The sequence below is a fragment of the Hylobates moloch genome, unplaced genomic scaffold (assembly GCF_009828535.3).
Source record: "Hylobates moloch isolate HMO894 unplaced genomic scaffold, HMol_V3 SCAFFOLD_23, whole genome shotgun sequence".
Taxonomy (NCBI): Eukaryota; Metazoa; Chordata; class Mammalia; order Primates; family Hylobatidae; genus Hylobates; species Hylobates moloch.
In genome coordinates, this window is record NW_026652298.1 from 23,069,892 (window position 1) to 23,573,194 (window position 503,303).

At 38.5% G+C, this 503,303-nt stretch overlaps 6 protein-coding genes, 1 long non-coding RNA gene and 2 other non-coding genes across 26 annotated transcripts in view; 3 read left to right on the forward strand and 6 right to left on the reverse strand.

Annotated features, from left to right (window-relative positions):
* ANKRD31 (ankyrin repeat domain 31) overlaps positions 1-34,248 on the reverse strand; it is a 175,456-nt gene extending 141,208 nt beyond the window's left edge. For both annotated transcript variants that reach the window (XM_032144985.2, XM_032144984.2), the window contains exons 1-5: positions 33,926-34,248; positions 27,913-27,986; positions 19,740-19,849; positions 8,412-8,449; positions 3,942-4,017 (exon numbers count right to left, since the gene is read on the reverse strand). In XM_032144985.2, coding sequence (XP_032000876.1) covers positions 3,942-4,017; positions 8,412-8,449; positions 19,740-19,849; positions 27,913-27,986; positions 33,926-34,029 — 402 coding nt within the window. In that variant the 5' untranslated portion in view covers positions 34,030-34,248. The remainder of the gene's footprint in view (positions 1-3,941; positions 4,018-8,411; positions 8,450-19,739; positions 19,850-27,912; positions 27,987-33,925) is intronic.
* Positions 34,249-64,932: 30,684 nt separating this feature from the next.
* LOC131382369 (uncharacterized) lies at positions 64,933-115,980 on the reverse strand. Its single transcript, XR_009211782.1, has 6 exons — positions 115,511-115,980; positions 104,747-104,965; positions 100,425-100,571; positions 90,845-90,957; positions 70,531-70,585; positions 64,933-66,463 (listed from the first exon to the last, which is right to left on the reverse strand). It is a non-coding gene; the product is annotated as an uncharacterized LOC131382369 (long non-coding RNA).
* Positions 115,571-139,074, forward strand: HMGCR (3-hydroxy-3-methylglutaryl-CoA reductase). 2 transcript variants are annotated; one of them, XM_058434010.1, is made up of 20 exons: positions 115,571-115,586; positions 121,241-121,428; positions 122,456-122,567; positions 122,847-122,934; positions 124,174-124,258; positions 125,793-125,898; positions 128,638-128,744; positions 128,854-128,970; positions 129,379-129,539; positions 129,649-129,896; positions 130,008-130,186; positions 131,865-132,059; positions 132,419-132,577; positions 132,728-132,885; positions 133,709-133,814; positions 136,025-136,195; positions 136,532-136,672; positions 136,760-136,918; positions 137,348-137,502; positions 137,650-139,074. In XM_058434010.1, exons 2-20 carry the CDS (start codon positions 121,264-121,266, stop codon positions 137,702-137,704), a joined length of 2,667 nt encoding a protein of 888 aa, XP_058289993.1. In that variant the 5' UTR covers positions 115,571-115,586; positions 121,241-121,263; the 3' UTR covers positions 137,705-139,074. The 2 variants fall into 2 exon arrangements, with proteins under 2 accessions (XP_058289993.1, XP_032000877.1); XM_032144986.2 differs by lacking the exon at positions 115,571-115,586 and adding an exon at positions 116,157-116,268.
* Positions 134,144-291,262, reverse strand: CERT1 (ceramide transporter 1). Of its 5 annotated transcripts, XM_032144992.2 has the most exons (19): positions 290,915-291,262; positions 290,274-290,661; positions 285,151-285,285; positions 238,112-238,228; positions 205,334-205,441; positions 204,326-204,464; positions 196,393-196,476; positions 193,897-194,054; positions 188,040-188,132; positions 180,276-180,362; positions 177,512-177,604; positions 176,617-176,694; positions 166,416-166,511; positions 162,865-162,997; positions 161,600-161,670; positions 158,912-159,040; positions 158,030-158,159; positions 156,342-156,478; positions 147,702-151,223 (listed from the first exon to the last, which is right to left on the reverse strand). In XM_032144992.2, the coding sequence occupies exons 1-18, from the start codon at positions 290,989-290,991 to the stop codon at positions 156,351-156,353; spliced, it is 2,244 nt and encodes a 747-aa protein (XP_032000883.2). In that variant the 5' UTR covers positions 290,992-291,262; the 3' UTR covers positions 147,702-151,223; positions 156,342-156,350. The 5 variants fall into 5 exon arrangements, with proteins under 5 accessions (XP_058290002.1, XP_058290001.1, XP_032000883.2 ...); XM_058434019.1 differs by lacking the exons at positions 147,702-151,223; positions 290,915-291,262 and adding an exon at positions 134,144-134,162 and having other exon boundaries at positions 290,274-290,515; XM_058434018.1 differs by lacking the exons at positions 147,702-151,223; positions 290,915-291,262 and adding an exon at positions 146,268-146,395 and having other exon boundaries at positions 290,274-290,515.
* On the forward strand, positions 291,018-380,097 carry POLK (DNA polymerase kappa). 10 transcript variants are annotated; one of them, XM_058434011.1, is made up of 16 exons: positions 291,043-291,061; positions 313,729-313,865; positions 325,834-325,981; positions 332,039-332,158; positions 348,973-349,125; positions 353,409-353,540; positions 356,444-356,597; positions 360,940-361,179; positions 363,031-363,155; positions 364,501-364,667; positions 367,057-367,089; positions 370,329-370,425; positions 374,144-374,315; positions 376,475-377,431; positions 378,008-378,050; positions 378,194-380,097. In XM_058434011.1, exons 3-16 carry the CDS (start codon positions 325,847-325,849, stop codon positions 378,276-378,278), a joined length of 2,613 nt encoding a protein of 870 aa, XP_058289994.1. In that variant the 5' UTR covers positions 291,043-291,061; positions 313,729-313,865; positions 325,834-325,846; the 3' UTR covers positions 378,279-380,097. The 10 variants fall into 10 exon arrangements, with proteins under 10 accessions (XP_032000880.1, XP_058289994.1, XP_058289996.1 ...); XM_032144987.2 differs by lacking the exon at positions 291,043-291,061 and adding an exon at positions 291,786-292,094; XM_032144989.2 differs by lacking the exon at positions 313,729-313,865 and having other exon boundaries at positions 291,018-291,061.
* LOC116462815 (U7 small nuclear RNA) lies at positions 317,492-317,552 on the reverse strand. The gene has a single exon (XR_004246470.1). It is a non-coding gene; the product is annotated as a U7 small nuclear RNA (small nuclear RNA).
* Positions 380,098-389,636: 9,539 nt separating the features above from the next.
* On the forward strand, positions 389,637-447,049 carry ANKDD1B (ankyrin repeat and death domain containing 1B). Its single transcript, XM_032144996.2, has 14 exons — positions 389,637-389,985; positions 397,712-397,815; positions 401,238-401,336; positions 406,565-406,663; positions 406,769-406,873; positions 415,996-416,094; positions 416,882-416,980; positions 428,434-428,532; positions 431,300-431,398; positions 434,537-434,635; positions 438,614-438,709; positions 442,001-442,202; positions 444,458-444,589; positions 446,188-447,049. The coding sequence occupies exons 1-14, from the start codon at positions 389,793-389,795 to the stop codon at positions 446,247-446,249; spliced, it is 1,587 nt and encodes a 528-aa protein (XP_032000887.1). The 5' UTR covers positions 389,637-389,792; the 3' UTR covers positions 446,250-447,049.
* Positions 441,180-486,591, reverse strand: POC5 (POC5 centriolar protein). 3 transcript variants are annotated; one of them, XR_009211812.1, is made up of 15 exons: positions 486,464-486,581; positions 481,970-482,067; positions 476,846-476,984; positions 474,538-474,621; positions 471,434-471,639; positions 469,539-469,715; positions 467,214-467,318; positions 465,197-465,376; positions 463,835-463,988; positions 460,024-460,301; positions 452,946-453,122; positions 449,622-449,815; positions 445,129-445,223; positions 442,112-442,412; positions 441,180-441,366 (listed from the first exon to the last, which is right to left on the reverse strand). XR_009211812.1 is itself a non-coding variant. In XM_058434088.1 (13 exons), the coding sequence occupies exons 2-12, from the start codon at positions 482,051-482,053 to the stop codon at positions 451,473-451,475; spliced, it is 1,590 nt and encodes a 529-aa protein (XP_058290071.1). In that variant the 5' UTR covers positions 482,054-482,067; positions 486,464-486,581; the 3' UTR covers positions 449,727-449,815; positions 451,434-451,472. The 3 variants fall into 3 exon arrangements, 2 of the variants coding, with proteins under 2 accessions (XP_032000886.1, XP_058290071.1); XM_058434088.1 differs by lacking the exons at positions 441,180-441,366; positions 442,112-442,412; positions 445,129-445,223 and adding an exon at positions 451,434-451,478 and having other exon boundaries at positions 449,727-449,815; XM_032144995.2 differs by lacking the exons at positions 441,180-441,366; positions 442,112-442,412; positions 445,129-445,223 and having other exon boundaries at positions 449,361-449,815; positions 486,464-486,591.
* On the reverse strand, positions 478,627-478,733 carry LOC116462794 (U6 spliceosomal RNA). The gene has a single exon (XR_004246452.1). It is a non-coding gene; the product is annotated as a U6 spliceosomal RNA (small nuclear RNA).
* Positions 486,592-503,303: the final 16,712 nt, after the last annotated feature.

The following is a 503,303-nucleotide window of genomic DNA, read 5'->3' on the forward strand; positions in this document are numbered from 1 at the left end:
AACACATTTAGAAGGAATTATCTTTTCTAACTACAAATTTTACTTTAAAGTTTTACAAATACATAAAGAACTCTTGAATTTTTGTCTATCCTTTCATAAATCATTAAAAGAATTTTCAAATTTTCTACTTTCACTTTAGAGAGGCAAAATGTAATGGTATACATGAGAAATAATTCTAAAGCATCAAATTCAAAGAAAATGGCCAGAGAAGCCTGGGTTAACTTATACACAAAATTTAACTTATACACAGGTGTTTTAAGGCCAAAGCTATTACATTTGCTTAGGATAGTTTGCTTATCTTTATCTTTCTAGGATTTGATTAGAATTTACCCTTTGAATTGGGACAGAGGTCTGTATTAGAACACAGTGAACTATAAAAGCTAACAATTTAATAATTTACTTGTACGTGATTTAACCTATAGTCTGAAATTATAATAAAACGAGCTTCTTGTTCTGAATACTCTGAAAGGAGTAAGGCAAGAGAGAGCTGCAATGAAGTGCCAGAATAGAAGAGAACTACCAATTCTAAGGATCTCTAGTCACAGCAGCTTTAGGGCAGCAAGAAACACACAAAGCAATAATCCTGGTGCATGTGGCACTATTTTTTATTTTTTAGAGATGGGGGTCTTGCTTTGTCACTCAGGCTGTAACGCAGTGGCACAATCATAGCCCATTGCCACTTCAAATTCCTGGGCCCAAGGGATCTTCCCGACTCAGCCTCCCTAGTAGCTGGGACTATAGGCATGCACTACCTCATCTGGCCATGTGGCACTTTTAAAAGAACAGCCTATGAGACTTGTGACTCAGAAGTTCGAGGAGAGTGGTGACAACAGTGCACAGATGCCAATGGCATCACAAGGCATTAATGGCTGGCACTCAGGAGGCCAAATGGGCAGGAGGTTGGAGTTATGGGAATATAGGACATAGTGGAACCCTGTTTTAAAATAAATACTAGAATTGGGTATGAGAAAAATAAAAATAAATTTTTGTGTAAATATTGATGACACCTGTTATAGTCAAAACCCAAAGGAGAGGCTGGGCGCAGTGGCTTACACCTGTAATCCCAGCATTTTGGGAGACCCAGGTGGGTGTATCACATGAGGTCACGAGTTTAAGACTAGCCTAGCCAACATGGTGAAACCCTGTCTGTAATAAAAATACAAAAATTAGCCAGGCCTGGTGGCACGTGCCTGTAATCCCAGCTACTCAGGAGGCTGAGACAGGACAATTGCTTGAACCCGGGAGGCGGAGGTTGCAGTGAACGGAGATTGCGCCACTGCACTCCAGCCTGGGTGAAAGAGAGAGGCTCCATCTCAAAAAAAAAAAAAAAAAAAAAAGAAAAGAAAATACCCAAAGAAGAAAAAGGAATGTCCAGGGCATGATGTTATCCATGACACCTCTGCCTCAAATTGTTCAATACATCCTCACACACACACACAAAAAAAGACTTCAACCTCTAAGATGACATCATTATAGCTTTATAAACATGACTTTTTGTTTAATCTATAACTACATCTTGTAAAAAGTGCTAAATAAGTTTTTACTAAATTTGGAGATTATGTTTGGCATAGTCTGAATTATGTTAGGCCATTTGATATTTATTAAACTTTTTTAAAATCACAAAGTCTTTTATATTTAAAGAGGAACATTAATTACCACTTGTACTTACATTTGTTTAATGGTCAATTTATTAAACTTCTATATCTAAGACATGAAAACTTGAAAATTACTATTTAACATTTAAACATTGATAACAAACTTAAATTTCCTTAAACAATTTAAACTAAAAATTTGAAATAATTTTTCATCATTTCAAATATATAAAAGACTACTGCTCTTAAACTAATTCTAAAATAACAGTATCATTGTTGTAATTCATTCTTCTTTATTTCTATACTTGTTCTTATACCTTTTTAAGATTAAAGTAATACTTACTCTGATACCTTCCCAGCGTTACAGATTACCTGATTTTTTTGTTAGGGTATGGGATTATTTCTCTCAAGATTATTCCAACCTGACCAGCCAATTATCTGGATTTACTTATAAATAAATACCTTAAACTTCACAAAGGTTATTTTTTGTAATCTAATGTTTTGTCCCAGAATGCTTTAAGTTTTACTTGGTTGGTGTTACAAAAGCTTTTGTCTTGTCATTTATTATGTACTGATATGTTACGTAGTGTTATTAGAAACTTATTCCTGCCATTTAGTATCTTATCATGATAGGCAGGGCCATCTAAGGCTTTTATTTACTAAGAGATAAGGATCTAGTCTCTGCAGAAAAGTCTCCTTAATTGGATATCAGGTTAATTTGTCATCTGGGGACACAGACCCCACTTTATACATTTTATGTGTCACTGCTGGTACTGTGTGGTGGGCCTTCCTTTCCTTGGTACAATTCTTACTTTTTCCAGGACTGCTTGACTCTTTCCCTACTTAAACAGTGATAAACAAAAATATCCTATGTTTTATAAATAGATATGTATTTAATTAAAAAAAAACAAAAAGCACAGATACTAACAGGCCCCCATTTCTTAGTCACTGAAACTTTCTTTTTTGAGATAGGGTCTCATGCTCACCCGCGCTGGAAACATGGCTCATGCAGTCTCAACCTCCTGGGCTCAAGCTATCCTCCCGCCTCAGTGCAGCTGAGACTATAGGCATGCACCACCATAACTGGATAATTTTGTATGTGTGTAGCAATGGGGGTCTTGCTGTGTTTCCCAGGCTGGTCTCGAACTCTTAGGCTCAAGCAATCATCCTGGCTCAGCCTCCCAAAGTGCTGGGATTACAGGTGTGAGCCACCACATCCAGCCCATTCTTAAACATCCTGCTATAGTTGTTTTTCTTTTTGTACTGAGACAATCTTTTGTACACTCTTAACATTTTTTTGAGTATCATTATGAACTCATGGTCTTTTCACAAACTTATTTCCATGAACTCTAAATTGCTGGGTTTTTATCCCTACTTAATTTATCAGTTTGGCCAGTTTATCACAGTTTGGCCACAGCACCACTGAGCTAACCATTTATCCTCCAGCACTGGCCCCAGACATCCTTGAAAGCATCCTTGCTTTTCAGTAATAATTGTATGTTCAGGCTCATCCTGATATTGTCATACTCCAAAATGGATCAGCTACCCTTTAAGAATCCCTGGTTTATTTAGCATTCACACCCTTAGCACCCATATACCTGGTATATAGTAGGATTAATAAGTATTTGTTAAAAGAATAAACAATATTAAAGACCAAACTCTAGACAGTAAAAGTACACGTAAGAGCTGGTGGTGGGCAGAAGTGGTACTGCTTTGTTGTTGTAGCAACAGAGCAAGAGAAGACAGAGCTTTTTAAATTTATCTTTCCAAAATGTTACCATGTCCTTGTATCCTTTTCTTATAATACTAGGTATCATTGAACACTACAAATCTTTACTACACTGTGACACAATATACCTGACATTCACTCTGGAGGAATCATTGGTAGACACTGCAAAGAGATAGACAGCTATCCTCTAATACAGCTCAAACCAAGGCAAAACTGGCCTGTGTGACTGCCAGTCAAGAAAGACATGAAATTCTTATTAAAAATCTTATGAACATAGGAAACAAACTTTGTTTTCAAATTTCAGCCCCCAAATCACATTTTGAGTGGCAGATACTAATGGCATCTGAGCTGCTACTCCCATAGGTACCTCTATGAAGCATGATCCAAGTCAAAAGCAACACTGATTTCATATTTATAAACGTATAGTAAGCCAGGCTTAGTAGAGCATGCCTCTAGTCCCAACTACTTGGGAGGCTAAGGCAGGATAATTTGCCTGAGCCCAGGAGGTCAAAGCTAATCTGAGCAACATAGCAAAAATAAATATATATATATATATATATATATATATATATATATATATATATATATTTTGACCAGCCTATTGTAATAATGTATATCTAATAAATATTTTGGTGGTTCAATGAAAGTCCAGACTGGCGAAACGACCCAATGAACATTGAACAATTTTTTCTAGTCCTAAAAAATCAATTAATAAAAATAAATTTTAAAATGAAAGAAAAAAGTGTTTCTCATTCAAATACAATTTAATTTTTCTTTTTCACTTAAAGGGCTTTACAAATAGGATAATTTTTTTGCTATATCATTCCAATTATTTTTACAATTATTACCAATTTGTTAACATTTTTGTTTCAAGTAACTGCAAAAATGAAGGAGAAAGCTGAAAAAATAATAAATGACCTGAGGAGTATATACAAGCTAAACTACATTTAGGTCTAAAGGTGACTTTGGAGGTGACTGTTTGCCAAAAAGGGGTAGGAAGGTCAGGGAGAAAATGGTCCTGAAATATGTAGTTTTTCTATCTACATCAAACACACTGATAGTTTGTCATTACAGTTTTAGATGTAAGTGAGAGTCATTAATGATAAATTTCTCCAGGCATTACTTATCATTCTTGTATTTCACAGCAGGCAAATAAAAGGTAGGGAATACCGAAGGTAAGAAGTTAAAAGCAAAATAAGGGTCATGCCTAATCTGCAATTTTCATCATCTTCCCTGTGATAATTAAAAGCTGATTAAAGAAAGGCAATCAGCTAACTATATTTTTTCTCAGCCTAATTTACTGCATAAATGTAATCAAGATACCTTCCTTTAAAAAAAAAAGCCTCTCATTTCAGCTGTTTTAAGAGCAGTTTTTAATGCAGCAGGCACAGCTACTGGAGTCCTATGCAAGAATAATAAATTAAGCATTCTCTCCTATCCAAAAACAGAAGTGATCAATATAAGCTGTCTTCAAATAAAAATGAAACTATTCATGTAGAATGATAATTTTTGAAGCAAATAGAAAAGAATGCTGATTTTTTTTTCCTAAAGTGTGATTCTTTAAGAACAAGCTGAAAACAAAATAAAACCATAGTTTGAGTTAACAGAATTTTTTCCCTTAATTGCAAGAGTATTTAAGACATAGTCTGAAAATAGAGGAAAGCTTCATCTAAATTATTACAAATAGTTATTTATGTTAGGTATGACTACAAACAACCTAAATGTCCAGTAGTAGAGGAACAATTAAATGAATTATAGTAAAGTCAGTAATACAATAAGGTATTATAAGGTCATCAAAATTCACATTTTTAAAAACATTATGACATAAGAAAATAACTTTGATAAACTATTACTTAAAATTTAAAAACAGGATACAAAACTATCTGCAAGATGATCCCAATTTTGTAGAAAGTATGAACAAAAACAAAAATATAAATAAAGCCTAAAGTAAAATGTACCAAAATGTTAACAAATGGTTCTCTAGGCAGAGAGAATATGGATGCTGTATTAGTCTTCCTTAGTCTTTTCTTTTTTCTATTTCTTTAAATGAACTTATAATGTTGGTAGCTGGGGCAAAAGGGTTATTTTACAACAATAGCAGTTTTCAAACTTTTTGATCTTCAGAATTCTTCATACTCTTAAAAATTATTGGTGTCTTATACTTATTTATATCTACATATTAGAAACTAAAATGAAGAACAAAATTAAATATGTATAAATTTTTAAATGACAGCAATAATCCAGGAACATATTAATATATTTTTATGAAAAATTATCTTTTCCAAAATGAAAAAAATTAGTGAGAAAAGTTGCAATTTTTGACATTTTAAATCATCTCTTTAACGTGTGGCTTAATGAAAGATGACTATCATCCTATATCTGCTACTGCATTCAATCTGTTGCCATATATAATTTTATTTGAAGTATATAACAAAAATCTGGCTTCACACAGATATGGAGTTGGAAAAGGGAGGAGTATTTTAATAGCCTTTTTGCATAATTGTGAATATTGCTTGGGTACAGAAAATAATACCCCAAAATACGACACTATGGCAAGCTGAGTACTCTGAATTAAAGAAAATTGAAAGGCCTGAGAAATAAGCTTCAGAACCAAGGTCTCCATCTGACCTTCCCCCTCACCCCCATCCCATTTCTCTGATCTTTTTTTTCTTGAAGGACCTGAAGGGACTCTCTCCAGAATTTCCTTATCTGACTAAGAAAGCTTCTTGAAAAAACAAAATAAAATGGTCTTAAAATCCCCTCCCTAGGAATCTCATTAAACAACCAGGAAAGATTAACTATCAGAGAAAAGACTAAAAGTCTCTAAGGCCAGGACAGGACACCATGTCCAGACAAATTCTTTATCTATTCTTCTGACAGCAGCTCTAAGAGACTACCCAAGACTTTATCTGCCTAAGACAACCTTTGTTCAGAGTGAAGTTCTGTCTCTCATCTTGCCATCAATTCCCCCAAAACTTAGAGGAACTTGTCCCAGGCCATTGTTTTTTGGGCGTATTCATTTCCCCTGAAAATCATTTACTGCTATATCCTCCATCTCCTCTTCCCCTATGAAGAATGGTATATAAACATCTGGACCTCACTGGGTTATTGGGTAACCACACTCCTGTGATTTTCCCCCATGTACATTAAATAAACTTTATACGCATTTTTATTCTATAAATCTTTCTTTTGTCTGTTCATTTTCAGCAAACCTTCACTGAGGGTAGAGGACGCTTTCCCCCTCTACCCCTAAAATATTCTTTTTCAATATTACAGCAAAATTATTTAATCAACAACACTTTCCTAAAAGGAAATGTAGGAAACTCAAACAAAATTAATGAACTTTTTGCATTCTATTACATTAAAACCCATAGTCTATCTTGCACTTTTGAATGGGTCTTTTACCTTTACATGATTTTGTAACATCATGCATTGGTCTTTTAGAAAATACTTATGCACTGAGTTATGTACGTTTTCCTAATGTTGACACATTTCATTATAAAATATCAAAAAATCACCTCTCAAGTTAAAAAAAAAAGGTGAAACCAGTTTTCTTCCAATGCTTACAACTCAAACAAGTGCACAGGCGTTTTACTCAAGATAAACACCATGGCTGCACACGGTGGCTCATGCCTGTAATCCCAGCACTTTGGGAGGCCCAGGCAGGTGGATCACTTGAGGCCAGGAGTTCAAGACCAGTGTGGCCAACATGGCAAAACGCTGTCTCTACTAAAAATACAAAAATTAGCCAGACAAGGTGGCACACACCTGTAGTCCCAGCTACTTGGGAGGCTGAGGCACAAGAATTGCTTGAATCTGGCAGACAGAGGTTGCAGTGACCCGAGATCGTACCACTGCACTCCAGCCTGGATGACAGAGTGAGACTCTGGTTCAAAAAAAAAGATTAATATCACGTATCAGTATGCACAGAAATGCTTTAAGCATACTTTCTATTTCATCACACAGAATATTAAAAATATATATATTTAAAGGTGGAGACTTACTAAAATTAATAATTTTCCTGCCTCATCAAACACAAATTGTGTTAAGTGAAACTGGCTTCTTTTTATTTTTGTAACGGAGAGCACATATCAGTGAAAAAACACAATGACTACTAGTATTCTTTGGTGCCACTGCCTTGGTTCCTATTAAGACTCCAGCATTTAACCCACCATTACTTTAGCACTATTGTGCAAATGTAAATACCATGAAATAGGCAACTAATGTGTTAGTATTATTATGAAAATAGTTTTGACCTCACAGACCCTTTAAAAGAATCTCATGGACTCCCAAAGTGTTCACAGACCATACTTTGAGAATCACTGTTTTAAAAGAACTGAAAGGATAGTTTCTTTCCTTCCTTCCTTCCTTGCTTCCTTCCTTCCTTCCTGCTTTTCTGCTTTCCTGCTTTCCTGCCTTCTTGCTTTCTTGCTTTCTTTCTTGCTTTCTTTCTCGCTTTTGAGACAGAGTCTTACTCTGTTGCCCAGGCTGGAGTGCAGTGGCATGATCTCAGCTCACTGCAACCTCCACTTCCCAGGCTCAAGCAATTCTCATGCCTCAGCCTCCTGAATAGCTGGGATTACAGACGCCCACCAACACGCCAGGCTAATTTTGTATTTTTTATTAGAGATGGGGTTTCACCATATTGGCCAGGCTGGTCTCGAACTCCTGACCTCAGGTAATCTGCCTGCCTCAGTCTCCCAGAATGCTAGGATTACAAGCGTGAGCCACCACACCCAGCCGAGTTTCTTAAGGTATAATAAGTGTATGAAGTCTAATTTCAATAAGTTTTACAAAGCCTTCATGCCATGCTTTTATTTATTTGCAGCCCCTTCATAAATTTGCACCTTCAAGCTATGCTTTAAATTCGCTTTTAAAATAATAGACAACAAAGTTAATCTGATTCAATGCCTTTTATGAAATAAAACTTATCTAGAATGTACGTAAAATAACATATTTTTGCTACAAAATGGGCAATTATTCAAAAATATACAATAATTCTAGAACTCTTAAAAATGAATATTCATCTTAGATGTGCAAAATGACAAAAATACCTACAACATAATGAAGCCAAAAATTAGTATACTTACTGTAACAGAGCTTGATTTCGTTCTGTTTCATCTTGAGACTGCTAGGAAAAAAAAAAGTTTTTTCTAACTGGTAAGTGTTAATTCAATGCAACAAGCTAAAAAAATTAACATTTAAAGTAATTTTTGTGTTATTCTTTCTTAGCTTCTTTTTATTGTGGTAAAATACACATAAAATTTACTATCTATTTACTATCTGTACGTTTTTAAGTGTGCAGTTCTCTGGCATTAAGTATACTCACACTGTTATACAACCAAGACCACCATGCACTTTCAGAACTTTTTCATTTTCCCAAACTGAAACTCCATGCTCATTAAACACTAACTCCCCACTCCCCTCTCCACAACCCATGGCAGCCACCATTCTTTCTGTCTTTATTGATTTACTACTCTAGAAACATCATATAAGAGATATAAAATTTTAATCGTTCTGTGACTAGCTCATTTCACTTAGTATTCAAGGTTTATCTATGTTGTGGCATGTATCTGCATTTTCTTCCATTTTAAGACTGAATAATATTCTACTGTATGTATGTACCACATTTGGTTTATTCATCTATTGATGGACACTTGCAGCGCTTCCAACCTTTTTTGGCTACTGAGAATAATGCTGCCATGAACATGTGTGTACAAATATATCTATTCAAGTCCCTGCTTTCACTTCTTCGGCATATACAATCAGAAGTGAAATTGCTAAATCATTAAGGTGATTCTATGTTTAACTTTTTTAAGGAATAGCCATACCATTTTCCACAGCAGTTCCCATCTGCTATGTACAAGGGTTCCAATTTCTCTACATTCTTGCCAACACTTGTTATTTTGGGTTTTTTTTTTTTTTTTAAATAATAGTCATCATAATGAGTGTAAAGTGGTATTTCATTGTGATTTTGATTTGCATTTCCCTAATGATTAGTGATACTGACCATCTGTTAATTGGCCATTTTTATATCTTCTTTGGTGAAATGTCTATTTGAGCCCTTTACTCATTTTTTAATTCAGTTGTTTTTTTTTCTGCTGTGGAGTTGTAAGAACTCTTTATATATTCTGTAAACCACACATCATTTGCAAATATTTTCTCCCATTCCATAAGATGCTTTTATACTCTGTTGATGGTATCCTTTGATGCTCAAAAGTTTTTAATTTTCATATAATCTAACTTATCTTTTTTTTCTTGTTGCCTGTGCTTTTGGTGTGATAACTAAGAAATCATTGCCAAATCCACTGTCATGATACTCTTCTCCAACGTTTTCTTCTAAGAGTTTTATAGTTTTGGCTCTTCTGTCTTTATTATAACTCCTTTCCACAAAAAAAAAAAGTAGAACTTAAGTGAAGAGAAAGAGAAGTGTTCTTTTTTTATTCCTAGTTTTTTCCTCTTCATTAATATGTGATGATTCTGAACAGCCATTCTTGTCCAGTTCTGAGTTTTAGTATTTCCCCTAAGGACCAGAAATTATATGACCTCTGTGTTACAGTGTTAAATACTAAACTGAGCAGGGCACAGTGGGTCACACCTGTAATCCTAGCACTTTGGGAGGTCAACGTGGGCAGACAGCTTGAGCCCAGGAGTTGGAGACCAGCCTAGGAAACATGGTAAAACCCAGTTTCTACAAAAAAAAAAAAAAAAAAATTAGCCAGGCATGGTTGCCCATGCCTATAGTTCCAACTACCTAGGAGGCTGAGGTGGGAGGATCACCTGAACCCAGGGAGGTTGAGGCTGCAGTGAGCTGTGATTGCACCACTGCACCCCAGCCTGGGTGACAGAGACCCCATCTCAAAACTGATTCTGCCTAATTCTTAATTCACATCAGAAAATATGAAGTTGTTGTGTCCCTTTCAAAAAAGATAAAATACACTGATAATATGCTTCCATCTTAAGAGTTCACAACCTACTGGCTTTTGTCACCTTAAAAGGAATCTTTACCTTTAATATGTTGTCAGCATCTAAGAGCTTTAGAAAAAGACTTCTCTTTAGGGGCCCTTTATGTTTGTTTCTATGATCAGTTATAAAGCTCTCTGAAAATAAAGCCATTAGGCTGAACTTGCAAGCATTTTCATGATTACACTAATACAATACAGAGCTAATGCCACTGAATACAAGTGGGGGCTGGAGATGTTAATTCGTTAATTAACAATATTCAAATCATATCAAAAAATACAAATAAACCAATGTGATAACCTCAACCTTCTCCAATTAATGCTTAGTATTATGTACTGATAATGCATCCCTAAACACCCCAAAGTTACATTAGTTTCACACGTATATACTTCCCAAGCAGGCTTTACAGAGCTAAGAGGCCAGAGATAAGAAATGTCGAGAGACAAACCCAGAAACTCCCAAGAATTAATTAAACAGGGTATACTTACACACTTACAAGATATTTCTGTGTCTCTGCAAAGTAATTTTTCAAATATTTGTAATATTCACTTCATTTATCTTACTAAAGGACCAGTGACTTTTTCTGTTGAGGACTAATTATTCACTTGACTCTACCTACATAAGGTTCTACACTGAACTCCTGGGCTCAAGCTATCTGCCCATGTTGGCCTCTAGAAGTGCAAAAGTAAATGCAAAAGGTAAGAAAGCAAGTAGGAAGGAAGGTTGCTCCTGACAGCCGAATTTTTTCCTCCTCTATAGACAGAACTACCAACCAGGAGCTAATGCCATTGAATACAAGTAGGGGCTGGAGCTGTTAATTTGTTAATGAACAAATGCAAGAATACATGTCAATCAATTTTTTCATAAGAAACACAAATTGGCATCTATCTTTTTAATACATGTGACTGAACCTTCCCCTGTCTTTACCCCACTGCATTTTGACAAGGCCATTAAACTGTAGAGTTTTCTTGTTTTTTTTTGTTTTGGAGCTAGGATGTGAGAGGTAAGAGAGGTTAATTGTGTTAATTTAGAGGATCTAGAAAAGAAGCAAATCTATTTCTATATCCTCAACCAAAAAAGCAATCTCTTGCTATCTGAGAACATTCTCTTTCACTGATTCATGGATAACTGGCAGTGGAGTGGAATAAGTCTGGCTTGCCGGATCAGCCCAACCAATCCTGGCTCTCCATGACACACTGAATGTCTTACACAAACTACCTTCACATTTGGTAGACCAGAATAGTAGTTACTGGTATTCAATAAGTGTTTGAAGTACCTGGATGAATTGCTAACAACATTTGCTTAAGATATCTTTCTTTCAGAGTGAGGTACCCAAACTTGGTCACGTATAGAGATATTTAAAAATATTTCCAAATATCCATACAACTGCCTTTTAGAGGGTTCCCTCTGGACATATGGTACAATCTGTGTACTGCTTCAGTATTCTTAAATGTTGACATCCACTCACTAGGATCTAACACAACTTAAAAACACAGTGATTTAACCACTGAATGAGAATTGTCTTTACTCCAGCTAAGTTAGGTGCTAAAGCCCCATTTTCATCCTACTTCTTCCCAGAAATATTCCTAAGTCATTGCAACTTCTGAACAGAGACAGCAATTTTAGGAAGCAAGTCAGGATGAATTAAAGAGCCAGGAAAAGTATACCATTGGCAGTAGTGATCAGCTCAGTAGAGTCAGGGGTACCTAACTTTAGAAAAATCACATTGTATTTGAGTAGCCCAGCAATTTATTACTCAGTGAGGCAGCTAGTAAGAGAGAATGCTACCTGCCCACTGGGGCTTTAAAAGACCATGCAGTGCATAATCTCTCCATGAGCTCTGGCCTTGCCAGCCCTGATCCTTCTTCTATTACACACTCATCAAACAAGCCTGTGGTTATTTATTTCCCCTTCAAGGTTTCCTTTAATGCTCATTTTAACTGATTCTCTCTCTGAATCTGGATAAAGGTAGAAGACGGAGGCTGCAAAAGGGAAAAGGAAAGTGAGATTCAAGTTGTATTCACAACTCTCAGATAAATAGTTCTGAGGTAGAAGAAGCAGCCTACTGGTAATAATTGCACAATTCAATTAATCATTACTGCCTGTCAACAAGTATCTTCTAGATGACCAAAAACTGACTATGAGACCAGTGATGCCCACTGTATTAGTCAGGATCCTCCAGAGAAGCAGAACCAATGGGATGTGTACATATGTAGAAAGAGTTTTATTATAAGGAATTGGCTCCCACAATTATGGAAACTAGCAAGTGCAAATATGCAGTGTGAACTGTCAGGCTCGAGACACAGCCAGCCAACTGTATAGTTCCAGTCTAAAGGTGAACAGGCAGGGAACCAGAACAGTCAATAGTACAGATGAAGTTTAAAGGCCAGCAGGAAATCACCTGGGAGAGCTAATGGTGCTGATAAAATCTAAAGACAGTCTGCTACAGAATTCTCTCTTGCGGGGAGAGGCAGGTCTTTTTGTTCTATTCAGGTCTTCCAACTGATTAGATGAGGCCTACCCACATGATGGAGGGCAGTCTGCTTTACTCACGTCCACTGACTTTAATGTTAATTTCATTCAAAAACACTCACAGAAATATCCAGAATAATGTTTGACCAACTATCTGAACATTCTGCGACCCAGCCAAGTTGACACATAAAATGAATCATCATGCCCCCCTAATTTTGACATACTCATGTCTCCATTATCTCTCCAGGCATATCACTAAACTCTCCAAACAAACCAAAATCTATTCATGTAACGTTTTAAAACTGCTTGCCATATAGCATACATGTAAAGAACTAGAAAAGGAATTTTATAAGACCCAACAAAAATGAGGAGTATGAAATATTTTTTAAGATTGCTGCCTACATTTAAAAAAATTAATATGACATACATCAAATCAAAGATCTTCTATTTCTTCATTGTCTGTTCTTATTTAAAATAGCTCATCATTTCTAAAATAGTATTCTTCAAAGTTGAAATGTCGATATTGGTATCTGTGAATCTGGGAAGAATTTATTCAGAAACCTGTTTCATAATTATTTAGAATTTACTTAGAAATCTAATTCCAGTTGCAAAACAACAAATTAAAAAAACACTCTGAGAAAGTGCCTTTTTAGGTATCTCAATTTCTTTATCTGATAAAATCAGTTTCTCTCATATAGTTAAATTTCAAAAGGTTTATTTTCATAGGATAAAACAATGAAAGAAGCAACATTTATCAATTTAGAAAATAGCATTAATTAAAATTTGCTACAGATGTGCATATACTGGGATTACATTGCCTTTTACTGTAGACAAAAGTAGGATATAAAAGAATGTTAAAGGAGGTATCTATTCTTCCAATGAAAGTTTTTTAAAAAGAAACAAATATTCAATACTTCACTTATCCTTCTTAATCTAATTTTACAAGCCCATACTCAACAGATGGCTAGTTTACTATCTGATGATAAAGTTTTGAAGAATGTTAACTCTTCAAGTCCTCTAAGGCAATTGTTCCAAGCTGACTGAATATTAGAAGTTAATTGGAAGACTTTTGAAAACTGAACATTCCCAGGTTCCACCCACGTATGGGTCTGAGAACCCATATATTTAAAAAGCTACCCAAATGGGTCTGATAATCATACTTTTTAAACCATGTTCTGAGGTACAATACAGTTGCTGGTACAACAATCACATAGCAAATGTTTCTGAAGTAAATTGAAAGAAAAATAATTATTACCTCCTATTTCACAATTACTGAAGCCAGAGGAAATAAATATTATTTTTTCTGAACTCAGAAGTTACAAAATTAATCTTTAAATGAGTTATTAGAAGCCAAATATAGATCTCTCAATTTCAAGGAAAGATATTTGGTGTTAAATGTTTTGCTTTTTATCAGAGATCATTTATTTGATACACTTTCCTAAGTATGATATTAAGTAGACCTTCACATTAACTTTTGGGAAATGCTGTCAGTTTCTGCTACTAAAATGTATGTATCTTCCCTTCCATTCCTTATCTCTGGTTAGCTAACTTATTTATGCCAAGGTGCTAACAGAATCATCCCTTACTTTTCCCCATGACATTTGCTTTAAAAAAAAATTGAGATTTTTCTCTTTGATGTAGGTGTTCAGTGCTATAAATCTCTTTCTTAACACTCCTTAGCTGTGCCTCAGAGATTCTGATATGTTGTGTCTTTGCTTTCATTAATTTCAAAGAACGTCTTGATTTCTGCCTTAATTTCATTATTTACTCAAAAGTCATTCAGGAGAAAGTTGTTTAATTTCTGTGTAATTGTATGGTTTTGAGCAATTTTCTTGGCCTTAACTTCTATTTTTATTGCGCTGTGGTCCAAGAGTGTGGTTGGTATGATTTCAGTTTTTTGAGTTTGATGAAAATTGTTTCACGTCCGATTGCAGGGTCAATTTTAGAGTATGTGCCATGTGGCAATGAAAAGAATGTATATTCTGTTGTCTTCGGGTAGAGAGTTCTGTAGATGTCTACTAGGTCCATTTGGTCAAGTGTTGAGTTCAGGTCCTGAATCTCTTTGTAAATTTTCTGCCTCAATGATCTGTCTAATACTGTTGGTGTGGTGTTGAAGTCTCCCAGTATTATTGTGTGGGAGTCCAAGTCTCTTCTTAGGTCTCTAAGAACTTGCTTTATGAATATGGGTGCACCTGAGTTGGGTGCCTACAGATTTAGGACAGTTAGGTCTTCTTGTTGAATGGAACCCTTTACCATTATGTAATGCCCTTCTTTTTCTTGCTATGGACTAGGGAAGGGAATGTCCCTCTTTGCCTTCTTTGATCTTTGTTGCTTAAAGGCTGTTTTGTCTGAAATTAGGATTGCATAACCTGCTTTTTTCTGTTTTCTATTTGCTTGGTGGATTTTTCTCCAACCTTTTATTTTGAGCCTATGGGTATCACTGTATGTGAGATGGGTCTCTTGAAGACAGCATACCTCTGGGTCTTACCTCTTTATCCAGCTTGCCACTCTGTGCCTTTTAATGGGGACATTTAGTTCATTTATATTCAAGGTTAGTATTGATATGTGTGGATTTGATCCTGTCATGTTGTTAGCTGGTCATTATGCAGATTTGTTTGTGTGGTTGCTTTATACTGTCACTGGTCTGTGTACTTAAGTGTGTTTTTGTAGTGGCTGGTAACAATCTTTCCTTTCCATATTTAATGCTTCTTTTAGGAGCTCTTGTAAGGAAGTTCTGGTGGTAATGAATTCCCTGAGCATTTGCTTGTCTCAAAAGGATCTTATTTCTCAAATTAACAACTAAACATCACAACTAGAAGAACTGGAGAAGTAAGAGTAAAGCAACCTCAAAGCTGGTAGAAGACAAGAAATATCCAAAAATCAGAGCTGAACTGAAGGAGACAGAGACATGAAAACCATAAAAAGATCAACAAATCCAGAAGTTGGTTCTTTGGAAAAAATTAATAGGACAGATAGAATTCTAGGTAGACTAATAAAGAAGAAAAGAGAGAAGATCCAAGTAAACAATTAGAAATGGCAAAGGAGATGCTACCACTGACCCCACAGAAATGCAAACAGCCATCAGAGACAACTACGAACACCTCTATGCACATAAATCTAAAATTCCAGAAGAAATGGATAAATTCCTGGACATATACATGCTTCCAAAACTGAATCAGGAAGAAATTGAATACTTAAACAGACCAATAATGAGCTCTGAAATTAAATCAGTATAAACAGCCTACCAACTAGGAAAAGCCCAGGACCAGAGAGATTCACAGCTGAATTATAACAGATGTACAAACAAGAGCTGGTGCCATTCCCACTGAAGTTATTACAAAAAATTGAGGAGGAGAGACTCATCCCCAACTCATTCTAGGAGGCTAGCATAATCCTAATACTAAAACCTGTCAGAGCCACAACAAAAAAAAGAAAACTTCAGACCAATATCCTTGATGAACATATATGCTCATCAAAATCCTCAACAAAATACTAACAAACTAAATGTGAATTAGCACAACAAAAAGCTAATTCACCAGGATCGAGCAGGCCTTATCTCTGGAATGCTTCAACATATTCAAATCAATAAATGTGATTCATCACATAAACAGAAATAAAAGACAAAAACCACATGATTATCCCAACAGATGCAGAAAAGGCTTTCAATCAAATTCAAATCCCTTCATGTTAAAAACCCTCAATAACCTAGGCATTGAAGGAACAAACTCCAAAATAATAAGAGCCACCTATGACAAAGCCACAGCCACCACCAAACATCATACTGAATGGGCAAAACTTGGAAGCATTCCCCTTGAAAACCAGAACAAAATAAGGATGCCCTCTCTCACCACTCTATTCAACATAATATTGGAAGTCCTGGCCACAGCAGTCAGGTAAGAGAAAGAAATAAAAGGCATCCAAATAAAAAGAGAGGAAGTCAAACTATCCCTGTTTGCAGATGACATGCTTCTATATCTAGAAAACCCCATAGTCTCTGCTCCGTGAGCTGATAAGCAACTTCAGCAAAGTTTTAGAACACAAAATTGATGTACAAAAATCAGTAGCATTCCTATACACCAAGAGCAGCCAAACTGATAGCCAAAAGTAACACAATCCCATTCACAATTGCCAAAACTACAACACCAAAAACAAACAAACAAGCAAACAAACAAAAAAACTAGGAATCCAGCTAACTAGGGATGTGAAAGAGCTCTACAATGAGAATTATAAAACACTGCTCAAAGAAATCATAGGTGACACAAATAGAAGAACATTCCATACTCATGAATAGGAAGACTCAATATTGTTAAAATAAGCATATCAACCAAAGCAATTTACAGATTCAATGCTATGAGATCCTTCACAGAACCAGAAAAAACTATTCTAAAATTCATATGGAACCAGAAAAGAGCCCGAATAGCCAAGGCAATCCTAAGCGAAAGAAAAAGCTGGAGGAATCACATTGCCTGTCTTCAAACTGTACAAAGCTACAGTAACCAAATCAGCATGGTACTGGTACAAAAATAGACACATAAACCAACGGAACAGAACAGAATGCCCAGAAATATAGCTACACACCTATGACCATCTGATCTTTGGCAAAGCTGACAAAAACGAGCAATGGGGAAAGAACTCCTTATTCAATAAAAGGTGCTGGGATAACTGGCTAGCTATATACAGAAGGTTGAAGCTGGACCTCTTTCTTACACCATATATAAAAATCAACTCAAGATGGATTAAAGATCTAAATATAAAACTTAAAACTATACAAACCCTGGAAGATAACCTAGGAAATACCATTTTGGACATGGGAACTGGCAAAGATTTGATGATGAAAATTCCAAAAGCAATCCCAAGAAAAACAAAAACTGACAATTGGGACCTAATTAAACCAAACAGCTTCTGCACAGCAAAAGAAACTATCAACAGAGTAAACAGGCAACGTACAGAATGGTAGAAAACATTCAACAGGCAACCTATGGAATGGAGAAAATGTTTGCAAATTATATATCTGAAAAAGGTCTAATACACAGAATCTACAAGGAACTTACACAAATGTACAAGCAAAAAACAACTCCATTAAAAAGTGGGCAATGGCCAGGCACGGTGGCTCACACCTGTAATTCCAGCACTCTGGAGGCCAAGGCGGGTGGATCACCTGAGGTCGAAAGTTTGAGACCAGCCTAACCAACACAGAGAAACCCTGTCTCTACTAAAAATACAAAAAAATTAGCCGAGCATGGTGGTGCATGCCTGTAATTCCAGCTACTCGGGAGGCTGAGGCAGGAGAATCGCTTGAACCTGGGAGGCAGACACTGTGGTGAGCTGAGATCATGCCATTGCATGCCAGACTGGACAACGAGAGCAAAACTCCATCTCAAAAAAAAAAAAAAAAGTGGGCAAAAGACATGAACAGACACTTTACACAAGAAGACATATACGTGGCCAACAAGCATACAAAAAAATGCTCAATGTCACTAATCATTCAGGAAATGCAAATCAATGAGATACCAGCTCACACCAGTCAAAATGGCTATTAAAATTTAAAGAATAACAGGCCAGCTGCAGTGGCTAATGCTTGTAATCCCAGCACTTTGGGAGGTCAAAGTGGGCAGATCACTTGCAGTCAGGTGTTTGAGACCAGCCTGGCCAACATGGCAAAACCCTGTCTCCACTAAAAATACAAAAATTACCCAGGCATGGTGGCACGTGGTGGAATACTATGTAGCCATAAAGAAGAATAAGATCATGTCCTTTGCAGCAACATGGATGGAACTGTAGGCCATTATCCTTAGCAAACTAATGCAGAAACAGAAAACCAAATAACGCATGTTCTCACTTACAGGTAGGAGCTAAATCATGAGAACACGTGGACAGAAGGAGGGGAAAAACAGATACTGGAGCTTACTTCAGGGAGAATGACGGGAGAAGGAAAAGGTTCAGAAAAAAAAACTGTGGGGTACTATGCTTAGTACCCAGGTGATAATAATCCGTACACCAAAAAAATTGATTCTCAGAAATCTACATGCAGTTTGAAATGACATAAAGTCAAAATCATATTTTAAAAGACAAAAAAAGTAAAAATTCTTTGTGTGTATGTGCATGCACACACACATACATACATTCACACACATAAGACAACAGAAGTGTCTTTTCAGTGGCCTATATCTCAAATTATACCATACAGGCTATATCTTCTTCACAAGTTTAAGAAGAAGCCCTAATATAAAATGGAGATGAAAATCATAATTATTACATCCTATTTTAACCTCTGTTCCTCTCATATCTGCATCTCTACCAAAGGGTGAAAAACATAAGAGGTGTAAGAGTGGACAAAAGAAAACACAGTTCACTTTTGAACAACACAGGCTTGAACTGTGCAAGTTCACTTATACATGAATTTTTTTCAACCCCTGCCGCCCCTGGGAAAGCAAAACCAACCCCTCCTCTTTCTCTCTTTTTCTTCCCCAGTCTACTCAATGTGAAGACAATAGGATGAAGATCTTTATGATGACCTACTTGCACTTAATGAATAGTAAATATGTTTTCTCTTCTTTATGATCTTCTTAACATTTTCTTTTCTCTATCTTACTGTGTTGTAACAATATAGTATATAATACATATAAAAGAATATGTATTGACTATCAATAAGGCTTCCAGTCAACAGTAGGCTATAAGTAGTTAAGTTTTGGGAGAGTCAAAAGTTGCATGTGGATTTTTCACTGCACAGAGGGTCGGCATCCCTAACTCCCAAATTGTTCAAGGATCAACTGTATTTTAAATTCTCCCTTCTAAAACAATTGTTTTCATCAAAGTTGCAACAAAGAAATAGAATGACTGGTTAAGAAAGAGGTAAAAATTAATAAGAAAAGAGGAAAGCAGCAAAATAATAGACAAAGAGAATTATCATTAGTAATTTGCCACTCTGAGTGATAGCATTTCCAATTTTTAATGAGTATGTATTCAATCAACACGCTACACACCTGTAATATTGTATCCTCGCTAAGAATAGGCATCATCTTATTTTTATTCATTTGCTCTTGCAGATCCTCTCTGAGCTTAAATCCAAGTTGAATCTCAGGAGAAGGCATGCCTAGAATGAAACATAATCATAAATCATTTGCAACAGTTTTATTGCTCTGCTTTGACAATGGCCCATGAATTTTATAGGCATGCAAAATGTTATCAAGAATCATCTAGTATATCATAATTTCTTTTTTTATTTCTTCTAAAAAAAACGGGATATATGTGCAGAACGTGCAGGTTTGTTACATAGGTATACGTGTGCCATGGTGGTTTGCTGCACCTATTGATGTGTCCTCTAAGTTCCCTCCCCTCACCCCCCAACTCCCAACAGGCCCTGGTGTGTGTTGTTCCCCTCTCTGTGTCCATGTGTTCTCAATGTTCAGCTCCCGCTTATGAGTGAGAACATGCAGCGTTTGGTTTTCTGTTCCTGTGTTAGTTTGCTGAGTATGATGGCTTCCAGCTTCATCCATGTCCCTGCAAAGGACATGATCTCATTCCTTTTAGTGGCTGCATAGTATTTCATGGTGTGTATGTACCATACTTTCTTTATCCAGTCTATCATTGATGGGCATTTGGGTTGGTTCCATGTCTTTGCTATTGTAAATAGTGCTGCAGTAAACATACATGTGCATGTGTCTTTATAGTAGAATGATTTATAATCCTTTGGGTTTATATCCAGTAATGGGATTGCTGGGTCAAATGGTATTTCTAGTTCTAGATACTTGAGGAATCCCTGTACTGTCTTCCACAATGGTTGAACTAATTTACATTCCCACCAACAGTGTAAAAGCATTCCTATTTCTTCACAGCCTTGACAGCATCTATTGTTTCCTGACTTTTTAATAATCACTATTCTGACAGGCATGAGATGGTATCTCCTTGTGGTTTTAATTTGCATTTCTCTGATGATCAGTGATGTTGAGCTTTTTTTCATAGGTTTGTAGCATATCATAATTTCTTAACTGCCACTTTTATGTGTTAATATTTTTTAATTATTAAGAGGAAATACATATACTACACTGAATGAAATAATACTTGATATTTATTTGTCTCAGGATGAATAAAGGCAATCAATATGCATAGAAAGTACACGGACTTAAACACCACTAGAATAACTTAAAAATTCCTTTTTAAATTCATTTTAGATCGTTTTTTGAAACTCATAATACTAGTACATAATCCAAAAGAGCCACAGTTTTTGTTTCCAAAATGGCAAACTGAGCCCATATTTTTTAACCTTCCAAGTTCATAGAAAAATATGCAAAGAAATTACTAGATTTTTGGTTTTTGAAAATCTGAAGCAATAATGGAAAGTAAAGGAATATAGAAATATACCCCCTATAGATCAAAAGATGGGAATGGATTCAAGGAAACCCAAACAGTAGTAAACAGCTTGTTATAGACTGAATGTCTGTGCACACCCGCCCCAGCCAAATTCATATGCTGATGCCGTAACCGCCAATGCGATGATATTAGAAGGTAAGATCTTTGGGAGGTAGTTGGGTTTAGATGAGGTATTGAGGGTGAAGCCCTCATAATCCCTCCTGAGATTAATATCCTTATAAAAAGAGAGAGAAAAACCAGAGCTCTCTCTCCCTGAGCACAAAGAGGAGGTCATGTGAGCACACAGCAATGTAGCAGCCATCTGCACAATCCAGGAAGAGGGTCCTTACCCGAACCAAATCTGCCAGCACCTTGATTTTGGATTTCTCATCCTCCAGAACTGTGAAAAATAAATGTCTGTAGATCAAACCATCCAGTCTATAGTATTTTGTTATAGCAGCCCAAACTGACTAAGACACAGCTTATCACACAACACAGGAAAAGGAAGAGATAACTCAGAAATAACTATATATATACACATTTCTTCCATTAGAATTCCAGAAAACCACCCAGTTCACAGAAAATCCCACTAACAAAAGTTGGAAGAAGGTAAATTGGAAGAACACTGTGATTAAACTGTCATACTGCATTGAGCTTGCTGTTTGTACCAAAGAAACTTAGGATGAATGCTGTGGCCAATTATGCTGTATAACAGGATATCTTCCCTACCATATATAGAAATATATTATACTAAAGCTAAGGATGATAAAATAATGTAGTGATGAAATAGTCACAGAAATAGTCAAATAGGTCAATGAAACAAAACAATGAGTAGAAAATGGACATACATACACACATATATATGGAAATTCAATATATGACAATGGTATTTTAAACCGGGGCAACAAGATGGATTATTCAATAAATGATATTGGGAAAATTGGTTAACCATTTCAAAAAAATAAAGTTTGAGCCCTACCTTTCCCATATGCCAAAATATTCCAAACATTGAAAATATAAAAGCTATAAATATAATCAATGGAAATAAAGATTAAAAATGTATCTTTAGGGTTTTGAGGTCACTGAAGTATTTCTAAGTCTGATAGAGAAAGAAGAAACCCTAAAAGAGAAGACCAACAGCTTTTACTACACAAAAACTTAAAATTTCTTCACTGCAAAATATATCATGAATAATATTAAAAGATAACCAGAAAACTGGGTAAAACTATTCACAATATATATGACAAAGATTTGCTATCTTTAATATATAAAATGCTCTTACAAATCAATAATAGAATGAAAATAATTTGGAGACAGATGCAGGCAATTCACACACACAAAAATTATTAATTATCAATATTAAAATAGGCCTAACACTGGTATTCCTTGAAAATGCAAACTAAATCAGATACTTTTTATTTGACATAGACTGAGTTATTTCCTGCATTGGTTATAGGGAGAAGGAGACATCTTTTTAGGGGGACATATATGTCAAGAGCTGAGCACAAAGTTTTAGAGCACAAAGTTATTCTAAGGAAAAAATCAGAAAAGCAGGCAAAAGTATAAGTATTAATATATTCATATTTTGTAATAGTATTGAAAAACATTAAATATCATTAATTCATTAAATAAGGTACATTCATACAATGGAATAATACATAGCAATGTAAAAGGATGAGATAGACTCCAACATGGACCTAGTATCTCTTTTGTATACCAGCAGCTGGAGAAACTCCAATGATTGCCATGGTCAACAAAATCCCCAAGGACTTTTTGTTGACCAATGAGTCAATACTGAGAACAATGACCATATTAATTTGAAAATAGTAGGCAGGATGATCATACAGTACAGTTTAGGATTAGGAGTCATATACCACTTAGTAAACTAATGAAAGCCTATTGTGAATGACAGAGTTTGTCAATGAGACAGATCAGATTCCAATTTGACAGGCAACCAATAACACAAACACAAATGGTGGATGAAGATACAACTGATGTGTTCCAAGAACAGATAGGAGGTGTCTACTTAAAAGAAAATCTAAGACTCTGACATGTGGTTTCATGTGAGACCCAGCACATTGACAGCTGTGGTGGCTATGGTGAGAAAGGTGCAGAAGGCCTTCTGCTTGAGAAAGGTAGAGGGAAAAGTAAAGGGGACTTTGTCTTACACCTTAGGTGTGAGTTCAGCCACAGTGGGTAGAGCACCAGGCAGGCTTTTGGGATCACTGATTCAAGAAGGCCTTGAACAGCATTTCTGGACCTGCCCTGGGCCAGAGGCGAGCCCACTGCTCTGAAGGGTGGGTTCCAGACCGGACAGCATTCACCACAAGCTGACTGAAGAGCCCTAGGGCATTAAGTGAACACTGGCAGTAGTCTGGCAGTATTCCTCTTGGGCCTATGGTGGTGATGGCCACGGGGTGAGGCTCTCCTACCTATGGAAAGGGGAAGGAAGAGTGGGAAGGACTGTGTCTCATGGTTTGAGTGCCAGCTCAGCCACAGTAGAATAGAATACCAGGTAAATTTCTAAGGTTTTTGATTCCCATCTCTGGCTCCCAGACAGCATCTCCAGACCTGCCCGAGGATTTGGGGAGCTCACTGCACTGAAGGGAAGGACACAAGCCTGGCTGGTTTTGCCACCTGCTGATTGTAGAGCTGTAGTGAATATAGGTGGTAGCCAGGTAATGGCTACAGCAGGCCTTGGGCAAGACTCAGTATGGTGCTGCATTCAGGTCTGACCCAGTGGTGGTGGCTACAGGGGTACTCCAGGTCTGTCCCAGTGGTGGTAGCCACAGGAGTACTTTAGGTCTGTCCCAGTGGTGGACAGTATTACCCTGATACCACAGAATGGGAGAAAATATTTGCAAACTATCCATGTGACAAGGAATTAATAACCAGAATACCTAAGGAGCTCAAACAACTCTATAGGAAAAAAATATAATAATCGGATTTTAAAATGGGTAAAAGATCTGAACACACATGTCTCAAAAGAAGACATACAAATGGCAAACAGATATGTGAAATGGTACTCAACATCATGGATCATCAGAGATATACAAATCAAAACTACAATGAAATATCATCTCACTCCAGTTACAAATGGCCTTTATGCAAACAACAGGCAATAACAAATGCTGGTGAAGATGTGGAGAAAAGTGAACCATCATACACTGTTGGTGGGAATGTAAATTAGTACAATCACTGTGGAGAATAGTTTGGCAATCCCTCACAAAAACAGAAATACAGCTACCATAAAATTCAGCAATCCCAATCCTAGGTATTTGGGATTTTCCTTTCCAAAAGAAAGAAAATCTGTATATCAAAGAGATATCTGCACTCCCACTTTTTTTTAGCACTATCCACAATAACCAAGATTTGCAAGCAACCTAAGTGTCCATCAACAGATGAATGCATAAAGGAAACGTGATATATATACACAGTGGAGTACTATTCAGCCATGAAAAAGAATGAGATTCTGTCATTTGCAACATGGATAGAACTGCAAGTCATAAGTGAAATAAGCCAGGAACAAAAATACAAACTTCACATGTTCTCATTTATTTGTGGGAGCCAAAATCACAACAAATGAAATGAACTCATGGAGATAAGGAGTAGAAGGATGGTTACCAGAGACTGGGAAAAATATTGCGGGCTGAGAAGGATGTAGGGATGGTTAATGGGTACAAAAAAATAGAAAGAATGAATAAGACCTACTGTTTGCTAGCACAACAGAGTACAGTCAAAATTAATTAATTGTACATTGTAAAATAATAAAATATAATTGGATTGTTTGAAACATAAAGGATAAATGCCTAAAGTGATGGATATCCCATTTACCCTGATGTGATTATCACGCCTAAATATCTCATATACCCCATAAATATATACACCTACTATGTACCCACAAATTTAAAAATTAAAAATTAAAAAAAGAAAGAAAACCTGCTACTTGACTCCATAACTCCATTTTTACAGACCAGAAATACATTCTCAACTAGAAAACAATTTCATTCTACCATATCCTAATATAGTATAGTTTTCTTTATTCTTTCATTTTCCTTTCTCTATTCCTTTACTGCAGAGGTCCCCAATCCCTGGACCACGGACCGGTACCCATCTGTGGCCTGTTATGAACCAGGCTGCACTGCAGAAGGTAAGCAGCACGCAAGCCAGCATTATCACCTGAGCTCCACCTCCTGTCTGATCAGCAACAGCATCAGATTCTCATAGCAGTGCGAACCCTACTGTTAACTGCACATGTGAGGGATCTAGGTTGCTCACTCCTTATAAGACTCTAATGCCTGATGACCTGAGATGAAACAGTTTCATCCTGAAACCATACCCCCAACCGCCATCCTGGGAAAAATTATCTTCCATGAAGCTGGTCCCTGGTGCCAAAAAGGTTGGGGATTGCTGCTTTACTGCACATAAAGTAACTAGTGTATGTACACAAACATATTGCATTCTTTTGTTTTACTATATGGCCAGTGAAAGGTTTTGATTGACATCAAATGAAGTTGGGATGGAAAAAAAACCCTAGTTCTGTGAAAATACCCACTTTCTCCATTAGTAGCATGCTCACTCAGCTCTTACCTTTATAATTCAGTAAGTTATTTTGCTCTATTTTAACACAAAAAATAACAACATAAAAATCCCTGCATGCTTTGACTGGAGAATTTTAATGTTTTTCATTTATCTTTGCAAAACCAAGGACAATTTTATAACTTCTTTGTACGTAGCTGTTGAATGTAGAACAATCTGTCATTTAGTAGAAATAAATGAGTCTAAAAAATGATTGCTAGATAGTTTTCCTTGTGAATCATGGATCTTGTGCTTAAATAAACTTCTTTAACATGAAAGTAAATAAACAAAAGGTTGAAGTAAATAAATATAGACAAGGAAAAAACATAGAGTATGATACCAACTATGAAAAACGATATTTATAGTGGCATACAAAAGATTAGAAGGATATACAAATACTAAAGACTGGAAATCATTGGGAGTAGAATTATAGGGAAGAGTAAGGAACATGACCTTTCATTTTCTACATGATATAATTTTATATTTTAATATTTTTAATAACTAGCGACATAGTAAAGATTTATCCATTTGGAAAAGAAAATAAAAAAACTTGGTTGGAATATTGAAACAGACCTCTAACTCCTTTCTAGTGGTACTTTATATATCATTAAGAAGGCATCCTGGAGATCAATATTACACACTGTCCCTTCCAATTACATGTGAGAAAATGCACTCCAAGATGAAACTGTAACTACCTACTTAGGTATCAGGTGAGATGATGTACAGTGAAAAGACTGTGAGCCATAAATACACAAAAGTTAGAAAACCTTCGTGGGTGTTTAGGAATTTTTTTTTCTATTTCACACTTATTTCCAGACATCCTCCACAAAGAGATTTTTTTAAAGGCTCACAGGAAGAAATCATAAAGAGAAACAACCTATCATTTAAGCAACTACTGCAGAATTGGTCTTTCTGAACAGTGACTATTAGTGATAGATTTTTCTAGAAATGTTTAAATGAACCTAGAAGCGGCCTCAGGAAGTTTGGTGAATTGGTAGAAGAAAGGCACGTTTACAGTGCATATTTACTAAGGATGTGTGTGCCCTAATTTTAATCTAGAAAAATAAGACTGGTTATTAAAAAGTATTATTTACTTTTACAAATAGATAGGTTCTAGGGCTAGGCTAGAGATTTGGAAGAGGAAAAAGGCTATATGGGTGACACTTCAATACCTCCGTTGCCCTTTCCAGGAATCTTAAGCATCTTCTGGAAGCTATGATCCCCAGTGCTGTCCCTAGTCTAACACACCCTAATAAACTAAGTCTGTGTAAAATTAAGGGACAAGACTAAGGATGAAAAGAGAAGTTAATGAAATGGTGATCAGCAGGTCCTTGAATAACTTCATGTCAACATTGATTTTAAAAAATCAACTCATGCCTGTAATCCCAGCACTTTGGAAGGCTGAGGTGGGCAGCTCATGAGGTCAGGAGTTCGAGACCAGCCTGGCCAATATGGTGAAACCCCGTCTCTACTAAAAATACAAAATTCAGCCGGGTGTGGTGGTGCGTGCACATAGTCCCAGCTACTCCCGAAGCTGAGGCAGAAGAATCGCTTGAACCGGGGAGGCGGAGGTTGCAGTGAGCTGAGATTGTGCCACTGCACTCCAGCCTGGGCGACAGAGCGATTCCCAGCAAGGGCCACTGTCTGTAGAATTTGTATGTTCTCCCCATGTTTGAATGGGTTTCCTGCAGGTACTCCAGTTTCCTCCCACATCCCAAAGATGTGCCTGTTAGGTTCACTGGCAAGTCTAAATGGCCCCAATACAAGTGCGTGTGTGTGTGTCTGTGTGTGTGTGTGTGTGCGTGTGTGTGTGTGCGTGCAAACATTCTTCAATGGACTGGCCTCCAGTCCGGGGTTGGTTCCTGCCTTGAGCTCTGAGCTGCCAGGATAGGCTTCGGTCATATTCAACCCTGAAGTGGAATAACTGGGTTAACAATTGTGTTACTTGTTTGTATTAATCTTTCTTAAATGTATGTATAGCTCACATTTATTTCAATGTTTACTATCAGAAGTGTTTTGGTGTTTGTTTAGAAGTTCAGTGATGTTCTTGTGACCAGAAATATGCTATAGAAACTTAACTGTTATTTATATCAATTAGCTTATGATAAAATTGGTTTCCTTATAATTCATTTTGCTTAAAGTCTCAGTTTCCAAGAACCTATCAATGACATTAAATGAGAACTTACTGGGAAACTAAAAGGACTACTTAATGAAAAGAATCATTCTCACCTTTGCACATTCCTCTTGTATCAGGATGCAGACTGAACTCAGATTTAAGAGATGTGTCTTGATCAAACAGCAACCTTTCAAATACCAAAAGGGAAGGCAGAAGTTGTTAATGTGTCTTAAACAAAGACTAACATTTTAACCATCATTTTTATTATACCAAAACTTGCTAAAATTCTTAGTTATACCACTATTAATCTTTCTATTTCAAAGTGTTATTTCAGAAATGTACATTTTGATTGAAAACACATCCAAGATGTAAAATAAAGACTCATCATGTTAATTTTACAAATATTCTGTTATTATTTTTTAATATTTGGGGGTAAGGGACAAATATCACTGTCCCTAGTCTAATAAACCTTAATAACTTTTTGAAGAGATAAAATGAGATCATTTGAGGGACCAGTGCTAGTGGGTTTTTTCCCTTCACATTTCTCTATACCAGAGAACTTGAAATTAATATCCCAGGATATCTGAGTATATATTTTCATAGTATGCACTGACAGAATTCCTTTATTTATTTATTCATTTATTTTGAGACACAGTCTCTCTCTGTTACCCAAGCTGTAGTGTAGTGGCATGAACTCGGCTCACTTCAAACTCTGGGCTCAAGAGATCCTCCTGCCTCAGCCTCCCAAGTAGCTGGGACTACAGGTGTGCACCACCATGCCTGGCTATTTTTTTAATTTTTTTTTTTTTTTTTTTTTTGAGCCAGGGTCTTATCATGTTGCCCAGGCTGGTCTTGAACTCCTGAGCTTAAATGATCCTGCCTTGACCTCCCAAAGTGCTGGGATTACAGGAATGAGCCACCACATCTGGCCCAGAATTCCTTTAATTTTTGGATTTACTTCTTAATATGTTCAAGGGAACATCACGATAACAGAGAGAAGACACACAGTCCTTGCCCCTAAGAAGCTCCAAATCTAGTAAGGGATACAGAGCTATGAAAATAAGCATGATATGCCATGAGTATGCTATTAGGCAAACTAAAATATTTATCTTTTCTATTTAAATGGGCAGAAAATGGACAAAAGACTTGAACAGACATTTCTGCAAAGAGGAGATACAAATAGCCAACAAGTACATGAAAAGATGTTCATCATCAGTAATCATAGGGGAAATGCAAATCAAAACCACGAGATACCACTTCATACTCATTAGGATGGCTGTTTATGAAAAATGAAAAATTAAGCCAGGTACTGTCACTCACGCTTGTAATCCCAGCTACTCAGGAGGCTGAAGCAAGAAGATGGCTTGAGGCCAGTTCAAGGCTGCAGTGAGATATGATCAGGCCATTGCACTCCAGCCTAAGTGACAAAGTCAGACACTCAAAAAAAAAAAAAAAACACACACACACACACACACCCAAAACTTTCTAATGGTTCTCAGCATCAGAAAAATTGGCAATGAAAAGGACTCCAATCCTCAACTTTTCTATTATAACACACCCTCTGTGAGAGTGAGTACAGGCTCCTGCTATAAGAAGAAAAGCATTTTCTTGGCTCTTTTCTACTGACCATTACTAAGGATTAAAAATTCATTATTAGAATATGAATTATACCATAGCTATAGTGCATTTTTCCAAGAAGTAAACCATCTATCAATGTTCCTCCAGAAAGTAAAATTATCTATTAATGTCCCTAAAAGGGTAAGTTTACCTCTTAAAATGTTGTGAGGTTTTTTGTTTGTTTTTTTCTTTTCAGACACAGTCACTCTGCCACCCAGGCTGGAATGAAGTGGCACCATCTCAGCTCACTACAACCTTCACCGCCCAGGTTCAAGTGATCCTCCTGCCTCAGCCTCCCGAGTAGCTGAGATTATAAGTGCCTGCCATCAGGCCCAGCTAATTCTTGTATTTTTAGTAGAAACAGGGTTTTACCATGTTGGCCAGGCTAGTCTCGAACTCCTGACCTTCAGGTCTCGACCTCCCAAAATGCTGGGATTACAGCTGTGAGCCACTGCACCCAACCAAATTTTGTGAGTTTTTTTTTTTAATTTAAAAATAACACAAAAGGCGTATGGAAGAATTTTGGGGGAAAATGACACTATTCTATATCTTGAGTGTGATAGTTACACAATTATGTTCATCAAAACTCAGAACCATACACTCAAAAAGGTGAACTTTATGTAAATTCCTCCTTGAAGAGTAACAGAATATGCCACCCCAAAATAAGCCACTATGACATATGGATTACTCTGAGCTAAAGGCAACTTGAAAAACAGCAGATGCTTCCCTTTTTCTTCTTGAAAACAGGAGATAAAAACTCCTATGTAAAAGATGCCCTCCCTGTAGAAGGAGAAAAGAAACATTTCTCAATAGCTAAGAGAATTCTATACAAACAGATCTTGTTAAAATAATTCTTATCTTCCTTTAGCCTCCCTACATAATTTACTTTTCCACAACTGCCTCTCTTTGTTTAACCCAATACAAAAGCACATAGGTTTTGCCATTTCTTTTTTTAATTTTTTCTTTTTCTCTCTTTTTTTTTTTTTGAGATGGGAGTCTTGCTCTGTTGTCTAGACTGGAGTGCAGTGATATAATCGCAGTTTACTGCAACCTCTGCCTTCTGGGTTCAAGCGATTCTCTTGCCTCAGCCTCCTGAGTAGCTGGGACTACAGGTGCATGCCACCATGCCCGGTTAGTTTTTGTATTTTTAGTAGAGACAGGATTTCGCCTTGTTGGCCGGGCTGGTCTCGAACTCCTGACCTCAAGTGATCTGCCCACTTCAGCCTCCCAAAGCGCTGGGATAACAGGCATGAGCTACCATGGCCAACCAGGTTTTGCCATTTCTTTGGGTCTTCATTTCCTTATGAGGACTCCTGTGTCCCATAAAACTTATTTTAAATTTACATAAGTTTTAATATTTAAAGTATTTAATCTATTTCATATTTAATTCTTAGGCTTAACCAGGGCCCTATGAGGGGAAAGGCAGAATTTCTGCCCCTACTAAAATCTTAATTAAAAATAAAAAACTAATATAAATATGTTAATATCCTAATATGTAAACATAAAAATTTAACATTATGCCAATAAAAGTACCAATAAGGGCCGGGCGCAGTGGCTCATGCCTGTAATCCCAGCACTTTGGGAGGCTGACGTGGGGAGATCACTTGAAGTCAGGAATTCGAGACCAGCCTGGCCATCATGGTGAAACCCCATCTATACTAAAAATACACAAATTAGCTGGGCATGGTGGTGTGCACCTGTAGTCCCAGCTACTCAGCAGGCCCAGGCAAGAGAATGGCTTGAACCTGGGTGGATGGAAGCTGCCGTGAGCTGAGATCATGCTACTGCACTCCAGCCTGGGTGATAGAACGAGAGTCCATCTCAAAAAAAAAAATAGTCCTGATTCTTTCCTAAGGAAATTATTTTTAAAAACCCCAACAATTTATGTTTAAGGAAATTATCTCTGAGTTATTTGCAATAACAAAAAATTAAAAACAAACTAAATGTTTTGTTTTAAAATCATATAATGCTTCAATAAATTATCCCTTTATCACAGAAAAATATCAATAATTTAGGGAAGAAATTTAATGATATTGCAAATGTTTAAAAATAATGTTAAGCGAAAACTGTAAACTTGTACAAATTGATTCAAACTTTGTAAAAGAATTATAGGTGCACATACAAAAGCCTACATAGAAAGCTGGAAGAAAATATACCAAAGTCTTAATATAGGTAGAATTAGATCAGATTTCTATCTCATTCATGCTTCTTTTTATTGCCCATGTTTCCTATACTGTTCCTGAATAGACAATATATTTATGTGGTTCAAAATTCAAAAACCAGTATAGACTAGCCATGATTACTCATGCTCATAGTCCTCACTACTCAGGGAGCTGAGGCAGGAAGATCACTTCGGCCTAGGAGTTAGAGGCTTCGGTGAGCTATGATTGCACTACTGCATTCCAGACTGGACAACAGTGTTAAGATCCTGTCTCCAAAACAAACAGTATAATAGGGTATGTAGTAAAATATCTGTCTGTCCCCTCAAATATAAGCTTTCTTTCCCACAGGCAACCAAGGTGTTTGATTGTTTTGTAATCCTTTCAGAGATATTTTCTAAGTGTATATATGTTGGAAGACAGAGGTAAAACTATTTTCTAAAAATAGAAGCACTGTGTCAAAGAGTGTATGTGTTTGTAATCTTGATAATTGAAATTTTTTGAGTTTTGTATTACAATTATGCCTTTCTTCCTCTACAGTTATAAAAGAATCCCTTTCTGCCTTCTTGTAATACTTTTTGTTTTTTTTTTAACATTTACATCTTTGATTCATATGGAATTTTTTTTGGAGTACAGTGTCAAGTATGGATTCAACTAAACTATTTTCTACATATATCCTTCATCATCCCAATATCATTTTTTGAAAAATCCCATCATTTCCTCGCTGGTTTGAGATGCCACCTCTGTAATACACTAAATTCCCATATGTATGTGACTTTATTTTGGGGGTTTTTATGCTGTTTATTGATCTGTCAATTTATGTGCCAGTATCATACTTAAAGTATTTTATATCAGAAAATATTTTAATATCCTATAGGTCATTACCTCCTTATTGTTCTTATTTTTCAGACTTTTCCTAATTGCTCTTATTTATTTTACCATATAAGCTTTGGAATCAGTTGTCTAGTTCAACAGAAAGTCTTGCTGGTACTTTTATTTTTTTATTTTTTTTGAGACAGAGTCTCATTCTGTCGCCCAGGCTGGAGTGCAGTGGAGTCATTTTGGCTCACAGCAACCTCTGCCTATTTCTCATTACAACCAAAAACTCTGAATGATTATTTTTAAAAAACTACTTGAGAACCTTGAAGAGTAAACAATAGCAGGTAGATTGGGGACTGAAGTTGAAATCCGAATAACAACCCATTTATTGATGAGTTTCAGTTGTTTTCGGTTTTGTTTTTTGGTTCTTTTTTGTCTTTCAGCTTTGAACCATCCAGTGGGCACAGACAGTAAACCTATTTTTATCCAGAAGACCAAGGAAAATGACCTCTGCATGCCAGAAGGTATAGGGGAAAGCCCAGGGTTTTATGTTGTTTTCTCTCTTACCTCCCAGCCCTGCCCCAAGGCTGGCCCTAGCCTCAGAGCAGGCACCAACCATGCCACCAACCATGGCAACTGGGGAACTTAAAACTCAAGAGAAAGTGTCTTCCTACCAGAGGAACTGGGAAAAGGGATCTGTATTGCCTGAAAAGTGTGGACAGAATCCCCCTTTTTTCTCTCTTTTCTTAACTCTGTGCTAAAGGCTGTCCCCTTTGTAAGGAACTGCTCTATAGTGAAAAGGCTAACACTCAAAGAAACCTGTCTTTCTGATCATATGAACTGGCAAGTGGGTATGATGAGGAAAGGGGGCAGGAGAATCCTGGAGAAGAGAGAGAGGGAAAGGAGAATCACCTAATTCTGTGTATGATCCAACTTAAGTCCCAGACACAGCCCTGAGCATGTATGAAGCAGACCTAGTGGCCTCATCCCTGCCCTCTTTTCCCTGTGTCTAGCACAGAGAATATGTTAGAGAAAGGTTTTGATAACCTGAAATACCGACTTTTTTGGATTCGTATAAAACTATTCGTTTCCAGTCTGGCAGGGACCAGTTTCCCCATCACACATTCTTTTCTTGAGAGAAACTGTTACCCATTTTCCTAGAACTGAGCTACAAGTCTCTGGAAGCAAAATAAGTCTCTTGAAGCAAAATGCAGTTAAGTTCAGACCCGAGATCTTTTTTGCATGTGCAAAAAGACTTAAAGCCCCCAAAAGGAAAGCCTTTTGAAAAATGCTATAAAGCCACCTAGTACAAACCTCATTCTATCCCTAGCTGGTTGGGGGTAGGTGGGAACAAACTGTGTTTGCTTATTTACAAGCTCTCAGCTCAGGCACGGCTGCCCCACAAGGCTCTGATCCTGCCCACAAGCACATGTTCTGGTCACGATCTCCACTCAGAACTCTGACCCCCTCAGAGGGCACCTGGGCCGCCCTGGCGCGAGGGTTCAGGCACTGTGGCCCTAATGATGGTCACCTTCTCCAGGGCAGCTCCATTTCTTCCAGGTCGCTCTCCGTCACTGAACCCTCTATCACGGTTTCATCACTGTCCCAGTCCGGGGCCTGGACGCCTTCCTCCATCTTTGCCTCACATTCAAAGTCTTTTTTACCCTCCTCTAACTCCCTCTTGCCCGCAAACAAAAAAAACGCTTTGAGGGCCAGGGGAAATTGTGAATTAAAAATAAAAATAATATAATCGCAGCAGGAGCCGGGACTTATCGCAGGGCTGCTGAGGAGGACGCAGGCGGCCACGACCGCGGTGGGGTCGTCGTCTGCGAGGCGGCCCGCGGGTCCCGCCGCTCGTCGCAGGCAGGGGGCAGCCGCTCGCCACACGTCGGAGCCCTGCGCGCGCTCGGCCCCGCCCCCAGCGCCCGCGGCCGGAAGTGGGCGGCCGCGCGCGCGCGCGCAGGCCTGCTCTGGGCGGGGCCTGCCGCAGCGTGTCTTTTTCACGGTTTCTCATTCTCGGTCGCTAGGCGTTGAGGGTACTGGGGTTGCTGCTGCAGAGACCAGAAAGGCAGGCGTGCCGCACCCAGAACTCAGACCGAGCCTACTTAACACTGTTGGCGGGGAGGGTGACCTGCGGTGCACCTGATGCTTGTGAGCCCCAGATACGGGAAGAGCTATCAGCTCCTGCCCGCCCCAGCAGCCCTGGCATTCTGGAGCCAGAATGCGACCTTAGACCTAAAGAGAGTTTTTGCAGCCCACCAAGTGCTTCCTTTCCCTTTAATCCCTTGACAGCTTCTCCTCAAGTGTCCTTTGAGGTAGACAAAACAGATAAGTTTATCAGAAGTTTTAGCTCATCAACTAATCTCAGTGATGTATTGCATTTGTTTTTTTTCTCTCAACAACGCTTTGGTTACCTGAAATACAGATTGTGCAGGAAAGGCAGGATAAATGCTTTGTTTTTTCCCCTTTTATCAATTTTTAGAATGATAGTAACGCCTAGCAACCTCCAAAAGTAGTCAATTGCGTTTTAATGAAGTACTAGAATTTTATATATTTGATGTGTTTCAGTCTAGTTGAACATTTTTAATTCAAACTAATTCAAAACAAAGCCAAGTGAGCTTCCACTTGCCAAGTGAGAAGAAGATTCAAGAAAAGACCAAGTCGTTTTCCCATAGCAAGTGTTTAGTATTCACCTTGGAGGCGCCAGCATCTAGCACATATGAAATCTAAGTTTTGTCATAAATGGATGGAGCTAGAGATCTGACTTCCCAATTCATTGTCCTTTTCACTATATGGAGTAGGTTTGCCATTATTATTATTATTATTTTGTGTTTTTACTATATATATTTAAGCCACTGCTATTTAAAATACTTGATTGGTGATTATCTTCTAAACTTAACTTGAGGCTGGGGGTGGTGGCTCTACCTGTAACCTCAATGCATTGGAGGCCGAGGCAGGAGGATTGCTTGAGACCAGAAGTTCAAGACCAGCCTGGGCAACATGGTGAGACCCCTATCTCTACAAAAAATTTGTTTTTAATTAGCAGGGCATGGTAGCATAGGCCTGTAGTCCCAGCTACTCAGGTTGAGGCGGGAGGATCGCTTGAGCCCAGGAGTTTGAGGTTACAATGAGCTATGATTGAGCAAACGCACTCCAGCCTGAGCAACAGAGTCATACCATGTCTCAAAAAATAAAAAAATAAATAAACTTACTTGAATAAGTAACTTACTTAAATAAAATTTCTCGCCTCAACTCCGTAAATTAGGCAGAACAGTAATAAATATGCAAAGAACTAGACCTCTTTTTTTTTTTTACAGTAGTCCATTTATACCCTACGTGTCTAAATCAGACCTAACTTCCTATCACCTTTCCTGCTCACCCACTGTTTAATTAATTCATTAGTGCATTCTTCTATGTTGCCCAAGCTGGTCTCCAACTCCTGGGCTCAATCCCGCACAGGAGGCCATTCCATTGAAGAGCGCACTCACTCACACACACACACTCACTCATTCTGAGACCATTTAGATAGGTCAATGAGCCTAACATACACATCTTTGGGATGTGAGAGGAAACCGGAATACCTGGAGGAAACACGCTGGCATGGGAAGAACATGCAAACTCCACATACACAGTGGCCCTGGCTGGGAAGTATAATAATTTTCTTCCCTCATCAATGTTGAAACACCATTGAAATAAATGTTATTTGAGGATCTGCTATAGATAAATTCACATTCTTCTGGGCCTGAAATTCATATTGTTTTTAAAAATGCTTTCTCTTTTGGCGGGAAAAAGTCAGTTATTTTTGCATCATCTATTCTCCTTTTATTTAAGAGAGTTGCTAAGATTCAAAGAATGAAAAAGAAATGGCAGAGATGAGCCTCATAAATGCCAGTGTGATTTTAAATAAACCTTTTTTTGTTTGTTTTTATAAAATCTACAGTTTCAGTGCAGGACAGAGGTGGAAAAATAAACAGAAGATCTGTTTTAGGAAATCTAGGCTGCAGTACAATTCAAACTGGTTTAAGCAGGGTGAGTTGAGTCATGTAATCGAACCAAGGAGAGGTTTCCCAGGTATTTCAGGAATGGCAGGAATCAGGCACTGAAACTGTGTTTCAAAGGAAATAGAGCTCAGCTTTCTTTTGAATTAGTTTGAATTTTCAAATAGATTAAAACATCGCCGAATATGTAAAAATCTGTAAACATTATTATTAAAAAATAATAATTGGCTACTTTTGGAGGTTGCTAGACACCATTTATTATTCTAAAATTAATAACAATGAAGACTTTATCCTGCCTCTCCTATACAATTTATATTCAGAATAACCATAGTTAATGAGGGAAAAAAAATTTTTTTTTTGAGACGGAGTTTCGCTCTTGTTGGCCAGGCTGGAGTGCTATGGCGCGATCTTGGCTCGCTGCAACCTCCCACCTCCCGGGTTCAAGTGATTCTCCTGCCTCAGCTTCCCAAGTAGCTAGGATTACAGATATGTGCCACCTCACCCGGCTAATTTTGCATTTTTAATAGAGACAGGGTTTCTCAGTGTTGGTCAGGCTGGCCTCGAACTCACTGACCTCAGGTGATTCACGCACCCCGGCCTCCCAAAGTGCTGGGATTACAAGCCTGAGCCACCACGCCTGGCCATAATTTTTAAGAAATGTAATTAAATTTTACTTGGTCTACTCTATTTGGGCTATAATCTTACAAGAAAAATGTCCTCTTGGAGAATTATTGTTGTAAAGGTGAATTTAAAAAAAATTTTTTGATGTTTAAAAAGAAAAAGAAGGCTCATTATTTTGTGATTACACAATACATTTTGCTTTTATAATTAAGAGTCTTCCCTGCCTATAGCTTCATATTATTTATTTCCTATCCAGGTTACTTTAGATCCTAGAACTGTAAGAGATGAGACTTTCATGGAAGATTTGATTTATCATAACACAATATGAATCTCTAAGAGACTAAATCCAACAGCCACTTTCACCTTAGTAATATTTCTCCCAAAAATAAAGCTATATGAAGTATTTCACCAAGTATTCCATGATAAGTATTTTAAAATACACTTTCCCGACAGGGCACAATGGCTCATGTTTGTAATCCCAGTACTTCGGGAAGCAGAGATGGGAGGATCACTTGAGCCGAGGAGTCTGGGCAACATAGAGAGACCTCCATCTCTACAAAAATAAAAATAAATTAGCCAGAAGTGGTGGCGCACATTTGACCCAGCTACTCGGGAGGTTGAAGCAGGAGGATCCCTTGAGCCCAGGAGTTGCAGTGAGCTATGACTGCACCACTGCACTCCAGCCTGGGTGACAGAGTGAGACCCTGTGTCAAAAAAAAAAAAAAAAATACACTTTCCAAAAGAATCATTTTCTCAAAGACTTAGACTTTTGTTTTTAAACAAAAATAAGTTACTAATCCATTAACCCAAGCAATTCACATGTTTGGCACAAATTAAAACTGTCATGTAAACTTTTTTAATGGATAGGAATAAGTATGTAACTGAAAAATCAGGATATGTGAAATCTTTTCTCAAAAACTACAAAATGTTGGAGCACACAAAGGCAAGTTTACACATGATTAAGTGTTGGTTTAGTATCTAAATTTGTTTTTATTTTTATTTATTTATTTATTTATGAGACGGAGTTCCACTTTTGTTGCCCAGGCTGGAGCACAATGGTGCGATTTCTGCTCACTGCAACCTCCGCCTCCTGGGTTGAAGCAATTCTTCTGCGTCAGCCTCCCTCATAGCTGGGATTACAGGCGTGTGCCACCACGTCTGGCTAATTTTTATATTTTTTTAGTAGAGATGGGGCTTCGCCATGTTGGCCAGTCTGGTCTTAAACTCCTGACCTCAGGTGTTCTGCCCGCCTCGGCCTCCCGAAGTGCTGGGACTACAGGGGCAAGCTACTGTGCCTAGCCCTAAATTTGTTTTTTGGCAATCATTATAGCTGATTCATATATGTGGGGATATGCCACCCACAACTCCTATAGGCTGTCCCTTCTTAGTGCAGAATTTAATAAGTTCAATTTTACTTTAAAATGGCATAAAATAGATACAAAACACTTCAGAAAGTTGAAAGTACTGTAACCACCCAATGGGTTCTCCTTGCCTGCTGCCTAGACAGATCCAATTTATCAAGACAGGGGAATTGCAATGGAGAAAGAGTAATTCACGCAGAGCCGGCTATGCAGGAGACCCAAGGTTTGTTATTACTCAAATCAGCCTTGCCGAGCATTTGGGGATCAGAGTTTTTAAAGATAATTTGGCGGGTAGGGGCTTGGGAAGTGGGGAGTGCTGACTGGTCAGGTTGGAGATGGAATCATAGGGGGTGGAAGTTAGATTTTCTTGCTGTCTTCTGTTCCTGGGTGGATGGCAGAACTGGTTGAGCCAGATTATCGGTCTGGGTGGTGTCAGCTGATCCATCAAGCTCAGGGTCTGCAAAATATCTTGGGCACTGATTTTAGGTTTTACAATAATGATGTTATCCCCAGGAGCAATTTGGGGAGATTCAGACTCTTGGAGCCAGAGGCTGCATGACCCCCAAATTGTAATTTCTAATCTTGTAGCTAACTTGTTAGTCCTGAAAAGACAGACTGATCCCAGGCAAGAAGGGGGTCTTTTCGGGAAAGGGGTGTTTTCAATTTTGTTTCAGAGTCGAACCATGAACTGAACTCCTTCCCAAAGTTAGTTTGGCCTACACCCAGGAATGAACAAGGACAGCTTAAGGGTTAGAAGCAAGATGGAGTTGATCAGGTTGGATTTCTTTCACTGTCTTAATTTCCTAAGTTATAGTTTTGCAAAGGTGGTTTCAGTACTGTGAAATTTCAGATGATAGCCTAATATAATTAGTATTTCCAAGATGAAAAACCTCTGAAGAATCACTAATGGCATCTGTCATTCTGGCAATTGATTAAAAGATAAATTATAATGAAGCCCATAAAATCAGCAGAGGATGATTGAAAAAACACTTGGCATTTCACAAAGGAGAATCAGAGGACTAGACACACCTAGAGGTAAATTATAACGACCCTCCCCACCCATGACTCCAGGATGCCTGCAAGATGTTGCTATTCTATGTGGTCTCTACTATTACAGTTATTCATTGTTTAGTCTATTAGACTGTAAATAATGTTTCTTTAGAAGCAGAAAGGGGCAATTGTTAAGGGGCAATAGCTATACACTGATATTCTGTCTCAGAAGAAATACCTTACAACATTGTGTAATTTATCATGATGTGAAAAAAACAATATTGGAACACAGACATTAAACTACTATTATATATCAGGGTTTTGTAAGGATTCTTCGATTACTTTCCCCTTACAAACACAATGTAACGTTGGCATCAAAAATTGGCAATCAAAGTAAGAAGGCCATGACAGACTGTCAAAAAGAATTACAGACTCAAATGCAACAGCCTAGAGAACATGACATTGATTTTGTCAACTAGTTTAACAAGTTTGACAGCTTCCTCCTTGCCTGCTTGTCCAGACAAGTGATACTCATTGATGGCCCGAATGCTAAAAAGTCTATATTTCAACGTCTTTCCATTTCCATTCCTCCCCACATCTGGTCTTCTTCTGTGATAGTAACTGATTAAAACATTGGATTTTAAAACATACTTAACCTAACTCATAATTAAATAAATATACATTAAAACAGCCCATGACACATTTATTGGTTTATTTTATCTATTAGTCTGGCAAAGATTTAAAAAACTGATAATGCTCAGCACTGGCAATGATCAGGGAAAATAGGTGTTCTCATATACTCTTGGAGGGAGAACAGATGAGTTCAATCTTTTTTGGAGAGCAGTTTGGCAACATCTATCAAAATGTTTCACATGGGCCGGGCACGATGGCTCACGCCTGTCATCCCAGTACTTTGGGAGGCTTAGTCAGGTGGATCATTTGAGGTCAGGAGTTTAAGACTAGCCTGGCCAACATGGTGAAAACCTGTCTCTACTAAAAATACAAAAATTAGCAGGGCGTGGTGGCATTTGCCTGTAGTCCCAGCTACTTGGGAGGCTAAGGCAGGAGAATCGCTTGAACCTGGGAGGCAGAGGTTGCAGTGAGCCAAGATTGTACCACTGTACTCCAGCCTGGGCAACAGAGAGAGACTCTCTTAAAAAAAAAAAAAAAAAAAAAGTTTTACATGTATATACCCCTAGAGATAGACTTTCCACTTTTAGGAATTTATTCCTATATTACCAATATGCTTGCACCAACTGCAAATGTGAAAAGTTGGAAACAAAGTAAGTGTTCATCATTAGGGGATTATGCAGTGAAATACTCTGCTGTCATTACAAAGAATGAAATACAGCTGTATATTAGGACATGTGTAGCTGCCCATGTTACCTTGTTTGCAGAATAAAGCAAAGAGCACAACAACAATGACAGCTCTGGAATTTCATACAGGAAAGGCTTAAGGATGAAATCTGCTTGGAAGTGAAGGCTCTGAAACTTCACCAAAGCTTGCATTTGAATAGAAAACACAGTTTTCACTTAGCTGCTTACATAGAATATTTGTGGCTTTATCTTAGATTCTATGTTTATTTGTGGTTGTTTAGGAAGGTTAAAGAGATACGAAGGTATAAATAAAGCCCTCCACACATACCAAGACACCACCTGATCCTGATACTGCAGAACACCACAATTTTTTTATTTCTTCTTTTTATTGAAGTATAATTGACATACAGTGAAATGCACAAATCTTATATTTTCAGTTCAATGTGTTTTCTGAGCCATTCTATATTTCTATATTTATTTTGTTTAACAGCATAGTGAACTCTAAAGGAAGAGAATGGGAGTTGTAGGTGGGAAAAAAAGGCAATTCAATAGCTTGAATCTTAAAAGTATAATTACTTAAACGTACAATTTACATGAATAAGACATAATAACAAGAGAAATTTTAATAATTTCTGGACTGATAAGATTGCCAAATAAATACATGATAATGGGATCTTTGTGTAGAACTGAAACAGCCATATAAACAGGTTTAGACTAATGTATTAGTAGGTCTGCCACTGTAGAAAAACAATACCAGCTATACCCACAAAAACTCCCAGCGACAAGTGATTAATCAGAATCTTCACATAGTAAAAAAATGCAGTTCAATGATTTTTGACTCTCTCTTTGTGCATGTGTATGTACACACACACACATAGACACACACACACTCAGGTAATCACCTAAGTACTTAAAACAAGATCAAGAATGTTTCCATCACTCCTGCCCTTTCCTCAAAATCCACCTACAAATGATAGTTTTTCATATAAATGGAATCACACTGTACGTATTTTTTTAAACTGGCTTCTTTTACTTAAAACATAAAAATGTTTTTGAGATTCGCCCACATTGTTTGCACCAAGTCATTCCTTTTTATTGCTGAGTATTGTTATATTACGCAAATAGACCAAATTTGTTCAGTGCATTCTCTTGTTAATGGACATATGAGTTATTTTCAGTTTGGACACTGTAATGAATAAGATTGCTATGAACATTCCTGTTGAAATCTTTTTGTGGGTGTATGTTTTCATTTCTCTTTGGGTACATAAATACCTGATGAGCAAAATTCCTGGTCATATGATAGGTACATGTTTAACTTTATTAAAAAGCTGCCGTGTAGTTCTCCAAAGAGAGGACCACTCCCAACAGCAATGTATGCAAGTTCCCTTTGCATCATAACTTCACGAACATTTGGTATTGTCAATCTTTTATGTGCCAGCCATTTCAATGGATATGAAATAGTATCTCACTGTGGTATTAATTTGCATTTGCCTCATGCCTAATAATACTAGCAAATTTTTGTGTGCTTGTTGGCTGTCTATATACTTTTTGTGATGTATCTATTCAGATTTATTGCACACTTTTCCATTGGGCTGTTTGTATTTTTATTATTGATTTCTAACATTCCTTTACATATTCTGGACATGAGGCCTTTGTCAAATATCTGTATCATGAATTTTTTTTATTAGTCTCTGGCTTGTCTATTTTTTTTTAAAAGATGGAGTCTCCCTTTGTCACCCAGGCTGCTGGAGTGCAGTGGCATGAACACGACTCACTGCAGCCTCCACGTCCTGGGCTCAAGTGATCCTTCCACCTCAGCGCCCCACACCCTTCCAAGTGGCTGAGACTACAGGCACACACCACCACGCCTGGCTAACTTTTGTAGAGACAGGGTTTCGTCATGTTGACCAGGCTGGTTTGGAACTCTGGGGCTTAAGCAATCTGCCCATCTAGGACTCCCAAAGTGCTGGAATTAGGTGTGTGCCACCACACCTGGCCTCTTATAATATAAGTGTGTTTTGATGAGTAAAAGGTTTTAATTAGGATACTGTCCAATTTATCCGTTTTTTTTTCTTTTATGATTAGTGCTGGTATTAGTTTCCTAAGGCTGTCATTAACAAATTGCCACAAACTGGATGGCTTAAAACAACAGATATTTATTTTTTATTTATTTACGTGTTTGTTTTTTAAGACACAGTTTCGCTCTGTCACCAGGCTAGAACGCAGTGGCGCAATCTCGGCTCACTGCAACCTCCGTCTCCTGGGTTCAAGCAATTCTCCTGCCTCAGCCTCCCAAGTAGCTGGGATTACAGGTGCCCGCCACCATGCCCAGATAATTTTTGTATTTTTAGTAGAGACAGGGTTTCACCATGTTGGCCAGGATTGTCTTCGTCTCCTGACCTGTGATCCACCTGCCTTGGCCTCCCAAAGTGCTGGGATTACAGATGTGAGCCACCGCACCCGGCCAACAACAGACATTTGTTATCTCACCGTTCTGGAGGCCAGCAATCTACAATCAAGATGTGGATGGGGCCATGCTCTCTCTGAAGGTTCTAGAGGACAATCTGTTCCATGCCTTTCTCTTAGCTTCTGACTTTGGCCACAATTCGTGGCATTCCTTGGCTTGTAGATGCATCACTCCAATCTCTGCCTTCATCATCACCTGGTGTTCTAGTGTGTTTTTGTCTCTGGGTCTCTCCTCTTCTTATAAGGACACCAATCATATTGGATTAGGGTCCACCTTACTCCACTATAAACTCACCTTAACTAATTACAACTGCAATGACTGTGTTTCTGAATACAGTCACATTCTTTTTTTTGAGATGGAGGTTCGCTCTTGTTGCCCAGACTGGAATGCAGTGGCACGATCTCGGCTTACCACAACCTCTGCCTCCTGGGTTCAAGCGATTCTCCTGCCTCAGCCTCCTGAGTAGCTGGGACTACAGGCGTGTGTCACCATGCCCAGCTAGTTTTGTATTTTTAGTAGAGGCAGGGTTTCTCCATGTTGGTCAGGCTAGTTTCGAATTCCCGACCTCAGGTGATCCACCCACCTCAGCCTCCCAAAGTGCTTGGATTACAGGCATGAGCCACTGCACCCAGGTTTTTTTTTTTTTTTTGGTCAGGACAGAGTCTTGCTCTGTCACCCAGGCTGGAGTGCAGTGGCATAATCTCAGGTCACTGCAACCTCTGCCTCCCAAGTTCAAGCGATTCTCCTACCACAGCCTCCCAAGTAGCTGGGATTACAGGCACCTGCCACCACACCCAGCTAATTTTTGAATTTTTAGTAGAGATGGTGTTTTGCCAGGTTAGCCAGACTGGTCTCGAACTGCTGAACTCCTGGTCCAGCAAACTCCAGCAGACCTGCAGCAGAGGGACCTGACTGTTAGAAGGAAAACTAACAAACAGAAAGGAATAGCATCAACATCAACAAAAAGGATGGCTATGCAAAAACCCCATCCAAAGGTCACTAACATCAAAGATCAAAGGTAGATAAATCCACAAAGATGAGGAAAAACCAGTGCAAAAATGCTGAAAATTCCAAAACCAGAATGCCTCTTCTCCAAAGGATTCCCCCCGCCTCGGCTTCCCAAAGTTCTGGGACTACAGGCATGAGCCACTGCACCTGGCCAAATACAGTCATATTCAGAGGCTTTGCAAAGGAAATAAATTTTGGGGGGATACTATCAAACCCAGTATAGTGTTTTTCGTGTCTTGGGTTAGAACTCTTTGCTTAAGCCAAAGTCATGAAGATATTCTCTTATTCTCTTTTGTTTTCTCCTGGAAGCACTAGGGTTCTACCTTTACACTGAGTTCTATTTATCTCAGTTTTTTTGTGTATGTAATGAGGTAAGGAACAAAGTTATTTTTTTCCCATATAGATATCCAGTTGTTACAACACCTTGGGTTAAAAAGATTAGCCTTGGGCAGCTGGCAAGATGGCCAAATAAGAACAGCTCCGGTCTGCAGCTCCCAGTGAGATCAACGCAGAAGGAGGGTGATTTCTGCATTTCTAAATGAGGTACCTGGCTCATCTCATTGTGACTGGTTAGACAGTGGGTGCAGCCCATGGAGGGTGAGCAGAAGCAGGGTGGGGCGTTGCCTCTCCTGGAAAGCACAAAGGGGCAGGGAACTCCCTCCCCTAGCCAAGGGAAGCCATGAGGGACTGTGCCTTAAGGGATGGTGCTATTCAGCCCAGATACTACTTTTTTCCCAGAGTGTTTGCAACCCACAGACAGGAGATACTCTTGGGTGCCTACACCACCAGGGCCCTGGATTTCAAGCACAAAACTGGGCAGCCATTTGGGCAGACACCAAGCTAGCTGCAGGAGTGTTTTTTCATACTCCAGTGGCACCTGGAATGCCAGCGAGACAGAACCATTCACTCCCCTGGAAAGGGAGCTGAAGTCAGGGAGCCAAGTGGTCTGTCTCAGCAGATCCCACCCCTATGGAACCCAGCAAGCTAAGATCCACAAGATTGAAATTCTCGCTGCCAGCACAACAGTCTGAAGTTGACCTGAAATTCTCCAGCTTGGTGAGGGGAGGGGCATCTGCCATTACTGGAGGCTGGAGGAGGAGTTTTCCCCTTGCAATGTAAGTTCAAACTGGGCAGAACCCATCACAGCTTGGCAAAGCCTCTGTAGCCAGACTGCTCTCTAGATCCCCACTCTGTGGGCAAGGCATCTCTGAAAAAAAGGCAGCAGCCCCAGTGAGGAGCTTATAGATAAAACTCCCATCTCCCTGGGACAGAGCACCTGGAGAAAGGGGTGACTGTGGGTGCAGCTTCAGCAGACTTAAACGTTCCTGCCTGCCAGCTCTGAGGACAGCAGCAAATCTCCCAGCACAGCAATCAAGCTCTGCTAAGGGACAGACTGCCTCCTCAAGTGGGTCCCTGACTCCCCTGCCTCCTGATTGGGAGACACCTCCCAGCAGGGGTTGACAGACACCTCATACAGGAGAGCTCCGGCTGGCATCTGGCAGGTGCCCATCTGGGACAAAGCTTCCAGAGGAAGGAGCAGGCAGCAATCTTTGCTGTTCTGCAACCTCTGCTGGTGATACCCAGACAAACAGGGTCTGGAGTGGACATCCAGCAAACTCCAGCAGACCTGCGGCAGAGGGGCCTGACTGTTAGAAGGAAAACTAACAAACAGAAAGGAATAGCATCAACATCAACAAAAAGGATGGCTATGCAAAAACCCCATCCAAAGGTCACTAACATCAAAGATCAAAAGTAGATAAATCCACAAAGATAAGGAAAAACTAGTGCAAAAATGCTGAAAATTCCAAAACCAGAATGCCTCTTCTCCAAAGGATCACAACTCCTCACCAGCAAGGGAACAAAACTGGATGGAGAGTGAGTTTGATGAATTGACAGAAGCAGGCTTCAGAAGGTGGGTAATAACAAATTCCTCTGAGCTAAAGGAGCATGTTCTTTTTTTTTTTTCAGTAAAGTTTATGATTTTTATCTCTTTTTTTATTAATTTTTTTGCACACAAAACAATTAACATTTTCTAAAAATACATACAAAAAAATGTGCACATCAAACATATTAGGAAGGTTGCACATGGGAAGACGGGGTATAGAAATGGGGGGTGGGAATTAAAGAAAATAAATGAGAGAAGGACTTTGTATGGATCAATGATAATAACTCAATCCTCTATTTGACAAAGAAGAAGGAGGAGGAAGAAAAAGAAACTGGGATAAAGGATCAGAAAGGGAGGAAAATAGAAAAAATTAGAGTATGACTCCAGGGTAGACCTGTTTTGTTGTCACTGGGTTGGTTGGTTGGTTTGTCTGTTGTATTTTTCACGTTTTGCCATGTTGGCCAGGCTGGTGTTGAACTCCTAGCCTCAAGTGATCAACCCGCCTCGGCCTCCCAGAGTGCTAGGACCACAGGCGTGAGCCACCACGTCCAGCCCCCAAATTGCATCTGGCCTCCGTGGTAGACCTCCCAGATGGGGCAGCTGGGCAGAGGTGCTCCCCACATCCCAGATGGGGCGGCCAGGCAGAGGCGCTCCTCACTTCCCAGACGGGGTGGCCGGGCAGAGACGCTCCTCACTTCCTAGACGGGGAGGCGGCCAGGCAGAGGCGCTCACTTCCCAGATGGGGCAGCCGGGCAGAGACGCTCCTCACTTCTTCCCAGATGGGGTGGCCGGGCAGAGGCGCTTCTCACTTCCCAGACGGGGCAGCCGGGCAGAGATGCTCCTCAACTCCCAGATGGGGCGGCCGGGCAGAGATGCTAAAGGAGCATGTTCTAACTCAATGCAAGGAAGCTAAGAACCTTGATAAAAGGTTATAGGAACTGCTAATGAGAATAACCACTTTAGAGAAAACCACAAATGACCTGATGGAGCTGAAAAACACAGCACGAGAACTTTGTGAAGCCTACACAAGTATCAATAGCCACATCAATCAAGTGGAAAAAGGATATCAGAGATTGAAGATCAAGTTAATGAAATAAAGCATGAAGACAAGATTAGAAAAAAGGAATGAAAAAGAATGAACAAAGTCTCCAAGAAATATGGGACTATGTGAAAAGACCAAACCTATGTTTGATTGGTGTGCCTGAAAGTGACAGGGAGAATGGAACCAAGTTGGAAAACACACTTCAGGTTATTATCCAGGAGATCTTCCCCAACCTAGCAAGACAGGCCAACATTCAAATTCAGGAAATACAGAGAACACCACAAAGATATTCCTGAAGAAGAGCAACCCAAACATACATAATCATTGGATTCACCAAGGTTGAAATGACAGGAAAAATTTTATGGGCAGCCAGAGAGAAAGGTCAGGTTACCCACAAAGGGAAGCCCATCAGACTAATAGCAGATCTCTCTGCAGAAACCCTACAAGCCAGAAGAGAGTGGAGACCAATATTTGACATTCTTAAAGAAAAGAATTTTCAACCCAGAATTTCATATCCAGCCAAACTAAGCTTCATAAGTGAAGGAGAAATAAAATCCTTTACAGACAAGCAAATGCTGAGGGATTTTGTGGTGGTAACCAGGCCTGCCTTACAAGAGCTCCTGAAGGAAGCACTAAATATGGAAAGGAAAAACCAGTACCAGCCACTGCAAAAACGTAGCAAAATGTAAAGACCATTGACACGATGAAGAAACTGCATTAACTAATGTGCAAAATAACCAGCTAGCATCATAATGACAGGATCAAATTCACACATAACAATATTAACCTTAAATGTAAAATGGATATATGCCCCAATTAAAAGACACTGACTGGCAAACTGGATAAACGGTGAAGACCCATTGGTGTGCTGTATTCAGGAGATCCATATCAGTGCAAAGACACACATAGGCCCAAAATAAAGGGATGGAGCAATATTTACCAAGCAAATGGAAAGAAAAAAAAAAGCAGGGGTTGCAATCCTAGTCTCTGAAAAAAAGACAGACTTTAAACCAACAAAGATAAAAAAAAAGACAAAGAAGGACATTACATAATGGTAAAGGGATTAGTGCAAAAAGAAGAGCTAACTATCCTAAATATATATGCACCCATTACAGGAGCACCCAGATTCATAAAGCAAGTTCTTAGAGACCTACAAAGAGACTTAGACTCCCACACAATAACAGTGGGAGACTTTAACACCCCACTATCAATATTAGACAGATCAACGAGACAGAAAATTAACAAGGATATTCAGGACTTGAACTCAGCTCTGGACCAAGCAGACCTAATAGACATCTACAGAATTCTCCACCTCAAATCAACAGAAGATACATTCTTCTCAACACCACATCGCACTTATTGTAAAATTAACCACATAATTGGAAGTAAAACACTCCTCAGCAAATGCAAAAGAATGGAAATCATAACAAACAGTCTCTCAGACTGAGGTGCAATCAAATTAGAACTCAGGATTAAGAAACTCACTCAAAACCACACACCTATATGGAATCTGAACAACCTGCTCCTGAATGACTACTGGGTAAATAACAAAATTAAGGCAGAAATAAATAAGTTCTTTGAAACCAATGAGAACAAAGACACAATGTACCAGAGTCTCTGGGACACAGCTAAAGCAGTGTTTAGAGGGAAATTTATAGCACTAAGTGCCCACAGGAGAAAGCGGGAAAGGTCTAAAACCAACACCCTAACATCACAGTTAAAGGAACTAGAGAAGCAAGAGCAAACAAATTCAAAGGCTAGCAGAAGACAAGAAATAACTAAGATCAGGCCGGGCGCGGTGGCTCACGCTTGTAATCCCAGCACTTTGGGAGGCCGAGGTGGGCGGATCACGAGGTCAGGAGATCGAGACCACGGTGAAACCCCGTCTCTACTAAAAATACAAAAAATTAGCCGGGCGTGGTGGCGGGCGCCTGTAGTCCCAGCTACTCGGGAGGTTGAGGCAGGAGAATGGCGTGAACCCGGGAGGCGGAGCTTGCAGTGAGCCGAGATCGCGCCACTGCACTCCAGCCTGGGCGACAGAGCGAGACTCCGTCTCAAAAAAAAAAAAAAAAAAAAAAAAAAGAAATAACTAAGATCAGAACAGAACTGAAGGAGATAGAGACACGAAAAACACTCCAAAAAATCAATGAATCCAGGAGCTGGTTTTTTGAAAAGATTAACAAAATATGAAACATTAAAATAGATAGACCACTAGCCAGACTAATAAAGAAGAAAAGAGAGAAGAATCAAATAGACACAATAAAAAATATTAAAGAGGATATCACCACTGATGCCACAGAAATACAAACTACCATCAGTGAATACTATAAACACCTCTACACAAATAAACTACAAAATCTAGGAGAAATGGATAAATTCCTGGACACATACACCCTCCCAAGACTAAACCAGGAAGAAGTCGAATCCCTGAACAGACCAATAACAAGTTCTAAAATTGAGGCAGTAATGAATAGCCTACCAACCAAAAAAAGCCTAGGACCAGACAGATTCACAGCTGAATTCTACTAGAGGTACAAAGAGAAGCTGGTACCATTCCTTCTGAAACTATTCCAAACAATAGAAAAAGAGGGACTCCTCCCTAACTCATTGTATGAGGCCAGCATAATCCTGATACCAAAAACTGGCAGAGACACAACAAAAAAAGAAAATTTCAGGTCAATATCCCTGATGAAGATCGATGTGAAAATCCTCAATAAAATACTGTCAAACCGAATCCAGCAGCACATCAAAAATCTTATCCACCACGATCAAGTTGGCTTCATCCCTGGCATGCAAGGCTGGTTCAACATACACAAATCCATAAACGTAATCCATCACATAAACAGAAACAATGACAAAAATCACATGATTATCTCAATAGATGCAGAAAAGGCCTCCGATAAAATTCAACAGCCCTTCATGCTAAAAAGTATCAATAAACTAGGTATTGATGGAATGTATTTCAAAATAATAAGAGCTATTTATGACAAACCCACAGCCAATATCATACTGAATGGGCAAAAGCTGGAAGCACTCCCTTTGAAAACCAGCACAAGACAAGGATGCCTTCTCTCACCACTTCTATTCAACATAGTATTGGAAGTTCTGGCCAGGGCAATCAGGCAAGATAAAGAAATAAAGAGTATTCAAATAGGAAGGGAGGAAGCCAAACTGTCTCTGTTTGCAGATGACAAGATTATATATTTAGAAAACCCCATCTTCTCATCCCAAAAACTCCTTAAGCTGATAAGCAACTTCAGCAAAGTCTCAGGATACAAAATCAATGTGCAAAAAATCACAAGCATTTCTATACACCAATAATAGACAAACAGAGAGCCAAATCATGAGTAAACTGCCATTCACAATTGCTACAAAAGAATAAAATACCTAGGAATACAACTTACAAGGGACATGAAGGACCTCTTCAAGGAGAACTACAAACCACTGCTCAAGGAAATAAGAGAAGACACAAATAAATGGAAAAACATTCTGTGCTCATGGATAGAAAGAATCAATATCATGAAAATGGCCATACCGCCCAAAGTAATTTATAGATTCAATGCTATTCCCATCAAGTTACCAGTGACTTTCCCCACAGAATTAGAAAAAACTACTTTAAATTTCATATGCAACCAGAAAAGAGCTAGTATACCCAAGACAATCCTAAGCGGAAAGAACAAAGCTGGAGGCATCACACTGCCTGACTTCAAACTATACTGCAAAGCTACAGCAACCAAAACAGCATGATACTGGTACCAAAATAGATATATAGATCAATGGAACAGAACAGAGGCCTCAGAAATAATGCCACACACATACAACCATCTGATCTTTGACAAACCTGACAAATACAAGCAATGGGGAAAGGAGTCCCTACTTAATAAATGGAGTTGGGAAAACTGGCTGGCCATATGCAGAAAACTGAAACTGGACCCCTTCCTTGCACCTTATACAAAAATTAACTCAAAATGGACTAAAGACTTAAATGTAAGACGTAAAAACCATAAAGCCCTAGAAGAAAACCTAGGCAATACCATTCAGGGCATAGGCATGGGCAAAGACTTCATGACTACAACACCAAAAGCAATTGCAACAAAAGCCAAAATTCACAAATGGAATCTGATTAAACTAAAGAGCTTCTGCACAGCAAGAGAAACTATTATCAGAGTGAACAGGCAACCTACAGAATGGGAGAAAACTTTTGCAATCTTTCCATCTGACAAAGGGCTAATATCCAGAATCGACAAAGAACTTAAACAAATTTACAAGAAAAAAACAAATAACCCCATCAAAAAGTGGGCAAAGTATATGAACAGACACTTCTCAAAAGAAGGCATTTATGCAGCCAACAAACATAAAAATAAGCTCATCATCACTGGTCATTAGAGAAATGCAAATCAAAACCACAATGAGATACCATCTCACACCAGTTAGAATGGCGATCATTAAAAAGTCAGGAAACAACAGATGCTGGAGAGGATGTAGAGAAATAGGAATGCTTTTACACTGTTGGTGGGAGTGTAAATTAGTTCAACCATTGTGGAAGACAGTGTGGTGATTCCTCAAGGATCTAGAACCAGAAATACCATTTGACTCAGCAATCCCATTCATGGGTATATACCCAAAGGATTATAAATTATTCTATTATAAAGACACATGTACATGTATGTTTATTGCAGCACTGTTCACATAGCAAAGACCTGGAACAACCCAAATGCCCATCAATGATAGAGTGGATAAAGAAAATGTGGCACATAGACACCATGGAATACTATGCAGCCATAAAAAAAGTTGAGTTTATGTCCTTTGCAGGGACATGGATGAAGCTGGAAACCATCATTCTCAGCAAACTAACACAGGAACAGAAAACCAAACACTGCATGTTCTCACTCATAAGTGGGAATTGAACAATGAGAACACATGGACACAAGGAGGGGAACATCACACACCAGGACCTGTTGGGGGGTGGGGGGCTAGGGGAAGGATAGCATTAGGAGAAATACCTAATGTAGAAGACGGGTTGATGGGTGCAGCAAACCACCATGGCACATGTATAACTATGTAACAAACTTGCATTTTCCGCACATGTATCCCAGAACTTAAAGTATTAAAAAAAAAAAGATTAGCCTTTCCTCATTTAATTGACTTAGTGCCTCCACTTACTTTAAAAACAATCATGCATGTTTCCTGACAGATGACAGCTGTCAGAGTTAATTATTGATAAAATATAATTAGACTATATTGTGGATGTCAATCTCATATCATCTGCATTAGGAAAAAATGTGAATGTGTGTTCTTTAGTTTAAAACATTAGGTGGTAGAAAATGATTATGAAAGCGGAGTTGTGGCTCAGTCAAGGAAAGCATTAAACAAGATGAGGGAAGATTGAAGGAGTAGTTTTCTAGACAGAGAAGAGAGAAAGGCCATGCTAGGTATAAAGATTAACCACCATAGCACAGGCACTGAATGACATAAAACCAAAGCTGGCTCAACATTTGGAAGTGCATCCTAGCAAAGAGAAGAAGAATGTGATTTCTTTATGGCAGTTCAAAGTTGAGTCCTAGTTAATCATTATACAAGCAGTGAAAGCAGTAGTCAGCCAATGCTGTCTGCAGTAACTGAGATGGGTTATTCACAGGCAATGCAATCACAACTAACATAAGCCCAAGTAGAGTGGGCATTATTTTGTTTTGTCTCCTTTCTCCTTCAACATTCTTTTTTTCCTTTTCTTTTTTTTTTTTTTTAAACAGAGTCTCACTCTGTGGCCCAGGCTGCAGTGCAGTGGCACAATCTCAGCTCACTGCAACCTGTGCCTCCTGGGTTCAAGTGATTCTCCTGCCTCAGCCTCCCAAGTAGCTGGGATTACAGGCACACACCACCACTCTCAGCTAATTTTTGTATTTTTAGTATAGACAGAGTTTCACCATGTTGGCTGGGCTGGTCTTGAACTCCTGACCTCAAGTGATCCGCCTGCCTCAGCCTCCCAAAGTGCTGGGATTATAGATGTGGGCCACTGGGCCCGGCCATCAACATACATTTTACCTTTTCTTTCTTAGTGCCCTCCTCCAACTGTCCACCTTTTACATGGTTCTCTAATATAATGTCTATATTGTTGAATGAAGGACTAACTCACTCTCCTTCAACTAGGGCTTTCAGAGAACTGAGACTGCTAAAACTTATTCTACACATTATTTCTTCTTTCCTGGTTCTCCTCCTTTTAGCTAATCACGAAGTCTGACCCTTCTAGTATTGGGAGTATGGGGAGGACAGAAAGATGGAGAGAGGAGGCAGAAAAGTTCTTACTAGAGTAGTGTCAATGGTGTACTGGAACCAGCTCCTAGTAGCTGGTAAGAACTAATTGCTAAACTTTCAGGAATTTGCAATTCAATTATTACATATAGCCATTAATGTGTATAAAATTATAATTAAATAACTTGTATTTAAAATAAATGCAACAAATACTAAAAACTCATCACTTCCTAATTATTTTGCTACATTTTACTCTGGAGTCAGAAGAGGAGGAGAGCCAGGAAAGAAACAAATAATAATGTAAGGAAAGAACTTTAGAATATTTACACCACAAAAATCTTACAAATCAGGGCTTTCCTCCTAACAAAGATTCTTTGCTTAGCCAAACTTTAGTCAGGCTCCTGAGCCTTCCCCTAGGTCCATCTTAGAGAGACATCGTAAAATCCAGTTTTAGCAAAGAGCCCTGCTAAGTCAGTTTAGCAAGAACTTTTCAGTCTTAATATCTGATCACCCTTGATATCTGATGAGGTTCCTCATCCTCCACTATCCCCCAGGTGAGGTCTGATCATACTGGCCTGTCTTTAACAAGAATATTGTTAGGTTGGCTTAGCCAGAATCTTACCCTTGATGTTTTACCTCTTAGTAATTTTCAATCCACTGACCCCACCCTGCTCCTTGGCTATAAATGCCCACTTGCCTAGGCTGTGTTCTGGGGTTGAGCCCAATCTCTGCCCCCACTACGAGACTTTATTGCAGTGGTCCTGAACAAAGTCTTCCTTACCGTGCTATAACACGTGTCACTGAATAATTTTTTTGTTTAACAACTTCCCCCTGGTTGTTAAACATTTACCAGCACACAGCTGAGTAGTATTGTTCTAAGGCAGTTTTGCACCCTCTGAGTCAGGCATTGGTTTAAAGCTGACTCTATCATAAGGAATTCTGTAATGCCTTTAGAGACCTGACCCACCACTGGTAGGTAATCCTTCACATTCAGTTCACCTGATCTGGGAGAATGTATATTCATTTTTTTTCCTTTGAGACATAGTTTCGCTCTTGTTGCCCAGGCTGGAGTGAAATGGCACAATCTCAGCTCACCACAGCCTCCGCCTCCTGGGTTCATGCGAATCTCCTGCCTCAGCCTCCCGAGTAGCTGCGATTAAAGGCATGCACCACCACGTCCGGCTAATTTTGTATTTTTAGTAGAGACGGGGTTTCTCCAAGTTGTTTAGGCTGGTCTCGAACTCCCGACCTCAGGTGGTCCACCCACCTCAGCCTCCCGAAGGGCTGGGATTACAGGCGTGAGCCACCGCGCCCGGCTGGAGTTCCTGGATTCAAGCAAATTTCTTCCCTTAGCCTCCCAAGTAGCTGGGATTACAGGCATGTGCCACCACGCCCGGCCAATTTTTTGTATTTTTTAAATAGAGATAGGGTTTCACTATGTTGGTCAGGCTGGTCTCGAACTCCTGACCTCTGGTAATCCACCCACCTTGGCCTCCCAAAGTCCTGGGATTACAGGCATGAGCCACCTTGCCCGGCCTCAAAGATTCTTTATTTCATCCTTGGAATACAGAACACAAAGTCCATCTCCATCTTCCCTACTGAGAGCTATTCACCCTTTAAATTGCCCTATGAACAGGATTTAACCAGGCTGGTTCTCACTTGAGCATATTTCCTTTGAAGCTTGTAAGGAATACCTGTTGCCTGAATAAATTCTGGCAGTGCACGCTGATCATTCTCTTTGCTCTACCATCATGCCATTTATGATCAGAGCCAATCATAGTTTCTTATCCATTAGGTTTCTCAGGTGTGAATCAGATACCAGTCTTCTGTGTCCCTAAATGCAGAAGACACACGTCAAGCCTTCAAGAGATGCTACTGAAACCCCTTTCACTAGACTTGATTGGGGGAGAGAGACAAGTCATAGCCTACCTGCAGCCCACCTGCAGATTTCTCTAAATAAATCATCACAAAAATCCCCTGCACATCTCTCCTTTCTCAAACATTTAATATCCTCAGTGTAGATGATGGTTGTTGGTCATCCTGTGTTTAAATTGCTATAGGGTGGTTAATCTCACAATTAATTATAGTATATGATACCTATTGTTTCTTTTCTTTTTCTTTTTTTTTTGAGATGGAGTCTTGCTCTGTCGCCCAAGCTGGAGTACAGTGGTGCAACCTCGGCTCACTGCAACCTCTGCCTCCTGGGTTCAAGTAATTCTCTGCCTCAGCCTCCCGAGTAGCTGGGATTATAGGCACCTGCCACCACATCTGGCTAATTTTTGTATTTTTAGTAGAGATGGGGTTTCACCATCTTGGCCAGGATGGTCGTGAACTCCTGACCTCAGGTGATCCACCCCCCTTGGCCTCCCAAAGTGCTGGGATTATAGGCGTGAGCCACTGGGCCCGGCTTATGATACCTATTGTTTCTTGGTGTCTTATTCAAAACTTTCAATTTAACATAATAGAATATCTTTATAAATTCAGGACAAGGAGAGACTTCTTTTTTGCTATTGTTGTTGTTTTTGAAACAGAGTCTTGCTCTGTTGCCCAGGCTGGAGTGCAGTGGTGCGATCTCAGCTCACTGCAACCACCGCCTCCCTGGTGCAGTGATTCTCCTGCCTCAGCCTCCCAACTAGCTGGGACTACAGGCATGTGCCACCACGCCTGGCTAATATTTTGTGTTTTTTTTTTAGTGGAGACGGGATTTCCCCATGTTAGCCAGGGTGGTTTCCATCTCCTGACCTCATGATCCGCCTGCCTCGGCCTCCCAAAGTGCTGGGATTACAGGCATGAGCCACCTCATTCAGCCAAGGAGAGACTTCTTAAACAAGATACAAAATCATCATACACACAAAAGAGTCAAGACTGATTAATTGCACACGAATCATGTGGTAACATAATGCCCTCCTGGGCCAGGTCTAAGCCATGACAGAAAATTCTTTTTTTTTTAAATTAATATTTATTTTTAAAAAATAAAAAAATTGATAAATTGTACAACATGAAAATTAAGAACTTCTGTTTATCCAAAGACATCATTCTCTTTTCCAATTAGAAGATACTTAAAACACATATAACTAGGAAATGATTAAAATCCAGAATATATAAAGAATACATAGCCAGGCGGGATGGCTCATGCCTATAATCCCAGCACTTTGTGAGGCCAACGCAGGTGGACTGCTTGAGCCCAGGAGTTCCAGACCAGCCTGAGCAGCACAGTAAGATCCCGTCTCTACAAAAATTACAAAAAATTAGCCGGGGATAGTGGTGCATACCTGTAGTCCCAGCTATTTGGGAGGCTAAGGTGGGAGGATCGCATGAGCCAGGAAGGGTGAGGCTGCAGTGAGCCATGATTGTGCCACTGCACTCCAGCTTGAGTGAGAGTGAGATGCTGCCTAAAAAAAAAAAAAAAAAAAAAGAATATCAATAAGAAAAAGATGAACAACCCAGTAAAAATTGGGCAAAAGCCTTAAATAGGCATTTCAAAGAAAAAAAGACACATATAACTAATAAAAGGTGAAATTGGCAGGGGGCGGTGGCTAACACCTATAATCCCAGCACTTTGGGAGGCCGAGGCAGATGGATCACCTGAGGTCGGGGGTTCGGGACCAGCCTGGTCAACATGGCAAAACCCCATCTCTACTACAAGTACAAAAATTAGCCAGGCATAGTGGTGCATGCCTGTAATCCCACCTACTTGGGAGGCTGAGGCACAACAATCGCTTGAACTCAGGAGGTGGAGGATGCGATGAGCAGAGATTGTGCCACTGCACTGCAGCCTGGGCCACAGAGTGAGACTCCATCTCAAAAATAAATAAATAAAAGATGAAATCATAGAAATGCAAATTAACACCATAATAAGATGCAATTTCATAATTAGCAGATTGACAGCAGTTTAAAAGTCCAAGAACACAAAGTGCTGGTTGGGTCACAGAGCAACAGGAACTCTCACACACCACTAGCAGGAATATAAAGAGATACGAGCACTGTGGAAGCAGTTAGGCAGTATTTCCTAAATTGAACATGCAGCCTACAACTTAGTGATTCCACTCCTAGAAAAATCCCTACAGGACACCAGGACACATGCACAACATTTTTTATAATAGCCAAAAAGTAGAAACAGCCCAATTGTCCTTACATGGAGGGAATAGATCTAAATATTCATCAAGAGGAGAATGGACAGATAAATTGCAGTACTTTATATGACAGGATATCTTATGACTGAGAAAATGAGTGAAGATATCAACATGGATGAATTTTAGAAACCATTCTTACAAAGTTTAAAAATGAAAAACTAAATAATATGTTATTTAGGACCATTTATTTGTGGTAAAACTTGAAATAAAAGGAATAAATTATAAACAAAATTTAGAGTAGCAATTACTTCTTGGGAGAGGCAGATAAATGGTATGCGGAAGAAGTCTCAGGGGACTCAAAAACATTAGTAATGCCCTCTGTCTTGAGTGGTATTGTGCATCACAGATGGATTTTTTTGTTATTATTCTTCATTGCTTCCACAGGATGAAGATATACATATAATATATAATTAATATGTTATTATGTATGTCAATTGTAAAGTATATAACCGTATATAATATATACGATATAATTAATACTAATATACAATATGTTAATTTATATAGTATATACTAATTATATACAGTATATTAGTATTAATTATGTAGTATATTATATAGTCACCCTGAGTGGTGGGGTTCTACATTGTAATTTTCTACATTTCCCGTGAGCCGGGCATGGTGGCTCACACTTGTAATCCCAGCACTTTGGGAGGCCGAAGTGGCCAGATCACTTGAGGTCAGGAGTTTGAGACCAGCCTGGCCAACATGGCAAAACCCCATCTCTACTAAAAATACAAAAAATTAGCTGGGCATGGTGTCGCACACCTGTAATCCCAGCTACTCAGGAGGCTGAAGCAGCAGAATCGCTTGAACCTGGGAGGTGAAGGTTGCAGTGAGCCGAGATCGAGCCACTGCACTCCAGCCTGCATGACAGAGCACAACTCTGTCTCAAAATAATACTAATAATAATTTTCTACATTTCCCTAATTGCTTTAATATTAATGCAGTACTTTCATGATCAAAAGATGGTGATTTTTTAATAATGTCTAGTATGTTTGCACAGTTTTTTGAAATTTGATCTGAACCTTCAGTCTAGTTTCATGCTGTGGGAGGGATAATCTCTAAAGATTTGACATTGCTATCTAATTGACAAGCAGGTGTCAAAATGCTAATGCCCAAATTTCAACTATGCCAACATTGCCTTTATTTATTTATTTAATTTATTCAGTCTTGCTCTGTGGCCCAGGCTGGAATGCAGTAGCACAATCTCAGCTCACCGCAACCTCCACTTCCTGGGTTCAAGCAATTCCCCCTGCCTCAGCCTCCCGAATAGCTAGGATTACAGGCATGTGCCACCATGCCCGGATAATTTTTGTATTTTTAGTAGAGACAGGGTTTTCACCATGTTGGCCTGGCTGCTCCCGAACTCCTGACCTCAAGTGATCTGGCCACTTCGGCCTCCCAAAGTGCTGGGATTACAGGCATGAGCTACTGTGCCTGGCCATTCACATTGCCTTTAAACATTCAGTATTCCTTAGTCAGTATTACTTCCTTCCTATCTTTTGAAGATATACTTCCCATTTTTATGTTGAGGTTTTTATCCTTAATATTTCCAACGTCTCTAAGGGTCCCTTGAACTCTGAAATTCAGTAACTCAGAAGCCTTGGATGAAAACTAAGATTCTTTTTTCCCCCAGCCCTTTAGCAACATCTAGTGGATATTTAGAGACAGGACAAGACAAACTTTTTCCTACATAAGGATCAACCACACAGATGGCAAATTTGACTTAGCAAAAAAAAAGCCGTAGGTCTTCAAACAAAATCTCTCCTGTGATTAAGTAATTTGTTACATGCATGGGTGTGTATGTAAACACTTAAGATAAAGTACAGCTGGCATTTCCTCATTTAGCCTGCTATAAACATAGACAAGAGTTGTTACTACACAACATAATGGGCATTATCATGAAGAACCTCATGAAAGATCTGAAGCAATAGTACCAGCACAGTGTGAAAACCTCCAAAAGCAAAAAGGAAGAACTTGCGTAGAATGGCATCTTTCAGGAACAGAAGTCTCTAGGCATAGAAGCAGAGAGTAACAGAGGAGAGGGAGCAGGAGGGGTGGGCTAGGGTGGGAGCATAAGAAGAAAAGAATAAAGCAAAATCATTGGGACACATAGATTTATAGAATCCAGAGTTCTTATCCTAAGATAACTGCAGCTCAGTCATTGCTCACTTAACCAAGAGTAGGTTTCCCTTCATCATTCAAGCCTGCTCCCCCATAGATCTTTGCCATCTTTCCCTTTGACTTGCTGCATTACCTATCTCATCTCACTTTCACTGGAGGTTCTGGTCCTAGGTAGATGATGGCTGATAGCTGATGACTGAGAGAAAGAAGCTCCTAACTTGTCTGTAGAAGTAGATAAAGAAACTATGACTGCAACCTCTCCTATTCCCACCAAAACTTGAATCCTAACAAAAGCAGCTCTTTTCCTAGAAAGCTGGTAACACATTCCTAAAATTAGTTTGCATTCTCACCTTTACGACATAGGTGGAGACTCTCTCAACATTATCCAGTTTTAAGAAGGGGATGGCCTGAGAGTCAGGCACTCTGGGCTCTTTAGCCTCATTACTTTTTAACCCTATTATCATAGACACTTTAATCTCTCTGTGCCTCAATTTCTCTATCTACAAATTAGATATGATTGATCATTTCCTTGCAATTTTCATAGACAGTTCTCCATGATCAATTAACATTTATGAAAATGTTTTCCCCATAGCAAAAAATCCATGAAGCCTAGGTAATAGTATTAGCATTCCCATGCACACCTATGAAACAAATACCTGTTTATGGCTATCAACATGTGGTGCTGGGCTGAGCTCCACACAAGTTAGGTAAACCCGGTCTTGCAATCTAGGACTATGTTGTTCCAATTTGGCTTATGACGGGAGAACATAGAACATTATTGAGGAATTTTTGAGGCAGTATGTTGGGGAGTCAGCAAATGTGAGTTAGGGGAAGGGAGGACTTGTCCTATCAGACATTAAAATATATTTTAAAGCTCTTTTGGTTAAAATATCATGATATACTGGATCAGGGATAGACAGATAGCTCACTGAAAGGTAATGGGGACCCCATAAACAGATCTATGCATATATGAAAATGCTTGGCAATGTAGATTAATAGGGAAAGTAGGAAATATTTAAGACACAATGTTGGAACCATTAGTTATTTGTGTATGAAAAATTGATTCTGGATACATACCTCAAACTGTACACAAACTCAATTCCAGACGGATCAATGAAAAAGTCAAATTTTTTAAAATTTGGAAGAAAATACAAAACATCTTTATATAATCTCAAGATAGAGAAGGATTTCATAAACAAGACACAAAAAACAAAATTCTTGAAGAAATTATTGATAAACTTTGCTCCATAGAAATTAAGAATTGTGTTATTTGTTATTGTTGTTGTTTGAGATGGAGTCTCTCTCTGTCACCTAGGCTGGAGTGCAATGGCATGATCTTACTGCAGCCTGTGTCCACTGAGTTTAAGCAATTCTTGTGCCTCAGCCTCCCAAGTAGCTGGGATTACAGGCGTGTGCCACCACACCCAGCTAATTTTTGTATTTTTAGTAGAGATGGGGTTTTGCCATGTTGACCAGGCTGGTTTCAAACTCCTGACCTCAAGTGACCTGCCCGCCTCCATCTCCCAAATCTGTGGGATTACAAGAGTGAGCCACCACGCCCAGCAAGAATTGTGTTCTTTGAAAAGACAAGGAGAGAGTAAAAAGGGCAATGCATAAACTGGCAGAAAATATTGCAGAACATATAACCAGGAAATTAATATTTAGGTTATATAAAGAACTCTTCTAAATCAGTAAGAAATCAAACAATCCAATAAAAAAATGGGCAAAGATTATGAACAGGCATTTCTCACAAGAGGAAGTATGAATAGTGAGTAAATACACGAGAGGGTGTTCAACTTTATTTTCAATGAGTAAAATGTAAATTGAAATTAAAAGTAACATCATTCCACACTTACATATACCTAGATATATTCCCTTGGAAGCTTTTACACAGGCACATTAGGAGACAAGTTCAGAATATTCACCAGAGTCTTTTTTATTAACAAAAACTGGAAAATTTTTTTAACAGAAGAATAAATAATAAATTCTGATATGTTAATATAATACAACAGCTAAAATAAATTAACTACAGTTGTATCAATATAAGTGACTTGAAAACATAAAGTTCAGCCAAAAGGAAGGTATGGAAGAACATACCCATTTATATAACCTTCAGGAAAAAAAAAAAAAGACAAAGCTACTCAAAATATATTGCCTAGGCCAGGAGCCACCAGTGGCTCATGCCTATAATCCCAGCACTTTGGGAGGCCAAGGCAGGCAGATCACTTGAGGTCAGGAGTTCGAGACCAGCCTGGCCAACATGGTGAAACCCCATCTCTACTAAAAATACAAAAATTACCCAGGCACAGTGGTGCACACCTGTAATCCCAGCTACTTGGGAGGCTGAGGCAGGAGAATCACTTGAACCTGGGAGGCGGAGGTTGTAGTAAGCCGAGATCGCACTGCTGCACCCAAGCCCAGGTGACACAGCAAGACCCCGTCTCAAAAAACAATTATACATATATATAGGCTAAAAAATGCATAGATCGTGGTAATATAATAGAGAAAAGCAAGGTGATAGCAGTGACAGTAGCACAGTTTTTCAGTCTCTACAAACGCCTACATAAAAACAGAGAAACTAGATGTTAAAACCAAAAACTCACTGGCAACATTTGCAACACAGCCAGGTGACAAGGTCTCTCTACAAACCTCAAAACACAAGTTGGTGAAGATAGGCACAGCCACAGACCTGTCTGGTCTCAGGGTGTATATAGGAGGAAGAAGAGGAAAACAATGGAGTTTCTAGTAGCCCTGAGAAGAGGAAAGCTCTAAAATAGCCAAGAAATATTCACTGGACAGAATGGTGGGCCAATTTCAGAACAGCTACTAAACTAAGATGAGTATTGTCCAATTCAATAAAGGTTAAATATAAAGGTCCGTGGTAAAGTCTGAAAAAAGCTCAAGTAGTCTGGGTCACATGAACTTGTAAAGACATCAAGCAAAAGTGCCTTACAGGACAAAGTTCCGTATGGTGGAACAACTGCTGAAAATAGAAAAGAACAGAAATGCAGAATGCAACTAATAATATAAAAATGCTGTTTGAGAAAGCTTATTGTTTCAGTTTTTATATGTGTGTATTACTAAAATATAAAGTATACTTTCTTACAGTTGGTCATGAGCAAAAGTTTGAAACCATACTGCAATGGCTTTCCAAAGTCATCATCTTCTTCGTCTTGTTTTTTTGAGACAGGGTCTTGCTCTGTTGCCCAGGCTGGAATGCAATGGTGTGAACATGGCTCACTGCAGCCTCAACCTCCTGGGCTCAAGTGATCCTCCTGCCCCAGCCTCCCATGTAGTTGAGACCACAGGCACTCACCACCATACTGGCTGGCTTTTTCATTTTTTGTAGAGATGGGATCTAACTTTGTTGCCTTGATCTCTCTTTGTTGCCTTGATCTCTCTTTGTTGCCTTGGCTGGTCTCAAACTCCTGGACTCAAGCAATCCTCCTGCTTCAGCCTCCCAAAGCGTTGGGCTTACAGGTATGAGCCTTGGTGCCAGGCCCCAAAGTCTTCTTTTTTGTTGTTGTTGGTTTTTTTGTTTTTTGAGACAGAGTCTTGCTCTGTCCCCCAGGCTAGAGTGCAGTGGCACGATCTCAGCTCACCTGCACCCTCTGCTTCCCAGGTTTAAGTAATTATCTTGCCTCAGCCTTCCGAGTAGCTGGGACTACAGGCACCTGCCACCACACCTGACTAATTTTTATATTTTTAGTAGAGGTGGGGTTTCACCATGTTGGCCAGGCTGGTCTCAAACTCCTGACCTCAAATAATCCACCTACCTCAGACTCCTAAAGTGTTGGGATTACAGGTGTGAGCTACCACGCCAGCCCCAAATTCTTCTTAATTCCAATCTTTCTTACTCTGCCTTCAGAATTATGTTCCTAAAACTCTCATCTGGTCATTTGTTTATCTCCTGTCATGGTCTGAGTGTGTCCCCAAAGTGTTCACGCATTGGAAACTTACTTATTCAATATGGCAGTGTTGGAAGGTATAGCCTCATGGGAGGTGTTTGAGGGTTCCACTCTCATAAAGGGATTCGTGAAGTTCTTGCAGGACAGCGTTAGGTCTTGAGAGTGAGTTTTCATAAAGCAGGTCACATTGCCTGCTTTGACTCCCCTCTTTACCATATGCTTGCCTGCTCTTCTGCTTTTCTACCATGTTATGATGCAGTATGAAAGCCCTTGCCAGAAGCTGCTGCCATGCCCTTGGACTTCTCAGCCTCCAGAATTGCAAACCAAATTAGCTTCTCTTCTTTATAAATTACCCAGTCTCAGGCATTCTGTTATAAAGACAGAAAATGAACTAAGCCATCTACCTACAGATTTTCATGCCACTATTTCTCTAAGTGAGATCCTGTGCACAAAAATCAATGGGGATGCTCTGTTACAAATTCAAATAACTCAGGCCTCTTCCTAGACCTACTAAATCAACATCTGGGGTGTGATGCAGGAATCTACATATTAAACAATTCTCTCCACATATTCTTGGGCACAACTAAAGTTGGAGAACATTTAAGTCCTGTTAACTTAAGCATGACACAAATAGGCCCCTACCTCTACTCACCAGGGATGCAGACACCATTAGATACAGGACAAAGATGCTTCTGTAGGAGATGGTAGGGTGAAGATAGGAAGAACTGGGGGTTATTTGTTGGTCTTCTCAACCAAGTTTTGGGTACCACTGCTTTAAAATGGATCTTGGTCAAATTAAATACATCAGAGAACTTTCTGGTTTGAGCAATAGATCCTGATGACAATGCAGATTCAGTTTCTATTTGTTCTGGCTTAGATCTACTCGTAGACACCATAACATATATCCCTCTATTTAGGGAGAGGTGCTGTGACAATCAAGTGTCCTGAGTTTGAACGAAATGGGGATTTAAGGAACCAATGCAGAAATGCCAAGTAGCTTTTTGATACATTAGCCAACAAAAGATGTAGAAAATAGTGAACAATCCTGTTGTGAGACAGAGGGGTGAGAGACATTCCCTCTCCCCATCTTTCCATGTTAAGATATCACACAAGTGAAGGTAATTTTGAGTCTTTGAGAGAGGGAGGTAGAGAGAAATGGTATTTTTCTTGAGTCCTTTCAGTGGGTTCCTGGTGCCTTCTATCAGTGCAGCTTGCATGACCCACCCCAGTTATGGCACCAACTTTCGTATTTTGGTAAAGCACTTAAAAATGTATAATTAGTTCTGATATGTCAACTAACAAGAACTAATCACTCAGGAGAAATGCTCAACGATTTGAATTTTTAGCAAGCATTCCATAATGATTTTATCATCATGGAAAAATCATCATTTTATTAATTTTTATCATCAATTTAGGAGACTGTGGCCTAAAAATGGAAAAGCTGATTAAGAGAATAAGCAATGTATATTTTTTGATTTCAACATTTTCCAGATCAAAATGAAGGCAGGTGTCCAAGTTGCCATTGCACCTTAGATTTGTACAGTTTGTGTGAAGTTCACAGGTCAGATTTATTGCATGATAAAAGAAGTGGCAGTGATGTGCTTATTTGTACTTGTATCTTTATTTGGTGCCTGCTAATGGTGGAACTCACCTTCTCCAAGTCACACCAGCTAGGAGCACAGCCAAGCAGGAGTCTTCCACTTAGCTCCTTCTGGCAAATTGTGTGAATGATACCCCCCACCATCAGTTAAAATCCCTTTGAAATAATAAAGGAAGTCACTGGTGTCCTTTGACACAGTGCCACAGACGGTGGCTTAACAACAGACATTTACTCTCCCCCAGTTCTGGAGGCACCAGAAGTCCAGGATCAGGGGTTGTGAGGACAACGCAGGCTCTGGGATTCTGGGCAGGACCTTCCTGGCATCTTCACACTTCTGGCAGCCAGCAATCCTTGCAAACCTCACTGTTCTCTTTATCTGTCTCTGCTGTTGGCTGCAGGATCCTAGGCCACTGTTTGACGTTGCCTGTCACTGTGTGGGCTCCACCCTAGATTTCTGAAGCCTTCTCAGGCTCCTGGTGTTGACTGCATAGATCTCCCCCAACCACAGTTTGGCATATCCTCTGTCTTTGACAGCCCCCAACTGTCACTTCACCCTTGTTATATTTCATAGATTTCAGAGTGGTATTGGAGGTAAAGTAGCACACTTTTTTTCTTCGCCAGTTTTCTGCAAATCCTTAGAAAAAGTAAGGTCAGCACATTTCCTGCTGATGTGGAAATTGCTGATCAATCCAGCAGGCTCAATCTTTTCAGACGAAGCTAAGGTGCCCTAATCCCTTAGGTTGAAGATGAGTTATTTTCCAAGAACTTCAATTTCTCAAGGTCCTCTGCCCCACCAGAGTAGGATTTGCTTGAACCTGCACGTTAAACACAGCTTATACTCACGCTCTGAGGCTCCCACTGTATGGAAAGTCTTGAAGAAGTTGAAGCAGAGGAGAGGTGTCATTTGTTGAAAGCTATCAAACAGCCAGATTACATAAAATTCTGAAGACATTTAGCAGGAATATTCTAAGATACTGCTACAAACACTATTTATTGAACAGAAATATGCCAGTTGCTTTACATATATTCAACCTTACAATAATCCTGCTAGGTAAATCATCTGATTTTACAGATGAGGAAAGAGGTTCAGAGAAGTTAAGCAGCTTGCCCCAAGTCATAGAAATAGAATTCCAAATACAGAACTCAAGAATTAAAAGGACTTTCCAGTCAGCACTGGAATACTGTAGCGCCCTTCCCCCTCAACCCCTCCACATTTACCCCACCCTCCAATCAACATATGAGTGGAGGAGAAGGGAAGGGCAGAATTTATGCTTCCTTTCAAGAGGCAGAGGGTGTTGCTGAGCTGATCATGGCCAGTTTTTGCTTCCCAATCCTGCCAATCTATTAGGTCATCCCTTCTTTTCTGGAAAAGAGCAAAGGAGGGACAGAAAGAGTTGGGAGTATTATACTAGCAAAGCCATCTACACGGGGAAGGACATATCAGGAATAAAGAAAAGTACTTATCTCACCTCCCCAACAGATCTATTTCATCTAATATATATGCACGCAAGTTACATTCATATGCAAAAGCTTTTAAAAAATACTGTAAATATGTTAGAAGAAAATATAGAAAAATATTTTTATAAACTAATCATGGGAGAGGTTTCCTGGAGCACAAATAAAAGCAGAAGCCGTAAAAGGCTAATCCAAATTTCTGATTTTCTCCTTATAAGGAAATGGAAATCAGAATTTTAACTGGGTATACCCTGTGAGATAATAATTATCCAATTATTTATTTATTTGGATAGGCTGTTGGACATTGCAAAGAACTATAGTGAGAAGAGAACTTTTTGAATGTTAAAAGAAATGTGGCTTTATGTTATACACCAAATTAGATAAGCAGAGCCTTACAATTCTAGAAACGGTCTCATTATTGACATCCATAGATATGGTGGCAATAAAATAACACCTGTAATGAAAGTATTTGTCACATCTGCATTATAATTAAACTCATTTTTAGGCATCTTCATAATTAGGCATCAATGGGAGTAATTCACATAAGTTCTAGGGATCAATATTATTTTTGTGAGATGCAACCTGATATTTAGGTTTCCTCTTCTTACTCTATCAGTTCATTATTATCTATAATCAGTAAAAATTTCTATCAATTACCATTGACATATGACAAAAAGCATCATCAACAACTGGAATTCCCTGGGCTCCTCCCTACTCATTAATGGCCTCTTCTTTGTGCTCTTTCTCCATACCCACTGTGGTAGGCAGACTTTTAAGATTACCCTCAACAGCCAGACATGGTGACTCATGCCTGTAATCCCAGCACTTTGGGAGGCCGAGGCAGGAGGGTTGCTTGAGCTCAGGAGTTTGAGAACAGTCCTGGCAACATAGTGAGACCTTCTCTCTACAAAAAATTAAAATATTAGCTAGGCATGGTGGCACGTGCCTGTAGTCCGAGCTATTTGGGAGGCTGAGGTGGGAGAATCACTTGAGCCTGGGGGTTCAGGCTGCAGTGAGCTGTGATCATGCCACTACACTCCAGCCTGAGCAACAGAGCAAGACCCTGTCTCAAAAAAAAAAGATGACCCTCAATAATCCCCAACTCCTGGTACTCATAAATGTCCTCCTTTTGAGTATGGGCTGAACCTCCTTGAGTGTGACTTGTTTCTATGGATAAGATATGGCAAAAACAAAGGTATGTCATTTTCATGATTAGACTTCTATCCTGCCAGCACTATCTCTTGCTCTCTTGGTTGGCTCACTTTGATAACACCAATGTTACATTGTGAAATGCTCTATGGAGATGCCCATATGACAAGGAATTGAGGGAAGCCTCCTGCCAACAGTTCTGGGGAACTGAGGCCTCAAACCAACAGTTGGAGATAACTCAAATCTTGCCAACAACTACAAGTGTGCTTGGAAGTAGCTCCTCCCAGCCAAGCCTCAGAATGACTAAACCCAGCTGACACCTTGACTGCAGCATTGAGAAAGAACCTGAAGCAGAGGTCACAATATAATTGTAGTGGCGTCATCAGAGTAGCTACCAGCTGCCCTGCCTGCCTCATCTAAGATATTGTTTGCAAAGCCATTTTGTTAATTTCCAAAGAGCTGTAATTCATATGAGAAGTGACAGTCTGTAGTTATAACAGGTGAATGCGCAATAATCTGTTTTGGAAAATTACAGGCAGGAATACAAATAGTCTAAGTAAGTGAAAACCCAGCTTAGAGTTAACACACCTGTGAACAAAGGAAAATTGTGCAACTCTAAAAAAAATCCAGGGGCCCACATCATCTAGTATAAACCCAGAGTCATGCTTTTAAAAAGCCACTTAAGTACCCAAACATAATTAATAAGAGATTCCATTATTTGCTCCAGATGCTTGAAGAAAATTATAGGACCCAATGCATAATGCATATTGACTGTTAACTCTCTCCTCTCTGGAATTTCTTGCCTCATGGGAAAGTTCAGAACTTCCCACACACTTAATTTCCAAACACTTTCTTCAGGCTTAGCTCTGAATAAATTTTATTTTCCCTCTTTCCATGGCACTACTACTTTCTTTCCTTTATTATTTAGATAACATTAGCTTTTTTACCAACAAACAAGAATCTTTTTTTGTTTGTTTTGTTGAGAAAGAAGGTAAATAAAAGGAAGAAAACTAAAGAATAGTAGGTTCTCCTGAGCTGCATGTTAACAATAAAAATGTCAAAAAATTTTGTCTATTGGAAGCAACACTGACACTGTCCTGCTTCCATCATGGAAAAGCGTGGACAGAATGTTTTACATTCAGGGGAAGAGTTAGCACCCTAGGATAAACCAAAACAAACAACAGCAACAAAAAAATAGGAATACCCTGTCTGGTTCTTGAAACCTTGAGCCATTCTGGTAAGTTACTGACTCACTACTAAAACCTTTTTGGCCTGGGCACTGTGGCTCACACGAGAGGATCGTTTGAGTCTAGGAGTTCGAAACCAGCTTGAACAACATAGCAAGATCCCATCTCTACAAAAAAAATGTAAAAATTAGTCCAGCATGGTTGTGCATGCTTGTGGTCCTAGCTACTCAGGAGGCTGTGGTGGGAGGATCGCTTGAGCCCAGAAGGTCAAGGCTGTAGCGAGCTATGATAAACCACTGCACTCTAGTCTGGGGAACAATGCAAGATCCTGTCTCTTAAAAAGTTAAGTAAAATAAAAATAACTTTATTTATTCTTGGCTTTTTCAGTTCTGATATATGAAATTATACAACTATTATTAATCCATAGCCTCTTAGCTTGCTGTCCTTTGAGTAGACGTTCATTTCCTTGCTGAATAACCTGTAATAATTCTATCTGAAGCAGTTGCCTGGCAAGGGATGTCCATTCTCCTCAAGATCTGCTCCCACTACTTGTTGCCACAAGACCCACCCTGGCGTTAGATTTCAGATTGTATGGGAAAGACAAATTGAAAGCTTGACACAAGAAGAAACAGCTTACTCTCCAAAGTAATTGCAAAATTTTGCTGTTTTATGTTGGCAGAAACCCAGTGAATATGCATGTGAATGAGTTCTAAGGGCATTTGACAAGAACAAAATGTAACACTGGGTAAGGCTAACTATATTGATATTGGTGTACTGACCATTGATTCTGGATTTAATAAATTAGCTCATACTACTACAAGTTGCTTTAACAGTTCACTGGATTTGTTGACTAAAATTTCAACTGAAGTCTGGCCTACATTTAATGAGGTTGAGATGCCGGAACCACCCTGAGATAATGTAAGTGAAAGCATTCAAAGGATTGGAGAAATTTGTTGAAGTAAATTATCATGTATAAAATTAATCCCTGCATTTTCCCTCTTCATCCACTGAGAGGACCCAGAGGATACGCAATTTAATAAGGCACTGAGAAGTAGATTAGTGAGGGGAGCACAAGCATCACAGAAAAGGAGGTGTTATCCTTTGTAGGTCAGTTAGAAAGATAGAAGATGGTACTGTTGAGATTGGTTTCTTGATTCAATGAGGATAATGGATCCCAGAGTAGCACAGGTCAAGTGGCAGCACTTAATAGTCAAACACAAGGTGTTCACTATCTGTGCATCAGGGAGGAAGTGGTATCAAAATGTTCTGACCTACAAGAACCTTTGATGATGGTTAGTTGATCCCAGTAGGTAGAAACAAAATAGCCTATGAACATAGTCCTTATTCCATGTAACATGAAAAACTTCAGGTCTAGTGACTGGAGACCTGATCTGAGAGGGAAGTAAAGCACTAGGAACAGACAGAGGATAAACTATGAAAGGCAGAATTCTGAGATGATCCCAATGTTTCTGCCCTCTAGCATACATGCTTTGTATAAACCTTTAAGTGCAAGAAGAATCTGTGAATATTATGGGATACCATTCCATGACAATGTTATCATAATATGGCACAATTAATTTTTCCAATGTAATTAAGACTCCTAAGCAGTTGACTTTGAGTTCATCAAGACGGAAATTACCTTGCATGAATCTGAGTAGATCAGACAAGCCTTTTTGAAAGAAGGTCCAACAGAGCTGGAAGAAAGCAGAGAGATCTTAAGCTGCAGCAAACACCCCTGCTAGTCTTAAAGAAGCAAAGTCCATGTTATATAAAGAGCCACATGACAGAGAATGGCAGGCAGGCCTTAGAAGCTGAGAATGGCCTCAGTTGGCAGCCAGAAGGAAAGCCAGAACCCCATTCCTACAACCCCAAGGGATTGAATTCTTTCACATTGAACAAGCTTGGAATAGTATTATACACTACAGATAAGAGCTCAACCATGGTTAATGGTTTGATTTTAGACTTATGAGACCCCAAAGGGAGAATGCAGTTGAGTCTAATGCAGATGTCTGACCTATAGAATGTGAGATAATAAATGAGCTTCAAAGCTTAGTGGCAGCTCAGCGTTAGGTCTATAAAAAAAATTCAGTTATTATAGAAAATATTACTTAGAAAGTGAGAGCCTCTCATAATTCATTTCAATCACAGACAAATGCCAATAACAGTTGTGTATACATAAATTAGATACATGCCATTTTTAAATTTAGAAATGGGAGCATACTATATTATACTGTTCTGAAACTTAGCCAGGCGTGATAGTCCTATAGTCCTAGGTCCTAGCTAGGACCTGCCTATAGTCCTAGCTACTTGGGAGGCAGGGGCAGGAGGATCACTTGAACCTGGGAGTTCAAGACCAGCTTGGGCAACATAGAGCAACCCATCTCTACTAAAAATAATTTTTACAAAATAGCCAGGTACAGTGGCGTACACCTGTAATCCTAGCTACTCAGGAGGCTGAGATGGGAGGATTTCTCGAGCCCAGGAGTTAAAAGTTACAGTGAGATCTGATTGTGCCACTGTACTCCAGCCTGGGCAACAGAGTGAGACCTTGTCCCACCCCCCCCCAAAAAAAAGAGTTGGCCAGACGAGGTGGCTCACACCTGCAATCCCAGCACTTTGGGAGGCCGAGGCAGGCAGATCACCTGAGGTCAGGAGTTCAAGACCAGCCTGGCCAACATGGTGAAACCCTGTCTCTATTAAAAATACAAAAATTAGCTGGGTGCAGTGGTGGACACCTGTAGTCCCAGCTACTCAAGAGGCTGAGGCACAGAATTGCTTGAACTGGGGAGATGAAGGCTGCAGTGAGCCAAGATTGTGCCACTGCACTCCAGCCTGGGCAACAGAGTGAGACTCTGACTCAAAAAAAAAAAAAAAGAGTATACCACATTAGAAAATAAAATGAAGCCCTTTCATGAACTTTGTCTATGAAATGGAGGAAGGAGGGTAGTGTAGGAAAGAAATGTAGGATTAAGGAAGGATATTATATCTACACATGTAAATTTTAGAATGGTATCATGCTATATATATGTTTTATATGTTTGCGTATGTATATCTATACAAGAAATTGTCTTCCTCTCACCACCACCCCAATATGTCCAGTTCCCCACAAAAATGAATAATAACAGCTAATGATTTATGTATCTTTCCAAAGTTTCTTCATGCATATACAAGGTAATATGTATTATATTTCTTCCTATTTTACACAATATATACTATATAAATTTTCTGGATTATTTTCAAATAATATATCTTGGAGCTTTTTTTATACCAGCCCATAGAGGACTTGCCCACCTTTTAAAGTTGCACAGTATTCCACTGCATGGATGGACCACATCTATTTAACTAGTCACCTATTGATGACCACCTTTTGCTATTGTGAATGACACTGTGATGTATCATTTTGCCCACATGAAGGCAAGGCCACTGCTAGTCCATCAGTGCTGTGTTGAGTAACTCTTCACTCCACTTCCTGCCCTGCAGACACTGAGACAAGGACTTAGGTACAGTTAGTTTATTCAGAGGTGATTCCAGGAAACAGGAGTGAAGGAGTAGGGACAGTGAGACAGCAAGGAAGGAGAAGCCAAGAAGAAGATGGGTTTTACAAGTTGTCTGGAACCCCCAAGAACTATATGGAACACCCAGAATTGTTCAGTGAAGGACAAAAGACTGAAGCATTTATCCAGGTTGCTCCTAGATGCATTAGTTCTCCCACACTTCCACACTGAATTTCACCCTAGGGAAAGCTCAAGAAAGACTACTGTCAGCTGATGCGAGCCTGAGCAACCGTGAAACTGTCCGCCGCAATGTGGCTGAGATCCAAGGTGGGCTGAAATATGTGATAGGGTGACCAGTCTTTGTGAAAATTGGAGAAAGGTGCCCAATCTGAGCAGAAGTAATCTTGCATTCTCACAGTTTGGTGGGTAGATAGCATCTCTGTGTGAATTTTAGAAAGGTTACTTTCTCTAAGCTCTTTACATCCCTGCCTCAGGGACAGGATATGCAGCTAGAAAAGAGAGCCCAGACTGGATTTCAGCTCCTTGGCCAAAGGCACTCAAGAAATGAGCACAACCATACTGTGTGCCCCTGGGTGCACATGCATCAGAGGACACATTTCTAAAATGTGTCACAGGTATGATCACGATTCTTTCCTCTACTCAGGACTTCCTCACATGTTTGCACTGATCAGGACTCAGTTAAACTTGGGACTCCGCTGCAGATCTCTAGGCTCTCTCTCTCTCTACTTCCTTCTCTCTGGTACTCAGCCTGCAAATTCTACCTACTTTTGCCTCCCCAAATTCCAACATTCCTCAACTCAAGGAGACCACTGGGCTCTATCTGGGTTTCTCCTTCCTGTGTAAAGCACGTACTCTGTTTTCATGCAGTGAGCTGGGACACTCAAAGGATTTACCTTTCTTGTTTCCTGTGTCTTCCAGATCACTGTTCTTTGCTGCCTGATGGTCAGTGCCTTGAAAATTATTGTTTTATATATTTGATCCAGATTTACAGCTAAGATGTGAAGGTAAATAGAGTACCAGATATTCCTTCTTGACCTGAAGTAGAAACCTCTACATGTGCATTTTTTTTTATTTTAATAAGTACTCCCCAGATTACTTTGCACACAAGCTATACCAATTTTTACTTCAATTAGCAATGTGCAAGTGCTCATGTCTTCACATGCCAGGCACAAGGCAAAATGTCATCAAAATTTCTTCATACCCTGGGCCAGAACGGAACCCTCTGCCTTGAAGGGAAGGACCCAGTTCTGCAGGATTCATCACCTGCTGATTAAAGAGCCCTTGGGTCTTGAATAAACATCAGCGGTAACCAGGCAGTACTTGCCTCCGGCCTTAGGTAAGACTGTGCCATGCCGACTTCAGGTGTGACCCATCCCTTTCCCAGCTGTGGTGGCCACGGGGAGAAACTCCTTCTGCTTGAGGAAAGGGGAGGGAAGAGTAAAGGGGGCTTTGTTTTGCTGCTTGGGTACCAGCTTGGTCACAGTGAGGTGGAGAACCAAGCAGGTTCCTGGGGTTCTCGATTTCTGGATGGCATTTCCAGACCCACCCTATGCCAGAGGGGAGTCCACAGCCCTGAAGGGAGAGACCCAGGCCTGGTAGCATTTACCACAAGCTGATTGAAGAGCCCTTGAGCCTTTTGTGCAGCCAGGCAGTGCTTGCCACAGCTTGGCATGGTGGTGGCCATGGAGAGAGTTACTCCTCTGCTTGAAGAAAGGAGAGGGAAGAGTGGGAAGGACTTTCTCCTGTGGCTTCGGTGCCAGCTCAGCTGCATGAAAATAGATAGAGCACCAAGGAGATTCCTAGGGATCCTGACTCCAGGCCCTGGCCCCTGGACAGCATTTCTGGACCCACCCCGGGCCAAGGGAGTGCTCACCACCCTGAAGGGAAGGACATAAGCCTGGCTGGATTTGCCACCTGATGACTGAATTTTGAGTAAACATTGGCAGTAGCTAGGCAGTGTTTATCGCGGACCTTGGGCAAGATCCAGTGCTGTGCTGACACCGGGTCTGACCAAGCACCGTCCCAGTGGTGGTGGCCACAGGAGTGCTTGTGTCACCCCTCCCCCAGCTACGGGCAACTCAACATGGAGCGAGGGACTCCATTTGTTTGGGAGAAAGTAAAGGATAAGAATAAGGGTCTTTGACTACGAATCCAGGGAATTCTCTTGAATCTTACCTAAGACCAGCAAGGTGGTACTTCTATGAGTCTGCAAGAACCACAGTGTTACTAGGTTTGGGGTGCCCCCTAATGCAGATATTGCTGCAGTGACCAGACAATTAGATCACAATACTTAATTTCCTTTGAATACTTGGAAAGCCTTCCCAAGAAAGACAGGTACAAACAAACCCAGACTGCAAAGACTACAATAAATACCAAAGTCTTAAATGCCCAGATATTGAAAAACATCCACAGAATCAAGACCATCCAGGAAAACATGGTCTCACCAAACCAACTAAAGCAGGCACCCATGACCAATCCTGGAGAGACAGAGACATGTGACCTTTCAGGCAGAATTTAATATAGCTGTTTTGAGAAAGCTCAGTGAAATTCAAGATAACATACAGAAGGAATTCAGAATCGTATTATATAAATTTAACAAAGAGAGTGAAATAATTTAAAAATTCAAGCAGAAATTCTGGAGCTGAAAAGGTCAGTTGTAATGCTGAAGAATGTTATCAGTCTCTCAACAGCAGAACTGATCAAGCAGAAGAAAGAATTAGCAAGCTTAGAGACAGTCTATTTGAAAATACACAGTCAGAGGAGACAAAGAAAAAATTATAAAAAATCGAAGCACACCTACAAGATCTAGAAAACAGCCTCCGAAGGGCAAATCTACAAGTTACTGGCCTTAAAGAGGAGATAGATCAGGGTAAAAAGTTTATTCAAAGGGTTAATAATAGAGAGCTTAATTACTTACAAACCTACAAAAATATATCAATATTCAAGTATAAGAAGGTTATAGAACACAAAGCAGATTTAAACCAAATAAGACTAACTCAAGACACTTAATAATCAAATTCTCAAAGTCCAAGTGTAAAGAAAGGATCGCAAAAGCAGGAAGACAAAAGAAATAACATGCAAAGGAGCTCCAGTACGTGTGGCTGCAAACTTCTCAGTTGAAACCTTACAGGCCAGGAGAGAGTGGCATGACATATTTAAAGTGCTGAAGGAAAAAAAACTTTTCCCCTAGAATAGTATGTCTGGTGAAAATATTCTTCAAACATGAAGGAAATGTGAAAGAAAAATATCTTGTGCCCCTACAATCACTAAGCTAAAGTGAAAAGTCAAGCTGGGAACCGCTTAGGGCAAACCTGCCTCCTATTCTATTCAAAGTCATCCCTCTGCTTACTGAGATAAATGCATATCTGGGCCAGGGGTGGTGGCTCATGCCTGTAATCCCAGCACTTTGGGAGGCTGAGGCAGGCAGATCATGAGGTCAGGAGATCGAGACTAACATGGCTAACACGGTGAAACCCCGTCTCTACTAAAAATACAAAAAATTAGCCGGGGGTAGTGGCGGGCGCCTGTAATCCCAGCTACTCAGGAGACTGAGGGAGGAGAATGGCATGAACCAAGGAGGTGGAGCTTGCAGTGAGCCGAGATCGCACCACTGCACCCAGCCTGGGTGACAAAGTGAGACTCCGTCTCAAAAAAAAAAAAAAAAAAAAAGCATATCTGATTGCCTCCTTTGGAGAGGCTAATTAGAAACTCAAAAGAATGCAAACATTTGTCTCTTATCTACCTATGACCTGGTAACCCCCTTCCAGCTTTGAGTTGTCCTGCCTTTCCAGACCGAACCAATGTTCATCTTATATATGTTGACTGATGTCTCTTGTGTCCCTAATATGTATAAAACCAAACTATGCTCTAAACAACTTGGGCGCATGTTGTCAGGACCTCCTGAGACTGTGTCATGGGCACGTCATCAACCTTGGCAAAATTAACTTTCCAAATTAACTGAGACTTGTCTTGGCTTTTTGGAGTTTGCATTTTGGTAACCAAGAAGGGATTCTGAGTGGAGGTTCCCCTGACTATTGACAAATCCCCTACTGGTGCTTGGTACCAACATGAGCTAACTTTATGGCTCAAACCAATAGGACAATTTGCTGAGGTCTGAGAGCACCTGTTCCAGAGAATTCCTGATCTCCCAAAATTTGGTTGAAATCTAAAGTTTATTTTGCTCTACAACTCTTTTTTTTTCTCTTCCATGGTCATGGAAGGCAGGTAATTCCTTTATGAAGTTTGAGCTCACTTCCAAAGAGGAGATGAGGTTTTCTTTTCGTTTTTTTGTTTGTTTGTTTTTCCTGCTTCTAGGATGGTACAGAGGTTCTTCAGCCTGAAATCCATCCCTAGGTAAGTAACTGAATTGAGGTTTGTCTTGGATAAAGCTAAGATTAACAACCAGCTGGTCTTAATTTCTCCTTACCATTAGAACACTCAGTAATCATATAAGTTGTGCAATCATTTGTTTTGCTTAACATTTTTTCTTATTGTTGTTTGTTTCTGTTTCTGTTTCTGTTGTTGTTTCGGTTTTTTTCCCAGTGGGTTTGATCAACTTTATCCAACCCGATCAAATCCAAAGGAAGTTCCAAATTATGAGGAAAGAGGCCTCTGAGGTGGCTAAATTCCCAAACACACAAAAAAAGGATAGTGTGGTGGGAGTAGAAAAATGGCCAGCAAAACGATAAAAAGAGAGAAAAAAATTTTATTTTGACTGCTAAGGGGCTTTATTTACATAACAAGGCCACCTTTTTGCTAGCCAGGCCAAACTGAAGATCAATGGCTGTACATCTGAAATAGCAGCAATTTGTTCTAGCTGAAATAGGGTAATGAGATTAAAAAACATCTTTTTGAAGGAGCTCAATGGTTAAAAGTCAGCTTAATTAAAAGCAAACATCCAAGGTGTGTGTGGGTGTGTGCATATGTGTGTATTTGTATTTTTTTTATTATTATTATACTTTAAGTTTTAGGGTACATGTGTACAATGTGCAGGTTTGTTACATATGTATCCATGTGCCGTGTTGGTGTGCTGCACCCATTAACTCGTCATTTAGCATTAGGTATATCTCCTAATGCTGTCCCTCCCCCGTCCCCCCACCCCTCAACAGTCCCCGGAGTGTGATGTTCCCCTTCCTGTGTCCATGTGTTCTCATTGTTCAATTCCCACCTATGAGTGAGAACATGTGGTGTTTGGTTTTTCGTCCTTGCGATAGTTTACTAAGAATGATGGTTTCCAGTTTCATCCATGTCCCTACAAAGGACATGAACTCATCATTTTTTATGGCTGCATAGTATTCCATGGTGTATATGTGACATATTTTCTTAATCCAGTCTATCGTTGTTGGACATTTCGGTTGGTTCCAAGTCTTTGCTATTGTGAATAGTGCCGCAATAAACATACGTGTGCATGTGTCTTTACAGCAGCATGATTTATAGTCCTTTGGGTATATACCCAGTAATGGGATGGCTGGGTCAAATGGTATTTCTAGTTCTAGATCCCTGAGGAATCGCCACACTGACTTCCACAATGGTTGAACTAGTTTACAGTCCCACCAACTGGGTAAAAGTGTTCCTATTTCTCCACATCCTCTCCAGCACCTGTTGTTTCCTGACTTTTTAATGATGGCCATTCTAACTGGAGTGAGATGGTATCTCATTGTGGTTTTGATTTGCATTTCTCTGATGGTCAGTGATGATGAGCATTTTTTCATGTATTTTTTGGCTGCATAAATGTCTTCTTTTGAGAAGTGTCTATTCATGTCCTTCGTCCACTTTTTGATGTGGTTGTTTGTTTTCTTCTTGTAAATTTGTTTGAGTTCATTGTAGATTCTGGATATTAGCCCTTTGTCAGATAAGTAGGTTGCGAAAATTTTCTCCCATTTTGTAGGTTGCCTGTTCACTCTGATGGTAGTTTCTTTTGCTGGGCAGAAGCTCTTTAGTTTAATTAGATCCCATTTGTCTATTCTGGCTTTTGTTGCCATTGCTTTTGGTGTTTTAGACATGAAGTCCTTGCCCATGCCTATGTCCTGAATGGTATTGCCTAGGTTTTCTTCTAGGGTTTTTATGGTTTTAGGTCTAACATGTAAGTCTTTAATCTATCTTGAATTAATTTTTGTATAAGGTGTAAGGAAGGGATCCAGTTTCAGCTTTCTACATATGGCTAGCCAGTTTTCCCAGCACCATTTATTAAATAGGGAATCCTTATCCTATTGCTTGTTTTTGTCAGGTTTGTCAAAGATCAGATAGTTGTAGATATGCGGCATCATTTCTGAGGGCTCTGTTCTGTTCCATTGATCTATATCTCTGTTTTGGTACCAGTACCATGCTGTTTTGGTTACGTAGCCTTGTAGTATGGTTTGAAGTCAGGTAGCATGATGCCTCCAGCTTTGTTCTTTTGGCTTAGGATTGACTTGGCAATGCGGGCTCTTTTTTGGTCCCATATGAACTTTAGTTTTTTCCAATTCTGTGAAGAAAGTCATTGGTAGCTTGATGGGGATGGCATTGAATCTATAAATTACCTTGGGCAGTATGGCCATTTTCACGATATTGATTCTTCCAACCCATGAGCATGGCATGTTCTTCCATTTGTTTGTATCCTCTTTTATTTCATTGAGCAGTGTTGTAGTTCTCCTTGAAGAGGTCCTTCACGTCCCTTGTAAGTTGGATTCCTAGGTATTTGATTCTCTTTGAAGCAATTGTGAATGGGAGTTCACTCATGATTTGGCTCTCTGTTTGTCTGTGATTGGTGTATAAGAATGCTTGTGATTTTTGTACATTGATTTTGTATCCTGAGACTTTGCTGAAGTTGCTTATCAGCTTAAGGAGATTTTGGGCTGAGACACTGGGGTTTTCTAGATAGACAATCATGTCATCTGCAAACAGGGACAATTTGACTTCCTCTTTTCCTAATTGAATACCCTTTATTTCCTTCTCCTACCTGATTGCCCTGGCCAGAACTTCCAACACTATGTTGAATAGGAGTGGTGAGAGAGGGCATCCCTGTCTTGTGCCAGTTTTCAAAGGGAATGCTTCCAGTTTTTGCCCATTCAGTATGATATTGGCTGTGGCTTTGTCATAGATAGCTCTTATTATTTTGAGATACGTCCCATCAATACCTAATTTATTGAGAGTTTTTAGCATGAAGTGTTGTTGAATTTTGTTGAAGGCCTTTTCTGTATCTATTGAGATAATCATGTGGTTTTTGTCTTTGGTTCTGTTTATATGCTGGATTACATTTATTGATTTGCATATGTTGAACCAGCCTTGCATCCCAGGGACGAAGCCCACTTGATCATGGTGGATAAGCTTTTTGATATGCTGCTGGATTCGGTTTGCCAGTATTTTATTGAGGATTTTTGCATCAATGTTCATCAAGGATATTGGTCTGAAATTCTCTTGTTTGGTTGTGTCTCTGCCAGGCTTTGGTATCAGGATGATGCTGGCCTCATAAAATGTGTTAGGGAGGATTCCCTCTTTTTCTATCAATTGGAATAGTTTCAGAAGGAATGGTACCAGTTCCTCCTTGTACCTCTGGTAGAATTCGGCTGTGAATCCATCAGGTCCTGGACTCTTTTTAGTTGGTAAGCTATTGATTATTGCCACAATTTCAGAGCCTGTTATTGGTCTATTCAGAGATTCCACTTCTTCCTGCTTTAGTCTTGGAAGGGTGTATTTGTTGAGGAATTTATCCATTTCTTCTAGATTTTCTAGTTTATTTGCGTAGAAATGTTTGTCATATTCTCTGATGGTAGATTGTGTTTCTATGGGATCGGTGGTGATATCCCCGTTATCATTTTTTAATGCATCTATTTGATTCTTCTCTCTTTTCTTCTTTATTAGTCTTGCTAGCAGTCTATCAATTTTGTTGATCTTTACAAAAAACCAGCTCCTGGATTCATTAATTTTTTGAAGGGTTTTTTATGTCTCTATTTCCTTCAGTTCTGCTCTGATTTCAGTTATTTCTTGCCTTCTGCTAGCTTTTGAATGTGTTTGCTCTTGCTTTTCTAGTTCTTTTAATTGTGATGTTAGGGTGTCAATTTTGGATCTCCCTGCTTTCTCTTGTGGGCATTTAGTGCTATAAATTTCCCTCTACATACTGCTTTGAATGTGTCCCAGAGATTCTGGTATGTTGTGTCTTTGTTCTCATTGGTTTCAAAGAACATCTTTATTTCTGCCTTCATTTCATTATGTACCCAATAGTCATTCAGGAGTAGGTTGTTCAGTTTTCATGTAGTTGAGTAGTTTTGAGTGAGTTTCTTAATCCTGAGTTCTAGTTTGATTTCACTGTGGTCTGAGAGACACTTTGTTATAATTTCTGTTCTTTTACATTTGCTGAGGAGAGCTTTACTTCCAACTATGTGGTCAATTTTGGAATAGGTGTGGTGTGGTGCTGAAAAAAATGTATATTCTGTTGATTTGGGGTGGACAGTTCTGTAGATGTCTATTAGGTCCACTTTGTGCAGAGGTGAGTTCAATTCCTGGATATCCTTGTTAACTTTCTGTCTTGTTGATCTGTCTAATGTTGACAGTGTGGTGTTAAAATCTCCCATTATTATTGTGTGGGAGTCTAAGTCTGTTTGTAGGTCACTCAGGACTTGCTTTAGGAATCTGGGTGCTCTTGTATTGGGTGCATATATATTTAGGATAGTTAGCTCTTCTTGGTGAATTGATCCCTTTACCATTATGTAATGGCCTTGTCTCTTTTGATCTTTGTTGGTTTAAAGTCTGTTTTATCAGAGACTAGGATTGCAACCCCTGCCTTTTTTTGTTTTCCATTTGCTTGGTAGATCTTCCTCCATCCCTTTATTTTGAGTCTATGTGTGTCTCTGCACGTGAGATGGGTTTCCTGAATACAGCACACTGGTGGGTCTTGACTCCTTATCTAATTTGCCAGTCTGTGTCTTTTAATTGGAACATTTAGCCCGTTTACATTTAAACTTAAAATTGTTATGTGTGAATTTGATCCTGTCATTATGATGTTAGCTGGTTATTTTGCTCGTTAGTTGATGCAGTTTCTTCCTAGCCTCGATGGTCTTTACAGTTTGGCATGTTTTTGCAGTGGCTGGTACCGATTTTTCCTTTCCATGTTTAGTGCTTCCTTCAGGAGCTCTTTTAGGGCAGGCCTGGTGGTAGCAAAATCTCTCAGCATTTGCTTGTCTGTAAAGGATTTTATTTCTCCTTCACTTATGAAGCTTAGTTTGGCTGGATATGAAATTCTGGGTTGAAAATTCTTTTCTTCAAGAATGTTGAATATTGGCCCCCACTCTCTTCTGGCTTGTAGAGTTTCTGCCAAGAGATCCACTATTAGTCTGATGGGCTTCCCTTTGTGGGTAACCTGACCTTTCTCTCTGGCCACCATTAACATTTTTTCCTTCATTTCAACTTTTGTGAATCTGACAGTTATGTGTCTTGGGGTTGCTCTTCTCAAGGAGTATCTTTGTGGTGTTCTCTGTATTTCCTGAATCTGAATGTTGGCCTGCCTTGCTAGATTGGGGAAGTTCTCCTGGATAATATCTCGCAGAGTGTTTTCCAACTTGGTTCCATTCTCCCCGTCACTTTCAGGTACACCTATCAGACGTAGGTTTGGTCTTTTCACATAGTCCCATATTTCCTGGAGGCTTTGTTCGTTTCTTTTTATTCTTTTTTCTCTAAACTTCCCTTCTTGCTTCATTTCATTCATTTCATCTTCCATCACTGATACCCTTTCTTCCAGTTAATCGCATCAGCTACTGAGGCTTCTGCATTCATCACGTAGTTCTCGAAACTTGTCTTTCAGCTCCATCAGCTCCTTTAAGCACTTCTCTGCATTGGTTATTTTAGTTATACATTTGTGTAATTTTTTTTCAAAGTTTTTAACTTCTTTGCCATTGGTTTGAATTTCCTCCTGTAACTCCCAGTAGTTTGATCGTCTGAAGCCTTCTCTCAACTCGTCAAAGTCATTCTCTGTCCAGCTTTGTTCCATTGCTGGTGAGGAACTGCGTTCCTTTGGAGGAGGAGAGGTGCTCTGCTTTTTAGAGTTTCCAGTTTTTCTGCTCTGTTTTCTCCCCATCTTTGTAGTTTTTTCTACTTTTGGTTTTGATGATGGTGAGGTACAGATGGGTTTTTGGTGTGGGTGTCCTTTCTGTTTGTTAGTTTTCCTTCTAACAGACGGGACCCTCAGCTGCAGGTCTGTTGGAGTTTGCTAGAGGTCCACTCCATACCATGTTTGGCTGGGTGTCAGCAGTGGTGGCTGCAGAACAGTGGACTTTTGTGAACTGCAAATTCAGCTGTCTGATCATTCCTCTAGAAGTTTTGTCTCAGAGGAGTACCCGGCTAAGTGAGGTTTCAGTCTGTCCCTACTGGGGGGTGCCTCCCAGTTTGGCTGCTTGGGGGTCAGGAACCCACTTTAGGAGGCAGTCTGCCCGTTCTCAGATCTCCAGCTGTGTGCTGGAGAACCACTACTCTCTTCAAAGCTGTCAGACAGGGATATTTAAGTCTGCAGAGATTACTGCTAACTTTTTGTTTGTCTGTGCCCTGCCCCCAGAGGTGGAGCCTACAGAGGCAGGCAGGCCTCCTTGAGCCTTGGTGGGCTCCACCCAGTTCGAGCTTCCTGGCTGCTTTGTTTACCTAAGCAAGCCTGGGCAATGGTGGGTGCCCCTCCCCCAGCCTCACTGCTGCCTTGCAGTTTGATCTCAGACTGCTGTGCTATCAATCAGCGAAACTCTGTGGGCGTAGGACCCTCCGAGCCAGTTGCGGGAATCAATCTCCTGGTGTGCCATTTTCCAAGCCTGTTGGAAAAGCACAGTATTAGGGTGGGAGTGACCCAATTTTCCAGGTGCCGTCTGTCACCCCTTTCTTTGACTAGGAAAGGGAACTCCCTGACCCCTTGCGCTTCCTGAGTGAGACAATACCTCGCCCTGCTTCGGCTCGGCTCGCGCACGGTGCGCTGCACTGACTGTCCTGCACCCACTGTTTGGCACTCCCTAGTGAGATGAATCCGGTACCTCAGATGGAAATGCAGAAATCACCTGTCTTCTGCGTCGCTCACGCTGGGAGCTGTAGACCGGAGCTCTTCCTATTGGGCCATCTTGGCTCCACGTCCTCTGTGTGTTTGTATTCAAAAGGGCTTCATGTTTTTCTTTTTGTTTTTCTCCTAGGACCTCATCTTTTTTTTTTTTTTTAGCAAAAGTTTTTCTTTGTCAGTTGACTGGATTCTTTTTTTTTTTGTTGTTGTTGTTGTTGTTGAGACAGAGTCTCTCTCTTGTTGCCTAGATTGTAGTGCAATGGCGCGATCTCAGCTCACTGCAATCTCTGTCTCCCAGGTTCAAGTGATTCTCCTGCCTTAGCCTCCCAAGTGGCTGGGACTATACAGGTGCATGCCGCCACACCCAGCTAATTTTTGGTATTTTTAGTAGAGACAGGGTTTCATCTTGTTAGCTAGGATGGTCTTGAGCTCCTGACCTGGTGATCTGCCATCCTGACCTGGAGATCCGCCCTGACCTGGTCATCCACCTGCCTGACCTGGAGCTCCTGACCTAGTGATCCACTTTTGCTGTGCAGAAGCTCTTTAGTTTAATCAGATTCCATTTGTCAGTTTTGGCTTTTGTTGCAATTGCTTTTGGTGTTGTAGTCATGAAGTCTTTGCCCCTGCCTATGCCCTGAATGGTATTGCCTAGGTTTTCTTCTAGAGTTTTTATGGTTTTTAGGTCTTACATTTAAGTCTTTAATCCATCTTGAGTTAAGTTTTGTATAAGATGTAAGGAAGGGGTCCAGTTTCAGTTTTCTGCATATGGCTAGCTGGTTTTCCCAACACCATTTATTAAATAGGGAATCCTTTCCCCATTGCTTGTTTTTCTAAGATTTGTCAAAGATCAGATGGTTGTACATGTGTGGCATTATTTCTGAGTCCTCTGTTCTACTCCATTGGTCTATATATCTGTTTTGGTACCAGTTCCATGCTGTTTTGGTTACTGTAGCCTTGTAGTATAGTTTGAAGTCAGGCAGCATGATGCCTCCAGCTTTGTTCTTTTTGCTTAGGATTGTCTTGGCTATGCGTCCTCTTTTTTGGTTCCATATGAAATTTAAAGTAGTTTTTTCTAATTCTTTTTTTTTTTTTTTTTGAGACAGAGTCTCACACTGTCACCCAGGCTGGAGTGCAGTGGCGTGACCTCAGCTCACTGCAACCTCCACCTCCCGGGTTCATGAGATTCTCTTGCCTCAGCCTCCCAAGTAGCTGGGATTACAGGTGCACACCACCATATCTGGCTAATTTTTTTGTATTTTTAGTAGAGACGCAGTTTCACTATGCTGGCCAGACTGATCTTGAACTCCTGACCTCATGATCTGCCCACCTTGGCCTCCCAAAGTGCTGGGATTACAGGCGTGAGCCACCGCACCCAGCCGTTTTTTTGTAATTCTGTGAAGAAAGTCAATGGTAGCTTGATGGGGATAGCGTTGAATCTATAAATTACTTTGGGCAGTATAGCCACTTTCATGATATTGATTCTTCCTATCCATGAGCATGGAATGTATTTCCATTTATTTATATCCTCTCTTATTTCCTTGAGCAGTGATTTGTAGTTCTCCTTTAAGAGGTCCTTTACCTCCGTTGTAAGTTGTATTCCTAGGTATTTTATTCTCTTTGTAGCAATTGTGAATGGAAATTCACTCACGATTCGGCTCTCTATTATTGGTGTATAGGAATGCTTGTAATTTTTGCACATGGATTTTGTATCCCAAGACTTTGCCAAACTTGCTTACAGCTTAAGAAGTTTTTGGGCTGAGATGATGGGGTTTTCTAAATATACAATTATGTCAGCTGCAAACAGAGATAATTTGACTTCCTCTCTTCCTATTTGAAAACCCTTTATTTCTTTCTCTTGCCTGATTGCCCTGGCCAGAACTTCCAATATTATGTTGAATATGAGTGACAAGAGAGAGCATCTTTGTCTTGTGCTGGTTTTCAAAGGGAATGCTTCCAGCTTTTGCCCATTCAGTATGATATTGGCGGTGGGTTTGTCATAAATAGCTCTTATTATTTTGAGATATGTTCCATCAATACCCAGTTTATTGAGAGTTTTTATCATAAAGGGGAGTTGAATTTTATCGAAGGCCTTTTCTGCATCTATTGAGATAATCATGTGGTTTTTGTCATTGGTTCTGTTTATGTGATGGATTATGTTTATTGATTTGCATATGTTGAACCAGCCTTGCATCCCAGGGATGAAGCTGATTTGGTCATGGTAGATAAGCTTTTTCAAGTGTTGCTGGAATCAATTTGCCAGTATTTTATTGAGGATTTTTGCATCGAAGTTCATCAGGGATATTGGCCTGAAATTTTCTTTTTTTGTTGTGTCTCTGCCAGGTTTTTGTATCAGGATGATGCTGTCCTCATAAAGTGAGTTATGAGGAATCCCTCTTTTTCTATTGTTTGGAATAGTTTCAGAAGGAATGGTACCAGCTCCTCTATGTACCTCTGGTAGAATTCGGCTGTGAATCCACCTGGCCCTGGGCTTTTTGGTTGCTAGGATATTAATTACTTCCTCAATTTCAGAACTTGTTATTGGTCCATTCAGGGATTCAACTGATTCCTGGTTTAGTCTTGGGGGGGTGTATGTGTCCAGGAATTTATCCATTTCTTCTAGATTTTCTAGTTTATTTGCATAGAAGTGTTTATGTTATTCTTTAATGGTAGTTTGTATTTCTGTGGAATCAGTGGTGATATCCCCTTTAACATTTTTTTATTGTGTCTATTTGATTCTTCTCTCTTTCCTTCTTTATTAGTCTGGCTAGTGGCCTATCAATTTTGTTGATCTTTTCAAAAACCAGCTCCTGGATTCGTTGATTTTTTGAAGGGATTTTTGTGTCTCTATCTTCTTCAGTTCTGGTCTGCTCTTAGTTATTTCTTGTCTTCTGCTAGCTTTTGAATTTGTTTGCTCTTGCTTCTCTAGTTCTTTTAATTGTGACGTTAGGGTGTCAATTTTAGATCTTTCCCACTTTCTGATGTGGGCATTTAGTGGTATAAATTTCCCTCTAAATACTGCTTTAGCTGTGTCCCAGAGATTCTGTACGTTGTGTCTTTGTTCTCACTGGTTTCAAAGAATTAATTTTATCTGCCTTAATTTTGTTATTTACCCAGTAGTCATTCAGCAGCAGGTTGTTCAGTTTCCATGTATTTGTGCAGTTTTGAGTGAGTTTCTTAATCCTGAGTTCTAATTTGGTTGCACTGTGGTCTGAGAGGCTGTTTGTTATAATTTCCATTCTTTTGCATTTGCTGAGGAGTGTTTTACTTCCAATTATGTGGTCAATCTTAGAATAAGTGCCATGTGGTTCTGAGAAGAATGTATATTCTGTTGATTTGGGGTGGAGAGTTCTGTAGAAGTCTATTAGGTGTGCTTGGTCCAGAGCTGAGTTCAAGTCCTGAATATCTTTGTTAATTTTCTGTCTCATTGATCTGTCTAATATTGATAGTGGGGTGTTAAAGTCTCCCATTATTATTGTGTGAGAGTCTAAGTCTCCTTGTAGGTCTCTAAGAACTTGCTTTATGAATCTGGGTGCTTCTGTATTGGGTGCATATATATTTAGAATGGTTAGCTCTTCTTGTTGAATTGATCCCTTTACCATTATGTAATGTCCTTCTTTATCTTTTTTGATCTTTGTTGGTTTAAATTCTGTTTTATCAATGACTAGTATTGTAACCCCTGCTTTTTTTTTTTTTGCTTTCAATTTGCTTGGTAAATATTGTTCCATCCCTTTATTTTGAGCCTATGTGTGTCTTTGCATGTGAGATGCATCTCCTGAATGCAGCATACCAATGGGTCTTGACTCTTTTTCCAATTTGCCAGTTTGTGTCTTTTAACTGGGGCATATATCCCTTTTACATTTAAGGTTAATATTGTTATGTGTGAATTTGATCCTGTCATTATGATGCTAGCTGGTTATTTTCCCCATTAGTTGATGCACTTTCTTCATAGTTTTGATGGTCTTTACATTTTGCTATGTTTTTGCAGTGGCTGGTACTGGTTTTTCCTTTCCAAATTTAGTGCTTCCTTCAGGAGCTCTTGTAAGGCATGCCTGGTGGTAACAAATCCCTCAGCATTTGCTTGTCTGTAAAGGATTTCATTTCTCCTTCGCTTATGAATCTTAGTTTGGCTGGATATGAAATTCTGGGTTGAAAATTCTTTTCTTTAAGAATGTTGAATATTGGTCCCCACTTTCTTCTGGCCAGTAGTGTTTCTGCAAAGAAATTTGCTATTAGTCTGATGGGCTTTCCTTTATGGGTAACCTGACCTTTCTCTCTGGCTGCCCTTAACATTTTTTCCATCATTTCAACCTTGGTGAATTTGATGATTATGTGTCTTTGGGTTGCTCTTCTTGAGAATTATTTTTGTGGTGTTCTCTGTATTTCCTGAATTTGAATGTTGGCCTGTCTTGCAATCCTGAAGATTGTTTTCCACCTTGGTTCCATTCTACCCATCACTTTCAGGTACACCAATCAAATGTAGGTTTGGTTTTTTTCACATAGTCCCATATTTCTTGGAGGCTTTGTTCATTCCTTTTCATCCTTTTTTCTCTAATCTTGTCTTCACGCTGTATTTCATTAAGTTGGTCTTCAATCTCTGATATCTTTTCCTCCAGTTGATCGATGTGGCTACTGATACCTGTGTATGCTTCACAAAGTTCTCATGCTGTGTTTTTCAGCCTTATTAGGTCATTTCTATTTTTCTCTAAACTGATTATTATCATTAGTGTCGGAGTGATCAGACCCAACACCAGGCCGTGGGGGCTACAAAGTCCAGCAGAGTCAAAGGAATGAGACAAGACAAGTTAAGAGTACATAAAGTGGGTTCAGGGGGCCAATGCTAGTATGGAGGCTGCGAAGGCCCCGAGCTCTGGAAGCCCACACTATTTATTGGTGACCAAAGAAGCAGGTGGTTAAGTACGTGCAGACGTGGGGGTAAACAGGTGAGAATGTGAGGACGTGGGGGTAGAAAGGTAGCAGTGCATCAAGTGTAGCTGTTATGGTTTAGCATTTTCATTGATGCATATGTAATATGCTCTGCTACCTGAGATAATGGAGAACATGTTTATAAGCCTGGGAGAGCAAGAAGCAAGGAACCAACAAGTGTTTGCACATTCCAGAGGCCACAAGGGGTTTTATGCCCTGAGCCTTGGATTCCATCCAAGCCACAAGGGGTTCTATTCCCTGTGCTTAGATTGTGGTGCAGCAGGGCAGCCTTCCACTCTTTGGCACAGAGCTTGGTGTTCCAAAGGCCAGGAGGGGGTTTAGACCCTGGACCCAGGACATGTTCCAAGACTCTTTTACATCGTGACAGACAAGCCAGTCTTGCATCAGCTCTTCTACCAACAGTTAGCAATTTCTCTAACCTTTTTTAAGGTTCTTAGCTTCCTTGCATTGGGTTAGAACATGCTCCTTTAGCTTGGAGGAGTCTGTTATTACCCATCTTCTGAAGCCTACTTCTGTCAATTCATGAAACTCATTCTCTGTCCAGTTTTGTTGCCTTGCTGGTAAGGAGTTGTGATCCTTTGGAGGAGAAGAGGCATTCTGGTTTTTGGAACTTTCAGCATTTTTACGCTGGTTTTTCCTCATCTTCGTGGATTTATCTACCTTTGGTCTTTGATGTTGGTGACCTTCAGATGCGGTTTCTGAGTGGACATCCCTTTTTGTTGATGTTGATGCTATTCCTTTCTGTTTGTTAGTTTTCCTTCTAACAGTCATGCCCCTCTGCTGTAGGTCTGCTGGCACTTGCTGGAGGTCCACTCCAGACCCTGTTTGCTTGGGTATCACCAGCAGAGGCTGCAGAACAGCAATGATTGCTGCCTATTCCTTCCTCTGGAAGCTGCATCCCAGAGGGGCACCTGCCCAATGCCAGCTAGAACTCTCCTGTATGAGGTGTCTGTCGACCCCTGCTAGGAGGAGTCTCTCAGTCAGGAGGCAGGGGGGTCAGAGGCCCACTTGAGGTGGCAGTCTGTCCCTTAGCAGAACTTGAGCTCTGTGCTGGGAGATCCGTTGCTCTCTTCAGAGCTGGCAGGCAAGAATGGTTGAGTCTGCTGAAGCTGTACCCACAGCCACCCCTTCCCCCAGGTGCTCTGTCCTAGGGAGATGGGAGTTTTATCTATAAGCCCCTGACTGTGGCTGCTGCCTTTCTTTCACAGTTGCCCTTCCCAGAACAGAGAAATCTAGAGAGGCAGTCTGGCTACAGCAGCTTTGCCAAGCTGCAGTGGGTTCCACGTAGTTTGAACTTCCCAGTGGCTTTGTTTACACTGTGAGGTAAAAACTGCCTACTCAAGCCTTAGTAATGGCAGACGCCCCTCTCTCCATCAAGCTCAAGTGCTCGAGATCAACTTCAGACTGCTGTGCTGGCAGTGAGAATTTCAAGTCAGTGGATCTTAGCTTGCTGGACTCCGTAGTGGTGGGATTTGCTGAGCTAGACTACTTGGCTCCCCGGTTTCAGCCCTCTTTCCAGGGGATGAACAGTTCTGTCTCACTGGCATCTCAGGCACCACTGGAGCAAGAAAAAAAAAATACTTCTACAGCTAGCTTGGTGTCTGCCCAAACAGCCACCCAGTTTTGTGCTTGAAACCCAGGGCCCTGGTGGCATAGGTACCCAAAGGAATTTCCTGGTCTGCAGGCTGTGAAGACTATGGGAAAAGTGTAGTATCTGGACCAGAGTGCACCGTTCCTCAAGGCCCAGTCTCTCATGGCTTCCCTTGGCTAGGGGAGGGAGTTCCCTGACCCCTTGTGCTTCCCGGGTAAGGCGACACCCCACTCTTCTTCAGCTCACCGTCTGTGGGCTGCACGCACTGTCTAACCAGTCCCATTGAGATAAGCTGAGTACCTCAGTTGGAAATCCAGAAATCACCCACCTTCTGCATTGATTTCACTGGGAGCTACAGACTGGAGGTGTTCCTATTTGGTCATCTTGCCCACAAACCCCTGCTTACTTTTGTATTGTGTTACTTACTTTTTTGTTTGTTTTTGCTAAAATAGTTATTGCAACAGAGGTTACTCTTGGATTTTTAAGAAAAAGTGTAGTTTATAGTTTAGACACTTAGAAATGACTTTGTTTTTAAAAAAATTATTTTTTTTCAGATCTTTTAAAATTTTATTTTATAGGTAGCTTTGATAAAAGCTTCAGGTAGACCCACATACTATACAGAGTTTGTGAAATCTACACTTTCAAATCATAATTTTCTCTGTTTTAGGCTATTATATTTAGAAGCATGACTACTCAAATCCTTTTATTACAAGTAGTTCTTGCACATAAATGTTATATCACAATAGCAAAAAAATGTAAACTTCTTTTGCAAACTACATAAATAGTATAGTGTCTGCCTTGAAGTTATTCTCATTTTAAATCAGAATACACTCTAAATGTTTTACATAGAAAACTCTGGTTGGTAGCCTATGTGTATGAAACATTATTTTTTCTTTCTTACCGACTTGTGTTTCATGTTGCCTACTTGGGTCTCTGAAGGAGAAAAATTCAAAATAGAACCCAGATCAAAATTCAGTTCACATGTAAGCCAGGTACCAGAAGGATGCCGTTAACCTTGGGAAAAATAAGAGATGTGAAATTATTCTACATGCTAAATCCAACATGCCACCAGTTGGTATGGAGGTAACTGAAGATAAGGACTGGGGTCAAGCTCATATTTCATTCTATATGGAAGGGATTCAGCCTGCTTGTCAATACAGCTTTTACTCTGATGTATAAAAACATCTGTTTTCAAATGAACACCTCTTTCTCTTTTCTTGTACAGCGCAACAGATCACTGCTACAGCACTAGTCCTAGACTGGAAAGTCTAGGTGGCCCGCGAATTGATTTCACCTTCGCTGTCCTTCGAGTCTTTAAATGCAAAGTGAAGTTGTTTAAATATACACATGTGCTCCCTGACATTCTCTAGTCTTTTTTTTTTTTTTCTGAGACAGAGTCTTGCTCTGTCACCCAGACTAGAGTGCAGTGCTGCGATCTTGGCTCACTCTGCAACCTCTACCTCCTGGGTTCAAGTGATTCTCGTGCCTCAGCTTCCCAAGTAGCTGGTATTACAGGCATGTGCCACCATGCCTGGCTAGTTTTTTGTATTTTTAGTAAAGACGCGGTTTCACCACATTGCCCAGGCTGGTCTCATACTCCTGGCCGCAAGTGATCCACCTGCCTCGGCCTCCCAAAGTGCTGGGATTACAGGCATGAGCCAGCGTGCCTGACCTCTCTCCTTGATTCTTAACACTGTTCTTTGGTCCTCTTATTCCTCTGTCCCTTTGCTGGGTTTTCTCTACCTGCTCCTTAAACATTGGTGTTCTATTCGCTTCTTTTGCTCTTACTAGGCAAGATTATCAGCCGAATGTTCCATAGGCACTTCAAACTTCACATTCTCTTCTCCTTGTTTTCTGCATAAACCCTTTACTAGCTCTCCACAGTTTTTCACCATCATGAGGGAAAATGAGCACGAATGTGGGCTGGTGGGAGGCAGTCTGGGGCGGTAACCCCGTATCTGAAATACTCCAGGAATCCATGTTTCTTTCAACAGTCAGACTAAGCATTCCCCAATCCAATCCCCAGATATCTTTGAATAAAATCAATAAAAATCAGTAAAAACAGGAATATGTGTATACACACACACACACACACACACACACACATTCACGGCCTTTTTCAGGTCAAAAAAGGTTTTCACATTGACCTTTTTTGTTACTTTTAAGTAAGTACTTTTCCTCAGAACATTCCTTCAGTTAAATATCAAGTTTAATCTGGAGCTCTTACTGATTTTTCTTTGGTTCCTAACTGAACACCTAGCTACTGGCCATGGTTTCTTTGAGGAAAAAAATACCATTGCTGAAGCATTTCTAAACATTTTTAATGCATGCAGAAAGAACTACATAGACTTTCCAAGCAGCTATATAAGGTGGCTCAAGTAACATTATTATTTATTTTGGTCTAAGCCCTTTCATAACGTCCTTTTAAAATACAAAGAGAATGACTACGAAATGGTGCCGGAACCCAGAATGCCCAGCCGGACTGACAGGAGCTCTGAGCAGTTCACAGGACAAGCAGGGACCCTCCTGCTTTATTATTTTATTTTATTTTTATCTTTTAGAGACAAGGTCTTGCTCTGTCACCCAGGCTAGACTGCAGTAGTGTGATCACTGTAACTTCAAACTCCTGGCCTCAAGTGATCCTCCTTCCTTGGCCTCCTGAAGTGCTGGGATTACAGACATGAGACACTATACCTGGCCTGCTTTCTTAACAAATGTGGTTTGGCAGAATTTGTTTTATGATTTGCCTTTATCATAACCTTGCTTACCACCTGGAAACAAGATTGTGAGGGAAAGGCACATAGACACTCCACCTAACCTTAATTGCCAGGTTACTGACTTTTACCTGACAATTATAGAACAGATTGGCTTATGCTGGTTCTAAATAAACTGCTTGCAAGTGTTTCCTGTCATAAACAGTTGACTAGAATGAGATTTTTTGAGACAGGCTCTCACTCAGGCTGGAGTGCAGTAGCACAGTCACAGCTCTCTGAAGCCTCAACCTCCCAGGCTCAAGCCATCCTCCTACCTCGGCCTCCTAAATAGGTGGGACTGTGGGCATGCACTACCATGCTCAGCTAATTTTTTTATTTTTTGAAGAGATAGGTTTTACCATGTTTCCCAGGATGATCTCAAACTCTTGGGCTCAAATGATCCCACTGCCTCAGCCTCTGAAAGTGCTTGGATTACAGGAGTGAGCCACCACCCTTGGCCTCAAATGACATTTTTTGGTAGGAAAGCACAATACTGAGATTAAAGTACAGTCTATACATATAAGTAAACTGAGGTCTCTAAAGTTAAGTGATTTGTTCAAGACTCACACAACTTGTTAGGGCAGGGCTGAGACAAAACCACAGAGTCTCATAGCCTAAAACAGTGAAAACATACATCTTCTCCTTCCATCTTTCCAGGGTCTTCCACGTTTTTTCAACAATGGGCTATGTGGTGATTCTGAAGGCTACATGAAGGTTTAGTTGGTTAAAATCTGTGACAAGAAGTTCCAAAGTTGGCATATGAGGGTCTGAGTTATTTGAAGTCTATGTGTATAATCTGGAGTTTTATAAATGCTTATTTTTCTTTTCAAGTTCATTAACCTGCATAATCTCAATTTCATGGTCTAATTTTAACACTAAATTAGAACAGGATAAAGTCAAATAATTATGTTCAACTTCAATTATCATTACTAATCAGTCCAGACCTCTACCATGATTACTGGCTCTAATCAGTTACACAGCAGTTAATGCCCCCAGTGACCTAAACTATTCATATGAGTTACTTTACTGGACAGTTCTGAAGGCCTAAAATACTTCGGATAAGCCACCCATTAGATACCTAGACACTATACAATGCTCATTTTTATAATATGTTTACTAATTACATCCCAGCTGAATCCTTGCATGAGATGTGTTTTTAGTCTGGCTCCTGTCATTAATCTGGCTGACCTTGTTTGAGTCATTTAACCTCTCTGGACCTTCTATTGAGAGAATGCAGGTAGACAATCTCTAAGAGCAATTCTAGCTTCAAAACTGCCCTTCACTTTTCACAATTTGGGAACCCTTAACATTCACATTTTCTTCCAAAAGGGTGCTCTAAATCCCTGCCTTCTTTCCAACTTGGCTTGAGTCTTTTGGAAGGAAACCTGAACATCTCCCTCACTGTTTCCTTTGATTCTAGCACCAGCCCTCAAAAGCCCCAAACTCTTCAAAGCCAAAGGCACAAATAAGGAAAAGAAAACCCTCTCCTTTCTCATCCAGTGTCTAAATCACTACTCTAGTCAAGTTACTTCTTCCCACATTCTCCAGTTTTTCTGGGATTGTAATTTTTTTTTACACTTCTGAAACAAAACACATTTCTCTGTAAATGTTTTCTACTTCTAAGAAAAGCAGAAATCAGTTACCATCTCTGCCCAAAAGGGCAGGTTTATTTCAAACTTTAACCAATTTTTAAATCTTTCTTACCTGTTTGCACTCTTTCATTCCTGTTCTATTTAATGAAATTTATTTTATTTTGTCTCATTATAAAAATAATCAACAATCATGGTAGAAAATATGAAAATTGTGGAATATTACAAAGAAGGACATTTTTTTAAAAAGTGATAATCTAACTACCCAGAGGCAAGTGCTGGCAACATTTTGACATATTTCCTTTAGTCTCTTTTGCTTCTCTGCATTCACTTTTCCACTTTGTCTACTCACTTGTTCTTCCCTGCATGCCTTCAATGTCTGAGAACTTTCCAGCTACCCAAGTAAGCAGATTAAAAGATTCAAGAACTTGGAGGGAAACTGTGTTCTGGAATATGCAAAACAATTCCTTCTGTTTCAGACCATGCTTCCTCCCCAATTTTTTTATTATAAACATTTCGGAACACACAAAAAAGTTGAAATGGTGATAAAATGAACATCTGGGCCAGGCGCGGTGGCTCATGCCTGTAATCCCAGCGCTTTGGGAGGCCGAGGCGGGTGGATCACCTGAGGTCAGGAGTTCAAGACCAGCCTGGCCTACATGGCAAACCCCATCTCTACTAAAAATACAAAAAATTACCTGGGTGTGGTGGCATGCGCCTGTAAGTCCGCTACTCTGGAGACTGAGGTAGAGAGAATCGCTTGAACCCAGGAGGCGGAGGTTGCAGTGAGCCTAGATCATGCTATTGCACTCCAGCCTGGGCAATAGAGCGAGACTCTGTCTCAAAAAAAAAAAGTATCATAAGGACCCCCACTATGATTATTTATCTGTTTCTCCACTTAGTTGTTTCCAGTGTTTTTTCCTTTATCCGGTTGGAGCTATATTATGGCATGCACAAAGATTTAGGGTTCTGTTATCATCCTATTGTATTGACTACTTTATCCTTATGAAATGCCCCTCTTTTATCTGGTAATCCTTAATTTGTTAATGTAATGCATTGTATCTAGTAATGCTTCTGGAAGCGTAAAACATTATATTTAGTAACGCTTTTGTTCTGATATTACTATAGTCATATCTACGTGCTTTTGGAAAGAGTTCACTTGGTATAACTTCTTTCATTCTTTTACTTACTTTTAACCTTTTTTGTCCTTATATTTAAAGTAGGTCTATTATAAATAGCATATACTTGGGCTTTTAAATCCAGTCTGACAGTCCTAGTCTTTTACTTGAATTTCTATGTAATATAGCTAGTGATATGATTTAGATTGAAAATTCTTGACCAAAAGATTGTCAAATATTATTTCAAACTCATTCTCTTTTTTTACTTCTGAGTCTGTAATTTGCATGTATGTTAGACCTTTAGACTGTATCTGAATTTATCTTAATCTATTTTTTTCCATGTGATTTAGTGTGGAATATTTCTATAGATTCATCTTCCAGTTCAGTAATCCTGTCTTCAGCTCTAACCAAAACACTGTTAACACATCTATCGAGTTCTTAATTTCAGATAGTGTGTTTTTCACCTGTAGAATGCCCATTTGATTTTTAATAGGTTCCTTTAATTATCCATTTTTTATTAATTTTTTTTTCATTTATTTTCTTGACTATATTAATCATAGATACTTTAGAGCCTTTATCTGCTGACTCTAAGGGTGATCTGGATCACCTATGTGTCTATTTATTGCTACTTTTTCTCTTGCTTATCTGTCACATGACTTTCACATGACTAATGATTTGTATTGAATTCTGGACATGTACATAAAAATTGTGGCTTCTAAAGATGCCATTTACCACCAAAGAATTTCACCTCTTCCTTTACTAGACAGAGTAGGGGCCAATTCCATTAATCTAATAATGAATGAGCTGTATTGAGCTAGTGTCACATTTTTAGTAAGACTTAATTTACCATGAGTTTTCTCTTATTCCTGGGATGTGACTCCTGAAGGCCTTCAATGGGAGCCCCCGAGGGTTTCATGTCTCACCATGGAGAGACAGTGGAAAATTTCACTCTACTTTTCAGAGGATTTTGCCTTAGTTCCCAGGTAGTATACCATGACCAACTCTCATTTTGTTGGATGTATATTCTTTTTTTTTTTTTTTTTTTTTGAGACGGAGTGTGGCTCTGTCGCCCAGGCTGGAGTGCAGTGGCGCTATCTCGGCTCACTGCAAGCTCCGCCTCCCGGGTTCACGCCATTCTCCTGCCTCAGCCTCTCCAAGTAGCTGGGACTACAGGCGCCCGCCACCACGCCCGGCTAATTTTTTTTTTGTATTTTTAGTAGAGACGGGGTTTCACCGTGGTCTCGATCTCCTGACCTCGTGATCCGCCCACCTCGGCCTCCCAAAGTGCTGGGATTACAAGCGTGAGCCACCGCGCCCGGCCTGTTGGATGTATATTCTTAATAAATTATTTTATAATGAGAAAGAGCTAGGGAAAAATTTTCTTCTTTTTCCTTGAGTTATATTTTTCTTTTAGAGTAGATTCATTATCATCTTTAGTTTGTTAGCTTCTTTCTTTAATTCCTTTATTTTCTGAATAGAGTACGTTTATCAAGTTGCCATACTATTTATTTCCTTTTAGCTCATAGAAGCAGTGGGCTGTTGTGTCTGGATTCTAGAGCAGTGGCTCTCAACTTAGGATAATTTTGTCCCTAGACAACATTTGGTAATGTCTGAAGACATTTTTGGGTGTCTCAACTGTGGTGGTGGGGATGTTGCTACTGGCATCTAGTAGGTACAGATTAGAGATGCTACTAAATATTCTACAAGTCATAGGACGCCCCCTTCCCTCCCCACACAAATACTCAAAAGAATTATCCGGCCCCAAATGTCACGTGCTCAAGTTGAGAAACCCTGTTCTAGGGCCTTCTGTTTATATGCTGTATTACATGAAGAAATTGTTCTTATTACTATTCCCATATTAGAGACCTATTTGCCTTCCTCTAAGAACAAAAACTTTAAAGCTGAATGCTGAGTTCTATTCAGCATTGAGGACACTGAAATGGAGAGTTCTTTTGGCACTACATTCACCTGTTACTATGTCACCTGGGCTTTGCTCTATTTTCTGAGATTTCTTATACCCAGGAAGCCTCCACCTGATTGGAGCAGGCTTCAGATCACTTCCATAATTCAGGTCACTTCCCTAATTCAGCATGGACATAGAAAATGGTGATCCCTGGCAGTTCTTTCTGCCTTTACTGACATGCTGTGGGTGCTATTGGCCTCTCTCCTGGGTTTCTTTGACTTTTCCCTGGGCTGTCTACTGGCTACCTCAGTTTATTTCTCTCCTAAGTGGGAGTTATTAAGGAACACTGGATCAAATTCCCTAATTTCTCTGTCTTGCTTAATGGGAAAAGGCAGGGGTAGGTTTAAGAAGAGGTTAGAGGTAAAATCTCCTGTTAGGTTCCTTGAGCAATGCTTTTTAAGGCTTATGACACAACGTTGTACTTCTTCCCTTGCTTTGTGGCTACAAGTGAAATTTTTGCCTCTTTCTCACTATCTTTTGAAGATTTTGTCAGATAGTGAGGAAAGGGAACTTTTGTGTCCAGCCTGTCATTTTTATCCCAAGTATTTTTACTATAGTAGTAGGTATTAAAATATTCCAGACCCAGCATTTTATTACCCTAATATTACCTTATTATTGATTTTAGATGGCTCTAAAATTAGGCCAACCAGGAAGCACCAGGTCTGGGAATTTACCCATGGCTAACAGTGACGGGAGGCTATAAGCAAGGAATCATGATCACGTGGAAAGTTTATGTTTATTTGAGACAGGGTCTCACTCTGTCACCCAATCTGAAGTGCAATGGCACAATCATAGCTTACTGCAGGTTTGAATTCCTGGGTTCAACTGATCTTCCCACCTTAGACTCTCAAGTAGCTAGGACTACACCCACGCACCACGATGCCTGGTTTCTTTTCTTTTCTTTTCTTTCTTTTTTTTCTTTCTTTCTTTCTTTCTTTCTTTCTTTCTTTCTTTCTTTCTTTCTTTTTTTCTTTCTTTCCTTCTTTTCTTTCTTTCTTTCTTTTGAGACGTGGTCTCACTATGTTGCCCAGGCTGGTCTTGAACCCCTGGGCTCAAGTGATCCTCCTGCCTCAGCCTCCTACATTATCGGGATTACAGGCATGAACCACCGTGCCTGGCCTAATTTTTTTTTTTTACTTTTTGTGGAGGTGAGGACTCACTATGTTGCTGTGGAGGAAAAGTTAAATATTAAATTTGAATTCAATTGAACATGGACACAAACAATGGTCACCAAGTCCCAGAATAGGTTGTGTGAGCCCCTTGAGACGTTCATCCAGCACTGTTTCGGAGAAATCTCTACTTCATTCTATTCCTATACATTAGTTATTGAAAAACAATAGACAATCACAAAATCAGGTTGACCTTTTTGTGTTCCTTGAGCCCAGTCGTGAAGAACCCTCGTGACTGGGCCTCATGCCAAACAACTTGTTACAAAAAGAGTTAGGGTCCCAGACTGCGCCAAAGCTTCATGAGACCTCTCATCATCTGTACACCGACAGTGGCCGACTCTGGAGCCCAGGCTATTGCTTCCCGGTCTGGTGGTGAATCCTCCATAGTCTGGTGAATGTAAATATCTTTTCCCTTCTCCTATTCCTATTGCAATTTGCTGATTATATCAATCTGCTTATTATATCATTTGCTTATTATTATATCATTTGCTTATTATTATATCATTTGCTTATTATATCTGCATTGCCATTTACATGGGATAAAGGTTGTTTACCCTTAAAGGTATTGTGCGTGTGTCTTTTCTTCTCCCCTTGAGCGTTTCCTACACAGAACAGTTGCCTAGGCTGATCTTGAACTTCTGGCCTCAAGCAGTCTTCCTGCCTTGGCCTCTTAAAGTGCTGGGATTACAAATGCGAGCCACCATGCCTGGCTGGAAGTTTTTTAGAAGAGGCTTGTAAATACCACCTAACTAGGAAGAAATGGGAGAAGTAAACCTAGAAATAGACAAGTCAGATGGGATTCTGCCCAATAAGTCAGGCAAATCAGGGTGAGAAATAGGGTCTTGAGGGTTTGACCCTCAGATCATAGTTGCTTGGGAGATTGCTCTCCTCACATACGTGTAATCAGTTTTCCTTCCTTTGGAGCACATGACACCTCTTCCTCTAATCCAGTTTACTTCCTCTTTTTTTTTTTTTTTTTTGAGATGGAGTCTCGCTCTGTCACCCAGGCTGAGTGCAGTGGCACAATCTCTGCTCACTGCAACTTCTGTCACCGAGGTTCAAGTGATTCTCCTGCCTCAGCCTCCCCAGTAAGCTGGGATTACAGGCGCCTGCCACCACACCCGGCTAATTTTTGTATTTTTAGTAGAGACAAGGTTTCACCATGTTGGCCAGGTTGGTTTCGAACTCATGGCCTCAAGTGATCCACCTGCCTCAGCCTCCCAAAGTGCTGGGATTACAGGCGTTAGCCACCACGCCCAGCCCCAGTTTACTTCTCAGACCATTCCAGTCTAATTCTACCTAGCTTTCTTAGCTATTTATAGAACAAGAACACTGGCTTGGAGGAAGGGGAGAGATGTCTAAGTTTTCTTGCAAGTCCAGCTTTCCTACTCTGCTCCTAATTAGGTTTTCTGTTTCTATGGCTGTGATTTCTCTATCTCCAGCTTGCTGTGTTTACTTCTCCCAAGCAACAGCTCAGTATACTTCTCAAATATAGTTTTCAAAACACATGGAGGAATCCACAAACTTCTGTGCATCAGAGTCCAATTTTCCTGCCCTCAGAAAGGCACACAGCTGTATACACAGCATGTTTTGATCACTGACAAGAGCTTTCTACCTGCCAAACACTTAAATTCATTAACAGTCATTTACTGAGAAGGGCAGGATGCACAGCACTGTTTGTCAATAGCCACAGTCTTCCCATCTTCTCACCACCCTAGGAAAGAAGCCTGAGGAGAGAGATTTCTCACACAGATGACCCCAGTCAAGAGCCAAAATACCTTGGCAAGAAGAAGCCAAAAAAACACTCCACTCCCTATAAATTCTGCATTTGGAGCTTCTCTGCAGTTTGCTAGACTGAGTAAATAGAGCTAGCAGCCAAAAATACATACCTATTTTTCACAGCCAGAAGAGGGACAACTCCACAAGTATTCATCTGTATCTGCCTTTGGCTCATTGGTTTTATTTCCACAGCTTTGGTTTGTGAGCGAACATCGTGCTGGCCTAATGCAGGTGGAAACACTTCTGGAGGTGTGGGCCTAGGGAGGAGAGGTGAAGAGCAGGAAACGCATCAGCACTTTTTCTTCTAAGTGCTTATGTCCCCAAAAGGCTCTGAAAATTTCAAGAAATTCTGTGAATTTCTCAATCTGTGGTCATCACTATATAAGCGGCCACAGATTAAAGGGGAAGTAATTTTGCAATTAGGTGTTTCTTGAAGTTCAAGTGACTAACCCACTTAAGGTAGGCTGAGGAGATTTGGCCATATCAGATGGTCAGACCCAAAATATCCAAGATCTGGTTTCTAAAATTAGGAACCTGACCCTGACACTCCTGCAGATTTGTTTAAGGTGTTTGAATGTTTTTCAGCAAATTGATCAATTTGGTAAACGGGCTTTTGAAGAAATTACTTTCAGAGATATGACAGAGCCCACTTTTCTCCTTGACACTGGATCCTTATTACCTACTCGGACCCTTAGTATGACCCCATCCTGGGGTCTGACTCTGCCAAACCACACCAGCTCTTAGTCTACTTCTCAGGCCTCTGACCTCAGCCGTACAGCTGGCCAAAATCACCTACCTTAGAGCCATTTATCAACTTGCTTGCCATGACTTAAGCCCTTTTAACTCTTTATCCATAGCTGTCATTCTTCGTCTCTCCGAAGCATGCTCTCTTTCTTAAAGCTCACTGTTGTTCTGGATTCCATTACCACTGTCTCTGACTCACTATTCCAAATCAAGGCTCCTATCCTCTGGCTGAGTAAGCTGGGAGGAGGCCTCTGCTGTCGCAGTGGGAGGCCTCCAGGGTCATTCTGACTCATTCTCTCCTTATTTTGTTTTGTTGGTATCTATCTCTGTGCTGCTTTCACTCACAAAACTTATGACATCAAATGTGTGCTATCTTTTCCAACATCACTTCACCAAATTTCCAACACGAGCTGGGATTCTACAATTCGATTCTAATACTATTTACCTGGAATTAGCTTCAGATCCCACAAGTTAATGAAGTGTAACCAAATGCAGTTTCGGCCACTTGCCGCTTGCAAAGTCAAATAACAAGGACAAGGAGTGGTGGAAGGAAAGTGACTTTATTCCAGAGCTAGCAGTGGGAAAATGGCCAAGCTTTGTGCCTTAAAGAAACCATTTCAGGTAGGGCTCAGTGACTCATGCCTGTAATCCCAGCACTTTGGAAGGCCGAGGCAGGCGGATTGCTTTAGCCCAGGAGTTTGAGACAAGCCTGGGCAACATGGTGAAATTCCATCTCTACAAAAAATACAAAAATTAGCCAGGTGTGGTGGCATGAGCCTGTAGTCCCAGCTACTCGGGAGGCTGAGGGAGAAAGATCGCTTGAACCTGGGAGGTTGAGGCTTCATCAGAGAGAGGCCCTATCTCAAAAAAAAAATCAAATTTTGAACAGAATGCAACGGGTTAAAAAGGGAAGCTTGCTATGGGTGGAGTGGGGGGTTGGGGACAGGCATGCTAAAGGGGCAAGAAGGTATGAGTCTGGTATTTTTTAGGCTTTTTTTTTTTTGAGACAGAGTCTTGCTCTGTTGCCCAGGCTGGAGTGCAATGGCATGATCCCGGCTCACCACAACCTCTACCTCCCGGGTTCAAGCGATTCTCTAGCCTCAGCCTCCCCAGTAGCTGGTATTACAGGCACCCACCACCATGCCCGGCTAATTTTTGCATTTTTAGTAGAGACAAGGTTTCACCAAGTTGGCCAAGCTGGTTTCGAACTCCTGACCTCAAGTGATCTGCCCGCCTCAGCCTCCCAAAGTGCTAAGATTACAGGCGTGAACGGTGCACCATACCTGGCCGGCTGAAAGTGTGAGTCTGTTACAGGACTTGCTCTGATGATTTATCTTGGATTATTGCCCCCTATTGTGGTGAATGGGCTGGTGCCATTTCCACCACAATTGGGTTGTAAATTCACTGCAACCTTGAGGTAATCTCCTGGTAGGGGAGAATTCAGTAGGTGACTGGATTGTTTTAAGATTCAGTTCCTGGAATTTATAAGCAAGCATATCATTTGATAAGGGGGACACTGTGCTTGGTGGAAAGAAAGAGGGTAAAGTTTACCATTTTATTCTTAAGAAATTAAACACTGTCTGGGTGCAGTGGCTCATGCCTATAATCCCAGCACTTTGGGAGGCCAAGGGGGGGCGGATCACCTGAGGTTGGGAGTTTGAGACCAGCCTGGCCAACATGGTGAAACCCTGTCTCTACTAAAATTACAAAAATTAGCCCGGCGTGATGGCACGCATTTGTAATCCCAGCTACTTGGGAGGCTAAAGCAGGAGAATAGCTTGAACCTGGGAGGCAGGGGTTGCAGTGAGCCGAGACTGTGCCACTGCACTCCAGCCTGGGTGACAGGGCAAGACTCTGTCTCAAAAAAAAAAAAAAAAAAAGTTAAACACACAGTAAGCGAGGAGGGAAAAGGAAATAAAAAGAGAGAAAGACAAAAAAATTTAAATAGGATAATTTGGTGGCAGGATCAGTCCAACAAAACTACTACCACTTCAGATGCCAGCCACAAATTCCAGATTGTCACTGGTACTTCTCTCCATCTGGCTACAAATTTGTGGGTTTCCACAACCTCCTCCTGAGGTTTGATAATTTGCTAGAACAACTCACAAAACTCAGGAAAGTGCTTTACTTGCCATTACTCGTTTATTAGGAGGGATACAACAAGCAAACAGAGGAGATGCAGAGGACAAGGTAGGGATTTGGAGCTTCCATGCGCTCTAGGCACACCATTCTCCCAGCACCTCATGGTGTTCACCAACCCAGAACTTTTCTAAACCCCAATGTTTAGTGGTTTTAATGAAGGTTTCATTAAGTAGGCACAATGGATTAAATAACTGGCCATTAGTGACTAACCCAGTCTCCACCTTCTCCTTCCTACCTGGAGGTTGGAGTGCTGGCCTAAAAATTCCAACCATCTAATCGTGCCTAATCATGGTCTTTCTGGTGACCAGCTCCCATCCTAACACTATCTGGGTGTCCCCAGTTGCCAGTCATCTCATTAGCACATAAAATATGCTAGTAGGCTGGGGGCAGTGGCTCACGCCTATAATCTTAGCACAGAGGGAGGCCAAGGTTGGAGGATTGCTTGAGCCTGGGAGATCGAGACCAGCCTCCTCAACATAGTAAGAACCTCATCTCTACAACTTTTTTTTTTTTAGACGGAGTCTTGCTCTGTCACCCAGGCTGGAGTACAGTGGCATGATCTCGGCTCACTACAGCCTCTGCCTCCCGGGTTCAAGCGATTCTCTTGCCTCAGCCTCCAAGTAGCTGGGACCACAGGTGCATACCACCACACCTGGCTAATTTTTGGTTTTTTTTTTTTTTAGTAGAGAACCAGTTTCACTGTGTTCACCAGGATGGTCTCAATCTCCTGACCTCAAGTGATCCACCTGCCTTGGCCTCCCAAAGCGCTGGGATTACAGGCATGAGCCACCACGCCTGGCCATTTTTTTTTTTTTTTATTAGCTGAGTGTGGTGGTGTGTACCTATAGTCCCAGCTACTTGGGTGGCTGAGGTGGGACAATTGCTTGAGCCTGTAAGGTTGAGGCTGCAGTGAGCTCTGGTTGTGCTACTGTACTCCAGCATGGGCAACAGAGCAAGACCCTGTTTCAAAAAAAAAAAAAAAAAAAAAGCCAGTATCATTCCAAGGGATTCCAAAGGTTTTAGTTTAGGAGCTGTGTACCAGGAACAAAGACTAAATTTTCTTTTTAGTATGTCATAGTATCCTGCAAAAACTAACAAACTCATCACCTGCTAAATTTCTGAAACTGGGGATACATACACAACACTCTATTTAAAAGGGCAGTTGTTTTCTCTGGGTTCTGGATTTGACAACATACAACCAGTTATCGCATATCAACATACCAAATTGCTTAAAATTGTATGTTATTTATACTTACATAAACTAAAATGTGCCATCCCTTTGCTCCAACATCTCCAGGGATAATCCCTATGCCACCCTCAGGCTGGCACTGCATGACCTGATCCCTCCTGTGCCCTGACTAGGAGTGGGCAGCTAACCCACACTGACCCACTTGACCTCTCACACATGCATTTGAGTTGAGGGATACAGAGACCAGGAGCTGGAAGCCGCATGCTATTAACAGCAGAGCTCTAACGAGAAGATCCCCAAACTCAGGCATCAAGGTCCCTTTCCTCCCTGAATCCTACTTATTTAACTTTTGCTTACACTTCATAAGATCTGGTGCTCCATTTCAGACTTGTAACACTCTAGGCGTTGTTTGCAGCAAACATAAAAGAGATATGTACTTCAACGTGGCAGATTCATTGGTTATCTCTTCCTTGCTGTTTTTCCCAACAGAGGTTAGAAAACATCAATATTCTATTTCTCTGCTTCTCTTGCCTTTAAGGGTGCTAGAGTTCTGGTCAAGGACACATACATAGAAGTCTTTGGAAGAAGTTTAGGGAAAGAATTTTTATGATAAATGAGTCAGGTGCAGCTGGTATGCCTTTTCACCTTATTCTTGATTTGAACTAAGATGTAATACTAGGAGCCTCAGCACCCACCTTGAAGCTATGTGGGAAAGGCCAACAGAATTGTAGAGGTGCTGTCCCTGACACTGTGGAGCTGCTGAACCAATGCCAGTAACCACCCACCTCCAGATTTCTTGATATGAGAGGGAAAAAATGTTTAAGCCACTGTGAGTTAGGTTCTCCATTCTCCATTGCCTGCTGCTGAAATGAAGAGTTCAAAAGCAATTCCTCCATTAAGACTGATTGCCCTCGTGCAAAGAAATACTTCCTGCTATTTAAGCAGTAACTCAAAAAGTAAAATTCACTAATTCTATGCTGCCTGCAATTATTTTCTAATCATTCCACATGCACTTCAATCCCACAAATTGAACTTCTTAATCATGGGAACTAAATCATCTACCTCATTTAAAATTTCCACAATCCCTGAGCAGGCTGGACAATTGGAAAAATGCTTTTAAAATTCTTTCCATAGGCACTAGGGCTCCAAATAAAGTACATCCCCAGAGTCAGTAAACAGTTTCAGAAAGTAGTACCTTTGGAACTAAACAAACCAAAAAAAAAAAACCCTGTGATTCACTACAGGCAGAAGAGTTTCACGCTGAGAGAGACCTTATAAATGTGTGGCTGCAGAGAACAGTGTTTCATGTATAAAAACAAGGATAAAGCCACTTGGCAAAAGATAAAATTGTATTTACACCTCATACCATAAGAATAGACTACAAAGGGATCAGAAATGTTAATGAAAAGAATGAAATCAAACAAGAACTAAAAGAAAACACATAAATTTTTTATAACTTAGGTGTGGTGAAAGGCTAAGTATAACTCAAAATGTAGATGCAATAAAGGAAATACTACTTTTTTTTTTTTTTTTTTGAGACGAAGTCTGTCTCTGTCGCCCAGGCTGGAGTGCAGTAGCACGATCTTGGCTTACTGCAAGCTCCGCCTCCCGGGTTCACGCCATTCTCCTGCCTCAGCCTCCCGAGTAGCTGGGACTACAGGCGCCCGCCACCATGGCTGGCTAATTTTTCGTATTTTTAGTAGAGACAGGGTTTCACCGTGTTACCCAGGATGGTCTCGATCTCCCGACCTCATGATCTGGCCACCTCAGCCTACTAAAGTGCTGGGATTACAGGCGTGAGCCACCACGCCTGGCCAAGGAAATACTACATATTTTTAAAACCACAAGTTTTTGCATGGCAAACGCCACCATAAATAAGCAAAGTCAAAAAACAAATGACAAACTGGAAGAAATATTTGCAAAATACATCACAACAACAAGCAAATCTCAAATCTAATAGCATATAGAGGAGTAACAGTGACACAGATTAGAGCAACCCTGTAGGCAAGTAAGAATATATATTAGCAACACTTACCCAGTCATTTTAGGATTTATTTTACTTATTTATTTTAATTTTAATTTTAATTTTAATTTTAATTTTTTGAGATGGAGTCTTGCTCTGTCGCCCAGGCTGGAGTGCAGTGGCACGATCTCTGCTCACTGCGAACTCCGCATCCCTGGTTCAAGTAATTCTTGTGCCTCAGCCTCCTGAGTAGCTAGGATTACAGGCACCCGCCACCATACGTGGCTGATTTTTATATTTTTAGTAGAGATGGAGTTTCACCACGTTGGCCAGGCTGGTCTCAAACTCCTGACCTCAAGTGATCTGCCCAGCTTGACCTCCCAAAGTACTGGGATTACAGGTATGAGCCACCACACCTGGCCACCATTTTAGGATTTAATAGTGAAATATTAAAGGCAGAAATATTGGAATACTTAACTATTTACGATAGACTCCTTCCAATAGTCAGGGAGTTTCCAACTTAGTGTTTAAGAATTTTTGTCAAAGCTGTAAAAACAAATTTGCATACTGTATTTTAAGAAATATAAAGAGATTTCAATGGTATTTTTGACTCGGACATTTTTCCTCCTCATTTTTTTTAAAGACCTTGAGATCCTATTGGAGTTAATTTTTCTTTTTGCATTGATTTTAGAATGAACCTAACTCTCACAAATAATATGCCTCCTCTGTCTGACAAAATGAGATATTAGATATTGGAAACATAGTAACCACCTATCTGTCAAAACTTCAAAAATTCCTACGTAACTACCCATTAACTCTTCTGTTCTTTCTTTGAAATACTTACTGAAAGAAATATTTGTTTCACTTGGCTAGAGAAATTCCTGCTTAATAGTATTTATAAAAAGAGTCAGAATTTCACTAATGTTAGGATCATCAATAAACATACATATTGGTCACTTTCCATGCATTATAATCCAGGCTTACTTGCAAGCTTAAAAATGTTGAAGGCTACCAGGTATGGAGACCAGGCCTATTCAGAGGCCAAGGACAACCAGAGTGAGAAGAGAGGGCTTTAGAATGTGGTCTGTGAGTGAAATACTATTGTCCAAGCTTTAGGAAGGAATTACAAAAATCTCAGGGGGAACAGGTCTTCTAAAACAACTTAGGGCTTGCCATCAAAAGAGGCCAAATGGGAAAGTAAAAGGAATGAAAGTCTGGTACAGCAGCCCATAATGCATTCCTTATAGCAGACACAGTACTCTGCTACATTTCCTGGCCATACCTCCTCTTCAGCTGCAGGTGTGGTAGAGTCTACCAGGTAGACAGTTCCTGGCAAGCTGAAGGCTTCCCTGCTTAAGTGCCCATCATCGTGTCTTTCACCTTTCCTGCCTCAAGGCTTTTCTAAAGCCTAAATATTTCAGCCCTTGCACACACAAAGCTGGCAATGTGTCTTAGAGGGCATTTCTCAGCCAAAGAGGGACTGGAGTTGATGGATAAATGTCTCACCTCACCTCCACCCCCACCTTCAGGGGTGCATTCTACAGTTTTTTTTGGAGGGTCCCCAGCAGTATTAATCCCAGTTGCCCACAATGGTAACTAGCTAAATAATACAACCGATGATGGCCTTTCCTTCTCCCCTGTTAACCTTTCTTTTTATCCTTATTCTGACTTCCTGGGATCATTCCCCAAAGATACTATTATACTCCAGTTTTTTACTCAGTCTTTGTTCTGGGGTTCCCAAACGAAGACAGTCCTACTCATGGTAGAGGAGGAATAATATCAACTGAAAAGGCTGGGCACAGTGGCTCATGTTTGTAATCCCAGCAGTTTGGGAGGCCGAGGTGGGCAGATCACGAGGTCAGCAGTTCGAGACCAGTCAGGCCAAAATGGTGAAACCCCATCTCTACTAAAAATACAAAAATTACGTGGCATGGTGGTGCACGCCTGTAATCCCAGCTACTCGGGAGGCTGATGCAGGAGAATTGCTTGAACCTGGGAGGTGAAATTTGCAGTGAGCCAAGATAGTGCCACTGCACTCCAGCCTGGGTGACAGAGCGAGACTGTCTCAAAAAAAAAAAAAGATCAACTGAAGAAAAAGAAACTTCACAGGGTGAAGTTTCAGACTCAGTTTGCCCTTCTTGAAAAGAAGAATGAAACCAAGAGAAGTAGGTATATCTACCTATGCAGAGAAGGAGTGGAAAGGAGTGCTTCTGCTATATTTAAGGCCTGCCTTAAGGCAGGATGCCTTCCTTCTCTGTACCAAACTATATTTCTTTTTCTTCTTATTTCTAGAGGCAGAGATCAGTCAAACTCTTTCACTGTTTCTTCATGCCGTATTAAATACATTGTTAAGCAATGGATAGATATTACCATCTGTGCTTTGAGCTCTTTACCAAAATTGGGATTATCTGGTGATCTAAGCAGTCTTAGATTCCAAAAGTTAGTTGGTTTCCTTGGTAAGGGCTAGGGTAGAGACAGAAGATTTTGTTCATAGCCTATGACCAAGCTCCTGTAGGATTTCCAAAGCAACTGTTTAAATAAATGGCTGGGCAAGAAGAGAGGCTGTCCTGGCTGCTTTCATTATCTTCTCTAGGGCAAAAATTATTGGCCCTTCGTGACATCACTTAAAAATTTTTAAGTTTCCTTGGTGTACATGGGTCAAATTTCTTCCTAAATTATTTATAGTGACATATATATGTGCATGTGTGTATATATCAGTATCTATATATCTATATCTCAAAAGAACAAGCAAGCAGGAGTTCTCAACAGAGAAGCATTGAGCAGAGTCTTTGCAGACATTTGGTGTTCTTTTCCTTTGGGGAAGACATGCAGCCTATCTTTCTGGAAGAAGCACAGAGACCTTGGTAATATCTTGCTTGAGAAAGGTGGATAGTTTGTTAATCCGTTTCCTTTTCACAAGGAGGGAAAAACTAGCTTCAGGAGTGCTGAGACCTAACTAGGGAGATTTTACCAAGAATATCTCATAACATGCTGTCATTGAAGTAGCACAAGTTACCCAAAGTCTGGAAAGTACAAAGTAAGGGGGAAAAGCAAGATTTTAGGGATAAATCCAGCCAGAAAACTTATCAGGGCTCATTGTGCCCCCAAATGCATGGGCTTTGGAAGCACAAATAACTGCAGCTTCGGTTCAGTGCAGCTGGGACAAATATGGAAAGAACTGGAAGCCTTCTCTGGGAGGCAGGACTCACAGGCCTAAGAAATTTCAGAGTGGGAGGCAGCCTATGGTACAGGGTCAAAGCAGCACTGAGAACTTGCTGGGTATTAAAAAAATGCAAAAGAAAAAGCAAGGAATCTGGATCAGAGGGAAATCAAGATCACAAATTGCTTGGAAAGTTGCTGTAATTCATTCATTCATTGACTGTTAATAGGTACTGGAGATATAGCAATGAATAAGACCAGTGATGCCTTTTTTTTTTCTATTTTAAGAGACAGAATACTTTGTTAGTTCCCCAGATTATTTCTTAATGGTGGACCATTTGTAACATTATACATTGATAGACTTAGCTAAAAGTCAAGTCTAGGTGTTATTAAGAATTTCATTGACATTTCAAGCTAATGTTTATAAAATAATACATCTTTGATATTAGACTTATGTCCTTTCCTATTCCCCCAAAATCTTGATGTAAAATTGTTTCCTGTTTTTGAGTTAGGTGATCAACAAATGTATCGTGTACTTATTATGTGCTCACCCAGTATGTGGATAGCATGGAAGATGCTTTTTCCAGTTTTGAGTTGGGCGTATTGTTGCGAAAAGTAAAGATTACATTTCCAGCTTCCTTGTACTTAGGTATGACCTTGTAGTTCTGGCCACTGAGATATAAAATGTGAGATATAAAAAAACAGCTAAGAAGGGCTGGGTTTCTTTTTGTTTTTTGTTTTTTTGCCCTTTTGTCTTTAACCTGTTCCTTCCAGAGGGACTGAAATGCAGATATGAAGGTTGGAGCTCCAGTTGCCATCTTGGACCACAAGTGACCCTGGGGATGGAAGCTGCATGCTGAGCATGGTGGAGCAGAGAGACAGGAGGGTCCCGGAAAGCATCATGAGCTGCCACGCTAGTCCTGGATTATCTATCTCCAGTTTCCTTTACCCAAGAAATAAATAAATGCTTATCTCTTTAAGCTTTTATTTTGAGTTATCTGTTACTTGTAGCCAAATTTGTTGCAATTTGCCGCAGATATAGTTAGAGTTCTGTAGCTTATTTGGGCCATTTTTACTTATAAGTGACAGTAACTTTGCATTAAAAGATTGCCTAGCTAGGTATTGCCTTGAACAATTGCTGTTAGGCTTCTCTTTCAATGGGGTTGCTCAGAAAAGCTGAGGCAGGTCCCCTTAGACCATTATCCTTCCGTCTTTTTTTCACCCTTGCCTGGTAGGGATCTTATCCAGCTCTTTTCCAAACTCTTCCTTATCTCCTCCCTCCATTTTCATTTCCTTCTGGTCTCTCTCAACTGATTTTGCTATCTGGGAGCTTACATAAAGCTAGGAATGAGCCGGGCGTGGTGGCTCACATCTATAATCGCAGCACTTTGGGAGGCCAACGCGGGTGGATCACCTGAGGTCAGGAGTTCGAGACCAGCCTGGCCAACATGGTGAAACCCCATCTCTACTAAAAAAAAATACAAAAATTAGCTAGGCTTGGTGGCGGGCACCTGTAATCCCAGCTACTCGGGAGGCTGAGGCAGGAGAATTGCTTGAACCTGGGAGGCGGAGGTTGTAATCCTCCTGCCTCAGACTCCCAAAGTGCTGGGATTACAGGCATGAGCCACTGTGCCTGGCCCAGAGTTTGCTCTTGAGGGAGAAGTGGTGCTCATACTTGGGTCACAATTAGTTCTAATTTGTTCCATTCCTTTTTTTTTTTTTTTTTGAGAGATTCTCGCTTTGTGGCCCAGGCTGGAGTACAGTGGCACGATCTTGGCTCACTGCAACCTCTGCCTCCCAGGCTCCAGGGATTCTCCTGCCTCAGCCTACCTAGTAGCTGAGACTACAGGTGTGCATCACCACACCCGGCTAATGTTTGTATTTTTAGTGGACATGGGGTTTCTCTATGTTGGCCAGGCTTGTCTTGAACTCCTGACCTCAGGTGATCCACCCAACTTGGCCTCCCAAAGTGTTGGGGTTACAGACAGGCGTGAGCCACCACACCCTGTCTGTTTCATTCTTTCTTGATCTTTCATTGACTTCTGTGTGAACCAATCACCTTGGCCAAAAATCCTTAAGAATCTCAGACATGGACACTTACACATCATCATAGTTATACTGTTTCTACATTATGCAGGTTTCCCAGAAGAAAATAAATTCCTTTAAAAGAAAAAAAATTATTCTAATACAATTTGTTACTACTACCCAACTTATTCTACAAAGCTAGGGCAAGGTCTAACGAGAGGAATTGAGAAAACAAACAAGACCAGTTAAACAGTGAAAGCAGGCTCAGTGGACAGCAGAAATCTTTGTACTCAGTCTTGTAGAGACGTTTCTCCCTGATGTCAAGAGAGGCTTCACCTATTCATTTCCTTTTGGGAAGTTTTAGGAACAAAGAAGCAGTATCTTTAGTTTTGTTATTGAGGAGCAGCAGCTGAGACTTTCAGTGCATGTAAAATGTCACCACTAGGGACTTTGAGATCTTCTGCCAAGCTGCTCATGACTTCCTTACCTTTTAAATGTCTTGTATTCTATAGTACTTTAAGATTTCTAACCAATTAAATTTTCTTCTATATCTGCATCACCTCCATTCTCATGCTCACAATACTAGCCTTTGTGCCTAGAATAGACTTCAAACCATTTCCTCCTCTTGTTCAAAACACAACCCAAACTTTACTCACTGGACCCTGTGTATACCTCAGTCAGAACACTGACCATGTTATCTAGGAAGGGTTTGTTTGTATATATTTTCCTATTTAACTCTCTGCCTTGAGGGCCTAACCCTTTGCCTATCATAGAGTAAGGCCCTCAGTGGATATCTACTGACCTTTGGCAGAAGTGATAGTCGTCATCATATCTGCCAAGAGCTATGTGTGGTCAATTATCATTTGCAATAAGCTAGTCTAAAAAAATTACCCTGAAATTTAAAATTACATAACAAAACAAAAAAACATTGTGCAGGACAAAGAGAAAGAAAACTGCCCAAGCCTGGAAAATACAAATTTGAACACAGCTGGGAGCTGTAAAGGGAAACAAATAAGTACAACTCTTCACTGATATTATGAAAAGTCTTTTGTAATGAAGCATCAGAAAACTAAACAATCATATGATATGTACTAATACAAAATAGTGCATATTATGCTAATACAAAAGATAAGACAGTGGAGTGGTTTAGGGCATATGCTTGGGAGCCACATTTCAAAGTTTATATTCTGGCCCTGCTACTTCCAAGTTATGTGGATTTAGGCAAATTACTTAACTTCTCTGTTTCTGTAGCTTCATCCTTTGTAAAATGCAGATTCTACTATTGTTTTCCTCAGTGGACTTTTAATAAAAGGAGTTAATATATCAAAAGCACTTAGACAAGTGGCTGACATATAGAAACAGCAATATAAACATTTTAGTATTATTGTCGTTGTTATAATTCCCCATCTTTAAGCATGACTCAGACAACAAAAACCAAAAATGTGAAGGTTGGAAGCCTAACATATTTATATATGTAAATAGTAAAGATGATGGATTAAGATGGCAATGTGGGTCATTCATTACTTTTAAAGGGGGTCTTAACATTATACTTTTAGGCGGGTGCGGTAGTTCACGCTTGTAATCCCAGCACTTTGGGAAGCTGAGGCAGGCGGGTCGCTTGAGGTCAGGAGCTCGAGACCAGCCTGGCCAATATGGCGAAACCCCGTCTCTATTAAAAATACAAAAATTGGGCCGGGTGCGGTGGCTCACGCCTGTAATCTCAGCACTTTGGGAGGCCGAGGCGGTGGGATCACGAGGTCAGGAGATCGAGACCATCCTGGCTAACACGGTGAAACCCTGTCTCTACTAAAAATACAAAAAAATTAGCCAGGCATGGTGGCTAACGCCTGCAGTCCCAGCTACTCGGGAAGCTGAGGCAGGAGAATGGTGTGAACCCAGGAGGCGGAGCTTGCAGTGAGCCGAGATCAAAAAGAAAAAAAAGTGTATGTATATGTATATACATATGTATATACATACACATACACATACACACACACACACACACACACACACACACACACACACACGCACAAATTAGCCGGGCATAGTGGTGCACCCCTGCAATCCCAGCTACCCAGGAGACTGAGGCAAGAGAATCGCTGAACCCAGAAGGCAGAGGTTTCAGTGAGCTAAGATCTTGTCACTGCACGCCAGCCTGGGCTCTGTCTCAAAAAATAAAAATAAAAAAATCATACTTTTATAAACTCTTTCCTTGAAGGGTTAAATGCATATGAGGAAGCGGCGCATGGACTTCCTTGGCGCTTCCCCCACCCTCCCTTTCTACGTTGTCCATACCAAATTTTGTGATTTATCACTAAGTACAAATTATTAGTTAAGTGCTATAAAGATTCTTTTGAAATACCTTTTGGGAATGATATAGAATTTATTTTAAGAGCATAAAACTAGGCTGGGCGCGGTGGTTCACGCCTGTAATCCCAGCACTTTGGGAGGCCGAGGTGGGCGGATCACGAGGTCAGGAGATCGAGACTATTGTGGCTAACACAGTGAAACCCCGTCTCTACTAAAAATACAAAAAATTAGCCGGGTGTGGTGGTGGGTGCCTGTAGTCCCAGCTACTAGGGAGGCTGAGGCAGGAGGATGGTGTGAACCCCAGGAGGTGGAGCTTGCAGTGAGCCGAGATTGCACCACTGCACTCCAGCCTGGGCAACAGAGCCAGACTCCGTCTCAAAAAAAAAAAAAAAAAGCATAAAACTAGACAACTGGCGTTTCTTTATTGCTTGCTTTGGAACTCATATTCCTATTGGAGTGCTCAATTAGGCAGTTTGGGAATGAAAATTTCTAAATCTTGGGCTAAAGCCTGTTTTGGTAACAACTTTATAGTCCTTATTTGAATTACATTAGTAGGCATGTGTACAACCTGTAACTTCTGAGATATTTGGCGTTTGAGACTTCTAGCAGCATTAAAAATACGACAGGTTCTAGGCTCTTGGTACTTACACACTTTTCTCTCTCTCTTTTTTTGACAAGGCTGCTAAGAGAACACTGCAATCTTTGGGTAGTTCACCCCTTTTCTTTACTGTGCAAGGTTCATAAAGGCAGGCACTGTATCTATCATGTTTGTCACTATATCTCCCATGCCAACCACAGTGTACTCCACATAATAAGCATTTCAAAAGCACAACATTTGGTAAAGAGATACGAATGAAGGTCTTACACTGAAGCAGTGGGGAACAGTAGAACCAGCGTAAGCATTAGATCTGGGTTCAAATTCCAGTTTTACTCATTATCTATGTGATCTACAGCAAGTTGCTTGACTAATTTTTACTTTTTTGTAAAATGGGAATAATATCTATTATATAAGGATTATAAGAATCTATAATCATTTATTAAAACTAAGGAGTGTTTAGTGTTTTCTTGGTAATGTGTTTCAAAATATGGGCTTTAAAAATTGAGTGAAATACAATTCCAGTCCTTAATAAATTTCCACATACGATAGTAAGACAAGTCAAAAAATATTATGGAAATTGTATGGGTTTTCAAGGTCGGGAGTGATGACGTGTTTGAGGGAATTAGGAAAGGAGGTGGTATATGAAAAAGTCCTTAAGGGATATTTAGGATCTCAACAGTTAAAATGGGTAGGCATATCCAAGGTAAACAAAGAGAACATAAGCAGGGAGGTAAAAAGGTACTGAGTGTGACTGAAGAAGGGCCAGTTACTCCTGGCTGAACTGTAAGGTTCGCACAGGAAAGTAGAGATAAGTCAGAAATGTGTGGTGGGGCCACATTAGTGGTGACAGGTTCTTTCTTTAATCCAGTAGACAATGAGAAACGCTGATTTGGGTCTATGGCATAATAGGAAGTAGTATGCCACATACTGCGTGTGGGAGTTGTGCAGGATTGATTGGAAAGTGGATGCGTGTAAGACTGGGAAGACCAGTTAGGAGAGGCTACTGCACTGTTTTAACTAAGAGATAATAAAGCCCTGAACCAGGCAGGGAGCAGAAGGAACTCACAGAAGACGCAGGAGAGGCACGTTTCAGAGAGAATCCAGTATGCAATGGATGTCGCACACAAGAGAGAGAGACGCAGGTAACCGGAGCCATTTACACTAATGGGTAAATCTCGGGAAAGCGCTGGTTTCGGCTACCGGCCAGTTACAGGTTTGAGGTGCCCGTCGCCGCCACCTTCCCTTTTTTATATTCCTCTTTTTCTAATGGCCGCCTCCACTTCCCTCCATCTCTCCCACGCTAGTAACTGAGCTTTCAGTCATCGACCTGACCCTGCGTTTTCCCTCACGCTCCGATTCTGCTTCCTATCACTGCCTCCTACTGTACTCTCACCGCCTGGACGAGCACGGGTCAGGCCCTAGGGCTGTGGGATACTCCACCCGCCAGGTCCCCTAACGCCTTCGCCTAGGCAGCTGCCATGCGTGCGCCCCCACGGCTCTAGGACCAATAGGCAGGCCCTAGTGCTGGGATTCGAACGGCTATTGGTTGGCCGAGCCGTGGTGAGAGATGGTGCGGTGCCTGTTCTTGGCCCTGTAGAGAGCTGTGGGCGGTTGTTAAGGCGACCGTTCGTGACGTAGCGCCGTCAGGCTGAGCAGCCCCCAGGCGATTGGCTAGACAATCGAACGATCCTCTCTTATTGGTCGAAGGCTCGTCCGGCTCCGGGCGTGCGTAAGGTGAGGGTTCCTTCCGCTCCGCGTCTCCGTTAACTGGAGACAGGCTGAGCGCCGGCGCCGGTGTTCGGTGGCCTCTAGTGAGATCTGGAGGTGAGGCGGGCGGTGGCCGAGAAGGGGGGCCGGGGCGGCGGGGAGCGGGGCGGAGATGGGTGGGAGCGGGGTTTGGGCTGTGTTGGTGGCAATTTTGGAGCTTCCCTCGGCCCTGGGAAGTGGCTACCGGCAGCTCCTGCGGACCTGGAGGGGGCTGCGGTTGCGCTTTATCGGTGTGGCGGCCCGGACCCGCGGGGACTGCAAGGGATGTCCTTGAGGCCCGGCAGGCCGAGCGGCGGCCGGCACCAGTGCCGGAGGAACCCGGGGTCCCGGGGTGGGCTTGAGAGGCGGGCGGCGGTCTGGCCTCTTGGTGACTGCGGTCATCCTCGGTGGATCCGCCGGGCGCAGCTGCGTTTATCGGCCCTGTTCAGAGTGGGCAGTGCTGGCTGCACGGTCACGATAATCGGGGCGGAAAGGGTGTCAGGCAGGGTGACCTCGGAGGCTCCTGGATTCGAGAAATGCTAGGGGTCTATGGGGCTGCCGGGCGGCAGCTCGCAGGGCAGACGGGAGAAGCGCCTGCATCCCGGGATCCGGGCATTCACGCCCAGGAACTGCTGTTCGTTAGCACCTTTCTTTTAGGTGACAGGAAAGATCTCTGTAAATGCTGCTGACTAACTTAGAGCCATGAAAGAACCGTGGATTGGTGTAGATGTTTGTGGTTATTTACAGGAGAACGGCTTGAGAGGATGCGGAGCCCAACGTGGGGATTCGCACAAGGACTCAAAAGATTCTTCTCCTTTTTTTTTTTTTTTTTTTTTTTTGGTAAGGGGCGTAGTCTCCTTGGTGCTGATATTCTTTTAGGAAAAATGTACCTTGGAGATACAAATATAGAACAGTTAATTTCTGCAGTAGGAGGGGGTCGATGTACTCCATTCTTAAGTAGTCGTTTGAAATATTTCAGGATTTGAGGATATTCCTTCTTAGACATGGTCCTGCAGAGTCGTAGGAAACATTTGTTTCTGGGCCATACTAAATGTGCATGATTTCGGCGTCCCACAAGGTAGAGAATGTACTTTTTGTTTACTTATGAATTTATTTTCCTCTCCATGCAGTGAAAGGCATTTTGCAATTTAGAGATAATCTAGCAAAGGCCTGGACAGTACTTTGGGGATAGGCTGGATTTTGCAGGCCTGCTTTGTTGTAGTGTTCTTCCAGAACTTATGATAAACTTGGTGGCCAAAACAAATGGGAATTAGTAACATGAAGGTTAAACAAAATTGCACATAGGTTACAGCATTAACATGAAAATTGTCAGGTATGTGGGATAATCATTTCAAGATAAGAGTGTGACTATGCGTGCATGCACACACTCTTTGTATTCCTTTGTGATCTAGTTTCTAGACTATAGATAGCCACATTATGGAATCTCATGGTCTACTTAGGTTGACCCATGTGAAATTGCCAGTATTTAAAATTCAACTAACCTACAAAAATAGCAGTTTCATATGATTCCATTTAACACTTATCTTTCTCAGAGAACTTTGGAGCTCTAGCTTCATAAGTGAATGAAGAGAAGAGATATGACTTAAAAAAACAACATGTAATAGAATGTGAGCTAATTGGGTATAGAATCCAGGTTTCCTGATTGCCGGTGCAAGATTTCGTGTTTTTTTTTTCCCTTCTTTCTGGAATACCAGCTTGAGCAGCAGAATGCTAGATCTTGTTGGGATTGAAAATGACTGCCATGTAAGACGCAGTTCTTGGCTTCAAAGAGACAAAATGCATACATTTATTAATTTGAGAACACTGTGAGATAGTATATAATCAAATACTGGAATGTGTAATGCAGGCGGAGTGCTCAGTAGGAGGAAGTAAGATGCCAAAACATGCTTTTCTGCAGTTGGCCATGGTAGGTGGTTTCTGTAGCAGATTGGATTGACATTTAAGAATTATCCATTCTTTTAAAGAATCTGTAAAATGTTTGCAGCATACCTTTTAGTCTGAATAAGTAAGGCATACCTTGCCTATTTACTTTGTTTCTTTAAGTAAAATTAATTTTTATTGCAGCATGGCATAGATACTGTCAACTCAATTTGCAGGAGCTATCCTGTAGCCTGCTTGTGCCATTTGCAACTGCTGATGAAGGTGGACGATTGGATTCTATGGCATGTAAATGCTTTGCATAATCACAGGGCGACGGGGAGGATGTTCATGAGAAATGAGATTGTTTATAATTATGGTTACTTTTGACACACCCTCATAAGATTGCTCAGTTTGTTTCCAAATAGTGGGGGTTCTCTGTGTTTAGGGGCAGCTGACAGAATCATGTGTAATTTTTTTCCTTGAATATTGCAAAGATGACTTTACATCTAGGAAAAAATGTCCCAGAATTACAATGCCACCATAAAATCTTTTGAGGGAAAACATAATGTGTCTAATGTATAATTATAGGTTTATGATGTTAAACCAATTTGTTCGCAAGTTAGTGTTCCTTCTGGGTTGCAGCTAAGATTTTAACTCAAATGAATTAACTTTTTAAAACAATGAATCTGATTGACATAATGAGGAATAATCTGAGCTGAAGTGTTTTTTTGCAGGGAAAGAGGGTTAGAAATAATTTTGACCTAATTTTGAAACATGTAGTTAATTTACTTTCTGGAATTTTGATGCTAGTTGATCCTTTAGAACAGTTGGTAGAGTTGTGTTTTAAATGTAAGAAAGAAATTATGTGATAGAATACCATGATGAAAATCTAGCCTTTTAGTGAGTCTTTTGTTTATAATTAAGTAGAGTTCAAATCTAAGATTTGATTAAAGATTTCCAATACTTAAAGTCCAAGTACCTGCTAATTTAATAGAAAGTATTTTGTTGCTGTTGTTCATTTTCCAGGATAGTTCCAAGTTGACTGTCTCTAATCTGAAGATCTGAAATCCGAAATGCTCCAAAATCTGAAATTTCTTGAGCACCAACCTGACACTCAAAAGAAAATGCTCATTGCAGCATTTGGAGTTTGGATTTTGAATTAGGGATGCTAAGCTAATAAATGTAATGCAGATATTACAAAATTCAAAAACATCCCAAATCTGAAACGCTTCTGGTCCCAAGCATTTTGGATAAGGGATACTCAACCTGTATCTAAAATGTTTCTCCTTCCCGTAACCCATTAATATGTTCCCTGAATGCTCTGCATTTAGCCTTAAACTAGAGGGCATGGGTTACATCCATATCTAGGTGCCTTAAAAAAAAGTCGTCTTTAGGTCTGTTTCAAGATGTGTCATAAAATACATGCTACTATAGTTTAAGAATTTAAGCCAGCATTTGTTGAGCAATGCTATATATGAGTGCAAGGTGCTGGAGGGTAAATTGATGAATAACACTCAGGGTGGAAGGTTGAAAAAGCATGAGTAAACACAGGCAGGTACATGCCACATTTATATTCCTTTAGGTACTGCCAGCTTTTTAAAACTGTGACCCACAGTAGGAAATACATGTTAATTTAAAAGCCAGACACACACTTACATATGTATAGTTTCTTGAAACATAGTTTTAAGAAATAATACCTACCCATACTACCTGGCTTACCCAACAGCTTTTTTTTTGTAATATTGTTTTCTATTTTATTTTATTTAAAAATGTTTGTTCTTATCGACAAAACTGATGTCATGATGTAATTGATGCAGTTGTTGTGGATCAACAGTTTGAAAACTGTTTAGCTAGTGGTGTGGTGTGTCTGAAATGTAGAAAACATGGAGTGATGCAGTGAGAGATGACACTTGGTATTTGCTTTGGTTCCTTAAAGCTACTCTTTTTTTTTTGGTCTTTCCCCTAACCCTTTATAAATAGATTAATGCTTTCTTTCACTTACTTGATTGCCTTTTTATAGTCTGTCTTCAACAGATGAATCATTTTTAGTTATTACTAAATGGGAGATTCATTTGAATTCTTGCTAGAGTGGCAGTTAATGAGCTTACTTTTTAAATCTTTTTGGTTGATTTTTACAGGTTACTAATATGCCTTATCACAGGCATTAATTTTAGTGCAAGAAGTAAGACTTGCAGGTTTATTTGTGGAGACCAATGGTAATGGAAGATTTTTTTTCAAAATCATAATATCAGAATTATTATTTAGCAAACAGGAAATTTAGTCACGGTAGTCACTAGATCAAAATCTTCTATATGTTCTGTTGGGAATTTTTTTGAATGCTATATACAGATACTTCAGCCAGTCATCCTCTTCTAGTACTGTTCCAGCTTTTGATTAGTTGTGAAAGTTTGGAGCTTTTCACATCTAATGCTTTTCCATTGGTCTTCTAGCACTGTTGTTGATGATTCTGCTAGAAGAAAAGCAGCCACCACAGCAAAATTCTTAACCCTGTTTTATTAATATAGAAACATCTATCACAAAAGACTTTTTTTCTGTTGACAGCAATGTTAGGAAGGTTTATTAAACATCCTTTTGCTATTGATATTATGCCATATGTTCTGTGGAATGAAAAAGTACAAGAGGTCCCTGCCCTTGAGGATCTCATAAACTAACATGATTTATAGCAGGACACTCAACAAGTAGATTCTTGGGTGTTTACCTTTTGTGTAATCAGAATGTAGATGATGAAGATACTTAACATGCATTTTATATCTAGCTAATTAGAAAATGCGGATAGCTGTTTCTCACTTGTGTTTCTGCTTGATTACTCTTCTACTTGCAAGGCTTAGGTAATAAGGTTGAGATACTTATCTGGTTTGATCTTAAATGTTTGAATTTATATAATTTTTAAGAAATGGCTGCTTTAAAGTTGGTTGCCAGTGAGTAATAAATGATTTATTTATTTATAAATAAAGTAATAACATAGTAATAACATAGATCTCTTAATTTTATAATTATTTTCCAGAATTATAAGGAACAGTATCAAATAGTCATATGTATAGGACACTGTGCATACAAAGCAGGGTTTATAGCACACTTTTCCTTAAAATCTTTTCCTAAAAATACAATGAGCTCTATACTAAGTGTTCACACTTGATATTCTTTCCAGGATCCAAGGATTCTGTAGCTACAATGTTGTCAAGACTTTTTCGAATGCATGGCCTCTTTGTGGCCTCCCATCCCTGGGAAGTCATAGTGGGGACAGTGACACTGACCATCTGCATGATGTCCATGAACATGTTTACTGGTAACAATAAGATCTGTGGTTGGAATTATGAATGTCCAAAGTTTGAAGAGGTTAGTGAAGTTGATTTGATATCGACTAAAGTAAATTACATTTTCAATTTCTAAAGAGCCCTTAAGCCCCTATAGGGACCACATAATTTTTAAAAGTTATGAGTAAAATATTTATTTTAGTATTTAGGAACTTACCTCAAATTTCTGCTTACATGGAATGCACTGGAAATGCTCTTATTTTGCTTTTTCTTCACAAATGAATGTAATTGACTTTATTTGAGAAATTCATATTTTATAAGTGACTAATAGTCAAAAATGATTGTGGGCCAGGTGTAGTGACTCATGCCTGTAATCCCAGCACTTTGGGAGGCCAAAGCAGGAGAGTTGTTTGAGCCTAGGAGTTCAAGACCAGCCTGGGCGGCCGGGCGTGGTGGCTCACGCCTGTAATCCCAGCACTTTGGGAGGCCGAGGCGGGTGGATCACGAGGTCGGGAGATCGAGACCACGGTGAAACCCCGTCTCTACTAAAAATACAAAAAATTAGCTGGGCGTGGTGGCGGGCGCCTGTATTCTCAGCTACTCGGAGAGACTGAGGCAGGAGAATGGTGTGAACCTGGGAGGCGGAGCTTGCAGTGAGCTGAGATTGCACCACTGCACTCCAGGCTGGGCGACAGAGCGAGATTCCATCTCAAAAAAAATTTAAAAATTAGCTGGGTGTGGTAGCATGTACCTGTAGTCCTGCTACTCGGGAGGCCATGGCAGGAGGATCCCTTGAACCTGGGAGGTTGAGGCTGCAGTAAGCTGTGATTGCACCACTGTTCTCTAGCCTGGGTAACAGCATGTAACCCTGTCTCAAAAAAAAAAAAAAAAAATTGTGGTGATGTATTGGCTTACCACAGTGGTTTGATTAAAAGTTGGATTTAATTTTTGATTTGTAGGTTTGATATTTTTATTGGACTTGTGCTTACATTTATGTTCTCATGACAATATATAAACGAATTACACATGCAAAATAAAAATTCTTGGTTTTGATTACTTATTTTAAAAGTCAAAGCTATTGGAATTTCCTTTTCTTTCTCTCCTATTAGGATGTTTTGAGCAGCGACATTATAATTCTGACAATAACACGATGCATAGCAATCCTGTATATTTACTTCCAGTTCCAGAATTTACGTCAGCTTGGATCAAAATATATTTTGGGTAATAGTTTTACATATTTAACTTCTGGTGTCATCAGATTTTTGATTTGCTGTGGAAATAAACCTGTTCATTCAAATCATGTATTTGGAAATATGTGTATTGCTGAAAGTGTGCTGCATGCATTGAATAGTTTCCTTATTATTGGCAATTAGACATTCTGAAATTTGAGACTTAATCATTTGGAGTAAACTAGTATTATCTCAGAATACTGTGTGACACTGTTATTATTTGTGTAGTAAAGGATAAAGTTTTTTCAGTATTGAACTTTTGTCATTTTAGGTATTGCTGGCCTCTTCACAATTTTCTCAAGCTTTGTATTCAGTACAGTTGTCATTCACTTTTTAGACAAAGAATTGACAGGCTTGAAGTAAGTATTTAAAACCTAAATATACTTTCTGTCAAAATACATTTTAAAAAACTTTTCTTCCCCATGCTGTAAAGGTACATTTTCAAAAGTTAAGAAAATAAGGGGAAATTTTTTGTATAATTTTACTATTAGCTAATTTTAATAACTATTAACATTTTGGTATATATCCTTTTCTACTGTTTTTATACTTAAAGAAAATATCTGATATCATATATATTGTTTTATAATTTCTTTATGCATAATAATAGTTTATCAACATCTTTCCATGTCCCTTTTTTTTTTTTTTTGAGATGGAGTTTCACTCTTGTCACCCAGGCTAGAGTGTAATGGCATGATCCTGGCTCACTGCAACCTCCACCTCCCAGGTTCAAGCAGTTCTCCTGCCTTAGTCTCCTGAGTAGCTGGGATTACAGGCACCTGCCACCATGCCCATCTACTTTGGTATTTTTAGTAGAGACTGTGTTTCGCCATGTTGGTCAGGCTGGTGTCAAACTCCTGACCTCAAGTGATCCGCCTCCCTTGGCCTCCCAAAGTGCTGGGATTATAGGCGTGAGCCACTGTGCCCGGCCTCCATGTCCTTAATGTTAAACTGAATTGTTTGTAATGGCTATATGTATTCTCTTCTGTCTAAACATCTTGTAGTTTATTAATCATCTAATGTTGGACTGTTAGGTTATGTAATTTTTTTCATTAATAACAACACTGTGATGAATTTGTAACGAAATTTTTGTTCATATTCATAATCATTTTCTTAAGATACATTCCTAGGAGTGAGACAGTGGTTTTGCTTTTTTTAGAGCTTTGCTTTTTTTTTTTTTTTAAGAGCTTTTTGGTGCTATTATTGCCAGTTTAGTTTCCAGAAAGTTTGTTTAGTTTATCCTTCCACAGGTAGTGATCAATGAAAATTTTTGTATATTCCACCTTTTTTCCCTAATGGTAATCCAAGGAGATATTTTTTACTAAGGATGATACTTTGATACAAAATTATCAAAAGGTGTTTAAATGTAAATATACTTACATTTTAACATTAAAAATATTTTTAACAAATATTTTGAGCAACTATTATGTTTAGCTCTGAGGATGCCAAAGGAATATAGGGTATACCTTTTTGTCTGCAGAAAGGTACACATACTACAGGATCATATAATATGGAGGGGGAAAGGTTTTGTTCTAAAAAGAATTTTTTTTATATCATACTTTTTCCCATTAAATTCATCTGATCATTTTGTTCTTTTCCAGTGAAGCTTTGCCCTTTTTCCTACTTTTGATTGACCTTTCCAGAGCAAGCACATTAGCAAAGTTTGCCCTCAGTTCCAACTCTCAGGTAAGTATTATTTATAAGATAGGAATGTGAATAGTATTCCTTTTTTCAGTTTACATTAATAGGAAGGATTAATAGCGTTTCTTCATAGCACAAGATTTAAGAATTGCCCAAAGTTTTAAGTTTAATTCTCAGGTCCCAAGACTGGTCTCCATAAGTGCCCCAGGAACAGTCCCCTGTATCTAACAACCCAATTATGATTCTGTAGCTACTGGAATTTGGAATTGCCCCCATTTTTCTTTTTGAAAGTTTTCAGAAATTATGGTAATAATAATTTTTGGGTAAATAAGAGTATTTTCCTAGTGAAACACGTCAGAGAGCAGAACAAGATCAAATGGAAGAGAACCCCAGGGTAGATTGATTGATTGATTGATTTGAGATGTAGTCTCATTCTGTCGCCCAGGCTGGAGTGCAGTGGTGAGATCTTGGCTCACCACAGCCTTCACCTCCTGGGTTGGAGGGATTCTTCTGCCTCAGCCACCTGAGTAGCTGGACCATCCCCGGCTAATTTTTGTGTTTTCAGTAGAGACGGAGTTTTGCCGTGTTGGCCAGACTGGTCTTTAATTTCTGACCTCAAGTGATCCACCCACCTCGGCCTCCCAAAGTGGTGGGATTACAGGTGTGAGCCACCACACCTGGCCAGATTTATTTTTAAACCCCTTAAATTAACACTGGCATTATTTCCTATTTTAAGTTTCATCTGAATGTTCATTAGTCACTTTGAAGAACCTAACCATTTTAACAATATTATATCAGAGTATCTTGAGTATAAAATAGCACACAATTCTGCCCTGATTATTTATTGATGAATGTGTGTGATCATTTGAACATATTAACAAGGAAATGAGTTTGGTTTTATTAATACTAATATGATCTCATAAAAATTTGCAACTCAGCTTCTGTCATGGTAGGTAAAAATATAGAATGTTGTAGGATTTAATTACGTGTGATTTAAATGACAGAGTTAATGCACTACCTCAAAGGAATATTCCTAAGAAATATCTTATTCAGTGGAAAGGGAATCAGGGCACTGTATGTTCTTTTTTAAAAATTTGGCTGGGCGCAGTGGCTCACGCCTGTAATCCCAGCACTTCGGGAGGCCGAAGTGGGCAAATCACCTGAGGTCAGGAGCTCGAGACCAGCCTGGCCAATATGGTGAAACCCCGTCTCTACTAAAAATACAAAAATTAGCCGGGCATGGTGGCAGGCGCATGTAATCCCAGCTACTCGGGAGGCTGAGGCAGAATTGCTTGAACCCAGGAGGCGGAGGTTGCAGTGAACCAAGATTGCGCCATTGCACATTGCACTCCAGCCTGGGAAACAAAGTGAGACTCCATCTCAAAAAAGAAAAAAAAGATTTTTTTAAATCCTTTATATTACAATCATACGTTCTATCTTGAATACCTGTTAGTTTTATCATATTGTATATTTTACTCTTTAAATAGTAATTTGATATTAATATAAGCCATAGGATGCTCTAACATTTAAAAAAGTTATTTTGTCCCTTGCCCTCATTGATATGTTTGATCTGTTTTAGGATGAAGTAAGGGAAAATATTGCTCGTGGAATGGCAATTTTAGGTCCTACGTTTACCCTCGATGCTCTTGTTGAATGTCTTGTGATTGGAGTTGGTACCATGTCAGGTTTGTAAGCAATTTTTGCCATATTTTAAAATAGGTATGTTGCTAAAGAGGAAAAAGAACATCTTAGATTTGTATTATTTATTGTTAAATTCTGACTTTTAAATTACTCTTAAAATTTTTTATTATATTAGTGTGTGGGTATATCTGGCCTGTTTGCTTTGGTGGAAACTTAGCAGCAGGTTACTGATTGATTTTTCACTCCTGCCATCCTCTCTTTGTGTTCCACTTTGTGATATTTTTATTCATTTGATTTCTTTTGTTTGTTTTTTTAACCAACATTGCATTCCAAGGTTGGTCTGGAAAACACTTTCCAGCCCCTGCTGTTACTTAGACTCAATTGGTGACTTAGTTCTTTGTGTTTTAATTATCATGTAGGGAGAAAAGAGTCAAGAATTGGACAGATCTGAGTAAGATTCACCTAATAACGTGATTGTGATTGGAAATATTTAATCCGACAGTAAGCAGTACATCTCAGCAAGTACCCAGCATTAGCTTCAACACATGTTTCTTCATTCTTAATTGGATAGTAGAGAATTAGATATTAATATCAAACATAGGACTTCATTATGTAGAATAAAAATTACAGGCTGGCATGGAAATTTGCCAGAAGGAATATATTATGCTGTGTGAAGGTCTCCTAATCATTAGGACTATATTTTATGGCTTTCTTATAAAGACCATACTTGGTTAACTACTGTGTGTTTCCTGGTACCTTAGAGCCCTCAATGAGATGCCTCATTCTTTCACAAGTAAATTATCTAACTTTTAAGGGTGTAAATTATTGTCATTAGTTTAGGCCTCTTCAGTGGATAGTATATTAAAAATGTAATATTGCTTCTAACTTTCTGAGAGTAAATTATTATTTAGTTATTTATTCTTTTATTCAACAAAGATTTTATTTAGCAAATAAAATATTTTTTAATTTTAAAAATTTACTTACCTTAAAATTTACTTTTGGGAGTACAATTTTATGAGTTTTGACAATGACATAGTCTTGTAACCACCACTACACTCAAGAAAAAATGTTGATCTGGTGAAAATGTACTTGCTTGATTTTATGCAAGCAAAAGAATATGTGAGAAGGGGATTCGCCGGGAAGTAATAGTTGGGCCATGAAAGCACGGGATTATTCATTGAAATAGTAATGATGTGGAAAGCAGTTGGGCGATGAGTTTTGTCATTATATGGTCAGAGAAGTAGACGAAGGAAGTGATGAGATTTGTGGCTGGGGAAGGCAGTGAGACATTTACAGCTATGCAGAAATGGTATAATTAGAGGTTTGGGTTAGGGTAAAAAAGGACAGATTTAACACATATTAACTTGGAAGTAACCCTTTGAAAAAGCCAGTACAAAAAGAAGAAAGTCTTAGCTTCTTGGATGTATGTGGATTGGTGCTATTTCTTTGTATATAGAAGGACTTATCTGGGGACACAGTAAGGAAGAATGCCTGGAGAGCATATGGCAACAACATGAGTGAAGATTGTCCAGAGAGAAATAGTAGATAGTCAAGTCATGAAAGCATTGGTCAAGTATGGTTTTAATGGCCTCAAGTTTGAAAAGATTATATTCAGCTACTATGTAAAATGTAGTTTGATTTATAATGCTTTTGTTATTGTGATTTTGTAGTCTCTTGAATTTCCACATTTGAGTGGAATTCAAAAAATACAATATATGCTTGTTCTAGTCAGTCAAATGATATCTTAAAATTTAGGTAATAAAATACAACTTTGAGTTTTTGTGAGCAGTTTTTATAGGACAATTTAAATTTATGTTTCAAAGCATTGGGAATTAAAAAAATACAATATATGCTTATTCTAGTCAGTCAAATTATATCTTAAAATTTAGGTAATAAAATAAAACTTTGAGTTTTTGTGAGCAGTTTTTATAGGACAATTTAAATTTATGTTTCAAAGCATTGTTATGTTTGAGTGACATCAGAAATATGTTTTATATTATACTCAAGTTTATTTGTAAAGTGAGGGAGAAGGATTTGGTGGTAATCTAAGGTCTCTTCTAGCCTCTGTAATTCTGTTTTCTATTGGAGATTACCAAATGATACCTTAAACAGTTTGTAGTACAATATGTTTGTTAATTTTTAGTCGTGAGTTGGCATTTTGTGTTATATCATTTTCCAAAGAGATCAATGAAATAACCAAAATTACAAGAACTTCAGTAGGCATCATAGAGGTTATATTGAAATCAGAGTTTGTTGGTACACAAAAATATTATTTTGACTTTATATCAGGACTGGAATAACTGGCAGGATATTCTACTTATATAAAAATTCCTTGGTTAATTGGCAAATTGCTTTTCTCCTAACAAGTGGGATTAGATCAATAGTGTAACTGGGGTTTTGCTCCATTAAAGTAGCCTGTCCTCTCCTTATTTCATAGTAAGGCACTACTGCTTGACAAAAAGGAATTGGAAACACGTATGTTTTATCAATTGTGTATTAAACACTACCATTCTGCCTGGCATTGTGATATTGGGGATATGGGAGAAGGCAAGAGGTTTGCCCTTGAGGGACTTAGAGTTCTGTGGTTATTCCTGCTGTTCCCTAAGGCTTGGCATCACCTCTAAGTTGCTAATTCTATTTTCAGTAAATGGCAAGGAGCTTAATGTACTAATATTTTCATGTATTTGTCTACCTGCAGGAAGACAAATATATCCTTGTGATATATGCAGCATCAAAAATAACGTACACTTTACTAGTTATATCTTTAATTTTTCTCTAACCAGGGGTACGTCAGCTTGAAATTATGTGCTGCTTTGGCTGCATGTCAGTTCTTGCCAACTACTTCGTGTTCATGACTTTCTTCCCAGCTTGTGTGTCCTTGGTATTAGAGGTAAGACCAATTCTTACATATGGCACTAGTAGAAGAGTAAGATTTCTGCTTACACAGTTTACCTAAACAGAAGCAATACGTTCTAATGTCACACTGACTTAATTTGTAGCTTTCTCGGGAAAGCCGCGAGGGTCGTCCAATTTGGCAGCTCAGCCATTTTGCCCGAGTTTTAGAAGAAGAAGAAAATAAGCCAAATCCTGTAACTCAGAGGGTCAAGATGATTATGGTAATGCCACAGTTTTCTTCTTCTTTTAGTATCCTCAGTTCGAATCTCATTCTTTTTAAGATTTTTTTCTACAATTTTGGCCCATTCAGTGATATTGCACCCCCTTCTTCCTTTTTTTCTTAATGTGTTCATTTCTTTGAGGCTCCTGGTCTTTATCAGCCCCTCTCTCCTAAACAGACTTTTTAAGTTCCTCCACCTTATCTCTCTTTGAAAGCCTGTTCTTTGGGGTGTTTTCAGTAGTTCAGTGGGGTCACTACTTTAGTTAGTTGCATAGCAAGCTTGGGGCTTTTTTGTTCATGGTAAGGGGAAGCTATGAGAGATAATGTCTGGCTGTCCAGTTGCTAGGGATAAGAAATTTAAGTTCTATTGATATGCAGAGGATACATTATTTTTAAAATTTTATTTCAGTCTCTAGGCTTGGTTCTTGTTCATGCTCACAGTCGCTGGATAGCTGATCCTTCTCCTCAAAACAGTACAGCAGATACTTCTAAGGTTTCTTTAGGACTGGATGAAAATGTGTCTAAGAGAATTGAACCAAGTGTTTCCCTCTGGCAATTTTATCTCTCTAAGTAAGTTAATTGAAATCTACTTTGTGATATATTAATCATAACACTCTTATGCTAATATTAGATTGTGTCCTTTTCTGAATAATATTTTAATTTGCTTTCTTTTATTTAGAATGATCAGCATGGATATTGAACAAGTTATTACCCTAAGTTTAGCTCTCCTTCTGGCTGTCAAGTACATCTTCTTTGAACAAACAGAGACAGAATCTACACTCTCATTAAAAAACCCTATCACATCTCCTGTAGTGACACAAAAGAAAGTCCCAGACAATTGTTGTAGACGTGAACCTATGCTGGTCAGAAATAACCAGAAATGTGATTCAGTAGAGGAAGAGACAGGGATAAACCGAGAAAGAAAAGGTAACTTGTTACTATTCTCTTCGCTTTCAGTCCTTCATTGCTTTGTCAAAAAGTAGTCTATTTTCAAAATTATGTGCCGTGTTGTGAGATTTCTTTTGATCTCTTGAACAGTTGAGGTTATAAAACCCTTAGTGGCTGAAACAGATACCCCAAACAGAGCTACATTTGTGGTTGGTAACTCCTCCTTACTCGATACTTCATCAGTACTGGTGACACAGGAACCTGAAATTGAACTTCCCAGGGAACCTCGGCCTAACGAAGAATGTCTACAGATACTTGGGAGTGCAGAGGTGAGGACGATAACATAAACTCCAATGTGGCATTTTTCATTACAAAGGAGCTTTTTCAAGGAAGAAAAATCTAGTATCTGCTGAACACTACAGCTAAGTTCTGGGCACGGTGTAACATGACTAACAGATACTATCTTCTTTCTTTATTTCACACAACCTTGAGAGGTAGGTAAAATTATCTATTTTTCAGATGAGAACATTGAGGCTCCGATATGTTTATTTCCCAAAGTAGTACCTCTAGGAAATGATAAAGCTGATAGCAGGGTCCAAGATTTTCTGACTCCAGAGTCAAAACTCTTTCAAATTTATTACTGTTTATCGTAGAGATGAGTGACTACTGTATTCTCATAGGTGTGTTGAGGCCTAGAAAGAGTTTAACACAGAGACAAGTTTCAAAGATAGAAGGAAGTTTGTTTTTGTTTTGTTTTGTAAGCTTGATACCCATGAGGAAGTTTGTTTTTCTTTCTGACATTTGAACAGGGCCTTCTGCCTACATGACCATATGAATCTACTCATGCTTTCATGCAAATAATCATGTTCCATCCATGCCTGCTTAATATGGTTCTTTCTTTTAAATATATTTTAATAAGTTTATTGGTAAAATGCATTTTTTTGCCAGCTTTATTGAGGTATACTTGACAAAATTTTATTATTATTATTGTTTTGGAGACAGAGTGTCACTCTGTCACCCAGGCTGGAGTACAGTGGTACCATCTTGGCTCACGGCAACCTCCACCTCCCAGGTTCAAGCGATTCTTGTGTATCGGCCTCCCCAGTAGCTGGGATTACAGGCATGCGCCACCATGTCTGGCTAATTTTTGTGTTTTTAGCAGAGACGAGATTTCACCATGTTGGCCAGGCTGGTCTCAAACTCCTGGCCTCAAGTGGGCCTGCCTTGGCCTCCCAAAGTGCTGGGATTACAGGTATGAGCCACTGCATGCCCGGCCTGCATTCTTTAATCATATACTTTTTAGTTAAACTTAGTCATTGTTCTTTAAACACAGTTTCCAACTCTGGGTTCCTATTGTTTTTGTCATCTGACATGCCTCCCCCTCTCCAGGTGTTCACACCTTTAGGGCAAATGCTAGCATCTCTATGAAACCTACCTCAATTCCGCCAAACAGAAGTAACCTTTCTTTTCTGAAGCATCCTTTATATAGAGACTGTGCATTTTTAATGGCAGTCGTACCTTGTTGCTTATATCACATTTACATGAATATCTCCATTATTAGACATCAGGCTCTTAGATGGCTAAGTCCATGTCTTGAGAGGGCCTTGGATTTCGTAGGTGCTCAGTAAACTTACTAAGAGAATGAATGAATTTGCATTGATAATACATAAACCAGCTAATGTTTATCTTACTATTCTTTTGAAAAATTAGGCTAATATTAGTGTTTGCAAGGAAGATCCTTGAATAAACCCACAAAATAGAATTACTGGTACCAGTTTTGTGGAGGGTGGTGATTGTGAGTGTGTGTGTGTATATGTATGTATGTATATCACCACCACAAGCAGAGTCGAGAGACAGCTAATAAACCAAGAGAAAATATTGGCAATTTATATTTAAGGCTAAAGGGCTAATCTCTAATATATAAAGAGCTCCTACAAATTGATGAGACTAAATTTTTATCTAATTTGATAAATGACCCCAATTTCATTTTTTTCTCCATTTCTTTAGAAAGGTGCAAAATTCCTTAGTGATGCTGAGATCATCCAGTTAGTCAATGCTAAGCATATCCCAGCCTACAAGTTGGAAACTCTGATGGAAACTCATGAGCGTGGTGTATCTATTCGCCGACAGTTACTTTCCAAAAAGCTTTCAGAACCTTCTTCTCTCCAGTACCTACCTTACAGGGATTATAATTACTCCTTGGTATGTTATTTTCTCGATTAAGAGAGATTTGCTTTGTATGTTTTTAATCTTTTTTCTTGATTAGTTTTGTATATGTACATAGTTTTATAAAACATTTTCCTTTTAAATCATTTTATCCTAATTTTTTATTCTGCTTATGATGTAGGTCATAGAAATTAAAAATATTTTTCCTGTTTTTATAGTCATTACTCAAAGATTTTAGTATTTTAAACACTTTTTAAAGGTGAATTAAACATTTTGTTTAAAAAGAATACATACTAAAGGGTGAAGTTTGAAGACAGTTATTACTGGCAAGCTGAGATGAATTTTTGTGCATTTACTATATAGATTTTCATTTGGTGCCTGACTTTACCTTTTAGGTGATGGGAGCTTGTTGTGAGAATGTTATTGGATATATGCCCATCCCTGTTGGAGTGGCAGGACCCCTTTGCTTGGATGGAAAAGAATTTCAGGTTCCAATGGCAACAACAGAAGGTTGTCTTGTGGCCAGCACCAATAGAGGCTGCAGAGCAATAGGTGTAAGTTGACATTTATATATTTGCCAGTTTAAAAATACATCATAGGTAAGGCAATGAGAAGAGTTTTAAGGACAATTAGTGATACCTTTTGGGTCAAGCATGAGCGTTTTTGGGTAACATATGCTTGCTTCTCTAACATACACTGTGTAGCTTGGTGGAGGTGCCAGCAGCCGAGTCCTTGCAGATGGAATGACTCGTGGCCCAGTTGTGCGTCTTCCACGTGCTTGTGACTCTGCGGAAGTGAAAGCCTGGCTCGAAACATCTGAAGGGTTCACAGTGATAAAGGAGGCATTTGACAGCACTAGCAGGTGTGTGAGTGGATTTGTATGTACAGTTATATCTATTTGTTTATTTTAGAACCAGTCATTTTCTGTGATTACCAAACATAATTGTTAACATATTACCTGCTTAAGAGCACATAACAGAATATCAACTTTAAAGCCATTCGTTTAAAGTGAGTAATATTTATGCTTGGTTGGGGGGAAAAAAAAGAATGTTGATTCAAATGAATAGCTCCACAGAGGTAAATTAGTAAGAAAAAAAAAGTGTGAGCTAGTAATTTTGATTAGACTGTTACTTTGCCTAGGAGAGAACTGTCTTAGAAAAAAAGATTTTTCAAATAGGAGAGAAGTATTAGTATAATAGACTTACTTCAAATAAAGAAAATTAATAAAGTAGCATAATCAACACAAATGATAACCACAGTATAGTTCAAGCTAACACATTTGTTTTTATGTGAACTGTGTAAGTTTATTAAGAAATAATTGTGACTGGGCCCAGTGGCTCACGCCTGTAATCCCAACACTTTGGGGAGGCCAAGGTGGGCAGATCACTTGAGGCCAGGAGTTCGAGACCAGCCTGGCCGACATGGCGAAACGCTGTCTCTACTCAAAATACAAAAATTGGCTGGGCATGGTGGCCCGCGCCTGTAATCCCAGCTACTTGGGAGGCTGAGGCAGGAGAATTTCTTGAACCCGGGAGGTGGATGTTGCAGTGAGCCAAGATCAAGCCACTGCACTCCAGCCTGGGCGACAGAGCAAGACTCTGTCTAAAAAAAAAAAAAAAAAAAAAAAAAAAAATAATAATAATAATAAAAGAATAAAACACAATCTTTGCATCTTTTATTTATAGATTTGCACGTCTACAGAAACTTCATACAAGTATAGCTGGACGCAACCTTTATATCCGTTTCCAGTCCAGGTCAGGGGATGCCATGGGGATGAACATGATTTCAAAGGTAAGTGTAGGCAGAGTATCTGAAAGTACTTTTATTAAAATGAAAGTAGTTTGATAAAAAACAAATCAGGCGTTTGTTGATTGGTACTCCTTACATTTGATAGATTTAATTTAGACTTGGCATTACACATACCCTGAGTTTACTCAGGACTGGGAACAATCTTAGTGTTGACATTTCAAAACTTTATCCAGTCAAGAGATCACCTTTGAAGCTGACCTCTTCCAGAGACTTCAAGATTTGTCTTTAAGAACACCAGTATAATTCCAGTACTTTCGGAGGCCAAGGCAAGAAGATTGCTTGGGGTCTGGAGTTTAAGACCAGCCTGGGCAACACAGTGAGATGCTATCTCTACAAACAATAAAAAAAAATAGTTGTGCATAGTGGCACACACCTGTGGTCCTCACTACATGGTAGGCTGAGGCAGGAAGTTAGCTTGAGCCTAGGAGCTTGAGGCCAGCTGGGGCAATGTAGCAAGACCCTGACTCCATTCATCCGTCCGTCTGTCCGTCTATCTGTTTTCAATTTAGGATATTTTCTGCTTATGTGGGGTTTACAGCCTAATAAACCTATCAAAAGTCAAGGAGCATCTGTATAAGCTTTAAAATTGCCAATAAACAGTATGGCAGTTCATCAACTTAAACATAGAATTACCATATGATCCAGCAGTTGCACTTCTGGGCATATACCCAAAAGAACTGAAAGCAGTTCTCAGAGAGATATTTGTACAGCTGTGTTTGTAGCAGCATTTTTCATAATAGCCATGAATTGGAATCAACCTTAGTGTTCATTGTTGGATGAATGGACAACAAATTAGATGTATTTGTATGTGTGTGTATGTATATGTCTATATAAAATGGAATATTATTCAGCTTTAAAAAGGAAGGAAATTATAGCACATGATACAGCATGGATAAACATTGATGACATTATGCTAAATGAAATAAACCAGTCACAAAAAGACAAATACTGTATCATTCCACTTGAATGAGGTGTCTAGAATAGTCAAATTCATAGAGACAGAAAGTAGAATGGTGGTTATCATGGGTTTGGGGAAGGGGAAAATGGGTGATTGTTATTTAGTAAGTACAGAGTTTTTGTTTTGTGAGATGAAAGAGTTCTGGGAGCAAAGACATGGAACCAACCCAAATGCCCATCAATGATAGACCAGATAAAGAAAGTGTGGCACATATACAGCATGGAATACTGTGCAGCCATAAAAAAGGAATGCGATCATGTCCTTTGTAGGGACATGGATGAGCCTGGAATATCATTCTCAGCAAACTAACAGGAACAGAAAACCAAACACCACACCTTTTCACTTGTAAGTGGGAATTGAACAATGAGAACACATGTGGACACAGGGAGGGGAACAACACACACCGAGGCATGTCGGGGGGTTGGGGGACAAGGGGAAGAGCATTAGGACAAATACCTAATGTATGTGGAGCTTAAAACCTAGATGACAGGTTGATAGGTGCAGCAAACCACCATGGCACATGTATACCTATGTAACAAACCTGCATGTTCTGTACATATATCCCAGAACTTAAAAAAAAATAAAGTTCTGGGGATTTGTTGCATGGCAGTGTGAATATACTTACCACTGTACACCTAAAAATGGGTAGGATGGTAAATTTTATGTGTTTCACCACAATAAAATTATTTTTTTAATTGCCAATAAATATGTTTTGGGTTATTGAGGTATGAGTTGTTAATTGAATTAATGCCATTTAATTGGAAGTCATTGGAAGGCTTATTTGTGTTTTATGTAATATAAAGCTCAACGACTTTCCACTCACAAGATCAACTCTTATGACCCACTTCTCTTTACAGACTTCATTACTTGGGGTTTTAGGTAACAGCTGAATAACTAGAAGATGGAATTTATTACTCATTCCCCAGTGACATATAAATATGAGTATTTTTATTGAGTATTTTTAACATTATCATTTTTTATATACATCCTATTCAACAATGACTACAAAGAACTTGGTTTTCATACCGAGAAAGAAACACATTAGGAATCTATACCTGACCAAGAAAGTAATTGTGATGGTTAATAAAACAGCTCTTACTTTTGTGCTCAGTTTCTTTCGAAGTATAGTTATTATACTTAGAAATATATCATAGATACAAATTCTTCTCATAAGGATGAAGGATGAATATTTCATGCATTTTAATATGTGTGTGTTTTGGGTTCTTGGTAACAGGGTACAGAGAAAGCACTTTCAAAACTTCACGAGTATTTCCCTGAAATGCAGATTCTAGCCGTTAGTGGTAACTATTGTACTGACAAGAAACCTGCTGCTATAAATTGGATAGAGGGAAGAGGAAAATCTGTTGTTTGTGAAGCTGTCATTCCAGCCAAGGTTGTCAGAGAAGTGAGTGATTGGATGGATAATTTATCTTTTTTATTTTGTAATCTTTAATTATATTTAAAAATGGGGGAAAGGAGTATTAACATTTTAAATAAATATATGGGACAGTGTTTGCCATCAAAGATGACTGTTGTACCTTGCCCATCTGTCTGTGTGTATCATCCATAGGAACAAACTTCACTGATTTTTCTTTTTTCTTTTTATTTTTTAATGGAGGACAGGGCTTAAATGGGGCCACATCTAAACTTTGTTTTCTGGAGGTGCAGAAAGATAGATTTGGGTAACATTCCCCTGAACCTTCTGGAGGAACATCTAAATGTACACAGCTCTGTTTTCTAGGTATTAAAGACTACCACAGAGGCTATGATTGAGGTCAACATTAACAAGAATTTAGTGGGCTCTGCCATGGCTGGGAGCATAGGGGGCTACAACGCCCATGCAGCAAACATTGTCACTGCCATCTACATTGCCTGTGGACAGGTGAGCTCTCCAGCCTCCACTTCTCTTCTGTTACATCTTTGTAAGTGAAAAAAGTATATTGTATATTTTTTCTTTTCTTGCTTACAGGATGCAGCACAGAATGTTGGTAGTTCAAACTGTATTACTTTAATGGAAGCAAGTGGTCCCACAAATGAAGATTTATATATCAGCTGCACCATGCCATCTATAGAGATAGGAACGGTGGGTGGTGGGACCAACCTACTACCTCAGCAAGCCTGTTTGCAGGTATGATGTATCAGGCATAGAGTCCACAAGCCTAGTTCTGACTCTCTGGGTTTCTCTTTCTATCTGAGACTATGTATCACTCACCTCTATATTTTAATTGGTCTTTTTAAAACACTTTTGTCATATCAGCCTAATCCATTGTGTCCAAATAAGCATGTTTAAGCTTATGCTTAGATAAGAAAGTAGATGAAGAGAGCAAATGAATGTTCATCTACTGAGTTAAGGGTACTGCCAGTCAGGCTGTGAATATTATGTTAGCTATGGTATTATGCACTGTCAGGCGTGGCTGTCAAGTCTTGGAAAGTTAGTACTTCCAGTGGAGTCTATTCTACTCTGATGCCATTATAGTTGCCCTGTTTTTAGTTGATTTAGTAAGAAATTGTTCATGATTTTAAGAGCGAATCTTGTTGTGTCTCTCTCTGGCTACAGATGCTAGGTGTTCAAGGAGCATGCAAAGATAATCCTGGGGAAAATGCCCGTCAGCTTGCCCGAATTGTGTGTGGGACCGTAATGGCTGGGGAATTGTCACTTATGGCAGCATTGGCAGCAGGTCATCTTGTCAAAAGTCACATGATTCACAACAGGTAAGACTCAAAGATATATTTAACATGTTCCCCCATACTTCAAAAAATATGCAGTGTAAAAACTTACTATTCAGCTACTGTAGTTCCAAGTTAAAATTCTACATTCCTGATATTTATATATTGCTACTTTGTCATTTTCTACCATAGGTCGAAGATCAATTTACAAGACCTCCAAGGAGCTTGCACCAAGAAGACAGCTTGAATAGCCCAACAGTTCTGAACTGGAACATGGGCATTGGGTTCTAAAGGATTAACATAAAATCTGTGAATTAAAAAAGCTCAATGCATTGTCTTGTGGAGGATGAATAGATGTGATGACTGAGACAGCCACTTGGTTTTTGGCTCTTTCAGAGAGGTCTCAGGTTCTTTCTATGCAGACTCCTCAGATCTGAACACAGTTTAGTGCTTTACATGCTGTGCTCTTTGAAGAGATTTCAACAAGAATATTGTATGTTAAAGCATCAAAGATAGTAATCTACCGCTCACCTCTGAAGGCAAATACAAGCTGGGAAAAAAGTTTTGATGAAATTCTTGAAGTTCATGGTGATCAGTGCAATTGATCTTCTCCCTCACCCCTGCCGGTTGAAAATGGATTTTTAAATTATACTGTAGCTGACGAAACTCCTGATTTTGTAGTTAATTTATTAAGTCTGGGATGTATAACTTCAAGAAGTAAGAGCTAAGTTCATATTTGTAAATTAATACTTCATTTGGTGCTGGTCTATTTTGATTTTGGGGGTAATCAGCATTATTCTTCAGAAGGGGACCTGTTTTCTTCAAGGGAAGAAACACTCTTCTTCCCAAACTACAGAATAATGTGTTAAATGTGCTAACTAGTTCTATCAGGAAAACAAGTCACTGCATTCATCTCTGCAGGCTATTTGTTCAGAGAGGCCTTTTGTTTAAATATAAATGTTTGTCTAGATTGGCTATAACATGTCTTTCAGCATTAGGCTTTTTAAGAAACACAGGGTTTTGTATTCTTTACTAAAGATATCAGAGCGCTTAATGTTGCTTAGATGAGGATGACTGTCAAGTACAAGCAAGACTGGGACCTTAGAAATCATTGTAGAAACATAGTTTTGAAAGAAAAATACCATGTCTCTAAGCCAAATTTAATTGCTTAAAAGACATTTTTATTTAGTTGAAAAATCTAGTTTTTTTTTGTAAACTGTATCAAATCTGTATATGTTGTAATAAAGCTTATGCAAGTTTATTGGAAGTGTTCAAGAAATAAAAAATCAACTTGTGTACTGATAAAATACTCTAGCTTGGGCCAGAGAAGATAATGTTCTTTAATGTTGTCCAGGAAACCCTGGCTTGCTTGCCGAGCCTAATGAAAGGGAAAGTCAGCTGTCAGAGCCAGTGAAGGAGCCACGTGAATGGCCCTCGAACTGTGTGCCTAGTTCCTGTGGCCAGGAGGTTGGTGACTGAAACATTCACACAGGGCTCTTTGATGGACCCACAAATGCTCTTAGCTTCCTCAGGGGGTCAGCAGAGTTATTGAATCTTAATTTTTTTTAATGTACAAGTTTTGTATAAATAATAAAGAACTCCTTATTTTGTATTACATCTAATGCTTCAAGTGTTGGTCTTGGAAAGCTGATGATGTCTCTTGTAGAAGATGGACTCTGAAAAACATCCCAGGAAACCATGGCAGCATGGAGAGCCTTTTAGTGATTGTGTCTGCAGTGTTATTGTGGAAGATTTACCTTTTCTGTTGTACGTAAAGCTTAAATTGCTTTTGTTGTGACTTTTTAGCCAGTGACTTTTTCTGAGCTTTTCATGGAAGTGGCAGTGAAAAATATGTTGAGTGTTCATTTTAGTGACTGTAATTAATATCTTGCTGAATTAATGTTTTGTACAATTACTAAATTGTATACATTTTGTTATAGAATACTTTTTTCTAGTTTCAGTAAATAATGAAAAGGAAGTTAATACCAGTAAGTGTAAGCAGTAACCTTTTTTTCTTTGGATTAACCCTAGCCCTGAGGTCTGGAAGCTTGTAAAGTCTGGTCATAGTAGTAACCTGTAATTCATGCTAGGAGTCACATGACCATTTATTCTCAAACTCTACAACATTGATAGCAGTATTCTATTACATTAAAATGAGCTCTCTTAGAGGGTTTGATTAATTCAGATTTATCATCTCAACTAGACATCTTTTGGATAGTGAGAATGGGAGGGCTAGTTAAGGAGAAGAGGGGCAGCCACAACCAAACAGCCATTGCAAGCATTTAAGCTGTGTGAGCTGAATTGGAGAGGGGAATTTGTACAGCTTAGTATAGCTGAGGATGGCCTCTTTAGAAATTATTGTGAGTCAATAATTTACAGAAAATTATTGTGAGTCAATAATTTACAGAAAATTATTGACTACACTTTTGCTGTAATTAGAGGTAAAAAGGTATGTGTGAGCCACTAAGAAAGAACCAAGGCCCAGATACTAGAGAATCAGTTTGAGTTTTTTTCTGAAATGACCTATGGTCACCTGTATGCTCAGCCCTCTCCAGGGTGGAACAGGCTGGACAGAAGAGAGTGAAGGATCTTTAAGCCTGCTCTCTGCCTGAGTGATCTGCTGAGCAATGAGATGCATGTGGCAGGACAGGATGTTTGATTTCAGGAGACGATACAGGATTAAATCCAAGGGACACATCTCACACTGAACAGCAAAACACATCAATACCAATCTCCTGAGCATTATGTTCATTGTGGAGATGTTTTTCATGACCAGTGTTTCTCTAAGTATGCTCCTATGCTAGGTAAGTCTTGAATTTATTAATTACTTTGCCAGTTAGCAACGATAATGGGTAACCTCTACACTGGAAGCCGAGGGAAGATGGCAGATGATTTAGTTTACAATCATGTATTTAAAGCTTAACGGATTGTTTTTTTCATTTTGGTGTGCTTGGAACACAGCCCTTCTACCCCCATTCCTGCCATTGTTTTCCATCCTGAGCAAGTTTGAGAGCTGCAGTGGGAGGTATGGGCACTCTTGCATCAGGATGTGAGTTTTCTAACAGCTGCTCCCTAAGGCCAAAAGAAGAGACTGACACTAACAGCTGGAGTTAGGAGGCTGAATGCAAAAGATGGCTTTACTGCAGCTCTCAAATGAGCGTGCATCCACCCAGAGGACCTGCTTAAACAGACTGCTGGGCCCTGCCCCAGCGATTTCTGATTCTCTTGTTCTGGGGTGGGGCCAGAACCTTGGCAGTTAACAGATGCTGCTGCTGCTGCACTAATAGGTTGGAATTTCAGTATGAAGTGCCTGGTGGGGCTTGAATGGTTTTACAAAACTGTTTATTCAGTAGCGCAAGGTTGGAAAACACCTGGGGAGAGACCAAGTGTCGGCTAATAAAAATTTGATTGGAATTAACCCAAGAGAGATGTAATAACTAACTAGAAAATGTTATTTGGATTTGGTGCTCCTCACACCCCCCGCCCTGTCCCAGAACAACACTGAAGGTCTTCTCCACCTCTTCAACCTGTGGAGGGACTGCCCCAGAGAGAGGCATTTGCCACCACCTATTCCCTTTACCCTCCTGTTTGTTCCCTGCACTCTGCTGCAAAGGGCCAAATAGGGGGAAAAATTGAGCTCCTGTTAGAGGTATGTATCACTGTCCACTCCTCATCTTCACCCCACCTGCCCTATGAAGTTTGACTCCTTTGAACTGTAATGTCCCAGGATTGTAGTGCTGGAGCAGGATTAGTCCCAGGCAACAGCATTCCAGTTGGCTAATTCTGAAGCCAGTTGGCAGGGAGCATAAAAGTAGGAGGGCCTTGTGCCAGCTGCTAAGCATACAAGGTGTGTGTGTGTGTGTGTGTGTGTGTGTGTGTGTGTGATGGAAGGAAAGCATCAGGAAGTAATCCAAACTAGAAGGGCTATGGTCATCTACCCTGTGTTGATTATGTAAGTCCTTTGCTTTCATGTCACTTGCAAATCTGAAGTGGGCTGGAGTGGAGGTGGGGGGGGGTGTGCAGTTGAGGGGGCAATTCTGTCTCCACTCTAAAATCAGCTGGGATTGTACTCAGTAGAAGCTTTGGACACAATAAAGCAAATTCAGAGTATTGTTAGCCCTGCATGATGTGTGATGTTCTCCTGTAGCCCTGAAGCTCACAAAGGAATTAACAGAAGAGCCTCTACCTTCCTGCCCATTTCACTGTCTAGACTTGAGCTATAACCTCAAAGGAATCTTACAATGAAATCAAGCTTTGGTGCACTTCCTCAGTCTTTTCTGATCAAGGACATAACCTGTGAGCTCTCGTTCTTAAAACTTCGTCCTCTAATAACAAAAGGTACTCAGATCTGTATGGAGAGCTCACCTACCTCAGGCCAATCCTCTTTCAACACATCTGGATGCTCTTACCCAGTGGTCCCCAACCTTTTTTGACACCAGTGATCGGTTTCATGGAAGACAATTTTTCTACGGATGGGGAGGGGTTGGGAGGATGATTTTGGGATGAAAGTTCCACCTCAGATCAGGCATTGGATTCTCATGAGTGCAACCTAGATCCCTCACATGCTCAGTTCACAATAGGGTTCTTGCTCCTATGAGAATTTAATGCTGCTGCTGATCTGACAAGAGGCAGAGCTCAGCCTAATGCTCGCTCTTCCTGCTGCTCACCTCCTGCTGTGCAGCCTGGTTCCTAACAGGCCATGGACCAGTACCTTGATTCAACTGTACAACAGTTAAATAACTGAAGCTTGCTGGTATAGCCAGGAGAATGGTAATTTTAAATGGATAGTTATTGGGGGAAAAGCCATCTTTAACTTGCTCAGGACAGCACTTACCTATGCCAGTAGAACTCAAACCTTGAACACCCCATCAGGAAAAGCTTTGAACACGCACCTCCAATAATTTTGTTTTTTGAGACAGTCTCACTCTGTTGCCCAGGCTGGAGTGCAGTGATGCAATCTCAGCTCACTGCAACCTCCGTCTCCCAGGTTGAAGTGATTCTCCTGCCTCAAGCCTCCCAAGGAAATGGGATTACAGACATGCACCACCATGTGTGGCTAATTTTTATATTTTTAGTAGAGACAGGGTTTCACCATGTTGGCCAGGCCGTTAATATTTATTTCTTGATAAATTATATTGAATTATATACATTATCAAACAAAAAATTAAATGATAAAAATATATAAAAATAAAAGCCAAAGATATTTTATTCTGTGCTGCAGAGATAAATCTTGCCCACATTTTTCTCCAGACTGAGGTCTCTGGAAGGCAGGGACTATGTCTTTTCTTGTTACCTTAAACAAGTGCCTTACATTAAAGGTCCTCTAAGTTTGTTGAATGACCGAGGCAATAAATTAATATACTCAGCATTTATGCCAAACAGAAAACAGTCACAACAGAGGAAGGCAGTGTTGAGGGAGCTGGAAATCCAGAGACCTCCATTCCAGTCCTTGCTATGTCACTAACTAGCTGTGAGACCTTATGCTATTCACTTTCTATCTCGTCTTCAGTTTCCTTGTGAAATGAGACAGTTGGATTCGCTGGCTTCTAAGGCGGTATCTAGCTCTACGTAGTCTATGAAATGCTGTATTTATTGTGTCTTCATATAAACAAACACAGAATCAGTTTATCATCCAAAGATGGAAACATGTATATTTTTGTAGTGGATGATATGAATCTCATGTGTATTGATACTTTAGGGAACAGCCTAGTACCTTCCACAGAGCACCACAGGGATTGTCAGCAGAGGTGACTCAGTCAATCTTCGTTTTCATCATCTCTCCTCAGCAGCTGCACAGCTAACTATCCATAACCCTTTGCAGCCCACCTACTGTGGGCTGCCCTGCATTTCTTTTGACCCCTTGCTTATCTGCCACTATTTCTGGCTGGGAGAGCTGGCATCTCTATAAAGCTTAAGTCCTGGGGGAAAAGAAGATAATGGTGTTTCTTTTCCTGGATCTCATCCTTGCACCTTCTCATTGAAGTTAACAACTCTTCTGCCCCTCCAGTTTCATTTGCTGTTATTGACAACCTATCCATATTTTTTTTTTCACTTTTTTGCCACCTTAAACATACACTCCATTGAAACTGCTCTCTGACTTTATGTGGGGCCTTGTGTTCTACTGGTCAGTTGAGATGATAAGCTATAGCCTAGCTTATTAGTAGAGCTTCTAGACTAATACAACAAGCAATATCATAGTAGTTACATAATCCAAATACAAAGGAAAAGAACATACAATAGAACCGAATAACAGTTGAGGGGGTGCGGTGGCTCACGCCTGTAATCCCAGCATTTTGGGAGGCCGAGGTGGGCAGATCATCTGAGGTTGGGAGTTTGAGATGAGCCTGACCAACATGGGGAAAACCCAACTCTACTAAAAATACAAAATTAGCCGGGCGCAGTGGCGCATGCCTGTAATCCCAGCTACTCGGGAGGCTGAGGCAGGAGAATCGCTTGAACCCGGGAGGCTGAGGCAGGAGAATCGCTTGAACCCAGGAGGTGGACGTTGTGGTGAGCCGAGATTGCACCATTGCACTCCAGCCTGGGCAACAAGAGCAAAACTCCATCTCAAAACAACAACAAAAAAATGAACAAAACACCACCACCACCACCACCACCATCATGCTGGCCACGGTGGCTTATGGTGTAATCCCAGCATTTCGGGAGGCTGAGGTGGGCGGATCACTTGAGGCCAGGAGTTCAAGACCAGCCTGGCCAACATGGAGAAACCCCCATCTCTACTAAAAACATAAAAATTAGTCTGGCGTGGTGGTGCATGCCTTTAATCCCAGCTACTCGGGAGGCTGAGGCACGAGAACCACTTGAACCCGGGAGGCAGAGGTTGCAGTGAGCTATCGCGCCACTGCACTCCAGCCTGGATGATATAGTGAGACTCTGTATCAAAAACCAAAACCAAAACCATTTGACTTATTCCTTCTTCAAACGAAACCAGGCGGCAAGACCCACAGATATTTCTAAAATGTGTACAATAATAATGCCCCAAAAAGTCCCTCAGTGTCTCCCATTGCTGGCAGAACAGAGATCAAACTTGACACACTTCAAGGTTTTCTACCAACTGCCTGTGCCTCTCCCCCCTAGTCTTCTCCCTTACTGGTTATATCCTGGAGGTAGACTAAACCCCAGACAAGCCAAGTAACTTACAGTTCTGCTCAAAGCCTCCAAATGTTTGCAACTTGTCATTATTCCTGTCTCTTGCTCATCTTCCTATCTCTACCATTCAAAACCCAGCACCTAGCACATATTTGTAGTTGCCTTAGTATTCCTTATATTTGCACAGTACTTTAAAGTTTTAAAAGCACTAAAATACATTATCTTGCTCTTCCCCAAACAACCCTGTGATGTAGCCATAGTAGGTGGCTTTGTATAATTTTATAGAAGATTACAATAGACTTAGACACATTAAACTGATTTGCTCAAGATAAAAGCTGTTCAAGTGAGACAGCAAGAGAACCTTTGGTCTTCTAAGTCTCATTCTTTCTCAGTATGTTGAACACATGGTACCCAGGAACTTGGAAATTTACTTAGAAATAACAACAACAAAAAGCTACTGGATGCTAGGCATGAAAAGTGAGTCACAGACTACAAATTGTAGTTTTAAATTAAAATGAATACCATTAATGTGGTGCTATCAACGTACAGAGGTTGGTGAACTTAAAACACAGCAACAACCCATTTCCTATCTACCTTTTGAGAACTGAGAACCAAGAATTAAAAACACTTTTGTGCATCTCAAATGTGGCTAAATCTATCGTTCAATGTACCTTATTCAAATACTTCTGATCTCAAAGCCTTTTTTTTTTTTTTTTTTTTTTGACGGGGGGCTGGAGTACAATGGTGCACTCTCAGCTCATTGTAACCTCTGCCTCCTGGGTTCCAATGATTCTCCTGCCTCAGCCTCCCGAGTAGCTGGGATTACAGGTGCCCGCCACCACACCCAGCTAATTTTTGTATTTTTAGTAGAGACAGGGTTTCACCATGTTGGCCAGGCTGGTCTCGAACTCCTGACCTCGTGATCCACCTGCCTCGGCCTTCCAAAGTGCTGGGATTACAGGTGTGAGCCGCTGCCCCCGGCTGAAAATGTACTTTTGACTTACGGTATTTTCCATACATGACTGGCTTATCGGAACGCAGCCCCATGGTAAGTTGGAGTGTACTGTATTTGTAGTGCTTTGCATAAAGTTGAACAATCATAAATCGAACCTTTGTTAAGGAACCATGTGTATTTGGAATTTCGTAAAGCCAATATTGAAGGGTGGGACTAAGACCCATATACCAAAATTGCTAGTCTTCAAGCATGTTGGCTCTTTCTAGTCCATCAAACACTATATTCTAAATATTACACATAGGTATTAAAAAGTAGAGTCTAAAAAACTAACAAGAGTCAGGGAATCAGTAGGTTTGGAACCCCAACCTGTTCCCTCATCTGTAAAACGGGTGGTACCACCAATTACCACTACCACCTCACAGGACTGTTGAGTGGGGAGGAGTCAGAAAAAGCATAGTGCCTGGTACAGACACGATGGAGATACCCTCACACACCACCTCATCAACCACAGAGCCTGGGTGACAGGAAAATCCTGGTTTGGCATCTTTTTTTTTTTTTTTTAAATTTTATTTTTTTTATTATACTTTAGGTTTTAGGGTACATGTGCACAATGTGCAGGTTTGTTACATATGTATCCATGTGCCATGTTGATTTCCTGCACCCATTAGCTCGTCATTTAGCATTAGGCATATCTCCTAATGCTGTCCCCGCACCCCCCACCCCACAACAGTACCTGGAATGTGATGTTCCCCTTCCTGTGTCCATGAGTTCTCATTGTTCAATTCCCACCTATGAGTGAGAACATGCGGTGTTTGGTTTTTTGTCCTTGCGATAGTTTACTGAGAATGATGTTTTCCAGTTTCATCCATGTCCCTACAAAGGACACGAACTCATCATTTTTTATGGCTGCGGAGATACCATCTCACACCAGTTAGAATGGCCATCATTAAAAAATCAGGAAACAACAGGTGCTGGAGAGGATGTGGAGAAATAGGAACACTTTTACACTGTTGGTGGGACTGTAAACTAGTTCAACCATTGTGGAAGTCAGTGTGGCGATTCCTCAGGGATCTAGAACTAGAAATACCATTTGACCCAGCCATCCCATTACTGGGTATATACCCAAAGGAGTATAAATCATGCTGCTATAAAGACACATGCACACGTATGTTTATTGCGGCACTATTCACAATAGCAAAGACTTGGAACCAACCCAAATGTCCAACAACAATAGACTGGATTAAGAAAATGTGGCATCTTCTAATAACTTCAGAGATCTTAAAGATTTGTTCTAGTACTAACCTCACAGAATTCTATAGAAAGAGAGAATGAAGAGGCCAAATAAAGTAGCTTCACTTACGATATTTGTGCAAGGCTATTCAAAGTATACAGATGTGGAAGGTTCACAGAAAATGTGTCTTAAAAGGTAGACAATATAAATGATGGTATGAACTCTGTTGTAACCAAGTTCAAATAATGGCAAGAAAATCTGGAAGATCCTATAAAAGCAACCCCATTTGAAATTGCTAGTTAGAACTACACCTTATTTGCAGGTTTGCATGTTATATGGCAAAGTCAAGTCTAAAGAAAAACTGCACAGTTAAAGCTGCCCTAGAAAATCCCTCTAGGAATGAAGACCACATAATATTTCTCTGTCAACAAATTCAACACAAGTCAGATTTTCCCTCCAGCATCCCACCAGATTAAGTAGTTGGCTTTTGTTTACAGATCACATTGTTTGGATGGCATGTATCTTTGAACACTAGGGAAGAAATACGCTCAGTGCCTTTCAATACGAATCCACTGACTGAGTGAACTGGAAGTCCACACTTCTGATTTCATGGTTGTTCTAGGGCATAAATTACCTGAGTGCAACAAGTGGAGCTGAGATTAAATGAGATTTAAATAAATGAGATTATTTATTTATGGTTAAGTGCATACAGCTCAATTACAAAATAAGTGTGTATCATTCACCAGCACTGTGCTTCCATTTTAGAAACACCCAAGTGAATATGGCTTCTCTAGCAATCTTTTAAAACTTCTGGATGTGATCCACAGTAAGAAATTCATTGTAAACTGTAACCCACCACACACATGTGTAATACATATGACAAAAGATATACAAAATATTTATTACGTGTCATGTACTTGATATATTCCATCCTGTTATATTTTGTTAAAAAAAAAATTGAGCTGGGCGCAGTGGCTCAGGCCTGTAATCCCAGCACTTTGGGAGGCCCAGGTGGGTGGATCATCTGAGGTCAGGAGTTTGAGACCAACCTGGCCAACATGGCGAAACCCTGTCTCTACTAAAAATACAAAAATTAGCCGGGCGTAGTGCCTCACGCCTGTAATCCCAGCCACGCAGGAGGCTGAGGCACAAGAATCGCTTGAACCTGGGAGGTGGAGGTTGCAGTGAGCCAAGATCGTGCCACTGCACTCCAGCCTGGGTGGCAGGGCAAGACTCTGTCTCAAAAAAAAAAAAAAAAAAATTTAGGCTGCAACTCAGTAGTTTTCGTGATCCCTAACTGGGTTACGGGAACAAAACTGAATTTCAAGTTCTTAACTACTCAGAGTAGGGCAATATCTCAGGGTTAAGGAAAACAAATCAAGCCAGCATATTTGTCCATAATATTTTAATACTTTTCCACTTTAAATACTGGTTTTAATTTTGTGATTGTAACATGGAAGATCCAACTTTATTGTGTTTAAAAAACATCATCAGGATCATAAAGCTATTATAGAAGTTACTCTACACACTCCCAAGGTACTTTGATAATGTTTTGAGTCTGTAGATGAACCATGACAAAATCCAAATATATCGTCTGTACAGCTCAGACTAAATACTGGTGAAAAGTGTTTAACTGGACAAATAACTGATAAGCTTAAAGATAACCAGCACAATTTCACAAGAGAACCAGCTCAGCCCAACTAAAAATTTCTTAATAGCAATTGACACTGACATTGTATTAGGTGTATAAATTAGTTGACGAAACTGAACAAATAGAAAACCCATTCCTCCTTTTCCTTATTTTGCCTTCTTACACCTCCCTTGCAGATATAACCCTCCTTTGGTTTAGCTACCCCTGTGGCAATTCCAAACCAAGTACTGCAGTGATCATCCTCTACCTCAAAACCAGGAGTCCTGAATTCCAACTGAAACACTGTGCTCTCTTGTCCTGTACAGTGGGCAGTCAGGGACAAAATCCCCACATCACCAATATATTTCAAGTTTCTAACATAGCACAAAAGAGTAACTGAGTAGAAAAGAGAGTAAAGGGTAGTTTTTTTCTTTTGGTTTGGGGGAAGACAAATATCTGTAGATGAGAAAACATGAATATTCAGGATGTAGGAATCAGCTTAATGAAAATAATTGTAAAGGGTCTAAATGTTGTTCAGAAGGCCAGTACCTCTCCAAATTCTGACCTCTTTTGGACTCTTTCCATATTCCCCAATTTATTTCTCAATCTGATTGGGTGGGATTAACTCTAGTGAAGTACAAGTGCAGTTATCTAAAGGTAAAACGTTATCTTTTCTTCTTTTAATACAAATATTTTAGTGTAATCCTTTTATTTACAGAATCAATTGCAAAAGTATATCATCACATTTAGTCCAAATGCAACTAATGATAATTAGATTTAGATATTGCTTTGTAAACTTTCCATACTTCTGTAAAATAAAGCTATCCAATTTAGTTATGAAAGAGTTAACTGTCTGTGTTCACGATAGTTACCAGAAATGGCAAACAGAGAAACATTTATAGTGAGCATATAGAATTTTTTTGAAGATTCTTATCAGCGGCTATGGTGAATAAACCTGCCCTCCCCAACCCCCCCATTCTCCCATCCCAACCCCATACCCCACAGCTGATTGTAAAATAAAATACACATTTGAGGTATAAATTTTTCTTTTTTAAACATCACAATATAAAATGTTAACTGGTGATGTAGTAAACCAACATGATAATTTGTCTTATTTGCCTTACTAGCATTACCACCATATAGGCACTTTTCCACGTAGTCAAATTATGAACAGCATTTTTCTATAAGGCATATTCCATGCACATCATTTACAGAAAGGTAAATTAAAAAATAGAAAAGATTATGGAGCGTGAAATCTGCGTGCATGTAATGTAAGCATATGTTTTATATGTATTTTTCTCTCTGTACAGAATAATAAATATCACTATATCTGATGCAAGTAATTCACTTCCAGGATTGTGCATATTAAGCGATCAGACTAATCCCATCATTAAATTATTATCTTGCACTTATCATTAAGACTCCATTACCACCTATGTGATATATACAGGACATGTTCTATGTAACATGACTTTCTGCTTTACAAAATGGGTCTGATTTCTGTGTTTTTACAGAGCTGAACAAGTCAGCAAAGCATCTACAAAATGCCTCTGATTTGTATAAATACACTGGTGTGTAAACACAACGAAGATTTTGAAGTGGGCAGTCATTTCAACTTCAGTGAGTACTATTCCTTGCCTCATCTCCATGATTCAGTGTTGTTCACAGGACTTAAACTGAAAAAGGTATTTTACATTTTAAGTTCTTATAGCAACAACGAAAAGCATTTCAGTTTAAATTATATGGAATCCTTACTGCTCTGCTGAAGTTTCTGATCAAGAGGCAAAGAGAGGCACTGCTCACATTTTCTATGTATACTTTGCAACGTATCTTTTAAACTGACCCAAACTGGAAGAACAAACATATATACCCGTTACTGAATACCAGAAATATTGAATTAAATGTCAAACTCAGTCTGATTTGCTTTAAACAAGTGATACCATATACTATCTTAGAAATTTCAAGAAAACATGAACTTATCTTGACCATTTTCCAGAAAGTAGTCTATACCAACAAGATTTGTACAGATGTTTCTGTTTGGAGACAGGCAGAACCAATTTAGGGCTTACCAAATTGTGTTCGTAACAAACTGAAAAAAATCTCTAGTACACAGTACACAACTAAAAAATATAATAGAAATATAAAGATATCTAGGGAAAGAAATAAAGCTTTTCACTTTCTCCATCAGAACCAAGGTTCTTCATGGGAGTAAGACTATAGAAAAGGCAAAATCACAGGTTATTGACAGCCCTCAGTTATTAAGAGACACATGACAACATGAATCATTATAGAAATCAGCAGCAATGAATTCTATGATTATACAAAGCAAAAAAGTCAAAAAATTCTGGACACAGATTTGACTGTAGGCCTGAAAAAAGAACCTCATCCAGGTATTTGGTGCACAGAAAGCACATGCCCCATGTGCGTTCAACTTTTGTGCTTTTCTTTTGTGCACAAAACCTGATACAACAGAGGATCTTAGGCTGGACCATAGTAAATTAAAAATTCTGAAAAAGTATCCAAAAATTAAAGCATCAATTCCTAGTTGTGATTCAAAGTTGATTTTTTTTCTCTTCTAGGAGCAAGCAAATAAAAATATAGCCATATACATGTAATTTTACATGTATTTATAGTTATATGCTGAGCAAGGAGATCTACCAGGAGATAGCTAGTGTTAGATGTTCAGCTTTGCTATTGCAATATTTTGTCATTTTTGTACACAAGGCCAAGATCTTGGGCCACAGACAAGGCTATAGATCCTACGTTCCAGCTTAGAGCATTCAGCTTTTTTTTTTCTTTTTTTCTCCAACATGGAATGTCACACAGCCTTGCTTCAGTCACTGAAGGAAAAAAAAAAAAAAAAGACAAGTAAAAAATTCAGCAGTATGTTTGTTACTAACAGCTGCAAGACTACCAGAACAGAGTTCTCCCACCCTCCATATTCATGGAATGCATGGAATCTCTATGAAAATTTACCATTATGAATGCAAAATTATTAACCTTACAAATTTGAACTTATCAGCAAGGAATTGAAGGCATATGGAATTTTTCAAAAGTTAGAAAAAATTAAAAAGCGGAATAGTCCTCTCTACAGTCTGGGCCTCCAAGATGACAAAGAAAAGAAGGAACAATGGCTGTGCCAAAAAGGGCCACAGCCATGTGCAGCCTGTTTGCTGCACCAACTGTGCCTGATGCGTGCCCAAGGACAAGGCCATTAAGAAATTCGTCATTTGAAACACAGTGAAGGCCGCAGCAGTCAGGGACATTTCCGAAGTGAGTGTCTTTGATGTCTATGTGCTTCCCAAGCTGTATGTGAAGCTATATTACTGTGTGAGTTGTGCAACTCACAACAAAGTAGTCACGAATCAATCTGATGAAGGAGAAGGATCGAACACCTCCACCCCAATTTAGACCTGTGGGCGCTACCCCATGACCCCCACCAAAGCCCATGTAAGGAGCTGAGTCCTTAAAGACTGAAGATGGACTATTCTCTGGAAAAAATAAAATGGAAATTGTACTTAATATTACATGCTGAGTGTATCTGTGCCACCTAGGGTGAGAATTTTGTGTGTGTGTTAGACCAAGTGTGAAGTGACACAGTGTATTTTCATGGAGAAGAAAGCTTATTCATGTAAATCAAATCTTAATTGTTTGCAGTCACGTCCTTGGCCTCACAATTTGCATAGTTGTGTCAAATAAAGGGGGTGTAGGCATCTGAAAAAAAAAAGGGCAATATAGGTGAGCAGAGGCAATCAGTGAAAGGTCTCTGGATTTTTACCCCACAACATGGTATTTCTTTCCTCTTAGCCTGCAATAAAAACTATGACATACAATACTACTTACCAAGAATTTAAAAAATGTATTCAAGCTATGAGAGAGAGGCCTGCCTTATTTAATCAACAAACATGCTCAGACCTCTTTGTCAAATGAGTTTAAGTTTTTACTGGCTGGGCTAGGTGGCTCACGCCTGTAATCCCAGCACTTTGGGAGGTTGAGGCAGGCGGACTGCTTGAACTCAGGAGTTTGAGACCAGCTTGGGAAACATGGTGAAACCCCAACTCTACTAAAAGTACAAAAAATTAGCCGGGCATGGTGGTGTGTGCCTGTAGTCCCAGCTACCCAGGAGGCTGAGGTAGGAGGAACACCTGAGCTTGAGAAGTTGAGGCTGCAGTGAGCTGAGATCGCTCCAGTGTACTCCAACCTGGGCGACAGGAGTGAGACGCTGTCTCAAAAAATAAATAAATAAATAAAATAAATAAAAATATATATTATATATATAATATATATAAAGTTTTTACTGTTAAACAACTTTGGATCTTATTAACTCTTTACAGAACTTTCTCTAAAGATGATATACACATTATTGAATGTTACTATTTTTTCTATCACCAAAATTAACGTTCGCTTTCCTAGGGTTTCAATGCTGGGTTCGACTTCATACATTTATCTTCCATAATTATTGTTAAAAAAAAAAAAAGTTATGTTACAGTAACAAAGATTTTACCATCTTAAGGTTTGAATTTGGATCTTTGTTAGAAAGAAGCTCAATCTGGACTCAAAAAGCCAAATCTGAGTTTGGGCCAATGAATGTTTTCAGTTGTATCTTTGCACACATATACATGTATCCACAAACAATAGGCCTCTCTTCCCTAGAGATGAATTTTTTAAGATCCCAAGCTCCTCCCTCACAGGTCCACAAATGAAACATCTGTGCACATACACATGCACACACACAGAGAGTCAATAAAACACTGCTCTAAATCCAACAGTCTAGAGGCAAATGCTGCTAATATCCTACCATTTATCTTTCAACTGTTTAAAAAAGTTATTCTTCTCAAATATAACTGAGAGCATGTTTTACACACAACTGCATTCAGATTTCTCTTGCTTTAACACAAAGTTGTATTTTCTGCCTTGCTTAGTTGAATATCTGAGAACCTTTGGTAAGGAAGTCATCATAAAGCATCAAGAGGGAGGCCGTTTCAGTGAGGTCATAGTGAAGAAGAGAGAAGGCAGATATAGTTATAGTGAAACAAAATCTGGTCTTGGATAGAGTGAAACAGTACCGCTTTAAAAACCTAGAGGCCATGGCAAAGAGACATATAGCGAAGCAGGGTGATAAGCCTGTTGCTGTCACGTGCCATCAGTTTTCTGGTTTATTTGATAAATATGGCACAGACTCAGAATCAGTAAGAAGTAATGTGTCCAGATCTAGCTATAACAATTCTAAAGTACAAGATATAAAAATTGTCAGCACACTGAATGCAGTGCACTTGTGCCTGAAGAGAGAATCCCTAAAGGGTCAGGCTATATTCCAAAACACCAATCATTCAGGTAACTAAGACTGGAACCTGTTTAATATTTTCAAATACCCTTTTTCCTGGGAAAAAGCTAAATAACTGGGACATCAATGCAATATCCCTTATGTTAGTATGGGATATTAGTTAGTATCGGACAATAAATTTAGCCTTTGCATTTTTTAAAAGAAAGACATACTATAAACATCATTAGAAATCAGACTTGTTTAAAATTATTTCATTATATAATTGTCTATTTTTTTAGCTAAAGAAAAGGACTCAAGAATATACATTTCTCAGCCAATTATTTAACATCCAGTGTAGGTGAGAATGAGAGAATATTCATGTGTTATTGCTTACCATTTGTGTATCACAATTGGCAATATCTACTAATATTTTAAATGTTATTATAAAATAGAATTTATAGAAATAGTACTATACAAAAGATTCTCAATGGACCAAAGCAGGCTTAAACTCAGTCATAAGAGGAATACAATTAAAACTACACCGAGAGAGTATTTTTCACCTAATGAGTTGGGAAAGTTATAAAGTTTTGTTTTACACATTTTATGAAAAACTGTGGGAAACAGGCACTCTAATTCATTAATTGCTGTTGAGATGGTCAATTACTATAACCTCTATGAAAAGTAATATCTAAATTATAAATGCACAAACCCCTAGCAGGGCCAGTAGTACCACATCTATTAATTTTTTCCACATATAAACTTGCAAGTACAAAATGATATATGGATACAATTATAACACTGTTCTGGCAAAAACTGGAAACTGTAATATTCACCAATGCAGAACCGATTAAATGAATCATGTACATCTATACAACGGGATACTGTATAACCATCAAAATGAGGAAGCTCCTTACAAATATGTGAGACCTTCAAGATAAAATAAATGCAAATATAAGATGTTGAACAGTGTTTATAGTATGCTGCTGCTTCTTTAACAACAAAAAAAGTGCGTGTGTGTAGAAAATACACTTGTATTTGTTCATTCAAGCATTAAAAACTTTCTAGAAGAAACTAGTAATAGCATATGTTAATACTATATGGTGAATGCAAGACAGGGTAAATTTTACTGTATAACTTTTTCACGCTTTTGACTTTTTTTTTTTTTTTTTTAACAGGCATTACCTGTCCAGGCTAGAGTGCAGTCATGTAATCACAGCTCACTGCAGCCTCAAACTCCCAGACAAAGCAATCTTCCTGCTTCAGCCTCCCAAGTAACTAGGACTATACATGTATGCCACCATGCCTAATTGTTTTTTGTCAAGATGGAATCTTGCTATGTTATCCAGGCTAGACTTGAACTCCTGGCCTGAAGCCATTCTCCCACCTCAGTCTCCCAAAAAGTGTTGCGATTACAGGTGTGACCCACTGCACCTGGCCACTTTTGACTTTTAATCATGATAATGTATCACTTACTTTAAAAAGTTAAAGATTCTGGGCTGAGCACAGTCGCTCACGCCTGTAAACCCAGCATTTTGGGAGGCCCAGGAGAGCAGGTCACCTGAGATAAGGAGTTTGAGATCAGCCTGGCCAACATGGTGAAACCCCGTCTCTACTAAAAATACAAAAATAGGCTGGGCGTGGTGGTGGACGCCTGTAATCCCAGCTACTCGGGAGGCTGAGGCAGGAGAATCGCTTGAACCTGGGAGGCAGAGTTTGCAGTGAGCCAAGATTGTGCCACTGCACTCCAGCCTGGGCGGCAAGAGAGAAAATTTGTCTCAACAACACCAAAATAAAGTTAAAGATTCTACCTCTTTGCATGAAGGTGTTCAGTGCTGTACTGGTTGACAGTAAAAATATGGAACCAACTCAGACATTGACATGGGACTAGTTAATAAATTCTGCAACATGCATGTAACAGATATTAAAAGAATGAGATGTTTTACACATCTCATGTCTCATAAAGATAGTCAAGATACATTGTTAAGTGGAAAAAAAGGTTATAAAACAAGAATTTTGTTATAATAGTAAGTATAAACATTTTAACACTCAAAAACATGTCAGTACATACACAGAAAAATCTAGGAGAATATACAACAAAAATAACAGTTTCTAGGAAAGGAAAGAATACAGGAAGTTTGCACTTCTACAATTCTACAGTTCTATAATATCAAAATTTCTTTACATAAGCATTAGAAGAAAAAGGAAACAATAAAAGAATTAAGTTTTAAAGACTATAAACTACAATTCTCAAGGCCAGGCACGGTGGCTCATGTCTGTAATCCCAGCACTTTGGGAGGCTGATGCAGGAGGATTGTTTGAGGCCAGGAGTTCAAGACCAGCTTGGGTAACATAGCAAGACCCCTATCTCTACAAAAAATAAAAAATTAGCTGAGCATGGTGGCACATGCCTGTGGGGACTCCCAGCTACTGGGAAGGCTGAGATGACAGGATTGCTTGAGGCCAGAGGTCGAGGTTGCAGTGAGCTGTGATGGTGTCACTGCACTCCAGCTTAGGCAACAGAGCAAGACCCTGTTTAAAACAACAACAACGACAACAAAAACCAACAAAACAATACTCTATAGGGGAACATAAAAAAAAACAGCAAATACTTTCAACAACTAAATTTTAGTATTGACAGAGTCATATTAGTCAAATAAAGTTTAAAAAAAAAAAGGTAAAACATATCTTCTAGTACCTGTTAATACTAGAACAAAATAGGCTTTCCTGCGGTTTTTTCTTGGACGTAAGAAGTAAAACGTTTTAGAAATTTAGGATACTCTCGCTTTGCCACTGCCCTTAACACTGAGGCTGGTGCCCATCCTCCAGGGTTCACTGCAAGATAAAGGAAAATTAAAATGTATTAAGATACAATTCTCCGAACATATGTGAAGCACTTAATTTGTTCCCTTGCTTTTAAAATATTCCTCACAATGGACCAATTAGCATCTTTTTTTTTTGAGACGGAGTCTTGCTCTGTTGCCAGGGTGGAGTGCAGTGGCGCGATCTTGGCTCACTGCAACTTCCGCCTCCGGGTTCAAGTGATTCTCCTGCCTCAGCCTCCCGAGTAGCTGGGATTACAGGTGCACGCCACCATGCCCAGCTAATTTTTGTATTTTTAGTAGAGACAGGTTTTCACCATGTTGGCCAGGATGGTCTCGAACTCTTGACCTCATGATCCGCCTGCCTCAGCCTCCCAAGGTGCTGGGATTACAGGCTGAGTCACTGTACCTGGCTGGACCAATTAGTATCTTTTAAGTCCCAACCCTTCATTCCTTAACACTATCCATCAGACATAATCAGACAGCAAATAAGAAAGCATTTATAACCTTTCTACAATGTTCTTGGTTCCCAAAATTATCTGCAAAAATTAGTATAGCACCACTTAAGGTTATTTAGGGCAGATTTATTCACAAATCTGTACTACAATTAAATACTAACTTACTCAGGTACAACTGTTTCTTTGAACATACTAGCAGTTATGGCCCTGTATAAAGAAGGTTTGACTATTGATGAGAGAGGTTGCAATGATTACTCCAGGTGCAAAGTAGGTGAAGTAAGGACCCAAAGCAAGCAATGAAAAGACCTATCCAAAGTGAAAGAAATATGTAACTAGCAACTAATAAGGACTAGGGAAACGCTGACGCAGAAAACAAAAAGCCTGACAATGAATGCCAAAGAGAAATAAATACGTAACTAGCAATTAATAAGGACTAGGGGAGCATTGATTCAGAAAGCTAAAAAGGCTGACAATGAGTAAAAGAACTCTTAACTTCCTTCCCCACTGTTGCTTATATTCCTAATAATAAATCTATGAGGCAAATATCTAAGAAAATGGTGCTTAAATATGAAGGCTAGGTTGAGCGCAGTGGCTCATGAGGTCAGGAGTTCAAGACCAGCCTGGCCAAGATGGTGAAACCCCATCTCTACTAAAAACACAAAAAACTAGCCAGGCGTGGTGGTGGGCACCGGTAATCCCAGCTACAGAGGCAGAGAATCGCTTGAACCCGGGAGGCGGAGGTTGCAGTGAGCTGAGACTGCATCACTGCACTCCAGCCTGGGCAACAGAACGATACTCCATCTCAAAAAAAAAAAAAAAAAAAAAAAAAAAAAGAAGGGTATATGACAGTGACCTAGGGATAAAGTTTTAAAATTTTCCTATCCAGCTCTAGCTTCAGAAATACTCATATAGTAGTAGTTCCAGGGTGAAATTCAGACATCTGTATTTTCAAAGATTCTCTAGTAATTCTGATACACCTTTCTCCAAATTAAAAATTAGTTATCTAATGGATAAGAACTAAAAAGGCATTTGTCCAAATTGTTGTCATATAGGTCATGATCAAGAACAGCCACATTACCAAAGAGCAAAAACAATAAAATACATACCATTAGCTACATATGTAATCTTGCATAGAATGTTGTCCCTGCTAATTTCCTGATTTCCCTCTGGTGGGCTTACCAAGGTTTGACAAATCATAGCAACATTTATTTTGGCACGGACACATCGGTTGTTTAGCTGCCAAAACAAAAAACAAAGCATTAGTAGATACCCAGTATTTTGTAAACTCTGCTGGTCTAATATTATATTAGGTTAACCAAAATCGTAACTCTTAAAAATATCTCCAGTGAAATCTTATAAGCACCAAGCTGATATGACACCAGGATTCCTCCCCACCCACTTTTTTTGGGTACAAGGTCTTGCTCTGTTGCCCACTCTGAAGTGCAGTGGTGCCATCATAGTTCACTGCAGCTTCAAACTCCTGGGCTCAAGCATCCTCCCACCTCAACCTCCAGAGTAGCTGGGACCACAGGTGCACATCACCAGGCCTGGCTAATTAAAAAAAAAAAAAATTTTTTTTTTTTTTTTAATAGAGATGGGATCTAACCATGTTGACCAAGATTCCCTCCTCTTAAGTAGTAAATGGAGCTAAATTGTGGTAAACACCAGAGGCTTGGCTGGTAGTTGATAACGGCTTAAGAGAGAACTGTGGGAAGTAGCCTACTGCCCAGTGTATGTGCTGCCCTTTTGGCTGTTTTACCAAACCTTAGAAGGAAAGGTAAACAGCTCTGGTGGAATGTTCATAGTCATGACTGTTGCCCTGAGTCAACACATGGGCTATACTGTTCCTAGCAGTCAATCCAACATAAAATCTAAGAAGCATTATCAAATCAAGTATTGTGTATGGGCTGTGTTTATCATCTTTGTCCTGCATTGTGTATTTAGCTTTATATTGTTTAATTATACACATTTATATACATTGTACTTACAGGAGCACTGTCATGATCCACAGAAAAATTACAAACTATCCAAGTTTCAGGGTCATTTTCAGTCAAGGCTGGTATCTTTCGAATGACAGAAAGATATAATACGTCTCGCTGAGAAGCAGGCCACACCCTCTGTGGAGAAGTAAAAATCTTCTGAAAAACAGATCTAACATGGAACTAACAAGAGAAACGTAATGCCAATAAATGTCTTAATTAAAGGTAAAATCTCTCAAATTTTAAATGGAAAGCATCTGAGGATATCTACCAAATGATTAATTATGAACAGAGTTAATAGCTTTGCAGAACAATATAAAAAAGGAATAATGTTCTATTTTTTTTTAATTGCAGTAAAATATATACATGTATAATTTGCCATTTTAACTAATTTTTAGGGTACAATTCAGGGACATTAATTACATTCAGTGTTATGTAACCATACTGCTATCTCTGAAATTTATCATCATCCCAAACAGAAACTCTGTACCAAGTAAGCAACAACTTTCCATTCCTCTCTCCTCATACTCCATGATTATGTTCCGCTTAGATTCAAAGATTTAAAGAAAAAAGACTTATTTGAATCAAATCACATTAGAAAGAATTCTAAGTCACTTAGATTACATATTTCAATATTAAGGTATGCAAGGGGAAACATACTATGGGAATGACAATGGAGCCTAGGTCTTCAATAAATGGGACTACCTACTTTAAATAAGAAAAAAAAACTTTTATCCTATTTAAGTTACTTTTATTTTGGTTATCTTGCATATGTATCTGGACTAGTCCTTGTTATGCAGCGTTATTCCTGATTACTGAGAGTAATAAACAGCATAAAATACAAATCATTTGCAAGATGAAATGATTCATTTTTTAAAGATACAAAATTTCACACAGTTGACAAATATAGTGTTGGGTAAATTGTGTGGAGACAGTAAGTAATACATGAAAATTTGGCAAATTTAGACCTAATGAATACAAATCCACAGGATGATAAGATAGAAATTTAAAGAATGAGAATGACTTAAATATCAAGAGACCAGTAGCCCTCTTTTAAGACCATATTGCAACAGATGTCAAATTTAAAGGGAAAAATATTGTAGTGTAAATAACACTATAGACTTTGAGTCTAAGCAGAACATTATTATGGAATGGGAGGAGAGGGGAATGGAGAGTTGTTGCTTAATGAGTATGGAGTTTCTGTTTGGGGTGATGATAAATTTCAGATATAGTGTTAGTGGTATGGTTATATACGTTGTGAATGCAATGTGATTTTCTTGAAAAAATGATTCCAGGACAATTTGTTTATTCCAAGAATTGGCAAATAATTGTAACTGTAACAAATTTTGTTACATATAAGATTCATTATTTTAATAATTTTTAGTTTTATTTTTCAATCCTGATACAACTTATATGACCCTCCTTCCATCATTTATCTAGTAGAATACCTTCAGCAGATTCTTTTCCATGATGGATTATTTTCAGATAATAAGGTTCTTTTGGTTCTAAATTACTGGTCATTTATCTTCATTCCAAATTATAGGGTGATTAATTAATATTCTGATATTTACTAAATTTTAGATTTCAAATTAGACTTCAAAATTTGTATGCTGAAACAGAATCTTAATTGTTACGCATTTCTGAGCAGCTACCGTGTAAAATTAAGTATGGCTCCTAATTATTAGATATAAGATGTCTCAGATGACAAGACTGACTTTAAGAAATACATAACAGATTTATAAATTTTCATATACTGCACTCAATTAAAAACCATTTAAAAAAGAAAAATGAAGCATTCACTGAATCGGAAAAACGAAGTACCTATTAAATCATTATATTTCTTTTATAATGTTTAATACTATTTTTGGTGGATCTCTCCAAAATTTTAATTCTTTTTATTATGGTATACACATTATGTTATTAGGCAGTTTTCAGAAGAGAAAGAGCAGAATAAGGCAAGAGAAATATTGATTCTATAATTTTAAATATCAAGAATAGCAGAAGAAGAAATAAGGTGAAAGGGAACTAATTTAAATTATGTTTCTGTGTGCTCTGGTATATGACTAACCTTTCAAGTCATGCTCTGTGATTTTTCTTTGCTTTCAGATAATCCATTTACTTTTTTATCTATTAGTCTTAACATAGGCTAATACCATGCTAGCCATTACCCTTATTGTTGTTGTCACAAGAAGCTATAATTCACTTGCATATTTGGTAACTATCATTTACCTCTTATAGAGACTAGATACTAGAAAGGTATTTAAATGGGTTTCAGTATTTCAGAAGGCTCTTTTCTAGACTTAAACTGTGTATAAAGAAAGCTAAAAGTGTGACATACACCAGTAGTTCCAATTATTTGAGAAGCTGAGGCAGGAGGATCACTTGAGCTCAGGAGTTTGAGACTAGCCTGGGAAATACAGCAAGACCCTGTCTCTTTAAAAAAAAAAAAAAAGGAACTAACGGTTGATCTTTATCAAGCACTCTATTTCTAGATTGTATCTCTCAGATTCTTGCCTGCACATATTTCTGTTTTGAACAAGTTGATATACCTTTCAAATACATGACATTCATGAATCATTAATAAAGTCTTCGGATTTTTGTGGCTTTTAATAACCTCCCCAATTTACTTTAGAGAATCTATATGTCTAAGTTTGAACTACACTGAAATACTTCTAGGATGAATGAAGAGATCTTTACCTTGTGTGTTTGATAAATGATGATTGCATTATCAGCTAATGTTTCCACCACATGAAAGTTTTCTATAGTTGCTGAAATGAAGAGAATAATAAAAAGATATATTATCTTTTCCTAGAATGTGATCAATTCACTTATGTTGAAAGTCAAGTACGAATGGACAGTATGGTAAATTGAACAGGATCCTGCCCTATCTAGGTTACATCCAAATGGAAGGTAGCTAATACTTAGTATTATGGTTACGGATTAGGGATGTGAGGTCTGATCACCAGGAAGCCTCATTTCTTTGGCCCAGTATCTATCTTCCACAGCAAGAAAGCAATTCTAATCACTACTGCATCACTGAGGCACCAATAATTCCCTAACACTAAAACCTTTCCCTTTTCCCTAATTTATTGATGTTAAATAAATTGTTATATCTAATCTTAGGTGGCTATTTCTGTGAAAAAGGGATGTCAAAATGCCAATGATAAACATCTGATGACATTGAGAAGTATCTATACTTAGGAAATTTTGTGTCTAAGGGGAATACACACTAAGAATAACTCTAGGCTAGGTGCAGTGGCTCACGTCTGTAATCCCAGCACTTTGGGAGGCCGAGGCAGGTGGATCACCTGAGGTCAGGAGTTTGAGACCAGCCTGGCCAACATGGCAAAACCCCATCTCTACTAAAAACACAAAAATTAGCTGGGCGTGATGGTGTGTGCCTGTAATCCCAGTTACTTGGGAGGCTGAGGCAGGAGAATCGCTTGAACTGGGGAGGTAAAGGTTGCAGTGAGCTGAGATCATGCCATTGCACTCCAGCCTGGGCGACAAGAGCGAAACTCTGTCTAAAAAAATAATAATAATAATTCTAAAGTAATCACAAAAGGATTCACCTAGGATTTACCATGGAAACAGTTTAGGAAAGAGTAGATGATGAAACAGAAATCTTCAATTTCAGTCTTGGCTTCTCCACCATATAGCTCTTGCTGCCTTTGACAAGTCACTTTGCCTATCTGAATTTTACTTTATTTGTATTTAAATAAGCAATAATAACTACCTATCATTGTAGGATTACTGAGGTTATTGGATCAAATTACATACTAGGAAGCATTTCATACACTGAAAAGCTCTATATAAATGTATTGCTAGTCCACTATATGATTTTCTAAATACTTTCTATGTTGACTTTGTAAACTATGTATGAGATGCAGAAAACTAGGTTGGATTTGATATTAAATTCAAAATAATAATTAGATTAAAATATATTAATAATGACAGCTTACTTTCCCAGTCATTGCGAACGTCAACATTCCAGAAATAATTGCAGACCTCATGTCCTGTGACGCCTTTAACTGCATGGGTAGCTTTTAAAGGATCCAGAACAATCCCATTTTCTTCTACTTCTCTTCTGTATACCTAAAGAGAACATAATTCCAAAACTGTTTGAAATTTAAAAATCAAGCCCATAAAAGCATGAAAGCATGCTTTTAAATATAGCTGCTCTTTAGATTTTTATGGAAGTCTATTTATAGAACATATTCTGCTAAAAGAAAATTAAAAATTTCAAATTAACAGACAAAAAAGTACTTAAAATTATAAATCCAAGGTAAACTTCATATAAAAACATGCATATGTGATAAATGACTTATTGTGAGTTGTTTAAAAATAAATGTATCAATTTGAATTAGGCATTATTTACCAAACATTCTCAAAAGACTGTTTAACATGGCTAAGAAAACCAAATAAACCTGGCTAGAATATATTCTCCTTGAAGATACTAAATGAAGGCTGCTTTGTTCAATGCTGTATCCCCAACATCTAGAATAGTATCTGAAACACAGTAGGCAGTCAGTTATTTGTTAAATCAATGGCTGAAAGCTAAGATGGCAAAAACGTAAATACAGATCTATCTTGCTTTAAATACTGAGGTTACATACCTTAAATGCTAAGTAAAATTAATTATTTTAAAATTAAAGAGTTTGCTACTTTAGATAATTATGTGATAAATACTCTTGAGAAATGAAGAAACATGTCATCATGGGGGAGAACTAAGTGGCAATTTATGAAGGACCTATGGGGCTAGACACTGTTAGGCATTTCACATAGTTTCCTCTTAGAATATCTCTCAACAGACTACCTTCCCCTACCTATTTATTACTCATATTATTGGGACCACCGTTTTCCCAGCTACCCAAACTAGAAACTCTAGACTTTTGATTCCTCCCTTTACAGTTCACACAGCTAGTAAGCTTTTTACTATTCTTTTTTTTTTTTTTTGAGACGGAGTTTCGCTCTTGTTGCCCAGGCTGGAGTGCAATGGCGCTGTCTCGGCTCACTGCATCCTCCGCCTCCCAGGTTCAAGCGATTCTCCTGTCTCAGCTTCCTGAGTAGCTGGGATTACAGGCGCCTGCCACTACGCCCAGCTAATTTTTGGTATTTTTAGCAGAGACAGGGTTTCACCATGTTGGCCAGGCTGGTCTCGAACTTCTGACCTCAGGTGATCTGCCCGCCATGGCCTCCCAAAGTGCTGGGATTACAGGCATGAGCCACCGCCACCAGTCAAAAACTGTCCTTAATAAAGCATAGCAGAGATTATTGGGGTGAGGCAGGAATCTATTGACACCATGGCACTGGCAGTTCCTAGACGTGGTGCCAAAGGTGCAGAGCAGGGAGGCCTCTAGCTCACATTATTATTTTTTGTCTAAAATGTCTTTTCTAAGATATCCAACAGTTTGACTTTTCTACTGTTCTAGGTAGGCTTTCATCACTTTCTGCCTGACTCTTTTAAGTAGTCTGCTTGCTCTCCAGTTTCTTCCCTATCAGCTTGATCTTCTTAAAATTACACTTTTCAGGCCAGGCACGGTGGCTCACACCTGTTATCCCAGCACTTTGGGAGGCCAAGGCGGGTGGATCACCTGAGGTCAGGAGTTCGAGACCAGCCTAGCCAACAAGGTGAAACCCCATCTCTACTAAAAGTACAAAAATTAACCAAGCGTAGTGGTGGGTGCCTGTAATCCCAGCTACTTGGAAGGCTGAGGCAGGAGAATCACTTGAATCCAGGAGGCGGAGGCTGCGATAAGCCAAGATCATGCCATTGCACTCCAGCCTGGGTGACAAGAGCAAAACTCTGTCTCAAAAAAACCAAAAAACCAAAAAAACATACTTTTCATACAGTGGCTAGTCTACTGTTATAAACAATTGTTATAGACAACAAATATTCTCTTTAGAGAGTAACTTTATGCTTCCCATAATCTAGGCCCAATTTCTCTCTAACGCTGTGGGCTGTAGGAGTACTTATTTTCTATTCCTCATTCCAGGTAGAGGGACGTCATCCAGACCCTCACTCCTGGCTTCTCTTCAGTACTTCACTTCCTCCTCCCTAGAGGTAGGTGACTCTACGGTGACTGAATGATGACTACAGAAGAAGAAATAAGGCAGGTCTGGCTCAACCTTTTCTTCCGCAAAGAGCATATATCCTGGCCTGCTTCTGTAGTGAAGGTTTGTGATTATCCAGCAATGCCAGGAACATGCTTAATTCTGGAATAACAAGACCCTGTAGCAGCTGATCTCAAACTATTTTCTACAATCACCTTATCAGAATTATAGCTAACATTCTGGTATCTCATTTATCTGTCTCTTTTATCTTATGTCTTAATTTGTTCCTTATTCAAGGGGAGAGGAAATCCCAGCATCTAATATTATATCTTATTTGCTAGAATAATTCTGGTCAACATAGATTATGCAAAAATCCCGACTAAAAAGTTTGCTTTCAAGTTTTTGCTCACATTATAATTTTTTCCTAAAATGCCCTCACCTCACCCTTGTCATAACTGTTTTTATTTCCAGATGTAGTTCAAATGCTTCTCTGCATTGTAAAACAATCTAATTGTTTCAAATCACAGAGATCTTTCTTTTCTGATTTGAGTGGCACAAATGTGGCTCATTGCAGCCTTGACCTCCCTGGCTCAAGGAATCTTTTGCCTCAGCCTCCTGGGTAGCTGGGACTACAAGTGTGTGGTACTGCACCCAGCTAATTTTTGTATTTTTTGTAGAGAGAAGGTTTCACCGTGTTGCCCAGGTTTGACTTGAACTCCTGAGCTCAAGTAATCTGCCTGCCATGTCCTCCTAAAGTGCTGGGATTATAGCCATGAGCCACTGTGCCTGGCCAATAGTATCTTTTAAATGTCAATATTCTTTTCCCTTAACTAAAGCTTCAGCTTGGAGAGTGTCTTATTATCTTTGTATCTTTATTTAGCATAGTTCCTTAGGAATGAGAGAATCCAAAATTCAATGTTGCTTTTGCTTTTCAATCCATCTCTGTATCTCTCCATCCCTGCTCTTATTTTCTGTCCCTGTGTTTAGGGATGTAAACAAGATTAACTGACCAATGTCCAAATATCAAATAAAGGTGTAGTAAGAGAAGGGAAAAGAAGGAGGGTATAGACCAAAAAGGGAGAGAAACAAAGTGTCATCTAGGCACAACATTCAGTATGTTAAAAAAACAAAACAAAAGGAAATATCCAAATACAGAACCATCAGCTAATTGTGACCTGTTCATATCTAATTCTCCAAATTTTATTTTCTTCATGGCCTAGTCAAAACAGAAAGGTTTAATCATATATTTATATTATAATCATAAAAAACTTTAGTAAAGGCAAAACCAGAAAAGCAAAAAGACATTTTATTGCTCAATATATGGTACTGCTTTGATCACATGTAATAACTTGTTTTAAAGGTAAGTTGAAAGTGCTATCCTTATTCATATCAATAGTAATGATAATATGACTGAAACAGAGATGCCTTTGGCAATGTATAACATTTCAGGGGGAATTACCTTCATTTCTCCTTCTTCTACAACCAACTGCCAATTGGCATCTCCGCCTACATCCTGTAATGAATAAGTCATGTGGTTCTGCACCATCTCTTCAACCTTGAGAGGGGAGGAAAAAGGCATGAGAATCCAAAAGGTATGTCATAGTCTCTAAAACAGAATGGTATTCAGTTAACTTCAGTTCAGAAATGGTGCTCTTAGTAGCTGAGCAACCAAATGCACAAAGGTTAGTAGGTTTTGCACAGTGTTTGAAGAGTTTAGTCCACATTCCAGATACCCAGGGTAATGACGAGACAGAAATGAAAAGAAGGAAGATGGGTCACTCAAGTAACACATATTGGCCTAATGTGTATCAAGTGACCAAAATAAGCATTTTCTAGAAAAAAGAAATATTCCATTCTATATCATAAAACAGAGATGATGTGTTAAAGTATAAAATAATGGAAGAGTAGAGATAAAGGGGGGCACAGAGATCATCCAGTCTAATGTTCCTATATTTAAGACTATGTGGAGTTATCAGGAAGGTCTGATATGAACAAAGACATATATAGAGAGAGCATATCTTTGCTTATATCTCTGCTCTCATATGAGCAAAGATACACAAAGATGAGCAAAGATATATATGTATATGTCTTTCAATACAAAAAGATTTCAATACAAAAAAGATGAAAAACCTTCCTTATGCCACTGATAAACCTCTATTTTATCATGGAATATAAGCCAATTTAAAAATAATCAAACCTTAATTTATTTGATTCCAATTTCTTTGGTCTAAATTATTTTAGGGACAATGCTAATATTCATATATGCAAGCATTTACATATAATCACCTTTTAGTTCATTCTTTTTAAATTTCTAATAATTTCCTTTTAAAAAATTTTTAATTTAAATTTATAACTTTTTACTGATATTTAAATGTAACTCTTAACTATCACAAATTGTCCTTATACATTTTATGTAAATAAGCAAAGAAAGTTGAATATTTCACACTGCCAGAATTCTCAGATTTATTGGAGAACTGAAGTGATACAAAGATTGTGGAAACAAAGTAATTTCATTTTATGTAATAAATATATTAGAAGACAGAAGAGCTGGAAAATATATATATTATACTTCCATTAAAATTTTATCCTTAAGTTTATTTGTTTTATATAAAGTCTATTCTGTTCATCAGGAATATAGAACAAGAATCAGTTTTGAACATATTTCAAAGTAAATAATCAACATCCCCCCCCCACCCCCCAGAGACAGGGTTATTTTGTCATCCAGGTTGGAGTGTAGCGGCACAATCATAACTCACTGTAATCTCGAACTTCTGGGCTCAAGCCATCCTCCTGCCTCAGCCTCCTAAGTAGCTAAAACTATAGGCCTGTGCTAATGCCCAGCTAATTTTTTTTTTTTTTTAAGAGACAGGGTCTCACTTCGTGGCCCAGACTGGAGTACAGTAGTATGATCACAGCTCACTGACACTACAATTTCCTGGGCTCAAGGGATCCTCCTGCCTCAGCCTCTGAGTAGGTGGGGCTACAGGAGTACACTACCACACCCAGTTAATTTTTTGTAGAGACAGGGTCTCGCCATCTTGCCCAGGCTGGTCTTGAACTCCTGGTCCCAAGTGATCTTCCCACCTTGGCCTCATTAACTGTTTTAAAAAAGAAACTCACTCTGGGAATACAATTTTCTATACCAAAGGATATGTTATATGTGATAATGATGTATACTTCTGCTACCTCAAGTTTCTGTATCTTAAATGCATTTTTGATTACTGAAAGCAGGTATGGCCTTAAGTGTCTCCTGATTTGTCAATCATCAAAAAGAAAATTTTTGATAAAAATGCTGAGATTGTATAATCTATTTTTGTACTAAATAAACACTAACAATATTTTATTCCTTTATTCATAATTCTCAAAACAGTGTGAGTTACTGATTTGACAGAAATTTAACTAACAGGACATTCTACAATTTTACAAAGCCTTGGAAAATATAACTTTTGGTGTTGCATGGAGAACCTGTGCACCTTTATAATTTCAGAATCTGCTTTGGGAGGGCAAGGATAACTAATGCAGGATTCCAAGTTACTAATATATACAAAATGCATCTGATTTCCAAAAAGAAAAGTTCCAGTTAGTGTGCATAAATAAAAGTAGCACTGGCTTGATTCATTTGTCTCTGTCACATTGTGATTAGGAGAAATGTTTACTCTTCAGATCCCAAAATCTTAAAAATCTTTAGATTTGAGTATATCTTTGAGGTAGGAAACTAGCAGTTAAGCACACCTGTATTTATTATGAGATAAGAGACAGAAAGAAATGCTTCCCCCAAATAAACCCTACTTTCAATAGGTTACTTGTGAAAGAAGAATGTGAAGAACAGAAGAATTTTATTCTGTTAAAAGACAGGATTGGGTTTAAAATAATTTTTTATTTTTATTTTTTTATTTTTTTATTTTTTTTTTATTATACTTTGGGTTTTAGGGTACATGTGCACAATGTGCAGGTTTGTTACATATGTATCCATGTGCCATGTTGATTTCCTGCACCCATTAACTCGTCATTTAGCATTAGGTATATCTCCTAATGCTGTCCCTCCCCCCTCCCCCAACCGCACAACAGTCCCCGGAGTGTGATGTTCCCCTTCCTGTGTCCATGAGTTCTCATTGTTCAATTCCCTGCTACTTAGCTCTTTTGTCAAAAAGAATGCAGGTAGTTGTGTTTCTGTTTGGGAGATTATTCTGAATTAGGGATTTCAAATGCCTAAGAAATGAGGTGTTTTTGATTTGTGGTTTTGTCCAGAAGAAAACAGATTCCACAAGTATAAACACGTAGTAGGTAGCACAAGTTAAAAAATATACAGAAAGCACATTTAACATTGTTTTTCTAGATAGGCAAAAAATGCTATTCCTTCAATGGTAGGCCATGAGGGAGGCCCAGGTTCAATTTTCAGCAATGCTGTATAAAAATGTTTTAAAAATGATATTCCTGTAACAGCTACACTACATCAATGGAAAACCGGTTTTCAAAAGGTCCAACAAAGAAACAAACATTCAGTGCTGTGCTCCTAAAAAATCAAAGATTCTAATGAAGTACTAAATTACTGTAATAAACTCTGCAAAACTTTCATCATGGAATCTTCATTCATTATAATATGTTCCTTGAGGTAATATCATTAAAGTTAAGAAGAGAGGTACACAGGTAAAAATCTCACTATAACAAATTTTATGTTTGCTATAGGAAAATATGAAGTAACCAATAGTACCATAGGGGCAGTAACTTGGGCACTGGTGACCAGACTGACCTATTCAGATTTAACCTAATAATCTGCTCACTTTACTGTTTGGTTATGACACTACATATTAAAAAGAAGTGGGAGGCCAGGCGTGGGGGCTCACGCCTGTAATCCCAGCACTTTGGGAGGCTGAGGTGGGCAGATCACAAGGTCAGGAGTTCGAGACCATCCTGCCTAACACAGTGAAACCCCGTCTCTACTAAAAATACAAAAAAATTAGCCAGGCGTGGTGGCGGGTGCCTGTAGTCCCAGCTACTCCGGAGGCCGCGAGAGGAGAATGGTGTGAACCTGGGAGGTGGAGCTGGCAGTGAGCCGAGATTGCGCCACTGCACTCCAGCCTGGGCGACAGAGTGAGACTCCGTCTCAAAAAAAAAAAAAAAAAAAAAAAAAAAAAAAAAAAAAAAAAAAAAAATGAAGTGGGAAACAAGGAAATACTGTTTCATAACAAAAAACAAATATAGCCAAATTTACCATTCTATTAGGCTCAAAATTTGACATTCTAGGAAATAATGTTATAGTAACACCTCCTGTCACTTATAAATGAAAAAGACTCAGTCAAAAACACTGAAGAAAGTGAACAGTGTTTCTAAGTTTTAATTAGGCTATGTGTAATTTCAGAAATCATGCCCTTGATTTTTCTGGACCTAGAGTTGAAAATGATTAGCCGACATACAAAGCATCTTCAAACTAATAAACTATGAAACAAAATGGAGATAAAATACATTTGAGATAAGAGGGGACGTTCACTCCAATTCTAACCTTTTCTTCCATCTCACATTTGAATCACTCAGTATGATGCCATTTCTGGAGGCTACCAAGCAGGATTTTTCTAATACTATTACCCAGAAATTTGAAAAGAAAATTGCCTTTTGATAGCACAATAAAAGTCTAAGTTGGGCATGGTGGTTCATGCCTGTAGTCCCAGCAGCTTGGGAAGATTGCTTGGGCCTAGGAGTTTGAGGTTAAGTCTTGGCAGCATAGCAAGACCTCATCTACTAAAAAAAAAAAAAAAAAAAAAAAAGAGAGTCTTAGGGCTCAAAACAGCTCAGATCTCTTTCTTTTATGCATGTAAAAGAAATACAACTATGTTGGCCAGGCACGGTGGCTCATGCCTGTAATCACAGCATTTTGGGAGGCTGAGGCAAGTGGACCACGAGATCAGGAGATAGACACCATCCTGGCTAACACAGTGAACTCCCCTCTCTACTAAAAATACAAAAAATTAGCCAGGCGTGGTGGTGCATGCCTGTAGTCCCAGATACTCAGAAGGCTGAGGCAGGAGAATCACTTGAACCCAGGAGGCAGAGGGTGCAGTGAGCCGAGATCATGCCATTGCACTCCAGCCTGGGCAACATAGCGAGACTCCACCTCAAAAAAAGAAATACAACTATGCTCACTACAAAGTCACAAAACCATAGAGGGGCTTGTTAGATAGAATAATTATTAATAACAAAACAGTGCACTGTTAACCCAAAAGAGAGATGGCTAAGAACATAGCACTTTTAGCCTACCATATTGACAAAAGTTAACTGAATCATAATATTCAGTGCTATTATTATCAATAGAAACCTGGCCTGGGAATGTAAGCTGGTTCAACTTTTCTAATGAAGAGTTTGACAGTAAAAATTTTTAAAACTTGGCTGAGGCCTGTGGCCTGTAATCCTAGCACTTTGGGAGGCTGAGGTGGGAAGATCATTTGAGGCTAGAGGTTCAAGACCAGCCCAGGCAACACAGTGAGACCCCCTTATCTACAAAAAATAAAAAATTAAAACAAAAATTAGCTGAGAGTGGTGGTCCATGCCTGTAGTCCCAGCTACTCAAGAGGCTGAGGCAAAGATAGCTTGAGGCTGCAGTGAGCTATGATTGTGCCACTGCATTCTAGCCTGGATGACAGAATGAGACCCTATCTCTTAAAAAATAAATACCAGCCTGGACAACATAGTGAGACCTTGTCTCTGCTACAAATAAAAAAATTAGCTGGGCATGGTGGCGTGTGCCTGTAGTCCTTAGCCCCAGCTACTCAGGAGACTGAGGCAGGTGGATTGCTTGAGTCCAGGAGGTCAAGGTGCAGTGAGTGGTGATCTCACCACTGCACTCCAGTCTGGGGAACAAAGCAAAACCCTGTATCAAAATTAATAAAAATAAAATAAAATAATAAGCACTTGAAAATGTTCATGGCCTTTGTTTCCACAATTATGCTTCTAGGAATATATTCTAAGGAAATAATTAGATAAGGGTGCAAAGATGGATATACAAGGATGCTCACTGTAGCACTATATATAACAGAGAAAAACCAAAAACAAGCTAAATGTTCAATATTAGGTGAGTAGGTAAATCCAGCCATGCGTATGCATAAATAGACAAAGACATATAGACTTATATTTACTGATGGGAAGATGGGTCTAAATATAAGTTTAAAATAAAGATTATAAAACAGTTTATATAGAGTTATCTATTTTGGTAGAAGAAAAAAATATTAAGGTGTATGTACTCATCCATATGTGCCTGATTTTCTAAAATCAGGCACATATGGATGAGTACATACACCTTAATATTTATCTCATATATATGAGAGAAGATAAATGGAGTATTAGTAAACTATTAATTTTATTCTACTTTCAAGTTCTGTTAAAATTAGCATTTATCACTTGTACACTAAAAAAGGGAGAGGGGTGAAATAATTACCACAGCAATAATGTGCTCCTATGGACAAAGGGTGGGAAAGAGCCTCACACAGAACCACTTTTTGCAATGATGCTCCCCATAGATTAAGCTGCAAATTCACTGTACATCCTTTGATTTCTTTCTTTTTCAATAGAGGATGATGTTCTTCCCCTTTGATTTCTAAGGTGACACCTTTAAATGTGAACTGTGTTACGCAAATAAATGTGACCAAAACGATCAATTTATGAATCTCAATTCTTTCTATTCTCTGTACACCTGAAAATTATTTTCTAGTTTGTGGCTACAGCCATTATTTCAAGAACTTGCCAGCCTGGGCAACATAGCAAGGCCCTGTCTCTACAAAAAATAAAAACAATTAGTTGGGTGTGGTGGAATGCCTGTAGTCCCAGCTACTTGGGAGGCTGAGAGACAGGAGGATCACTTGTGTCCAGGAGGTCAGAGGTCGGGTTACAGAGCTATGATCATGCCACTGCACTCGGCCTGGACAAGTGAGACCTTGTCTCGTTACAAAAAAAAAAAAAAAAAGGCTGGGCATGGTGTGTCAGGCCTGTAATCCCAGCACTTTGGGAGGCTGAGATGGGCAGATCTCTTGAGGTCAGGAGTTTGAGACCAGCCTGGCTAACATGGTGAAACCCTATCTCTACTAAAAATACAAAAATTAGCTGGGTGTGATAGGACGTGCCTGTAATCCCAGCTGAGACAGGAGAATCGCTTGAACCTGGGAGATAGAGGTTACAGTGAGTTGAGATCGTGCCACTACACTACAGCCTGGGTGACAGAGTGAGACTCTGTCTCAAAAAAACCCAAAAAACAAAAATGAAAAAAACAAACAACAACAACAACAACAACAACAAAACACAGAACCTGCAGTCCTTTACAACTTTAATTTCTCAGATCCAGAGTGACTTCATTCCTAATATCTGCCCATCAGACAGATTCATGTGTTGGTACTAATTTCCTAGTAGATGTATATATTTTATTTTAAGCTATTTTCAGGGTATCTCTGAGTTGTACACCTGATTATTTCAGCCAATTCAAGACTATAAAACATCATTTCAAGAACAACAAGGTAGTTATGAGCCAATACTTATGTAAACAGCAAAGTGAAATTACCAGAGATTTAGAAGGCTTCTGTATGGGAGCTGATATAAATGATCAAGAAACTAGATATGATATCTGTATCTGGACCTTTAAAATTTGTTGGAGTAAATAAGAATTGGTTATATTATGCTTATATAATATTTTGGCAAATTATTAAAGGTGATTAAAAATGTCGACTTAATTTTTTAATTAATTATGAAGATATTACAAAACAAAGAATTTGGCTACCTCCAATATTTCAAGTGCTATGGAGTAACTAACTCATGTATATTTGTGTATTAAGAACAATGTAGGCCAGGTGTGGTGGCTCACGCCTGTAATCCCAGCACTTTGGGAGGCCAAGGCAGGCAGATCACCTGAGGTCAGGAGTTCAAGACCAGCCTGGCCAACATGGTGAAACCCCGTCCCTACTAAAAATGCAAACAAATTAGCTGGGCGTGGTGGCAGGTGCCTGTAATCCCAGCTACTCAGGTGGCTGAACCCAGGGGGCGGAGGGTGCAGTGAGCCAAGATCGCACTATTGCACTCCAGCCTGGGCAACAAGAGCGAAACTCCGTCTCAAAAAAAAAAAAAACAGAAAAGACCGATGCAATGTAATATAACATAAGTGTTTCTAATGTTAACGAATAACCTTTGAGCCTCTTACTTTGCTTAATACAAAAGTCTCTATAGGGTGTGAGAACTGTAATATGTAACACTACTGTATAGTCACTACTATAATTTTACACTGTGTTGAACTGGAAGAGTTTTCCAGATAACACAATGTTTCTCAGCTAGTAATAACTCCAGATCTACATCCAATGCTATATTCTCAAGTGTGACTATACAAAATCAACTTGCTAGAGCCTTTGATAATGGCTGACAAGGCAGTGTAACATCCTCTGAAACAAAAAATCTTATCAATTGGGAATTAGTCATCTATTATAAAGGCACTGCCGAACATAAGGTACACAATTTAATTACAACAGTTAATTGCTAGAGTCCATGTCTGCTAATGACAACTAATGCTTTAGCAAGGACAATAAATACTTGAAGACCTTAATGTTATTTTCTTCATTTTTACCTCTTCTGGCATATAAAACAGTACATAATCAAAAGCTAAAACAGGATCTGATCAATCATGAGCACCATATATTAGAAAAAAAATCCAGCAAGATTTCTCTCAAGTTACATACATGAGTTTTACAAAAAGTTATTAATATTATGAAAAAGTAAGCTGTCAGCAAAATTTTGTAAAAATACAGGCACCTGCTTCTCAGTGATATAGTTACCTGGACTTAAAGGCAATTCAGCTGTTCTACAGCACTACTGTGAGGGCCCTGGTTTGGGTTCTGAACCCCTAATTCTTAGGCATTCTTTATTACTGGCTTACATTCTTTCCTTGCTGTCATTATATTTTCTTTCATTTATAGCCTATGTATTCCTATATTTTTGATTAGTCTGTGATATGATTTTAATGCAATGTGGAGCTTAGCATAATAAACCAAAGTCTCCCAGTATTAAGTAGTTTTGTCACAGATTCATTATGAACATGAGTCTCTTTTTAAAAACATATGCAGGGCCGGGCATGGTGGCTCACACCTGTAATCCCAGCACTTTGGGAGGCCGAGGTGGGCAGATCACGACGTCAGGAGTGCCAGACCAGCCTGGCCAACATGGTGAAACCCCATCTTTACTAAGAATACAAAAATTAGCTGGGCATAGTGGTGCATGCCTGTAATCCCAGCTACTCGGGAGGCTGAGGCAGGAGAATTGCTTGAACCTGGGAGGTGGAGGTTGCAGTGAGCCCAGATTGTGCCACTGCACTCCAGCCTGAGCAACAGAGCAAGACCCTGTCTCGAAAATAAATAAGTAAAATTTTTTTTAAAAATGCACAAATTGACAAGCAAAAGGTAAAATATACTGTAGTATATTTGGTTATGGATGATTTCTGATCCAGAATTGCTAAATCTTTTTCTTAAAAGTATTCAAGGAGAAAAACGCTGTACAAGTCAGAAAAACACATTAAAGTCTTAATATTCTTCTCTATTGCAGTTTAAAAACTAATGTAAACTTTATTTATATACATAAAAATAATAGAAATCTCCTTAAACTATGACTTTTAAAAACTTTTATAGCAATACTCTCATAGAGGAAAAAATAATGATGTAGATAACTTTTATTAGCTCAAAGAAATTATGTTGTAATAACAATAAAAGGTAACATTTATTGAGCACTTATTACGTGTCAGGTTCTAGCTAAATCATAAAAATGAAGCGCAAAAAAGTTAGAAAACTTACTGGGATCATACACCTAACCAGGATTTAAACTTAGTCATTCTGACTAGAGTGCTCAGGTCTTTAATATAAGATTAACACAATATAATCTAGTCCAATAAAATGCAATCACCAGAAAGATAAAAAGTTGAATGGCAAGGATGTGAAGATTAAGAAAATTAAAAAAAGAACTAACGCTGACACTAAACAAAACTTCCTCCAATGGTAATTTGATTTTATTTTGAGGGTACAGACTTTAGAGACTGCCAGCATCCAGCTTCCTGTCTTAAATTCCTAAACCCTTACCAATGCTAAAAATTAAAACAAATTTCCATAGATTTAGCATATGAACAGAAATGTTCATTTATAATATCCAAAGGTAATTTGCATAAGGAAAACACAATCTGCTCAATAGAGCTTAGTATTATAATGGAAATGAAACATATTATTAAAAAGTGATTTCCTTGTTGAATATAATTTGGAGATACTTTAGCTTAAAAGTGAGATTGCTAAAATCTGCTTATCTGCTATAACATATCATATAGACCACGTCCATCAAAACTGCTAAATCCTGACTGAAGAAACAGATACTACATGATATACAAAATAGTATATTCTATTTGTTTCAATTCAGTTTGAAAATCTTTCTAGAGTACCTCCTATATGACAAAATTCCAAGCTGTGAATAGTAAAGGACACATGCAAACCTGACAGAGGAACTATTTAGTAGACAAGGAAGACCTTTTTAATGCTTAATGTTACTATTTAAAATTCAAAACTAAAATCAGTGGCCTAACCAAAAGATTTCCAGGAACTGGGAAAGCAGGCTGAAATATAGCACAGAAAGACTCAAGTCCACTCTATACATTCATACAGTACCTGGGAGCTGAATCTGTGAACATCATCAGAGGCACTGACTAGATCAATGGAAGACATGGAGGAAGAGCGACTATAGGGCTACCAGAGACAGACAAAGAAAAAACCAAGTAATCAGAACAAAGGCACAACAGAGCATTCAGTACCAACTTCCAAACACAAGATAAAGGGAAGAGAAAACAAAGCACTATATGAAACAAGCACAGCAGCAACTGCTGACTTCATGCACCTATTATGTATTATGTTCCAAAATCATTCCAAAAAAGAACGTAGTGCTTCCAATAATACAAAGTAATACCATTTAACCCCAAAGAAGACAGAGATTTAGTATAACTGGATATACTTCCGGTTAACTATTTTGGACTAGCCACTCCTTATTTGCCCACCCCCCACTTTCCCCTTAAATAAAAATGAAAGAACTTTATTTTCAGAACAAGATTTCTAACTCTTTTGGAGGATGTATATGGAATACAATATATAAAACCAAAAACAGTCTCATTACTTAAATTCATGAAAAGGGGAGAAAACTTATACTACAAGATATTTCCAGCTGGGCATGGTGGCTCAAGCCTGTAATCCCAGCACTCTGGGAGGCCGAGGTGGGCGGATCACAAGGTCAGGAGATCAAGACCATCCCGGCCATGGTGAAACTCTGTCTCCATTAAAAATACAAAAATTAGCTGGGTGTGGTGGTACATGCCTGTAATCCCAGCTACTAGGGAGGCTGAGGCACGAGAATCTCTTGAACCTGGGAGGTGGAGACTGTAGTGAGCCGAGATCACGCCACTGCACTCCAGTCTGGTGACACAGTGAGACTCCATCTCAAATAAAAGATATTTCCACCAACAATGAAGAACAATACAAGGTGTACTTTTGGTAAACTCTGACATTAGCTTACCTTTTGGACAAATCTGTGTGTCCCCACAGAAGAAAAGGCATCTCCAGATGGCAAGGATGTAGGCCAATGTAATCTCACCTTTTCACTCTGTGACTAAAAAAACATATAATGTTAAGATGGGAAAGTTTTAAAGAGTATTTTGCAAATGAAGAATGGATAATATAACGTGGAACTACCAACATTCACTTGGTGAACGCCTTAGTACTTATAACCATTAGAATTATGAAACTACTCCACAGACATGGCAAACCCTGATACTTGCCTCAGATATCCCAATTTAACCTCTTCTTTCTGACTCCGCAGATACTATGTTAGGCAAGGGATAAGTTCTTTGATTTTGCTCCTACTCAGACTCCCTGCTACCTGCATAGCATTATTTATCATGGGTCAATCTTAACGCTGCTGCCAGTTCTCTCCTATCCAAACCCTGGCCAAATCACTCCAGTGATTCTACCTTATCAGGCCCCTGGAGGGCTGACTCACAGGTTTATATATAATCAGAAATAATATCATTGTTTGCTTCAGTTATGTTCCTAAGAACATATCATGTATATCTCTTTGCCTCCTCTCCATGAAGGTATTCTGCCCTTCATCTCATCATCTTACTCCTGTTAAGCTGCTACTTGACCTCCTTCTTCCTCTTTAGTTTGCCTCGGTTGTTCTCATTTATTTCAACCAACTGCTAAGATCTCATTTCTCATGCACCAGTTTATCACATGTATCTTTCCCTGTGTTTGCAAATAACGTAAACTCAAACATGTGTGATATAAGTGTCACTTGGAGAATATCTATTTAATGGCTGTGTTGTTGAGAGATCTGTGCAATATATACTGAATATCAAGAGGGAAATGATCTAAATCTATGGAACTGATTTTATGGATTACTGAAGCTCTCACTACTCTATAGAGTATTACCACACTGTATCTTTGTCATATCAACATGCCTGGCTATTAGGCAAGAAAAACAACGCTCTGTTCAATGACTATTTTGCAGAGCATCTAGTACAGTGTCAAGAATAGAATGGAGTTGACTGGATGGCCCCATGAATATTTCTTTTTCTAAAGCTTACAGAAGGGTTCATCAATTCTCTCAAACCCAACTCAATCACCATACTGATATTCAGCAGAGTAGCATTTTAGAGAGAAGAGATGTTTTGAATCATCTTGTCTACTTTCTTTCACAGATTAGAAAACCAAGGCCCAGGGAATTCAGTGATAAGTTCATAGCTACAAAGTTAGTTAGAGGTAAAACTAAGAGTAAATCTGAGGTGTCTTGACCCATTCACTACTTTTTCCCAAAACAGCACATCCTAGACAAAAAACTAAGGGAAACAAATAAATAATGCTACTTCAGGTAGTACTTTAAGTTTCCAAAAGTAGAGCCCATTTAGGAACTAAAAGTTCCCACTCTTCTTGAGTGGTACATAGCATCTTTTGGGTATAAAAAAAAATGAGCAATAAGCTTTACAAATTAATGTGACATGAACTTTTTATCAGTAATTAAAAAAAAATAATGAAAGATACACATGAGAAGCAGTTACTACTGCAGGTGATTTACCCTTAGTTAGGTAGACCAATAACAGCACAATAGCCATGACTGTCTTAGCAATGACAGGAAATGAACAAGCGAAGTTTTCTATGCAAATTTATTTGTAGTATAAAACTGACACACGATTATTTGGCAAGATACTCTGTAGCCACAGTTTATTAATACTTGCCCCCCAAAAAGGTTAAGCTTCCACCATAACTAGCATAGCTTAAACAAGGGGAGGAAATAACAAAATTCATCCTTAAGTACCATCTAGTTGTAACACATGATAACTGTACTGTTGCCAAATTAAAGAAGACAAAGTGTCAAATTAATCTTGAAGCTAGTTAATGGGTTTAAGAAATACGTTTCTTCAATTTCCACAGCAGCTGGGTGTAACTGCTATACATTCAATAATGATGACAAAACACTGAACAAAGTAAAAGTGAGAAAGAAACTGAAGGTGAAGTAGTGAAGGCAATAAAGGGGTTAATAAAAACAATACTAATATAGATGAAAAACCTTAAGTTTTTGGTCATCTTCCTTTTCATATCATACTTGGTGAAGAAAAATTCAAAGAAGCTTTTTACTTAGACTAAATATATGCTTTATATTAAAAGAATGGTTTAAGCTGGACACTTAAAGGGAAATAAGCAAAAAGAACACTTCTATTTAAGTTCATGTTAATTATGCATGGTTCCTTTTAACAATTATTGGTTTTCTTTCTATTGCTTGGAAATTCACATATAAAGGAACTGACTTATAAAGATTATTTTACGGCCAGCACCATGGCTCATGCCTGTAATCAATCCCAGCACTTTGGGAGGCTGAGGCGGGGGGGATCATGAGGTCTGGAGTTCGAGATCAGCCTGGCCAATATGGTAAAACCCCATCTCTACTAAAAATACAAAAAAAATTTAGTCAGGCGTGGTGGTGCGCGCCTGTAGTCCCAGCTACTCGGGAGGCCGAGGCAGAAGAATCGCTTGAACCCAGGAGGTGGAAGTTGCAGTAAGCCGAGATCATGCCACTGCACTCTAGCCTGGGCAACAGAGCAAGACTGTCTCAGAAAAAAAAAAAAAAGATTATTTTACATTTGTGACTCAATGTATTCACAGTTAAGCTTCTAGGTTACTAAGTTCACAATGTTCAAATTCTATTTACATGAAATAATATACACCAAGGAATGCCTATAGTGTTAAAATAAATTTCAGCTTAGAATTTTCAATAATAGATATACCTGTTCTTCTATTTTATCTTGTCTGTCAAGAGCAGCTTCAACAGCATCAAAGAACTCTTCTTCATTAATCAGACTGTTAGGGCCTTCCTATTCCAACACACAGGGGGAAAAAGAGCAGTTTATTTAAAGGAACAGAAAACTCTGATAACTCTGGTATTGAGTTTGAAAACTGACCTAATAAACATTTATTGAACGCATATTTACAAACCAGTCAGTACACTAGATCATATGTATGTTCTGTGTAAAATCACATGAGTCTTACAATTAATTCACTCTGTACTCATATATTTACTTACTGTATATTGACCAATATTGTGTTGGGATAATAGTCTAGAGCAGGGATTGGCAAAAACTGTGACCTAAGGGCCAAATCCAGTCTGCTGCCTACTTTTGTACAGCCTGTGAGCTAAGAATTTCATTTTTAAATGGCTGGAAAAAATAAAAGTAATAATATGACATGTGGGAATTACTTGAAATTAAAAGTTTGGTGTCCATAAACTTTTATTGGAAAACAGTGATGCTCTTTCATCTATGTATTATCCAGGGCTTCTTTAGTAGCAGAGTTGAGACTTACGACAGAGACAACAGAGATATAAAATTGCAATGAGGTAAGTAAAAATTTGCACAAGAAATATAGCTAATAAGTACGGCTAGGCATTCAGAGGGGGATCTTCCTAAGCACGGGTAATTGTTTCAAGGGGAAATAAAAGTTGAGTTGATGTTTGATAGTCTGGCTAGATGGCAGAATAATGGCCATTAATCACTTGGGGAAATGTGTGGGAGACTTCTTACAATGAAAATTCCCAGGCCTCCATGCCCAAAAATTATTTCTCAGTAGGTCTTCAGTGGAACCTTGGAATATACATGTTTAATAATTCCCTCAAGTGATTCCCATGCAAGTGGAACCTCAGCTGCATCAGAAGATAAACATATAAAGAACAATAACAAAATGTAAACAATCAACATATGTTCCTGCTGTGATGAACCAGGTAAGTGGAACGACAGCTTTGTATTATGATAAAAGTAGAGGCTAAAAGGTAGGCTTGGGTTTAGCATTTCTTAAATGTTAAAATATACAAAATAAGACACATGAACAATTGGTGATATCTTCCCAGTTAAACTCATAACCCCAAGTCATCATTAGTCCATTAAAAAGTATCTAGCAACATTGTCCTATCCCCATCATAACCTGGAAACATACTGGAAGGGTGGGAGGTATGGGGTAACATTCTTGTCATTTGGCATATAAGAAATATTGACTTAACGGAGTTCTTCTTCTAGGGTTATGAGGACTCAGTCCCCTATAACCTACTTCATAAAAAAAAAAAAACAACTTTCTATTCAGATACAACAAACATACAGAACAGTGCATATCTCAGTGAAGTATCATAAAGTGAATATACCATCTAATGACCATCTGGGACAAGAGGGTCATGAAAAAATAGTAACAACACTCTAGAGGCCTTCCTCCTGCAGGATTCTCTTTATAAAGTCAAAACATTTCAAAGACAGTAAAATGACAGCAGGGCAACTTTGCTCTCTGTTGATCAGAGAAAACACAAAATATCCAAACTCAAGCATATTTTCTAATAATTTTAAAAACTATTTAACAACATCTACATTTAGAAAATATTAATATTCATTCAATCTACAGTGATTTAGTACATGTGGATTTCTAGTCCTTAAGCAATCATGTCAGAGCCTCAGGAGTCTAATTGAAAACTACAGCATTTAAAAATTCTGGCCAGGTGTGGTGGCTCATGCCTAGAATACCAGCACTCTGGGAGACCAAGGAGTGGAGATCACATGAGGCCAGGAGCTCTGGACCAGCCGGGCCAACATGACGAAAACCTCTATTAAAAATACAAAAATCAGTGAGTGTGGTGGAGCACGTCTATAAACCTAGTACTCGGGAGGATGAGGCACAATAATTGCTTGAACCCGGGAGACGGAAGTTGCAGAGGTTGCAGTGAGCCAAGATCGCACCACTGCACTCCAGCCTGGGTGGTAGAGCAAGATTCTTTATCAAAAAAAAAAAAAACCCAACAAAACAAAACAAAACAAAACAAAACAATTCTATTTTGCCAAATGAAATGGTTTTTCCTTTAATGGCAAACCTTTGGGAGAAGAACTAAAGGAATTGGCATAAAATTTTCTTTAGTAAAAGGAACTTTAAAAAAACCCTTTTATCTCATCATGCTTACTAAGGGCAGGAGCTACTTACCTGCCCCCTTAGAACAGCATTTCTTATGTTAACAACTCTCCTTGAAGAGTTCTCTACTCTTAGATTCCTAAATTCCCCTCTCCCTCTCTAAGCACTCTTATGGGGCTCTTTTGTAGGTTTCCCCTTCTCTGCCTATCCTTTAAATGTTGGTGTTCCTCAGGGTTCCATACTTGCTGTACCCACAGCATTCTTACTTACATCCAATGCTTCAGTCATCCTTTGATGACTCCTAAATTCACAGCCAGACCATCTCTCTTCTAAGGGTTAGATCTTTGTATCTAATATAGAAGACTTCCTCTTATGACTCACCTCAGTTGCAACGTGTCTGAAACCTCCTCTTCTATCTCCAAACCTATCTGCAGAAACCTGGGCCTAATCTTGGATTCCTTCCTTTTCCCTCATTCAATCATCACACCCTTCAATTCTACTTTCCAAATATAATAGTCTCCCCCATCTGTGGTTTTGATTTCCGTGGTTTATATACAATAAGATATTTTGAGAGAGAAAGAGACTACATTCATATAACTTTTTACTATAATACAGTACTATAAATGTTCTATTTTATTATTGTTAAAATAAAAATTAAACTTTATCACAGGTACATACATACAGGAAAAAACATAGCACATATAGGAAAAAACAGTGTATATAGGGTTCAGTACCATCTGCAGTTACTGGGGGGTCTTCTAACGTATCCCCCCAACCACTGATACAGGGGGATTACTGTATCTAATTTGTCAGTGCCTCTCTATTCCTCCTGCTTTGACTCTAATTTAGGCCACCTTCAACTCTCATCTATATTATACAAAAAGTGTCTAAGTGCCCAGTCACAATCGTTACCTTCAATCCATTCTTCCTACTGCAGGGAGAATGACTTTTCTAAACTGCAAATGTGAAAATGTCATTTTCTTCATTAAAACCTATTGTCTCAGGACCTGAACTAATTCTTGTTGATCTTTCCAGTCAGTCTCTTAACCATTCTTTCCTCTCAATTTGTGGAGGCTCTACCTTCCAAAGAGAACTACTTTCAGTTCCCCTGAGGAAAAATACGCTTTTGCTTCTGACTACTGGAAAACACTCTTTACTCAATTTACTCATTCTTGAGGTTTCTACTAAGAGGTTCTTTCCTCCGGGAAGACATCTCTGATTCAACACCTTCTCTGCATTAAAAGTGTTTCATGACATACATTATGATAATTGTCTATTAGTCTTTGTTCCCATTATGCATTCAGGTAGGGCCCTCAGGCAGGATCCTTATAAGCCTTGTTTCTTGTTATATTCTCCAAGCCTAGTGTAGTGCCCTACATTATGGTAAGTCTTTTTTTCTTTTTCTTTTTTTTTTTTTTTTGAGATGGAGTCTCAGTTGGTTGCCCAGGCTGGAGTGCAGTAGCGAGGCAGCTTCCGCCTGCCGGTTCAAGCAATTCTCCTGCCTCAGACTCCCGAGTAGCTGGGACTACAGGCGCACACCACCACGCCCGGCTAATTTTTGTATTTTTAGTAGAGACGGCGTTTCACCGTGTTGGCCAGGCTGCTCTTGAACTCCTGACCTCAGGTGATCTGCCCGCCTCGGCCTCCCAAAGTGCTGGTATTACAGATGGAGCCACCACACCCAGCCACATTATGGTAAGTCTTAAGGAATAAATTTAAGATTATAATTTCTGAGGCTACATAAGTCAGAAACACTTAGAACTTTTTTATAATTAGAACATCATGAATATCTGATTATAACCAAAAACAGTCATAGTTTGAATTAAGTGTCTAAAACCCATACGACTATAATATTGATACAAGAAAAGCTGGATGGTTCAAAACTCCAAAACTAAGAAGGGGAAGTGTAAAAACAGTTTCCAGTTTATATAAGAATTGTGTATTTAATTTAACTTAGTGAGAAAAAAAATAGAGTACCCTTAACCAGTTTCTTCACTAAGAAAGAGTAAAGTGCATTTCAAACAGGTGAATAAAGGATGTTTACTCGACAAATGCTAGTGGAATAAAATAGGTTTCTATGTTGTATCATTATTTTAAAAACTCCAGATGTATTAATATATTTAGAAGAGACCACAGGAAAATAAAAAATGAGAAAATATAATTATTTAAAGTAGAAAATGCCCTTCTAAGCATGATACCAAATGTGGAGAAAAGTGGATCAAAGGATTGAGGAGTTAATTACACGAAGGTTTAAAACTTTTATATGGCAAAATCTACCAAACTTTTTTAAGTTACGAAGGAAAAAAATTTAAAAAAAAAGGCAAATTCTATACACCTTCTAAATTAATAGGAAAAAAAAAACCCAAAACAAAACGAATAAGAAAACAACCAAAGGACATGGCCAAGTTAATCTTAAAAAAGAAACGTGGCAGCCATAAAAAAGAATGAAATCATATTCTTTGCAGCAACATGGATGGAGCTGCAGGCCATTATCCAAAGTGAACTTGTCACAGGCCAGGTCTCACTAAACAACCGTTTCAGTACTGACTGAGTGTTTAAGTTAAATATTAAAAGCCAGTACCCTTATACAAAGGCTGGGATGTAACAAAAGCCCATCAAGAGTTTTGCCTAGGCCTTTCCTGGGCCTTAAAGCGTGATAAAATAATGAAGGAATTCTTAATACGAGCCATTTAGGATTAAACAAGTTTTACTGGGGGTCTGAAGAAACTCCCCAGTCCTCCACAAACAAGTTTATTAGGGGTCTGAAGGAACTCCTCAAACCTATGTGATTTAGTAGGAGACACGATAAGGGTAATCACTCTAGCACTTTACTGAGGCTCCAAAGGAAGGTCTTCAGGACTCAGACCTTAGCTATAGATTAAAAGAAGTTAGTAACTTATGTCTTTAGATGAATGCACACTTACAGGTAGACATATAGCTTAGAAGGTATATAAGCTCTGGAAAACTTTGTAATTTGGAGTTGGTCTGGTGATGATGTTCAGGCCTTCTCCCTGTAACCAGTTACAGAAATAACTCTCTTCCTCCCCAGTTCATCTGCATCTCGTTATTGGGCTGCGAGAAATAGCAGCCTGACCCTCAGTTTTGTCCCGGAACAAATTAACTCACAAACAGAAAATCAAATACTGCATGTTCTCATTTATGAGTGGGAGCTAAATAATAGGTACACACAGACATAAAGATGGAAACATAGGGACTCTAAAAGAAGGAAGGCTGGGAGGGAGGGGTGAGAGTTAAAAAATTAGCTATTTGGTATAACGTTCACTATTTGGGTAAGGGGCACACTAGAAGCCCAATCTCTGCCAGTATACAATATACTCATGTAACAAACATGCATGTGTACTTCCAATGTAAAATAAAATAAAAAAAAAGAAACATGAATGCCTGATAAACATAATTTTTAAAATGCTCCATTACATACATATAGCAATTTTTTGGCTTTGAAACTAGTAAATACAGGTACCTAGCACAAGGCCCCTCTTCCCTCCACCCCTGTCTTCTCCCCCTGAGGGGGGAAAAAAAACCTGTGTTGGTGGAAGCAGAGATAAATATGTACACAAATTATACTTACATACTGCTGGTAGATGATAAACTGTACCATATATTGTTAAATTTAAAACAGGCTTTATTGGCTTATTTGTATTTTGTACAATCTTCCTATAATGAATATACATTTTATTTATAATATTAATAAGGTACTTTATAAAGTTGGTATTTCTTCCAAAGTAATAATCCTAAAATAGCAAAATAATTTGCTCAGTTTCAAAACAAAAATCATCATTATAATACCTCATATTAAAACCTCAGAGGATAGCTAATTGTGTAATTTTAATACATTTTAGAAGGGATAAATTGAGAACAATAATTTAAAAATATTACAATTTAAGTCTCATCAGAATACACTCTCACAGTTGGAAATTGATTCCAATATAAAAAAATTCAGCAACAGCAGAGTAGCCATTTAGTTTTCCTTTCTAGAGCAAAAGTAGCAAGAAAAAATTATTCTGTTTTCATAAATATAACTACAACTATTTTCTTCTTCTATTCCACCTCAATGATACTCCTTGATACCCCATTTTTAAACTGCTCATTTCAGAAATATCAACACTTTTTTTTTTTTTTTTTTGAGACGGAGTCTCGCTCTGTTGCCCAGGCTGGAGTGCAGTGGCACGATCTCGGCACACTGCAACCTCTGCCTCCCGGGTTCAAGTGATTCTCCTGCCTCAGCCTCCCAAGTAGCAGGGACAACAGGCACTCGCCACCACGCCCAGCTAATTTTTGTATTTTTTAGTAGAGACGAGGTTTCACCACATTGGCCAGGCTGGTCTCCAGCTCTTGACCTTGTGATACCCCCACCTTGGCTTCCCAAAGTGCTGGGATTACAGGCGTGAGCCACTGTGCTGGCCAACACTTTTTTTTTTTTTTTAAGACACAAAGTCTTGCTCTGTCACCTAGCCTGGCGTGGAGTGGTGCAATCGTAGTTCACTGCAGTCTTGGGCTCCTCAGTAGCTGGGACTACAGGCATGTGCCACTATACCCAGATAATTTCTGTATTTTATTTTATAGAGATGAAGTCTTGCTATGCTGTCCAGGTTGGTCTTGAACTCCTGGCCTCAAACAATCCTCCTGCCTTGGCCTCTCAAAGTGCTGGGATTACAGACGTGAGCCAGTGTGCTAGCCTCAACATTGTTTAATGGCAATTACCAAATATATTTCTTACACATTTTTTTCTCTAAATATAGAAAGATAGCTTATAAGATTTTAATGTATGTGTGTATATACATGGAGAAGGAGATTTTATTACCTACTTAACAAATAAACACAAGGAGAAAAAAGTTGGTTTCAGACATTTTCAAACAAACACAATTAGAACAGTTTATGTTCAGCTATGGGTAAGATCTCACAGTAGGCCAGGTGTGGTGGCTCACACCTGTAATCCCAGCACTTTGGGAGGCCGAGGCGAGTGGATCATGAGGTCAGGAGATCGAGACCATCCTGGCTAACACGGTGAAACCCCGTCTCTACTAAAAATACAAAAAAATTAGCCGGGTGTGGTGGTGGGCGCCTGTAGTCCCAGCTACTTGGGAGGCTGAAGCAGGAGAATGGCGTGAACCCAGAAGGCGGAACTTGCAGTGAGCCGAGATCGCGCCACTGCACTCCAGCCTGGGTGACACAGCGAGATTCCGTTTCAAAAAAAAAAAAAAAAAAAAAAGATCTCACAGTATAGTACAGACTAAAATCTTTTGTCTGCAAAGTAATCCGATTTTTACTTTATAGTTTGCTTTTATGTTAAAAAAAAAAAGTAGATAACATTAAAAATGATCATCTTTACAGGGGAGATAAAAATTTGTCCTATGAAGTGAACACGCCTAATACTAAGTCTTTTGAAGCCTAAACTTTGTAGGCAATAAGAAATATATATTTGAGTATGCCTAGCATTTATATATCATGAAATATACACTGAATTAACATAAACACTGAGGAAAAAATTATATATTTAGAATATTTAAAGGTTACAAAAGTATTACTAAAAAATCACTTTTGTGATAGACATGACCTATGTGTTTCTCTAAGATCAAAATATAAATTCATACTTCGTAATCTGGTCCTCCAAAGTGGGATTTTTTCTTAAGTTCTGTCATTGCATTTTTATATGCTTCCTCTGTTCTTCTTTTCTTCTCAGTTTCCTATTAAAAAGAAGTGAAAAATTTGTAATTTGAGGCAGGCATTTTAATTACAATGAAGTCTTTTAGGTGGAATTCCTCTACATTTCACTGAAATTTTACAATTTGACACAAAAAAATTCCACTCCTGTGAAAAATAAGAGTATTATCCTGCCCAAGAAAACACTTTTCTCTAGGCTATAAATTACTTACAACCTACTATTTATGTATGTATGTATGTATTTTTTGAGACGGAGTCTTGCTCTGTCACCCAGGCTGGAGTGAAATGGCGTGGTCTCGGCTCACTGCAACCTCCGCCTCCTGGGTTCAAGCAATTCTCCTGCCTCAGCCTCCCAAGTAGCTGGGACTACAGGTGTGTGCCATCATACCCTGCTAATTTTGGCATTTTTAATAGAGATGGGGTTTCACTATGTTTGCCAGGCTTTTCTCGAACTCCTGACCTCGTGATCCACCCTCCTCAGCCTCCCAAAATGCTGGGATTACAGGTGTGAGCCACTGCACCCGGCCACAACCTACGATTTAAATCATCACTAAAATCACCTTAAAAGTAGGTTATGTGTTTAAATGGCTAAGTAACTGCATGTATACTTAAACAAAAAAGAAAAGAAAAAAAACCCCAGGTAAATTAGCACCTGAAAAATACCTACTATACATTCTTATACTTCCCCTTCCCACCAACCCCAGTTAAGAGATACATTTATTTTGGTATGAAGAAAAACAGCAAGTAATACCAGAAAAGAACTCAGTAGGTGAGATCAATGAATGCTAAAAAGATATTCTAAGAAAGAAAACCTTCTTATACTTTCTCACTGCTGCTTAAGACTGTATTTTAGCATTGAAAAAGACTTCAGTTATCTACTTTAACACTCTCCTTTTAATGATAGGGCCTATAGCTCTAAAAGGTTAAAAGACCCAGGGTCAACACTTAAAATGTTGGTCCCATATAAAACTTATTTCCACAACAATGGGGTTCGCTGGGTCAAAACTGATACTGGAGTCCAGTATGTTTGTAAATACTCTAATGCTTTTATTTCCTCATTTCAAATAGTCATACATGGCTTTTTTCTTTTCTTTCTTTTTTTTAACTTGTCCAAATTCCATTTTCTAAAAGACTGATTTGCTTGGTCCCCCTATTGGGTAATCTAAGCACGACACTTCTGAAAGCGAAAGGGAATGTTAGTAATAATTTTGCTGAGTTAAGAACTGCCTTGGTCAAACCAGGATTCATGGTCACTCTGGCTATAGGAAATGTAAACAGCTCTTCCTATTTCCCCTTATTCTCAAAAAAAAAACACTACTCTGAAGAGTATGATCATCAAAAATTATAAGAGAACAGATTATGCTTGTGATCTAAAGTAGGCTAATGAAAGCCACATGCATTTACTGTCACATGTTAGTTCACCATGGGGATACAGTCTGAGAAATGTGTCACTGACGACTTAATTTTTGTATAAACATCATACAGCGTACTTATATAAACCTAGATGGTATAGCCTACTACACATCTAGGCTATAAACATTTACAGCATATGACTGCACTGAATACTGTAGGCAATTTTAACATGATGGTAAGTATTTGTGAATCTAAACATAGAAAAGGCACAGGAAAAATATGATACAAAGGATAAAAAACAGTATACTTGTACAGGGCACTTATGAATGGAGCTTGCAGGATTTGAAGTTCCTCAGGATGAGTCAGTGAGTGAGTGGTGAATGAATGTGAAGGCATAGGACATTACTGCACACCACTGTAAACTTTTAAACACTGCATACTTAGGCTACACTAAATTTATTTAAAAATGTCCTTTCTTCAATAATAACCTTAGCTTACTGTAACTTTTACTTTATAAACTTTTTAATTTTTTAAACTTTTTGAGTCTTTTGTAATAAGATAGCTTAAAACATAAACATATTGTACAGCGGCACAAAAATATTTTCTTTATACTGTATTCTACATTTTTCTATTTTTTAAAAAATTTATTTTTTTTTTAACTTTTTAAACTTTTTTCTTATAAACTAAGAGACAACACACACATTAGCCTAGGCCTACACAGGGTCAGGATCATCAAGATGTCACTAGGCAAAAGGAATTATTCAGCTCCATTATTACGTTATGGGATCACAGTTGTATATGTGGTCCATCACTGACGGAAATGTCGTTATGCAGTATATCACTGTACTTAATGGCTAAAGTCTAAACTGAACTCATACAAAGCAAACTACTTCTAAATACCACATCAGCATTAAAGACAGTGGAAATCAATGAATCGATGGGTTCATTAGACCCAAAGATTTCATTAATTGATTTTTGTGTACTAAAGAGAAAATGAGACTACAGATCCACCAGAATGACTAAGCCAGGTACAGTGGCATGTGCCTGTAGTCCTGGTCATTCAGTAGGCTGAGGCAGGAGGATCACCTGAGCCCTGGAGTTCAAGGCTATAGTATGCTAATGGCTGTGCCTGTGAATAGTCATTGCACTTCAGCCTGGACAACATAGTGAGACCCTGTCTCTCAAAAAAAGAAAGGCTGTCCCCAAAATCAAACAACACCAACACCTACACACACACACACACAGACACACACACACACAATACCAAGTACAGTCAAGAGTGAACAACATCAACAACACCCACACACCCACACATCCCTAACAATACCAAGTGCTGTCAAGAATTAAAAGTAATTGGAATCCTCACCCATTGCTAGTAGAAATATTAATTTAATCACTTTGGAAAATCATCAATATCCACTACAGTTGAGCATATACCCCTATGAATCAATAAGTCTACTCCAAGGTATGAGAAATATACCTAAAGATATGCCCCAAGAACTCTCATAGAAGTTTTATTCATGATAGCCAAAAAATGAAAAAAAAAACCTAAATGTCCATCAACAGGAAAACAGATAAGCAAATTGAAGTCATACAATAAAAAGTTATACAATAAAATACTGTATAGCAATAAAAAAGAATAAACTACTATTAAATATAACAACATGAATGAATCTCACAGTCAATGCTGAAGGAAAGAGAAGGCCTGACTCAAAAGTATATTGTATGATTCAATTTGTATGTTGTTCCAGAACAGGCAAAACTAATCTATAATGACATAGGTTAAAATCATATGATCACCTCTTGGGGTGGTGGTATGATATGGAATAGGAAGGAGCATGAAGGAACCTTCTAGGGTGCTAGAAAAGTCATATATCTTGATCTGACTATGGTTAAGGGGTGTATACAAGTGTTAAAAAAAATCAAGTAGTATACTTAAGATTGGTATACTTCATTGTATGTATGTTATATATTAATTTTAAATGAATAAAACAAAAATGCACAGCACAGCAATAATATTAAAGACTTACAGGAAAGTAAAAATGTATGTAAAATTACACACCTGTGAATCTAATAATGTAAGCAAATGTATCTTCAATGAACAGGTTATCTCTTATTAACATTGTTAACCATAATTGCCTAATTTTAGAATTTTTGGTCTTCCTGGACATGACTGGCTAACAATTAAGTACACTTCTTCTACAGTAGAAAGGATTATTATTGTTATAGGTAACCAATAAAAATCATCACTACAAAAATAGTATTTTCAATTAGCTGAAAGAATCCTGGAACTGACATTATAAATCTACATAAAAGCATAATATAGACAATTCTACTATTAAATAGCTGTTATTATCACCTATTTAATTGCTCTCATTAGATTTTAAGCCCCTTGAGAGACTATTTCCTGCTCATCACTGTTTTCCCATTCCTAGCTTAGAGTCAAGCACACAGCAGGCACGCACCTGAATGAAACAATTTCAGTGAAACCATATTGTTATAATTGTACTTTCTTTCTCAATTCTAAGAATTACCTGAAAGACATATTTGTTGATAAACAACTTTCTCTATTCAAGAACTTTCTAGTCTTTAGTGTGTATATATACACACACACACACACACTCTACATACAAAAGATTAGAAAGTTCTTGAATAAAGTTGCTTACCAATAAATACACACATACCCTGCATATATTATGTATATATATATATGAACACACACATACTGTGTGTACACACATGTGCAAATACACACACACTTACATTCCATGTAAAATGTAACTGGGATCCAGTTATTTCAACCTTGAGAAAAAATTACAGTGGAAAAGGTTAATAAAATTTGACATCAGATAGATCTGTAAGAAGACTATAAAACACAGTAGTGTCCAGATTTTAACCAATACTGCCATCTTTTCTGGCTGTCCTTTCGTGGAGAGTGTTGCATGGAGACGCAACAAAAGTGGTTTTTTCCTGCAGATCTTTGGTTTGCTCTGCTCATTGCTACCCAATAAAGAAAGAGAACTGGTAAGATTAACAATGCTGAAAGCAATCAAAAATCTATCTCCCCTTTTCAACATGGCAAATGAACTTCGATGCTAAAATAATCAGGAAGTGGTGTTATATAATGTGCAAAGGTTTAAAAAAAATTATTTTAGGCAATGTGGTTAGAGTATATGACCAAAGAATATGATCCCTTAGTGAAGGAAAAAGAGACTAAAGAGAGAGAAAGTTGCCAAAAAGTTGGAAATAAGCTAGTCTGGACAAGCTGAATGATACTCTTGAATCATTAGTCTAATGTATTTAGGGAGTTGTCCTTTTTTCAATACATTTTTTTTTTTTATGAACAGGGACTCTTCTAACAGTTCAATTTGATCCACACTGAGTACAGAGTTGAAATCTTTGAAGATAATAATAGTTTGGCTCCAGCATGATAATAAATTTTCTATACCTTAAAAGGATGTTTTCATTACCTATTTTAAAAGAAGACATATTCCTAATCAAAATGGCTTACTCTCACCTGCACTTGTGCATTCTGAACAGCTCTCTTTTCTTCTAAAACATGGGAACCTTCCTAAACACATAGTGCTAACATTGCTTTCCTTAGTGTCCTGCTCAAATTCAAAGGCCTTCAAACTCTGCAAGCAATATAACTCAGAATGAATATGATTCTGGCTGATGTCTAATCTGGTATCCAGAGCTGATATATTAGAATAGAGAAAAATGCCTGTAACTCTGTTACTTTTCACCTTTTGACAAGCCTCTGGGCTTCAATTTCTTCTTCTATAAAATGATGGCATTGGACTAGAACTTTAAGGTATGTTTCAATTCTAACATTTTACTATTTTTCTAAAGCTGAATTATAAATAGAAGTTTCCTTACTTAACAAATCCACTGAACCATACTTCACACTAGAAACTAAAGAGTCATACTGTAATATTATCAGTGCTGCAGTTTAAACAAAGGTGGGAAAATGTGAACATAGGGCAAATGCTCAAACAACATAACGTATGTTAAATGATATCACTGACCATGGAAAAAATACATGAGTATTACTGTAATAAGTAAATGTTTAACTTTGTAAATTGGCATATAAGTTAGGTCACATGCCTTAAATGCAGTTTCATACATCATACACTTAAAGGTGGGTAATGTTAAATGGCTCAACACTTCTATTCCAAAGCATTACTAACATCATCACAAAAACTTTTCTATTAAATCTTTCAAGGAAGCATACTGTAGAGTAACTAAACAAGTAACTGGTGAATCTTGTTAGGCAAATGAGTTTAAGATGCCCATAAAGCTTCAGAGTAGCAGTATCACCTGCTATTTCTATCAATCCAAGATTCTTCCCTAAGTTAGCTTGTTTTAAATATTCAAACAATACATAAAACTTAAAATGTGATTATTTTTAAAAGGAAAAAAACCTAGTCTTACCTTATCCAGTCTCTTCTGCCAGCTGTCCTCACGTTTAACCATTAGTTCAATACAATGAGAAAGTGTTGCAAGGATTCCAGCAGTAGTTGCTTTAAAAGTTATTGCTTCCCCTTTAAAGTCTATACCATTAATTCCTTTTGGTGTCACATGTGGAAATACTGAAAATGAAAGTTATTCACTGAAAATATCTCTAATGAGGAAATAATTCATCACAATTTAAGATTAGAAAATGTTTAGAAAATTTAGCAAGTCAGAGCAGGTTTTGGGATTTTAATTTTCCTCCTGTAGGCCAACATTTAAAAATCTCCTATCCAAGCTCTACGAGCAAAGAAGCTTCATGGCAGCATATGTACTTTCAAGTCCTTTTTTTCTAGATTCTGTTTCCTGAAATTTATTTGCTGTGCTGCACCCAATTAATCAAATGGTAGGAGGAGCAACACTTCAACAATAACATTCTGACAGCTTAGAGTAGGACCTAATTATGGCAAGAACTACCTTATTATTTTGAAAAGCCTAGAATTTAAAAAATATCTGAAGATAAGCTAAAGAATCTAATAAAATAATACACAATTTAAAAATAAACATACAAATTTAAATCCGGGACCAATGCACTTAAACTCAATGCCTTTTATGTTTCAATTTTATCATTTTAATTCATGGTTAGCTTTTGAATTAAACAAAAAATCTTAAAACTCAAAGATGCAAACAAGAAAGCATAATATTCTATAGTCAAGAAATCATTCTAGTAGAATTCTTGTAAATGAAATAATGACAGTTTTGACTTTAAAAACTATTAGAGATATGACAGTGAAGGTATAACCCATCAAAGAACAAATTGTGAAACTTAATCAAAATGTAAAATTTCTGCTCTTGAAAACACTGTTAAGAGGATAAAGAGATAAGCCACAAACTGGGAGAAAATCTTGTGTGGCATATACTTAATAAAGACTTCCACCCAGAATATATGAAGTAACCTCAAAGCTCATTAATAATAAACACCGGCTGGGCGCGATGGCTCACGCCTGTAATCCCAGCACTTTGGGAGGCCAAGGCGGGCAGATCACTTGAAGCTGGGAGTTCGAGACCAGCCTGACAAATGTGGAGAAACCCCGACTCCACTAAAAATACAAAATTAGCTGGGTGTGGTGGTGTATGCCTGTAATCCCAGCTACTCAGGAGGCTGAAGCAGGACAATCACTTGAAACTGGGAGGTGGAGGTTGCAGTGAGCCGAGATCGCCCGACTGCACTCCAGCCTGGGCAACAAGAGGGAAACTCCATCTCAAAATAATAATAATAATAATAATAACAACAACAACAATAATAATAATAACCAACCCCAACATGAGCAAAAAATGTGAACACACACTTCACCAAAGAGCAGATACAAATGGCAAATAAAAACATGAAAAGGTGCTTAATATCACTAGTTAGTATGGAAATGCAAATTAAAACCACAATGACATATCCCTACACACCTATCAGAATGACTGAAATTTGAAGACTGACCATATTAAGTGTTGGTGGGGATGTGGAGGAACTGGAACTCTCATATGTGGCTGGTAAAAAACAGTTTGGCAGTTTCTTTAAAAATTAAACACACACACACACCTGCCATATGATTAGAACATTCTACCCCTAGGTATTTACCCAAAATAAATACAATAAATTTCCATGAAAAGAACTGTATATGAACGCTCATAGCAGTTTTATTTGTAATAGTCAAAACTGTAACTGACCCAAATGTCCACCAATGAATGACTAGATACACAAACTATGGTATACCTATACAATAAAATACTACTGAGCTTTGAGAAGAACTGAACTACTGATATATGCAATAATGATGAATCTCAAACTAAGAAAAAAGCCAGGCAAAAAAAGAATACATACTGTATGAGTCCATTTATATTAAATTATAGAAAATGCAAACTAATCTATAGTGACAGAAAATAGATCAATGGCTATTTGGGAATGGGGGAGAGAGGAATGACAAAGGGGATGGAGAAAACTTTTGAAGGTGATATAAATGTTAACTATCTTGATTGTGTTGATAGTTTCATGAAAATATCCAAATTTATCAAATTATACACTTTAAATGGTATGTCAATTATATCTCAATAAAGCTTTTTTAAAGCTTATATTTTCTTAATAAGAATAGACACATACATCAACTCAACAGAACTGAGAGTCCAGAAATAAACCCTCGCATTTACAGTCTATCAGTTTTTCACAAAGGTGCCAAGACAAGGGAAAAAAATTGTCTTTTCAGCAAATGATGCTGGGACAGCTGGACATCTATATGTAAAAGTTACCATTATTACATAATGTCAGAATGTGATTTTTACCTGCATGCCTTGGAAGATATTTTCACTTGGATTCCAGCAGTTCTATTGCTTTTTAAAAAATTACTCAATCAGGTAATTATTTTTTGTGAGTTGTTATATAACTTCTGAAAGTATATTTTATCCAGCTGAGGGGAAAAACATATTACTTACACTTTTCTTTATTGCCGTTGGTACTATGCAAGAAGTCACCATCAGAACGCGTTGTAGGAAAGTCATCTTCATCATCTTCTACCACTAAATAAAATATATTTAAGGAAATTAGATGAAAAGAAATTAATGTCTATTCTTATGTTCAACTGAGTCATTTTACTCCGTATTCTGATTCTGTGAGTACGGAGTCTTACTCATCTTTGTATTTTCACTGGTAATCAAGGTATGCTCAATAAATATCTACCTATCAAGGAACTTTTAAAGAACAAAACCTTAATCTCTCTCTCTCCCCTCAACCTCCTCCACAGTGAGACTGTGGAGAAGGGTATGATACAATTATTTCTTTTTTAAAGCTCCCCGAGATGATTACAATATCAGCCATCTATTTATTTTTGCCACCAAAATATGTGGAATGTCTTTAGATACGTTATTTTTAAACCATATTCACTCTCATTTGTGTAAGGGAAGGTTACTGAGCTATGAATTATTTCACCCTGTAGTCTTCGTATCTCTTGCTCCCTTCCATGGGGCAATTTCCACTCTGTAAGAGGACCAGAAGGGCTGAACAGGACTATAAAAGGTACCTTCCATGCAGAAGACACCTTAGCTTGCCTCTGAGAGTTATTCTTTTTTTTTTTTTGTAGATGGAGTCTCACTCTGTCACCCAGGCTGGAGTGCAATGGCATGGTCTTGGCTCACTGCAACCTCCGCCTTCCAGGTTCAAGCAATTCTCCCACCTCAGCCTCCCAAGTAGCTGGGACTACAGGTGCGTGCCACCACAGCCGGCTAATATTTTTGTATTTTTAGTAGAGAAGGGGTTTCACTATGTTGGCCAGGCTGGTCTCGAACTTCTGACCTCATGATCCGCCCACCTCGGCCTCCCCAATGCGCTGGGATTACAGGCGTGAGTGACCACACCCAGCCGAGAGTTCTTAAATATATTATTTCTGACGTGCAGGGAAAATATAATGACTTGCAGATATGATATCGACCTTTTTTTTTTTTTTTTTTTTTTTTTTGAGATTGCTGTGTTGCCCAGGCTTGAGTGCAGTGGTGCGATCTCGGCTCACTGCAAGCTCCGCCTCCCGGGTTCACACCATTCTCCTGCCTCAGCCTCCCGAATAGCTGGGACTACAGGCACCTGCCACCATGCCTGGCTAATTTTTTGTATTTTTAGTAGAGACGGGGTTTGACCATGTTAGCCAGGATGGTCTCGATCTCCTGACCATGATATCAATTTTCATTCATCCCAGGGTATATCTGTATCCAGGCATCCCTTTTAACTTCTCTAATTCCAGAAAAAAACAGAATCTCTCTTGTTCTACTTTAACATACCTCTTTCTTCTATGTGCTATCCCTATTTCTACTACCTCACATACTTTAATTCTCTGTACTACGCATTCCACTCATAATGCAAATTCCTGCATCTTAGCTCCCAACATTATTTGCTGCTTTTACCAAGCTTTTTGTGGCTTCTTCTTCTTCTTGTTTGTGAGACAGGGCCTGGCTCTGTTGCCCAGGCTGGAGTGCAGTGGCACAATCTCAGCTCACTGCAACCTCCACCTCCCAGGCTCAAGGAATTCCACTCAGCCCCTTGAGCAGCTGGGAACACAGGTGCACACCACCAGCCCAGCTAATTTTTGTAGAGAGGAGATTTTGCCATGTTGTCCAGACCGGTTTCGAACTCCTGAGCTCAAGCAATCTGCCCACCTCTGCCTCTCAAAATGCTGGGATTACAGGTGTAAGCCACTGCACCCAGCCTACATGGCTCCTTTATCTTTTGAGGAACTCCCTTTATAAAGAAGGAATCTACATTTTAAACTAATGTCTTACTTGCTGCCTGTATCTTTTGACATCAGGAGCACCGTGGCTCTATAAGGAACATCTCATCTATCTTAGCTGTCTTTTTTTATGGATGCAGAGCCCAATTCGATACCTTATTTCCCTCCTTTGATTAAATGGTAGGAATCACCATGGAAAATCTTCCGTACTGCCATTTTCTAATTACTGGACTATTTCATTTTTTACTAATCACTTGAAAATGTTGCTAATCATCTATAACAACTTTTACAAATCATAAACTATTATCTATTAATACCTTGTATTCATTTCTACCTGGCTGTGATCTCAATATTCAATTCTTTTTCTTTTCCACTTCCATCATTCCTACAGACTTCAATATGAGCATACCTTGATTACCAGTGAAAATACAAAGATGAGTAAGATCTCATATGCTCAATAAATATGCTGTGGAATATCTTTAGATACATTATTTTTACACCATATTCAGATAAAAAACCACGCTGACCATCAGTTGAAGTTATAATACAACTATTCCTAAATTAGTCCCCTGGCGTAATCCCATAAAGATGACCTTCTTCAAGTACCTTTTGAGATCCTTACTTCCTGGGGCCTTTTCAAATTTCCCTATTTTTTTTGCATCATATCAATGAAAAGTTAAAGCAGTTTGTTACTCACTCTTCAATTCTACCTTCATGCATTCTTTTCTACAGAAGCAGCAGATAATTTCGTTTGCTCTAGATTTGACCTATTCTCACAATTTAAAGGACTTGTTTTCTTGGAAAACTCAAAAGCCTTCTACACAGTATTTGTTTTCCCCTTTCTGCTGTGCTTTCCTTCTGCCTTCAGAAGGCTTGTTTATAATGCTAGCTCATACTTCTACTAGAGACGGTATCCACATATCAAGGAACTTTTGATTATCTACCTATCAAGGAACTTTTAAAGAACAAAACCTTAATCTCTCTCTCTCTCCTCAACCCCTGAATATTCTGGTTTAGTGAGACTATGGTGAAGGGTATGATACAATTTTTTTTTTTTTAAAGCTCCCCGAGATGATTACAGTATCAGCCAGACATCTATTTATTTTTGCCACCCAAATATTTCTCAGCCACCACCACATTAAATCTTCCTCTCAAACTACCCCTTTACCATAACCCTCCACCTCCAAAACAGACACAGAATAGTTTTTTCAGGCTGGGCGTGGTGGCTCATGCCTGTAATCCCAGCACTTTGGGAGGCCTAGGTGGGAGGATCACTTGAGGTCAGGAGTTTGAGACCAGTCTGGGAAACAGCAAGATCTCATCTCTACAAAACAGCCCAGGAGTTCGAGGCTGCAGTGAGCTATGAGTGCACCACTGCACTCCAGCCTGGGCGATAGAACAAGACCCTGTCTCAAAGAAAACAAAACAAAACAAAAACAAAGGTTAACTATCGTTTAATAAAATCTGTTTTTACGGTTTGCTCCCATCTCTTTCTTGACGTCCATGCTGTATTTGACACTGCTCATGCTTACATGTCAAATTTCTACCTGACAAGACCAAACAGCCTTGATGATTCTCACATCTTGCTAACATGACCCTATATTATGTTTGTTTTAAAAATTAAACTTCCTTTTACTCTTTAGCTGTGGGCAAACTTCCAGTCTCCTTCCTCAGATATTTGTCCTTCTACCTCATGGGAATTTATTCACTGTTATGGCTCCAACTATTTTTATGCTAATGACTCCTTATTTTCCTGTGACTTCTTATACTAACACTAGGCTCACATCTCCCATACAATTTCTCCAAAGAAATGTGTACTACTAAAAGTAGCTCCATAAACAAGCCAGCTGTGCAAATACTGCTGCTTAGCTTCTCTGTGCAGTTCTCTCATCTATAAAAAGGGCTTAATATTTACACCTACATAAGGTTATTATAAAATTATATCAGATAACTAGTATTTAACATAGTACATGGTAAATACTATAAAACATTACAAAAATTAATCATGGTAACTCCCCTCTAATGGATTTCCTCTATCCTTCATGCTTGATCCAGCGGATCACTTACAGATGTTTACATTGCTACAATGGGTTACCACATGATTTTCTCCTATCTAAAGTCTCTCACCATTCTAATCTATGTTACAATTACCTACAATGATTAATCTTTTAAAAATATTAACTTCAACTTATATCCTTGCCCAAACAGTAACTTTTCAAATTACCAAAGTGAAAATTATTTTTTAGATTAAATCGCAACTGTTCCTGTATTCAATATTCTCCACCTAACAGCCTACCAGCATCAAACACTGATTTTCAACTTTTCTAAGCTTTTTAAAATATATTTTTAAGGCCAATAATATATAAAACTGATGAAAATAAGCTACTCTCACTAAAAGAGTGGCCTTCCCTTTTTTCCCCCCAAAGAACTTCTTGTGCATCTTTGAGGCAACTTTATAGAACTCTTAGGGATATCTCACGTGGTTTGAAACCATCATCCTAATACAAAATTCCTCCATTCCAGTCAGACTGGTCTCCCTTACCAACATTCAAGTCTGTTAGGCTAAATCTTGTACATTCCTGCTTCCTGTTACCTCAGCAACAATCCAAATTAACCATATTAATAATAACAGCTATTATTTGAGTTTTTGCTTTTAAACATAGTGCTAACATGTACATTATCATTTAATTCTCACAATCACAGTTGCTAGATACAATAACCATTTTATAGCTGAGGAAACAGGTGTTGAGAAATGTTGAGAAATCTACTTCAAGTCACTAAACAATAAATAGAAGAGCAAGATTAGAAGAAAGTTTACTTTTAATGTGGTATATATGTCTTGTTTTTAAAATTAAACAATGTGTTTAGGTAAGAAGTGATGTCTCCCACTTCTGTAATCCCCAGAGTATCTAGACTTAAAATGTTAATTAAATCTTACTGAAGGATATACATAAAGACAGACAGTGATTCTTAAAATTACTTAAGTCACAAACTTAGTTTTGATAATTTAATGACAGTATATCCACAGAGAACCTTAAACTCAGGTCAGCAACTCTGCTCTCCCAAATAGGAAATTATGGTCCATTTCCTTATACCTAACATGTATTCTTAAAAACATCAGTATTTCAGGCTGAGCGTGGTGGCTCGTGCCTGTAATCCCAGCACTTTGGGAGGCAGAGGCAAGCAGACTGCTTGAGCTCAGGAGTTTGAGATCAGCCTGGGCAACATGGCAAAACCCTGTCTCTACATAAAATACAACAATTAGCTGGGCGTGGTGGTGCACGCCTGTAGTCCCAACTACTTGGGAAGGCTGAGGCGGGAGGACTGCTTGGGCTTGGGGGGTGGAGGTTGCAGTGAGCCAAGATTGTGCCACTGCACTCCAGCCTGGGTGACAGAGGGAGATCCAGTCTCAAATAAAAATCAAAGGATCAATCAATCAGTCAGTATCTCACAAATAACATTTGTAGGGAAATCAGTTGTTATAGGCTGAATTGTGTCTCAGAAATTCATATGTTGAAGTCCTTAATCTCCAGTACCTTAGAATATGGCTGTTATTTGGAGACAAGGTTTGTAAAGCAGTAATTAAGTTAAAATGGGGTCATTAGGATGGGCACTAATCCACTATGACTGTACAATATGCAGAAGAAATTTCGACATAGACACATTCAAAGGGAAAGATGATGATGTGAAGATATAGGGAGAGGTTGGCTACCTGTAAGCCAAGGAAAGAGGCATGGAACAGGTTTTTCAGGGCCTTCAGAAGAAACCAACCCTGCCAATACCTTTATCTCTGAACTGTGAGAAAATAAATCTGTTGTTTAAGCCACCCAGTCTGTGGTACTTTGATATGGCAGCCCTAGCAAACTCATACATCAGTCTTCAATTTGCTATTTATTTAAACATGTAGCAGAAAAGATTCAGTATAATGTCTATTATTATTTTTCAAATCATCTACACAACCTGGTTATCACTGCATCCCAACTTCTACTTTTTCCACCATCACTTTTGTCCTTCTAATACTATACACTATTGGTATGGACTATTAAGATAAACAAGGCATCATATTCTATATGTATCCTGTTTTTGTTTAAAGCTAATCTGTAACATTTAAATTGATTAAAAGGTATCCTTTTTTAATGAAGGAGAAACAGAAGTTCGGGTGTTTTTTATTTTTAGAGAGGAAAAAAAATCCACACATTAACGAACCAAAACCTTTAATAAAATTTTTATATTAACAAATAGAAAGAACTTCAAGGCCAGGCACAATGGCTCAAGCCTGTAATTCTAGTACTTTGGGCAGTTGAGGTGGGAGAATCCCTTGAGGCCAGGAGTTTAAAGACCAGCCTGGGCCACACAGCGAGACCTCATCTCTACAAAAAATTTAAAAATTAACCAGATGTTATGGTGTATGCCTGTAGTCCTAGCCAGTTCGGAGGTTGAGGCAGAAAGATCACTTGAGCCCAGGAGTTTAAGGTCACAGGGAGCTATGAACATTCCATTACATTATTGGAAGGTTCTGATACTACACATAAAGTGGTATATTACTTGAAGGCAGACTGTTGTAAGTTAAATATGCAAACTATAAACCTTAAAGTAGCCACTAAAATAACAAAATCACGAGATATAGCTAAGAAGCCAACAAAGGAGATAAAGTGGAATTATATATATATAAAAAATTTCATCCAAAGAAGGCAGAAAAAGGGAATATAGAATAGACAAAAAGAACTTGGATCCAGATCAAACACATTTAATAAAAAAGAGAAATGAAACCATGTCAAGCCACCTAGTTATATTGGGGATGAACTTAGTTCTATTTGGTAATAATGGTAGAGTAGTTCATTTTTGCCATCACAATAAATTAAGTGAAAAAGCTGAAGAACAATGTTGACATCGGCAGTATTTTTAGCACTAACAAAGGAAAGTTAAACTATAAACCTAACACTAAAAGTTAATTGAAGATATCTTGTTTCTTTTAAATAAGAACTCAATACAATTATTTTTAAATGTACATACAATTATTGTTTTCATTTCTATTACTGATTCTTCTTCTATAAGAAAAAGGGTAGAGAAAGGGAGAGTCTGAGAGAGAGAGGGGGCCGAGAGCGGTGGTTCACGCCTGTAATCCCAGCACTTTGGAAGGCTGAGGCGGGCAGATCACGAGGTCAGGAGATTAAGACCATCCTGGCCAAAACCCCGTCTCTACTAAAAATACAAAAATTAGCTGGGCGTGGTGGCGCGTGCCTATAATCCCAGCTACTTGGGAGGCTGAAGCAGGAGAATCACTTGAACCAGGGAGCCGGAGGTTGCAGTGAGCTGAGATCACGCCACTGCACTCCAGCCTGGTGACAGAGTGAGACTCTGTCTCAAAAAAAAAAGAAAGAAAAAGAGAGAGAGAGGGGAAAAGGCAAAAAGAAAGGAGAGGGGGAGAAAAAGAGAAACAAGAGGGAGAAAGAGAAAGAGATCAACTGGTTGATTTCAGATCTGAAGGATTTAACATACACTTATCTCCTCTAAGACTCATCATGGGGTAAATTTATCAGACATAATAATAATGTGAAATGCTCCATATTACCAAAATAATAGATACCATTTTTTAATGGAATAAAGAGTATCATTTGAAAGTCTTTGCCTGGTGTGGTGGCTCACACCTATAATTCCAGCACTTTGGTAGGCCGAAGTGGGAAGATTGCTTGAGGCCAGGAGTTCAAGACCAACCTGACCAACATAGTGAGACCCCGTCTCTATAAAAAACAGAAAAATAAATTAGCTGGGTGGTGACGCACACCTGTGGTCCTAGCTACCTGGGTGGCTGAGGTGAGAGGATTGCTTGAGGTCAGGAGTTTGAGGCTGCAGGGAGCTATGATTGTGCCACTGCACTCCAGCCTGGGCGATAGAATGAGACCTGTCTCAACAAAAAAGTAAATAAATAAAATAAAGGTCTTCAATGGCATCTGGTATGGATGATCAAAATGAATTAGTATGTGTAAGTGAAGTACCCAAGTTACGAGGACACTGAAATCTGTTTCACTGGGGGTTTGCAACAAAAAATGACTATAAATACCTTTATCACTTAAAGACATTACCCTCTGAGATCAAGAGGCTTTTAATCCATTCATTCTCCAAGTAAAAATAGTGGTAATAGCCTAATTAACCTTTATCCCTTTGAAGTTCATCCTTAGAGACAGCATCAGCACAGGCATCAAAGTACTTCTGTAGCGTGTCAACTTGTCTACATAAGATGTCCCTAAATGTTTCCATTTCAGCCAACTTCTCACGTAAACTGTGGCCTTTCTGCAAAACATAAAATAGGTGGATGTAATTCAAGTAAAACAAAACTGGATTTTATGTGGTCCTATGGTATTTCATCAACTTTTAAGGTCTGCACCTTATAACTGAGGGCATGGGATAAGGAGAGCTGTCTAGTTCAATATAATACTTCTAGGAATAGGCTTGAAACTGACGAATCTACTGGCTTGATAGTGATAAGCCACTTACGAGTGATGATAACCTTGTAAGTGATATCACTTATAAATAAGCCTTATTTTTTACAGAAAATAAGAAAGCAGTAATACCTGACAGTTTGCAAATATAACATTGGATATTTTCAAATTAAACAAAATTGTGAGGAACAACTGTGAAAGACTTTGAAATGGGCAAAAATATTACTAGTGTCCTTTCAAAGTAATGGTGAGCTGTCATTTATGGTACCCTTGGGAGAGTACTATTTGATCATACAGACACTTTTGCCTTTCACTGCATTTGAGCTATTTTACAACTCTTTTAGTAAAAAACTGAGTAGTATAAATAATTCTTGTTCATAGAGATGCAAATGAATTTTGTCTGGTGCAGAAGCACTGATTATTAATCTGTGGATATTGACCAGTTTTGCACATATTCGCAAATCATTTCAGTATTCTTCAGGTTTTCCTTTGAACCAGTTTTTTTGTATTTTACCTCATTAATGAATGAATGAAAAAATCAGTGACGTGTTCATCTGTATGAGTTATTTTATACCTTAAAAAGTAATTCTCTACTAACTTCAAATAAATTATACTATAAAAAAATTTGTTCAAAAAATTATCAAATATGTTCTGCTCACAACATCCAATACTAAACTCAATTTATGTTGCTTTAACTTGAGGCATCCATTAACTACACACCTTGAATGAAGAGGTGGATGTTGCAGAGTAGCCACTTGCTCCAGACACCAGGGACACCATTGAGCCATGTCGACGCAAGCTGGATTCAGATCCATATCCAGATTCAGTCTAAAAAAAAAAAAGTAAACTATGTGAAAGGAATTTAAATAAAAAGTACTTCAGAAAACAAAAGGTTTCCTATGAATTAACAAGGTTATTATAACAATTGGCAGTTTGGGTGCACATAAGATACATAGTCAATCCACTGACATAAGCAATGCCTTTCAATTCCTAAATACCATTTAATTTAGAAATTTATTGAATACCTACTATGTGCTGGGCTAGTGGTCACAAAGACTGTTTAATAATAGGAAAACTAAAGTAGTCAAATTCATAGACAGAAAGTAGAATAGTTGTTACCAGAGGCAGGGAAAAGAAGAATGGGTAGTTATTATTTAATGGACACAGAGTTTCAGCTGGGGAAGATAAAGTTCTGAAGATGGATGATGGTGATGGTTGAACAATAGTGTGAATGTACTTAATACCATAGAACTGTACACTTAACAGTGGTCAAAATGGTAATTTTATGTATTCTCACCCATTCTTAACACATCACAATTACAGCATTTACCATTCACAATAGTTTGTATTTTGTTATTACTACTGGACTTGGATCTTTCTGGAAGCAGCTTGTATCTTTTAAATTTTTGTAACCACCTCGACAGTTCATGGCACGAAGTTTCCAATTTTGCTAATCTGTTAAGTCAGCATCCCATGGAAGATAATTGATGGGGATGATACTCTTCAGAGCATAAATTTTATATTTTACCTTCTCTAATACAAATGCAATATAACAATATAGACAAAGCAATTAAACATTTGAACTTCCAAGTAACTAAAACCAGGTATTTTGGATCCTTGATTATTTTCTACTGTTACTTTAAAAAAGTACAGTGAATTAGGCCGGGAGTGGTGGCTCACGCACGCCTGTAATGCCAGCACTTTGGGAGGCCGAGGTAGGTGGATCACTTGAGGTCAGGAGTTTGAGACCAGCCTGGCCAATATGGTGAAACCCTGTCTCTACTAAAAACACAAAAATTAGCCGGGCATGGCGGCAGGCACCTGTAATCCCAGCTACTCAGAAGGCTGAGGCAGGAGAATCGCCTGAACCCGGGAAGCGGAGGTTGCAGTGAGCCGAGATTACGCCACTGCACTCACTCCAGCCTGGGTGACACGGTAAGACTCAGTCTCAAAAAAGTACAGTGAATTAATATGCTTGTGTGGAAAAACCAAGGCATCTGTATTATATCCTTTGACAGTATATCATATCTATTATGGTTTGACTGATTTCAATCTTGCTCCTCTGTACTATTATGGTTCTAGATAAGTATTTATATTGAACAGCTTTCCTTCATTTGAATGGGGAAAACAAACCTGTAGGTTTAGTAAACATCAATTTTTTTTTAATACTTGGAGATCAACAGCGAAAACAAAGGAACAAAAAGCTACATTGTATTTAATTTTAATTCTACTCAATAAACTTAAGTGGTAAAATAATATCTAATTACTTTTAGTATCAAACCTATGGTTACAATGAAAAATTATTTAAAGTTACAAAAATTTCAAGATTAATATTAGGAAACAAAATTACATACAATATGTTACAGAAAATATATCCATTGACATTTTACAGCCTCTGTGGTCTAATTCCTGAAAATCTATTACATTTCCTATATAGCTGTTGGTTTACCCATGATATTATTCTAATTGGAAAATATTCTTTTTAGCTATAAGAATACTAAGCTTCTATGGTTTAATAAATAAAATTTTTACGTTCATTTTTATGTAAATGATATTAGCACTAGTTTAAAACATTTTCCAGTTAGTATCACTTCATTTACCTTAACTTTAGTATTCTAGGATCTCAGAGCTTCTGGAATGGTGGCACCCAATCAAAAAAAACTAACGTGCAATTTGCAACAAAATGGAAGCAAATTTACAAAGAAAAGAGGAGACTCTGAGCACACATTAATTTTAAAAAATAGTTGGCCGGGCGTGGTGGCTCACGCCTGTAATCCCAGCACTTTGGGAGGCCGAGACGGGCAGATCACGAGGTCAAGAGATTGAGACCATCCTGGCTAACACGGTGAAACCCCGTCTCTACTAAAAATACAAAAAATTAGCTGGGTGCGGTGGCGGGCGCCTAGAGTCTCAGCTACTCGGGGGGCTGAGGCAGGAGAATGGCGTGAACCCGGGAGGCAGAGCTTGCAGTGAGCTGAGATCGTGCCATTGCAGTCAGGCGTGGGTGAAAGAGCGAGACTTTGTCTCAAAAAAAAAAAAAAAAAAGTTACAAGAGGCAAACATTATAATCAACACCAAGAAAGAAACGAGCTGTCATTAACCTAGATTGGGTTTTAAAACAAAACTGTTAATTCATTAACCTTAAATTCATTTAAAGTTGCAGAGGACCTAATGGTACCTAAACTTAACGAACAAAGCACATTCCAAAAATCTTCCCTTGTGTCCTATTATCTCTTCAAGGTAGATAGGCTTTACATTTGTATGATAATTACATTTTGTTTCTTACCAAATAATCCCCCATCTTTATTATCTTTATCCATAAATGTTTCTAAATCCTATTTTACACTAAGTGATAGAAATTCAATGTTCTAGACATCTAGGATCTTATAGTAACCTCTGGATTTTCTGCTTCTCAGACTAATGGTCTTTTTGTCAAAAAACATCCCTACCCCTACTTCCACCTCCAGTCTACAGTACATAAAATTCAGGTTATCTGGGATTTTGAAAACCTCTAAACAGAAACCGAATAATAATAATTATTATTTTGAGACAGAGTCTCACTGTCTCTTGCCCAAGCTGGAGTGCAGTGGCACAATCTTGGCTCACTGCCACCTCTGTCTCCTGGGTTCAAATGATTCTCCTGCCTCAGCCTCCCCGGTAGCTGGGATCACAGGCGTGTGCCACCATGTCCAGATAATTTTTGTATTTTTTTTTTTTTTTTTTTTTTTTGAGACGGAGTCTCGCTCTGTCGCCCAGACTGGAGTGCAGTGGCGCAGTCTCGGCTCACTGCAAGCTCCACCTCCCGGGTTCATGCCATTCTCCTGCCTCAGCCTCTCCGAGTAGCTGGGACTACAGGCGCCCGCCACCACGCCCGGCTAATTTTTTGTATTTTTAGTAGAGACAGGGTTTCACCGTGGTCTCGATCTCCTGACCTCGTGATCCGCCCGCCTCGGCCTCCCAAAGTGCTGGGATTACAAGCGTGAGCCACCGCGCCCGGCCTGTATTTTTAATAGAGATGGGGTTTCATCATGTTGGCCAGGCTGGTCTTCGAACTCCTAACGTCAGGTGATCCACCTGCCTCGGGCCTCCCAAAGTGCTGGGCTTACAGGCGTGAGCCACCCCGCCTGCCCAAAATATCCTGGAATTCTTTAAACCTCCTGCCCTGGACCAGTGTGGTGGCTTGTGCCTCTAGTCCCAGCTACTTGAGAGACTTGAGACAGAAGAATCACTTGAGGCCAGGAGTTTATGGCTGCAGTAAGCTCTAAACACACCCTAAACTGAAGCCTAAGTGACAGAGCAAGCAGACCCTGTCTCTTAAACAAGCAAGTAAATAAAAAATAGCCCGCCATCCTCTATATTACCTTGAAACAGTAAGAGCCCGTTAGTCACCATAAAGTTTGGTTCCTGGCAGTGTTAAGTGCTGAAAAGCTATCAGAAACTAGATAAGTTCATCCAAATGTAAGAAAAAATGGAAAAAAAAAAAGCAAGGGTAAAAAGAATAGTAGAGATTAGAAGTGGTAGTAACAATGGCAAGGAACAGCAACAAAGAGGGACAATTCTCTGAAGGTACAACAGTAACAATCTCAAAGGAGGAGGAAACTTGTCCCCACCCCCAACATCAATAATCAGATGGATCTGGTTAAAACGGGGAAAAAAAAAAAAAAAAGGAGGACGAGAGGAGGAAAGGAATCTGTAACCAAAATAACAGCTCATGAAAAAAGAAATGGACATCTTCAGGCAGACACTAGGAATTTATCCATATGAAAACAAGTAGCCTCTTAAATTTTAAACTTCTAACACCTAACAGTTGCCAAAGTAAAATGGTCACACTTTTTAATGATGCTTGCTTATAAAACATTCTATCTATAAAAAGTACTTCAATATGTTCTCAACTCTTAATTGGCTAACAAATTACACATAATTTTAAGACAAGGTGGAATCAAAGCTCTTCTTCGAGACTTACCTGACTCCACATCTCAAAGCAATGTATTAGTGATGAAGCAAAATAAACGTTCTAGAGCCAGGAAAACGATTAATGAAAAGGTAATCAAAAGCATGTACTTTATGGTATGCAAATTATGCCTCAAGAAAACTGATTTTTAAAAAAGACAAAACTAATCTATGACAAACAAGAGCAGGCCAGAGTACAATGGGGGCACTGAATACAAAGAGGTAGAAGAAAATGTGAGAAGTGTAGACTACATTTGTCAAAACTCAAACTGTACATTAAAATGTGTACTTTTTAAGAATGTAAATGTAAATTGTACTCCAATAAAGTTGATAAAGAAAAAAATGTAAGCTTGTTTCAACATAACAGAATCACAGCTAAATGGAATTCTAATTACAGCAATCAGTTCACAAAAAAAAGAGTTCTTGACTAGGTGCAGTGGCTCACACCTGTAATCCCAGCACTCTGGAGGCCAAGGCAGGAGGACTGCTTAATCCCAGGAGTTCAAGACCAGACTGAGCAATAAAGCAAGACACCATCTCTACAAAAAAAATTTTCAAAAGTTAGTGGGGCGTTGTGATGTGCTCCTGTAGTCCCAGTTACTTGGAAGGCTGAGGCAGGAGGATCCCTTGCATCCAGAAGTTCGAGATAGCACTGAGCTAGGATTGTGCCACTGTACTCCAGCCTGGGTGACACAGAGAGACTATCTCAAACAAACAAACAAAAGACTTGCTGTTTTTCAATTTTAATTTTATGTTCAGGCAATACATGTGCAGGTTTATTACATGGGTAAACTGTATGCTGCTAGAGTTTGGTATAAGATAATTTCATTACCTAGGATGCGAGCTTAGTGCCTGATAGGTATTTTTTTGTCCCTCGCCCTCCTCCCATCCTCCACCCTCAGTAGGGCCGGGTGTCTATTGTTTCCCTCTTTGTGTCCATGTGTACTGAATGTTTACCTCCCACTTTTAAGTGAGAACATGTGGTATTTGGTTTTCTGTTCCTGTGTTAATTCACTTAGGATAATGGCCTCCAGCTGCATCCATTTCATGAAGAAGGGAATTAGCACCCATTCCAGACTTACTACACTGAAGAGGTGGTCCAGCAGGCAGAGGGAGCTCAGGAAGCACTTTGGACGAACAATGCTTCTGTGGCCCTGCTATGTGAGCTCTGCCACGACAGGAACGGTTGGCATCACCCACCTGATTCCTTCCCTGTGTTATGGGGTTGGAAATGAACTAATTAGAGCTAATGTTGAACATAAACTTATTAGATATGCTCCATGATTTGGCCCATGTGTTCTCATTATTTCGCTCTCACTTATAAATGAAAACATGCAGTATTTGTTTTTCTGTTCCTGCATTAGTTTACTAAGGATAATGGCCACCAGTTCCATCCATGTGGCTGCAGAGGACATGATCTCACTCCTTTTTATGGCTGTGTAGTATTCCATGAGGTATATAAGCCACATTTTATTTATCCAGTCTACTGTTGATGGGCATTTAGGTTCACTCCATGTTTTTGCTATTGTGAACAATGTTGTGATGAACATACACGTCCATGTGGTCTTTATGGAGGAATGATTTATATTCCTATGGGTATATACACAGTAATGAGATTGCTGGTCAAATGGCAGTTCTGTTTTACGTTGTTTGAGAAATCACCAAACTACATTCCACAGTGGCTGAACTAATTTACATTCCCACCGGCAGTGTATAAACATTCCCTTTTTTTTTTTTAGATGGAGACTTGCTCTGTCGCCCAGGCTGCAATGCAGTGGCGTGATCTCAACTTACTGCAAGCTCCACCTCCAGGGTTCACGCCATTCTCTCACCTCAGCCTCCTGAATAGCTGGGACTACAGGCGCTAGCCACGACACCCGGCTAATTTTGTTTTTGTATTTTTAGTAGAGATGGGGTTTTGCCATGTTAGCCAGGATGGTCTTGATCTCCTGACCTCGTAATCCGCCTGCCTTGGCCTCACAAAGTACTGGGATTACAGGCGTGAGCCACCGCGCCTGGCCAAGCATTCCCTTTTCTCTGCAACCTCACCAACATCTGTTATTTTCTGAATTTGTAATAATAGACATTCTGATTGGTGAGATGGTATCACACTGGTTCTGATTTACATTTATCTAACAAACAGTGATGTTGAACACTTTTTCACATGCTTGATGGCAGCATGGATGTCTTTTTAGAAGTGTCTGTTCATGTCCTTTGCCCATCGTTTAATGGGGTTGTTTAGGTTTTGCTTGATTTAAGTTCCTTATATTCCGGATATCAGACCTTTGTTGGATGCATAGTTGGCAAATACTTTCTTTCTGTAGGCTGTCTGTTTACTCTGTTGATAGTTTCTTTTGCTTTGCAAAAGCTCTTTAGGTTTCACTTGTCAATTTTTGTTTTTGTTGCAATTGCTTTTGGAGACTTCTTCATGAAATCTTCACTAAGGCCTATGCCTAGAACAGTATGTCCTAGATTTTCTACTTGGGTTTTTATAGTTTTAGAACTTACATTTAAGTCTTTAATCCATCTTGAGTTAATTTTTGTACAAGGTGAGAGGAAGGCATCCCGTTTCAATCTTCTGCATAGGGCTAGCCTGGTATATTAGTACCATGTATTAAATAGGGAGCCTTTTCCCTATTGCTTATTTTTGTCAACTTTTTCGAAGAACAGATGGTTGTGGTTGTGAGGCTTTATTTCTGGGTTATCTAACCTATTCCACCGGTCATGTGTTTGTTTTTGTACCAGTACCATGCTGTTTTGTTACTGTAGCATTGTAATACAGTTTAAAATTAGGTAGTGTGATACCTCCAGCTTTGTTCTTTTTGCTGAGGATTGTTCTATTTGGGACCTTTATTGGTACCATACGAATTTTAAAATAGTTTTTTTCTAATTCTGTGAAAAAAGACATTAGTAGTTTGATAGAAATGGCAATGAATCTGTAAACTGCTTTGGGCATTACAGCAGTTTTAACAATATTGATTCTTCCTATCCATTAAGCACAGAATGTTTTTCCATTTGTTTGTGTCATCTCCAATTTCCTTCAGCAGTGTTTTATAATTCTCACTGTAGAGATCTTTAACACTTACCTGGTTAGCTGTATTCCTAAGTATTTAATTCCTTTTGTGGTTACTGTGAATGGGACTGCATTCCCGATTTGACTCTCAGCTTGGACGTTATTGGTGTATAGAAATGGTACTGACTTTTGTTTTATCGAGATAGGGTCTCGTGCTGTCACCCAGGCTGGAGTGCAGTGGCGTGATCATGGCTGTCTGCAGCCTCAACCTCCTAGGCTCCGGTGGTCCTCCTGCCTCAGCCTCCATAGTAGCTGGGACTACAAGTGCTTGCCACTGCACCCAGGCAATTTTTTGACTTGTTGTAGAGATGGGGTCTCACTCTTTTTGCCCAGTCTAGTCTCCAACTCCTGGTCTCAAGTGATTCCTTCTGCTTCAGTTTCCCAAACGGCTGGGATTACAGCCATGAGCCATGGTGCTTGGCTTGTGGTACTGATTTTTGTACATTAATATTATACCCTGAATTTGTTTACTGGTTCTAGGAGCCTTTGGGCAGAGACTATGGGGTTTTCTAGGAATAGAATAATATTTATTATCTGTGAAGATAGTCTGACTTCCTATTTTCCAATCCAGATGCCTTTTATTTCTTTCTCTTGACTCATCATTCTGGCTAAGAGCTTCCAGCATTATGTTCAATAGGAGTGGTGAGAGTGGACATCCTTGTCTTTTCCTGGTTATCACAGGGGGTACTTCCAACTTTTGCCTGTTCAGTATTACACTGGCTGTGAGTTTGTCAAAGATGGCTTAAATTGTTTTGAGGTATGTTCCTTCAATGCCTAGTTTGTTGAGGTTTTTTTTTTTTTTTATCGTGAAGGGATGTTTAATTTTATCTAAGGCCTTTCCTCTGTCTACTGAGATGATCATGTGTTTTTCATTTCTAGTTCTGTTTATCTGATGAATCACATTTATTGATTTGCATATGGTGAAACAACCTTACATTCCAGGAATAAAGCCTACTTGATTGTGGTGGTGTTTTGACGTGCTGCTGTATTCAATTTGCTAATATTTTGCTGAGGATTTTTGCATCTAAGTTCATCAGGGATATTGGCTTGAAGTTTTTTGTTGTGTCTCTGCCAGGTTTGGTATAAGAATGATGCTGGCCTCATAGAATGAGTTAGGGAGGAATATGTACTCCTTGATTTTTTTCCGGAATAATTTCAGTAGCATTGGTACCAATTCTTCTTTATACATCTGGTAGAATAGAGCTATGAATCCATGTGGTCCACGGCTTTTTCTGATTGGTAGATTTTTGTTTTGTTTTGTTTAAATTACTGATTCCATTTCTGAACTTGTTATTGGTCTGTTCAGGATTTCATTTACTTCCTCCTGGTCAAATCTTGGAAGATTTTGTGTTTCCAGGAATTCACCTATTTTCTAGGTTTTGAAGTTTTTGTGCACAGAGGTGTTTAATCTCTGCGAGTTTTTTGTATTTCTGTGGGATGAATGGTAATGTCACCTTTGTCATTTCTAAGTGTGTTTATTTGGATTTTCTTTTTTTCATTAGTAGTCTAGCTAGAAGTCTATCAATCTTATTCTTCCAAAGAACCAAGTTTTCATTTTGTTGATTTTCTGCATAGATTACATATCTCAGTTTCATTCAGATCAGCTCTCATTTTATTTGATTTATCCTGCTAGCTTTGCGGTTGGTCTTGTTTTTCTAGCTCATCATGGTGATGTTAGGTTGTAAATTTGTGATCATTCTAACTCCTTGATGTGGGCATATTTTTTGGAGGTTTTGTTCATTATTTAAAATTCTACCTCTGTTATTTTTGTCTGTCTGCACTGATTCAAAGGAGTGGTCTTCAAGCTATGAGATTCTTTCTTCAGCTTGGTCTTTTCTGCTATTAATACTTCCACTGTGTTCTGAAATTCCTGTGGTGAATTTTTCATTTCCAGAAGTTCTGTTTGGTTCTTTCCTAAAATGGCTATGTCATCTTTCAACCCTTGGACTGTTTAACTGTGTTCCTTGGACTGCATTTCAACCTTCTCTTGTTTGTCAAGGAGCTTCCTTGCCATCCAGATTCTGAATTCTGTATCTATCATTTTAGCCATTTCAGTCTGGTTCAGAGCCATTGCTGGGGAGCTAGGTGGTTATCTGGAGGTAAGCAGACACTGACTTTTAGAGTTGCTAGACTTCTTGTGCTAATTCTTTCTCAACTCTGTGGGCTGGTGTTCCTTTAATCTTTGAAGCTGCTGTCTTTTGGATAGGGCTTTCTTTTTTTATACTGTTTGAGGCTCTTGAGGAATTGACTGTGGTGTAAGTTGGGTTTAGTTGATTGGTTTCGTTTCTGGACACCTTAAGGGGGCCAAGACTTAGTTCAGCACTCCTTAGCGATGTGTTCCAATCCTGAGGGGCTGAGACCAGGATTACTGTCTGGCCCCTAGAGGTTAAGCACCTGCTGTACTGGAGGGATAAGCGGTTCCCAGTCTGCTGGTAAAAACACTCTGATGGGGGCTGCTGGCAAAAGCACTCTGGTAGGGTGGTGGTGGCTCCCTCACCCTGCACATATGCACAGGTGAGGCGATGGGGGTCCTTGCTCATGTGCACACCGGCAGGGTACCTGCAGGTGTCCTCATATATTTGTGTACCTATAGGGGTCTGTGCATGCATGCATGCCATGTGGGGCAGCAGCAGGTCCCTGTGTGAAAAATTCTTTTTTTTTTTTTTTGAGACGGGGTCTTGCTCTGTCGCCAAGGCTGGAGTGCAGTGGTGCAATCTCGGCTCACTGCAAGCTCCACCTCCCAAGTTCACGCCATTCTTCTGCCTCAGCCTCCCAAGTAGCTGGGACTACAGGCGCCTGCTACCATGCCCGGCTATTTTTTTTGTATTTTTAGTAGAGACAGAGTTTCACCGTGTTAGCTAGGATGGTCTCGATCTCCTGACCTCATGATCTGCCCGCCTCAGCCTCCGAAAGTGCTGAGATTACAGGCATGAGCCACTGCACTCGGCCACCTGTGTGGAAAATTCTTATGAAACAATGAGGTGTATTAAAATCCTAGAGCAAAGGTATCATGTTAGGTCCTTTACCTAAAATGGCTCTAGTTTCTTCTTTTCTGAGACACAATGCTAGCTTTGTAAGTGTAGTACTCTATTTCTTACACTGGTTTTGGTAAAGGTTTCCTTTTCCTTCCCTTTCCCTTTCCTTTCTTTCACTAGATTTAAATATGGGAGACTACAATTAAAAATAAGAATCTCTCTGTAACAGATGAAAATATAAGGTATTTCAGAAATTACTTAGATACCTATGTGTGATTCATTTCTAAGCAAAATTGGATTGTCCTTTTAAATATAATAATATCCCTACAACTTATAATCCATATTTTATAATATTAAACACATTTTGGACATTTATTTGAAAATATTCAAAACTCAACGGTTTGAATATATATATTTTTTCTTTTGAGACAGGGTATCGCTCTGTTACCCAGGCTGGAGTGCAGTGGCAGTCATGGCTTGCAGCAGCCTCGATCTCACAGGCTCACACAATCCTCCCATCTCAGCCTCCCAAGTATGCTGCATGCTGGGACTAATGGCATGCAGCAAGATGCCCCGCTAATTTATTTTTATTTTTTACTTTTCTAAAGACGGGGTCTTATTATGTTGTCTAGGCTGGTCTCAAACTGTTGGGCTCAAGCGATCTTCCTACCTTGCCTCTCAAAGGCCTGGGATTATAGGCAGGAGCCACTGTACCCGGCCCAGTATGAAGTTTAAATCCAAATGAATCCACCCTATTCATGTCCAGTATCAATGAGTCTTAAACAGAGCAAGTCAAAACTACTGATTTTTTAAAATGCTCTTAAAACAAAATATAAACATTAAACACTTTACTAATGATGTCTTCACTATATGTCTTATGCCCTTAGGTATTTCTTCAAGTTCCACTATTTCAAAACAAGTAACATCATCTTACAACAAAGACTTGATAAAACAAGACTCCATTTCAGCAAAATTGATGCAACACATTTTAAGTGATGGGTAACAGATAAATCTGGAGGCTAGGAGTTTAGTACACTTGTACTTCTAAGTCTAATAAAATTTCATTTAAATAAGTTTCATTATATACTGTATAAATAATTCCAATGAAAAAGAAAACAGGCCAGGCGTGATGGCTCATGCCTGTAATCCCAGCACTTTGGGAGGCCAAGGCAGGTGGATTACCTGAGGTCAGGAGTTTGAGACCAGCCTGGCCAACATGGCAAAACCCAGTCTCTACCAAAAATATAAAAATTAGCTGGATGTGGTGGTGCATGCCTATTGTCCCAGCTACTTGGGAGGCTGAGGCAGGAGACTCACTTGAACCCGGAAGGCAGAGGTTGCAGTGAGCCGGGATCACACCACTGCACTCCAGCCTGTGCAACAGAGTAAGACTCCGTCTCACTAAAAAAAAAAAAAAAGGAAAAGAAAAAGAAAAGATAGTATACTCATGAATCCTACTTCCATTGTTATTCAATTTAATAATGAGGGTTTATTATGCCAGTAACTATAATAACTACAAATACAAAAATTTTGAGTTTTTAACAAATACAAATATACACACAAATACACCCTCATTGTTTAAAAATTAGTCATTCTAGTAATGTCTACAACTGTGCTAATGATGCTGTCATTGTGTGAAACTTCCTGAATGGTCCTACCATAACCATATTGAGAGCAATTTATTACACAAAATAGACCTATTTCAAATCATTTTGGTGATTTTAGAATAAAAATTAAAGAAAAGCCTCATTATATTATAGGAAGAGCTTAAATTGATTGTCTTTATTTATATGACATGGCTCTGAATTAGTTTTCAATTTCTCTCAAAAATCATATCTATCATCAAAGATATCAGTACCTTTAAAAAGTATTATAGGGACCAAAAATAGTTCTAAAATAAAAGTTATCAAACTGTTCTAAAAAGTGATAAAAATTTGTTAACACATCTCTTTGGCTTCTCAAGACATCCACTTTGAAAACCGACAGTTTTTATTTGCATTTATAATGTCTGCTTTTTGAGGGTGAAGCAGGGTTAAGAAAGTAAGGATGAAAATGAGAAGAAATTACTTAGTGGTCATAACTGATACAGTGTTAAATGTTCTTAAAATTTGTAACATGCTTTCAAAATCCCAATGGCACCAGTTTTGGGAACAATACTTTAAAGGCATGCTGGCTTTTTCTTAATTCCACTTACTCTTCCATAAGAAAAAAGAAGGCGAACTCATTTACAACCTCTAATCACCAATCCATTATTTTGAAAACACAAATTCTACCAAAATTAATAATGTGGAATTCAAATATAGTTACTATAGGAGTATTTTTCCATTTCAACATATTTGCTTTAAGATCTCTCATACGAACTGTTTTGCAAAAAAAAACTGCTTCCCAAATTTGTTAGTGTTTGTAAGCAGTATTCCTAAGCATGTTCTACATAAATGAAAAATAACATCTTGGGTCAATGAAGCACTTACTGAAACACCTCCTACACAGATCAAGGTTTACTACTTCTGAATACTACAGTAATGAGACCATACCTTTGTTATATTAGGACGTATCTTTTTTTTTTTTCTTTTAAGAGCAATACTAGCCTGAACATTTTTTTAAATAACCATCTTTTGGCCACTAGAGGAGGTCAGTTATATTTTTCAATTTGAAAGCTGATACGAAGGTTACTACTGGTCAAAAAAAAAAAAATAGTAACCTTTAGACTAAATCCAATATATATACCTTTATGCTTTAGACTTTGACACTTTGAGAACACTTAAAGCATTTCAAATTATATAGTTCAAAGTTATCAATTAAATAAAATACCAGAAATGTCTAAAAACTGAATTGAACAAAAAGCCAAAAAACTTCTCTTAAAGTTGCAGCTAAATTTGGTAGCTTGGTTTAATCATGTGGAAGATAAACTCGTACATTATCATTCTGCACAGTTTGTTCATCAGTCTATCTACCCTCCAATGAAAGTGGTATAAAACATAGTAAAAAGGTTGGCTTTAAAAAAAAAATAGCACTTGCCTTTTGAAAACCTTCTTCTTTTTCCTAATAACACTCTGTAGCAAGAAGCACAGCAAAGAAATTGAGAGAGAAATTAAGTAACTTCCTCATGGTGTCAAAAATTACCTATTTATTAATGTCATAGTTCCTCACTCCCACTCCCTCCACCTAAACTACACTGTCTCTCTCCATTTTAATTATGGAAAATGAGAAAATACAAGATTAAATGTTAACATAAGCACAATAAAGGATTTTTCTGAAAATAAAATTCTGAAGCCCATAATAAAATCAAACAAGTTGTGTTGTGAGCATCCATACATTTAACTTCAATATTACTATTTTAAAACAAACCACATGAGAAGCCAGATACAATATCAAAGAGAGCAATTTAATCAATAAAATTGTAATTTAAAATATGCAATGGCAACAATTTTAGCTTGTCCAGTTCAATATAAATATATTATCTGAGATAAAAATTTAGCATGACAATTTCATGCTCATTAATATTAAAATTTATTTAGGCTTTCAAATACTTATGGGTTCCCCACTAGAGAAGTTATAGTCTGTAGCAAAAACCCCACAAGGATATGAGTGAGAAAATGGGCTTTTCAATCACTGTAACAGACAATTAGACACATTACTTATTACCTTCCCTGGGCTTCATTTTATCTTTAAAATGATATGGCTAGTCCAGAAGTGTAATTCTCTATACTAAACCTAAATACCAAAACTCAGGCTGAAAATGTACATATACAGTAGAAACCAAATAAGACAGTCCGTTGCTGAACCAGTTGCAGAGACATAACACATAATTCATTAAGAAAACTAACTTTATAAGAAAAGGCTCAACTGACAATGATTTCCAGGAACTGAACCACTCATGAATCAAATAAATTTTAAAACATTTATTTTCAAATAGTATTAAACAGGATTTTTATCATATTTCAATGGTCTAAAACCTAGGTACAGTACAATTAACTTCACTGAATACCCTATTTGCTTACCCTCAAGATACTTTTCTCAAATCACGCTGAAAATCACAACATTTGCAAAAATTAGCCCATAAACTACCACAGGAAAGCTTTTTCAAATCCTAGTCATTCCCATATCATAATTTAAAAACTAGTATCAAATATAGCAACTCATTTGAAGGTCATTTATGGGAGTTGGTTATTCATTTGGCATTTTCTTCTACTAAACTAGAACATGCGATGAACTTTCCTTTACAGAAATATCTGAATAGGCAAAATGCTAAAGTGAGATGAAGCTGGAAAAACTAACCAGCACCTATAATACATCCTAGTTCCTGTGTCTTAAGCAACGACTTACCTAACTCAGGGCTAAAAAGCTGAGTGTTACAAGTATACTAGAGAGGAAGAAGAGATTAAGACATTGCTTACGACCATCCAAAGTAAAAAAAAAAAAAAAGCCCAAATATAACATGGTACCATAGAAGTAGAGGGCCATAACAACTGACCCCATTCTCTGCTTGGTTTCAACCTTCTTTTCTTACACTTATAATTCAGGGCTTTTGATTCTGTAATATCATATACCTGTATCTATGGCTCCTTGTTTCTCTTAGGATCAAGCCCATGCTTTGCTAATAAGGTCTTGGTAGAGGTAGAAATACAATTACACTCAACTATCAGCCTCTATATTCATTTAGTATCCAATATTTAAAATGTGTCACAACAGTATTGGTATAACAGTGTTTTGTTCTAGCATGTACAGTCATGCACTGCATAATGTTTTTGTCAATGACAGACCACATATATGATGGTAGTTCCACAGGATTATAATACCATATTTTTATTGTACCTTTTTCTATGTTTTGACAAACAAACAATTACCATTGTGTCACAACTGTCTACAATATTCAGTACAATAGCATATTATACAGGTTTGTAACCTAGAAGCAATATGCTCTATCATATAGCCTAAGTGTGTAATAGACTACACCATCTATACATAAGTTCACTCTATGATGTTTGCACAACAACAAAATCGATAAACTATGCATTTCTCAGAATGTATCCCTATTGTTAAGAATGTGGGTATTTGTTATAAGGACAGACTACATGTTTTGAAACAGTGGAACTATCTTAACCATTAAGAATACAGTTCAGTAGTGGCAAGTATATCCACTTTATTGTACAATTAATCTCCAAAACTTTTTCAGCTTACAAAACTGAAACTCTATACCCATTAAACAGCAACATCCCATTTTTCCCTCCCCCCCGTCCCTGGCAATCACCATTCTACTTTCTGTCTCTATGAATTTGACTATTCTATGCACCCAATATGAGTGGAATCATACAGTATTTATCTTTTGGTGACTGGCTTCACTTAGCATAGTGTCCTCACGCTTCAGTAGCATGTGGCAGAATTTCCTTCTTTTTTAAGGTTGAGTGATATTCCATTGAATGGATATACCACATTTTGCTTATATATTTGTCCATCTATGTACACATAGGTTGCTTCCACGTTTTTGCGATTGTGAATCATACCAGGAACATGGGTATACAACTCTCTTCAAGATCCCTCTTTCATTTCTTTTGGGTAAATACCCAGAAGTGGTAGATCATATGTTAATTCCATTTTTCATTTTTTGAGGAATTGCCACACTATTTTCCACACTGGCTGTACTATTTTACATTCCTATCAACAGGGCACAAGGGTTCCAATTTCTTTACATCTTTGCCAACACTTGTTATTTATTTGATAATAGCCACCCTAATGGGTTTAAGGTGGTATCTCATTATACTATTAATTTGACTCTGTCACTCAGGCTGGAGAGCAATTTTTATAACTGCTCATGCACTGACTTTCACTAAGATTTTTATTTCTTCATACAGCTTAGAGATATTGTCCAGTATGCTTACATTTCACTTCAGAGGACTCCCTTAAGCATTTCTTGCAGTGCAGGTCTAGTAATCTCAGCTCATTGCAACCTCTGCCTCCCAGGCTCAAGCAATACTCACAGCTCAGCCTCTCAAGCAGCTGGGACTACAGGTGCACACCACCACGTCCAGCTAATTTTTGTATTTTTTGTAGAGATGGGGTCTCATTATGTTGCCCAGTCTGGTCTTAAACTCCTGGGTTCAAGCGATCCACCCGCCACTGCCTCCCAAAGTGCTGGGATTATAGGCAAGAGCTGCTGTGCCCAGCCTTTCTGATTTAGTCTTGGCCAGTGTTGTGTTTCTAGGAATTTGTCCATTTCATCTAGGTTACCCGATTTTATGGCATACAATTTTTCATAACGTCTTACAATTCTTTTTATTTTCTATAGTCAGTAGTACAGTAATCCCCTCTTTTCCCTGGTTTCATGTGCATAGATTGAGTTACTTGTGGGAAATTCTGATCCAAAAATAGGTGAGTATAGCACAGTAACACATTTTGACAGGGAGGGAGGGAGGGGGAAATAGGGGGAGAGAAGGGAAAAGAAACAGTCAGAGTGAGTATGCACATGTGCTCACATTCATATAACTTTTACTACAGTATACTGTTATAACCATTCTATTTTATTATTTGTCATTGTTGGTAATCTCTTACTGTGCCAAATTTCTAAAATAAACTTTATCATAAGTATGTATGCATAGGAAAAAAATTTATATATATACATATGGAGCTCGGTACCATCTGTGGTGTTTCAGGCATCCACTTGGGGTCTTGGAACATATCCCCTTGTGAATAAGGTAGGAATCCTATAACATCCCTACGTTAATTCCTGATGTTGGTAATTTGAGTGTTCTTTTTTCCTTAGTCCATCTAGCTAAAGGTTTGTCAAATTTCTGGATCTTTTAAATAATCAAGTTTTAGTTCCAATGATTTTCTCTATTGTTTTTTCTATTCTCATTTGGTTGATTTCCGCTCACATCTGTATTATTTCCTTCCTTCTGCTAGGTTTGGATTTACATTATTTTCCTTTTTAATATGTAAAGCTATGTTGTTGATTTGAGGTCTTGTTTACTAATGTTAAGTGTTTATAGCTATATTTCCCCCTTAGCACTGCTTTCACTGTATCCCCAAAGTTTTGGTATGTTTTTATTCAACTCTAAGCATTTTCTAATTTCCCTTGTAATTTCTTCTTTGATCCACTAGTTGTTTAACTTCCATGATTCTGTAAATTTTCCAGTTTTACTTGTTACTAATTTCTCAAGTCACCCAGCTGTGGTCAGAGAGGACACTTTATATGGTATTTATTTCAAAATGGAATAAGATTTAATCTGTGTCCTAATTCATGATCTACCCTAGAAAATCTCCCATGTGTACTTGAGAAAAATGTATATATTATAGTTTGGTACAGTGTTCTCTATATGTCTTTTAGACCTAGTTGGTATATTGTGTTAAGTTCTCTGTTTCTTTACTTAATTCTGACTGGTCTATTACTGAAAAAGGGCATTGAATTATTATTGTAGAACTGTCTATTTCTCCTTTCAATTCTGTTTTTGTTTCATATTATTTTGATGGTCTGTCATTAGATATATTTATAATTGTTATAGTCTTCTTGCTGCAGTGAACTTTTATTAATACACAATGTCCTTATTTGTCTCTTAAAACCTTCTCTAACTTAAAGTCTATTTTCTCTGATATTACTATAGCTAACCCTGCTCTCTTTTGGTTGCTATTTGCATGAGTATCTTCTTCCATTCTTTCACTTTCAATCTGTTTGTTGTCTTTGGATCTGAAGTGTCATATAGACAGCATATAGTTGATCTTTTTTTTTGTTTGTTTGTTTGTTTGTTTTGCTGTCACCCAGGCAGGAGTGCAGTGGCGCGATCTTGGCTCACTGCAACCCCTGCCGCCCAGGTTCAAGCAAGTCTCCTGCCTCAGCCTCCCGAGTAGCTGGGATTACAGGCACCTGCCACTGCGCTCAGCTAATTTTTGTAGTTTTAGTAGAGATGAAGTTTTACCATCTTGGCCAGGCTGGTCTTGAACTCCTGACCTCGTGATCCACCCACCTCAGCCTCCCAAAGTGCTGAGATTACAAATGTGAGCCACAGCGCCTGGCCTGATCATATATTTTTAATTCATTCTGTCAGTCTATCTTTCAATTGAAGAGTTGGATCCATTAACATTTAAAGCAGTTACTGATAAGGAAGAACTTACTTCTTTTTGCTATTTTCTATGTGCCTTATTAGCATTTTTGTCCCTCATTTCCTGCATCACTGTCTAGTTTATCACTGTTTAGTTGATTTTTCTTTTTTTTTTTTGAGACCGAGTCTCACTCTGTCACCAGGCTGAGTGCAGTGGTGCAATCTCGGCTCACTGCAACCTCCACCTGCTGGGTGCAAGAGATTCTCCTATCTCAGCCTCCCAAGTAGCTGGGACTACAGGCCCACGTGACCATGCCCAGCCAATTTTTGTATTTTTAGTAGAGACTGGGTTTCGCCATGTTGGCCAGGGTGGTCTTGATCTCTTGCCCTTGTGATCCGCCCACCTCGGCCTCCTAAAGTGCTGGGATTACAGGCATGAGCCACTGCACCCGGCCTAGTTGATTTTTCATAGTGAAATATTTGAATTTTTTTCATATTTCCTTTTGTGTATTTCTATACCTTTTTTTTTGTGGTTATCATTGGGATGATATTTAACATCCTGAAATTACAACACTGTAATCTGAACTTAAACTAGTTTAACTTCAGTAACATACAAAAACTCTACTCCTTTGCAGCTCTGTCTTCAGCCCTTTCAGTTGTTGATGTCAAAAAATTACATCTTTATATTCTGTGTGACTAAAAAAATAAGCAAATATTCTTTTAAATCCATTAGTCTACTATACAGAAAACAAAATCTGCAATTACAAACCAGTTACAATACTACTAGCTTTTAGACTGTGTTCTTAAACATGTATCATTGTCTTAAATCATGTAGAAAACAAAACGCAGAATTACAAATTGTTGTTACAATAATTCTAACTTTTATACTTGCTCATGCACTGACTTTTACTAAGATTTTTATTTCTTCATACAGCTTAGAGGTATTGTCCAGTATGCTTACATTTCACTTCAGAGGACTCCCTTAAGCATTTCTTGCAGTGCAGGTCTAGTGGTAAATAGCAAAGCTAATTCCCTTAGCTTTTGTTTATGTGGGCATGTTTAAATTTCTCCCTCACTTGATTCCCTCTTTTTACTGCTGGAAAACTAATTTTTTCTTTCTTTCTTTAAGAGACAAGGACTTGCTATTTTGTCAGGCTAAACTTAAACTCCTGGGCTCAAGTGACTCTCCTGCCTCAGCCTTCCAAGTAGCTAAGACTACAAGCACACACTGCCACACCTGCTATCTCCTTCTCTTTTGAAGGACACTTTTGTTAGACATAGCATTGGGTTTTTACTGAGATGAGGTCTTGCTATGTTGCCAAGGCTGGTCTCAAACTCCTGGTTATAAATGATCCACCTGCCTCTGCCTCCTGAGTAGCTGAGATTACAGGTGCAATGCCACCATGCCTGGCTCCACAAATACAGGAATCTTGGTTGACAGTTCTTTCCTTTTAGCACTTTGAATATATTGGCCCATACCTTCTGGCTTCTAAAGTTTCTGACAAGAAATCTCTTAATTATATTGAGGATTCCTTTCATATGATGAGCTGCTTCTGATTGCTTTCAGGATACTCTTTATGTCTTTCGAAAGTTGATTATATCTGTGAATCTCATTGATTTTATCTTATTTGGAGTTCATTAAACTTCTCACATGTTTATATTCATGTCCTTCATCAAATTTGGGAAGTTTTCAGCCATTATCTCTTTGAATACTCTTTCTGCTCATTTCTCTTTTCTCCTGGCACTCTCAAAATGTATATGGAGGTCTGTCAGATGTGTCCCGTAGTTCTCTTAGGCTCTGTTCACTTCAATCTTTTCTTTTTGTTCTTCAAACTAAATCATATCCATTGTCCTATATTTAAGTTCATTGACTGTTCTGTTTGTGCAAATCTGCCTTTGAATACCTCTAGTGAATTTTTCATTTCAGTTACTATAGTTTCTAGCTCCATAATTTCTTTTTGATTTCTTTTCAGGTTTTCTATTTCTTCATTGATACTTCTATTTTGTTCATTTATCTTTTTCTTAACTTTCCCCACATCTTCCTTTAGTTATTTGAGTATCATTAAGGTAGTTGCTTTAAAGTCTTTTGTCTAGTAGATCAGCCATCAAGTCTTTTTCAGGGACAGTTCCTGTTGATCTACATTTTTCCCTTAAAAAGGCCACATTTTCCTGTTTCCTTCTATGCCTTGTGTTTTTTTGTTGAAAACTGGAACTTTGAATTTACTAGTGTGGTAACTCTGAAAATCAGATTCTTTTTTTTCCTCAGGGTTTGTTATTTGTTATTGTTATTTTTTATTGTTGTAGGCTATTTCTGTGCCAAGGATCCAGCCTGAGGCGGAAAGGTAAGGTCTTCTTAGGATTTTTTCTAGCCCTGCACCTTTCCTGAGCATGCACAATCATCACTTTCTAATTTTTCCTGTATATGCAGTTGTTTATGAATGTCCTAGTCTTTCATGTCTCGCTCCCAAAAGGAAAAAGAGAAAAGTTAAGGAGAAAGAGGGCAGTGGCCCTTCAAATCCCCTGGAAATCACTACAGCCAGAGCGGGGAGGGATCTGCAACAACAATGGTTACCCACCTCTTTGTCTGCACCTCTGTGATAAGAAGCCATAACTGGCAGTCAGAGCATAGATCCCTAGTATTTAGAGGACAGAATCCTTTGTGCTCACTCTGGTTCCCACAAGTTGTGTATGGATTGCTCTAGGAACACCTGCACAGCTGCCTGCCAGGGGGCTGGGATGGGTGGAGGTACAGGAAGCTACCACTGTGTTAAGAGCTGAAATTAACCGAAATTAACAGCAATTTACCACTCAAGCCTTCCCTGGAACTTGCAAGCCTTTAGTAGACTCCAGAGTTTCAAAACAGTTATATCAGACATATCTGGCTAGTGTAATTGTTTTCTAGGTGGGGAGACAGATTCTTGGTGCTTCCTGCTCTGCCATCTTCCCCAAATCCTATCGCCATCCATGATTTTGAAGGAAAAGGTACACAGAAGAGAAAAATATACCGTTGTCTGGGTTATAAGACTGAAGGTAGTTTCTATATTTTCTTCCTTTTTTAAAAAAAATTTATTTATTTATTTATTTTTTTGAGATGGAGTTTTGCTCTGTTGCCCAGGCTAGAGTGCAGTGGCACAATCTCGGCTCGCTGCAAGCTCCGCCTCCCGCGTTCATGCCATTCTCCTGCCTCAGCCTCCCGAGCAGCTGGGACTACAGGTGCCTGCTACCACGCCTGGCTAATCTTTTTTTTGTATTTTTTGTAGAGACAGGGTTTCACCATGTTCGCCAGGATGGTCTCGATCTCCTGACCTCGTGATCCACCCACCTCAGCCTCCCAAAGTGCTGGGAAAACAGGCGTGAGCCACCACGCCTGGCCTCCTTTTTTTTTTTTTTTTTGTTAAAGAGACAGGGTCTCATTGTGTTACCCAGGCTAACGTGCAATAATGCGATCATAGCTCACTGTAGCCTCAAACTCCAGGCTCAAACAATCCTCCTGACTCAGCCTTCCCAGCAGATGGGACTACAGGCGTGTGCCACCATGCCCGGCTTGTATTTTCTTACTTTATAATTAACAAATATTACTTTAAAAAACCATGGTTGAGGAGTCAATAACATTTATGTAATACAACAATTTGCAGCAATAGTTTTAAGACTTGATAAACATTGTTAGAGCTAACTGTATATTTTAGGTTGCTGTTCTTGAAAAAAATGTTACCACTTACCAATCAATAATCAATGTTCTCATAATCTATTCAATTTCATTTTTATGTAAAATGGGGCTTCTGTGAGAAATAACACATTAAAGTGCTGAATTATTCCTTCTATCCCTCTATAGATCAGAGGAGTACTATTAAAAAGAACAAGAGGCTAAGAACTGAACAGCAACATAAGCATTCCTATATTAATCATTATTTGCCTATGAAGTACATGGACTTCCTGTGTGACTGAAAAATGATAGAACTGTTTTCAGTTAGGGTAATATTTTAACCTGCGGGATACTAATTTACTTTGCTACCTATTTTTATTATTCCTACCCCAATGTTGTTTTTCATTCTTAGTATCAGACAAGCTGAGAATACGTACCAAGCAATAAAGATAATATAAGTACAATACTTTTAAGTGATTGATTAAAAAGATTTATTTGATGAAAAAGTGCAGTTCTGTGTTGACTTTAGGAAACATTTTCTCCCAGTTAAAGTCCTAATACTCAGCAAGAAAAATTGGAAAACAGTTTACATTGCTGTCAATATGTATAAGCCATGTCTCCCACCATTACTTTTCCATATTAAATATAGAAAAAAGCAGAATCCCATGTGTCCCAGTGACTGTCACAAATCTTCCCTCTTCATTAAATAAAAATTTAAATACCACATTAGGGCATTGTACAGAAATAACTTTTGCAGTATGTAATCTCGTTTTCTTTAATCTTCTGTAAGAATTATATGGAATAGTTATTCGACTCTAGATTAACTTTTTTTTATAACTTGTTATCTAAATAGTTTACAAATTACAGACTAAAAAAGGATAGAGAAATAAGCTGAAAATCTAGTAACAGTAACCTAAATTGTTAGTGGCAAACACATAGTAAACGTTATAAAAACTTGAAAATCTGGTAAACTCTATGCAAAATTATAAAATGCATTTTCAGGACATTATACTTGTATAACTGCCAGTCCTACCCCTTCCTTTAAACTTTCTTTAAAAACAAATAATTAACAAATTCATAGTAATGTGGTGTGAAATGGCAATTAGACTTTTTTCTTTTTACTTTGGGACATACTAAGAGATTAAGGTAGTTATGGGTTGAAATCAAAACACAGAAAAATGACAAACTGAGGAAACAGAAACTAAGAATAGGATAGGAGAGCAAAAGTTATGAATAAACAGGAATTACAAAAAAGAGAAAAGAAATAATAGGATGAAACATATTAACTGTAGCTGAGGGCAGGTGATTGGAGTTTTGTTAACAATAAAAGCACTTGAGTTAAGTATACAATTCCAACTTTCCTTGCAGGTAGCGTATTGTAAATTTTCTTGGTTGCTGGGAATTTTCCCATTTCTCAAGAGAATATAGGTTGGCCTCTAATCCCTATAACCTAAACAGCTTAATTAAAATGAATGGACCTATGACATCAATACTTCTGAGAGCTTCAAATTTTCAATATGCATGTGAGCAGAGGGGACATCTATGCTCAGCTTTAGTAGATACTGAAAAATTGTTTTCCAAGTGTGTGCACAATTTATAACTTACATCAGCAATGTATGAGATTACTTGTTGCTCCACGTCCTCATCAACACTTGGTTTTTTTTTTTTTTTTAAGCCATTCTGATGGGTATATGATGTTATCTCACTGAGGTTTAAATTTGCATTTTTCTGATGATTAATAGAATGGAGTACCTTTATTTATGTTTATTATCCATTTGAGCACCCTATTATGAAGGAGCAGTCAAATCTTCTGGCTTTCTGCCCCTTAAATGAACTTCCTAACTTTTTGTATTGATTTGTAACAATCTCCCTGTCTTTTTGACATAATATCTTAAGTTACATCTCTTCATTGGTTATATTAGTTAATATGACTAGCTATCTAAATATCTTCTTTCTTCACTACTCAGTGTACAATCTTCCCAATCCTTTCACTATCTTGGTAAAAGCTAAGCACCTTCCCAGACAGAAGAAACCACCTGAAAAATCACTGACCTTTCTTCTCTCTCCAAGATTTACTTTTTGAAGTATTTGGGTGTAAACCAAAAATAAAATTCTAGGCGCCCCACCAACTGGCTGCATGTACCCTCCTCCTGGCCAAGGGGACCCAAGTAAACCTGAAAAACTAGTTCAGACCATGACTGGAAGGGAAGTGGGTCAGGTATGCCTCATTATACTCTCCTTCCTTGGGAGTTCAGGCACAAGGCTGACCGGCATTAACATTAAAATAGAGATTCTAAGACTAACAGAACAGACTCTATAGCTTCCAACCTGACTCTAGTATAACATCACATGGCACAGAGTAGGGCCCTGAAAGAAACCAAAGTATTTTACACCAAAATATATTTATTTGACATATTTTGAAATGGCCCCACAAAACTGTCTCATATAGGGGAAACTTACTTCCTATAGAGAATAGAGAACCTTTCCCGATCCAGGTCTTTTTCTGATCCCGACTGAGTCTAGAGCCTTTTAAGGATCTGTATAGAAAACATTTGCCTTCTACTGCCTCTAGTGAGGCAGCCACCCATGAGACTTCATCTATGTAAGAAATAATCTTGGTCTTCACAATCCCTTGTCTTAACCCAGCCACTTCTTTCTATTGATTCTAAGCCTTCAGATAATAACTCAACAAAATGCCAATCAGAAAATATTTGAATCCACCAATGACCTTGTATGCTTCCCACCCCTTCCAAGTTTTCCTGCTTTTCTGGACTGAACCAATGTATGCCTCACATGTATTGTTGATGTTTTATGTGTCCTAAAACATAACCCAAGCTGTAACCCAACAACCTTGGGCACATGTTCTCAGGACCTCCTAGGGCTGTGTCATGGGTCATGATCCATAACCTTGACAAAATAAACTTCTAATGTCTCAGATGCCAGTTTTCAAATACTGCAGGCAGGAAAAACTGACAAATATGAAGTTACTTTATAAACCCTTGACAACTGAATTGTTTTTATTCCAGAAGACTATAAAAACTAAAGGGGGTTGGTTGGTACCTTGTTTTCCTCTTTGATTTCACCAACTTCAAAAATGCTGGTAGTTTGATACTATCTACATTGTGGTGTTTTAAAAAAATTTACTAACCGTGTATGGATTACTGCATGCAATTTGGCAGTTAACTCCCATTATTAGGAACCAAATTCTTGATTTTAATGACTGAAACATCCAGAGACAACATGAAGTTTCTTTGCTGCTTAGTAAAGGTCAGTTGTGATTCTATGTACTGATTTTTCTACAACTTGAGAAAACGGCAGAGCCCCGACTACTGTGAGAACTATTAATGTGTCCTTCCCTCAAAATTTAAAACTCCTGAATGTAAAGAGGAAGTAAAATTTGATCCTGTGTCATCATCATATGATGCAAATAGGTAAATGGAGACTTGGTTCTAATACACTCATGAAATTGCTTATATGAAGTAAACACTCAAAATAATAAGTTATATTTGCATTCTTAAACACTTCCCAGTTAAACCACATTCAAATGCAAAGCTAAGTTTTATATAATTTATAAAGCAGATAAGTATAGAAAGGGTACCTGTTAAAATCCAATATTGATTTAAAATGGCACAAACCAACAGTATGACTTTATATGACCTTGATATTTAAAAACTACTAAGAGTTAATAATTCTGCCATCTAGCTATTTTAGAAGTTTCCTAAGATTATGTCAAATTTAAGACAAAAAAAAGAAAGTGTCAACTAAGTAGAAATTGCTCTTAAAATTAAAAAAACATAGCAAATCAAACTGACTCTGACAGAGCATGGGGAAAATATTTCATTATGGCAAAGGCAACAAAATTTTTAAAAGATCTCTAAATGGGTCTTGAGGTTCACTTAGATGGCTCAACAATGAGGTTCTCTCAGTAAAAAACTTTTTTCACACTTCATTTTATTTCAAGTAAAATATATGTTCCTTTCAAAAAGTGTTTTCCACATAATTTCCTCAAACAGAAATCTCTAACCTTCTCAGGTTGAGAATAAACCTTTCTTTCAAAGTTCATTGATGCTTCACACGTGAATTCGGCCTTCACAAAGGGTAAGAACAATTCCACAAATATTAAATGACAAGACAATTGCCTCTAGATTCCCACTACGGAAAATCAACATCTGTAAAAATTACCATTTGGATTCTTCCTCCCTAATTTTATATTTTCATATGAATCTTTGTGTCATGGATAATTTCCACAATGTGGGCAAAGTCTGTGTGGCCCATAGGCACCAACACTTTAGGATCTACTAAGGTTGCTCCCTTATGGAAATACGAATGTCATATGATTACCATAAACTCTGTCAGAGGCTTTCAAGAAACTTAACTTTTTCAAGATGATTTTTAAATCTGCTAGCATCAGGAAAGCCTTCGTGCTAGTTTTAGGGATTTGAGGGGTTGAAGTGGGGGAGTCCATTTTTTTCATAGTAAGCAGAAACTTTGTTTAATCAAAATCACATGTATTCTAATTGTAGAAGATTCTGAAAATAATCCTATAATTTAAAAAAATAATAGCATCAAAAGATGGTTTATTATATATCTTTGATAAATTGTACAGAAAATGCTCACAGAGCCCTTTGACAATAGGCACCTCTTTACTAGAAAAATGTTAGCTTAACTTTATACAATCTTAACTTTAATTCATACAGCTTTCAGTTTTTTTAAAGAACTTTTACAAACACTATCTCATTTGACCTCAAGACAGCATGAAAGATGGCTAAGATATTTAAAACAAAACCCTATCTTTAAAAATAATTTAGCGTTGTCTCAAAATCATAAGGAGAAATGCAGAATATTAATGGATTTCACAGAATAAAGCCAGCACAATATTTCTAAATAAAATTACTGGTCTGGTATACATATGTCCTTTTCTATGTTATAAATTGAAATATAATTTTTGAATTTAAGAATGACCTCGGGAATAACTTTTTTCTGCAGGGGCTGCTGTATAATGTCACATTGAATTATGTGATTTCTAATGCATTGAGAACATTTAAATCATACAGTCATTTCATTAAAACTTTTCTTGTAGTGAGCAAACATTCTAGAATGGATGCCAAGGAGGGCAAAAACAGTAAAGCTAGACAGAAAGTATTCTGTCAGTAATCACTGTAATACAAACCATGAGGATTTTAAGGGGGAAAAGCCTTCAAATATCACAAATTTCTCCCATGAAATCTGTTTTACAATACTGTAAATTATTTCAAATAAAAAATTTGCGTGCCCAATGCTTTGCTGATTCCTACAAAGAAGTTTAATTAGAATATGCCTGGTTCTTGGGTCAGAAAGACCTAGGTCTGAATGCTGGCTTCTTCACTAACTAGTTGATTGACCTTGGACAAGTTATTTCACCTCTCTATGCCCCAATTTCCTAATCTGTAAAAATAGGATAATAATGCTAATCTCATGAAAGTGAGGAAAAAAATGAGATTATATATATAAATTGTTTATCATGTTAGGCATACATAATCCTCAAAAATATTAGCTATCTTCATTACCATCACCATTATTATTGTTTAGAAGTCCTGTAAAATAAAACTCATTTTGTTTGCACATGTGTATGTATGAGAGAGAGAGAACGCGCGCGTGAGAGTGGCGGGCGCGTGAATGTGCATGTGTGAAATAGATCAATACAAAGAATTTATAATCAGCATAAGGGTCTCCTGGGAAGGAAGGAAAAGAAACCCCCGACCTCTTCCTCTAGATGTTGAAAATAACTAAAACCTTCCAGGCAAGCCCTAACAAAAGCCCATCCAATGGCATCAGAACAGAAAAACACAGGTCTACTAATGGCAAGTGGTGCACTGGTGAAGTAACTATGAAATGAACTGAATAAGCTGGAATGATGGGTGCCCAGGCTAACTGCAAAGTATAATACTACTGTTTTATCATGGATAGGTTATTTTGTTGCTTATTTTTGTTAGGGTGTGGGGGTGCTGAGGGTATGGTAACACATACCATAAACTATCATTTTTTTCCTCCTTTCAATAACTTACCAAGGCCACTTAGCTAGTATTAGTTGGTGCCAATGCAGTTTTTGCATTGTTGAAATTTGCCGTTTGATATTGGATTACATTCTTAAATAAATGTGGTTATATTATACATTATTTTAATGTGCATTTCTTGCTTTATGTTTTTTGCTAATGACTTATTACTTGCTGTTTGTATCTATTTTAGACTACGAAAATGATGTCAGACAAAAAGCAAATAAAGCAAATTCAAATGATTTTCTTATTTGAGTGCAAAATGGGTCATAAAGCAGCAGAGACAACCTGCAACATCAACAATACATTTGGCCCAGGAACTGCTAACGAACGTACAGTGCAGTGGTGTTTCAAGAAGTCTGCAAAGGAGATGAGAGCCTTCAAGATAAGAAGTGTAGTGGCTGGCCATCGGAAGTTGACAACGACCAACTAAGACCAATCTTTGAAGCTGACCCTCTTACAACTACACAAGAAGTTGCCAAAGAACTCAATGTCGACCATTCTACAGTTGTTTGGGATTTGAAGCAAATTGAAAAGGTGAAAAAACTCGATTAAGTGGATGCTTCATGAGCTGGGTGAAAATTTTAAAAATCGCAGTTTTGAAGTGTCATCATCTCTTATTCTACACAACAATAAAGAACCATTTCTCGATCGGATTGGGACATGTGATGAAAAGTGGATTTTATACAGCAACTGGTGATGACCAGCTCAGTGGTTGGACCAAGAAGAAGTTCCAAAGCACCTCCCAAAGCCAAACTTGCACCAAAAAAAGGTCATGGTCACTGTTTGGTGGTCTGCTGCCGGTCTGATCCACTACAGTTTTCTGAAACCCGGTGAAACCATTACATCTGAAAAGTATGCTCAGCAAATCCATGCGACGCACAGAAAACCGCAATGCCTACAGCCAGCACTGGTCAACAGAAAGGGCCCAATTCTTCTTCACAACGTCTGACTGTACGTTGCACAACCAATGTTTCAAAAGTTGAACAAACTGGGCTATGAAGTTTTGCCTCATCCGCCATATTCACCTGACCTCTTGCCAACTGACTACCACTTCTTCAAGCATCTTGACAACTTTTTGCAGGGAAAACGCTTCCACAACCAGCAGGATGCAGAAAATGCTTTCCAAGAGTTTGTAGAATCCCAAAGCACAGATTTTTATGCTACAGGAATAAACAAACTTATTTCTTATTGGCAAAAATGTGTTGATTGTAATGGTTCCTATTTTGATTAATAAAGATGTGTTTGAGCCTAGTTAAAATGATTTAAAAAATCATGGTCCAAAACCACAGTTACTTTTGCACTAATCTAATACACAGTAGTGCCAGGATTCAAATCCACATTTGCCAGACTCTGGAGTCTGAAATCCAGTACTGAAACAGTCACCAATATAATATACTGTCCTGTTTGACAATCCATGGGCGAAAAGAAAAATAAGTTCATATTTATCTTGCACAGGTATAGTAGGAGAACTCAGATTATACACCATAATTTGCAGGAGGTTAGCTCATGGGAATTGTTCATAAACAGTTTACTAATGGCAACAGACAGGCAAGAGAATTAACACAAAATTGAATACTCAGAAATCACAAACTGAAAGAGTACAGTCTCAGGCAAATTAACTTAATTTTAATCTAAACCTGTTTCCTCTTCTGCAAAATAATACTTTATTTTTCAGGATAGTAGGGAGAAAATACAACACACAAAGCACTTAATACAATGATTAGTACTTGGTGATCCTCAATAAGTGGTAGCTCCTATCATTATCATCATTATGCCTGTACAATTTTATATAGAGGATCAAGACAACAGTGCACACTTAAATCGTAAAATTACTAAACTTAGCTTCTACAATCAATATTCCTTAATGATATTGAAGAATGAATCAAGAAACATCTCACTAGCCCTGGTCTATGGGAGGAAAAAAAAAACAATGACAACATTTGAAATTTCTCCTTCTTACATGTTAAATAACTCAACAATTTACTTTTAGAATTCATATTCTAAATATGAATTCACTTAAATATTCACTGATAGGCTGCTCAGTTGGCATACATCACATATTTTACTTTAGTACATTAAATAGTATTAACAACAATTAGCAATGATTTCTCCTAGTATACAAACTACCTTTAAAAATAAGAAAGGGTGGCTGGGTGCAGAGGCTGACACCTGTAATCCCAGCATTTTGGGAAGCTGACATGGGCAGATCACTTGAGTTCAGGGGTTCAAGATCAGCCTGGGTAACATGGCAAAACCCTGTCTCTACCAAAAATACAAAAAATTAATTAGCCAGGCACGGTGGTGCATGCCTGTAGTCCCAGCTACTTGGCAGGCTAAGGTGAGAGGATCATTTGAACCGAGGAGGCAGAGGCTGAAGTGAGCCGAGATCACACTCCATGCTGGGTGACAGAGTGACCTCATCTCAAAAAAAAAAAAAAAAAGGGGGCAAGCTTGTACAATGCATCACAACCCTGCAGTTGAGTATTTTTTTAAGAACTAAAAATCACTCAAAATTTGTTATCTCAGCTTAAGTCCCACTGCTCTGAGAGAGACCCAAAGATTAAATCTATCCATTGTTCAAAGATGTAAAGAAATCAACAGTATAGGAGAAATATATACTTCGTGCATTAATCTTCACTAAAGAAAGAAAACACAAAACGGGAACCTTGCAAAGGAACTGTCATTGGACTTAACAGAGAAAAGTGAGCAAAATAAAATGTTTAATTAAAACAGAAAAAAACTTGCCCTGTAATAAAAATCAATTCATTAAGCCCTTAAAGGTCATCTCCATTAAAAATATAGAAATTAATTCTACTTAATAACATCTTTAATCACTACTGAGACGGCTGGCCCTGATTAAATAACATGAAACAGGCTGTTCTCCTTATAAGCACATTTAGCTTCTGTCACCTAATGTAAAACTCTTCATCCAGAAACAAGATGGTATAATTTAGTGAATTTAGTTGAGACTCCAAGTCTCTCGCTTTTCCTATATGCCATAAATGGGGAAATATATCAGTCATTCTGGTAAGTAACTTTGAATATTATCTCATTTATGTCTTACTACTACTTTTAGCAGAAGTACCAACACGGCAGCTGAGAATAAACACTAAGAAGAGGTTAATTAACATGGCCAAGCTCACACATGTCATACATGGCAGAGGCTGCATGTATGGCCTGGCTCCAGAGCATTGAGATTTTTTGAATACTAGCTCATTTCTCTTTTAAATAATAGAAAAACAATAAATTTTTTCCATATTTAGACTTTTCTGAAGTAACATTACCAAGATAACTAAGACTTAGAAAATGTTTTAAAAACTTAACACTAAAGTTTAAATATATAGTCCTAAAGCTAAAACAAACAAAAAAAGAAAGGTAACACAGTCAATTTTATTTAGGCTGGGAGAAATCTTAAATCAATAAACCAAGAAAGAAAAGCTAATACGATTGATAAAGAAGTATGCGATTGTGAAATCTCAGGTGAGACTGGTTTTTCTTGGGTGTGTGCGTGTAGGGGTGTGTGTGTGTGTGTTCTGTGCTTGTTAAAAATACCCGAAACGGTGCCTGAGATTTCACAATCGTGAGATTTCACAATCGTGTACTTCTTTATCAATCGTGTTAGTTTTTCTTTCTCAAGCCAGACTGGTTTTTCTTGGGTGTATGGGTATAGGGGTGTGTGTGTGTGTGTGTGTGTGTGTCTGTGTGTGTGTGTGTGTGTGTGTTTTGTGCCTGTTAAAAATAACCCAAACAGGTGATTCAACTACAACTTTGTAAAACTCAAAAGAACAAGTACAGGCAAGTATGTAAACAAGCAAAACTTCTCTTGAGTCATACTCAAGAATGACATGGTGGATTTAGAACATTCTCTGTTTGTTTTATCATGGTATTACTGAATTAGCTAATAATACAGATTTATTAATGTATTTCTTTAGTCTACTTAATATTTATTAACAGAAGTCAAAGACTAGCTTTAAATTATATGAATGTACCCTATATATTTATATAAAAAAGACTTTCCATAGGTTTACCATTAGATAGCCTCACATTTACAAAGAATAACTGGTTTACAAATGTTCGTACTAAGAAGTTACCCAAACAGTTATAACAAAAATTAACATTGAAGCTTTTATAAGTTAGGGTTTTATAATCCAATATTATTTCAAAAATCCTTTTATTTAGATCATTAAAAAGGTATTTATTATGAAGCAAAACCTAAATAAAAAATTGAAATGTGTTTTATGAAAAAGGAAATATTTTTGTTTTAGTTAACAATGAAAATATTTATCTTTTTTTTTGAGACGGAGTCTTGCTCTGTTGCCCAGGCTGGAGTGCAGTAGCCCAATCTCAGCTCACTGCAACCTCTGCTTCCCAGATTCAAGCGATTCTACTGCCTCAGCCTCCTGAGTAGGTGGGATTAGAGGCGCTCACCACTAAGCACGGCTAATTTTCCTATTTTTAGTAGAAAAGGGGTACCATGCTGGCCAGGCTGGTCTTGAACTCCTGACCTCAGCTGATCCACCTGCCTCGGCCTCCCAAAGTGCTGGGAATACAGGCGTGAGCCACCACGCTCAGCCGAATAATAGTTATCATAGCAAATACCCTTAGTACAACTAAAGTGTTAAAAATAAAAATTATTTCAAAAATTTACATATGAACTGCTTTAATCTTTATCACCCAAATAATGCTCAATGTTTCAGTAACTAATGTCACATGTCAACTTTTTTTTTAAGGTATTGTCAACAATCTCTTACCTAGTCCTCCATGGACAGGTAAACATTAGGGATCTTACCTTGTGCTGCTCAATGGCATCTATCCATTGCTGTCTATGATCTGGATCCTGAGCACGAAGATACCAAACACTATCATTTACACTAATATCAAATCGACATTCATCAAAATCGTGAGGCTGTGGAGAAAAAGTAGAAAATGAAAAGCAAAGCTAATTATATCCTTAGAAGTGTTACACCCCAAAGCCAAAACATGAACAGACTCATTCTGTGCTGGTGGGAGACTTGTTACTTTTTATTTTTCTACTCAAATAACTTACCTGAAGATGTCTCAGATAAGAATGTACAAAGACACAGTTACCAAAAGCCAAATTTCAGTCACTACTCTTACAAATGAGTTGTCACATATGCCACAAACATCTATTTCTAAAAAGAGCTAATATTTTTCATCAAATGCTTTGAGTTAACTAGTGAGAACACCACCAAAAGGATAACTTTTATTTTTATTTATTTTTGAGGTGAGGGTCTTGCTCTATTGCCCAGGTTGGAGTGCAATGGCATGAACATAGGCTCACTCCAGCCTTGAACTCCTGGGTTTAGGTGATCCTCATACCTCCCAACTGGGACTATTGGCACACACCACCATGCCCTGCTAATTTTTAAAATTTTTTAAAAATGTAGCCTTGCTGGCTGGGCGCGGTGGCTCATGCACATAATCCCGGCACTTTGGAAGGCCAAGGCGGGTGGATCACGAGGTCAGGAGTTCAAGACCAGCCCGGCCAAGATGGTGAAATCCTGTCTCTACTAAAAATACCAAAATTAGCTGGGCGTGGTGGTGGGCATCTGTAATCCCAACTACTTGGGAGGCTGAGGCAGAGAATTGCTTAAACCCGGGAGGCCGAGGTTTCGGTGAGCTGAGATTGCACCACTGCTCTCCAGCCTGGGTGACAGAGCGAGACATCCGTCTCAAAAAAAAAAAAAAAAAGATGGAGCCTTGCTATGTTGCTCAGGCTGGTCTCGAACTCCTGGCCTTAATCCTCCCACCTTGGCCTCTCATGTTGCTGAGGTTACAGGCACAAGCTATTGTGCCACGCTAAAAGCATATATATTTCTTAAGGCCAAAATAAGTTTTAGAGTAGACATTTACTACTTTTTTCTTACTCCATTATTCAAAAGTAAATGCCCATTAATAATTTTATTTCATTAAATATTCTTGATATCTCATGTATCAAATCTTATGAAATTTAACAAAGCAAGATAAAAATGTTAACATTTCCCTTTAAGTATCTAAAATTAACTTCTAGGCTTTTACATGTCTTTGATAGTAACAACCAGGAGCAGTTCCAGCTAAAGGAAAAAATAAAATGAATATTACGTAAGATCTACGCGAGCTATCTAGAGAAAACTCTGCATTAAGGTGTAAACATTTAGTGAAAATGTCAACTTTTTGATTCAGTGCTCTTGACTCAAGAATATAAAAAATGAGTGTTTTACATGCTTGTTTTTAATCTCAACAAATGAATTAAATTATGACAGGAATACATCACATTTACCACCTCTTTTTCCACCAGATACAGTAGAGACAGTCAGTCAATATCCTCTCCTGAAAAGATTCTTAACCTTGGAGGGAGAAGAATCTGCTCTGGGGAACACAACAGTGAACTTATTTGCTCAACAGAATTTACATCTTGTACTCCTCCCAGGGTTTATTGTTTATTCTCTCCCTCCCTTAACAACATCCACCTTTTATCTCATCAGTTTATTTAGCAAAAAGAATATAAACTAACTCTACCATTTTCTTTAGGCTATGAAACAACTTGATTAAGATAAGAAATCATGGTTCTGACTGATTAAAGGATTCAAGTTAAATGTCCTGAATCAGTATGTGCTGGACAATAATAAGCCTACAGTGAGAAGTAGAGTGTGCTAGAAAGAAGCAAAAGGGAAAAACAATGCATATCCTGCTTCAGTAATTATAAATACAGAAAGACATAACCGATAATGTCCAACATTCATAAATAATGATCATAAATTTAACTGAATTCTAAATATCCAGGCATCTTAAGAATCAAGTCTAATTACTGAGAATAGCTTCTTGGAGGAAATGAAACATACATATGCTATGTAAAGCAGGAGTCCCCAAACTCTGGGTCACAAATCCGTGCCAGTCCATGGGCTGTTAGTAACTGGGCTGCACAGCAGGCAGTAAGCAGCAGGCAAGCAAGCATTACCACCTGAGCTCTGCCTCCTGTCAGATCAGCAGCGGCATTAGATCCTCATAGGAGCATAAACGCTACAATGAATGTGTATACAAAGGATCTAGGTTGTTCGCTCCTTATGAGAATCTAATGGTTGATGATCTGAGGTGGAAGAGTTTCATCCCAAAGCCATCCCCCATCACCCACTCCATGGAAAAATTGTCTTCCATGAAACTGGTCCCTGGTGCCAAAAAGATTGGGAAATGCTGATCTAAAGAACCAAATAAAGTAAAGCAGATGATCAGTCTATTGCTGTAAGTGCCCCAGGAGTTTTAAACTTTTACTCCATGATAACTCCCATTATATTTCCAGCCAGTATTTCTTAAAATGTTTTACATTTTGTATTGTGTTAAATATCCTTATTAAAGCTTTAGAAAAATAAAAGAACATATAACTCATAATTCACCATTTTCTCTGGCAAACACCTTCCTATGCAGACAAGGGAACCATTTCTACCATCTATGATCTGAAGCATAGGTGGCACAGAAGAGAAAAGCATGAATTGTAAGTGGTATAGAAAGTCTGTGAATAACACAAAAGTTTTACATCTCAACAAAGTGAAAAAAAAAAAAAAAAAAAACAAGAGAAGATGAGTCTACAGGGCAAAGGAAATGACAGATTTGGTTAAGAGGATGTATTATGCAATGAAGCTCACATCACTATATTACACACACATATGTGCCCCAAACTTATAACAGATTGTTTTATTCAGTAACAATCAATCCTGTATTTATTAAAAATTTTGATATTTTGCTCATTATACAGTAATTTAGTCCTTTTAAAAAATATTGCAATAAAATATTTATCTTGATTATTGAGTTTTTTCTTGCTTCCTTAAATTTTGTGATTGAGGTAAGTCCCTCACTGGTCTCATCCTCCTTGTCTTGGTGCTGAGAAGTAATTATAAGAAAGAAACAAATGTAGGATAGAGGCCAAAATTAGATGGAAAACATTGAGAGGTGATAAATATAAGATATGATCTAAGGCAGCAGTCCACAAACTTTTTGGTACCAGGGATCGGTTTCATGGAAGACAGTTTTTCCAAAGACAGGTTGCGGGGAATGGTTCCGGGATGAAACTGTTCCACCTTGATCATCAGGCATTAGATTCTCATAAGGAGCGTGCAACCTAGATCCCTTGCATACATAGTTCACGATAGGGTTCGCGCTCCTATGAGAATCTAATGCTGCTGCTGATCTGACAGGAGGCAGAGCTCGGGGGTAATGTCGGCTTGTCTGCCACTCACCTCCTGGTGTGTGGCCTGGTTCCTAACAGGCCATGGACTGGTACTGGTCTGTGGCCTGGGGTTTGGGGACCCCTGATCTAAAGGAAAAAAGACTAAAAAGTTTAAAGAAGAATTAAGGTGACAAGTGATGAAAAGAGGGCTGACAGAGCTAAGTTAAAAAAACAAAAAACAGGCCGGGCGCGGTGGCTCATGCTTGTAATCCCAGCACTTTGGGAGGCCGAGGCGGGCGGATCACGAGGTCAGGAGATCGAGACCACGGTGAAACCCTGTCTCTACTAAAAATACAAAAAAAATTAGCCTCTCCGAGTAGCTGGGACTACAGGCGCCCACCACCACGCCCGGCTAATTTTTTTTGTATTTTTAGTAGAGACGGGGTGGTGGGCGCCTGTAGTCCCAGCTACTCGGAGAGGCTGAGGCAGGAGAATGGCGTGAACCCGGGAGGCGGAGGTTGCAGTGAGCCAAGATCGCGCCACTGCACTCCAGCCTGGGTGACAGAGCGAGACTCCGTCTCAAAAAAAACAAAAACAAAAAAAAAAAAAAACAAAAAAAAAACAAAAAACAAAGTTAAAAACATGGGAAACAACAACAAAAAGCCAGGTTTAAAAAGTCATGGATGGCTCACGCCTGTAATCCCAGCACTTTGGGAGGCCAAGGTGGGTGGATCGCGAGGTCAGGAGATCGAGACCATCTTGTCCAACACGGTGAAACCCCGTCTCTACTAAAAATACAAAAATTAGCTGGGTGTGGTGGCGCGTGCCTGTAGTCCCAGCTACTCAGGAGGCTGAGGCAGGAGAATCGCTTGAACCCGGGAGGTGGAGGTTGCAGTGAGCCAAGATGGCACCACTGCACTCCAGCCTGGTGATAGAGCAAGACTCCATCTCAAAAAAAAAAAAAAAAAAAAGCATGGACATGTTAAACAGATTTGAGAAAAGCACAAAATGAAAGAAATACAATAATGTAGATTATCAAAGGAGATAAAGCAAATACTTTAGCTGGTGTTTTCAAACATGAAAATATAACACACATAACAGAAAGACACACTATGCCCAGGAAAAACAGACACAGAAAGATCAATACAAATATATATTCTGTAAAGTTAATTAATTTCAAGAATAAAGGAAATGCTATAGGACACTGTTTCTCAAGGTTTTTGCATTACCACACCCTCTACCCCACAATTAAATACTGAGGATAAGATTTTTGTCCATTAGAATTTTTGGGGGCCATAAACCATTGTTTTATCTAAGATTTCACCCCTCCTCAAGAACCAAGTATCACCACCACTAAGAATGCATGCTACAGGAAAAAGACATCTATAAAAAGGTGGGTTCCATATTTTCTCATGTCAACATTCACTGTTAAGGACAAAAAAATTTCAAAAGGTGAATAAATCCATGGCACTTATATCCACTCCCTACCAAAATAACCTTATAGGAACAAAAGAGACATAAATGTCCAAAAGAAAAAGAAAAAACTTATCACCAAAATTCACAGTTGGAATGCGGTAAATGACTTAACAGGTGTTACCAAAACACCAGGGGTTTGGTCCAGGTCCTGCTGCTCACAGCACAGCAAGCCAATCACTGAGACAATAATTACTGCCAGGGAAGAAGGCTTTATAGGGTGCTAAAGTTGAGATGGGAGGTCAGTCTCAAATCTATCTTCCTGACTAACTAAAATCAGGGGTCTACAGAGGAGGGAAGAAATATAACCATGTGTGGAAACATAAGAATCAGGGAGGGGTAAGGAAAAGGAGTTGCTCAACAGGAAGCAAGTGGTTGGTTAGGCACTTATGGCAGGTAAGAGTTCTGGCATCTCATTGTCCAGATGCAGTGATCTGGTAAGTTTTCAGTTCTTTGATACTACCTAGGAGGCCTGATGGTTGGCTTCCTGAGAAAGGAATTCAGATAAGACAAATGTAACTTTCTCAAGTTTCACGACTGGGAGGGTCAAGTGCTAGGTTTACGCAAAAGAAACTATAAACATCAGTTCTATGCGAAAACTGGACCAGTTTCACAGGCTTGAGAAAACTGAAAATTAAAAATCTACAAGGGAAAAGAACAAAAAAGAATCAAGCCAATTTGCACATAACATTGGAGAAGTAAAGGAACTGGAGGCATCAGGTAGCATTAGAGGTTAAGGCATGGATGGAGCTGAGACCAAATTGATTGAGTCATTAAAAGGTGCAACTAGACCCCTGAAACCCCACATGCCCATACCTCCACATAGTAACATTAGAGTCCCCACTCTCCACTCTCTGGACAGACTAAATCAGACATTCTTACAGAGAATAGGGTACAGGGTGCTATGGAGGATGGGGGTGAAGGGAAGCAGATAAAGAAAAGTCTTCATATTTAAGGCCTCTTTCCCCTTCTTGGCACCCAGAAGGCTAGGGCCCAAACTTGCTATGTTGCCCAGGGTGGTCTGGTAAAGACATGAGCAGTGTTTTTTTTGTTGTTTTGTTTTGGACACAGTGTCGCACTTTGTGACCTAGGCTGGAGTGGTGCAATCTTGGCTCACTGCAACCTCTGCCTCCTGGGCTCACATGATCCTCCCACCTCAGCCTCTGGAGTAGGTGAGACCACAGATGCATGCCACTACGCCTGGATAATTTTTGTATTTTTTGTAGAAACAAGGTCTTGCCATGTTGCCGAGGCCCTGGTCTCGAGCTCCTGGACTCACACAACCCATCTGCCTCGACCTCCCAAAGTGCTGGGACTATAGGCGTGAGCCACCGCACGTGGCCCAGAGTTTTATACTCAGAATTTTAGGTTCTCTTTCTCTGGCACTGTAATTTAGGATTATCTCCTTACTATCTAGGTTCTTTTGCCTGGTTCCTACACCTAAAATGATGGCAGGTTTTCTTTAACGGAGTTTTAGCTCTCTCACATCTCTGCCATGATGGACAGTGACTGAGATCATGGTTCAGACTGCTCTCAGTCAGGTGCACACATGCATGGTTCAGGAGTCAACCAGAGACTTGAAGAGTTTATATATACAATTTTGAGATTCCTTCCTCTAGCTCTCTCCTTTTTCAAGTTTTCAACTTGCTTTCTAATAGCCCTGGTTAAAGCAAGTAACTTTCCCAGGTTCTACCAGTCAGAAAACTGGTGGGCTGATTTTTCTGTTAGAGTTACAGACATTTAGCACCACCATCACAATAGAGATTTGACCCTATTCTACCCTGACAGTAGGATATCTGATAATTTCCAAATATCCTGCCAAACACTTGTGAAGGCTAAAGACTTAAAATTGTCTAAGTCTAGCATCTCTTTTTTGTTTTTACAAATAAACACAAAATATTAGAATTTCTTTACTCAACAAGACAGTTAAATAAATCCTATTAGGTTCAAACAAGATGAATCAATCAGTGCTCTAAATTGTAAGCCACAGAAATTGATTCTTGCTCACTCAAGAAGAAAAGGAATTCATTTAGAAGGTATTAGGCAGTTCATATTGCTAAGAAATACAAAGAACTGAGATCAGAAAATGGAAAGGCACCAAGGTAGACTAGGCAACAAAAACCCCTGCTGGGATTGCACCGCAGGTGCCATTTGTATGGACAGGACTGCTTCCACTTCTGGACCTTGTAAGCCACTACTGGCACTGCTTCTACTGGAAACTGCATGCTCCTGCTGCCAGCACTATCAGAAGAAAAACTTCCTGTCTCTTGATTCTCTATATTGGTCCTGTTATAGAATCAAAGTAAGGCTGGAGCGGAAAACAAGGAAAAGGGGGGGGTAGAGAAGGACAGCGCAACAGTCTGATAGGTTAGGCCTAATTCATATGCCCATATGCTAACTAAGGGGAGTTAACAAGATAGGAGATTGTAGGATAGAGGAAGCAATTAAGTATCTGGTGTTTACAGATCATTTGAAGGAGACCTTCCACTCACATAGTGGGGAATTCCTCAAAAGAAAAAAGGATTTTGATGATAAGAATGCCACTTAACAATCTATTATCTCTCTTAAATCCACCCTTCTATATACTGGTTTGTGCTACCGGAACTGGGATGCTGCAAACTATATTTCTCCTCTGCCAGCCCCCTTTTATTAGGTTCTGTCAATGTAGGACATTAGATAAGGATTAGAAGCCAGGAACAAGATAGAAGGAACTTGCACCTTGCTGTCTGCATACTGTTTCCATCAGCATCTGCCCAGCAAAAGTCCTTAGCCCTGGCAGTGGCAGTCAGTTCAACTCAAAAGGTTCTTTTAAAACTCCCTGGACCAGCTTCATCTAGATACCTCAGAGGTGCCAGTACCAGCTACGCATGGGCCACTTCTTAGTTGTATGAAGTGTCGCTCCACAACATTTCCTTTACAGATTAGTGGGATATTAGAGTATAAGATACATGAGCTATAATCCCCCTTCTAGCTGTCTGAGACCCAGCTGCACAAAGCACTTCCTTTAAGCTTCAGAGATAAGAATAGCAGATAAAGAGCAACCCTCTCCAGCTGAGCCTCAACTCTTCAGAGATCCTTTCTCTAAGTTCCAGAAGTACTCATTAGCTAGGTGGCCCTTTCAGCTCAGAGGTTCATTAAGCCTCATTCCAGGAGGGTCCTAAGGTAATGATACGAACACCAGCAGGCAGCAACTTTTCTTCTGAGTCCACCTCCGCAGGACTATCCCATCCCTCCATACTTGCAGGTTCTGATAACCCAAACCACTTCCCTTTGTTCTTGTAGTCTAACAATTAGAAGCTAGTCCTTGCAATTATCACTTCTGTATTACCTCAATGTTTTTCTTTTATTCTTTCACTTCTCCCACAACTGTTGGAACAATTTCCTATATTAAACACTTTCTGCTAAAATACCTAATGTGGTTTCTGGTTCCAGGTGATCCTCTTTATTGAATGCTGAGCATAAAATTCAGAAAACTAATGTCCACACAAAAACATACAGAAAAATATTCATAAAAGCTTTATTTGTAACAGCCCCAAACTGGAAACAACCCAAATGTCCTTCAACTGGTGAATGCCTAAATCGTGGTATAGAGATGGAATACTACTCAGCAATAAAAAGGAACCAATTATTGATACATTCAACAACTTAGTGGATTCTCAAGGAAATTAGGCTGAGTGAAATAAGCCAATCTCAAAAAGCTATATACTGTATGATTCCACTTTTATAAAATCCTCAAGATAATAAAATTATAGGACTGCAGAACAGCTTAGTGGTTTCCAGTGGTTAGGGATTAGAGAGTAGAATGAAGGGAGAAAGTTGTAACTATAAAGAGGTAGCATAAGAAGCTGGACGTGATAGCTCACGCCTGTAATGCTTGCACTTTGGGAGGCTGAGGAGGGCAGATAGCTTGAGCTCAGGGTTCAAGACTAGCCTGGTCAACATGGCGAAACCCCATCTCTACCCAAAATACAAAAATTAGCTGGGCATGGTGGTGCATGCCTGTAGTCCCAGCTACTTGGGAGGCTGAGTCCAGAGGATCACTTGAACCAGAGAGGCAGAGGCTGCAGTGAGCCAAGATTGTGCCATAGCACTCCAGCCTGGGCAACGAAGTGAGACTGTCTGCAAAAAAAAAAAAAAAAAAAGGTAGCATAAGAAATCTCTGGGGCGATAAAACAGTTCTGTAATTTGATTGTGATGATTGTTACAAGAACCTAAGTGATAAAATTGCATAGAACTACACAGATGCACAGATGAGTATATGTAAAACTGGTAAAATATAAATTAAGGTGAGTTGTACCAATGTTAATTTCCTGTTTTTGATATTTTACTATAGCTATGTAAAATCAGACCATAGATGGAAACCAGATGAATAAATGGAACCCATCTACTCTATTTTTACAAGATTTTAAGAATGTACAATTACTTCAAAATTTTACAAAAGTTTTTTTAAGTGAAAAACATAAAAATTGAACAAAATGCAAAAAGTGGTTGGCCCTTAGTGTTAGAATTACAACTGGTTTTCTTCTTTAGAAATTTTTGTATTTGGTAAGAGTTTGATAATGGATAGACATTACTTTTGTAATGAAACAAATTAATGTTATAAGAAGGCAGAGCCAGATGGAGAAAGAGGACTCTCCAGTGATCATCCCCCTGTAGAAACATCATTTTGAATAACTATCCATGCATGAACACATCTTCAAAAGAGCTAAGAAAACCAAGTGAAAGTTCACAATACCTGTTTATGGCATATTAATAAGAAAATACCCATTGAAGAGGGTAGAAAGGATAATTTTACAGTATCTGTGTCATACCTCCCACAATTCTAGTCAGCAGAATGCAGAGGTATCTCCTCTACTTGGGGAAAAAGAGAGAAGTGTAGGACTTTCCCTTGGTCCCTAATACTGGGCCTGCCACAGTAAAAATCCAGTGCCAGGCAGACCCCTCATGGTAACTGAATCCAGGTTGGTATCTGTGAACTGAATCTCCTCACCTATCCCAGTGACAGGTGGTAAACTGTAGCCCTCACAAAATGGACTCAATCTCTGGCTCCCATCACTGCTGGATGATGACAGCAGCCTCAGGTTTCAGTCAAGCCTCAGTAACAGGTAGGCCTCATGATTTTCAGATGCACCGCAGAGCTGTGCCAACCGTGGTAACAACAGATTCTAGTCTATCGTTATACTGACCATGGTAATTCTGGGTATAGAAAGCCTAAGGCTGTAACAGTTGCAACAGTCATGGGCTTAGAGATCACACCAGATGACCTGCCCAGGATCTAACAACAGGCTTACTGATAAAGAGCCAGATAAAGCCAGGCTGCAAACATTCCAATAAGTACCTATTTCTTCAACATGCAGATATAGATGCACAACAGGAAGGATCAAGAACAATCAGGGAAACATGACCTTATCAAATAGACAAAATAAACTTCCAATGACAAACCCAAAAGGGATGGAGATGTCTCAAAAGTCTAACAAAGAATTCAAATAGCTATTTTAAGGAAGCTCAATGAACTTCAAGAAAATACACAGAAACATTGAACAAAATGAGGAAAATAGCAAATGACCAGAATGAGAAAATTAATGGATTGAAATAATAATTAAAAGAAAATCAAACAGAAATACTGGAGCTGAAACATACAATGAATAAAATGAAAAATGCAATAAAGAACATCAATAGCAAAATCAAAGAAGCAAAAGAATCTGTGAACTTGAAGGCAGGTTATTTGAAAATATATGGTCAGGAAAAAAAGAAGATTGAAAAGGAATAAAAGAAAGCTTACGGAATTTATGAGATAGCATTAAAAGCAAATTTTTGAGTCATAAGAGTTCAAGAGGGAGTAGAGAAAGGCAAACAGGTAGAAAGGTTATTCAAAGAATAAGAACAGAAAACTTTGAAAACCTGGATTCAAAATTTGGTAAAGAATATGCAATAATGATGTAAATTGTAACATCAAAAATTCAGAACATTGAGCGACAGTGTAGTAAAAAGAGTTTATTTTAAGGTTGTTATCAGTTTAAAATAATTATTTTTTTGTAAACCTTATGGTAATCACAAAGCAAAAACCTGCAATAAATACAAAAAATAAATATAAAGCAAGGAATAAAATGTACTATTAGAGATAATCACTTAGCCACAATGACAGTAAGAATGGAAAACAATTAGGAAACCAGTGGCAGCAGTTAAGTCCTTACCTATCAATACATAAATACCTTAAATATAAATGGATTAAATTCTCCAATCAAAAGACACAGAGTGACTGGTTGGATTTTTAAAAAGACCCATCTACATATTGCCTATAAGGGACTCATTTCAACATATACATACTGAAAGTAAAGAGATTTAAAAAGATATTCTATGCAACTAGAAACCAAAAGACAGCAGGAATAGCTATACTTCTATCAGATGAAATAGACTTTAAGTCAAAAACTGTAAAAAAGAGACAAAGGTTATTATATATTGATAATTCAGCAAGAGGATATCACACTTATAATATGCATCCAACATTGGAACACCTAAATATATAAAGCATACATTAACACATCTGGAGAGAAAGACTACTACACACAATAATAGTAGGGAAATTCAACACCTCACTTGCAGCAATGGACGGATCATCTAGAGAGAAAATTAACAAGAAAACATCAGAATTAAACTATACTCTGGACCAAATGGGCCTAACACATATATACAGAATATTTCAGTTGCAGAATATATTATTCTTCTTAACTACACATGGGACATTCCTCACAATAGATATGTTAGACCACAAAACAAATCTTAACAAATTTAAGAAAATTGAAATAATATAGAGCATCTTTTCTGACCATAATGGTATAAAACTAGAAGTCAATAAAAGGAGGAGCTTTGGAAAATTCACACATACATGGAAATTAAACATCATGATCAAGTGATGCAATGACCCAACAATGGTTCAACACAAACAAATCAGTAAATGTGGTACATCACATTAACAGAATTGACGGACAAAAACCCTATGATCAATAGATGCAGAAAAAGCACTGGACAAAATTCAACTCCTTTCATAAAAGCACTCAACGAATTAGTTATAGAGGAAATGTACCTCAACACACTAAAGGCCATATGCAACAACTCACAGCTAATACACTGAACAGGGAAAAGTTGAGTTTTTCCTCCAAGATCCTGAACAAGACAAGAATACCGACTCTTGCAACTTCTATTCAGCATAGTACTAGAAGTCCTAGCCAGAACAATTAGGCAAAACAAAGAAATAAGTTAAATTGTCCCTGTCTGCAGATTACATGACCCTTATATATAGAAAACCCTAAAGACTCCACCAAAATACTATCAGAACTAATAAATAAATTCAGAAAACTTGCAGGGAACAAAATCAACATAAAAAAATCACTACTGTTTCTATACACTAACAGTGAACTATCTGGGGAAAAAAAAGAAGAAAATAATCCCATTTAGAATAGCTACAAAAAGAAAATAAAATACTTAGGAATAAATTTAACCAAGGAAGTGAAAGATCTCTACACTGAAAACTGTAAAACATTCAAGAAAGAAATAGAAGACAAAAATAAATGGAATGACATCCCATGTTGATGAATTAGAAGAATTTATACAGTCTTGTGTCACTTAGCAATGGGGATATGTTCTGAGAAATATGCTGTTTGGTGATTTCGTCAGCTATACATATCCAGATGGTACAGCCTACTACTCCTACTACTCACCTAAGCTATACAGTATAGCTTATTGCTTCCAAGCTACAAACCTGGATGGCATGTTACTCTACTGAATACTGTAGACAATTATTATACAAGGGTAACTATTTGTGTATCTAAAAATAGAAATGGTTATACATTAAGCTGTGGTCTTATGATGGCTACAACATCATTAGGTGATAGAAAATTTTCAGCCCCATTATGACCTTACTGGATTATTGGCTTAGAAGTGGTATGCTGGGCAGACGTGGTGGCTCATGCCTGTAATCCCAGCATTTTGGGAGGCTGAGGCAGGCGGATCACGAGGTCAAGAGATTGAGACCATCCTGGCCAACATGGTGAAATCCCACTTCTACTGAAAATAAAAATATTAGCTGGGCATGGTGGCGCACGCCTGTAGTCCAGCTACTCGGGAGGCTGAGGTAGGAGAATTGCTTGAACCTGAGAGGCAGAGGTTGCAGTGAGCCGAGATTGCGTTGCTGCACTCCAGCCTTGTGACAGAGTGAGACTTGGTCTCAAAAAAAAAAAAAAAAAAAAAAAAAGAAGTGGTATGCTGATGACTGAAACATCACTGTGTGACACATGACTGTACTGTTAAAATGTCTACACTACCCAAAGCAATCTACAGATTCAATGCAATCCTTCTTAAGATACCAATGACATTTTTCATAAAAACAGAAAAGGTAATCCTAAAATTCATGTGGAACCACAAAAGACCCCAAATAGCCAAAGGAATCTTGAGCAAGAACAATGCTGGAGGGGATCACACTACCTGACTTCAAAATATACTACACAAAACTATAGGAATCAAATCAACAGGTAACTAGCATAAAAATAGACACACAGACCATTATAATAGAATAGAGCCCAGAAATAAATCCGTGCATTTACAGCCAACTAATTTTTGACAGAGATGTGAAAAACACACAATGGGGAAAGGACAGTCTCTTTAACAAGTAGTGTTAGGAAAACTGGATATCCACATGCAGAAGAATGAAATTAAATGCTTACTTCTCACTATATGCAAAATTCAACTGAAAGTGAATTAAAATCTGAAATATAAGACCTAAAACTATGAAACTAGTAGAAGAAAGCACTGGAGCAATGCTCCATGACGTTGATCTGGCAAGAATTTTTTGAATGAAACCTCAAAAGCATAGGCAACAAAATAAAAAATAGATGAGATTTCAACAAACTAAAAAGCTTCTGTACAGCAAAAGAAGCAATCAACAAAGTGAAAAGAAAACCCACAGAATGGGAGAAAATATCTGCAAACTATGTATATGATAAGGGATTAATATCTGAAAGATATCAGGAACCCAACTCAATAACAAGAAAATAACCCAATTAAAAAAATGCACAAACACCTGAACAAACGTTTCTCAGAAGAAAACATATAAATTGTCAACAGGTATATGAAAAAATGCTCAATGTCATAAATCATCAGGCAAATACAAATGAAAACCATAATGAGATATTATCTCCTGTTGGAATGGCTATTAGCAAAAAGACAAAACAGAGTTAAGTGTTGGCAAGAGTGTGGAGAAAAGGGAATCCTCCTACACTTGTTGGTAATGTGAATTAGTAGAGCCACTAAGGAAAACACCATGGTGGTTCCTCGAAAAATTAAAAATAGTACCACCATATAATTCAGTAATGCCACTCCTCGGTATATATCTAAAGTAAATAAAATCAATATGTTGAAGAGACATCTGTACTTCCTACTTTTATTATAGCTATTCACAACTGCCAAGATATGGAATCAACCTCAATGTCCACTAACAGATGACTGGATAAAGAAAATATAGTATATGAACACAACGGAATACTATGCAGCCATTTTTTTTGTTGTTTTTTTAAGACACAGGGTCTTGTTCTGTTGCCCAGGCTGGAGAGCAGTGGCATGATCATAGCTCACTGCAACCTTGAACTCTTGGGGTGAAGTGATCCTCCTGCCCCACCTTCCTCAGTAGCTAGGACTGGAGACACATTCTACCATGCCTAGCTCCTTTTTTAAATTTTTTGTAGCGACAGGGTCTTGCTATGCTATGCTGCTCAAGCTGTCTTTGAAGTCCTGGCTTCAGGTGATCCTCCTGTCTGGACCTCCCAAAGTGCTGGAATTATAGACATGAGCCACCAAATCTGACTGATTCAGGAATTTAAAAGAAGAAAATACTGTCATTTTTGACAATATGAATGAATCTGGAGGGCATTAAATGAAACAAGCCTGGCACAGACAGACAACGCATTATTTCCCTCATATGTAGAATCTTAGAAAAGTTGATCTCATGGAAGTATAGAGTAGAATGGTAGTTACCAGAGTCTGGAGTGTTTAGCAGGTGAGGAGGGTTAGGGAGATGTTGGTTAAAGGACACATACTTAAGGTTAGATAGGAGGATTAAGTTTAAGAGACAAATTGTACAACATGGTGAACTATAGTTAATGAGTACATACTATGTTCTTGAAAAATGCTGAGAGTGGATGCTCAGTATTCTCACTGCAAAAATGGTAACTATGTGAGGTAATATATTTGTTAGCTAGACTTAACCATTTCACAATGTATATATACTTCAAAAAAGCACGTTGTATACAATAAATACATGCTATATGTCAACTTTTGAAATTAAATTTTTTTAAATGTAAAAAAAAATGTTACTTTAAAATAAAAGAACTGGCTGTCAATCTTAATCATTGTTATGAAGGAAGAGAAAGACCCTCTCATATTATTTTATACTCAGTACCTGTTCTAAGAAAAAACAACAAGGAAGTAAAACCAAAGACAGGCAGCTCAGTGCCAGGCCCAAAACCAGACCTGGGCCTGCCTGGCCTAAACCCAGTAGTTAAAATCAACTCATAACTTAAAAACTGATGTTATTCACAGATTCCAGACATTGTATAGAAGAACACTGTGAAACTCCCTGACCTTCTCTGTTTCTCTCTGACCACCAGTGCATGCAGCCCGGTCACGTACACCCTGCTTGCTCAAATCAGTCACGACCCTTTCACGTGAAATCTTTAGTGTTGTGAGCCCTTAAAAGGGACAGAAATTGTTCACTGGAAGAGCTCCGATTTTGAGGCAGTAGCTTGCTGATGCTCCCAGCTGAATAAAGCCCTTCCTTCTATAATTCGGTGTCTGAGTTTTGTCTGCGGCTCGTCCTGCTGCAGTTATAGTTTGGTGAAATAAAGTTGTAATGAAAATACCTGACAGTAGAACCCACAGCTTAATCAAGTAGAAGAGCTGTTCTCTTAGTACATCACAAAAGTCAGTTAAAAATAAATGATTTTAGGCACTAATCCAATCTGAAGAATAATGAATTTAGCCTTACTAATAATGAATTTAGCCTGCCCAGTGGATGATTGTCTCATGTAGTCTATTAGACTCCCTCTACTAGAGAGACAGTCTCTTTAACAAATAGTGTTAGGAAAAACAGATATCCACATGCAGAAGAATGAAATCAAATGCTTACTTCTCACCATATGTAAAATTCAATTGAAAGTGAATTAAAATCTGAAATATAAGACCTAAAACTATGAAACTAGTAGAAGAAAGCTCCTACGCCTTCTTCTACTAGAGGGAGTCTAATAATCTAATAGACTACATGAGTCTAATAATCTCATGTAGTCTATTTGAGGGAGCCTAATAGACTACATGAGATTATCATCCACTGGGCAGGCTAATGACACAATGAGGACTGAGGTGTTAAAGGAGGCCAACTAGCTATATCCAGTACCTAACATACATGGTATGATCCTGGGAAAATACCCACAGTCCAAGGCATGTAAACAAAGTTTTGCAAATCTAGAAACTACATCTTGTCAGTGCCCCAGACATAGAGAGACTCTTAAGTCTAACCTACGATGCTTCTAAGAGATTTAGGAATGTATCAATGAACATACCATACTGACAATTTAATGATTTATAGCAAAGAACAAATGCCATGATAACTAGACATTTCAATTTTCTGGTAAATGTGCTCCTTTTAAGAATCTTATCCAGAAAAATCAAATATAAAAGTTTCAGCATGGGATCAAAATAAAGAGAGTGAAAAGACTTTTAGTGACCAGTAACACCAAATTTAGTGTAATGTTTTCCCAATTTTCGTTTTAAGTGATAGAACCCTGTCTGCTGCTGCTCCACCTTCCCAAATCTTAATACTTACATATTTTTAAAATGTATGGGAATGGGGAAGGAAGAAGAGCCCCACCATTTTCTTTCCCCTCAAGATCATTGTCACTCTCACCAAATGGCTCCTGAGGCATTTTCACAAAACAGGGTGAATACCATGATTAACATATCCTTTGAAAATTACACTGTTCCTGGGGTCCCTTTTCTTAAAACTTGCCAAAGGTCTGTTCTTTTAGATACTTGTTTTCCTGCTTGGGGCTTAATATTAGCCTTTTTTTTTCTTTTTTCAACAATTACCAATTTAGCTTTCCTTGGAATCAGTATATTCATATACAGAACTTGCTTATGTTACTTTGCAGCCTATCAAAGATCAGAGATGGTATATAAACTTTTGTAACCTTAGGCAATTTAAACTCTCTGAAGTTCCAATTGCTTATCTACGAATGTGGGGGTAATAATAAAACTTATTTCACTGGATTTTTGAGAGGACAGAATGTGATAATCCACATTTTGTATGTGCAAATAGTGAAAACATTTTAAGCGATCTTTAGAATAGTAAAAGCACTCAAATGTCAGCTATATACTTTAAAAAACCTATTTTTTATTCAATAAAAAATCAAGTTTTAAAAAACACTAATTTAGTTTTGAAACAATACAAGCTTCTCTAAAACATCTGTCTATCAATTCATAGGGATTATTTATTTAACATAAAAACACAAACAAAGGTGGACAAAAGAAACATGTTTTAGATAATCTGGCAGCATAAAACATTTTAAGGTGTAGATGAATTAAATGGTGAGTTAAAGAGGTTGTTTTCTTGATTCCAATTTGTAACACTGGGCTTCAGATAACCGTATCCCAACTCTGTTAGGATATAAGAAGAGCATAGGAATCGTGATTTTTTTTGCACCTATCACTATCTATTACCATGTGTTTAGTATATATAACAGATTATTAAAAGGAAAACCAAATCATGTCACTCCTCTGTTCAAAGTCCTTCAATGCTCTCCATGACAAATTCTATACCCCTGACTTAACCTCAGAGCCGCTCTTTCCTCTTCCTAGAATACTCTCCTCCAAATATATTCATTGTTTAGCTGTTACTTCCTTAAGGTTTTGACTCAAGTGAATCCCTTCCTTTGCCACCTTATCTAAAATTTTAACCTCTAACTCCCACCTATTCACACATGCTTCTCATCCGATTTAAAGGCTTGAAATAAGAAACTAGAGCAAACGTAGTTAGGTAATCAAAATGATAACTTGTTGGATACATCAAAACCATCAGAACTGGATAGTAAAATACTTCTGCTAGTCAGGGAACTCCCTCAAACAACACTGGAGACAGTGAAAAATACTTCGGTTTTTCTTTTCCATGCATAATGCCCTTCCTTGGAGGCAAAACTGATGCCTTGTTCTGTGTAACTATGGAAAAGCCTGCACAACACATTCAAAAGTCAAGGGGAAAAAATACTTTGTACTCTGAGATGGGGGAAAAAAAAAATCCAGTCATCTCATTAGTTTTAAAGTCCCCCAAATTCCCAAATTAACAAAACCTTGAGCTGTTCCTTTAACTACTGACTCCCTATGTCCTTGACTTCTGCAAAGGTGTTATCTGAAGATACATGATAACTTTTGCAGATATGATAATCATATGCAAAGTATGAAAAACTGTTGCTTTTCCTACTATGTAGAGATTAGATGGAAACTTTGGAATCTTATTTTCCCCCCTTTAAAACTGACAGCATTTTTATTTGGAGAGTTGGTTCTTCTGAAGTCTGTATTCTCTTGTAAACCATCTTTGTAAGTAAATTTCTAAATGTCTTGGCCTCATTTTGATACTGCTTATTGGCTCTCCCCTTACTTGGCTTTCTCTGATCCATAACATCAAGGGTACAGCTGGGCTGAAGACAGGGCAGGTTGAAAGTCTGTATGTGACACAGTAATAGTCTTTTTTTTTTAGATAAAATACGGTAAAATTGGTTAGGTTTTCTACTCTCTCAGTTGTGTTTCCATGAAACTACATCCCAGTTCATGAAAGACATGAACTATGATACTATCAAAATCTCCTCTAGCGCAGTCTTTAAAATCTCTTAGTGTTATTTCTAAAAATTTCTGGGGGTTTGTAACTGCCTTATTGCTTACCCTCATGTCCCGACCATAATGATATATAGCACAAATAAGTTCATAGAAGGTCACTTCAATGAGAGTAAAGGTCTAATAAGGTGTAAAAAAAAAAAAAAAAAAAAAAAAAAAAAAACCAACCAAACAAACGACAACAACAAAAAGCCTAATATGATACCTACTCCATGGAATATTATCCAGCTATTTTAATAAGCAAGTTTGTATACATAAAAAAAATCACATCAAGGATTAACAGTAACTACCTCTAAACTATATGAGTAGAGCTAATTGTTTTCATTTGCTAATTGTTTTCATTTGCTTACCTGTATTTTCCATAAATCATACATAATACTTTTGTTAAAGGAAAAAAAGTTCATTTAAAAATACGTAAGACCTGTGGGTAAATATGGTGGCAGATTGATATATTCACCTTGACTTAACAAACCCCACTTAAAAGATAAAAAAAGGCATTAAACTAGAAATAAGAAGATTAGAAGGAAGAGGCCGGGCACAGTGACTCATGCCTGTAATCCCAGCACTTTGGGAGGCTGAAGCGGGCAGATCACCTGAGGTCAGGAGTTCGAGACCAGCCTGACCAACATGGCAAAACCCTGTCTCTACTAAAAATAGAAAAATTAGCCAGGTGTGGTGGTGCAGCACCTGTAATCCCAGCTTCTTGGGAGGCTGAGACAGGAGAATTGCTTGAACCCTGAGAGCGGAGGTTGCAGTCAGCCAAGATCGTGCTGCTGCATTCCAGCCTGGGTGACAGAGCAAGACTCCGCCTCTAAAAAAAAAAGAAAAGAAAAGAGGAAAAAGCACAACAAAAAAAGAGAATTCAATCAAATTTTAGATATCTGAAAGCAAATGAGCAAATTAAGATGTCACAGGTGACTAGGGAAATCTAAGTGTGCAGTGAGGGAGGACAGGATAAGATGTAATCTTATTAGTGTCAAAGAACCACAGAAAGAATAAAAAGAATGAGAATCAGCAACTTCAAACACTAGATTCCTCTGAAGCTATAAACAGAAGAACTGATTAAAAGTAAGAAGCAATTAGTCTGCTTAGACACCATCCCTAAAAATAACCAAATTACCCTTCTAGCAGAAGACTAGAGGTTTTCTATTTGGATATATTGAATTGAAAGAACCCCTAAAGTAAGCACTATCAAAGAAAGCTGAGGAAAAGGGTTCAAAACAGAAAGATCAAGGCAAAGCCTATATTGAGTAGTGAAACTCTCACTCCCTACCCCCTCTCTGATACTATTTCTCCATCCAAAGCAAACAAGGCTCCTCAGAGAAATGGTCCAGGACTGGGGCAAGGGAGGTATAAGGTAAGATGAATCTGGAAAATCTTGAGCTTGAAAGTAAGTACTAAAAAAAAAAAAAAAAAAAAAAAAAAAAAAAAAAAAAAAAAAAAAAATGCCACATAGGTATGCCAAAAGGACCAAGAAATCAGCTCGAAGGTGCTTCCATTAGCCAAATCTAGGACAATTTTGATCATCAAAATATATAAGTACAATAATGGATTATAACACATTCAATATTAAGCAGAAACAGGTAAGTCCCCTATGTTATTAAATGGGACAAAAAAAAAAAAAGACTGTGTTTTGTTGAGTTTTTAATAGCAATATGCTAGCTGATAAACTCTGCAATGTTTGCAGCATTAAAAAAATCACTACTTCGCAAACATTATTAAACTAAGATTGAGTGGGGCAGGCATCATAAATAATTGCTAAATTAGAGAAAAGGATGATGAGGGAATAAGATTTTTACAGTCTGTTTTTTTTTTTTAACTTTTATTTTAGGTTCGGGGGTACATGTGAAGGTTTGTTACACAGGTGAACTCTTACCATAGGGGTTTGTTGTACAGATTGTTTTATCACCCAGGTATTAAACCCAGTACCCAACAGTTATCTATTCTGCTCCTCTCCCTCCTCTCACCCTCTACCCTCAAGTAGACCCCAGAGTCCACTGTTCCCTTCTTTGTGTTAATGAGTTCCCACCATTTAGTTCCCACTTGTAAGTGAGAGCATGTGGTACTGTTCCTGCATTACTATGCTAAGGATAATAGTCTCCAGCTCCATCCACGTTCCTGCAAAAGACGTGATCTCAACTCTTTTTTATGGCTGCATAGTATTCCATGGTGTCTATGTACCACATTTTCTTTATCTAATCTGTCATTGATGGACATTTAGGTTGACTCCATGTCTTTTTTTTTTTTTTTTGTGAACAGTGCTGCAATGAACATTCGAGTGCATGTGTCTTTATGGCAGAAGGACTTTTTTTTTTTTTTTTTTTTTTGAGATGGAGTCTCGCTCTGTCACCCAGGCTGGAGTGCAGTGGCGCGATCTCGGCTCACTGGCAGAAGGATTTATATTCCTCTGGGTATATATATTCAGTAATGGAACTGCTGGGTTGAATGGTAGTTTTGCTTTTAGCTCTGTGAGGAATCGCCATACTGCTTTCCACAATGGTTGAACTAATTTATGCTCCCACCAACAGTGTGTAAGTGTTACCTTTTCTCTACAACCTCGCCAGCATCTGTTGTTTTTTGACTTTTTAATAATAGCCATTCTGACAGGTGTGAGATGGTATCTTATTGTTTACACAGTCTTAACGTATATTCCGTGGACCTCACCTTCTAGTTTCAAGGAGATACAGAAATTACAAAGCAGAAAAACTAGACAACCCCTTGGCCCTTTGCTGGATTCTTGAAGTTACTATCAAATGAGGGACCACTATCTATGTCTCTGATGTGACACTCTGAGAAAAACACTACACCATTTACATAATATTCTGAACCTAGGTACTTAACAGGAGTTACCTACATTATTCTTGCAACTTTTCTATGTGAAATGATTTCAAAATAAAAACTTAAAAAACAAAAATGATACTTAAAAATACACCATTGGTCAACTCTATTCTTCCTTCCCTCACAAAAGTCCTTTGTAGAAGCTAGCTGCTTAATCTCTCCTTACATCTCATTGTTAAGGAGAGCCAAAGCTCATCAGACATTTGAGGAAAACCTCTAATAATAAAATCACAGACCAAACACAAGGAGGAAAAATGGAATTCTGAAGCAACAGTCAATAATGCAAGAATCAAACGATAAGCTCACACGCATACATGCCCTATGTAATACACGCATACGTGTGCATGCATACACATAACTCCAACTGGGCCCTCTTCCCTGGCCTCCAGACTTTTTTACTCAGTTGCTCTCTCTATTAATCTTCTCATAATGCCTAACAGGCTTCTCAACATAATCCAAAATTGATCATCTGATTTGCCTTCCTCAACTTCTCCTGAAGGCTTCCACATTTCTGTAAATGGTAACAATACAGTTGCTTTGACCTAAATAATCTGATTTCTCATTTCTCTCACACTCCATAGGAATTCATAAGCAAATCTGCAAATCTTGTCAGCTTTGCCTTCAAAAGAAATCCGGAATCCAAGTGCTTTTCGTAATCTCTACCACTGTAACTCTGGTCCAAGCCACCAGCATCTCTCATCTGGATTACCTGCAACAGCCTTCAAAGGCTGCCTGATTCTATTTTCCTGCTTCCATCCCTGCCTCCTACAATCTATTCTTAACGCAGCAGCCCAAGTGATCCTGTTGCAAGGATCAAATCGCTCCTCTGCTCAAACCTCCAGTAACTTCCCATCTCACTCAGCATTAAAGTCAAAGTCCTTATGGATGATCCACAAGGCTCTCCACAATGAGGCCTCACTACCACTTTGCTTTCCCCATGTCTACTCTGCTCCAGTCATATTGGCCTTCTTTAACTAGCTTTGGTTGTCCTTTACAGCTGCTGTTCCTTCTTACCTGGTCACCACTTCTTCTAAATGGCATGACTCATTCCTTTCCCACCTTCAGACTGCTTCTCAAATTCCCCATTTCACTCATTATAAAAACTGCCCCAATACACACACAGTTTTACATCTCTCAAATAAGGATATATCCTACAAATGATACAAATTTGAATAGTTACTATAGTATATCATTATACGGTGCACCTTAAATTTAGTGGCATCAAACTAATTAAAATATGGTAATACTTTGCCAGAGAAACCTTCCCAGTCCACCCTACAATAAAAGATGTTAAAATAACAAAAGCTACTTAATAAAAATGTGCTTAACAGCCTAAGAGGAACAGACTCCCAGACAAAGTCAGTCTGAGTAACTATATCATCCCCAAATGTAAAATATCTTAAACAATTTGTTTTCTGTTTGTAAATCTTAACTGCAAATTTTTCAGGAAAATATATAGGAAAGCTAATTATAACTATTAATTTTTCATTTCCAGTTCTTTCATATAACATATTGACTTGATGTATCTGCTTGATTAGTTTAACTCTTCAATTCTGAGAATCTCTAAATAAAATAAAACTCTGTCTTTAATTTTTGCTCTCAAAGGCACAGACACTGACAATATTACTGTGATTTTTGGCTACAATGATAATGAAAGAAAATGCTAATTTTGTGGTTATATAGGATCTCTCCTCTCGTAAGAATCACAATCTAGTAAGACTAGCATACAAAATAATGGGATGTCAGAGATCCCAAAATATATTTTTACAATGTTACTGGAATGTTACAGGACCTTACCAGAACTGATCTGATTATAATTACTTGATAAAAACATATTTTAATGACCTTAACTTAGCTTCTAAAACCACTTCTTTCCTGGGATAGAGTGCCAGATGGGCTCTTGGGGTCCCAAATTCCAGGCCTTGGCTCCTGGATGCCATTTCTAGACCAGCCCTGGGCCATAAGGGAGCTCACTACCCTAAAAGGAGAGACCCAGGCCTTGCAGCATTCACCACAAGATGACTAAAGAGCCCTTAGACCTTGAGTGAACATTGGCAGTACCCAGGCAGTACTCATTACAGGCCTGGGGTGGTGGATGACACAGGAAGACACTCTTATCACGAGGAAACGTAAGAGAAGAGTGGGAAGGACTTGTGGCTTGGGTGCCAGTTCAGCTCCAGTAAAATAGAGCACCAAGTAGACACCTAAGGATTCTGACTCCAGGCCCTGGCCCAGGGGGTAGCTTGCCACCCTAAAGGGAAGGACATAAGCCTGGCTAAATTTGTCACCTACTGACTGACACCTACTGGAGAGCCTTTAGGCCTTGAGTAAACATCAGCAGTAGTCAGACAGTAGTCACTGTGGGCCTTGGGCAAGACCCAGTGCTGTGGTGGCTGTGGGTCTGACCCAGCATAGTCCCAGTGGTAGTGGCCACTGTGGTGCTTGTGTCACCTTTACCCCAGCTCCAGGCAGCTCAACGCAAAGAAACTCCCTTTAGGGGAAAGGGTAGAGAATAAGAATTTCTGCCTGGTAATCCAGGGAATTCTCTTGGATTTTACCCAAGATCAGCAAGGCAGTACTACTTGTGAGTCTGCAAGAGTCACAGCATTACTAGGCTTGGGGTGCCACCTAATGCAGATACCGCTATAGCAACTAGGGACTTTGATCACAACAGTCAGTTCCCATTGAACACTTGGAAAACCTTTCTAAGAAGAATGGGTACAAGGAAGCCCAAACTGCGAAGACTATAATAAATACCTAACTTTTCAATGACCAGAAACCAATGAACATCCATAGCATTAAGAACATTCAGGAAAACATGACCTCACCAAACAAACTAAGTAAGGCACCAGTGATAAATCCCACAATGACAGAGATATGTGCCCTTTAAGATACGGTATTCAAAATAGCTATTTTGAGTTAGCTCAGTGAAGCTGAAGATAAACAGAGAAGAAATTCAGACTCCTATCTGAATTTAACAAACTGTACAAATTTAATGAAATCAAGTAGAAATTCTAGAGCTGAAAAATCCAATTGATAAAATGAAATATACACCAGGGTCTCTCAACAGCGTAATTAATTATGCAGAAGATACAATGAGTAAGCTTGAAGACAGGCTATTCGAAAATATAGTCAGAGGAGAAAAGAAAAAAAGAAGAATGTAGCAAGCCTACAAAATCTACAAAATACCCTTAAAAGGGCAACTCTAAGAGTCACTGGCCTTAAAGAGAAAATAGAGGGTGAGGTGACAGTAGAAAGTTTATTCAAAGTGGTAACAACAGAGAAATTAACAAACACAGAGAAAGAGATCAATATGAACATATAAGAAGGTTACAGAACATCAAGAAGATTTAACCCAAATAAGTCTACATCAAGGCATTAAGATTAAGCATAAAGATCCTAAAAGTAGCAAGAGAAAAGAAACAACATAAAATGGAGTTCCAATACATCTGGCAGAAGACTTCTCAATAGAAACGTTATAGAACATGAAATAAAGTGCTGAAAAAAACTTTTATCTTAGAATAGTATATCCAGCAAAAATATCCTTCAAACATGATGGAAAAATAAAGACTTTCACAGAAAAACAAAAGCTGAGGGACTTCAACACTAGACCTGTCTTGTAAGAGCTGCTAAAGGGAGTTCTTCAGTCTGGGGGGAAAAAAAGGACATTAACGAGCAATAAGAAATCATCTGAAGTTACAAAAATCACTAATAATATGTACACAATCACAGAATATATAACACCTTAATTGTGGTGTGTAAACTACTCATCTTGAGTAGTAAGACTAAAAGATGAACTTACAAAAAATGATAACTACATCAACTTTTGAAGACACAGACAGTATAACATATAAAGATAAACAATAAAAAGTTTAAAAGTGGGGGATGATAAAATTATAGTTTTTATGAATTCTCTGTTTCTTAGTTTGTTTCTTTTTGTAACCAGTGCTAAGTTATCATGAGTCTAAAATAATGGCTTGTTATTTGAAAGCCTCATGGTAACATCGAATCTACAGCAGACAACAGACAAAACCTACAACAGACAAAAAGCAAGAAATTAAAACATACCACCAGAGAGAATCACCTGCACATGAACACACACACACACAAAAACAGGAAAGAAACAAAAAAAAGAAGACCACAAAATAACCAGAAAACAAGTAACAAAATGGCAGGAGTAAATCCTCGCTTATTAATAATATGAATGTATATAGACTAAACGCTCCAATCAAAAGACAGAGTGACTGAATGGATTAAAAAATAAAAAAAGCAAGACCCAATGATCTGTTGCCTACAAGAAATACACGTCATCTATAAAGACACAGACTGAAAATAAAAGAATGGAAAAAGATATTCCATGCCAATGGAAAGCAACAAATAGCAGGCTTAGCTATACTTAGACAACATTTCAAGACAAAACCAACAAGAAATAAGAAGGTCGTTAAGGTCGTTATATAATGACAAAGGGGTTAATTCAGAAGGATATAATAATAGTAAACATATATGCAACACTAGACCACCCAGATATAAAGCAAATATTAACAGAACTAAAGAGAGAGACAGACCATAATACAATAGCTGGAGACTTCAACACCCCACTTTCAGCACTGGACAGATCATTCAAACAGAAAATTAAGAAACATCAGACTTAATCTATACTATAGACCAAATGGACCTAAAAGATATTCACAGATCATGTTACACAACAGTTGCAGAGGACACATTCTCCTCAGCACATGGATCATTCTCAAGGATAGACCATATGTTAGGCCACAAAATAAATAAAAAAATTCAAAATAACTGAAATCATATCAAGTACCTTCTCTGACCACAATGCAATAATACTACAATTCAATAACAAGAGAAGCTTGGAAGTAAATGACACGCTCCAGAATGACCAGTTTGGGCCAACGAAAAAATTAAGAAGAAAATTAAACAATTTTTTTGAAACAAATCAAAGTGGAAATAAAACATACAAAAACATACATGGGAGGTCAGGAGTGGTGTCTCACACCAGTAATCCTAACATTTTGGGAGACCAATGCAGAAGGACTGCTTGAAGGCAGGAGTTCAAGATGAGCCTGAGCAATATACCAAGACGCTGTCTACACAAAAATACAAAAAAAAAAAAAAAAAGAAAAGAAAAGAGAGCCTATGTATGGTATACAGTGAAAGTAGCACTAAGAGGGGCATTAACATTAATAAGCACTTAGATAAAAAATGTAAAAAACCTTCAAATAGACAACCTAATGATGCATCTTAAAGAAAAGGGCAAACCAAACCCAAAATTGGCAGAATAAATAATAAAGATCAGAGACAAATGAAATTGAAACAAAAAAATACAAAAGATCAATGAAATGAAAAGTTGGTTTTTTTAAAAGATAAACAAAATTGACAAACCTTTGATCAACAACCTAAGAAAAAGAGAGAAGACCCAAATAGATAAAATCAGAGATGAAAAGGGAGACATTACAACTGATACTGCAGAAATTCAAAAGATTATTAGAGGCTACTATAAGCAACTATATGCCAAGAATTGGAAAACCTAGAAGAAATGAATACATTCCTAGACAGATACAACCTACCAATATTGAACCAGGAAGAAATTTAAAACCTTAACAGACCAATAAGAAGTTGTAAGGTCAAAGCTGTAATAAAAAGTCTCAGCAAAGAAAAGCCTGAGACCCAACAGCTTCACTGTTGAATGTTACTGAACAATGAAGGAAGAACTAAACCAATCCTACTCAAACTATTCCAAAAAACAGAGCAGGATATACCTCCAAACTCATTCTATGAGGCTAGTATTACCCAGATACCAAAAACAGACAAAGACACATCAAAAAAAGAAAACTGCAGGCCAATGTCCCTGGCAAACATTGATACAAAAATCCTCAACAAAACACTATCAAACTGAATTCAACAACACATTAAAAAGATCATTCATCACGACCACATGGAATTTATCCCAGGGATGCAAGGATGGTTCAACATACGCAATCTATGTGGTACATTATATCCACAGAATGAAGGACAAAAACCATAAGGTCATTTAAATTGATGCTGAGAAAACTGATAAAATTCAACATCCTTTCATGATAAAAAACCCTCACAAAACTGGGCATAGAAAAAACATACATCAACATAATAAAAGTCATACACAACAGATCCATGGCCTGTATCATAATAAATGGAACAAAAGTGAAAGCCTTTCCTGTAAGATCTGAAAGACAAAGATGTTCACCTTCACCATTGCTATTCAACATAGGACTGAAAGTCCCAGCTAGGGCAATCAGAAAAGAGAAAGAAATAAAGGGTATACGAATTGGAAAGAAAGAAATCAATTATCCTTATTTGGAAATGATAGGACCTTATATTTGAAACAACCTAAAAACTCCACCAAAACTATTAGAACTGATACATTCAGTAAAGTTGCAGGATACAAAAATTAATACACAAAAATCAACAGCATGTCTATATGCCAACAAAAACCTGAAAAAGAAATCAAGAAAGTAATTCCATTTATAATAGCTAGAAATAAAATAAGATACCTAGGAATAAGCTTAACCAAAGAAGTGAAAGATCTCTACAATAAAAACTATAAAACAGTGATTCAAGAAACTGAAGAGGACACAAAACAATGGAAAGATATCACATATTCACAGACTGGAAGAATCAATACTGTTAAAATGTCCATACTACCCAAAACAATCTACAGATTTGATGAAATCCCTATGAAAGTAACAATGACATTGTTCACCAAACCACAAGAAACAATCCTAAAATGTATACAGAACCACAAAAGACCCAGAATAGCCAAAAATATCCTAAGCAAAAAGAACAAAACTGTAGGAATCCCACTACCTGACTTAAAATTATACTACAGAGCTATAGTAACCAAAACAGTATGGTACTGGCATATAAACAGATATATAGACCAGCGAAACAGAATAGAGAGCTCAGAAACAAATCCACACACCTACAGTGAACCCATTTTTGAGAAAAGTGCCCAGAACATACATTGGGGAAAGGACAGTCGCTTCAATAAATAGTGCTAGGAAAACTGGATATTCATAAGCAGAAGAATGAAACTAGACCCCTATCTCTTGCTATACACAAAAATCATATCAAATGGATTAAATATTTAAATCTAAGACCTCAAACTATGAAATTACTAAAAGAAAACACTGGGGAAACTCCAGAACATTGTACTGGTCAAAGATTTCTTGAGTAATACCACATATGCACAGGCAACCAGAGCAAAAATGGACAAATTAGATCACATCAAGTTAAAAGGCTTCTCTACAGAAAAAGAAATAATCAACAAAGAGACAACCCACAGAATGGGAGAAAATATTTGAAAGCTATCCATCTGACAAGGGATTAATAACCAGAATATACAAGGAGATGAGACAAGTCTACAAGAAGAAATCTAGTAATACACTTAAAAAATGGTTGAAAGACCTGAATAGACATTACTCAAAAGACAAAATACACTGGGCAAGCAGGTATGAGAAAAGGTGTTCAACAACACTAATGACAGAAATGCAACTGAAAACCACAATGAGATATTATCTCATCCCATTTATAATGGCCATTGTAAGTGTCCATCAACAGATGAACGAATAAAGAAAATGTGGTAGATATACACAATGGACTACTATCGAGCCATTAAAAAGGATGCGATCCTGTCATTTCAAATAACATGGATGGAACTGGAGGACATTACGTCAAGTGAAATAAGCCAGGCACAGAAAGACAAACTTTGCATGTTCTTACTAATTTGTGTTAGGTAAAAATAAAAAGAATTGAACTCATGAAAACAGAAAGTACAATGATGGTTACCAGAGGCTGGGAAGATTAGAGTGAGGGAGTGCGGAGGGTTAATAAGTACAAAAATATAGTTAGAATTAATAAGAATCTAGTATTTGATAGCATAACACAGTGACTAGAGTGAACAAAAATTTACTGTACATTTAAAAATAACTAAAAATATAATTAGAATGTTTATAACACAAAGAAATGATAAAAGCTTGTGACGGATGCTGCATTTACCATGATGTGATTATTACACACTGTATGCCTGTATCAAAATATCTCATGTACCCCATAAATACCTACTATGTACTCATAACTTTTTTTAAAAAAGGAATTCTTGCCAATTCAAGTCTTCTAAACAACAAAAATAGTAACTTGAAAATGTTGATGTTTCTTCCAAAAAAGATTTACTTTTATATAGAACTTGCAAATGTAAGTCTATCAATAAAAAGTGTGAATTTAAAAACTAATAAATTATTTGCAAATATACTTCATATAGTACTGCTAAACTCTAAATTTTAAGTTTTAATTTTTATCAAAGTTGTACATAGCTTACTTTAAAAATCACTTTTCAAAAGACTTGATATTTAAAGGACTACTTGGTTGGACATAAAATCCTTGATCCACATTTTTTTCCTAAGTTTAAAAACGCTGCTCCCTGTTGCCTTCTTTCTTAATTTTGTAAAGTGTGGTGCTAATCCAATTATTTTTGCTTTTATGATTTGTTCCTTTTGCTTGGAGAATTTTATATTTGATCTAACAGTTTTACTGTTCACAGTTTATCATTCTGGGTTAATTTTCCCAAGTACCCAGTATCCTTTTCCATGTGTAACTCCAGCCTCTTTCTCTATTATGAGACAGTTTTCCTTGATTATAGTTTTAAATAATGCCTCATTAAAAAAAATTTTTTTCAGAGCCCATATAGCCAAGACAGTCCTAAGCGGAAAGAACAAAGCTGGAGGCATCATGCTACCTGACTTCAAACTATACTACAAGGCTACAGTAACGAAAACAGCATGGTACTGGTACCAAAACAGATATATAGACCATAACAGAATAGAGGCCTCAGAAATAACACCACACATCTACAAACATCTGATCTTTGACAAACCTGACAAAAACAAGTAATGAAGAAAGGATTCCATATTTAATAAATGGTGTTGGGAAAACTGGCTAGCCATATGCAGAAAACTGAAACTGGACCCCTTCCTTATACCTTATACAAAAATTAACTTAAGATGGATTAAAGATTTAAATGTAAGACCCCAAACCATAAAAACCCTAGAAGAAAACCTAGGCAATACCATTGAGGACATAGGCATTGGCAAAGGCCTCATGACTAAAACACCAAAAGCAATGGCAACAAAAGCCAAAACTGACAAATGGGATCTAATTAAACTAAAGAGCTTCTGCACAGCAAAACAAAGTATCATCAGAGTGAACAGGCAACCTACAGAATGGGAGAAAATTTTTGCAGTCTATCCATTTGACAAATGGCTAATATGCAGAATCTACAAGGAATTTAAATAGATTTATAAGAAAAAAAATCAAAAAGTGGGTAATGGATATGAACAGACACTTTTCAAGAGAAGACATTTATGTGGCCAACAAACATGAAAAAAAGCTCATCATCACTGGTCATTAGAGAAATGCAAATCAAAACCACAATGAGATACCATCTCATGCCAGTTAGAATGGAGATCATTAAAAAGTCAGGAAACAACAGATGCTGGAGAGGATGTGGAGAAACAGGAACGCCTTTACACTGTTGGTGGGAGTGTAAATTAGTTCAACCATTGTGGAAGACAATGTGGCAATTCCTCAAGGATCTAGAAAGCAACACTATTACTGGGTATATACCCAAAGGATTACAAATCACTCTTCTATAAAGACGCATGCACACGTATGTTTATTGCAGCACTATTCACAATAGCAATTGCCCATCAATGTTAGACTGGATAAAGAAAATGTGGCACATATACACCATGGAATACTACGCAGCCACAAAAAAGAATGAGTTCATGTCCTTTGCAGGGACATGGATGAAGGTGGAAAACATCATTCTCAGCAAACTAACACAGGAACAGAAAACCAAATACCATATGTTCTCACTTATAAGCGGGAGGTAAACAATGAGAACATAAGGGGACAGGGATGGGAACGTCACACACCGGGGACTGTCGGGAGATTGGGGACAAGGGGAGGGATAGCATTAGGAGAAATACCTAATGTAGATGACAGGTTGACGGTTGCAACAAACCACCATGGCACATGTATACCTATGTAACAAACCTGCACATTCTGCACATGTATCCCAGAACTTAAAGTATAATAAAAAACTTTTTTTCTTCTTCAGAGACTCTAGTAATACAAAAATTAGTCTTTGTCTGTTTTCCATTTTCAGTAATTTTTCTGATCCTTTTTATCTTACTTTCATTCTCTTTGTTGTTGTCTACTCTTTCTTCAACACCTGTATGAATTTTTTTTTTTTTTGAGATGGAGTCTCGCTGTGTTGCCCAGGCTGGAGTGCAAAAGCGCAATCTCGGCTCACTGCAAGCTCCGCCTCTCGGGTTCACGTCATTCTCCTGCCTTAGCCTCCTGAGTAGCTGGGACTACAGGCGCCCGCCACCACGTCCAGCTAATTTTTTGTATTTTTAGTAGAGATGGGATTTCACCATGTTAGCCAGGATGGTCTTGATCTCCTGACCTCGTGATCCACCCGCCTCGGTCTCCCAAAGTGCTGAGATTACAGGCGTGAGCCACCGCGCCCAGCCTAAATTTTCATTTGACTCTATTTTCAGTATCTGGTATCTTTTTCTCTTCATTTGAGATAATCTATTGTCATTTTCTTTCATCTCTTTGAGTACAATTCTTTTTGCATTTTTCCCCTGGTTTTCGCCCATTTTTGTTCTTGATTCTGAATTTGTGACTCAAAGTGGTTCTTCTTATCTTCAAACCCAAGTGTTGTATATTTTGAGTTCTATTTGGAGTGTATACTAATAGTTTTCTTTTGCCTCTTAAGTAGTTTTACGGGATTAGGGGAATTTTCCTTAGTTGATTTGTATGAATTTTTCCCTAATTTTATAAACTAAAGGAAAGGATTTCACTTTCCTTTTATTTTTGTGATTTGGGGGCATTTTTTCAATATCCTTAGTTTAATGGCATCTTTTTCTTTCTGTTGTTTGCCAAAGTCTAGATACCTGAGTGGAGTTTTGCTTTAATAGTAGAGAAGAGGGTTGTAGGCATTCTAATTTTTTTGGTTCCTTTTTTTCTTGCAGGTCTTTAAAATTTTTTCCTTGACCATCCAATTTCCAAAGAACTCTTGTTTTCCTTTTCTGTTTTCCAGAAGTTAGAAATTCAGAAGTCTGTCTCTTTAAATCACATTTAAACGGCTGTCTAGCCCTTTAAAGTACTTACACTTTGAAATCCTTTTCCTGTAATCCTGCTCTGATCTGCCTGGTTAGTTTTTTGCATTGAAAATACAAAAAAAGGGTAGATTTAATCTTTCTGGTAGTTCTTCCAGCTCACCCTCACTAGTGCTCCTTCTGTCTTCTCAAGGAACATATCTTGGTCTAATTTTCCTTGCCACAGGGTCCCCTTGTGGCAATGGGGTAAAAGCACGTAGGACCACTGCACTGGAGTGTGTTACCTTTTTCTTACATGATTATTTTACAGTTTTGGCATTATCTATCTACAAGTAATGTTGAAGGCATTGTTTCATGTAGAAATGATATAGATGTGAAGTTATTTTGTATCTTTTAGGGAGATAACATTTTGGGATGCTGCTTACCACAAGCCTACCATCTACCACTGTCTTCAGCTACTCAGAAGCCCACACAGTTTAAAGAGTTAAATCATTCTGAACTCTTTGAGTTAAGGTTTGATTGACATGAAAAACAGTTGTAGCTCTTCTTACCTTTATTTCTCTCTCCCTAATCATTTTCACCTTTTTCCTGATAATACATAAAATAGCTAGCACAATGCATGTCATAGTTGCTCAGTCCTTATTTATATTTTAAAAAATCTGATAGTAATGGCCAGGTGCAGTGCCTCACACTGCAATCCCAGCAGTTTCAGAGGCCAAGGCTGGAGGATTGCTTGAGCTCAGGAGTTTGAAACTGGTCTGGGCAACATAGCAAAACTCAGTCTCTACCAAAAAACAAACAAACAAACAAAAACTCCCAAAAAATAGCCAGGTATGGTGGTGCACCTGTAGTCCCAGCTACTATGGAGGCTGAGGCAGGAGGATCATGAGCCCAGGAGGTCAAGGTGGCAGTGAGCCATGATTGCACCACTGCATTCCAGCCTGGATGGCAGCATCAGGCCCTGTTTAAAATAAATAAATAAAATTTTAAAAATCTGATGGTAGAGACAGAAAGATGAGAATGAGATCTAAAGTGGTTCATTGAAAAGCTGTGGTTTAGTTGAGCCCAGGAGGAAAGACAGGCTCTTGATAGCAGAGGAGGAAAAGGCATTCCAGATTAATAAAAATTTCAATTGGCGAAGTCAGCAAACAATGTCAAGGTGCCAGTTAGACAAGCAGCCAGGTTGGTATAAGGCATGTTCATATGTTCCCCACATACCTCTTCCCATTTCTGATACAATCACTATACTCAAGAGTTTCCTTAAATTTGAACTTTTACATCGATTGTTGAGATTGTTAGAATAGCACAATATAGTATTTTTTATGTATAACAACTCAATTGATACAGATGTCAGAGCAACTATCAACGTCCAGAGAGCAAGCAGTTAAGAAAATGAGATGATACTAAACACCAGTCATGTCCATTCTTTACTCGAGCAAAGCCATTTTTCCTGCTTTAGGAAAGTGGTTCTCAAACTTCAGGATGCATCAGAATCATTTGAAGGGTTTGTTAAAGAAAGAATGCTGGACTCCATATCCAGGGTTTCTGATCCATTAGGTCTGGGGCAGGGCCTGAGAATTTGCATTTCTAACAAGTTCACAGTTTACACTGATGTTACTGCTCTGGAGATCACACTTTGAGTACAATAACCTCTATCGCATTTTCCTCTTGTTTATTTAATTCTTCCTTGTTTTGATGGGGCATATCTTTCAGCAGAAGACAGACGTCTGTGTCTGTGGATGTATTTCACTTTTTATTATGAAAAATTTCACATATATGCAAAAAAAACAGAATAATGAACCCTCTTACCACTATTTGCCTTCAACAATTATTAACTCATGGTTATTCTTTTTTAAAATCTACATCCTCATCAATTCATACCCTTCCAAAGGCATTATTCTGAAGCAAATTCTAAACATATCATCTGTAGATATGTAAGTATGCATCTCTAAAATAAAATATTTTTTAAAACGAGGGGTAAATTTGTTGAGACCATATTTTAAAATGCTTTTAGTCTGTCCTTATACTCGCCTGGTGATTTGGATGAATATGTAATTCACTGTTGAAAATAATTATTCTTCAGAAGAATGTAGGCATGAGCCATTGCATCTTAGCTTTCAGCATTGCTTTTGAAAAGTCCACAGTCATTTTGAATCCTTAACCTTTGTTGTGATGTTTTTTCTCTCTGGAAGCATCCAAGATCTTCTTCCCAGTGGTCTGACTCAGCACAATGTGTCTTTAACATGAGTCTTTTTAAAAATCTATTATACTGGACTTTGCTTGACGCTTTCAATGTAAAACTCTTGTCCTTTATTTCTGTGAATTTTTCTTTTTTTCTTTCACTGTTAATCCCTTTCTGCTCTGTTCTCTCTGCCTGGAGCTCCTACTGTTCAGATGTTAGAACTCCTGGATTATTTCCTTAATTTTACCTATGTTCTATTTACTACCTTTAAAAAAACAAAAATCTTTTTCTTTACTTTCTAGAAATGTCTATAATTCTACCTTCTAACTCTTCTAATTTCTTTCATCACTGCTACCATATTTATAATTTCCAAGAGCTCTTTTTTAACCTCTTCCTTTTTTATGGTATACTTACTTTTTCATGATTTCAAAAACTCTTCTCTCTTTAAAAACACTGACAAATTTCCTTCTTTTTGTTGGACATCTGAATAATGTGTTTCCTAGTGTTGCACTGATTCTCTTGATCTCTTTCATATTGGAAACTTTCTTCATATGACTGATAGTCCTTTGCTGTCTGCTCACTTTTAACAGTAGGGAATCTTCTGACTGGAAACCCAAAGGCTGTACTTTGAGTTTACCAAAAATGGGCTTCACCACAGGATAATCTAGTTGGGCTACCTTGTTAGGGAAGCTATATTGTTATCTCTAGGTCAAAACTCTTATGCTGGTCAGATTCTTAGAAAAGACCCCAGCAACCTCCTGTCCTGAGGATTAAAGTTTGTTGGCCAGAGTTTGGAAGTTGGGGAATAGTGGTGGGATAGGGTCATGTGAGGCTCAGTAGCTAGTTTGCTTGTTTCCCTAATCCCCCCGTATTCAATGTGATACCTTGATTTCAATTGTATCTGGTGCCTACTCCTCCACCCTCCAAGACCAGACACCTACGATTTTTTCTCTCTATAGAGGTCCAGTGTTGGGGGGAAATATCAAGATTTGATTGTTTCTTAAATTGACATATAACTCATCTTCCTTATACACTCTCCACCCCCAACACTCCATTCCAGGAGGTATCCAGAACTGCTACAATGTTATATAATTATGATATAGATCTAGCTTTGAGCTTCCCTGATAGTTTAGGATCTGGGTTTCTCAGATTTACTAACTCACTTAGAACTTGACCATTTGTTTTCCAGTTTCTACAATGCTGTCTTCTGTAGTTTCCTCTCTTGTCCACCCTGTCTTTTGGGATTTTGACAGTTTTTAGTCCCATTTCTTTTCTTCATAAGAAGATAAACTAGATGTACCTTTACCTGGATGAAATTCCTACCTTTTAAAAAGCCAAGTGAAACTATCTGAAGTCTTTCACAACAGGAGACAACCTTACTTTATGAAACTGGGTTTATATGTAAGTTTTCAGGAATCATTACCCTTTCCTATCTCCCACCCTCGAGACATTATCACTTTACAGACCGCCTTAAAATCTAGATAAGATTCAACTGGTCATGGCTTCTCAGTCTTTTGGTTCCATATAATTAATTTATAAGTAATCTTTTTCAAGTGATGAATCCTCATTAGAGGGAAAGTATATTTTTAAAATATGTAATTGTTGGATAATATATATTCTCTAAATTGGAGACCAACAGAATAGCTCAGCTTTCTTTATCAGCCACAGTTTTCTTCCTTCAATAAAGACATGACCAGGTGCAGTGGCTCATGCCTGTAATCCCAGAACTTTGGGAGGCTGAGGCAGGCAAACTGCTTGAGTCCAGAAATTCAAGACTAGCCTGGGCAACATGGTCAAACCCCATCTCTACAAAAACACACAAAAATTAGCCAGGCATGGTGGCGCATGCCTGTAGTCTCAGCTACTCGGGGGGCTGAGGTAGAAGAATTACTTCAGCCCAGGAGGTAGAGGCTTCAGTGTGCCGAGATCACGCCACTGCACTCCAGCCTGGGCAACAGAGTGAGACCCTATCTCATTTAAAAAAAAAAAAAAAAAAAGACAGAGGCCAAGCCTACACAGCACTCACTCAAAGGAAGCTCAACAGGAATACCAGCTTCCCTGGTGAATGCACTACATAACGAGTTGTCAGCAAGTTTTAAATTTAAGGCTTTGTCACTTTAAACAACAGGGTGCCACTGTAGATCCAATATAAAAAATAAAAATTTAAAAACAGTGAGAAATGTTGCCTCTATACACATAACATAGAAAAAAAGTAAATAATAATGCTGTTAAGAACTCAGAGCAAAAAGTCATCGAAATACACATTCAAATAGGTCTTAACTGTAGATAAATTTTTAGTGTTAATGACAAAAATCAGTCTCTCAGATTGAGAGAAAATATTTGCCAAACATGCACCTGACAAACGTTACGGTATCCAGAATATATATAAAGAATTCTCATAACTCAACATTAAGACAACAAACACAAGATATTTAAACAAACATCACAAGAGATACAGATAAGCAAATGAAAAGATGTGCAACATCATTAGTCATTAGGAAAATGCAAATGGAAACCACAATGAGCTATCACTACATACCTACTAGAATGGTTAAGATAAAAAAAAAAAAAAACCCCAAAAATGTGACAATACCAAATGCTGACAAAAATGCCAAGCAAATGGAATTTTCACATAATGCTGGTGAGATGGTAAACTGGTACTGCCACTTTTGGAAAACAGTTTCACAGTTTCTTATAAAGTTAAACATATACTTACCTTACAACCTAGCAATCCCATTCATAGGTATCTACCCAGGAGAAATGAAAATATGTTTATGCAAAGACCTGCATGCAAATGTTTAGAGCAGCCTTATTTATTGTATCTCAAAACTGGAAACAAATATATATCCATCAACTGGTGAAGGCATAAGTAAAATATGGCACATCCCTATAGTGAAACAGTATTCAGCAATAAAAAGCAACAAGTTAAGAATACATGCAACAACATGATGAGTAGTAAAAGCAGTATGGTAAGTTAAAAGCCAGACACAAAGAGATGGATACTGTATGATTCCATGTATATAATATGCTGGAAGAGTGGTTACCAGAGGTTGGGGACACAGAGGGTAACTGACTACAATGGGGCAGAAGAGAACTACCTGGGATGATGGAAATATCTTATATACTCATGTGGTAATGACTACATGACTGTATGCATTTGTGAAAACTATAACTGTATACTTTAAAAGGGTGAATTTTACTGTGTGTAAATTATATCTCAATAAATGTGATTTTTTAAAAGGCACAACATATCTTTTTTTTAAAAAGACATAGAATAAGGAAAACCAAAAAAAGGTAGAAAACAATAAATAGATCAAAGAAAAAAGAATATCAAGAATACGCAGAAAATATATAAAGAGTTAACTGTTTTTTCAGGTTGGTAAACAGAACTATTTGGTAGAAGAAAATTTCTAAACAGAGTTGCATGAGAATCTGTTCAAATATGACACACTACATATCCTGGCTCTAGTGAGTCAACTGCATCTTTGTCCCCCTTTGATAAAAGGGTCTGACAACTTCTCCTGTACTTTAATTTTTTAACTGTAGGCTTTACTCCCAATACAAACATTTCACAAAATAAATTTGAAAGCCTACTACTATGTGCCAAGAATTGTACAAAGTACTTTTATATGTTATTTCTTTTAATTACATAATCATTCCATACTTAGATATTAGCCCCCTTGTTTAATCAGTTAAGGAAGCTGAAAGCTCAGAGAAATTTAGTAATCTGCCAAAGGTACCTTTGGCTGTAAGCAGTGATATGGTTTGGCCGAATCCCCATCCAAATCTCATTTTGAATTGGAGTTCCCATAATCCCCATGTGCTGTGGAAAGGACCTGGTGGGAGGTAACTGAATCATGGGGGTGATGGTTTTATAAGGGGCTTTTCCCCCTTTGCTTGGCTCTCATTCTTTTTCCTGCCACCCTGTTAAGAGGTGCCTTCTGTCATGATTTTAAGTTTCCTGAACCTCCCCAGCCAAGCAGAACTGTGAGTCAATTAAACCTCTTTTCTTTATAAAAAGAAATACCCAGTCTCGGGTATTTCTTCATAGCAGCGTGAGAACAGACTAATACAGTAAAGTGGTACCGTAGAGAGTGGGGTGCTGCTATAAGGATACCCGAAAATGTGGAAGCAACTCTGGAATTGGGTAACAGGCAGAGGTTGGAACAGTTTGGAGGTTCAGAAGAAGACAGGAAAATGTGGGAAAGTTTGGAACTTCCTAGAGGCTTGTTGAATGGCTTTGACCAAAATGCTATCGGACAATGAAGTCCAGGCTGAGGTGGCCTCAGATGGAGATGCGGAACTTGTTGGGAACTGGAGCAAAGGTGACTCTTGTTATGCTTTAGCAAAGAGACTGGCGGCATTTTGCCCCGGCCCTAGAGATCTATGGAACTCTGAACTTGAAAGACATGATTTTAGGTATCTGGTAGAAGAAATTTCTAGGTGGCAAAGCATTCAAGATGAAGCAGAGCATAAAAGTTTGGAAAATCTGCAGCCTGTTGATGTGACAGAAAAGAAGGACGTATTTTCTAGGGAGAAATTCAAGCCTACTGCAAAAATTTGCATAAGTAACAAGGAGCTAAATGTTATCACCAAGACAATGGGGAAAATGTCTCCAGGGCATATCAGAAATCGTCATGGCAGCCCCTCCCATCAAACACCTGGAGGCCTAGGAGGGAAAAATCGGTTTCCTGGGCTGGGCCCAGGGCCTTGCTGCTTTGTGAAGTCTTGGGACATGGTGCCCTGTGTCTCAGCTGCAGCTGTGGCCAAAAGGGGTCAAGGCCACTCTGAGGACAGTTCAGGCCATTGCTTCAGAGGGTGCCAGCCCCAAGCCTTGGCAGCTTTCCCGTGGTGTTGGGCCTGTGGGTGCAAAGTCAAGAACTGAGGTTTAGGAACCTCCGCCTAGATTTCAGGGGGATGTATGGAAACACATGGATGTCCAGGCATTAGTTTGCTGCAGGAGGGGAACCCTCACGGAGAACCTCTGCTAGGGTAGTACAGAAGGGAAATGTGGGGTTGAAGCCCCCCCACACAATCCTCACTGGGGCAATACCTAGTAGAGCTGTGAGAAGAGGGCCACTGTCCTCCACATCCCAGAATGGTAGATCCACTGACAACTTGCACTGTGCACCTGGAAAAGCTGCAGACACACTCAACGCCAGCCTGTGAAAGCAGCCAGGAAGGGGGCCTGTACTCGGCAAAGCCACAGGGACGGAGCTGCCCAAGGTGGTGGGAGCCCACCTCTTGCACAAGTGTGACCTGAATGTGAGACATGGAGTCAAAGGAGATCATTCTGGAGCTTTAAGATTTGGCTGCCTGCCAATTTCTCCCATTTGGAATGGGTGTATTTACCCACTGCCCATACCCTCAATGTATCTAAGAAGGAACTAACTTGCTTTTGATTTCACAGGTTCACAGGTGGAGGGGACTTGCCTTGTCTCAGATGAGACTTTGGATTTGGACTTTTGGGTTAATGCTGGAATGAGCTAAGACTTTGGGGGACTGTTGAAAAGGCATGACTGTGTTTTGAAATGTGAGGACATGAGATTTGGGAGGGGCCGGGGCAGAATGATACAGTTTGGCTATGTCCCCACCCAAATCTCATCTTGAATTGTAGTTCCCATAATCCCCATGTGTTGTGGAAGGGACCTGTTATGAGGTAATTGAATCATGGGAGTGATGGTTTTATAAAGAGCTCGTCTCCCTTTGCCTGGTTCACATTCTCTCTCCTGCCGCCCTGTGAAGAAGTGTCTTCTGCCATGATTGTAAGTTTCCTGAGGCCTCCCCAGCCATGCAGAACTGTGAGTCAATTAAATCTCTTTTCTTTATAAATTATCCAGTCTCAGGTATTTCTTCATAGCAGTACACACAGTTAAGGTCTGAACCCAGATTTGACTTCATAGCCCATGCACGACGTTTTAAGCACTTCGTAATTAAGAGTTGCTTCATAAATATTTAACAGTTATGTTCCTACAACCCCTACACAAAATAAAATGCACCACATATACAATTTTCTTATGCCCAGTGACGTCATAAAATAACAGATGGCAATCAGACTTGGGTTCTTGGCTTAACAGATACTTTGTGTTATGGGTTGAACTGTGCCCCCCTCAAAATCATATTATATGTTCAAGTCTTATCTCCCAGTACCTCTGAATGTGACCTTGTTTGAAAATAGCAGCACTGTGGATTTAATTAGTTAGAATGAGGTAACAGTGGAGTAGGTTGGACCCCTAATCCAACATGACTGGTGTCCTGATAAACAGGGGAACTCTGGATAAAGACAAATACATAGAAAGAATGCCATGTGTACATGCAGGCAGAGATTGGAGTGATGCATCCACAAGCCATGGAGTACCAAAGATTGCCAGCAAAACACCAGATGTAAGGAGAAACTCATGAAACAGCTTCTCCCTCACCACCAACAGAAGGAACCAACCCTGCCCACACCTTGATCCTATTTCCAGCCCCTGGAACTGTGAAACAATACATTTCTGTTGTTTAACTCACCCAGTTTGTTGTACTTTCTTATTGCAACCCTAGCAAATGAATATATTGTATAATTATATAATTTAAATTACATAATTTTCTGTAAGTTATTTCTACATTCTGAGCCCCAGATTTCAACAGGTGCCCCTTTTCATGTTTTTCTTCTTCCAAGACCTCTTACCAAATATTTTAAGTACTTTCTACTTCATGCTATTTGAGTTACATTATCTGAATCATATGTTATTGAAAGATGGAATTTATTTTTTTCTAATGAACTGCTAAACAGATAAATTGTGAGTTTCTCAAAGCATAAATCTTAGCAGATTGAGAGTCTCATTTCTTTAAAAATTCACTGACAAATGCTCCTCCAATGAGAATTAACAACTAGTTTCTTATCTAGTGCTTTTATTTGCTGCATACTTTCCTCTCTTTCCTTTAGTTCTCACTAATACAGTTCAATATGGTAAAACTGCACACTTGAGAAAAGGCCTACTTCTTGGATTTCTCGCTAATTTGGAGTTCTTATAATGACTATTTATGGCACTAATCATCTTTGATGATACCCAATTTGCTGAAGTTCATTTCCACAACATAATTTCTCATTTTACAATTCCACATTCAAAAACTTTTTAGATCTGATTACTATCTGGCACTTCCAAAATTTACGTTTATTTTTGTGGTTCTCTTCAATTTTGAACACTTCCTTCCCTTGCTTTTATATCTCCATTGTCTGGTTTTTTTTTTTTTTTTGAGTCAGGGTCTCACTCTGTCTCCCAGGCTGGAGGGCAGTGGCATCACCTTGGCTCCACCTGCGAGGCTGAAGCAGCTGATCCTCCCACCTCAGCCTCCAAAGTAGCTGAGACTACAGGTGTGTACCACCACGCCAAGCTGATTTGTATTTTTTTTTGATGTAGAGATGGGGTTCCATCAGTTTCTTTAATTTTTCCAAGATCTTTCAACTTCCGCTCTTGCAGCAACCCCCTACCTCACCAACTTGCCTAATCACTATTTGGACTTATTTTTTTTTTTAATCCAACAGTAACATTTTCATTACCTTTCAGTTTTTCTTCTAAAAATATTAAAACATAAAACGGCAAATTTCCCTAAAACCAACCTATGATAAGAATAATAGGAATTCTACACATTTGGTGATTTTAGAAGTTCAACAAGATACGAGGTATACAAAGGCAGATGCCTAAGGTGAGACATGAAACCACAGAACTTAGGAAAACTAATTCTATCTGAAGATACTATACCAAAAATCTCTACCTGTTTTAATTTTAGTAAGTGCAAATAAATTACTTCTATCTTCACCAATGAATCATTAGCAGTTTAAGGAACCGGTTGATGAAATACCCACAATATAATTGTAAACAGAGGATAAGAAGAAGGACAAGCCAAATGCCCAGAAGAGAGTCCAGAAACAACCTTAAATAAATATGGGACCGTAATATATGATGAAAGTGGTGTTTCAAACCACTTGGAAAAAGGTTAGTTATTTAATTAATGCTACCAGGATACATAATTAGTCATGTAGAAAAAAACTAAAAACATCAATATCACTCCTTAAACGAAAATAACTTCCACAGGAATCAAAATTCAAGTGTAAATTTTAGATGAAAATATATCTACATTTATATAGAGATAGTCTTTGAGAGAGAAACACCTATCTAAACAAGTAAATACAGAAGCCATAATAAAAGATGTCAATAAGAGTGTAAAAAATCTAAGATTTCTCTAGGGCCTAATATAGACTATAAAACAAGCAAAGAAGAAACAGACAAGTGACAATGCGGGGGAAAATATTTGCAACAAATGTGCCAAATGGCTAATTATCATATGAAGAGTTTCTACAAGCCAATAAGGAAAGAAAAACCAACAAAAAAGTGCATAAGCAATTGGAAAAGGAAAAAGAAATAAAAGTGGGCTATAAATTATTAAGTTACTCAACCTCATGGATAAAAAGTGCAATTTAAAATAATAAGATACCATTTTAATGTAGCAGTTTGACAAATACTTTAACATTTGCCAAAACCCAACTTCCTCAATACTTGCGGGTAAGGAGAAACAGAGGCACTCATTCACTACTGGTAGGAATGAGGAGTGGTACTCTTGAAGGAGTATTTGACAATAACGAAAAAAAAATTTTAAAGTACATATTTGTTTCAATAATGATTGTAATAAAAATTAGGCATGATTTAAATGTGCAAAAACAGAGTCCAGGCAAATAAATATAATATATCCACATGATTCAACAGAATATAACAGTTAATGTGTAAGTTGTATCAAAACAAGGTGCAGAACAATAGGCTTAATATGATACCATTTGTGTAAATATTTATGAAAGATATAAACAAATCCTTGTATAGGCCTACACATTTTCTGAAAAGACGACCAGAAATTTAAGTTTGGTTGTCCCTCAAGTGCAAGACAAGCAGCATGTACTTCTTAAACCTTTTAATGCCACGAATTATATTTTTATCATGTGCATTTTATTTTAAAAATAGAATACAAAAAGTAAACTGTAAATATTCCATAAACATTCGCTTTTAACTGAAACAATTACAACTAACATATTCAGAATATCTACTATGTGGCAAATTTTGTAGCAGGGGCTGGGTCTTCTAAGTATCAAGCTATAATAACTGAAGAATTCAATTGTCTTTCTACAAACACTTATTCTATATACAAATAGCTCTTTTCACACAAACTAAGGGAATACTATTTTTCCTCTCACCTGCTTACTGTCAATCCTTTCACATTAAGGAATAAATTCTCTCAAGACAGACTTTCTTCCTTGAAATCATTTCACCCACTTTATTATCACACAGATAAAGAATAATTAAGAGTGATTTAATCATTGAACTAAGAATGAACTTAAAATGGATTAGGCTCTATCAAGAAATGTGGGCTCAGATGCTAGGTCCACCAACAAATAATATAGTAATGAATGGTTATGGTAAAGTCACATCAACTCTTCAAGCCCAGATTTCTTCGTACGTGAATATTATCAATTTCATAAGAGTGCCATATAAAGAAATTAAACATTTACATTCTTTGTATTCTGACATGAAGTGATATAGGCATAGCCCATATTTAAGGAAAAAAAATACCAAGAGATGCCTATTAATATTTAATGAGGAATATTACTATTACATTTATTTATTTAACTAAAGTACATACTCTAATTTGTAAACTCATCCTGAGTTCACTGAATTCAGTTATATTTTTAATTTCCTTTAAATATGTAACATGGAGTCTGTGAACCCACAGGGCAAGAAAAGTTCAAGTTCAATAATATAAATGCTTGTGTTTTTTCCTACCATCCGTTTCATTGTATCTAAGACGACCACACAGATTTTGCTGCCTCGTTCATCTTTTTACTTGTACTTTTATCTCTCCTTCAAAGAATTCAAATTGTTTCTCGTTCCTACCCATGTCTTTTACTATGTACCACAATGAAAGTTATGCGTGTACATATAGCTATAACAACAAAAAAAAATCAATTACAATAAAGTAACACTGTTTTCTTCCTGAGAAGATGGATATAAATGTTTATTTAAAATTTTTTCTCCAAATAAGCCAGGCAATATTATTATAGTCCATAATTCGAGACAGAATAACTATATTTAAATCCACGGAAACTAGCATGGTACTCTAGGAATACTACTACTTAGGGAACAATAAAGATAAATTTTAATTCCTCCCCATTTTTACATCAATCATTATACTATTTTCAAAGAGTTAAGCATTACAACTAATAAACACCCAATAATATGCAAAAGAAGGGGAGTGGAGGATCAAGGAAAAACACTTCAAGATCGCAAGGTACATTTCAATCCACTATTCTGTCCACTGACATGAATAATGATCTACCTCGGAAGAAAAACACCCAAAATATTAAACTGGATACAATTTCTAAACAGATTACAATGTACCACATACCAGTCAAAATAAATACTGAGCCTTTATGTTAAAACTATTTCCTAAAAATTGTCTCTAAGAATAGAGAGTAGTAGTTTCATTATCAACACTTCCAAATATTTCTTCCGTGTTTCTCTAACTTGATATTCAATTCTAAACTTTTGTTTTCAAACTTTGAATATACAAGGGGGGAAATAATGTATAAAAAATAATGTAAAAATACTGTAAGATTTTCCCTAAATGCATAACAAATATATGCTAAGTTAGGATTAGATATTAATGGAAATCTGAAGTATTATATATATCTTTCACTTTTATAAGCGAATAAATTCTATCACAAAATGTGACTTCTCTTTGAGTTAGTAAAATCTGTATTTTTGTTTTAACACACCCATTTTCAGATTTTAACTACAACAGCTCCCTTAACTGACCTCTATTTAACTGTCTGGCCCACTTTTTTTTTTTTTGCCCGTGGCATGCTGACCATTCTTAACCAGTATGCTATTTTTTGTATAATCAGGCACTTCTGTTCTCACTAGTTGAGTTACATGCTTAACAAGTCAGTTGGTTGTTCCCAAACCTGTTTATGCCAGTTTACTTGTTATAGTTCTTACATATCTTAAACATTATTCATGTCTAATGACTACGAGTGCAAAAAGGAACAGTTGTTTCCACATAAGTTAAATGTAAACTAAGTAGGCCAGGCGCGGTGGCTCACGCCTGTAATCCCAGCACTTTGGGAGGCTGAGGTGGGTAGATCGCTTGAGGTCAGGAGTTTGAGACCAGCCTGGCCAACAGTGAAACCCCATTTCTACTAAAAATACAAAAATTAGCTGGGCGTGGTGGCACATGGCCATAGTCCTAGCTACTTGGGAGGGTGAGGCAGAAGAATTGCTTGAACCTGGGAGGTCGAGGTTGCAATGAGCTGAGACCACAGAACTGTACTCCAGCCTAGGTGACAGAGCAAGACTGTCTCAAAAACAAAACAAAAAAAGAACAACAAAATGTAAACTAAGTAGAATGACTCAACAAAGGTGAGTTATTCTTTTAAAGGGTGTTGAATTAGATAAAAGTGACATAACTGCAAAATATAAGGGGAAATCATAAAAAGTTAGAAGAAGCCTATACTCAGGGTTTTTCAAAAGTTATCTTTAGGCTTTTATTCCACATTAGAGAAATCAAAACTGCAAATAGCAAATCACGTGTGAGGAATATGAGAACAGCTTCTCCCAACTCCACAAAGAAATGGCATTAGCTCAATGTTAAAAAGTTTAAAAATGAATGTACATTTATATATTTAAGTTAAAATTTTAGAATGTTACCTACAAGACGTATTATTTTTAAATATTCAGTAACCTACAAAGTAACTGTCCCAGCCTCAACAAATAAAAAGGCTTCAAACATTTTTTTTCCTGAAGCCCTTAAACTGGTTTGATATACCCACTAGATAAAAACTACGTCTATGTAAAATAACAATATGTAGTAAAAACCACAGTAAAATCACTTTATGGAAAAAAGTATTAGAATGTATATTCTACAAGGACAAGGATCTTTATCTTATTCACGGATGTATCCTGAACACGTAGAACAGTTTCTGGTATGTAGCTGACACTCAATAAATATTTGTTGAATGAAGAAGAAAAGGAACTTACTGTGATGACAGCCTTGCTAAGACAGATGGATCCTCTGCAGCCATACTCTGTTTCGTCTTCAGATTTGTAGTAACTCAGAGCATTATTTTTCAAAACTACCCAACGATCCTGCCACCCATGAATGTAGTTTGTCCACTGGGAGTGGGAAGGGCAAGGGAAGGGAGAAGAAAACAAAAAATAGAAGTATTTTAGAAATCCAAACTTTTTGAAACAGCAATCTAATTTTAAAACCAAAACGTGAAAAGTCCAATTTAATTCTAAGCATAAACAGTAAAATGATTACAAAAAGTGAAAAGTTGAGATTTTCTAAACCGCATAATGATTTTCAGTAATTTTTACAATATTATAAATAAATCAGTAAGAAATAAAATATAACATTTTCTTCTAAGATTTGAAGAATAAAACGAAAGCCAGATTTTGGTTAAAATTATTGTTTGTTCTTTGAGTGCTTTCATCCTCTCCTAAGTACCTTCATGATATTTGTTTTGGTCCTTGTCATAATTAACATATTCAACAGAGAAGTATGTTCAGTTATGTATGTAGTCGCTCATTCTGACACCAAAGACTGCATGAAGCCTTCTAAATCAACGGAAGTATAAAGTCAATTATTGCTAAACTCTACTTTTGTCATTCCTATATGAAAATTTATAATGGTCATAACTATATCAAAATAAAAATAATAATCTTTAGTAAGCTGGCATCAACTTTAACTTTTCCTCTACAGAACTGAATAATATTAAAAATGGCCAATTCATTTTCCAAGTTTCTCTGAACATATATTTTTCAAACTCAAGAGTAATAAAACAAAAATAAAATTGGTTTTCAAAAACATATTGGATTGTCTTCAATACCTTAAAAGAGTTTCTGTGTTGCTAAAGTCTTGCTGCATAGTGAAGATCACAATAAACTGGAAAAGGCAGAAATGTAACCTTTACAGGAATACTTATTTTTGCATGTTTTTATCTATGCTCTGGGGTTTTAAGTATAGAAAAATCTCAAAAACTATCTGCCAATTCCAAAAACTAATTAAAAACGGATTGCCAAAATATACTGCATTGGCTCAGGCTCTATATCCACTGAGAAATCTTTTATTTTTCTGTTCTCTAATCAAGCATTTTTGAGATTGATTCAGTTCTTAAATTTTCTTTTATTTAGTATTTTTTTGAGACAGGGTCTCGCTCTGTTACCCAGGATGGAGTGCAGTGGCACCATCTCAGCTTACTGCAACCTCCTGGGCTCAATCCTCCCGCCTCAGCCTCCCAAGTGATTGAGACTACAGGTGTGTGCCCCCACATCTGGCTAATTTTTTGTAGAAATGAGGTTTTCGCTGTGGTGCCAAGGCTCGTCTCAAACTCCTGGGCTCAAGCGATCTGTCTTCCTTGGTCTCCCAAAGTGCTGGGACTACAGGTGAGCCACCATCCCTAGACAGTTCTTAATTTTTCTAAGCCCCATCATTACAACTACTCTCTGAGAACTCACTCAAGCCAACAATTTAACTCATCCTAGTGGCTCCCAATCACCATTTCCTTATTTCTAACTGCTTGTGATGTACCACCACTTAGACACAGGCTTGAAATAAATGATAGTTACCAATAAAACTGAATTCACCTTCCTATAAAGTGTACTTCCTTGGGGAGACTGCTACTTCTGCTCAGAGTTAGTGTATTAGATACACAAACAGATTAGTGGATATAGGATAAAATAGGCTCAACTATTTTATAACTCATGTGAAGAGAGTTTTGACAAGTTACTTTTGTAAACTTCAGTTTCTTTGCCTGTTGACTGATGGCTGAATAAAATAATGAAAATGCCTAGCATAGTCACAGAAGATACTCAATACCTAAGTGTTCCTTCTCAATATTTATAGCCCATCACCAAAAGCTGCTCATCTTTCCTTCATAGTAAACCCTTAAATTTGCCTCCTCTTCTCATTTTCAACTATTCCAATCAAATTATCCAGTTCCTGTATTCCTTAGGAGACTTAATAATCTTTTCTCTAGTATCTTCTGTTTTTTTCATAATTTACACAAGCTTATTTACTTACTAAGCATATTTGCCAACTTTTCTTACACGTTGATCGTATTGAGTCTCCAGCTCCAAAACTTACATGGACAACTTCCCACTGACTGTCATACAAATTGTTTAGGGCATTCAAGACCCTTCATGGATTAATCCTACCTCATTTACAATTAGCACACTTCGTAAGGCTAAACTTTGTAACAGTGGTCAAGTTACTTACTCTCTTTGTGTTCTTTTTTTCTTTGTCAAACTCTCTTAAAGTTTAAACAAGAATAGACTTAGAACAGTGCCTGGACATAGTATTTTCTGAATCTGAGGAAGAGTTATACGTAGCTAATGAAATTTAACCTTCAGCATTTCTCACTAGAATAGAACTCTTTCAATGTCAGAGGAGAGGCCTCAGCAATTATGTATCCATAACTTAATATTATGTTTTTATAAGAGACTGAACAAACTATATCAGCTTCAGGACCCTTTACTCAGTAAGTGTTAGCTGTATCATGACACCTGGAAGACAAGTTTTTTGTCTTTTCTCTGCTCTCATAATGTTCCCTCACTCTTCCCCATTTAACAAATACAGACAAGGCAATATGCTAGACACTGCAGGGGAATCAAATATTACTATGGCCAACAGGCCAGCAGATACAAACTCAAGAGAAAAAAAATATATATTTAGAATAAGAGTCAGTCAGAAGCAAGCTACAAACAAAATGCTATGGGAATTCAAGTGAAGGAGGTCTTGAATGATGGCAAAATAAGAAAAGGCTTTATGGAAAGGACAGTATTTGGTTTGGACTCTTAAGGATGGATAGAATTTCAAACAGTTTGGTGTGTGGAAAAACAGAAGGTAAACCATGAAGGATGGAGGAAATTCAGAAATTGAATGAGATTATTTTATCCAGGTTTAGTTGCTCTCAACTCCTACTAAGGCATGCATCTTTTCCCCAGCATGATCCATCACGATACTTGTTATAACCAGATAGAATTATTATCTATCCAGTATTTTTGGAATCTATACACTTAAGTGATTTATAAGAAATATGCTTCATAGGTATTTCCATGTATTTCAGATTACCATATGGAAAATACCCTTTGAACTGGTATATTTCTAATATAAATTTACCCAAGCCCATTCCAAATCCACCCCATTTTGGGGGAGAAACAAAACGAATTGTACCGGGACTTATTTACATTACTCAACGGAAGGAAAAGAACACAAGCCGAGTTCTGACCCTTGTTTAAATTACCAGGTGAATGCAAAGAATTCAAAATATATAATTTACATTTAAAAACATGTACCATACTCAGTATGAGTATATATATTCAATTTAGAATATCCTTTATTAAAAAGCTTCCAGAAAACACTGTATATAACCAAAAATTGGTAAATCTCAGGAAAATTTCCTTCATAGCTATGAGGAAGAATACCAAAAGCTTTATTCCTACTCATTCTACATATGCAGCAACAGTCAAAATTTAAGCTATTCACCTTCCATAGAGGTGATCAAATACATTTGTATGCATTTAAATACCGAGATTGGTCTTCCATTTTTTAATCTACAGTATACCTACACTCCAGAGCACTGGTGACTTTTTCCCCCAGTCATTCCACTCCCCCAACCCCCAAAAAAGTAATTATCAGTAGGTCAAAAGTACAATTTGTTTTGTAAAATACTTAACACATCACAATACTAATATGGCAGTCAGCTTCCCATCTTATGAGCAGTGATGAAACTATCAAAATCACTGAGAAGCAAGTAACCCACTTCCTATTACCAACTGAAAATGTATACCTACTACATAATGTGTTCAATAGAGAGTCCTAAATTACAGGATACATTTAATCTAAAGAAATCCTGAGGAGCTTCTCGTTACTGAAAACCTTGCACTGAAATTTCAAGAATGATCACAGCATCAATATACAACATAATTTTGCTGCCATACAAATAAAAGTCAACACTTGCAATCCTTAGTTCTGACTACTCATGCCTTTCCTGGTCCCTGTCTCATTAGCTTCCTAAAGACATTATAAAAGCCTAATATGAAACAATTCCACAAATAATGTCCAACTGATTTGCCAAAGTATGAATACTGGAAACAGGGTGATTTCTTAATAGCCACTGGCTGCACATGACATAGTATCTTATGACCAGCTTGTTGAGGGACTGGCCCAGCTCCCCCTCTCCAAGTTAACTGCTAGCTCCAGCCATTTCTAAAAAAGTTTAACAGGAAGGGAGAGAGAAGTCAAAAAAGCTATGTGAATCTTCTTACAGCAAAAACTTAAAAAAAAAATCCCCACAACTATGTAATATCAAGAGATCATCCATATCTGCAGTCCTATAATGACTGCTTTGCTAAAATTTTGATACAGGGATTTTAAAAAATATATAAAAGGTAAAACATCTTTTCCTTACCCCCGACCCCTTACCGCAAAAATATTTATTAAGTAATGCTCTTCTTCCTGGACTAAAGATCAGTCTCCATTCTCACATGTTTCAAGTTACTATGAATATTTCCTGTACCCATCACGTGCCGATTCAAATATCTCTATTCTGAACTAAGGTACAGGGTGAGGGAGAAAGTCCTCAACATTCATCTTTCTCACTACATCTAACCTGGCAGAGTTCAACACCTCAAATTTCAACACCAAGCCGAGTCGCTACAGCTTCTGTCGAAAGAGTTGCGTCCGCAGTGCCCCCCAACCTACTCGGCTTGGCATCCTCAGAGAGACCAACCTCTCTTAAGAGGTCCGACTTGAACCGCTCCCATGCCCAGTCGTTCGGACACCGCTGAAGCCCAACCCGGATTCCTTACACCCGGGACAGCTGCCGCCCTAAGTCCCAAGTCACGGCGCGCATCTGGCCTCCCAAACTGGATCCCAGGTTGATACACCCTTTCCCTGGTTCTCGGCTGCCCCCGACGAGCCCCCCGGCAACAAGGACGGTGCCCCATATCCCCGCCTCATCCCTAGTCGCTGCAGCAGTACTCAGCCTCGCACCCCGGCACGTTCCGCGCCTCCCGCCAGCCCCACCCCACCGCCTCAGCGGATTGCCTAGCGGCAGGTGAGTCTGGCCAGGGGTCCCTTGGCACCACGGGTTGCTCACCTTACTGAGGACCCCGCAGCGTTCCACAGGCGGCCCAGACTCCGTCTCTGGGTCCTCCTCCGAGCCCGAGGAGTTCCAGCTCTGATTATCCGACATGGAGGCGCGACAGCCGAGCAGGAGACCGGCCCCCGCTCCCTCAGCAGCGCCGGAGGAGGCGCCCAGTCCTCGAGGTGAAGGGTCGGGGGATGGCGAAGCGAAGAGTGCCCGCTCCGGTGTGGGGGGGAGCAGGAGGAGGGACGAAGTCCGCCCGCCGCGCCGCCGCCGCGCCTGACACCGAGCGGAGCGAGGAAGGAGGACGAGCGGTGAAGGAAGCCTACCCTTCCAGTCGTCAGCCGCCGTCGCCGTGACCCCTGCGTTGCGCTCGGCGCTGCCACCCGAACTTAGTCCCCTCGATGCCAATTTCAAATAGGGAAGGAAAAGGGAGAAGAAGAGAAGAGAAAATCCGGCCGCTGAGACCCGCGTCCACTCACACCTCCGCTACCGCCGCCATCTTCCTGCCTGGCCCACTATTTACCCTCCCCTCCCCTGTCCTTTCCCCTCCCCTTCGTCCTCCCATTCTCCCCCACTATTCCCCGCCCCGTCCCCCTCCCGGCGTCTGACGCGACACGCCGCGCGTTCGGGATCCTCCTCCCGAACCCTACCTCCGGCTCTCCCGGGTGACGAAAGCAGGAGGAGCAGAGAAAGGAGAGGGCGGGATAGGGATGCCGCTGTGGTGCATTCTGGGAAGGGCGTTGGTCCGTCGCTCGCGCAGCCTCCTGGGAGTTGTAGTCGCGATCCTGAGGTAACGGGTGAGTATCCCGCGCGGGGATCGCTTGACCCCTTGGGGCCTTGTCAGTCGGTGGGTGGGCTTCGTTTGACAGTTGCGTGACCTGCCCCTCGGCCTCGCTTCTGTCCTTGCCTTGTGTGTTTATGACGAACCCTCCGGGCTTGCGGGCCCAGACGTGAGGGAGCTTTCCGCTGCAGATGATGGGCCTGCTTTCCAGGGCGGCTTGTCGAAAGCCCGGGAGCGTCTGGCCGCTTCCGCCTCAACCACAGGCGGGGGTTTTGTGAGCTCCTAGTGCCAAGGGTTTTCTTTCCACCAGACCACCGCTGTAAATCTCGAGGGTCTTACTCATTAGAAGTTAGAATTCACAATTGACGTGTAAAGGAAGAATTTCCTTAGTATCTTCTCACAAGCACGCACTTCGCATTTTTAGATTTCTAGAGTTTTCTTTGTAGAAAGTAATTTTGAGGTTGTCAGAGAATAAATGACGTTAGAAGGGTTTTTAAAGTAAAACAAGAATGTCAGATGATAGCCTGGGATTTTCTCTTGGTTGTAAATGAATATCTTACTGAGAACCGCGTTAACCATGCCTGCCCCTCGAAGATAGGAAAGGTTGGATATATAGAAACTTTCTCGTATTAGAAATAACGACGTGCAATGGTTTTGTGTATACAAGGGATTAGGCAATAGGAGGCTATTTTTGTTTTAAGACTAGGGTTGAATTAGCAGAAAGACCAATAGAAGATCTAACAACTCTTGTCAGTTGTCAAGGATAACTTTGATTATGAGACTTTTGACTTTGTAGATTCAGTAATTTCCTCTCGTTAGCTATTTTAATATAGTCGATTTCCTTATAATAGCCAAGAGTAAAATTTGTTATTAAACCTTAGAAAGACTAGTTTCTTACTACAAGGATGGGACGATAGGAGCGAAATTTCGAGTCTAAGGGAAAACGCTGGCCGAGTGTGGTGGCTCACGCCTGTAATCCCAGCAGTTTGGGAGGCCGAAGTGGGCGGATCACCTAAGGTCGGGAGTTTGAGACCAGCCTGGTCAACAAGGTAAAATCCCGTCTCTACTAAAAATACAAAAATTAGCCGAGCATGGTAGTAGGTGCCTGTAACTCTAGCTCTTTATATCCTGGTTTCAAATCTAGGCTTGATGACCTTTTCCCATATCCCGGTCTCATATTTTTTTCTTCCTGCATGGGGGATTAATTACGATTCTGAATGGTTGGTAGCATGAAGCTAGGTTATCCCTATTGTGGCAATGGATATTTAAGTAGGCATTGCCAATATTTGTCTTGCTTTCTTTTACTTTCTTCTTTTTCTGACCATCTACACTCCATTTATATTGATGAGTTCTTTTACTAATATAAATTATTATTATATTATGCTCATACTGCCATGTCTTATTCTGCAGCTTTGATCCTTAAGGTGACTTTGCATATCTGTCTAGGACTCCTTTATCTGTTGATTTTTACCATTTACGTCTCCAAAGACAGCTGTATTTTTGGAAAAGTGGGAGGGAAGAGGTAGATGGGGATACTCATTGATACCTTAATGCACTTCACAGCTGCTTGAGAATATGTCTCATAAAAAGTTCTCATAAAAAGTTCTAACATTCGAGAATAAGACAGTGATTTCAGAAATAGAATTTCAAAGGGTGTGTAGGCCACCCTTTTTATCCTGTTCCCTATTGTAGAAATGAGAGCCAGGCTAGGAATGTTTCAAGCAGAAATATTCTTACTATTCAATGAAATTGAAAATGTATTCCCATATCTTTTACTCCTATTTGTTTGGTTTGTGGGATAAAAACTTGTTAGGGTAGTTGGTATTTCATAGGCTTCACTATAACATTGGAAAATGTTTTAGTCTAAAAAGCACACAGTACAGTACACCAATGAACAGTATTAGTGCCCACTCTTGGCATGTACACATGTTCTTTCTGTCGTTTTTATTTTGCTTAGCTTTTGAGTCTCTTCCTGTTACACTGAGAAATTCTTTTATTAATATTTTAAAGGCATACTATACAAAGCAGTGTGGTGGTATATTAGGTATCAGTAGAATACTCATGATAGTTATTTTGTAAACGTGTTTTGCTTCCTGTTTTTTCTAACCTTTTTATTGTTTCACTTCTACTATAATTTCACATCCTTTTCTTCTTAGTCAAATAAGTTGAAAAAAAATATTTTTATAGAACATGTTGCTATGGTGATAGTTTATGAAAATATAGTTTATCCCTGTTTAAGATCTTTATTAAGATCTTGCCATATGATCATCTGACTGGGGTGCTATGAAAGTAAGATATAAACCACTTCTTCTGTAGATTCATTGTTTTCTAGCATTTTTCTGTCTAGGTATTCTGACAATAATTATGTGTAGAGAGTGAATAAAGATTTAAAATTGCGCATGACATAGGAGATTTTCAGTAAATAATAACTAATGAATGAAATAAGTTTAGCTTGGTTGATGATTGAAGGGAAGTTGTGGGAACTGCAGTTAACAAGGCCCAAGAAAAAAATCACTAATATGATTAAAATTGGTCAGAGACCAAAGAACCAAATAACATCATAGCCTTTTGTAAGTAGCAATTATCATTTGCCAAAGGCCTACAAAATGTCAAACATTGTTTTAGTTCATTTGATTTATTCACTCTTCACAAAAATCCTTCAAGGTAGACATTATTCTTATTTTACATATGAGGAAATTAACACTCAAAGAAGTTAAGTAAATTGCCCAGATCATCGCTAGTGAATAGTCTAGTCCAGACTTTGGACCTTAGGCACTTGTAATACATAACTTTTAATACATATAGAATTGATTTTAGATTTTAGAAAAGTCACTCAGGCATAATGGCACATATCTGTAGTCCTAGCTGCTCGGGGTGCTGAGGTGGCAAGCTAGCTTGACCCCAGAGGTTTGAGGCTGTAGTGAGCTGTGATCATGCCAGTGCACTCCAGTGTAGGTAACAAAGTGAGACCCTGAGACCCTGTCTCAAAAAAAAAAAAAAAAATTTCCAAAAAACTATTATCCCAAATTTTTTAAATGATTAAACATTTGAGAATCTGTCAGAGCCAGATAGATTACATTCTAGGTGTGTTACATAGCTTTTGTTTAGTTTAACAGTTTTCTTAAAAGAAAATTCATCCACATGCATTTTTAAGGTGCAATAACATATAGCCAGTTTACAGTTCTTTTCTTGCTAGTGTATACTAGCAAGTATATGTTCCAATTACCCATAAATAATTTAAATAATCTCTGGAGCCTCTTGCAACTATCGTTAAAGGAATAACGTATTGATTTAACCTTTGGTATTATCAGGAAAGATAGTCATTGTCATTTACTATCATTTTATTTTTTGTATTTTTGGTCATTTTATGAATAGTCCTGAGAAGTAGCAATAAAGGGATAGTGGAAAAACAACTTTATTAGAAATTATAATAAAAATAAAAATATAGCAAACCCAAATTTTTATTCCATATATTCTTGAAATACGGAGGCCTCAAGCAATCCTCCTGCCTTGGCCTCCCAAAGTGTTGAGATTTGATGTGAGCCAACATGCCAGGCCCAATACTCTTTTTTTATGGCTAAATTCCATTGTGTATATAGACCACATCTTCTTTATCCATTCATCCATTGATGGTTGATTCCATATTTTAGCTATTGTGAATAGTGCTGTAATAAACACGTGAGTGCAGATATCTCTTCAATGTATTGATTTCCCTTTTGGATATATACCTAGTAGTAGAATTGCTAGATCATATAGTAGTTGTATTTTAAGTTTTCTGAGGAACCTCCATACTGTATTCCATAGTGACTGTACTAATTTACATTCCCACCAACAGTGTAGCAGGGTTCCCCCTTCTCCACATCCTTGCCACCATCCATTATTCCCTATCTTTTTAATTAAAGCCATTTTAGGCCGCCCATGGTGGCTGAGGTGGGAGGATCACTTGAGCTGCTCCGGAGTTCAAAACTAGCCTGGGCAACGTAGTGAGACCTCGTCTCTATTATAATAAAAAAAAAATTTTTTTAAGCCATTTTGACTGAGGTAAGATGACATGTCATTTTGGTTTTGATTTGCATTTCTATGATGATTACTGATGTTGAACATTTTTTTAATTTACCTGTTGGCCATTAGTATGCCTTATTTTGAGAAATGTCTATTCTTTTGCCCATTTTTAAATCAGATTATTTTTCTTTTATTGAGTTGTTTGAGCTCCTTATATATTCTGGTTACTAATTCCTTGTCAGATGAATAGTTTGCAGACATTTTCTCCTGTTCTGTGGGTTGTCCCTTCACTTTGTTTATTGTTCACTCTGCTGTGAAGAAGCTTTTTAGCTTGATATAATCTAATTTGTCTACGTTTGCTTTGTTTGTCAGTGCTTTTGCAGTCTTACACAGAAAAGTCTTTGGCCAGGCCAAGAGTTGCGCCTCATGCCTATAATCCAAGCACTTTGGGAGGCTGAGGCAGAGGATTACTTGACCCCAGGAGTTTGAGACCAGCCTGGGCAACATAGGGAGACCCTACTTTTGCAAAAAGAATTTTAAAAGTTTAAAAATTAAAATAAAATTAAAGAAAAAAGTTTAAACATTAAAAGTTTAAAAAGTTTAAAAATAAAGTTAAATGAATAAATAAAATTAGCTGAATGTGGTAGGACACACCTGTGGTCCCAGCTACTCAGGAGCCTGAGGTGGGAGGATCACTTGAGCTCAGGAGGTCAAGGGTATAGAAAGCTGTGATTGCACCACTGCATTCAAATCCAGGTGACAGAGTGAGACCCTGTCTCCAAAAACAAAAAAACAAAATAAAACAACCTTTGGCCAGACCAATGTCCTGGAGTATTTCCCAAATACATTTTTCTAGTAGTTTCATAATTTCATATCTTAAATTTAAGTTTGTAATCCATTTTGATTTGATTTTTTTATCAAAAATCAAAAAGAGATAAGGAAGAAATATCTGCGAGATAGTCTCATTCTTCTGCATCTGGTTATCTAGTTTTCCCAGCACCATTTATTGAAGAGACTATCCTTTTACCGTAATGTGTTCTTGATTGCTTTGTCAAAAATTACTTGCTTGTAAACGTGTGGATTTATATCTGGGTTCTCTATTCTGTTCCATTTGTCCATGTGTCTATTTTCTTGCCAGTATTGTGGTCATTTGGTTACTATAGCTTTGTAGTATATTTTGAAGTCAGATAGTGTGATGCCCCAAGCTTTGTTCTTTTCCCCTAGGACTGCTTTGACTATTCAGAGTCTTTTGTGGTTCTGTGTACATTTTAGGATTCTTTTTCTATTTCTGTGAAAAATGTCACTGGTATTTTGATAGAGATTGCATTGAATCTGAAAATTATTTTGGGACAGTATTGTCATTTTAACAATATGCTTCTAATACCACAAGCTTAGAATATCTTTCCTTTTATTTGTGTCTTCAGTTTTCTTCATCAGTGTTTCATAGTTTTCTTTTATAGATCTTTCACTTAAGATAATTCCTCGGTATTTTATATTATTTGTAATTATTGTAAATGTTATACTCTAACAGCAAACAATATGAAAAATAAGAAAGCAGTCTAAATAAAAATAGTCTGTACTGACTTTTGTATGTTAATTTTGTGTCCTGACACTTTACTGAATTTGTTTATCAGTTCTTAACAGCTTTTTGGTGGAGTCTTTAGGGGTTTTGTAAATATAAGATTCTGTTGCCTACAAAGATAACTTGACTCCTTCCTTTGCAATTTAGATGCCCTTTATTTCTTTCTCTTGTCTGATTGCTGTGACCCGGGCTTTCAGTATTATGTTAGATAACAGTGGTGAAGGTGGGCATCCTTGTCTTGTTCCAGATCTTAGAGGAAAGGCTTTCAATATTTCACCATTCAGTATAATGTTAGCTGTGGTTTTATCATATGTGTCCTTTATTATTTGGGGGCATGTTCCTGCTATATCCAGTTTGCTGAGGGTTTTTATCATAAAGAGATATTGAATTTGTCAAATCCTTTTTCAGCATCTATTGAAATGGTCATATGTTTTTGGTTCTTGATTCTGTTAATGTGATGTATCATGTTTATTGATTTGAATATGTTGAACTATCCTTGCGTCCCTTGGATGAATCCCACTTGATCATGGTGAAGGATCTTATTAATGTGATTTGCTAGTATTTTGTTGAGAATTTTTGCATCTGTGTTCATCAGTAATACTGGCCTGTAGTTTTCTTTTTTGTTGTGTCCTTATTTGGTTTTGATATCAGGGTAATGCTGGCCTTGTAGAATGAGTTTGGAAGTATTCCCTCTTTAATTTTTCTTTTTGTTTTGTTTTGGAAGAGTTTGAGTAGAAGTGAGAGTTATTCTTGAAATGTTGGGTAGAATTCAGCAGTGAAGCCATCAGGTTCCAGGCTTTTCTTTGATGAAATACTTTTTATTGCAGCTTCCATCTTGTTACTTTCTGGTCTGTTCAGGTTTTTAGTTTATTCATGTTTCAATCTTGGTAGGTTGTAAGTGTCCAGGAATTTACCCATTTCTTCTAGCTATTCCAATTTGTTGGCTTATAGTTGCTCATAATAGTATATAATGATTCTTTGTATTTCTGTGGTCTCATTTGCTATGTCTACTTTTTCATTTCTGTTTTTATTTAAATTTTCTTTCTTTTATTTGTCTAAAGTTTTGTCAATTTCATCTATCTTTTGAAAAAAACAACTTTTGTTGACCTGTATTTTTTTAGTCTCAATTTTATTTACTGCTGTTCTTATCTTTATTATTTATTTTCTTCTACTAATGTTGGGTTTGGATTGTTCCTGCTTTTCTAGTTTTTGAGATGCATTGTTAGGTTATTTATTTGAAATCTTTCTCCTTTTTTGATGTAGACAATTATTATTGTAAACTTCTCTCTTAGTACTGCTACTTCTGCTATATCCCATAGATTTTGGTATTTTGTGTTTCCATTGTCATTTGATTCAGAATGTTTTTTAATTCCCTTCTTAAATAGAGACAGGGTCTCACTTTGTCACCTAGGTTGGAGTGCAGTGGTGTGATCATGACCCACTGCATCCTCAATCTTCTTGGTTCAGGGGATGCTCCTGCCTCAGCCTCCTGAGTAGCTAGGACAATAGGCATACTCCACCAAGCCCAGCCAGCCCAGGTATTGTTGTGCTGCCCAGGCTGTTCTCAAACTCCTGGCTTCAAACAGTCCTTCCACCTTGACCTCTCAAAAGTGCTGGGATGATAGGCATGAGCCACCATGCCCTGCCAGGAATAAGTCATTTGATTTGAACTTGCTCGAAATTAAATCAAACAATTAATTTTTTGTATTGTTTCCCAGATTCCTCTTGTTAATGATTTCAAGTTTTATTCCATTGTGGTTACTAAAGATATGTGATATGATTTCTACTTAATTGACTTTGTTGAGACTTGTTTTGTGGCCTAAGATGTGATCTGTTCTGGAGAATGTTCCGTATGCTGATGAAAAGATTGTCTGTTCTGCAGCAGTTGGGTGAAGTGTTCTATAATGTCAATTAGGCCTATTTGGTCTAGTTTAACTTCCCTGTTTCTTTGTTGATTTTTTCTGTCTGCATGATTTGTCCTTTCCTGAGAGTAGGGTGTTGAAGTCTCCTACTATTATTATATTGCACTCTATTTCTCCCTTTATGTCTATCAATATTTGCTTTATAGACTTGGGTATTCTGGTATTGGATGCTTAGATATTATTAATTGTTATATCCTTTTGCTGAATTGGCCTGTTTATCATAATATAGTGACCTTCTTCCTCACTTTTTGGAGTCTTTGACTTATAGTCGTATTTTATCTGATATGTTAGCTACTCCTGCTCTTTTCTGGTTTCCCCTTGAATGGAATACCTTTTTCCAGCCCTTCACCTAGAGTGTTATGTGTGTCTGTGTAGGTGAAGTGGATTTCTTGTGGGCATTGTATGGTTTGGTCTTGTTTCTTTATCCAGTCAGCTACTCTGTGTCTGCTAATTGGAGACGAGTTCATTTACATTCAGTGTTATTATTGGTAAGTAAGAACTTATTATTGCCATTTAGTTGCTTGTTTTCTGGTTGTTTTGTACTCCTCTCTTTTCCTTTCTGAGTTCTTTTGTGGTTAAGTGATTTTCTCTGATAGTATGTTTTAATTAATTGCTGTTTATTTTTAGTGTATCTATTATAGGTTTTTGCATTGTGGTTACCATGAGGTTTATTAAAAAGTTTTAGAAGGCCGGGCGTGGTGGCTCACGCTTGTAATCCCAGCACTTTGGGAGGCCGAGGCGGGCGGATCACGAGGTCGGGAGATCAAGACCACGGTGAAACCCCGTCTCTACTAAAAATACAAAAAAATTAGCCGGGCGTGGTGGCGGGCGCCTGTAGTCCCAGCTACTCGGAGAGGCTGAGGCAGGAGAATGGCGTGAACCCAGGAGGCGGAGCTTGCAGTGAGCCGAGATTGCGCCACTGCACTCCAGCCTGGGCAACAGAGGGAGACTCCGTCTCAAAAAAAAAAAAAAGTTTTAGAGCTATGACAAGTTATTTTAAAACAATGACAACTTATCTTAGATAACAAAGAAAAAAATAGAAACTAACAAAGAAACTTAAAAACTTCTACACTTTAACTCTATCACTCCTAAAATTTTGACTTTTTATTGTCTCAACTTATATATTTTTATATTGCCTATCTTTTAACAGGTTGCTGTAGCTACGATTGTTTTTAACAAGTTTGTCTTTTAGACTTCATACTAGAATTATGGGAGGACCAAAAACAATTATAGTATTAGAGCATCCTGGGTTTGTCTATGTACTTACCTTTACCAGAGGAATTTATTTATTTAATTTATTTTATTTTTGTTTTCAGAGACAGGGGCTTGCCTTGTCACCCAGGCTGGAGTGCAGTGGCATAATCATAGCTCACTGTAATCTTGAACTCCTGGGCTCAAATGATTCTCCCACCTTAGCCTCCCAAGTATCTGGGACTACAGGCATTTGCCACCATGCTCAGGTAATTAGAAAAACGTTTTTTTTTTTTAGAGATAAGGTCTTATGATGTTGCCCAGGGTAGTCTTAAACTCCTGGCCTCAGGCAGTCCTCCTGACTCAGCTTTCCAAGTAGCTAGTATCACAGGCATGAACCACAGTGCCTGTAATAGACTAGCAGTGAGTTTTATACCTTTAAATGTTTTCTTTTTGCACATTTTTTTTCTCTGAGATTGAAGAACTCCCTTTAGTGTTTCTTGTAAAATGAGTCTGGTGATGGTGAATTTTCTCAGTGCTTGTTTGTCTGGGAAAGACTTTATCTTTCCTTTTTTGTAGTTGAAGGAGGGGTTTGCTGAATATAATCTTGAATGGCAGTTTTTTCTTTCAGCACTTTGAAAATGTCGTCCCACTCTCTCCTGGCTTATTTGGTTCCCATTGAGGAGCCTGTTGCCAAACAAATTGAAGCTCCTTTATATATTATTTGCTTCTTTTAACTTGCTACTGTTAAGATCCTCTCTTTGTCCTTGACATTTGAGAGTTCGATTATTATATGCCTTGGGGTAGTTTTATTTAGGTCAAATCTGTTTGGTGTTCTCTGGCCTGAATATTGATATTTTTCTTAGATTTTGGGAAGCTTTATTTTTTTGAATAAACTTTCTACTCCTGCTCTTGCTCAACTCCTTGAATACCAGTAATTCTTAGATTTAGTCTTTTGAGGTGATTTTCTATATCTTCTAGGCAATCTTCATTCCTTTTTATTATTTTTTTCCTCCTCTATGTGTTCTAAAATAGCCTGTCTTCTAGCTTACTGATTGTTTTTTTTCTGCTTGATCCACTATGTTGTTGAGAGCCTCTAATGAATTTTTTAGTTCAGCAAACGTATTTCTCAGTTCCACCAAGATTTGTTTGATTTTTTTATTGTTTCAAACTCTGTTAATTTTCTCTGATACGTTTCTAAATTGATTTTTTGTATTATTTTGGATGTCACTGAGTTTCCATAAAATCACTATTTTGTATTCATGGTCCAAGAGCTCACATATCACTGTCTCGTTAGGGTTAGTCACTGGTTCCTTGCTTTGTCCATTTGAGGAGATCATGGTTTGCTGTTGTTTCTTTTGGATGTACACCTATGTCTTTGCATTGAAACATTATTTATTTATTTTAGTCTTCTCTGACTAGTTTGGTTTTTATTGGACATGTTTGCTTAGAGATTCTTTGTAACTTACCTGTTGAGTTTCTTTTTTTTTTTCTGCTAGGTCACTCTGCCTCTTTTTTGGCACTAGATGGAGCCTTAATTCCAGGTTTGCCTCTGCCCTAGTAAAGCATCAGAGTGTTGCCTGTTAGGAATTGGGAGGTCCCAAAGGTGATATCTCAGCAGTGTAGAAAGGCTGGCTAGGGGTTTGTGCCCAGGGGACCTGTGGAACGTACCTCCTACCTAGTGGTCCTGCTGAACAAGTACTCTGATTTGGTATCTCCTTTGACTAAGTTAAAGGGCAGAGTTTCCAAGACTGGGAATGGTAGTCCTGCCTTCCCCCTCTGTCTCTGAGTGTCCTCAGGGCTATTTCTCCCTTTTTGTACTCATGATGCTCCCCATGGATTGAGTCAGGGACAGGTCTCCTGTCAGGACCCCAAGATGGTGGGGGAAACTGGTTGTCTACTTCAGTCTCACTTTTTCCAGTTTAGACACTGTGAGTCAGGGAAATTTTCCACATACTTGGTGTCAGGCAGGTTGTGGGGAGGGGTGTCATAGATACTAAATTCTGATTCTTTTTCTGTCTGCTTGGAGTTTTTTTCACTTTTTTGTGTCCCTTGGAACCGTTTGATCTACATATTTGAGTTCTGGGATATTACTAGCAATAATCTCAGCACCATATATTTGTTTTTGGTTTTCTCTAGTGAGGGAATGAAGCCAGCTTACTTCTACTTACCATTTTGGAACCCAAAACTGGTTTCAGAACTCTTAATGGTGTTAATAAAAGCCACTAAAAAGAAGACTGCAAAAATGAGGTGTCTGTGCTTTTCTGCTTTCAAAGATGTTATACTGTGGAAACAATATGAAAGCTGAAGTATGATATAAAAATGATTTCTTTTCCTACTGGATCATCTTTTTAGGTGATTCCGTTTTATTTTTAAATTATTTTATTTTTAGCATATCTCCTAAGAAATAGTTCATGAGTAATGATTAAATAAACCTAGGATGATGAAATACTAAAATACAGAGCATAGGAAAAACAGGATCCCTAAGATTCTATTATGCATCTTAAATTTATAAAGAGGATGAATATATTCATATAGTAATTGTAGGATAGAATCAGTTTTATTGTTAAAAAAAGAATCCTTTTTTCTTTGGAAGACTTCTAAGAAAATAAGATATGAAATATTAATGTTTACAAATAAAGTTGCTCAAAGATGAAACTCAAAAATAAAAGACCTTGGTGGTATATAAGGGCTAATGTAACTACATTCTTCAATTTTGTTTTACAACCAAACCTGAGCTGATTTATATTTCCTTCCCTTGTCTCAGGGTTAGCTGTTGTAATTCATTACAAAATAAGAATAGTTTGCCTAAATAAGGTACTCTGTATCTTAAAGGTCAAAGCACATCATAATATACTGCTAGTTGATTTATCTTTGTCCAATCTAGTAAAATTTTTTGCATTAAAAAATAGAAAATACTATATATGATGTATTTAGTAAACACTTATCCATTGGGATATCTGAATGTCATTTTAGTTAGAAATACCTAAAGTATTAAAATCATTTTTCAGGTTTCCACATCAGAAAGATATGTCTGTCATGTAGATCGCGCTGTAGAAATCAGTTCATAGTAGAACCATACTGTGTAAATTGCAATCTAAGAGAATTATCAAGGACCAAAGTAAAGTCAAGGGGATCAATGACTAATATGCAGTAATATTTACCTTAGCCCTCAGGCAGATATGTGAAAAGATGTGTAAAGTTAAGAAATACCTGTAAACTCCAGATACAAAGGCTTTCTGCAAAGACCTTTGCTTCTTTCTAGGAATTTTTGCTAGTTTTATTGTGGAATGAGAACCCAAACTGTTTTGTGATTAAGTTAAGCAGGTACATGATTCAAGCAGTAGGTTTTGTAGGTTATATTCTTGAAAGAAGGCCTGGGAATTTTTGAAGCCTTGGAAAGCCTTGGGTTTTTTTGTTTGTTTGTTTGTTTGTTTTTCACTTGAGAGTGTTTTTAAACTAGAAAACACTTTAAATATATGCATAATGAGGATTCTGGGGAGGTGAGGAAGGAATCTTTGTTGCATGTCAGAGACAGATAAAACTTTCAGATTGTAGGCTGGGCACCGTGGCTTACACCTATAATCCCAGCGCTTTGCGGGGCCGAGGCAGGCAGATCACCTGAGGTCAGGAGTTCAAGACCAGCCTGGCCAACATGGTGAAACCCCGTCTCTACTAAAAATACAAAAATTAGCCGGATGTGCTGGCAGGCACCTGTAATCCCAGCTACTCAGGAGGCTGAGGCAGGAGAATCACTTGAAACCGGGAGGCAGAGGTTGCAGCGAGCCGAGATTGCGCCACTGCACTCCAGCCTGGGTGACAAGAGTGAGACTTTGTCTCAAAAAAAAAAAACTTTCAGATTATAAAAAGGGCAGATAAGAGGAAGCAGGAGTAGGAGGATGTGCTCATAGAGAATATGAGAACCTGTTTTATCTCTGTACTTTGAAGGTAGGGATGGACAGTTCACTGAACAGGTTTAAAGCTAGGGACTGAGTCAGTCCCAGGTGCCTTCCTTAAATACTTGAGGGTTGAATGACTGTCTTAACCCATCTGAAACCAATCGAGGATTAAAATTTTAGAAGAGACTGGAGTTTAATTGGCTGCTCTCCTCTCTTAGGATCTTGGAGAAGTCAGTGCTGTCAGCAAACATCTGTTTAAACATGTGGAATAGCTGCACTTTGGATAGCAAAAGTTATTTTAGTACTTTAGGAATATGAAGTAAATTACGTATAAGTTTATTTGCTTTTAAATTTTTGAGAAACTTCTACTTCCAGTATGCAGAAGTAAGCTCCTGCACATGACTGAAAACCTAGAAAAAAAAAAAAAACACAAAAATCAATTACTTGTGGGGTCTGGAACAAAAAACAGATAGATTTTGGAGGGTATCAAACTTTGACAAAGCAACCCTTACAGAGTGAGATTCTCATTCTTTGCAGCTTTGCCTTGAGGGCAGGCACAGTAAGGCATAACTAATGTTCCACTAGAAAACCCCCCATTATTCTGTCCAAAAGAACCAGGGGAAGGGGGCTAGTGCTACCAAAGTAGGGAAGGAACCCAAGAAAAGAGAGAGCCAGATAATGGAAATTCTAAATGCCATATAATAGCTTCACCTGACTCTCTGACTTGCATAGTCTACATGCATGCCCAGGGGCAAATTGAGAGCAATCTGAACTGAGATCTGAGTCTCTCTCCTCACCAGACATAGAGAGTTTTCAGTTAGACTTTATTTGCCTGCTAAAACAAAAATATTAACACTCTTCAGAAAGATAAAACAGAATCTAGAGTTCTTACAACATAGCATTTACAATATCCAGGATATAATCTAAAATTACTTGATATATGAGCCAGGGAAATGTGAACTATTTTCAAAGAAAAGACAAGTCAACAGATGGTAACCCCAAGATGATCCAGATGTTGGAACTATCTGACAAAGACTTTAACGCAACTATTAAAACTGTGCTTAACGAACTAAGAAATATGTTTGTATCACTATACAGAAAGGAAATCTCAGCAAAAAAGGAAAATATAAAAAATCAAACGGAAACTGTAGAACTAAGAAATACAATATCTGAAATCAAAATGATGTTACTAGATGGACTTAATAGCAAAATGGAAATGACAGAGGAATTGGTCTGTCAGTTCTAAGATAGAGCAATACAAAATAACCAGTATGAAGAAGAGTAAGGGAAAAAATTAAAAACAATAACAACAACAGAAAAGGAAACTCAGGTAACTGTGGAACAATAGCAAAGGAGTAATAACAGGAGTAACAGGTAATTGAACCTCCAAAGGGAGATGAGAGAGAGATTATAGGAAGAGGAAGAAACAATAGTAATAGCCACAACTTTCTCAAAATAGGAAAACATACATAGAGGAACAACAATTTGAGTGATCATGGCCTTAGCAGAAATAATGGAGGCTAGAAAACAATGGAGCAACATCTTTAAAGTACTGAAAGAAAAAAGCTGCCAATTCAGTTCTATATCTGATGAAGATATCTTTTGAGAATGAGGATAAAAAAAAACTGGCATCTTAGGTGTAGTTGTATATTTGGCATACTGATTAAGAATGCGGGCTCCGGAGACAGAATCTAGATTTGAGTTTCAGCCTCAGTACCTCTTGTGATCATGGGTGAATTATATAAATTCTCTAACCTCAATTTCCTTATGTGTTAAAGACACTTTAATGAAGTATCTAAACTACTGAGTAGCAATGAGAGGATGCTTCTTAAGCACTTAGTATCTGCTTGGCATATGGTAAATTGTTGGAAAACATCAATTACCATTTATATATGCATATTTTTAGCTTTCATAGTAAATATAACCAACCTTTATAGAATTTCGTATTTTACATTTTTATCTGTTTCATTTTTGTTCAACTTCAGAGAGTTTGGCTGTATCTTGAAAATGGAAGAGCGAGACTCCGTCTCTTAAAAAAAAGAAAAAAGAAAAGGGAAGAAACCATTGACAGTATTGTAAAAGAGAAATCACTTTTACTACTGCTTTGACTTCAGCAAAAACAAGATTTAGGAAGCTCATTTTCAGAAAAGGAAATGAGAGGGGAAATTTTTCTCTCTTAGAAAACAAAAAACCTGAGCACCTAGTTAATAAGATTTTTACTATGTAAATTAAACTTTATCCAATCATTTCATTTGGTACCCTTTTGTTTGTTTTATTTGTCTCCTTATTTCTTTTCTTTTTCAGTATTTTTCATGGTATTTTAAAAGGATGATTTAAACAGTTGGAGATAAACTTCTGATTTAATTTTTTTTTTGTTTTTTTTTTTTGTTTTTTTGGAGACAGAGTCTTGCTCTGTCGCCCAGGCTGGAGTGCAGAGGCGCGATCTTGGCTCACTGCAACCTCCGCCTACCAGGTTCAAGTGATTCTCGTGCCTTAGCCTCCTGAGTAGCTGGGATTACAGATGTGCACCACCACACCCAGCTAATTTTTGTATTTTTAGTAGAGACGTGTTTTGACATGTTGGCCAGGCTGGTCTCGAACTCCTGGCCTCAAGTGATCCACCTGCCTCAGCCTACCAAAGTGTTGGGGATATGGGCATGAGCCACTGCACCTGGCCTAATGTGAATATTTTAAAACCTGAAACCATTTATTTTCCTTTGAAGTAAAAGGTAGAGGTATCTTAAGTAGATAAAAAGAGTCAGCTAGGTATGTGGAGTTTATCTCTCAGTCTGATTTGAGTTTTAATGTTCATAAGCATAAACCATAAGATACCCCTTTGGACTTTGTTTCTGTATTTGATATGAATGGTAGTGAAAGATATTGTGTATTAAATTTGACTTCTTAAATATAATTCATTACATAAAAAAGTCTCCGAGGATATGCTTTGTTTTGTTCTCCTCTAAAAAGAATTATATAATCAAACTTTTTTTTTTATTCTAGTTGTTGGAAATCTTAAGATGTAGTTTTGGCCAGGTGCAGTGGTTCACACCCCTAATCTCAGCACTTTGGGAGGCCAAGGCAGGAGGATTGCTTGAGCCCAGGAGTTCTAGAGCAGCCTGGGCAACATAGTGAGACCCTGTCTCTGCAAAAAGAAATAAAACAAAATTAGCTGGTTTTGGTGGTGCACGCCTGTGGTCCCAGCTACTTGAGAGGCTGCGGTGGGAGGATTGTGTGACTGTACTCCAGCCTGGGTGACAGAGTGAGACCCTGTCTCAAAAAAAAAAAATATATATATATATATACACACACACACACACACACAAATACGTGTGTGTATATATGTATATATACGTGTGTGTGTGTGTGTGTGTATATATAGTTTTATTCTTAGATCAACTGTTTGGACTTTACTTTTGACATACCTGCTTTTCTTCTCTTAACCTGGTAGTTTTGCTTTCACTTAAATTTTTAATTCTTTTTATAAGGTATCTCAAAATCTTTTTGGAAAGAAATAGATAACCAGGCAGGCTGATAGGTAAGAAGGTAAGAAGACCACTTGTTAAATAATTCCATGTGTTGCTTTTAAAATGTCTGTCTTATTAAGACCAGTGCCTAAAAATTTATGGGCATAGATATTCATCACAGCATTTTTTATAATAGAGAAAAATTAGAAACAACCTAACTGCTGTCACTAGGGAGCTGTTATATGAAATACAGTTCAACCATACAGTGTAACACTGCACAGCCATTAAAAATGATATTAGAATATTGGTACTCTCAGACAAATATTTTGAAGCAAGAAGTTAAAAGTTCAGCCGTCCCCAAGTGGCCAAACTAAATTCAGATGCCCAGACACATCATGATGGCATGGAAAATTTCCCTTCATACAGTCTTAAATAAAGAACACAGACTACAAAACGATATGTAGGATGAAATCTACTATGTCTAAAATATGTAGATGATACACTTATACTCCATATAAGTAAAAAAAATACGGAAGAAAAAATGATTCTATAGTTCCATAATTATTTAAATAAAAATAATTCCATGATTAAGAGGGGAAGAAAAGGTTACAAATCTGTATGAATAGCGTGATGTCATTTTTGTATAAAATGTATGAAGAAACAGACATAGAAGAAAGTCGTAAAAGTGTCCCAAAATATTATATTAATGATCATTCTCTCTGGATTGTTGCATGATATATTTATTATCTTTGTTTCCCTTTTATGCATTCTGATATAAATTTTTTTTGTAGCAAGCATGAACTTTTATCATTGGAATAAACATTGATGCTATATTAAAATTAGAGTGTGGTGGAGCATGGTGGCTCATGTCTATAATTCCAGCACTTTGAAAGGCCTAGGCAGGAGGACCACATGAGGCCAGGAGTTCGAGACCAGTTTGGGCAACATAGCAAGAACTCCACTCTACCAAAAAATAAATAAATAAATAAAAATTTGGGCAAGGTGGCACATACGTGTAGTCCTGGCTACTCTGGAGGCTGAGTCAGAAGGATCACTTAAGCCTAGAAGTTCGAGGTTACAGTGAGCTATGATTGTGCCACTGCACTCCAACCTGGGCGACAAAGCAAGATCCTGTCTCTTAAACAAAAATAGAATTTAATGAAATAGATGTTATAAAATGTAAAGTTATGTATTTTCACGACATAAGTGAATACAGTTATCCCTTGGTGTCCATGGGGGATTGGCTCCCAGACCTCCCACAGACACCAAAATCCACGATTGCTCAAGTCCCTGATATAAAATGGCATAGCATTTACATATAACCTTTATATAGTCTTCCATAGACTTTAAATCATCTGTAGATTCTTTAGAATACCTAATTGTGTTAGTCCATTTGCATTGCTTTAAAGGAATATCTGAGACTGGGTAATTTATAAAGAAAAGAGATTTATTTTGACTCATGGTTCTGCAAGCTATATAGGAAGCATGGTGCCAGCATCCGCTCCTGGTGAGGGCCTCAGGAAGCTTCCAATCATGGTAGAAGGCAAAGGGGAGGCAAGCACATTACATGGAGAGAGCGGGAGCAAAAGAAAGAGGGGGGAGGTGCCACACTCTTTTTAACAACTTGTGAACTCAGAGCAAGAACTCACTTATTACCACAAGGAGGGCACTAAGCCATTCATGAGGGTAATAGGTCATGACCTACCCCCATGACCCAAACACCTCCCACTAGGCCCCACTCCAACATTGGGGATCACATTTCAACATGAGATTTGGAGAGGAACACAAACATACAAACCATGGATGCATGGTTTGGATGCAGTATAAGTAATTGTTATACTGTTACATAGTATATGCTATACAAATAGTTGTAAATGCTCTATAAATAGTTGTTATACTATTGTTTAGAGAATAATGACAAGGAAAATTGTACATGTTCAGTACAGATTTTTAAAAATAATTTTTTATATACAGTGGTTGAATACACAGATGTGGAACCCATGGATATGAAAGGCCAAGTACACAGATTATAATCTTGTAATATATATATAAACATGTCAAAACGTATACTGGAGCATATGGAGATCTTTTAGATTGAAATAGTATAAAAAATACTTAATACGTTTCAATTATTTAAGTACATACATATAATTGAATATAAACATGTACATATAGATGAAATTGTACCCTTCATATCCAGTCTTACATTCCAGGAGATACAATAGAACTATCAGCACAAATTTTGCAGTAAATCTTAGTTCACTCAAATTCACATGAAATGGCTAACAACAACAAAAACTTTCTTTTTTTGAATAATGCTTTCCCTATACTTTCCCTTTTCCTTTAAGTAGAAATATAGGGCCCTTTTTACTTGATAGTTGATTTTTCAGTTTTTAAGTTAGGTAATGTCTGGTGAAAAGCTGTTTTAGATGCTATGATTATTGAAGAAATTACCCTTTGGATTACTGGGAACATCTCCAGTTGATCCAAAATGTATTTTTCTTTATGTTTCTCACATTTCAGGGTATTCAAAAAGCTGAATCTATTTGTATTTCTTTTTTTTGTTTTCTTTTTTTTGAGATGGAATCTTGCTTTGTCACCGAGGCTGGAGTGCATTGGCACAATCTAGGCTCACTGCAACCTCCACCTCCCAGGTTCAAGCAATTCTTCTGCCTCAGCCTCTTTGTATTTTTTTTTTCCTTTTTCTTTTTCTTTTTTCTTTTTTTTGAGTTGGAATCTCACTTTGTCATCCAGGCTGGAGTGCATTGGCATGATCTAGGCTCACTGTAACCTCCACCTCCCAGGTTCAAGCGACTCTGTCAACCTCAGCCTTGGATAATTGTATTACCTTATCCAAGGTACCTACTAAATACATACCTCAGTTTCCTCATGTCTGATGAATATTATATCATGCATGTAAAATACTATAAGAGCCAAATGTTAACTTTTACAATTATTGTGTTTGTAAAAACTTAACTGATATATTGTTACTAATTTTATTTTTATCTGTGTATTAGTCTGTTCATTCATTCAACACACATTTAATAATTAACAGGTCTAATGGCCTAGCACTGTAGCAGTTTTTGCCCTCTTGAAATTTTTTTCTTCTTTTGAGACGGAGTCTCGCTCGTTGCCCATGCTGGAGTGCCGTGGCGTGATGTCCACTCACTGCAAGCTGCCTCCCGGGTTCATGCCATTCTCCTGCCTTAGCCTTGTGAGTAGCCGGGACTACAAGTGCCTGCCACCATGCCCGGCTAATTTTTTGTATTTTTTTTAGTAGAGACGGAGTTTCACCATGTTAGCCAGGATGGTCTCGATCTCCTGACCTCGTGATCCCATAAGTTTGGGAGGCCAAGGCAGGTGGATCACGAGGTCAGGAGTTCAAGACCAGCCTAGCCAAGATGCTGAAACCTGTCTGTACTAAAAATAAAAAAATTAGCCAGGCATGGTGGTGGGCACCTGTAATCCCAGCTAGTCGGGAGGCTGAGGCAAAGAATAGCTTGAACCTGGGAGGCGGAGGTTGTAGTGAGCCGAGATTGCACCACTACACTCCAGCCTGGGTAACAGAGCAAGACTCTGTCTCAAAAAAAAAAAAAAAAAAAAGAGAGTAAGCTGTAAACTTATCTCATACTTTCTGAGGGTCAAGGATATGAGCACAGCATAGTTAAATTTCTCTGGCTCATGAGGGTCCAGTCAAGTTATTATCTAGGGCAGTATTCTTTGACTAGAGGAGGATCCACTTCTATGGTCACTCACATGACCTCCTCACAGGGCTGTCTCCCATGGCAGCTGGCTTCCCCAGAGTTAGTAATCCAAGTGAGAATAAGAACATCTAAGATGGAAGTCCCATTCCTTTATAAACCATTTTTGATTTTTTGTTTTTTAACTTTTAGGTTCAGGGGTACATGTACACATTTATTATATAGGTAAATTACATGCCATGGGGTATGGTGTACAGATTGTCACCCAGGTAATAAGCATAGTACCCCATATGTAGTTTTTCAATCCTCTCCCTCCTCCCACCCTCCACCCTCAAGTAGCTCCAGTGTCTGTTGTTCCCTTCTTTGTGTACTGAAAGTTTAACTCCCACTTATAAATGAAAACATGCGGTGTTTAGTTTTGTTTCTATGTTAGTTTGCTTAGGATGATGACCTCCAGCTCCATCCATTTTGCCTCAAAGGACATGATCTCTTCCTTTATTATGGCTGTATAGTATTCCTTTGTGTATATGTACCACTTTTTTTTTAAATCCAGTCTACCATTAATGGACATTTAGGTTGATTCCATGCCTTTGCTATTGTGAATAGTGCTGCAATGAACAAGCACATGCATGTGTCTTTTATGGTAGAACGATGTATATTCCTTTGGATATATACCCAATAATGGCATTGCCAGGTTGAATGGTAATTCTGTTTTAAGTTCTTTGAGAAATTGCCAAACTGTTTTCCACAATGCCTGAACTAATGTACATTCCCACCAGTAGTGTATGAGTGTTCCCTTTTCACTACAACTTTGCCAGCATCTGTTATTTTTTGATTTTTTAAAAATGGCAATTCTGACTGGTGGGAGGTGATACCATTGTGATTTTGATTTGCAGTTCTCTAATGATGAGTAATGTTGAGCATTTTTTCATATGTTTGTTAGCCACATGTATGTCTTCTTTTGAGAAGTATTTGTTCGTGTTTTTGCCCACTTTATAATGGGGTTATTCTTTTTTTGCTTTAAAATTTTGTTTCAGTTCCTTATAGATGCTGGATATTAGACCTTTGTTGGATCCATAGTTTGCAGAAATTTTCTCTCATTCTGTAGGTTCTTTTTATTCTGTTGACAGTTTCTTTTGCTGTGTGGAACCTCTTTAGTTTAATTAGGTCCCACTTGTCAGTTTTTGTTTTTGTTGTAATTGCTTTTGGCATATTCATCATGAAATCTTTGCCAAAGCCTGTGTCCAGAATCTTATTTCCTAGGTTGTCTTCCAGGGTTTTTATAGTTTTAGGTTTTACATTTAAGTCTTTAATCCATCTTGAGTTGATTTTTGTACTGTATACTGTAATAAAAGGGTCCAGTTTCAATCTCATGCATGTGGCTAACCAGTTATCTCAGCACCGTTTATTGAATAGGGAGTTCTTTCTCCATTGCGTGTTTTTGTTGATTTTGTCAAAGATCAAATGATTGTAGGCATCTGGTTGTACTTCTGGGCTCTCTATTCTGTTCCATTTGTCTGTGTGTCTGTTTTGTACCGCTACCGTGTTGTTTTGGTTACCGTATTGTTGTAATATAGTTTGAAGTCTGGTAATGTGATGCCTCCAGCTTTGTTCTTTTTGCTTAGGGTTACCTTGGCTATATGAGCTCTTTTTTGGTTTCATAGGAAATTTAAAATAGTTTTTTCTAGTTCTAGTTTTGTGAAGAGTGTCCTTTGTAGTTTGATAGAAATAGCATTGAATCTGTAATTTGCTTTGGGCAGCATGACTATTTTAACAATGTTGTTTCATTCTATCCATGAGCATGGAATATTTTTCCATTTGTTTGTGTTACCTTTGATTTCTTTGAGCAGTGTTTTTTAATTCTCATTGTAGAGCTATTTCACCTCCCTTTCAATACCTGGTTAGATATTTTATTCTTTTTGTGGCTATTGGGAATGGGATTGCATTCCTGATTTGGCTCTCAGCTTGGACGTTGTTGGTGTATAGGAATGCTACAGATTTTTGTACAATGATTTTGTATCCTGAAGCTTTGCTGAGGTTTATCACATCAGGGAGCTTTTGGAGCTGGACGTGGTGGCTCATGCCTATAATCCCAGCACTTTGGGAGGCCAAGGCAGGTGGATCACTTGAGGTCAGGAATTCGAGACCAGCCTGGCCAACATGATGAAACGCCATCTCTACTAAAAATACAAAAATTAGCTGGGCATGGTGGTGCATGCCTGTCGTCCCAGTTACTCAGGAGGCTGAGGCAGGAGAATCACTTGAACCTAGAAGGCAGAGGTTGCAATGAGCTGAGATCGTGTCACTGCACTGCAGCTTGGATGACAGAGCGAGACCCTGTCTTAAAAAAAAAAAAAAAAAGCTTTTGGGCTGAGACCATGAGGTTTTCTGGGTATAGAATGATATATCCCTGTCTGCAAACAGGGATAGACTGACTTGGATTGGGTTTTGACTGTCTCCTATATGTCGATGATCTTTGTTCCTATCCATATTCAGGGATGAGTTTGGTTCTTTCATATAATGGCATTTGGTCTGTTACCTCCTGTACTGTTTTATTGTAATCCTTAGATTTCTTGGATTGGGTTTTGACTGTCTCCTATATGTCCAAATATCTTTGTTAGTTTTTTGCCTCAATGATATGTCTAATATTATCAGTGGGTGTTACAATCTCCCACCGTTATTGTGTGATTATCTAAGTTTCTTCATAGGTCTCTAAGAGCTTGATTTATAAATCTGGATTTATGCACTCCTATGTTGAGTGCATATATATTTAGAAAAGTTAGGTCCTTTTGTTGAATTGAGCCCTTAACCATGATGTAATGTCCCTCTTTGTCTTTTTTGATCTTTGTTTATTTAAAGTCTGTTTTGTCTGAAATTACAATAGCAATCCATGCTTTTTTCTGTATTCTGTTTGCTTTATAGGTTTTTCTTCATCGCTTTACTTTGAGTCTGTGGGTGTCATTGCATGTGATATGGGTCTCCTGAAGACAGCATACCATTGGATTTTGCTTCTTTATCCAAGTTATCATTCTGTCTTTTAATTGAGGTGTGCATTCAAGGTTAGTATTGATGTGTGCGGATTTGATGCTGTCATGTTGTTAGTCAGTTATTATGAAGACTTGTTTGTGTGGCTGTTTTGTAGTGTCACTGGTCTGTGTAGTTAAATGTGTTTTTGTAGTGGCCAGTAACAGTCTTTCCTTTCCATATCTAGCACTTCCTTCAGGACCTCAGTAAGGCAGGTATAGTGGTAACTAATTCAATTACCACTTACTTGTCTGAAAAGGATCTTATTTCTCCTTCATTTGTGAAGCTTAGTTTGGCTGGATATAGAATTCTCGGTTGAAAATTTTTTTTTAAAGAATGCTAAATATAAGCCCCCAATCTCTTCTGGCTTAATAAGGTTTCTGCTGACAAGTCTGCTTGTTAGCCTAATGGGGCTCACTTTGTAGGTACCCTGCCTCTTCTTTCTAGCTGTCTTTACATTTTTTCTTTCAGACCGTGGAGACTGATGACTATGTGCCTTTGGGATGATCTTCTTGTGCAGTATTTCACAGGGATTCTCTGCATTTCCTGAATTTGAATGTTGGCCTCTCTATCGAAGTTGTGAAAATTTCATAGACAATATCCTGAAATATGTTTTCCAAGTTGCTTACTTTCTCTCTCTCTCTTTTAGGGATGCCAATGAGTCATAGATTTGGTCTCTTTACATAATCACGTATTTCTTGGAGGTTTTGTTCAGTCTTCTTTATTGTTTTTTATTTTTGTGTGACTGGGTTATTTCAGAGAGCTACTCTTCAAGCTCTGAGATTCTTTCCTTACCTTGGTGGATTCTGCTGTTAATACTTGGGATTGCATTTTGAAATTCTTCTGGTGTGTTTTTCATCTCTATCAGGTGAGTTTGGTTCTTTTATATAATGGCCATTTGGTCTATTACCTCCTGTACTGTTTTATTGTAATCCTTAGATTTCTTGAATTGGGTTTTGACTTTCTCCTATATGTTGATGATCTTTGTTCCTATCCATATTCTGGATTCTGTCTCTGACATTTCAGCCTAGTTAAGAATAATTGCTTGGGAACTAGTGTGGTCGTTTGGAGGTAAGAGGACACTCTGGCTTTTTGAGTTGCTAGAGTTCTTGTGCTGGTTCTTTCTCATTTGTGTGGGCTCATATTCCTTCAGTTTTTGATGTTGCTGTCCTTTGGATGGATTTTTTTGCTTTTCTCTTCTTTGATGCCCTGGGGGATTTGATTATGGTATAAGGTGGATTCAGTTGATGAGCTTTGATTCTAGTCTGTTCCTGGGTTTTGGAGGAGCGCTCTCTGATTACTGTCTCTGTGCCTGCATTTTTTGGGGGGTGTTCTGGTCCACAGGGCTTCCTCAGTCAGGTTCCTCAGTTGGCAGAGAGGCTGCATTCTTGCAACATCAGCCCTAATCTGCTATCTGTGTGCTTCCTGGGGAAACATAGGGTTGTGCCTGCCCGCAGAGTTCAGGTGGAAGTGGGAACCCTGGATTGGAAGTTCTAGTAGATGTGGCCCATCTGGCTACAAGAGGCAGGGTGGGTGGAATTGCCTGCTCTGCCATCTGGGTGTTTCCGTGGCAACAAAAGGCTGCACCCCTCGGCAAATTCAGGCAGAAGCAGGACCACTGGGCCAGAAGCTCTAGCAGGCATGGCTCACCTGGCTACCAGTGGTGGGGGTGGGTGGAGGCACCCACACTGCCCCCTGGGTGTTTGCTGGGACAATAGTAGGCTGTGCCCACCAGCTGACTTCCCACAGAAGCAGGACCCCTGGGCTGGAAGCTCTAGCATGTGTTGCCCCCCAGCTGCCAGAGTCAGGGATGGGCAGGGTGACATGCTCTCTTGACTGGGCGTTTACTGGTACAACAGGAAGCTGAGCCCTCCTGCTAAGTTCACACAGATGTGGAGCTGCTGGGCTGGAAGCTCTCACAAGCATTGCTTGCCTGGCTACCAGTGACAGGGGCGGGTAGGGCCATGTAATTTGCTGTCCCGGTGTTTCTTGGGATGACAGGAAGCTGCATCCTTCAGCTGAGTTCACACAGAAGCAGGACTGCTGGGCTAGAAGCTCTAGCAAGCATTGCCTGCCTGGCTACCTGTGGCAAGGGTAGATGGAGTGGCCAGCCAAATTCTGGCTGAAGCAGGACCACTGGGCTGGAGGCTGTTGTTGAGCCCCATCCGGCAAGGAGTAGTGAAGAAATCTTACTGCTTTCAGGCACTGCAGTGGCGGCCTCTACTGGGGCTATAACACTGGTGCTGATCTGCTCCGGGGCCCAAGACTTGTAGAGGTGCCCTTGGGCTTCAGAATTGCCTCCACCAAACATCCCAGTGGCTCTCTGCCTCAGTCTAGAAGCATGGGGGTGGGGGGCACAGGGTGGCCAGGGGGAATCTCCCATTCCCAGTCTTGCACAGGTCTCTGTGGAAAGTGTGAATCCCCCTGGGGGCTCTCACTCACCGTTTCCGGTGTTGGTTAGGTTCTCCTGGCTCTGTGCTCAGCACAGACAAGCTGGTGCCCACCTTCATTCCTCCGTGCTCTCTGTGTTCCACTACTGCCTTGATAGATCTCAACGTTGTTTCTCAGATGATCAGCCTGCAAGGTCAGTGTTCACTAGCCCTTTTGCTTATTAATAACTCTGTGAGAGCAGTGCGCATGAGCTGCTTCTAGTGTGCCATCTTGGCCCGACTAACCTAACCCATTTTTAGATGTTACATTCCATCACTTCTACTTCTGCTATAATCTATTTGTTAGAAGCAGATCACTTAATTACACGTTATGGCATTAGTTTGTTGTACCTTTTGTGCTTTTCCTAGCATTTGTGAAGTATTGAAAGTAATTATTTTAGCAGTGTTAAGAAATGTGTATTTTATAATAATTATTTTAGTAGTGTTAGAAAATGTATATTTTATTTGCGGTTCAAATTTTTTGTTTTTTATTTTTTATTTATTTATTTATTTGAGACGGAGTCTTGCTCTGTCGCCCAGGTTGGAGTGCAGTGGCGCAATCTCGGCTCACTGCAAGCTCCGCCTCCCGGGTTCACGCCATTCTCCTGCCTCAGCTGCCCAAGTAGCTGGGACTACAGGCGCCTGCCACCGCGCCTGGCTAATTTTTTGTAGTTTTAGTAGAGATAGGGTGTCACCATGTTAGCCAGGATGGTCTCGATCTCCTGACGTCGTGATCCACCTGCCTCGGCCTCCCAAAGTGCTGAGATTACAGGCTTGAGCCACCGTGCCCAGCCTCAAATTTTATTTTTTAGTGTACTTTGTAGTATAGAAATAAGTACTTCATATGCTGGAGGTTGCTGTTAACATTTTATGAATTTTCATAATACTATATAGCATGTGCACATTTTTTAAAGTCTTCTTAAAATAAACAGCATATTTAGATCTCATTAATTTAAAAAAGTTACCAGTAAGTCTGGACTGCTTTTTCTTTTATGAAAAAAATTAAGCTAACTTAAACCACATATTAAGCTAACATAAACCACATATTGTGATAGTTTGATGAACTAACCTAGCTTGGTGTTTTGCAATGTTTTTTAACCCATACTTTCTTTCATAAATCTTCCATTAGTGTTTTATGAAACTTCAAAAAAAATTACTAAGTACAAACCAAGTTATAGTATCTCAGAGGAGAGAGAGATATCATCTCATCAATTTTTTTTGGCAGGGGTGGTGGGAGCTTTCTGGTGAAGACCGGAAAACCTGTTAGACAAATTCTAAAAAACTGTAACATTCATCTCATCAATTGAGAATAATTATTTTTACTAATTTAGTGTAAATCCCAGATGCCGTTGTTTATTATCAGATGCTTTTTATATAATATGTGTTTAAGTGGTTTTATTTTTTATTTTGTTTTTTTTTTTTTGAGATGGAGTTTTGCTTTTGTTGCCTAGGCTGGAATGCAGTGGCACGACATCAGCTCACTGCAACCTCCACTTCCCAAGTTCAAGCAATTCTCCTGCCTCAGCCTCCTGAGTAGCTGGGATTACAGGCTCGTGCCACCATGCCCAGCCAATTTTTTGTATTTTTAGTAGAGATGGGATTTCATCTTGTTGGCCAGGCTGGTCTCTAACTCCTGACCTCAGGTGATCCACCTGCCTCAGCCTCCCAAAGTGCAGGGATTATAGGCACGAGCCACCGTGCCCAGCCGTTTAAGTGTATTTTTATAGCACAGGGTTAATAATAGTTTCCAAATGGACTGTCAGTATTTTAAAAGTAAGGCTCTTTTTAACAGTGTGCTCTTAAAAGAAAAAAAGATTATTAAGGATTTTTTTTTTTTCAATTTATTGGGCAGGGGGAAGCTATGTGATTACGTTTCTAAATCATTTTGGCTTAATCACTGCAAGACCACAACTTCTTGCTGATTTTTTTTTTTTTTATCATGTTTTGGCAAGTCCCGAAGCAGTATTTTTGGGATGTTTAATTTTTTTGTTTCTGGTATTTAGGCATGTATGATATGACTAGGAAGAAAATAGCATAGTGATTTTCAGAGCTGATTTGCTATGGAAACCATCTTTTAAAATTCATCAATAGTAAACAACTGTTATTGCGGTCTTTGAGTTGGTAACAATCGCAATGTATATTAGTGTTCACACAAATATTTCTTTTTCTGTTTCTTTCTTTTCTTTTTTTGAGACAGGGTGTCTCTGTCACCCAAACTGGAATGCAGTGGCACTATCATGGTTTACTGCAGCCTAGACCTACTAGGCTTCAGAGATACTCCCACTTCAGCCTCCCAAGTTTAATTTTTTTTTTGTAGAGACATGGGTCTTACTCTGTTGCCCAGGCTGGTCTCAAACCCCTGGGCTCAAGCAGTCCTCCCGCCTCAGCCCCTCAAAGGGCTGGGATTATAGGCATAAGCCACCACACCCTACTCACATAAATATTTCTAAGGAATTTGGAGAGTCAAATAAATGAAGTTTACTATGAGCTTTCCCCTTTTTGTAGGTTACCTATTTATTCTTTTAAATAGGATAGAATACATATGAAGAAATTATAGAAGAGCTGTAAAGTAGCATTAGTAGAACAGAGATCTAAGGAAATATTTGAGATTTTTATCTAAAATTTCATTTGAACGGGGTTATGTTGCTAAGGAGTTTTAAACCCCTGCCATACACTATTAGAGCTGTAAGAAAACTAAAAAGTCAGGAGCAGTGGATCAAGAAACAATATCAAGGTTAGAACTCAGAAGAAACTTAGGAGCAGTTTGGCAAAGGGGACAATTGAAAGGATCATTTTTCCAGGACAGGAAAATAATAATAGCTTATACAACTCTTTTTGATTTTATTAGATATTTTCCTTCCAATAGTGTGGAGTGTAGTGTGGAGATAAATAGCACAGTATCTCGATTTCTTATTTGTAGTGTAACCCTATCCTATTATCCTGGCTTCTGTTGTAATTTTTTTTTTTTTTTAAGACACGGGCTTCATCACCCTGTCTCTTAAAAACTCTTGCTCTGTCACCCAAGCTGGAGTGCAGTGGCATAACCATGGCTCACTGCAGCTTTGAACTCCTGGGCTCAAGCGATCCTCCTGCCTCAGCCTTCCGAGTAGCTGGGACTACAGGCACATGTCAACACACCTGGCTATTGTTTTGTATAGACAGGGTGTCACTATGTTGCCCAGGCTGGTGTTGAGTTCCTAACCTGAAATGATCCTTCCATCTTGGCCTCCCAAAGTGCTGTAATCACAACCCTGAGCCACTGCCCCAGCCTAATTTTACATTAAAATCGTAATATTCTGGATTGTAGAACTTAAAAAATACAGTACCAAAAAAGGTACTACAGGAGAAATGTTTTCTCCTTTTCTAAGGACATTAGTATGAACGATCCCTTAAGACCTGTGCACTTTACTGAAACAAAATTAGTCTATTTAGCGTCACTTTTATGTAGATAGATATTTTTGCCGACATCTAGTGCCCAAAGAAACTCCCAGCCTATCTCCTTCACGTTGAGTCAGCATTCCAAGAAACAATCAACTCATAAGATAAAAACTTAGATTTTCACACTTATGAGTATGTTTATTTCTGAGTTAAAGTTTTCATTGTTAAAGAACCTGGAAGGCTTTTTATAAAATATGCAACTCATCATCCAAATAGAAACTTAAAAACTTGGAGGCCGAGCACAGTGGCTCACGCCTATAATCCCAGCACTTTAGGAGACTGAGGCGGGCAGATCACCTGAGGTCAGGAGTTTGAGACCAGCCTGAACAACATGGAGAAACCCCGTCTCTACTAAAAATACAAAATTAGCCAGGCATGGTGGCGCATGCCTGTAATCCCAGCTACCCAGCTACTCGGGAGGCTGAGGCAGGAGAATCGCTTGAACCTGGGAGGCGGAGGTTGCTGTGAGCCGATATTGCACCATTGCACTCCAGCCTGGGCAACAAGACCGAAACTCCATCTTCTGTCTCAAAAAAAAACCAAAAAACAAAAACAAAAATTTGGTGTCTTGGGGAATTTACCTTTCAATTGACACTGTAGGTAATATGTTTATGTCAGAATATTATTCATCCTGTCGAAAGAAGATAATTTCCACTTATTGTTCTATAAGAATGAATTTAATGTATTTAGGATGAAGTAGAGTATAGATTTTTAAATTTCCCTCTGTCCCATTCTTCTTCACTAGAACCAATTAAATGAATAAAAAAAGGAGAAAGGCAGTAGAAGAGAATACATGCATGGTTCTCACAAGGCAGGCCTTCTGTCTCTGGTAAAAAACTTGAGTTTTCTTTTAGTGTATATACTCTTGGTTTAGGATCTGTGGAGTTTCATTATTTCTGTTCTTTCTCTCAGTGACACATGTAAATGAGAAAATCGTTCAAATCCAGTCTAAAATATTTTTGAAAGTTTTTTCCTCGTTTTGCAAAAATATTAAAAGCTAAAGCTAAAAATTCAAAGTTGCATCTATACTTTCATTTTTGTCATACAAAAATTGTGGCCATATGGTTTCAGTGTATGTTTTCATGTATCTGTGTGTAAAATAATTGAAGAACATGGAAAAGTAATCTGTTAAAGTCTTGAAATTGTGATTTTTTATTTTCTTGAAATTTCAAAAAATATTTTTAAAATAAATGAAAATGAAAAAGGAAATTTTAAAGTAGATCACATAAGATGTATTGGTTTGAAAATTACTACTTTAAATGTAGAGTAATATCCCTAATTCAATGCATTGTATTTAAATTTATAGAGAATAATAAGAGCATTTAATCACATTCTGAAATTTTGTGCTGGGTGCTTAATCTGTTCAAAGTATTAAATATTTGAATATTTGGGAGATTTAAAATAGTATTTGTCCTTAAAGTATATAAAGGTTTTCTGAGGAAATTATTGCATTTGGTTATTTACAGTATATTAGAAGTAGGAAACAAGCTCCACCTAGGAACTTACTGTAGTCCCGCCCCCTCTCTCTCCCTCCCTCTCCCTTTCTCCCATCCGCTTTGTCCTCCCGTTCTCTCTTATTACTTTTGGTATATTTCGCGTATCTTTGTAGATTAATTCCAGGTGACTTTGATCACAGTGTGATTTTTTATATAGCTTTCTTTACCTCTTATAGGTGGGAGGAGCCCTACCACACTAAAACTTTTTCCTTAGAATTCTTTCTTAAAAATTCTTAAGTTTCCATCTAAAAACAAAAGTTTGCCTTATATGTGTGTGTATATGTGTGTTTGTGTGTGTGTGTGTGTGTGTGTGTATATATATATATATATATGTATATATGTATTTTTTTTTTGAGGCGGAATCTTACTCTGTTGCCCAGGCTGCAGTGCAGTGGTGTGATCTCGGCTCACTGCAACCTGGCTCACTGCAACCGCTGCCTCCCAATTTCAAGCGATTCTCCTGCCTCAGCCTCCCGAGTAGCCGGGATTACAGGCACCTGCCACCGCGCCCAGCTCATTTTTATATTTTTAGTAGAGACGGGGTTTCACCATATTGGCCAGGCTGGTCTGGAACCCCTGACCTCGTGATCCAGCCACCTCGGCCTCCCAAAGTGCTGGGATTCAGGCGCGAGCCACCGCGCCCAGCCTTATTTATTTATTTATTTATTTTTGAGACGGAGTCTCGCTCTGGCCCAGGCTGGAGTGCAGTGGTATAGTCTCGGCCCACTGAAGCCTCTGCCTCCCAGGTTCAAGCGATTCTTCTGTCTCAGCCTCCTGAGTAGCTGGGATTATAGGCATGTGCCACCACACCCAACTAATTTTGTATTTTAAGTAGAGAGGGTTTCACCATTTTGGCCAGGTTGGTCTTGAACTCCTGATTTCAGGTGATCCACCCACCTCGGCCTCCCAAAGTGCTGGGATTGTAGGCGTGCGTCACTGCTCCCAGCTGTGCCTTATATTTTTAACTAGTAACCTGAATAAATTCAGGGCGATTTTGAAAGCAGAGCTCACAGGATTTCCTGATAGTTTGGATGTGGGTGTATGAGAAAGAGAGGGGTCAACGATGACTCCTGGGTTATTTGCATGAGCAACTGGAATAGATTAGAGTTGCCCTCAATGGATACCAGGAAGGCCATAAATGGAGCTGGCTGGAGGGGATGGAGGCAGATGAAAAGATTACTTTTGGACGTGTTAAACTTGAAATGTCAAACAGGTATTTGGACTGGTGCTATAAACCTGTAAGTCATTGGCATGCAGATGATAGTCAACATATGCTTATGAAACTGGACAAAAATTTCATGGTAATTAGGTATCAATAAGCAGGACGGTAGCAAAAAACTAACTTTACCTATCTCACAATTTTGCCTTGTCGCAGGATTGCCCATAGCCCAGTTCTTTTGATTCAAGCACCAAAACCAACTTTTAGAGTTTTTTGTTTGTTTGTTTGGTTTGGTTTTTTTGAGGCAGGTTCTTGCTCTGTTGCCCAGGCTGGAGTGCAGTGGCATGACCATGGTTTACTGTAGCCTTGACCTCCCAGGCTCAAGTGAAACTCCCAACTCAGCCTTCCAAGTAGCTTGGACTACAGGTGTGCATCACTACACCTGGCTAATTTTTTACTTTTATTTTTGTAGACATGAATCTCACTGTGTTACCAGGGCTGGTGTTGAACTCCTGGGCTTAACCAATCCTCCTGCCTTGGCCTCACAAAGTGCTAGGATTACAGCCATGAGATGCTGCACCCGGCCTCTTCTCAAGAGTTTTTTTGGCTAAGCAATTAATATATGTGAAGAGTAGGCATTCAATAATATGTCTTTTCCTTTTATACATTTCATCATTTAAAGGGCAAGGCAGCCAGGAGTTGTGGCATATGCCTTCAGTCTTGGCTATTTGGGAGGCTGAGGTGGGAGGATCACTTGAGCCCAGGAATTAAAGTCCAGCCTGGGCAGCCCACCCCTGTCTCTAAAAAACAAGAGCTAGGTGTGGTGGCTCAGGCCTGTAATCTCAGCTCTTTGGGAGGCTGGGACAGACGGATCACTTGAATAGTTTGAGACCAGCCTGGCTAACATGACGAAACCCCATCTTTACTAAAAATACAAAAATTAACCGGGCGTGGTGTTGTGTGCCTGTAGTTCAAGCTACTTGGGAGGCTGAGGCAGGAGAATCGCTTGAACCCAGGAGGCAGAGGTAGCAGGAAGCCGAGATCACACCACTGCACTCCAGCCTGGGTGACAGAGTGAGACTTGGTCTCTGAATGAATGAATGAATGAATATGAATAACAACAATGACAAACCCAGAAACATGGGCAAGACAGCTTAAATGTAGGATGTTTGCATTTAGCCACTTCACTCTTTAGTAGTGAAGGTATGGCGAAATTATGACTGAATTACATTCACCTGCTTTACTGGAAAATGACAAGTAATTGGATTAATGAAGCGTAAGGCAAAATATAGAGTAATATTAGCTCAGTGTGATAGTCGAAGGGAAAAAAAATCAAATGATAACAAAAAACCAACCTGTATTCCCCTGGGCACTACGAAATAACATCTATACCAGTGGTTCTTATACTTTGGGACACATTGGAATTACCTGGGCATCTCTTTAAAATACTCCTATCTGGCTCCTACTCCCAGACCTTCTATTTATTTGGTATGGGAGGAGCTTTGGCATCACAGCTCTCCAGGTGGGCCTAATGTGCAGCAAAGTTTGAGAACTACCATGATGTATACTTTTTTTCCTAGTGGAACTACCACTAATAGTCACAGTATTCAGAGTCCCTTCCAAAATTCTTTTTATTCTTTGCTGGTGCCCAAAACAGAAGCAGCATTGTTAAGGGAAGATCCTCAAGGCAGAGTGGACTAAATGAGCGTCCTCTCTAAATCATACAAATAAGTCACAATCGTAATTTATTTTAGATTCATGATGACTGTTCATCTGGCCACTTATTTATAGCATACATGATCCCCAAATTGAAGGCAACCGTAATGTCATGGAGTGCATCAGAGTTGAAGTAAGAAGGCTTGCATTCAAATCCCAATTCTTCCGCTTACTAATTATGATGGGCAATTCATTCAATCTTGCTGAAGTTCTCATTTTTTTCTCCCTAATATGAAAATAACCAGATCTGTTTTGCGTGGTTCTAAATATCTTTAAAAGCTAATGTATGTGAAGATAAACTATAAAGTTTATAAAGATATTAAAGAATTATTATCTGAAAGGATTTTTCTTAACTTTAGAGGTGACGTAACTTTCTAGCTTATTTTTTTTTCTGTATTTTTTCATTGCCTTAAGAAGGAGATCTGCATGCAGTAGATAATAAATGCATTTGAACTTAACATGTGTAGTAGAGGAAGTATTATTTTGTATTTCTATACCATGTTTTAATCTGGGTAGAAACACAAGTTTTCTACTCATGCCTGGGTTCCAGCACATGTGTTGCCACTCATTAGCAAATTTGTGTCAGTATACATGTTCTAAGACTCAGGTTTGTCACCTTTTTGTATGGATATTAATATCTATCAGGGCTGTTATGGCCCTCACATGTAGTGCCGTAAGCATAGTAGCTAGAATGGAGCATGCAGAAAATGCTAATTCCTTTCTTCTCTCCAAGAATATCATAATCTTGTGATAGTACAGATGACCCTTGAACACCACAGGGGCTAGGGACCATGCCCACGCACAATAAAAAATTCACGTATAATTTTTGACTCCTGAAGAACGTAACTACTAATAGCCTATTGTAAACTGGAAGCCTTACTAATAAGGTATACAGTTGATTAATATGTATTTTATATGTTATATTTGTTCTGTACTGTATTTTTACAATAAAGAAAGCCAGAGAAAGGAAAATGTTATTAAGAAAATCATAAAGGAGACAAAATATATTTATTATGGTGGAAGTAGATCATATGGTGGAAGTAGATCATATGGTGGAAGTAGATCATATGGTAGAAGTAGATCATAAAGATCTTCATCTTCGTTGTCTTCATGTTGAATAAACTAAGGAGGAGAAAGCAGTGGGGTTGGTCTTTCTGTCTTGAGGGTGGCAGAGGCGGAAGAAATTCAAATATAAGTGGATTCTCTCAGTTCAAACCCCTGTTGTCTAAGAGTCAACTGTAATTTTTAAAATCTGAGTAATAATTTTTAGTAGCTAAAAATTCTTAACTGTCATTTAAAAATTTTGTTTTGCTGATTTCTATATCATTTAACGTTTTAAAACTTTTTTATTGATGCATAATGGATGTACATGGTGTTCCTGCCCCACCCCACCCCCACAACATGTTTTTTGGAGTTTTTTCTGGTTTTTGTTTGTTTTTTGGAGACAAAGTCTCGTCTGTCACCCAGGCTGGAGTGCAGTAGCGCAATCTCGGCTCACTGCAACCTCTGCCTCCCAGGTTCAAGCAATTCTCCTGCCTCAGCCTCCCTAGTAGCTGGGACTACAGGCACACGCCGTCATGCCTGGCTAATTTTTTTGTGTTTTAGTAGAGACAGGGTTTCACCATGTTGCCCAGGCTGGTCTCGAACCCCTGAGCTAGTCAATCTGCTCGCCTTGGCCTCCCAAAGTGCTAGGATTACGGGCAGGAGCCACCACGCCTGGCCACAGATGGTTTTAAAAGCAGTGTTTATCTTTATGCTTTTTCAGATAAGTTTATACCATGGATAGCACAAAGGAGAAGTGTGACAGTTACAAGGATGATCTTCTGCTTAGGATGGGACTTAATGACAATAAAGCAGGAATGGAAGGATTAGATAAAGAGAAAATTAACAAAATTATAATGGAAGCCACAAAGGTATGTTTCTTGTTTCTTTTGATATGTGTAATTTAATGACCTTTAATCTTGCTGTTTCAAAGAAAATCATTTGGATATCATTTGTGTTTAATATTTCAATATTTTAATATATATTATTTTTAAACTACAAAAGGGTATGGAATAATCTCCCTTCTATTCTGTTGCTCCTACCATCCACGTTTCTATTTCACATGCATATAATAGGCATGTAAAACCGAAGTAATGTACATGTTCCTGTTCACCTTTTTTTTAACCCCAATGGGAGAAATTGTTTTGGTATTTGGATTTTTTTTTTCAGTTAATATAACTTGGAGCTCTTTCTGTATAGGTAATTAAAGATCTTCATTCTTTGTATGCCTGTGTGTGTGGATATAATGTAATTTATTGAACCATCCAAAAAGTTTATGGATAAATATATGTCATTTGTAGTCTTTTGTTTTTACAAACATTACTAGTGAAGTAGGGAATAACGTTGTATTTTATAACTTTCTATATGTGCAAGTATAACTGTGGAAGAGATTCCTACAAGTGGAATTGTTTCTCCAACTACACATAGCACAAAAGAATATATGCAGGTGTGATTTTTATGAATTGCCAAATTACCCTCCATGGTGTTTCTATCAACTCACACTTTACCACAAATATGTGAGAGTATGTATTACCATACTGAAGCTGTGCCGACACAGTGTATTACTAAACTTTTGTATTTGTCAATCTGAGGTAATATAGTATAGCATTAATTTGTATTCCTCTTATGAAAAATTAGTTGCGTATCTTTTCTTTTTTTTGAGACAAGGTCTCACTCTGTCACCCAGGCTGGAGTCCAGTAGCACAATAATAGCTCATTACAGCCTCACTCTGGTCTCAAGTGTTCCTCCCACCTCAGCCTTTGAAGAGCTAGGACAATAGGCACATGCCACCAAGCCTGGCTAACTTTTTATTTTTTGTAGAGAGGAGGTCTCACTATGTTGCCCAGGCTAGTCTTGAACTGCTGGCCTCAAGCAATCCCTCTACCTTAGCTTCTCAAAGTGCTGGGATTATAGGCATGAGCCACTGTGCCTGGTGCTCTTTTGATATTTTAAAAATTATTTGCATTTCATTTTTTATGAACTCTGATTATATATTCTGTATACATATGCACATTCAATAATTAGTTATCTTTTGACTTTGCTTATGGTAGTTTCTCCTGTTCAGAAATTTTTTGTTTGCTCCATTTTATGTAGTTGAATGTCAACTACATATGGCTTTCTTCAAGGTTATAAAAGAATTCTTTAATTTTTTTACCACTTTTTTGTTTCATTTATATATTATAGAATATATATGTATTAATGTTATGTGTATTATCAATGTATATCAATATTAATATACATTAAAATATACATAATATATAATGTATATTAGTATGTTGTATTATATGTTATGTGTATTAATAAACACAATACATGTATTAATATACATGTAGAAAGATGTAAACTTTAAGAGAATATCCTTGTTCTTAGGAAATGCACGGTGATGTCCACAGCAACTTACTTTAAAATGGTTTAGCTAAAGGAGGGGAGAGTGTGTGTGTGTGTGTGTGTGTGTGTGTGTGTGTATGTGTGTGTGTGTATACACTCATGCACACATATATACATAGGAGTTGGGGAAGAAATCAAATGTAGCAGGATATTAATTGATGAATCTAGGTAAGGGTATATAGGTGTTCATTGAACTATTTTTTGAGCTTTTGCAGATTTGAAAATTCCAAGATAAAAAGTTAAGGAATTATTGTTAATTTTGTTAGCTATGAAAATGTTACTGTGAAGTGGGAAAATGGCCTTATTTTCAAATGCATACCGAAATCTTCTGTGGAATGGCTAAATATCTTGATATTTATAATTTAAAATGTTTCACTTGTAATGAAGCATATACAGTAAAATGTTAACAGCTGTTAAATCTGAGTGATAGTTTCATACGTGTTTATTGTATTCATGTTTTTTCTGCGTTTGAGACTTTTTTGATATTTTCATCATAAAAATGTTCAAAAAGAATAAAAAGAATAAAACCTATGAATCTAGTTTTTAGGTTAAGAAATAGAATATGTAGGTTACCCTAGATGTCCCTATCTGTCTGATCCTCCCTCTCTATTCTCTGTGTCCCAGTACAATTTATTAAATAGTCCATCCTTTTCCTACTGATCTGGTATGCTTTCTCTTCTGTTCCACTGGATCGTTTGCCTGTTTGTATGTATACGATATGTTTTTTTATTATCATACTTTATAATAAGCCTTGATATCTGCTAGCACAATTTCTTTTTTTTACACTTTGTTCTTTTTCAAGAATATCCTGAGTATTCTTGAAGCTTTGCTTTCATATAAATTTTATGTGATATATATCAAAAATATATAGGTGCATATATAATTGGCACATATCACATAATTGGTATATAAAAATACATAGAATAATATATATTCCTCTAGTGCATGAGGTGAGTTTATCATAAATGGTACCTTGTTTAAATTAGAATTTTCTAATTGTTACTATTCCATAGCAATACAATTTACTTTTTTAAAACTCTTATCAGAAAATTTAAAATATGTAGAAAATTACACAGAATAGTAAAGTAAATCCCCATATAATCATCACCCAGCATCAACAATTACCAACATTTTTGCAAATATAGTTATCTATCTTACCCTTCCCCTGCTGATTTTTGGAGGGAGGAGTAGAGTATTTTAAAACAAATTCCAATAAATTGGACACATTTCTAGAAGTTTACAATTTTTCAAAATGGACTCAAGAAGATACAGAGAATCTAAATAGACCTATATAATAAGGAAATAAATTAGTAATTAAAATCTCCCCATCAAAGAAAAAAGACCAGGCCATTTGGCTTCTCTGGTGAGTTTTATCAAATATTGAAAGAAGAAATGATACCACTATTCCACAAGCTCTTCTAGAAAATAGAGAAGGATGGAACACTTCCCAACTCCTGTGAGGCCAGTATCACCCTGATACCAAAGCCAAACACAAGGTTATACATCATTATGAATGCAAAAGTCCTCAACAAAATATTAGAGGACTGATTTAAACAATATAGCAAAAAGATTATGCACCATAACCAAATGGGATTTATCTTAGGAAAGCAAGGTTGGTTTAAGATCTAAAAATCAGCCAAGCTCATGCCTATGACCCCAGCAATTTGGGAGGCTGAGGCGGGTGGATCACCTGAGGTCAGGAGTTCAAGACCAGCCTGACCAATATGGTGAAACCCTGTCTCTACTAAAAATACAAAAATAAGCCAGGCGTGGTGGCATATGCCTGTAGTCCCAGCTACTCCAGGAGAATTGCTTGAATCTGGGAGGTGGAGGTTGCAGTGAGCTGAGATCGTGCCACTGCACTCCAGCCTGGGCAACAGAGCAAGACTCCTCAGAAAAAGAAAAAAAAAGAGAGAGATCTGAAAATCAATTAATGTAATACATCATATTAAAATGGCAAAAAACCACACGATCATCTTAGTAGACTCAGAAAAAGCATATTTGATAAAATCCCACCACTATTCATGCTAAAAGCTCTTAACAAACTTGAAATAGAAGGGTACTTCCTCAGTCTAGTAAAGGGCATCTATAAAAAAACCTACAGTGTACGTCATACTTTATGGTGGAAGGCTGAACACTTTCTCCCTAAAATGAGGAACAAGGCAAGAATGTCTACTCTCACCTTTTCTACTCAACATAGTCCTAACAGTTCTAACCAGTGCAGTCAGGCAATAAAAATAAATAAAAGGGCCAGGTACAGTGGCTCACACCTGTAATCCCAGCACTTTGGTAGGCCGAGATAGGAGGATCACTTGAGCCCAGGAGTTTGACACCAGCCTGGGCAACATAGTGAGACCCTGTCTCTTAAAAACAAAACAAAACCCATACGCCATACACAAAATTAACTCAAAATAGACTTAAAGAGCCAAAACAATACAACTTTTAGAAGAAAATTTGAGAAAGCCTCTGAGACCTTCAGTTAGGCAGAAATTTCTTAGATGTGATACTAAAAGCACAATCAATAAAAGAAAGTTGATGAATTGGTCCTCAACAAAATTTAAAATGTTTACACTTCAAAAGACAGCAATAAAAATAAAAAGATAGGTCAGGTGTGGTGGCTCACGCCTGTAATCCTAACACTTTGGAAGGCTGAGGTAGGAGGATCAGGAGTTTGAGACCAGCCTGGGCAACATGATGAGACTTCCCCCCCCATCTCTTAAAAAAGAAAAAGATAGCAATGTGCCTTGGGTAAAATATTTGTAAAACACATGTGATAAAAGACTTATATCCAGAATATACAGAAAATGTCTACAACTCAATAAGACAAGCAACCGAATCAAAAAATGGTCAAAAGATGTGAATAGACATTTCAGTAAAGAAGATATACAAATAGCTCTAGGCACATGAAAAGATGCTTAATATCATTAGTCATCAGGGAAATAAAAATTTAAAAACCACAAAGAGATGCCATTCATGCTACTATTGCTTAGAATAGCTATAATAAATAAGACACAGTAACAATTGTTGGCAAGAATGTGGAGAAATTGGAACCCTCCTACATTGCTGATGGGATTATAAAATGGTTCAACCACTTTGGAAAACAGACTGGCATTTCCTCAAAAGGTTGAGTGTAGAGGTACCATATGTCACAGAAACCCTACTCCTAGGTACATACCTGAGAGAAATGACAACATATGTCCACATGAAAACTTGTCCACAGATGTTTATGAAAGCATTTTTCACTGTAGCCAAAAAGTGAAAATAAGCTAAATGTCTATCAACCAGATAAATGGATAGACACTATGTTCAATGATGAAATGATGGGCAGTTTTATGAATTATTTTCTACATTTTCTTTAATGACTTACCATTAAATATTTGAAAATACTTTGTAAGGAGTATTTGTTGTTGTTGTTGTTGTTGTAAGTGTGGAAAATTTAATGATATTATGTTTTATTATTTCCCTTTATTCTGTAACAATGTATTATTTTATAATACCTTCTGTAATTCACTATGTTAATATAATTCCATGGCAAGAATTCGTCAATTCTACTTGAATGGTTGGTCTTTTCTTTTTTCTTTAAATTATACAAGTGATATATGACTAATTTTATATTATTTTTCTGTTACTGCTATAAAAAATCACCACAAACTTAGTGGCTTAAAATAACATAAATTATTTCCCTATAATTCTAGAGGTCAGAGGTCCACAGTCAGGATCTCAAGGGATTAAGGTCAAGGTATCAGCAAGACTGGTTCCTTCTGGAAGCTTTACAGGAGAATCCATTTTCCAGTTCTGTAAACTACCAGCATTCCTTGGCTATGGCCTCATCACTCTAACCTCTGCTTCCATCATTACATGGCCTCTCTGACTTTTACCCTTCATCCTCCTCTTATAAGGACTCGTGATTATATTGTGCCCAGGGCAATCATTTCCCCATTTCAGGATCCCTAATCACATATGAAAAGTCCTCCTTGCCATGTAAAGTAACATTCACGGATTCCAGGAATTAGGACATGTACATCTTTAAGGATAAGCAGGGGCATTATTACAGCCTACCACGCATTCTTTTATTTTTTAGTTTCAATTTTTAAAAAATATCATTGTTCTCTTCTACCACAGGGCCTTTGCCATTCAGTCTTCTTGGACATGTAACTGTAAGGAGTATTTTTTAACACAACAGGTAACTGATGATCCAACCCACTAAGGCCTTTGATACCCCCTGTGGATCCTACCTAGGACATACTGTTTTTTTCTGAATGCAAATCTGTATTCATCTCAGAGAGCTTGTACTGTGCTAAGTACTGCTCACAACAATCCTGTGATTTAGTTAACTACTAATAAATTCATCTTACAAATAAAGAAACTGAGATGTAGAAAGATTAAATAATTTTAGGGTCACCTAGCTAGTAAGTAGTAGAGCTAAGTTTTAAATTAAATCTTCTGTTTCCTCAGTATGTGCTCTTAGCCACCAGGTTATACTACAGTGATGCTTTCCTTCAGATATTTTTCTTATGCTTTGTTTTGTTTTCCTCCGTAGGGGTCCAGATTTTATGGAAATGAGCTCAAGAAAGAAAAGCAAGTCAACCAACGAATTGAAAATATGATGCAACAAAAAGCTCAAATCACCAGCCAACAGCTAAGAAAAGCACAATTACAGGTATTAATTAAATTGTTAAATAAAGTGAAAGCTGGTAGAATAGTAATTGAGAGTTAAAATGTATTGTCAAGTCATAACTGAAAACAAGATGAAATGTAAATGTTTATTATATTGTAAAGTATACATATTCAGCAAATGAACATACTTTGCTAAGTGTTGCTCTGCTCATTTACATAAAGACTCCACACATAGACATTGTCACCTCTATTATACAGAAGAGTAAATGAAGTCTTAATTAGGTTGAGTAACTTGCCCAGCTTGATAGGACAGGTAGTTAGCAGAACTAGGATTTAATCCAAAGCCTATGTTCTTTTTATTGTGTACATCACAGCTAGAAAAGGCCACAGGATAAATGTGGCATGTTTTCTGTAGTGCTGATTTTGCAAAAAAAATTTGAGGAATATGTTAACTAATTAAATTGGAGAGTAACTGAAAACATAATCATGTTATAGTAAAATGAAAAGTCACACTATAGATTAGAATGCCAAATGTACATGAACTTTTAAGACAAAACACAAGACTTCTAAAACCTTGGAAGGTTTTTGCCTTCTCCAGGATCTTCGGGAAGTAAATACTCCAAGTTTCCTCTTCTATTAAAAGCTATTTCAGGAGAAAAGTTTGGGAATATCCAAGTTGCAGGGCACTGTGTGGTAGACTGACAACTCAAAGCAGTCAAATTTCTGATAGTAAAACAAGTCGTGGCAAGAGGAATTTACTCTTTATCAAAATCTGATCCAATGTTAACAGAGCTCTAGTCTATAAGGTAACAATAAAATTAGGTTAATCTAATATGCTACAAAATCCTTCTCTTGTGACAGAGTTCAAAGATCATAAATTGTATGTTTTCTTTATCAAACTATATAATGTGTCATTTTTGATACATATGCCTTCTCAGAGCACAAGATAATTTTTAAGTGGTCTTCTATTATGATGAAAGATGATTTGTCATATCATCATTTTTAATGCTTCACAGCATTCCACTGTATGGAGGTACCATAATTTATTTACCATATCCCACCTTGGTTTCAGTTTTTTGTTTCATACGCAACCCTGTGATTATCATTCTTATCTTTGTACTCTAGTGCTGTTATTTTGACCAAAGATGACCAAAGATGTATCATTTTACATTTTCAACATGAAAGTATTGATTTTCTCACATAGTTGTAAGCCATTAATATTTCCTTATTGTGAGAATTTCCTCTTTTATTCTGTTTGTGAGTATATACACTAAGTTGCTAGCGCAAGAGACCAAAAATGTAATATTTTAAATAAGAGCTGCTTTCTTTCTCACATAATAAGTGAGTAGTTCTAGCTGATGAGTGACTCTGATTATCATTTAGAGACCCAGGTTCTTTAAATCATGTTGTTCCATCATCTCCTGGTGTTATCCTTACCTGAATTAACAAACCTGAATTATTTTCCGTCCATATTCCATCTCCTGGTTAGGGAAGAAAGGGAAAAAATTGAAGGCAAGTACAGTAATTTGCTATTAAACAAATGAAAAAGAAGTTGCACACATTACTTCAGCTGACATTCTTTAGCAAGAATTTAAGTTACATGGCCACACCTAACTGCAAGATAAGCTATAACTTTAGCTGGGTGCCATGTGCCCAGCTGAAAATCCATTACTATGGAAGGAAGGAAGAATGGATTTTGGGGTTCAAGTAGCAGCCTGAAGCAATGTTTTTTGCCCACATTTCTGGGGGAGTTTATATCTATTTATCTTGATTTATAAGGTCTTAATATATTAGAGATGTTTTCTTTCCATTTGTTATGAATATTTTTCCAATATATTGTCTTTTAATTTTGTAGTTTTTCTCATATAATTTTTAATGTTTATGTAATCAAATCCAGTGACTTTTTTAAAAAAGATTATATCTATCTATCTATCTATCTATCTATCTATCTATCTATCTATCTATCTATATAGAGAGAGAGATGTATATAGATATATATATATATCTTCCTTTCACTTCAAAATTTATTTTTTTTTACTTTTAAGTTTAGGGGTACATGTGCAGGTTTGTTATATGAGTAAACTGGTGTCATGGGGGTTTGTTGTACAGATTATTTTGTCACCCAGGCATTAAGCCTAGTACCACTCATTAGTTACTCTTCCTGATTCTCTCCCTCCTCCCATCGTTCACCCTCCAGTAGGCCCCAGTGTATGTTGTTCCCCTCTATGTGTCCATGTGGTTTCATGATTTAGCTCCCACTTATAAGTGAGAACATGCGGTATGTGGTTTCTGTTCCTTTGTTAGTTACTAGGGATAATGGCCTCCATCTCCATCCATGTCCCTGCAAAAGACATGATCTCATTCTTTTTTATTGCCGCACAGTATTCCATGGTGTATATGTACAAAAATTTCTTTGTCCGGTCTATCACTGATGAGCACTTAGATTGATTCCATGTCTTTGCTGTTGTGAATAGTGCTGCAGTGAACAAACACAAGCCTGTATAAAAATATCTTATTTTTCAAAGCAGTTTTAGGTTCACAGCAAAATTGAATAAAAGGCACAAAGATTTTCCATATACTCCTGTCTCCCCACAGGCATAGCCTCCCCTGCTGTCATCATCCCCCACCAGAGGGGTACATTTGTTACAGTTTATGAATCTACGTCGACACAACATTATCATCCAAAGTTGATAGTTTACATTAGGGTTCAATATTGGTGGTGTACATTCTGTGGGTTTACACAAATGTACAGTGAGGTGCATCCACCATTATAGTATCATACAGAGTAGTTTCACTGCCCTAAAAAAATACTCTGTGCTCCATCTATTCATCCCTCCCTCCCCCACTAACCCCTGACAATCACTGACCTTTTTACTATCTCCATAGTTTTCCCTTTTCCAGAATGTCATATATTAGAATCATACAGGATGTAGCCTTTTCAGACTGATGTTTTTACTTATGCAGTGTAATGTAAATGTATGCATTTACATTTCCTTCGTGTCTTTTCATGGCTTGATAGTTCATTTATTTTATGTACTGAATATTATTCAATTGTCTGGGTGTACCCCAATTTTTTTTTTTTTTTTTTGAGATGGAGTCTCTCTCACTTTGTTGCCCAGGCTGGAGTGCAGTGGTGCGATTTTGGCGCACTGCAATCTCCACCTCCCAGGTTCAAGCTATTCTCCTCCCTCGGCCTCCCAAGTAGCTGGGATAACCAGTGCCCACCACCATGCCCAGCTAATTTTTGCATTTTTAGTAGAGACGGGGTTTCACCATGTTGGCCAATCTGGTCTCGAACTCCTGGCCTCATGTCATCCGCCTGCCTCAGCCTTCCAAAGTTCTGGAATTACAGGCGTGAGCCATACCACAGACAATTGAATAATATTCAGCACATAAAATAAATGAGCTATCAGGCTATTTGTCCATTTACCTACTAAAGGTTACTCTGGTTGCTTCTAAGTTTTGGGAATTATGAATAAAGCTGCTGTAAATATCCATGGCCAGGCTTATGTGTGGACATAAGTTTTCAACTCCTTTTGGTAAATACTAAGGAGCGCAATTGCTGGATAATATGGTAAAATAAAAATATGTTTAGCTTTATAAGAAACTGCCAGACTGTCTTCCAAAGTGACCATACCATTTTGTCTTCCCACCAACAATGAATGAGGATTCCTGTTGCTAAATATCATTGCCATCATTTGGTGTTGTCAGTATTGTGAATTTTGGCTATTCTAATATGTGTATAGTGGTATCTCGTTGTTGTTTTAATTTGCGTTTCCCTGATGACATATGATGTAGAGCATCTTTTCATGTGCTTATTTGTCATCTGTATATCTTCTTTGTTGAGGTGTCTGTTAAGGTCCTTGACCATTTATAATCAAGTTGTTTGCTTTCTTATTTTTGGTTTTTAAGAGTTCTTTGTGTATTTTGGGCAACAGACCTGTATCAGTTATGTCTTTTGCAAATATTGTTTCCCAATCTGTGGCTTTTCTTTTTATTCTATTGACAGTATCTTTCACAGAGCAGAAATTTTTAATTTTAATGAAGTCTAGTTTATCAATTCTTTCTTTCATGGATTGTGCCTTTGGTATTGTGTCTAAATAGTCATCATCAAATCCAAGTCCATCTAGATTTTCTCTTATGTTATCTTCTAGGAATTTTATAGTTTTGCATTTTACAGTTAGGTCTGTGATTCATTTGAGTTCATTTTTGTGGAGGATATAAGTCCATCTTTTTTTCTTTTTTTTTTTTTAACATGAGGATATCCAATTGTTCCAGCACAATTTGTTAAAAAACTCTTTTCTTGCTAGATGTGGCAGCTCACGCCTGTAATCCCAGCACTTTGGGAGGCCAAGGTGGGAAGATCGCTTGAGCCCAGGGATTCAAGACCAGCCTAGGCAACATAGCAAGACCCTGCTTCTACAAAAAACAGAAAAAATTAACTGGGGGTGGTGGCACAGGCCCATGGTCCTAGCTATTCGGGAGGCTGAGGTGGGAAGATTGTTTTGGCCTGGGAGGTCGAGGTGGCAGTGAGCCGTGATTGCACCATTGCCCTCCAGCCTGGGCAACAGAATGAGACCCTGTCTCAAGAAAAGAAAAAAAAGAAAGAAACTCTTCTCCATTTTATTGAGTCATTGCTCCTTTGTCAAAGACCAATTGTCTGTATTTATATGAGTCTATTTCTGGGCTCTGTATTCTGTTTCATTGATCTATTTGTCTATTCTTTTGCCAATACCACACTATCTTAATTACTGTAACTTTATAGTAAGTCTTGAAGTCAAGTAGTTTCAGTCCTTCAGTTTTGTTCTTCTTCTACAATATTGTGTTGGCTAATGGGATCTTTTGCCTCTCCATATAGATTTTAGAATCAGTTTGTTGACATCCACAAAATAACTTGCTGGGATTTTGACTAGGATTGCATTGAGTGTATACATGAAGTTGGGAAGAACTGGCATTTGATAATAGAGTCTTCCTGTTCATGAACAGGGAACATCTCTCCATTTAAAGATGCTCCTTGGCTTACAATGGAGTTACATTTGGATAAACCCATTATAAAGTTGAAAAATTGTAAGTCAAACCATCATAAGTCCAGATATTCCCTGACTTAATGGTGGGGTTATGTCCAGATAAACCCCTCATAAAGTTGAAAAATCTTAAGTTGAACCATCATAGGCCAGAGACCGTATTTAGTTCTTTGCTTTCTTTCTTCAGACTTTGTAGTTTTCCTCATGTTGATCTTGTACATATTTTGTTACATTTGTTCCTAAGTATTTCATTTTTGGAGGTTTTAATGTAAATTGTAATGTGTTTTTTGTTTTGTTTTGTTTTTGAGACAGAGTCCCCTCTGTCACCCAGGCTGCAGTGCAGTGGGATGACCTCAGCTCACTGCATCTTCCTCTTCCTGGGTTCAAGTGATTCTCCTGCCTCCACTTCCCGGTAGCTGGGATTACAGATGCTCACTGCCATGCCTGGCTAGTTTTTGTATTTTTAGTTGAGACAGGGTTTCACCATGTTGGCCAGGCTGGTCTCAAACTCCTGACCTCAAGTGATCCACCTGCCTCGGCCTCCCAAAGTGCTGGGATTACAGGTGTGAGCCAACATGTTGGGCCTGTAATGTGTTTTAAATTTTAGATTTTATTTGTTCATTGATGGCATATAGGAAAGTGATTGACTTTTGTATATTAACCTTGTATCTTGTAACTGATTATTATCACTTACTAGTTCCAGGAACAGTATTCTTATGTTTGTTTTTTTTTTTTTTTTGGTCTTGATATTGTACTTGGAAAATTATTCCTCATAACCATGCCTATGTCTTCTTTTAGTATTTTTATAGCTCTTGGCATACTCACATCTTTAGTCAATTTGGAATTTGTTTTGATGTAAAGTGTGAAGTATGTTTTTCTTAAATGGTGTTATGTTTTCCCTACATAGTATTATTTTCCCTAAGTGGTGATTCACTTGTCCCAACTCCATTTATTGAATCATGAATCCTTTCTTCACTGAGTTGAAATGAAGCACTTCCAAATTAAAAAATTCTCAATTGTTCTTTGATTTATTTCTGGACTCTCTCTTCTAATCAATTCAGTCTTTTCCTGTATCAGTACCATACAGTTTTAGTTATTGAACAGTAGGAATATAGTTTAATATTCTCACTTGTAACTCTTCTTTAAAATATTTTTTTGTTTTTCTCATGCATGTTTCTTTCAAATAAACTTAGGCATCATTTTATCAAGGTTTTAAAAAAGTCAGTTCTATCCACAATAATATTATTTTAAAGTTGATATTAATCCTTAAGCAATGTACTTTCTGGACATTTTCATTTTATTGATCTATAACCTACAAATGTATTTAACAGTTTTAATGATACATTATATAAGTGATGCTAACAACTGTTAGCTATTCATACTATTTTTAAAGCTCATATCCTTAAGTACACTAATAATCTGAAGGAACAGAAAGTATCTTTCATTGTATAGCAGAATTTAAGATTTTGTTCCAGTTTTGGTTGACTATTTCATCAGAGGCTCTCTGGCATCTTTTGCAACAGGAATGGCAGGAAACGTGTTTTATGTTGATTGTTAAATTGTTTCATTTGTTGAGCTTCCTCCAAAAGAAGTTGTATAAATGGGAGGAGATTGAGGAAGTTTAAGGAGTCAAGAAGGCCTGAGAGAACAGAGTTGTTTTCATAGGAAATGTGTTTCTATTTTAGAGTCTTAAAATTTCCAAGTACTCGATTTTATTATGTGTGATATGATAGTATGAACTATTGCTAGTCGAGCTGAGGTAAGCAACTTTTACAGGCATGAACCCCTACAGTGTTCAGAACCTCTCTAAGTATACTCCACCCTTTCCCAATCTCAGTGGACTTCTTAAAGCACAATCATTTTTGTAACTGACAAATTGTTGTATAAGAACGTGGGTTCATAAATCAAGTAGACAGATGTTTATGTTACATTGCATGACAGCTATACAGCGAATCAGTGCATTTTGACCATTTTGGCAATTTATTGATTTGGGTTTTTTTTTTTGTTTTTTTTTTTAGAGACAGGGTCTCTCTCAGTCACCCAGGCTGGAGTGCGGTGGTGCTGTCATGGCTCACTGCAATCTCCAACTACTGGGCTCAAACAATCCTCCCACCTCAGCCTCCCAAGTAGGTTGGGACTATAGGTGTACACTTTCACGCCCAGTTAATTTTTAAAATTTTTTGTAGAGACAGGATCTCACTATGTTGCCCAGGCCAGTCTCAAACTCCTGGCCTCAAGCTACCCTTCCACTTAAGCCTCCCAAAGGGGTTACAGGCATGAGCCACTGGGGCTGGCCAACAATTGATTTTATTAACTCAAATTTATTCAGTAGTCTTGGGGAAATACTAGTTTAAGAAAACAAAACCAAAAAAACACATTATTTCTGAAATAGTCTCCTCAATGTAATAGAAATGGAAGATTTTTAAAGAAAATAAGACATAATATGGATAGAAAATATACCATTACAGTTTGATTTGAGTGTATTTCAACATTACAGACTTTAAAATATCTATTATAGGGAAGCATCATAACATAATCAAAAACAGACTCAGAGTAACCTGGTTTCAGTGTTTAGTGCTAACATTTCCTAGCTCTATGACTTAAGGCAAATTACTTACTCTTACTGAGCTTTAGTTTCATCTATAAAATGTTAACAATAATTATGATCTCAGAATTATGAACAGTAAATGAGTTAACATAGGAAGCACTTAGCATATTATATGACACATATACTCAATAAATGTAACTTCTACTTTATAATTATAGATAATTAAGCCCTTATTGTATCCCTAGATAGGTGCATTACATGGGTGTCTCTTTTAATTCTTTCAATAACCTATTGAGGTTGGTTTAGTACCACTTTACAAATAAGGAAAGTAAGCATGAAAGGGGTTAAATTGCTCCCTGTCCTGTCTCATGAGTTGCAGTGCTAGGACCCGAACCAAAGCCGTTATTCTATTTTTTGTTTCTTTAAAAAAATTTGTTTTATTATTATACTTTAAGTTCTGGGATACATGTTCAGAATATGCAGGTTTGTTACATAGGTATACATGTGCCAAGGTGGTCTGCTGCACCCATCAACCCATCATCTACATTAGGTATTTCTACTAATGCTATCCCTTCCCTTGCTGCCCACCCACCAACAGGCCCCAGTGTGTGATATTCCCCTCCCTGTGCCCATATGTTCTCATTGTTCAACTCCCATTTATGAGTGAGAACATGCAGTGTTTGGTTTTCTGTTTCTGTGTTAGTTTGCTGAGAATGATGATTTCCAGCTTCATCCATGTCCCTGCAAAGGATATGAATTCATTTTTTATGGCTCCATAGTATTCCATGATGTATATGTGCCACATTTTCTTTATCCAGTCTATCATTGATGGGCATTTGGGTTGGTTCCAAGTCTGATATTGTGAAGAGTGCTGCAATAAACATACCTGTACATGTGTCTTTATAGTAGAATGATTTATAATCTTTTGGGTATATAACTGGTAATGGGATTGCTGGGTCAAATGGTATTTCTGGTTCTAGATCCTTGAGGAATCGCCACACTGCCTTCCACAACGGTTGAACTAATTTACACTCCCACCAACAGTGTAAAAGCGTTCCTATTTCTCCACATCCTCTCCAACATCTGTTGTTTCCTGACTTTTTAATGATCACCATTGTAACTGGTGTGAGATGGTATCTCATTGTGGTTTTGATTTTCATTTCTCTAATGACCATTGATGATGTGCTTTTTTGTTTGTTGGCTGCATAAAGGTCTTCTTTTGAAAAGTGTCTCTTCATATCCTTTGCCTGCTTTTTGATGAGGTTGTTTGGTTTTTTCTTGTAGATTTGTGTGAGTTCCTTGTAGATTCTGGATATTAGCTCTTTGTCAGATGGATAGATTGCAAAAATTCTCTCCCATTCAGTAGGTTGCCTGTTCACTCTGCTGATAGTTTATTTTGATGTGTAGAAGCTCTTTAGTTTAATTAGATCCCATTTGTCAATTTTGGCTTTTGTTGCAATTGCTTTCAGTGTTTTAGTCATGAAATTTTGCCCATGCCTATGTCCTGAATGGTATTGCCTAGGTTTTCCTCTAGGGTTTTTATGGTTTTAGGTCTTATATTTAAGTCTTTAATCCGTCTTGAGTTAATTTTTGTATAAGGTGTAGGGAAGGGGTCCAGTTTCAGTTTTCTGCATATGGCTAGCCAGTTTTCCCAACACCATTTATTAAATAGGGAATCCTTTCCCCATTGCTTGTTTTTGTCAGGTTTGTCAAAGATCAGATGGTTGTAGATATGTGGTGTTATTTCTGAGGCCTCTGTTCTGTTCCATTGGTCTATGTATCTGTTTTGTTACCAGTACCATGCTGTTTTGGTTACTATAGCCTTGTGGTATAGTTTGAAGCCAGGTAGCATGATGCCTCTAGCTTTGTTCTTTTTGCTTAGGATTGTCTTGGCTATACAAGTTCTTTTTTTGGTTCTATATGAAATTTAAAGTAGTTTTTTCTAGTTCTGTAAAGAAAGTCAGTGGTACCTTGATGGGAATAGCTTTGAATCTATAAATTACTTTGAGCAGTATGGCCATTTTTACCATATTGATTCTTCCTATCCATGAGCATAGAATGTTTTTCCATTTGTTTGTGTCCTCTTTTATTTGCGTGAGCAGTGGTTTGTAGCTCTCCTTGAAGAGGTCCTTCACATCCCTTGTAATTTGTATTCCTAGGTATTTTATTTATTCTCTTTGTAGCAATTGTGAGTGAGAGTTCACTCATGATTTGGCTCTCTGTTTGTCTATTGGTGTATAGAAAAGTTTGTGATTTTTGCATATTGGTTTGGTATCCTGAGACATTGCTGAAGTTGCTTATCAGCTTAAGGAGTTTTTGGGCTGAGACAATGGGGTTTTCTAAATATACAATCATGTCATCTGCAAACAGAGATAATTTGACTCCCTCTCTTCCTGATTGAATACCCTTTTTCTTTCTCTTGCCTGATTGCCCTGGCCAGAACTTCCAATACTATGTTGAATAGGAGTGGTGAGAGAGGACATCCTTGTCTAGTGCTGGTTTTCAAAGGGAATGCTTCCAGCTTTTGTCCATTCAGTATGATATTGGCTGTGGGCTTGTCATAAATAGCTCTTATTATTTTGAGATACGTTCCATCGATACCTAGTTTATTGAGAGTTTTTAGCATGAAGGGGTGTTGAATTTTATCCAAGGCCTTTTCCGCATCTATTGAGATAATCATGTGGTTTTTGTCATTGGTTCTGTTTATGTGATGCATTACGTTTATTGAATTGCATATGTTGAACCAGCCTTGCATCCCAGGGATGAAACTGACTTGATCGTGGTGGATAAGCTTTTTAATGTACTGCTGGATTCAGTTTGCCAGTATTTTATTGAGGATTTTCGCATTGATGTTCATCAGGTATATTGGCCTGAAGTTTTTTTGTTGTTGTTGTGTCTCTCTCAGGTTTTGGTATCAGGATAATGCTGGCCTCATAAAATGAGTTAGCGGAGAGTCCCTCTTTTTCTGTTGTTTGGAATAATTTTAGAAGGAATGGTACCAGCTCCTCTTTGTACCTCTGATAGCATTCAGCTGTGAATTTTTGTGTTTTTAGTAGAGATGGGGTTTCTCCGTGTTGGTCAGGCTGGTCTTGAACTCCTGACCACAGGTGATCTGCCCACTTCAGCCTCCCAAAGTGCTGGGATTACAGACGTGAGCCACCGTGTCTGGCTGTGAATCTGTCTGGTCCTGGACTTTTTTTGGTTGGTAGCCTGGCTAGCAGTCTGCCTATTTTGTTAATCTTTTCAAAAAAAAAGCTCCTGAACTCATTGATTTTTTTAAGGGATTTTTGTGTCTCTATCTCCTTCAGTTCTGCTCTGATCTCAGTTATTTCTTGTCTTCTGCTGGCTTTTGAATTTGTTTGCTCTTACTTTTCTAATTATTTTAATTGTGATGTTAGGGTATTGATTTTAGGTCATTCCTGCTTTCTCCTATGGGCATTTAGTGCTATAAATTTACCTCTAAACACTGCTCTAGCTGTGTCCCAGAGATTCTGGTACGTTGTGTCTTTGTTCTCATTGATTTCAAAGAACTTACTTATTTCTGCCTTAATTTCACATTTATCCAGGAGTCATTCAGAGCAGGTTGTTCAGTTTCCATGTAGTTATGCAATTTTGAGTGAGTTTCTTAATCCTGAGTTCTAATATGATTGTGTTGTGGTCTGAGAGACTGTTTGTTATGATTTGTGTTCTTTTTCATTTGCTGAGGAGTGTTTTACTTCCAATTATGTGGTCAATTTTAGAATAATTGCGATGTGGTGCTGAGGAAAATGTATATCCTGTTGATTTGGAGTGGAAAGTTCTGTAGATGTCTATTAGGTCTGCTTGGTCCAGAGCTGAGTTCAAGTCCTGAATATCCATGTTAATTTTCTGTCTCGTTGATCTGTCTAATAGTGACAGTGGGGTGTTAAAGTCTCCCACTGTTATTGTGTGGGAGTCTAAGTCTCTTTGTAGGTCTCTAAGAACTTTATGAATCTGGGTGCTACTGTATTGGGTGCATATATGTTTAGGATAGTTAGCTCTTCTTGTTGCATTGATCCCTTTACCGTTATGTAATGCCCTTCTTTGTCTCTTTTCATCTTTGTTGGTTTAAAATCTGTTTTATCAGAATTAGAGACTGGGATTTTTTTTTTTCTTTCTTCCTTCCTTCCTTCCTTCCTTCCTTCCTTCCTTCCTTCCTTCCTTCCTCCCTCCCTCCCTCCCTCCCTCCCTTCCTTTCCTTGGTAAATCTTCCTCCATCTCTTTATTTTGAGCCTATGTGTGTCATTGCACGTGGGATGGGTCTCCTGAATAGAGCACACTGATGGGTCTTGACTCTTTATCCAATTTGCCAGTCTGTGTCTTTTAATTGGGGCATTTATTTTGATCTGTTATTATGATGCCAGCTGGGGATATTTTGCCCTTAGTTGATACAGGTTCTTCAAGCGTCAGTGGTCTTTACATTTGGTATGCTTTTGCAGTGCCTGGTACCGGTTTTTCCTTTCCATATTTAGTGCTTCCTTCAGGAGCTCTTGTAAGGCAGGCCTGGTGGTGACAGAATTCCTCAGCATTTGCTTGTCTGTAAAGGATTTTATTTCTCCTTCACTTATGAAACTTAGTTTAGCTGGATATGAAATTCTGGGCTGAAAATTCTTTAAGAATGTTGAATGTTGGCCCCCATCCTGTTCTGGCTTGTAGGGTTTCTGCAGAGAGATCTGCTGTTATTCTGATGGACTTCCCTTTTTAACCTGACCTTTCTCTCTGGCTGCCCTTAACATTTTTTCCTTCATTTCAACCTTGGTGAATCTGATGATTATGTGTCTTGGGGTTGCTCTTCTCAAGGAGTATCTTGTGGTTTTCTTTGTATTTCCTGAATTTGAATGTTGGCGTGTCTTGCTAGGTTGGGGAAGTTCTCCTGGATAATATCCTGAAGAGTGTTTTCCAACTTGGTTCCATTCTTCTTGTCAGTTTTAGTTTCACCAATCAAACGTAGGTTTGGTCTTTTCACATAGTCCCATATTTCTCGGAGGCTTTGTTCGTTCCTTTTATTCTTTTTTCTCTAACCTTGTCTTCATGTTTTATTTCATTAAGTTGATCTTCAGTCTCTGATATCCTTTCTACCGCTTGATCAATTCAGCTATTGATACTTGTGTATGCTTCACAAAGTTCTCGTGCTGTGTTTTTCAGCTCCATCAGGTCATTTATGTTCCTCTCTAAACTGGTTATTCTAGTTAGCAGTTCCTGTAACCTTTTATCAAGGTTCTTAGCTTCCTTGCATTGGGTTAGGATATGCTCCTTTAGCTCGGAGGACTTTGTTATTACCCACCTTCTGAAGCTTACTTCTGTCAATTTGTCAAACTCATTCTCCATCCAGTTTTGTTCCCTTGCTGGCATGAAGTTGTGATCCTTTGGAGGAAAAGAGGTGTTCTGTTTTTTGGAATTTTCAGCCTTTTTGCACTGTTTTTTCCTCATCTTTGTGGATTTATCTACCTTTAGTCTTTGATGTTGGTAACCTTTGGATGTGGTTTTTGCGTGGTTATCCTCTTTGTTGATGCTGATGCTGTTGCTTTTGTTATTTTTCCTTCTAGCAGGACCCTCTTCTGAAGTTCTTCTGGAGTTTGTTGGAGGTCTACTCCAGACCCTGTTTGCCTGGGTATCACCAGTGGAGGCTGCAGAACAGCAAAGATTGCTGCCTTTTCCTTCCTCTGGAAGCTTCATCCCAGAGGGGCACTACCAGATGCCAGCTGGAGCTCTCCTATATGAGGTGTCTGTCAACCCCTGCCATCAGGAGGCATTGGGGTCAGGCACCCACTTGAGGAGGCAGTCTGTTCCTTAGCAGAGCTTGAGCACTGTGCTGGGTGATCTGCTGCTCTCTTCAGAGCCAGCAGGCAGGAATGTTTAAGTCTGCTGAAGCTGCGCCTACAACCGCCCCTTTCCCCAGGTGCTCTGTCCCAGGGAGATGGGAGTTTTATCAATAAGCCCCTGACTGGGGTTGCAGCCTTTCTTTCAGAGATGCCCTGCCCAGAGAGGAGGAATCTAGGAAGGCAGTCTGGCTACAGTGGCCTTGCCAAGCTGTGGTGGGTTCCACCCAGTTCGAACTTCCCGCTGGCTTTGTTTACATTGTGAGGGGAAAACCTCCTACTCAGGCCTCAGTAATGGCTGACACACCTCCCTTCACCAAGCTGGTGCGTCCCAGGTCAACTTCAGACTGCTGTGCCCGCAGTGAGAATTTCAAGCCAGTGGATCTTAGCTTGCTGGGCTCCGTGGGCATGGGATCCACTGAGCCAGACCACTCAGCTCCCTGGCTTCAGCCCCCTTTCCCGGGGAATGAACGGTTCTGTCTCTGGCGTTCAGGCACCACTGGGGTATGAAAAAAAAACTTACAACTAGCTCAGTGTCTGCCCAAATGGCTGCCCAGTTTTGTGCTTGAAACCCAGGGCCCTGGTTGTGTAGGCACCCAGTGAAATCTCCTGGTCTCCAGGTTGTGAAGACGGTGGGAAAAGCGTAATATCTAGGCTGGATAGCACCGTCCCTCACCAACGGCACAGTCCCTCACGGCTTCCCTTGGCTAGGGGAGGGAGTTCCCAGACCCCTTGTGCTTCCCAGGTGAGGTGACACTCCACCCTGCTTCTCCTAGCCTTTCGTGGCCTGCACCCACTTTCTAATCAGTCCCAGTGAGGTGAGCCGGGTACCTCAGTTGGAAATGCAGAAATCACCCGCCTTCTGCTTTGGTCTCACTGGGAGCTGCAGACAGGAGCTGTTCCTATTTGGCCATCTTGCCCGGGAATCCCCAAAGCCGTTATTCTTAACCAGTGTGACACACACCAGTTTTGAGCAGTAGCAAAAGGAACAATGTGCATGTTGGAGACTCAGATCAAAACTTGAAAGTCATTGGAAAATGGAAGAAAGGACAATATGAATGGGGATTTCAGTTGAAGAAACTTTTAAAAGCAATAGTGGCATGCATCTGGTTGATGTAGAAAGAAAAGAGTTCAGACAAGGGTGACTAATGAGAGATAGTAAAGGAAAGTGGAATGTATGAGTCATACAGTGGAGAGGTTTCCTTTTGGCAACTACACTTGCTTTAAGCACAAAAAAAGAGAATAGCTTGCTGAAGACATTATAGCATTAATATATGAGTCTGAGGAGAATTTTTTCCCATTTGACTTGCTTTCTATTTATTATCTTTTTCTTTTCTAGATGATTCCATGTCCAAGTATTTCAGATGCCACTTTCTTATTCTCATTTGACTGTTATATCTTAGGTATATTTTCTGGATTAAAATAGAGTAGTTTTTAGTTTACAGTTGTTTTTGTTAATCTCCATAATTTGTTTATATGTGGTCATGGTGCTATTCTCTGGTTCGGAATTGAGGTACTGAAAGAAGTAGATTTTAATTAGCATGTTACATTTTGGTAATATTGAAAGGTTCCATTTATTAGGTATGGGATTTTACTGTAAGAAGTTAGCCTTCAAGATTTTTCTACTAGTACTGCTTTCACTTTTTAAACCAACTTTAATATACTGCTATAAATTCATTATTTTTCTCCTTCTAGTCTCCCTTCCCCGTCTGTCTTGTGAGAAAATAATTTGAAGTCAGATAAGGTCTTTCTCCTGAAGGAACTGACAATTTAGTATCTAATACAGTAAGTGCCATGCAAGAGCAGGAAAACAAGGAACATTAAATTCTGTGACACAGACGACAGACATTCCATTAAGATACGAAGAGATGTTTCAGCTGATCCTTGAAGGCTTGTGACAGAGCTTGGAAAGGCACTCTAGACAGAGGAACAGCCTGAGGAAGGCATAGAGCAACCCAGGTCATTCAGTGAGCTGTAGCCTAAACAAGGGGAAGCCTCCTACAGATTTCACTGTACCTCCTGGAGACAAACATGAGTCAGGGTGATTGCTTCTAAAAGAGGAGTTATAGTTTTAACCTGCAACTAGTGGGCAGCTAGTGTCACAATAACACTAAGAAGGAAGGACATAAAAAAAAATTCTGCAGAGTGGAGGCAAAGCTGGAGTCCAACATGAGGGAAAAAGCCACATATACACCTATAGCTCTCCATCTTTGAGAAAACTTGCTAGAGGGAACTCCACATTCCATAGATGACCCCACTTGCTCATTGCTGGCTGTTTTTCTCTCAGTTTTTAATGTTTTATTATGCAGCTATCCATTGATCCTTTTAGTAACAGATGCATTTATTGAACTTGTGCCATGTACCAGGTACTGTTCTATGTTCTGTATGTTTTCCAGCTTATTTAATAGCTTTCTTATGATTTTTACTTTAATGGTCTTGGTAACTTCCCTATGTTGCATAGATCACAACTATTACACAGCCACCTCCAGCTGCAGGGTAAGCTGGGAAAGTGAGTATTTAGCCTTTCTTGCCTTGATAGTGGAGGCCAGCCACAAAAATGGAAGTTAGAAATGAGTATGTCTGCTTACATAATCACTTTTCTTACTTGCTTCCTTTGTTTATTTCTACCCCCTTTCATTTCTTTCTTGTTGTAAATCTAATTCTTTTTCTCCGAAGAAACTAAAATTCTTTAAAGATTAAGAATCTTCACTATTGTATTTGACATATATATTAAAGTTCATGAAGAATAAATTACAGCTTGCGTTTTAAATTTTACTTGTATAGATTAACATCAAATTTTAACATTATAAAAGCAATTCTACAGAGGGAACATTTACATTATGCTTCAGTATCTTCAGTTGTACCTTACTGTTCAGCATAAATATCATATGCCAAAGAGGTATTATCTTTTGTTGTATATTTCCTTTGTTGCTTTTTTAAGACATTATTATTATGAATCAAAGGTCAGTCGTTTATTTTACTTACATTGAAGCTTTTAGTTATAGTGAGTTGGACTCCAAATTTATGAAGCAGTAGAATCATTTGATAAAAGCAGTTGGATTAGATCATTCATTCCTTAAATATTAAGTTCCCGTTATGTGCCTGAGGGTATGGAGAGATGAAAGAGTTGCTAGGGAATTATATTTGAGGATGGGCTGTCTCTATGAAAATAAAAGCGATTACCAATTTTAATTTAAAAAACAATAAAATATACATAGATAAACACTTGTAAACAATAATAAAATATAAACCCATAAACACCCATGAACAACAAAATACACACCCATAAGTACGTGGATGGGTGGATGGATGAATGGATGGATGGATGGATGAATGGGTGTGTGGACAGAGACTGATAGACACTTAATAAATTAAGATCAATGTTGCGGTTAATGGTGTTTCAATATTATGTTGTCTAAAAGTATGTTAACTTTTTAAAAAAATTAAGGTTGACAGATTTGCAATGGAATTAGAACAGAGCCGAAATTTGAGCAATACCATAGTGCACATTGACATGGATGCTTTCTATGCAGCTGTAGAAATGAGGGACAATCCAGAATTGAAGGATAAACCCATTGCTGTAGGATCAATGAGTATGCTGGTAAGTAAAGATCAAAGACAAAAAGGAAATTTTATAACATATTCAAATAAGCTTTACTGTTTCATGAAGGGGGAATTCTTTATTGAGGTCTACCAGTTTGCTGAGTATTTTTCTGGGTGCCTTATATATGACTCAATTACTGAATCCTTTCAACATACTTTAAGGCAGGGGACCTCAACCCCCAGTTCACAGATTGGTATTGGTCCATGGTCTGTTAGGAACTGGGCCTCACAACAGGAGGTGGGCGTCAGGCAAGCAAACGAAGCTTCGTCTGTATTTACAACCACTTCCCATCACTTGCAGTATGACCGAGCTCTGTCAGATCAGTTGTGGCATTAGATTCTCATAGGAGCGCAAACTCTATTGTGAACTGCACATGCGAGGGATCCAGGTTACATACTCATTATGAGAATCAAATGCCTGATGATCTGTCACTGTCTCCCATCACCCCCAGATAGGATTGTCTAATTGCAGGAAAACAAGCTTAGGGCTCCCATTGATTCTACATTATGTTGAGTTGTATAATTATTTCAATATATATTACAATGTAATTATAATAGGAATAAAGTGCACAATAAATGTAACGTGCTTGAATCATCTCAAAACTATCACCCCACCAGTCCGTGGAAGAATTATCTTCCACAAAACCAGTCGCTGGTGCCAAAAAGGTTAGGAACTGCTGCTTTAAGGTACTAGTTTTTATTTCCATTTGGCAAAAAACAAAACTCAGGGAGATGTTTAATAACTTGCCCAAAGTTACAAACCTAATAATTTCCATGGCAAATTAAATTTTTCCATAAGTAACCGTTCTAGTTAAAGAGAGTTGAAGAAGAAAGAAAAGGAAATGTTATTCTGAAGTATTAATAGAGATTTTCAAACTGGTCTGCAGGCCAAATCCAGCTTTTTATTGGAACAAAGTCACCCCCATTTATTTATTACTATTGTTGCACTAAAAGAGCAGAGTTCGATAATTGAGTGATCTGCAAAGCCCAAAATGATTACTATCTGGACTTTCACAGAAAAGAAAAGGTTTGCCAACCCTAGTTCTGGAATAACATACTTCGTTAATAGAGTACGTTTAGAATGCAGTTAAATTGTTTTTCCCATGACTTAGAACTTTTGCTTTTCTGATTACTGAGTTGCTCTTCCTTTTTACCACTCTAACCTTAGAAGGTAAAAATGACCAGGATAGCTATGTGTGGCTGAAAGTGTGTTGGAAATTAAAAGTAGCAACTAAAATAGATGAGCTTTGGTAATTAAAAAGTATTAGATAAACAAGAAGAGTTCTTCCCTGTTCCTAACTCCTTCCCATGCCTTAGATAGCTACAAAACTAATTCTTACTGAGTGATTATTTTATTATAAAACTATAATCTGTTTTTTTATCTCTGCCTCTGTGAGTATGCAGGCAACTGATAACTCTGATTCCAAAACACTGTTTTTTGAAAGGAAACTTGCCTTTCCTACAAATCATCAATAAATATTTCAAAAAATGTATTTAATTTTATTAAGATATAACACCATAAATTTATGTATGTTTATGTATGTGTATACATACAAACTTGCTGTAGCCATATTAAAGCTAAGCCGACTGCTTTTGAAATCTACAAAATATTTTCTTTCCTACAATTTCTGTCTTCCTAAAAATCAGTTATTGTTTCTAAATTCAAAATTACTATTTGTTATATTTAAACAAAGATTACCCCTTTTGTATCTCCTTCACTGAAGTATTCTCTTTTGTATGTTGAACAAATAGTTTTCCCTTCTACTAAGCATAACTTTTTGTCCTATTAAACATATGAAAGTATATCTACAAATTAATGGGAGTGATTGTTTGATTATTCCTACTGATAGAATTCTTTTTTGGTGAATTTGATGGATTTTTGAAATGTTCTAACTTGGCACTGAGAGTTGCAACTGAGATCCTACAGCAGTTACCTATTGCTGCATAACAGCCTCCCCCAGTATTTAGTGGACAGCCAAAATTTATTTGCTCATGATTCTGTAATTTGAGCAGAGTGCGATGGCGATGGCTCAACCCTGCTCTACCTGGAGTTGGCTAGGGCAATTTAACTGAGGCTAAAAAATCCAAGATGGCTTCATTCACAGGTCTGGCACTTCGACTGAGATTGGAATGGATTCCAGCTTCAGAACTTTCTCCTCTCCATTGTTGCTTCAACATTTAGTAATCTACCCCAAAATATTTACAATGGTTGCTGGATTACAAGAAGCAAAAGCCTAGGTTTCAGAACTCAGTGTCACTTCCCTCACATTATTTTCATCAAGGCAAGTCACGTGGCATGAGGAACTAGAACCCACTTTTGATAAGAGTAACTTGTAAAGTATTGTGGCTGTGATCTACAATATACCACAAATCTAAAAGTTAGAGAAATTCTTATTTAAAAGTTTGTCCTCTACTATAGATCTAGCTTTTATGTCAATTATATTAAACTTATTTACTAAAGCATTGGTTTTGTTTCTAGTGCTATCCACATTTTCTGTTCCAGAACACTGACCTAGGATTAGTATAGTTCTGAGTACTATCAAGATGTTTTAAGTGCCATTTGAAAATCATTAGAGGAAAATTCATATTATTCTGAAATAATCCCTTCATTTGATTCTGTTTTGCCTTTCTTTGAAATTTCACTTGAGATTCCAAATAAGGATTTAATTTGTGATAAAATTTGTTTTATAAATAGTACTGTGGTCTACCATGTTCACATAGACTTTCATCAGATATCATCAACAGGATTTAATAAGCAATATTCTCCTTTTTACTGTCATACTTTTGTAGTTCCATCTCCTAGTCAAAATGTTTTCAGCAAAAAAGATAATTAAGCCTTAAAAAAACCCTTAATTTCTAAACTTATTTTAAGCTTTAATCACTTCATTTTGAAGACTTAATTTGGCTGACCACATAGTAGACGTTTTATTTTTGTTCTAGATGAAAAGTTTCCAAAATCCCAAATAGAGCAAATTCCAAAAGTTTACTATTATACTATACTATTACTTTCTATAATGTAACATCTATACTATTTGTACTATACTATTATTTTATGACTATTCTATACAACTTACTATACTATTACTTTCATGTAACATAACTCACTATCATCCAAACTTTGATATTCATTCTATAACAAGTATGCCTTAAAACCAATGAAGTTTAGTTAGTAGAAATATAAGAAAATCTTTTTATTAGCACGGTCTTGCTTATACCTGGTATCGCATTATAAATATAGGGATAGTAATGGGAGAGGGTCATGGTATCAAAATACCATGACAGAATAAGTCAAAACTTGGATTAAAACAGTGGCCTGTAATCAGAGAAATGCAAATCAAAACGACAATGAGATACCATCTCACACCAGTTAGAATGGCAATCATTAAAAAGTCAGGAAACAACAGGTGCTGGAGAGGATGTGGAGAAATAGGAACACTTTTACAGTGTTGGTGGGACTGTAAACTAGTTCAACCATTGTGGAAGTCAGTGTGGCAATTCCTCAGGGATCTAGAACTAGAAATACCATTTGACCCAGCCATTCCATTACTGGGTATATATCCAAAGGATTAGAAATCATGCTGCTATAAAGACACATGCACACGTATGTTTATTGCAGCACTATTCACAATAGTAAAGACTTGGAACTAACCCAAATGTCCAACAATGATAGACAGAATTAAGAAAATGTGGCACATATTCACCATGGAATACTATGCAGCTATAAAAAATGATGAGTTCATGTCCTTTGTAGGGACATGGATGAAGCTGGAAGCCATCATTCTCAGCAAACTATCACAAGGACAAAAAACCACACACTGCATGTTCTCACTCATAGGTGGGAACTGAACAATGAGAACACATGGACACAGGAAGGGGAACATCACATACCGGGGCCTGTTGTGGGGTGGGGGGAGGGGGGTTGGGGGAGGGATAGCATTAGGAGATATACCTAATATTAAATGACGAGTTAATGGGAGCAGCACACCAACATGGCACATGTATACGTATGTAACTAACCTGCACGTTGTGCACATATACCCTAAAACTTAAAGTATAATTAAAAAAAAAAGATATGATAGAATGATGACCTTGGGTCATTAATAAAAAACAATGCTTAATACATTCTATTTTTGGAAAAACAAACAAAAAAAAACAGTGGTGTATAAATGAAATGTCCTTGAATTGAAAATGCACATATTAATTTGTTTCTTATGAATGCATTGATCAATATGTCCATTTAGGTTTGTATATTTTTTTTCCATGTGATCAATTTTCTTTCAGTCTACTTCAAATTACCATGCAAGGAGGTTTGGTGTTCGTGCAGCCATGCCAGGATTTATTGCTAAGAGACTGTGCCCACAACTTATAATAGTGCCCCCAAACTTTGACAAATACCAAGCTGTGAGTAAAGAGGTAAGTTAATGTCTCACCCCTACTGTAGGCTTTCACTGAGTTCCTGTCACCTACAGAGTCTCATGTGCAAGTGCCTTAGCACGTAGGATTTGGTCTTAGTTTATCTTTTCAGTCGAGCCTCCTATCACTTCTTCAGCTTCTGTATTGAATACTGAGCTGCATATAGCATCCAGAATACATCATTCTTTTTCCTAATTCTTTTCCTTTCCATGCAGTTTTCATTTGCTTAGAAAACTCTTCCCATTTCCTCAAACTTTGAACTGCCTTAATGATAATATTAAATTAAATTTAGCTATTTTTCTTAATGTACAATATACATTTTTTCTAGAACCACATTTTATTTATAACTTACAGAATCTACTCATCATTAATTTCAACCTATTATCTGAATAATTATTTATTAATGTTGTTGAACAGTGACAAAATTCATGTATTTTGATTAGCCTACTTTACTTGCCCCATAATCATTTGCTGTCTAAGAGACTGATAATTGAAAAGGGAGTAATCCATTGCTTTGAAAAGGATCTTTGAAGTAAATTTGATTATTTACTAAAATTGCCAAACTGTCATATGTGAAAACTGCCACTTTTCCTATTTTTCATGACAACTGGTCTATCATGCAGTGCTGGAATTTAATTTTTGAATTAAAATTTTAGACTGCTACGTCAAATACTTTTAGACTGCTATAGTAAAATGTGTTTAAGACTACTGTCTGAATGGAAACACTTAAAAAACTGACCTAATACTTATTACTCTTTAGTTATACCAGAGGTCTTTAAATTCACCCCTCTTATTTGTATTCCACCTCATTTTCCCTAGAAGTGACACTATTCCAAGTTTAAACACAGGTTTATGCTTTTTTTTTTTTTTCTGTCCAAGGCAGTCTATGACAGCAAGTGCTTTGTGCATATCTCTGAAAAGGTGGTGGAGGAGAGGGGAGCACACTTATATTTGGTTACTGCTTATCTCTTTCGTTGTATTCCTAATTAAAAAGAGATAAAATACTAATCGTAAATACAGCCTTTTAAGAAGTTTTAAAAATCCTACAAAAATTTAGTTAAGAAAAGGTATTTTTTAAAGTTGTACTTTAACTCAGCAAAACTTTTGGCAGTATGCCAGTGAAAACCAAAGTGTTTTTAGTTATTTTAGTCTGGTTATTTATGTAAGTCAGAGAACTCTTCAAATTTGAGCCGGATCTAGCTAGTTTATTTGCAGATAACAAATGAGTTCTTATGTGTAAATGAACTGTAGAACAAATTCATCACTGCCTATGGATACATGAATATTCCTGACTTGGTTAGAAAGTTTAAGAAAAAGCCCTCCCGTTCTTTTTGAGATTGGGTCTCACCCCATAGCCCAGGCTAGAGTGCTGTGACTCGATCATACCTCACTGTAAGCTTAAACTCTTGAGTTAAGCAATCCTCTGGCCTCAGCCTCCTGAGTAGCTAGACAGGCATGCATCACCACAACCCTACTAATTTTAAAATTTTTTTGCAGAGGTAGGGTTTCCCTGTGTTGCTCAGGCTAGGCTTAAACTCCTAGCCTCAAAAAATTATCCTGCCCGGGCCTCCCAAAGTGCTGGGATTACAGGCATGAGCCACCATGCCCAGCTAGCCATTTTTGTTTTATCCAAAATATTGGAGCTTTAAGTGCTTGATTTTTACTGGAATGTCTCTTTTAATTCTTGTAGCAATATCCTATGTAAAGGAAGTTAATACTCAACAGTGTCTCTAGGGAGTACTTCTCATTCAGAATCTTCGTTGGCTGCCAGTTACAGACTTCACAGAGTTTTGTTTTCATTGGAAAGATTCTATTTGAGCACATTATAACAAGAACAAAGCTAATTAAGGCACTCTCTGAGTAAAACTTGGCCAAGTTTATATCACCATTTTCTAAAATTCCCTTTGACTCAGCTGTTCATAATTATATTAAGCTAAAAACCTTTCTTTTTATAAAATAAGAAACAGTTTTCTTATGATACAGTAGACAGTTTTAAAAGCTAAATGGAAGCATAACATAATTCAGCAAATATGTTTTCTAATATACATTTTTTTTTGAGGCAGGGTCTCACTCTGTCACCCAAGCTGGAAAATACGCATATTATTTTGACAACCATTGCCTCTAACTATAGCGAATACTTAAGTGGTTAGAAGAAAAAGTAATAGTTTTATGTAGTAACACTATCTTATATAAAAGGCATTTCTGAATTACAGCAACTATAATTCTAATCTTTATATATATTTCTTTTATCCTAAGATGTTACTCCAGACTTTTCCCCATCATTTAAGGTAATCATGGAGTACACTATGGATTGTCATTTTCTTCCATTCCAGATCTTAATAAGTAATAGGAAATAGAAAACATTCATTTTCCTGTATGGATTAATACATTAATTAATGTTAAGTGGACTTTTATGTGCATGTTATAATTAATTGAAATATTTTCTAAAGCAACATAGTACCTTTATATAAGATTATTCCTTTTTAAAATGAACCAAAAACAATAAATCACAAAAGGCAGGAGGGAATAGAATCCTATCATTCCCACTTCAGCTTCTGATGAGCTACCTAAAACCTTAACCATTTTTTTGCATGGGCCTACCAGATAATGTTGTGATTTATTTGAATTGCTTATTATAACTAGATATAGATAGCTAAATAGAGATTGTATCAAATGAAGCTATTTTGTGGTTTTCTGCCTTCATGGTCTATTTTAATACAAAAGGAAAATTTGAAAATATACCCTGGTAGTGGATTATTTATTCCTTAAATCCATAAGCTGTTGACTGCAGGATTGTTACTGTAGTTGCAAACTAAGAATATTAACATTTCTTATCAGCTACATATGACAGAAGAATTTTGCTATCACAGCAAAATTTAAACTTTTTTTTGTTTCCTTTGAAGGTTAAGGAAATACTTGCTGATTATGATCCCAATTTTATGGCCATGAGTCTTGATGAAGCCTACTTGAATATAACAAAGCACTTAGAAGAAAGACAAAATTGGCCTGAGGATAAAAGAAGGTATTTCATCAAAATGGGAAACTCTGTAGAAAATGGTAAGCACCTTATTAAGACTATCAAACCAAGAAGCAGTGAAAAAAAAAAACCCACTACTCTTTGAATTAATCCAATTTATTTATTAGCCTGTATAGGTAGAAAGAATAGATGTACTTTTATAAAAATGTAAAATCAGAAAATTTAAAAAATGCCAGTGGGTTTTCTGAGTTAAACATGTAGAATATAACATAAACAAAATGTGATTGTTAAATCTCTAAGCTTAAGAGTCCGCAGAGTCCCTGAACAAAGTAATTTTATAGCAGTTATTTTCATAAGGTCTAACTAACAAAGAGTTTGGATGGCATTGAAGCTGAGGAAGTTATCTGTTTAAAGCGGCCTTTTGTTGTTAGAAAAGACTAGCCTCAAACATATCAAAACATTGGACGATTCTATTTTTCCTCATTTTCCTAATTTTCTATAATCTAATTATTATAGAAATTATGACTGTTTTTAGCTCTGCCAAAATTAATGACTTCCCACTCCCTTCTTTGCTTTAGACTGTATAATTTCAAGACTCCAGGGTTTTTAAAAAAAAAAAAATCCCTTTATGACCTATCCAAAAGCAATGCCAAGAAACATGCAGATATTACACATACTGCTTTCAACATTTTGTCAAAGGTATGATTATGTCTGAGATGTCGTGGACCCCGGAACAAAGTTCACCTGGATGAAAAAGTGACACAGAGGGGTTTGCTCACAACCCACAGGAACATTGCATGTGCACAACTCATTGCTTCAGACGGGCCAGGCAGTGCTGGGGAGACCTGTTTGTAACTTTCCCTGAAGCAAAAATGGTAGATCCACAATGACATTAATCTAACTCTCTCACATTATTTGTGACTCACATCATTTGGAGCAAGTTTAATATGGGCACCAAATACAACTTCATTACCTTATTTAAAGTCCTAAGGGATAGCTCTCTCTTTTCTTTTATAGGAACATTAAACAATAATCATCATTTCTGGACACAGAGGCACAGAGCAAAAGGTTTTCCTTATTTGGTGTAACTTTATTGTTTGAGGATGTGGTACATAAAGCCTGATGTCACTTTGTATAAAATCTTACTTTATTAATTCCTTACTTTCACAAGAGAATGAGGGAAAATCATTAAATAATTATGTCAAAGCATCTCCTGAGGGCCTCCCATAACAATTACTTGCATGATATGTTTTAAAATTTTTACATTGGGATTAAAGTAAATGTTTTCATTTTCTACTAATTTTTTTTCTTTTTTTTGAGATAGGATCTCACTCTGTTGCCCAGGCTGGAGTGCAGTGGCGTGGTCTCAGCTCACTGCAACCTCCGCCTCCTGAGTTCAGGCAGTTCTCTTGCCTCAGCTTCCCTAGTATCTGGGATTAGAGGCGCGTGCCACCACACCCAACTAATTTTTTGTATTTTTAGTAGACATGGGGTTTCACCATGTTGGCCAGGCTGGTCTCAAACTCCTGACCTCAGGTGATCTGCCCACCTCAGCCTCCCAAAGTGCTGGGATTATAGGCATGAGCCACCACGCCCGGCCTACTAATGTTCTTTTCATTATTATAATGTCCAAACTCACTATGAGTATGTGAATTTTTAATATCCATTGCTTTTAACATATTTACTTCTATATTGCCCTCTTCATGTATTTTCATATTCTTAAGCAATTGGAATAGTTAAACTTTTCTTCTCATGTATAAATACCTGTGGGCTGGACTTTCAGGCGTGTCTCACCTCACATCATGCCATGGGAAATTGTCAATAGTGCATTGGAACTGTGGCAGGCAATTGATATATCTTCCTCTAAAGTCCAAGACTTTTTTTGCTGTTTCCCCATTTTCTAAAAGTTGTTTGTCTTTGGAAATATATTGCTAACTACCATCTCTACATACAAATAAAATAATAATTTTTTAAATGTTTATTCTTCCATGTAAATCTGGATGGTGAGTGCCAGATAATATAAGAAACTGAAATACCATATACTTTTTAGCACTTGTCTTCCAAATGAAATGCTTTAATCCTAGTGTTACATTCTGATTACCTTAGTTATGGGAATTATAAAGATGTTTCTGTCACAAAGTAAATAAGAAACTACTTCAGCTGTTAGTTACACAGCCAGGCCTCACAGAAAAGTAGAAAGTAGTTCAGATTGAAAAGGTACCTGAACATTCTGCAGCAGCTCTGATAATGTGCTAGAAGGCAGCATTCTTTGCTTCCTGCTGTATAGTTCTGCTCTCACAATGGCTCACCTGAGGGCAGGGTGGTAGAGGCATGAGGTACAAAACATGGCATAAAAATCTCTGCAGAATGGATTTATGAATGTGACAGATAACTTACTTGGTTTGCAGTTTTTCTGTAGCTTTCTTTACCTTGACTTCTACCCATCCAGATGGGGAAAAGGCTCCAGGTAGATACCATTTCAACTGTTTCACAGTCTTTATTTTTTATTTATTTATTTATTTATTTATTTATTTATTTATTTATTTATTTATTTTTTATTTATTTATTTATTTATTTATTTATTTATTTATTTATTTATTTGAGATGCAGTCTCACTCTGTCACCAAGGCTGGAGTACAGTGGCACGATCTCAGCTCACTGCAACCTCTGCCTCCTGGGTTGAAGTAATTCTCCTGCCCCAGCCTCCCAAGTAGCTGTGCGCCACCATTCCTGGCTCATTTTTGTATTTTTAGTAGAGATGGGGTTTCGCCATGTTAGCCAGGCTGGTCTCGAACTCCTGACCTCAGGTGATCCTCCCACCTCAGCTTCCCAAAGTGCTATGATTACAGACGTGAGCCACCTTGCCTGGCCTGTTTCCCCTCTGAATTGTTCTACATTTTAAAACCAGAACATTAAAAAATGACAGGAACTGAAGCACATAAATATCAGCTAATGTAAGTTTGAAAATAAGGCTTATTGGCGAGGCAAGGTGGTTCACATTTATAATCCTAGCACTTTAGGAGGCTGAGGCGGGAGGATCAGTTGAGGCCAGGAGTCTGAAACCACCCTGGGCGAGATTGTGAAACCCTATCTTTACCAAAAAATTATAAAATTAGCTAAGTGTGATGGCTTGCACCTGTAGTCCTAGCTATACTCCAGCCTGGGCAAGAGGGAGACCCTGTCTCAGAAAAAAAAAAAAAAGAAAAGAGAGAAAGAAAATAGGCTTATTGTGTATGTGCCCTGGGAATTCAGATTTGGAAAACATCTGACTGAATTAACATCTATGACTTAATTCACACTACATATTTTAAATTCTTAAATTAATCAGATGTCTGTCTTATTTATTTTATATTATCTTTAAAATTTTTTCCTAAACAGCCAAATTCATTTTTCAAGTAATATACATTCATATGCATCTTAAAACTAGAAATTTAATTTTTGCTTCTGCATTTACCTTAATTTGGAAAATATTTATATGTAATAAAATTACGAGATGGGATCAGAAAGCTTTGTTGCTAACCTTGGTTGTTATAAATACATTTAAATGTATTTCTTCTATGTTAAGCCAAGAAAACAGGCTTTAATAGATTTGTTCATGGAGACATTTTTAGTATCAGTATAGATTTAAGTATATTTTACAGTCCATTTGTGAAAAATATAAATATAAAGAGGTAATAACCAGATTGGTATTTTTACTTTACTTTGTAATAATAGTTTATAGCCTATTAATAATAACGTCTCTTTTTCTTAAACTTGGATTATCCAGTCAGACCTTAAGAGTTTGTATATTCAAAGAAGCATAACTTTCACAGGTAATTTCTGTTTATTTCAAATGTGCCCTTAGTCAAAGTGATACTTTATAAACAAGCAAATCAAAATTAAAATCAGCATTTGAAAGAAGAAAATTCAGATTATTTTAACATCTAAAAGGTTTCTTCCATATATGAAGAAAAGTTAAGTGTTTTTCCTTCTAAAAACAAAACATTTTCAGGCATAATTATTATATATTGTTTATTATATTCTAAATTCTAATTTTCGAAGATTCTTTTCCTTCCTAAAGAAGAATAAAGAAAAGATTTCCTTTTTTTTTTTTTAAGAAAAAGGTAATGTGAACTGAAACCTAATTCTGAATTTCAATTAATTTAGGTACGAACATTAGTGAGTTTTACATAGTATATTTCCTTTTAATATTTATACTGTGGAAATGGATAATAGTCTTTTTAAGAAAAATTCATAATCAGTGTTCTCTTTAATGGTTATAAAACATTAAATGATAAATGATGGCATTTCTGATCTTGGATCCTAGAAACTAAACTAAACTAGATTTTTGTTTTTGTCTTCAGAAATAATGTAGGGAAACCTAACTTATGAAGTATATACTTCTTAAAATAAAGGTGAGTTATTTTGCTGTTTATGATTTAGATAATCCAGGAAAGGAAGTTAATAAACTGAGTGAGCATGAACGATCCATCTCTCCACTACTTTTTGAAGAGAGTCCTTCTGATTTGCAGCCCCCGGGAGATCCTTTCCAAGTGAACTTTGAAGAACAAAACAATCCTCAAATACTCCAAAACTCAGTTGTTTTTGGAACATCAGCCGAGGAAGTGGTAAAGGAAATTCGTTTCAGAATTGAGCAGAAAACAACACTGACAGCCAGTGCAGGTATTTAAAAGGGTATTGATGGCCACTGTAGTTATAATTTTCAGACTGGCTAATTCAAATGTAATATTAGTAATATTAGTAGTTTCTCATTATAAAGTATATAGTAACATTTTACTTATCTAGTGTTTCATTCAACTTCTAACAACTTTACCTATTCAGAATAGCTGTGAACCTAGTAAGTAAATTTGAATTAAGCAGACTATGAGCCTGAAGAAAAAAAAGATTCTACGTTTCTTTCTTTTTTCTTTTTGAGAAAGAAAAACCTGCTCTGTCGCCCAGGTTGGAGTGCAGTGGGGCGATCTCATTCAGCTTACTGCAACCTCTGCCTCCTGGGTTCAAGCGATTCTCCTGCCTCAGCCTCCCAAGTAGGTGGGACTACAGGCGCATGCCACCATGCCCGGCTAATTTTTTGTATTTTCAATAGAGACGGTGTTACACCGTGTTAGCCAGGATGGTCTCTATCTCCTGACCTCGTGATCCGCCCACCTTGGCCTCCCAAAGTGCTGGGATTACAGGCGTGAGCCACCGCGCCCAACCCATAAATTTCATATAGCTATCTTTTTCTGGCACAAAATATATTTTTATTGGTTTTGCACGTAATAACTTGATTATTAGTTTTTCCTTGGGAGACTTCGATCTTGTCCAGGATTACATTGCAGGAGAGAACCCAGACGGCCACAAGGTAGGAGACAAAAGAAATACTAACTAGCAACATAGCAATCCAGGACTATCTGGTAAAAGGAAAAACAAATTTACATATGTTGATAACCCATGAGGCCATCACTGTCTCTTAGCATAATAACTGTTATTCATAATGAGGACCCTGAACTATCTTGTAAAAGCCATATTGTGATTAGGTAAATCTTTTCTTTCTACACCAAAGCATGAGAATGAATAATGCGTTTTAGGAAGATCTATATAACAATTGAAATGAACTGTTTAATGAATATATTTGAATATACCTATTTCAAATTATCTTAATCAGGACTCCTAGAAATTGTGAAACATCTTTCTGAAAAATAGTAATTTGTTTTGTGAATAACATAAAAAGGATACACCATCTAATTATCATTATTTTAAATATACCGTAACCAGAATCTTTGATTTTTTGCTTTACGTGGATAATCTACGCAAAAGACATTTTCGAAGATCAAACATCCACCCTAAATTATATTCTGTATCTTTTCTTAGAGATAGATATAGAACCACTATAAAAACAATCTGGGCTGGGCGCGATGGCTCACGCCTGTAATCCCAGCACTTTGGGAGGCCGAAGCTGGTGGACTACCTGAGGTCAGGAGTTTGAGACCAGCCTGACCAATATGGTGAAACCCCCATCTCTACTAAAAATACAAAAATTAGCCAGGCATGGTGTTGCGTGCCTCTAATCCCAGCTACTTGGGAGGCTGAGACAGGAGAATCGCTTGAACCCAGGAGGCGGAGGTTGCAGTGAGCCAAGATCACGCCATTGCACTCCAGCCTGGGTGACAGAGCAAGACTCCATCTGAAAAAAAAAAAAAGAATCTGTATTCCTACTAAAGGTAGTAAGTAAACTAATAATAACACTTAATATTGCTTAGCTCAGAAATTACTCTTACATTTTAAAATATCATGGAGAATTAAATATTTCTTATTTTTGCTGCCCCAATGACTATAACTAGTACAATTTCTTTTCCTAAAACCATAGCAAGCCCTCGGGAGACAGATGGTAATCAAATGTTATTTTTAAAGTAGCATTAAATATCATTTGAGATTTTTTGCAATTAAATTTTTTTTTTCTGTTCTGTTATTGCATATTTAAAAGTCATACATATCAATTTCTTTGAGTCATCAGAGTATTCTTCTTTTAAGGCATTGCCCCAAATACAATGTTAGCAAAAGTATGCAGTGATAAGAATAAACCAAATGGACAATACCAAATTCTTCCCAATAGACAAGCTGTGATGGACTTCATCAAGGATTTACCCATTAGAAAGGTAAGATTTTTACATAAAGTTTATTTATATATGTACTCTGAATTCTGAAGAGATACTATATAGGCCACTAGTTAATCATTCTTTGCTTAAAAGTTTTAAAATAATAGATAACAAGCAAGAACTATAATGGGTGATTGAATTTGGACTTGAAGAAACCTTTCTATGAAACCATAAAAGTGAGATTTAGCTTATTTGCTATAAACTTTTAAGAAAGTAATAATCACAGATTTTTAAATGAACTCCTGCCAAGGAGAAGGGAAATTAAAAGAATATTTCTAACAGTCCTTTCATCTGTAACTTAGTGTTATCTTAGTTCTAAAGTCCAGATTGCTGCTAGATTAATGGGCATGATGCTTCAAAGAGATTTAGAATTTTAATTGTTTTTGACAGAGAATAAACCAAAATATTTTGCCATTTTTAAAATGGTAAAATTATCCCTCAGGGGTTCCAGAAAGTGTATACTTTATTATTTTTTAGAGCTTCTAGATTTTTCTGCATATATACACTTTTTTTCAGTAATTGCACTATATACTACTATATATGATGTTCTAGGACTTGCTTTTCTCATTCAACATAATGTACATGAATGAATTTAAATATTTTTCATTGCTTAGTATGTAATATGTAATGATTACTGACTAGTATATGTAAGGAGTAGCTGCAAAGCAGTGTTTTCCAATATGTTTTTCAAGTATGGATAGGTATTCCCTTTAAAAAGGTTCTGGGGTCAGATACCTTTAGAGTGTACTATTGATGTGTCACTATGCATGTTAATATATTAAAAATTCATAAATCTTGGAATAAAAAGTTTCACTTAAATTTATTAATCCCACCATTCCCAAGTTTATATGACAACAGCACTCCTTTTTTAATGCCTTTTGAAATTCCATGAAATGCTAGTTTAGTAAATGTGGTCAAAAAGTAATTAAAGCAGTTTTCTTGCATGACTTCTGAAGATAGTCACATTATTCATACCTTTTATCGATGATAAAAGATATAATGAGCACTTTGGGAGGCCAGGGTGGGCGCATCACCTGAGGTCAGGAGTTCGAGACCAGCCTGACCAACATGAAGAAACCCCATCTCTACTAAAAGTACAAAAGTAGCCGGGTATGGTGGCGCATGTCTGTAATCCCAGCTATTCAGGAGGCTAAGGCAGGAGAATCGCTTGAACAACCCTGGAGGTGGAGGTTGCGGTGAGCCAACTTGACACCACTGCACTCCAGCTTGGGCAACAAGAGCGAGACTCCATCTCAAAAAAAAAAGAAAAGTGTAATGAGGTTGTAATCTCAATTTTTAGCTTCACTTTAAAATCTATTAATAATAAATATTGATTCTTTTCTAGGTTTCTGGAATAGGAAAAGTTACAGAGAAAATGTTAAAGGCCCTTGGAATTATTACATGTACAGAACTTTACCAACAGAGGGCATTGCTCTCTCTCCTTTTCTCTGAAACATCTTGGCATTATTTCCTTCATATCTCCTTGGGTCTAGGTTCAACACACCTGACAAGGTATCTATATGTATTGTCATTCTGCTTTTTCTTTAGCATTTGCTGCAATATCAGTTTTAACCATTGAGATGAGGCTATATGGATAACATGTTTTAAAATTCTTTTAGGCTAGTTTAATTCAAAATATAATGTTTGAATTAGAGTCAACAGATTGGATGTAGGAGGAAAGAAAAGAAGAATAAAGAATCACCCCTAGGTTGTGGTGTCAGTGGTTAGGTAGAGAGACAAGAGGAATGATAGTTTATTTTTTTATCCCAACTTGTTCTTTGTTCAGAACCTAAGAGAAATGCCAGTAGTCGGGTTGTTGTGGAAAGAAAGATGGCCGTATTCCATAATTCACCCTTTAAGGAAGGAGATGTAATGATTCTTTGAAAGCTTTAAATTGCATTTCTTTTCTTTTCCGGATTCATTTATTCAGTACTGACTACTTTACTTTGTGTTAGGTACTATTCTAGGCACTGTGGGTAACAGCAGCGAATAGGACAAATTCTTGCCCTCATGGAGTTTACAGACTAGTGTGAGAGATAGAAAATAACCAAATAAACAAATGAAGAAAGTAAAGCAGAGTGAGGGTATAGAAAATGACTCAGGGGTAAGTGTGAGGGTTAGCAACCATCATCCAAAGGCGGAGAGACCTGAGGGAGCCAGCCATGCAAAGGCTGGAAGAGTGAACAGCTGGAGGAAATACCCTGGGTTTTCTTCCCTGCCACTCTTTCATCTAGGTCTTAAAAAGAGGAACCCTAGAGGTAGAAGGTAAATTGTTGTGGGATAGTAGATGAAAAGAAGGAAATTTTAAAAGACTGGGAATCGTGGAAGTCAACTCTGGGCACTATTTTTACAATTTTGTCATCACCTTGTCAGCCTGTCCTCAGAATGACTCCTTTATATTCTTGTATTTAAACTAAAGGACAACAATAAAAATCAATGAGGATGCATATAAAATCAACGGACCAATTAAGCCTACTAAATTTTACAGAGATTGCAAGGCTTCTTGTATTGCTTTTCTCATCTCTTCCTGCTCTTCAATCTTTTGAGTCCACAGTTAGCTGACTTTGATCTTCAGTGGGCATAATGAAAGATGAAGATATCACAGCACTATAAATAATTATATTTGAAGAGAGCAGGAAATAAAACTTTATTTTTTATTTATTTATTTATTTTTTTGAGACAGAGTCTCGCCCTGTCCCCCAGGTTGGAGTGCAGTGGTACGATCTTGGCTCACTGCAAGCTCCACCTCCCGGGTTCACACCATTCTCCTGCCTCAGCCTCCCGAGTAGCTGGGACTACAGGCGCCTGCCACCGCGCCCAGCTAATTTTTTGTATTTTTAGTAGAGACAGGGTTTCACCGTGGTCTCGATCTCCTGACCTCGTGATCTACCTGCCTCGGCCTCCCAAAGTGCTGGGATTACAGGTGTGAGCCACCGCGCCCGGCCCAAAAACTTTATTTTTAATCCAAAAGTTTTTTTATTTCCATAGTGCTTGAAAACAATATAGTTCTGATGTAACATAACATATATTAACTTGTGGTATTTAGAGATCCAGGTAAGGCTTTTACATGCAATTCATAGGTAATTTATAATAACAAATACCAAGCCTGCCTTTCCCTCTGTCCATATTCTCTATTCTCCTATTCTGCTTTGCTTTTTAATCTGAGTACTTCTCCTCTTCCAACCCATTCCATATTTACTACTATATTTGTTTATCTGTCTCTCTCCAATGGGATATATAAGTTTGCTGAGGGCAAATACTTGGTCTATTTCCTTCATTACTATATCCTCAAGTTCTAGAACAGTGCTTGAATCATAATAGGTTCACTAAACATTTGGAAAATGAGTACTCTACATGCCATTTCAACTTTTTGGTTTTAACTAATCCTGTCAGAGCAGCTAGAATACAACCAAACTAGGTGATTCAGATTCCCAATCTTCATCCTATAGCTGTGTACCAATTTCCGACTGAGGTTCTATAGAGTGGTATAAATGAATAATTAAAAGGCTATGGGAGAAAGAAGTTAATATACTAAACCAAAAACTAGATAACTGATTTTAAATTATTTAACATTTAATTATAATTACACTGTCACTTCCTATTTGTTTTTATAAGTTGTCGTTTTTGATAGTCAGGTTTTTAATAGAAGCAATTTCTAATATCTACCTATTTTCAAGTTTGTTCTCTTCAATAGATATAGACTTGATTCGTAATCATATTAGCATCTTACCTATCTATGTTCTTTGGTGATTTGTTTTTAGATAAAAAACTTTTTTATGATGTATAAATTTTAATAAAAAATTTGAGATTTCTAAAAGGTAATTGATAATGTTAAATCCTCTTGGTTAACTAAAAAAAACTCAGTCTTTGAAAAATAAAGACCTTTTTTTTTCATTTCAAGGGATGGAGAGAGGAAAAGTATGAGCGTTGAGAGGTAATGTTTTATTATTTATTGTTAATTGTGCATAATTCTTGTTATTTTAAACTAATATTGAATTAATTTTTAGTAAATATCACTGAAATAAGAAATCTATTTGCAAATTACTATAACAATTTTTAGTAGTTTACACTCCCTGCAATAAATGCCTTAGTATAAGACTATTATTTTCAGTTGTTATAATCTCAAAAATTAACTTCAGCTATTTTTTAATGTTGGTTTTAATCCTACCTAGTGAAAACCAAGCATTTTAGAATTTCATATCTTAATTTCTAGCTTGTTTATAAGGACAACTGAGTATTTACTTTGGAAATTTAAGAAGTAACAATGGGAATTCTTCCTAAAATTCTTTCAATATTGGTGATTAAGCAGAAGCTTAATCAAACAGTAAAATATTACTGATAAAAGAGAGCTTAAAGATGATCTAGTTTAGTGGTTTACAATCCTGTTTGAAAACCAAATGAAATAATGATGGAAACTTACCGTTTGGGGAAATAAGTCGTTGTTTGAAACGTCCCTCAATTATTTCCTCAAAGCAGCAAGGTTCCACTGAGACATTTAAGAAACACTGACCTAGGGTCTGGCAAGGTGGTTCACGCCTGTAATTCCAGCATTTTGGGAGGCTGAGGTGGGCAGATCACTTGAGGCCAGGAGTTTGAGACCAGCCTGGCCAACATGGCAAAACCCTGTCTCTACAAAAAATACAAAAATCAGCCCGGCGTGGTCGCTTAAACTTTAATCCCAGCTACTCAGCTGGCTGAGGCACGAGAATTGAACCCAGGAGGCGGAGTTTGCAGTAAGCTGAGATGGCACCACTCCACTCCAGCCTGGGTGACAGAGTGAGAGTCTGTCTCAAAATCAAAACAAGACAAAACAAAACACTGACCTAGTACAAGGTTGTGTTCATATTTCACATATATTATTTGTGGTCAGAAAAAGCTGAATAACTTTTACAAGACAGCATAATAAATGGCTTTGATAAAAATTGCTATTTTAGGTTTTGGTCCATATGAAAGCAATCAAAGAGAGAGAGAGAGAAAAAAAACATCCAAAAGCAAAATAGTATTGCCCTATTTGATAAATTTCTCTGCCATTTTCTCTGTTACTGGGAACACTATTTGATGTACAGGAATGTGTTCTCCACTTTTTTTTTGTGGAAACTTTCTCCCCTTGGCTTTTTAAAATGGGCAATATAACATCAAATTTGGTATGAAGTTGGGGGAAAGGAGGTTGCAATTTATATCACAAACTAACTTCTCTAATATAGAAAGAACTCTTATAATCAATAAAAAAGGAACAGTAAGGCAACAGAAAAAATGAACAAAGTTCTAATTAATTAACAGAAAAGGAAATACAAATGGCTCTTAAAACAAGTGAAAATACTACCATTTTTATTTATAATTAAAGAAATACAGATTGAAAGTTCTCTCAGATACCTTTCACTAATCAGGTTGGCAAAGATTCTAACATACTCTATTGGCAAGACTGTAGGAGTGAAAAATGTGTAAACTTTAGAGGGAGTACATTAGGTTTTTTTATTGCTATTAAAACAAAATTTCTACAAATTTAGTGGCTTAAAACAAAACAAATTTATTCTCTACCATTCTGAAAGTCAGCGGTTCTAAAGTTAATGTGTTGGTAGAGTTCCATTTCTTCTAGAAGCTCTGGGAGAGAGTCCATTTCTTTATGAAAAGCTTCTAGAAGCCATAGAATCTTTGGCTCATAGCCTCAGCAACTTCTTTCTCTGACTAACCCTCCTGCCTCCTTCTTATAAGGACCCTTGGGATTACATTGGGCACAGCTGGACATTCCAGAGTAATCTCTCTCCGTCAGAATTTAATAACATCTGCTAAATCCCTTTTGTCATGTAAGATACCAGGTTCACAGATTCCAGGGATTAGGATGTGGACATCTTTAGGGACCATTATCTAGCCTACCACAGGGGGTAAGAAATTTCATGATATGTATCAAAATCAGAGATACGCGTGTACTTTGATGCCATAATTCTTTTACTAAGAATTAATTCCACAGATCTAGTCACATGTCATTTTACATATATACAGGGTTACTCACTGCATTTTTTATAATAGAAAAAAACTGTAATATCCATGAATAGAGAATTGGTTAAATTATCTTACATCATTAAATTAGAATATTATGCTGCTATATAAAAATGAGGAAATCATTTACTCATGGGGAGCTCTCACCATGACAAATTGAGAAAAGCAGGGTACTAAACAATGTATCTAAAATTCTACTGTTTATATAAAAAATGAGAGGAAAATGTCTTCTTGTTTGCTCATTTTATATATATATACACACACACATATATATATGGAATATTTCTTTTTTTTTTTTTTTTGAGACGGAGTCTCCCTCTGTCATCAGGCTGGAGTGCAGTGGTGCGATCTCGGCTCACTGCAAGCTCCGCCTCCCGGGTTCTCGCCATTCTCCTGCCTCAGCCTCCCAAGTAGCTGGGACTACAGGCGCCCATATACGTGGAATATTTCTAAGGAATTCATAAGAATAAGAAGCTGACACATTGGTTGCCACTAGGGAAGAGAACTGAGTAGCTGAGGATAAGGTTAGAAGTAGAAAGGGGACTCTTTACTGAAGAGTCACTTGCTCAGGGTCCATACTCATCATTCTGGTCTCTTTGTATTATCCTCTTTTAAGTTAATATCACTTGTCAACTTCTTTCAACACTCTTTTGGAGATGAATTCAAAATACCTACATTTAATCTTATCAACCTTCTATTTTCAGCTGTCTATTAAACAGCTCTGCCTAGGTTCCATGAGCCAACCCCTTAAATCTACTTAAAGATGTTTCTCATCCATAAAATCCATGTGCAGTAATTGGAATGATATTCTCATTTGGACTTTCTTAAGATAATCTTCTGTAATAAAGTCTATATATACATACACCCTAATCTGTTTTAAGTTCTGGAGGCATTACCATTATCTGTTGGTAATTTTAATTATCTTTTTTGTGATATAATAGAGCAAGAGTATAACATTGTTTCTTTGCTAATCAAGCTTTGCTGTTTAGGTGGGTTTCCATTATTTATATAGATCTTAGATGTTTTTACTTAATTAAATTTTAGTTCATCTGAAAACTTTATTTTGTACTACAGAAAAATATAACTTAATGCCAGCCATATAAACATGCATACCATTTCCAAATTATCCTGGATTATAGTTTACTTTGTGCACCAAAATTATTCTTGTCTTTTTAGGACTTTCAGTGAGATAAATAAAGCGGAAGAACAATACAGCCTATGTCAGGAACTTTGCAGTGAACTTGCTCAAGATCTACAGAAAGAAAGACTTAAGGTGCTTTATTTTGATATGGTGTCCTTAGTTTTTAAGTTTTTTAATAGTAAAATGCTACCTTAAAAGCTAGAGTTAGATTACACATTTCTTAAAGATGAATACAAATTAACAAACGTCAGAATAGTGTATTCCTATCCCCGTCAGATACAAATCCAATTCTGACCCATATCTGGAGTCTGTGATGAGGTGATTCTATGAAGAAGCACCTTATGAGGATAGAGTGGTTCAGTATAATTCAGAGGACTTTACTCCTTTACCTCAGGAGTACATTTGAATAAGTTAAAACCAAAGTTACACTGACATTAGATAATAAGGCAAAAGAAAGGATTTCCAGAGAATTATATTCACATATTACAAATGTCTTTCCAATCATCCTTTAATGTTTTTCTTACTTAGACAATTACCTTCTAAAATAGGCATTTTGTTTCAAGGTTGTAATCCAGGTTGCTTAACACAGGACAACAAAACCTATAAGGCTTTGAACTTGCTATTTTATAATCTTCATTTGCAACAATTTATATTTAGTGTATTCCCCACACTCTCAAACCAGAGGTAGAGTCAGTACAAAGTTTAATAAAAAGGTATTTTAAAATTGCTACACAGGTACAAATATCTGGTTTGATAGAAGAAATAAGACCTAGTGTTCAATAGATCAGTAAGGTGACTATAGTGTACAGTAATCTATGTTACATATCAGAATAGCTAGAAGAGAATAATTTGAATGTTTCTAGCATAAAGAAAATACAAATATTTAAGGTGATAGATATCCCAAGTACACTTACTTGATCTTTACAAAGATCAAAACTATGAGGTACATGTGATAATTTACTATGTTCATATAATGCATCAGTAAAACTATTATGCTAATCAGTAAAAAATTTGTTTTAAAAAAATTACTACAAAGAGTGGAATATCTGATGAGTATCTTTATCATACCTTGAGTTTAAAGAATTTTCTTTTTTAAAAATATTTAAATAAACATTTAATTTTATGATCATTTTAGATTTCCAGAAAAGTCACAAAAATAATAGAATTTCAGCATACTCCTCACCTGGTTTCCTCCATTATTAACATGTTACCAGAGTACATTTGTCAAAAATAAGAAACTGACATTTAATACATTGTCAGTTATTAACTCAACCCCAGACTTTATTTGGAGTTTACTTATTTTTCCATTAATGTCGTCTCTGCCTTCCAGAATTCAGTCCAGGGGACTACATTGCATTTAGCTGTCATGTCTCTCCAGTTTCCTGGTCTGTGATAGTTTCTTAGTTTTTCCTTCTTTTTCATGACCTTGACAGTCTTGGGTAGTACTACACAGGTATTCTGCAGAATGTCGCCCAATCTGGGTTTGTCTGATGATTTTCTCATGATTAGATCAGGGTTATGGATTTTTAGAAAGAATATCACAAAGAGGAAGTGCTCTTCTCATAACATCCTATCATGGGGTATATAATAGCCACATGATGTCATGGATGTTATTAACCTTCATCACTTGATTAGTGTTTTCTAGGCTTCTCCACTGTGAAGTTAGTGTTTTTCCTTTTGGAAGTAAGTGAGTAAATCTAACTGCCCTCAGATGAGAGAGAGCAGGAATTAACTTCCTCCTCCAGGGGATACTAAAATACACATAACATAAAATTTACCATTTTAACCATTTTTAAGTGTACAGTTCATATTGTTTTATAACCATCACCACCACCCATCTCTAGAACTGTTTCATTGTCTCCGCTGAAACCCTGCACTCAAAACACTGAAGTGTAAAGGGAATTCTTACATTTAAATTGTTTGGCATAGCATCTGGCGATGCAGAAGGCACACAATAAGTGTGAGCTATTCATAAGTCCTTTTCAGTGAGACACTTTCAGAAAGATTTTTTTCCTTCCTTTGTAGGTAATTAATCAACCTCCAAAAGAGATTCAGTAAAAATAAAAGTGATCGTTTAACCTTTCCCTCTTGCAATGGTCTTTTATAAAAATTCAGCTGGGGGACCAGGCACGGTGGCTCATTCCTGTAATCTCAGCTCTTTGGGAGGCCGAGGCAGGGGGATCACCTGAGGTCAGGAGTTTGAGACCAGCCTGGCCAACATGGTGAAACCCCATCTCTACTAAAAATGGTGGCGGGCACCTGTAGTCCCAGCTACTCTGGAGGCTGAGGCTGGAGAACCACTTGAACCCAGGAGGCAGAGGCTGCAGTGAGCCAAGATCCCGCCACTGCACTCCAGCCTGGGCAACAGAGTGAGACTCTGTCTAAAACAAGAAACAAAACACAAACAAAAAAATTCAGTTGGGAAGGGGAATAAAAATTACTGGCTAAAATGGGATTTTAGGTCAGGCATAGTGGCTCATGCCTGTAATCCCAGCACACTGGGAAGCTGAGGCCAGAGGATTGCTGGAGCCTAGGAGTTCAAGACCAGCCTGGACAACATAGCGAAATCACGTCTCTACAAAAAAAAATGTAAAAATTAGCTGGGCATGGTGGCACGAGTGTGCAATCCCAGCTACTTGGGAGGCTGAGGTAGGAAGATAGCATGAGCCTGGGAGGTCAAAGCTGCAGTGAGCCACGATCATGCCACTGTACTCCAGCCTGGGCAATAGAGCGGGACCCCCATCTCAAAAACAAAATAAAATGGGATTTCAGCTTATGTTTGGAAAGGGAAGTAAAAGTTTTTGGCTAAAATGATATTAATTATTCTTTTTGTTTGTTTGTTTTTTGAGACAGAGTCTTGCCCTGTCACCCAGCCTGGAGTGCGATGGTGTGATCTCGGCTCAGTGCAACCCCCGCCTCCCGGCTTCAAACTATTCTCCTGCCTCAGCCTCCCCAGTCGCTGGGATTACAGGTGCCTGCCATCACGCCCAGCTAATTTTTGTATTTTTATTAGAGACAGGGTTTCACCATGTTGGCCAGGCTGGTCTTGAACTCCTGACCTCGTGATCCACCCGCCCAAAGTGCTGGGATTACAGGCGTGAGCCACTGCGCCCGGCCTCTTATTCTTTATGATATTTTTATCACCATGTTTTATAAATAATTGGTTATACTTCCATATTCTTATGTCTGTAAACCTTTCTGAATTTTTCTTTTTTTTTTTTTTTTTGAGACGGAGTCTCGCTCTGTCGCCCAGGCTGGAGTGCAGTGGCGCAATCTCGGCTCACTGCAAGCTCCGCCTCCCGGGTTCACGCCATTCTCCTGCCTCAGCGTCTCTGAGTAGCTGGGACTACAGGCGCCCGCCACCACGCCCGGCTAATTTTTTGTATTTTTAGTAGAGACGGGGTTTCACTGTGGTCTTGGGCCTCCCAAAGTGCTGGGATTACAAGCGTGAGCCATCGCGCCCGGCCCCCTTTGTGAATTTTTCTAACATGTAAATGACTTTTTTCTAGAAGTTAGGAAGTCATACAGATTAATGTATTCTGGTGGGTGTGGTAGCTCATGCCTATAATCCCAACACTTTGGGAGGCCAGGATCGCTTGTGGCCAAGAATTTGAGACAAGCCTGGGTAACATAGTGAGACTCTGATTCTACAAAAAAATAAAAAAAATTAGCCGGTGTAGTGGCACGCACTTGTAATCTTAGCTACTCAGGAGGCTGAGGCAAGAGGATCACTTGAGCCCAGAAGTTGAAGGCTGCAGTGAGCTACAGCTGTGCCAGCGCACTCCAGCATGGACAATAGAGAGAGACCCTGTCTCATAAGTAAATAAATAACATATTGTGTATGTTATAGGGTAGAACTGTTACCATTAAGTTGAAGAATGTGAATTTTGAAGTAAAAACTCGTGCATCTACAGTTTCATCTGTTGTTTCTACTGCAGAAGAAATATTTGCCATTGCTAAAGAATTGCTAAAAACAGAAATTGATGCTGATTTTCCACATCCCTTGAGATTAAGACTTATGGGTATGACTTTTTTATTTTTTGTTTTTCCTTAAATCTGCTAGATTTTCCCAAATAATCAACTTTGGGAATACAGGGGGCCCCCACCTTAACAATGGTTCAACTTAATGATTTTTCAACTTTGCAACAGTGGGAAAGCTGTATGCTTTCAATACACTCTTGACTTACAGGGTGGCTATATCCCGATAAACCCATCATAAATTGAAAGTATTGTAAGTTGACTTATTATGTTTTCAATTTACAGTGGGTTTATCTGGATACGATCCTATTGTAAGTCAATGAGCACCTGTATTCTCACCTTCATTTTATTTCTTAAACCTGTTTAGAAAGTTCTTCCTTTGCTGCTGCCATTTGTCTTTAATTGTTAGACCCTGATGTGCGAAGCCATGATCATTAGTTTAATTCCAGTAAGAGCCAATTAAAGTTGTTCTTTTCCTTATAACTTAATGAAATTCTTGTGGCCAGGTATGTTTCAAAATTCAAAACTTTTCAGATTTTAGAAAGCAAATTCAGTGCAGGTAGAGTATATTATGTTGTAATACTTCTTTGTGGATCTGGGGCAACACCCCCTGTTCAAACACATTAATATTTCTGTAGCAAAACAAAATATTCAGAGACTGTAAAGACTGATGACATTAATTTAGTCATCAGATATCACTTGTTGCTTACAATTTTCAGAACTTTTTGGATTTTGGAACTGCAGATAAAGGATTGTGACATTGTGAAATCACATCTCCAGCCATTACATGGTAAAAACTAACAAGCCATGTTTCCAAAGTGAACTGGTTGAAAGTATATATATGGATCACCACTCCAAATGCACATTTTACTAGTAAGGAGTGAGTCACTAGCCATACTTTTATTTATGAAAGATACAGCACACACTGAAATCAACTGAATAAAGTGTTAATTAAAAGAGCCAGGCTGGGTGCGGTGACTCATGCCTGTAATCTCAACACTTTGGGAGGCCAAGGCAGGTGGATTGCCTGAGGTCAGGAGTTCGAGACCAGCCTGGCCAACATAGTGAAACCCCGTCTCTACAAAAACTACAAAAAATTAGCTGGACATGGTGGCCAGCACCTGTAATCCCAGCTACTCGAGAGGCTGAGGCAGGAGAATCGCTTGAACCCAGGAAGTGGAGGTTGCAGTGAGCTGAGATCACACCGTTGCACTCCAGCCTAGGCAACAAGAGTGAAACTCCACCTCAAAAAAAAAAAAAAGCCCAAGAGCAGATATCTATAGAAGCTTAATTCATAATTGCCAAAACTTTGAAGCAAGCAAGATGTCCTTCGCTACGTGAATGGATAAATAAACTGTGGTACATACAGACAGTGGAATAATATTCAACACAGAAAATAAATGAATTATCAATTCATGAAAAGACATGAATGAAACTTAACTGCATAATGTTAAGTAAAAGAAGCCAGTCTGAAAAAGCTAAATACTGTATGATTCCAACCATATGAGGTTCTGGAAAAGGCAAATATGAGTACCATAAAAAATAATTGATTGTCAGGAGTTAAGAGGGGAAGGAGGGATAAATAGGCAAAACACAGGAATTTCAGGGCAATGAAATGATTCTGTATGATTCTATAATGACACGTCATTATAAATTTGTCCAGGTGCCCAGAATGTATTCCAAAGGTGAACCCTATGTAAGCTATGGACTTTGAGTGACAATGTTGTGGCAATGTAGGTTTATAGATTGTAACAAATGTACCACTCTGGTGCCACATGTCGATAGTTGGGGTGGAGGGGTGTGCATGTGTAGGGAAAGGCGATCTACGGGAACTCGTACCTTCTGCTCAATTTTGCTGTGAACCTAAAATTCCTCTAAAAAATAAAGTCTATTAGAAAAAAAAAGAGCTAAAGAGTCTGTATAGTTGACTCCAGTTAGTTAGTGGTATTAATTTAATGGTATTATGTGTCATATGAATTAAAATCCTACATCATTATACTGACTCCAAATAGTTAATATTTAATGATATTCTTTTATAAAGGAAGGTAAATTTGTACTTATAATACCAGCTTTGAAATGTTACTTATTGTTTCTCTCTAGCCAACCTTTTGTATATGTCATAGCACTAGACAAAACGTTTTTATGCATTGTGAGTGAATTGGCTTTGTTCAATTTGAAATTGATTGTGATTGGTTTAATTTAGGTGTTCGGATATCTAGTTTTCCCAATGAAGAAGACAGGAAACACCAACAAAGGAGCATTATTGGCTTTTTACAGGCTGGAAACCAAGCCCTGTCAGCCACTGGGTGTATACTAGAGAAAACTGACAAAGATAAGTTTGTAAAACCTCTAGAAATGTCTCATAAGAAGAGTTTCTTTGATAAAAAACGATCAGAAAGGAAATGGAGTCACCAAGATACATTTAAATGTGAAGCCGTGAATAAACAAAGTTTCCAGACATCACAACCATTCCAAGTTTTAAAGAAGATGAATGAGAATTTGGAAATATCAGAGAATTCAGATGACTGTCAGATATTTACCTGTCCTGTTTGCTTTAGGGCACAAGGGTGCATCAGTCTGGAAGCCTTGAATAAACATGTAGATGAATGTCTTGATGGACCTTCAATCAGTGAAAACTTTAAAATGTTCTCGTGTTCACGTGTTTCTGCTACCAAAGTTAACAAGAAAGAAAATGTTCCTGCTTCTTCACCTTGTGAGAAGCAAGATTATGAAGCCCATCCAAAAATTAAAGAAATACCTTCAGTAGATGTTGTAGCTTTAGTAGATACTATAGATAACTCATCTAAAGCAGAAAGCATAGATGCTTTAATTAATAAGCATAACAAGGAAGAATGTTCTAGTCTCCCAAGCAAGTCTTTTAATATTGAACACTGTCGTCAGAATTCTTCTTGTACTGTTTCATTGGAAAACGAAGATGTTGGATCATTAAGTAGACAAGAGTACTGCCAGCCTTACTTATGTGAAGTGAAAACAGACCAAGCTCTAGTTTGTCCTGTTTGTAACGTAGAACAAAAGACTTCAGATCTAACCCTGTTCAATGTGCATGTGGATGTTTGCTTAAATAAAAGTTTTATCCAAGAATTAAGAAAGGATAAAGTTAACCCAGTTAATCAACCTAAAGAAAGCTCCAGAAGTACTGGTAAGTGTGTAGTCGTTTTAAACTGCATGGTTTTCTAGGAATATGTATTATTAAAATTAATGAGATTGTTGTTAAATCTGAAACATTTACTATTAAATGGGTAGTTTGTGTGTGCCGCCATTTAGGGAAATGTTGGTTACATTGCCATAGGTTAGAATTAACTCAAGCCTATAGATTGTGAATTTGGGGAAAACTTTGGTTTGATCTTAATTTAGCACAGAATGAACTCAAAGGTTTAAGGAGCTGAGTGATCTAATCAGAAAAGAAATTCCTTCAGAGAACATGTGTGAAGGCACAGTGGTAAATTAACTATAATTGCATAACCAGAAAGCCTCTTTAACTTATTTTTTGGTAGTGCTGACTGTACCCAAATTTCACCAATAAAATTAAGTGTAATGCTAATAAAATTAGTAAATTACAAAGAAATTATAGTTTTTGGTGTGTTTACATATGAACTATATAGTACTAAGGAAGTTATCTTTAATCAATAAGTTTTAACTTTTTAAATTTGTATACAACTTTTTAATTATTTCATATTATTCATTATGGAATTTCTTGACTTTCTTTCCTCTAAAGGTAGCTCAAGTGGAGTACAGAAGGCTGTAACAAGAACAAAAAGGTATGGCTAATTTGAGCTTTAATAAAGCTGGCTACAATATGAAATTCAATTATTTTATAAATTATTAAGTAATCAATATTAAAAATGAATTATTTTCTAGAATCTCTTCCTGCATTTTAATTGTGTGTTTCTTTTCATTCTAGGCCAGGATTGATGACAAAGTACTCAACATCAAAGAAAATAAAACCAAACAATCCCAAACATACCCTTGATATATTTTTTAAGTAAACATTGAACATTTTATCATTAATTTTTAATTGAAACTTGTTATTTTATAATCAATGAATTTGTTCTTTCTGATTTTAAGTTTGCAGATTTATTTAGTGAAGGCAAGTGCAATAATCCTTCCTCAGATGATGTTTGCTTTTCTAAGATACATATACTGATTCTGTGTATCTTTTTTATAACCATGAGAATCTTACTTCCATTATACATCAACTGGAAATTAATCCTGTTAAGAGATAATTTTTAAAAGGGAAATTAGGAATGGGATAAGAAGGTGATTTTTTTTATTATTTTTATACTGAATATAAAAACATTTGTAAGGGCTCTCAAAGATTCACACATACCTATATTATCATAAGAATTTTTCAGCACTTAACTACTTTGTTGGCATTGATCCTAGTATCTTTAAGTACTTCATGAGCATTCATAATTAAAATTTATCTTAAGTTCTGTGAAGAGTATTAATGTAACTAGCATAAGTGGTTTTCTTCAGGAAAATAAATATCACAGTATTATCTGTGTTAAAATGGTTTTTGCCTAAAATATAATTTTTAATTTGGCTTTTGTTATTTAAAATTCCATTATCTTATAAATAAGCACTTGAATCACTTTTTAAAATATTTAGTCTAAGATGATTCAAAGTAGTTTTATTTTAATACAGGATTTTTAAATGGCAGTATTTCATTTCTTGTCAATTATGTTGATACTTTCCATAAATCTATAAAGAAGGATGAATTGTGCTGTCATTTTATTATAATCCTCAAGAGAAAATGTGTAATTCAAAAGATGAATGTGTATTAAAACACATTACGTATCTTAGTTACATTTCTATCAATATTTTTATTAATATTTGTGAAAGAAGACAGCTTAATAGTAGTTAGCTTAAGTAGTTTCTCCAAGTACTTTTGTGCTATCAATGAGTTCTTCTCGAAAAATAATTAATTAGGCCAGGCACAATGGCTTACACCTGTAATGCCAGCCCTTTGGGAGGCCGAGTGGGCAGATCACTTGAGGTCAGGAGTTTGAGACCAGCCTGGCCAACATGGTGAGACCCTGTCTCTACTAAAACGACAAAAAAAAAAAAAAAAAAAAAATTAGCCAGGCTTGGTGGCACACGCCTGTAATCCCAGCTATTTAGATGGCTGAGGCAGGAGAACCACTTGAACCTGGGAGGTCGAGGCTGCAGTCAGCCAAGATCTTACCACTGCACTCCAGCCTGGATGAAGAGCGAGACTCTGTCTCAATAATATAATAATAGTTATTATTATTATTTAATTGCAACATGAAGTTGGAAGCCATTTTCTGTTACTTCTTAAAGGAGCTAAATCTTTTCTCTTTTATTTTTGTTTTCTCTCCCCTTGCTTTTCATATTTTAGCTTATGATCTAAATATGTATTTTATATATTATAATACTTTAGGAATACCTTAATTAAGAATTCGCAGACTTTGGCAAAGTGGTAACTTGACTTATAATTACTAGATTCTTTAAATTAGGCTTAATGCCTGCTAGCATGCCAATCCAATCCCATGACTGATGTTATTATACACTATGGCAAATACAGAGTTGTAGTGTTATGGTTCTTGATCATGTGATTTACTTACGTAAATTATGTACAAATTTAAGTTCAATGAAACACTGATTTAACATACTGAAAGGTAAATAGTACCATAGTGAATTATTTTCTGTCTTGCGTTAGGTTTATTTTTATTATCTTCAATATTAGAATAAATGCTAAATTATTTTCATTTAAGGATTTATGTAGTTGAATATTATCATTTAGTAATATTTAATAATCATTTGAAATAAAATTTAAAACTTTAATTGATCTAATAGAGATGGTTTTCTTACTTTTCCACTCTTCCTCCCTCTTATGCCTTCACTTTTGTTTTCTCTGCCCAGAATTTTCTTCACATTCTTTACTACGTGTTTTGTCTATTATATCCAACGCGTTTTCTTTTTATTATAATTTTGATTTGGGGCATTTGAAGAAAATACAGCAAAACTACAAGAACTGGTAATAAGCATACATAATCTCACCTACTTAGTGAACTTAATATAAACCCAATACAAAGAACCACCATATTTGTAATATATATAACTGGTGAAAAACTAGTGTCCAGAATATATAAATGATCCCTATGAATCAGTAAGAAAAAGACAGTCAATAGAAATTTGGACAAAAGACTTTATATGGCATATCAAGTGAAAGGAAATACAGATGACCAAGAAACATGAAAATATTCCCAGCCATATTAATATTTGGGAAGTAAAAAATAAAACTACAAGGTGGTATCATTATATCTTTACCTTATTTGCAAAAATGAAATGATCTAATGATACTAAGTTTTGGTGATGATGTCAGCTCTTACATTGAAAACAATCACTGTGGAAAAATTTGTCCTTCAGTAAATTTAAAGATAAACTTGCTCAAAACCTAGCAATTGCACTCTGAAGTATACATCTTTGCAGGTTATCTTTCATTACAGTTATTTTTTTCCCTGTCAGGACCCTAACTAATACAATGCCTTGGGAAAACTACTGAACATGTATCCTAGGAAGCATGTACAAGAAAGTTCTTCCCAATCAGGAAGGTGGCCAAGAAAAAAATTTTTTAATGTTCATAGCACCACTGCAATATCCAAAAGTTAGAAATGAACCAAGTATTCAGCAATGGTAGAATGGTTAAATTCTACCATGGCATTTATATTGAAACGATAGAATTCTACACAGTGGTGAAAATGAAGGAAATCGCTAACCACAACATAGATGAATATCACAGACATAGCATAGAGCAAAAGAAGCAAATCACAGAAGGATGCCGTCAACATGATTCCATTTATATAAAGTTTAAAACAGTAAAAACTGAACAACTATATTGTTTTAAGGGTATATATTTATATACATGAGATAAAACTGTAAAGAAAAGCAAGTGTTTTGCTGTCCCCAGAACCAGAATAATGATTTCCTCTGTGGAGAGGTAAGACAATGTGATTTGGGAGTGGCACCTGGTGCTTCTGGGATGCTGGCAATGTTCTATTTCTTGTCTTGGGTGGTGATTGCATGGATGTTCGCTTTTAAAATACTCTTTATATATACATATTTTATATATTCTTGTTCATATATGACCTTTATAATAAAAAGAAAAAAATGGCAAAAACTGCTTTCGTTAACAAGATGATATTTTCCTCCATCTCTGCAGGCTAGCTAATTTCAATCGAGAAAAAAATATTTTTTTTTTTCTTCTAGAACCTTGCTGAACACAGCAAGAAAGAGCCATCCCATGCAAAATTTTTAGTTTTTCTCCTAGCATTTCCTCTAAGGCTACAGCCTCAATCATTATTTGGTCTTCTTTCCAAAGACAGCTGTTGACAGTTTGACCAAATATTTTGTTACCGTTTGTGATGGTTAATATTGAGTGTCAACTTGATTGGATTAAATGATGCAAAATATTGTTCCTGGGTGTGTCTGTGAGGGTATTGCCAAAGAAGATTAACATTTGAGTCAGTGGGCTCAAGAGGCAGATCCACCCTCAATCTGGTTGGGCACCGTCTAATCAGCTGCCAGCATAGCTAGGATAAAAGCAGGCAGAGGAACGTGGAAGGACTACGCTGGCTAAGTCTTCTGGCCTCCATCTTTCTTCTGTGCTGCGTGTCTTCTGCCCTTGAACATCAGACTCCAAGTTCTTCAGCTTTTGGACTCTTGGACTTACACCAGTGATTTGCCAGGGACTATCAGGCCTTCAGCCACAGACTAAAGGGCTGCACTGTCTGCTTCTCTGCTTTTGAAGTTTTGGGACTCAGACTGGCTTCCTGGCTTCTCAGCTTGCAGACAGCCTAGTCTGGGACTTCACCTTGTGATTGTGTGAGTCAATTTTCCTAAGAAACTCCCTTCATATATACATCTATTAGTTCTGTCCCTCCAGAGAACCCTAATACACCACCAAAGAAGTCACCAGTTATCCAGTCTGATATTTGCGTCCCCACTCCCTAAATTCTTCTCTCCAACTCTAAGTCAATTCGTTATATTAGGCTTTGTTATTTACAGTACGCTATTTCTGTATCAGTTCAGTCACAAGCTTTCTGGCGCGTCTTCCTTGTTGAGTCACATGGAGACATGCGTAATTCTCCCAGAAATGTGTGACAGCATGTGCAAAATATTGCCAGTCAGGGAAGCTCAACCGATCCTTGGTGTCCAAGGTTTTTCCTGGAAGTCAGTCACATAGACATGCATCACCCTTGTGACTGACCTTACCTGTTCAGTCTCAAGACCCCAGAGGTGTAGTGATACCTCATGGCCCAGGGCTTCAGCCATTCAAAAACAGACAGTCGAGGTGATTCATACTGTTAGCATAAACTATCTCGTCAGACTAACAAAATGCAGCCCAAGGCCTCAGGCATACTAGAACACTATTATCAAACTGGAGATTCCAAGAGCTCAGATCATTTCCCAGGAGCTAGTCAAGGAAGGGCCAGTACCTGAAGACACCTCTCTGAAAAGTGCAGGGCTTGAGTAACCTGAGGCTGCTGGGTTAACCCTTTACTGCATTAATGTCAAATTATTAGAATTGTATTCAAATAAAATAAAAAGAAAGATCAGTTAGAGAAACTTTTTCCTGCCTCACTTGAATAATGCAGAGACACTTCAAATTTGTAGCATGTTTAGGGGGTCTCAAGGAGGATAGGCTATGCATTTGGAATATATGCATATTAGAGTATAAAACAACAAATGACATAGGCCTAATAATTTCTTTGCATGTATATAATCCTCTCTTCAATGTAATTCAAAGGTCTGTTTTTTAATATCAGTCTTTACATTGTCCCTGTAATATAGAGCCTTACACCTTTCCTCAATCTTTTGTGATAGTAGGAAAAGTAACATTACAAGAAGTATTTATAAATTTAATTCACTCCACCAGAAATGCTTTATTTTAAAGTTAGCATGGGACTTGTGGTATCCACAAGGTCAGTGTCCCCACTGAAGAAGTGACCTTCTAGAGTAAGAAGTTTCAGCATCAACATGGGTAATGGAAGCCATATAACAGAACTTAAGAAGGAACTTTGTGCTAAGAAAATGTAGACAGTGGTTATAGGCATTTATGTAAGAAGGCTGTAAGTTAAAGGCAAGAGAGATGTAGCAATTAATAGGAGATATTTTTTCTGCCCTCATTAACAAATGTATTTATTTACTACTCCTTACTTTTTAACTCATCCACCTTGTATCCACTGCTACCTCTGCCAACCCTGTATCTGTTACTGAATTCTATCTAGTAGGTCCTCTTGAAAATATCCATTTGTTTCCATCTCTTTTGTCAAGCCCTTATCAGTTGTCTAAACTGACTTTCTAACTGATTTGTCAGTTTTCCCTGCACTAAACCATCTTACACATTTTTTTACAGATTAGCTATAAACAGCGTTCCCATAATAGCACTCTCATGTCAAAAAAAAAAAAAAGCAGTTTTCAAAAGCTCTCAACTGTCTCCAAGATTTAGCAGTGGAATGAGTAGGAAAAGGGAGTGATTTTTAGTGTATGATTATTTTTGTGGTGTAAATGCTCCCACCATGACAGATTTCAAGTTATGTGATGTCAGCCAGTTCACAAAATTCCTGAAACTTTAACAGCTCTTGCAAGCCAATACAAGCTAGCTCCTATATATCACTGTCCATGATGCACTCTAAACACTGGCTTGGCTGTTTCTCCTTTCTGGCATCTGTGCTCCATTGTTCCCTCTGCCCAGAATATGCTTCCTGAATGCCCCTTTTCTCTCTCCCACCTACATAATCACTCATCTTTCAACTCAGCTCAAGGGCCACCTTCAGAAAAGAGTTCCTTGCCCTCTGGAAAAATTGATCAGTCACTATTTTGTGCTCCTGTTTCTCTACAAAGACCCTGAAACATTCTTTGCATGGCCCCCGATGTTGGTTTCTCCCTACCAGATTGTAGGCCCCAAGAGATCCTGGGCTATCTTTCACTTATCTCTGAATTCCAAGTATGAAGTGTATGGCCTGGCACACAGTAGATACAGAGAGTCATTTGTTGACATATAAATGAATAAATAGTATGTGTCCAAGAGTGTTTTACTACTATCTTATTGTTTTTCTCTGGGAAGACAGAATGGTGGCTAAGGGCTGCTGTCACACTGGGTCCTAAAGAGTGGACATTCCAGAAAGCGACAATTGCATTTATTTCCCTTTATTAGATAATGGCTTGCTTTATACATGTTTTATTATTATACTGTGTCCTTTTGGAGTGGCTTGGTAGTATTTGGAAGAAGGCTTAAAATATGACTATTAACCTGGGGCTAAAAAAAACTGTTTTTGAGGAAATATTTCATTTAAAAAATCACACCTGGTATACCTGTTGCTGAACTGTTGTTTTTAGAGACAAGGTCTCACCGTCACCCAGGCTGGAATGCAGTGTCATGATCATAACTCACTGCAGCCTGGAACTCTTGGGCTCAAGATCCTCTCATCTGAGCTTCCCAAGTATCTGGGACTACAGGCTGGTGCCATGATGCCCAGCTAAGTTTTTGTATTTTTTTGTTGAGATAGGATCTTGCTATGTGGCCTAGATTGGTCTTGAACTCCTGGCTTCAAGCAGTCCTCCTTCCTCAGTCTCCCAAAGCTCTGGGATTAACAGGCATGAGCCACCATGCCTGGCCCGGGTACTGAATTTTCTTTGAAGTAAGGTTCCATTTTGAAAAGCAGTGGTATATTTGAACACACTTTGTGTTGGTAGGATTTTAGTAAACTTCACAGAGAGGTGATGTTTATTTCCCTGGAGAAAAAACTGTTCTTTCATTGTATAATTAAGGACTAATCGCTTTTGCTTTGTAATACATAACTGAATTAAGTTGTTCAAGAAAAACCTAAATGACATTATGGTGACTATTGGCAACATGATTCCATTTATTAAGCAAACCATACTATTGAACTGTTCCCCTTACCAGTATGAGGTAATTGTGATAGTCTTACTTTGTAACTGCTGCTGTCTACAGAATGCTCAGGGAGATTAAAGATAATTCAGAGGCAAATGGTACTAACCTTTCTAACCTCAGTCTCTAAAGTGTAGTATGATTTCAAACTCTTTCCTGTATACGCGCGCACACACACACACACACACACACACACACTACCAACCACATACCTATCATTGAGTTCTGTCTACTCTTGTACTCTTGAAAACACTTCTTTCCATTTCTTTTATCAGGTTCTTATCAGTTGTCTAATATCTGGCCTTCTAACTCATTGCTTAGCTTTCACCAGTTTCTTTCCCTGCTCTAGATCATCTTGTGCATTTTTACAGACAATACTTTCCTAATATCACTCATGTTCTTGGGTGTCTATGGAGAGAGTGAGAGAGATTCCCTAAATTAGAGACAAAAAGGAAAAAAAAGGTTGGGTCACTTCTAGGATCAAATGTAGTTCTCTTTTATGAAGGCTCAAAAGTTTTTTCCCTCTCAGAATATGCTAAACTTCAAATGTGATCTCTGAAACCATCCGCAAGTCTGGGATATGCCACAGTTTTTTGGGTTTTGCTAGCAATTCTGGGCAGAGATCCTGGTTGTCCTTCAACATTCTACTTTTCTGCCACATTATTAGAATTTTAGCTTGGCACATGATTACCCAGAATAGACTACTGTATTTCATCAATTCTTTATAAACCACTAAGAAATAATACCTAAGATAGGACGTCTAATAGGTTACCACTGCATAAATATGGGACATCACGGTTTATACCTTCAGAGCAAGGATAAAGGAGAAATCCTCCACGAAGAAAGAGGGAGCAAAGCAACTTGCATGCTCAGCCTTGGCACTGATTGGAAAGAGGGACTGCCAGTGAGAATTTGAACCACAGACCAGTACACATGTAGGCTTGTAATCTGAATTCACACAAATGGTATCATCCTAAAGAGCTCAAGCAGAAAATGTAATTAAAGTGAGGTTAATATTGACCCTAGTGACTGGCAGAAGCATATGCAAATCCTCTCTGGAAGAACTCAACTTCAATTCAGGTGGACAACTTAGTAGCTCAATTAAAAAGATGTGATAATGTGAAAAATAGGTGTTACAGAATTGATGACTACAATATATCTCCCATCCTTGGAGCTCACACCCTCCCATCTAGGGGTAGCCATGTGACTGAGTTTTGACTAATGGGATATAAAAGGAAGTACTGGCCGGGTGTGGTGTCTCACGCCTGTAATCTCAGCACTTTGGGAGGCCAAGGTGGGTGGATCACCCAGGGTCAGGAGTTCGAGACCAGCCTGGCCAAGATGGTGAAACCCCGTCTCTACTCAAAATACAAAAAGTAGCCAGGCGTGATGGCACACGCTTGTGATCCCAGCTACTGAGGAGGCTGAGGCAAGAGAATCGCTTGAACCCGGGAGACGGAGTTTGCAGTGAGCTGAGATTGCACCACTGCACTCCAACCTGGGTGACAAAGCGAGACCTTGTCTCAAAAAAAAAAAAAAAAAAAAAAAAAAAGGAAGTACTGTGTGTGGTTGCTCCTGGGAACCTTCCTTTCTTGCAGCTGTAGCATTCTCTTTGCCTCTTCTATTTCTCTGTTCCATCCTGCTGCCTGGAAGCAGATGCTGCCGCTTACACCTGAACATAAGGGTTGCACATGGGGATGGTAGAGTAGTGGGCTGCAGGGGCTGATTCCTGGGGCTTTGTAAAACAGACATATCAGCACTGGCCTGCATACTTTGAGACTTTCCCAAGAAACAAATTAAAAAATTGTTTAAGCCATGGTTACTTGGGTTTTCCTATTAATTATAGCTGAATCCTGGCTGATAAAGGACATAAAGATTATTAAGACATGTTTGTCCTCAAATAATGGAGAGCCACCCCAGGGACAGTTTCTATTCAATGTAGGGAGGGCTATAATAGGTGAATATACAAAGTGGGAGTCTAGGGAGAAATCATCTGGTGGAGGAGGGCAAAGAGAAATCTAGGAAGATGTTTTTAAAAATATGGAATCCTTGAACAGGACCTGGTTTTAAAGGTTTACTTCAGAATTGAACATATTTTTTTAGTCTAGACCTTTAGGGGAAAAACTAAAGCTTTCAGGACTCAAAGACAAGTTACTTTTCACATGGCTAAATTGCATTCCATATTTAGTTGACAAATACTTATTGCAGGTCGGGTACTGTTTTAGCCACTGGAGATGCAGTAAGAAAATTAATTTTTTTTTTTTTTTTTGAGACAGAGTCTTGCTCTGTCACCCAGGTTGGAATGCAGTGACATGATAACAGCTTGCTGCAGCCTTGACCTCCTTGGCTGAGGCCATACTCCCGTCTCAGCTTCCCAAGTAGCTAAGACTACAGGTGTGCCCTACCACCACCAGCTAATTTTTAAATTTTTTGTGGAGACTGGAGTCTCACTAAGTTGCCCAGGTTGGCCTCAAAACTCCTGGCCTCAAGCCATCCTCCCACTTCGGCCTCTCAAATTGCTGGGATTATAGGCATGAGACACCATGCCTGGCCCAACAAACTTTTAAAAATCACTGTATTTATGAAGTTTACATTCTAGTTGTGGAAACAGACACTAAACAAATACAGACATTTCAGTGGTAAGTGTTACGAAGGAAAGAGAGAAACAGTATAAGGGAATGGAACATGAAGGTAGGGGACACTTTTAGAATAAGATGATCCAGGAAGGCTCCTCTGAGGAAGTGACATTTAATCTGAAATCTTAATGATACGAAGGATCAAAACTATTTTAAAAATTCGGAAGTAGAGGTGGGGGAGAGAGGTTCTAGGCAAAGGGAGGAAATAGAAGCTGATTGCTCTCCACCAGGAAACACTGGATGAAGAATGGAGAAGAATTGTAGGGCCCAAGATGAGACAGATGAGTAGGGCCAGATCATGTGGGCAAGCTTTTATGTATTAGCACACTTGGAATTAATATTCTGCTTGAGAACTAACCTGATATTTGAAACAGAGTGAAAAAGAAAATACCTCCCACAGTATACTTCATAGCTTCTCATTTAGCCCAAGCTCTCAGGGAAATAAAGTCCAGCTATGGCTAAGTTTCACATAATGCACAGCTTTGGAGTTTTTGTCTCATCTGTTAGAGTAAGATAAGTACCATATACTATTATAAGGCTATATAGCATAAAATGATGATGCATTTTCTCCTGTCATTGATAAGAAGATTTTTTTAAAAGTAAATTTCTTGGTTTAGAATTTGAAAGCAGTTTGAAACTTGGATAACACAATTCAGATCTTTTTTTAAATTATTTTTTATTTATATTTTTTAATTTTTTTTTGAGATAGGGTCTGGCTCTATCACCCAGACTGGCACACAGTGGCACAATCTTGGCTCATTGCAACCTCTGCCTCCCAGGCTGAAGCCATCCTCCCACGTCAGCCTCCCAAGTAGGTGGGACTACAGGCGTGCACCACCATGCCTGTCTAATTTTTGTAGAGAGGGGGTCTCACTTTGTTGCCCAGACTGGGAGATCTTTCTGTACTTGGCTGTATGCTTTCCATTGATCTGCTGCTGTTTTCACTATTATTCCTTCTTTTGTGTGGGTATTTTGATTTTTAGAATTTTACTTGTAAACATGCTACATATACATATAATTTGTGCCCTGTTTTTCCACTTACATATTATACTTTCCATATTAGTACATTGTCTGATATTTCTGCATAATACTCAATTCAACTTATCTGCTATTGTTTTTATCATATCCCTATTACAAACATTAGGCCCATTTCCGTTTTTTAAAAGAGGAAAGTTTGAGGTTACGGGTGGTGTTCTGATAAAATAAATAATATTTTGTCATGTTTGTTTTTTCATTGATTAGGAAACATTGTTTTGAATTTAATGCCTCAAATTTGGTGCACAATAATTTGAAGGGAAAAACTGACGTTTGAAATGAACATTGATATTACATAATTTACATTAAAATGATACATCTTTTGTAAATTTGTAAGAAGAATAAATAAATGAAAACCCGATTACCCTTCTTATTTGAAGTTTATTTGGGGGGGTCAGAATTTGACTTGCTTCTGTGTTATTTCACTTTTCAAAAGAATCCGCCAGGAAAGATTATAATTGCATGGTCTTCAAATGAGAAATCAAGTCTTACTTTATTCACAAGAAAATGTTGGAAGCCCATTTGGAAATGATTTAATATTGAAGTTCCTATAGTGTTGGTTATAAATTCAACCTTGACATTTCTCAAAATTATACAAAGAAGTGGTAGAGTAGAGCTGGGAGTTCATTGGGGCTTGTAGATTTTGCAGGATGTTTTATTTCCCGGAGAACCAAACCTTAGCACAGTGCACGCCACACCTGAGGGCGGATTCTCCCAGGCCAGCCCAAGTCAAGGCAGGGCTGGAAAACCAGGGGCTTGTTGCCCGCGAACCGCCACAACAGAGAGCAGACGCGATACTGCGCTGCGGCCGGGCTGACCTGCCTGCGTCCAGCCCCGCGCCCTGGGCCTGCCTGGGTCTGGGTCTGGGTCCGAGTCTGGGTCTGGCCCTGCGCTCCAGGCCCGCGGAGGCGACTATGGACTCCGCCGGGCGCGCCCGGGGCCAAGGGGCCACAGCAGGGGGGCGTCTGCTCCGGGCTGCTGCGGCCGCCAAGGGTCTCAGGGAAGACCTGTGGGGCGCGGCCGCCCTGCCTTGGAGGAGCCTGTCCCGGATCCCAAAGCGGGAGGGGCTTGGAGAGGAGGACACAGCAGTTGCCGGACAAGAGCTCCGTGAGTCCCGGGACGAGGTCTCAGAAAATCAGGCTGCGGGGCGGGGTGGGTGGAAGGGACTTGAGAAGGTACCCAGTGCAGCACCTCCGGACGCTGAAGGAGGGAAATTGGCGCAGCGACTCCGCCCTGGGACCCCGAGTCCCAGCCTCCACCGCTGCACTCCCTGTTGGCTGGTTTTCAGCTTTGGAATTCACCCCCACCGTGTAGTGTGGGTGGAAGGACAGTATTATTCTTCCGAATTAAGGAGGAAGCTGTTTTTTTTTATTTTTTGAGACGGAGTCTCGCTCTGTCGCCCAGGCCGGAGTGCATTGGCGCAATCTCGGCTCACTGCAAGCTCAGCCTCCCGGGTTCCCGCCATTCTCCTGCCTCAGCCTCTCCGAGTAGCTGGGACTACAGGCGCCCGCCACCGCGCCCGGCTAATTTTTTTGTATTTTTTGTAGAGACGGGGTTTCACTGTGGTCTCGATCTCCTGACCTCGTGATCCGCCCGCCTCGGCCTCCCAAAGTGCTGGGATTACAAGCGTGAGCCACCGCGCCCTGCCGGAGGCTTTTAAAAATAATGATTAAGTCCTTTTGCAAATAAGAGTTTCATGTGCTCTTATCTCCTATATCGTGACTCATGCTCCGATTTATTGTCTGACTTTAAATAAGTCAGTCACTTAATCTTTCTGCACTTAAGTTTTTAAAGCATGGAGTGGATCATCTATGCCTTGGGAATAATGTGTAGCATAAACTGAGGCAGCTGTTAAGCAATTCAAAAGCTGAAAGCGATTCAAGTCTGCCCCCCGCCCCTCCCTGCAAGCAGGGTCTTGTTGCTCTGTTGCACAGGCGGGAATGCAGTAGTGCAATCACAGACCTCCTCAGGCTCAGGTGATCCTCCCACCTTAGCCTTCCCAGTACTCAAGCCTCTTAAAGGGGCACGCCATCTAAGCCTACTGGCTGGGACGGCCTTATTTCCTAAACCAGGCTTGGAAACTACACCAATTCCTCAATATAGTGTTCATTCAGTCATTCTAGAAATATTTTCAAGGGCTTAACTGAAAGGGTGACTCTGTAGGCTCAGACTCAGACCACGCCACACCGGTTGCAGTCAAGAGATCTTTATTGGAGGAGTCTGAGGGAGAGCTGAAGCGGAAGAAGAAAAAGAGAGCGAGGGCTCTGCAGCCTCCGTCTTTTATGCCTAGGGACGTTACGTGGGGGTCGCTGGTTGGCTGAGGGGCTGGGTCTAGGCTGAGGCGGGAAGGCGTGACCTCTGATTGGCTCCTTTTGGCGGGCCTGTGTTGGGGAGGAAGAAGAACCCGGAACCAGCGCCATTAGGGTGCTCTTGTTACCTAACATTCCTCCCTTTTTTGTTTTTTAAGAAGTGGGGAGGTAGGCGTTGCTGTTCATCTCGCTACTTCCTGCTGAACGGGGGCGTCGTGGGGAAGGGATATTGGAGGACTGTAGGGGCGGAGCAACAGCAGGAGGCCAAAGAAGACGGCGCTGAAGGTGAACACTTCCCGGGGTGTGAAGTCTAAAATGTCCTTTGTAAGTAGAGGTCATCTATGGACGCGAGCCATCCGTATGGCAGGGAAGGATCTGCTATGAGCCACGTATCTTCTTGGAGGGCCTGGAGGAAATCTAAGAAATTATAGGTCCTGGAGGCGGAGGCCATAGGTACAGGAGTCCTGGTCGTCTTCCTCGGTTGCTAGGAGTTGGTAGTGCCTAATGAGAAGCTGGTTAAAACTCTGGTTAGGTAAGGAGGAGATTCGTTGTTGTATGAACTTTATTAGGCAAGGGAGGAGAATACACAAGGCCGCTATGCCTAAGAGGGGTCCGAGAAACGGTAGGGCCCAAGCTAAAAGAGGCATTTTTAGAGTGTCCCAGGAGAAGGAACGAGAATCTGAGATGCGTTGTCTGAGCTCAGAAGCCTTGTCGTGTATATGCTGGGCAGCATCTCGCACTATCCCTGACTGATTAGTGTAAAAACAACACTCTTGGCCGGGCGCGGTGGCTCACGCTTGTAATCCCAGCACTTTGGGAGGCCGAGGCGGGCGGATCACGAGGTCAGGAGATCGAGACCACGGTGAAACCCCGTCTCTACTAAAAAATACAAAAAATTAGCCGGGCGTGGTGGCGGGCGCCTGTAGTCCCAGCTACTCGGAAAGGCTGAGGCAGGAGAATGGCGTGAACCCAGGAGGCAGAGCTTGCAGTGAGCCGAGATCGCGCCACTGCACTCCAGCCTGGGCGACAGAGCAAGACTCCGTCTCAAAACAAAAAAACAAACAAAAAAAAAAAAAAAAAAAAAAACAACACTCTTCCCCTAAGAAGATGCAGAGTCCTCCTTTTTCAGCAGTGAGGAGGTCTAGGCCTCGGCGGTTTTGGAGAGTCAGTGCTGCTAAAGAGTCTATTTGAGATTGTAAAGTAAGAATAGATTTTGTTATTTCCTGTAAACTGTCTGAGAAATCTTTTGAGAGTGTGTGGTAGTAGGATAATGACGTGGATAAGCCAGCTATTCCAGTTCCTGTGGCAGTGGCCATTCCTAACCCTATAAGTAGGGGTATTAGTTGCATGGCTCTCCGCTGACGGACTTGAGCTTTGAGGGGTACTGATAAGGTCTGATTCCCTGGGGCAATGTCAGTGTGGGGGCTTAGAAAGACTAAGGTGCAGGTGCCTGTCCAGTTAGTGGGGAGGCAGATATAGGTTGACATTCCACATAAGAAGAATATGCCTTGGCTGGGTAGACAGAACTCGTTATGTATGTTAAAAAGGTGTGTGAGTTTGTTGTTTTCATTTTCCCATACTCCTAGAGTATTTGCTAAGGTAGCTCCAGTGAGTGGCTGGAAAGGGGTGTTGGGAGCAAACTGAGTGGCTCCCTGTGTTTTATTTTCCCATTGGAGGAAAAAACGTTTTGTATCTACTAGGAGCCATTCGAGAGAGCGATTGAAAGAGGGGATGAGAAGGCACTAACTAGTGGTGGGGGCGCTGCTGCAGGGAGTCCAGGGGTGAATGGTCATGTAGGGAGTATGTCTGCCATTACAAAACCCGGACTGTTTGTTGATTAGGGAGGAGGTGATGATTTTGGGGGGCCCAGAGAAGCGGACAGGCTGGTTGAATGGAGCTGTTTTGTGACTTGAAAGCTAGCATGATCCTTTGGGGCTTGAAGTTGTAAGGTGTAATTACACTGATGTGGTGGTAGGTGCCCTAGAGGCAGGCCAGATGACAGGTTGCGTTGTATGCATAAAGGGGCTTGGAAAGTTAAAATAGTATTTGTGGTTACAGGGCCGTGTATGGGCTTTTTATTGTTTGTGTAACGGGTGATGTTGGAAATGTAAGAAAGCAAAAGTTGGGTTGCACGTCCTGTCTAATGACTGCATGTTTAGAAGTTGGAAAGGGTCTTTTCCTTCATAACGAGGGTGGTAGGTCAAGTTGGTGAAGACCTAGTTTTTTTGCGGGAATGGGAGTGGCAACATAGCCAGAGGTTGATAGAGAGATACACAGCCAACAGTCATTTGCCAGGGAAGGATTGGACTGGTTTAACATAGTGTGAGTTAAGTCAAGAGTCTTGTAGAGGTAATTAGGAGCTAGTGAAAGGGGAGGGGTGGTTGTATGAGGTATCCAAGGAAGTAGGAGGGATATATAGGCAAAGAGCAAATAGGAAGGTAAAGAGGGTGCTCTGGAAAACGAGATCATTTTATCTAGTATGAGTTCTTTCACTTACTTACAAAAGTTCTATTACTTACAAAGCATGAACAAGTGGTATAACTTTTGAAGATCTCAGTTTCCTCATCTGTAAGATGGAGGAATCATGCATACATCAACAGATTATTTGTTTTATATAAACTCTAGGGCATTCTAATAGTCGAAGATCAAGCAAAGGAAAAAGAGCCAGTAGAAAAGACTAGAAAGCGACAGTTGGTTTACCAGACCTCTAGAGAAGAACATGTTACATGGAGTGTGTGTTCCTCTGTGTCAAAGTTGCCAAGAGCTCAATGCTCATGACGGAGGTTTGATGACTAGGTTTTGGCAAGACAGAGTGACCTCAACAAGGGCAGTTTCAGTAGAGGGGTGGGAAAGATGTCTGATTAGCATGGTTTGAGACAAGACTGTAAGATGAAGAAATGGAGACAGCAATTATAGAATACTTAAGTTTGGGGTAATGGAAAGTTGAAAAATGCAGCAGCAGTTGGAAAGGAAGCTGGGGTCAAGGGAGGGTTTTTTACACACAGGATATTACGGCATCTCGGTATTTTTTGAGGGGAGTGATCCACTGGAGAGAGATTAAGTGATCTAGAGGAAAGAAGAGATAATTTCCAGGAGATTGACATGAAACACTTGAAAAGATAAAAGGGGATGGGATCCAGAGCCCAAGTGTAGAGGTTGACCTTTCCTAGGTACCGGGATGCTTCACCGTGCATATATAAATGAAGGTATGTTGGTAGACTCACCTAGGTGGGAAGATGTGGGAATTCGTGTCCTATTACTTCTGTTTTCACTATGAGGCAACGGTATTAACTGAGAATTAGTTGATGGTAGTGGGAGGAAGTAAATTAGGTAGATTCGTAAATTCAGATATTTGAGGAGAAAGGAAAGGATATGACATGTTGAAGAAGGGAAGACTAGGGAAATGTAGAAGCTAGCTAGTTGTGCTGAGATGAGTGAGGAAGAATTTAAGCGACCTGTTAGCATGTGTATCAGTCAGGACAAAGTAAGCTTTTCCTGCCGCAATAAATGACTCCTACGTCTGAGTGACTGGACATAAAAATGATCTATTTCTGGCTGGGTGTGGTGGCTCACACCTATAATCCCAGCATTTTGGGAGGCCCAGGTGAGAGGATCACTTGAGACCAGGAGTTCAAGACCAGCCTGGACCACGTAACGAGACCCTGTCTTTACGTTTAAAAGAAAGATCTATTTCTTGTTCATGTAGCATGTCCAAAGTAAGTTGGTGAGGGTCTCTCATCTTCTTAGTCTCTCAGGAACCCAGGTGTCAAGGATCATAAAGGGGTTGAGATTTTAGCCTACTTGTAATCTCACAAGTTAGCTTGCTGGGTGATAGAGATGCTAGCAGAAGACACTTTTGGATCAGAGATGATGAATTTCATTACTACTGCTACAGCAGTAGCAGTAGGCAGAGTGTTAGCATTTGTGTCAGTTCTCCAAGCCCCAATTCCCACAGGGAGATATAAAGATGCTAAATGACACCTGCACACACAGTGGGTTGTGTTACAGAAAAATCCTGCGCTTAGGGAACCCAAATCTTTTGTAATAGTCAGTAAGCATGCCTTACCATTGCTTTCTTCCAAGAATGCAAGCAAACCTGCCCTTTGCTCCAGAGGAAGATATTATCTCTATCTGTCAAGGCTTTTCACTATACAAACATCCTTGAAAAGATAGTAAAGAGCAAAGCCAGTCAGTGCTTTTGCTTGTAAGATGTGCAGAAATGTGAGAGACCCAAGGAGAACTGTGTTCCAATACCAAGTTGATGGAGGTACCACAATCTTGTGACCCCTTCATTTAAACACGTGGCTCGCAGTGTTGATAAGGCAGGGAAAAGAGACCTGAGGGTGACACAGGCTTTTCACTGACTCAGCCCCAAAGTGACATGCCATCATTTCTGCTTTCAGTCCATTGGATACACCTCATCTAGCTGTATCCAGGCTGGGTTATGGGCTTGCACATGTGACCAGGTAGAAGAGAAGAAGCAGATATTGATGAACACTAGCAATGTCTACCACAGCGTGGCTGTGTGTTTTTCTCCAGTACCATTTAGCTGTTCAGGTACAGAAACAAAGCGAGTAGCAGTTGGATTTAATCTCAGAATTAGGATTCTGACCAACTAGTCTAATGGAGGAAAAGAATGGTGAGGGAGGTAAGTGTTTGCATAGAAGTGATTTCATAGGTGGACCATGTGCTATGGTCTGAATGTGCAAAATAAATTTCTGTTTTTTTTTTTAAATTACTCAATGTCAGGTATTTTGTTATGGCAGCAAAAACAGACTGGCACCATGGAATCTAAACATGGTAAGGAGAGAAGTAAGGACATAAAGATGAAGAATATGAAAAAGGGCTAGAACTGTGGACTGGAGGACTTCAAAAGGTTGCAGAATTTCTGGACTTGGAGAACTAGAGCAGCTGAGCTGAATGGATGAGAAGTTGTGGTCAAAGAATAGGATTCTGGAAGTCAGATTTCAGAGGTAGTGCAGTTTGACTGATGATTAGTTCAGGAATGTGTCTCTGAAATTTGATGGCTAAGGTCAGATCTGGGGAAGATTATTAGAGGTGACAGAGTCAGGGAACTAAGAGGCCAAGGTGTTGGATTAATCATCTATGAGGAGGTTGAAGTCACCTAGAATGGTGACAAGAGTCGGGGTAGGAAGGAAGAGAAGGATCCAGGTAATAGAAAGAATGAACATGTGAATCTTTATGAGTCTGCTCAGGCTGCCACGGCGAAGTACAGCAGACTGGATGGCTCAAACCACAGACACTTATTTTCTCACAGTTCTGGAGGCTACAAGTCCAACATCAAGATGTTGGAAAAGTTCAATTCTTCTTAGGCCTCTCTCCTTGGCTTATAGATGGCCACCTTCTCCCTGCCTTCACCTGATCTTCTGTGTGTGTGTGTGTGTATGTCCTAATCTCTCTTCTTATAGGGACGCCAATCATATCAGATTGGAGCCCATTCATATGACCTCATTTTACCTTAATTACCTCTTTAAAGGCCCTATCTCCAAATATAGTGAACATTCTGAGGTACTTGGGGTTAGGACTTCAACATACGAATTTTGGAGGGACACAATTCATCCCATAACAATATTTCCCAAGAAGATACTCCTTGGTTGGTCCTTGATTGGACTTGGCAGTATCCTGAAAGGTTTTGCTTCGGCAAAAACTTGGGGAACATTGAATGTCATGATGGTACCATTTAAAAAACAAGCAAACCCTTAGGAAACTACTCTGCAACGCATCTACAGAAACCTCTCTTACGGTCTTTTCTGTTTGGAGATGGTGTGTTATTGACTCCTACTTAACCTCAATTCTGGTCTTATCCCCTTATGTTGGGCTGTCCTCTGAGAGCCCTCTACTCCCCTACATAACAAAAAACTCAATAAACCCTGGAATCTTCTCTATGATAGTTAATAAAGCCTACCATATGAATGTATATATGTGTGTGAAATGTGATGTTTATAGTAGATGTCAGTCTACTTCTATGTGCTTTTATATAAATGAGAATAAAACATTTTAATCCCCTTTACCTTTGTGTCTGTACGTATGATGGGCTGCATTTTGAAATTTTCATGCAGGCCTGGCGTCTGTATAGAGTTCTGAAGACAACAGTTTTATCTTTGTGAGCTGTAGGAGCATTTGGACTCCTCCTTTCCTAATCTTCTACAAGGTTTTTTACAAACAATGCCCCCTGGGAAGTCTAGGGCCTTCTGACCTTCTAAGCCAGATACCACGTTACTGACTTCAGGGTGGTCCTCATGAATAATGTTTTGTTTGGGGCCAGGAACATTTTTAAGGGTGTGAAAACGCTTGCAGCATGAGGAGAAAATTAAATCTTGATAATACAGTTTTGTAAGATATTGAAGCAAAGTTCCCATGTCCTAAATAAAATAGCAAAATGTGAAAGACTCAAGGCTGTTGTTTCATTTCAAGGCTGTTGTTACAAGGTTTGCCCTATGAAATATGCTTTCTCTTTGGCCTCCTTAAATTCCCTCAGTCATGCTTGCTTTGCTTTCTTTCAGTACTCCCAAATGAGAGAAGCTTTCAGAATGCTGCTAAAAGCAATAATTTGGATCTTATGGAGAAGCTGTTTGAAAAGAAGGTTAACATTAATGCTGTGAACAATGTGAGTAGAAGTCATAAATATGACAAGTGACTTCTCCAGTAACGGCTTGGGTTTACACAGGACATCTGAAATAATAATAAAAATAAAAATCATGGTGCTGGCTGAGATAAGGGAGAGCTGCTTTGTTGGTAATCCCGGTGTGTTTAAGCTAAAAGGCGGAGTCACACAGTGGAAGAGGCTCTGGGTGTTTTAACTCCTCTTCCAAGAAGGGGAGTGCACAGAATCTTCATGCCTATCTGTTCAAAGTCTGTGGGTGGGCAGTAAAGCTAGCTGTCAGGGTCGCAGGCCCGGACTTGGTCCTGGATTGTCGCCTGTGGATCAGTTTGGCCTCACACATTATGAAAAAGCAGAACATTTTTTGCTATACAATCTGGGTTGTTTTCTTGCCAGTGATGTCCTTTGTGGTTCTGTTTTTCCAAATTTAAAAATCTAAAGAGGCGTGTGGATTTTCATTATACTGGTTTTGAAATGTAGTGCGTCTGCCTCTTGGGCAATGAGGCCTTATCTAAAACCTGGCTCTTACTTGTTCTTTAAGTGCCTGGGTTTTAGCAGAGGGAAAGTCCACTGCCATAAATTTGGATTCTCTACTGTTTGCTTTTGTGAGGATTTCCTGATAGTCCTTTGAGGCTAGGTTTATCAAAGTGAAGGTTGGAGGCTGTGTCAATTGCTTAGGACAATTTGTGGAGTGATTCAAGGTGGGTGTGGCAGAGGTGGATTTAATGGTAAATGAAGCATAAGCTTCAGGGCCCTTGCTTGTACGGTCCCCCTGTAAGGCACTGAGAGGGCTCTAGTAATATGTTCCTATGACTATATGATTTTGTAAAATCTGAAAAAATATAAGGCATTTTAACTGCAATTATTTAAGCTTTCTGACTCTGGCTTTAAGGAAGACTCCCTAAATAGTCTGAACTCAGGTTTCACAAAACCTGTGTCTGTGGCAGGCAGTAAGGTCCTAGAAACTGAGGCTGCAGAATCTGAAATCATGTCCCACGTACAGTGGAAGAATGTTGTGCATGTGGGGCAGGGGGGGTGCTTTGTGCTTATGTGTGGGGATAAGTGTGGGGATTGATATGTCTATGTGTATAATGTGTGTGTGTGATGTGTTATGGGTGTATATAGTGTTCATGTTCCATAGATATCCTGGAATAGGAAAGCAGCAACATTTTGTAGTGTAACAATTTTAGGGACAAAAAGAAAAAAAAAGGAATCCAGAAAGGAAGGAAAGGCAGAGAGGAGAAAGGATGGAAAAGAGGGAAAAGAAAAGAAATAAGCAAATCTCTTTGAAGGGAATATTTGCATAGTTTCAAAAATGCTTACGGATAGATATCTTTGAAGATTATTATGTCCATGGAAGGTTGATTGTGGGAGTAAGTGAAGCAATAATCACTTTTCCAAGTAGCAGGAAATAGATTCTCTAGTATACTATTTAAAACATTTAACATTTTTCCATATACAACTGTTATTTTAAACTTTTTTTTAATATTAAAGTACTTGAGAGAGATACTACAATCTAATACACTTTAACTTGCAGTGTGGCAAGTTATTATAAACTCCTAATGAATTGTATTATACTTTCTTTTTTTTTTTTGTATTATACTTTCTAATGACATCTGTTTACTGTTTACAGCAAATTGTTGACATGGTTACTTGTAGAGTTCCTTAAAACCAGTGATGACGGAGATTTTAAAAATATAAGTAATTTTATTGAATTATCTTGGGTGCAATTTTGGCTTACATCCTTATTCACAAGTAAAATTAATAGTGGAGCTTATAAGCCCATATTTGACATAGTAGAGCAAAGCTCCAGATTTCAGACAAAGTCATAATAACTCTTGGGTTTTTTTGTTTTGTTTTGTTTTGAGATGGAGTCTTGAGCTGTCACCCAGGCTGGAGTGCAGTGGTGCAATCTCAGCTCACTGCAACCTCCACCTCCTGGGTTCAAGCAATTCTCCTGCCTCAGCCTCCCTAGTAGCTGGGATTACAGACACGCGCCACCACGCCTGGCTAATTTTTGTATTTTTAGTAGTTACAGGGTTTCACCATGTTGGCCAGGCTGGTCTCAAACTCCTGACCTCAGGTGATCCACCCACCTCGGCCTCCCAAAGTGCTGGGACTACAGGCATGAGCCACCGTGCCCAGCCATAACTCATGTTTTGTTGAACTTATTTTATCACTGGTTTAGCTATTGTGAAAGTTTTCAGAATCAAAATGGAGTCATCGATATTAAGAAAACCTTGACAAATAGAGCTGTGGAAGGCCATGAATACAGGGTTCTCATGCTTGTATACCTGATAACAAAAACTATCACAAAAGACTGCAAAACCCACAACCTTGCACAAAGGCCATCACAACCTTACACAGAAAATATTCTGCAAGGACATCTGCCCAGCAACTGCCTGTCTAATCTAAGACTGGCGTCAGCTTGTTGTTGAACTTTGTAGCAAAGGATAATTATTTCAAAACAATTATGTAATCTGCCTCATTTTTTCCTTTAAAAACCTTTGTCTTCTTTTACTTCCCTAAATACACACATAGTTTACTATGACATGCATATTCCCATTGCAATGCTTTATTCCCAAATAAATATATTTTCTTTTGAGAGTCTTTCTTATTATTTAAGTTGACACTACCAAGAAAATCAAATATTTAAACAGTTCTCATTTTTTTATTATTTATGTGTAACGAAGAATAGTAAAGCCATGCCCAGACATCTTATTTGGTAGCAAAAGCAGTGTCTAGAATATGGGAAATATGACACATATCATTTCCAAGCAAAACTTCCATTATCTGAAATGTATTAGACTGTCTCTGGGTATCCCAGGAGCACCATGTTGACTTTCCTTTGGAGCAAGATAGTCATAGCTTTCTTTCTCTGCCTTTCTTTCTTTCTTTCCTTCCTCCTTTCTTCGCTCCTTTTATCCCTTCCTCCCTTCCTTCTTCCTTTCAGAAGGACTTTATTTGCTTCAGTAAAATTTACAGTCCAAAAACTTAGAGAAGAACGAACACGAGTGGATTGAATATCTAGGAAAATTTCTGCTATGCATTATTAGTATATTCTAAGCAGAAAAATTTACCATTATTAATGATTGTATAAGGGGGGAATCCAACTTTTACTTTCTAAACAAAACCCATTATATTGCTACAACATAATGCTACAATACAATACAATATAAGCTGAAACAAGAATTTCATCTTGAGGCTTGTCCTTCAGGGGACTGCCAAATTCTCTAATGTTATCTCATAATGAAGGCAGAATTCAGCTGGACACAATTCTCTTAACTTTCAAAGGTAAAGGCAAAGAGCGAAGCCAAACAATCAAAATAGAAACACTTGATAGAAAAGTATGGCTATTCAAGAAACAGGAAACTTAAAAACACTAAATAATGATCAGATGACTAAAAACATAAATTATGCCTCCTCAGATGAACCGCACAGCCCTGCATTTTGCAGTGGGGAGAAATCATTTGTCTGCAGTGGATTTCTTGCTTAAACACAAGGCCAGGGTGGATGTTGCTGATAAGGTAAGCTCATCTTGAGTAGAACAAGTTGGAGCATAACCAATGTACAGGGAGAATCTGATCATTCCAGTTAGACATCTTTTCTTCACATACAAACAAAATATTTTAATTGGCAGTGTTCGTTTTGGAAAGGTCTCTTCATAGAGAATATACATATATGTGCTCTTTGAATTTGAGGACTAAATTGTTTCCCCTTTACATATGGGACCTGGGTTTTTGCTTATTTTCTCATATTGACTTTACGGCCAATAGCATGCATTTGTAAAAGCAAGATCATTGTCCAGAGTATAATCTGGAATGTGGAAGACAGAAGCTAACTGGCCCCAGAGACATCAAATATTGACTTTGCTCTATGAACCCTGATAATAAATAGGCTTATTAAACAGCTCAGGGGTAAGCCCAGGAGCACACACACAACTTTGTGCCATCCCTTTCTCAGGCTCCATCCTCTCCCATGATCAGCTCCCCTACATTTTCCAGCTCCCCACCCTCTTTTCCTGGTCCTCTGGCTGGAAAGCCAAGGCTGTGGTCTCCCAGCTCTGCTGTGTACTTCTCACAAATAGGTCTGCCTCCAGGACCAAGTGGGGGAGGGTAATGAGAACATTTGGATTCTCCCTCCACGCTGCTTTATGACCACAGTTCCTCTGGTCAGAGAGAAAGATCCCCCTATGTCAGAGTTTAAGGTGCTTGCCCAGCCACTGCTGCTACCCCTACCACTGTCAAGTTGTAGCTTTGGGAGTGGGGCTTGGCTTGGGGGAGGGGGCAGGGCCAGTAGAGAAAAATGAAGCAGAGAATTTCCTCTACCTTATCTGTTCTATAGGGGCTCCCTTCTCCTCCTTAGACCAGAACGAGAGAGCTTCTCTTGGAAATCTTTCTGACTGTGCCCAGGGCACAGTTCCATGATTTGCACTGCCTTGAGTCCAAGTTGGAAGGTATGGGAGGAAAAGAAAAATCAGGAAAGTCACTGCAGGATTGTCCTTACTTTGAGTTCTGATTTTTTCCCCAATCCACCTGATACCATTTACAGAGTCCTCAGCTGTTCTATGCATTCTTTTTTTTTAAATTTTAATTTAAAATTTATGTGGGTATATAGTAAGTGTATGTTCCATGCATTCTTTCCAGAGATTTTATTTGTTTTGGTGGCAGAGATAGAGTGGACTGTGCTTACTTCGTTTTAACCAGAACCATAACCCCAAATCTTTAACATACCAAAGTAGAGGGAATCCTACAGCAAACACCTTTGTATCCATTGCCCATATTAGATTGCATCTTTTCTTTTAAACAGCATATCTGAGGATTGCCATGTTTCTAATATGTTAAATACAGGACTGGTTTGTGTCAGAGTGCAAATCAATTATTCCTGAAATGATGGAGAGATATTTCACCAACTTGCTCTCCTTGAGGTTTTTCTAAACATCTATTTGTATTACCTCTGAAGCATGACTATTTCTCTTAACTTTGCCTGAAGATTGAAATAATGTCAGGTGGGAAATATAGTAATTCCTGGTGTGTCTCTTTTTCCTGCTTTGAAGGTTTCACTAAGTTAAATATGTTTATAACTGATTAAATCATCTACAGTGGCATTACTCTATAACTAGTAAAATGTTTTTCATAATTCAAGCAAGGTCATGTTTGACCCGATCTGGCAGCTTCTTTATCTGAATGATGAGCCTTGAGTTTGACTTCTTCTAAGTTCTAACAACATTTGCAAAGAGCTAACAGTTGATCCCCTTCACCATCAATATTTATTCAGTGGCTGTTGTGCATATGTCTCAGTGTCAACTACTGAGGATTCAATTAGACAGAAGTCCTTGCTATTTAAAGTGTAGTCCCAGGACTTGAAGCATGCACATCATCTGCAAGCTTATTAGAAATGCAGGATCTCAGGCCCCACCCCAGGCCTCAATCAGAATCTGCATTTTAAAAAAATTCCTAGGTGATTGTTTTTGGGAAGCACTGGTATGAGAGTCATGGCTTTGCAGGGCATACAGTCTATCTGGGGAGCAAGGACAGAGACTGTACCAGCTGAGTGCCATTCAAGGCACTGCATGCTAGGGACCAAAGTGAGCAGCACCCCCGAGTCCTGGGAAGAGGCAGACTGGATAAATGGAGGCTCTTACTCCAGACAGGAGTAAAGAATCCCGGGTAGGTGCAAGTGGTGCTCAGAGGATAAAAACATCTGCTCACAAAGCTTCTTACCTCTGGGAAGCTCCTAACATAGAAGTGTTCCCCAGAGGAAATTATTGGCCTCAGGTATGACGAGAGACTGGCAATGAGGACAGGTTGTCAGTGACTATTGGGCAATGTACACTTTACAGAGCCTCGTGAGCCAACTGTGAGTGTAATTTGTGACACATGGTCTTAAGTAGTCTCAGGCATGCCAGTTTCATATCAGAAGAATTTGTTTTATGGAGGTTCTTCTCGGGGAGTTTACACCTGTGAGCGGTGATTCATTGCCTCTGAGGAACAATGGCTCCACTCTGAGTGTGGTTTTAGAGACTCAAGTTGATTGCAACTTGAATTCTCAGCTTTTAGATTTTATGATCGGAGCTTGGAATTTTAAAATGTAGGCTGCTTTGAAATTAGGAATTACCTCTTAGGGAAAAATAGATCTCCTATCAAAGAGTGATTTGTCACCTGTCTCAAATATTTCTGGTGGTTTTTTTTTTTGTTTTTGAGGTGGAGTTTCACTCTTGTTGCTCAGGCTAGAGTACAATGGCGCAATCTTGGCTCGCCACAACCTCCTCCTCCCAGGTTCAAGCGATCCTCCCGAGTAGCTGGGATTATAGGCATGCGCCACCACGCCTGGCTAATTTTGTATTTTTAGTAGAGATGGGGTTTCTCCATGTTGGTCAGGTTGGTCTCGAACTCCTGACCACAGGTGATACGCCCGCCTCCGCCTCCCAAAGTGCTGGGATTACAGGCAAGACCCACCACTCCTGGCCTTCTGGTCTCTATTTGAATGCAGATTTAGTATTACTAAATATAGAGCATTGACTTGTAGGGAAGTCCAAATTAAGGGGTGGAATTGTGTTTAGGGAACATGTTTTGAAGAACCTCAAGTAGTCAGTCATTGTTCATCATTTCTCTTTGGGACAAAGAGTCCAGAAATGAAGAGTCTTCTTCATGCTGGAATTGTAAACCTACAAATGGGCTAACTCACCATCTAGAGTGACAGCTGAAATATAAATTTGATAGGATATGCACATTAAGAGCGGGGTTTCTCAACAGTGGTGCTATTGATATTTTGGGCCCGATAATTCTTTGTTGTTGGGGCTGCCCTGTGTATTGTAGGATGTTTAGCAGCATCCCTGGCCTCTATCCACTAGGTGCCAATATTAACCTCCCCCCCACCCACAGCATGACAGTAAAAAATATCTCCATACATTTTTCCAAATGTTTCCTGGGGGCAAAATCACCCCCAGTTGAGAATCACCACTTTAGAGTTATGCCTCAATAATTTGGGACTTGCTGTTTTACTCTCCCAACATGAATTTTACTAAGAATAAGAGAATACATTAATGCAACTTGGGGGCAGCCAAAATAAATGCCAAAAGGCTTATGCACTTTACAAATAGAAGTGTACTACAGGCCCTCATTCCTTAGTCATTTACTCATAGTGTGTACATCTAACAAACAGTTTCCAGATCACAAACACAACTGATTAGAAAAGGCAAATAAAATGTAGTGTGAGAGCTTACTCTGGGTAGGCACTTGTACTGAGGAAATGGATTACTTTTTCGTGGAGCTAAAGGAAACAGAAAAACAGACACTTGAGTTTGCAGATAAGGAAGCTGAAGCTGAGAATTAGAACTAAGTTCACCAAGATCCCCATACTTGAAAGTGATAGAAAGTGACCAGAATCTGAGATTAGTTCTGCTTGATCCTGGAGATCAGGCTCAGAGTGTCTGCCCTATCCTGCTTCTGTAACTTAGGGCCCGGGGTGCAGATGCATTTTTTTGCTTATTTCCCTAAATATCTCATCTCCCTAAAATAACCAGTGTTAACTGCTGGCTGTGCTTCCTTCCACACTTTTTTCTCTTCTTATTTGGTAGACAAGTCAGCATACAACTGCCCACAGCATCCCTACAGGTCACTAAGTCCTGGTCTTTTTCAGTCTAACAACTTTATGCACACGTGTTTGCACACAGACAAATCTAAATAATTTTGTATAAATAAAATATTTTAAGTAGCATCTATATAAATGCGATCCTTTTTATAACTTGTGTTTTTTTCACCTGTCTGTACCCTTTCCTCCTCTGGTAACCATACTTAACAATCTGAGATATGTGTGTTTATTTCTGTACTTTTCTCCTGCTCACATAGTCATATCTATATTGATCAATCGACCTACCTACCCACCAACCCACCTATAGATAGATATAGATATATACATATACATGTATGGGGTTTTGTTAATCACTCCTTTTTAACAAATGGGATTATATCATAGTTATTCTCTATTTTATTTTCCATATTTAGCAAAGCTCATGGAAATCTTTCCAAGTCAATTGTTGTAGCACTAATTCATTATTTTTAATGCTTGCATTATATAGTCTGACTATTCCATAACTTATTCAGCATTCCTATGTTGATAGGCTCTTATCTTGCACCCAGTTTTTAGTATTACAATTAATATCCTTATATATATAGAATTAGGTACTGACATTTTTATTTTCACGTGATAGATTCCCAGGAGTGGGACTGCTGGTTGTATTTTCAATTCTGATGCCAGATACTTAAACAATAATCATTTCCATTTCCTTTCTTTGTCCATTTTTCTGAGTTTGTCTTTTTCTTCTCCATATGTAAGTGTGCTTCCTGCATTAAAGAATAACCATTTATCTTTATTAAAGATACATTTTAAAAAATCTGTCATTTTTAATTGACTTTGTTTATTATCTGTCTGTTCTAACTCTGGATTAAGAGACTGTACATTATAGCCTGGATTTTATTCTAATATATTTATTGTTTGTGTGCTATTTTGTGAGTATGGTATGATATAGCTTTTCATTTTATTTTCTTCCAGATGGAGAACCACTGTGCCTGCACCACTTATTAAGTATAATCATTTTTTTCCCATAGAACCGAAATATCACTTTTGCTGCATATTAAATTCTCGATTTCTTAGTTTTCAACAATCTAGTATTAATTTGGCCTTTGTTGATGAGGCAGTATATGCTGCAGCTCATCAGAGTGATAGATTCTCTTTTTCTGTCTTCTTGGGGCAGCACGGCTTGACAGTAATTCACCTTGCAGCCTGGACTGGGAGCCTCGAGGTCATGCTCATGCTGGTTAAAGCTGGAGCAGACCAGAGAGCCAAGAATCAGGTAGGTATGTGGGTCACACCTGGACAAAAGCTCTTACCTCACCATTGCAGGAGAGAGGAAGTTCTGAGGTCACTGTGTATCTCCCCCACCCCTGGCTCTCTTCAGGATGGAATGAATGCCCTCCACTTTGCTGCTCAGAGCAATCATGTGCGCATCGCGGAGTATCTTATTCAAGATCTGCACCTCAAGGACCTGAACCAGCCTGATGAGGTGTGTTTACTTTGGTCGTATAGGTCTTGCATACACCTCTATCAAATTTCACTTTCTTTCCGCCTCTGGTACAGCTGTGAAAGCAGCCAGCACAGACAGACCTGGCCCTGTAGCCAGCTCCTCCATCACCATGGCAGACCACAGAACCAAAGAGGAGTGTTGGTATTAGTGGTGGTCCTGGCCCCTGCTTGTAGGGAGAACAGGAAATGTTGAGGAAGCAGCCAGATTCCTTCTTCCTATTCTACTCCCTCATCCTGGCCAGAGCATGGACAGTATCCTATCCCCTTTAGTAATCAGAATGTGTACCTAAATGTTATTTTATTATGCTTGGCCTTTTGGGAATATATTTGACCCAAAGCTATACAGTAATGAGCCTTGAAATACAATGCAGTTTTATTGCATTTGTCAATATTCCTTTTCTTTACATGAGGGGATACATAACAATACCAGCTACTACTTAACGAGTATCTATTAATGTAGGTACAGAGGAAAGCTATTTACATACATTATTTCAGTAAGAGGTCTTGGGCCTGGCACCTACTGATGCTCAACAAATCATTGCTGAATTAATGAATGATCTCATTAACCCCTACAATAATCCTATAAGGTAGAAAATATTTTGCTCATTTGTAGAGGAGAGGAAGTTGAGGCTCAGAGAGGCCAAACACCTGATAAAAAGTCTCACAACTAAAAAGTGACAGAGCCAGGACTTGAAGCCAGGTCTGGCTGAATCCAGCCTTCATGCTGTGCTGTCCCCTCCTCAGACTAATGTTGGGTATTGGCCATGTCAGGGACTGTCCTTCCCCTGGAATATCTCCCTCTAGGCCTTGTTTTTTTTTTTGTTTTCTTCATAGAGGAGTAGCCTTTGTGCACTTGGCATTTTGATTTCTCAGCGGCAGAATATACTTCATGAATGGGACTTCCTTTTCTCTGTGCCACCAGAATACTACACCATAAAAGTTTCTTTAGAAGCTGGTCAGTAATAGTCACTTCATTTCACCTGTTTTTAAAAATTGTGACATTTGTTTTCTGACCTTAATCTTAAAAACAACAATATTAACAATAAGAAGTATTTCTTCAAATTAGGTCTGTAAACTTCTTTGACTTCCTCTACATATGATTAAACAACTATACATTTACAGCTTAGAGGAAGACAGTCTTGGGCTGTGGTCTGGTCAGTACCACCATGCACTAGCTGTGTGGTTTTAAGCAAGCTCTTCAATTTCTGAAACCCTCGGTTTCTCCATCTATACAATGGAAACAATAAAATCTACTTTACGGTAACAACAAGGGTTGATAGGAGAAGTCTTGTCCCACATACAATTTTTTTTAAATCAGCAAACCTCCATTCTTTGATATATAATGATTGACATTTCCTCGATCTTACGTAAAAGTACCTATGCAAATGAGCTTCATGGTGAGCAATTCCATAACCCCCTTTCGTTTATGCCATTCCTATGTAGCAGTATTGGAATAGCCACTGCTGAGATGCTTAAATGAGCTAATGACTATCAAGCACTTAGCAAGAAGCCAGGCACATTGTAAGTGCTCACTGTTGTAACAATTGTTATAGGATACAATATCCTATCTGATTTTCTCAAAGTGACAATCATAGTCAAATGCTATTTAGTATCAGAGTAAGGAAGTTGGATCTTCCTAATTTTATCCATGCCAAGTGGAGATGTGGCCAATGAATGAATTCCATTCAGTTCAGTTCAGCAGATATTTGTTGACGGCCTGTTATGCATAAGACACACAGTTATTTTCCCCTTCAATGTGCTCTGATTGCTTCCATGAGAGATGGTAGTGTGTGGGAAGGATCAGGCAGGCTGATGGGGTTCAGAAACCAAAGCAGGTTTGCGGGGAGCCTTCCCCACTTCTTGAGTTTCTGCTGGCCAGCAGCCTTCCTGTCCAAAACTCTTTTCAGCTGATTCTGGGCATGTCCTCTTCTCTCACCTTCTTCCTCCTCTATCTGTTGGGAAAAAGGATTGGCAGCAAACTGCAGAGAGTAATGTCCAGCTGCGAGATCTTAAATTGAGTTCAGAGACATACAAGGAATGAGCAAATAATGAGTCCACTGGGTCATGTAGGGAAAGAAGACTCTTTGAGTCTGAGCCCAACTTTAGTCTCTTAAGAAAACTAAATTGATGAATAGAAAACACACACAAAAGAAATCTACTTTTTTTTCTAAGATCTGTGAGTGGGCCACACCTGTTGACAAAAGTCAGTTGGAATGGTAGTTGCCAGGAGCTAGGAGGAAGGGAAAGTGGGGAATTACTGTTTAATGAGGACAGAATCCAGTTTTGCAAGGTGAAAAGGGTTATGGAGATGGATGGTAGTGATGGCTAGACAACCATGAGTATACTTAATACCACTGAACTATACACTTAATAATGGTTAAGATGATAAATTTAGTTATGTGTACTTTACCATAATAAAAAAATTGTGGGGGGAAATGCCAGTTGCAACTGGGATCAGAAGCTCAGGGTCTGTTGATTTACTGCTGGGTTTCCCATTTGCATCTGCTTAAAGGTATTGTGGAGTTTGTGAAATACATTTGAGATTTAAGGCATTTTCACCTTCACAGTGTTACTCTCTTGCCTAGTTTCTTATCAACAGAAAGTGATTGAGAGCCTGTGTACCTGCCAGGTTTGGTAAAATCTATCTCTTTGGCCTGGAGGGAACTCCAAAAGCTAACAAGGAAAGCTTTCCTGGAAGGAGGCCCTTAAAACAAAATGAATTTAACTAGGCCAGGGGGAGTTTGGGTGGGGAGAGATGGAGGATGCTGGGAAACATTTTGAGATTTCCCCCAGATCCACAGCCATAAAAATCATTGAGGCCTTTTCAGGGGAGAGAGATTAGAGCAGCCAGGAGTTATAAATAAAGTATAGATATTTTGAATCTACATGTAAATGTCCATCTGGTGATCAAAAATAAATACTCAGACTAACATGTTTGGGGAGGGAGAGAAATAGGAAGGCCTCACACTCCATTCATATATTTGTTGAATATTTACAAGAATTTGGTGGTACAATGTTGGGTTGGTTTCAGCTACGAAAATGGTAGACTTCCATTGGTTTAAAGTCTCCGGAAGTCAAAATGCAAAGAAGGTTCTTTTTCTGGGAGGGAAGGGGATAGTGAGTAGAAGGGGACTTGAGAAGACACCTGTTTTCTTATATAGACCCAAGGCAACATTTAACAACTTTAGATTTAATCAAATCTATTGTTTCCTGTCTGTGAGGGGAGAAGTAACCCAGTGTCTCCCACCTCACCAGTGCCACTTTTTCATATTTAACATGCTGCTTTTTTTTTTAAATCTCATGACGCATATTTTTTTTACCTCTGAAATTTCTAGTTATTCAGGGTTTCCCCTGCCTCAAGTGCTTGACCCCGGGGTGATGGGAAATGTTGTAGGCAGGGACATGCACTGGAGGCCCACCAGCACCTCTCCTCAGGGGCTCCTAAGAGCGACACATCTCAGGGATCCCTGTGGTGAAGGAAGGTTGGGTTGGACTTTGGATACCCACTTAATGGCTATTTATGAAATTTTTGCTGAATTTGATAACATCAAATTTGATGACTTCATCTTCTCAGTAAACTTAAAAATAATTTATAATAAACAATCCCAATCCTTCAGACTTACATGCAAAAAAAAAAAATTAACTGCATTGAGTTAAAACATATCAGGTTAGCCAGGCACAGTGGCTCACACCTGTAATCCCAGCACTTTGGGAGACAGAGGTGGGAGGATCTCTTGAGCTCAGGAGTTTGAGAACTAGCCTGGGAAGCATGGTGAAAACCTGCCTCTACAAAAAATACAAAAAATTAGCTGGCTTGTGGTGGTGCGCACCTCTGGTCCCAGCTACTCTGGAGGCTGGGGTGGGAGGATCACTGGATCCCAGGAAGTGGAAGTTGCAGTGAGCTGAGATCATGCCACTGCATTTCAGCCTGGGTGACAGAGTAAGACTCTCTTATAATCAGGTTAAATAGACATTGAATTAATAGAGGAAAAAAAGAACAGGAATCCTGGACCCTCCTTATTTTAGTACTTAAACGGACAGGATCCTGAGCCAGGGAGTCTTTGTGATTTGCCCAAGGCCTGGAGCCCAGGGCTCTGACACCAAGCTCCACCATCCTCCTGGCTGGAAAAGCTTCCTGCCTTCCAATTAAGGGAGGTCCTATGAGACTGCCCTGGATAGAGGCCTATTTGAATGTGATGAAAAAGGATTGGGTAGTTAAAAAAAATAAAGGACATGATAAGAAACTATATTGTTTAAAAACCACATATATCTTTGAAATTCCTGTTATTTTGTCTAATAATATGTACTCAGTGAGAGAAAAGATTTATATCTCATTATGCTGTAATCTCATCTTTATGCTACCTTTTCATATATTTATTACAGATTACTTTAAATGTCTTTGCTTTGTGTAATTTTGCTTTTACATCTTTTTCCTGGATGATAACTGTTTTAAAGGGCTTCCAAAGTTCAAACTAATAGTGTTTCCATGGAAGGGAAAGATGTTTCATCTGTGGTAACTGTAGTCTTTTATCAGAACCTCCCATCTCTTAGCAGGTGAAGCTTTCTTTCACTGCTACTTTCCCGTCTCTACTAAAAATACAAAAAATTAGCTGGGTGTTGTGACGCACGCCTATAATCCCAGTTACTTAGGAGGCTGAGTCAGGAGACTCCCTTGAACCCAGAAGGCAGAGGTTGCAATGAGCCAAGATTGTATCACTGCACTGCAGCCTGGGCAACAGAGCAAAACTCTGTCTCAAAAAAAAAAAAAAAAAAAAAAAAAAAAAAAAAAAAGACTCACTGGTGGACATTATCTATGCAGTAATGCAAAGGGTAAAAAAGTGCCATTTTAAAGTTGAACAGATTAGTATTGTTACCAAACTGATAAATATGTATTAGAATTCTTTCTGTTGTAAAGAAAAAAATCCATCTTGATCGAGAATAAGCAAAGAAGGTAATTTATTAACTTCTAACTAAAGAGTTTGAGGGTGTATCTTGCCAGCTTCAGGCATGGCTGGACCCAGCTCTTTTTCTTTCTCCATTTCTTAGCTGTCTGCATGTCGGCATTATTCATAGGTATACTTTTCATATAGTAGGAAAGATAGCTGTTAGCAGCCTCAGGTTTAATATCCTTATGGATTTCAATCCTTAAGAAATAAAAATAATAATCTGTCATTAAATGTTTATATATAAATCTCAGGAACAACTCTGGCCCTACCTGAATCATATGCCCAATCTCGAACCAATCACTGTGACGACAGGGTTATGTAATCACTTCATGTGGCAGAAGGCAGGCAGGTAAGGCCTGGAAATGGACAGCACTAAATGGGCTAAATGACAGGGTGTGTGTGTGTATGTGTGGTTGTTCTGCAAAGTAAAATGAAAGTGCTGTTACTAGAAGAAAGGTAAATATAAAGGCAAAAGCAACAAATGCCACACTAGAGCACAACACCTTCAGGTATTATTTGTGGTCTCTGTGCATAAAGAGCTAACAAAAGCCCTTTCCTTCTGCATGATAATTTAAATTTTGATTAAGTTTTTGCCTCTGTGTCCTTGGAAACTAAATAAAGATAGATTATTAACTATGTTACTAAGCAGCATAGATTATGATAAAATGACCCCTAATTGGTAAATTCCATCTAGACTGGGAAGAACTCAGATGAACTATAATTTCCAGAAGGAGAAACCATCCTTTGGGCTTCTCTGAGTGCAGTGACTCTTGTAACTAGGCATCTCTCTCATGGGGACCCTGAAAGCTGTGCCTAAGGAGTTGTTCAGGAGATATTTATTCTTGTGGAGCATGAGCCTTCTAAGCCAGGGTGGCTCTGACCCATCCAATGTGGATCTTGTCACTTTGCAACTATGTGCTCATCTGGGGGTCCAAAGACAACACCTCCTGGACAGCTATGTGGACTGTGTCATGAAGAGGGACAGCTGATAGATACTGACAAGCTGTAATTTGTGCCCACATCTTCTGAGAAAACTGGTGCCAGATGTGGCCTGTGATAATTTTATGAGTCTGAAATGTTTAGTTGAACCTTAAAAGACTCACTGGTGGGCTAGGCACAGTGGCTCACACCTGTAATCCCAGTACTTTGGGAGGCCGAGGCAGGTGGATAACTTGAGGTCTGGAGTTTGAGACTAGCTTGGCCAACATAGTGAAATCCCGTCTCTACTAAAAATACAAAAAATTAGCTGGGCGTTGTGACGCACGCCTATAATCCCAGTTACTTAGGAGGCTGAGTCAGGAGACTCCCTTGAACCCAGAAGGCAGAGGTTGCAATGAGCCAAGATTGTATCACTGCACTGCAGCCTGGGCAACAGAGCAAAACTCTGTCTCAAAAAAAAAAAGACTCACTGGTGGACATTGAAGTTGCTCATAATTCTCTGACATAGGCAGTTGATTTAAGGAAGCCATCTAGTCAAAGGTGACAGAAACTCAACCCAAACCATACTAAGGAAAGGAACTTATTGGCTCATTCAATTAAAAATCTAGCCATGGATTCAGGTATGTCTGAATGCAGGAGCTCAGATGATGTCAGCAGGGCTCTTTATCTCTTCCTAGTTTTCAACTCTGCTTTTCACTGTGCTGACTTCATTCTTAGGCAGGGTCTTCTTATCAGGTGGCAAAGAGGACTACTAACAGCTAGCTGATGGCTCTAGAATAAAAATAGGATATGCCAAAAAAATATCTCATGGTTGGCTCTCATAGGCCTAGCATGTGACCATCCCAGAACCAAGCACTGTGGCCAAGGGACAGGTGGTAGAAGAGGCAGGAGCCTGTAATTAACAGCTCCACAAAATGAGCCAGGGGTCATTCTCCAGTGTAAAAGATAGCAGGCAGGAATCAGGTAACAAGTGCTCTTTTCTCCTGTTCCAGTGCATTAGCAACCTTTAAAGGCCTTCTTCCACCATGTCTCACCTCCCGACTTTCCAGCCACAAACACACTTATGCTGAGTTATGTACCCCCATATTTAACCAGCACTCGGTTACTACATTACATTATAATTACTTGCTTATGTATCCATCTCTCCTTTTGGACTCTGAGCTTGAGGATGGGCAATATATTTCTCACCTTGGTCACTCTATTGCTTAGCACATTATCTGGCATATTCACAGGCGCTCAACAATTGTTGAACAAATGAATGAATTATTTATGAGGATATGTGACCAGATCTTTTCATCTAGTATATAATCCCTGTCTCTTGTTCCCTCTTTTGTGATTTGTTTACATGAAGCTTTACCTGTAGTCACTATTTGCAGATATTTATATATCAAACACAATAATTTTTGGTCTGTCATTTCCAAAGAGTTGCTCATGACTCAGGATTAAATTTTACCCTTCAATTAGTACCTACCTTGAAAGCAGAAAACTGTGGTTCCAAGCAGTCTCTGTTTCTTTCCTTTGCCATTTCTTAGTGATTTCCTGAGAATGAAATCACTAAACCCTTTGAAGGTTTGGGGATGTAGATCTCATTGGTGACATATGTGGCCCAAGAATGATGAATTAGGTGAACTTTTTGGTGCAAATTTGTTTCTCCAGCTTCCATACATGCATAAATACAGACCTCTGTAGGACTGATCTTTATAGATTTGTTTTTGTCTTTGCTTTTTGCCATTTATTATTTCAGCATTTTTTCTTCCTTTTTTTCTCCAGTTATTGGGGGCTCCTGTGTTGTTATCTCAGGTTAACAGTGGCCATGATCTTTTCATTACCCTATTTTATCGAGTGTTAGATGAGGCTCGTATCTATTTTTTAACATTAAGACACCTTGCTAAGCTTTCAGTTAGTAACACACTAAGCCAATCTGTGTTTTCTTCTCTTTAATTGAAGAAAATACTTCTGCTACCATATTGCCACCACAACTTCCTTTTCCTTATTTTAACTATCTCAAGTTACAATGTTACATTTTCTGTGGATGTGTTATAGTTTGGCTATGCTTTGTCCCCACCAGAATTCATGTTGAAATTGGATCCCCAATCTGGTGGTGTTAGGAGGTGGGACCTATTGGGAGATGTTTGTGTCATGAGAGTGGATCTTTCATGAATGGCTTGGTGACATTCTTCAGGTACTGAATTCTCACTCTGGTGGGACTAGATTAATTCTCATAGGAATAAATTAGTTTCCACAAAGGTGGGAGCTAGGATGCTCTTGAGTTTCGTCCCTTCACGCATGCTTGCATCCCTTTGACTTTCTCTGTCATGTTATTACACAGTGTGAAAGCCCTCACCAGAAGCCAAGACCATGCCCTTGAACTTCCCAGCCTGCAGAACTGTGAGCTAAATAAACCTCTTTTCTTTATAAATTACCCAGCCTGAGGTATTCTGTTATAGCAACATAAAACAGACTAAGACAGGTCTTTCACTTTTCTTGATGACATTTTGGCTATGGAAAATATAGTCTCCATTGGCAACATAAAAAGTAGGAGGAATTCCATAATCAGAAAATTCTGTATTTGAGCTTGTCTTCTAAAAAATTCAAACCTAAACATTTCTCTTCATCTATATTCTCTGGGTAATGCCTCATTTCTTGATTCCATTTTGTATTGACCTATTCTCAAGAGTTTTCCTATTGATTCTCAGTAGATGTTGTAGATAAATCTATGAGGAAGAAACGAAGGCCTAAGGAGAAGCAGTTAATCAAATGTCATGTCTGAATGAGCCACATAAATAATAAGCCCCAGAGTAAGGGAAGGCTTAGTATGATGTGCAGGTGCCTGAGACAGGGCCTGACACATAGTAGCTTCTCAGTAAATGGTGAAATAACTATGGAATAAATAAAGTTCATAATATTGCTATATTTAAAAGGGAACCTTGTCATCTGACTGTGATGTTGCACCTCTCCTGATGCTTGAGAGGACCTTTTCTGAACAGTATTTGTGTGCCACCATGAAACAGATTTCATGCTGATGTGGAGTCTCCCACAGTTTTGAGTGAAAACCCAGACCTGATCTGGTTTGGAGTCAGAGATAGCATCATCTTCCTCCCTGAAGAAGGGCCATCTTGGACTCCCCATCATCCTTGAAATGTCGCTAGCTTTGTCCATTTTCTTTCTTGTTCACTAAGAGTGTAATAAATGCTTGAGGTTTGTGATTGATTTTTAGAAAGGAAGAAAACCATTTCTTTTGGCAGCTGAGAGGGGCCATGTTGAAATGATAGAAAAACTTACCTTCCTAAACCTGCATACTTCAGAAAAGGACAAGGTGAGTTGGACTTTTATTTCTTTGCTGAGAACAAGAGAAAGGGGAGTAACAATTCATGTAGAGGGGTAACAATTGGCATGTAGATTTGGTGAGGGCATTTTAGTCAGCAGGAGAGTTAAATTGCTACTGTACTCAGAGAGAATCATTAACTATCCAGGCAAAATCCTTCCACTGTTGCTGTGGGTTGTCCAGACTGGCAGTTTTTGTTTCATAAATGTTTGTGAAATCAATAGACCACATGGATTTTTCCATGATCAACTCCACCCCTCTTCTCTCCTCCCATGAGGTCTCCTGGAGGCTCAGCCTTATATGAAAGGGAAGGGGAAAACCCTGGGGTAGACGTCCATATCTATATGTACACCTTTGATGACTTTCTTAGGAGAAATTCCTAGATGTGGAATTGTGGGTCAAAGGCTTCTGCACATTTTAAAATCTTTGGGTGTACAATATTGCTACAATGATCTCCCATAAATCTTTCACCATTTTACCCTCACATAGGTCAAATGGAATTTGTTTTGTTGCACCATGTTTTGCTAGCAATTGGTAGCAAAATTAGAACAAGGAGCATGGATGATTTTTTTCCTACTGGTTCAAAAAGCTATACCTTTTTACTTAAAACTTAAAAATGTATAAATTTCACTTAAAACTGCAGATACAGTGGTCCACACTCTGGACCGCAGCTTTAACCAAAATGAAAACTTCCAGAAACTCCATTGCAGCCCTTACTATTGAAGGAGCATGCTTTCCCGGCACAGGGGATTCTACGTCTAGTGTGTCTCTGTTGCAGGAAGGAAACACTGCCTTGCACCTCGCTGCGAAGCATGGTCACAGTCCTGCAGTGCAGGTGCTGCTAACCCAGTGGCAAGATATAAATGAGATGAATGAGGTACGTGAAAGTGCTCATTACAGGCACAGGACTTAAATGGGAAAGGGTTGGAGGAATGGCTTTCAAGAAAAGAGTGGGAGGAAAACAAAGTGTTAGTGTCATGGAGTGTAAAATGTGATGCTGAAAGATTCTTACTTTATTCTTCAAAATATCCCACAGCACTTCATTTGTTAATCCATTCATTTATTCGCCCATTCATTCAAATAACATTTGTTTAATATGTACTGTATGCCAGATGAAGTATGTATTCTTATTCTAGAAGCCTACAGGGCAAGAAGGGCATGCAAAACAAATAATGTATTGGGCTACATGCAATAATAAAGGTCTACAGAGAATGCCATGAAAACACAGAGAAAGATGTTTTTCAGAAATTACAGTTTTCACAGAAGAAGTGATATATTATCTGGGTCTTGACATTGTAATGAACGTTGGCAGGAGGGATTTTGAGGATGGCACAAGTATAAAGTATTTCAGAGGGAAAAGTCCAAGTAAAAGAACCAAGGCAAGAGTATGGTGTGTTCCGGGCTGACAAGCTCAGGGTGGCAGAAATTGAGGATAGGAGGGCTGGGAAAGCTGGAAGTTAGTGGGCCAAGGAAGACAGATGATGAAAGGCCATGCTTTACAGGAGGGAGGGTTTGGCTTTGATGTAGTTGCCAGCAGAGACCTTGAAGGGTTTTAAGCAGTGAAAAGGGATTGGATTCATCTTAGGTGTGGGCAGGTAACTGTCATAGCCGTTTGAAAGGCAGACTGGTGCCAGGAAAGCCCAGAAGTGGGGAGGACCAGTCAGGTGACTGCCAAAATGGGGGAAACAAGACCTATGGAAGGCCTCTCACTGAGACACTCATGAGCAACAGGATGAAGTGGTAGGAGGAGGCAGAGTCCACAGGACTTGTGACCAGGACTTGGGGAGAGGGAGAACTTTCTGCCCCCAGCTATCTGGCTTGGGCTGTTGTTGGGGAGTACAGTGGGGGAGCAGGTGAGTGAGGTAGGTAATGAGGGCTTGAATGTGTTTGAGGCACTTGGGAGGTGGGTACATTCAGGTGGAGTGTTAGCGAGCTGGAAACTGGTTCTGGGGCCGGGTGCGGTGGCTCACACCTGTAATGCCAGCAGTTTGGGCGGCCGAGGTAGGCGGATCACCTGAGGTCAGGAGTTTGAGACCAGCCTGGCCAACATGTGAAACCCTGTCTCTACTAAAAATATAAAATTAGCCGGGTGTGGTGATGGGTGCCTGTGATCCCTGCTACTCGGGAGGCTGAGGCAGGAGAGTCGCTTGAACCCGGGAAGCGGAGGTTGCAGTGAGCCCAGATCGTACCACTGCACCCGAGCCTGGGCGACAGAGACCCTGTCTCAAAAAAAAAAAAAGAAAGAAAGAAAAAAGAAACTGGTTCTGGATTTGTTGGAGGGGATGTGGCTGTGGCTATGCAGGCAGATTTGTGAGTCATTTGCCCTGGATGGTCACTTCTTAACCTATGGTCCAGTAACTTTTTGTCTGGCTGTTTGGAAACTCAGGTCAGTGGGGTCCTCTTGGATTTCACAGTTTAATGTTCTGATCCTTTCTAAACTGGATGCCTCTCCTAAGAGCTACGGAAAGAACTAGTATCATAAGCATTTACCTTAAGATACCATTGATGGTAAGGCACACCATTATTTTGTGTAACACTCAGAAAAAATAATGCTGCCATTTAACTATGACAAAACACTTTATTATCACTTAAAATATTTATTTTATGCTGCCTATTTGAAGATGTGTTTAGATTTTTAGTTTTTTACATGCATATATAAAGGAAAAAATAAGCAAGATAACTCAGTTAATTGTTTCTAAATTTCATGCTGATTAGATTCTTCTAAATCACTTTCTTATTCAGTCTTGACGATTTCTTTCTTTTTTTCTTTTTCTTACTTTCTTTTTTTTCTTATAGCGTCAGGGTCTTGCTTTGTCACCCAGCCTGGAGTACAGTGGCACGGGAGATGCAGCATTTCTTAAAGAATGCCCCACTGTTGTTTCTAAGATTTTCTTCTAAGCCACTGATACCCATTCCAATGTAATGCATGTGCTCAAACAACGACAATTATATCCACCTGGTTGACTGAGCTAGCGCTCATGACCTAATCACCTCATAAAGGCCACCTCTTAATCTTATTGCATTGGGGATTTAAGTTTCAACATGAATTTTGGAGGGAACAAATATTCAAACCAGAGCAGAGATCAAGTCCTGTAGTCACAGGATTTATAGTCTTAGTTATTTATATTCTTAGTTATGCTTTCCCTCTTCTATTAAAACATGTTTAAACCACCGGAATGTGTGCGTGCATGTGGATTTCATTTTCCTTTCAGCAACTTTGGAGTCAGGGCACATTGGGGAAACTCATAAAGCCCAGGAAACTTTAATTTCAGATTATGATAGGTTTCATTTGCACAAAATTAAGGGCACAGTGATAATATTATCTTTTTCAATATGATTCATAATGTTTGTCCAGTCGTGGGCTGCCTCTGTTTCCTGATACAAGCTATTGCCAGATCATTTAGAGTGACCCACGTGAATGCTCTAGAGCCGTGGCCTCTAGACATTCTTGGCGGCAAACCCATATCAGTAAAGAAAGTTTGATCATGTGGCTATCACATATACATTTATAATTCAATTAATTCATTATAAAGCATATGCTGGAAATATAAATTTTTAAAATTCAAGATAATAAATAGCAGTTTTGTATTTTCTCTAAACTCAAAGAATTATTATTATTTATTATTATTAGAAATAGGGTCTCACTATGTTGCTCAGGCTGGTCTCAAACTCCTGGCTTCAAGTGATCTTCCCATCTCAGCCTCCCATGCAAGTGAGATTACAGGTGTGAACTACCATGCACAGCTCAAAGGTTGATCTTATACACATCTGATGGATTTTACTACCAGTTTCCTTTGTGTTCCTCCACATATATGTACAATATATTTTTCACAGCTGCCCCAAATTCACTTGACTATTCTGTAGCTCTTGGATATTCAGCTTCAGTTTTTATTATAGGTAGTGCTGTCACAGACCTCTTTGTATATAAACCTTAGTCTGAATTCCTCACAATTGCCTTTGGGTATATCCTTGGAGGTAGATTGTAGTGTCCAAGATATGAAACCTTCTCAGGCTCTGGATATATTAAAGACATGAATTGTTTCCTTTACACTTTATTTTAACATATATTTTTCCCACTGGGATTTGTCTTTTTGCATCTATTTTCCTGGAAAAATGAGAAGAAAGATTATGGGGAGAAATGCATTTTTGTTTGTTTGTTTGTTGGTTTTTTGAGACGAAGCTTCGCTCTTGTTTCCCAGGCTGGAGTACAATGGTGTGATCTCGGCTCACTGCAACCTCTGCCTCCCAGGTTCAAGTGACTCTCCTGCCTCAGCCTCCCGAGTAGCTGGGATTACAGGCGCATGCCACCACGCCAGGCTAATTTTTGTATATTTGGTAGAGACAGGGTTTCACCATGTTGACTAGGCTGGTCTTGAACTTCTGACCTGTGGTGATCCACCCGCCTCGGTCTCCCAAAGTGCTGGGATTACAGGCATGAGCCACTGCGCCTGGCGGAGAAATGCCTTTATAAGCAGATGGCTGTCCCAGGCACCCAGGTAAAGCAGCCTGGAATATAGTTTTCCCACCTTGTTGGAATGGGAACACTGGTTTCTATACTCTTGTGTTCCTGTTAAGATGATTGTTTATACCTAATTAGCTATGAGTAAAGCCTTCTGAATTTATCCTAAGGCAGTTGTTAAGCAGAATAATGTCCAAGGAGGGAAATCATTAGGGAATTGGGGAGGAATTCTGCATTTCTTCCAAATATTTTTAGGAAATTCTGCATGAGGAAAGGGAAATAGCCAAGTAGCTATTGTGTGGGACCAGCTCCTTCTTTTTCCTCTATGTTTTGGCCTGAATTAAACTCTTACTTTGTCCTCCTAGTATTTATCTTGAGTTTCAGGAAACTGAAGTTCTGAGATTTTTTTAAATTAATGTTATTTTTTAAAATGTCATGTAACATTTAATCAGTTGTAAAGATTAAAGTTATACTTGGTACAAACGTACTTCTAATTTTGTATGTTTCATACTGTACTATAATTCTTTATTTCTGAGATTATCTTTTTGTTTTGTTTTGTTTTGAGACGAGGTCTCACTCTATTGTCTAGGCTGGAGTGTGGTGATGCAATCCTATCTAACTGTAGCCACAACATCCTGGGCTCAGGTGATCCTCTCACCTCAGCCTCCTGAGTAGCTGGGACTATAGGCATTCACTACTATACTCGGTTAATTTTTTTAACTTTTTGTAGAGATGGGGCTTTGCCACGTTGCCCAGGCCGGTCTTGAACTCCTGGGCTCAAGTATTCTGCCTGCCTCAGCCTCCCAAAGTGCTGGGATTACAGTCTGAGCCACTGAACCCAGCCACTTTGACACTTTCAGCTGAGGTTTAGTTTTCTTATCTGTAACATGTGGATAATATTAACCCTGCCCTTATAGCATTGTGTGATTTAACTGTGCCAAAGCGTATAGTCTTGGCAGTACAAGTTGACACATAGTTGTTCAATAAATGCCATCCATTATTAAGAGTAATGCACAAAAGGCATAGAGAAAGCATGTTGTTTGTCAAGTAATTTCATTCCATGACAAGGGGCAATTAAATTTAACTTATTTTTCCTTTTGTTAGAATGGAGAAACACCATTCTTTCTGAGTGTTGAAGGAGGTCATGAAGAGTGCAGCAAAGTGCTGCTGACAGCAGGAAGTGACATCAACATTCCAAATAAAGTATGTGTTCTAGACCATGTTCACTCATGCAGTGGGAAGGAGACTTAAAATGTTCTTTGGAAACTCTGGTCCTACACTGATCCACTCACTGGTACTTTAGGATTAATATTTATAATATGCTTTGTTTTTGGTAAGAATTAATGATTTACCTCTAATATTACCCAGTTACTGTGTCCTCAAAAGCAATGCCATTCTTTCTATTCTTTTGGGGAAGGAATAATTGAAAATGGAGCAAAATGAGCAAGTACTTGTCACTTCTTAGAAACAGACACTCTATTCTACTTTGTTTTCTCATAGCAACTAGTGCATGCTTGGCTTATACAGAGAAGACGCTGAAAAAAAACTTTATTGTGTGAAAGCTCAAGTGGTCAGCCTGGTGCATGAAGAAGGAAGGATGGTGCCTTCCTCTAAATTCAGAATACTTTTTTTTTTTTTTTTTTTTTTGAGACGGAGTCTCGCTCTGTCGCCTAGGCTGGAGTGCGGTGGTGCAGTCTCGGCTCACTGCAAGCTCCACCTCCCGGGGTCACGCCAGTTTCCTGCCTCAGCCTCTCTGGTAGCTGAGACTACAGGCGCCCGCCACCACGCCTGGCTAATTTTTTGTATTTTTAGTAGAGACGGGGTTTCAGCGTGGTCTCGATCTCCTGACCTCGTGATCCACCCGCCTCGGCCTCCCAAAGTGCTGGGATTACAAGCGTGAGCCACCGTGCCCAGCCTGCAGCATACTTTTGTATGTAGTCATTGTGCTAAGAACCTTTGAAACTTTTGAGATTGTGTTATTGTTTTTATGTTTTTTAGATCACAAAAATAGAATTTGGAAAAGTTAAGGAAATCATTCAGAATCATGCAACTAGTCAATAGCAGTGCAAGGATTCAAACTAATGTCTGACACCAGTGCCTCAGCTTTTAATCCCTGCAGTGGCTTTGTCTTCAGACGGTTTAGTTTCTTTTTCTGTTTTTCTAATTAATTATAATGAAAACTCATGACAAAAAATTTGAATAGCATTACTCCAACCCCACATCGCAATTTTACTCCCCAGAACTAACATCCTTAATAGTTTATTTAGTCTCCCAGGAATTTTCCATGAATCCACATGGAAAATGTAATTAAATCCATACACATATATATATACCAACACTGTATAAACAGCACAGTATATAATGTATGCTGCTCTGCACCTTGGTTTCTTTTGATTGCCAATATATTTTAGAGATCTTTATATCCACACAATATATAAACAATTTCTTTTCAACAAGTACAAATTTAAACATGCAAGAATAAAGTCCCAATCAAGAATAAAGTCCCAAACTGGCATGTTTGATACCCTGTATTCTGCTGGTGGGAGTGTATATTTGTATAATCTTTCGAAAAGCAATTTGTCACTTTCCTTTTAACCACACATGGCAAATTATGTTAAGGAAATAATTTAAAAGGCAGAAAGCTAGCTGCATGCATTCAGATAGATGATAAAGTTAGCTCCAATAGCCAAGAACTAGATACAACATATACGTGGAATGAATGGTAGGAGAAGCCTGAAAGAAGGTTTGGTGCATCTACCTGGAAAATTATGTAGCTGTTAAAAATTATAGTGATAAATACTAAAAATATATTGCAATATTGAACATATTAATCATAGAACACTAATTGAAAAATATAGTAAATATTAATATGATTGGATTTATATATACATGCACAAGGATTGTGAGAGAGGAAAATCAAAGTAGTGTGAGTTGAGTCCCACTGAAGTTGCAAGGTTATTGATGCAATAAATAAACAAAAAGTTAAGAATTCATGGGAGCCATGAAATATTCAGAATGTGGAGAGCTGTGCCTCCACAGTCATTGCACAGGTGCCTCCTTTTCCCCAGTCTGTATCCCGCTTCAAGTTCCTGGGAAGGCTTCCCAGGTTAGCAAGAGTCTGTCAGGCTTACTCCATTATTTTGTACCCTGCCTCACCCTTGTCCTTAATTGTTTTGCCCTTAAGTATTTTGCTTTGTAGTGATTTTCATATGCACACGTTCTTCCCCTCCAACTGAGACTGCAGGCTCCATATCGCCCCTGTCCTTACAGCCAGTGGCCTCAGCTGCTCTAGGGCCTGGAAATGATCGTGAATCCATTTTTTAGCTTTTACTACTAGAATTTTTCCCGAGTTCATCAGCACACTTCTCAATCAACAACCTCAGCCCCCACTAGCTATCCACACCTATCTGTCCAACCCAGTGAAAACCTTGGGGAGAAAAGCAGAGTGAAGCAAGAAGCCAACAGCAAGAACACACATGAGCCCGGGATGGGTTGGACTTTGGTTTGCTTTCACATTTGTAGGTGATTGCTGTGTTTGATCTTGAATATGCTTCACCTGCTGACACTGATGAGTGTTGGTTTCCAGGAGATTGCTTTTGTGCTCCCTCCCACCTCCCCATCAGCAAGGGGAGCAGGTAAAGGGTTGAGTCATTTCTAAGGAGGATGTTGGAGTGAGATTATGAATGTAGTTGACAGCTGGCTTCCTCCATTTGTGTTGGGTGGAGGGGCTGCCGAGAGTTATGGCAACAGGCTCTCTTTAGGGCCCTATTAACTGCCCTGGGTCCAATGAAGGCTTTTGTAGGTCCTAAGAACTCATATTCCTGGAGGTCCTACCTCACATTTTATCATACATATTTAAGTCCTCCCACATTCCTCTTTACTTTTTTTTTTTTTTTTTTTGCTGTTAATTGCTCTAAAAGGCTTTTTTGTTTTTGCTTTTTGCAATTATTTGGCTATGACAGACTCACCTAATTTATGATTGACTCTGATTTCTTAGAACTCTGTGTGCATAATTGGGAATTTGAGGGAGGTGAAAAAATGCAACCTACAAATTGTTTATAAATGTAATGAATATTTTATGAATATTACATTTAACAATCAATGAAGTATGAATGTCAATTAAATATTTATTCACTTCAATTTTGTGGTTTTCTTTTGGTATCGTGGAACCAATAATTTTTTTATGTTTTACATTTTAACGGTTTCTTTGGCTCATATAAAGTCTGTAGGCCCTACACACGGAGCCCATGATGCCTAGAGGTAAATGCTGTGGACTCCCACAACTCTTCCTACTACAGGGTTCCTGCTTTGAGTTTCTTGCAAATTTGTTTCTGCTTTAGGTGGCTTCTGATCTTCCCAGGGAGGGCACTTCTGACCATTCTGATCTCAGTTTAAATGTCACCTTATCCAAGAAGGCTTTGTTGATCAGCCATGAGAAAGTAGCCAACAAGTCATGCTATTTTATGTCTTGTTGTAGAACTTACAACTAGCTGATGTTATTCTTCTATAACAACATCTAGAATCTAATAAGCAGATTTAATTTAAGTCCACTGATCTGATCTACCAGTCTACCAATCTATGGATCAATTGATTGTCCACCACCACTGAAATGTAATGTCTGAGATCTTGTCAGTTTTGTTTACCAACATATCCCTCCACTATCTAAAATAGTGCCTGGCACCAAATAAGTGCTCAATTTTTTTTTTGTGGAATGGGTAAAATAACAGTTATGGTTACCATACACATTTACGGGCCCATGTATCCTCCCAGTAGTATTGTGATTTCAGAGAAAGAAGGGGGATGATGTGATAGGCAGAGTCAGGCTCCCCACCCCAGAGATGTTCACATCCCAATTCCCAGAACCTGTGAATATGTTATGTTACATGGCAAAGGAGAATTTAAATTGCAGATGGAATTAAGGTTGCTAATTGGCTGATCTTAAAATGAGATTCTCCTGGATGACTAGGTGGGCCCAATGTAATCATGAGGGTCCTTTAAAGAGGAAGAGGGAGGCAGACGAGGATGTCGGTGATGCAGTGTGAGAAGGCCTCAGCTAACTGTTGCTGGTTTTGACAGTGGAGCAAGGGGGTGTGAGCCAAAGAACATAGGAGGCTTCTAAAACCTGTAAGAGACAAGGAAGTGGATTCTCCTGAGAGCCTCCAGAAGGGAACATAGGTCTGTGAACACTTTTTTTTTTTTTAGCCCAGTGGGGTCCATTTCAGACTTCTGACCTCCAGAACTATAAAATAATACATTTTTATTAAGGCACTAATTTTGTGGCAATGTCTTATAACAGCAATAGAAAACTAATATAGGGGCCGTTTTTACAGGTGAAGGCAAAGAGGCCCGTACTTGATAGGCCAGATATCCAAGGTCATATAGGCATTTAGCATCATGCAAGCTAGATTTCAGTTGGTCAGAGATATACAGGTCATTGCTGTTGGCATCTGTTCCATTATCTATTGCTTCCTAACAATCCAACCCAAAGCTCAGTGGCTTAAAACAACAATGTATTATTATTTTCATGGCTCTGTGGGTTGACTGGGCTCAGCTGAGAGGATTCTTACTTTGCATTTATTATGTGATTACAGTTGGAAGTCGGCTAGGATTTTGAAGGCTTACCTGAGCCCGATATCCAAGAGAGTACACTCACATGCCTGGCAGTTAATGCTGGCTGTCAGCTGGCAGCTCACCTGGGCCTCACCATGTGCCTCAGCCTACAGACTGGGAACTGGCCTCTAAGAGGAAGGATTACAAGAGCAGGCATTATAAAAGGCATTATAAAAAGAGAGCAGCAGCTGCCAGGCTAGTTAGGGGCCATGCCTGGAACTGGCACGCTGGAACTTCTGCCATAGTCTGTTGGTCAAAGCCGTTACAGGGTTGACCCAGATTCAAGGAGGTGGAGAAATAAACCCCACCTCTTGATGAGGGGAGTGGCAAGGACATATTGCAGAGGAGCCTGTGGAACAGGAGATACTGATGCAGCCATTTTGGGAAAGCAATCTCCAACAGCATCCTTATTTGGAAGATGTGAAAATATTTTGTAGCAATCTTACAATTAATCAGTCAACAACCAATTCATTGACTTTGTATTATTGCAAGGCACCATGCTGGGCCATTTGGAGGATGGCAGGAGCGCCAGGAGCAGACCATCCCCTCAAGCAGTATGCCCTCCTCCTTGGGCACTAAGCGAAGACAGCTGAGCACAGGGAAGGAGAGGTGCTGAAAGCGCCAAGTAGGAAGATGATGAGGGAAGCTGCACGTAGAAATTATGCCGAGCATTGAATGTCTGCCTAGCCCGGGGGAGACTGGCAGTAAACAGACAGGGCTGCAGGAAACAGGCCTTTCTTGGGGCCGATACCAAGTCACCTATTTTGGTTCAAAGAGGGGTTTTGCTGAGGTGTATGGAGAGAAGACCTGGTTCTAGTCCACTTCGTACTTCCTGGGAGAAGGGAAAGGAGGATTTAACTCATATTTGCCCTAGGCATAGTGTCTTAGTCAGCTCAGGCTGCTATAAAAAATACCATAAAACTGGATGACTTAACAAACATTTATTTCTCATAGTTGTGGAGGTTGGAAGTCTGAGATCAGAGTGCTAGCAGATCAGGTTCTGATGAGGCCCTCTTCCTGGTTTACGGACAACTGTCTTCTTGCTGTATCCTCACATGGCAGAAAGAGAACTAGCCAGCTCTCTGGCCTCTTTTTGCAAGGGCATGGGTTTCATTCATGAGGGTTCCACCCAGGGTTCACCTAGATTCAAAGGAGTGAAGAAAATAACCCCGCCTCTTGATGAGGGGAGTGGCAAGGTTGTATTGCAGAGACTGTGGGATGGGAGATACAGCAATTGCGGGAAAGCAATTTCCAACAGCATCCTTATTTGAAAGACCTGCAAATACTTTGTAGCAGTCTTACAATTAATCAGTCAAGAACGAATTACCTAATAACCTCCAAAAGTCCCCACCTCCTATCGTCATCACGTTGACGTTAGAGTTTCAACACACGAATTTTGGGAGGGACACAAACATTCAGTCTGTTGCACACATGTTCGCTGGGGTTCTGACACTTTTATGGGAGACACTTAGAAAAAAACAATTAGGCATAAACCACAGTTGCTTTTGTACCAGCCTAATAATAGCTCCCCTTCACCCCGGTAATTAAAAACACAATGGATTTTCTATTTATTTATTTAGAGACTGAGTCTCACTCTGTTGCCCAGGCTGGAGTGCAGTGGCATGATCTTGGCTCACTGCAATCTTTGCCTCCCAGGCTCAAACCATCCTCCCACCTTAGTCTCAGCCTCCCGAGTACCTGGGACCACAGGGACACACCACCAAGCCCAGCTAATTTTTGTAGAGACAAGGTTTCACCATGTTGCTGGGGCTGATCTTAAACTCCTGGGCTCAAGTGATCTACCGGCCTTGGTCTTCCAAAGTGCTAGAATTACAGGCACGAGCCACTGTGCCCAGCCAGATTTTCTTTTTTAAACACAGCCATGCATCTCTGAATGACAGGGATATGTTATGAGGAATGCCTGATTTCATTGTGTAAACATAAATAGAGTGTACTTACACAAACCTAGATGGTACAGCCTACAACACACTATATGGTATATCTATTGCTCCTAGGCTACAAACCTGTACAGTGTAGTAACATAGTAACATAGTTAAGTACTTGTGCCATAGGAATTTTTCAGTTCCATTGTAATCTTATGGGACCACTGCAGGTCTGTCATTGACCAAATCACTGTTATGTGATGCACGACTGTAGTTGTACTATTTCATTGTATTAACTGATTACCATGTCATAAACACCAGAAAACATGCTGAATTATAATGGGAGTTCCTCCCTGTCCTCTCTATTGTCTCTTGCAGCTCAATATCAGTAGTTTGCAGATAGCAACCAGGAACGGCCATGCATCCCTTGTCAACTTCCTTCTCAGTGAGAACGTTGATCTGCACCAGAATGTGGAAGTGAGTTTATTCCAATGACATGGGCTTTGGTCCTGGCGCCGTGAGGTTAGCTGTGCCAGGGAGATGCCTCTTGCAGATATGTGTAGGAGATGAAATGTTTCACAAGGGAGGAATTCTTTCTGGGAAGGCTGGCTGACTTCTTTTGGAGGCTGAGTCTTAATCCTGAGAAATAAAATCCGAGGGATAAATTTTAGAAAGTCATTGAAGTTCCTGAACAAAATGAAAGCTTTGTGTTTTAAATATTGGTATTTGCTGCAAAAAAGCTTTCTCATATGTCTAGAGATGCCGTTACTCTTGTATTAATTTTATCAGTCTGGGAAAATAATGAAGCAGCTGTACATATCAAGAAGAGTGATAATTTTTCTCCCTTCACTGAATGTTCTTGTTTTTCTTTTGAAAGTCAATTCTTTATACTGATTTAGGTTTTCTGACGTTTGAATTGGCTTTGGCAGAATTAACAAAGGCCCTCTGTGCTGGAATTAAACAAGAAACATGCCTCTATTTTTCCACTCTATTTTCATTTCTCCATTGAGAATATGATTTCCTCTGATCTTGCTGAGCCATTACTATTTATTGTATTAACTCAAGAGGAGGGATGTGATTTAAACCATGTCAGTTTTTGGAGCATGGTGTTGGGGGAATTGGCTCTGAACTTACCTGGTTCAGTCCAAGGACACTTCCTGTTTTTCAGGAGGAGCTGCGCCCCTGCGAGGCGGGTGGCCCCGGCAAGAAGGCCAATGCCCACTTCTTTGCAATGTGAGATGCTTTCTCGTTTTTCACACTTAGTGCCTCAAGGAGGTTATTCCTGGGCAGAAGAGACCTACACAAAAATTCTTCCTTTCGTGCTGCTCCCATAGCCCCGCTCACATCATCTGTCTGCTTTGACCCTTGCTGGCCTCCGACAGTCTCTGACTTACTCAGCTGTGGTCTTCTACCTGTCCCCTCATCTCCCCTCCCTCCATCTGCTGGTGACGCTCTTGCCAACTCGCTATGGTCTCTCTTCCATCCATGTACCCCCATCTCCTGAGACAGAGCCTGGTGCAGATGGTAGAGTGAGAAAGGTCTGGGTTCAAGTCCTGTCTCTGCCACTTCCTTGCTGCATGGCCTTGTGGAAGTTGCTGATCCTCTTTATGTCTCATGTATGAAGTGGGGAATATGATATCAAATGTCTAGGGTTATTGACATGGTTTCTGAAAAACTATCAGCCTGGTGTCTAAAACAGAGTATAAACTGTTAGGGCAGCCTGGGCAACATGGCAAGACCCCATCTCTACAAAAATTTAAAAATTAGCCGGGCACAGTGGTGCATGCCTGTAGCCCCAGCTACTTGGGAGGCTGAGGTGAGAGGTTCACTTGAACCCAGGAGTTTCAGGTTACAGTGAATGACGATGGCTCCATTGCCCTCTAGCCTGGGCAACAGAGTGAGACCCCATCTCTGAGAAAAAAAAATAAAAGAAACAGTTGGGGAAGTGAGTGTGTAATAAGCACCACAATGAGAATGTGCTGAGTGTGTCTGATGCGTATCATTAGTATCAGCTATTCCACTTGAGCGACGCTGCACTTGTCCTAATCACTCACCCTCGTAGGTGCCTGTTCCTTCTCGCCACCCGCTCCACACTCAGCTCGGCTCCTGATCTGCACAATGTCACTGGATCTTCAGCCCTTGCTGTCACACCCCTGTCCACCTTCCCCTGGTACCCCCCCCGCCGCCTCCCTTATCATGCTGGATGCCCCTCACCTCCCTCTCTCTCATGCCTTAATCGCTTCTGCCCTCACTTCCCTTTGTTGCTTCTTCCCTCCCTTTTCCCCCTTCTCAGCTGCCGTCTCTACTCCTGGGGGCATGTCTCCTCTCATGTCTCCACAGGCCAGTAGCAGCTGGGTGGGACTGCAACAGCATGGGAGCCTGGAGGCAAAGTGTCGGGGGTAGACATAGGCCCTGCGGTTTAGCAGGGTCGGATAAGAAGCCAGTGGTTGGGATAAGTGAGAGGGGCCAGGGGCTCCATGAAGGGCTGTGGCTGGGAAGACAGGTGGTTTAGCCACAAAGCTGCAGAGGGCTTGGTGACCACCCTGTGGCTGGACGCTATGAGGAGAGAGCTGAGCATGAGGACGGTGCCCCTGAGTAAGGGGGACACGAGTCCTACAGGGCACACTAAGGAGTCGGGACTCCAGAGCAAATCAATTCAGGAAATTCCAAATGTGCAACAATTTTGCCCTTGTGGCTACTCTTATTGCCCTTTAGCTTTCTGAAGGCTCTGAGAAGTCCTATGGTTCAGCCTCTTTAACACTTATCCTTCATATTTGAGCTTAAATGTCAGTTCTTCAGAAAAGTCTTTTCTGACCTCCTGAAAGGTCAGCCTTCCCCCTATCCCCACACTGGCTCTTCTACTTCCAAAGCACTTAATTGTGTACTGTATTTGTGTGACTTAAAAAAATTAATATTTGCTTACCCGACTAGATTGGAAGATCCCTGAGAATGAGCTTTGTTCACACTAAATCCCTAGCAACCTGAAAAGAGCTTGGCCCATAGTAGGTGCTTAGTATGTTGTTCCAGAAAGAACAAAGGGGGTGGGCTGATTGCTGGGGAACGAGTTTGTTTCAAAGCCTTGGGATGACAATAAATGCTGAACACTTACTAAGGGTCACCACTGGGTTGGGCAGTTTCAGTACTTGGGAGATCATCAGGAAATAGCTGCTGAAATGAGTGGCTTTTTGATTTGAATGTTGAAGCCAGAACCTTCTGGATTTGAAATTTTTATTTCTCTCTGCAGCCTAAGGAGTCCCCTCTTCATTTAGCTGTTATCAACAACCACATCACGGTTGTAAACAGTTTATTAAGTGCACAGCATGATATTGACATCTTAAATCAGGTAAGCCAGGCAAATCAGAGCCTGGAGGGTCTCTTTTCTTAGTTTCAACACAGTGTGTGTTTATGGGGAGTTTTGATCAAGTTCAAGGTACCTAAAAATTCCTGGGAGGAACATGTGCATCCTTTTTATCCTTTTCCTTCTGTAACTCTCACTCCATCCCCATGACCACACACATACTTTTGTCTTTCTCAGCTACACAACTGGAGTTCAGCCAGTGCATGATTAAATCCTTCATGTTTAACAGGCCCAGCATTTTTGATAGAAAAACAGTAGCTCAGAACTAAATGGCCAGAGGCTCTTTAAATCAAAAGCCACTCCCCCAGAGTGAAATATTGTAATTGGCAGGGAGCCTTTCCCCCACAAGAAGGAAGCTTTGTTTCTATATTAAAGACAGCAAATGTGTCTTCTCTTTACCTAAAGGCAAAAGAGTCCTCTTGGAATAAAAGAAAAATCACCCCAAGTTCAGTCAACTGGAGCAGAATCAAATGACTCGTTAAAGCAATCCATCACTGGCTGGAAATGGGAATGCCGCAGCGGAATGATGAAGAGAATGGGGGTGGGCACTGAATGAGCCTGCTCTCTGGGGCTCTTCTTGGGCTGGCTTGCCCTCTTCCAGGATATGTAGGGGAGTGGGAAGAGGAGCCTTTCCAGGGTCCTGAGGCCAGATGAGACCTTCTGGCTGCCTCTTCCCAGAGAAGCCTCTGCGGTGCCCCTCCGGCTAGGGAGGAGCCACGGTGCAGTGGGCCTGCCTGCCTGTCCTAATGCACTGTGAAACCAGAGCATTGACTCAGACCTCTGCAGTCTCCTCCAATTCCCACCTATGAGCTCAATTTTGCTCTGAGCTGAATGAAGATTTACCTGTACTTCTGTCCCTTCTCTCCTGCAGGGAACCTAGCCTCCCTAGCCTCCTCCCCTGCCTTTACCTATCCCAAAAGTTTTTCTGGGGAAAAAACCAATCTCCTCTTGTTATTAAATATACTTATGCATTCAACTATGTTAATCTCTAAAATCTTTCCCAATGGGCAAAATCTTTGCTAAATACGGAGACAGAGCCTCGTGCTCACAGAACTGGCTAGATGTACTCTAGGGAAGGAGTGTTTGTTAGGCTTGCTATCCTTTTTCAGAACCAGACTTCATCACTTTAATTTTTTTATTAGACCAAGAATACACATAAAAAATAGGAAATTTTATATTTTAAATATAAAATATGTATGTACAATTAAAAATGTAAGCTAAAAAACTTAACGTGTTTGAAGTCCCCAGCAAAGAAAGATAACTCTTAATGTTTTAGTGCATTTCCTGCCTTCTAGACTTGTAGCAGTATTGTTAAAATGGGTTTTGTTGCATTTGATACATTCCATTTTCACCTCTGTTCCATGTTGGTACAGATCTTTGATAGGTTTGTCAGTATAAGTGTAATGTCTTGAATGACAAACACCTAGACACACTGCCTTTTGAAGGTGAGTCTTTAAGAAATGCTTTCTGGGGCCGGGTGCGGTGGCTTATGCCTGTAATCCCAGCACTTTGGGAGGCCGAGGCGGGCGGATCACGAGGTCAGGAGTTTGAGACAAGCCTGGCCAACATAGTGAAACCCTGTCTCTACTAAAAATGCAAAAAATTAGCTGGGCGCCTGTAATCCCAGCTACTTGGGAGACTGAGGCAGAAGAATTGCTTGAACCCAGGAGGTGGATGTTGTAGTGAGCTGAGATCACACCACTGCACTCCAGCCTGGGCAACAGAGTGAGACTCCATCTCAAGAAAAAAAAAAAAAGAAATGCTTTTTGGAGGCCAAGTGTTTTGGGTCACACCTGTAATCCCAACAATTTGGGTGGCCAAGATAGGAGGATTGCCTGAGGCCAGGAGTTTGAAACCAGCCTGGGCAACATAGTGAGACCTCATCTCTCCAAAAAAAAAAAAAAAAATTAGTAGAGCCTGTGGTCTCAGCTACTCAGGAAACTGAGAAGGGAGGATTGCTTGAGCCCAGGAGTTCGAGGTTACAGTGAGCTACTATCATGCTACTGCACTCCAGTCTGAGTGACAGAGTAAGAAACTGTCTCTAAGAAAAAAATTAAAATATAAATAAATATGTAAATGTTTTTTGGTAATATCCCCAGCATATTGGCCCTGTGCTCTGGTAAGGAAGAGTAGTGGGCCACATGCCATTGCCCAGCTCTGTGAGCCTGGGGTAGTTGCTTCCCTTTCTGGTTAAGGAGTTGGGCTAGATCACATCTAAGGCTCCTCTCTGCCCTAATATTTTAGAAATCTCTTCACATCTGCATTCCTTTTGGTGAGAGGTTAAGATGGGTGATTTTCTTGTGATTTCAGATATTTCTTTTGAAACTCTTATCCTCTTGATAGGAAAATGATTACTCCAGAAGGAAATTAGAAGTCTTGGACTCCTTTATACATTACAATGTAGAAAATTTAGAGAACAGAAATGCATTGAGAAGGCAATAAAAATAAACTAATCCCTTCATCTAGACCTTATCATTAGCATTTTTCTGTACTGTATTTTCTTCTCTTTTTCATTAAATCAAGCTCAACTAGATAGTATCATTTCCTAAAGTTTCAAACATTATATCAAAAGCATTTTTTATTTTCAAAAAATCTTCAAAATAATTTTTATTGTAGTAAAATACAAATAACAAAATCCACCATTTTAACCATCTTAAGTGTACAGTTCAGCAGCATTAATTACATTCATTTGGTATAATATCACCACCATCCATCTCCAGAACATTTTTCATCTTCCCAAGCTGAAATTTTATATCTATTAGGAAACAGTAACTTCCCATTCCCTCCTCCTCCAGCTCCTGGGAACCACCATTCTACTTTCTGTCTCTATACCTTCGACTACTTTAGGTACCCAATGTTGAAATCATTTTTTAAAAAATAATTTTTAATGGTTGCCTATTATTCCAATATACAGATGTATCATAATTTATCTAGTGAGTCTCCTTGTTAAACATGTAATTTCCTTTCAGTTTTTCAGTATTGCAAATAATACTGCAATGAATGCCCCAGTATCCGTTAAAAAATGTACGACCTGTGTTTTCCCTTGAGCCTAAATAGGATGGCTATATTTTCCATTTGTCTTTTCACCGTCCAAGTTTGTTCGCCTCCTTAATTTCATGGCAGAAGCAGCAAACCCCTCTGCATGTAGCTGCTGATCGTGGAAATGTGGAACTGGTGGAAACACTGCTGAAGGCGGGCTGTGACTTGAAGGCTGTTGACAAGGTAAGTGCATGGACTTTACTCCATTCAGCTGAGATGTTTGCTAAGACCTTCCCGTTGGATGTCAGCCTTGAGCAGAGGTATTGGAATATCCTTTGTAAAATAGGCACAAACTGGAGAAACCATGCATCTTCATAGTCAGTAAAATATCCCAATTTTGGTTGAGCTATGTCAGTAAGAATTTTTACTCTGAAGAACAAATATGTGTTTTGAAATTCAAATTCTGAAAAGCTTATAGACTCATATGGTCCAAAAATAAAAGAATATAATTAGTAAGGGTTTAACAGTAAAAATTTCCCACCCACCCCTGTTCCTACTTGTCTGGTTACCATACTACCCTGCTTATATGTATCCACTATTATAAATTATTTCTGTTCCTTCCAGAGTTTTTTATGCATATGCAAGCAAACATAAACACATTTTACTCTTATTCCCTTCCTCCATCCTTTTTAGACACTGATGGCATACCTATAACTAGTATACTGTTCTGCATTTAGCTTTTTTAGCATTATTAAGTGGAGATATTACTACATGGAGAGTTTCTTCTTTTTTTTTTTTTTTTAGAGCTGCATAGTATAGAGTGGCACAGACATATCACAACTTGTTCAACTAGTCCTCAGTTGATTGACATTTAAGTTGTTCCTAAGGTTTTGCTCTTATAAACATAGCTGCAATGAATGACTTTACATATGTCTAAACTTGTTTTTTTTTAAATTAAAAAATTTGTGGTAAAATACATATACATAAACACTGTCTTAACCATTTTTATGTATATAGTTCAGTATGGTTAAGTATATTCACATTGTTATGCAATTGGTCTCCAAAACTTTCATCTTGCAAAAGTGAAACTTTATACTTGTTCAATAACTTGCCATTTCTTCCTTCTCCCAGCCCCTGGGAACCACCATTCTACTTTCTGTTTCTATGTATTTGACCACTCTAAGTACCTCATATAAGTGGAATCACATGGTATTTGCCTTTTTGTGACTGGCTTAGTTCACTTAGCATAACATCTTCAAGGTTTATGTATGTTGTAGCATGTGTCAGAATTTCATTTCTTTTTAAGGCTAAATAACATTTCATTGTATGTCTATACCACATTTTGTTTATTCATTCATCCATCGATGGACATTTGGGTTGCGTCCACCTTTTGGCTATTGTGTAAACTTGTTTTTAAAGAAGGACAATTTTATTTCTTTCAAGTGGTGCAGTAATGCAGGCTAAGCTCCGGAGGGTTGTCAGAGAGCTGTGTTAGGTTCCAGCTTTACTGAATGTTATACAGGAGGCCCCTGGGTACAGCCCTGTCAGGTGCTCACGCAGGCCATATTACTTCAATCCTCACATCTCGGTGAGGTGGACAAAATTACTCCAGTTTTCAAGAGCAGGTTGGAGAGATTCTGATGACATTGGATCACACGCATAGTAAGAGGCAGAGCTGGCTTCAAACCCAAGTAGTGGCTGCTTTGTCATCTGGTGCTTTGCTACAACTGTCAGCAAAGATGACTGCTTCCGAAACTTGCAGTTTTCCCTTCCTTATTTTTACCCAACAGTTCAATAGCCAGCACCTCCCTAATTCACAGTGCAAGCCTGAGTCCACCCTACTCTAGTTCAGAATCATCCATTTTACATGCATAGGATCTAAAGTAGTTATATGTTATTTTACTTTTCTCTGTGTGTCAGTTTCTAAAATTAGGTTTGTTTTTTTTTTCTGATCATAAAAAAAGTAACACAGGCCAGCTGGGTGCGGTGGCTCACGCCTGTAATCTCAGCACTTTGGGAGGCTGAGGCGGGCAGATCATGAGGTCAGGGGTTCGAGACCGGCCTGACCAATATGGTGAAACCCTGTCTCTTCTAAAAATACACAAATCAGCTGGGCGTGGTGGTGGGCGCCTGTAATCCCAGCTACACGGGGGGCTGAGGCAGAAGAATCACTTGAAACCAGAAGGCAGAGGTTGCAGTGAGCTGAGATCGTGCCAATGCACTCCAGTCTGGGTGAAAGAAAAAAAAAAAAAAAAAAAAAAAAAGTAACACAGGCCCACTGTGGACAATTTAGAACACATAGAAAAGCTTAAGGAAGGAAAACACAACCCATAATGTTATCACTTGTGTGGAATTCCACCACTTTCACCAGTTGTGCCTGGTTAATTTGGTTTAACATTTAGCCTTAGTATTTTCTAATGCCGTTGTTTTGTAATTTATTCTACTTTTTCTTGAATACTTAATACCCCCAAAGCATTCTGTGGGTACGAAATCTATAGCATTGGGCAGGGATTTATGTTGGGGTCCCAGGTGCCTAGTGGACTAGATATTCCAGTAAACACAGTCAATACTACCATCTGACTTTGTTTTCAAAACAAGAGCTCACAGTTTACTGGGCCTCATGATTTGATTTTCCCAGATTTCCCTTCTTCTCCTTTCTTTTCAAGGTCTGGCACATAGTTGGCACCCAATATATAGTTAATTAATGAATAAAAAATATCTTTTCTATTGGCTCCCACAATTTTTTTTTTTTTTTTGCCAAAGAAAAGTGTTTCTAGGATCATGTTAGGGTCTGGTTAGGAAATAAGGAATCAAAGTTTGGTATAAATTTGACTTTCCTAGCAGCTTGTTCTCTGCTTGCCCTCTTGGCCTGAGGTGTCAAAAAGCTCTCAGAGAACCTTCTATCCATGCTACCTCCCAACCCCTAAGGGCTGAAGTGTTTGGATTTTCACTCCAGCATATATTCCCTTGGAAGATTTTCCTATGAACTTGGAAACTGGCTCTCAGAATGCTGCCTTCTCAAAGCAGGCTAATTATAGTGATTCAAATGGCTCTACAAGCCAGAATGTAGACAGCATACAATTAGAGGCTTGCTAAATGCCTGCAAAATGCAGTTCTTCCTAATTTCATTACTGTCTCTTTTGATTAGAGGCTGATTACTTTCAGCCCTAATTTTCCTGCTCGCCTGGGTCTTAGTGCCTAGACTAAGAACCAAATCATTTATGTTGGTGGGAATTGCACTTGTTGCAAATATCTAACCATGTAAGATAATACTTGGGATATATTTCTGGACCCATAAGGGTTCCTAAGATTGGAACTTCTTCTTGGGTCATTTCTGGCCATTAATTTTAATTGTTTTCTGAGCAAATTCTTCATGGGTCATTTGAAAAGCAAATGAGAACCACCATCCTTTGCTCAGGGAAAAATATTTAGATGTTGAAGTGGTGCACTCTATGAAATCCAGAGGATTCTGCTTGCAAAGCTCTATGCCCTGGCTTTGAGCTCTGTCCATCTTGAGAAAAGTGTATCTTTTTGTAATTCGTCTAAGATACCACGTGGACTCCAGGCAGTTCATTCCCAAAATTATATCCAGAACAGCCCTTGTTGATCATTCCATTTGTTTAAGATTCAAACCTCTCACCCTTGGTGAGAGGCAGTATGGTATAATAGAAAAAAATTCTAGTTAGGGGTCCAGTGACCTATGAATTACCAGGGTTGCCATTATTGATATTATTCTTAATAAGATCCAGCCCTTTTCTGTCTTATTACTCAATGCTCCTCAAAACATGGCTTCTTCTTCCTGGTCTAAAGTGGCTGTTCAGGCTCCTGCCATCATGTCAGCATTCCACTCAGGAGGGAGAAGAAAAGAAGGAAAATGCCATTCATCCCTCTTCTGTTGAAAGATACTTCCCAGAAGTTGCATGTCCCACTTCTATTTACAGACTATTGGCCAGAACTTAGGTCACATAACCAACTGCAAAAGAGGCTAGGAAATATTCAGGGTGGCACAGGTTCTAAAGGCTTTATATGCATTATCACATTTACCCCTGACCACTCCACTATGGGGTAGTTATAAAGACCCAAAGAAGCAAAGGACTGGCCTAAGTTTACCCAGCATGGGCTGGTAGAATCAAGATTTGAACCCAGGCCCCCTTGTTCCGAAACTAGAGCTCCTAATCACTAGGCCATACCACCTGCATTTTTTTTCTTGTTTAATTTTAGCAAGGAAAGACTGCCTTGGCTGTGGCCTCCAGGAGCAACCATAGCCTTGTGGTGGACATGCTCATTAAAGCAGAGAGATACTACGCCTGGAGAGAGGTAAGGAAGGACGATCACAGCACAGCAGGGGCTTTCCTGGCAACACCCATCTTCGTGCAGGGGCAATGGGGGGTCTGTGCCATTCTTTGCTCTAATGAGCAGAGCCCTGGTCAGTACAATTATAACTGTCCCTTCTGTCTTGTGCTGCCCCCATTCATGGAATGAACAGCTGCCTCTTCCTTTGTGGACATCAGACGTCAGAATTGAGAGTGCGTAGAGTTCACTAGGGCCAAGTGGCATTGACCAGGCCAGCTATAATGGGCCTAGCATGTGAGGCCCTGATGGGTGACACCTGGTTGTTCCCTCTGTCCACAGTCTGGCCATGAGCTATTCCCAGAAGCACAAATGAGTGGTTAAAAAAACTCCTTTCTGTGGCTCGGCAGTTTTCAACACACTGCTGTGCAGGCTTTCAGGCACTCAAGTATTCTGTGACAGTCACGAAAATCTTATTCATCTAAGAAAACAAAAAACCTTGTCTGTAAGTCATTCTTTTTGCTATTCTTTCATTTTTATTTCCTCTGATATCTGCTACCCATGCAGCTTCTCAATAGACTGCCCTCCCCTGCAAGATTCAACTCTATGCCCTCAGGCAAGAATGGCACTGCCAGGCACCATTCTTGACTTATAGTGATGTGTTGTTTCCATTCTAGGCTGCATGGCTACCCCTGACCCAATGTGTTAGCTCCAGAATTCAGGCCCTAATCACTTGGGGCCCACCCTGAGTTTCTACAAACCTGGATTGCTGTCCACCTGGCCAGTCCTGGAAAATTTCCCTTAAATCCTTAAAGCAAAAAGCATTTACTCATCTCCTTCTCTCTCACAATCCTGTTTAATTAGCTTGGTAGTCTTGATATATATGGATTCTTTTAAAGGTCACACCATCCTCCTTGCAACTTTCCTTGCCTGTAAAACAAAACAAAAAAAAGTGCTTTGCTTGTAAAACTTTTTAACAATTGGAACTCTCTGTTTCTTCTCTGCCATTCCTCATATTTCTATGTTCTTCCATCTCCTCCCTTTACCTCTTCCTCTTTTCCTATCCTCAGGCTCAATTTCTTAAATTATCATTGTATTTTATTGAAGACAACTTTACCAAGTTCCATCTTCTCTCTTTCTCTTTAACTTGCTTTCACATTTTCTTTGGAAATAGAAATATTCATTGGTTCTATTTTTAATTCCTGATAGCTTTTTAAAAATTCTTTTGGGTAGATGAGAATAAATTACTTTCCCACCAAATGAATATGCTCTCTTTCCTAATGAATCTTTAAGACATAAGAGTTAGGTATACTTTGAAAACCATATATAATACATGAATATAACTAAAGGAGACCCCCAGAAATGGTAAGAGTTGTTAACTCTGGTGACAATTGGGGTCCTGGGGTCTGGAGTGGGAGAAATACTTGTTTTTTAAGATACATCTTTAAACATTTTTTTTAACCAAATGCATTTATTATTTTAAATTCTCTTTGTTCATTGAACAAGTTTATATCCTCGCCTAATATAAAATGGTTCCTAGTAAAAGGATTAAATATATGATTTAAATTTCCTCTCTCATATCCATTTATCCATTAACCTAACCACCCAATCAGCCATTATTAAATTCAGTGGTTCAGAGGCAAATGGGAGCTTCCTAAAACCTGGCTTATGTTATTTTAATTTCCACCAGTTCTGGCTCATGTTATTCCTGCAAATAGTTCAGTGTTTTGGCAGGCAAGCTATTTAATGCTTCACTGGCTGCTGAAAAAGACCTAGGCTTTCCAAATCTCCTGCCCTTTTCAATGGAAGCCTAAGGGACCATCCAGTCCAATCCTGAAAGGCACAAACCACGTAAGTTTCTTGAAGAACTAAAAATGTTACCGCACAAAGATAAATGCAGAAGCATTTTGTGTTCTTCCCTTTCCCTTGTGACGTTTAGGCTTTTGATCTTGTTGGATTCATCATTGTTTCAGGAGATGGAATGAGGAGAGAAGGACAAAGTGAAGTGGCCCGCAGTTCCCAAGTTTGTTGGAGCTCCCCATCCTCAGTCTTACTTCTTGTAGAATTCCTGGGAGCTAGGCACTGTGGAAGTAAAGCTGAGGCTGGGTTGGAGAAGACCCTGCTTTTTACAGTCTCTGAAACAATTACGGGTAATTCACACCTCCCATTCCTATTCCAACTTCTGTACACAAAGTTCAGATACTAGAGGAAGGTTTTGCCCTTCTTGGCCAAGCTTCTCAGGAGGAGCTTATTGCACTTCCCTTGTCGAGCTTCCTGGAGGAGGTTGCTGATGCTGTGAAGGATCCATGGTCGGGGCCCATCAAGTTCTTCTCATCAGTTTTTAAACCCAGGGTCCTAGACACTTTTGGTTCATTTCCTGCCCCAGCCTGGATTCCCATCTTGTTGTCAAGAATATTTTCATTAAGATACACCTCTATTTAAGTGAAAGACAAAAATAGAAGTCACTATACATGAAAAAGGAGAGGTAAGTAGGAAGTCCCAGACTTCTTGGTGGGCCGCGTGTCCTGCATGTCCTTAACTGATCTGCAACCTTCTGCAGGAGGATTACCTGGATTCCTAGTGGCATAAGCACAACATGCAGTTCTAGGAAGCCACGATGCCTGCTTTCACTCAGTGATTTTCTCCAGTGTTTGTGGTTTAATTCTGCAGGACTCTGGTGGATTCTGCAGAAGGGACAAAAGGAACCTTTCAACAGTCAGAAAACAAGATGCCAATCTAGGCATAGTGCTGTTGGGCTAAGCCTGGCTGCAATGACTTTAAATGATGTCCACTCCTGTCCTCTCCACCCCGCTGGTCACCTCTTCCCCAAGCCCCACCCTGAGCTAGGCTCCTAGTTTGCTCTCCTCATGCTCACCAGAGAGCAAGATGAATGAGGGACCAGCTATGGGGTCTTATTAAGGATACAGCCAATCTGGGCTCATCAAAGCTTCAATATGAGAACCTCAGATACCCAAAAGAAGAAAAGGGGGTATGGGTTCAAACGAAGGCCATTGAAGATGGTTTTGTTGTTGTGACACATCCTTTCCCAAGACAGCCTCTCTGTTCTACGCAGCATGGACACAATAGGCAAAATCCCTTATTACATTTCCTATGTCAGACAGACGGTACCCAAGCTTTTAATTTCAAGCATTTGTTTCCATTTTGGATGGCAAAAAAAAAGATCCAGTGACAGATGGCATTGAAAACATAGTCTCGGTTACCACCTTACCAGTTATGTTTGAAAAACATATATACTCTGAAATAAGATAATAAGTAGAACATGTCTGAAATCTTCTGATACAATTATTTTCACTTTAGGAACATCATGAGAGCATCAGGGACCCATCAACAAGCTTTACTCTGACATTCAAGCACGATCACAGTCCAGAGACCAGACATATTCGCACGCTTCTCTGGGACCTGGCTTACCATCAGCTGAAGGCCAATGAGTGGCAGAGGCTGGCCCGTTCGTGGAACTTTACAGATGACCAGATTAGAGCCATCGAGGAGCAGTGGTCGGGTGAGTACGGACTAGCTGACATGGGCAGGAGGAATTCACTGTTAGGAACAGCAGTGCCTCCTGCTGTGAGGTCTTCCAAGGAGGTTCGTGGCACTCACAATAAGCCGCAGTCTTCAAGGGGTCCAGGAATAGGGGCAGCTAGCTTAGGTCCACACCAGTGATTTGGGCGTTAAGATTTGCAGAAAGTGAACACTCATGGTCTGCAGTAAACTGAAGTTTGCAAGGGATGGTTATGTTTATTGAGCCATATCAAACATGTGGCATTTAGCCTAGAGAGAAATTAAGGTTCCCAGCTGGACAGTCACTAAGGAAGCAAGGATTTAACAGTTGGTGTGTCAGTGGGAAGCCAATCTGATTTCTATGTTCCTTGAGACTGTCCTGGGGTGAATGGGTTTATTCTGTAATCAATAGGCTCACTGTTTAAGTCAGCGTTCCAGAAAGAGGAATTCCTCAAACCAGGTGGGTGTGGGAGAAAGGGTTGTTGCAGGACACTGCCTTAGGGGAGACTTGGCTGTCACATGAGTGACACGGGGAATACAGACTCAGAGGGCTTTCTTGGCTAGATGATTCCAACAATGGAATCATTTCAGCTGGACTCAAACTGTCAGAATTAGTGAGGTCAGGTCAGCTAGATTCCTTAATTTTGCTTTTTTGTGGTTAGATGAAAACCTAGGAAACACAGAAAGTTTACTTGGCATTAGTCAACTAATTAGCTTTGAAAACAACGAAGCCAACACGTTTCTTGGTGAAGTTTTCTATTCAGAACACTGCCCTCTCATGGACATCCTAAGACGAGAAGGTGTCCTTGCTCAGGGGTTGATTTGTATTAGGGATTGCTGGGTACTGGGGATGGCAGAAGCACAGCCTGTGAGCACACACTATTTACACCACATACAAGTAAATTATGAGACTTTGTATTGCACATTCTTAGGATACATTTTCATGTGAAAAATAGAAGAAAATCTATTGAAAACATTGAATACTAACTAGTTTCTAACTAGAAAAAATTTTTTATAGTTAAGATTTCTTTTTTGTCATTAATTAGGCTTATAGTGTTCTGTGAAGTCTTTAGGAAAATTGAGTTGCCTCCTGGAACTCTATCTTGACCTAAAGAGATGACTTGAAAATATAGTGTATCTTCAGAGTACTTGCCAGCAGGATAAGGAGGATTTTAAAGTGTTTTGATGGAAACTTTATGGAGGGCCTGGAGTGTTTTTTTCTGCCAGATGAGGGATAGATACATCAGCTCTCTAAGCCATGCATGTTTGATGGAGTTTATAATCTAGTTGGCACAATAACAATGACATTTACAATTCAATTACGTTGTGATCCAGGGTAAGGTTACCGGCACTGGGGAGTTTGTGGGCTTTTGAGCAAAGGAGTGACAGACTGATGATGGTATTTAAGAAAAATTAGTTTGTCAAGAGCAAGATTAGGAAAGGAACAGAGGACTTGTCCAGGAGTACATTCTGTAAGCACGCAGTTCCCTCTCCCTGAAATGCCCGCCTCTCCGTAACAGTCTGTCCAGTGAACTTCTCCCTCACCCCTGCGGAGCTCAGGCCCTTCCCTTGCACAGCATGTCTGCTCCTGCACGCTCTCTCTCAGAGCAAGGAGCCTGTAGTGAAGTCCTGTTGGGAACCACAGTGGCTTTGTGGCTCCCTATCCCAGTACTTCCCCCAATGCCTCTCTAGGCTGAGATATGCAGTGAGTATTTATCAAATGAATAATTCTGGCCCAGGGATGCAAACTTCCCTCAGAGTAGCTTCCTTGAGACTGAGTGGCAGAATGAATGGTGCATGCTTGCTGCTCAGAGTGGGGAATATGGAGCAGCAGTGGCAGCAGCACCCGGGAGTTTGTTAGATGCATGGATTCTTACCCCAGCCCTACTGAATCCAAACTTGCATTTTAGTAAGATACCCAGGTGAAATAAGCACTGTGAGTTTGAAGAGCACTGGTCTATGAGAAGTTGCACATTTCATTAAAACTGTTCCGCTGGGCAGGCACCACAGCTGTCCTCTCTCTTGTACACTCCTTTGGGTGTGTGCCAAGCACAGCAGGTGCATGGCAAGGGCTGGAGGGAAAGCAAATGCTGGTCATCATAAAGCAGCACAGCGAGGGCAACTGGAAGGGCTTTTTTCGAAGAGGAACAGGCAAGCAACCACAGTCATTCAGAAAGTTTAGTTGGAACTGAGATCACAATGGAAAGAGATAGCAGCTCGTGGTGTTTTACCTCGGACCTCTTGTGCTTGGCACAGGACATGAAAGCTTCCGTGAACATGGCCACAGGGCTCTGCTAATCTGGCTACACGGGACCCTGATGACTCCGGTTGACCCGGCCAAGCACCTGTATGAAGAGCTGGTACGCTCAGGTTTCCCAAAACTAGCTGGTAAGTGACAGTTTCAACAACAGAAATTCTTTCTCCCTTAAAATTTCAGGAAGCAGTCTACAGAAATACCATCCTGACCAGCTACAGTCCCAGCGTGGTGTTAGCTGTGGCTCACATGGAGTGTGGAACTATGGAAGGGGCTTGTAAGCTGTCAGCAGCTTCTCCTTTGGGGAATGACCCAGTCAATACTGGTTACTCATTAGCCCGGCAGTTCTGTGTCATCCCCCTACTCGGCATTTGAAAAAGTGTGGGAGTGTTTTTGTTTATGTGTATGTGTGGTGGGGGCAGGTGGGGTAGGGCAGAAGTGCTAAACTATCCCATACAGTTATAGGATTGTTCTCCACCACTAAGAGTTGTCTTGCTCAAAATGCCATTTTACCCCTGTTGATAAACTGCAGGTTAGTGTATTTGAAAATGTTATCTCTAGGTAGAACAAAAAGAGCAGACAGGCTATTACTTTGTCACCTGAGGTTATTGCTAAAAATCAGTCTGCCAAAATCACTGACCATATTGTCAGGAAAGATCGTTTAAAAACTCACCAATAAATTAGGAGGTCTTGTAGCTCTCATATAATAACAAGCATTCAAGCAAAATACAGGAATATCTGCCATTATTTTCACTGAAGCAGTTTTACCTGGAGCAAGAAGATAAATGAGTGAACACCGACTGATCCAATAGTTTCCAGCAGTAGTAGGTACAAGGAACAATGTGTGGATACCTACCTTCCATCACATGATCTCATAATATTGGAGTTTTTCCCTCAACTTTAACCCTGTTCCCATTGGCCCCGAGAATACTCGGCAGCAGTGCTTGCAGCATTACCCTGAGAAAACTTTGCCATGAATTATCTTGCTTTTATTATTATTTTTGGATCGCTCTAGTATGTTGACTTTGGAAACAAAAGATATCATTCTACTTATAGCATTCTGGTTTTACTAGTAGTATTTCCATTTACAAAATATGGAAATTCTTGATCATTGAAAATGTCAAGTCCTAGAAAATGTAGCATTCCTATATGTGATGTTACCATCGTTCTCAAACAATTGTTGGCCAAAGATTCATTCCATGAATCCATTTTTTCAGAAATTGACGATTCGGATGATTCAGACTATTCTGATGTTAGTTCTGTTTAGAAATAACTCCAAGAAGCTTTTATATTTGTTTTTCACAATGAAAATCAATCAGATTTGCTTCATCCTCAAAGAGCGTGTTTATGTAAAATTAAAGCAGCGCTGGCAGTGGGCTGAGCTTTTTTTTCTAAATGGGAAAAGGGTTAAACGTATTCTTCCTATGAAAGAGGTTCCATAAGAACTCTCAGAGAAGACGAGGATGCAGTCCACTGAACTGGCTAAGGGTATGTGTTCCGACGCAAGGCCGTGTGAGCTCACTCTTGAACTCCAAAGCTGACTGACTGGTTGTAAATCTTGAGCAAGTTCTGTGACCTCCCTGTGACAACCTTCTCATTTATTAACTAGGAAAGAAAATAAAAATGTTTACTTCAAAGGGCTGTTGTGGGATTTAATGAATAATAGTGCCTGGTAGACAATCAGTGCTTTAAAAATGTTAGGTATTGATAAATGTTATCTTATTTTTTCCAGAAAAGACTCGTCATTTCAAAAGCAAAACTGACTCAAACTCCAAGAAATGTGTAGTTTCATAAATGCCTAAAGAAATTGTATTTACATGATTTTCCACTCAGCACTTAGTTCTTTTAATGCCATAAATTTCTTCTAGCAGTAGCACTGATTTTCAACTATGATGATGGTGACAGGGTATTCTAACAGATGAAAGAAGAGTAATTCCATGATACTTTTCAACCACTAAAAAGTCAAATATAGGTTTTTCTGCTGAAGGCAAGTTGTATATGATTTTCCCATTTCTGTCATTTGATGTAACACATGTAATAAGATGATCTAGGAGGGTTTTGTATGTCATGTTTTTTTAAAAAACTCATGGGAGCAGCATCACGGTACAGTAAAAAAACAAGTTTTTACAGTAGACAAATATGGTTCTGAACTTGGTTTTGCCACTTATTAGATGTGAACCTTTGGGCATGTTAATGTTGTTTAAGTTCTTAGATCTTCAGTTTCCTTCTCTATAAACTGGGAGAAATGTCTATTTAATCCATAGGGTTGGAATGAAGATGAAGGGAAAATGCCTGTGAAATGCCTAGCCTCATGACCATAGTACGGAAATCAACTGTTATTTCTCTTTCAGTAAGAGAAACTGGGTTTGGAATTTAGTCACTGTTGACTTTAAATCACACATTTTGTGTAATATATTACTTAGGAAAGACCAGAAGTATGTACACCAATTTTTTTTTTTTAAATCTCTTGGTGATATAATTACAGATGATTATTTTCTTTGTACTTCTGGGTACAGTCCATTCTTTTTTTCACAATAAACATGCATTATTTTTATAATCTAAGAGTTATGAGATAAATGTAAAATTGAGTATCAATTTGTGTCAGTTTATGTGCACCTATTCATTGGAATTTAACTCTCCATTCTCAGATTCTGACTCTAAATTTACAAGGCACATAATAAAACCATAAGCAATTTTAATCCAGTTATTCTATCATGAATTTATAGTTTTATGTCTTTGTCTCATACTGATTATAAATGGCCCACTTAATCTTACGAATGTTTAAAACAGCTAATAGATTCACATGATTCCAAAATGTTTTTCAAAAACGTATTGAGAGGTATTGTCCCATCTGTTCTTCAGTATGGCCAGTTTCCACTGACCTCTCTTTCTCTATCACTGCTCCCCACCAGACTGGGGTAACCTCTTTATGCAAAAATAAACAAACACGAATACATACTATAACTGTGTCAAGTGTTAAACTGTTGAATTTCCGTTAACTTAGGCCAACACTAATTGCTTGGTGCTTTAGACAACATTTCTAGAGCTTAAAGCTTAAAAATATGTTTATAATATTCTTAATCACAACATTCATAATATTCACTTCAGTTTGTCCATATTGTTTTGGCTTGGATACTGAAAACCATTCCTAGTTGTAGTCTAGATTCCTCAAAAAGTAGAGCTTGTCTAAGACTGAAGTTTGTGTGCAACAACTTTTTCAGAAGTGTACATCCGGGGAAGCAGGAGGGGAGGAGAAAGGGGAGTTGCCTAGGGAAGGAGGGAGAGCGAGAACAAAGTGAATTACCTAAGTGGCCATCACTTGGTACAAGCATAACTGATTATTTAATCTTGGGTTACTCTATTCTGAGACACACGGTATACTAATGCATCTCAGGACAATTCATACAGGGAGAAGGAAGGAAGAATTGGTCTGTTTACCACAACGCCAAGTATTAATGCTGGGTTGCATGAGTGGGCTCCCCACTGGAGCCTGCACTATCCTGACTCAACTGGGAGTGAACGGGGAAGCCTGGGAAGAGCACGCACACCGAAAGGACGCGAGATGAGGTGCTGGTGGTTTGTGTTCATGAAAAGCTTGCTGAAGCCCATGAGGGGTGGAGCTGTTCACCACGATGGTAGCCGGGCCAGAATCCAGAACAAGTGTTGTGTAAATATCTAATACCCTTTAAGAAACAGTCTGATAATAATTCAGAAAGGCCTTAGTGGGCCCCATTAGAAAATGGGATTCTATTTGCCTATATCACATTTATTCTCTGATGTCCTGTGAACAATGTGAGGCAGCAAGAAAACCTATTTCCTATAATAAAAATTAGTGCAGAGAACTTAAATTCAAATTGGAAGAGGCTTCAGATGATTAAGTCCATCCACTCTGTTAACGATATGGAAATTAAGGTCCTGGACAGACTCTTTAGAACCTGTTCATTTTTATGTATAAGTAAGTACTGTGAAATAGTAGGTAGATTTTACTCTTATTTCACAGATGAGGATCCAGAGATTCATTTAATTGTCTGGCCCACACAATCAGTCAGCAATAAAACCATTAGAAGCCAAGTCTTGTTCACCTAAATCAGTTCTGCCCAGGTGGTTTCTTTGTATTGGCCAGCCAATGAAAAATTGCTGCCTAGGCCTAGGTCTGCTGAGTTGCTCAGGGCTACACCACCACAGAACAGTGTTTAGATGTTCGGCGAGAACAAGGTAGGTTCAGTGCTGCAGAGTTTCAAATAAGGTGAGAAAGAACACCAGAAACAGGATCATTCTAACAGGAAATTTCTGATACTTCTGTAACTCTAGTGCTAGTATTACAAATGTTTTCCCTTTTGGCATTAAAAAATGATTCATAGGTGTTGCCATTTCCGTCTATTTTCAACTGTTAGAATCCTGGAAAAATGAAGACTAACAAACACGTTAAAGCCACAAAAAACTTGGGGCTGCGCGTGGTGGCTCATGCCTGTAATCCCAGCACTTTGGGAGGTTCAGGCGGGCGGATCACTTGAGGTCTGGAATTCGGGACCAGCCTGGCCAACATGATGAAACCTCGTCTCTACTAAAAAAAAGATACAAAAATTAGCCAGGCGTGGTGGCTGGCACTTCTTCTAATCCCAGGTACTTGGGAGGCTGGGGCAGGAGAATTGCTTGAACAGGGAAGAAGGAGGCGGTGAGCCAAGGTCACACCACTGCACTCCAACCTGGGTGACAGAGCAAGACTCTGTCTCAAAAAAAAAAAAAAAAAAAAAAAAAAATCACTATTACACTTGGTCTTTTTTAAATTAAAAATAAAAATATCCTAGTTTCTACTAGTTCTAATACTTTGTTTTTAGTAAGGTTCCTTCTCAACACTTTGAGTGAATTACAGCTGTGTAATACTGGAAATGATTTAGTGTTTTATAGTGAAAATAAATTTATATACTTTGATGATGTAATCAGCAACAGGCTAAACATGTTCAAGAAATAAAGTCCAGTTTCTTTTTTAATTTAAAAAAGTTTTACTTAATTGCTTAAATAAAAAATAACATTAAAATAATTTCTACATATAGTTACAAAGCATGGTAGAGCCTGAAAAAGCCTCTTGTAATTTTGAACAGATGAACATGATGTATCCATGATGTTCTAACAATATGGAAAAGATAAAAACAAAAGACTTCTAACCTTTGGTAAGACCAGAGGCATTAAAAGACCCCACTATGGACATATTCACTTTAGTCAACCACTTTTATGGAATGAACACTTGTGAGAGACTGGGTGTGAGCTGATCTGGTTCCAAGTGATCTGGAAGCTGAGGTACCACTTTCAGGATGAATGGTCCGGGGATATTTTGCTGCAGTTGCTTGAGGAATGGTTTGCTGAAAAGACAAAAATCTGCTTTAATAATATCCCAAGATTATGTATACTATGTATCATTTCATCATCTATCATCTATAATTTAACCCAACAAACATTTATTAAGATCCAGTAGAAAGAAGCAATGAATGGAGTGAAGCAGCTGTTAATTAGATGAGGCCCTTCTCTGTAAGGAACCCCTACCCAGTCTGACTGACGTGTTCAACACTCACAATGTAATATCAGAGCTATATCCACAAGGATCATTAAGAAAGCCATGGCAGCCATTCCTCCAACAGGGCCAAGTGGAATCTTGTAATGTGTACAGAGGCTTTGTATACAGAGAGAAACTCTGTAGTGTTTGGAAGAGGGGTCAGCCCTGAGCCCTCCCCTCATTCCATCCAACTTCCTTCTCTCTACTTGACTGTTAGTATGTGGAAACCAATCCCAGGGGCACAGGGAAGCCCTCAGGATGCAGTCTGGTCCTTGCTTTAAACCAGAGCCCTCATATTTAACCTGGTTCACCTGGGAGCAGACTAAAACTTTTATGCACATCACCTCAGAGCTCAAAGGAACACCTCAGACATAAGCACTGAATCATTAAAGTCAGGACACACATGACTCAGTCTACACATATAACATGCATGTAATGCATGTTAAAGTACACACTATGTATACCAGTACACATTACATGTAAACATATGAAAAATATGTATCAGTACAAGGCTTTTTCCAATTAAACCCAATAAAGCTTCTTAGTAGCCAGCAGTGGGATTTGTTATCAAGGTAAGTTCTCAGTCCATGTCACTGACAAAGACATGTCAATTTCTATTAGGGTCTTCCACTTAGAAAAGTCATTGTTAAAATACTTTAAGTACAATTACATACTTTGTAATAATTTGGTCAAAACATTCACTATGTATTTAAAAAACTCCAAGCTGTAGTTTTTGCTTAAAAAAAGAATGAAACCTCTTAAAAACAAAAGATCCTGTCAGATTCCATTTTAAAAAGAACTCCTTTTTAAAGAAAAATAACTTTTCTTAAAGTATCTTATAAAAATGTTTCTTTGTACATAAATAACTGGATAACCATTATAAATAGGAGATACTCTTGCAACAGATAGGAAATTTTAGTTGCCAGCCACCTAATCTGAGCCTACCAAAAAGGCTTTCTCCTTGGGGAGGATGGGCAAGAGGGACTGTAGAAACAAAGTAGCCACTGAAATTATGATACACAAAATATGACAGAGAATGAAGTGGCCCTAGAAGCATGCAGTTATCCAGCAGACGAGGCTACAGTGTCACAAATCGCATCCTTGGTTTTTTAGTAATAACTATTTCTGGTAGATTTAGATCTTGATTCCCAGGGTGAAAAGAAATACAGTACAAATGACTGCCACTGTGTCTGTCACATAGTCCAGGCGGCTGATAGCTATCTGATTCCTATGCAGTTAGTGGGGAAGAAATGTACATACTGAAAAAAGGGAGGGCAGCACGGGAGGTAAGTATCAGAAACAAGGGTTCTAAATGTTTAGTTCTTTGATTTTTCTTCTGTAAAATGTGAATTCCCATCATTATTACAAAACAAAAAGTTGTCTAATAAAAAATAAACACATATGTGCTCTCTTTACACCTTCTTTACCTCACAAATGGACAGTCTCTCACCATCTCTATACATTTTCTACATCTGAAAAAACAGAAGTGGGTTTATTTCTTCTCATTTTTGATAACTTCCATGTTCAACAATATATAGAAAAGTCTTCTATGAACTTTCAGAATCTGTCCAACTTATGAAACCTGAAACCTAAGATAATCCTAAAATAAATCCTCTGTCATCTCCATGTCTCTATCTGGACTTGGTGCTTCCATCTCCAGCCTTCCACCTCGCTAAGGTCCCACTTCACCTGAAGTTCAGTTCAGATCAATCCAGCCTGTCTTCATTTAATCATCTAGTGACCAGCTAGTACTCAGGCAAAAAGGATTTAAAATCATTCCACATACTTTTTTTTTTTTTGCTAATACTTAGTAAGTACACAGGAATGTTGTCCAATGCTGAGAATTTATAGAGGGCATTCTCTTTTAAAATCAATCCCTGAAATTAGCTGGGTGTGGTGGTGGGTGCCTGTAATCCCAGCTACTCCGGAGGCTGAGGCAGGAGAATTGTTTGAACCCAGGGGGCGGAGATTGCAGTGCGCCAACATTGCACCATTGCACTCTAGCCTGGGCAACGAGAGAAACTCCGTCTCAAAAAAAAAAAAAAACAAAAATCTTTGTTTTTCTTTAGGGATATTCTAATCACTCATTATACTTTTTGAGATAATTGTTGATTCGTACACATTTGTAGGAAATAATTCAGAGATATCTCATATCTTTTTCTAGTAACTTTCAGTAAGTTAAATTTGCTTATGGTTTTATAGTTTATAAAATGCCTTAATACATCTCATTTAATTTTTACATTATCTCATTTAATCTTGAATCCTAACAATAACCCGAGGAGCTAACTATTCTTATTAACCCCATTTTACAGAAGAGAAAGTGGAGGCTCAAATATTTTACTTGATTTGTATATATCACAAAGCCAGTAAGTAGCAAAGCTGAAGCACTAACTCGGGTTTTAAAATGTCTGCTTCAAATTCAATGCACCTTCTTTATATCACATGCATGTATTGCAAGTTGAATTTTGTTAAACTAAAAACATGCTGACAATTGTACTGAAAAAAGGGGAAGACTTTTTTAAAAAAAGGACCAAAAATTAAAAACTATAAATGTAGTGGAGTTTTCTTGTAATCAAATATCTGCTACATGAGCAGCTAGTGAGTGAACAATTTTTGTCTCTTTTTAAACTGATAATAAAGCATTTACATATTTTACTCTTTTGACCACAAACACACTGGATTACTTTTAGTATTTTATAATTTTTACAGTTTGGAAGAAACGATGTTTCTGAAATTAATTTCCCAACAGCAGAAAGGTAGATTTATAGCAGGTTTGAGAAAAACAAGTATATATATATATAAACTGTATCAGGAAAAGGCAGAACAAGTACCAGTCATCATAAATTTTTATCTTCTCAACATGTTATGTAAGTGTTTACTAGTCTATGAACTCTCAGGAAAAAGACTTTTTGACAAAAGGTCATCAAATGTGGACTCACCACTGTGACTGGATGATGTTTTTCCACAACAACTGAGCTCATGGGAGGAGAAACTCCCATTATGGCTAAACTGCTGCTAATTCTATTTTTTGAAGCAAAATCACATCTTCCTGTGATCCGGGCTGTAATAGTTCTTCCTGCTTTCTGTTGTGCAGAGGTTACAACTCTTGGCACATACTAAGAAGAAAAAAAAATAAAAGAAGTAACAAGGTGGCAGAAAATCCACAGCAAAATTTCCATTAATTTGATTCCATAAATTATGAAGAATACACAGGCACTTAAAATAATTGTATGTTCAACCAACTTTAACATGGAAAAAACAAACAAAATCACAAGACAAAAAGCAAAACAAAACTGAACACCCCAAAATATCCCTTTAACCTGAGTATGCCAACAATTTTATAAGATTTTAGAAACTTAAAAAATCAACTTTTTTTTTTTTTGAAATGATAGATTTATAGGAAGACACACAGATCATATTGAAAAGTACTGTGTGCTCTTCACCCAGTTTCCTGTCATGGTTACATCTGACATAATTAGAATATAAAAGTGAAAACCAGGAAGCTCACCATGACATAATGCCTATGTATAGATCTCTGTCATTTTATCCCCTAAGTTCCCGTTAACTATCACTCAATCAAGATACAGAATACTCATCACCACGAAGATCTCCCTCGGGCCACCCTTGACAGTCATATCCATCTGTCTGTTCCTTCCCCAACCATCCTTAACCCCTGGCAACCATTAATCTGTTTTATGGACTCTTTGATCCTTAAGCATAATTAATATTATCATTACACATATGCTTCTGTGTTCTGCCTTTTTTCCTTCTCATTTTATTAATATACTTTTTTTCATGAGGTAATACAGAGACCTGCTATAGTTCTTAATGAGATGGTTTTTATAGCAACATACTACTTTGTCTTTCTTTTTCTATTACATTTAGCACATTTTGCAAAAGAAAAATCCTCTTTTGAGAGTTATTTCTGTATAATAAAAATATATTGCAAACAATGGAACGATCATATCAAAAAGTATTATCAGCTTTTATAGCTTTTGTTGCTTATTGCTGGATGATACTCCAGAAAAATATTTACAGCAGGAATAACACATAAGTGGACTATTTTTCCATTGTCAATCAATTACACAGCCGCCTGTTTAAGTCTGAGGTGAAATCTACTATTCAAGTTGTGGTTATTAATGTTTCATATCTGTATTCCATTTTGTCAACTATTCATCTTATTTGCTAAGAATTGAAAGGATATTAATATTTAATAGTTCCTGAAGAGTAGGAAACTCATTTAATAATTATAGATACTTATCTAAGAGTGTAAACAATTTCCCCATTTCATTTATTTGTCTTAATTTGCAATGCACATCCATTTTTTTAAGTTGTGGTTAATCCTGTCATTAATTTCCTCTTGCTTCCATGATGAAACCAAAACCAGCTTTGGACAGCTGAGGTAGTTATATTCTTATAACATTTACTTATTTTGGCTTAACTTATTTGAAATTCCAGTGTGAAGTATTAATCTAAATTCATTTTTTCTCTAAACAGTTTTTCCAAAGGCATGTATTAAGTATCAATCTTTTCCCGATTATTATAGTTCATCTGTGATTCTCCATATAGCTGCATCTAGCTACACACAGTCACAGCTGTATATTGAAGTGGGAAGAGAGTGGGCTTCAGGAGAAATGTCTCTGGAAAAATTAAAATGACAAAGTATTGATGTTTTTGAAAGACCCTATGGAAAATAGCATTCAGTGGGGTTTTGTAATCCTTGCAGAGTTTGGAAATAATTCACTATAGTTGGATAGAAAACCGCAGATAAAAATGAAGCAATTAATTCTAAGAACAAAACATTATACCAGAAAGGAAATGTAGTCATAGTACACATTCATGGCTTAGCTATATTAGAAATCATAAATGATTTAATCTGAAATGGGAATATCTATAACATACAGGGAGGATGAGGAAAGTGAAGAGAGAGAGAAGGAATAAGGTGGCATCAGGAGGCCAAGTCCTTTTATCTGTAATAAGTTAACAGATAATGATTGAAATTAATAAATAAAGAAATAATGATACAAACATATTATTTAGGAAAAAATGGAAACAGAAGAAACAGCTAAGAGTTAGGGAGAGGGATTTAGAAGAATGTTTCTCACTGTAGTCCTTGTAAAAATGATTTGGCTTTTTAACATTAACTTCTATGGATCTTATGAAATTGATAAACTAAATCTCAGATTTAAAAATATTTACAAATATGTTTTTGTGGACTAAATTCATGCTTCTGGCCTGAGGGGAACTTTGTCCTATTACTTATTACAATAAGGGACAAAAAAGATTTTACAAACTCCTAAAGATGATTAAATGCCATTTTAAAATAGAAAACTAATTGCTGGCAGGAATATTCTTTGCCAAAATGTGGAAAATGAAGTATAATTGAGTTTGTAACTTTCCTCCTGCCCAATCACGCTTGAGGGGTGTCCTCTCAGTAGCCATGATTCTCACCTGGAGCTTCAGGTGTGAATGAAAAACTACAGAAGTCTGGACTGAAGAAAATTAGAGTAGCAGGAAAAATGCTCATAGATGATAAGTTTCATTCAACCCAGCTCAGAATTGCTTCAGAATGCCTTCAATAATTTGAAAATATATACTCCTGTAAATAAAATGACTTCTAAAAGAAATCTCTATACGCTCATTTGAATTAAATAGAAGTTGTCTTAAATGACTCGCATGTTTACTGTCAGCTGCTTGTTTTCAGATGGTTTGTCATTTGCACTTGTTAATGTTTATTTAATGTATTAAAAATTGTATAAATTGATGAAAAAGTTGAAAATGCATAAGGACAATTTAGAAATAATTCATAAAGATAAATTATTAGAAAAAAGTTGCTACTAATCAGGGGCAGGAAAGAAAAACCTAGAAGGATTCTCTAATCAGATTGTTAGTTTTGTTAGGTTCATGCTTTACAGAAACTGAAACTGGAGATCATAGAAAATATACTGGGTGTGGTTTATATTAAAAAGATGACAATTACAATCTTTGACCCCACATTCAGTTTGGCTCCACATTTAAAACTAGCAAATTAATATATATTTATGTTTTAGGATAAAATAATGTATTAGGCATGTATCATTCTCTGCAAATTAAATGACCACTTACTGGTACCAATCATGTTGGAGTTCATTAAATTTATCAGCTTAGCTGACTTTAAAAAATGCTATAAAAATAAAAATTCTAGCATTTTAAGCCACATCAACGTAAGCAACAAAATTGAAAGGAGTAAGAAAAAAAGGAAATGACATTAAAAACAGTATTTATAGCTTAATATTTGACAGAGAGACAGTACAGATTATTGGTTAAGAGTAAGAGGTCTAAATCAGATTGTCAAAGTCTGAATTCCAACTCAGTTACTAATCGTGTCCTTAGGCAAGTTGTATACTCTCTAAGCCTCAGTTTCTTCATTTATAAAACGGAGAATGCAGTACCAACTCCCTAATGATACCCTTTCACTTTCTATTCGAATGAAGAGGAAAATTAGAAGAGAAACTTTACTAAAGGTCTTTACCAAATAGCTTTAAAATTCAATGAAAAATATTTCCCCTCAATTATTCCAATTGGAGTTAGAAAAAGAATAAAATGCCATCTACTGTTCAACTTTATGAACTGCAATATGCTTGCTTGTATAACTGTCTAGCCTTTGTTGAAAAATGGTTTCCACCATGAAATTCTGATAGTCTTTAACATACTGAGGATGTCTGCATTAAAGAAAATCATTTTAAATATGAAGATATTATTTTACTAGCATGGTAATCTTCCACTCTCCAGTTATTTGTTTGCTAATTCTCTGTACTTTCTGCACCTATCTCCTTTTAGCTACTGGAAATACCAAGAAAAACTGAAAAAATTTTTTGAATGTTCATAGGAAGCCTCTGTGATTAAAATGACAAGAAAGATAACCAAGCCAGGACTGCAAATCTCTCTCTTCTTTTCCTATTCCCAACAATGACGGTTTCACGGTAAGTTAGCCAACTACTGGATTTATTCCTACTTTTGTTATCAAGTTTCTTTTAAAAACAAAAACATATATTTGAGGTAAATCTGAGTATTTCAATTATATAAGGAAGAAAGAAAACTAAGATTATACTTAGAGATAGATTTAATTGTGATTCTCTTTTCTCCCTGGCCCTAAAGGTCACTTACTTATGTGACTGAAACGGAGTGTGCATCTGTTTTTGAAGAAGTGGATGTAGTGGGATGGGGCAGATGGGGAAGGGCTGTCTACAGAATATTATGGTTTTCAGGTTTCAAAGACTTCAACACTATCTCCGATGACCAGATTATTCAAAAAGTTAGCAATAAAAAGGGTGCTAAGCAAACTCATTCATTCAGTTCTTCCCATACATATTCAGGTTTATATATAAATGCAGATGTACCCATGAAGTCACATTTTAGGAAGAGAATTTTGAAAAATCTAGCTCCGCATGTGTTAACTGCATATGCAAGATGAATGAGAAACCAGAACATAAACACAGTGAGTGAGTGTTTAAATGAGGTCATCTGTGCAGGATCACACTTCAAAATGTGTAATCATGGAAAACAAACACAGCTGAAAATATGTCGAGTTGAATTTTAGTGTTTTATTCCTTTTTTTTTTTTTTTTGAGACAGAGTCTCACTCTGTCACCTAGGCTAGAGTGCAATGGCATGATCTTGGCTCACTGCAAACTCTGCCTCCCGGGTTCAAGTGATTCTTCCACCTCAGCCTCCCGAGTAGCTGGGATTACAGGCGCATGCCACCACGCCCGGCTAATTTTTTTGTATTTTTGTAGAGACGGGGTTTCACCATGTTGGCCAGCATGGTCTCGATCTCCTGACCTCGTGATCTGCTCGCCTTGGCCTCCCGAAGTGCTGGGATTACAGGCGTGAGCCACTGTGCTCGGCCAGTGTCTCATTTCTAAGTCAAAGCTCCCCCACATAAATTTCTCTTAGCCATGTGCTAGATATTTTTCAACCTCTTTGTGTCAATAATTGGTAAATAACTGATCTCAATGTATTTTCTCCCAAAGTTAGTAGCTCTCGAAAGGTAAAAATTCAAATCTGTTAGAATACTAAAGGTGACCACTTGTCTGCCTCAATACTCCCTTTAGCTGCAGACAGCTGTCCAGAGCAATGGCACCTTCTGATGGCCTGCCAAGGGAACTTTAAGACCTAAAACTTATTCTGTCTCTTCTTTCCTCTTGTAAGTAGTTAGGAGTTGGGAAGAAGAGGAAGACAAGCAAATCAGAATCATCTCAGGAGCTTTATAAGACTATACAGGCCTTTATACCAGATCCACACCACAGCAGGAAAGAAGTTAAGAGTGTTTTATGTTTTTTTTTTTTTTTTTTTTTTTTGAGACAGTCTCGCTCTGTTGCCCAGGCTGAAGTGCAGTGGCATGATCTCAGCTCACCGCAACCTCTGCCTCCCCGGTTCAAGCAATTCTATGCCTCAGCCTCCCAAGTAGCTGGGATTACAGGTGCCCACCACCATGCCTGGCTAATTTTTTATATTTTTAGTAGAGACAGGATTTCACCATCTTGGCCAGGCTGGTCTTGAACTCCTGACCTCGTGATCCACCCTCCTCGGCCTCCCAAAGTGTTGGGATTACAGGCATGAGCCACCGCGCCTGGCTTTTTTTAAACTAATGAACTAAACTCACTAACTAACTAACTAATCACTGCTAGCTCTGCACAGGTGAGTCTGATAAGCTTGGCTTGCATCTGTACTCCACCCTTACTTGAGGAACATGGTTTGTAGAATACAAGTTTAACAACAGGAGGCTAAGGAGTTAGAGCCACGATGTGCTTCATCTGAAACTCTAGTTAAAAAAAAAAAAAAAAAAAAAATTTAGAGACAGGGTCTCGCTCGTTGCCCAGGCTGGAGTGCAGTGGTGCAGTCATAACTCATAGTAACCTTGAACTCTTGGGCTCAAGCGATCCTCCTGCCTCAGCCTCCTGAGTAGCTGGGAGTACAAGTGCACAGTACCATGCCTGACTAATTTTCTACTTTTTTGTAAAGATAAGGTCTCGCTATATTGCCCAGCCTGGTCTCAAACTTCTGGCCTCAAGCAAATCTTTCACCTCAGCCTCTCAAAGTACTGGGATTACAGGCGTGAGCCAACATGCCCAGCCTCCTACCACATTAACAGCTTGATCAATTTCACTTCAGGCAAGTTCGCACACAAACCTTCCATCCCCATTTAACACTATCCTCTTGGCACTTCTCTAATAGTAGCTCACTGATTCCAGGAAAAACTATTCCTATCTCCATTCCAATTACAAATTACAAATTAAAACTCGATCAAGATGGAGTTACTACAGAACAGTGTTAGTGATATATCTGCATTTAGGAAAAAGGAAAGCTGTTAGCTGAATAGAAAATATAACATTAAATATACATTAACCTCCGACACCTTTGAAAACACCCAACAGTGTTCTTCAAATGTAAAGTCTGTCCTTAACTCTTTCTCAAATTAAATCTACTTTTCCTACATAATTTTTGAAAAATATAAAAAAGTTCTTTGTCTTAATTATCACTACTATGATAGCACTTTCAGGTAGTTTCATTACAATTTAATGCTCTAGTCACTTTGTGTATTAAATATTTTCAGTGACTTTGCCTAAATACCACAGATTTTTTTTTCTCCATAGGAAAATATTTTATGAGTTCAAAATACTAAATTTACAAACAAGCTTTTTTTTTTTTTTTTTTGAGATGGAGTCTCGCTCTGTTGCCCAGGCTGGAGTGCAGTGGCGCGATCTCGGCTCACTGCAAGCTCGACCTACAGGGTTCACGCCATTCTCCTGCCTTGGCCCCCCGAGTAGCTGGGACTACAGGCGGCTGCCACCACACCCAGCCAATTTTTTTGTATTTTTAGTAGAGACGGGGTTTCACTGTGTTAGCCAGGATGGTCTCAATCTCCTGACCTCGTGATCCACCCGCCTCGGCCTCCCAAAGTGCTGGGATTATAGGTGTGAGCCACTGCGCCTGGCCGCCCTTTTCATAAGGTGGGACCTGTATAAACTGTACTAACCATTTCTTCTGATGCAGCAGTAGCTGCAGATCCTGCACCAAGAACAGAAACAGGAACGTGAACAGAAGATGCGGAAGCAGCCCTGGTAGAAGTCATTGAAGCAGCTGAGGGAACAGCAGTTGCACTGGCTCCTCCGACGGCGGCTGGTGGGGATGGCAGCAGTGGTGATGTAACCGGTAAGGGCATCGGAGGAGCTGAAGGATCCAAATGAGCAGAATGTTCTTTTCCTTGAACACCAGGACCATGCTCTTCCTTTTTATTATTTGTGGAGTCTATCCCTATAAATCACAAATTAATTCCATTCAAATTCTTCCAGGTTAGGACTACTATTATCTTCCAAACAATGAAAACACATACTGGCTAAAGTTTGGTCCTAACAAAAATTTAGATGTTTACAGTATATTAGATACAATGTTCAGTTAATACAGTTTGTCAGTATTAACTGGTTAATGTCAGCATTAACCACTAAAAACTTCAGACTACTTCCTTCCACATGCGAAAGCTAATGGATCATTTGCTCTTAAATAAAAGATGAAAATAACTTATGTACTCAGCTGGGACCTTAGCTAAGTAGGGTATATTGCCATCACAACTGTCACAAAAAATATGATCACAGTGAGCCTAGAGATCTAGGTTCCTTTGTATTAGTTCATACAAATATCCTGATAAATGGCCAAAATGACCTGCAATCGATCTTTAGAACCACTTTCTGATATCACTATACTCCCTCATTTTCATGTACTGCGCCTATCCTAACAATTTATTTTTCTTCTTGAGTCATCAGAAAACAAAAATACATCAATAAAACTAAAATCTTCACTTTTTACATTGTAAAAGAAATGGGTTCTCGCAGATAAATTATATAAATTGTAAGTCAAGAGCATATTTGTGCACCTAACTGATTTGCAGTGACACCCCAATCAGTAACCTTCCCTCAAAACTGAAACTTCATCTTGATCTAAGGAGCCAATAATGTCAAATTCCAGGGCTAGTACAAAGGGTTTCTTCCAATTTTAGATGTTTTCGCCCCAGTATTATAATTTGGTTAGTTTCTGCTTAAGACTGTATCTGTGTGGTACCAAACAGTGTGTTGAGGCTTTAGAAATTCAGTCAATGAGCTGTTTCAGAACATCTGAACAGAGGGCATTATGGAAGTCATATGTTTAAATGATTTTCTATGCAGTTCTCTTTCCCTCCAGAAATTTGGGCCGCTGCATAAGTCCTTTCCTTAGACTATCTGTATAGAAAATTCGTAGAGTATTAGTTAGTTACCTTATTTAAGAAGTTTAACAATGATTACAGTGCCTACCTAGATCCTTTGAACTCCTCTGATGAAAGGTACTAATTCAATATAAAATACTTTTAATTTGAAAACAAAACACACACTGAGTTTTAACATGTTTTGGTAGAGATTCTGAGTGTCTATCTTTAAATGGTGGCAGACATTAGGAGATGCAGAAACAGTATGAAGGTCAGGGAAGAGAGGCAGGTGACCAACTCTTGCTAATATAGGCTGATATCAGGTAACTCTTAAGTTTAATAATTAATCTCATTTCAGCTGGAATACATTTTTCACTTGTCAAGTATTTTTTCTTACTGTGCCTAACTGGCACAGTAAAATTGGCAGATATGATTTTAAGGACTTTTTGTCATGTTCTACCTTCTTCATAAAAACCTCTAATTTCTAAGATTTAAGATATTGCACAATATGAGAGACACTGAAAATTACAGACAGCAAAGAATCGGTACAAATAAAAAACCAAATATTTATTTTGCTCTAACAAGACAGGTGCATTAGGAACTTTACATGATTAAAAACTGCATTATAAAAACAATTTTTTTTTTTTTTTTTTGTGAGACAGAGTCTCGCTCTGTCTCCCAGGCTGGAGTGCAGTGGCGTGATCTCAGCTCACTGCAACCTCCGCCTCCTGGGTTCACACCATTCTTCTGCCTCAGCCTCCCGAGAGGCTGGGACTACAGGCGCCTGCCACCACGCCCAGCTAATTTTTTGTATTTTTAGTAGAGACGGGATTTCACTATGTTAGCCAGGATGGTCTTGATCTCCTGACCTTGTGATCCACCCACCTCGGCCTCCCAAAGTGCTGGGATTACAGGCGTGAGCCACCGTGCCTGGCCTATAAAAAACAGTTGTTTTAATAGAAGGGGGCCAGAAGTAATTTTTTTCTTATGAGAATTAAAAAAAAAAATAGGTGTCATTAAAATGTCATACAACCTAAATAGCACAAAGCAGATCCACTGAATTATACTGAACTTTTTTGCCTTTGGTAGTTCTACCAACATTATTGCTAATGCATGCTTTATCATTCTTGTCATCTTTCTCATCCATTGTTTTAAAAGTAACAGGTGCAAAAGAAATCAGGTTGTGTAATTAGCAGAAGACATTTTCTTCAAATCCTCTTAAGGATATTGGCCTTTAGGAGAAACAGTTGCATTTCAATTTACATTTTAAGATAGTAAATATATTAAGGTGGGAAACACTCCTAAGTCAATTCAAAATCTTTTTAAGTAGGTTATAGGAAACAGGTTTCTTGTAATTTAATGTAAGAAGTTCTAATAGGAATTTGTCACTTTACTTGTGAAACTCATATTTCTCCCAAGTAAACAATTAAATTTCTTAATTTCCGACATACAACTTGCTAATACTTAGAACTGAAACAGACTATTCTATCACTGAAGGTGGTGAGTTTGTTTCCAACCCTGATATTTAAAAGACCATTTATTGGAAAAATCAAGTACTCCCCTAGGTATTACCAAAATCAACTATTCAGCCTTGAGATTCCATGATTCTCAGTTTCTAAATTAAATATGGACCACAAACCACAACCACTTCAGATAGAAAGCAGTTTGCCTAAACTTACTCCTACCCACAATATGCATGCTTTAAATAATAAATGTTTGTTGATGTTTTAAAATAAGGGCATCACAAGCACAGAGAAGTTATTCATTGGATTGAAATCATGTTAATGATTTACAAAATCTTGAGAGGTTGACTTAAATTAAAACTATTAATAATTACATCATGATTATCATCTTACATGTTAAGTGCATTTTGTCTTTTAAAGTGCGTTGAGCTATGTTTTACTGCATCCCATAAGAAGCCCCTAGGAAGCAGGTAAGGAAGGTTTATATTATCTCCTTTGCTCAGAGAAGAAATCTAAGACCCAATGAGGAAAACAGGCCCCTGGGTAAATTGGTGGCAAAGGATTCTAGTTATGGGCTTTTCTACACCAAGATGACAAAACTACTACACAAACCACTCATGTCAGACAATATGTGGATTTTTTAAAAAAGTAAAATTACTTCTATAGATAGGTCTATATTTATGTTTGCTGCAATGAGCTTAGTTGAGGCCTTTCATAAACTGGAAGATTAGGAATTTCTAAAATGAGAAACCATGACTAGATAACAAATACTTACCAAAATAGTCCAAGATATTTGGCTACTTTAGAAAAGACAAAATTAGAAGTTTCGTACTTAAAAAGGCATTAAAATTCTTAGTTAAAAGAGATTTAAAATAATGTTATACATTAAAATATTATTTTTAACATTTAGCTTAAATATTTAGAAGTGACAGTTTACTTGATCAGATTTAAGATACCATAAGTAACCATGACTGAGCTCATTTTCATGGCAGATTTAAGTCTGGATATGACACCTTGGAATTAAGAAGAGCACACCTGGATGAAACATACCTACTGCAGATTATTTGTACTGTAGCCCATACCAATCATCAAAATCTCCTCAAATCCTTTTTTGAAAGTAGGCAGAGAATCTTTAATGAAATACTAACCTGTATCATTTCTGTTTTGAAATATAGTCATGGCTTCGAGATTTAATGCACATACACCCCTCATGAAAGCTTTTTTCATGGAATCTTCAAAGTGCTCTTTTTCATGTTGCATTCTTTGAATCTCAGCTTTTGCATTTTCCAAAGCTCCAGATAACTAAGAGTGTTTAAAAAGCAAAACAATTTGAGATACAAAGAATACTGTCAAAAAAAATAGATATATACTTTGAGATTATTCTCACGTGAAATATTAAAAAGTTTGTCACTTACCTCTTCTGCTATGTGCAATTTATTTTAAAAGGTACCTCTTACCTCTATTATCTCCATCAACAAACTGCTTTCATTCCTAACCTTAAAATCAAGGCTCAAACAAGGGGAATTTTATCCAGTCCCATTGAAGATTGCTGATGTATTTTCATTTCACAAAAAGATATGCCACTTTTTACTGTAAAACTTTTATGTAGGATGTTAAACAAAATACATTAAGAGCCACAGAGAGCCCTTTCAGAAAAAAAAAAACAAACTACATGCCTGTAATATTAACAGAATTTTTGTAAAGTAAATGTTACCTTCAGTATTTGAAGTGGAGAGTGACCCTAGGTAAAACACACTTTCCCACAGGCCAAACCTCAGGGGACAGCATTTTTTGCATGTCGTAGTGAACTGCAGAAAATTATTTTTATTATGGATTTATTTTTAATCTTAAGAATTTAATGCTGTAATGAGTTTTTTTTTCATTTTAATATTTAGCTTCAAAAGGCCTATTACATTTTTTAGAATGGATTTTATTTCATTTCAATTCCAAACGTTTTCCCATGAAAACAATGTTAATTTTATTATTAAAAGTCAATGGGAAAAAATAATTTCAATTTCGTTTTTTTCTTTTTTGAGACGGATTTCCACTCTCGTTGCCTAGGTTGGAGTGCAACGGTGTGATCTCGGCTCACTGCAACTTCTGCCTCCCAGGTTCAAAAGATTCTCCTGCCTCAGCCTCCCGAGTAGCTGGTATTATAGGCATGCGCCACCACACTCAGCTAATTTTTTTAGTAGAGACGGGGTTTCACCATGTTGACCAGGCTGGTCTCAAACTCCTGACTCAGGTGATCTGCCCGCCTCGGTCTCCCAAAGTGTTGGGGCTACAGGCGTGAGCCACCGCGCCCAATTAATAATTTCAATTTCTATACAGCTCCTTATATCAACCATGTAAGAATATACAGTAAACATTAAATTAACACAATAAACGTTTTGATTTTTTTGTCTTCATTCTTGATTAAAGACCAAAAGAAGAAGTCTATTAATTAATAGTGAGTCTATCCATCTTTTTACTGTATTAGAAGAAAGTGAAAACCAGAAAAAGATGCTTACCATAGCAACTTTGGCTTCATAATCATTGGAAATCTGGATACAAACTTCTTCAGCTCTTGCTTGACAAGCTCTTTCTACCACATCTTTCCACTGCTTTTGGACTATGGAACGCCAGCCTTTCCACACTTTCTTCAGTAAAGTTCTCTGGTAGTACTGGTCAGCTAGTTTACCTTCATAAACCTAAATAAAAGTAAAATATAACTTCAAAAACACAGTGGACTGATAAATATATTGGTAGTAATAATAAACATAACACGGTGGTAAGTGTACATACACACATTATTTAATTCTATGTAACCATATTATTCTCATCTTGCATATAGGAGAACAGGCTTAAAGAGGTTAAGTAACCTACATAGTTCACATAAATGGATGAGTAAAGCCAGACTTGCCTGACTCCGGAGACTGAGCTCTTATCCATTACATCATTGCTTTACACAACTAAACAAGTTACAGAAAAAGAATACAACCACATGAAAGAAAATGAGCAAATCACCACTTGCCATCTTAGTTATGAATTTAGCAGGACCAGGAGAATAACAGAGTGGCTAGAAGGCAGGAAAAGGTGGTGGCTGTGGCTTCAGATGACACTGCTTTCTCTTCAGTTTGATGGCCACCAAAAGCAAGATTAATTTATAAACCTTGCCATCATATATGGTGCCAATCCAAATAAAAACTTATGCTATTTTTATCAACGAATTTAAATTCTTTTGAAGAAGTAGTTCAATTCTCAATTTCTTAAGTTTGAAAAACTATCCAAAAGTGACAGTAGCCTCAACTGTTCTGGCTAACATTTAAAAATAAATACGTATTCTCATTATTTTACTTGACAAGTTTCAAAATAGAGTATAAATATTCATTTTAACAAGCTTACTTAATGTGGATTTAATCTATTGGGATTAATTAAAAAAATGAAAAAACCAGAAAGTATTCTTAAAGGAGAAATCTTATTCCAGGATAAAGTAGGTTGAGCATCCATAATCCAAAAATCTGAAACTTGTTGAGTGCCAGCATGACACCACAAGTGAAAAATTCCACACAGAAGTACTTAACACAAACTTTGTTTAATGCATAAAATTATTAAAAATATTACATACAATTACCTTGGGTTATATGTATAAGGTGAAATATGAAACATAAATGAATTTTGTGTATAAGCTGTGATATGAAACATAATCTAAAATCCAAAATTCTCCTGGTGCCAAACATTTTGGATAAGGGATACTCAACCTGTACTAGCTTTTTCCTTAAATACTAATCTCTCGGAAACTAAATACACAGAGATTATTCCACAGCTCACATGAATATACATGGAAAGCATATATATATATATATATTCATCTCCTATATTCATGTGTCTCCAAACTATGTCTTGTTGTGGGATATACTCTCATACTTTTCCACTTTTGATGCAACAATTTTGTATTCTCTTTCAGTTCACTATTTACTGATATACCAACTCAGCTCTTACTTAAAAGATGTTCAAGTTTAAATGATATACTATAAGCTAAGGATAACTTTTAAAAAGCTGTACAGGTATGGCTTTCTCTGACTCTCACTCTAAGGCGAGTCTATATAACAAACATTTATACTGTGATTTAATGTATAAATATAGTAAAGCCTCTTTATGAATAAGTTGTATTCAGGCATTTTAAAAGTAGAAACAATATAGGAAGCATTTGGTATGTTAAAGATAACTTCTTTCTCCAATAACCACATCTGAGGGGGTTCTATTACCAGGGCATTTACAATTTAGGAACAATCCTTATTAACCTGCTTGATTACTTGATGTATGAAGCAGGAAATGATGTATCTATTGTAATATATATTATATGTCTATAAGATCTAAACTGTATTTTTTCCAAACTACATCAAAATCAAATTCCTTTGAAATAAGAGGAATATTAAATCACAAATTCATTTTGACTTATTAGAAAACAACTATAATAAATGATCCTGAGCGCTTCTGAATTCAGAAGTCTAACATCCATCAGCTGTCTTCTGCTTTGACACTTACGTCCTGTCTGGCTCTGACATGGCCGATTCGCCAGTGGAAGAATGTTCTCATCAACTCTATCTTTTCCTTTTGCTTGCCTATGGCATGAGACAAGCTAGAAATCACCTGTAAACAGCAATTAACCCAATTATTGTGATATTACAATAACAGCAATTGGTGTTTGTGATATTACAATAACAGCAATTGGTGAGAAAAGTGATTTTCTCATATATCAAAAAATGCTAGAGAGGATAGGTATGGATCACTACTATATTCATTCAGTTAACCTCATTATTATCTTTAAAAAGATGATAAAACTTTCTCACATGAATATACTAGATATCAACTAATGAAAGGGAACAAAAGAAGAAAGAAGTCTTCATTATGTGTATATGGTAATCACCAATAAAAAGTTTATGTATATGCAAATTAGCTACTGACATTCAATTCAGGTAAAACAATTATACATTTGAAAGTTCTATATACATCATGTCTTTATTCACTAGATTTGAGGGCAGGGGCCAGAATATTTAGATATTTAAGTATTTTTCTGGTCCCTACTACTACCCTGGATATAGAAGTTCCTCAAAAACTGTCCAATGATTTTCTGGATTAAACAAACCTATAAAAGCAAATAATAGTTCTATTATTTGCTTATTAGTCATATGTTATATATATATAACTATTAATATGTTATAGTTATATATAACTATATACTATATATGTTATATATAACTATTAATAACATGTTATACATATAACTATTAATAACATTATATATAACATGTTATATATGTTATATATAATTAATTAAATATATATAATTAATGTTATACATATAACAACATTATATATAACGTTATATATAGTTATTAATGTTATATGTTGATGCACTTCTTCAGTGATATTATTACTCTTGTTCTTAAAAAAAAAAATTCAGAAGGCTTTAAAATCCTAAGATAATATTCTCTCTTATAAAAGAACTGAATAACTGAAATAAATTTCTAAAAATAGTCACATTAGAAAGAGATTTTGTAAACTGGGCACATTTACCAAGAGATATTTATACCTGCTCTTTAAAGAATTTCCAGAGAGGAAAAGGGCATACATTCTAAGCTACTGGAAATATTCTATGTGTTAAGCTGAATGGTAGTACCTGTTTATCCACTTTACACATTCTCATAAACTGAACATATATCTATATTCTTTGTGATACTTCAAAATAAAAAAATTAAACTTAAAATAATTAAAAACCATAGAACAGAATTTTGAGTATAACAGAGAAAATGACTGACATTAAAATCCATTGTTTCAAAAAAAAAACAAATTCTATAAAATGTTCAATTTTATACGAAATCAAGATATGTTTAAAAAAATTATAATCTTTAATTTATGAAAACACTTAAGTGCTACTTCTGCAGACAAGCAGCTGAGGTGTCTGCCCAAGTCCTCCTCTTCTGAACACCACCACTCTCCTATCCATAAGTGGATGCCCATCCGGACATCCATTTATAGCAGGGCACAGATTTGTTGCCCATCTGCTTTGTTCCAGGTACTGTGTCAGGAGGCAAAAAATTAGCACAGACTTGAATCTTACCCTCAAATTCTTAAGAAGCTAAAGGAAAGTGAAATAAAAGATGTTTTCTATGTTTATCAATAAAACGAAGAAAGACTTCATTAATGAAAACACACCCATCACAGATAGAATTTGAGATGCTTAAACCCAGGCATGGTGGTATGTACTTGCAGTCCCTGGCAGGGGCTGAGGCAGGAGGATCGCTTGAGCCCAGGAGTTTGAGGTTGCAGTGAGCTATGATTATGCCTATGAATAGCCACTGCTCTCCAGTCTGGGCAACATAGCAAGACCCCGTTTCAAAAAGAGAGAGAGAAAAAAAGAATTTGAGATGCTTAAAATGACCCCTAAAAGGATGGTTTAAAATGTAGATAATGCTGGTTCCTTCATGTTCTCTTAAGGTTAGGAAGAAAGGATTAGAAAGAAAAAAACTAGTGTACTTACATTTAGCACATATTCTTTTTAAAAAAAAAATTTTTTTAAATTGACAAATCATAATAGTTTTATACATTTATGGGTTACAAGGTGATGTTTTAATATAGTTTACAAAGCAAACACTCTTAAAACATCAAGAACACGGAAGTCAATGGTGAAGGTAAAATGACATTATGCTGGTATGTTTAATAGGAAGAATAAATCCAATGGCTATGAATTTTTCTGTCAGTTTCTGATAGAACCTGTATCTTGTATGAGGTAAATACTCATTTCTTAGAATTTATTATTTATCAAGACATTTACTGAATCTCAGTTAAAAAGAAATATAAAAAGAAGACCTCATCTTTTCTCCCAATGGAGATTTCAAAGGTTCTTTGCAGCTCCTTCAAGTCATTGATCTGATTACACAGTTGTTTCAAATGTGCTGCATGTTTTTCTTTCTCTTTTCTCATTTCCATTCGGTGCCAGTCAATAAAATTAAGTCTCCATTTACTTAGTTCAGATATGATGTTTGTCTGAAAAATTAATATAGTGACAATTAAGTAGTTTGTTCGTTAATATCACTTCTTAAAACTACACTGAAATTAAGAAACAAAAAAATCAGAAGAAGCAATCAACACAAAAATCATTAAAACAATTGGAACACATTAATGAAAAACATATGTAAGTTCAACAGTCACAGGTCTGTGCAGTTCACATTCATCATACTAGGGAAGCTAATTTTTTCCTATTTTAACTAATTTTGTATGAAATCTTGTTGTCATTTAAAAAAAATTTCAGGCCTCATTCACTATGTTCCTTTGTTTATTCAAGGATTAAATGTCCATATGAAGATGGATCAGGAATAAAGGGAAACACAGAACTATGGCATAGGCTAAGCCATACTGACCGGGAAGTTATTTAGAAACGAGTGATAGTGGAAAGAAACCATGAGAATTGATACTTTTTTTTCCCAAGCCATTTATCACAGATTATTATCTGTTATAATGGACTGCTAAGTTCTGTCACCCTACTGACTGGCATAAATAAAAAGACCAAATAATAATGTTTTAAAAAAAAAACTGGACAACATATTCACTAAACACAATTTAAATGGTTGGTGGTATAATACTCCAATTGACTTACACTATTATAAGTATGAAACCTGTTCCAAGGGGGGAAGATGGTAAAACTATGCTGAGGAATTATTTCTAGAACTTAAGGTTCCAAATGAGGGAAAAATATAAATGCCACAGAACTCACATGGCCATAATTTCTCTATATATGTGAATATGCAACTTAGTTTTCTCAAATTATGTTTCAGAAAAACTGCCATTTTCTCCAGTTTTTTAATAGCAAAAAAAAAAAAAAAACAAAAAAAACACAAAAAAAACCACTTACTATTTCTGCAATACTTTGTTCTACTTAAAGGCCAGTAGTATCAAAATAAAAATCAACTTTTATAGATTTATCACTTACACATCATGGTTGCTATAGGAGTGGCTATAGAATGAATATCCATTGCTAAAATTGGATCTTTTGTTATCACATAAAAGGAGACATTTCCATTAGTCGCAACTATGATATGGTAAAGGCACAGTATGTCTCAGTTACACACAGGCTGAGCCATTCAAAATATCTGCCAAATTCAGTGGAGTATGTAGAACCGTTCCAGCAACCACTTGAAACCTGGCAACTCAAAGTACAGTTTCTGAACCAGTAGCATCACCTGGGAGCTTGACAGAAATGAGAACACATGGGCACAGGGAGGGGAACGTCACACACTGGGGCCTGTCAGGGGGTTGGGGGTAAGGGGAGGGAGAACGTTAGGACAAATACCTAATGCATGTGGGGCTTGAAACCTAGATGACAGGTTGATAGGTGCAGCAAACCACCATGGCACATGTATACCTATGTAACAAACCTGCATGTTCAGCACATGTATACCAGAACTTAAAGTAAAATCAATCAAGCAAACAAGTCAAAAAAAAAAAAAAAAAGAAAAAAGAAATGCACGATCTTAGGCCCTGCTGAAGACCTACTGCATATGAAGCTGTAGTTTAACAGGCTTCCCCTATGATTCATAAGTACATTAAAGATTGAGAAGCAAGACTTAAGACACTGAACTGATCTCAGGAAACAAAAGATTTTTAAAAAGTTTAACTCAAAAAAACAAAACAAAACAGTATAAACGAGAGTAAAACTATTACATTACATATTAAACAACTGTAATTGAACAACTGCTGTACCATACCTTAAGACCTGAACTCCAAAGATCAAGTACATTTTCCATCTTCTGAAGGTTTTCATCAGAAACAAGAAAATCGCTCACAAGTATTTCATGGGCATCTGTATGACTAGAATTTGTTGCTGGTGAGGAAGAGTCAGCTAAAAGATGTGAACTGAAAAAATCCATGACCGGGTGAGAAGGCTTCCTTGGTGGTAACACTGGTGATGACTCTAGAATAAAAGAAAAGTTGTAGCCGTCAAGCCAAATTGAAAATAACTCAAGTTGGTAAGGAACCATACTGGAAGGCTAAAAGATGTCTGCTACCTATGGAGGCTGAGAAAAAAATGCAGAGAAACTACCTTTCAGGTGTACCTTAATCTATTTTTAATTTCAGTATTGTCACTGATTTAGCACAGACTGGCATGAGATACCTCCTATACTCCCAATCCCTTCTCCCCCAGCAAATGACCTCTATCCCAAATAAGGATCCTTCATATATCCAGGTCCAGCCTGAGCTGAAACTATCATCATCTGTATCATATCACCATTAATGAAGTGCTTTCTGTTTCTGCAATAAAAACATTATAAAGATTAGTTCTCATAACACATGCTACCCTAAAAAACAGGTAGGATTATCTCCATTTTACTGATGAGAAACCGAGGTTCAGAAAAAGGTAAGTAATTGACCAAGGTCAGTGTGGTTGTATATAGGTCAATATTACTCTATAAGTTTAACACTGGGATTGGTTTTAATACTATTAAAATTCGGCCAGGCGCGATGGCTCACGCCTGTAATCCCAGCACTTTGGGAGGCCAAGGCGGTTGAATCATGAGGTCCGGAGATCGAGACCATCCTGGCCAACAAGGTGAAACCCCATCTCTACTAAAAATACAAAAATTAGCTGGGTGTGGTGGCGCGTGCCTGTAGTCCCAGCTACTCAGGAAGCTGAGGCAGAAGAATCGCTTGAACCAGGGAGGCGGAGGTTGCAGTGAGCTGAGATCATGCCACTGCATTCCAGCCTGGTGACAGAATGAGACTCTGTCTCCAAAAACAAAAACAAACAAAAAAAAAACCTGTTAAAATTAAACAATATAAGTAGAAAGAGACTCGTAATTTAGTTTTGCAGATACTCTGTTGTTAAGTACACTGTTAGGCTTCAATATATAGGTGAGAAATATACACATCTCTATATGTATGTGCACATATATAAAACGCTCATCCCCTGCCCATATACAGGGAGGTGGGGGAGAGTCAGGGCCCTAAAGAGAACTGGTATCTATTTCTAAAAAAGCACTGAAAGGCTGGGCGCGGTGGCTCACGCCTGTAATCCCCGCACTTTGGGAGGCTGAAGTGGGCGAATCATGAGGTCAAGAGTTCAAGACCAGCCTGGCCAACATGGTGAAACCCCATCTCTACTAAAAATACAAAAAATTAGCCGGGCATGGTGGCACGTGCCTATAGTCCCAGCTACTTGGGAGGCTGAGGCAGGAGAATTGCTTGAACCTGGGAAGCAGAGGTTGCAGTGAGCCGAGATCGTGCCACCCACTCTAGCCTGGGTGATAGAGCGAGACTCTGTCTCAAAAAAAAAAAAAAAAAAAATCACTGAGAAAGAAAAGTTAATATTTTCTCACATATTTATGCTGGAATTAGAGACTGTCATCACTTGTCACATATCTCACATTTGCTACGAGCATCTTAATAAGAAAGATGGAAGAGCTTTCTTCTTACTGAATGAAAGATCAATCTATGATAGAGAACTTGTTACTTAAATCTTTCAAGAATTCTTTTTTCAAAATTTGTAAGATTTTACTTTTTTTTGCAAACATATTCTGCTTATGTAAAGACTTCTTTGCAAAAGGGAAAATAATTCCCTAATATGTGTGTTTGGTATAAAAAACATAACACAAGGTCTGGGCTAGTCACACTATGAAACGCTACCTGCATGTTCTGAGGATGGTTAAGAAACGCAAAGAACAGGTGGAATGACAATGTACATGAATATTCTCTTTTACTTGATTTTGCCAACTAGATCTGAACTCGCAAAGAAAGCGACAGACTCTGCTTTTCAATTTAAAAAATATCTCAACACTCACCTTTTAAGAAATCAAATCATGTAACTTCAGAACTTGGAAGGGCTGTCAGAGATTATGGTGCCTAAGACTTCTACTTACAAGTGAGGAAACTAAGGGAGAGAGGCATTACTTACATGGTGGCAAAAATGGTTACCACATTAAATAACATTAAATAGAAAAATATTCCACAATATTACATTTTAATTCTTTTAATTATTCTGACTAGTCAAGAAAAAAGTCTCAGTCCAGTTCTAGTATGCTTTTAAAAGCTCTTTAAAGCAAGGCATGGTGGCTCATGCCTGTAATCCCAGCACTTTGGGAGGCCAAGGCAAGTGGATCACTTGATCTTAGGAGTTTGAGACCAGCCTGGGCAACACAGTGAGATCCCACCTCTACAGAAAAGTTAAAAATTAGCTAGGTGTGGTGGCATGTGCCTGTAGTCCCAGCTACTGGGGGAGGGGGCGCTGAGGCAGGAGGATCACTTGAGCCAAGGGGGTTAAGGCTGCAGGGAGCCCTGCACTCTAGCCTGGGTGACAGAGTGAGATCCTGTCTCAAAAACAAAACGAAAAAAAAAAAAAAAAAACCCTCCCCCCAAAGCCTCTTTAAGATTTGCTAATCTTTCCTTTTTACAAAGACAAAGCAGACTTTTAAAGAAAAACACTAAATGATAGAACAGGTGGCATAAAGATAGGATGAAAATCCTTACATTGGTACGCAAATGCCTGAAAGTTGGGAAACAGTGTATTGGTTTACATAAAAACTTGAATTGGCCAAACTATCTAATATCCCATTAAATCTTTTAAAAGACTTGCCCTCTAACTTAGCAATTTTAAGAAAGGATACTACACACTATAATGCATTGACCTGTCTTAATTGTACTATTTTGGTATCTTATAAAATTATTTTAAATATTATCACTTAAATTAGCAACAATAGCATTTTAAAATCCTGCCAATAAGTAATATGCTGAAATTATTCCTCTTACTACATAGATAATATTCATCAAACCACAAAATGTTGTATATTAATACAAATAAGCTAAAGAAAAATCATACCATCTGTCTTTGAATGACTTGAAATATTGAAATCACATCCTTTCCCCACTTCTATTGCAGTTTCTCTTACTTCAGAGTTATTTCCTGCCAAAAAGAAAGCTTTTTAAAATTAAACTGAACCACTCTTAAATAAAATGTCTAATCACACATAATTTAAGAAGGTAGCAGTACATAAGATTTTAGAACAAACAAAATACAACATGCTGGGGATATAGGAACACTAAAACAAAGAACAAGAAGAGATGCGGTGGCTCACGCTTGTAATCCCAGCACTTTGGGAGGCCGAGGCGGGCGGATCACGAGGTCAGGAGATCGAGACCACGGTGAAACCCCGTCTCTACCAAAAATACAAAAAATTAGCCGGGCGTGGTGGCGGGCGCCTGTAGTCCCAGCTACTCGGAGAGGCTGAGGCAGGAGAATGGCGTGAACCCGGGAGGCGGAGGTTGCAGTGAGCCGAGATCGCGCCACTGCACTCCAGCCTGGGCGACAGAGCAAGACTCCGTCTCAAAAAAAAAAAAAAAAAAAAAAAAAAATCTGAGACTAGAAAAAGACTTACTATATCATTGATAAGCTCCAACTTACGCACCAAATATAGATGAGAGATAATGTAGTCTACTATAGAATTCAATTCACACTAAGAGAATAAGTGGGTGAATGACATTAGAACTTAGAAAAGGATCTGCTCTCTTATGACACTGGGTATTTCCAGAGGCCCGCTGCTTTTCACTAGCTGCAATCAAACTCAAGTGGCACTGGCTCCCCCAAACACTTGCTTCCACTTCAGGAACCTGTAGTCAACAGATGGCAAAAAGGAAACTGGGAAAAACCTCTCAAGAATGACTGTTAGAGGCTTATACATACTTTGCCAATTTCCACATACCATGCCTTATATCAAGCAACTGAGATACCAAGAATAAAGAGAATGTGGGATGATGAATTTACATAGGAGACTTTAACAAATTCTACTTGTGAATCAAGATGACTAAAGGATATCTAAACTTACTATATAATGTATGTTTTAATCTCAAATCCTTTTTGGAAATGGCAGAGAATAAATAAATGCTATCGTACATAAGAGAAAAGAACAATGGTCTTAAATCCCAGGTGATTACCTTGAACTGTTGACTACAGCATCTCCAAAGTTTTTTCTTTTTTTTTTTTTTAAACAGAGTCTTGCTCTGTTGCCTAGGCTGAAGTGCAGTGGCATAAATATGGAACACTGCAGCCTTGAACTCCTGAGCTCAGGCAATCCTCCCACCCCAGCCTCCCAAGGTGCTGGGACTATAGGCTGCTCTGCCCGGCTCATTTTTTTGTAGAGCTAGGGTCTTGCTATGTTGCCTAGGCTTGTCTCAAACTCCTGGGCTCAAGCGATCCTCCTGCCTCAGCCTCTCAAAGTACTGGCATTACAAGCATGAGCCACTGCCTGGCCTATATTTTAAGGCTCTCATCCTGTGGTCCCATTTGTTGTTCCACTGCAATAGGCCAAAGACCGAGGAGCAGTGAAAAATCCATGTCTACAGAGAATGAGAGACAACAGACACTAGAGCAATGACTTAGCAGAAGCCCAGGAGCCTTTGGCCTCTGAGTAGGCTATGTCATGTGCCTTCAAGGACAGGGATCCCTGGAGTTACGCCTATAGTGTGATAACTGTTCCTTATCAGGACTGTTTTAGGAAGGCTTTCTGTGCCCTTTGAAAGAACATTTATTTAGAGTTTGGGATGTTGTCTTCACCTGAATAAGGAATGGAGGTAAAAGGAGCTTTATCCTTTTTCCACCTTTCACTCATCTATCACCACACATCCTGGTTTGTAGTAGCTTTCAGTTCTGTTGCTGACATGGTCCACAGATGGGTTCACCTTTGTGATAATTATTCAAACAGTCCTCCATGCCCATATAAACACTGCTGATAAAGCACTAGCATGAGGTTCGTAAAGTAAGAGACTCTCAGGGCTACCATCTTTAATTTTAGGCTTGGGCATTTAGTTTCAGGTTAATCCTGGCATAAAACTGTTGGAACAAGTACTGAGATACAACATACCCAAAAGCCATGCAGTTGCCATAGCATTGCTTCAACTTTATTATTCTTCATAAAGTAAGAGTCAAATGAAGTTCAAAGAAAAATCAAGCTGTCATACGAGAGTCAGGAATAATATATTAAACTGTAAAAAGCTCCCCTAGATGATACTAATACACATAAATGGTTGAGAAGAATCGCTGATCTGGACAGGCATTTTCACAATCCTATCAGTATCATTAATAAACTCAGTAATATCTTAAATTAAGAGATATCTTGAAAAATATATATAACCTTGACTATGAAGAATATCATGAATTGTAGAAATTCTGACATCTGGCACCAATTCTTCTTTAGGATGAGATGACTGTGAAGCACCGGGTTCAATATTTGGAGTCACTATAGCATAACGAAGCAGTTCTTCATATTCTTCCTAAGAGAGGCCAATAATCAATAACGTAGTGTAACAGTTACAATGTTATAATATATTCAACTGAATTTGTTTTAAAGAAATTTAATTACCATGATAGAGTCACATGCTTATTATATTACAAAGTTTTAGCACTTATTCCAAGCTTGAGTTCTTTGAGTGCTTCTTGTGTGATTTTTACATTTATGATTAACAGTTTGAAGAGGGCTGGGTGCAGTGACTCATGCCTGTAAACTCAGCACTTTGAGAGGCTGAGGCAGGAGGATGGCTTGAAGCCTGAGCAACAAAGCGAAACCTCACCTCTACAATAGATTTTTTACAAAAATGTGCTAGGTGTGGTGATGTGTGCCTGCAGTTCTAGCTACTCAGGAGGGTGAGGCAGGAGGACCACTTAAGCCTAGGAACTGGAGGCTGCAGTGAGACAAGATGGCGCCACTGCACCCCAGCCTGGGTGACAAAGCAAGATCCTGTCTCTGGGGAAACAACAACAAAGTATGAAGAGGTGATAAGATTTTGTGAGTGACTCAACACTGAATCAAAAATTTTCTATCACTTAATTTTATACATCAGATCAGTTTAACTGAAGATGAGACATGCTATTAAAAAGACACCATTTTTGGAATTAAAAAAAAAATTATGTAACCCAAACAAAATATAGAAGCAAATTGGATACTTAAGCTTATAAAACTGCAATGGCCTTCTATTACCCCCCAATTTCAAATGTTATCAAGTCAGCTTAACTGTTTTCATTAACTCATTGAGAAATGTCACGTATTTGAATTTACAAAATAAATCTATACTACTGTAGTTTTGTTTTCATCTGTTTTTTTAATATCGGAATTTTAAGTAAAATTGTTTTAAAAAAGGTTTATGCTTTTATATATTTGAAAACTGCTAGCTTTTATGGCAATTACATGTACAAGAGTGACCTGGTTTGCGCTTCAACCTTGATTTACATTTTTTCCTGTTTTTTTTTTTTTTTTTTTTTTTTTTTTTTTTTTTTTTTGAGACGTAGTCTTGCTCTGTCGCCCAGGCTGGAGTGCAGTGGCATGGTCTTGGCTCACTGAAACCTCCACCTCCCAGGTTCAAGCGATTCTCCTGCCTCAGCCTCCTGAGTAGCTGGGATTACAGGTTTGTACCATCACGCCCACCTGATTTTTGTACTTTTAGTAGAGATGGGGTTTCACCATGTTGGTCAGGCTGGTCTCGAACTCCTGACCCCTTGATCCACAGCCTTGGACTCCCAAAGTACTAGGATTACTGGCGTGAGCCACTGCACCCGGCCTGATTCATGTATTTAACATAGATACTTATATGCAGTAAACATTAAGTATAGCAAATACTGATTTTTATATATTTTAAGGCTAACGACAGAAGAGGGAGATATTTCAAAGAGAAAATCTTTAGAAAATTCAACCAGAATCTCCTTCATATTGCTATAATCAACCATTTTTGTTAGTGATGTCACCTTCATGAGAATAAACATCTGTCTGAGTTTTAAACTTACATTTCCTAGTAGCAAATAAAAATCAGTATTTTACGTAATGGTTATCACTGAGACAGATGGCTCTTATTAGGAAACAAATCATTTAGGGTATTACAATACAACATTTATTTATATTATAAAACTTAAAAGAATTATTAAAAAATTATAGAACATTTCATGAATTTGCGTGTCCTCCTTGCACAGGGACCATGCTAATCTTCTCTGTGTGGCTCCAATTTTAGTATATGTGCTGCTGAAGCGAGCACCAACATTTAATTTTTACATTGACAAAAGTAACTATGTTTATTTAAATAGATGTAAATATCCTTAGGTTAAAAAAAATACACTTCCCAAAGCATACTGGTTTTCCAATTATCAAAAGGAAATTCCCAAAGAGTTTGATAAACTGGGGCCATACACAAGATATTTACTAGTTCCTATAAACCTGAATGTGTGCCTTGGTCCTAATAAACTAATACATAAAATTCGAAGTGCATAGAGACTGTAACTAAACCAGCTGCATCCATTTCTTTTTAATTTCTTTAACTTAATAAAGCCCTAGGGTTTGATTTGGGCAAATGGCCATCCAGCTACATTTCCCAGCCTCCTCTGCAGCTAGGTGTGGCCAAGAGCCCTAGTCTATGGGATTCAAATGGAAATGATGTGTACAACTTTAGATGAAATCCTTAAAAAGGAAGCTGCTTCCTTCTAGAGGTGGGCTAGAGGTGGTGCACTGTCAGTGCACCAGTACCTGACAATGCAAACATGGTCAACAGCTCATGGCACAGCAACAAGAGAGAAAGGACTGGGTCCTCAGATGATCTCAGGACTATGTATCAGCTCAGAATTAACGAGAGAGAGAATCAAACTGTAAGGAACTCACTTAAGCCACCCTTACTTGGTTTCTGTTAAAGCACTATTATACTTCCCAAACAGCCAAAATAAACTTTTGATTTTGGCTAAGAATATATAAAAGTGTGGCTGTTATGGAGTTATGGACTCTGAATGTTTGTGTCCCCTCAAAATTCATATGCTGAAGCCCTAACACCTAGTGTGGCTGTATTTGGAGATGAGGCCTCCAAGAAAGTAATTAAGGTTAATTAAGGTCATTGGCCGGGGCCCTGATAGCATTAATGTGCTCATCAGAAGAGACACCAGGAAGCTTGGGCGCTCTCTCCTCCCACCTGCACATACTATACTGAGGAAAGGCCATGTGAAGACACAGCAAGAAGGCACCTGTCTGTAAACCACAAAGACAGCCCTAACCAGAAACTGACCCTACTGGGCTGTGATCTGGGACTTCTAGCCTCCAGAACTGTGAGAAGATAAATGTCTGTTGTTTATGCCTATGAATTTATGGTATTTTGTTATGGTAGCCTGAGCAGATTAATATGATGGTGATCTTATATTGTGAGGTTCATAAACTTTTTATAGTGTCCCTACTGTGGTGTCAGTTACAACTAGATTTAGCCAAGTCAGCTCTGCTCAGAGTTAGCCTATCACCACCTCCAGCCTGTAGGAACGGAGGGAGAAGTGGAAGTCAGTGGCTTTCACTTGTGGCTTCCCTAGTCTGACTTCTCTTCTGGACAAGAGAAGGAAAAAAAAGATCCAAACATATATTTCAAATCATGTATTTCACACATATTCATATATTTCACCACAATTGCTATGGCTTAAAGGGGAAATAAATATGTCAATAGTATTCCATGAACATATATTCCAACTTATTTCAAGAAAAACATTTTTAAAAAATCAGTTATTTAAATGACTATTTTAGAGTTTCATATATGTAGATACAGGCCAAATGAGTTATTTAAAAATAAGAATTTAAAATTAAGAATCAAAATTAATAATATCGCCTTTCTTAATTGCCAAACATAACCTGGGTTAACATTCAAAACTTGTAATTTTGCCCCCCTCCCCAACCCCCAGGAGCTGAATTGATATGACCCTGAAATACAGCTCCACCCATGCCTCAACCATTAGAGTCAGAGCAACTTGGCTGATAGGAGTGTGGTTAGAGGAAATTTTCAGTGTATAAGCGCTATGGATGCTGCCCATCCCTCAGCATTTTCCACCTTCTGGCTTATGAAGCATTCGCATAACAGAAAGAGTAACAAAAAAGTCCCTTAAGAGGAATATTGATTTATGAGGGGCTTTTGTATTAAATGTTTGGATTTACATATTTACTACATATGTAAACATACGTATTTTATGTTATTTTTAAGATTACTTTTTGTATTTATATTTTGAAGTGTTTCCAGCAGTGAAACCCAAAGTAATAACACTGTATGTACAGGGAATATGGAGAGGCTTTCAACTTCAGTCCAAGAACCAGCAGGAATATTAGTTGACAGTAATAGACTCTTAGTTGGGCTTACATTATAGGTGGGTAACCAATAACACAAAATAATTTCTGGCAGGTTCTTCTTCCGTCTCTCTAAAATTCCACTCTAGAGATTTATCCTTTTGATTTAAAGCTTTGTCTCTTGACAAAATGACAATTTGAGAGCTCACGAGGTGTTTATATTTTAATATAAATGAGTTAATCAGTTCTATCTTCAAGTTTCAATCAGACAACGATGAAGGGTGGAGGAAGTACTGTCACCTGAAGAGAGGACTATATGGGAGAGGTACCATCAAAAGGGAAGGCTAGGGTGCAAAAGCTCTGTCACAACTCCAGACTACTTTTATCCTAGTAAATATTCAGCTATTTTCCCAATACCGTCCCCATTTTGAAATCCATAATTTCAATTAAAGGAACAAATTTGTTTCATAAAATATTTTCCTAAAGCTTTTCTCATATTGTACAGAATCAATAACAATTTTGTATGTTTAGGCATAAACAGCCTTTCCCCTTGAGTAATACAACTGCAAAATTTAAGATATATTATGTCATTATTCTCTCATTTAAAATCTACTCCAGAAATCTAAATCCATATTTTTGATGATGAAATATTTAGAAATAAAAGAAATGTAAAACATTTCATGTAAATACCACACCCTCTGTAGTCAACTGACCCATTTCATTTTATCTGTCAATGTCCAGGTCCTGGGCAGCAGATTGTACTGAATGTTGTGACAATAGAGAACAAACCTCAGCAGGTAGAACACAAGGGAATCTTGAGCTCTAGAACTTTGCATGGTTTGATATTGTATTAATTTGCATTAAAAGTGAAAGTAGCATTCATGAGAGGTAGCTAAAAGGAAAAAAATTTAAAGAAAAAAATGTTTCTTGAACATTTCAGTTTCACCTCTTACTGTGTTGGTTGAAGCCTTTGTACAGAGTGTTTGAAGAGTTCATCAATATTTTCTGAAAAGTTAAAACAATGTAAAGTAACTCCTAAAATGTGTACAGTAACTCCTAAAGTTTGATATTATTATAAATTGAAAAACTCCCTTGTAAATGGAATGAAAAAATTAAAAAAAAATCCTAGTTTTCCCTTACATTCATTTGTTTAAAATAAAAAAAGTCATGATAAATTTAGAAATTTTTTCGTACCTGAAGATTCGAAGAGACAGAACTGCCTCGACTGGAGTCATTTTGCACAACCGGAGGTGAGTATTTCTCCTCATCTGATGACATTCTGCACAAATGCTCTAAAACAGTAGAAGCTAACTTTAGCTTTTTTCCTTAATATTTAAGATAAAATCCTTTCCAGATATATGTAAGTGCAACAGTATCCAAATCTGCCATCTTCCTGTGACATGTTAAAATCATTCATTCAACATATTGAGTACCTACAGGCAAAAATCACTGGGCAAAAAATAGTTGAAGACCCAGTCCCAATATTAGTGAGTTTATAATGTAGTCAGGGAGATGAGAATACATGAAAGGTTAAAGAAAAATAGAGGGTCTTCAGAAAAATCGCCAGTGGGGCCTGTTGAGCATAAGAGATTGTGATCACTGTTCTTGAGCAATGTGTGACAACCTGGGTGCTGCATACTTTCCTCTAAGATACAGAACCAAGAGAGAACAAACAATTTGTGCAAATTCCCTTCTTGGGAAACTTACCTTTGGAAATATTATTTTAAGAAAAGTGAGCTTATACAGAACAACAGAATCAAATACGTGCATAGAGAATTTGTTGAAAGTCCTAATAAAAAAATTATTAAAAGTACTTTTAGTAACAAGTAACCAAATTATTTAAAGAACAAATAGTGACTATTCTATCTGAATACCAGTAATATGTAAGACATCGGTGAGGAATGTAAAATGAAGTCCTCATTTTTAAGGAGTTTACAATCTGTAGAGAGGACCAGGCATGTATATTATATAAGTGACCAACTGATGAATAAACTGCTGACAGGCCCTAAAACAACAGATACAAAGTAGAGAGGTAGGAGTAGCTATTTTTCATGGGGTAAGATTACATGACCGTAAATAAGCAGGAAAGGATGCAGAGAAAGTTTTTAGAGAAGATGACCCAGGTGTTGAGATCTGAAAGATGAGTAGGTCTCATCCTGAAAGATGGATAAAAGGTATAAACACAGGTGTAGATATTCTAGTCAGTAGAGCAATGTAAGCAAAGACACAGAGTCATGGACATGTATGCCAGAAACAGCAAGCAGTTTGGTAAGGCCAAAGCAATGGGTGCAAAGCAAGGATTGCCTAAGGATGAAACAAAAAGTAAGGAGCAGCCAGATGATGGAAGGTCAAGATTTGTCATATTAAAAATCTGGGTGTTTATTCTAGACAAGTTATTGAAATATTTTTTAAAAGTTACATGATCAGAAAGATCATTCCAGCAGCATTGAGGATGAATTTGGATATTAAGAAAGAGAGATCAGGCCGGGTGCGGTGACTCACGCCTGTAATCCTAGCACTTTGGGAGGCCGAGGTGGGTGGATCACCTGAGGTCAGGAGTTTGAGACCAGCCTGGCCAACATGGCAAAACCCTGTCTCTACTAAAAATACAAAACAATTAGCCGAGCATGGTGGCAGGTGCCTGTAATCCCAGCTATCTGGGAGGCTGAGGCAGGAGAATAGCTAGAACCCTGGGGGTGGAGGTTGCAGTGAGCTGAGATCACACCACTGCACTCCAGCCTGGGTGACAGAATGAGACTCTGTCTCAAAAAAAAAAAAAAAAAAAGAGAGAGAGAGAGATCAATTGAGAGCTGACTGCAGTAGTCTAAGAGATAAATGCTCTCTTTGATAGTAATTAAGGAAATAAATGATGACCTAAGTCTAGGAAGTAGCAAAGGGAAGGGGATGGAGGGTATGACTACAAGACAGTTGTGTTATAGTGATGGAAAGGGAAAATGATCAATAATAGATCAAGGGGTTAAAAATAACTGTTGGTGGCTTCCAGATCTCTGGTTTGGGTACTAGATGGATAGTGCCACTCACCAAGGCAAGGAAAGTAGGAAGATGAGCAGGTTGGGAGGAAGGACAATGAGTTCCCTATCAGATGAGTTGGGTGTGAGGTTGCCTCTGAGGCACCAAGGTAAAGCTGCAAGTTTGCAGTCTGTGGTCACACTAGCTACGCAGTGCACCCCTCCAAGGACTGCCATTCACAATGGCTACACTGTGAATGGCCTTTCCTGGAATTAAGCATTGTGGGAGCCCCGCATTGGAGGTATAAGTTGGAGATCCAGTTTGAGGAATCATTGGCATAATGAGAACTGCTGAAAAAAGGGAATGGATGAGATCACTTACAAAAAAGGAGTGTGAGAAAAAGTTCTTATCCTGAGGTCCTGAATTAGTACGTTTTCACACTGCTATAAAGAACTGCCCAGGCCGGGCACGGTGGCTCACGCCTGCAATCCCAGCACTTTGGGAGGCCGAGGTGGGCAGATTACAAGGTCAGGAGATCAGGACCATCCTGACTAACACGGTGAAACCTCGTCTCTACTAAAAATACAAAAAATTAGCTGGGCGTGGTGGCGGGCGCCTGTAGTCCCAGCTACTCGGGAGGCTGAGGCAGGAGAATGGCGTGAACCTGGGAGGCGGAGCTTGCAGTGAGCCAAGACTGCCACTGCTCTCCGGCCTGGGCGACAGAGTGAGATTCTGTCTCAAAAAAAAAAAAAAAAGAACTGCCCAAAACTGGGTAATTTATAAAGAAAATAATTTTAATTGACTCACAGTTCTGCATGTCTGGGGAGGCCTCAGGAAACTTAAAATCATGGTAGAAGGGGAAGCAGGCACGTCTTAGATGGCGGCAGGCAAGAAAGTACGTGAGAGAGTGCAGGAAAAACTACCATTTATAAAACCATCAGATCTCGTGAGAATTCAGTATCATGAGAACAGCATGGGGGAAATCGCCCTTATAATCCAATCACTTCCCTTCCACTACATGTGGAGATTACAATTGAAGATGAGATTTGAGTGGGGCCACAAAACCTAACCATATCAGGTCCCTACACCCGACTTGTATGTAATATTTTTATCATAAATGCGAATGTGTATTTTTCTAGAAAGAAGATCTTTAGCTTTAAATATGTGTTCAGAGGGGACCATAGCCCTAACAAAGTTAAGGACTACGACTGTGAATGAGAAGAGGGTTAAAGCCAGAACCATTAACATTTCAAGGGCAAGAGAAGAACAGGCAGCAAAGAAGAGGAGTCGGCAAAGGAAGTCAGAACATTAGCTACGGGAGCAGCATCACAATTTTGAGAAGAGAATAGAGTTAGATGCCAAAGAACCATGAGGACTGGATAGAATTTGGCGATTAGGAGGTTGCCGTGACATTTGCTTGAACAATTTCAGTGGAAAGTAAAACAATCTCAGGTCTCAGTCACAGTGGGCTGAAAAATAAATGAGAGATGAGGAAATTGAAATAGAAAAGGAAGATACAGGGAAAAGTGCAAAAATAGAATGGAAACACAGGCTGGAACTAGGTTGCGGAAAGTTCAACTTTTTCCAGTGAGTATCACGGTGCATACACATGCTAAGTAAACTAAATCTCAGCATGACTGTCTTTAGTTAAGCCAATTAGAGAGGATAAAATAAGAGCATGTATCTGCAGCAAGGAATGGCTGCTTCACTGACTTCAAATCTACCACTGATAACTTGGTCCATTTATATTTTTATTCACTTCTTCCTTCAGGATCTGAGACCAGGCAGGTAACAGGGGTGGGGAGTGGGGTGGTGCTGATTATTTTAAAAATGAGTTAATAAGTATGGTCAGATCTCAAAAATTGTTTCTTAATATGGACACTGCAGACACAAAAAAAACCCACCGCACTTTTGGAAAATATGCTATCTTCCATCTGCCCTGCTTTATGCCAACAAGGTATGAATTATTTGAAACTCTAGAACAGTAGCATCTTCCTGTTTCTAGATTCAGAAACAAAGGAGAAAAATGAAAACTGCTTTAATGGGTGGCAGATGTACATTAGTTCACTACATTTTCAGTAGTTTCTAATCCAAGGTATCAGAAAACAAGATCAAAACTTTTGTGTGTTTCTCTGTTACCACAGACATAAAATAACATCTTGGTAATTACCTGGCTGACAGGAAAACAAGGGTCTGGGAATTCAAACGGAACCCTCAAGAGTCAAAGGAAGAGCGAATTAACATGCAAACTAGAAGCAGAGTGATGTCCCCTGTGCCCTTCATCAGACCTAGCTGCACGCAAGGAGAGGGGGCGCGCCAGCCCCTCCCCAAGGCAGGGACTAGAAGCAGAGGAGAAAACCCATTGCAGTAAGCAAAAGCCCAGAAATTTTCTTCCATCACCTTCCGACCCAGCCTGTTTTAAGAAAAATCTTACTTAAGCACAACAGAGCTTTATACATGGTTATTTTTTCTCAACGCTTTAAGTGACCCGAACCTCTGATGACAGTAACCGCTCAGCATCCCTCACTCCTGCTCTCTTCCTCTTCCTGCGCGCCTCGGAGGGGAAACTCTGGGACCTTCCGGCACAACAGCCGAATCACCCGCGTCTGGGGAAGAGCCCAGGGGGAGGAAGCCGGCGCCAAGGAACTTTAAATCTCCCTCCACTACTTTCGCCAGGGATGCAGGGACGCAGGGTCTGCCCGGAGCGCTGCTACCCACCGTCGCCGCTCGCGACCAAATCCCGACTCCTCGCTCTGCACCTCCTAGCTGCGTCGCAGCTGCAGTGTCAGCAAGTGCAGCCTCAGCAAGCACAGCCGCTACCTAGGCAGCAACCTGACAGTTTCAAATGCAGGGAGGAATTAAGGACAGCCCTGTGCATTGGTCCTTTGTTTCAGCAATCTGCCGTTTGATTGGTCCAAGAGCTGGGGGCGGGGCTTTGGGCCGCTGCTGGGGGAAGCCGGAATTACTTTGGAGAGTCCCGCCCCCTGGCTCCGCCGGTTGGCAGGGGGCGGGGTCCTAGGGAGCCCCACCCAGCGCCCGTGGGGATTAAATACTGCGCGTGCTCAGTTCTGTTCAACGGCTGCAGGCTGCTAAGCGGCTCTGGGAGCTGTTTTGGTCAGAGGCTGTTGAGCAGGGCTGAAGTTGGCTAATGCCCCGTGCTGTTGGCTTTCAACAATTCCGATAGCCTAGGTATGAGTCCTCATGTTTCGTCTGCATGAGAACAATCCGAAATTCTGGGCCAAGTGTGGTGGTTCATGCCAGTAATCCCAGCACTTTGGGAGGCCGAAGTGGGAGGATCGCTTGAGGCCGGGAGTTGGAGACCAGTCTGGGGAACAGAGGGAGACCCTTTCTCTATAAAAAATTAAAAACAAAAAAAATCTGCATCATCCACAGATCCCCTGCAACAGAATCACTTGGAGGAGCTTTTTTTTTTTTTTTTGAGATGGAGTCTTGCTCTGTCATCCAGGCTGGTGTGCAGTGGCACTATCTCAGCTCACTGCAACCTCCCCCTCCCAAGTTCAAGCGATTCTCCTGCCTCAGCTTCCTGAGAATGAGAATAGGAATTCACTCACGGAGAATTAAATTAACGTAGGTGATATTCTTATCCTCATTTTTCAGATAGAGAAACTGAAGCACAGAGAGGTTATGCAGCTTGCCCAGGTTCACACAGCTGGTAAGAACAGAGTCCATGTTCTTATCACTCAAGATGTTCTGTTGGGGACAGTATGCCATGGTCTTGAGGTAAGGAAGGGCTTGTATCTGGATAATAACAAATACCAGTAAGATTGGAACTAAGTGAGTGAAGAGAAAGTGGCACAGGATGAGGCTACAGATGGAGGTGGGGGCCCAACTATGCAGGACTTGTTAAGGATTTGAGATTTTAAGTTCAATGGGATGTATTTTAGATATTCAGGAGAAAGATGAGGACAACTTGAAATAGAGGAGTGGCGAAGGAGATGGAGAGAAGACAGAAATGAGATACAGTCGTCACTTGCTATTTCTAGGGATTGGTTCCAGGACCACTCCCGATGTCTTCACCTCCCTGCCGCCGCCAAAGTAAATACCAAAATTGAGGATTCTCAATTCTCTTATATAAAATGGTATAGTATTTGCATACAACCTACAGACATCCTCCCATGTACTTTAAATAATCTCTAGATTACTTATAATACCTAACATAATGTAAATATATGTATATAAATGGTTGTTATATTTTATTGTTTTTTATTTGTATTATTTTTTACTTTTAAAATTTTACTTTTTCGAATATTTTTGATCCATGGTTGGCTAAATCTGCTGATGTGCAAGCTGAGGATATAGGGGGCCAACTGTATGTTTTGGAGGTATAATTGGTGGGACTTGATGATAGGATTTGGACTGTATCTGAGATGAAGGAGAGAAAAGTGTGAAGGACTCCGGGTTTCAGGTTTCTCCCTTGAGCAACTGAGAGGATGGCAGCATCAGATATTGAGGAGAACACTGGAAGAGGAGCAGGTTTTGAAAGGGGAATATCAAAATTCAATTTTAAACATTCTTTAAACATGAAATGCCTGGAGATACCCAAATGGAGTATCCATCAGACCACTGAACTTACATGTCTAGAGCTCAGAAAAGAGGTCACTGCCTAGATATATAAACTGGATGGCTTTTGCATATAGATTTTGTGGAGGATTGCAAAAATGGCTCCAATTCTACATCTCTCCAGGTATTGATGTCCTCACTTGGAGTGCTTCTCTACTAATGACCAACAGAATGTTAACAAATATGATGCAAGCGGAAGTTTCCAAATACTTATGCGCTTGGCTTAGCTTGCTCTTGCTCTTGCTCTCTGTTACAACGATGAAAATATGCCTGGGCTAGCCTGCTGGAAGATGAAAGACACATGTAGTAGAGCCAAGTTGCCCCAGTCATCCTAGCCAAGGCCATCCTAGGTCAGCCTATAGCCATTTGACTCCCGAACAGGTGTGTGAATCTAAGAACTACCCAGACAACCTACAGAGTCATGAACTCAATTAATAATTGATTGTTTAAAATCACTGTGTTTAGGGTGGTTTGTTATGTAAACTTCTTATGACAACAGACAACTGATACAGATCCAATTTAAAGCCAAAGAACTAGATGAGACAATCTAGTGGGGGAGAGCAAAATGAGTAGAGAAGAGGATTTGGAACTGAACCCTGATGTCCTCTAATGTTTAGAGGTTAGGTAGCAATGGAGGAGCCAGCAAAGGAGACTGAGAAGGAGGTGCTGGAGAACTGGGAGGAAAACCAGCAGAGGGTTCAGTAAAATGCTAGTGAAGTGACTATTGTGTTTGACAATATGGAGGTCCCCCATGTCTTGGTCATTCCATGGGCCCCAAGTTCTGAACTTCCTCTAGAATCTGTCTTCTTTCCATCTCTAATGTTTTTGGTTAAGCCACTGCTGAATTTGGCTTGGACTGTTTCTTGATTGTATACCTTCTTTCTACAATTCACTCTTCAATTTCTTTTTTCTACAATTCACTCTTCAATTTCTTTTTTCTACAATTCACTCTTCACACAGCTGATAAACTATCTTCTTAAAATATCACTGGATTGCATCACCTATCCAAAAGCCTTCCATGGTATTGCATGGTATCCAAAGCTCTCCTAAATCAAGCCCCACCAAACACCAAAAGGACTGTGCTGGAATCCCCAAATGTACCACTTATCAGGTAGGAAACGTTAGGGCAGGTGTACATTCTTTATAAGCTTGAGTTTCATCTCTTTAAAATTGAGAAAGTATTAGAACATATAAAATCTAAATCTATATCTAAACCAGGACCTGAACCTAAATCTATTGTCTCTCTCTTTCTTTTTCTCTCTCAATATCAGTTCCCTCCTGCTCTAGTAAAATAATTGAAGCTGAGCATATGGCTGCATAGCAAGACTACATTTTCCACCTACCTATCAATTAAGTGAGGCCAGAAGCCGTAGAATGTGAGTGGAAATGCAGTGTACCACGTCCTGAATTGGGATTTAAGACATTAGGTATGCTTTCCCCAAGTCTTCTTCTCTTTTCCCACCATGTTGGGCTGCATGACCATATGGAATATAACTCCCCTGCTAGTTCTGTAGTATGAGAAAACATCTTTTTAAAAAATGTCCTCATATTTTAGGGTCAATTTGTTATGGCTTTTAACTAACACCACATCTACACCTCTACAGATGGATATATAAAGTTGTTGACAAGTAATGTATGTGAAAGCACTGTGCAGAATTTTAAAGTAAGGCAGCCAAATGAGGTAGAAAGAACATAGAATTTGGATTCTTAAGATCTGGGATCCAACCTTTCCTAAGATATAGGCATAAAGTTAAGATGACTTTAGGCACCTGTTGGAAAGCATCTATTAATCTCCACTAATATGATTATTAGTGGAAATTATTATTATAATATTAATAATATTAGTGGAAAGAGTTGATACCTATGTTATTTTTGCTGGACATGTGTTAGGGCACTGATTTGAAACCTGTTTCTTTTTAAGGTCATCCATGACTCACTTAAAAATCCTCTACCGTATTATCTCTTCACCCTATTATTTGTTTAGCTGGGACTTTAAGAGAACATTCCTCACTCTAGGGATTTTTAACACTGATGACTCTTCTCCAGGGTAACAACCACAGTCTAATCTGTTACTTTCATTTTACGAAGAAGGAATTTAGACCAAGAGGGATCTATATTTGCTTTGAGTTGCAAATCTGGAGAGAGAGAGAGATTGAGAGAGAGAGAGAGAGAGAGATCGGGAGTGGGAGTGGAGATGGGTGCAGATTTTAGGGACAGGGCCCTTACTAGGGCCTATGTCTGGGTAGAGGCTGCCATGATGTTCCCTAAGAATTTGATTTTTTTAAAAAATATAATTTCAACTTTAATTTTAGATTCAGGAGGTATATATGCAGGTTTGTTACATAAGTGTATTGCCTGACGCTGGGGTTTGGGATATGAATGATCCCATAATGCAGGTAGTGAGCATAGTACCCAAAAGTCTTTCAGCCCTTTCTCCCCACCCTGCCAGTAGTCCACCAGTGTCTATTCTTGCATCTTTACACCCATGAACACCCAATGTTTAGCTCCCACTTATAGGTAAGAACACACAGTATTTGGTTTTCTGTTCCCTCTGTTAATTTGCTTAGGATAATGGCTTCCAACTCCATTGATGTTGCTGCAAAGGACACGTTTTCTTTTTTTTTTTTTTTTAAGAGATGGAGTCTTGTTATGTTGACCAGCCTGGTCTTGAACTCCTGGCTTCAAGCAGTCCTCCCATCTCGGCCTCCCAAAGTCCTGGGATTACAGACATGAGCCCACCACGCTGACATGATTTTATTCTTTTTTATGGCTGTGTAGTATTCCATGGTGTAAATGTACCACATTTTCTTTATCCAACCCAACATTGATGGACACCTAGATTGATTCCATATCTTTGCTATTGTGAATAGTGGTCTGATGAACATACGAGTGCAGGTGTCTTTTTGGAAGAACAATTTATTTTCTTTTGGATATTTACCCAGCTATGGGATTGCTGAGTTGAATGGTAATTCTGTTTTAAGGACTTGATTCTTTACAAGCTAGCCCCTTAGCTTCTTTTCTACCAGACTTCTAGACTCACATATTATCTTCCCTTCTTTTTCATCTTACCTACTCATCAATTCAAATATACCTGCCTTTGTTATAGACTCTCAGGCTGGACTTTGTTTCTCCAGGGTACAAGTGGCTGACATAATAACTTAATCTCCACAGATGAGAGAAGCAAAATCCTCCAGAGCTTTCCATTCCCTGTGAATTTTTTAGCGCTGGCCTCCTGGAAACAATGCCCTGGTTTTTCTAAGTCAGAACAATGACTTGATGGTGAAATCTGAGTTCAAGTAGGAAGGTGTGCAAAGATCGTGGTAAATTAATTTTGACCAAGTGGCTCACAATACAGGTCCCAAGTAGAACTCCTGTAGTTAGACTGTACGGTCTCTTTACAACCTCTTCACACTCTGAGAGCCATTTAACTCAGGCAAAGCAGAAGGAAAAAGACCCTATCAATAAGGCAAAAATGCAGAGTAAATGATGGTTATTATGGACACAGTGGTCTACATATGAGGCAGTTCACCACTTTGCTGTGGATTAAGGGCTTATTCAGAGTATTTTGATTCTCTGGATTCTACAGGCCTGGCTCTGTTATTGAAGAAGGGAGTTCATCTCTTGGCCCTCATCACCAACCTTCTGCTTTTCCTAATTATAAACACTCATTCTTGAACCTTTCTAATAGCATCTTCTGGCCATATAAAAACTTCCTTATCCTTAGCATTTCTTTCTCCTGATAAAACAATCTAGTACGAGCTGTGAGAGGCAGGATTAATTAGCTTTTCAGAGAACAATATTACTGAGTTTGAGTACTATACAGATGCTGTATTCTTGGATCTTTAGGGCTTCTGAGGGTGAGTTTGCAGATCAGGGTCATTCAGCTCAGTAATAAGAACTTACACAATTCTAAATTATGACACTTCCTTTCTCCAGTCTTCCCTTTCATTTTTTTTAATGGAGGGAAGGGAAGAGAGGCTAGATCTAGTATTTTAAAGCAGATTTGAAATATTGTGGAAGAACTTGTTTCCTGTCTTTGAAAGCACCATTCTAATTGCTTTTTTTGTAGTTGCCTTTTGTGTGTGAGAGGTCATGCCAATCAATCCACCTCACATCTATAAACACATCCCAAAGCTTAATTGTAGATCTATTGTTTGTAACTTGAAATGCATTTTCCTACAGAAAAATGAAGATATTATAATTTCAAGGTCAGCTCAATTATGAGTCCTTAATAGGGCTGAAACATTGTTTGCAAGCATTGTTTGCAGTATGGTAGAAAACCATACTGTTGCAAGGCTATTAGATTTAATGAACAGGAGGAATAATGCTAAATGAGAAAAAAGCTTACTGTATTTTTATCTTGAATGCCGATGTAAAAGAAAAATGGCAATATGGTAGGAGTGGTGATATGCTTATTTACTTAGAGGAGGCTACAAAAAATGTATTGAATTTAGGGAATAGATGGGGAGGTGGAAGGAGAGGAGTAGACATGATGAGCTTAGTGGGAAACAGATATGTGTTTTCTGCTCTGAGACGTATCCTGTGGCTGCCATGCTCCCAGCCCCTTTGGAGCACCTGTACCTCCCAATGTCACACAAGTTACTGTGTGAGTTGAAATATTAGTCTCCCTGTACACAGCCTGCATGTGTCTTAATGTGTCTCTCATTTCATAGTCTGTGGGAGGATAGGTAAAAGGAGATTGGGGATCCCAGGTCATAGTCTCCATCTTGTAGCTCACCAGTTGGGGTCTATTTTAAGTCTGATTAATGGAGATACTAATCTTCATCAGCAAGGTCTTCAAGTGACTTGTCTTAGTGGAATAAGTGTGGCAATAAGAAATGGAAAACTCAATTTAAATGGCCTTGAATCCATCCATTAGCACTCAATATATGAAACTGGTAAAAGGATGAATCAGTGTCACTAAAGTAAATGACCATCATTGCCTGATGCATTTGGCAAGTCAGTATGCTGAGACACTGGGTTGCAGAAGAGAAAGAGATTCGATTGTAGGGCAGACAAGTGAGGAGATGAGAGGAAATCTCAAATCCATTTGCCCAGGTGTTTGGGGCTAGGGTTTTTAAAGGTCTTGGAATGGGCCGAAGTGTGGAGATTGTTGATTGCTTGAAGAGTGCAAGGTGAAGTCATGGGACAGGGAGATGAAGAAACTGTATTCTCATGCTGATTCCTCTGTGAGGGTCTTTGAACTGTTTCCATGGAACTCAGGATCTGAAAGACCTCTTAAGCAATCCTTAAACAGAAGCTTTATGATTCTGATGTCAGCAATTCTATCAATAGGAACAATGGTGATACAAATGGTCAGTATCCAGTGACTTTCAGTTACAAGAAGTGGGCCAAAGTGCAGCTTGATTAATATAATTATATTTCTGTCTAGAATTCTTGTTAACCCTGTGGGAGGATGGCTTATTGACTTTTCTTTAAAATTTTTTTAAAATTTTTAATTTTTGTGGGTACATAGTAGGTATATATGTTTATGGGGTGCTTGAGATGTTTTGATACAGGCATGCAATGTGAAATAATCACATCACGGAGAATAGGGTATCCATCCCCTCAAGCATTTATCTTTTGTGTTACAAACAATCCAATTACACTTCTTTGGTTATTTTTAAATGTACAATTAAGTTATTGTTGACCACAGTCACCCTGTTGTGCTATCAAATAGTAGGTCTTATTCATACTTTCTATTTTTTTGTACTCATTAACTGTCCCCATCTCCCTCGCCAGCCCCTCAATACCCTTCCCAGCCTCTGGTAATCATCCTTCTACTCTCTATGCCCATGAGTTCAATTGTTTTGATTTTTAGATCCCACAGATAAGTGAGAACATGTGATGTTTGTCTTTCTGTGCCTGGCTTATTTCACTTAACATAATGACTTCCAGTTCCATCCATGTTGTTCAAATGATAGGATGTCATTATTTTTTATGGCTGAATAGTACTTCATTGTGTGTATGTACCAATTTCCCTTATCCATTCGTCTGTTGGTGGACACTTAGGTTGCTTCCAAATCTCAGCTATGGTGAGCAGTGCTGCAACAAACATGGAAGTGCAAATATAGCTTTGATATACTGGTTTCCTTTATTTGGGTTATATACCCAGCAGTGGGATTGCTGGATCATGTGGTAGCTCTAGTTTTAGTTTTTTTGAAGAACTTCCAAACTCTTCTCCATAGTAGTTGTACTAATTTACATTCCCACTGACAGTGTACAAGGCTTCCTTTTCTCCACATCCTTGCCAGCATTTGTTATTGTCTATCTTCTGGATATAAGCCATTTTAACTGGAGTGAGATGATATCTCTTTGTGGTTTTGATTTGCATTTCTCTGATGATGAGTGATGTTGAGCACCTTTTCATATACCTGTTTGCTATCTGTATGTCTTCTTTTGAGAAATGTCTATTAAAATATTTTGCTCATTTTTGATTAGATTATTAGATTTTTTCCTATAGAGTTGTTTGAGCTCCTTATATATTCTGGTTATTAATCCCTTGTCAGAGGGGTAATTTGCAAATATTTCCTACCATTCTGTGGGTTGTCTCTGCACTTTTTTGATTATTTCCTTTGCTGTGCAGAAGCTTTTTAACTTGATGTGATCCATTTGTCCATTTTTATTTTTAAAACTTTATGTTGAACTCTGATGAAGAAATGTGCTATTTTATGTAAATGTTTATGTTTAACTTTGGTGAAGAAATGTGCTATTTTATATTGCAGAAGCACAGCCTTCTGTTGAACGATCTTTTAGAAGGAAGTCCCTTTCCTGTCTTGAGTCTTCATAGAATTAGCTTGGTTTCTTCTAAAAATATCTGCCCATCGCTCTTATTTAGAATTCTTCTCTTTCTGAGACTGTTCGTGTATTAGGATGTTCTTTCCCCAGACTCCCCGTTTTTTTCCTTTACTCCTAATAAAGAATAGACTGTCTCTTCACTGAAAGATTTTTAAAAAAACATAAATAAATTATGATAAATAGTTTGGAGTATAAAAACCAATCAGTTTGCACAAGTTACAAAAGTTCCTGAAGTGTTAAAAACCCTCATAGTAATTATTCATCATTTTCAATTTCCTGAGTTCTCTTCTGAGGTGGTAGATACTGACTCCAGTTTTTAGTTTGTGAATCAGCTTATTTGTCTGGCGTATGTGCCAAACTAAACTAGTCTTACTATAGCCTGGAGTTGATACAAGTTAGTTTTATGGATAGGTCTGAGAGATGGTCCCTTTGAGAACATCCTTTCAGCTTCTACCTTCCGGGAATAGGTTATTCTTACCCCCATGTGTTTCATTCCATTTTCCTACCCTGTGTAAACTTCCCCTCACCCAACATTGCTTGGGTCTCCTGTGTTCCCTAGTGTGCATCAAAATAACCCGTATTGACCTAAAAGGAAGAAGCTGAAGCAAAATTAATATAAGTAGAGAGTTAATTTGGGCCAAGTTTGAGGATTGCAACTTGGGAGCATAGATTCAAGTTGTCCTGAATATACACTCCAATTAGTAGCTGTTACAAGTAGATTTTTAAAGGCAGAAAGAGGGGGCAGGGAGTGGGCTGATACAAAGTCATCTGTCAGGAATTCTCATTGGTTTACAGAAATAATATTGATTAGTGATTGGCTAGACATTGTTAAACTATAGGGTGTTGGTTATAGTGTCCAGTGTGGCATTGGGTTAATTTATAGCAGCTTGTGGCAATAGCAAGCAGTTTCAAGAGATGAATACATAGCTCAAAGAAGGGAGTAGGGTGTGATTGCTGTCTCATTTCAGTGCCTCTGTGGGCCTAATAATTTGAAAAGGCTCACATTCCTCAGAGCAACCTTTTTTCTTTCCTCACTTTGACAGTTTACTAGGACATGGGTTGCTGGGCTTCCCTTTGGGAGTTTCTGATTAAGCAGGTTTGAAGGTGGGCCCAAGAATGTGCATTTCAAACAAGTTCCCATGTGATATTGATGCTTCTGGCCACAGGGCCACTTTGCCCTAGGTCAGTTAGGGTCCTAGCTTCTAGCAAGAGCTAGAAGCTCTTCTCTCTGGCTCTAAGCTTCAGCATTGTTCACCCTATCACAATCAGGCCTCTCTATAACTTTGCTCTAGACACTCCAAGCTTCATAGCTGGTTCCCTGGAGGTTGAGGTCAATTTCCTACTTAAACCCCAAAGACACTTTTCCAGACTTCCGATTGTAGAGTCCAGTTCTGACAGCTGTGCATGTTGGAAGTCTCCAGGGTTCTGGGCTTTTCAAGTCTCAACCTCTCTTCATTTCAGTTCCCTCTGTTCTTTTCAGTTGCCAGCAAATACACCCCATTGAAGCTTAGCTTTTCACCTCCTCTTCTAAGTAGCACCTCATCCTAATTCATTCATGATGGGTGTGTGATCCTGAGAGCCATTTAGTATTTCATCTTTTCCCTCCATAGCTTGTCTTAGTCCATTTTGTGTTGCTGCAACAGAATATCACAGCCTGGGTATTTTATAAAAAAAACAGTTTTATTTATTACAGTTCTGGAGGCTGGGAAGTCCAAGATTGAGGGGCTGGCATTTGGCGAAAGCCTTGCTGCATTAGCCCATGGTGGAAAGTGAAAGGGCAGGAGAGTGAAGGAGAGTAAGAGGGGGCCAGACTCGCCTTTATAACAAGCCTACGCTAGTGATAACTAACCCACACCTGCAATAACATCAATCCATTCCTGAGGGCAAATTCCTCATGACCCAATCACTTCTTATTAGGCCCCACCTGCAACACTGCTGCATGGGGGGGGGGGATTAAGTTTTCAACACTTGAACTTCAGGGACACATTCAAACCAGAGCGTAGCTTTTAGCAGATATTCATTGCCTGCCTCAGAGCTGCTGTAACTGAAGGTGGGGACTGGGTTCCAGGGCTTACTGTGGCTCCTAGATCTGTAAGTTAAGATACGTCCCACGTGCTATTCCATTACTCAGACATTGATCTTTCTCCCAGGGAAATGGTTTTGCAGAAATGCAGTTTCAGGCTGATAGCAGCTTTGGAGTAAAGTAATATTTCTTATATTTGATTCCCAACAGTCTGACAACAAAGCCTTTGTTCTCTAGAGAAACAGGATTTGTGTGTGTGTGTGTGTGTGTGTGTGTGTGTGTTTATTATAAGGAATTGGCTCATTGGCTCATGCAATTATGGAGGCTGAGAAACTTCACAGTCTGCCGTCTGCAAGCTGGAGACCCAGTAGATCTTGTGGTGTTCAGTCCAAGTGCAGGAGAAGACTGATATTCCAGCTTGAAAACAGTCAGGCAGAGAGAATGAATTCTCCCTTTTGTTCTATTCAGGCCTCCAAAGGATCAGATGAGGCTCACCCACATTGGGAAGGGCAATCTGAGACTAAGGCAGCTGACTCAAATGTTAACTCTTCCAGAAACCCTCACAGACTCACCCAGAATAATGTTTAACCAAATATCTGGGCACTCCAGGTCCCAGTCAAGGTGACACAAAATGAATGATCACAGCCTTACTCCTAACTAATTCCTGTTCATCATAGGGGTTCATATAAATGAACAGTCACACAGAGCATCTTCTCAGGTACCATGATAAGCTTGCCATATTTTTCCTCTCCTTCAGGATCGCCCTCTTCTCAGATGATCTGCTGCTGACCTCAGATACCTACAGAGACCCTGCTGGTGCCTGTCAAAGGTGCTGTCACCTCCCACTCCCACAAAAAGTGCCGCTGCTCTCTCTCATCTGCTGAAGGTAGCACTGCTGGAAGTCTTGTATGGAAGTGGAAGATCTGATGTCTTTGCTGAATGTATTAGCACCTCTGGTTGGCAAGGTTGCTAGTGTTCCACCCTGCTGATGCAGGCACTGGTGGTGGCATTGATGTGATAAAGACTTCAAAGCACCAATAGGTTCTCTACTGAAGTGGAAAGGATCTTTTTATGTCTTTTGGCTTATATTTCTACCTGGGCTCCAAAGTCATGCTTCCTGGTGTTGCCAGTGAGCAGGGAGAATTTAGTGAAGAAGCTTTTTGCAGAGATGACTAGGTGTCTGCTAAAATTCCATTATGTAGAATAAGTGCCAAGAAGTAGCCACACACACATTAAAAAAAAATTCTGAGCCCCTGTACCCCACCTTTGCATTTACTGGAGTCATAGGACTAGCTCACACCCATGTGAACAGAGCTGATGTGTCTCATTTCTGGGCCAAGGAGTTTAAGAAGTGGGGTGTGTCTCCTTTACATTCTCTTTTTCCTCTTCTGCCAGCTCTAATACCTCAAAGAGTGTCAGAATATGGGACAGAAGGAGCCAGGACATCCACCTTGCACTGTTTGGGAGCAAGAAATACATTTTCTGGCCTGGGCACGGTGGCTCACGCCTGTAATCCCAGGACTTTGGGAGGCTGAGGTGGGCGGATTGCCTGAGCTCAGGAGTTTGCAACCAGCCTTGGCAACACAGGGAAACCCCATCTCTACTAAAATACAAAAAATGAGCCAAGTGTGGCAGTGTGAGCCTGTAATCCCAGCTACTCGGGAGGCTGAGGAAGGAGAATTGCTTGAACCCAGGAGGCAGAGGTTGCAGTGAGCTGAGATCATCCACTGCACTCCAGCCTGGGCGACAGAGTGAGACTCTGTCTCAAAAAAAAAAAAAAAAAAAAAAAGAAGAAATACATTTTCTGTATACTTAAAAATAATTAAAATGATAAATTGTATCATTGTGTTATGTGTATTTTACCACAATTTTAAAAATTACATTACCACTGTGACAAGTTGCTGAACATTTGAGGTCTGTTTGTTATAGCAGCTAACTAATGTTACCTTAACTGATTCTCAGCTGCTTACATTTGTTCTCATTTAGGGATTCATTTACAGAATCTTGGCACAAGCCGCACACAGAGTGCACTAAGAGCAATACTCAAAATTTCCTTTCTCTTTTCATGTTGGCCCTTTGCCCTTGGTAAGTCTTTTAGTGCCTGGACTGCCTTAACACTCCTTTAAATATCTTTCTAGAAAAAGACTCTTGAGTCAAGATATGTAGAGGTCACATACCTGCTAGAGTGCACATAACTGCTTCACAACTTTTTTTTTTTTTGAGACGGAGTTTCGCTCTGTCATCCAGGCTGGAGTGCAGTGGCAGGATCTCGGTTCACTGCAACCTCCACCTCCCAGGTTCAAGCAATTCTGCCTCAGCCTCCCAGGTAGCTGGGATTGCAGGCTCCCATCACCACGCCTAGCTAATTTTTGTATTTTTAGTAGAGATGGATTTGTCCATATTGGCCAGGCTGGTTACAAACTCCTGACCTCAGGTGATCTGCCTGCCTTGGCCTCCCAAAGTGCTGGGATTACAGGTGTGAGTCTCCCTCTGTCGCCCAGGCTGGAGTGCAATGGCTCAATCTTGGCTCACTGCAACCTCTGCAAGTGATTCTCCTGCCTCAGCCTCCTGAGTAGCTGGAATTACAGGCGAGTACCACCATGCCCAGATAATTTTTTTGTATTTTTAGTAGAGACGGAGTTTTGCCACATTGGCCAGGCTGGTCTCGATCTCCTGACCTCAAGTGATCCGCCCACCTTGGCCTCCCAAAGCCCTGGGATTATAGGTGTGAGCCACCACACCCAGCCTGCTTCACAAGTTTTAACTCTGTTACTGTTGATGATGTACCTCACAGACCCTCCAGTCATGTCACATGTGAATCTTGAGTGAGCAATTTAAGTTTGAGTTTCTTCCTAGAAAATAATAAAATACTATAAGAAAAACAGATGTAATTTCCAGAGAAAGGGTAGAGGACTTTCTTACATTTTTTTGGGTACTCAGTCCAAAAAGTACTTGGGTGCTTGCTATCCATCAAGCAATGTGCTAGCCCATTTCACATATATTTTGCTACTATAATAGTTGTTACAAAGTTCTGCATAGTTAAACCATAGGACCAGAAGATTATACTCATAATAAAAATCTGGTTTGAAAATACTTGGAGAGGCCGGGCTTGGTGGCTCACGCCTGTAATCTCAGCACTTTGGGAGGCTGAGGTGGGCGGATCACAAGGTCAGGATATTGAGACCATCCTGGCTAAAACAGTGAAACCCTGTCTCTACTAAAAATACAAAAATTAGCTGGGCGTGGCGGCATGTGCCTGTAGTTCCAGCTGCTGGGGAGGCTGAGGCAGGAGAATGGCGTGAACCTAGGAGGCAGAGCTTGCAGTGAGCTGAGATTGCGCCACTGCACTCCAGTCTGGACGACAGAGCGAGACTCTGTCTCAAAAAAAAAAAAAGAAAAGAAAATACTTGGAGATCTGAGATGCAATATTAACTGTTATTTTATATTACAATACTATATTGTGTATGTATCTCTAAATTATAAGTATTACTTTATACCATGTTGTTTGCCCTTTAGAATTTTTACTAATAAGAAAAAAAGCAAATACATAAAACCAGATCAAATAAAGGTTATTCATGTTCTAGAAATGCACCAAAAGATAAATGACATTTAAAAATGAGATTTTGCATTCCTCCTCATGTCATTTTTATTCATCAAGATACAAAGATAAAGAATCTTAGCACCATGTAAAACAAGCTCGATCATGTCCTTTTAACAATTAAATAGATTTTGTTAATATAAAAAAAGAAAACATTTTTTAAAGTTATGGGTTGAGTGGGGTGCAGTGGCTCTACCTGTAATTCTAGCACTTTGGGAAGCCAGGGTGGACAGATAGCTTGAGCCAAGGAGTTTGAGACCAGCCTGGGCAATGTGGTGAAACCCCATCCCTACAAAAAAAAAAAAAAATACAAAAAAAAAGTAACCGGGCCTTGTGATGCGTGCCTGTAATCCCTGTAGCTGAGGCAGGAGGATCCCTTGAGCCTGTGAGGTTGAGGCTGTAGTAAGCCGTGATGGCATCACTGCACTCCAGCCTGGGTGACAGAGTGAGACCTGTCTCAAAAATAAATAAATAAATAAAGTTATGGGTTGATAGAGTTTTATATTTAAAAAGCATTTTGCATAGGTAATTATTCAACTTACATAAATCATTATTTTTGCAAGATGAATGTGTATGTGTTTTAGTCCATTCAGGCTGCTATAACCAAATATATACTGAATGGCTTATAAACAACAGAAATTTTTTACTCCTAGTTCTGGAGGCTGGGAAGTCCAAGGCACTGCTGGATTCAGTGTCTTGTAAGGGCTTTCTGGTTCACAGATTGCGCCTTTCAGCTGTGTCCTCACATGGTGGAAAGAGCAGCCAAGCTCCTTCAGGTCTTTTTGATAGGGCACTAATCCCATTCCTGAGGGCTTCGTCCTTATGACTTTATCACCTTTCAAAGACCCCACCTGCTAATACCATCACCCTGGGCATTAAGATTTCAAAATATGTATTTTGGGGAGACAAACATTCAGACCATAGCAGTATATATTCAAAGACTATTCTAATAAAAATTCAAAGGTTATTGCTTTATTTCTTATTACATTGAACATTTATAAAATTTACGTATATACCCTGAATCCGAAGAAAAACATGCCAGTAACATATTTGATAAAATCAAAATTTAAATTCAAGGGTGCATGATAGCCCTGTCTAGACTAAAATTCAAATAATTGAAATCATCATTGAAGATGCTGATAAAACAAGTACAATATCAAAGCATTAATTTTACTATAAGAATAAAAAAGAGGATGATGTTGATTTGCTGAATTTTTTTTTTTTAAAGTAACATTTAAGATCTTTTCTTTTTTTTTTATTATACTTTAGGTTTTAGGGTACATGTGCACAATGTGCAGGTTTGTTACATATGTATCCATGTGCCATGTTGATTTCCTGCACCCATTAACTCGTCATTTAGCATTAGGTATATCTCCTAATGCTGTCCCTCCCCCCTCCCCCAACCCCACAACAGTCCCTGGAGTGTGATGTTCCCCTTCCTGTGTCCATGAGTTCTCATTGTTCAATTCCCACCTATGAGTGAGAACTTGCGGTGTTTGGTTTTTTGTCCTTGCGATAGTTTACTGAGAATGATGTTTTCCAGTTTCATCCATGTCCCTACAAAGGACATGAACTCATCATTTTTTATGGCTGCATAGTATTCCATGGTGTATATGTGCCACATTTTCTTAATCCAGTCTATCGTTGTTGGACATTTGGGTTGGTTCCAACTCTTTGCTATTGTGAATAGTGCCGCAATAAACATACGTGTGCATGTGTCTTTATAGCAGCATGATTTATAGTCCTTTGGGTATATACCCAGTAATGGGATGGCTGGGTCAAATGGTATTTCTAGTTCGAGATCCCTGAGGAATCGCCACACTGACTTCCACAATGGTTGAACTAGTTTACAGTCCCACCAACAGTGTAAAAGTGTTCCTATTTCTCCACATCCTCTCCAGCACCTGTTGTTTCCTGATTTTTTAATGATGGCCATTCTAACTGATGTGAGATGGTATCTCACTGTGGTTTTGATTTGCATTTCTCTGATGGCCAGTGATGATGAGCATTTCTTCATGTGTTTTTTGGCTGCATAAATGTCTTCTTTTGAGAAGTGTCTGTTCATGTCCTCTGCCCACTTTTTGATGGGGTTGTTTGTTTTTTTCTTGTAAATTTGTTTGAGTTCATTGTAGATTCTGGATATTAGCCCTTTGTCAGATGAGTAGGTTGCAAAAATTTTCTCCCATTCTGTAGGTTGCCTGTTCACTCTGATGATAGTTTCTTTTGCTGTGCAGAAGCTCTTTAGTTTAATGAGATCCCATTTGTCGATTTTGGCTTTTGTTGCCATTGCTTTTGGTGTTTTAGACATGAAGTCCTTGCCCACGCCTATGTCCTGAATGGTATTGCCTAGGTTTTCTTGTAGGATTTTAATGGTTTTAGGTCTAACATATAAGTCTTTAATCCATCTTGAATTAATTTTTGTATAAGGTGTAAGGAAGGGATCCAGTTTCAGCTTTCTACATATGGCTAGCCAGTTTTCCCAGCACCATTTATTAAATAGGGAATCCTTTCCCCATTTCTTGTTTTTGTCAGGTTTGTCAAAGATCAGATAGTTGTAG

Excerpts from the sequence above, each read along its gene's own strand:
- POC5 (XM_032144995.2), bottom strand. The coding sequence starts at position 482,053 with ATGTCATCAGATGAGGAGAAATACTCACCTCCGGTTGTGCAAAATGAC. Across the intron at positions 460,302-463,834 it reads TCAAAACAGAAATGATACAG|GGATAGACTCCACAAATAAT; the intron begins GTTAGTATTTCA and ends TGTGATTTATAG. Across the intron at positions 449,816-452,945 it reads AACATCATCCAGTCACAGTG|CAAACCATTCCTCAAGCAAC; the intron begins GTGAGTCCACAT and ends TTGTCTTTTCAG.
- ANKDD1B (XM_032144996.2), top strand. The coding sequence starts at position 389,793 with ATGGACTCCGCCGGGCGCGCCCGGGGCCAAGGGGCCACAGCAGGGGGG. Across the intron at positions 431,399-434,536 it reads ATATTGACATCTTAAATCAG|AAGCAGCAAACCCCTCTGCA; the intron begins GTAAGCCAGGCA and ends ATTTCATGGCAG. Across the intron at positions 434,636-438,613 it reads ACTTGAAGGCTGTTGACAAG|CAAGGAAAGACTGCCTTGGC; the intron begins GTAAGTGCATGG and ends GTTTAATTTTAG.
- CERT1 (XM_032144992.2), bottom strand. The coding sequence starts at position 290,991 with ATGCACCACAGCGGCATCCCTATCCCGCCCTCTCCTTTCTCTGCTCCT. Across the intron at positions 158,160-158,911 it reads TGGATCATGACAGTGCTCCT|CTAAACAACCGATGTGTCCG; the intron begins GTAAGTACAATG and ends TTGTTTTGGCAG. Across the intron at positions 156,479-158,029 it reads GATTACATATGTAGCTAATG|TGAACCCTGGAGGATGGGCA; the intron begins GTATGTATTTTA and ends TTTATCTTGCAG.
- POLK (XM_032144989.2), top strand. The coding sequence starts at position 325,847 with ATGGATAGCACAAAGGAGAAGTGTGACAGTTACAAGGATGATCTTCTG. Across the intron at positions 356,598-360,939 it reads GGGAAACTCTGTAGAAAATG|ATAATCCAGGAAAGGAAGTT; the intron begins GTAAGCACCTTA and ends TTTATGATTTAG. Across the intron at positions 367,090-370,328 it reads AAAAGTATGAGCGTTGAGAG|GACTTTCAGTGAGATAAATA; the intron begins GTAATGTTTTAT and ends TTGTCTTTTTAG.
- HMGCR (XM_058434010.1), top strand. The coding sequence starts at position 121,264 with ATGTTGTCAAGACTTTTTCGAATGCATGGCCTCTTTGTGGCCTCCCAT. Across the intron at positions 136,673-136,759 it reads TCTACATTGCCTGTGGACAG|GATGCAGCACAGAATGTTGG; the intron begins GTGAGCTCTCCA and ends TCTTGCTTACAG. Across the intron at positions 137,503-137,649 it reads AGTCACATGATTCACAACAG|GTCGAAGATCAATTTACAAG; the intron begins GTAAGACTCAAA and ends TTTCTACCATAG.